Consider the following 450,209-nt stretch of genomic DNA (forward strand, 5'->3'; position numbering starts at 1 on the left):
CCGATAGAAAGTTAAGTTTTTTGTTTTCCTTACTGCGGATGGCAAAGGAATCAGCTGAAGCTGGTCTAAAACTTCGTTGAAGCGCCCTAAGGAAGCGCCGAGAATAAGAGAAGATTAATAAAACTAAATTGAAATACAACATTTATTTTACAAACATATAAAACAATTTATAAATGAACCCCAACACACGGTGTGCCAGAAACCGTTATTAACAGAAAAAAATGTCCAAGAATTTGGCACCCACCATTCGAAAGATATATCACTCAAGCATCTGCTCTGTGAATTTGAAAATATTTTAACGAGGGAATCGAAAGTTACCGTGATTTGAAAGTTTTGAGCTATTTTGGAAGGGAATTTCACATGCTTATAAACATTCCCCAACGGTGCATCATAATTAACTTATAAATCAGCCAAGTTATCACCAGCTTTGCATTAAGCAATCAAAACATGTGATATCCAAGCACCTTCTTTGCAAATTTGAAATCATTTGGTCGAGAAAATCAGAAGTTACAGTGATTTGTATATTTACCATTATTTCTAATTAGAGCCTTTTTATAGCTTTGTTATATAATTGCACAGATTTTATAAATAAAAATGTCCATACGACTGACACTCGGCATTCAAAAGATGTATTATTCAATCATCTTCGCAGCTAATTCGAGAATACTTTATCTAGAGACAACATAACTAAAGTACTTTGAAGTTTTGGAAGTATATTTTGATTATTAAATAACCATGTTCAATGCTTTTACCACTACTAATTGCAACAGATTTTATCGATATGTTGATCAATGTAATTTAATAGCGTGATTGACCACCTACTGTTGCCTCTCCGTTATTACAAAAGCAATACATGCACAAAGAACCAACGGATGCTACTTAGGATTAACCGCAGCACTCTTAGTGTGTAAGTAATGGAGTTCTCATTTCTTGTACTAAGCAATACCGCGTCCTGCTGCGTCCGAATACAGGTCAATTGGGGTTATGGAATAAATATTTACGTGTTACTATCTTTGAGGAAGTCGTTGGATTCCTCTGCACTTCCACGAGAAGTCAATGGGAGTTTGGAAAATTGGAAGGGATTATATTACAGATTTGTCTTGGTAAACAAAACGCTTAATTACAGTATAGTCCTAGGGATCTTCACATCATTTTCACTGGTCATACCTTGTTATACCTCCCTCAAAACAAGATGAAGTCATCAACATAATGAATAAAATAAAATAAAAAGTTGGGAGGCGAATGAATTGTATTTTAAAGCCTCTTCAATGTATATTTATATGTATATCAGTATCTAATGGAAAAGTCGACACTCATAGTATCGAATAATTCAAGGAACCAAACAAAATATAAGGCTTGTTGCATTCACATATTTTGCAAAACGTGAAACAATGTTAATTTATACAAAAAAATCCTACTGACTATTAATTAAACAAACACATATATAAACGTATCCCCTTCGCTGTCATGAATAATATGTGAACCATCATATTTAGCTTATTTAAAATACTAGCCTATAATGATCTCACCAGTTGATAATCCAAACTCGACTGATCAACAAGGTGCCACTTTCAAATTATTCAGTTTCACCAATATGCTTATTTGGGCCATAACGAAACAATGCCCCGCAAAACGCTGGAAATGAAACAAAATTTACAAAAACGAATCCATTTGCTTGTGATTTAACGAAGCACTAAATTTCTTCAATGAAAGATACAAGTTGAATGCAAATCTGTTAAGTTAATTTGTGTCGCAATTATTAAATGCGTGTTGCAAACACTATTTTAGACGATTGAAAATAAATCTTAATGACTCCAAAACTTCAAAGTACTCTAGTTATGTTGTATTTTTATAAAATATTCTCAAACAAACTGCCGAAATAATTGACTACTGTATCTTTTGAATGCTGAGGGTCAGTCGTATAGACATTTTTTTTTGTAAATTATGTACACTTTCATAACAAAGGCATAAAAATAAGCTCTAATTTAAGGTGAAGATAAATCAAAGCCAAACCTGAGGATCGCAGCAGGCTTTGCGCGCGTGTGGCTGCTTTTCAAATTCGCTGCCACGTTTCATCTCGGGTCGCGGAAATTTCGAAAACGTTTCAAATGGCTGATGGTGCTATGCCACCCGGCAAAAAATATGGAAGAAAAGTGTTGATTGTGTGATGTGACGATAAGAGCATTAGAAATTGGGCAGAATGCATGTGAATGAGAGATGCGAGATTGTGTGAATTGCAGTGCATATTGCGCGAATTTTCAGTTGATTCATTTTTTTTTTTTTATTTTGCCGGTGAGGAATTTAATCAAATGATTGATCTTTGAGTGGCCAATGATTGGAAGAAAAGTGTGACTTTCGTGTGTCCGGGAATGTGAAAGTGAGACGCCGAACGCCCCGGAAATTGAACGTTACAATTAGTGCTCTGTGCAATGGTACCAATAAAGAACGTACATAAAATAGTGACTTAGGAATTAATGTGCGTAAACATAAGATCAAATGAAAAATATCTTGCAATACGAAACTGTGAAAAAAGTGGCATAGTGTAGCGATGAACGGATGCGATACGTGAAGGGGGAAGAAAGGAAAACCCCACAGCCAAAGGTTGGGTCGAAGGTTTCCATGGTGATGGCAACGCCGCCTTAGATGGTTCTCGGTGAGATTGTTCTGAGTATTATGCTTGCAAAACAAACTAAATACGCGCCGGTTCTAAAGACAACATCTTTTTAACTGGAAGTGTGTTTGCATTATCATTATCCATTTGATAACGGTAATGCATACATGCGGGGCTTATTGTTAGTGACAGTGACTTCTGAATGGACGTGTCTCTCCAGCCATTCTGAAATGGGTCACTGAGATCTGCAATAGAGCTATCACCTTCTAACTCCTGGACTAAAACTTTCTGCAAAGCATAAACGCTTAGCATTGCAGAAAGATTTTTTCCATAATATCACTGCCGGACAGTGGGTGTTAGTTGGATTACACACACACACACACAAGATAAATCAAAGCCAAACCTCAAAATTTCAAGAGCACAAATCACAAATATCCGTTTAAGCTGAAAACTTAATCGATTGGTCACTAGCTGGTAGTGACCAATCGATTAAGTTTTCAGCTCAAACGAGCACGGTTTTCCAGATTTGTGGTCTCGAAAATTTTAAGTTTGGCTCCGATTCATATTCACCTTAAACTTCAAATAAATAATCATAAAAATACAAATCGCTGTAACTTCAGATTTTCTCGACCAAATGATTTCAAATTTGCAAAGAAGGGGCTTGGATATCACATGTTTTGATTGCTTAATGCAAAGCTGGTGATAACTTGGCTGGTTTACAAGTTAATTATGATGCACCGTTGGGGAATGTTTATGAGCATGTAAAATTCCCTTCCAAAATAGCTCAAAACTTTCAAATCACGATAACTTTCGATTCCCTCGTTAAAATATTTTCAAATTCACAGAGAAGATGCTTGAGTGATATATCTTTCGAATGGTGGGTGCCAAATTCTTGGACATTTTTTTCTGTTAATAACGGTTTCTGGCACACCGTGTAACATGCAATGCTCAACCGGCATCTCATTGAAGAAATCAGGACAGCTTGGAAGATTTAATGATTTTATCGAGGTCTTCATTTGTTCCAGCTCGCATCTTCTTTCACCCGTTCTGCATTGGTTCAATCTGAAAAAAATCATATATAAATATTCTTCAAAGGTCGTTCGATGATTTTAATTGATAGGGATTGAAAATACTTACCGTTAAATAGCAATTAAAATAGTTTTGAGGAACTTTTAGGATCTCACTGATTCGAAGTTGCGACTCCATTCAAATACTCTTTAAAGTATTTTTTCACTCTTTAATGGGTAAATGCCCAAAACTAACAAGAGGGCAAAAAATACCCTCTTTAGAAAATTTTCAAGTACCCGTTATTTTGACAGCTCGTATATCATTGATAAAAGGGTATTTTTTACTCCTTAAAGAGTAATGCCGGGTTTACAGTGTACTCTTTTTATGAGTTAAACTAGTTTCTCTCAAAGAGGGTACTTTTTTACCCTTTAAAGGGTACTTTAGTCTTACAGTGTACACAACACGCAGAAATCTATTGTAAAACTATTAATAATATATAAATAAAACTATTAATAATAAAATCACAGACAAACAGACGTAACACTTAGAACAAATTTCGATCAAAATCATAGTCACGAGTACATGTACGCCCAATGCTAAAATTGGTGTGTTTGGCCGACGGGCCAACAGATGGCGGTAGTGTGTAAACGTCAAACGCGAACATAAACGATGCAAGCGCTGCAGGTGGTGGATTGGCCACCTACCATAATTTTGAATCGACCGTTAAAAAGGTGGTTGATGGACAATGATGAGAGCACAGACAAACAGACGTCACACTCTCACCGATGTCCATCGACCACCTTTTTAACGGCCGATTCAAATATATGGTATATGGAGTTGCCATTTTTTTCATATTTCTTTAGATTTTGTCACACCCCTTGGCTTAAACTCAGAATTTGGGTTTATTTTGTTTTCCGTGTCCCTTCCGATATGCCAGTTAGGAACAACCCCAGTGTTAAAACTAAAACCCCTGTATTTTTTTTTGTCGACTAAGCGAACGTCAAACATGATCAAAAGTCAAGGTTCATTTATGGACCCAATTTTTAAATTAAAGTTTGAACATGATATAGCCGTTATTTGAACGGGAAAAATTGCTAAAGTAGTTGCAGTAACATGCTCTTTCGTGTTGTTGAATAAAAACAAGATTTCATTAAAAATTTTAGGACCCAATTTAAGGCGAAGTAGGCCGTCATTGAAATTTGTACGCGATTGTTGCTAATTCATGCTCACGATTTCGAATCAAAGGAAATCAGTTGGTTTTGCACCAGGGCTACCATATATACAGATTTATCTGTATTACACAGATATTTTTACTCTGACACAGATTTGATTTGTATGGAACACAGATTTTCTATCAACAATTTTTGTATGGGCACAGATATTTTTGTATGGGACACAGGTTTTCTAACCTGGTGGATACAGATTTTCTATCAAATCATCTGGTAGCTCTGTTTTGCACTGACACAGCTGAAAAGGTGTCAGCATAATTTATGCATGTTAGCGCGTACAGTGATACTTTTTAAGTCAACTTAAACTATCAATACTGAGTTTTATCACTTTGAAATGCAAGCTGAAAAGTAATCATTGTTGCCAAAACGAATGACGGGCTACTTAGCCTTGAATGATGACAGCTTATCCCGTAGTAAGATTTGCCGAGGGGTGATTCGAAAGCGATTTCCATACTAAATTCAAAATTCAAATACAAAATTCAAAATACTTTCAGGCCAGTCCAACTAACATTTTTAAAATGTAAACGTTCTCGAAGCTTCCTTTATGTTGAGTGAATGCGCTGAACATACACACGCAAGCTTTGGTGGTTAGTGGTCTAATGGCTACCGCTTCTGCTCCATAAGCAGAAGGTCATGGGTTCAATCCTAGGCCCGTCCCTTTCCTCGTACTTTGCAGTTGTATATCTCTCACTTGCATCTATCTTCCATTTTTAATCTATCACACTCAAAAAACTATTCGTTCATAGCAAACGCTAGAACCAGAGACGGACGTGAAACCGTTCCCCTTGTTGTGTAATCTACCAATCCATGGTAGAATTAAGAACTGCACCAACGACTTTCAACCGGCTACAAAAATCTGTTAAGTTATCTATAATTTGGTACAAATCACTGAGCAGTGCAGTAAATGTGACCATATCCATAGTAGCATTCACGACAAAGCATGGCATTTCAATCCGTGACACCCGCAGTGGTCAACACAGTCAACACAGTGTGCTCAAAACAGAGCTGCCAGATGATTATATGTAGTCACCCATGCTACTCTTTGGACTTCTGCAAAATCAATCTCGTTCTGTTCGGTTACTTAATTCATGCTATTCAAGCAAGTCGCGTCGCGTTCATTAAAAAAATCATAATATTCACGAAAAGGTGCCTAAATACCCCAAGTATGTTTTCCTCCTGTTCAGCAGCATGTGAAAACTCTTGGAGACGAAACAACAAACCACCCTCAAATAAAGGAAATCTTCCGAAGTTCCAGCGTGTCGTAAAACTGTACAAATTACAGCCGAAAAAGCTGTTCGGAGGTAAGTTGGCTGGCTATAATATTTAAACCATTCAGTAAACGTGATATGAAACCTTTTCAGTTGATTTTGTGCGGAAGAAATCCATCGCGATAATCGTGAAGAAATCGGAAAAAATTCGGGACACTATTCTGGATCTGAATTCACCGAGCATAATGGATTTTGCGAGATCGAAGTGGCATTGCGCAGGAGACCGGATCAGTCAATGTCGGGAAGCAAAATAAATTTGAAAAAGCAGCTGTAAATAGTACCAATATAGACCAGTTCCTTATAAAACTAATAAATGTGTTGATAATAATATAAGAAACAGCTTCCGATTATTTTTGTTTACATCGACCGAACTAAAATGGCAATTTATAAACAGTTTATAGGATAATAGAGCTTTATACATTGGTTGCGTAATATCCAAAAATACATAAGGCAATCCATGAGACAGCTGCGATCAGCTGGTTTTTTGTTTACCAAGAGCTTTTGACGTTTCACGATCGGAGTGACCGTTCGATTACAAAGGAAAATGTAAAGCTCCGGCAACACTCGCATGCTTTGTTTACTCATTCTTTTCGGTTGCATTCACACTTTGAGCTGTCAGTCCTATCGCGGAAAGTCCTCATGGATAGCCTTATTGACCGAAATAAAACCCATTTATACTAGCAAAGCTTATTACGCCGATATGCATCACAATGAGTGAATAGATAGAATATGATTTTAGTATGATATTTAAGCCAACTACACGCTAAGAAAATAGAATACATTTCCTCCCCCTTCCCCACATTGGTATGTATTCTGACGTGGCAGTCGCCTTATAGCCTAAAAATATAAGATCACCGGCACACTGAGGGTGTCTGTTAGTCAGTCATTCAGTTGATTCCTTGTGTAAGTGCAGCTGATCTGACGATACGGGAGTAGCATCCACGGACGGCCAATCAAGCTCAAGCTCAAAGGGCCTGTTCACAAATTTCATAACGCAAAAGGGGGTGGGTGGGTGTTCTCGGAATGTTACAACTAAAAAAAAAAATTGTAGAGTATTCATACAAAAAGCGTTACGAAGGGGTGGGTGGGTATCAAAAATGGCCATTTTCAGCGTTATGAAATTTGTGAATAAACCCAAAAGCTCAATACACACGCAAGCTTCAATGGGATCCTTTTACCAACAAATCTGGAGAATCTACTCAGCTTATTTTTAAGCTGTGTTGACAGTTGTTATGCATACCGACCATTGCTTTATCTCGATTGTTATAGGACAAGTAGCTGTATAACACAGGGTGGGTGTACGGCTGTCAACTACAAACAAAGCTCGCCTAACAATCATCTCTCACGCGGGCCGACCCAAACAGCACAGGTCGAAATGCGGGCCATGCCAGGCAGCAAATGCTGATGCATTTCAACACTCAAACAGCGGGATGCCACAAAAAATGAACGGTAGGCGCACCTTGTTGCGTATACCCCCCCTGGTATAACAGAAGGGGCTTATTCAACCATTTCGAAACTGTTGAATAATTTTTATTTTATTATTTTCGTTCATTTTACTACACTTTCCCCTACATAAAAAATGTGTCAGGCTCTTGGTCCGGCATTTTTAGCCGGATTTTGGTGAAGATTTGTCCTGAATTTAAGGTGAAACATCTCGGAATCCAAAGATGGCCGTCACAATGGCCGACTTGTGCCCCTACTCACGTTTTCAAAGGCACAAAACTGGAAAAATAATTGGCAAACATGTCTGATCTTCTTATTTTAAGCTTTCTGCTAGTGCACAAAGCCAAAATAAAAAGTTCACTGCTGATGGATGCTTTCTTCGCGAGATTTGTGCCTTTGAAGTTTCAGTGCAATCTTAGAAGTTGATTCCAAACTGTTTCACCTTAATAACCCCACCTTAGCGTGTACGTAAGGTTTTCACATGTTCGGAATAGAAATTTGTTAGAGTGATTTGCACTGAGAATTGTGTGCATTGAACTCAGGCCCATGTCACGGGACGACTTTTAGCGTAGTCAACATCTCCATGTGTTTGCTCCAGGCCCATGACAACCATATATCGATACACAGTGTTCTTCGTAGCCAGGATGTCCCGGGCGATAAGTGAATATCGCCCACTGTCAGTTGTAAGAACTGTGAAAATAAAGACCATTGTTTTGTTCAATTGTTTGTTATGGTAAGATTATCAATTTTTGATATTGTTAAATCAGCTAATAATGTGCCAAAAAGTTGAAGCAGATTCAACATTTCGATGACTTTGGAAGGAGAGCAAACATTAAAAGGCATCCTGCAAGCCTCCATGCAAGCAATCAGTGATTTGATTGCGACTTTTGCTCGATTAAAGCTGCGGCCACAATGGTCCGTTAGCGTCGACTTCACCGTCAGCTTTAACTGACAGCTAAGTTTAAAGTAATGATATTCAATGCAGCACCCCACAATGATGCGTTGCGTCTAACGCACGCATGTACTAAAAACGCTGAAGCGGGGGCCACAATGGTCCGTCAACTTCGACTTCGACTTCAGCGTTAACGCATCCGTCAATGTACTAAAAACGTTGACGGATGCGTTAATGCAACACATGCGCACAATACTGCGTTGCGTCGTGCGTTGTTATTATTGTTGAATTGCGTCATTCTCATCGTAGTCTTGTTTACCTACATCAAGTTGTGATCAATTTTCCTCGGAGTTGAACTTTTGTGTGATGTTGACTGCATTTCTAGCGGAATCCGAAGTTTTGCCATTTTTTTTGTTTTGAATCTTCCGTCACGCGTTGGCTGCTGCGTCAACTTTGAAGATTTTCAAAGTTTAGCACAGCGTCAGCGTTTTTAGTACATGCGTGCGTTAGACGCAACGCATCATTGTGGGGTGCTGCATTGAATATCATTACTTTAAACTTAGCTGTCAGTTAAAGCTGACGGTGAAGTCGACGCTAACGGACCATTGTGGCCGCAGCTTGACGCTGTGCTAAACTTTGAAAATCTTCAAAGTTGACGCAGCAGCCAACGCGTGACGGAAGATTCAAAACAAAAAAAATGGCAAAACTTCGGATTCCGCTAGAAATGCAGTCAACATCACACAAAAGTTCAACTCCGAGGAAAATTGATCACAACTTGATGTAGGTAAACAAGACTACGATGAGAATGACGCAATTCAACAATAATAACAACGCACGACGCAACGCAGTATTGTGCGCATGTGTTGCATTAACGCATCCGTCAACGTTTTTAGTACATTGACGGATGCGTTAACGCTGAAGTCGAAGTCGAAGTTGACGGACCATTGTGGCCCCCGCTTAAGGATCATAAACATTAAACAAAACTTCGCATTCTGATTACACTCTCGATTCAAATTACCCGAAAATGAGCAAACACATGGAGATGTTGACTACGCTAAAAGTCGTCCCGTGACATGGGCCTGGTTTGCTCATTTTCGGGTAATTTGAATCGAGAGTGTAATCAGAATGCGAAGTTTTGTTTAATGTTTATGATCCTTAATCGAGCAAAAGTCGCAATCAAATCACTGATTGCTTGCATGGAGGCTTGCAGGATGCCTTTTAATGTTTGCTCTCCTTCCAAAGTCATCGAAATGTTGAATCTGCTTCAACTTTTTGGCACATTATTAGCTGATTTAACAATATCAAAAATTGATAATCTTACCATAACAAACAATTGAACAAAACAATGGTCTTTATTTTCACAGTTCTTACAACTGACAGTGGGCGATATTCACTTATCGGTGCAAAACGGTTTTTGATCGAAAGAGTCGTAAACAAGAATGGGGATGATTGTTTCTCTAAGCCCCACCATATTGAGCTCCTGCATCAACATTTTTAGAAGTGTGATAAATGATATTATTATTTATTAAAATAAAAATAACCAAAAACTTTATTTTACTAATATTTAAGACTAGATCTGCACATTACAATATTTAAAGAAAACTCCGAGTAAACCCTGCCAAGATTGTATTGCTCTTATGTAATAATCAATAAATTAGCCATTCATCGTTTGAACAAGAAAATAAGCTAGATCGACTCTATTTGAACGTGAATGAAATAGTAAAGCTGATCATAACAGTTATGGGTTACATTGTTCTCATTCGATCAGTGAGGAAAAAAATGTTAAAGTTTTTTTTTACAATTTACTCCTGAGTGGCCTATTTCCAAGTTTTTCACGAAAAATATAAGTTAATGATGCAAATTAGATGAAACGTTTTTTTTTTTTCAATTAGTTGGAATACCGTACTCCAACTTATCTACAACACCTGTCATGAATATACGTACATATCAAGGCAAAATCTTACTATTCGTCAATGACATAGTTGGCCTCATCAGACATTTAACAGACACCATGAGATGCTTTCATCTGATAATGTCAAATATTTGCACATTGTTCAGTATTTAAATAACACGTCTTATACAAAGTTCAGTCCATACGTTGATAATTGTTGAACAATCCGCGGGCACAGTAGAGAAAGGGAGATACAGCAGCAAAAAATATCCCACTTCCTAACATGGGACGATGAATAATCCATGCAACCGAAGTTATCGCCAGCGCCAACGAGAGCGACATTGTCAGGTTGGTAGAAACGGGAAAACTTGGGTCCGGCACGAACTGTCGCAGCACTCGACTTTGCGCCGCGACATACTGCAAAATAGATGCCGAGCAGGTGGCCGACAGAAAGAGCATAATCCAACCGACGAATCGCCAACCCCAAGTGGTCAAACGCTTTGCATGCTGTTCCAGTTTAAATGTTTCTTGGAGGGAAAGTTCCCCTGGGTAGATCAGTAGTACTTTCCTGGAGTGGGACGATTCATAGGGAACGATTTTTCCATTTTCTAGCTTGCCGACGACGGTATACTGAAATTTGAAGAATAAATTACAATCACTAATGGTAATCGATTAAATTGCTTTCATGTTACCATTGAGCCTTCCAGACCAGCGTATGCAAATTGAATCCTTATATCGCCGATTTCCGGATTCCAAATATCATTACAATGATAATAAAGGCCAGCGTGCAGCTTAACTGATGGATCTTCTGGCCTCGTGTCTGATGTGACTTCGATGAATTTTTTGAATCTTTCTTTCAAAGCATCCCCAAGCTCATACTGCCCTATATGCACTCGCTCGGACACATAAACTTTAGTTTCCATAGGAAACGCTGTTGGGTTGTGATGACCAGTCCGAATGTAGAAGCTACGCGAATCAACCAGCTCATCTCGCCAATCCATGGTATAGTAATAAGTGCGCTCTTCAGTTTGAACCGAAGCAACTGCTTCCCCGTATCGATTTTCTCTGTAATTAAGATTAATATATGGTTCTCCATATACAGGGCTAGTGGTAAAACTGCAAGAGCTGCAGAACTGCGAGTAAAACTTTCCAAAAAAAGGGACTTTTTAAAGACTCACTTTAAAATAGATACCTGCTTCCGGCCCAAAACTAAAACTTACACATATTCTTCTACCCATTGATACATTTGCACTCGCCGTTTAAGTTTCACGGCCTGCACCTGAATGTTATAATCCGGCTCAGTAAGTGGTTCACCGGTAACAATTGGACCGCTCAGATGAACCAAACTTCCCTCGTATGCCTTGTCGTATGGACGTTCTCCACTAACCGTAACGGCATCATTCAGCGCCTCATCCAACGAGAGTGAAGTGCTTATTGTACGTGCCTAAAATTAAAGATAAATTCATATCATATTTATATTTATTAGTCATTCAAACCCCTTTTACCTCATTCCAGAACAAGACGCAAGTGCCGGCAGTTAGCAGAACTGACCCAATCAATGTCATCAGCCAGCATGATTTCAGCACATCTACGAAGTTCATGTTCTCGCCACTTTAAAGTACAGTCCTTTTATCAAGTTTTACAAGTTTTCATTCAATATTTAAACGTTTTTCAGGGCAAATAACATTTTGCAATAATTCGACACAGCTAAGCGATACACTGTTTTGATTTCGTTTGACACATCAGCTGCTTGGAAAGCTGACGAAGAGGTGACAGCCTGGTTTGAATGTCATGCTGTCAGCATAAACCCAAACCATGAAACAGGCTGTCAATTGATTTCACGTTCACGCTAACAAATTGTCACTTAAGAGGAAAATAACCATCAACGTTTTGCAAATTTTCAAAACCGTTTCAAAATCGAGGCAATGTTTATGAAAATCTATCATTGCAGTACACTCGCTATCTCTATTGACTGTTTAACGAAAAACTTGCGACGATCGACGCGCCACCATAATGCATATAACGGAGGGTATTAGAACTAACTTGGAGGCACAGACAAACAGACGTCATACTCTCATCATTGGCCATCGGCCACCTTTTTAACGGTCGGTTCAAAAATATGGTAGGTGGCCGATTCGCCACCCGCAGCGCTCGCATCGTTTTTGTTCGTGTTTGACGTTTGTACACTACCGCCATCTGTTGGCATATCGCCAAACACACCGATTTTAGCATTGGGCGTATATGTCTTCGTGACTATGATTTTGATCGACATTTGTTCCAAGTGTTACGTCTGTTTGTCTGTGTTGGAGGGTTGGAGGTGTTGATTTCGCAATTTGCAGGTTAAAATCACCTCCAAACACTATATAAGCGATGATAATTAATCTTCGAGCTGTTTAGTAGAATACCCACAGACAAACAGACGTCACACTCTCATCGCTGTCCATCGACCAACTTTTTAACGATCGATTCGAATATCTGGTAGGTGGTCAATCGACCACCCGCAGCGCTCGCGTCGTTTTTGTTCGTGTTTGACGTTTACACACTACCGCCACCTGTTGGTCCATCGGCCAACTACAGTGTTTTTAGCATTGGGCGCACAAGTTTGCGCGACTATGATTTTGGTCGCGATTTGTTCTAAGTGTTACGTCTGTTTCTCTGTGGAATACCTATAAGTGAATGAAAAAACCGAATTTAGTACTATACCATTTAATTCCACTAGAGTTTGTATCTTTTGACAGATTCGCGTATTTCGACCTCAACTGTAAGGCCGTCTTCAGTGTCGTGTACAGCGGGGATTCGCTGGATGGAACACGACTGCCTTCCATCTAGCGAATCCGATCCGTTAGTTGGAACAACTGACAGCTGGTGAAAATGCTCCACACTAACGCATCTGGAGAGCAAATCGTCACGAAACGCACATATACAAACGCATTTGTTCTATATATGGAGAATGCAATGCGACATTACTCAGACGTCAAAGTCAGTTTGACATTTTTTGTTGACATTTGAGTGCTTTTTAGTTGGAATATTTTCCAACCAGCGAACATCCAACCACAGACAAACAGACGTCACACTCTCATCATTGGCCATCGACCACCTTTTTAACGGTCGGTTCAAAAATATGGTAGGTGGCCGATTCGCCACCCGCAGCGCTCGCATCGTTTTTGTTCGTGTTTGACGTTTGTACACTACCGCCATCTGTTGGCATATCGGCCAAACACACCGATTTTAGCATTGGGCGTATATGTTCTCGTGACTATGATTTTGATCGACATTTGTTCCAAGTGTTACGTCTGTTTGTCTGTGATCCAACCATCGAGTCATTCCATGTAGCGGACCCCCAACGAGCGAGTCCCCACTGTACTAGCAATAATTTGAAGTCGAGTCTAGTACACGACACTGAAGACGGCCTTACAGTTGAGGTCGAAATACGCGTATCTGTCAAAAGATACAAACTCTGTAGAAGTAAATGGTATAGTACTAAATTCGGTTTTTTCATCTACTATAAGCGATTTTGCGGTGGGATGTTGACGTTTGATCACGAATTGCGATGATAGATTTTCATAAAGATAATCTTAAAATTGAACGAGAAAGCTGATTTCAAATTATGGATTATTGAGCCTTAAAAAAGAGCTAGGCGATAAGGGAATTAGAATTTAAGCACAGACAAACAAACGTAACACTATAGTAGATTACGCAACAAGTTGCAGAATAACGATTTTTACAGCACGAGTTGTACATTTATCCAATAAGGCTAGCTGAGTTGGATAATTACGAAGAGAGCTGTAAAAAACGAGTTCTGCAACGAGTAGCGAACCAGTAGTTTGCGGAACAAAAATGATGATTTTTACTGCACGAGTTGTAAATTTATCCTACGAGGCTTGCCGAGTAGGATAATGGATTACCTGCTTTGCTCTTGCCCACAGTTGATCAGCAGAAGTTTTCTCGATTCATTTTATGTGGGGAAAGGAATCTAACTTCAAATTTCTCGTAAATAAAAGCGTTACTCGAAAAAATATTTGATAGGTGTGATAGTCATTATCATCACGTTCAACCGGTACCAAATATTTTTTCGAAAATAGTTCCCAATTTTGAGAAATAATTCGTTACACGCAAAAAAATTGTGCAGTAAAAACTACCATTTTAGGGGGTTAACTCAAGCGCTCGCACCGGCAATTTTCAGCAGACCAGAAATGCGCTTGATTTTACCACAGAGAAACAGACGTAACACTTAGAACAAATCGCGATTAAAATCATAGTCGCGAAAACATGTACGCCCAATGCTAAAAACACTGTAGGTGGCCGATGGACCAACAGATGGCGGTAGTGTGTAAACGTCAAACACGAACAAGAACAACGCGAGCGCTGCGGGTGGTCGATTGACCACCTACCATATATTCGAATCAAACGTTTAAAAGTTGGTCGATGGACAGCATTGAGAGTGTGACGTCTGTTTGTCTGTGATTTTACCATGTCTGTAGTCGAAATCGAATTGATGAAAATAACTTCTGTCAAGTGTACCAGTAATGCGGCGGGATGTACCATAAACATAGTAATTTGTTCTGAAATTCCATGGTAGTTTCAAGAATGGGCGTAGCACAGACAAACAGACGTAACACTTGGAACAAATGTCGATCAAAATCATAGTCACGAAGACATATACGCCCAATGCTAAAATCGGTGTGTTTGGCCGATATGCCAACAGATGGCGGTAGTGTACAAACGTCAAACACGAACAAAAACGATGCGAGCGCTGCGGGTGGCGAATCGGCCACCTACCATATTTTTGAACCGACCGTTAAAAAGGTGGTCGATGGCCAATGATGAGAGTGTGACGTCTGTTTGTCTGTGGGCGTAGTCAGCTACAATAGTAGTTTTTACCACAGATTTTTTTCCCGTGTAGATGCTTTTCGCCATACAAATATTTTTCGCGTTCCTTTTAGCGATTTTTCGTGCATAGACACTAGCGCATGTGCGTTACTATGTGGCGAGTAGCGAATCAGGGCATGCATGTAACCCGTAACGCGGGTAGATCACCTTTTCGAGGTGCGTTACGGGGTAAGATCTACCATATTGTACTCTTGTTGTATTGATCGTTGCACGCTTGACCTAACCTCGAAACTCCATATAAAAAAAATGTCAACAATTCCAGCAGTGAATGTCAACTCCATATAAAAAAAATCTAAACAATTCCAGCAGTGAGTGTCAAAGAGCAGGACAGTCAATTGAGCGTGATGAAAGAGGGACAGAGAAGGAGAATTTTTCGTGACGTCACCATGCACTCTTCTATCTGTTCTTGGGAATGCTTATAAGTTAGGGTCGAAAGAGTATAAGAGAGTAACAAGCCACTAAGAACCACCTATTTGTCCGAGATGATGAGGTCGAAGTGGAAAAATGGCTCAATCAGCATCTGCAGTTGGTTTTAACTGATGAGACAATTTCTTTCCGAGTTCAAGAGTTTATCTTTCGATATCTAAGAGGGAAACGATTCCGAATCAGTGGAGTAGCAGACCTCATAACTTCCAAAATAAGCTTTTTGTTTCAAGGAATCTAAATGTCTCATGCGATGAAACCTGTTCACAGTTTCAAAAAACGACTTTGAACCTTATAAGTAGAAGTAATAATTTGATACGCTAGAGTACCGATGCATGGTCAACATCAGTATCATTCAACCAGCTCAGTGGCCGAACCTGATTAAAGGGCGCGCTTTTGAGAGTTTAATGGTGACAAACTGTTTTCTCCAAAAAGTATAAACAGTGATATCTTTTTCTAAAGAGGCTCTATGCAAAATGGTAAAGAATGATATTTGTTATATGATATAATGCAACAGAACGCAGAATCAATACAAAACAGTGAAAGAGGTAACCAGAAACACGTTTCTAGGGTGACTAAATGTTCAAATTAAAATGAACCCCGATGGTTTGCATGAGGTACCGTTCAAATTAGCGGGGGTACACGGTACTTCATTATTTCTCAATAGTAATGGAGTAGAACGATATGCACTAAGGACACGGGTATACCACAAAAAATCAAAGAAAAGTGGTCGCAATGGTTCATACCGAACAGAAACAGAAGAAATGCATGTAACCTATTACGAAGAGTTATGTAACAATCGAGTTCTGCAACGAGTTACGTACAACATTTTTTGCAATTTCGTAGAAGACTACTTGAGGGTATCAGAAATTATATCGGAACGCATTCACCTTTGTTTTACAATTTCTGAAAAATTGTAGTGTTATGATGCTTTACACAACTCAAAACAGTTGCGTAATGAGAACGCGTTGCGTAATGAATCATTACATCATTGTTTTCAGTTCGGTGGCGTGATGGAAAACAGCCTATTACGATAGGAAATTGCAAAAAAAAAATTGCAATTGCGTAGAACACCACTTGAGGGTACAGATCGGATTCGATTATCCGGAGACTCGATTATCCGGGGACTCGATTATCCGGGACTCGATTATCCGGAATTTTAGACTCGATTATCCGGAATTTGTTTTTGATGTTCTTGTTTTTCAATTTTTATCAGGCTATCGACATGGATGGAGACACCATCTTCTATGGCAGGCCTGTCCAACCTTTTTGGCTCTTTTTTTTGACGAAAATAGTTGCCGCGTTCGCAGTAATGGTCCGATCTGAGATATTTTTACCTCAAATGAAAGCTTGGTATTATATCTGATTGATCCATGAATAGAAATTCAAATTTGTATTAAAATCTTTGCTAGTGACGCAGACAAAGTAAAAAAACAGTCCGGCCCACGGGCCGCAAGGATTTTTTATTTAACTGCATAAGTAACAAAGAGTTTGACATAAAGACGAATTTTTATACATGGATTAGACAGATATAGTACCAAGCTTTCATTTGAGGTACAGATTTCTCAGATCGGACTATTATTGCAAATGCGGCAACCATTTATGTCAAAAAGAGCCAAAAAGGTTAGGCTGGCCTGTTCTATGGTGACAGAGGGCCCGATTGGCTTGTCAGATTCGATACTCCAGATACTCAAGTCCAACCTGTATCAGAAATCACAACTCAAAACAGTTGCGTAATGAAAAAGCTTTGCGTAATAGTCATAACGCAACTGTTTTAAGTTAGGTAATAACTATATTACTACTCTGTTACTATTACTATTCAGTGCAGGAAAGAAAAATGGGTGCCTGTAGCAAAAAACTTGAGAAATCGCTAATAATTTGAAGAGCATAGTTTCCAACAAATTGTGTTAATACTTAATACTAAACAAACCAACCCTCCAGTGGGAACGCGCCTGAACTGAACACATTATGATTCTGCAGAATAGAAAGCCAAACTGAATCCGAGTACTGCTTTATATACCGCAGAACTGCGACTGTTCATTCGAGGATGGATAACTAACTGGTGAGCTCGTTTCATGCTTGTTATTACACATTTGTATCGTGACAACGTTTAATTTAAAGATAATCTAAACGAAGATTGAGTTTGTTCCTCCTCTAAGTGCATTAACATCTGACAGATACGCGTATTTCTACTACCACATGTAGCCTTCTTCAGTGTCAGTTACTCGTATACACTGAAAAAAGTACGTTGCATTTGTTCATTTGTTAAACAAACTATGGATGGTTCCTCACTACAAGTGTTTGCATAAGCTCTAATTCCTGTTTAATAAAAATAAACAGATACACGTATCTGGTATTTTAATTGTACAGTTAACTCTCCCTTACTCGAGATGGGACCATCGAATTAGGGAGGTATCGAGATACAGAACACATATTTTTCAAATTTCAAACTTTTTATTATTTTGGTAAAATACTTTCAGAATAGTAATTTTCACGTGGAAACCCATACAATTTTACCATATTTACCTTTGTGACAATTTTTTAACGATCACTTACTTACTTATTTGGCTTTACATCAATTATCTAGATAAAGCCTCGCCAACAATATTTCGCCAATTCACTCGGTTCATGGCCGCTTCTCTCCATCCTCGACTGTGACCCACGCTCTCCAGGTCCTGGTGCACCTGGTCAATCCACCTAGCTCGCTGCGCCCCACGCCTTCTTGTTCCGACCGGATTCGTAGCGAACACCATCTTTACAGGGTTGTTGTCCGGCATTCTTGCAACATGCCCTGCCCAGCGTATCCTTCCAGCTTTAGCTACCTTCATGATACTGGGTTCGCCGTAGAGTTGAGCGAGCTCGTGGTTAATCATTCGCCGCCACACGCCGTTCTCCTGCACGCTGCCGAAGATCGTCCTTAGCACTCGGCGTTCGAAAACCCCAAGAGCTTGAAAGTCCTCCTCGAGCATAGTCCACGTCTCATGCCCATAGAGGACTTCCGGTATTATGAGCGTTTTGTACATGGTGCATTTGGTGCGGGGGTGACCGCAGTTTCTTCTGGAGCCCATAGTAGGCACGACTTCCGCTGATGATGCGCCTTCGTATTTCCCGACTAACATTGTTGTCAGCCGTCAACAAGGATCCGAGGTAGACGAACTCGTCCACCACCTCGAAGGTATCCTCTTCTATCGTAACACTGCTTCTTAGGCGGGCCCTGAGCGCGGTTCCGCCAACCAGCATGTACTATGTTTTCGACGCATTCACCATTAGCCCGATTCTTGTTGCTTCGCGTTTTAGGCGGGTGAACAAATCTGCCACCGTTTCAAATTTTATCCCAATAATATCCATGTCGTCCGCAAACAAATTGTCCGGATCTCGTGAAAATCGTGCCTCGACTGTTAAGTCCGGCTCTCCGCATAACACCTCCAAGCGCAATATTGAACAGCAGGCACGAAAGTTCGTCGCCCTGTCGTAGTCCAAACGAACTGGAGTGTTCGCCCGAGATCTTCACGCAGTTTTGTACACCGTTCATCGTTACTCTGATCAATCTTGTAAGCTTCCCGGAAATGCTGTTCTCGTCCATGATTCTCCATAGCTCTACGCGGTCGATACTATCGAATGCCGCCTTGAAATCGATGAACAAATGGTGCGTAGAGACTGTAGTAGATAAAAAGACCATAGAAAATATAATATAAAATAAAAAATAATGCAAACTTGAATAAGCAGTTCTTAGCGTGTTTGAAATCCAACTGATCATCATAATTTGCCCGGAAGAAAGAAAAAGGCTATTGACTGTTTAACGATAAACTTGCGACGATCGACGCGCCACCATGTTTCATATAACGGAGGGTATTAGAACTAACTTGGAGGTGATGATTTTGAAATTATTTGGCAATTTGGAGGTTAAAATCCCCTCCAAACACTAGCGACTTTGCGGTGGGATGTTGACGTTTGATGACGAATAGGAATGGGGAAATTACAAACGGGAGAAGTCTGGTTGTGCAAAATTGAGCGTCCTTCTCGAATTTGCAGAGAGCGTGTTTGGCCGAGTGAGAGAGGGTTTTCCTCGAGCCGAGAACGGACGACTAGGCTGCGCTGGATGAAAGCTTCGGATCGATCAGTTGAATGCGAGTGAGAGTATGTGAAGGGAAAACGAACGATGGGTCGAGGCCGGCCCATAGTAGGCACGACTTCCGCTGATGATGCGCCTTCGTATTTCCCGACTAACATTGTTGTCAGCCGTCAACAAGGATCCGAGGTAGACGAACTCGTCCACCACCTCCAAGGTATCCCCTTCTATCGTAACACTGCTTCCTAGGCGGGCCCTGTCGCGCTCAGTTCCGCCAACCAGCATGTACTTTGTTTTCGACGCATTCACCATTAGCCCGATTCTTGTTGCTTTGCGTTTTAGGCGGCTGAACAAATCTGCCACCGTTTCAAATTTTCTCCCATTAATATCCATGTCGTCCGCAAACAAATTGTCCGGATCTCGTGAAAATCGTGCCTCGACTGTTAAGTCCGGCTCTCCGCATGACACCTTCAAGCGCAATATTGAACAACAGGCACGAAAGTCCGTCGCCCTGTCGTAGTCCCCGCCGAGACTCGAACGAACTGCAGTGTTCGCCCGAGATCTTCACGCAGTTTTGCACACCGTCCATCGTTGCTCTGATCAATCTTGTGAGCTTTCCGGGAATTCTGTTCTCGTCCATGATTTTCCATAGCTCTACGCGGTCGATACTATCGTATGCCGCCTTGAAATCGATGAACAAATGGTGCGTAGAGACCTGGTACTCACGGCATTTCTGGAGAATTTGCCGCACTGAAAAGATCTGGTCCGTTGTCGAGCGGCCGTTGATGAAACCTGCTTGATAACTTCCCACGAACTCGTTTGCTATAGGTGATAGACGACGGAAGAGAATCTGGGATAGCATTTTATAGGCGGCGTTTAGGATGGTGATTGCACGATAATTTTCACACTCCAGTTTGTCGCCCTTTTTGTAGATAGGGCATATAACGCCTTGCTTCCACTCCTCCGGTAGCTGTTCCGTTTCCCAGATTCTGACTATCAGCCGATGCAGACAAGCGGCCAACCTGTCCGGGCCCATCTTGATGAGTTCGGCTCCGATACCATCGTTGCCAGCGGCCTTGTTGCTCTTGAGCTGTTGAATGGCATCCTTAACTTCCCCCATCGTGGGAGCTGGTTGGTTTCCACTGTCCGCTGTGCTGACGTAGTCATCGCTTTCGCTGTCATGCAGTGTTGCTCAGACTCATTTCCCCGAAAAGAACATTTTCCGAACTACGAAGCCACGAACTACTACAACCATGCTCTATCCCCCTAAGATAGAAAAGCAGATGGTTAAGCTTGAGTACTGCACACAAAATCGATCAATTTTGATCCCAGAGAGCCACAATTCAAGTTTCGGTGAAATGAAATGAATGAGTGAGTGAGTGCGAATCATTTCACCGAAACTTGAATTGCGGCCCACCGAGATCGAAACTGTCGGATCCCATGTGCAACACTCAAGCCCAACCACCTCCCCCTCTATCTCAGGAATATAACGCACAGTTATAACAGTTCATGGCTTCACAATTCGAATTTCGGGGAAATGAGTCTAATCAACACTGCTGTCCTGACCGTCTGTGCTCCGGCACATCCCAGCTCGCGGCACGAAGCCTTTGCGGGATGTGTTGAGCTTCTCATGGAACTTCCGCGTTTCTTGAGAACGGTACAGCAACTCCATCTTTTGGCATTCCACCTCTTCCAGGCGGCTCTTTTTGTCCCGGAATAGGCGGGTTTGCTGTTTCCGCTTCAGTCTGTATGGTTCCACGTTCCGCGTACCATGCTGCAGCATTGCAACCCGCGCTGCATTCTTCTCCTCTAAAACCTCCTGGCACTCCTCGTCGAACCAATCGTTTCTTGAGCTCCGTTCCACATATCCGACAATGCTTTCGGCAGCGTCGTTAATGGCTGCTTTGACTGTCCTCCAGCAGTCCTCAAGAGGGGCCCTATCGAGCTCGCTCTAATCCGGCAACGCTGCCTCAAGATGCTGCACGTACGCATTGGCGACATACGGTTGTTTCAGCCGCTCGAGATTGTACCGGGGCGGGCGTCGGTACCGTACATCATTGATGACGGATAGTTTTGGGCGCAGTTTCACCATCACCAGGTAGTGGTCGGAGTCAGTGTTAGCGCCACGATAGGTTCTAACGTCGGTTATGTCGGAGAAGTGTCGTCCATCGATCAAAACGTGGTCGATTTGCGATTTTTACCGATCAGCAAATATAAAAATTTTAGTACCCAGAAGTTGGCAGTAAACTTCAATTTTACTATCAATTTAATCGTAATAATCTAATTTATGAAATTTATTAACGTTGGGAGGACATTTGAAACTTTTCATAAAAATATCGAGTTAGAGAGGTAAACTTACTTGGGAATCTGAAACAGATAGCATCGAGTTAGAGAGGTGTCGACGGTATCAAAGCATGCTAGATTAAAGGGACCGCGCATTCCATCGAGTTAGGGGAAATATCGAGATACAGAATATCGAGTAAGGGAAAGATGACTGTACGTCGAAATAACTTTGCAAAATTTGACATTAAAAATATTGACACATTATTAAATATTTTTTTTAATAGGGTGATAATTAAAAATATAATGGAAAAAGATGTTTTTTTTCAGTGGTAGTATGTATTAATATACCAAATAATTAAAATAAATGGAAATTTTGAGCGAAAAAGCAACTTGGAAGGTAAATTGCGCAAAAAATGTAACCTATTTACACTATACTTGATTTGTGTTCATTGCTTTTTCGAAACACCATCTTATTTAAAAGTAAGTGTCTCTAATGGTTTTTTATTTTGACCGTTCTCTATTACCATTCTTCCATGAGCTTGTGTTGGAAGTTTGAAAAACTTGAGAACAGAGTGTAGCACAGCCACTAAACGAAACTTCTTCCTGTGAAAACCATGGAGATGCATAGGTGATCTTGGTCTATAGTACAGTCGAATTTCGTTCGTTGCACTATCTTTAGGTGGGCTTCGTTTTAATTGGGCTCCCGTTAGTTGGGATATAGCCCACCTAAAACGAAGGTAAACGTCATTTTCGGACATAAGACGCAATTTTTCAATGTTGGTAGCTCTTACTTTCTTTTGGTCTATGTTATTTGACAGCTCGAAACTCAGCCCGATTAGTGAAAGTCTTTCACTAAGTGGGCTACAGGTTTAGTGCAACGAACGAAAGTTGACTGTAGTAATGGACGTCATACTAACATTCCATTCCTCTCCCGATGACCATAGGGACGTGCTCGGCACCGTTAATGACATTACTAAGTATGGAGTCCTCGAAATTGTACATTGATGATGAAATGCTACTTCCAAGCTATATCTGTTAATTCCCTGTGGACATTTCCCAGCGACCTGGTTTTCCGTATTTACCAAGGTTGGGAAACGCTGTTCTTTAAATGATGTTAAACAGTAAGTACAAAAATCCAGCTTCCTGACGAAGTCGTTGACGTGATTCCAACATATGAAACATACGAACTGCCAATGAGCCATTTACGATAAAAGAAGGAATTTTCTCATTTTTTGCTTACTAGTAGAATGTTTTCTTTTTTTGAATAATATGTTTATTATTTCACCTTGATACTCACATTTCTCACATAGGTTCTTTCAAATCTACCTATCCATGTACGCTTTAACATAAGCAAAATAACTCTTTTTCAATTTGTTTCTCTTTTTTTGTTTTGTTTTCACGAAATGATTCTTGTTTTATTTTCCTAGGTTCTATAATACAACGTCCTATTTTAGGTAGTGACCTTTTCGCTGTTGTTTTGTTTTATTTTTCTGTTTATATTACTATCCAGTTAATTTTCTGTTTTTAAATATATTATTCCTGTTTTCCTGCTGTATTTATTATATAAATACAATTCTCCAACTAATATTTGTTCTTTACGCTGCCTTATGTCTCTTTGATTTGCATGAGCAAAAAACAATTCAACTTGCAAGAACAAAGAACTGCTACGCTTCTTTTGCACGTCGGTTCACGTGTTTTTATGTACGTTATCTATCGGATCGTTATGCATGGTTTGTGTGTTACAGAAAGTACAAATAATCAGGGGACTCAACACCAGATGCTTTCCTTCGATCATATCTACTTACTACGCCTGCGACATCTCTGCGGAAAGGAAAATTTTGACTGAAATTTTGGAAAAATCAACACCTAAACCTAAAAAATTATCACTGGAAGCCAACCGGGGGGACCGAAGGAAAGCACCAGCTGCCACGCTGACCTATAGGAAAATGATTAAACTCTTTCGCTTTGAAGACGATGAGCGATGGAAAACTGCATCTCCACCGCATCGTATCGTTAAACAACAATTCAATAACAATAAATTAGTATAGTTCTTTTCTCTTGATCGCCTTTGGGGGGCGACTTTCGTTCCACACCCAATCACCCCCTGTTTGAAAAAGGGTTGATAGGGGGTGGGGGTTCTTCACTTACAGATTCACGTAGCTCTTACCTTATTACATACATACAGTTCTGTAACTGTTTTCTCTCGCTTCGCTTTCCTATACATGTTCTTCCTTAGCTCAATCACAGATAGTTCAAACACAATCATTTTTTCACGCTTAGTTCTCGTCGATAGTCTGTTTGGTTGCTTGTTTCTATCATTCAAGCCGTTTTGCGTTCAAATTTATGGTCGCAAATGGGGGCAATAATGCGGATTTGCGCGTTTTTTTCCTTCTGTTCTCTGTCAGATCATTTTCAATGTGCTCTTCATTTTATTCTGATCATTATGTACCTATTAGGCAGAAGATAGCCCCATTCAGTATCGTTCATAATTGGTTGAGAATATTGTTTTATTTTTCTGTCTCGTTCATCTAGGTTCAAGAAAATCCAGTTTTTTTTCGAATCGATTATTGAGATTTGTTGCTTTTAGAGTTTTTGTTGATTGGTAACTTGACTTTGAGAAATAATATTGCTGCTGCTGTAATGTGTGCATTCACAATGCTTTCCTCTTCCTAGATGAAGTATGAATACCACCACGATATTGATTGATGGCTTGGTTGAGTATTGCTGGTATTGGTAAACGGGTGTTTTCCGGAAGGGGAGCTTTTTAAGAGGGCATAGTAGATTCAGATCGTCAATTTGATGATCATTTTAACCATCCCTAGCAACACACCTTATATGGTTTTGATTACAGCATCTTAGTTAAAACTCAATCTGGTCATAATATTATGTATGCTGCTATGACTACTGTAACATGTGTGTTGCTCGGGTTTTGTGATAATTTTGACGATGTAAATTTTTGGAACTCTAGTGTTTGGTATTGTCTCAGTGAATACTATTGGATATTTGTTCATAGGTCAACTCATTTAATATGTCACGATTTGAAAAATGTCGAGGAAGTTATACTCTGTGTATTTTAATATTTCAAAATTGGAGGATCTTCTTCGTAAACTTGTTTGACTTGTATACTTTGTAAACATGGAACGCATCAGTTCTTTCTGCAAAGACTAATATTTCGAAATTTTAAAAAGCAAATTTATGTTTTGTTGTGGGTTTAAAAGTCAGCAAATGGGCTTGGGTTCACAAACGGACCAAAATTTGACTGCCAGCGAAGTAGATCCTGAAGAAGGTTTTCGAATAAACTAAAGTACGTAGTACATCAATGTTTTAGAGTTACGTTGAATTGTGTCAACTTATTGAAATGTTTCCGATTTTCGATTTTATATTCTTATATTCTTTTATATTCTTATATTCTTTGTTATAACATTACCAAAACAGTAGATTCCCAAACACCTGCTTTGCCTTCCTAAAAACCATCCATTTCGGAATTGATTCTCTTTTTTCGTTCAAAAACATTAGGCAGCAAAAACTGAGAGCACCAGGCGCACAATTTTAATACTTTGCACACGTCGACAACTGGGAGTTTTTCGGTTTTATGGTTTCGTATTTTTGGTTAAATCGAAAACTGCTTTCCTACTCTCACGAAATAGTGGTCGTTTGCCGTTCCATTCGAAATGGTCGTTTTTCATTTCTTTTTTACATAATTGTGTTAACTAGCAATTAGTTTTTTTTCCTTTGAATCACCTTATCTCTCGGCGTTCAGCTTAGCACAAATATTATCGGGAAACTATTTACAATTGGGATCCACTAGCATAGTGTTTTTTTACTTCTTAAACTGAAATTGAACAAAGCAGACATGCTTTCATTTAAAAGTTTTCTAACTACAGTACCATATTTGTTTTAGTATTTAGTTGATTAGAGGAAAATTGCGTTCTTTTTTTAGGATTTTACCAGGGGAAAAAAGAAAGTAAGTAATTGGTTAAACTATGCAGCTTACAATGCTCAGTACGATGCTTTTAAAGAATATATTTATTTGATGAATCAAATGATATGAAAAAAGTTCAGTCGTCGGAATTTTCGCGGACGTTAGCATACATTTACAGAGGTACATTACGTTATTGTGCTTGGTGCAAGTCTATGCGCAATTTTTTCAGAGTATTTCTCAAAAAAACATTTGAATTGAAAGTGAAAAAGTAGTTCGAACATTTGAAATATTCACAAAAACGTCGACGATTGAGCTGAAAACAAATCGAATGGTTCATCCTGTAGTATTGTCGGGGCTGATATCTGATTGCGTTTGTTACCTAACTAAGGGTATTGTATGTTATCATTTAATTAAATATGGCGACTTGGTTGTTCTGAATGCGATACTAGCTTGTAACTCTAATAAGGAGGTGTTTTTTCTTTTGTAAAATACATAACTTGGCTCAAGTAGGGGCTAAATGAGATTAGAATGGTTGGCTTTGCTTTCTTTGCTTGGTAAAATTTGTACACTTTCACAATTGGTTTCTGACTCTTTACACAAAAGGGAAGAAAACAAAACAACAATTTTCCGGACGCAAGTAGTTTTGGTATACTTGTTTTCACGAATGTTTTAAGTAGAACAAAGAGTATCAACTTATTGCTTGAGCTTTCCTTTCTTTTCTTCTGCAAACATTAGTTTAGGTTTTGTGTTCTGGCTGAAATCATATTTCGGGGCTACAATCAAATGCCATTCCAGAGCATTCGACGTATTTCCACCATGGACCCTCTCTGGCTGACGACAAGGGGTCACATCCACGTGCACAATTGATTTACATCATTGCTATACGAGTAGATTTGTTAATTCCTAGTTAACTACTTATAATTTTACAATCCTACGATTTGACTTTGACGCGTTAATGAACACGAGCACGCGTTGTCCTGAACCGGAGTACAAGCGATCAACGGGGACATGTGCGTGTGAGTTTCTCTGCGCGATTTCCTGAATGAAGTAGTTAATGAGACGAAAGAAGACAACGAGTACGAAAAAGCGTGCCCTCCTGAGGTTGAGGAGCGGCTCATTGGAACCTGGAAGGGCCAGGAGGATGTGCTGCATTAGTGCCTGCTGGAGCCGGCCAACCCCGCCAGCAGGATCACCGAGCATGTCATCAACAGGGCACTCGACACGGAGATTCGGTTGGAATTACTTGGCTTACCAGCCGTTGGTGTAAAGTTGCTGGTCGGTACGTTAATGATATCGACTCGGCGAGGACCTACAAAGTAATCGATATTGCATCAATAAAGGGATCTGTTTTTTCATATGAATTCTCATTTTACCTTCTCCAGATCCAGAGCCATTCTCGCTGTACTCGTCGTCTTCGTTGGAGTCGTAGTCTTCCCGGTAGTGATCGCCAGAACCTTCAGCCATATCGGACAGCATTTTATCTGTATCACTCTTGAAGGCGTTGTTGGAAACCTAAAAATTGTCGAAATTTTAATTACATGCTGCCCTACATTTTCAAGACAATTTTCAGAGATCATACCGCTTTGGTGGCTACATTTTTCAAATTGATCAGTTTATCGATCAACACCTGTAACCGACTGTCCCGTGGGAACTGCTCGTTGCTGCTGCTGTATGGCACTTCGGGGTTGTACTTCTGCGACATCGTCGGTGCACTATCGTGCGTATAATCTCCAAAGTACGTGCCGGTCCAGCAGTTCTCGTTACTGTGGTGGTACTCTTCATCTTCGCAAAGCCTGCCAATTCGAGAGATAGAAAAAACACAAAATTAGTCATCCCACATGGTATCAATCAGCGAAAATAATACCGCTATTCACCCAAACCAGATCTATCACCATTGGCGTAGCAAGGATGTTTTTTTAGGGGGCTTGGAGTACTTAGCGTTTTTTGGTGTCAACGAAGAAATATTCATCTCAATAATCACGATTTTATAGTTTTGGTGGAGTATTAGTCATCTTACTTTATGTGTTTTTGAGGATCATTTTGTTTTAAATCTTTATGCACATTTAGCATTTAGCAGAAAAACCTTTTAAACGTAACATTCTTGGGTATGTCCAAGAATCACCTTCTAAGTGTCCGTGGTCCCTTCAATCTAGCATACTTTGATCTCTCTGTAAGTCGATACCTCTCTAGCTCGATGTTCCCTAAATCGATGCGATCTGTTTCAGTTTTCTATGCGAGTTCACCTCTCTAACTCGATATTCCCATGAAAATTTTAAAATTCCAAATGTAAATAAATTTCATAAATTTGATAATTATGATTACAGTGATAGTAAAATGAAGGTTGATAAGTTATTTCCGGGTGATAAAAAAATGAAGACTATGTAAAAAGTGTCACGTTGCTAAATGTACTAAAAATTTACTATTTTTCACACTTAATTTACTATTTTGAATGTACTTTGTCAAAATAATCAAAATTTCAAAAATTGAACAATTTGTGTTCAGTATCTCGATACCTCCCTAAATCGATGGTCCCTTCAATGTCAAAAATACGCTTATTTTTCAATTGGGTATTTTACCTGTTTCAAGCTATTGACAGCTTTTTGTAGTTATACTGATGTAAACATTTCTTGCATTATACATGTGTACATTTTCATAGGATATTTTTCCTTCTTTTGATCTCATAATTATTGACATTGATGTTTATAATATTCTTATTCAAAATATTAGTTCTGAAATTGAAGTGAATACTTGCGTAAAGTCCTTCTCTAAAAAACATGTACTGTGCATAATTTTACTTTCTTACAAAAATAGGCTTTTCTTCAATTGATAATGTTAGAATAATCATAGGCACTATCCCTTTTTTGGGGCCTTCCTTAGTCGAGTGGTTAGAGTTCGCGGCTACAAAGCAAAACCATGCTGAAGGTGTCAGGTTCGATTCCCGGTCGGTCGAGGATCTTTTCGTAATGGATATTTCCTAGACTTCCCTGGGCATAGAGTATAATCGTACCTGCCACAAGATATACGAATGCAAAATGGTAAAGAGAAAGCTCTCAGTTAATAACTGTGGAATCCCTTTTTTTCAATATCATGTTTTGATTGCCAGAACTTCGCCTGTACTCGGGGAATACCTTAATGAAATGGTATAGGAAGTTTATCAATTATGTACTTATTATTGGGTCTTTATTTTCAGAAGCTCTTCCATATGTTCTTGGGAATTTTTTTTGCAGATTTTTCAATTAACGTAAGAGCTTCACAAATTTCTTGGATATCCACCATTTACTCTTGCAGGAATTCCTCCAACAGGTTGCACCTTCAGATGTTTTTTAAACTTTTCTCTAAGGGTAACCCAGATTTTTAACCATGAATGTCTTTACCAAATATTCAATGGAATTATCAACAGTACATTATTAGAAAAAATTATTTTGACAAGGATTTTTTAACAGGATTCCTATAGGAATTACTTAAGTGTTCCTCCTGATACATCTGGTGAATGTTTGTCAGGTAATCTAACTAAATTTTATTCCGGAAATCTTGATATAGATTTTTAAGACTGCTCTGGGAATTCCGTTAGCTATTGCTCCATTGTATTCTTCCAAAATTATTCCAATGGATTTATGTATACATATGAGGTATAAACATACATAAAAAGTATAGAATATTTCTTCATATTTTCCTCAATTGCTTGCTCCAGGAATAATAATAAAATACTCACGGAACACCTAATTCTATTCTTCTGAACATTGGTCTGATTTTTTCTATTGTTTTCTCATGGATTCCTCCATAAAATTCCTTCCATTTTCCTTGAAATGGCACCAACGGTGCTTCCGGAAATTTTCCTGAATTGTCATCGGATACTCACTATAATAATCTCAAGAAAATTTATTCTTTTCGATTTTTTTTAGCAATTTATCAGGAAACGAAGAGGAAAATTTTGGAGAAACCTACATTTAACTAAGACTAGTTTCGGTATTAGACAAATTTGATGTTTTAGAAACTTTTCATAAATTTAATTTTGAAGAAAATGATAAGCTTTACGTAAGAGCTTAAAAATTGGTTAGAGCATAACAAAGTTATGACAACTTCACTGAACGTCATATTTTAAAACTTCAAAATTTACCCTCAAGTCGCTTGTGCCACCTCTAAATCTTAATATTTTGGCCAAAACTTTAAAATTTCTCTTTTGATGTTACTTGATTCCAAAAATTCCGAATAATTGATTTTGTGAACTTTCGAAAAATAAACCACACCTTTCCAACCAAGGTATATTGAAGGTACAGGTACAGCAATCTAAGCAGTCACTGGATGCGGGGAGTGGTAAACCGAGAGGGGGTAAAAAGTGACAGCTGGCGGGTCAGCGAGCTGGTCGATATGTTTTTGTATTTTGCCCTCCATAAGTTCCTTTCGTATCCATAGATATGTTTATAATATTCAAGATCGTTGGGTGTGCCATCGTGAAGAGTGAAGGCAAGCAGGATAAAGTTGTCTTTAAAATGAAATCACATTTTTTTTATTCTAGACGCCATCATTTTCTTGCAGATAGAGATTGCGGGAATACGATTGCCAACACCAAAACCGTATGGTATAGTTTCATCGATTCCCGAACGTTAGATAGAGAAACCAATTGTGGCTATCGTCCTGTGCTCCACGATGATCGGTCATCATAGAACAAGCAAGCAATATGGAACTTAATACGCATTCCGCCAAGCAGCAAGAGCCACAATTCAATTCATTCAAAGCATTGTTGTACCTCATTTTTTTATTTGCCTGGATTAAAATTCTAAAACATGATAAAACGCTTCAAGACTAACGGTATTGAAACAAATTAATTTGCACTTTCGCAATCACTTCTCGGAGAAACTTCCCAACATTCTAATTCGGTCATCGCTGTCCGTTGCAACTTCTTCTACGAGTTGGCATTAGTTTGACGAAACCAATTGAGGGTGCGCTGAAAGATTCCGAATACGGATGATTAATATCTGCAGAAATTAGTCAGATGATCGTTCACCTTGTTGTCAATGAATCGTGTAGTATACTCTTGATTTTACTCTGCTACCTATAAAAGAACTATATTATCCAAAAAAGTTTCTAACTAATTCCTGATTTCTGTACAATATTTTACTTCCTTTTGCAAGTATTCATGAAGTGTGTGCACTAAACAAAACAAACTGAGAAGAGAAAAAAGCAGACTAGATTTCATGACATGCTGGATTATTTTACGAAAACAAAGTGGCCAGCTGTCGTATGGTTTTCCAATATGGCGGGTTCAGCAATTTGACACATCGTATTACCTTCCTTTTAGATACCTTGCTTCCAACTAGGCATTGCAGAATCCGTACTTATTTCATTTAAAAGTACGATCAAAGCAAGCGAAGAAAAACATCCCATCTGTATCGGTCCATGATCGGCAATGTATAGCAAAATGTAACAAGTTTGATAAATAATAGCAGCGAACGAGAGCCGTCAAGAAAGAGCGATGATAAAAATATTTTTTATCCTGTTTACCATGGATCGATGCACGAGATCTCACGTTTAAGCGGTGCCGTGTTATTTACGTGACCATAGCAACGAGTGAATTCGACACCGCTCAAACGTCAAATTAGTTAACTCGTTCATTGGTACATTGGGGGTTGGTAATTCATTTTACTGACAAGATAAACAAAAATCTGATAGCAATAGTGTCCCCCAGGTTTGGAGCTTGTTTAGAGGGGTTTTATCATGCGCTGTTATTCATTTCATCTGAACAGAGTTGTAGCAGTATACGATAAACAGGATCTCCAGAATTGCTGCAAATCATACAGAGAGCGATAAGTGAGAGGTTCTCTCAATTTTCTCAGGATTCAATCCCTGCTTCTAACAGAATTTGTAGAGCGGCAACAATAAATATTGAAATTAGAACTATTAATAATAGTCCTTGAGCAACTTCTGGTAGAGATTTTTGGACAATCGCAGATTTTTCACAATTTTATTTTGGGAATTAGGGTATATGTACCTGTTATGGACATAATGATTCCCTATTTCGCCATACGGAAAATTTGATTTTCTGCCATTTTTAAATCATTCTGTGTGTTAAGGCAGTTTGAAATCAAATATATCTTGACGTTGAAACATTCAAAAATATTCAAAACGTGAAAGTTTTCGAGAAAACACATATGGCCAAATAGGGAACCACTATGGCCATAACTGGAACACTCTCCCTATCGCATATTTTTCACAAAATTTCTAAGAAATAGAGCTCTCAAAAATTATGTGCGAGATCTGTAATTATTCCGACAAGAATGTTGTCCAAAAATCCTCCCCCAGAAGTTGCTCATGGACTTTATGAAATTGTTTGGCCTTGAATACATTGTAGAAGTTCTGTAAAAATCCAAAGAGAATCTAATTTTTATCATTCAGTAAATTAAACAGCTAATTGCCAGTGACATAATTACAGATGGAATACTCATCATTGCTCTCATAAGATTTTTTGAAGAGTTTTTGTCGAAATTATTGACCCAAAACTCTTAAAAAAATAGATATATTTATTGGAGAAACTTCCATAGACATTTGTTTGAATTTCTGAAGTTTTTCCATGAAAGAGTTACAGGAGCATCTGGAAGAGTTCTAAGAACACATGAAAATATTCTAAAAATAACTGAAGCAATTCAAATATGCCCCCAAGTATTTCTATATAAACTATTCTTCCTTTACAGATTATTAGCTGGCACCCGGCAAACCTTGTTCTGTCTTCTGCGATTGTTTGATTTGATCAAAGTCAAATATATGAACAAACACTCACAAATTTTACTATAATGAAGAGTTTCTGGCTTATGTCTAATTGAATGTATACGATTACAAAATTTAATGCGTGATATCTGAAACAAAATAATATTGGAACACTGGAATACGGATTTGTGAGAATTGTCTGACCCAAATGCCACCCCCCTTGCACCTACACCAATGTCTACAATAACCTTGAATCGTCCCGCATCAGAACCAATCATTAAGAAAAAAAAAAATGAACAACTCAGCTGATCCCGAACCAACCGACCGACATTCAAACCGCCCAATCGACCGCGCCGAGATGTCTGATGTCTAATTAAAATTCCCCTTCAATTAATCAATTGCTAATGGTTCGAAAATTGCGCGCAGAATACACAAACGGTTTGCAATCAATGCCATGGCTGCTGCTGCTGCTATGCACTTCAGAACGGGGTGCGCTGATGGGTGTCATAATGGCACTAACTAATAACAATCATTATCATGCAAATAGATGCTCCATGCAGTTAGCGCGTGTGTGTGTGTGAGTGTACGAGATCCGCTCTGCCCACATGCACACCCAGGGCCACATTTAAGGACCCCTCACTAATCACAGTTCGAAATACTTATGAACCAACTAAGTTTTTTGAATTGTATAAACAATTTGGAAAGTTCTAGATGATTAAAAAAAACAAAAAGGTTCCAAACCATAGGAAACGTATACATGCTGAAATGGAATTTAAATTTTCGTTGAATTTTTCGGAATGTAACATTTTAAAGGATTTTTAAGCAGTTTAAAACTGACTTCCGATAATTGGAACCTTATCCGGAACATAAACCTAAAAAGTTATTAGAAATATCTTTTAGTCCACTCCATTATAGTATCAAAAACGTAAATCAAAAAACTAAAAACGAAAATGGACCCTCAAATCCGGCCCTGACCTTTCGTACAACACACATGGTGCAACTGGCACTGCATTTACAGTGCAGCTGCATTTGCTGACTAGCTAGCGATGGATCGAGAGAGCGCGCGGCAGGCAGATAGGGATCAATCAGCGATAGGTGTCGGATGAGTGTCGGTCGTCGAGGCGAGTTGATGACTTCAGTTGGTTTTCAAATTGGATGTGATATGGAAAATAATCATTTGATTATTGCGGTTTACTGTCTGTCGGGCACCAGCCAGTGGAGCAGCGTGTTTAGATTAATGACGATGCGACAAGCGGGGTGGTGGTTCACAATTTGCATGGCTAGGGTCAAATACGGGGGTTTTGGAACGCTACTGAAATTTCTGATCACATTTGAACAAATTCATCCTAAACTATTTTGGACGAACAATTCGAAATTCTTAAAATGATTCCACTATTTTCTATAGGACTTGAATGGTACCGAGGTACATGAAGGATGCATTTTGAAGAATCGGTTCACAAAATCATATGATACATATACATAGGCATGCATTTTTCCCAACATTTAGCGAGATGAAATTTATGGGGACGCATGGTGGCTTACAATAAGAATCACGGTGAGAATCATTCATGTAAGCGTGGGGAAATGTTCCAAAACGCAATCATTAAGCCTTTTAGAAAATTCCTTCAATCTATTTCATACTTTAAGAAAATTATTTGAATTATGAGTTGTGCTAAAAAAATTGACTCACGCTTCTTTCGATGAGAGGCATAAACACGGTTTTAAAGTTTTTCTGCACATTTCTGTTGTACACCATTAAGTATAGGACAGAGGAGATCAATAACGAGCAACCATGCGTCTCCATGAATTAGTTCTAAAGTTTCAGAGCGCATCATGCTGTGTGTATACAAATTCGCTCTGCTCGTTAGTTGTTTAACTACCTAAATCAATAGTGTGTTTCTCAATGCTACAAAAACAGTACTTTTCAGTATTTTTTCTACTATTGATCCCTTTACGATCCTTAGATTTTTCATTGAACCTGTTAGTGAAAGCTAGCGGTGGTAATCCTTCTTGGACACCGTCTTGGGAAAAACATCTTAAAAGGTCTCTTCTTCTTTCTTGACGGATTTTTATCAAATCATCAGCAGGATTGAGGGTTTGATTTTCTTCATAATTGAAATCATTTCATACCATACGGAAACGGTAGACAATGGCAATCTCCATTGTAATTACAACCGACACGACGAACGATTATAACACTCGAGATAAATGTGTACTTCCCACCCACCGCCATCATCATCGCCTTCATTACATGGCCAAACGTTCTGTTTCAATTAGAACAATTTTCCATTCACAGTACACACACTTTACTCGGAGTACTGGCGCACGCGTCGCACAATTAACGTTTATGACTCTGCGTGCCGTACCTACTTAGTTTGAGAGCTGCCATGCAACGGATATCTTGCCAGGAGACTACAAAGAAATTCCATTGTGCTTCCCTGGACAGATTCTGCAACGCGTGCGATGGAGAAGTCTTTGATCACAAATACGTGTCATAGCTATTATACAACACATTAGACGCGTTCGACGGCGCAGTCTACAAAGCCATTCTTTATTGTCCTGACAGTGTAGCGATTGAGGGAGATTTTTCAAGAGCACATTCTGCAGTAATGAGATCAACTGATTTAAAATACAACGTGATTTCATTTGAACATTTGTTTTAGAAAAGAAATAGTCGATCAGAGTTGAGGGAAAGATAGGGTTTATAGACATTACGTTAATCTAAATACATTGAATACTTATAGTGGCAATAAAAAAAATGCAAGGATTTTTATTGATTATTGATAATTTTCTCCGACATTCGTTCCAATGTTTCAACATTGCATATTTTATGTAATACACCGGTACTATACCAGGGAGCATCAAAATAATTTAAAAAAATTGATTTTGAATCCTCTGCAGAACTTTCTTTCTGGTATTACAACAGCTAGTCCTATAAGTACAGCATACAACATGGTTGGCCTGAAAATTTGTTTGTAGATCAAAAGCTTGTTCTGAAGACAAAGTTTCGCTTTTCCGTGGATACAGACATTTTATATATTTGTTACATTTGGCTTGACATCGCTTAGGTAAGTCAGATGTGGAAATATTATACAATATTAGTCCCTTGAAACCGGAAGTTTTTCAGACTCTAAGTTCTGATAATTAATCTGAAGTGTACGATTTCACAGATAACTTTGGATTATTCTAACAGTGCATGTTGGAAAATAGACGTTTTTCAATTTCACAAGCAAACCTTCACAACTAACATAGTCCAATGTTTATTATATGTCTAGGAGGGCAAAATAGACAAAGAAAGAATCCGAGAATTGAATTTTCGAGCCATCTTCACCCGATTGTCAAATTTTGCAAATTCGTCACACAATCCATCAATCAATACAATACTCACGTCGATGACAGCTGCATGAACAGATCCTTATTTTTGTCGATGGTCATCTCGAACTGTAGCATTTCGTTGTTGGGCGCCAGGATCCACTTGTTGTGTTGTAGCAAGGCGTTCGGTGCCGTAGATTCGTATGCTCCGGCCAGGGCATCGGTGTGTATTAGCGAGGGCATTCCGCACGCTTTCTTGACCTGCGAAGGAAGAAATGAAACCAAATTGAAATGAATTGCAGTAGGTAGCCATGTTATGTGTTCGCTCCGGGGTGATTTATGCTCCTAGTGATGGGGATGAAGCCAAAAATAGACGTAAACCACGAGACGAGCATCTCTTTCTCCGCCAAGGTCGTCTTATCAGTCGACCGTGCGAAGCTGTGAATGAGCGATTTTAAATTGAAACTGACAACCTAAATTGGGCATTATTTCCCGAAGGATGACGTTGGTTACCGGTATCAAGCTTCCAGCTGTTTTTCAACTACTAACGCCCTTCGTTGATGATTTAATGGTTTATTTAGAGGTTGATGGGATAGATGTGCGAGTGAAATTCATAAATTTCAATGAAAACATCATTGACAAATGCAGAAACCGGGTGAAATTGCAACAACGAGAGACGCGTTCAAGCAGTGATCTAGTGTAATTTCTGAACTAATGTATGTAGAACGTTCCGAATGAATTATGGCATCAATCCCGGTGCAGTGGCTCAATTGCAAGCGTTTCATTAGCCGTTGTTGATCAGCATGTGCGCTTGTCCAGTAGGTACTGATTTGAATTCTATTAGGCGAAACGTAGCTACGTGTTCAGCATAGAAAAATTGAGATTAATGGTAGAACGAACTGACAGTGAATCGGTGTCAAATCAATTCAGAATGGGTTCAGCAATTTCATGCATGGATGATTGAAATGAAGGTTTCAAAACCATGATGCTCAATATTGAAATTGATATGTTTTCAACAGGGCAAGATGCAAGTAAAACTTTAGTATGACCCAATACGATCTCAGGTGAGATTTTAGATGTTTTTTAAGGCGTTGATTAAATAATTGAGTATTCATTTACAGGACCCTTCTTCTTCTTGACATTACGTCCTCACTGGGGCAGAGCCTGCTTCACAGCTTCAATGTCTTCAATGATCCCTTCCACAGCTATTATTAACTGAGAGCTTTCTTAGCCAAAGTTGTCATTTTCGCATTCGTAATTTCGTATGGCAGGTTCGATGATACTCTATGTCCAGGGAAGTCAAGGAAATTTCCGTTTCGAAAAGATCCTGAATCGACCAGGAATCGAACCCAGATATCTTCAGTATGACATTGGACACGTATCTCTAATTTATCAAAAATTTCATATTTTTATGGGGATGACCAATTCCGTATGTAGATGTTCCACATGACGACGTATCGCATATAGATGTTTGGCATAATAAAAGTTTCGCGTAAAACAAATTTTCACAAGAAAATGTATTTTTAAGAAGGCAAGCAAAGGATTTTTTTTTGTGCAGGAGAATTTTTAGTCCTATTCAAGATTACTGACGTAAGCAGTTTGGTAAGCATTGGAGAGGTTAAGAATATTAATAACAGGAAACCACTCAAATTCCGCTAAAAAGATAAATATTTCCACCTTAAATTCTGCTTCAAAATAAATAAAAATGAACACAGGAAGAAACAACTATTCATTGAAAATTCATGACCTGAAGAATAGTCAGGATAGTTTAACTTGAGCAATTACTGAATCTTACGGACTCCTTTTCAAGATCATCTTTCAACTTTGAGATGGGCTAATCTCAGTAAGAATTTCATTCCAATAGAACTTAAAGCCAAGTAAGATAACCAAAAAGAATCTTTTGAAATCACCTGGGATTTTTAAGACCTCTAAAATACGAAAACAATATGCTCTCTGTACCGATGTAGAGAAATTAAACAATTAGAGCTTAGAGGGGCCCAGATAGCCGTAGCGGTAAACGCGCAGCTATTCAGCAAGACCAAGCTGAGGGTCGTGGGTTCAAATCCCACCGGTCGAGGATCTTTTCGGGTTGGAAATTTTCTCGATTCCCAGGGCATAGAGTATCTTCGTACCTGACACACGATATACGCATGCAAAAATGGTCATTGGCATAGTAAGCTCTCAGTTAATAACTGTGGAAGTGCTCATAAGAACACTAAGCTGAGAAGCAGGCTCTGTCCCAGAGGGGACGTAACGCCAGAAAAGAAGAAGAAGCTTAGAGTAATTCATACAACTAATGAGAGGGATGGGGCTGCGATTGCGTATGCTGACGCGATAACAATTGGGCAACCAATCCAACCAACCTTTTAACCTTCCAGTCGTCGCGCGGTTTGCCACCGTCAGAACCACCACGCTGCTGTTGTGAGCGAAAAGCGAGGTTTTTTCAACAGTGTTGTACACAATACAACAGCGCGACGACTGAAGTGTCAAACAGATATTGAATACGATGGTAGGTCATTTGGCATAAAGTCGTTTGGCATAATGGTCATTTGGCATAAAGTCGTTTGGCATAATGGTCGTTTGGCATAATAGTCGTTTGGCATAATGAGTCTGAAAACAAGAATTCCTAAATTTTTCGTTTTTACGTTTCTATTGAATCAAAATGACACTTTATTTAACAATCATTCACTCTTGAATAAATTCGAGCATATAAGGAAAGTTATTGCCAAGAGTATTTTATTTTTTATCCAGAAATTATCCTCCTTTAAATGTTAATTCCTCTTATGAGTTTCGGTATTGGAACAAATTTTTGCACTGAAGATTTTTATATATTTAGCACAAATTTACCCTTCTTTGAATTGTTTTTATTTTTCTAAATATTATGTTACCATAATTATAGGTATGAAAACTATTGATTTAAATTTCAATAAATTTCTCCTTCTTTTATGTGTAGGCTGTTCTTTGGAGCTATATTTTTTTTTGTTTCCAACTGACAAAAGGGCGGCAATCGATAACATTGATCTGCTCAAATTATCAGCGAAAAGAGAAATCGATTACTGCAGTTACTTCGATGGGTTTTGCTATTTTTCCTCGAACGCCAGTTCCCCGAATATCATGTTTCCCCGACTAGCCCACTTCCCCGAAAAGTTTTTAGCACTCATAATTGTCGTAACTTTATACATTTCAGGGTGGTGAACGAACTGACCATCTAATATGCATCCTTCTTTATTTAATTGGCGGTTCTTTCGAGTTTTACCGTCTTCAGCATTTTGCCAACATGTGTATAGCCGAGAATGACAGAATACTTCCTTCTTTTGACTGTTCATCATTTTCTCGTCGCCACTTTTCGGGGAAACCAGTCAATTGGGGAGAAGGCATTCGGGGAAAAGTAGCTTGTTGTTGTTGTTATTTGAGAGGGACTTTAACCCGAAGGTCATTCGTCCCTTACAGCGGGAAAAGTAGCACAATCACTTCGATGATTCTGAACGCACTTTTTTATGTCTTTTCGTTTTATTATGCCGCAATAATTTTTGGCGTCCATTCTTCTATTGGTTTAATTATAAATTTTGCCTTCTTTTAAAAATAGGCTGTTCTTTATATTTATACTGTTTTAAATTATATTATTTAGTGAAGCTAAATGTTAACCCTTTTTTATGTTTTGCTGTTTTATCAATTCTTGCCAGATGTGTTGTTAGAATAATAATAACTTTAAAACCTGCCAATACTCAACATATACTTTTTTTTGGGGCAAACGTGTGATCTCCTCCCGAGATATGCTGGAAGAAATATTATATCAAATTTTCCCTTCTCTCGATAATAGACGATATTTTTGATGTACACTTCCAAAATTAGAATTTTTATTGAACCGTTGAAAAGTTTTGCCACAAATATTTTCTTTTAAAGATGTGTTGTTTATTTGAGCTATGCTGTGAAAAGATGTTTTTTGCGTTAGAGCTCTCGTATATAGGCTATTTTTGCATTAAGTCGCATATATAGATCTTTGGATTAGAGCTTTTGATATTTTGCAAAAAAAAAATCATTCTTTTATCATGTAATTTTCATCGAGTGTTACGTCCAAACTGGGACAGAGCTTGATCTGCAGCGAAATATTCTTTGTGCGTTCCCTTGATGAATAATTGCGAACTTTCTTTGCCAATTTACTGTTTTCAAATATGTATATCGCAACAAGCTCAAAGATACTCTGTGTTCTGAGATGTAGAGACCCGTCACGAGTTTTATTTAGTAATGCTCTCTAATGTCACAACAATTTTTGAAATTTTTAGCTTGGAAAACAAACACCACGCTTGTTTAGAACCTACCAAAATGTTTTGCTGTGGGCTCGGTGGTGTTGATCTCAGTAAAAGCTTAGAAATGCCGATATTTATTTTAAGTCAATCATTATGCCAAACGACCATTATGCCAAACGGCCATTATGCCAAACGACCATTATGCCAAACGACTTTATGCCAAACGGCCATTATGCCAAACGACCTTATGCCAAACGACTTTATGCCAAACGGGGTACAATCATTGGATACAGCCACATTTTACAACCATCAGAGCACTAACTACTTTGCTACTTATTCTTCTTTTCAAATACTCGACAAAGACCTTATCAGTAACCCATAATTTTTTACCAGGAAACTATCAGGATTACGTTTCGAATAAAAATATTTTTCTTGATGAAGAATCGCAAATAACTTTTGAAAATGGCCTATTTCAATATTTAAATAATATTTTTTGCATTAAACTCGATATAATTCGAAAATGACAACCTCTAGAGAAATTATCCATATAATCATTATGGTTCGAAATCATTTCAAGATTTTTTGTATCATCAGAACGTACTAATTTTGACAAAAAAAAATCAAAATTTGGGAAATCGGCCAATAGTTGTTCTTACAAAAAAAAAAATTACTAAAAATTTCTCCATCATGAAACTTTGTCCGAAACATCTGTTTGATATCAAGATTCTATGGTGGAAATTTAAAAATATTGAAAATGGGGTTTTTGTGAAATTTAAAATTCAAGTTTTATTTTTGATTTTTTTTTTTATGAAAATAAATAAATTATTTTTTCAGTGTATATTTTTTTCTTATAGTCCAAACGGTTCACTATAACTGCTCCATAGAAAATTTTTCTATAAAATAAACAGTTTCGGAGTTAAAATTTTTCAAATAAGTTGCATGCAAAAATGTTCAGGCCATTTTCAAAAGTTATTCTTGAGTCAAAATGATCAATTTTTCCATGGAAAACACTCATTCTATCATACCAAAAACATGTGCAATATTTAATCCAAATCGAAGACTATCGAGCACGAATATTATTTTTATCGACTCATTCTGGATGGAATTCGCCAAGACTCTTACTTCGAAGATTGAGCGTTGAAATCGGGGTCAGGCAGAAGCGTTGAATTTTTTTAAACTTCAAATTAAAACATGCAACGTGGAAGTCAAGAGCTGTTTCTTTGAGATTGAAGAGTAGTGCAAATTTAAGAGCAGAACTATTGATATTATCGTGCTTATTTGTTACCGTGTAATGGAATTGGATGGCATAGGGTTTCAATCTACTTCGTCGCATGCGCTAACATTCGTCATATCACAATTAAAATGTTCAACTTCGGCGGATATTTAAACATACAACATTGATTCATTTTCTAATTGTTGTATTGTGAAAGCTATTATGGTTACTCCACTTGCACACCAAAAATGCAATAAAACTACTGTATTTTGATAAATAACTTCAGTTCACCTTCCACTTTTCCATCGAAATCGCATGGATGAAGACGTACCGAGCGAAATCTTATTAGCGTTAGACGGAGCAACACCCCATTACGATTCAAATTTCTTATCGCTCCCACACACATTACTTCTCCGGGCATTTATTTACACTATGACAAACATTCGTACATCTTTACTGAAGGAATTCATTCTAAGCACACGCCGTAAAACTTGTGCCCGCATATAATTGAGACCGCAAACAAAGTTTTTCATCCGTCCGTTCGGCGTAGAAAACGGTATTCTTGGTTGTGATTGTTTTCGCTGTAATTGTGCTTATATGTTTGGGCTGTGTTATGGTAGAGCCAATGTTCTTTAAGGTGAATCCACATATTTAATCATGATTTGCGAATGAAGAGGGATGCCCCAAGATTTAAATTATTTATTCTAATGTTGAAGTGCTATATCACTCACAGGAACCGTTAGTTATGAGACGAATGAAAACTGATTACGACCAAATTAAAAGTTGATACGACGGATAAAGGCAACTGAATTGATAATTTCATTGTATTATTTACAATAAACGATCAAGATTTATCAAAATCTTATTTGGACATCGGTATGTATCAGCATCATTCACTGCAAAACTAGGAGAATTACAGGTTGTAACTTTTCAAAGCCTAATATGATGGTAATTAGCGCAACACCATATTATGGTTTCATTTATTACATTAAAAGGCATTCAACGACTAACCACTTCTAAATAAATAATTTTATCCTTGAGATACATGGAAAAGATATTTTTTGAGCTACAAAATATTTCGAAAGATCATTCAATATGCCCGTAGTTTTAAGGTGATTATAAAACGAAGCCAAACTTTGAATTTTCAAGTGCACAAGACGAGAGTATCTGACAACAGTTCTCGTTGAAAACCAATCAACTTGCTTGCTTGCTGGTGGTGACCAATTGGATAGATTTTAAACGCGGAGCGCTGTTTGGTTCTTATGTCTTGTGCTCTTGAAAATTTGAACTGTGGCTTCGTTCTATCATCACCTTAACGACCTTCGTTCCAGACTGTTTTACAATAAACACTAACAATTTTTTTGTAGCTTGATCGAAATAACACGTTTTTTAATGTTATTGCGCTTCAATATCGTGATTTTGATATTATAAATGATTAGAAAATATTTCAATCTGTACACGGCAACGTGGATCTACTCAAACCTGAGTTGTTTCAACGCAAAACCGTAGTTGAGCCCAATAATCCAAATTTGGCTAAATTCCCATTAGGTACTTACCCTTTGAAGCCATAAGAAAAATTTACTGAAATTTGGTTTGATTCAACGTAAAATTGAGTTCACTCAATCCAAGCTGGCTTATTGGGCCAAAGTACCCCCATTGCTATAATTGATATTCCACAAATCCTGAATAATCTCTCAATATTTGGAAGTTTTTTTTTTGAAAACTGTGAAAAGGATTGATTGTGAAGTCCTACACTTTAAAGAATTCTTGCATGAAACAGAGTCTGTTTTAAAATCGTTATTTTATGAAACCAATGAAATTTATGTCGGTGTTTAGTCTTGTTATTTATTATGGATCTTTACATTCGTTGTGATCTCACTTTTTTCGATAAAAGCATGGAGCATCATCTGCTGCTTCAAATTCAAAAGTTTACTTCTTCTTCTGCTTCTTGAGTCCCCACTGTGATAAAGCTTGCTTCTGAGTTTAGTGTTCTATAAGCACTTCCATAGGTAAAATCTGAGAGCTTTCTTTGTCAAAGCTCTCCTTTTTGTGACAAGTGCGATCATACGATATGTCTAGGCTAAGGAAGACCCTCGAAATTTTTCATTGACCATCAATTTGCTCTCAATTTGGGTGGTACAACCACAAAGTAACAATCCCTGCTATTTACACTTCCTATTATAATACCAACTGAAACCAAGAATAAATAAACCTTGAATGAATTTGGCTTCCGTCCTTCGAATGGCATTCCTCTTTGAGTCCATTGGTTGTACTCTGATTATGTTGTTTTGTTGTTGTACCATTTCCAATAATAACATAGTACTAAACACATAATGTTTGCCTAAATGATTCGACCCCCTTCAAATAATACTGTGGCCCCATCCTTTCCAGCCAATCCGGGTGGCATGGTCAACACCGAAACCAAATCAGTCCCCCAGTTGAAGCTAGACCTGGTTTTGTTTGACAAATGTATTAGAGCCTTGCAATGTGAGTTCGTAAAAATCGAACAAGTTTCTTTGAAACCCTCCAAAGCAGCTTCCAGGTTAGTCAGAATGTCACCAACAAGCATGTAAGAAGCGAAGCCGAGAGGAGCGCGAGAAAACGCCAATCGGTGCCGCGGTCAGTATCACTTAATCCTCAGCTCCAAAGTCAATAAGCTCGTTAAATTAAAAGGCTTGGAGAGGTTGGACTGCGAAGAAGATGACGAAACCGATGCAAGTTGATCGATACACAAGGTTCGCTTTGGGATGGGAATACGATCGCGATTGCAAATTTTGGCACAGAAGTTTGGATGGGTTGGTGGGGAACAAACGAGGAAGTTGGCCGGACGATTTGGAACTGTGCAAGGAACGCGTAAGGTGATACTTGCAGAGCTCGAACTGTAGAGAATGGAAGAGGACGAGGTAGCGAGCAGAAACTCGTGGAAAGCGATAAGAGGGAAGACAATAAATTATATGAGGCCCAGAACGAAGACGGAAAAGTAGAGTGGGAGAAGAAAAGGGCGAAAAAACTGCAACAAAAAGGAATGTATTTCTGATTCAAAAAAATTCCAGCAAAACTGGTTTTATGTGTGTTTTATTACTTGGAGACCGCGAGCCGCACTTAACGAGGAAATTGAATCCGTTTCGCAGTTTCGTCCATCCGAGGGGATATCAGGAGAAGAAGCCTTTAGAATATTCTGAACCTTTAAATGTCTAGGTAACTGCTCTTAGGCTACTAACGCAAATAAAGTTATACACTCATGCACTGCCCTTCAAGGGTTAGAAGTACCTATAGCATTCTTAATGGGAAGTGCTTCGTGCTCATATGATGAAGTTCGTCGTTTGTTCTCACAACTCTGGCTGTGAGCAAATCTTGCATTTGTGAAAGATCGAGACAATCAGACGCGCTCCAAGACGGATTGAGGCAAGCCTGGAACTTGGAGAAAAGAGCAAACCAAAGAGACCAAGACGATCTTCGCCAGCACCGGGCAAGTGGTCGGAGGTGGATCTCCTTTGATCATCTATGGCTGTGTGGTTTAAGGTGTGAGGAATACCACGGGGGAACGTGTAACCAGTTTCTTTGGGCCACATGCGCATGATGCGGGGAGCTCTCCATGTGCTGACAGAGCCAGAAGCCCTCGGAGAAGAACGCTTCATGCTTGCACAGGAATGCTATTCTATGTAAATTCCACCAGTTCCAGCTTTTCTTGCTCTTCGCTGCAACTGACGCCTTCGTTTCAATTGGAAAGCGAGAAGGAAAAGCACATTAACATGGTGAAGAATTTGGACGGTGCTCCCCAGACAGTTATTAATAAAGAGAATCTAACAGATCCATGCTCACCAGTCGTTTTCTTAACTGCATGTGCTCAAAGTTCAAATAAATATCATAGGGTTTGTTTTGATGTTACGTCCTTTTAATTGTATAGGCTTGCAATTTGTTTTTGTAAATATTATTTACTTCTTGGTGACTTATCAAATAAAAGATCAAAAATATTTCACATCGTGTTTCACAACGTTTTCGCAAAATTAAACCAAAGATGATAAATGATAAAATATATCATAGAGAAAAAAATGTTGCGAAGCATTCAATAAGAACTTTCCTCAGTGTTATGTAGCAATCTTATACATACAGGATTATGTGTATGTTGTGCTCAGCGTTCTGCATGAGAATCTAAACTTGGATTCTTCAAAAACAATCCCTTTCAGGATTTTGTGAGAAAGATGTCGATTATTTTATAACAATCCTGCTAAGAATTCAGTCAGATGCCTGCAAATGATTGAATCCTTAACTGTAAGTTAAATTTAAAATCCGGTGCAGAATTTTTTTGAGTGTTGTATCTAGAATTTTGATCAGAATAAGTTCCCTACATGAAAAGTGTAAAAATGTTGATTGGGATTTTTAAAGAATGCTTCTGAAAATTCTGTGAAAACTAGTCATTTTGAGAATGTTGTCACAAATTCGGTAATAATTCTGGTTAAACTAGATCAATCGACGGATGATCACAGATTTGATGGAGATTTTTTCCTGACCATAACAGTATGGGGAGCACCGTGCAATATTGGAAGGTTCTGCCTTCCATCACTTCATCAAATTGGTGTAGAAAGAGAAAACGATTCTTTCAATAAAACAATTCAGATAATTCCCCCTATTAAGAAAGCATTAGAAGAAACAAAATGATTGACCTTAAACATTTGACTTTCTTCCACTGGTCCAGCTGAGAAATGCTCACGGCATGGCCACTGATAACGATCGCGCTTCGTCGTCTGCTGGGCCTCACAGCGAGACTTGATGACTAAACAACTGCCGTGAGGTGAAGCTGTTTCTAGCCAATACGCGAGACATGGGAGACGCCTGTTCCACAGTGGTCGAGATTTGAAAAATCATGGCATAAATTTCTCATTCTCGAAGTTTTACTATTTTAAGCCATAAAAAGTGGTTTAAATTAGGTACATAACGCAAACCAGACACGATTGATCTTGATTTCGTCGAGCACCCAGAAAGAGCATGCAACAGTATCAAAAGACCTCAGGCTCACGCTTCTTAAAGGCTCCGAAGTAAAAAAAAACTAATTGTTATGCAATAAGAATATTTTCTAATCGAATTAATTTCTATTTTCGAAGCGCATTTGAGCAAGATATCTCCACGGGAAATAGCAGGGAGCGATTTGTATGATATAAAGAAGTTGTCTCAAATTATTTGACATACTTTAGAGTTATATGTTGATTCTAATAACTTTAACGATACTTGGAAATAAATTTGTACCCGGGAATACTGAATCCAGATAAGAATGAGTAATCCACCAAAAAGTAGACTGAAACTGAAATTTGCACGGGTGTTGTTGAAGATGAAATAGCCAAACCTCGAATTTTCAAGAGCACAAATGAAGAGAACCTGATGTTGTAAATGAACGTTTAACTTAGTTTTTCGACTTAAAACTGATAACAAATTGGATTTTTGCCACCTTTTCGAAACACTGGACTTCTGTGCGAGGCGAGTGACTGATTTTACGGCGGAGCCAAAATTCTTTCGACTGATCATAATTTGTTAACAAGATGCTCTATGGGAGTCGCACTCGTAATTGAATGCTCACTCGCGTTGCCATCGTCAAGTGTTAAGTGATTTTAAATTGCTGCTAGACGCATGATTCTTGTTTTGTTCTATTGCTCACCATATCCAATCGGGTGTGATCCCACGTTGCTAACAAAAAAACATTAGTATTGAAATGGACAATTATTGAGCAGACAAGAGTGAAACAGTAATTATCTACGGCACGACGACCGTTTAATGAAGCAATTAGAATTGACCGTGGTTTCAGACATGGTTTGCGTCATGCAGATCGTATCAATTGAGTAGAATTTGAACACGCAGACGTTTGGATTTCGATTCTTGCTTCGTTCTCGTGAAAATCCGAGAACCAGAGCCGTACTTGGAAGGGGAACACAATTCTCAATAATAGCAGTGCTCCACTTAATTGATCCTCCTCGATAATGTTATTAGCGCTAATGGAATGGAAATTGGGTTTTTTTCTTCGCACCAGTTTCTTTTTGCTTCAAATCGCCTATGAGTTCCATGCGCGATAATCCATTCATAAATTTTAAGAGCCTGGTGTCCGGACAAGGACAACAGTGAGAAAGTTGTTTTTCTCCATCCTGAAAAAAAAAACAGAAGAAATTGCTTTGACGCCACTTGAAAGTGTGTCTGAGTAAGCGGTGTCCTGTCGACGACAAGGCGATAGCAAAAAGAAAATTATGCTTACATAGATCTATCGCCGGGATATTCAGTGATCTCTAGTACCTTTTATACAGCATCGTCGACTGAGCCTCTCTCTCTGGGGATGGTTCGGCCGCTAGCTGCTGTACCGAGAACCCGATTGATGGGAATTTAAAAATAATGATGCAGCAGCTTTACCATGCCATACCTTCTTGCGATGATGCTCGATGTAATCATAGCGATTTGAAAGCATTGGGGTGTATCCTACCGATCTGTGGCCGAATAAAGGTATAAGCAATATATTCTTACTTCAAACAAAACGATAAATAAAACTGAAACAATCGCAAAGCGTACACGTTAGAGGGTAAAGGCGGAACCATCGAAATGTGGTCGATAAAAGTGCAAGATCATGACGGCGCATTTTCTGGATTTGACTATATCTACATAAACCGATGGTTTGCCCTTCGTCCGGTTTGCCATACTGAGTGAAAAAAGGCATTTGGGATCATGCACAAATTATGTCACGCTCCAAGGGGGGGGGAGGTGTCGAGCCAAGCGTGACAAGCCTTACAAAATTTTCGGAGGACTCATACAAAAAGTGTGACAAAGGGGGGGGAGGGGGTCTAAAAAGTTGAAATTTGGCGTGACATAATTTGTGTACCATCCCTCACTTCTGGTATGTCTAGTTAAGATGGTTTCGGATTCCGGAGGTGAATTGCTTTTCACTAGTGAGGTGAGAATTTGGGATATCTTTAGTACGTGTTTGCGGAACGTACTTTACCTATGTTACAGCCTGAAAACTAGCTTCGATATTAACTTCGTGAAAAACATATTTTTTGTCTGATACATGTAATACAGTTAATTTGACTTGAAAAGGAACCTTCTTGAATGATTTTTTGACTTTTTTCGTCTCAATTTTAGAGCTTTAAGAAACTTATGTAAATATATCTGACAAATTTTGAAAGAACAAGTCCTCAAATTCATTGAGAAAATTTTACTGGAGGTCAAAAAATTTGTTACTTGTTTGTACTTTGTTTCACTAAAATTTATCTATGAATTTTGTAAAAATTCTGTCGATACCATTTTTTTAATTGCATCGAAAATTATATGCAACAATTTCTCCATAAATTGATTTAGATGGGAAATATAAATCCACTTAAAACGATTACCCAGGAACTTCGTTAAATATCTTTCTTGCATTAAAAATTTCCCAAAAAACGTCACACGAGACCCCTTTTATTCTTTTCCATACAAAAAAGTTGATGATATTTTTTTCTAATAATATTTCATAGAATACATGCATTCATTTCTCCGGCCAAGTAAACAAACAAACAAACAAACAAGCAAACCAGCTTTCGTTTTCTGACTTTATCATTATGAATTTTAACCCCAGACTTAAACATTTCAGATCCAAACGTTACTTCAGCTCCACAAATAATTCTTCTAAGTTTTCCTTAGAACACTTTCAGTATTTGTGACATAATTTTACCAAGAGATGTTTTAATCGATCCTCAAATAATACAGCCAGAGACTTAATTTGAAATTATTTAGTAACTGTGTCAAAAACTTCATCAACAGTTTTGTAAGATATCTTGGGTCCTCTCCAGGATTGTTATTTTTTGTTAGAAACTGTTGGAATGTAAAATTAAAATAAAAAACAACTAACTACTGTTATAGCTAGCAACAACAAATAACTGTTAGAAAATTCAGTAGGTTTGATGAGTACCCAAGCAGCACAGTTTGTTTCAACTCAAGAATAAAATAATCTCTTGAAACTAATCCAAGTTGTCAATGGTTGAAAATATGACTTTCAATTGCACTGAACAGCAACGCAAAAAGTGCAAGAGGTGGAGTCTGTGTGCAACACATTTAAGTTATATCGAAATTGCTTATTTGTGGCAAAATACTTGAGAGAAAAAAAATGAAAACAAAAATATGAACGAGAACCAAACTTCCGACCTCAAGATCACCAAACTTCTCCTCTACTCACTACTCCACCAGCTCTTCGAACAATTGCTTCGCCAATGCACTATAAAAGCGACCACATGGCCCATTAATCAAAGCTTGTTGCTTTTAACTTTACTGCACCCTTCGGAATACAAGTTCATTACTGTCGAAATTAGACCACGACTGAAATAATCTAATTTTTTTGCAAAAACTTCCGCGCAACATATGAGAAACACCATTCAAACAAACAAACTGTTGCTAGACCATGTTTTCGTTGTTAGATGATACGTAAGGTGCAACTCAACCATATTGCAACTCGATTCAAACAAACAAACTTCTAGCTGTCATACACGTAGTTTAGTGCAACTTGGTCGCAACTGGGATGAATCTTCTTGAGTTGTGGGTATGGAAACGAAAATTGAATGCAAGTTGCTGATGCTTTAAATGAAAGTGATTTGAAACATAACATTAAAACCGGCATTTTAGGAGAAGTTTCAAGAGTTTGTTTGAAAAGTTGCTGGAAACATCTTGACAAACTTGACTTCATTGCTATTTGCAAAGGACATTTGCAGCAAATCTTGTCGTTTCAAAAATGTTGAACGTCAAACAAGAAGTGTAATGCATATTCATTGGAACGGAAACGAAACTTTATGAGCCTTGATATTGATATGCAACTGTTGCCGACACTGGCAGCACTGATTATTCAAATACCGATCCTGTTCTCGATACCCCCCAATCGGATTCTGCACACACCAACTGACATCCATCAAAGTATCTCGGGTCATGTAGAGAATGACAGACGTCAATGCGATTAGGTAGACCGAAGTGTAAAACCACAAGTCATGTGCGAACATACGGTGTGAATTATCCTCTCTATTTCTTCAAATTACTATTATTATTTAATTACCACCTTTGGGATTGTGCACAAGTGCGAAACGAATTTATAATTTCTTCCTTGTAAGTTAATCGAGAATTTATTAGAGAAATTAAGCCTACAAAATGAATTAACTTTATATAGGTTAGCGACACCCATAGGTCCGAATAGATCCCTTCAATCGTGATTGCGATATCACTATTCTGAACTGTAAGTTATCAATTGATACCCTGTTACAATTTATTACTATAGAATTATTCTATAGGTATCTAAAGAGCCTCGGAGGAAGACCAGCGTAAGCTAGAAGTTGTTGGGTTAGACCGAAACTAAGAAGACCAGATTGTAAGTGGTAGCATTCAGTTTTCTTTAAAATTTTGCGCCTAATAAATCTTATCCGTAGCTTTAAGAATTCGGCAAACTGAACTACAGTGCGATTCTCTATCGAGGTCCGAAATTCTACCCAACAGCAACCGAACTAGAACCATGTAAGTTACAGATGCTCTTATTGATACGCGATTGAAACCATTTTTGAAAAGCATCTCTTTGGAAGATGTTTCGTGTGCTACTTGGGTACTCGTCTTAGGGTATCTATGATAATGCGGGAAACTTAGATAGTGTGAGACTCACAACATACTAAACGAAAAAACATAATTTTTGTTGATCAATTAAGAAAAACAAATACACAAGTAAAGAGAATTATGTCATACTATTTTCATTGAAAATCGAGTACGTCCAAAGCTTTATATTCAAAAATAAAAAAGCGATGAAATTTTAGCTTATTTAAAATCTCTACAAACAACCATTTTTACAATCATTTTTTGATGAATTATAGTTATAGTAGAACAAATCTCGGTCTCAAATCTCTTAGTGGTAATCACGTTTACCAATCGTGGCCAAGAGGTACGTTGCCCTATTTGCTCAATTCAATAGATACGTTTTTTTGTTTACATATTTTTTTGTATTCCATAAACGTTTGATTTATGTTAAAATCAATGTCTAAACGTTTATGACACATTCCAGCGTAACGCGACACCACGAGGAACCGACTTTCATTATCAAATGAGGCCTGTTCTCGGAAATATGCCTTGTTACGATGTGATTAAACAGCTTTTATATATTGCATATTAAATGTACTTCATGTTGTGACATTTATTTTGAAACTTAACACTGTATATATGGTAACTAGAAGCAGTTGCATTTCGTAACGCGACACCATCGCTGAAATGTACTTTTTCAAAAATCACTCTATAATCGCCTATATCAGCTCTGCTATAATTTTTACAATCCGAGTTTTTTCTAGGCAATCTTTCTTTGTATTGGTAAGAACCAGAGTTTGACTTCAAACTGGAAGGAAATATTGAATAATTGTAGAATTTCAGTGGTTTCATTTTATGAGCGTCGCGCTACGTTTATCTTCCAACAGGGTTCTGCAAATGGTGTCGCGTTAATATGCAAAAACCCTTTTTTATTTTTATTGACAAAATCGGTAGTGTAGTTTTCAGGTTTTGGAAAAATGTGTACCTAGTATTGTTATTTGATTAATACATTCGAAATTCTGCCTCACAGTGAAGTAATTTGATCCGACACTGGTTAAAATTAATTTAATGTTCCTGTGAAACCTTTTGAGGATGTCATGCTTAGTAAAAGCTCAGATGGCGCTTGGGGTCATTTGCCTAAATTCTTTGCAATAATATTTAGATGTTGCTGTGTTTTTTTAAGAATGTTTCCAGTGCAGTGCCCTTCGGATTGCGGAGCGAATAATCTTGAATTTTGACACATAGTAGAGTGATTGAATTTTACTGTGAAATAAAATTATGTAAACCTTTCAACGATGTACTTTGAAAAGTATCCTTTCGGCAAAGTCGACAAGCAAACGTTTATGCTTGTCGGCACTAGCCGAAACTCAATAACACAGTGGAGTTGATGAATTTGATAAATGAGTAAAATTTCTTAAAAAGATTCATCAAAGTATTTTAAGAATATTGTTTCCGAAATTTGTAGAAGACCATAATAGCTTCCTAATGATAGGCCAAACAATCTGTGCAGCTGCTGTACAGTGGGGTAATTGCAGCTTTTATTTGGGTTAAATATTTTAACCGACCCTTTGATTTTTTTTCAAGATGATGGTTCCGTCTACGTTATAGAGGACATTTTGGGGTCTGTGTTAAGAGTTTAGCACGCTATTTCTGAACCAGGAGATTTTAAAAATCGAATTTTTCCTCGCTAAAGATTAGTATTTGGTTTTCGTTTTCATAATCAGATTTTTTTTAAATATTCCATCGGTGAAAGTTTGATTTTTTTTCCACTTTTAAGCTAATCGAATACTGATCTTTAGCGAGAAAAAAATACGATTTTTATAATCGTATGCATGTGTTAAGGATTTTCTAATGGTGGTCTGAAGCATACGGAATTTTGTCGCACAGTGGCCAATAATATTACATATCGTATCCATATAGTCTTTTGAGGATCATGCTTTAGCAAAATTGTTAAGGACGTTTATGGTCTCAAAATAGTGATCTGAATATCATGGAATTCTGTCGCATAGAGGAGTTATTAGATCAGATTACTAGGCGAAACTGTGAATACATTTTAACTCATAAAATTCAATTTCTCAATTTTTCAAGCGATTGATTTAGCTTTCATTGAAAGGAAATAGTTGTACCACCTTTAAGCGTTGACGCCATTCCTCTGAAACCTTCCGCGTTCTTGTGAGAGGTAAATATGATGTTTTTTTTCTTTTTTGCACAAAGCTGATCAAATAGCTCTGATTTTTGGTCTGGTTTTCAGAAGCGACCCAAATCTAATCAGAAAGGTGCCGATCAGTAAAAAGATAGCCTCACACATGTTTGGAACTACTTCAATGATAAACAACCTGGTTCACTGGAAAATTCATAATATCCATAAAAATGATTAATTTATAAAATCATCCTAGGCAGCCGCAATTTCTTGCAAACTCATCAGAGTTCGTTATTATATAACGTAATAGATTATCGGAACTGCCCATGGACATAACTGACCATTACAACTTCCTTTGGAAGATTCGCAAAATTGGTCGTAAAAATCACCCTAAACCGTTTTGTTTTTCAAATACGTCAAAAATCATAATTATAGAACATATATAATTTGTAATACCCGTAGAATTTGAAATGTTCATGTCTAAGGACCACCTTGACCACTGAATTTTATTGCAAAATTAATCAATTTCATTATTGATTCATTATTTATCCATAACAACATAAAGGATGAATGTCAACATAGAAAAATGTCATGACAAGACATCCGTAAGATCTGAAAAAAGCCAAGTACTCCCCAACATGTAAGAGACTATTCCTGCACTAAACGGCACCTGTCTGATAAGATTTGGGTTACTAGCCAACGATTTTATTCACAAATCAGAGCTACTTAATCAGATTTTAGTGAAAAACAAGAAAAAACAGACATACTCACATCTCACAAAAACGGGGCGGGTTTCAGCGGGGGGGTACCAACGCTGGAAGCTAGTATAACTATTCCCTTCTACCAAAAGCCAAAATTTCTAAAAACGGTTGCAGCATTGCTGAGATTAAGCATTTTGAAATATGTAGTTTCATTCTGAAAATTTACGGTTAAAATTGACGTATCGCGACACCATAACTTTGCACCTAGTGTAACTTTTCGAAGAATGGTCCGATTTCAAATCTTTTTTATGGAAACACGTATCTTAATGAGTAGGAAGAGAATCCAAAATATTAGAATTTAAAAAGAATTACTTATTTTACAATTTCAACAATTATGCAATTTTCGTAACGCGACACCATTACAATGTGACTATTTGAAAAAATACGTTTTCAAAAAACCAATAATTCGTTTGAAACAATTAAACCCGCACATAACAATATCATCGAATACCCTTCTAGCTAACGGATAAGACAGTCATATTACACTTGATAAACTATGATACAGGACTTTTGAAAAATGTTGTTAATTGACTCAATTTCACACCAATAAATCCCATCAAGTTTATATAACTTTTCAGGTATGATTTTTAAGGTATTTTCAATCAAATTTACGTTTTTTATACACTTCAACATATTGTCTTTCATGTTATGCATATCTTTGGAAATATTTCAGAGTTTGAAATTTTGATATCTTGGCGTAGATGTGCGTGGAATGTGTCTTATATCAAGCAATATGTTAGGATTAAAACTTTTTCCAAATTATTTTGAATTTAAATTGCAATGCAGAATCCATCTCTTAATTCGCCAACTAACAGAAACGCACCTTTGCTCATTTGTATGAAACGCATTGCTATTATTATATATTTTTTGGCGATTTTGAGCTTCCTCTTCTTTGCTGCTATCGCTCAGGTCGACCGGTCAGCCTTAGTGAAGTAAACCACCACAGTGAACTGACCATCTCAATTAAAGTGCTCCTATTTTGCCAATAAAGTTTGGTTTTTCGCTAAGTATTCGCGTCGTTTTAAGTTTTGGTAATACTCCGTGATTAAACCCCGTTCAGAACACTATATTTTCCAGAAATAATATTTTTTACCAATGTATACAGACTTATAATAATGTTTGTCATGCAAGTTTGAACTTCAAACGCTTTTGTCGATGAATATTTCTATAAATTATGTTATTTTATGACCAAAATCTATAACACTGCGGAATACGTTTTTGTCTCAAGCATCACAATACCGCTATTTACTGAATTAAGGGTTGCTGAGTCCATTGCCGTTTTCAGAAATGTCATGGCACGTCTAGTTTTCGAGATATTGACTGTTGCAAATGCAAAATTTGACTGTTTCAGTCAAATTGCATGCAAGTTTGACAGCTTGTACGGCAATTTATTTGCTTAATTTGTCACAGAATTCAAACTTCATGTATAAAACTATAATTATCAACAAAGTTCATAATATTTTCGATGGTATAATGTTATTTTTTTGGTGGTTCAGAAAAGAATTGCATTTTGCCATATAAGAGAAACGAAGAATTTTATATGAAAACTGCAAGCATGTTGAAAAAAATCGATTTAAATTGTATCTTAATTAAAAGTTCAAGTGATATTTTGCACGTTTGGTAGATTGTATCACAAAAATGATTGATAAATCATACTTCAAATTTCATGTAAACACGTGCTGGAATATTTCGGAGAATGGCATCAGATTCAGCGACTCAAAATCAGATACCACATTTAGAGACACATAATTTGATTCTTGAGACACAAAAAAATGTCATTTTTGTTACGCTGTGTAATTGATTCTATAATTCAAATTCTCCAACTGCGTTGATGCCAAATTGTAGTTTGGTTGTCGGTTTTCATGTGTTTCGGTTATTAAAAATTACCTCTAAACCAGAAAACAGGCTTTCAATTATATTAAAAATGATTGGTCCATTTAAATGAATCGTTATTTGTTTTAGTAAAATTCATCAAAAGGTTGGAATAACCAAACATAAAGTTATTTTCAATCTCCCAATAGGGCGGAGATGTTGTTTTTTTCAAAGATACATTACTAATACTAGTGAACAACGAACTTAGCTGATATCAGCATATATTCTACCAACAATTTAACAGAAGCTCTAGTCATCTACCAGTTATACATCATGTTATACATAGTTATACCATCATGTTTATTCAGGTCTACAAACAGAAAAATTGATTGATCGATTATTTTTTCGATTGCGATTGCAGATGTAAAATTCTACCAGCAATCCCTGATTGAAAGTTCTTCAAAAGCTATCCGAAGGCAAGATTGATTCCGGCAGGCAATAAATATAACTTTTGATAATTACTTTGAAGGTGTTTTTCAGGAGTTTCCCTAATAGTTTCCTTTGAAAAAATCGTCTGAATATTGCGTCGAAAACATCACCAGAAATCTCTACTCAAATTTCTACATTCTTGCAGAATTTTTCAAAGTGTTTTTGATGAGAGCAGGCCGTTAGGCCGAAATAACATTTGACTATTCAAGGTGAAAAATACAAGCTGCTGTTTCAAATGGATTACACATTTATCAATGTTTTTTCTTCTTTTAAACAAAGGCAGTCAAATCTCCATGAGTCGATATCTATAAGGATCATCGACTCATGGCAATATCGATTGGTGGAACAGAAACGCCTATCAAAGCTGTTTGAGGGGATCATCATAGTATCCATGAAATTAAGTTTTTAATGGTACCATGAGTCGATACCGAATCATGAATCATCGGCTCATGGAAGTTTCACTGTAGTTAAATTTCACAGCGGATATTGTGGGCTTCAAGGTAATGGAGATAATCTTGACGAAATACTAACAACACACGGTCTACAAATCCATTCGGCCTTAAGACCCATTAGAGCTATCAATCGTTTTCGATCTAATGACCCTTTCGGCTTAGCGGCATTTCGTGTAGAAACTTAGGACAAAATTCCCTACTTTTATTTAAAAAAAATGCTTATATTCAAACAGTATTAAATTGTGGAATTTAGCCAAATTTTTTTATCATAAATTTCAAAGATGTAATTGCAAAGGTTTTTAGACACCTGTTGTTTTCTGAGGCTTATCAATAAATTGTCTTCAGGGATTCTTTAGATCAGCCATATTTTTTTTTCAATGAAGTCCGTCAGATTTTTCTAAAAACGTAATACAAACTTTTGGAAGAAATATGCACTGGCATAGTTTGATAGGAATTTATGAAGCAATGCATAGGAATTTATGAAGCACATAGAAAATCGTTCCTCAAACGTCACGAGATGTTTTTCCAATTCCAATTTGGTTTAGTCGAGTTCATGAAAAAATAAATCTAAATTATATTTAATATGAACTTTTCATTCATTCAATTTTAAAACGTGCCTTCTTCTCAGTTGGTTCTGTCATTCTTCACCTTATAATAGTTTTTTGAGTTCTAAAGTAGCTTATTTCCAAGTACAGTCGAAGATTGTTATAACGACATTGCAAGGGACCGTCGTAAAAGAGGAAAGTCGTTATAAAGAATAGTTATAACATTTAAATATTTCTCAAGGGACCGAAAAATTTCACTCCAGTGAACTTTTGTTGCTATAAAAGTGTTCGCTACAACAAACTTCGGCTGTACAATTCAATTGTAAAAACTTATAGTATGCATTAAATTTCAAGTTTACGCTTTTTTACTTTTGTAATTTATTTTGTCAAGATTTTACACGTATTTTTTGAGTATATGTGCACAAGGTTATCAAAGTACAGTCAACTTTCCACAACTCTATATTTAAGGAACCATCGAGTTAGGGATGTATCAAGTTGTTGAATACCAAACCATTTTTAATACGGTTCTCTAACTCGATATCGTAATGCAGAATAAGAGGGAGGGAGTGTTGTATTAGTAATTTATAGTATCTGCTATCTCATTAAATTGCATGAATATTTCAATGAATTTTAAATAACCACAAGGATTTCACTAGGAATATCCCCAAAAAAACAGCTTCAGGTTTTCGTTATTAAGAACTTTACTCAACTGCAACGCCAACATGCCTGACAAATGAATCACCAAATGTTGGTTTTCCCTCGCTGATCTAGTCTGAAATTTCGGTGTTCAATGTCGAAAATCATTGACTCCTCTTTTTGCAAGAAAGCACTTTTGCAACAAATGCACAACTCAAACCACTTCTCGATATCGTTCTGTTCTATTCGATTCATGGTACCAAAATTAACACGTTGAACTGCTTGCTTTCCGCCAGTCGAAGCACTTTGCGCTTATTTTGCAGAAATTTAAATAAACGCCGCAGTTCGGAATCGCACACATGTGCACATCTAGCCTATCATCGGGTGGCAGCTTTTAATTATTTGCTTTCAAAATTGCTCGGTGGTAGAAAAATAAGCTCCTTTGTATCGAAAACGCTGATTCGATGTCCCGTCGTCAGCAATCAGAGAGGTCGCGCATCAACCCGATCCGGTCTAGGGGAACTGGTGTAGAATGCACCATCGAGGTCAAATGCATCACTGCAATATCGCAGATAAAAGGTTTTTTAGTCAAATACGAACGTTTCATACGATATCTCTATCAAATTATCGTCTCTCACGAAAACGCTTTTCCCGATTTCCACATAAGAAAATAAAGATGATTTTGGCATCCTTGGAAGTAAATTCGTTCGGAATTGGGGTGGTGCGTTATACCCCGGAATTTTGAAAATCGTTCGTTATGGTTCCATTTCTTTTGAATCCTCAATCAATGACTGGTTTTAGTAATTGCGAGTTTATTTATGCGACTTTACTGTAAACCCAATAACGAATAACGCTTTCGATAAAATGCATTGCTAAAATTGAGTTTTTCCTTAGAGGGGCGCATACCATCCCGTCTTCTCTTATTAGATAAGGGAGTTTGAATAATGCATGTCCAGAATATGCACCTACCTTCAGCTCTAGCTGGGGCCCATTTTCCATTGCGTGCATAATGGCATTAGACAGTTTTCCATCCAGTGCTTTGACCTCGGCTTCGATGCCATCAGCCGAACGAACCGTATTAATCAGCGGTAGAACGGCTTCGGTGAATGTGTACCAATCCTGGTTTAGGATACCGATGTACTGCATCAGACAACCCCTGGGAATGATAATTAGATTGGGTGCAGTCTTTATTAGTCGTGGGCCCGTGCAGATAAACCACACATTATTCAAACTTACCTCATGACATTTTTGCACAATCCGGCACAGGGCTTGGCGTGGTTATGATTGCGTCCCTTACAGCTAGCGCAGTAGTTCATTTTGAGTAGAGCAGCCTTGCAGGACGGCTGTAGATTTTCCGTTCCAAGGCCGTCCAGCTTGTGGAGTACTTCGGCTCCCTCTCTGAGTACCCGCAGCAGCACACTGGCAGCACTGACACTGGCCACCAACGAACTGGAAAGCATCTGAGGAATGTTGCCGAACGGTTTCAGATCATCGTACGTGTGAGTGAGACAATTTTTGTAATCGCTATGGAAATCGACGTCCTTATCGGCATGGACCACCGCATGGTGATACGCCACCGGGAACAGATCCCGGAAGAATTTGTCGGTGACTAGTTCCAGATCGTCGGCGTAGGACGTCGACGTCAGGTGATTCCGGACGGTGCCGTACAGCTCCAGAATCGGGTCCCGCGACAGTGGGGACATCTTTTGGTACACGGTTGCGAACAAATTGAGCGTTTTGTTCTCAGATTGACGGGAGAGCTGCAACAGGTAATCTGTAAGCAATGAGAATCGAGGGAAAAAGGTGATTAGTTAGTATATGATACGGGATGGCAGTTAACAATATTGAGTTTTAAACTAGACTGATCAGGTGTCGAGGATTGTCTCGGATCCAAGCCACCAGTTTTGATTTATCAAGCTTCCCGCATTTGATCAGTTGCCCGACAATAATAATTATTATATTATTTTGAATTATTTTCGATTTTTTGCAACAGTTTTATTAGCTATACAAATTCATAAAGAGCTCTGCGCAAATTCTTCAATAAACTTGAACCTAAGTATCCAGTTTTTGGAATTGGGATTCATGAAATAAGGTGTTTTACCGAGTAAAATTCAAGTAATTTTTGAGCTGCGATGACAATTTCAGGTCAATTGGTTCTGTAGAAGCCGAGAAACAGGCCTCCAAACTTGACTATCTTGTATGGAAGAACAGTCAATATGAAAAAGTACCAAATTATTCTGGACAAGTGCAAGAATGTATTCTGCTTCGTTGATTTGACTACCATTAATCCGAACACTGTTAGATTTGCACCCCGTATATCTGCAACTCGTTTAAATAATAATAGTTCAAACGTCTTTCGCCTCACGCGAGTTAAGCGAAATGGAACATCGTGAAATGTAGAATGAAAACAAAACAGTCAAAGAGGTAAACTTAAAAATGAACCCCGATAGTTTGCATTAGCGAGGGCATACGGTAGAACGAATACAGCAATGACTTATGGAAGTTAAAGAATTGAAATTGCTCCGTATATTCGCAAAATTAAAGGATTTAGACCACATTAAACAGTTAAAGAAGTGAACAGAAAATGAAGTTTAAAAAGTAGAAATGCATTACAATTTGTGTTAATCTGTTACAGTGCATAAATAAGATAAAGTTCACGTTTTCAAGATGATGAGCGTTTAGTAAGATGAACATAGGCTTATCAACTCTTTTTAATAAAATTGGTACTCAAAAGTTTTATTTCACCTTTTCGATTATGATTCAATTGCGTTGCTTCATAAGCAAGAAAGACTCATGCGTCAGTGGTATGGAAATACAAGACTCTTCTTCGTTTCGTTCGCTTTCTGGTTTCAGTGCAGACGCTTTAAGTGCAGGATGGTTAAAACGTTTCATTCGTAGCTTTTGTATCGTAAACGACTGCACAATCGGTTAAGGAAACATTCTTGGGCGATGACGTCACCGCGTACAAGAACCAGTTCAAAGGAACAAGACGCAAGAAAACGCGAAAATGGTACGTTCACACCACTATGGCTGTAGGTTGATTCATGATTCTTGAAGGTTATTAAAATGAAGAAGAACTCCTTCCTTTTTGAAAACTGTATCGGCGTAGGCAGCATAAAATGATTTAACCCCATTTCCGTATGATCGATTTCGGTGAATTGCTCTCCTACATGTGTCCGAAAAATAAAACAACAAGAATCGAATTATCATGCCGAAATTGAACAAACAAACTCAGAGAACATCAGAGTCAGCTTTTTTGCTGATTCCAACCACGTCCGTGCTGACACGAGTGCATTCCGAAGTCAAGCTCCCACACCATGCAACGGGAATGATTCTGAATTGGAATTAAATTGCCTGCCAGGTCGGTCAGTTTCTATCCTGATAGGTTCAAAGAATAACCGGCCATGCATTCCTATGAGTTCTGCCATTCGATAGGGCAACCGACGCAGTTCCAGCAGTTTTATCGCCGTTGCACTTTGGCCTCAATATCCGGTTCGCCAATTCGCATGTGAACCTCGTGCTCGTCACGGAAATGCCACCGGGGGAAAATTCCGCTGTTGATTCAATTCCAGCGTGGTCCACAATGGTCCGATGGGGACACAGGATGACCGTTCCGGGCCAGTATTGTTTATTCCACACACGTGTCGTCTTGCTCTGTGTGACAGAGTATGCGGGCTTACATAGTTTTGTGTTGCTTGTGGACAACTATTGCTCCGGATGCCGATTGGTGCGCTGTTCCAGTTGAAGATGAGATTAACAACAGCTTGACTCAAAGCGATGGTGAGAAACACTGCAGCGGACAAATCTTCATCATTGCTTTATTGCATTGTCCGATAAGTTCCTGTGAAGACCCCACGTGTGTTGCAAAAGTTGTCCAGAACATGGACTTCGAAACTCATTCATCTTTTTCCAGTGAGGAAAAAGTTCTCTCATTGACAACTTCATCGACAAGGATTAGTACTGTTAGTGACAATCACCTCATGGCAAATAAAAACTTGAAAATTATACTTTGTATTGTAACCAACAAAAGCGAATACTTCATTTTGATAGTTTCTGTTTGTCATCAGTAAAATTTTCAGGATGGGTTAATTCATAATCATTATCTACAACCAGTTGAATCTTGTATTGCAAGGGTGTTTCAGATAATTTTCCAAGATTTGTTTCAAATTTTTGAAAAGCCGTTTTCATTCATTCATTCATTCGCAATAATTTCCACAGATTACCCACAGTTTTGATAGAAAAGATTTGAAAAATTGTTTATGAACTCACCAAGTAATCTTCTAACAACTCTAGCAAGAAAAGTTTAGAAAATTTTTAATCAGACCATATTCAGAAATTCGAGATCTGCCTCGTAGTTTTTCAAACACAATCATTTTGTTTGAATAATTATTTCAGTAATTCGTCTATTAGTTCTTCTATATTTCTTGTGTAGATTTCATCCTATCAAGAGTATATTTTAAAATCTATACATAACTATAAGTAGATGAAAAAAAATCGAATTTAGTACTATACCATTTAATTCCACTAGAGTTTGTATCCTTTGACAGATATGCGTATTTCGACCTCTACTGTAAGGCCGTTTTCAGTGTCGTGTACTAGACGCGACTTATATACATAACTATCTTTCATTAGTAGTTGATAAGCATTGTTATACCAACCGTTTGTTAAAAATTAAAAAAAATGAGAGAATGCGAAACCGTTTGTAGTGAGGGATGGTACACAAATTATGTCACGATAAATTTCAACTTTTTTGACCCCCTCCCCCCCCTTTGTCACGTTTTTTGTATGAGTCCTCCGAAATTTTTGTAAGACTTGTCACGCTTGGCTTGACCCCCTCCCCCCTCGGAGCGTGACGTAATGTGTGCATGACCCCTGACTAGACTAAGAAAGTTTATGTCACTCCACTGGTGCTAATCTCTTTGGGATAGGACAAAGGTGTTTTCACCTTGTGTCCTGATTGGTTGGCCTAGAAATAAACGCCATATTTTTGTTTTTTATCGACATCATTTATGCTTTATTAAAACTTAAATATTTTAGAGAATTTCGAATATTTCTGATACATTTAGAGATTTTGTAGTTGCTATCGACTGTGTGGGCTCATTTCTTTCTTGATTTCTGGGTTCTATCGGCTCTATTAGTCTTAAAGCAGGTAAAACGACTACTGCTTCAAATTTGCGACGATTCGTTGAATTATACGCCGAAAGTCATTTCAGCTGCTTGACGACTAATAAAGTCAATAGAATCCAGAAAAGAAAAATACATTTGGAGAGTTTTTATAAGGTTCTCATAAAATTGACATCAGCTTTTCATAGTTGTTAGAATACATAACTCTCACATCGAGGACCTGGGTTCAAATCCCATCCCCAAGTTAGCTACTTATGATCTTAAGGCTACAGTGATGACGGAAGGGAAGTTGGTTCCGAGACGAACTAGCATAGGATTAAAAAATCTCGTTATTTGAGATATAAAAAATAATGGTCTAAAACCAGGCTTGATAATGCTCCTCAACATCATAGAGTTCGGTGAAATACTCTAGAGCAGCGTGCTGCCTTTACCTCTTTGCGAGGGAGCGAAAAAATGCTAAGCAGAGAGGCAACGAGGACTGTTTTGTTCGGGCGGAGTTCTTTTGAAGTGTGACTATCGCAACAAGAGAGAGCATCGCAACAAGAGAGAGAGAGAGAGAGAGAGAGAACCAAAAAATCTTCGCATTTTTTTGCACTCTCACTCGAATTGGTTGAGGATCTGTGTTGAAAATTTTGAGTTCAGTTTTTTCTCCACAGAAAAACGGCAAAATTACCTACTTTTTGCATCGCAGAGGAGTTTCTATCAAGCCTGTCCAAAACCAATGTAACAAAAGTAGTTTTGTGAAATTTTTAATATTCTTTGTATCTTAAAAGAATAAGAAATTCAATATGTAGCTCAACGACATCATTGTAGCAGTGGACAAACTGATATGAATAATTTCGGAAAAGGATAATCGAACTGATGGGTTTGGATCCCACGAAACTCTCCAGTACGATGGAATAGGAAAATTTACCAACAACGCCACAGAATGGGTAACATGATTTATTATCTCACCCTGTTTAGTGTACGGGGAAGTCGTGAGATAGAAACCCACCAGAAAGATTCCATTTCTTTCAAAACCTTGCCTCTAAGTTTTCTCAAATTAATGCATGTTGCTACGGTTTTCAGATTTTTCGAATCTCTTATTAATTGGTTTAGCCCTAATAGGCTGTATAGATAATATAGGCAATAGTTGCGAAAACATATAAATGACTTCCAAATCAGGCGTTCTTGTAATCCAAAACATGTTCCTATGATTAATTTATAAATCTTTTCATTGAAAATACTTTCAAGGGATTCACTTAGCATGATGATTTAAGAAATCTCCAGGGATTTCTTCAAAAATCCGATAGTTCCGTCAGGATGTCTGTAAGAAGTTTTTTAAACATATTTTTGAAATTTACTAAAAAAATTTCAAGGATTTCGGTTAGGTTTTCCTGAAATAGCTCATCAAGAAGTTCATCAAACTATTCCTGAAAGGATGGTGAATATCTAGGAGAAATCTTTGGAGAAATGTCTTGAAGAATCTCCCGAAGAAATGCTAATAAGTGGCTGTAAATTAATTCAACGGATTACTAACTGAATGGTTGATGAAATTTTTGCAAAAGCTTTTTGGCGTATACCTGGTGAAATATTTTGCAGAATTCCTAGAAAAATGCTTGATAAACTCTTTTCCTGAGGAAACTCCCAAGGAATTTCAAGAATAACTCTAAAATAAGTCTCTGGATAAATTCCTTATCGGATATTTTGTTGGTTCAGTGGAAAAATTCGTGTAGATAGCTTGAGGGAGAAACCACAGGTCGATCGAATGAGCTTCTTGGAAACCTGTGCTGGAACTTTTTAAAGAACTTCTTTTTTTTTCAAGGAAAAGATCTTGGGTGAGCTCATAGAAAATTTTATTCGTGAAGGAACCTCACTAATTTACTTCAAGATTTTTTGGTAAAAAATCAGTAAAAATACCGTAGAATGGAAACGTCTCTTTTCTAGAATTTCCATTGTTAATTTTTCACTGGTGTACTTGAATTGGAAATTTAAGCATTTCCGGAACTGACAACTCTCTAAAAAATGTTATATATACTATAATGGAGCTCTTCTGGACTAACCATCTGTGTGCCATTTATTTTGGGCTGAATTTACCGCTTCATTTTCTCAACCTTACTGTCCCATGCATAACGCAGCCTCAATGTTCATTTTATTCATTTTTTATATTATAGGCACGAAAATGGCTTATTTATACTTGGTTTATTATCTTATTTCAGTGGTGCAACTTTCCAGACCATCTTAAAGTCAGCATATCAGAGATACTAACTTAATCACTGCTTTTCATCTTTTAGCATGTCGTTCGTGTCTACAAAATGTATATCGTGTCTATTTTGAAGTGTATTTATGAGGTTTCATCATTTCCATTCAACTAAATACATACATCTATTTATATCGTATATGAACATTATTTGCATTTTTAAATATTTCATTTAATAATATGTTAGGAATTGGAAGGGTGCATCAGGGCATCATTGAAGTTGAAGCTGGAGAATGGAGTAGACTGAATGCACCGTAACATCCTTGAAGATGGGTGCATTAGCTCCAACAGTTGCAATGGATTTGACGCGCCCTTCTTATAACAAACCATCCCGTGGAAAGCTGGACAAGTACTGCGTTTCTCATTATTTAATTTGTTGGACTATACCATTGGATGGAGATTGCCTTTTTTCCCGCGGGCTGTCAAAATCGAGTTCGAACTTTACTAAATTTTATAGTTCGACTGCACATCACAATTATATGTGAGAATTACAGTCATTGGCTAAGTTGCTAATTTTAATCATAAATTAAAAAATTGATTGCAGATATTCTGCATCACTTCCTATGATCACCGAAAAGGACCTGCAAACGGTATTTTTAATTCATGTATTTTTTTCAGGATATATCAGCAATATATAATTACAGGAAGCCGTCGTAAACATTTAGTAGGGGAACATGGTCCAATTCGGACCTAGTAACAGGTTTTTGGCCATATCTTTTCAGAACGATGGACGGCATGAAAAGTTTTATGTTTTCTCGAAAGCCTGATTTAGCGCGCGCACTTTTCTCTCAGAGAGTTTTGTGATACCTCCTACCAGGACAAGACTAGACATGTTTGAACAAATTTCTCCAAAAGGTCCGAATTGGACCAACCCTGTTCCATTTCGGACCACCCATGTTCTAATTCGGACCACCCTATATTTTATCGTTTTTGGCTATGGTAGTTATAAAATATAACTCCAATTTATTTGGTACCAAAGCTTGTTGAACTTTTTCAACAAACGCAAGCATAAAAAATAATTCAATGCGTAAAAAATTCTCATTTAATTCGAGTTAGAAATAGTTCAAGTAAAATGTGAATTTCATTAAAAAAAACATAGGTGAAATCCGAAACTGGTTCAAAATTGAGTACATTGAACTTTCTCTAACTCGATTTTAAACTGACCTTTAAATTGGAGATACCGAGATAAAGAACATATATTTTGTTATTCTGGAGCTTTTTGTTATTTTTACAAAATACATTGGCAAAAGCCAGTTTTAGAATACAGTAAAATTTTAAAATATTTAATCATGACATGAAAATATCGGGTTCAAAAGGTGCACTTGTTCGGAAAACTGAAAGAGATAGCATCGATTCTTGGGACATCAAGTTGGAGAAGTATTGACATACATTTTAGGGTCAAAGTATGCTATATTGAGGTGATTATAACATGAAGCCAAACTTCAAATTTTCAAGTTCAAAACACATTATATCGTGTAAGGAAAAGTTGATTATTTTGTTCTCAGCACTCGTAGAAGTTTTTCTTTATCGTATTTTCAAACAACAAGCTATATCCAAAATAGGATGTGGTGGTATTTATGGAGATGCTTTACAAGTAGCTGGTTTATTGGTTCCTTTTTTGTGGTCTACCGTGTTTCTTAGATTTGTTTGAAGACATTTTCTTGACCGCAACAGAAACAAAAGCACAATCCATCAATATTACAACTTCTGTAATTTTCGAGCAAGTCGAGAAGACTTTCACGGAGTGGAGCTTATGAAATAGACTGACTGCTCGTTGAAAATCAAGAGGTCCGTATTGAACCATACTGAAAGGTCCGGATTGGACCAACATACATTTTGAGATTTTCAAACTAGTTGAGCACAAACAGTGTATAGACATATCAAAACCATATAGTCAGATGAAAGCTTAGACTTGGCGGATTCGATTAAAAAATAACACAGACAGATTGGAGATTTATTGTCAATTACAGAAGCTTGGAAATAATTCTTACCGATAGCACACTAGAGTGCTTCAAAACAACAAACTAATATAAAAATCAAACGAATTAATTGAAAGGCGTCAAATTTATTGTGTTATATCCAAGCCAGACGGTTGGTAGGAAAACGGTACACACGATCTTTACAGTAGCGCCAGTGTTGAGAAATGCTTGATGGTCCGAATTAGAACAGGGTCCGAATTGGACCAGGTTCCCCTATAAATATTTTCATTCTATTTTTTTTTTCAAGCTTGTTGGAATAATATGTTATTTTGTATTTAATATTAATCATCTTTCATTTAACAATTCTAGGTCAAATCATTGAGTATTTGCATTATTTCTTATATTTTTTATATTTTGAATTATTGTACTTAATTTTATTGCATAACAATCATTGATTTGAATTATAATAAAAACATGGGTGATATTTGGGAATGTGCATCAGGGCATCATTGAAGTTACAGCTAGACAATGGTGTGGAGTGCCAGCCGGAGTCAAGGGTTGAAGTAACCGTAACATCCTTATAGATGGGTTCTTCTATCCCAACAGTTGTAATAGATTTGACGCACCCTTCTTACAACAAACCATCCCTTGGATAAACTTGATAGATTGCAAATTTCATTATGCTTTCCATTGGATCATATTATTGGAAGGAGATTCTCTATTTCCTGCGGGTTTCGCGTAAGTGTCTCTGCTTACGGGTCCGCCACATCCCATTTTGGCCGATTTTCTCCGAATATTTCAATTGGCAATCCCAGAATAACATATTATGAAAACAATATGTGAAAAATAAAATCGATTTTATTACAGCAGTGTTGCCAATTTTGACGATTGTCAATGTATTTTCAAAAGTCTTCTAAGAATGAAGCAATTGTGTTTCTATTGAGCTTTAAATGTGACATGGGGACTAAAAGTGACTCTGAAAGTGAAGGCGTAAGTTATTTTTCATATTAATACTATATCTGCACTTCCGTCAGGACGTACTTTAAACCTAAAAATGGAATCATATCAGTTCCTTTCAAATTTAAAATATTTTTCTCTAAAAAATATAGGGGAAAATGATTTTATGATATCTGTAAAATTGTTGCTCCAAAAATAACTTGATTTTTTCCATCAGCCTTTTGATTGATGATGCTTTCTAAGAACAAGCCTTTTATGAAAATAAAAAATATAAATTGTCGAATTTTCCAGCCAGTTTCTAACAATCATTGATTTTGATAACCTCCAAAAATCGACCGTTATTATCGTTGTTCCATATTCGTATGAAATTTAATTATTCTGGAGATTTTTTATTATCACAACATTGTACAATACTAGTCGAACGATGTACAGAAAACCGATTGAAATTTCATTGATAAATTAAAAAGTTACAGCAAGCACAAAGTGTCCACTTCATAAAATGAACAGTCCTTATTGGCTGTACTGTTAAGTGGAATCGCATGCAGAACAAGACTCTAGCTAGGATGGTGGCTACCTACATACATTTACGCTTCATTTTCTCAAATATTACAACACACAGAAGTGGTTAGTATTTCGAAGCTTCTTGATGTGTCATATTCTTTGTGAGAAAGAAGAAGAAATCAGCCTAGGAGCAGTTTTTCAGTGTTGGTCCAGAAGAGCTTTATTTTTTGCGAATCGTACTCAATTTTCTCCAACTTCTTTTAACTTTGAATGTACCGTTTTGATTCATATTACGGACAGCTTTAAATTCCGGACACTCACTTGTATGGAAAACATTTCAAACGAAATGTTTCAATTTTTGCCGTTCATATGTTTTTACTCTCGAGACTCGGTTCAATAAACATTTTCCATAGACGTCTATGCAAATTTATAATGTACAACTTCCTTATACGTCTGGTAAGCGGTTTAACGATTGCAATTGATGATTTGATTTTTCTGTTTATGATTTTCACAAGCTGTCCGGAATTCGAATCGAAGTGTCCGGAATGTAAGGCAAAAGTAACAAAGCGCCCGGAATAAAAATCATGAAATGTTCACACATTTCTATTTAATTCAAATTATTCATGTTGTGGAATCTAAATCTTCATCCATCATTCGAAGGTTAAGTGTTTTGAAGGCTCAATAACGTGGAGGAAACACACAGAATGATTTTATTTATGTGCTTTCTGATGAGTTATACTTCACTAAGGCCTTAAGCGTCAATGAATCAAACGGTATATAAAATTTCAGCCCTTTTATAAAATTCAATGAAATATTTTCAAATCTTTCTAAATCTTTACCTTAAGATTTTGAATGTATTTATTTTTCACAATTAAGCTTCTTGAAATGATCGATTGTACCAATGAAGTTATGAAACTTTGATGCCAAGAAACGCCCTCGACCAAATTAGGAATCAAACTCGCCATCTACGAAATGCCAACCTGTCAATTCTTCTTCATAGGCTTTCAGTAGATCTAAACACCCTCCCATTAGTCAACAATAAGAGCATGCTGGCACAACCTCAACTGAGCAGCTTCCAGTGACACACATTTTCGCTATATGCAAATTTTGAACTTTTCTCCGCACACATTGCATTTTCCAGCATTGCCAACAACCAAAACATACAAACCTAGCGCACCCCATCGCATTGGTAACCTTTTCCGACGATGCCTTGCTGTGCACTCAGTGTACCACTGTGGCAACAAACAAGTCCCCCAGCAGCAGCACAGTAAAAATGCATCTCCAATTGAGTTATGCATATGCGGTTGAAAAATGCATCCACTTCCGGCAGCAGGGGAGAGAGAGAGAGAACGCGCACCACCAAAAGGTTCAGATCCCTTTCCGACCCAAATATAATGTCGAAACAGTTTCCGGCTTACCGCTAGGACTAGGGTAGATGTACGAATTATAATAATAGTACCTGTTATGGAAATAGTGGCACAAAAAGAGATTGATTTCATTGTTCCACTAAAATATAACGGTTAAAATTCATAGGAGTTATGAAACCATTTGTTTTTTATGATAACTAGGCCTTGATAAAAACAATTTTGCAATACAATGTATGAACGTAGAATTTGTTTTGTACCATATTTTGAATTCACACAACATTTTGACACCTTTTCGATAAATTATTTATTCCTATTAACCATTTGCAATAATTAATAATCACTGATTACATAACATTTTTGGATAATAGTACAAACAATCACTTCATTACTTATTAACGTTGCATAGTCAATCGCTCACGATGTCGTTTTAAGATTATTTCTGTTTCGCAAAGCTTCAAACTAGTAATTATCATCAACAAGTAGAGCACTCGACACAGAAGGCCTATCTGTCAAGATAAGCAACATATTAGAGTTTGAAGGTATTTGCTAGCCTTACTAGTGATTTTAGAATTTTATTTTTTGCATATTTTGTTCAATTAGTAGTTTTATCAACAAGTAATTTTAACCATACTGTTGACATTTTGCATCCAGAACTGGTACATCTACCCTACCCCACCATTGGAACACGCCCTCTGTTCCGAGTTCGGAAGCAACTATGAGCCGGATATACGTGTGTTCAAGAAACTTTTAAACAAGTCGACTAGTGCTCATAAGTGCCGGGGCAATATGGCCACCTAGGGAGTACAGGGAATATGCAGTTGCATTAAATCGAGAGCTTAGAATTTCTCAACATACGTTTCGGTTTTGTGTTTACCTTTTATGCAAATGGCACCGTACAATACTGAATGTGGTGAAGTTGGGATCTTGTCGAAATGAGACAGAACCCGAAAGTCGTGAGCTGGGGATTAGGTGTAGAGTAGTATCGAAACTGTTAAGCATACATGATTCAGCTTCATCTGAATCGCGTGTGATCTCTATTAAAACTCTTTGAATTAGCAATCGGCACCACTAATTCTTTGGGGGTTTGTTGGCAATGATAGCCCAGTATGGCACTGTCCCTCAATCGTGTGTATCGAAACAGATTGTTCGAAATAGGATTAAGATTTATAAGGAGGAGTGTGCCACAGCTGAGCAGAAATTTATGGAGTTGATCCGAAAGCTGTGATACGAACAAAGCGGTAATGATATTCGGTGTTTTTTGGAAGCTGAAAAGTGCCTCATAAATAAGCATATAATCCATTGGCGTTTTTGTCGTACTGTGGCCAGGTATTTAGGTCGGGGCTATTTTCTGCACTGCCACAATAAACTGTACTTATAGTGCAAATAAGGTAGCAATTATGCGTCCCACACGAATGCAAATCAAATAAATGAATAAATCCCTAATTACATAGGTTGCCGGAGCAACACCACCATCGATCCAGCTCAACGAGAAACCAGTCTGTGTCACTGCTGCACTACCATCTGCTTCTCTGGCAGTTTGAAGCGATCGAGTCAACACACACATACATCAGGGAATACCGTATAAATGTCATGCATAATTATCACATTAATTGAACTGTAATTGCAAAGCATTAATCATCGTCCTCTCGACACTTGATCCTGATGGCTGATGCTTTCAACCTGGCAACTGAATGTGCTGAATTGGCGTTTCCCAGCTGCAGCTTGCTCCGCTAACATACGGGTTTTAGCAAATTAGCCTAGATTTTCACTGGACCGAGCCACCCTAATCACCGTCTTGTACTGTGAAGTGCATATGCAAGCTAAAAGAGATTACTGGTGCTGTTCAAACAGGAGGTGACCCTATCCTCCTCCATTACACTAATGAGTCAATAGCACATGGGCGTAGCCAAAGGGACTGGGAAACTCCCCTTCCCATTTCGCATCTCTTTCTCTTCGTTAAAAAACACTTGTATAATCATATCTAAGGAATTCAAAATATATTTTATGAAACATAACAGCTCTCTACCAAGGATCTTGCTAAGGCAGCGTCCATTTATTACGTAACGCTAAAATTGGGAATTTTTGACCCCATCCCTCCGAAACGCTTTTTGTATGAAAAATTTGCATTTGAATTTTTGCATGAACCGTAACGTTTGAGCATACTCCCTCCGTTACGTAACCTGTTGATGCCGCCTAACACAACTAATAAGATTTATTCTAGGGATTCGTTTTCAGGGATAGCTTTGAGTATTCTCCATGAATTCTTACAAAAATTATTGGGGTCGTCCATAAACCACGTAGTCATTTATTGGAGGGGGGGGGGTCTGGCCAATGACTACGGTTCATACAAATTTTACAAATTTTGTATGAACAAATAACCACTAGGGGGAGGGGGAGGTGTGTCTGGAATTAAAAAAAATATCACGTGGTTAATGGGCAGCCCTTTATAGGGATTCCAGTACATATTCTCTCAAATTCGTTCATGAATTACACCAAAATACCTTTAGGGACTACTTTAGGACTCAGGAGTCGCTTTCAGTCAATTTCCATGTCCTACTCGCCAATTGCATTTACTTTTTTTCTCAAGATATCTTTAGTATGTTTTGTTTTGCAGAAATATTTCTTTGCCTTTAGTAATTTATTGTTGATATCGCTTGCATAGTCCGTCACATCCTAACGAAAATCCTAACAACGTTCATGGTTATCCCCCTTCAACAAATCGAGCGCAGGAGATCACGTTCACCGAGACCGGTTCATTGGCCCTCTCCGGTGGAACTAAGCGTCAGTAAACACACAGCCCTATAAGCTGCCGGTTGGAAACTAGAAATAAATTATATCTAAAACCAACAACATCAGCCACCGAATAATTGATCACATTAATCAGTGGATACTGGCGATGGTGTTTGCCAAGGGGTAGCATCCCATCTCTCTCTCTCTCTCTCTCTCTCTCTCTGGCCCGCCTGTCACCGGCAGCAGACCTTCTAACCGCAGCACCAGATTAGACCCCAGCTTCAGCAGAGAGGGGCAAAGGGGGCTTAACATCGAACGGCATGTGACGTGTCGTGTGTCATTACCGCGTGACCACAAAGGGTTAGAAGGGTACAGGTATCTAAATGCTTCTTCTTTCAAATTGGCAACCGAGTGGGCTCTTTGGTTTCACCGGAGTGGTAGCCGCAATATGCGATATAAACCGTAAATGATAGGATTATGCTGCGGATTTGGCAGAGAGCACCATGGTGGCGACTGATTAACTTGATGATAGGAACTTAGAGACCTGTTGTCTTGAAAAAAATGAGACCTAACAGGAATAAAATAAACACCGAGAAATATCCAAGAAAACTAAAAGAAACCTGTACCGTAATCCGGGGTAACATTGATCGCAATGCACATAGGACCGAATCGACAATTTAGCCGGAAAAAAGTGTTATCTCTGTTCTCGTCGATTTTAGACGTTCGATGTCTTCAGAGAACTTATTCGTAATTGAGTTTTGCATCTTTTAAGGAAAAATTTGAATAGGGTGGCCCATATTTAAGCTAAAATTTTGGCTCAAACTTTTTTGTTTGATTAAATTTGTGGCTGCGCTCTTCTGCAAACTTTTAGAAAATATTATTTTGAACAACTTTGTAGAAGACACTTTTGATCTAACTCTTCATTTGAGCTAAGTAAATTGATTTTGAAAGTATTAACTTAGGGTGGACCCAAAAAATCAGTTATTTTGATCTAACTTTTTTGTTTTCAGTTTTACGTGAATGTGGTCTTTAGAAGAGTTGTAGAGGTAGTAAAGATACACATTTTTACTGTACATCGCAAGTTTGTAATTCTTGTGATTTTTAAGTTATAAGCAAATTTAAGTGAAAAACTATAAAATCTTAAGATGCCCATAACTCATGGAGTTGGTTCGATAATTTTTTTTTTAAGTGGCATTAGAAAGGCCATACAATAGGCAACTTTTGCTGCAAAAACTGTGAGAACGTATTTTTTGTAAATTGAGAAAATTCACTTCAAAAATATACTTAAAAAAACTCGAAATTCGCTTGTAACTCACAAGATTTAAAAGTTAACGGCGTGCTGTCTTCAGCAAAGTGTAGAATTTAACTAATTCTATAACTTTTCCATACATCAATTTTAAGAGAAATGTGAAACAAAATATGAAGAAATGATGATACGATTCAGATGTAGGTCACCTTATATTCTTTACTATAAAACATTAAGTAAGTATATCAGCAGTCGCTTTCATATACTTGCTGTTGTAAACTTTGTATGGTATTATGATTTTATTATTACTTTATCAGTACTCAGGTATAATTCACGTATAATTCAAAATGTAAAATGATGCCAATGCAATATAAGAAACTTTTACTGTTTCGTCATTGTGACTGCTATTATTGTGACTGAATACATACAATAGTGTCGTGGGATACAGAACTGTGGAAATGGTGGAATAACCTAACATTATTGAAGAAGCCAAGGTAATCAAAAAGTGTGCAGGTTTGGAAAATTATTGATAGAAAAGTACAATTATATTGCTACTACTTGAATAATTTTGTATAAAGGTGAAGATGAATCGAAGCCAAACCTCGAATTTTCAGGAGCACAAATCTGAAAAACCAAACATCCGTTTGAGCTGAAAACTTAATCGATTGGTCACTAGCTGGTGGTGACCAATCGATTAAGTTTTCAGCTCAGGCGGGTTTTTGGTTCTCCAGATTTGTGCTCTTGAAAATTTGAGGCTTGGCTTCGATTCATCTTCACCTTAACTAATAGTAAAATGTATTATAAGTTCTACATATTTTGTTTCACATTTCTCTTAAAATTGGTGTATGCAAAAGTTATAGAATTAGTTAAATTCTACAATTTTGCTGAAGACAGCACGCCGTTAACTTTTAAATCTTGTGAGTTACAAGCGAATTTCGAGTTTTTTTAAGTATATTTTTGAAGTGAATTTTCTCAATTTACAAAAAATACGTTCTCACAGTTTTTGCAGCAAAAGTTGCCTATTATATGGCCTTTCTAATGCCACTTAAAGAAAAATTTTATCGAACCAACTCCATGAGTTATGGGCATCTTAAGATTTCATAGTTTTTCACTTAAATTTGCTTATAACTTCAAAATCACAAAAATTACAAACTTGCGATGTTCAGCAAAAATGTGTATCTTTACTACCTCTACAACTCTTCTAAAGACCACATTCACGTAAAACTAAAAACAAAAAAGTTAGATCAAAATAACTGATTTTTTGGGTCCACCCTAAGTTAATACTTTCAAAATCAATTTACTTAGCTCAAATGAAGAGTTAGATCAAAAGTGTGTTCGACAAAGTTGTTCAAAATAATATTTTCTAAAAGTTTGCAGAAGATCGCAGCCACAAATTTAATCAAACAAAAAAGTTTGAGCCAAAATTTTAGCTTAAATATGGGCCACCCTATTCAACTTTTTCCTTAAAAGATGCAAAACTCAATTACGAATAAGTTCTCTGAAGACATCGAACGTCTAAAATCGACGAGAACAGAGATAACACTTTTTTCCGGCTAAATTGTCGATTCGGTCCAATGTGCAATGACCCTATTCGATAAAAGTTTGAATAAACATTTATCGAAGAATTATTTTCAATGCGTGAATGGTGATTCTCTTCCTTCTATTCATGAGCTAATAACCACTAAGGGTTTTGCAAAAAATAAGTTGTGTTCGCAGGAAGATTTACTGGGATAAATGGTAGAATAATCTCTAGAAATACTTCTGCAAATATCCCTGAAGCAATTCCTGAAAGTGTTCTAGATGAAATCTCAGCAGAAATCACTAAGAAAATTCTTTAAGCTTTTCCTCGAACAATCTGAGATGAAATTCTTGAAAAATCTGTTCAATAGTCGCGTTATAGTCTCTGAAAGTGTTTTAGGAGCCTGCAGAATTTTGCGTCAGGATTCACTGCAACTAGATGAATAAATTAGAGACTTAAGATACCATTTTGGTTTAAATAGCGACCTTAGAACCCTTCCTTTTAAAAAATATACCTAATAGAGACTTGTTCAAAACAAAAACCATATCTCAAAAATCGGACCTGCTACCATCCCTGAATGCGAGATCGAAACGATGCCCGGTGCTTGGATTAAGATAGGGCTGTTATAAACGAACCAACCCGCAGTTTTGCTAAATGTGATTTAATTCTGCTGACAGCTGCAGTGCAACTCTAATGAGGAAAAATGAAGAGATGCCCTCGAGCCTTAAGGAGTGGGTGATAAATTATGTGGGTCGCTGTAGTCTACCTGCTTGAACGGCAGTAAATAAGAAGAGTTACGCCGATTAATAAACATTAATGAGAAGTAATACCCATAGGAACAGTTAATGAGGAACTTGAGTTAACCACTTTCGCGATCTACTTCTGAAAATGAAACGTGGGCGTTTTGCTTACCTTGGTGCATCGAAGAGTGGTGATCTAAGTTGTTTCACACTTAAGCGACGGTTAAGCCTGATCCAAAGGTTAAAAAGCCAATAAACTCACATCACAAATCAATGAACCGTTTGATTTCGAGGGAATCGATTCGAATACCTGTTATTCGTTCTCCAACAGACGCCAATTCTGCAAACCAAACCGGTCCCGGTAATCTGCGAAATTTCCCCTTTAATTGTGTAACAAATCCCCTTTTCCAGTGAATGGCGAATATAAATTCGCTAGAACCGCATCAGCTTGATGTGATGTCGGTTCTGGGTAAGAGTGCTTTTCGGAAATAAATAAACAATTCGACGCTTGCACGTAACGCTAAGGTAGTGGTGCGAAATGCAACAATGTTAATTCCACAAATAGAAACAATTCTTTGGAATGAGCGATATCGAATCAGGGAAAGTGGGAAAGTGAACAATGTATTATGATCGATACGATTTTAGGATTGAGAAGACAAAAATGAGGGAAATCTTCTATCAACCATAAGCAACTTTTATTGTGTTACAATTTTCCAATGACTTATATATTCAATTATTGCATCGTGTGCAAGTGCAATAAAATTACACATGTTGTTAGGTTTTTAATACTCAAAGTAAAGCGGTTCAGATACTCGCGGGCAAATTGTGAGTCCATAAGGTCAGTTTATTGCGATCAAGTCGAATTGCTATTTCTTTGCGATTAGATTTGCTTCTTTTTTTCTAATTACTAGGATGCAACGTATTTATTGATTTTAATGTCTTGTACGATAATGTCAGACCTGTGTGTTAAGTTGTAATAAAACCAGGATTGTATTCAAGATTACGTCAGAATCTTGCCTAGTATTCATTTGAAAAATCTGCACATTAACATTGTAGAATGATGTAATGAATTTTATAATAATCTTTACACACGATTCTGTCAAAAATTAGCATAGATATCGGTCGGAATCTCACCCAATATTTTACATATTTCTCGACTATGAAAATTAAAAAAAAAAAAACATTAGTGATGATTGATATTTTTCTCCATTAGGCACAACCGGTACTGTAAATACTTTTTAGAATATATTTTTCGTTTTAGTGAAATAATTCATTTATTACGTAACGCTAACATTATCAATTTTCGACCCCCATCCGTGCGTAACGCTTTTGTATGTATTTAAAATATTGGCATGCATGTTCAGCATCCATTCCGTCGCCTATAACACTTACATTCATACACAATAATTTTGTTTTTTGGGACAGTAGAGATTATGCTTATTTATCTGTGTTCAAATTGTTCAAAGTCACTAGAACTTACTCAAAACATGGAGACTTCGTAAAACCTCACACCAATTATGTGTGCCCTATTCATGTACCTACAAATAACATGAAGATTATCAAATTTGTCAAAAGAATCGTAGATATAATCACAAAAATGATTTTTAATGTAACAGGATAACTCCAATCTTTGGCACGATGACCTCATTGACTGTTTTATGAATTTTAAATGCTTTTCAGATTTATCTGTCTAAATTTTGCAAGTACTTCATAAAGAGTAAAGTAGTAATGCCGTATTGATTGAAAACTTTGATCGATCCAATGCTGACAAGGGAAGGTCACGATAGTGTTACACGGGGTTTTCAACCGGACTATTTTTGTTTGGTTCTACATTTCGAAATATGAAAAACCCCAAAGCTTTTCGGGTGATGGTCCAGGGGGCAATTTTGTTCGTATATAATATTATGGAGTTAAACGAAAATACGACAAGAAATTTTTTTCAGTATTTATTGTGATGGTAGCGATTGAAACATACATAAATATATGTTTATAATGTAATTTCAATGCCAAAGGCCATTGAATGGGTTCTACTCTTGGCGTACTTTTCCTATAGAACAAATTTATTTTGGTGTCAATATTCCGCTCACTTCATGGTTTTCTCATTTCATTCGTAGAAGACAAGCATTTCTTTCAGTAGTGCAGTAATAAGGAAATTTGAAAAAGGTAGTTGAACAATGTAGAAAATATGGAGATACGAACCGTACTGACAAGAAATAATGTTCGCACCTTAAAACTAGATCGTATCTCTTTAGGGTTGAACGAGAAGTTTCTTTTGACAGGAGCTGAAATCGAACAATACACCTAAATGATTGACGGCGCTAGTCGAATGGCCAGGAAGTCGTTGTAAGAGTGGTTGAAAACCATGTGTAACGATTTTCCAACTCCGAGAAAGCGTTTCAAGAGAAAGAATATACTGTACACCCCCGCTAGTTTGAACGGTACCTTATGCAAACCATTGGGGTTCATTTTTGATTTGAACTTCTAGTCACCCTTCGAACAACAGAAAATCGTATATCTGGTTACCCCTTGAGCTGTTTTGTTTTAATTCTGCGTTCCGTTCAATAGCGTTCCATTTCACTTTACTCCGTTCCATGAGCTGAATGACGTTTGAACCATTTTTAATCTGAACGATGTGCAAATTAGCGGGGTACAAATTAAAAAGTGTTCATAATTAATGTGGTCAAACCAACGGGGGTACCAGGTATCAAAAGCGATTTAGAGGATTGATAGATAAGAAAGGAAAATAATAGAAATAATTCCCTAAAATTCTGTAGTTATTTTATTCTAATTTTGAAAAACCAAGGAATAAATTTACATAAAAAGGCTTGCAAAAGTGAGAATATAAGTGAATAAGACATTTTGTTCGTGTTTATGTTTTGTAAATTGTAAATGTCATTTATTTTGTTACAACTATAAATAATTCAAGCATACCTACTATGTGCATCAATATATTCGAAAAACTAAGAAAATAATAGTACGCCAAAATTTGTTTACCTTTATGTCCTTACTGGCTACACTACTGGTTCATATCTCAACATTATTTGCAATTCTACACATATTATTAACCCGTATAGGCCTGAGTGAAAGCAAAAATACTGAAACCCTCACCGCTCAGAGAATTCTTAACGGATTCAAATGATATTTTGTCAGTTCACTGGCCCACATATCTAGTTTCTAAAAGTGACCAGAGGAACTAGGAAATATTCCCAAAGGGGTATTTGGGACATGCCAAGTTACCTCTATTTATTTGCAATGACAATCATTTTAGGGGCCCAGATAGCCGTAGCGGTGAACGCGCAGCTGTTCAGCATGACCAAGCTGAGGGTCGTGGGTTCGCATCCCACCGGTCGAGGATCTTTTCGGGTTGGAAATTTTCTCGACTTCCCAGGGCATAGAGTATCTTCGTACCTGCCACACGATATACACATTCAAAAATGGTCATTGGCATAGTAAGCTCTCAGTTAATAACTGTGGAAGTGCTCATAAGAACACTAAGCTGGGAAGCAGGCTTCGTTCCAGTGGGGACGTAATGCCAGAAATAAGAAGAAGACAACCATTTTTATTTGCATAAATCATTAAGATCTGATATTCAACATTATAAATTAAGAGTTTTGCGCCGTTTAAAATATACCGGATGTGGCCATTCGGACGTAATGCCCGGAAGAACCGGCTATGGATTCGTTGCATACTAAACCGTTTCAATGCTCGAAAAGTAGAAATCAAACGTAATTGTGCACTCAAATGCGTTCCCATAAGCTTGACACAGATGTTCAGATACAAATTGGCCTCTTTATCGTGAGTTTGAGGCGTCCCGGGACCCGAAAATGGTCATTTGTATGATTAATCAATTGCAAAACTCATAGTTATCCGATTCAATCGTTTCTCAAAAGGTTTACACTGACGCAATTTCCTTAAAATTCCGTCATATAGTGGCCACATTATAACCTATTCCGGAAATTATCTGTGTCTTGAAATTTGCCTACCTCCAGGGGCACAAACGCACAGTACCCTTCTCAACCGACCAGACCCAGTGATCCACCGGAATAACTCCGACCATAGGAATATTTCCGCGTTCCTCTGTCCACTTCTAGAAACTAGATATGTGTGCCAGTATACTGACAAAAAAACATTTGAATCCATTAAGAATTCGCTGAGTGGTGAGGGTTTTAGAATTTTTGCCTTCACTCAGGCCTATACGGGTTAATCTGGAAAACAGTCACATTTATAACCTCGGAGGTTTTCCTTGCCAGCATTTCTAGTCATCAAGATTTGTATCTCCATTCTTCTGCATTGTTCAACTACCCCTTTACAAGCAGCTTACTACACTACTGAAAATACATTTAGTTTGTCTCGGGATCTATGAAAGGTATTCAGAAAAACATGAAGTAAACGGAATATTGACACCAACATTAATTTGGTTTCTTTGGTAAAGTGTGACACGAAGGACCCATCATGTTTACGTCTATGGCATTAAAAATGCATTATAAATATACACTAGTGTATGTTCTATTCGCTTCCATCACAGTAAACACTGGAAAAATCTTTTTTTCAAAGTTTCTCTTAACTCAATAATATTATATACGGACAAAATTGACCCTTTCAGAGCCCCTCCTGGCTACACCACTGGTCCATCACCCGAAAGGCTTTGGGGTTTTACATATTTCAACATGTAGAATGTAACAAAAATAGTCCGGTTGAAAACCCCGTGTAACACCATCGTGACCTTCCCTTGTAAGAACATTAGTTATGTTTTTTTTAAGTGTAATTTTTGGAAAATGTCATAGAGAGACAGAGACATGTCAAGTGCTTTTGATGCTGAGGATGTATTAAAATTTGTTCGGAGGATTTGTCAAATTGTAGAGAATTGGTCACTTAGTGCGAAGGAAAATGCACCAAGAGACAAAGTGATGTAGCAGAATAACTAAGCATCGAATGATCTTGGTGTCTTCAGCGGATTTGTTCATTGAACGATAAGGACCAATCGCGCTGATACGACCGCTACTTCACTATTCGTCTAGCCGACTAGTATCTCATGCTGACTTCGATTCTGATCAAATTTCATGATCATGGTTATTCAATGCATATGAAGCATAAAAGGATGGTAGCTTTAACCATTTCTTTTTAATTTATTTTTATATTGACAATGATCTCGAAATTTTAACAAATTCCATTGTTTAGGCAATACTAAAGTGACTCAATGATTTTGAATGCCTGTGACTGTAGTCATTAACAGTTTAGTGTTTCTCTCTCAGCTCGATGGCTCAGACCTCTTTCTTGATCTATGAAGCCAAGGGCTAATGAATGTTTTCTTTTATTGAGAGGGTGAATAATGACACTCAAGAATTTTGAAAAACTGCAACCACGTATGAGCGTTTTTGTTCTTGTTCACTTTTTTCAACTCAGCGTGAATGTAATGTGTATGAACGCTATTTTATTGCCAACTAATACAGTAGACAATTACCGGACACTCTCGTAACGCATAGTTGCACATCATTCCATTAATATAAATACCCATTAAACTAATCAATGTAGTTATTCAAACGAAAAATCAACTGTTATGAGTGAATTTTTCACCCCTTTTATCTTTCTTTTTTATAACAGATGTGTACTCTTTTATGAACACACACACACACACGTTTTAAATCGCATAAAACTTACCCCGATACATGTTGGCCGTCTGCTCCCAGTGGCCCCTCTGGTGGCGGGTGTGGTGTTTGACTAGTCGTTCGAAATTTTTCATCGCTTTCGCCTCCAGTTGACTTTCCACTTGGTTATCACAGCAGGAACCGCCGCAAACATTGCCTGTGCAGAAACAAAAGACAGAGAGAGGAAACGAGAGAAAATTAATCAGATTGAAGATTTTTTCTTCATTTATTACTAATCCCTCTGGTGGAGCCCACTCGAGTGTAGACTACAGTGCTTACAGAGAGGACGAGGAAACGGAAGTGCGGAGACGATGAGATTACAGTAGAATTAAAGGGGTGGTTTTGAACGAAAAGTACCAGTGAAGTGCCATGCGTCTCCTTTTGCTGTGGCTAACAGTGAGTGAGCTTTTTGGATTTCTGGGGTGGGCTAAGAAAGATAATTGCGATGCGACAAAAGCAGAACTAAAGAAGCATGAAAGCTCATTAGTGAGAGCCGGTCGGAATCTCCAAGTGTGAATTGTTGGCTGTAATTTTACCATAAAGTGTAACTCCGTTGAAGCGGGACTATTTTTAATTTCGTGTCTTAACAAATACTTTTGCTCGAGTTCGTGGGAAAGTTATTGAATCGTTCGCTGTTGGGTTTTATGAAAGCTAAGGAGCCGTTATCGAGCTGGTAGTCAATTTAGGGATTATTTTTCATCCGCTCCAGATGAAGATAATTCCCATGTCAGATGACGTGATAATCTCGAGCTGACAGTGAACTTCTTTAGCCTGCTCTGGCTGCTTAGCTATGGAAGGAAGGAGTGTCGGCAATATTCGTTGATGGATTTTCCTTCTTGAGTTCTTTTCAGGAAGGCCTCTTGAAAACGCTTCACTTGACAGCGGCTAGAGTTTTCTTAAGATTCATTCCAGAGGCTTAGCGCGGTGGTTATTAAGGTATGGCTGAAAACTCAATATCTACGCTGTATGGCAGGAAAATGGAAGGTTGAACGGCCCATTTACGCCGCAAGCAGTAGCACCAACGGAAAACTTGTCGAAGCCAGCCGGGTATTTCCGTGTAATGTACAAAAGTTGATGAATGGCCTGTGAGGATTTCAGCGCTGACCATCCGCTGTCCTGTTACAGCATCGACAGCAATTACTTCTTTCTTGCTGGCGTTACGTCCCAACTAGGACAGAGCTTGCTACTTAGTTTAGTGTTTTTACGAACACTTTAACAGGGGCAGGTACGAAGATACTCTATGCCATGGGAAGCCGAGAAAATTTCCTTGACTAAGGATCCTCGACCGGTGGGATTCGAACCCACGACTCTCAGCATGGTCTTGCTAAATAGCTGCGCGTTTACCGCTGCGGCTATCTGGACACCTCGACAGCACTGTAAAGGTCGAATCATGTGACCTTTCTGGCAATCAATCTTCGATAGGCAATTCGGTGTGCTACCGAGCTATTTCACAGACACGCTTCGCCAAACGGGATAAACATTTCAATTGCCGAATCGCATCAGACCATTATCGTGATGGGAATCGAATCTAATCATGGTAAATTCCACCCGGAGTTAAGGATACGAAAGCTCTCAACTCAGAGGAAGGATGATGATGATGATGACGATGCTTTATGATGGGACGCGGATCGCACGTACAATTTATAGACACGCTTCTTTTTTGGGAACGACTGAGTAGGGCTTTGGCACAAGGATAAGGACAAATCTCACGGCATAAAAAATGATTTCGCCCTTCCTGTGATGTCGTCAACGGATGTTTGTTACGCTATGGCGTAGAGATGGAAATAATAAATTACAGTCAATCCTCCAATCAGGATGATTCGAAATTACCTCGTAGATGATAACCGAATTGATCAAACCCCACATTGTAGATTCATCGTGGAGAATGAGATTTAACTCGCACCTTTGATATGTGGAACGAGATTCAGTCCTGCTGTTGAAATTGACTTGTGACCAATGGAAATAGAGACCATGCAGAAGAGAAGTTTGGTAGATGGAAGGTTTACTGTGTTATTGAATGGTCGTAGCCACCTCCAATGCTTACTTAGCAAAAATTGGGCAAAGAACGTAAGTGACGTGCACGTGCTCAGATATAATATAGAGATTTGGCTCTATTGGATGGCATAGGAAAAAAGTATCATCCTTTTTTCGAGCGGATAAAAACTATGACAACTGATATCGACAAGTTCAACCCAGACCACAGGAAAATCTAGACTAGACTGTCTGATAAATTTCCATAGTTATGAAACATACCAACCCACGAAACGGCTGCTTTAGATTGAATGTATGGATTATTGATTGATAAGGTCTTAAGTGAAAAGATGTTCCTAGTTTTTGGCGGTGTTATTTAGCTTAATTATTTCAAGCCATGATTTTTTTCATAGAAACTATAATTAGAAGGGACACTAATTTCTTTTTTTGGATAATTTTTACGAGCCTGATTCTCTGAACAGAAGTATGTTTTTTTTATTTACTCGTTACGTGTTGAAGTGATTAGTACACGTTACAAATAACAGTAAGCATTTCCCCAAAAAAAGTTGTGTTGTCTACCAGCTTTAACTCACGAGAATACAGTATGGCCCATAAAAAAAAATGCGAAAATCGTCATATCATGTGTTATGGTAGTTTTTACATAGAAAATGTGAATGAAACAAAAATATTATTCATTACTTGTATTGTTTAATCTATTTAGACTCAGTTTTTTTACTTTGGACATGATTTTTATCTATTACTTTCACCTTACCAGAGAGGAATTGGAAGCATACCTTCAAATTTTATCATGCGGACGTCGAGTTCAATATCTGTGTGATGGAAGCTTCTAAAACATCAACGATGACGTGAGATTCTTCACAGGCCTTGTCTCCAGCATACGCCCATACCAAATGATAGAATTGGTTCATAACTGGGTACTTGGAGACTTAAACATATTTTCGAAAAAACGGCTCATTTTGGAGAGCTTTGATTGAAGCTTCATATAAGTGTGATAAGCAGCTCCGTTTTGCTCAAAACCTATGAGCTAGTATTGATATAAGTTGTCTCTAATCGAAGGAACAATTTTCATCCTCAAAAATCTGTTATAGGCCTCCGTATTTATTTTTTATTCGACCTTAACAAAAAATAAAGGCATACCAAACCTATAAGACGCAAATGCCCTCAAAACTACGACCCTGGCAAAATATTTTATTGTGATCAGGAAAAACACGTTCTCTAAGAACTCCTCCATTCTCTGATACCAAACAAACTAAAATGTTCAACAATAAAGTGTGATTTTTGAAGGTGGAAAATTTATCACCAGAGTATACGACAATCAGACGCTGTTTCTAGCTTCAGGCGGACGAAACCTTTGAATCTATTAGCTTTATTGCATTATTTAGGACGGTTGTGCTACTTTTCCCCGAATGTCGGTTCCCCGAATGTCGTTTCCCCGAACGCCAGTTTCCCGAATGCCATTTCTCCGAACATCCCGTTTCCCCGAATAACCCACTTCCCCGAAAAGTTTTTGGAACTCATAATTGTCATATATTTATACATTTCAGGGTGGTGAAAGTACTGGTCATCTAATATGCAGCCTTCTTTATTTGGTTGTCGGTTCTTACGAGTTTTACCGTCCTCAGCACTTTTGGCAACATGTGTGTAACCCCGAAAATGATCAAATACCTCCTTCTTTTGATTGCTTATCGTTCTTTCTATTCACCACCTAGCCACTGAAAACTATTCCAGCACCTATTTGAACTGCTCCACTTTTCGGGGAAACGGGTCATTCAGGGAATTGGCATTCGGGGAAACGGGTCATTCGGGGAACTGGCATTCGGGGAACCGACATTCGGGGAAAAGTAACACAATCATTTAGGACAGTAAGAAAAATATGGCAAAAATTGTCCTGGATAGCGAACATACTACAATAATCAGAAATTACATTCACTATCAAAAACAATGAACTGTTTGTTATGATTTTTTACAGATAGGTGAAATAGAGATAGAGAAATTTTTGATTTAGTTTTAGAAGAACTTCCTGGTGAAACCATGAAGCTCTTGAATGAATTTAGCGGGTTACAAGCGAAGTGGTGTAAATTACTGACACCTAGTTTTAACATGGACTTTGAAGTTTTTCTAGAAAATTTTCATTCATTCATTTCAATTTCGTTCAATTGTATGGGAGTTAAAAACCAAGCCAATCTTCTTCGAATTATGTTTTTTTTTCTGTTGGATGGAAAAATGACCATAGAATAATGTTCAAACCTAGCAATTAATAGAAGTATACTTAATTTAAATCCGATAAACATATAACACCCTTTTGCGATCCGATAAACATATTACACCCTTTTGCGTTTGGGTCCCTCATTTATGAATAGACTTTCAGAGCAGCTCCAGTAGGAGTTACTGCAAAATTCCTAATGGAAGCTTTGAATTCCGAATTGATGTCCAAATTCTATAAAAAGCAGCTCAAGTCCATTCGAATGAATTTTATTTGTTCGACAACCATTGTAATGTAGTTGTTGTTTCGTAGGCGTAGTGTGAGTTTCGATCAATTCTATCATATAGATAACTAGCATGGCTGCATTTTTTTAGGTCAGTGAGAATGTTCAACGATCGCCTTTATGAAAAAAACTGCTTTGTGTATTTTAAAGCTTCCTAGTATGCTCTCTAATACACTTGATAAACCGACCGACGTCTGATGAAGTGTAATCCAAAAAATCCACTTTTATCGCTTCCTGGTTACAGAACACCGGTTGTGATGCTGCTTGTTATTCGAAAGCACACCTTACGGCTCTCCACTCTACCTGAAATAAGTGTGCAAACTTAATCTTCGCCATTCTTCACCTTTGCCAATGCCGTTCGCTATTTCACAACTGGGCAAATTCCAGTTAATCCACAACGTTCTGGCAAAAGGTACCATTGGTAGCGAAATGCATCACAAAATTACACGGCAGCCCTGGCAGGAAAGATTGCAAGCACGAACGATGTTGCAAATTATAAAGATGTACCTCCAATATACGTCTGACGACATTAATCTTCCAGGGCACGTATCGTCGTCGTCTTCTGTTGGAGTAAAGCCCTGTGCGACGCCGAGGGAGGCTACTTGCCGAGCAAAAATATATCCTATATTGTAATTTACGACTGTTTCATTAGAGAAATGCTCTCACCTGAAGGGAAAGCCGCACCCCCTTTTCGGTTCAAGCCATTTCCCACAAACGATGCATGATAAATGATGGGGCATCGAGTACCCGCCCGTTTCGATTGAATCTCTCCGACTCGGATCGTACAGCACCGAATGAAAACCTCGTTTGATTATAGAGAGGGAAACCCTGTGTTATAATAGGGCGATTCAGAATTCAAAAAAGTTTGAACATCAATTCTCATATATCTTTCATACCATCCTTACCATAAAAAGTGCAGTGTTCTCGCTCCATGTGGGATTATATAGCACTGCAAACTACCGCAAAAACCTTAAACGATAAGCTCAAATATGTTGGACAACCTTCTGGATTATGACTTAATTCCTAAATGCTGAAAATTTCACAGAACATTTTTTATCGTTGGGATTGGATTTTCGAACTTTTTATATAATTTTAAACCACCCTAACGTTAGATATTCATGTCCAAATGGAGACCAGCCCGGTGTACGTATTTATTATTCTAATCTAAGTACCTCACAGCACACACATGAATCGGGTTGAGCGCGGGAGGGATCTTAATAGGCTGAATGTGTACACCAGAAATTACATGTTATAAATAATCACGTGCTTTCGAGTGCTGAGCCATTGAACAGACACGGAGATTTGTATGAAGCCATTACCATTTATGTGATGTGTTTAGCGATAGGTCGATGGCGAGGGAGGGGGAGTAGCGGAAAGACCTGCAGCTGTTTGCTTTCTATTGGCGGGCATATGCTTCTTGATTTGTTCGTGGATACTTACCGGAAATTGATTGGTACTTGTTTAGTGAGTTTAGTTTAGAGTGTGATTGATCTACTGCAGTGAAGTGTTGGTGAAAATGCAATCTCGTTTGAAGTCGAGAAACATCGTTACGTTTCTAAAATATTCAACGAAATTGCAGCAGAGTAACTCGATTCAACTTGAATTGTGTTACGGAACACATGGTACTATCCTTGTAACACAAGAAAAAAAAACTCAATCCAATCCAAGCTTCACCCAAATTTCATATTCCTACAGCTTTCCATCTGATCTTGGGGAAATCCTTTCTTCTATCCGTCTACTTGTCGTTTTTATACAACATTCCGTCTGGGGCTCATCCGTAGCTAGATTTTCCAAGATGTACGTTTTCAGGATGGAAAGCTATTGTGGCACACACACAAGAAGGTGAAACTTTCCCAGAGAAACTTCTTTCAAGTAAGCTTGAACGTGAGTCTGAATGTGTGTTTGTCAGTGGAAAGACTCTAGTGCGGGACCTTTTGCAGATAAGGGCCCTCGGAATGGGATGGAATATAATGAAGCATATCTTTTTCTCCGTTTGAAGATCCTCGCACCCAGCTGGTGCCAACAATTTGCACAAAAAGTAGCTGCTTTCCATGTAAAATAGCACAATGTTTGTAGCACTTTGTAGTCCAGTAGTTTCGTAAGATGTGTTGAGGAACTGTTTTTTTTTTCTAAGCTAATGAAATGGGGGAATGCTTACCTGAGCAGAATTCCAGGTGATAATCAGGATGATGGGATATTTAGATTGGAAATTTTATACTTGAATTGCTGAATGAATTAGTGATGAAGATGTCTCATATTACATTAAATTAGAGAAAAAAGTCACTTATTTTACTGCGGAACATATTTTTTTGTCTCAGGTACCACAATACCGCAATTTAATCAATTTGGGGTTGCCGAGTCCATTGCAGTTTTCAAAAATATAATAGCAAGTCCAATTCGTTGTCGTCTTGCATGCATGTTTACAAGCTTGTATGACGTCTTATTTACGTAATTTAACACCGATTTTTATGTGTTAAGGAGTACTTATCAACAAAGTTTGCAATATTTTCAAAGCTAAACAGTATTGTATTTTCAGAAAAGAAAAAGTAAAGAATTTTGGAGCAAGACTGCAAGCATGTTAAAAAAATCAATTTAATCGAAATTTAATCTAGTGATTAAATTCTGTATGCATCATGAAAGTTCCGTCCTATTTTGGATCACTGGTGGATAAGATTATTAACAATTTTGATAAATCGTAATTTATATTACGCATGAACAATAGAAAAACAGCAGTTTCTGACAGCGGCATTAAATTTTGCAATCCCAAATTTACAGAAAAAAATATTTTTTGTTTTATTATTGGAATTTGGTCTACTGGTCATGCTCTTTAAATTTCTGAATGCTTTTCGATTGGTTGAAATAGGAAATTCTGGAAATCTTTGTAGTATGCCTATCATGACGATGAGAAAAAGATAAGATTTCTCCAATTCCAATAGATTTCCTTGAGAAAGATTGCTAGTTGTAGGTTACAGTAGAACAATAGAAATATTTCTTATAGAAAATCATTTTTATAAAGATAAAATAAAAAATAAAAACAGTAGAAATCATGAGGTTTGATCTATTCTGTTATCAGGAGCTTGAGCTTGATTGGTCCCCTGTGATTGCTTCTCCAGTAACACCAGATCAGTGCACTTACACAAGGAACAAACAGAACTCTCAGTGTATAAGTGCTGGTGATCTTTAGGCAACAATGGCGCTTACTTCGTCAGAAAGCAGACCAATGAGGGAAAGGAAAGGAATTTATGCATTTAAAACTGGTTCACTGTTAACCGGGCATACCCCTGCTCTCTTATTCTGATATCATGGGTAGATAAATATTTGTTGTTTCACTGGATTGTTTTCAACTAGAAAGATTGAAAATTTATTTTTTTGCCTTTTTTTACCAAAATTGGTTACACTAACTGTTGAAATAATAATTGAGTCATACTTTCAATATATTTGCTCAAATTAGGATAAAAAGTTGACATTTCCTCAGTTCAAAAACAAAACAGATTGTTTGAAATCCTGATATTGCAAACACTAGTGAGGTTCATTGAGAGTTTTAATCGTTAACTGGAATACCCATGGAAATCTTGCGTTTTCAGGATTATACTTAATTTGTAGGACTCGTTGTCTTCGTAGAACTAATAGAATTCGTAAACAATGATGGCTAGTATCATTTATTATAGTAAGAAATTCATGCTCCTATCTAATGAAATCATTAGTCAAGCCAATTTCATTCATAAAATGAGAGTGTTTGTGATAAAATCTTACTTTTGAAAATTGTTTTACAGCCATTTTTCATTCCATAGAAATTGTATGGCAGTTTGTAAACAAGCCAATATGTACCAAATTAGATCTTATTCAACGAAGATGCGTATCATCCCAATATTTTTAGATCCAGAAAGTTTGGTAATATTTCGTTGGATAAATTTGGCTTTAAGCTTTTACCATACTGAATTAATGATACGGCGATTTTTAAGCTTAATCTGTCCCATAGAAAAATTTTGCCGACAGGATGTTTTTGATCCTTTCAATTCAAACATACCTAATATGCGTCTGGACCGATTTTGTTTCCCGATTTATTCGCTGAGCAGGAATTGAGTCCGGTTCGCGTTGTATAAGTGCGAAAAAAGAATGGCGAAATGAATACACGGAAACAAATCTATTCCTGGAATCATGAATATCCATTTTCATGATCCAATTTTCTATGAAAATGAGTCCCACGAGTATGGGTATTTATGATTTCATTAATAATTTTCGTGGTTCTAAGAACACAGTTTTATCCGTGTAGTCTGCGGTAGGGATGGACAAAAAGCATCGGAGCCGTTCAAAAGATCCGAATCATTCGGAAGAACGAGTAAATCCGTGACTCTTTTTTTGGTTCATTTGATCAGCACGGATCAGACAAAAAGTGACCCTTAAAAAAACGAACCGATTATTTTCCCCGTTTCTTGTTCGTTCGCTTCTGGGCTTTATTATAACGCTTGACACGTGCCTTGCGCCACACATGCAACCAAAGTTTTTTGCTGCTTCGTGCTCTTAGCATAGACAAATAAATTTGCCCTGCCCACTTGCATATAGGTAGATATAAGATAGCGAGAAAAAGCACTACTTGGTTCTTTTTAGTTCGGGTAGGGGAAATCGGCCAAGTACATCGTGAGAAAGGTTCTGAATATTCGTATCAATGATGAGAAATCTTGACTTGATGAAAGCATTGGTTAATTTGGTGTATAAAATAAACTGCTACTGTGGCGATGGACACAGCAAAAGTTCTCCATAGACAGGAAAAAGAGAAAGTAAGCTTCTCACAGTTGTGGAACTGTACGATTATCTAATTTCGCTTTATTGTGTTGACGGATAATTCCGCAAGGCAGCTTTTTGCTGAAAATCGTTGTGAGGCACAAATCCATTATCGAGAGAGTGAGTGAGAAATCGGTACCTTGATCGTGCGTTTCTGGGGAAGAATGTAAGAAGAATGAGAGAGCGAAAACTACGGAAGGAACGCATGTCGTGCAACAGGGAATGAACCGCTCCTTTTCCTTTCGCTCGGTTCAGTTCGCTCTTCCATTGCGAGCCGCTGAGCCACTGAACCGTTTAAATGATCCGGTTCACTAAAATAAGTGATTTAGATTGGATTCGTTCACTGAAATGGACCATTTTGCACATATCTATTCTGTGGTCTTTTGGTCGTCTGAGCGACGGAATCAAGATCAATCGTGTCCGGTTCACATTGGGCGAGTGCGAAGAGATATTCGTGTTCAGACGAGGATGGATTACCAACTGGTGAGCTCGTTTCATGCTTACGATAACACTATGTAATTTTTAAACTACGGATAATTCGTCACTACAAATGTGGACATAAACCTTTATTCTTGTTTTCTATAACTTTAATATTCACTAAATTTTATTTTTGTCAGAACTAAAAATAACCTTTGAATAGTTCGATATTATGAATGTCGACGGACTATTTTTATCCTCTACCAATATGCAAAACTAGTTAGAAGTAAGAGTCGTTTTTTCTTCTTATCCAAGGATCACATCCCCGACCAAAAGCGACTTCCAGATGTTTTTCCTCCCTCGCTCATAAACACCCTTCCTGTAATGATTGCGGACATGTAGAGGTATTCTCGATCTCTAGTAGCAACAATCATTTCACACTAACATTCCTTCCCCATCCCAACTGACAGTAAGGACTCGGCCGGCGTAGTTATTAATCAATACTATGAGATATGCTAAAATGTGCACTTCGAGAATAAGCGGCAAGTCCCATAATCAATCACGGAGTAGCAACCATTGATATGTACAGACAGTCTATTCTATGCTATGCTAGAATATAACACCATGTTGAATTCAATCACTGTCATTACATTTAAGTACTTATTTGGAAATAGGTCTCCTTGAACGACAGATATATTTAGTGATTACTAGAGGGTTTATGAGCGATGTTTAAATCCTTACAGACTGTGAAGTTTTGAGTTCCAAGGATTTTTAAAGCTCTCATACTTATATTTCTGTTTTTGATTTTGAGGCTTGTTTTTTTTGCTACATTACAAACGAGTTTATTTATTTTTCGAATATAATTCTATAATAGAATATATAGCATCGATATAAAGGCAGCACAAACGTAGAAATGACTGTGAAGGACCAATAGACACGACACGAACACGTTAATGCTTCCAGTGGACGGTTATGTCCTTTGAAGGAAGCACCACACTAGACAACGGACTAGCATGCAGCGTCCAGTGGTACAGTCAAAATACGTTCCTGACGAAAAGTTTTCCGGACTGAAGCGGGAATCGAACCCACACTCCTTGACTCGATGTGACTAAATGCTTGGTAACACTAACCGCTCGGCCACGAAGCCCACAAATATAATTGCTGGAAGCGGTATTTTACATCCTATACATCGGATCGTAACATAATTTCACGAGAAAAATCTCAAAAATCCGATTGAATCTTCAAATTAACACGAATTTATTTGCAGCCCCAAGAATTTTGAAATACAGTCGCCTCTCCACATCTCGATATCGAAGGGACCATCGAGATAGGAAGAGATCGAGACAAAGAACATTAATTTAATGAACACTAGATAGAAAATCACTTCGTTACTAGTAAAATGATAAACAAACAAACTTCATTTCGAGTTTCAAAATTGTTCTGAATTACTTAAATCTGGTCTAGTAACCTTTGATAATCTTCATATCGACATATGGAGAGAAAATTGAGAACAAAAAATCAACAGGAACACATCGAGATATGGAGATATCGAGATAAGGAGGATATCGAGATATTTAGAGAGAAATCGTATGCAGACCTTAGGGACCGAAGCAATCATGGACATAGGGAGAGATATCGACATGTAGAACATCGAGATATGGAGAAGTCTGTACATTGAATTATTTCGGAATTCTTAAGTAATACCCTTGTTCCTAATTTCTTTAGGAACTTTCGGCAATGTTTGTATATCCGAAGATTTGTACTTGGAGTATATACTGGAAGCTCTTGATATACCTGAAACAGCAGTTAAACTAGAAAACATCAACCTCCACAATAACAAACATGATTCATAAATCTTTAATAAATACTGGATAAATTCGTAGACCGTATATAACTCGATAACTTTGCTGGATAATCAGACTATAAACTCTATTTCCGATAATTTCTGGAAATTTTCGAATAAATTTTTAAAAATTTTGAATTGCCTTTCGATTTTTTGTTTGCTATCCGAAAACTTCAACGGATATCTACAAAAAAATCATCTTCCATCAACATTCTCCGAAATACGTTCTGATTGCGCCCAACTCAAATTCCCATGCATTAATCACGAACCGCAATCACCTCAAACGATTACCAACAAAACAATATCCAATTTCGCCGGCTGTTTGCGATGGAATATATTCAAAAATGGTGCATCGGTAAGTCCCATTAGGTGAACCGCCCATGTCGTAACTCTCAACCATCCATGTTTGGTCCAGCAAGCCCGGTGAATGGACCTGCACAACGTCAATTCAGTTGGAATGGTTGCAGAGGCCTTGCGACCTGAGCTGAGCGGGCGTCATATAAAATGTTTAATTAAATCCCAGATCGGTAAATTTAGCGAAATTTGCATTCATGGTAAAAATACGATTCGAGTTTTGTCACGCAACGAGGCTTTCGGAAGCTTTGATAGTGTTTTTTTTTTGCTGGCGAAGTTCGTCTGAAATGAGCTCAGTTTTCGCTTTGGGTTCCATTATTTATCGGTTCGCATTCCGAAGAATTTAATTCCGGTTGGGTGTACAGATTTTATATGATTGTGTACATTCATCATAAAATAACGGAATGGGGGAAAAAATATGAAATGAGTCACGGTCATTTCCGACGCAAATGCAAAAATTATGCAACGCTCGAAAGACAACAACTGCAGCAGAATGTCACCGTAATCTAGCTTTCAATGAACCACTTTCCCTGACGAATGGATTAAATACATTTCGTTCTCGTGAAAGCCAACATCATCACTGGCGTAGGAGTCCAGTGCCATTAGAGTAAAGTGGGGCCACTTTTTAACTTTTAGCTCAATTCAAAACAAATGTTGTATGTTTTATATTGGTTTGAATGCTAACCAAATAAGACACTTTCACTTTAAAAAAATATAGAAATAGATTCAGATTTTGACCATTTTTGAGGACTTCGTATGTTAATTAACGTGAAAATCACATTTCTATCGCATGATATATTGGTGTGTGCGTTTGAAATGCAAATATCAAATGCGGGAACACCAAATGCGGTAAGATTTTTCACAAGAAATGCGATGTCAAAGATAGATTTTTGTTGCTAGGGCGGCGGTGATTTATGTAATCGTTGCTAGGTGTCCTTTGATTATTTTGTGTTACCGAATTTGGAGGACGATTACTCAACATTTGCATCTCAAATGAAAACAGCAATAAGTAAAAGTTTTATTCAACGGTTAAGGTTCATTTTAGACCTTAAATTTTCAAACTGTTTTAACTAAAAATGGTGAATTATTCTAACATAAGTTTGGTCAGCAAAGCCAATAGATTAAACGTCAATTGTGTGATAATTATGCCTTTTCGACTGTAACAGTTTTTCTGTAAATGTTGATTATTACACTAAGGTCAAGCATTTGCCCCACCTTACTCTATTATAAGCAGCGTCGGTACTCTGGTAGGCACCTGATGCATCGTGTGTCCTCGTTTTCTCACTTCTGCCATAAAAGCGACGAGTGACATTATCACCGGTGCTGCCAACCGAGGCGTCATTATAACCACAGCAAACATTTTGACGACCGCTGCAACGGGTCACATCCTTCGGGGATAATGTGGCGGCGGTCCGTTGAGATATCCGGCCAAAAGGTTTCCACCCTGGTTTCCATTTATTAGTCAACTGTATTGCGATACTTCTAGAGGGGCCAGTTGGGGTAAACTGCTTCCTAGATTGCACTGTATATAGCTTTTAATATTTTGTTTAATACCTTTTTCGTACACTGATAGTAATCAGAATAGCAAAATTATGATTATGATTCATGATATCACGATTCTAGTGTGATTCTTATGAAAATATACTATGATCTGAAATCATGATTTAAATTTCCGTAATGCAACACACGTGCTATATTTTTGTTGCTGATTGATCGGAATCATGAATCAAATGCATGAATTAATGACTCGCGCATCCACCATGAACTATGTTTTGTTCTGACAGGGTTAACAAAAAGAACAAAAAAAAAAAAGATGCTTCAACATGATTCTAACCAATAACCTTCTCTACTACACAATCACTTAGTCGTGGATTATAAGTGATCGACATGGATGAGTTGATGTAAAGCTCGCCGTTTAATATTGTCACCCTGGATATTACGCTCATGAAGAATCATGATTATGACTAAAGTAATCGTGGTTTGTCGTCATTATATTATGAGGTATCGAATTTATTGATTCCATAACTTGTAAAGCCAAGATTTAAAAATCCGATTTCATCCGTAGATATAACGCTATTTTCATTCACCATGCGAAGTATTGATACTTGACACCCTCTCGTAATTCAGCAACTTCATGAAATATTCATGGAAGGGGATGAAAATAGTTTATTTATTTATTTGAACAAAAAAATTGGAAGAGGGAAAAGCCCCTATGAGTGATTTTCTTTCAAAATACTTCTCAAAAAGGCGCAAAACCTCTTCATCTTTTCAAAAAACGTTATAAAATAAGACTTCATAAAAATAAAGGCTCAATCGGAAATAATCCATAACAGAGCCAAAATCTTGAAAAGAAAACGGATGAAAATAGTTGAGTATTACGAAATAATTGCTTCGAAATCATTTGTTGTTTCTACAAGAAAATGATTTCTTAAATTCATTTCGTGAAAAATGTTCTGTTTTTTCCCAGCCTATCGTATATATATTGTCAAATACCCTAAAGCTATTGAAATTCGTAATGTTTTTTTTTCGAACGATTTGATTACGAAATGTATTTTCACTGTATGGTCAGGTACAGACACTAAGTTTCTTAAGCAAAAATTGAAAGCTATGTTGATCAGATTGACTTAATAATTTATCGAACATTTTTTCCACTAATCTCTGAAACATGGAATTTCCATCTAACCCCATTATCCCGCACTTGGTGTATGCAAAGTGGCTGCATTAATTTCACCACACCTCGTTCAAAAGGGGGACACTCTGACGATGATGATGGAAAGGGCAGAAGGATGCGAGTGCGGCTGATTGCATTCATTGCCTATCCAATCCAGCCTGCCGATGCATAGTGGCCACATTTCATAAAAATGCTCACCAAATGTACAAAATTTACTCCAGTCATTTATAAAATCATTGGTCATTATAATTAGTGAGCAATTTGATGGAAATAGTCGCCTAAACAAAAAATGATATTTCCAGTTCATTTGGCGGAATTGGTATAAAATAGGTAATTTTATCGAAACAATCATATAATTTATCATGAATTTATTTTATTATTTGTGTAGAAATTTGAAGTAGACTGTCATAGGGAAACTTTTTGTGCTGTCTTGGCTTATTTGGGAATTGATGATGAAAAAATTCGATCATTAGAACATGTTTTATGATCTAATGGCCTAAAAATCAAAAATCTTGGCCCAAAAAAGCGCAAATGAAGCCATAGTGCATCAACTATTCTGGAATACTTGAAACAAATTGAATAGTAAACAATGATTTTAGAGCGTTTCTCAGATATCTTACAAGTTAAGAAAAATTTCAATTTTTTTATAAGATGTCTCTAAAATGGTTAACATATTGAAATTTGCGCGATTTCGATTGGACAACATCCACAAAATTTGAAAAGTTTAGAAGGGTCAATTTCAGCTCACATTATTTGAAAAATCAAAATGTACAGAAACCAATCTGAAACTTAAGGTAATTGTTATTCAATTAAAAAAAAAAAAATCAAGAAAAATGTCAGCCAACGAATTTTAAAACTTAATTTGTATGAGCTTCGGCCCGCTTTGAACCACTGTCCGATGAGAGCCGGTTGGGACGACCTTCACCACAGATACCTTTCAATGGCATCTGGTGCAGACATTCTTCACTTATAGGATGGCCGGTGCACCCGCCTTTTCACACAGACTCACACATTCACATCTCAGGATATTCCATGGCAAAGCTGCGCGCCGCCAAAGCACTCAAATTATTTTTCATTCATTGCTTCCGCTTTTCCTACGACTTTCGCCTTCTATTCTCTTCAGCCTTGACTGAAGCTCGTGAAATGCAATGGAGGATGCAGGGATGCTGATGATGGAATGATTTTTTTTTCTTGCCATTCAAGTGGATCCATTCATTCACGGACTAGCTATCTTGAAATTTGTTGTTTGCTGGAGATGGAGGTAAGAAAGGAGTCTTGACTCGACTTGACTGCTCTAAAAGTAGCGTGCTGTGGAAAATAAGTTGAAAGAGTCGACCATGAATGAATAGATGAACGCGTGAATAGTGGAGCACTTTGCTACCTCGATTTTCTCCTATTCAAACTTCCGGCGAAAGGTACAAGTAGGCAATTGAGATATTTGTTTCTTGTTGCAATGCTTTTTAAAGGTGCTGTTTTATCAGTGAATTTTGTTATTTTAAGGTGAGGAAGAATGTTAGCAATAAAATTAAATATTATGAGAGATGTTCGAGCTGTTATGAAGAATATAAGTGAGTAAATTAAAATAGAGTTTAGTACTCGAGTACTAGAATTTGTATCCTATGACAAATATGCGTATTTTGACCTCAACTGTACGGTCTCCTCCAGACGGGATTGATGGCCTAAAGGCTATCGTTTCTGCTTCATAAGCAGAAAGTCATGCGTTCAATCCCAGGCCCGTCCCTTTTATCGTACTTTGTAGTTGCCTCTTGCATTTGCTTCTATCTTCCACTCTCAATCTATCGCACTTTAATTGTTCGTTCCTAGCAATCGCTATCGAACCAGAGATTGACAAGAAACCGTTTACCTACGCTTCCATTCTTCCATCATTATGCATAGCATGCCTTTCCTTACGCCTGTTACATAGTCTGCTAACCAAAAGCAGAGAGGGTTCTCTGCCATAAAATTTACTTACCCCTATACCTTCCCGCATAAAATGGCTGAGATGCAGGGGTATATCCGGTCTACTGTGAACCAGTTACGGAAGCAAAATCTATTCCTCCCTCTTCCCCTCATTGGTCTACATTCTAATCTGGCAGGTACCTCTATTGCCTAAAACTAGAAGATCACAACACTGAAGTTGTATATAAAAAAAAAACGAATTTAGTACTATACCATTTAATTGCACTAGAGTTTGTATCCTTTGACAGATACGCGTATTTCGACCTCAACTGTAAGGCCATCTTTAGTGTTGTGTACTAGATTCGACTTGAGACTTGAGAGGTTGTCTGTTGATCCCAAGTAGTCATCTGGTTTTTTCCTTGCGTAAGTGCAGCTGATCTGACGATACTGAAGTAGTAACCACGGGCGATCAATAAAACCCAAGCTCAAGCTTTAAACTTCATTACTCTTTAAATGTTGAAGAACTCATTTCGCTCGTGATATCTCTAAGCAATCGTTTGTGTGTTACTCATAAGCAAATTATTTAAAAGAAACCATTTACAATTAATCATTTTACAACGAACGGATGCCGAAACGCACCTTTTTAAATTTCATCAGAGAAAACGTGCCTAACAACCATTCCACCCATCCATGTAAAAAGCTACTCAACTAACCAAAATTGGCATCTCATACAACACACAGTTCGCTAGCATTCGGTGACAGTCAATTTCCGCCGACTTGAAACCCATTAGTGAAATCATTTTCCCAATTACTCAGCCTGCTATGAGTTGCCGGATAACCAGTGCAAACTCGTCTCGTCAAAAGCTGAGCAAGCGAGCAGCGGAATAGCTATTCAAACAACGAGGACGCCTGCTTCGGTAATATGGTGATGTGCTCTAGGCAAGCCGAAAAAAAAATCAGTTTTACCCAACGAGTTCCAACTTTTTCCTCTCGACTTCTATCGATGTTTTACCGAATCCATTCCCTAATGGATCACATTCACACGCTCCGGTAGAAGCTTGATGCGCATCAGCGAGGACAGCCTTCCGGAGAGTTATATCCTTTAACTCAAAATTGAAGCTGATCCCACAGTACCTATTCCATGGTTTCCCAAACGGTGGTCCGTGGACCTATTCCATGGTTTCCCAAACGGTGGTCCGTGGACCTATTCCATGGTTTCCCAAACGGTGGTCCGTGGACGACTATGGGGCCGTGACGACTTCTCTGGGGGCCATAAAGCTATTGAGACTTTTAAAGCATAAATCTAGAGAACCTAAAACTGCCCTGCTTTGAAAATTTAATCGATTGTTTGCTAACAGCGAACCTCGGGATCCTTCCAGTTATCAGCTGGATAAGAGACTTTCTTTTAATTTAACTATTAAACCAATGCCATTTTTAACACAATTAGAGATTTGAGGTAATTTGAAAGTTTGTTTGTGTTTGAAATACTGTAAATTTTGTGTTGAGTGAAATTTAGGTGATTTCTGAGCTGCGGTAAAACAATTAGATCATTTGAAACCGAGATCTAGGGCTCCAAACTTGATAATTGTGTCTGAAAGAACGGCCTAAGCGTTCTTTATTCTGTCCATTACTACAGTCAGTGACATTAGTCTGTAACCACATGCTGTGGTCCGAATTGGCTGAAATTTGGATGACGAACTACAAATAACTTAAAATTTTGCCTGTGAGGGAATTATTACATTGCAGTCATTTTACATAGAGTTTCAGAGGGTTGTTCAAAGACAAAAGAAAGTAACCGAGAGACTTTTTTATTTAATTCCTAAACGGTAAGTTGTGGGTTGTTGGTGTGTTCTGCAAAGTTGTTCAATTTCTGAAGTCACACAAATTTGCAGAACACACCAACTTCCCACGACTTACCGTTTTCGAATTAAATTAAAAGCTCTCTCGGTTACTTACTTTTGTCTTTGAACAACCCTCTGAAATTCTATGTAAAATGACTGCAATGTAATTATTCCCTTACAGGCAAAATTTCAAGTTGTTTGTAGTTCGTCATCCAATTTTCGACCAATTCGGACTACCAGAAGCTGAGATACAGCACCCCAAACTTGGGCATTTTGTATGGAAAAACAGCATTTGGTAACTAACTTATGTCACTTACTGTATATCACCAACTTTTCAAAAATATTTCATTGCATTGATTCTAAGAACAATATTTTTTGCGAGTCCGCGGGATGTGTGTAGAACTCAATAGAGGATCGCAGCATCAAAAAGTTTGGGAACCACTGACCTACCCCAAAACCTAGATGGAATTTCGCTTATGCCATCCCCTCGCACAACACCCCAATGATTGCGTTGGAATTTCGGCTTCGGAAAAGGGTTGCCCGAGCTTGGTTTCCCAGTGTGTACTTTGAAAATATACGTCAGCATCAGCATAGAAAATGAACTCGAAATGAAATTCCTCACGCCGCCACTCTCTATTAGGGACCGGTCGCCTCAAATTCACTTTTCTCTCGTTTGCTTACCACTCGGGAGCGAATCAACAATGTGGAAAGCATTTTCGACTTAGGTGGACGTAATAAAACAAAGTGGAACGAAATTAATTTAGCTGCAAAATAAATTATCATTATAATCATGTTCTGCGAGCAGCAGCACACTTTAGCTTCAAAGTCAAACAAAATGCGGAAACTTTACAGTAAATCACATTCCTTCTCCCGTTTCGGTGCTTGTTTTCCACCATCATCAAGGTCATACGCCATTTTCCCTTGGTCCCCGGGCAACGTTTTACATAGTCAGATGTCAGGATTCCAAATTAGGACTAATTTCCATCTCTTACGGAATGAGTCCATTGCATGTGAAGAGATACAGATTGCTAGAGGCAAGAAAAAAGACTGATAAACGGATCTTTGCTGAAAAGTGTACAGTTCATACTTTTTAGACGTTTCTTATATTTGAGAAAAATAATCATTTGGAACAGTAAATATTGAACGAAGCTTATAATAAGCTTTCAGGAGTTCATCTACGGACAACTCGCGAATTCATCAAAAGATTTTAATGTGATTCCTGTAGTTATTCAGACAATTTATTCAAAAATTTCATAAAGAATTCTTCCAACACTATTGGTATGGTAAGAACCCTCAAAAAAATCAACCATAAATTCGTCTGAAGAATTCTTGGAGGGATTCCTGTAATTGCTTGAAGATTCCTCTGAGCATGCAAGATTCTTTAAGGACACATATAGAAATTACTGCCGGGGTTCATTCTCTTATTTATTCATTTTTTCTTGTAGATACAATAGAAACTTCCAATAGTGGACATCTCTTTAACCTTCCAGCCGTCGCGCGGTTTGCCACCGTCAGAACCACCACGCTGCGGTTGTGAACGAAAAGCGAGGTTTTTTCAACAGTGTTGTACAAAATACAACAGCGCAACGACTGAAGTGTTAAATTCGGCCTGAGACTTCTAAAGAAATTTCCCTAGATTGCTCTCTTGGATTCCTTCAGCTCTATGAGAAATTACTTCTTAAGAATCGCCTCAAACATTTCCCTTGGATTTCATCTGAAGCTTTATAAGAAATTACTGAAATATTTTGCAGAAATGCCTTCAAAATCTTTCTAGAGTGTTTTTTTTTTTCGCAGGAAAATTCCTACTATTTTCGTGGCAATAGCTATGAGGACATCTTTATTCTAACTGATGTTTCTACAACAATCTTTTTAGTTTTTTTTAGATTGTTTAGTGCAATAGGAGGATTTCTTGAACAATTTTCTACTATTCACAATCAATACAATAGCGTTCCAAATGATTACGCAAAACTTTGGGGTATAACATATTGAAAATGATGTTACTTTATACATAGGAAAAGTTCAACCAGCACGAAGGTGAATTCTAGGATTTTTCATTCTAGCCCAACTGCCATGGCATATGAAAGTTCTACGGGTGGAAGTTCAACTATTTTTTGTTCTTGCTGCAGAATTATTGCTCCGGTGAACCGGACAAATCTGACCGAAATTTGTGCTCCTCATGACTAGTTCTGCTTCTATCGTACCACCAGGAGAACGAATAGCCCAGAAAAAAAATCTTTTCAACTTATCCACCCGAATGAGATATGCCAGAGAAAATTTGTTAACTGTGTTAGTTTATAGTTTTTTTTATATCATCGTCGTGTCGTGTTGTTTTTTCTCCGCTTGTTGTCGATTGGTGATTTTCTTTTTTCGTAGCAGACTTGGGTTGTAACAAGCAAGTTTACAGCGCATTGACTGTAGGATGGATCGCCATTTGAGTTTTATGTTGTAGGAATAGTCATTACGTTGCCTTTCGAAGGTACTGCACGGTCTAAACACAATCAGTAGGGGTTTTTCTGTGTAGAGTAAACTTTGATAACAGGATTAACAAGGGCAGGGTGGGTGAACTGAATTTGGATTTTAGAGCGATGTAATCGAATTATCGATAGAATGATTTGGAATTTGATGAATCTCCCACAAAAAGCAAAGGGTTTCGGAATGGAAAAAAAGTGTCAAAGTTCGGCCAATACAACAACAATTACCTTATAATAGTGACAGAGAAATAGAGATCAAACAAAAAGTCTGCCAGGAATATCTTGTTATTTTAATTCTTGTTGAGACAAAGTACATTTTCGTGTGCAAGGAAAACACGGCGATCAATCTATTCTATTCTATCTTCTATCTTCTATCTTTTATCTTTTATCTTTTATCTTTATCTTTTATCTTTTATCTTTTATCTTTTATCTTTATCTTTTATCTTTATCTTCTATCTTTTCTATCTCTATCTTCTATCTTCTATCTTCTATCTTCTATCTTCTATCTTCTATCTTCTATCTTCTATCTTCTATCTCTATCTTCTATCTTCTATCTTCCTATCTTCTATCTTCTATCTTCTATCTTCTATCTTCTATCTTCTATCTTCTATCTTCTATCTTCTATCTTCTATCTTCTATCTTCTATCTTCTATCTTCTATCTTCTATCTTCTATCTTCTATCTTCTATCTTCTATCTTCTATCTTCTATCTTCTATCTTCTATCTTCTATCTTCTATCTTCTATCTTCTATCTTCTATCTTCTATCTTCTATCTTCTATCTTCTATCTTCTATCTTCTATCTTCTATCTTCTATCTTCTATCTTCTATCTTCTATCTTCTATCTTCTATCTTCTATCTTCTATCTTCTATCTTCTATCTTCTATCTTCTATCTTCTATCTTCTATCTTCTATCTTCTATCTTCTATCTTCTATCTTCTATCTTCTATCTTCTATCTTCTATCTTCTATCTTCTATCTTCTATCTTCTATCTTCTATCTTCTATCTTCTATCTTCTATCTTCTATCTTCTATCTTCTATCTTCTATCTTCTATCTTCTATCTTCTATCTTCTATCTTCTATCTTCTATCTTCTATCTTCTATCTTCTATCTTCTATCTTCTATCTTCTATCTTCTATCTTCTATCTTCTATCTTCTATCTTCTATCTTCTATCTTCTATCTTCTATCTTCTATCTTCTATCTTCTATCTTCTATCTTCTATCTTCTATCTTCTATCTTCTATCTTCTATCTTCTATCTTCTATCTTCTATCTTCTATCTTCTATCTTCTATCTTCTATCTTCTATCTTCTATCTTCTATCTTCTATCTTCTATCTTCTATCTTCTATCTTCTATCTTCTATCTTCTATCTTGCGAGATGTTCGCCAAAGAGATCCATATTTGTAAAAATAATACATAATTGAGAAATTCATTCTCGTTCTATCTTTAACAGCAGTGCATATATTTCACGAATTAGATTGCAGCAAACTTATGGAGATGTGCCGACAAATTACTCACTACATTGTCCTTACACAATTGGATTCTTTATACTTTATTACGAAATAGTCTCGAAGTACATCCCGCAGAACAAAATCTGTCATATAAAAACTCGTTGTTCCAGCCTTATCGGCTCCGACCATCACTGCGGCCGTCCTCTGAATCCTGTTTACAACGTCCAATTCCCCGTACCGAAAATTAGAGATTTTTTATTCGTCGCAGCACTTTTCCAACGTTTTTCACAAACTCAGTTGGTGGTTAGGTCGGCAGCGATAACTAACGACAGAAAAAAGTTCCCCACCTCCCGTCGGAAAAAAAAAACCATGTCGACAAATGGTGTAACTATTCTAGAAATGCGCACACAGGCAGACAGTTAGCCGGCCATGGTTGCACTGCAAATTTATAACGTGCTTCTTTTTATTTCTTCTGCAGCGAAGGACATTATTGTTGTCGCCGTTTGTCTCCGCTGCGGAAATGGGGACTTTCTGGGCCGCACAGAGGACCAGTTTTCTAGAAAACTGTTAAAAACCCAATTCACAAACATGTTTTTAGTTGAAAAACATAAATCAAAGCGATCATCTACAATATTAACACTAACTAGTATTAAAACATGGGAAAAAAATCAAAAGAAAACAGTGTTCCTTCGATTTTTTACGCTAAATATGTACATATGTCAAAAAAAAAAAACTTATTTTTTTAATTTGTTTTCTATGAAAACCAAAAAACTGTTTTCTATGAAAACCAGAGATGGTTAAAACTTGTAAAATACTAACAATGCGCAGTTTTTTGGCATGGTGTTTTTAAAATCTGGACCACTCTTGTTGGATGTTGTGGATGGGACGCGATAAAGCCCAGGAGGGTTCTTCCATGACAGTTGGAGCAAAATGCACTGCTGAAAGCTTTATGAGTTGTGGAAATGATTCCGTTCCCCCTGCTGTCATCGGGGTGCATCCCTGCTCCGTTCCGTGTGGGGATGACCGAAAATTGTCTGCAGTGTTTCAGTCGTGATGTTTGTGAGAAACCGTCACTTTCTTGGAGCAGCATGGAAGGAATATTAATACTTTTTCCAAGACTGCCCCCTCTCTTGTATGAGCTTGTCCACATCGGACAAGGACGTCTGTCTGGGCGGGATGTGAAGTTTTCCGAAATCGACGACGACACGAACAGAAATTAATCATTCTAATTAGCAAACAGATGTTCTGTTATTAATTGCTAGCTCATTTGAGCGCTGTCGCTAAAAGTGCTAACACTGTGCGACCAGCAGCTTGGCTGCTGAAACATGATGGCAAAACGTGTGATATGGTAGTTCCATCAAGTCCACGGGGCGGATCTGGGCGAGACACTTCTGAGACACTAAGAGGATTAATAAAGTGCTAAGAATGGTTGGCATCGTCTGTTCATACAGCGCACTAAATAAATTGACTGGAAGTGTACAGAATGTAATACTCTTTGCAGATGGATGATGCAAAAAGTGGACATAGACTGTGTGAAAGGATATCATTTATAATATGCTGATAGCCTGTGATGCTGTTGATGAGCTGCTGGACCAAGCTTTGGGTCTCTAGCATAGGAAAATTTGTATAGTGTTGTATAGATTTGCATTGTTGTAATTGTTGATTATTGAAGAATTAATTATCGATACAAATGATAACGCAATGAGAAATTCCTTGATAATAGCACTAGCTCGCTAACATTTTCCAAGATTTCGTTAAATATCTTACCATGAATGTTTCAAGGATCTTTCAAAGGGTACACTAAGGCGAGTCATGACTTCTTAGGTAACTCGTTCAACATATGTGGTACTTCTTATCTGATACGAAACTCGCGGAGACGGTCTTCTTTTTCTGCGATTGCTGAGTTTTTTTTTCTTATTCCACTCAGTGTTTACATCGACTTACTTTGAGTACAATACTTTTCACTTTTTCAGCCATAAAAACGAAGGGCTGCATTTGACGTTGATATTTTTCCTCTTCGCGAGTCTCTCTCAGCTTCTTATAGACCAGAAATAAACTTTTTCGATTTCCAGAGGATTGATTCTCACATTGTTGGGGTTGTACTGATAAGCTTGTAGTCAACCATATACCCCTAAAAAACCAGGTTCTAAAATTACCAATCCGAGACCAGCATATCAGATGAAACCATAGCAAACAGAAACAGTTTTCTGATACAGTTTTCGGGTCTTCGACACCCATACGGCTAGTGACTCACCAAAATTCACAAACAAAATCGAAACATCAGGACATGTCTGGACTGAATATCATTCCTAGTTTTTGAATGTAAATGCTTGAGTAAGTGCTTGTGTGTTGTGCATTTAATCTATACGAAATGCGGCAGACTTGGGTGGGCTGGTCACTGTGAAGTGTATGAGAAGGATGTCAAGAATCCAGCATTCAGGTATGAGAGAAGATGTTGAAAAAACATCGTTGATTCCGTGAATTATTGCGTACAAAACAATATTCAATTTTCAATGTGATGTAAATTGAAGTCTACTGTAAAAATAAATCAAATTCGTGTGTTGTTACAGCATCATGTAAATTTAAATGAATATACATTTAATTTTCAACTAAAAATGGTTGAATATTACGTGATCGTGTAAATTTAAAGTGAATTTGATTGAAAAATAATACATTGATCGTTGAAATTTAGGTTTATTTTGATGCTCCAAATATGTGCATGAATCTCTTCAGTAATTACGTTATTTTATGTACAACTATAGTGAGAAAACCTCGCTTGTCTTACACAGCATCAGCGAGCACAACCGCCTGACTTCGGCGAATCGAGTGACAACCGAAAGCTTAACCGTCCGGCTATCGATCGATTGGTCACTGTTTGAACTAGCTTTTTGTTGTGTGCGATAAGGACAATTTTCCGACATCTCCGTTGCAAAAAATACCGTGGTAAAATAAAAGCATCAATATCCTGGAAGTTTGATTCACAAAATTCGTTTTTTTTCTGAATAATCCCAATAACGCTGTTTCAGCATGAAGTAGCATATTCAAAGCATTGTAATTTCTCATGTTTTTGAAGGATACCCTGTTCGAGGTGTCCGGGATGATGATTTCTCTTATGAGAATTCACTACAGATATCCATACATCAACTTCGACTCGCATAATAAGCATAATAAGCATAATAAGCATAGATGACCGTACAATTCGTAGTTGCTACTCCGTGATTGACCAGAACAATCGAAGTTGCACAGGGAATTAATGAATGGGGCTTGGGATTAGCTTACCATTCTTCAATGTGCACAAATCGAGAGCTCAAATTTAAAAGTCAATAACGGCGCCGGCCACGTCCTTACGGTCATCGGGGAAGGGAAGGAATGTTAGTGTGACTACCGTTGTTACTAGAGACCGAGATCACCTCTGCATCTCCACGGTTGTCATGGAGAGGATATTGGGTTAGTGGGATAAGGTAAAGATCTGGGAGTCACCAATGTTTGGTGATGCGATCCATGATATAATCACGCCTAACCGGATTCGCGAAATAATTCGATAATCGCATTAAACGCCGAACAAGTGTTCGTCATTCGCCCAAGCAAGAGCAAGCGACGCGATCAATAGATCAAACACTACTAGCGATCCGCGGCGCTTTTTCATTTCTCTGAGCGAACGACGCGCGACAAGTTTGATCCTGCCCCCATCGCCCGCCCCCGCAAGAACAAGCGTCAAGGTCGAAGGATCAAACACTACTAACGAACCGATCACTTTTCCACCGCTTCACTACCGACGCGCGACATGTTTGATCCTGCCCTCATCACCCGCCCCAGCAGGAGCAAGTGTCAAGGTCGAAGGATCAAACACTACTAACGAACCGATCACTTTTCCACCGCTTCACTACCGACGCGCGACATGTTTGATACTGCCCTCATCACCCGCTCCCGCAGGAGCAAGCGTCAAGGTCGAAGGATCAAACACTACTAACGAACCGATCACTTTTTCACCGCTTCACTACCGACGCGCGACATGTTTGATCCTGCCCTCATCACCCGCTCCCGCAGGAGCAAGCGTCAAGGTCGAAGGATCAAACACTACTAACGAACCGATCACTTTTCCACCGCTTCACTACCGACGCGCGACATGTTTGATCCTGCCCTCATCACCCGCTTCCGCAGGAGCAAGCGTCAAGGTCGAAGGATCAAATACTACTAACGAACCGATCACTTTTTCACCGCTTCACTACCGACGCGCGACATGTTTGATCCTGCCCTCATCACCCGCCCCCGCAGGAGCAAGTGTCAAGGTCGAAGGATCAAACACTACTCTACATCAACTTCGACTCGCATAATGTCCAAAAAAATAATTGAGAAAATGGGCAAAATTACTGAAGGAATTTCTCAAACAAAACATAACGGGAATTTTTGTCGGAAAATAAGGATTTACTTTCAAAGAATTTCGGCATGACAAAGTTTTCTTCAGATGAATGGCAGAAATTCAAGCTGTGAAAAAAATGTAACAAAATCGATCTTAGTCTCTATTGTGTCTTTGATTTTGATTTTATTTTTGATGTATTTTCGCATGATTACGTTTTTTGCTCAAACTATATTTTTCCAAGAAAACTTATTAATTCATAAATTATTTGATTAATTTACAATAGATTTATATCAAAATTAAAAAAAAAAACTTCGAAATTATTTGATTTCAGAACTTTTGCAAATCTTTTGAATATTAGTCAAACAATATTGTGGGACTTGTTCATACTTTCAAAGCGAATTCCTCCTGGTTAACATTAATTCCTTCTATGTCTATATTTTATTAATAAATCTACTTTTTATCAGCAAATTGAAAATGTTCTCGGATTTACCTAAAAATGTTACTTTAGTCTTTCAAAAATTCAGTTCTCATTCGTAACCCCTTCAAAAATTTACTGATTCTGTCAAGTCTAATACTGAGATATGTCGCTAAAAGTTTTATTAGAAATTATTTTGTCTTTAATTGTCTTTAAAAAAAATATTCCATATTCTACCGCGAAGTTCACCAGAAGTCCTTAAGAAATTCAATTTCCAAAATACATCACAAATTGCGTCAAAACTTCTTCTACGTTTTTTTTAGATATGTCTCTTGCCTTCAAATCTTCACAGGAAATTTGTTGGAAACCACCAGGAGAACTTTTGGTTCCGAAATTAGCATAGCGGTATTACAATCTGTAGAGAAGTAGCAAAGCAACTGGAAAGAGGGAAAATATTTATTAAGATATTGGCAAAGAAATTTGTATCTTCCTTAAAACACTTCTTTACAAATAATTTTACCAATTTTTTGCATAATCAATATTCTTGGTTTGAATTTCTATGCGATACGAGGGCGGAATTTCTAGAGGCTTTCTGGCAGAATTCTAGAAAGCCAGAAGTCAAGGAAGGGTATATTTCAAGGATAATTTATGAAGAAGATTGTGATGGACCTTCTTGAGAAATTTGTTTCATATGAAAATTAATTAGAGAGGTTTTAACTATCCTGTAATTTACCTTAATTTTCTTTCTTTGTATCATTGCCCATATATTGTTTTACCTGCTAAAACATTTTATTGTTTCTCCTTCCTTCGCATGACGTTTTGAAGAACTTCGTACAAAAATCTTTCCACACTCCAAAAATCATCATTTTAAAGAATCTAGAAAAGGTAAATTATAGAATTTTTGATAAAATGCAGAATTCTTATACGTAGGTTCCAGATTCCTTAAAGTGCATTAGGAATTTCTCAACAATTTTTAAAGTAATGCAATAGTTTCTTCTAAGAATTAAAATAATTAAAATCTTACAGTACGTATACCACAATATACCTTCGGCAATGTTCTTTAAAAAAACGGCAATATTTTCTTCTACAGTACTACAAAATAAAAGATAATAGACTCTTCAAAAAAGTTTGTTCGGAATTTATATTGGTAGAAAAAAATGAGTTCTACATCAATATGTTCAGTTCACCATAGTATCATGAAACTTCGGAGTTCATACAAAATACTATCTAAGATTTTACAAATACTTGCAATAGAAATTCCATCCGTTTTTACACCAATAATTTTCTAGTATAAAAACGAGGAAAAAAACACAAGATTTTTTGTAATAAATCCTACAAGAACCGCTTAAGCTTATCTGTGGTGTACATTGTCAACAAGTTTCAGAAATTCTACGGTTTAATTTTTGAATTTCACGACAGGAATTAAGGAAAACTAAATACTATGGAAATTATTTAGATGAATCTCTGGTATTTTTTTTTTTGGAAGAGACTCGGGGAATTATTTGAGTGTTTTCGGAAGAGTTTTTGAAAAAATAGTTGAACGTTTTCTGCTAGGAACTTTACAGGAATGTTAGAATTCTTTAAATATTTCTGAGTTAACTATTTTTGAAAAAAAAAAATAATAATTTTTTTTCGAGGGGGTTTTGAAAAAATGCGAGATGTTGCCACTTGATTTCAGAGAAATCTTAAAAAATTCTTCTTCTTTTCACATCATATTATTTTGAGGCAATGAGTTTTATAAGGTGACAGATTGGGTTAAGTCAGATATGCTTCTGTTGAGTTTCAATCGTGAGAGTTGCTCAACTTCTAGATTCCTGCTATTATTTATTACACAGAGTTCCCAAATTCACTCGTTGACAGAAAAGGAATGTCTTCAATTGATCGCTATGGAATTGTTCAACAAAGATAAATTATGTTCAAATTGTAACGTACAGCTTTAATGAAAAAGAGGAGTTCCTCATGGCATTGGCAGAAACGCTCATCTTGAGACTGGCAAACTTCTCGCTATCAGTATCTTCCTGTAGTCAGAATATGACGCTTTCATTTCAATTAATTAAAACCATGTCAACAAATTGTATGTGCTTATGAGTACTACAAGTATGCACTACACCACAACGTCTATATGTCTGTATGAGCTCAGACACTACTGGCAATAGACATCTCCTTCGGGATTGTACCCACTTACGTTCGACTTGGGCTCTCGTGAGGAAACAATACACACATGCCTTATTGATTGCAATTTGCACAGAATCACTTTCTTGGCAGTGGTTTAAGTGCATCGCCATAATATAGTTTCTCTTCTGGCAGAGATTTGCCGCCATGTAGAGCTGGCCTATACGGAGCCATCAGACGACAAAAGAGCTTTTACTATAGGCTCTCTCTTCAGCCGCCAGGACTTTCGTCATACAAACCAGATGCGATGCAATCTTGATGAAGAGGCAATTTATCCGTATATTTTATTAATATGTGTGTTTATGAAAGGCTTTTAACACACAAGTTCCAGGCGCTTAAAGTCCAATCTGATGCACGTGTAGGTGGCATAGCGTGTTGAAGGCGCAGCAGTAGCAATATATCCAAACTAGGTAAAAAAGGTGCACCACGACGATACGGACAAGTAAATTAACGCCTCCCTGTATCTTGGACTGCCTTTCTCATTAGCGATTGCTGTCTCGATCCAACCATGAATCATCTAGAAAACTCGCTCCCGGTTGATTAATCCTAGCTTCAGCAGCGTTAACATAGCCATAAGCTCTTTTGCACTCAACAACCGGCCGTTGGGAACAAGGCGAAGGTAGGTGCCACGAGAATAAAAGCAACTCGGCGAAATAAATCATCTGCCTAATTTGGACTAATATGCTACGACTTCGGCGAGGTACTTCTCAAGTCGGAGCCGGAATCTTCTGCAGACTATAAATCTGTCACGAACTACTTCGGTAGGTCGGGACTACGCTGTCTGGCGAATTCCCTCTTACGCCATAGCGCCTTAGTGCTCGTTGCAGCTAAAGGTTTCGCTGGTTGAACCTACCTCTAGCTGACAGGAGCAATGTGGAGGAGTTAGAAGCTACAAGCGTTTTTAAAAAAGAAACTGGAATCATCTCTGAATAGGTACAAAACGTGAAGGTGTGAGAAAAGAGTGTAGATATTGTTGCAGCTGCAAACAGCTGGTTTCTTATGCAAATGTAAATACGACAATTGTCAGATGTGGCAATGGAGCAAAAAAGAAAAGGGTTTGAAATATATGAGAAAATCTTTCCTAATCCAAAAAGCATATTTGACAGCGTCTGGTACATTTTGTGAACGCAGGCTGGCCTCAAATAAAGTTGACTCAACTTGAAGTATTTTGATTGAGTTTCCGAGTACTACAAATTGATCTGGCGAACCTTAGTTCAATTTGAATATGACCATCCAAAAATTGAACTTAAAAAGATTTCTTTGAATGTGTTGAAATTTTTAAGATTTGACAGTGGTTTATCATTCTATAAGTTTTTAAGTGATTTTGGTACGATAAATTGATACAGTAATTATCATTCCAATTGTGAAAGGTTGATAAATTTCTAGATCTTCTGAGTTGATTTATTTCGGCTGAATCATATAAAAAAGGGTGGGAATATAATACGCTCCGAAACCTTGTTATGTCAAATGGCTTTTTGGTAATACGTTGCCACTGGGAAAGAATCTTCTACTCAGCTTAGTGAGCACTATCACAGATATTTACTGAGAGCTCTCATTGCCTAATTTGCCACTTTCGCATTTATATATCGTGTGGTCCAAATGAGTCAAGGAAATTTTTATTACGAAAATATCCTGGATCGACCAAGAATCTATACCAGACACTTTCAGCATGGCCTTGTAGCCGCGGACGTTACCCCTAGGCCAAGGAAGGCCCCAAAGGCTAAATGACGATACAATCGAATTTGGTATTTTACTACAACTAACTTCTGTTGCCACCCTGCGAACTTTATTAAGTCGCTGTGCTGTTCAAAATTTTCATGTGTTTTATTGTGAACCTGCTGTTGATTCACCCCAATATATTTACAGCCTTATTCTCATATCTTACGTAATATCCCGAAATGTTATGTTTATGTTTGTAATTAAAACCGTTTAAATAATGCGTGACAAGTCCGTGGCTGAAATGTTTCATATGTCATTAGCATGAGGCAAACTACAGAGCGTCCGGCACAATTAGCATCAATCTCGCCGCCAAAAACCTGTCACTCATTCTGTCCGAAATCTGAATCTCCGAAGCGCAGACAGCCGGGACGGGACGGGACGCATCTCAACGACTCACGGAGACCGTGCAAATTGGTCATCGCGCTTCGGTGGCATTTCTCATTTCGGACCCGGCTATCTTCATTATCGCAACACGGGTCCACAGATTGAACATTGTTGGAACGGCGACCGCCCATACGGAGTAGCAATAATCACATTTTACGAGCTTACGATGAACTGCGGAAAAAGAACAATCTCACAACATATGCCACCACGGTGTGTCTGAAACCTTTAGCAACGTAATAAATTGACCATCTATTCTGCACCCACCATTCTAAAGATACGGTATCCTAGGAACCCAAATGAAACATTTTTAAATTAATCGAAAGGATGCCAAGGTACTATATCTTTGGTGGGTGTAGAATTGATGATCAATTTTTTTCGTTAATAACTGTCTCAGACACACCGTGATGCCTTAATTGAGCGTTCGGCATCCAACCAGGCCGTGGTGCGTGAGTCTGCCCTAGTGGTGCGACGTCATCATCGCTCTCGCTGTTGATGCAGTTGCAATTTACAGTCAAAGGGTCAGCCTTTCCACCATCTTCGGATGCCACCTCTGATCGTTGAATGGCTCTGGTCACTGAATTCATTCCGGCTCGTAAAACATCAAAAAGCGAACACCGAAAGGTAATCAGTCGCAAACTGCATGCATGTCGCTGACCTTTTGACTTGGGGAGCCCTTTTCGCCCCGAAACTCCCTGATTTCCTCAACGGTGCCATGTGAATGCAATTTCCCCTTCAAAAGGGGATCATTGGCATTACTGCATGAACGGATTCTCATCAGCCATGAAAATACATGACCGGGCGGTCTTTTCGATATACCGAAGAAAGGGATGTCACACCCTGTGTCGAACGCGATAAATGAATTAAGCATCAAGCTTCAAGTTTCGTTCTCCGCATTCGCTCTCGAGCTGCGTAACCAAAATAAGTCGCTTCGAGTTGAGATCGGCGGAGGAGATGAAGAATTTTATTTACTTATTTTATATGAAGTGGAAAAACCGCAAACCATTTTGCTGCAAATTAAAAGCATCCACCAAAAGCGACCGACCATCAGTGGGGCAAACAATATCCAAAGAAGCAGTGGGGCAGGTTCGAAGGAAAGTTGAGTGGAAATCATAGGCATTGATTTTTTTTACAAATTTCAATTTATCAAAGAATCTGTAACAGAAGCTCATTACTTGTCTTCTCTAGAAACCTTACCTGATAAAACATACAAATCAGACGCTCAACGCATTCCACAATGGCCTCGACACACTATGACACACATAGATAGGAACGAGAGCTAGATACTGAAGGATGAACGCGTGGTTATTGAAAGGTGGAATCATCATTTCAACAAACATTTGAATAGCGCTGAGAGCAAATGAAGTGAGGATTAAGATTGCGTTCTGAATGGTAAAGATAAACCAATCTACTTTTCAAGGATAGTTAAAGATCTAGGGCAGGAACAACATTTATTTTGGAAAGAATGGTAACTCTAATAACAACTTTGGTTTTTGCTCGAAAGGTGTAAATTTGTGATTTATTTTATTTCTACTATGAACATTTTCTATTCGATTTTCTATCTTCAATAATTGTCCTAAAGATATTCGTTGCTTTGTGAAGCCTGAGTAGAACGGTTCGTTTTTGCATCGTCGGGGAAATTTTGTTTTTGGTTCGCGCGTTTTTGCATCGCCGGAGAAATTTTGTTTTTTGTTTTTTTTTTTCGTTGCTGAAGAAGTATTTCCGTTTTCGCGAGTCTTGCTGGACAGTGCTTCGTGAAACCCGAGCAAGCCGACTCGTTATTTATTAGGCCCGTATGCGGTAGGCGTGCTGATGACGAAATTGGAGTAATTTGGAGCTGTCCTGTCAACGATGGATTACTAACCCGTATAGGCCTGAGTGAAAGCAAAAATTCTAAAACTTTCACCGCTCAGCGAATTCTTAATGGATCCAAATGATATTTTGTCAGTATACTGGCACACATATCTAGTTTCTAGAGCTGGACAGAGGAACGCGGAAATATTCCTGTAGCCAGAGTTATTCCAGTGGGTCACTGGGTCAGGTCGGGTGATAAGGGTATTATGCGTTTGTCCCCCTGGAGGTAGATAAACTTCAAGTCACAGATAATTTCCGGAATCGGCTATAATGTGGCCACTATATGACAGAATTTTAAGAAAATTGCATCAGTGTAAACCTTTTGAGAAACGATTGAGTTGGATAACTATGAGTTTTGCATTTGATTGATCGTACAAATGACCATTTTGTACGACGCCTCAAACTTACGATAATGTGGCCAATTTGTATCTGAACATATATGCTAAGCTTATGGGAACGTATTTTAGTGCACAATTATGTTTGATTTCTACTTTTCGAGAATTAAAATGGTTTAGTATACAACAAATCTATAGTCGGTTCTTCCGGGCATTACGTCCGAATGGCCACATCCGGTATATTTTAAATGGTGCAAAACTCTTCATTTATAATGTTGAATATCATATCTTAATGATTTATGCAAATTAAAATGATTGTCTTTGCAAATAAATAAAGGAAACTTGGCATGTCCCGAAAAATAGCCCTTTTTTACTCGACTTGACCCAGTGACCCCTCGGAACAACTCCGGCCACAGGAATATTTCAGAGTTCCTCTGGCCACTTTTAGAGACTTGATATGTGGGCCAGGAAACTGACAGAAAATCATTTGAATCCGCTAAGAATTCGCTGAGCGGTGAAGGTTTTAGTATTTTCCTAACATTCCTTCCCTTCCCCGATGACCGTAAGGAAGTAGCCTGTCAGTGCTTGACTTTGACTTTATAATATTTAGAATTCTCGAAATTATACACTGAGGATAGTAAGGTACTCCCAAGCTCCATCTGTTGGTTCATTGTGCAATTTCGAATATTCTGATCAATCACGGAGTAGCAACTACAAATTGTACGGTCATCAATGATCATGCTCAACAATTGTCCAAGAGATTCGTTCAAGAAATCCTCCAGATAAATCCTCAGGGATTTTTTTCCAGAAATTATTGGAGACATTTCTGAAAAAAAATGGAAAGTATTTCTAAGGAGATCTTAAAGGAATCTCTGATGATTCTGCGGGATACATACCTGATAAATTCAGACATCAGATCACTTCTGAAAGAATCTTTGAATAACGTTCTGTACCCTTGGGATAATCTAGGAGGATTGCTCACATAAATTGCTGGATTGATTATTGCAAAAAATGCCCAACAACTTATAAAGAAACTGTACATGGAAATGCTGAAGAATTCCCTGAAGTAACCTTATCAGGAACTTCCTAGAGGAATTTTATTACGATTCTATAAACGTGATACTTATGGAATGCTGAATTATATCCTTCAATTATGCCAGGGAAAATGCAGGGAGGAATTTTTGAATGAATCTCTATGGCTGGAAAAATTGCCTGAAAATCAGCATAGGATCTACTGGACCAATACTTGAGGGATTGTCTAGAATAATACATATACAAATTGCTTTATAAGACTTGAAGTTAACCTTTTAGAAAATTGTTTATGGTTGGATGATCTCCTGGAGCAATAATTAGATAAATTTTTAGAATAATTCTTGAAGCTCTTCCTCATCTCGTTAGATAATTCCTGAAGATTCTGTTGGTATCTCTCTTGTCGTAGCTGTTCATGTTACTACAATCATACCTTCATGAGTCGATATGGAACGCACCATCGACTCATGGAACAAATATTCTTTGGTAATCTATTGGAGGAGACCATTGTAGTAATTATGTTTTTTGTGTTTTGTAGGGTTCCATGAGTCGATATCAAGTAATGGAACATGTAGGTTTAACTGTACTTCTGAACTACGGTTGGAATAGTATACTTGCTTGTACTAGATGATCAGAAAGTAGATGTAGGAAAAATATTTAAGATGATTATAAACCTCGAATTCTCAAGTCTAGTTCCAGTTTAGAGTCTAGATGATTAGTCCAGAGAACCAAATAGAGCTCAGAGCTGCAAATTAGATCGTTCGATCATCACCAGAATGCAACTAATCCATCGGAGGAACGTAGCTAGAAGCCGGATGTTGGTGTCTGGTACCTGTCAGAGCAGAGAGCGGTAAAGGATGCTAGGGCAGCCGAACAACGGAGGGCAGAGATTGCTCACGCGCAAGAAGCTATGGAACAGAACCATATGCGATGGTTCTACAGCTTCGTAGATGGTGTGCGGAGAAAATCAGCGCCGTCTACCGCGTGTGCAACGACCGTGAAGGAAACTTACTGACAGATAAAACAATGATGGCCGTCAGGTGGAAAAAGTACTTCGAGTCATTGTTGAAAGAAGATAATAGAAGCGTTGGACAGGCTGATGGTCCTCCAACGCTAGATGAGGTAAAGGAAGCTTTTAAAGGGCTATAGAACAACACGGCTGCTGTGAAGGACGAGCTCCTGACCGAAATTCTCAAACACGGAAGTTAGCAACTGGACGAACTTCTTCACCGTATCATTTCGAAGATATGGGAGGAAGAAAAAATGTCTACTCGTTAATTGGATGGTCCCATTTACCCTTTGTACAAGAAAGGACTGGAGTGCGCCTATTACTGAAGGATAACAATCCTTAGTTCGGCGTATGAAATCATCTCTGGAATTCTTTTCAATAGATTAAGACCACATGAGGAGGGGCCCAGATAGCCGTAGCGGTAAACGCGCAGCTATTCAGCAAGACCAAACTGAGGGTCGTGGGTTCGAATCCCACCGGTCGAGGATCGACTTCCCAGGGCATAGAGTATCTTCGTACCTGCCACACGATATACGCATGCAAAAATGGTCATTGGCACAGTAAGCTCTCAGTTAATAACTGCGGAAGTGCTCATGAGAACACTAAGCTGAGAAGCAGGCTCTGTCCCAGTGGGGACGTAATGCCAGAAAGAAGAAGAAGAAGAAGAGGAGGAGTTCTTTGTCAGCGAATCAACGAGAGGACCAATCTACGACGATTCTACGAATCTGTTTACCCTGCGTCAAATCCTAAAGTCCGGAGTACAAAGGTGTCTTGTAGAGTCATCATCTGTTTGTAGATTTCAAAGCAACGTTTGATTCAGTGAAGAGCAACGAGTTGGGGCCAAATATGTCCGAACATGGTTTTCCGGCGAAACTGATTAGACTGATTCGTGCAACGCTTGAAGGATCGAAATCATGTGTGCGGGTGGTGGACAAGATTTCGTCATTGTTCGTAACCTTAGATTGACTGAAACAGGGTGACGCTGTTTAACATAATGGTCGAAAGTGCTATCAGGAGAGCCGGTGTGCAGAGATCCGATACCATTACCACACGTTCTCATATGCTCCTTGGCTTTGCAGACGATATCAACATCACCGGGATTGATCGTCGGGCAAAGGAAGAAGCGTTCGTGCCTTTGAAGAGAGAAACAGCGAAGATCGGACCTACGATCAAAATCACAAAGACGAAGTGATGATAGCTGGTGATCATCGTCGCAGCGTCTCATCCACAGATTTGTAGAATTCGGACGCGATCCCAGAAGAATACCTCTCAATAGGGATCACTGGTTAGCTCCTTGGCGAATTCCTAGAACTATCGTTAAAAATAACTAGTAAATTCCATGGCATATGTATGATCAGGCATTTGCTGAAATTTGTGTCGAGTTCGTGATCAGTTTCAACCAAAGATTCATTGATGCAATGTTTTAATGGTTCCTGGTAAGTTTCTTGGTAGGTTTCTTGATGGTTTAAGTTTCAATCTGAGACAGATTTCTTCGTGATCATCGGAAATTTCCTGGCGCTATCTATGACAAATTAAATTGCTCTCCGGCTGATTGAATCACCGGCTTGATTGAATCTTAGAGGATTTTCTTTTGATGCATTGCGGATTTCTTATCATCTTTGGATTCCTTCTAATCGGCGGTTTTAGATGACACATTTGGCAAAGTCCATAAACCATTGCGATAAATTCTCATAAGGATGAGCCAGAAGTCGATTAAACAACCTTCAGGTTGCCAAAGTTGTTTCGTCCTATTCATTTCTTAGTTCAGATATGTTATCGAAAGTCAATGTAATTAGTCGATTCCCAGTATAATTATCTCACATTTCGCAACCAGTAGTGCCCCACTGCGCTCGTCACGGTAAGCGAAAGATGAAAGCAATAAACCGGAGTCACATATTTTAGCATTTATATTCCACTTCCAATGAGTTCGAAAGCAGCATCACCAGCAAAAGCATGCATATACTCAATTTTGCAATCTGCCCAAGAGACGCCTAAAAGGAACCTTTCGAGCCGCGCATGTGTAGGCTTCTTAACACGACATGAAGAGGTAACCGAAACTTGAACCCGGCCGGCGGCAGAAGTGGCGGCGGCGGTGAGCCCTCTTGGCTTAAGTTACGTCTCCACCGACGATGAGGACGACTACGACACCACACACACCGGCGATGATGAACAAATGTTCTTTTCAAATCGATTTTCTGCGTTTCTAGGTGTGCCTTCCGTCCGAGACCTCGGCCGGGGTCATAAATTACGGTGTGTCTTATGCATACGAACGCACTCGGTGCGGAAATTTCGCCCGGAATGTAATAGAATGAAGTGCATTCGAAACACCTGGGGAAGTTTAATTGGAAAATTTTCGTTCGATTACCTTCCCGCGTTGCTACCTCGCGTTCGCAAGATGTCTGTTCCGCGCGCAAGATTGGGGCAAATTCCGTGCGAAAGACGCGAAAGACCGTATGGGTAATAAGTGCCCAAGAAGTCAAGTCATACTACAGGTAGCGGAATTTGGGGCAAAATGCCCATCCGTACGCAATTCGTTTTCTAACTTTGTCCAAAACTTATCAAAACCACCGAAGCATCATGAAGTTAATTTCAAAGCTCATCATTAGAACTGTGGTATTTTAAATGAAAAGATATTGTAAAAGTATTAGTTGCAGAGCTGTTAAACTCAAAGAGAAGAAATATTTACTCGTTGTTGTAAAAAGTAGGGATGGCCTGCTTGTCCCTATGGCACACTAGCCCCAAAATCCGCTAAAGGTGTATTACCCTGCGATGCCCCGGTCTGAACAGCCGACGACGGATGTGCGAAAACTATAAGAAGTGTTGAAGAAAAATGGTAGCTCAAAAGAAGTAATATAAATTTCAGTCGGTTGTTTGACGTGGGGGAATCCGCCGTTGTTGTTTGTTGTAAGTCAACAGCCCTGTTGTTACACAGTGCGCTGAGTGGCAACAACGGCAGCGCAGTAGCGCTAATGCAGACTAACTTGTGTGTTACAAGAGCTAAGTGCAAGATGCGAGAACAACCCCGTCAGATCGCAGACTGTTTGAAAACACACACATTTCTTGTTAGCTACGTGTGTTTACCTAAAGCTCATTTCACTGACAGGGGCAATTTGTTTGCCTTTAATTACAAAGAAATATTGCAATATGGCGTGAGCTGTCGTGACCTTTGGGACACCCCAGTGAACCACGTATCGTATAAGGATGTGCGCCAAAAATCTCATATTCATACGTCAAAAATCAGAATCGCACAATATGTCAAATCAAAACGAATAAATGTTAACACAAATTGTATATAATTCTCCACTACGATTCATTGTCGACAAACTTTGTTGACAACAAACCATGCCGTAAATAGTATAATCTAGAATCGCATCAAGTTGTATAAACTGACAGATCATATATCAATGCAGATTAGCATCAAATGAAATCGCAATAACTTAGCAAAATTTGCCACCCGAGGTCGGTATCTTCTGGCGGTGGGCTTCAAAGAACAACAAAGCGTGTGTGCTGTATAGCAAACTCCCTTTCATGTTGGCAAGTAATCACACCATATTTATGTAGCGGTCTGTAATGTAGTGGTATGGTACCGGTTTAGGGATCCAAAGGTCCGGTGTTCGAGTCTCATTGGAAACTTTTTTTTTATTTTTATCGGAATTTTGTGGCATCGTATTGCTGACTATGGAAAGTCTGAAAAAGTCGTGCGAAGTGCATATATGGCCTCCACTTTGGTGTGTATATAGCGTTTTCATGCATTTTATACGAGTGATTTGATTCATATATAATGATGTAAAGCAAAAAATATACCAACCGAAATGTTGACTGGGACGGGTGCCACTTGGCGCAGCATGAGATTTGGATTTGATTGCTATTCGTAACTTCTCCAAATTCTTTTTTTTTTTTTCGAAATTTCTCCAGAATTCCTGCAGTTACTAGAGATTGCTCTAGGACCAAAAAACTTTAGGTATTTCATCACAGATTTCGATTTTGAGATCAAAAAATAAAATAAGAGGTTTGCCACGAACTTTTGAAACATTATTCCATCAAAAACCTTGTGATATTTTCAGGATATTGTAAAACTTCTGAAAACTGTTTCGGATCATTAGGGAATGAGGAGATTTCGCTAAAAACACCTCCAAGAGTTTACCATCAGAAGTTTTTTCAGACAATATCTATGTGAGTTTTCACAAGAACCCTTCGAAAGTTTTGCAAGCATTTCTTCATGGATTTTTTAACAGTTATTACTTTTACAGTAATTTCTGAAGCAAAATTTTATGTAATTCAAGGAAACTATTTTGAGAAATCACTGCCTTAGTAGGGATTCCTGGTTATATTCTGGATTGATGGAAAAAATGTGACATAACTGTTCACAGAAACCGCTGGAAATATATTGGCATACTTAATAATGGAAGAAATAAACATAAAATACGTGGAGAAATACTTCGGAATAAATGACTGGTTTGTTTTCGGAAGAAAAAAAATCCTAATTTCATGAAAAACTTTCTAAGGATTTCTCACCACAATTTCAAGAAAAATATTAATTGAGTGGGGACGGACCTGGTGTAGTGGATAGAGCACACGCCTCTTACGCCGAGGACCTGGGATCGAATCTCATCCCCGACATAGTCACTTATGACGTAAAAAGTTATAGTTACGACTTCCTTCGGAAGGGAAGTAAAGCCGTTGGTCCCGAGACAAACAAGTCCAGGGCTAAAAATGTCGTTAATAAAGAGAGAAAAAAAAATCGAGTCTTTTAGAAAAACCTTGTTGAGAACACACTAAAAAAAATTCTGCAGTACATCCTGTATGAATTCATAAAAGTAATGCCTAAAATATTTCTTCGAAGATTTCGACATAAACATTCCATTAGAATTTTCTATCAACTTCCTGGAGAGCATTCCAAAAAGAGAAATAGTTAAAAATATTTTAGGAAAAATTGCAAGTAAAATCCCTGCAGCAATTCTCGGAGGAATTCAAGAATATTTGGAAAACAGATACGTGTGTTTGCTGAATCAAAGCTATTGATTTTTTTGCTTAAAAAGAATTCCATAGGAAAAAGAAGTGGATTTTTCAAACAAATCTTCAAAAGAATTCACACTTTTTTAGAAAGAAATCTTCGAAATGATTCTTGATGAAAATTTTTGAGTTATTCACGTCGAATTATTAACAGCATTTGGAAAAATACAGAATTACTCAACAAAAATATATGCATTATTCTAGAAGTTATTACAAAGTTCTTGATGAGATAGCACAAATGAATCTTACAAATTGTTATATACAGATATGTTTAGAGACAAAATGTCGAAGGACAAAACATCGAAAGACAGAATGTCGAATGCCAAAATCTCGAATCCCAAAACGTTGAAGGGACAAAACGTCGAAAAAACAAAACGCCGAAAGTAGAAAAATTTCAACAGAAATATGAAAATGTTTCTCAGATTTGTTTCTTCACATTGTGGCCAATGAAATGTGCGTTTGGCACATAGTGAATTATTTATTATTTCGGAAAATAATCAATCTTCCAAGAAATTTTCGATTTCATGCGGTTTTCTCTTGTCGACGTTTTGTCCTTTCGATGTTTTGCCCCTTCGACGTTTTGTCCTTTCGACGTTTTGGCATTCGACGTTTTGTATTTCGACGTTTTGTCACCCAACCATATATATAGCATCAACATTGAGTAGAAGCAATTCATGGTTCCATATGCAGACAATCTCTTGCCTTGTTCTAGTTCCCCTTGATGGGGTGAGAATGGGTAAATTTTCATATACTTATAGATCAGTGAAAAATAAACGAATTTCAAATATATTTACACATTTTCAAATGCGTCAACCATAAAATCAATCTTACCTAAATATAAAAATCAATTTGAACATATGAATTTTCGGCCCAGGAGCTGCCATTTGTAGAACTGCTAGAATACACGGCAGAACCATTAATTAGTTCCCATATTAAATTGAATAACTCAGGTAAATAAAAAAATAAATAGGTGGAATTCGAATCCACGACTCTTGTGTGCAAGACGAGCGCCTTACCAACTAATCTACCGAGCCACTGGTAGCCCACTGAGTGGCACGGTAGCATAATTGGTAAAGCATTCGTATAGCATACAAGAGTCGTGAGTGCAGAACCTACCTAGGTATTTCTTTGAAAATACCTAGAAGATGATGTAATGATCTTTGATAGAAACCATACACAGTTCGAACGAAACGTGTAAATTTCTGAGACATATAATGCACATAATTGGAGCGTGGAATATAATGGAAATTTACATGATATGTCATGTAAACTTCAATTATATGTCATGTAATCCAGCAGTATTCTGTGTGGTTACATGACATATAACACACTTTTACATGATTTCAGACTTAAATTTACATGACGTCATGTTTACATCGCACTAATGAAGTTTACATGACGTGTGATATTCATTATTTTTAACAGTGTATATTTATTTAAACTTAAAAAAATCACCATTATGCAATTTATGTATAAATTGTTAGAATGCAGCAAACAATCTAAAACAAAAAATATTACTGTTTGAAACAAATCTTTATTTTTTTTCGGGGCGACGGACCCCTCTTGCTCTACTCTGCATATGGCAATGCCAGAGAACCTAGACCTTTCAAACAACGTATTCCAGTTTCGATTACAAGCACCAAACATTTTTCGCACCCGTCAGCAGAAACTTTCCACCCGATCAGGCCAGAAAGCAAGAACCAACCATGTGTTTTAGCAATTAACGTATTAACGCACACACAAGCAATAATGTTCCTAATTTGCGCGAACGGGCTTTGGATTGAATGATTATGTTACTGCTTCAAGTCCACACACTGCCACAACTGAAATGTGAGTGGTCGTCATTTGGGCCAGTAAAATTTCGCGCACTGTCCAGACCGAGGAACGGTTTTGACATTTTGTCGCTGTTTAAAATTTTATGACCTTAAATGTTTCGCTTGTTTGCGCACGTGAGACGAGGGTCGTTGTTTTTATTGTTTTTATGAAAAGGGACTCCATTCGCGTTCATTCGATTCGTTTTTTCTGTCCCGAACTCCTCTACAGTGGTCAACATTTGTTTAGTCGAGCTAATTTTTTTATTTCACAAAAAGAAAATTTAAGAGTATTAGTTACTTTTACATCAATATTAACATTTCAGTTTATCTAACAAAAAATTGAAACTCGGCTAAACAAATGTCGACCACTGTATGTGCAAACGGCAATACTTCACGGTTCATGCTTCATCGAGGCAACGACGACGGCCAGGACGATGCAGAAGTGCATCATGCATATTATATTTCGTTTCGCATGGTGCTTTGAATTGGGCAAAATCCCTCGCCGACAATGCATTTATTCGCACACTCTATCGTTCTCGAACGGGTTTTTTCATAGTTTTTTTTCTCCTTCCGAAGTGATTTGGTTTCGTTTGGAGTGGATCGCATATTTTTTGCGTACCAGAATGTGTTTATTTTATGATGTGTTATTTCAAAATAATTTGCAACCCTTCTGCTGGTATGTGACTGCGAAAGTACTATCAAGAAAAGTGATTTATTTGGATTGGATGCACTCAATATGACACAGAGCTAGCTCAATTCAAGCACAATAGCAGCTGGTGAGTATTATCCGACGTGTTTCATTCGAAGCATGTTGCAGCATTTAGACATGCTTGAGCTTATCCCGGAGAGATGAAGTTGATTTTGGTACCATGAGCAGGCCCGGATTTCAGGGGGTAAACGCACCGAGTTCCCCAATCAGAATAGAAACCAATATAGAAACTTTCCAATACTTTATATTAAGACAAAACAAAACTTTAATTTATAGTCAATAACATATGAAGACAAGTTTATTATAATATCAACTTGTGGATTTCTTATTTTAGGTTTTATTTAGCATACTCTAAACAAAGCAGAAGCTGCATTTTTTATATATTTGAATCGATTATTCCACGCAAAATTAAAAGCTCAATACATCAGTTTATGACATGAGAAAATGCACTGAATTTCACATTCAGGTTCCCCTTCTTGAGCCCCTCGAAGCTCACATTCGGCTCTGAGACCATGAGCGCTGCTAGCAACCCATAGAACATGCTCGGCTCAAACAATGAGGTACATCCTCTATTCAGTCTCTATTGTTCGAAAATTGCCCTTACACAAAACAAGTCTTCCTTGCTCTGACAAGCTTTAGTGAGGACAAGCCGAGGAAGTCCTGCTCTCATCTTACACCGTACAGACCAAGCCCACATTTTGCAGCATAATCGTTCGTCTGTACTATATGCTGCCTCACCTCCATCCCCACCAATTCACCCACTGGAGTCTCTGGGATTGGCAATCATGACATTGTCTTCCAACTCCTACTACCTGTTTGGCCCGTTCGATTCGGATGAATACCAAGGCTGTTATTATGATTAACTTTCTTCGCATTGGCATCAGTCGAACCGGAAGACCCAGTCGTCGGGGTTTTGCAACTGAAGGTATGAAAGAGTTGCTAGGCTCTAGTTGTGTATCGACATGCAGAGTAATTTGTTTGTCGTGAGGTTGATTGTCCTATTATCTGGTTCTTTGGGAAATTTGTACGATTTCGGGTGCAAGTGTTGCGAAGACAGAGAACATCTAGATCGTTGCAGATGCAATACCTACATATTGTGAGTAAATTCTTATTTATTATGGCATGCCGATAAGTGAATATTGCCTATGATCATAGAAATCATGTCAGATGCGGGTATTGCATGAACAATTAGAACGAGTTGGATTAGGTTTAAACGATGTGATTACGCAATACATACAAATTAAAACAATGATTTCGAAAAGAAAAAAAATATGGAAATGATATTTATAAATTTCTATTAAGAAACCAAATAAAGAACAGTATTATATTTTCAGGAGCAATACTTCGATTTTCAGCAAAACAAAAAAAACATTTATCATCTTTTTATAAACGATAATGATATTTTTAATAGTTCACCATTATCTGCGATCTATAGATTCAACACCTAAAGAACTCCAAGTTTTTTTTTTCTATCTTTATTAACGAGATTTTTAGCCCTCGGGACCAACGGCTTTACTTCCCTTCCGAAGGAAGTCGTCACTGATTTTTTTTAGTGACTATGTCGGGGATGGGATTCGATCCCAGGTCCTCAGCGTGAGAGGCGAGTGTTCTAACCACTACACCAGGTCCGCCCCCAACTCCAAGTTATTAGATACAAATAAGAACAAATTTTGCTTTCATATGAAGGTAAACCATTTGTTATTTATGCATAACATTCAATACCACTTGAGCTTGAATTTGATTGGAAGCCCGTGATTGCTACTCCAGTATCGCCAGATCAGCTGCACTCACACAATAAACCAACCAGCTGACTGCTTGGAAATAACAGACACCCTCAATGTGGTGATTTTCTATTTTCAGGCAACAATGGCGCCTGCAATTTCTTTTCGTAATGGACTGTTTTCCATCACGCCTATCTTCCATAAAACGGTCTATTTTCCTGCATGGAATTATGTAGTATCGAAAGATTCATTACGCAACTGATTTTAGTTACGTAATGACAATTACGCAATGCTTTTGCATTATGCAACTGTTTTGAGTTGCGTTGAGCTATTACGCAATAATTTTTCAGAACTTGCAAAATAATGGAGAAGGCATCTCGATATGATTTATGATACTCTCAAGTGACCATCTACGAAATTGCAAAAAATGTTGTACCGTAATCCGGGGTATCATTGATCAGCGGGGTAACATTGATCGGAATGACTCATCTCGTAAAAAGTTGGTATCATCATTAATTGATGAAACATTTCCAAAGCATGAATGTTGCTTCTCTTTCTTATATTAATGAGCTATTAAAAATTGAGATTTTTGCAAAAATTGCGTTAACTTTATGCGTAAATTTGTCAAGTTTGCGAAACAATGATTTCAATGGTTATGGATGACACTACCGAAGATTCATGTCTCACATAGGTTCTGCAAGCGATATGAGCAAGGAAAATGCGGTTCTCACTAAAAATGGCATCGCACAAAACGATTCCGCTGTCAAAACTTTTATAAGTATGTACAATTAGGCAACATTAACGAATTACTGTTAAGAATGTAAAATTCCCTTAGGAAATTGCCTACCTTTAGGCGTATTTCGCAGTTTGAGGTGTTTTTAATTTTAAATTAACTCAAAAAGTAAATGAGATGTAAGCGTTTGGACATCATATTCGGCTTCAGAAGCCATGATTTAAGTAAGTAACGACATTTTCAATATTACCGAACGTTGTTTACATGGATGATCAATGTTACCCCATATCAGCTAAATGAAAAAATCACATAAAACATTTTTGTAAACATGCTTAAATCTTTCAAAAAACAAAATACAGTATGTAGTCACGAGCTATGGGTGGCAGTACTTGTTTTAAAAATATAAAACTCAGAACATTTGCATTTTTGAATTAAATATTTAAGAAATATCCTAAAAACTAATCAATGTTACCCCGGATTACGGTACGCAACTTTTTGCAGAACTGAATTTTTACAGCACTTGTCGTTATTATCGAACTCGGCAAGCCTTGTTGGATGAATTTATCACTCGTGCTGTAAAAATCGTCATTCTGCAACTTGTGGCGTCAAATACTATTATTAACTTTTTAAATAAAACTGAAAAGTACCACTTTTCAGCACCATTATGAAACAGTGACGAAAATAAGCAAATTTCAGTACTATTTTTGTCAACGGGAAAAGTAGGCTATTTTTGTCGATAAAAAGCATATAAGCCTGCAACGGAATGGTAAACAATAATTTATTTTGCTTATGTTACAAACGTGTTTCTAAATCTGATATAAAAGTAAATTAAAGAATAAGAACTACACGTGGAAAACTTATTTAGTAATTGTTTTGTAATCTTTATCTCAATAATACATTTTTCCGTTATTTCTTTTTGTGTATATTTTTGTTATTGATTTGTTATTACAATGGAATATCAAGATATTTTTTAACTTTTGTGCCATCCAAACTGTATTTTTTGTCATTTTATATCTTATTTTAAACTAACGAATAATTTCTTAAAACATCATAGGAAAGGTGTACTGATATTCGCCAACGATTGTACCCCGTTTGGCATAAAGTCGTTTGGCATAAGGTCGTTTGGTATAAAGCCGTTTGGCATAAAGTCGTTTGGCATAATGGTCGTTTGGCATAATGGCCGTTTGGCATAATGGTCATTTGGCATAATGGCCGTTTGGCATAATCATTGACTTAGAATGAATATCGGCATTTTCGAAGCTTTTACCGAGATCAACACCACCGAGCCCATAGCAAACATTTTTGGTAGGTTCTCAACAAGCGTGGTGTTCGTTTGGAGATTTTCCAAGCAATGCGTGGCAAAAATTGTTGTGAAATTGGATAGCACTAAACAAAACTTTTGATGAAAAGTACTTGATAAAAGAAGGGAAAATTTATTTGCAAAATATGAAAAGCCTCAAAGATCTACTACTGCAGCATAATGAAAAAAAAATCTATATATGAGAGCAGATTATTTTTCGTTAAAAATGTTTAAGGCTCTAACGCAAAAAAAAATCTTCTCACAGCATAGCTCCAATGAACAACACCGTCTTTTATCGAAAGAAGGGGAAATTTGTGATTGAGATAATATTTTTCCAGCAAATTTCTAAAGGATGATCTCGTTTGCAAAAAAAAAAAATCTCGTTTGCAAACAGTACGTCTTGCAAAAATTGATAGACCAGCACAATATAAAAATAGTTAACATTTAGCTTTAAAATTTAAAACAGTATAAATATGAAGATCAACCTATTTTAAAAGAAGGCATAATTTATGATTAGATCAATAGAAGATTGGACGACAAAAATTATTGCGGCATAATAAAACGAAAAGACATCAACAATTGGGTTCAGAATCATCGAAGTGTTTGTGCTACTTTTCCCCGAATGTGGTTTCTCCAAATGTCGATTCCCGGAATGCCTGTTCATCAAATTACCCTATTCCCTGAATGCCATTTCCCCGAGTGAGCGGTTTCCCCGAAAAGTGGTGCAGTATGAATAGGTGCTATAATAGCTTTCAGTATAACGAGAAAGAATGATAAGCAATCAAATGAAGGAGGTATTCTGTCATTCTCGGTTATACACATTTTGGAAAAAATGCTGAAGACGGTAAAACTCGAAAGAATCGCCAATTAAATAAAGAAGGGTGCATATTAGGTGGTCAGTTCGTTCACCACCCTGAAATGTATTATGTTACGACAATCATGAGAGCCAAAAACTTTTCGGGAAACGGGATATTCGGGGAACTGGCGTTCAGGGAAACGACATTCGAGAAACTGACATTCGGTGAAAAGTAGCACAACCCATCGAAGAAACTGCAGTAAACGATGTCTCCATTCGCTGATAACTTGAGTACATCAATGTTATCGAATGCCACCCTTTTGTCACTTGGAAACAATAAAATATTTAATAAAGAACAACCTATGTATAAAAAAAGGTGAAATTTTTTAAATTTTAAATCAACGGTTTTCATATCTATAATTAAAGTTTCATCACATTTAGAAAAAAAACCTAGAACGTTTGAAAGAAGGGTGAATTCGTGCTATCAAAATCTTTAGTGCAAACATTTATTCCAACAGCGAAACTTGAAAGAAGAATAATTATTTGAAAGCAGTGTTGATAGACTCACACTCAAAATCTCAATCAATGCGCTCTCCCGTGAGAGCAAACTCATTAGAGATCTGCTTCGAAAATCTCACGCTTGAGATTTTGATGCAAAATCAACTCAATCAACTCAAACCGTAAAAAATGATTGAGTCGAAAAACCCGGCAAAAACTCGTGAAACCCGAATGTTGTTGTTTACGTTAGAAAGGCTTAATATAATTTTACCTGACTAACAAGAAATTGTTGCCGTGTGTGAGTAAACTGTGGAACTACGAGACAACGAGTCAAAAAGGTGAGCCAACTCATCCATGATTTTTTGACTGCTGAGTTGCATGATTGACAACTCATGCATGAAAAATCTCAAGCGTGAGTTGTGAGAAATTGAGTTTTTCACAACACTGTTTGAAAGAAGGGTAATTTCTGGGTAAATAAATAAATATTTTTAACAATAACTTTCCTAATATCCTTTAGTTTAGTCAAGAGCATATGATTGTTGAATCAAGTATAATTTTTTATCATGACTCCAAAAACAAGCGTGATATCATCAGAAAGATTCTATAGAAACGTAAAAACGAATGTCATCTTAAGAAATTCTTGATTTCAGACTTATTATGCCAAACGACTATTATGCCAACCGACCATTATGCCAAACGACTTTATGCCAAATGACCATTATGCCAAACGACTTTATGCCAAACGGCTTTATGCCAAACGACTTTATGCCAAATGACCTACCACCTTCGCCAACCCGTATTATTTACCGGTATAAATCGTTTAGTCGTCATTAAATAGCATTGAATGCTATGGTGAAATGAAAAAAGGTGGCGAATTCAGGAACCAACATTAAACACGTTTTCCCCACTCCAACTTTCAATATGAAAACAATGGTTTGACGAAGCTATGACATGTGGTCGAATGACGTTTGGTCGAATGACATTTAGTCGAAAGTACATTTGATCGAATGGACATTTCGTCGTAGACATTTGGTCAAAAATAATTTATTTTTTTAAGCAGGATATGACATTTGGTCGAAAGAACATTCAGTAAAAATTTCAATCGAATGATTTTTCATTTTATTGTACGGAGTGAAATTCTGGCGTTAATACACAGTTATTGGATTATTAAAAAAAGGTAAAGCATAGTACGTGCTATTACTGGAGGTTGCATGTTTATTGGACGAAATGTCCATTCCACCAAATGTACTTTCGATTAAACGACATTCGACTGAATGTCATAGATTCGGTGATTACCAGTACACCTACCCAGACATCATGTCGAGTTGCGAACGAGATATTTTGGAAATTTATGAAAATCGTTGTGTGATGGTGATTCATTACAAATAAGTTATGTTGCGTAATGAGTCGTTACACAACTGAAATCAGTTGCATAATGAACTATTATGACAAAACATACTTCGGTGCAGGAAAGTAGGCCTTTTCATGACGGATTGCCATGATTAAAAAAATTATCTGCATTTGATGATTTGATCTGATTAGATCTTGCTTAGCTATGGGCTAAGCACTCCTCGAATTATTTTATTTTGACGGCACTCTGATGGACTCTTACGCTAGCTATTGTTTGATTATCAAAGAGATTTCCGGATGGATTCCATTTAAGAGCATTAAAATGGTCTTCGGTGGATATCAAATGGAGATTTCAGGCACACGTTTTCGATTTTTTTTTTACAGATATTTGGTGATATGTTTTGTCAGATTCTGGTGTAGGATTAAAGAAAAGAAGTGGTTAAATGAACATCATGCTGATTACAGAGAAAAAAAAAACAACCTTTGAATAATTAAAAAGTGATACGATTGATTGGCTCTTTATTATGGGCAAATTCAGCCCGAGGCTGGTTCATCCCCGAATTAAAAAGTATAAAAAATCCGAAAACACGTCATATAATGTTTTACAATAGTTTTTTACATGGAAGATGGAAACAAAATAAAAATGTTATTCATTAATTGTGTTGCTTAATCTGTTGAACCTCTGTTTTGCGCTTTGGATATGATTTTTATCTGTTATTTTCACCGTATTAGAGAGAAATTGGAAGAATACCTTCAAATTTTATCGAACAATCACCGAAATCAATATCTTTGTGATGAAAGCTTTTTAAACATCCACAATTGGGTGAGATTCTTAATAGACCTTGCCTCAAATATTTACCCTTATCAAATGATAAAATAGATTCATACCTGGAGCGCTGGACATTAAAACATATTTTAGAAAAAACGGCTCATTCTGGGGAGCCGTGGTTGAAGCTTCATTCAAGTGTGATAGGCGTCTCTTTGTTGCTGAAAACCTATGAGCTAGCTTATCGATCTAAGTTGTCTCTAATCTTAGGAAAAAAAATTCTTCCTAAAAAAAACTCTTATAGACCTCTGTATTTACTTTTAATAAAACTTAAAAAAATAAATAAATGCACATCAAACCCATAACACGCAAATGTTCCCGATGCTGTGGTTTTCGAAAGTGGAAAGTACATAACCAGACTATACGACGATCAAACGCTTTTTCTAAATTTTAGCGAACAAAATCTTTAACTTTCTTGCTTTAGTACATTATTTAGATTAGTAAGAAAAATATGACAAAAATCGTCCAAATAGCGAAGTTATGTCAGAATATACTATAATAATAAAAAATTACATTCACTCACGAAAACTATGAATATTACGTTTGTGCATTCTAAATCTACGTTCAATCAATTTTCGCATTTTTTTTATGGGCCATGCTGTAATCAGTACTACTTATTGCTCTGTATCACCACTGCATAACGAAAGTTCAATCCCAAATACGCAAAATAAATGGGACTCAGAGGCTTTGGCGTACTAGACCGACTATCAATCAAGGGGATTTCCTTAGCTATAGTGCAACTCTACAGCACGTTGAACGAAAAACAAATTTTCAATTTTAAATCAACAAACATCATATTCCCCGCTGAATTACTGCAGTTTGAATCCACCTTGTGCATTGCATAATAAATTCAATTGCGGGATGGTGTGCAAACACCCCCGCTCTTGAAATCCTATCCTAGCGAATGGATCACCACCGCAAAAGCTATGGGATCGTATTGTTATATCCTGGCTGAGTTCAAACAGTTTTAGGGACGTAACATATAAAAAGTGTACAGTGATATTCAGATTTTGGGAACACGAACCGAAAGTGTTTCTCTTGAATCGTATCCCATTAAAATTTAATGCCGAATTTTGGCCAATAGTTTAAGAACGATCACTTGAACTTCAAATGCTACTAATGATTTGATAATACATTTTACATTCCACATTAACAGATATAGGAAAAAAAACAATCATGAGTTGGTTAATACAGAACATCCCTGTGCCCTACAGAAGTCAGTGAATGCCACTGCCACTGGATTCCCAAGTGCCATCTCATTGTCAATGTTCGATGCTAATGGCAGTTTGCAATTGAAAGCTATCCCCTTATCTGACGGCAATGACTGTGCCAACAGCGCCAGTCTCGAGTTTTGCCGGGAAAATGTTTGTTTTCCACTTTTTAGTCCTGGATGGTCGGCATTGGTTGCCACTGGAGTGTGGGAAAAGCTTTCCCGCCGCTATTCTCTCCGCACTCAAGGAATGCAAGGTTGGAAAATTCTCACGGTTTGTGCGGGTGTATAGAGTTGCATCAAGGCTCCATAACGTCGACTGTCGATGATCCGTCCATGCGCGTACTATGCCTGCTTCGAAATATTGCCGCTGGTGGAACAATTTATCGGTTCCTGTTTCGTATCTGGTATCATCCTGCCCCATGCCTATGCCATCCCGAACAGGATCGCATCACAAGATTATAACGCATTTTTAACAACTGAAGTTAGAAATAACAGATGTTGATATAATTTTGTTTTCCAAATTTTGTAAATAACATCCAAAGTCATGAGCAGGGCCTAAATTTGTAATAATTCTGTTATTTTGTAACATGTTTGAAGCAAATTCTGTAAAAAATTCGTTATAGCTATGATAATATTTGTTATACTCTTGTTATTCCATACTAATGGTTAAAAAAATCATATCGGAGAAACAAATTCTGTTACAATATTGTTCCTACTATCTGCTCGGGTATTTATCCCCCGAGGGGGATAAATACAATTTTATTGGTACCGGCTGACTGACTGACTGGTATCATGTCAAGCTCTGTTTGTTAGCGCCATTCAGCGATCTAAAGCAAACTTCGCTGTATCCTCGGTTCTTCCCGTTGATTGCCGGGGAGGGAAAACTGAAAAGTGGCATCCTGGCCACCCGCTTTCCCCGCGAAATCCATGCTGCCTGCCAATACAGCATGTGGGGCCACTCAGTGATGGAATTTCGTCAAGTGGAAAAGTAAATATAGACGTATCGCATCGATTGGAAAAGTGGAAATCGAATCCACTTTGGTTCTATCGTGATGGAAAATTTCAAAGACTGAACTGCTGTGGTATATATGGCAATGAGCATTGTGCTCGAGAATGATGGCGAAGTTTATCACGATGCAGGTGGTGATTGCATTTGGATGATACACAAGAATATTTGCCAAAATGTTTGACGGTGGTAAAACGACGTGATGATGTGGCGGATGTTGCGGATTCAGATCTACATTTATGTGCATGTTTATGTTACAGTAGACTGAAACCTCCATTTACGTGAATTCCATTTATGGTTATACCAAAATGGGTATGTAGATTCTGTATAATAATTCGTAAATGGAATTTGCATTCATTTGAGGATACGCATTCTCTGGAGTATAGTATTCAGGTTCATATGGGTAACCAGTGATCTTTCTGTAGTTAATGAATAAGGATTACATCCCAGCAGAATATGTCCTAGCATGTTTCTTGTTTTCAGATTGTTTTCGATTATCCTAAATTATGTTCAGGTGAAGCCCTTTGTATCTTTAACCTTCGGGCTGTCGCGCTGTTGTACTTTGTACAACAGTTGTGATTTATATGCTATCATTTTGCAACAAAGATATCTATCGACACCAAACCAAAATGTATTCCTCAAGAATATTCTTAAGAACAATACTCGACACTCTTTATTTACAGTATGACCCTTTATAATACGGAAAAACCAACAAATGTACATGGAAGTCGCATAATAATGAATGCACTATGTACGGTTCGAGGAAACCACAGTTTGAAATCGTCATATCTCGAAATCCAGATAATATAGAAACTTGGGGTCTATAGTAAAGTTGTTCTGGACGTGAAGCGCTATCTGATGGTACCTCATTTAATTCGGAATTTGACCGCTAGGTAGCACTAGTGGGCATGGTAGTTTTACTTTTGTCTTGCAGATTTTTCAGGATCCTGACCATTTAGAAGGATGTCGTCTTCGGCAAAGTTGTTTAGTAAGTTAAAGACTATCGTTTTTCGAGCTAGTTGATTCAAAATTTCGCCACTAGGCGGCGCTAGTGAGCATGAAACTTTTGTTTGCAGATATCTCAGGAGCCTGACCACTTAGAAAGATGGTGTCTTCGGCTAAGTAGTTTGGTAGCTCAAGGGCTATCATTATTTGAGCCAAGAAATACGATATTTTGCCATCAGGCGGCGCTAGTGAGCATGAAATTTTTGTTTTGCGGATACTGCAGGATCTTGACTTTTTAGACAGGCACCTTTGGCAAAGTTGTTCAGAAGCTCCGGGACTATCATTATTTTAATAAAACTCTAACTTTAAGGATTAAATAAAGAAAGAATTTGAGCTACTGAACAACTCTGTCGAAGACACCATCTTTCTAAGTGATCAGGCTCCTGAGATATTTGCGAAACAAATGTTTCATGCTCACTAGCGCCACTAGTGGCAACATTTTGAATCAACTAGCTCAAACAATGATAGTCCTTGAGTTACCGAACAACTTTGCCGAAGACGCCATCTTTCTAAGTGGTCAGGACCATGAGATCTGGGAAACAAAAGCTTAATGCTCACTAGCGCCGCCTAGTGGCAAAATCCAGAATTTTTTGGCTATAATAATGATAGCCCATAAGCTACTGATCAATTTTGCCGAAGATGTCATCTATCTAAGTGGTCAGACTCCTGAGATATTCGCAAAACCAAGGGTGTTGTACAAAGTACAACGCGCGACTACTCGCGTTACAAAAATTCGCGCGACGACCGAAAGGTTAAGGGTAATCAAAGATTTTTCGGAGATTTATGAAAAACGAGTGTTCAGTAAAACATGAGAATGATTTCAATACCTTTCTGTAATTAATGTAAAGTGCGGTATTTTTTTTTCAAGAGAATTGCTCTCTGAATTTCCTAAAAATGGGTGGCATGTTTCTTTTCGCCGTACGTGCCGAAAGAAAGGAACCCGACCAACTTGCCCTTGTGCCGTCCCTTCTTCTTCTTCTTTCTGGCGTTACGTACCCACTGGGACAGAGCCTGCTTCTCAGCTTAGTGTTCTTATGAGCACTTCCACAGTTATTAACTGAGAGCTTACTACGCCAATGACCATTTTTGCATGCGAATATTGTGTGGCAGGTACAAAGATACTGTATGCCCTGGAAAATCGAGAAAATTTCCAACCCGAAAAGATCCTCGACCGGTGGGATTCGAACCCACGACCCTCAGCTTGGTCTTGCTAAATAGTTGCGCGTTTACCGCTACGGCTATCTGGGCCCCCTATTGAGGATATTTTCGGCTCCCTCAGTGCCCTAGTGTACAAAGATAATTGGCGGGCCTAGAATACGAAGCAGTTGATTACGAGGATCAGTGCCTTTACAAGACCATCGCGACTATGTTGCGGCGTACGACTGATCAGGTTCCCTTCTCCAATATTCATTGACGCTTCTTTTAAGAATAAACATTATGTTTTTTATAAAAAAAACTGAATTCGTAAAAAAAATTCTACTGTATGACAGAAAAAAAAATCTCATTTTTGATTGAACACTTCAGGCAGACTCAAACAAGACTAATTTAAGAAATTTTTTGCCCAACGGCTGAATAGGGATTCCCAAGAATATCGTTGAATACAATTGTAATTATTGATCGCTTGAAGGTTCGTGAGTGAGTATCACTCAAACAGGCCTCATCAAATATGTCCTACTGCATATGAGTCCAATGTTTGTATAAGGTTATCCAAACACTCTATTGAGAACAGGAATTTAGATCTACAACTGTAACCAACCATCTCTCGAAGATAATTGAATAAGGGACATAACCATGCAGGCAAAAAAAAAATAATTTAGTAAGTTTTGAATCAAACGGCTCTATGTGGTCCAAGCACTCATCTGAATATAGGCTTTCATATCTACAAGCTCAACCAGTGTGCTATTTGATGTCAATGAATGAGATTCACACCCCAACTGGTTCAATTAAATATGTCTTACCAAGTTGTGAGTTCAACAACTGTTATCTGAAAACTCAAGGATCTGTCGGAAATTCAGTAATAAAATTCAAACTCAAGGAGACTCGGGTGTTTGTCCGAGTCAATGAAGATAAGAGTCCAAAGGGATTCCTAGAGTTATCGAAGAACTCCATTGAGTACAGAACTTCTAATCAACCAGCAAAAACTATAATCCTTTAAAGATAAACCAACACCAATTGCACTCATGTGGACTTATACAAATAAGCCCTACCTTTTTTTACTACATATTTAAGCTCCAACGATTTACAAACGTTATCAGTGATTTCCTTGCAGTTTATCTTAATGGAACTTTATGGAAACTGCGGTAAAGATGGGTCATGTCTTTGTGTCTCATGCCATTACCGGGCTTATTGTAGAGCTCCATCTTCATCAATCTGGGGCGATACTTCTCCAGTTGTCCCGAAAGTTAAGGGTCACCAGGTCCTCTTCCACTTGCTTACAGCCAACGTATTCGAAGTCTTCCACGAAGTGGCCTACGTCTACCTGGTTCCCTGTCAAATATTATTTTCGCAGTTCCTTTATCTGACTTTCGGGCTGACCAGCCCACTGAAGTCTGCCGTATTTCAAACGCTTAATAATATTCGCATATTTATTCACTTGATATAACTCGTGATTAGTGCCCACCATTTTCGAGTTTCCCACCGAGTATTGTCCGCAATGTTTTATACAGGGTGAATTTTGTTTTCGTTTGAATTTTGCGGTACCTGAGCTGGTTGCGTAGTCCGTAAAAAGCCCTATTTGCAGCCGCAACACGTCATTTCACTTCGCGGGCGACGTCGTTGTCACATGTCACAAGTGTTCCAAATTGTTCACTTTATCGTCAACAACCTCAAACACATCCCCATCAAACACTACCTCAGTACCTACGCTACCAAGCCTACTTCCATCTCTACATGCAACCACGTACTTCGTTTTGGTAGAGTTAATGGTCAGGCCTATACATGCTGTCTCCCTCTTCAGAGGCACGAAGGCATTCTACACTGATCTGAGATCGATTTCAAAAAGATCGATATTGTCTACAAAGCCAAAGAGCATGTGCGACCGTGTGCACGCCAGATCTTCTAATAGCTCCCTCGAGTGCAATGTTTAACAGTAAATTCGAAAGTGCGTCTCCTTGCTTCAATCCGTTTAACGTCATTGACACCTCGTCTGCAAACTGAACACTTGATTCCGAACCATCCAGCGTAGCACGTATCAGCCTAATAAGTTTCGCCGGAAATCCATGTTCTGACATTATCTGCCACAGCTCATTTCTTTTCACTGAATCGTACGCTGCCATGAAATTAATAAACAGATGGTGAGTCTGCAAGTTATACTCCCGGAATCTAAGACCAGTTGCAAGGTAAACATCTGGTTCGTTGTCGATCGGCCCTCACGAAAACTTGCTTGGTATTCGTCGTTGAAGGACTCAGCGAGCGGTATCAGTCTGTTAAACAGGATGCACGACATTATTTTGTACGCCGAATTCAGCTGGGTAATCCCTCTATAATTGTCACACTTCTGTCTGTAACTTTTCTTTGTAGATTAGGCGTACGAGGCCATCCAATCAGCCGGTGGGCATTTTTTAGTCCTCCCATACCTTCAGAAGTACTCAGCGGATCGAGTGGTAAAGCTGCTCACTTTCGTGCTTGAGAACCTCGACCGGGATCTCATCCATTCCAACAGTCTTACAGTTCTCCGTAGCCTTATACCGTTAGCGCACGACGGCTCACCATAGTAGCATGTCCGTAGCTGTATCGTGTCTGCACTGAGCTGGCAGCCACTTTAGCCCGATGTAAATAGTGCAACCCTGATTAGGTGGCCTATCGAAGACTCTTCACCAATCAAAAAAGGCTGAAGTAGAGCTAGCGGAACTTTTTTCACTAGTTGGACTTAAAATTGACGCAACACAACATTATGACCCATTATGGTTATAAACCATATATAGAAATCTTCAAGTAACTATAGATTTTGCTTATGGTTCTGATGACCTATACTTTAATAAGAAGTTGGATCAACTCATACGCTCGTTGGACTAATAACTTGTTAGAACATATTTAAATGAACTGTATGTATATCGAGCTTGTTCTAACTGATTCATAAGACGACTGTTAAGGCTTGTAGAGCTGAAGACCTCAACTAAAACTAATTATTAAATTACTTCAAATAGCCGTTGTACTTAAAAATTGGTAGAATTTCACTTTATGTGGATTTTATCTTTGTTTGTAAGTTTCTAAAATATCATTCGTTACTCTTATTCATGTGATGACCTGTATTTCAATTAAATTTTGAATAACATGAAATGTACTCAAGTATTGGCTGAATATAATTATAAATATGTGAGCGTATGTATATTAAGCTTGATCATGATCCTCCGAAAGATCACTGGTTACGCTTGTAGATCTGAAAGCCTGCATTCAAAGTAGTTCTTGTAAAACCCTTATATGTCGTTCAATTGGAAACTTGGCAGAATGTAAGTTCTCGGTCCTTATTTAGTTCATAAGCCTTCGAGAGCTATGTTGGTAGAACTGAAGACCTATTCTCATTGTAAAATGATGATACGTAATGATATCATTTACGTAAAACATACAGCCGACCCTACGTAAATGCAGGTATCAGTGTACCTATATCACATGCTTCCAATGATAAAGTTTCAAATGTAACATAATAGTTATTTGGGTCCCACAGTCTTGTAGGAAGTAAAACGTTGGATATTCCTATATCAATTAGATATTTATTTCCATAGATAACATTGCACTGATGGATTAATCTAGATCTTTAGACCCAATTTCGTCGTCCAATGCAGTGCATCCTTTTCTTCTTAATAGTTGCACTAATTACCCTATCAAATCATATCGACTGGAACATCTTTTTCGCTTCAAGGAAACCTGTTCCAGAAATAAGCTCATTTCCTTCTCGATATCTTAATGCAGATTTCATGTCGTTTGTCGAAACTCATCTGGTTCACGGTATTTGCCGACATCGTGAAGCACAAAGCAAGAGGATGAAGAATATGACCACCAGGCTGGTGACGACTCGATGCACCAATCCTCTTCGTTCGATAAGAACATGCACCCAATTGCCGATTAATTAGCATCGCTGTTTTTTTTTTATCCCACGAAGAAATCCTTCCCACGCTTCTCCCCACCACACTGCATATGGGATAGTGTTATTTTATTATAATATGATGCAAGTTTATCGTAATCCTTCTTGATGGTCGTAAAACTAATCGCATGCAACCGAGCGAAGGAAAACGCGTCATGGAATTAGGACTGCTTGCTAGACCAACGCGAATGCATCATAACAGCAATACTGCACAATGACGATGATTCAAACAAGCTCTTCTTCGTATATCTGGCGTTACGTCCTAACTAGGACAGAGCCTATTTCTCAGCTTATTGTCCTTATGAGCACTTCCACAGTTAACTGAGAGCTTTCTATTGTTTCTATTGTTAATGGGCAATTTTGCATGAGTATATCGTGTGGCAGATACGAAGATATTATATGCTTTGGGAAGTCGGGATTCGAACCCACGACCCTCAACTTGGCCTTGTCTCATAGCTGCGCGTTAACCGCTACGGCTATCTGGGCCCCAAGACACAAACAAGTGTTATGGTTTGCGATAATCCACTTCGCCCTCCTGGAGACGGCTGGAGAGTGCAAAATGCTAATGTAAGAGTGGCCCACATATGGTACCTCCGCACACCAACTAGGCTGTCGTTCATTTCTCCCAGGGATATGGCTAGATTTCGTGTAACTTGTTTCGTCGTCGTCACCATCAGGCGATAAGGGGATAAAATTTCAATGTAAATAAATTGTAATCCAGGCCGGTGGACCATAAACTGGCTGGTAAAGGCTCAATTAGCCATAAACTTCAGTTAGTAGCAGACTTTCAAATAGAGTCTTTGTTATAACGGTTGTAAATTGACGTGATTGGTATCAATTACCACGAACTCCGGTGCAGTGCTGTTGCTGCCGCAGTTGCGTGGTTTGTTAGACATTCTCTCTTGGTGGAAAGGGGGAGGCGGGTGGCTTGGGCAGAGATTTACTATGACGTTTCACTCTAGGAGACCAATTTTGAGCATGATTTGAGTTGAAGTTGATCATTGCCAAGCACAAATAGTAATATGTTTTGGCTCGAAAATAAATGAAAGTGGAGCTGATTATTTTTGAGAAACACTTCATGGGATATTTGAAATGTAACAGGAACACGATCAGAAACAAAATCGGCGTGAGTAACCAGTTGGCTACAAAGGTGACTAGAGTCTGTTAAGACCAAATAAATCGTAGAAGGGTTTCTGGAAGAGGAAAAACAAGTCGGGCTATTATTGAATTGAAAAGCACCAATCAAATAGAGTTCAGCCGTTGGAATTGGTTTGCAAATTACTTCATAAGGGATGTTTTGCATTAAAGTCACCAATGAAAAAAAAGTGAGTTATTGCGAGTCATTTTCCGCGAGTCAGTTGCGGAATTTGCTTCAAAATTAACTTGCTGACAAGTTCATTGAAAAGGCAACTAGGCAGCTATGAAAGTATATATACCAAGGCGTGTTTCAACAGAAACACCCAAAGTTTCAAAAACATTGGAGCAATTTTCGGTCGCAAGTAAATTATAATTCGCAACTCAGTATCACCATTCGTGCACCTCGACTGACACAAAAAGAAATTTTTCCCTGTTTTCCCAGTCGGATGCATTTTTTCCTCCCGCACGCTCACAACTTCACACTCATTATATTGTTGGCTTGATGATGCAACCGGGCTCCTGCCTTCTCCTGGGAGGATGTGATGTAACGGAAGCGAACTCCGTGTGCACTCGGGGGAAAATTAACGAAAATTTTGCAACCCCCAGCATTACTCAACCGCTGGATGATCTACACCTTCTACCTCTGTAAACTCCATTAGTGCAATGTTTTGCTGCCTTCACACAGTAAAGTTTCCTTATCTATAAATTGCACTTTTTAATGGTACCGGGATCGTCTCGCTCTAGTTAAAAACATACACACACACGGCGAGGTTCCTTCCTTGTAACCCATTATCTGCCAAAGTTTGTGTTCGTAACTATTTTTCCGCGGAAGGATTCTACTGAGATGGATAAAGGCAAAAACTATTTCGAAACTAGTTAAAATAAATAGCAAACGCTCGCGTCAAAGAACAGAAATAATTTGTTAATACACGAAAACTTTAATGATAAAACTTTGCTGCCGCCCATCCGCACCCAACCAGGAAGGAGTTTCGATCTGATGATGTCCCATTTACAAGCGTTTCCTTGCTCTAGGAAATGCAACGAAACAACGGATGCAACAACGTGGGACGGACATGAAAGCTTTTTGTGCCCCTCTGCAGAAAGTCTGAAATGCGGTGATTCTCTTAGGTCAGGTAATAGCCAGCAAAGTCAAGATGGAGCAGAACGTAAGAAAAGACTCATCCCATCCTATGGTGGTGCGTGGAGTAAGCAAGACAGTTAAGAGTAAAATTTAATTATTTTCCTCATCACAAAAGGAATAAGTAATCTCGGGGTATGTTGGAAAACTTGGTTTATATGTGTTCTCTGTATACACTGAAAGGTTGGGGATGTGTATTTGTAGCAGTTGGATTCTGGATCGGTACTTACGCCCTATTACGCCCTCTTACGCCTACATATAATCCAAATTTAAAATACCTGAAACGAAACAAAGGATTCAATCAGCAAAATATTCAAACGCTTGCATGCAAAAAGATAGATGATATTGATGCGGCAGCGAGAAATGTGCAGTCCAAATGTTTGAAAATGGCCTCAATTAAAGTTGTATAAACATTTTTATTGAACTGTAAACAACAGGCTTCTTCAATTATTCCTGGCAACATTCATTCCTTGTTAGTATTCGACGTTCACGGGATTACATGTGCACACAGAACTTTATATTGCCTCCCATTGCATAAACAAGGCTCTTTATCAGGCTTTGCTTTCATTTGTTTGTCTCGATTGGTTGTAAATACTTTCATTGGCGAATGCTTGATTTATGGTTCGGATTGCAAAGTAGTTATATTCAGCTTTCATTCGATTCCACAACATTAATCAGATGATGGTTGTCAGCTGTAGATGTTGATACAGTGACGGTCATAAAAGTGCATAATAAAGATGGCCCACTTTCAAGTGGAATGCTCCTTCTAATATGTATTGTGGTTATGGAACCGAATGGTAATTTTTGTTCGTCCGTTTAATTAGTTCAAATAAGCATGTTCGATAGCAAGACAAGAATACTGCGTAAAATTGAAGTTTATTTGTATTGTAACAATTATATTTAGCTGAGAGCTCAGCACATATCGCCTACTTTATGAATGCGCTACATGATGTGAAAAAGAATCAGGAAATCTCGAATGTTTAAATGAACCAAACGTGTTTACAGAACCGAACATCTAGACATTACATATTCTTTGCAATTGCCACAATGAAGACTGGTCTATTCGGGACAACCAAAAATTAACATGCTTAGGTCCATATCACATTAACTTTCCACTTACTGTGTCAAATTTAGCATCACATCTCAGTGACTGCCAAAGTCAAGTACAATCAATCATGTTCCTCTTTCCATACACAACACATAAATACACGCACAACATCCCATAAAGCACCGTCAAAATCTCGGCACTTATGACTAATCCTCAGATTGCTCTCGACCTCATTCCTTCCACACCATTCGTGCTGCCAAAAGTCAAAGCAAAAATCGCTCGCTGCTGATAAGCCCCCGGAGGCGCAGCCTCTCCGATCCGCCTAATTCAATCTGAATAATTAATTGTTTGTAATGGGCCGTAAAAGTTTCAACAAATTCGAAATGACATTCCCAACCAATAGGATGTCGCGCCGCGTCTCGGTGACAACGGCACCGTCAATCATCGCTCATAGGGTTGATGAACCGGTATTCGCCATGTCAGATTATAAACTGATTTACGATCAAAATAGGTATGAATGGTTTAGTGTTCAGTTAATTATTTCAAAATGATGAGCAAACATCACTCGAAACCTCAAAATTTGCAAAGATAATAATAAACAAAGACATTTTTCTTAACTTTGTTTCTTACAAGTGTAAGAGGCAAATTCAGGAATGAAATTAAAAAAAAATAGCGAATATTGGTGCATGCAATCCAGAATTCGCACTCCAGTTTTCAATGCAAAAACAATGTTGCAGATCAATTATCAATTAACATGTTGACAGTATTCAAAAGTCTTTTTTCGATTTGATATAAATATTTTTTTCTCGAGGTGTCGAACATTGGCACACCAACCCTACTGATCTCGCGACTGTCGGAAGAAATTGCGCGAATATTCAGAGCGAGTGCCATCGTCAGCCTGATAAGAAGCGCTTTCACATGACCGAGATCGGCCCCCTCTTCACACTCGAGACGAGAGATGAGATGAGGATCCCCGCGTGACTTTTGTGCGTATATTTGAATAAATATTTAAATCGGCAGCGCCGTGGAGAGTGTTTTGGAGTGTTTAGCGCCGCTATCCTCATCACTTGTGGAGCGAAGGCAGTCCCTGACCCCCACCCCTCGTGTGTCAGTCAGTTGATGGTTTCGATGCGTGTGTGCAAAGGCGTAGCCGGGATTTGTATGGAGAGATTTGTGAGATTCATATAAATATGAATAAATATACATTGAACTTCAATGAGTTAACATGATTTTGTAAATTTGAATCAAATTCAATTGGAAAATACAGACTTCGCAGTTCAAATTTGCGTTTGTTTTGATTTCTCTCTAAAAGAGACAATATTTCTCTTTTGTGATTATTCTTAACTTTTGCTTTGAATAGTGTGTACACTGGAGTCCGAAATTTGACTATCGGGTTCCGTTATCGATCTTGAACATCGGAAGAAGCTCAAACTCTCGAGGAGGAATTAACAAAGCGTTTAATCCAGTTATACCTCGAGATTTTTTGTACGAATCCCATTATCTTCTCAAATTTCCTCAGAAAATCCGTACGTTTTTCCTGAGGACTTTAGCTTGTAAATCCGGTAGAGATTTATGGCGTTCGGCCAAACGGCATTCGGCCAGACAGCGTTCAGTCAAATGGCCGGACACCTTAAATTTAACCTTCGTATTAAACCAGTTTATATTGAATTTGTTATCCGTCGGACAGAGGGGATCCTCCTGGCTACACCCAGGCGTGCGTGTGTGAGCAGGGGAGTAAGAACGAATGTTTACTGTTCAGTGGTTCCCGGCCATTTGATTATGTAAAAGCGCGAACGCGAACCGGCAGAACCAGCAGCGGAGCCGTGCTGTGTGGAATTTTCGCAGTTTATTTGGACCGAAATCGATGATTTGCCTACTTGAAGAGGGTACACTATAGGAATGATGATGGAGCGATGCGGGGAGGTTTGTCTGGATCGATCGTAAAGTAAACATGTTCTTGGTCGGTGGTTCGTGAGGAGGAAGATGATGCTAAAGAACTTTGGCTGGTGCTGGTCAGCCAGCAGCGTGGGAATGAGAGCAGCACACCAAGTATTATATACTGGGATCTGGGTGGGTGTAATTATGCGCGAGTGGTTGGGAAATGGAGATTTTGGCTGATAGGAAATCCATTAAGTTAAAGCGATGAGAACTTCCAATGGGTCGAAACAAGCAGCAGCTGTCGACGTGGGCCGGAGAATGTTTTCTCGATAAATGGTAGCAATACGAGATAGCTTATGGCAAATTCCAGTTCATTTGGCAGTTGTGGATTTAGCCTTTGGATTCTCGGAATTCTGATTTGAGCTCTAGCTATTTGCACTAACTTCAGTCAAGTGTGATGATAACTAAAGTTTTGTACTTATTTGTCAAGTTTAATGTAATAGTGATAATAGGATAACATTGATTACTTTCATTTTTCAATTTAACAAGAAAATGTCTATCATGTCAGGGAAATCAAAATGGTACATTTCCCCACTGTATCTTATATAATTGATTTGAGAGAGCATTCAGAGTGGATCAAATAACTGCATTGAAGTTAATCACAAAAATTGAGCTTTCTTAAAATCTCATTTCATGTTTTACATTCTTAGCTCCTTAGCTAGAGTTTGAACCACCATTTTTTAACAGAGTGTAATTTTTGGGGCATCCTGATGTCTGCTTTATAGAAGGCTCCGGTAAACGCGCAACTATTCAGCAAGACCAAGCTGAGGGTCGCAAGTTCGAATCCTCGGTCCTCAATCGGTGGGAGAATTTTTTCGTTAAGGACATTTTCTTGACTTCCTAAGGCATTCAGTACTTTCGTACCTGCCACACGATACACTCATGCAAAAATGGTTAATATGCAAAGAATGCTCTCAGTTAATAACTGTGAAAGTGCTCATAAGAAGGCCAAGCTGAGAAGCAAATTCTGGCCCAGTTGGGAAGTAACACAAAGAAGAAGAAGACTGCCTGCGATCTGTGCAGTTGTCCAAGGCTGTTTTGGACAAATTAGAGAGCCAGGCAAAATTAATACCTAAAATCCACCGCAATTTGCTCATTTCATGACAGTCCATTTACAGCAACATACATTTTGCTTGTTGTGCTCGACTTTGGAGGGGTTTTGTCACCGAACGAGCACCAGGCTTGTGGCCGCCCGCGCGCAATTTTCCGGAGATCGAAGAGAAACGATAAAGAAAACTTGCGGACAGGTTGTCGTTGCAATATCTGTTCCTGTAAAATTGTCAGCTCATGTGCCACTTTAGAGTCACTGAACAGACAGCCATCGCCATCTCTGGTGGGTGGACAGCTGCTTCTATCTGGAGCGAACAACGACAGGTAAATGGCCTGAAAGCAGTCGCATTCGAAACTCCGTTGTCCGCCTGCAGCTTCGCGGAACTCGATGCACTGATCTACCATTCACTTCTGCTGCTAGAAACTCCATCAACAGCCAGGCCAGTGAATCAAATTGTCATCGAAATAGACACACAACAAAAAACAAAGAGCTCACAATCGTTTGTCCCAACTTCTGCGGATTGTGCTTGTCACTGAGCGCAATATTGGTGCAATATTTTCAGCTCGTGAATTAACAGTTATTATCAACACATGGTTTATAGTTGTTATTCGATATGGTGGCAATGTTTATCCGAAGGATCGAAGGAAGTTCTTAAAAATTGCAATGCAAAGCTTAGAAAAACGTTACGTTAATCATTGTCATGCTCTGTTAAAGCTGTGATAAACTGTTGTTGCGCAATAAGGTTGTTGTAACAATAATAGAAGAAGAATATGTATATGTTGATGCTGGGTGTTGGTTAACAATAGATTCACTGAGCCAGACCCTTTTCGTACTGAATATAGGAATTTAGATTGCCGGAGCTCCTTCTCTGCGCTCATTGTTTATTTCCCTAATAAAATGAACCATTTTAGGGTCGCAGTAAAATAAAACAAAACGACATACTGTGGCCGTCTCACCGAAGCAAAATGTGTTGGGCAATAATTGTAAACAGAATGGGACTTTTGTTTATCGGAAACACTGAAGGCGTTTTGAGTAAATCAAGCTGCGAGTTGGTTATTGCGGTCAAAATTGTTGGGTAAGGTCGATGCTTAGTAAATTCCATCAGAATATAAGTTTCTAAATATTGAAAATTTTCAGCGATGAATTCAACAACAGTAGGGGAGCTATCTCAGTTTCTTATATATTCTGCCAAAATCAGAAATCACACCCATCCTCTCTCCTTCATTGTAAAAACCCCAAATTGAAACCAAGCAGAAAAAGTCAACCAAGGAAAACAATTTTCCACACGAACTGGTTTAAAATTTATGCACCGAATGATACAGAATGACGGAACATTGTCGTCTGCTTGGGAAAGCCGCACTATGAAGAATGGAAATATATTTTCCCACAGAGTGACACATTCATTGCATAGTTTGTCCTTATCCTTCCGTCTCATGCAAACCTCCCAAAAATGCAGCAATTTTCTTCGATCGAGAAACTCAACCCAAAACGTTTTCGTTCACTATTTCATAAATTATTCAACTGGTATGATGTTGCATTTTAACATGCCTTATCTCGGCAACAATAAAATTTCCGTACCGAACCGGAAAAGGATACCACCAACGCAATTTTTCCCATTTCAAACGTTGCATTTACGCTGACAAATCTCATTAAATGACCAAATTAGCGCGCTAGCACCAGGCTAATTAAGCTCCCGGACCCGTAATGGTGAAATTGAAAACTTTCGGAGCAATTTAACAAATCCTAACCGGGGTAACTCGAAACCGTTATTGTCGCTCCGTCACTCGTTCGCCATTTCCGTGCTTTACCCTCAGAACAACCAAATTGCGCGCATATGATGCCAAATTTATTCGATGTCGCGTTTTTTGCTCATATCAAGGCGGTTAATGGCTTATGGTAAAACAATTTTCCGTACCATTAGGAAACAATAATAGACATCGTGAATACTCGTTTTCCGAACCCTATGGTTATTTTATAAACTGGTTAGAGTATTGATTGTTTTCTTTTGATTTTTGGATTTGGATTGGGATTGAATTTCGATTGGAATTTGGATTGGATTTGGATAGGATTTTGGATTTGGATTTGGATTGGATTTGGATTGGATTTGGATTGGATTTGGATGGATTGGATTTGGATTGGATTTGGATTGGATTTGGATTGGATTTGGATTGGATTTGGATTGGATTTGATTGGATTTGGATTGGATTTGGATTGGATTTGGATTGGATTTGGATTGTGATTGGATTGGATTTGGATTGGATTTGGATTGGATTTGGATTGGATTTGGATTGGATTTGGATTGGATTTGGATTGGATTTGGATTGGATTTGGATTGGATTTGGATTGGATTTGGATTGGATTTGGATTGGATTTGGATTGGATTTGGATTGGATTTGGATTGGATTTGGATTGGATTTGGATTGGATTTGGATGGATTTGGATTGGATTGGATTGGATTTGGATTGGATTTGGATTGGATTTGGATTGGATTTGGATTGGATTTGGATTGGATTTGGATTGGATTTGGATTGATTTGGATTGGATTTGGATGGATTTGGATTGGATTTGGATTGGATTTGGATTGGATTTGGATTTGGATTGGATTTGGATTGGGATTTTGGATTGGATTTGGATTGGATTTGGATTGGATTTGGATTGGATTTGGGATTGGATTTGGATTGATTTGGATTGGATTTGGATTGGATTTGGATTGGATTTGGATTGGATTTGGATTGGATTTGGATTGGATTTGGATTGGATTTGGATTTGGGATTTGGATTGGATTTGGATTGGATTTGGATTGGATTTGGATTGGATTTGGATTGGATTTGGATTGGATTTGGATTGGATTTGGATTGGATTTGGATTGGATTTGGATTGGATTTGGATTGGATTTGGATTGGATTTGGTGGATTGATTGGATTTGGATTGGATTTGGATTGGATTTGGATTGGATTTGGATTGGAATTTGGATTGGGATTTGGATTGGATTTTGGATTGGATTTGGATTGGATTTTGGATGGATTGGATTTTGGATTGGATTTGGATTGGTTTGGATTGGATTTGGATTGGATTTGGATTGGATTTGGATTGGATTTGGATTGGATTTGGATTGGATTTGGATTGGATTTGGATGGATTTGGATTGGATTTGGATTGGATTTTGGATTTGATTTGGATTGGATTTGGATTGGATTTGGATTGGATTTGGATTGGATTTGGATTGGATTTGGATTGGATTTGATTGGATTTGGATTGGACTTTGATTGGATTTGGATTTGGATTTTGGATTGGATTTGGATTGGATTTGGATTGGATTTGGATTGGATTTGGATTGGATTTGGATTGGATTTGGATGGATTTGGATTGGATTTGGATTGGATTTGGATTGGATTTGGATTGGATTTGATTGGATTTGATGGATTTGGATTGGATTTGGATTGGATTTGGATTGGATTTGGATTGGATTTGGATTGGATTTGGATTGGATTTGGATTGGATTTGGATTGGATTTGGATTGGATTTGGATTGGATTTGGATTGGATTTGGATTGGATTGGGATTTGGATTGGATTGGATTGGATTTGGATTGGGATTTGGATTGGATTTGGATTGGATTTGGATTGGATTTGGATTGGATTTGGATTGGATTTGGATTGGATTTGGATTGGATTTTGGATTGGATTTGGATTGGATTTTGGATTGGATTTGGATTGGATTTGGATTGGATTTGGATTGGATTTGGATTGGATTTGGATTGGATTTTGGATTTGGATTGGATTTTGGATTGGATTTGATTGGATTTGGATTGGATTTGGATTGGATTTGGATTGGATTTGGATTGGATTTTGGATTTGGATTGGATTTGGATTTTGGATTGGATTTGGATTGGATTGGATTGGATTTGGATTGGATTTGGATTGGATTTGGATTGGATTTGGATTGGATTTGGATTGGATTTGGATTGGATTTGGATTGGATTTGGATTGGATTGGATTGGATTTGGATTGGATTTGGATTGGATTTTGGATTGGATTTGGATTGGATTTGGATTGGATTTGGATTGGATTTGGATGGATTTGGATTGTTTGGATTGGATTGGATTGGATTTGGATTGGATTTGGATTGGATTTGGATTGGATTTGGATTGATTTTGGATTGGATTTGGATTGGATTTGGATGTGAGATTGGATTGGATTTGGATTGGATTTGGATTGGATTTGGATTGGATTTGGATTGGATTTGGATTGGATTTGGATTGGATTTGGATTGGATTTGGATTGGATTTGGATTGGATTTGGATTGGATTTGGATTGGATTTGGATTGGATTTGGATTGGATTTGGATGGATTGGATTGGATTTGGATTGGATTTGGATTGGATTTGGATTGGATTTGGATTGGATTTGGATTGGATTTGGATTGGATTGGATTGGATTGGATTTGGATTGGATTTGGATTGGATTTGGATTGGATTTGGATTGGATTGGATTGGATTTGGATTGGATTTGGATTGGATTTGGATTGGATTTGGATTGGATTTGGATTGGATTTGGATTGGATTTGGATTGGATTTGGATTGGATTTGGATTGGATTTGGATTGGATTTGGATTGGATTTGGATTGGATTTGGATTGGATTTGGATTGGATTTGGATTGGATTTGGATTGGATTGGATTGGATTTTGGATTGGATTTGGATTGGATTTGGATTGGATTTGGATTGGATTTTGGATTGGATTGGATTTGGATTGGATTTGGATTGGATTTGGATTGGATTTGGATTGGATTTGGATTGGATTTGGATTGGATTTGGATTGGATTTGGATTGGATTTGGATTGGAATTTGGATTGGATTTGGATTGGATTTGGATTGGATTTGGATTGGATTTGGATTGGATTTGGATTGGATTTGGATTGGATTTGGATTGGATTTGGATTGGATTTGATTGGATTTGGATTGGGATTTGGATTTGGATTGATTTGGATTGGATTTGGATTGGATTTGGATTGGATTTGGATTGGATTTGGATTGGATTTGGATTGGATTTGGATTGGATTTGGATTGGATTTGGATTGGATTTGGATTGGATTTGGATTGGATTTGGATTGGATTTGGATTGGATTTGGATTGGATTGGATTTGGATTGGATTTGGATTGGATTTTGGGATTGGGATTTGGATTGGATTTGGATTGATTTGGATTGGATTTGGATTGGATTGGTTGGATTTGGATTGGATTTGGATTGGATTTGGATTGGATTTGGATTGGAGTTTGGATTGGATTTGGATTGGATTTGGATTGGATTTGGATTGGATTTGGATTGGATTTGGATTGGATTTGATTGGATTTGGATTGGATTTGGATTGGATTTGGATTGGATTGGATTGGATTTGGATTGGATTTGGATTGGATTTGGATTGGATTTGGATTGGATTTGGATTGGATTTGGATTGGATTTGGATTGGATTGATTGGATTTGGATTGGGATTTTGGATTGGATTTGGATTGCCGATTTGGATTGGATTAGGATTGGATTGGATTGGATTTGGATTGGATTTGGATTGGATTTGGATTGGATTTGGATTGGATTATGGATTGGATTTGGATTGGGATTGGTTGGATTTGGATTGGATTTGGATTGGATTTGGAATTGGATTTGGGATTGGATTTGGATTGGATTTGGATTGGATTTGGATTGGATTTGGATTGGATTTGGATTGGATTTGGATTGGATTTGGATTTGGATTTGGATTGGATTTGGATTGGATTTGGATTGGATTTGGATTGGATTTGGATTGGATTTGGATTGGATTTGGATTGGATTTGGATTGGATTTGGATTGGATTTGGATTGGATTTGGATTGGATTTGGATTGGATTTTGGATGGATTTGGATTGGATTGGATTGTGATTTGGATTGGATTTGGATTGGATTTGGATTGGATTTGGATTGGATTTGGATTGGATTTGGATTGGATTTGGATTGGATTTTGGGATTGGGAATTTGGATTGGATTTGGATTGGATTTGGATTGGATTTGGATTGGATTTGGATTGGATTGGATTGGATTTGGATTGGATTTGGATTTGGATTTGGATTGGATTTGGATTGGATTTGGATTGGATTTGGATTGGATTTGATTGGATTTGGATTGGATTTGGATTGGATTTGGATTGGATTTGGATTGGATTTGGATTGGATTTGGATTGGATTTGATATTTTTGGATTGGATTTGGATTGGATTTGGATTGGATTTGGATTGGATTTGGATTGGATTTGGATTGGATTTGGATTGGATTTGGATTGGATTTGGATTGGATTTGGATTGGATTTGGATTGGATTTGGATTGGATTTGGATTGGATTTGGATTGGATTTGGATTGGATTTGGATTGGATTTTGGATTTGGATTGATTGGATTGGATTTGGATTGGATTTGGATTGGATTTGGATTGGATTTGGATTGGATTTGGATTGGATTTGGATTGGATTTGGATTGGATTTGGATTGGATTTGGATTGGATTTGGATTGGATTTGGATTGGATTTGGATTGGATTTGGATTGGATTTGGATTGGATTTGGATTGGATTTGGATTGGATTTGGATTGGATTTGGATGATTGGATTTGGATTGGATTGGATTGGATTTGGATTGGATTTGGATTGGATTTGGATTGGATTTGGATTGGATTTGGATTGGATTTGGATTGGATTTGGATTGGATTTGGATTGGATTTGGATTGGATTGGATTGGATTGGATTGGATTTGGATTGGATTGGATTGGATTGGATTGGATTGGATTTGGATTGGATTTTGGATTGGATTTGGATTGGATTTGGATTGGATTTGGATTGGATTTGGATTGGATTTGGATTGGATTTGGATTGGATTTGGATTGGATTTGGATTGGATTTGGATTGGATTTGGATTGGATTTGGATTGGATTTGGATTGGATTTGGATTGGATTTGGATTGGATTTGGATTGGATTTGGATTGGATTTGGATTGGATTTGGATTGGATTTGGATTGGATTTGGATTGGATTTGGATTGGATTTGGATTGGATTTGGATTGGATTTGGATTGGATTTGGATTGGATTTGGATTGGATTTGGATTGGATTTGGATTGGATTTGGATTGGATTTGGATTGGATTTGGATTGGATTTGGATTGGATTTGGATTGGATTTGGATTGGATTTGGATTGGATTTGGATTGGATTTGGATTGGATTGGATTGGATTGGATTGGATTGGATTTGGATTGGATTTGGATTGGATTTGGATGGATTGGATGGATTTGGATTGGATTTGGATTGGATTTGGATGGATTTGGATTGGATTTGGATTGGATTTGGATTGGATTTGGATTGGATTTGGATTGGATTTGGATTGGATTTGGATTGGATTTGGATTGGATTTGGATTGGATTTGGATTGGATTTGGATTGGATTTGGATTGGATTTGGATTGGATTTGGATTGGATTTGGATTGGATTTGGATTGATTGGATTGGATTTGGATTGGATTTGGATTGGATTGGATTGGATTTGGATTGGATTTGGATTGGATTTGGATTGGATTTGGATTGGATTTGGATTGGATTTGGATTGGATTTGGATTGGATTTTGGATTGGATTTGGATTGGATTTGGATTGGATTTGGATTGGATTTGGATTGGATTTGGATTGGATTTGGATTGGATTTGGATTGGATTTGGATTGGATTTGGATTGGATTTGGATTGGATTGGATTTGGATTGGATTTGGATTGGATTTGGATTGGATTTGGATTGGATTTGGATGGATTGGATTGGATTTGGATTGGATTTGGATTGGATTTGGATTGGATTTGGATTGGATTTGGATTGGATTTGGATTGGATTTGGATTGGATTTGGATTGGATTTGGATTGGATTTGGATTGGATTTGGATTGGATTTGGATTGGATTTGGATTGGATTGGATTTTGGATTGGATTTTGGATTGGATTTGGATTGGATTTGGGATGGATTTGGATTGGATTTGGATTGGATTTGGATTGGATTTGGATTGGATTTGGATTGGATTTGGATTGGATTTGGATTGGATTTGGATTGGATTTGGATTGGATTTGGATTGGATTTGGATTGGATTTGGATGGATTTGGATTGGATTTGGATTGGATTTGGATTGGATTTGGATTGGATTTGGATTGGATTTGGATTGGATTTGGATTGGATTTGGATTGGATTTGGATTGGATTTGGATTGGATTTGGATTGGATTTGGATTGGATTTGGATGGATTTGGAATTGGATTTGGATTGGATTGGATTGGATTTGGATTGGATTTGGATGGATTTGGATTGGATTTGGATTGGATTTGGATTGGATTTGGATTGGATTTGGATTGGATTTGGATTGATTTTGGATTGGATTTGGATTGGATTTGGATTGGATTTGGATTGGATTTGGATTGGATTTGGATTGGATTTGGATTGGATTTGGATTGGATTTGGATTGGATTTGGATTGGATTTGGATTGGATTTGGATTGGATTTGGATTGGATTTGGATTGGATTTTGGATTGGATTTGGATTGGATTTGGATTGGATTTGGATTGGATTTGGATTGGATTTGGATGGATTTGGATTGGATTTGGATTGGATTTGGATTGGATTTGGATTGGATTTGGATTGGATTTGGATTGGATTTGGATTGGATTTGGATTGGATTTGGATTGGATTTGGATTGGATTTGGATTGGATTTGGATTGGATTTGGGATTGGATTGGATTGGATTTGGATTGGATTTGGATTTGGATTGGATTTGGATTGATTGGATTGGATTTGGATTGGATTGGATTTTGGATTGGATTTGGATTGGATTTGGATTGGATTTGGATTGGATTTGGATTGGATTGGATTGGATTTGGATTGGGATTTGGATTGGATTTGGATTGGATTTGGATTGGATTTGGATGGATTTTGGATTGGATTTGGATTGGATTTGGATTGGATTTGGATTTGGATTTGGATTGGATTTGGATTGGATTTGGATTGGATTTGGATTGGATTGGATTGGATTTGGATTGGATTTGGATTGGATTTGGATTGGATTTGGATTGGATTTGGATTGGATTTGGATTGGATTTGGATTGGATTTGGATGGATTTGGATTGGATTTGGATTGGATTTGGATGGATTTGGATGGATTTGGATTGGATTTGGATTGGATTTGGATTGGATTTGGATTGGATTTGGAATTGGATTTGGATTGGATTTGGATTGGATTTGGATTGGATTTGGATTGGATTTGGATTGGATTTGGATTTGGATTGGTTGGATTTGGATTTGGATTGGTTTGGATTGGATTTGATTGGATTTGGTTGGATTTGGATTGGTTGGATTGGATTTGGATTGGATTTGGATTGGATTTGGATTGGATTTGGATTGGATTTGGATTGGATTTGGATTGGATTTGGATTGGATTTGGATTGGATTTGGATTGGATTTGGATTGGATTTGGATTGGATTTGGATTGGATTTGGATTGGATTTGGATTGGATTTGGATTGGATTTGGATTGGATTTGGATTGGATTTGGATTGGATTGGATTGGATTGGATTGGATTGGATTTTGGATTGGATTTGGATTGGATTTGGATTGGATTTGGATTGGATTTGGATTGGATTTGGATTGGATTTGGATTGGATTTGGATTGGATTTGGATTGGATTTGGATTGGATTTGGATTGGATTTGGATTGGATTTGGATTGGATTTGGATTGGATTTGGATTGGATTTGGATTGGATTTGGATTGGATTTGGATTGGATTTGGATTGGATTTGGATGGATTTGGATTGGATTTGGATTGGATTTGGATTGGATTTGGATTGGATTTGGATTGGATTTGGATTGGATTTGGATTGGATTTGGATTGGATTTGGATTGGATTTGGATTGGATTTGGATTGGATTTGGATTGGATTTGGATTGGATTTGGATTGGATTTGGATTGGATTTTGGATTGGATTTGGATTGGATTTGGATTGGATTTGGATTGGATTTGGATTGGATTTGGATTGGATTTGGATTGGATTTGGATTGGATTTGGATTGGATTTGGATTGGATTTGGATTGGATTTGGATTGGATTTGGATTGGATTTGGATTGGATTTGGATTGGATTTGGATTGGATTTGGATTGGATTTGGATTGGATTGGATTGGATTTGGATTGGATTTGGATTGGATTTGGATTGGATTTGGATTGGATTTGGATTGGATTTGGATTGGATTTGGATTGGATTTGGATTGGATTTGGATTGGATTTGGATTGGATTTGGATTGGATTTGGATTGGATTTGGATTGGATTTGGATTGGATTTGGATTGGATTTGGATTGGATTTGGATTGGATTTGGATTGGATTTGGATTGGATTTGGATTGGATTTGGATTGGATTTGGATTGGATTTGGATTGGATTTGGATTGGATTTGGATTGGATTTGGATTGGATTTGGATTGGATTTGGATTGGATTTGGATTGGATTTGGATGGATTTGGATTGGATTTGGATTGGATTTGGATTGGATTTGGATTGGATTTGGATTGGATTTGGATTGGATTTGGATTGGATTTGGATTGGATTTGGATTGGATTTGGATTGGATTTGGATTGGATTTGGATTGGATTTGGATTGGATTTGGATTGGATTTGGATTGGATTTGGATTGGATTTGGATTGGATTTGGATTGGATTTGGATTGGATTTGGATTGGATTTGGATTGGATTTGGATTGGATTTGGATTGGATTTGGATTGGATTTGGATTGGATTTGGATTGGATTTGGATTGGATTTGGATTGGATTTGGATTGGATTTGGATTGGATTTGGATTGGATTTGGATTGGATTTGGATTGGATTTGGATTGGATTGGATTGGATTGGATTGGATTGGATTGGATTTGGATTGGATTTGGATTGGATTTGGATTGGATTTGGATTGGATTTGGATTGGATTTGGATTGGATTTGGATTGGATTTGGATTGGATTTGGATTGGATTTGGATTGGATTTGGATTGGATTTGGATTGGATTTGGATTGGATTTGGATTGGATTTGGATTGGATTTGGATTGGATTTGGATTGGATTTGGATTGGATTTGGATTGGATTTGGATTGGATTTGGATTGGATTTGGATTGGATTTGGATTGGATTGGATTGGATTTGGATTGGATTTGGATTGGATTTGGATTGGATTTGGATGGATTTGGATTGGATTTGGATTGGATTTGGATTGGATTTGGATTGGATTTGGATTGGATTTGGATTGGATTTGGATTGGATTTGGATTGGATTTGGATTTGGATTGGATTTGGATTGGATTTGGATTGGATTTGGATTGGATTTGGATTGGATTTGGATTGGATTTTGGATTTGGATTTGGATTGGATTTGGATTGGATTTGGATTGGATTTGGATTGGATTTGGATTGGATTTGGATTGGATTTGGATTGGATTTGGATTGGATTTGGATTGGATTTGGATTGGATTTGGATTGGATTTGGATTGGATTTGGATTGGATTTGGATGGATTTGGATTGGATTTGGATTGGATTTGGATTGGATTTGGATTGGATTTGGATTGGATTTGGATTGGATTTGGTTGGATTTGGATTGGATTTGGATGATTTGGATTGGATTTGGATTGGATTGGATTGGATTTGGATTTGGATTTGGATTGGATTTGGATTGGATTTGGATTGGATTTGGATTGGATTTGGATTGGATTTGGATTGGATTTGGACTTGGATTGGATTGGATTTGGATTGGATTTGGATTGGGATTTGGATTGGATTTGGATTGGGATTTGGATTGGATTTGGATTGGATTTGGATTGGATTTTGGATTGGATTTGGATTGGATTTGGATTGGATTTGGATTGGATTTGGATTGGATTTGGATTGGATTTTGGATGGATTTGGATTGGATTTGGATTGGATTTGGATTGGATTTGGATTGGATTTGGATTGGATTTGGATTGGATTTGGATTGGATTTGGATTGGATTTGGATTGGATTTGGATTGGATTTGGATTGGATTTGGGATTGGATGGATTTGGATTGGATTTGGATTGGATTTGGATTGGATTTGGATTGGATTTGGATTGGATTTGGAATTGGATTTGGATTGGATTTGGATTGGATTTGGATTGGATTTGGATTGGATTTGGATTGGATTTGGATTGGATTTGGATTGGATTTGGATGGATTTGGATTGGATTGGATTGGATTTGGATTGGATTTGGATTGGATTTGGATTGGATTTGGATTGGATTTGGATTGGATTTGGATTGGATTTGGATTGGATTTGGATTGGATTTGGATTGGATTTGGATTGGATTTGGATTGGATTTGGATTGGATTTGGATTGGATTTGGATTGGATTTGGATTGGATTGGATGGATTTGGATTGGATTGGATTGGATTTTGGATTGGATTTGGATTGGATTTGGATTGGATTTGGATTGGATTTGGATTGGATTTGGATTGGATTTGGATTGGATTTGGATTGGATTTGGATTGGATTTGGATTGGATTTGGATTGGATTTGGATTGGATTGTGGATTTGGATTTGGATTGGATTTGGATTGGATTTGGATTGGATTTGGATTGGATTTGGATTGGATTGGATTGGATGGATTGGATTGGATTTGGATTGGATTTGGATTGGATTTGGATTGGATTTGGATTTGGATTTGGATTGGATTTGGATTGGATTTGGATTGGATTTGGGATTGGATTTGGATTGGATTTGGATTGGATTTTGGATTGGATTTGGATTGGATTTGGATTGGATTTGGATTGGATTTGGATGATTTGGATTGGATTTGGATTGGATTTGGATTGGATTTGGATTGGATTTGGATTGGATTGGATTGGATTTGGATTGGATTTGGATTGGATTTGGATTGGATTTGGATTGGATTTGGATTGGATTTGGATTGGATTTGGATTGGATTTGGATTGGATTTGGATTGGATTTGGATTGGATTTGGATTGGATTTGGATTGGATTTGGATTGGATTTGGATTGGTTGGATTGGATGGATTGGATTTGGATTGGATTTGGATTGGATTTGGATTGGATTTGGATTGGATTTGGATTGGATTTGGATTGGATTTGGATTGGATTTGGATTGATTTGGATTGGATTTGGATGGATTTGGATTGATTTGGATTGGATTTGGATTGGATTTGGATTGGATTTGGATTGGATTTGGATTGGATTTGGATTGGATTTGAATTGGATTTTAATGATGATGGACGTGCTCTTTTTTTAATGCTTTTCATTTTTAATTGATTTTCTCTCAGATTTTGCGCCTCTACTTTAATCTGAATGGAAAAATTAATCAGATTGCCATTACTGTTTCTGGATTTAATCAGATTGCCATTACTGTTTCAGCTTTTTCTGGTTGTCAAAGCGAACTGCCATTAAAATTTTAATCCACGAGCTTTAATTAGCATCGTTAAAAATTATTATCGCAATTTCCGTTGGAGTTTCGTTCGCGTTCAAAAACGTTGCAAAGCTTGTGGCTTTAATTTTCCGATTATCGTATACAGTCACATGCTCAGATAGTTTGTGGTTCAGCAGCTGTTGTCTTTGTTAACAAGTTGAACGAATATGTCGTATCAGAGCCAGCACGAAATTTTTGAGGGTGTTCTAAGTCAATATCAATCATCAATTGTCTAGAGGAACATCAATTTCAGTAAACCGGTAATTAATTCCTGCAGCAATAAACATCGTCAACAAACCTAAACGGTTGATGATTAATTGATTTATCCTTGGGAGAATCTCCTCTAGGACAAATTCCCCATCAAGAAGATGAATCCCAAGCACCAATCAAAGCAAAAACCATACCGCAATGATAATTTATGACTTCACACTCATGACCCGATCTCAGTGACAATGACGATGACGTTGACGATTGCCAGCGATGGAAATGCACATTCATTCCACCACATCGGTCTATCAGTCTGAAATGTGATATTGATCGGATCTACTCGCGAATCTTAAAACCAACCCGGCAATAGCCGGCGTCAGCACTCATCGTTTTGCAGCTTCGCCATCCCGACCAAACGGAACAAACAAGATTATAACAGAATATTGTTCGTTCCGATTTTTTTATATCACAAGTTGTTATAAAACATGTACCGTTAATAGTTACAATATCAAAAATTGCGCCAAATAAAACAACGATATACCAAAACCAAATATAACAAGAGTAAAACAAGGATGTTGCAAAATAATAATATTGCAAATTATGTAACTGTCTATAGCTTCGGATGTAATTTACAACAAACTCACAAATTCAAAGTAAAATATATAACAAATTTTGTTATAAATCTTTTAAGTAAAGTTTTAAGAATAAATTCGTTTTGACATTAAAATTTCATCAACTTCTATTATTTATAACTGGTCGGAAATGTGTAATAATCTTGTTATTGTCGGAATATGTTTTCAGCCAAACAACGATGAAACGCCATAGCTTCTAAATTGATTTTCCATTAGCCTTCTGCTGGTTTGACCTGTATTCTCTCTCTGTCGACTGTCGCATCGATTCGCAACGGTTCGTAGACGAAATTTGCCAAGTTGGTCAAGCCAAATTGATTGCAGTTTGTGATCAGCTTTTTCTTTTTCGGGCCATCAAACGGTATTATAGTGGGGATCAAATTTTTACGGCTTCCCGCCATTATTGCTCGCACGGTCATCGGAACCGCACGACTTGTTAGCATTATTATGCTACGATGTCGGTTTGTAAATGGAGCTGCCTAATCCTCTGTGAAAGACGCCGCCACATCGTCCTCGGAATTGGTTCACACATAATCCACACACGCAAGAATTATTGCCACCTATAATACGGGCGGAGGAGATCAAATTAACAGCAAGTTAAAACCACTGACTGGCAGGCAGCAAATCAAGTGTGAAGCTTCGGTATTAAATTCAGGCGGACAAAAATTAGAGAACGGAAGCGCCTGGCCTAGGAATAGCGCTGAGCGTGAAGAATTTTTTGTCAATATTAGTTACCTTTCGGTATTTTGCTAATATACCATAAGAATGCCTTAATCCAAACGGAACCTGTCCTACAATGCTATCCTGTTTATTTTCCCTGTTTCTTAAACCCAAACGTCTACTGAACGTATTTTATGGTGATTACCATCCTATTGAAAATATCCAACGAGCCGAGACGTCTATGGGAGATTTAAATTTGTAAAGTACAGCTATAGATACAGTAAGACCTAACTGATGAGGGGTTGCCCATTAATTACGTAAGGGTTTATTGGGGGGTGAAAGTGGGGGGTGTTTAGAGATTTCATATTTTTATTTTCATACAAAAAATCTTCCAATTTTTGGGGTGGGAGTTTCTGAAAAGCGCCAAAATTGTCTTACGTAATTAATGGACCTGGCTTGCCATAATATGGGATCTTCTTCTTCTTAGCATTAACGTCCCCACTGGGACAGAGCCGGCTACTCAGCGTAGTGTTCTAAGAGCACTTCTACAGTTTGCTGTGGACTCCAACCACTCGGCTAAGGAAGGCCCCTGATATGGGATATCTTCATGTTTTCACACGATATATACATCCAAAAGTGATTGGCAAAGAAAACTCTCGATTAACAGCTGTAGCACTGCTCACAAGAACACTAAACTGAGATACATGCTCTGTTCCAGTTAGGACGTAACGCTATAAATAGGAAAAAGAAGAACTATGCAAATCTCTTAAGTAGACATCCAACTCATCGCTCTTTCCCATCACATCTGTTGCAAGGATGTAGTAAGATATTCACTAGATTGATAGAGAGTTTTTGTTTATTTAAATTGCAAAACTGTTGTTTGATTTCTGCTGCCATTTCTTGATGGTCAAATATCATAGCGGATTAAGTTGCTAAGAGTTTCCTAAGAAAAAAAATACGAATTGTTAGAGAAACTATCTTTAGCGTTGAGTACCATATAGACGTAACTGCGTATTATTTTTCATTGAATCTTTATCAGTTTTCGCTTTTTTCTGTTATTATTGTTTCAATAGGAAGCTCCAACATTTTTTGTAATGTAGCCTAAAGATAATTGACCCAATTTTACTTAACAATCTCAAGTAAAAATCGATAAGGAGAAACCGGTCATTGCATTTGGGCCTACTTGATACTCAACAAAAGATTTTTTTGTCTGTTAAAAAGCATCCTTATGAAATTTGTTGATGGGTTCCTCTCTAGGTTTTCACGGGTTACTTGCAAGAGATTGTACCCCGTTTGGCATAAAGTCGTTTGGCATAATTACTATTTGGCATAAAGACTATATGGCATAAGGGCAGTTTGGCAGCACAAAGCGGTGAGAACAAGTGCCGAACGCAATATAAACATCGCAATTAAAACAACCAAACCTAGCCATATAGATAACAAATCTTTTTAATGGAACAACTTCTTTACTAGCAGCTTCGTTTATTCACCACAAAAAAAAACAAACCACGATATATTTTTTTTTCATAGTATTTGTTAACCCTTTTTCACAAGTTCTCAAAAAATTTCTCTTCTATTTTTAGAATCTGTTCCGGGTTTGTACTGTGAGGAGCGGGCGACGCACACTCAATTAATCGCGTTTCAAAACTTTCAAATTTTCAGATTGAGTTGAGACAACTCAACTGGTTTGTATGATTTTTTTCAGAGATTACGAATTTTTTCACCTTATTACCTGTTATTATACAGCCCACATTGCATTTTGCTGATAAATTTAGTGAAAACAAATGGCGGCCAGAGATTTTTTTTTTTATGGGAGGTGTCAGTCCCCCAAGAAATACCGGAATATTTTCAAAACCAATTGACCATTGGTTGATACCGACACAGATTCCGAACTTGTGAAAAAAAAAATAGTGCAAAGATACCGAGAAATAAAAAAGTTATTGAGAATATTTTTGTTTGTGAAAAAGTAAAGCTGCTGGTAGAGGGGATAATCAACAGTGAGGCTCCATCCCATTACCACGATTGCCATTACCCAAAATGTGTCACTACCTCGAACGCCACTACCCCGAATGAGCCATTACCCCGAATCAGAGTTGTTATTAGTCGCCGGATTTGACAGACTATCAGGAACGGTGACGAAAAATAAATAGTATTCGTCGCTGTGTCAGCTCAGCGTAAAAAGAAACTCGCTGAAAATAACAACAGCGTGGTTCTGGAGTTCTCTCTGTGTCTGCAATTGTGCGCTCGGTGACGAATAGAAACTTATGTTGGTTCAGTGCGAAGGGGTGACGCGAAGAATGACGAAAAATATCACTCGTGGACTTTCACCGACTTTGTGTCGTCGTGGTGTCCTTGTCAGTCATGGAAGACAAAGAAAATGACGATCTTTTACGCACTGATTATTTACTTAAATTTTCGTCGTCGGTCAGTGCCGAAACCGATGGTTACCAACCCTGACCCGAATAGTTTGGTATACAGCGCAGTAGTTTTTGTAAGCATTCAAATAGGACGTGTACGGCTCGCTGATAATAAAGCGTGCGTGAAATATAATATATGTTTTTCTTTTCGTCCTTATATTAGTTCGTCCCCTTAATGCTATAACTAGATAACTCGAAACATAAACCTTAAATTAATTTGCGAGATTTTCACAGATCATAAGCGTGTGATTCAAAGTAAACAAGTCAAAATTAATTCTTTGTAATCAACCATCACCTTGTGAAACGGTCAAGCTTTCTAGGTTGAATATTTCGAAATTTGAATTATCGAGTTGTCTAGATAATCAAGGAGACGATTTATTCTTTCGAAATGTTCTGTTGGTGATTATTTTCTCTCCACTATTTTACCAAAGATTTTACTTTCATTTGCTTGAAGGCCAATCTAATGATTTTGTTTCACTTCAGGTTTTACTTGAAATGTTTCAAAATTTTCCGTTCAAAAGTTACCAACTTTCAGGCACGTTTTAATAAGAATTTTTCATAGCAATCCATGAAAATTTATAATGCTCTACTAGTTTTGACGTTGTTCTTAGGGATGAGGAAGTTTATTTTATAATTTAACTATTTTAGTTTTGCTTTTAGTGAGCTGTCTGGAATTCAAAACCAAGTGTCCGTAAAATAAAACAAAAGTGAGGTTGCGTCCGGAATAAGAATCATGGCAAGATCATTAATTTTTATTTATTTTAGGTAATTCAAGCTGTGGAATCCGAATCTTCTCCTACCATTTGAAAGTTATGTGTTTTGAAAGCTTGATAACGCATAGGTATCGAACATTTATTTCCAATTTATATGCTTTTCGATCGGTTATCTTCCAGTGAGGCCTAAAGTGTCCGCAATATGAATCAAAACGGTACAAGTATTTCATCAGAAATACTTACAATAATCCTTCTTTACAAAAAGCAGCTGTTCTTTCTACTTTATGCCATGAAAACTTGATAATTTCAAATTCTTTACAATTCTCAACTGTTACATTTTGACCTGTAATCCCCATATAATCTTTTTGCGCGATTAGCGCTATAGCTGTTTAGGTTCCAAAGAAATTTTGAATTGATTTAAATCCCACATATCAATACTCCATAATTATTAATCTCAAAACAATATGCATTCGGGGTAGTGTCATAGAGTGGTGATTATTTAAAAGCATAACTGAAAAATCCCTGATATGAAAAAGCTTGAACTTCATAAAATTACATAACGCTTGATAAGGAAAATTTGACAAAAGAAGGATCAATTTATACGCAAAACATTGAAAGCTTTGATCCAATTTCTGCAGCATGATCAAAAAACTAATCTATGGGTATGTAATAGTAATTTTTTGGTTGAAATATTTAAAGCTATTAAAGCTTTTAAGAGGAAAATAACCATCACCGTTTTGCAATTTTTAAAACCAGTTTTTTGCTCTATACCAAAGCAAAGCAAATGAAAAACTATCACTGCACTAGAACGAAAAAATAAAACGGTTTTTAATATTTGATGACTGCGATAATTGAATGAAGGATTTTTGAGCCTTGAAACAATTTTTTTTCACGCGGCATAAGTTGAATGAACAACATATTTTTCATTGTAAATAATTGGAACACATTTTTGAACGATCCTATAATAATTCAAATTTTAGAATTTTAAATCAAAAGATTTACCTATTCGTGAAAAAAGGAAAAAAAAATGTGACTATAATTGTTTCATATTTCAAGCGTATCTCGAAACAAGATCGAGTTTTTGTAAAAAATCATATATGTGTTGAAATATTAGCAGGATTCAAAGCAATATATTTTCTTAGAACAGTATTACGTTAAAGAACAGTCTATATTTAAAATAATGCAAAAATTATGGTTAAAACTAAAACAAATTGGACGCCAAAGATAATTGCAACATGATAGAATGGAAGAACCAAATGCCAAACGATCGTTATACCAAATGACTTCATGCCAAATGATCTTTACGTCAAACTTTCGACTTTATGTCAAACGGCATTATGCCTAAAAAAGTTGTGCCAAATGACCTATTACTATTGCAAGATCTATTTGTAAATCCGGGTGAGACCATCGCCATTAATGAACTGCTTGAGAAGCTTGATGGAATCCTCACGTATTTTTGAATGAATTGCTAGTGAGGTTTCCACATTACGACTTTTGTGCTTATTGCAAGATGGTCCAAATAGAAGAAAGAATCTTTTTCTTTGTTTTGTTGTTGATGAAGTTGTTCATAATTTTGGATTCTCAATAGTAAAAATTTAGATAGCGAGGTCATTATTCGATCTTTTTAGTTATGTTATATGTATTTATGTGGAAGTATATTTAAAGTTATATAAAAATTTGGTATAAGTTACAATAAGTGTGTTGCAGAAAAGGTTCAACAGTTTTCACGAAGACGCTGTTGAAGTAATTCTTCATTGGAGCTTAGTTAATCGATTCTAAGCGTTTGGTGTCCTCAAAAACTTTACAACAATAAAACTTATTTTCGCAATTACACTAATCCTTAACATTTATTTACTAAGCTCAAATAAAAAATAGTGTAGTGTTTTTTATTTCTTCTATCTTCATTAACGAGATATTTAGATAGATATACAATTTTTCTTATAATTTAAAATCGGTTCTCTGTTCTGGGGTTACTTTGATGATGGAGTATAAATTTAACAAAATTAAATGATTTACGTAACATTTATAGGGAGTTACATATCTCTAGACGTTTAACATTATATGGAAATTTCTGACTTAGATTACAATAGTCCCAGTTTGTAGAAATGGTTTTCGCTAAGAGATTTAAGACCATAATCAAGTTCTAATATAACTGGGCTGTCAAATAAAAGTGACGAGCTATTCAAAACTTTATCAAATAGTGATTGTGGAACAGATTGTTCGTAAACGTTTGGATATTGCAAAAGTAGCATCAATTTTTAATATTTGTAGTTTAAGTCTCAAATGTTCTCGATTCAAATGAAAATAGCTTTGACATGAAGTGGCATACTAATATTCTTTACATTTGCATTCATTTCGCTTAACTTAACAGATATTATCTTATTTCGTTTAGTATGTGTCACGCTTTTTCGAATACCTAATATACTATCAAAATTTAACTGTATCACTCTGTTTCGTCTGTTATAGTTGAAAAACCTTTTGAATGTCGACCTCACCTGAAATTAGAGAAAAAGAAAGAATAAAATTACTATTTCAAAATACTAAATTCAATGGAGAAATTCTGGAATGTCAAGCTCTTTTGAAATGTATTAGAATTTATTGGAACAAAATCTCGTTAGATCGTAGAAGTATTTATAAACATCTGAATCGAACTAGTATAATTGTACATGCTGTTTGATTCCGATACACAATAAACGTATTTTCTTAGCAAATGGGATCTTCAGTGAACTTTTTTACGCATTTGAACCCTTGCAGTACAATCTCAATGAAGAAAATCAAAAAAGTAGACTTGAGTGTTGTACTTCTTAATTCCACCCTAATTGCTCCGTAAGAATATTACATACGGGTAATACCACAAGCTGGGTATAAGACACATATATAATTGTTCGACGTCATTTCGGATTTCTCTCAAGACTAGCTACAACATGATTGAGCTTTAGTACTTCCCATCATACATACGTTCAACTTATTTGTTGAACTTAGTAGTGCGATAACATTCTACGAAGGAAACTCCAACCCCAGTTGATTTACTACAAGAAACGATAAACAGTTTCAACTCCAATTCCATAACGACCAGTCTGACTCAATATCGCCAGTTAATATTGATAGCTACTCCATTTGTCACGCTTCCAAAACTGAAGTGATGGAGAATATCCACCCAAATTGAAACACATTAGCCAGTCAACATCGCACATCTTGCCCCCAGAAGATGATTTCGCCAAAAATGAACAACTTCATAAGCCCACAACCGCTCCGTAGTTTCTCTCCTTTTAGGTTCCATCTCTAGCGCTCTCGTGTTTCGTTAATCCGTTGCCGTTAAGTTAACCCCATTTTCGCTTCGTTGGCTGACTTTGACGCCCGAGCGTGGGCGACTACAGTTCGGTTTGAAAGAAACACACTTCTCATCTAGGCTTGCCAAAGCTGGTTTCTGGTAGACCATGATCAACCGAATGGTGATCAATTAAAAGGCATAACTAATAATGCCGATGAGTGACGAAAGACGATTGAGTTGTTTTCAATATTCTGGGTCCTTCAACTCGATGTGATGAACATTTTGTGTCACTCAACGGAACCTTTGGCATCGTTTGGTCGACGTATTCGAAGTCAATCGTGAGTAGGTCGTTACGAGTAGAAGATACCTAACAACGACGTTGTTCAAAATTGAGTCGTAAAATTTGGTACCACTTGAGAAAAATCTTGGTTTACTAGCGAAGATAAAAATGCTACTTTGTGCGATGGTGTCATTCAATTAAAATTCCGTGACTGCGAAGGTCATTCAGGAATACGACAGTTGTTTGTCAAATAATGGCCCGTTCAGTCTTCAATTGAAGCAATCAAAGCGATGGCAATGATGTTCTCTACAACCGTTACTAGGACATCAAAACTGTCGCAATTTGTTATCATATAACTGCTTACGTGCTTCGTTTGATCTCTAAATGTGCTCCGCAATACAAGCAGGGAAAGATGGGTGGAGCATTCTTCGGTTCTCGTTTACTACCCGGCTACACCCAATTCGATTATCGTTGGATCGTTCAGAACAGTGGTGCTCAAACGGGAGCATACTGTGGGCCAAATGAAGACTTTCAATCAGATTGTTCTAAGAACAAAAATATTATGTATACTAATATAATTTCTTGATACTTTTCTGGAAAACTTTGAGGATTCTTTGGCTGGTTTCCATAAAACAACCAGAACTATTCCAATGAAATCTTTAGACTCCTATTGAACTTCTGAGAAGATGGAGAACCTTGGGGATCCTTTAAAGTTTTCATGGTATTCCAGTGAACTCTAATGATTTTAAACAAGACCCTGAAAATTCCTGCGGGCTACTAAAGATTACTAGAGTGATCTTGTGGTTGGTTCAACAATGACGTCATTGTAATTCCTAACTAAATCCTTCGGATTTCTAAAAGTTTGAGCAGCATTTTAGTGGAATATGAAATATGAAATTTCAGCTCAGAAGCTCCCAAAACTAGCGTAAATTTGAGAAATTCCGTGGCATCTGGCGCAATTTCAACGGAACTCCAGTACAATCAATCTAGGGATTCAACGTAATCAATGAACAGGCGAATCTTTAAAGGAAAACCTTACCAATCCCTGTGAGTTTCCTGAAATATCTTAAGACTTTCAGTGGGACTTCCTTGCGGGATCTTAGAATTCCGATCACAATATTACGGTGGGGACACAACGGTATCTAATACAGATTCGAATGATTAACAGTGTATTGTGAATTCAACATTTTTGGATCTAATAGTGGCCCTCGAGCCGCAGGTAGAGCACCACTGGCTTAGAAAGTGTTCAAAGACGTAAAAACACTCGGGAGCCAGCATCATCCCACCTGATGCAACAAATCTAGCGGGGATTGAATTGCACTTTTCCATTATCTGAAAACGTCTAGGTTGCCTGTCTGCAGCATTAAACCAGGCATCACCAGGTGGCTTCTGGTGCCAATTGTCGCCACAATTATTGACCAACCGAAGAAAGAGGGCACCATTCGAATGGCGAATGTGCAGTCCAGTAGCTGCTACCGGATGCTTCGAAACGGGACATTTGAGTCGAAGGTACCACTGACATCAAAAAAGAAATTTCCTGGCCATCGAACAACTCCTACTCATGGACATGGAACTCCGGTCACTTGCACCGCGTCTTCGATGGCGGTCAATAATCGTAAACTACTATCTTTATCGGTGCATAAAACTGACTTTTCTGATGGTTACGGTCGATGTTTGTGTGATACGATGGCAGTAATGAATATCCGCGCGCGCACACGTTCGATTTTTCCACGGCAATGGTAATCTGTTAATTGAGTGAAAATAACGGAACACCCATTCGAATTCGAATTCGACCCGGAAACGAAGGTCCACAAGACAGAATTTTGCAATCGATTCCTTAAACTGTGGCAGAGTTGAAATCGGCAAAAAGGTTTTTGCGAGTATAAGAAAATGAAAATGCTAAAATAATAAATTGTCAATCATATTCCATAAATAATCGAAATTGCTCCAAAAATAAATTCTACTACTTTAATACGATAAAACCACAATTTTTCTACTTTATAGTAAAACAATTTTGAAACTCAATATGATTTTTTACTGAAGGCCTTCATTAATTGTAAGACAACTTTAGCGGTTTTTGTATAATTTTTGGTACCGTAAAATCGGGTGTAATTGATCAGAAGGGTGAAATTGATCATCGTATCACACGATTTTATTTATTCGTAATGGAGCACAAATATCAATGTAAGCTGCAGTAAATGAACGTTGCTTTTCGTAACTATTGTAGAATTGTGTGTTGTGAAGTTTTTTGCGTTAAAGTATGTTTATTACTTTGAAAATAACGTAAAATTTCGAAATCATGCACGGTGCAGTATTGACAAACAGCTATGAACTTCTATTCATAAGCAAGGATTTGAACATGGTATAAACCTGAATGTTTGTGAGGATGCTTGAGATATATCCCCAAACCAGATTTCATCACCAAAACTCGTACCAATTAGCTCATATGGTTGAAATAATTGAATTTCGGTTAGATACCATTGAATTCCTTTGGAAATTTCATACTTTTAGGCGTTTTCCGCGTAATTCTTGAAATTTAACTATTCGTTATTTATATAAATATTGCATTGTTAAGTGTTTTACAAGCATTTTCGGATTCAGGGAGCTCAAATTTATCATATAGAGTTGTTTTGAAAACTAACAATAATGGCATTGACAAGTGATCAATTTCACCCCGAAATGAGATCCTCCGATTTTTTATTTTAGAGGTATTTGTTAACACTAAAATGACATTTGTTAGAAAACTTCGGTACATAAGTCGATGAGGCTTATCTTCGTACTTGTTTTCCTGCATTTAGTTGTTTGGCATTGTTAACATTATAGAAAACATACTAGAAAAACCGTGAAAAATGATCAATTTCACCCGAAATTACGGTACATATTTATGGTGTATTTTGAGATTATTTACTTATACAATTTCCCACGTTAAGTAAGAAAGTTTGTTGTTTTACCGGTACCACTGAAGCAATTTCATTTATTTATGGAACATGTCACAAATTGTAATGGGAACAACTGCTTTTATTATGGAGCCATGTTCCATTTTCTATGGAGCAATTTCTATTTTTTATCGGAGCATTAAATAGCCTACCGTTGAAATCACGGACTTTTGGAAATTATTAACTCTTTCCAGGGAAGAAATGTGGTGTTTATGGAAATTTTAACGGCTACCAACATCTGCATACGCAAGTGGGAGGGCACGAGACTCATCGTTTTCTAAACGGATAGACACAACGCTTTCGAGCCGCTGCTTGTGCGGAGTTAAAAGTCACAGCTCGCGGGTAAACAAGTTTACGACGGACCAGAAACGGACGATAAAATTTGCATAATTATGGCATAAAGAATCAACCTCTTATTGACAGGTGATACAATAAAAACCATAAAAAGTGACATTTTCGGACCGTACGGTAACAAGAATATCACTACACAGCGCGATTGGTGCGAGCAAAACGCAAACAAGGTCGATACGGTGGCAATCGTGTTAATTCAGCAGATTTGAGAAGTGGTGCGATCATTAGTGAGTCTGCTGCATCGAGCGGCGAGACATGGGTAGAATCGGTGGTTTTACCAGCGGCGAATAATTTATTCGTGGTTTGCGGTTCCATACCCATGAGTAGATTAAATATTGAACGATCCGGTTGCTGCTGTTTGGCTGAGTATGACGGAGTACTATATTGAGCAGCTTGTAAGGAGGGTTGGAAGGTCAGTTGAAAATTTCTCTCTGAAAGGTTACATCAATTCAAGTTAATTCAATTAAACACTAATCTTCCAGAGGTCAGTCAGGCTACGGCTATGAAACAGTTGTTTTAATTCTTTGCAATCATTGCTTTTCAAGCAATGTTTAATTCCAAGTCTAATTTGTTAATGAGCTTCTTGTTGTTTTTGTTATTTTGTTGAGTTGAGTTTTCTGAAGTTTTCTCAAAATTAAAAAGATATGCTGAAATTCTAAGAATTCAACTGAAGTTCAACAGATCCGAAACTATCACTTTGAAAAAGAGGTTTCATTAAAACATGAATGAAATTATGGAGCGCCCTAGGAATTACTTTTAATGCTCAGTAATTCTGTTTTGATGGCTGATGCATTCTTAAACTTACTACGCCTATGTATACATGGCTAGAGAGTTCTTATGAATATTAAACAATATATCAAACTCGTAGAGTACAAGAGCACCTTATAAGACGTATTCAGCAAAAGGCTGCACAGACTGAACAATCACTAACATTAGGCAACGGACAACACGGAACACCCAGTAGCCCAGTGATGAATTTTTCGGTTTGACGAAAAGTTTCCACCTACTGGAGCGGGAATCGAACCCACACTTCGTGGCACAATGCGCCTAAACGACTGACGCCGCTAACCGCATGTTCTTACTGCGCTAACTGAATGCAGGAGGCCTTGTCTTTCTCTGAGAAAATCAGCAGCCTTTTTCAGACCCCATACAGTGACAATTCATAGAGTGTTTATTCAAAAGTATTTTGTTGGATGAATTACCAAACTTTTCTGAACTTCAGACATGAAGGACTGTTTTAACAGAACTGGCATGTGTTAGATATGGTAAGTGTACCAGTTATAGCCATAGTGGTTCCCTATTTGGCAATATGTAAAATTCGGATAACTTCCACATTTTAAATCTTTTTGAATGTTTTAACATCAAGATATAAGCTATATCTTACTGCTAAAACACAAACAAACTTTTCAAAATGTTAAGACATTCAAGTTATTACGTATGGCGAAATAGGGAACCACTACGGCCATAACTGGTACACATATCCGGCTAAAGTGCTGGCAAGCTGACATAGAATCTATTGGGTTGCCTTCTGGGGTCTGGGATCTGGGGTCGGTCCAGGATCTTCTCATGATGGAAATTTTCTTGACTTCCCTGGGCATAGACTATAATCGTACCTGCCACATGATATACAAATGCAAAAATGGCAATTTGGCAAAGAAAGCTCTCAGTTAATAACTGTGGAAGTGCTCATAAGAACACCAAGTTGATAATCAGGCTCTGTCCCAATGAGGACGTTAATTCCAAGAAGAAGAAAAAGGTTGCGATCGAACTCCTTGGACACTCATCACACTTTGGAACTGCAAATAACGTGGATTTGCATTCAATAATGCTTGAAACAATGCAGAAGCAATTGAATAACACGCCATTCAGTTGGTCGTTCACGTTAATTCATAAGGCTTGCAATAAGTCTCTTAGATTTGCTGAACAATCCAGCTGGATAACCTTTTGTACAAAAATCCTTCATTCGACGCGATAACATCCACTACCCTCACAACGTGTGTTCGCAATGTCGAATGATTTCAATTAGTTATAGTCAGAAAAATATATACATTTGACACAGCTGAAAAAAGAGATTGGAAGCTGTGAACACTTGCATACAGCTTAACAAGTATTTCCAATGTAAGTAAAATCCCTGGAAAAGTTAAAGAATTTCCAAATGAATGAACTTAGGTTGCGTAATGGTGTATATAAATTTTCCGCAGATAAAGTTCAAAAAAATTACTCAACACACACCTCTGAATATTTGTGTATGTTAATATAGTATTGGACAGCGTCTTGCGAATCATAATCACCAACGGAAGCAATTCAGTGGGCATTAAATAGTTTTGCTTCTTTCAAAATTCATTGATCTTGTTTTAACGAATGTTTTGTAAAAAAAATGATAATGGTTTCAATGCCTTTCTGTAATTAAAGTAAAGAGCGTAATTTTGTTTCTCTCCAAGAGAATTGCTCTCTGGACTCTCTACAAATGAGTGGTATGATTCTTTTCTCTCGGGTGCTGCCAGTTCAATCGAAGATGGCGTCGAAACAGCAAACACTCTGCGAGCGTGTGGTACGGTTTTACGAAACGCATGGTCATCGTGGAAAAAAGTTTACGGTAGACCACTTTCGCGACGAAAACGTGCCCGTGCATACAGCTTACCGGATCTTGGCAACCCTGAGCATGGAGCCGAAGGTCGGTAGCGGCCATCTGGCACATATAATGACAAAGAAAAAGAAGGAAACGTTGAAAAAGCTGTTCGATAACAAGAACGGAACCACCGGAACCCTCAAGATCGAGGGCATCATCTGTCTGAAAAGACTTGGTCCCCGAGTACACGGACGAGCAGATAGCGACCACAGTGCCGGTGACGAAGAACAACTGCGGGACGTCTTTCGTATTGTACGACGGAAGCTACTTTCGGCTCTCGAAGACCCAAATCCCAGAAAAAGACAGCTACTATTCCAGCGACAATTCGGCCACACCCCTCGAAGTAAAATAGTACGTCTTTTGTCCGGTAGATGCGTCTTCCCATTACGCCAAGAAGACTCTGGACTATATTAAGGACTATAAGATACCGCACGTGCCGAAAGAAAAGAACCCGACCAACTTGCACCACTACCGTCCTATTGAGCATTTTTGCGGCTCCCCCAGTGCCCTAGTGTACAAACATAAATGAAGGAACAGTAGACCACAATGACCCAGAATTGTATTTGGAAGATGGATGCCAGCGCTGTCCAGCGCTCTTGTGAGCAGTGTCGTAAAAATCCAGTCGAATGATTCCCGATCAGTGCGAAAACGAACAAAAACAAACTCCGCTAGCACGAGGTCCGAATACGAGAGCGAATACGACGAGAACGAGTGTGGGTGCAGGCTTGATAATTTTCCTCAACATCATCAGAGTTTGGTGAGAGCAGCGTGCTGCCTTTGACTCTTTGCGAGGGAGCGAAAATAAGCTAAGCAGAGGGGTAACGAAAATTGAGCGAGGAAGATGCAGCACAAAACACACCAGAGTAAAGTTCGATCAAAATCTACTCCCCGAGCACTGTCTTGTTAGGGCGGGACACTCAAGAGTACTTTTGAAGCGTGAGTAAAGGTGAGCATCGCAACAAGAGACAGAGATAATACCAGAACAAATCCTCGCATTTTTTTGCACTCTCACTCGAATCACTTGAAGATCTGTGTTGAAAATTTTGAGTGCCATATTTTCTCCTCAGAAAAACGGCAAAATCGCCTCCTCTTGGTATCGCAGAGAAGTTTCTATCAAGCCTGGGTGCAGCACACGCACACATTCAGTGTCGCCCACTGTTGGTGTCATTTCAATTTCACCTTGAGGCACTGACGTAGAGAATTAAATAAACAGATATGGAAATGAATTTTATATTATTGGTGCAAGAAAACAGCAATGTGATGCCTCCAGTTGATAAATAATAATGGATGTTTTTGTAGGGTATTTTGATGAAAATGTTTTTTTTTTTCAAAGGCAAATTTGAATTTGCTGCCACCGAATATCAGTAGGTGGATGAGAATCAGTGTAGAAAAAAGTATTTGAAAACTGAATGCACGATATATCAGATTCGTGCATGTATTGTCAAAGCAATATGCTCACAAAGAAGAAATCATAGATGACGGATCCTACTGAAGGTCGGCGTTGTTGACTGTATATTGAAATATGCAGACACTGCTTGTGAGAGTATCGCGACTAAGTTGCGTCGCATGGCTGATCAGGGTCCCATCTCCAATATTGATTAATGTTTTTTTAGTATAAACATTATGTTTTTATGTCATTAGGTTTTTAATAAAAAATACTGAATTCGTTGTAAACATTTTCTTTACCTTATAACTGAAAAAATTCTCTTTATTTACTGTACATCCGTTAATAGTTTAAATACCAGGTATATTTCCAGATCCTTGCAAAGAGATTTAAGCCTTTATGTCTGAATCCAACTTTATTATTCTTTGAAATCGAAACGAAATGAAACGGTTCACCGTTGATTGCATCTGTCATGCTTTGATAGATATATGATAGTTTTGACAAACATGTTGAATAATATGATTAAGAACCATCCATTCATCACGTGAGAATAAAAGCCCCGATTTTTGACCATGGTCAATAAATTAGCATAAGTCTTCAAAAGAGGTTCTTAGAGATGTACTTAGATTGTTCATCGAGGGGGCGAGCGAATTCAATTTTTTTTCCCATATTATGTCCAAAAAAGACCACACGTTTATTTTTATTTTATTTAATCACCTTCAAAACGTTTTTTCAATAATTAATCCTTGTATCTATTTTTTTTCCTAAAATACCTTCGATTATTCATTGTATTACTTGAGAAACAACTCATGAGAAATCCTCTAGGGGTCAAGAAATCCTTTCAGGGATTCCAGAAATTTGATCAAAAAATCCACCACAATTTTTTTCCCAAGAATACCTAAAGGTACGATTTTAGAAGTTTTTTAAAGATTTGACCAGAATTACACTCACAACGAACATTTTAAAACCCCGCCAAGGATATTTAAAAGAAATTCTTTCATGATCTGCTTTCAGTTATTCCCATACAGATATTTCCAGGCATACAATCTGGGATTCCTCTTAGAAGTTGGCAAGTTTTACTCGTATAGATAGTTTGTAGTTCTTTTGCCAATCTTTACAAACTCTGTCTAGGCATCTTTTTCTGCTTCGTTCAGGACTTTCCAAAAGTCCTGAGTGCCACCAGTGATTCATGCAAGAAATTTATGAAGAACTTCCAAAGTCGCGACTCACGCAGCGATAACTCTAAATACACCTTAACGAGTTTCTCAAGAAATTTCTGTATAAAATCATGAGAAAGTTTGTGTTATTCATTAATTTGATTCACTTTTGAATGAATTAATTAAAAAAACTTGGGAGAATCCTTGAATAAATTTTGATAGGCACATCTAAAAGAATACTTAGAATTTGTGGAGTATTTCATGTGGGTACTCTTTGGAAAGTTTTTGAACTAATCCATAGAATAGATTCTAGGAATATTTTTAAAAGTTTCCCTGGAGCGAAAGCGAAACCTTTCGCTGGAGATATTTTTCGGAATAATCCCAGGTGTAATTGTAAATATGTGAGAACTTATAATTTGTGTTGCCTTTCGAGGAGTATAGATATTTGACATATGTAAATATAATAAGTAAATATAATGCAATGAAATAATTTTATTTATATTGAAAATGCCTGAAAAACTATGATTTCGTAAAGTTATAGAGTATGTGGAGAGATAAACTTGCGATTTTTCAGATTTTCACTATTTTGTCAAGTGTTCTCTAGCAAAGCTAAATAAAATTTTAAACAGAAAATCTTGTGGAACGTAGATACAATGTACTTGAACTCACCACATCGAAGAGTTTTGAAAAAAAAAACATTTTTTTACTAGTTAAGTTCCAACAAAACACAAAAGTAGGGTCTGTGCTGGCTTGATACGAATTGATTTTCTAAAATCAAAAATTTTAATGTAAAAGTTTATTTATTCAAACAAAATTTTCACAGGCAGCATTGAAAATGCTTCATGGAAAAATACAAAAATATAAAAAAAAAATAATTGTTCGAAAATATATTGTGGTTCTCGTTATCAAAGTCATACTTTCTGGGACACCTATGACCTGTATAATAGCTATTAGAAAATAGAAATTCAATTAAGAACTGTATAGAGAATACACGTATCATTTGGCAGATCCGCATATTTCAATTTGTTTTATTTATTAATTTGAAGTTGTCTTTAGGGTATTGTATTGAATGTCTACCAAATCTGGATTAATGTCAAAGGAACCAAATTTCTAGATCGAATTAAATTATACAGTAGTGAAAATTCACCTGGTCTAATCTCAAGAAGAATTCCTGTAAATGTTTGTCTACGCTAGAACTTTTCATGATTCCTACAAAAAATCCTAGATACATTCATTTGTAAAGAACAGGAACAGTTGACAGAAATTTGAAATGAATCTCCCCTTGTATAGATTTCTGACGACCAGATATAATTGACTTCTGGTGAGATCTTTAGTAGAAGCCGAAACGTTTTTATTTAGTTAAGATCAATTCAAATTTGTATGAAAGAATAAACGGTTTTCTAGTTTAAACGGATGAATGAATAATTCTAAAAACAGATTTATAATGGAATTATAGCAGCAGTTGACCCAAAAAAAATCCATTCCCAAAAAGGACACTCAACAAATCGTTCCGGTTATATTTTATAAGGTCAATAGCTCCTCACAGAACAACTGCGCGATTGAGTGACTGACTGCCTGTCCGGTGGTGACTGGAAGAGCCGCTTTACCAGAAGTGTGATCATTAGCCGCTAGCTTGCTCCGCTGCTGGTCGATCAATGAGGATGCGTTGGCGATGTGCAGCATCCATGAAACGTGATCGCCAAATGTGGTTGTGTGGCTTGAGGGACGACGAGGCTGAAAATTTGACAAAGACCTGAACGAAAAGTATAAAATTAACCGCAGAAACTGAGCAGAATAGCGATCGGCACCACCGCACTGGGCCCAGATAGCCGTAGCGGTAAACGCGAAAATATTCACCAAGACCAAACTAAGGGTCGTGGGTTCGAATCCCACCGATCGAGGATCTTTTCGGGTTGGAAAACTACTCGAGTTACTAGGGCATAGAGGATCTTCGTGTTTGCCATACGATGTACATATGCAAAAACTGGTCAATTGGCAAAGAAAGCTCTCAGTTAATAACTAATAGCGTAATAACTGTGAAAGTGCTCATAGGAACACTAAGCTGAGAAGCGGGCTATGTCCCAATCGGGATGTAACTCCAGAAATAATAAGAAGACCATTACCTCGTCCATTGAGAGTGTGGCAAACGGGGGGCAAAAAATTGATTTGCATATTTCGCCCTGGCTGCAGGACCCGATGATGATGGTCCGCGACCGAGCTGGAGAGGCTTGTGCTCTTGTGCGGTCAGAGAGTCCACCGGTGATCACATCGTTGGCTCTTTGTCGGTGCCTTCTTTCTGTATATATAGGTACACGCTTTAGTTAGCTACATTGTACAGTGGTTTAGAACGCCATTTTTAGCCTCCTAATTAATAGCTCACTGTATTGAAGAGGTTGAATCATAACGTTTGGATCCTTCAGCAAATTTGTGCCATTTGTGTGCCAAGTTGTTTGTAGTAAATCTTTGCTGAAAATACGAATTTCCTATATTTTACTAAAACCGAGAGAGACGTTATGACCATCTCCCTTCAATCCAGGAAGCAAACAAATATGAACGCAAAAATGGCGTTTAAATCTACTGTGCTCTGGTTTACTTTTTTTTTATTCTGCTGGAATACGTGTTGTTATATTTCGGAAGATATAAAAGAGCAAGTTATACGAAGATTAAAAATAATAACAATAATCCTATTGGCAAGCCTTATTCGAAGCTGCCGTTCTGGATTGCGAGGGCAAGAGCTCGGTTCGGTTACCGCTTCTGGGTCGCCTCGTTACCTTCGAGTGTCATGTGGGTCCTGTGCGAGAGAAGGCGTTGGTAGGTACCAGAGGGCTTAAAATAAAAAGATGTCGAACGGAAGAATTCGCGGCAGCACACAGAGCAGAGCACGTTGCACTTTCATTTTGGGGTTTCGTCGAAGTTGCTTCGTTAATCAGATACGGTGAACCGTGGGATAAAAATGCGTTATTTTTTATGGACGAAGCTTGTTTACACGTACCGCCCTGAATTTTTTTTTTCGTGTGGAGCTTTTTTCAAGTTTGGTAAAAAATTGTGTTTGATGTATTCAATTACATAGTTGTTGGACATTTTCAGTTACTGAATAGGTTGATAAAATTAGCGATATTTACGGTCGGTTTAAAAAAATCATATGAGCTTGTTTAGTTAAAACCTAAAATATCAATTTTCGTGCCTTTGTTTGTTTTCCAACAAGCCGTCATATATTATAGAAATCGATTGTGATTTGAAAAAGTAATCCCAATCGATTTTGAAAAAGTAATCTCAATCGATTTCTAAAATTTATGGAGTGAAAGTCATTTACATGAAAATTATTTGAACAACAGCTTATTTTATAACTTTTGCTTTGAATTGAGCTAAAAGTCTCAAAAAAGAAATTTTTGTCTCGCACAAACTTTTGCTCTCCTTTACTTTATTCCTAACATTTAATCCGTTTTTCATATTCATAGAGCTATCACAAGATTGTTTGTTCAAGATTGATTGACTTTATTAATTTGCCTTAGTGTAACCAATTCCATCTGAGCCACGGCCAAACTTCCTGTAGAATTTCAATCTACTTAATGAAATCCACTAGCAAAGTCCCCCATCGTCGGCACGGATCGTGCCTGGAGGGCCATACAATTAAGCATCATTAGACTAAACGACGACGCAAATCCCCTTCTGGACATGCTTATAACTCCGGGGGCTTTATTGCCAGTATGAATGAATTTCCCCACCATCACACTCACACCACCGATTAGGACGGCACACATTTGTATTCAACTCAAATTCACGCAGCACCTTCACTCAGGGGCTAATCTCACCCACTTGATCACCCTTTTCAGTTCTTTTTTTTTTTTGCTGTCTGGTACGCCTCTAGTGCCTCATCCACGCAGTCATTGCCATTTCATCACTTTTGCGATGTTATCACCGATGACCCGTCACTAACCACCACGGACGGGCCAGTCTTGACATTTTTTTTTTTGTTTCGTGTTGGGTGGATGCACTGATATTCGTCATAGTATCAGTGCTAGCCAGCCCAGATCATATACTGTTTTATGATCCTGGATTTAAATCACATAGTGTTATTGAATCACTTTAAAAAATATGATGAAATTCTCAGAAAGTTTGTTTAAAATATAATAGGAAAATTTTAGTGTCCTGGCAGTTTATTTCACTATAGTGTTCTTAAATTCGCCATCACTAATAATAAATAAATGTAAGTGGCGAGTACAAGAACCGAAATTTTAAACAGAGCTAATGCTGGTACAAAGAATCCAGAATTTGCCACACAAACAAAAGTTCTTACCAGTTTTTGTATCCTTAGTCCCTAGTTCATAGTCCTTAATCCTTAGTCCTTAGTCCTCAGTCGGTAGTCCTAGGTCTTTAGTCCTTTTCGAAAGCTTTCGTCTAGCATATTGACAGTTTACAAAAATCTCAGGGTTGACTTATAAAAATTAGAGTTCCTTACTATGGTGAATACTGGTACACCTACCCTACTGTGCCCCCCGGTAGTGCCATCGTGATGGATGAAGGCCGCGCAAATTTTGTATGGCATTGACCGACGGTCCATCCAGTCAACCCGCACCATGTGCTGTAAAGCTCGAAAGATCGCACAATTTAGATACGGCGCCGCGAGAGGGAGTTAAGAAATGGCCAATTTAGGCGAGTAATAGTGCGTTCCGGTAGGGACGGTGCTTTTTTTTGGGGGGGGGGGGGGGGGGGGGGGGGCTCATGATGCGGAGAAGTTTTTGTCGTGGGGAAAGTTCGATTCATTCGGTTGATGATCACATACCAGCGAAATAACATATAATAAAACGATGTTTTACCTTTAAACCTTATAACAAATACTCATTTCAATTACCACTTGTAGCTTCCTTCAATATGTGAATAACTGATCTTGAAGAACTTTATAAGATGTTGTTCTACTTGAATTAATGATACGTTCATATTTTGGGCAATTGACCTACTTCCAATCATGATTGTTAAAGAATAGAAAACAAACTCCCCTTACAAGGTGATGCTCAGTAAGTTTTTTTTTGTTTTTGTTTCGAGAGACGTTATCCAGAAGGGATATTTGTCCCTATGCAATGCTAGAAAGACCCGTTATTTTAGGGTAGCATCTAATCAGAAGTATTGATTTCGATATAACTGTCTATAGCATACAGTCTGTGCTCGACGAAACACTAAACCAATTTGCCGCCCTTCTGCTATAGATTTCCTTCCATTAATGTTCGTTCGCAATCAATGATGGTGTTTGCTGAGTTCCGGATATTGCTACAGAGCGCTGAGATCCGAAAACATTTTTTTTTCTCACTGAATTAATGATACCTACGAATGGCGAAATGGAATCCAATGATGGTAAGTTAGGTCACTTACTAGCTCGTGTTTTTTCTTGATTAGTTCTAATTTTAGCAGTAAGCAATCATACAATGTGCAAATAAGGATTGCTTTTTTGGGGCATATCGAAGGTGGGCTAAAATTACCACCATTTTTTGGGAGTTATGAAACTGCAATAGGGTCCTAAAACTTTCGATAATATATTGTTTTTATTGAATAACACACTAGAGCGTGTTCTTGCAATTATTTTGGCAAATTTTTTAACTCAAATAACTATTCTCTCTTATATTAGTTTTAACTTTAAAAATGGGCCCATATTTAAACCTTGACACTTGAACTGATTATGTTTGACGTTTACTTATTCGGCAATAACGCCACAGGGTGTTTATATTTTATGCTGGGTTGTTTCTATCTGATACATCGGAAGGGACACGGCAAACAAAGTACACACACATTGGGGACGGACCTGGTGTAGTGGTTAGAACATACGCCTCTCACGCCGAGGACCTGGAATCGAATCCCATCCCCGAGATAGTCATTAAAAATTTCAGTGACGACTTCCTTCGGAAGGGAAGTAAAGCCGTTGATCCCGAGATGAACTAGCCCAGGGCTAAAAATCTCGTTAATAAAGATAGAAAAAAAAGTACAAACAAAATTTGAGTTTAAGCCAAACGGTGTGACAAAATCTAAAAACCCAGAAAAAAAAACATATTTTTTTTGGACTTAAACAAATGAAAAACATTTAGAAATTGAGTAAACTTGTATTTTTGGTCTGAGGTAAGCATTGGATACTAAAATTGGGACAGGGCTTTAGGATCCTATTCAATCTGACGTTTGTCAAATCGTTAGCCCTGAGCAAGATGGACAACGTTTCAATGAAGTGAATTATCTCCAAATATGTCTAAATACCGCAAAATGGAAGCTTGTTCTATTGTCGACAGTTTCCCTGAACAATGTCATGCCAGATTGTATATCACTTTTTAGTTGTATGTCGTGAACGGTCTACCAGATAGGAGCAATGATCGAAACAAGTGTGGAACTAAAGTTAGCTAAGTGAAATACAGATGTTTCTGGGACAGAGATAAGTAGTTCAGTAAGTATTTTCTCTATATACTAAATAAATTTGTCAGGTGATCTTTTTTTTTGAGTGTCAATTCAAATATATTCAAAAACAAAAATCAGTTAGTCGCAGAGCTAAAAATTAACACGGAATCTCTCGTGATTTTTTTTCTCGTGGTTAGACTAATTTTACAAAATATTAAGAAAATTATAATCTTGCCCACTTATGGATGAAAAAACTATCACACTTCGAAACAAATGTACAATATGCATTAGACTGGCCCAGCTCAGTATGGGAGAAAAATATAGTTGTATAATTCCACGGGGCACCCCCAAGATTATTCTTTAGGATTATTGGAAGACTTCCTGAAAATTTAAGCTCTTTTGGTCGTTCTGTAAGCTGGCGCATGTGAATTGAAATGAATATAGGATTTTTACCATATAAGGAACAGCACACCTTCTACTCTTTGGTTCAGAAAAAATGGTCGTCGTTTTCAATTGAAGCCGCTAAGCGCATCATAGCCACCTATGACGCTAGGCGAGCTGCTTCATCTTAGCCTTACTTTCAACAACTGAAATGTTAATGAAAATTAGCTTAATATCCTGATACAATTTTCTGCAATTATGTTTATTAGGGTATCGACTAGTGAATTTGTCATTCTGGGGTCAATTGAACGCGATCAACTTATACACAGAACGAAACAGTGACATACGGTCAATTTTCAATATATATGAAACGAATATCCCATACAAAATTCAAATTGAATGCGCCATCTGGTGGATTAATCAATCGAGTTGAATTTTTGAGAGAGCTTCCCAAGTAACCACAAGCATTAAGGTATTACCGTATTTTAACTTTAATTCAACGAGTGCAATGCATCATTGCTTTTATATGCGTGCAATAATGCTTTAATTCCATTTTATGGATGCAATGTAGCATTGCTTTATTGTAGCAATGAAATGTGCATTAATGGGTGATATACGGTCATCGCTCAATGCTTCATTGCATCATCTTACTCGATGCTTCATCGCAAGAAACACGGCAAGACTTCAATGCAGTATTTATCGTCGATCCTTCACTCAGGCAAATAGACTATAGAAATACTTAAAAATCCCTTATGAAAATTCGCCACAAGAAATCTTGTTGAAATTCTAAAACAATACATAAAGCGTGAAGATGAGCAACCGTTTTAGCTCCACACAATGAAAACAAAACAAAATCTCAACAGTAAAATAGCGACAGCCACGGTAAACTTGGAATTGCAACAGTCGTGTTCACCAATTTATTGCGCACTTCACCCCAAATTGAACTATCACGAACTTTGTAGAGTGCATCAGAAAAAGTGTGATAAGAGCGCACGCTTGCAATGGATCATCTCAACGTTCCTTGAACCACAAGGAATAAGTGCACTAAAAACATTATCATGATTCGACGTATCCCTGCTATCGCACTTTGAGGGAGCTTACACACTTGTGATGGTCCAACTTGGAGTGATATCGACAATATTTGCCACCGGCAACGAAAGGGCCCTGCTTGAAGTTGCACAATTTCCCGGCCAAGACATGTAGCATCCATGGTTCGTAGGATAGGCGCGGCGAGTCATCGAAAACATCTCACTTAATTTGGGTTCGAATATCACCAATCATACAAAAAAAAAAAATAAAATAAACAGACATATAAGTTCGTAAGCAAACACTGACCTGACATCCAACGAACAAAAAAATACAATAATATTTTTGTGTTTCTATTTTTGATCTTAAAATAATGGTGCATTAAATACACTTTGGCTAAAGCTATACTTTAGCAATTGTCATCATAGAGCTAGGAAATGTAACTGTATTTACACTTTAATAGCGCCCTTTTCCACTTCAATACTGCATTAATGAGACACGTAATGCAGTATAACTTTATATGCTATATTTTATAGTAGCATATAAAGTGATATTGATGCAACTATATACAGCTGTACGGTTACTTGGGTTTTTTCTTTCCATAAGGCACATATCTAGGGGGTGCCCGTTGAGACTTAAAACTTTTTTGTTCAAGGACTAGTTTAATATGCATAACTACATACTCACATTGAAAAGTAACAGACTTCTTTATTTATTTTAATGTGATGGTCGGCGTTAAGTAAGAGTGGTTAAATTAAGTAATATTTTCCATATTTTCAGAAAAATGGGTTTTAAGTCTAACACTCCCTAATTCTTGAAAATTTTGGTTCAATATTTCTACACACATCTTTGTGTTACGTTTACTATCAAACAATATAATAATATAATGTGAAGTGATAATCATAGAAAAACATGATCCAAACCTCTAATAGGATTTATTGACGAATAAAGCGCACTATGCTTGAACTGATTGAATTAACGAATTTCTAACAATCGTGTAATGTTTTCATGGTCAAAATAGGTTCATAGCTTTAAGATAGACGAATTACCAACATCCTTCGACATTAGTATCGTAAATTCTTCAAGAATCCATATCTTTAATTCCAGAACAAGTGACATTACGATAGATTTAAAAATAAAAAATTGTTGGGTCAGACCATTGAAGACCAGAAATATTCAAATCAAAAAATCTATCGGTTACTTACTTTTCTCTTTGATCAACCGTCTGAAACTCCTCGAAAAATGACTGCAATTTAGTGAGCTCAGTATACACAAAACATCAAGTCGAACGAACTACAATCATCAAAATTTCAGCAAATTCGGACTACCAGAAGCTGAGATACAGATCGCCAAACTTGTTCATTTAGGAAAAACAGTATTTGGTTACTAACTTTTGTCACCAACAGTATAATGGTCCAATAGGCGGGTTCTAAGAAACAGATAGCTTCTATCGGACTCTGGAATCGACTAAAAATGAAATAATTAATTCTTTTCTTTGCTATTGACACATGGTCCACTCTGTCTGATTAGAAATTGTTTAAATTTATAACCTCCTATCCAAATATGATAAATTGCCAGATATCAAAATCAGATGCAGCGAATGATTTATCATTTGAGAATTTATATTGATGGATGAGAAGAACAATCATTGCATGCCGAAAATTTGACAAATCACAAGGATGTCTTGCATTTTCTCGAATTTCTCAGTGCGCTGACCAGGAGCCCTTGGGCCGATCTGAATGCATACTTTTGTCGATTTTTATTGATCATCCAAAGTAAATTTGTTACATATCTCTCCCAGTTTACAACATTCATCATATAAGATCAAAGTGAATATGAAGATAAAGTAATTTAGCATCTAATGGCAGCTTAATCCAAGGTTCCCAAGTTTGGTACTTGATCCACTCTGACTTAACACCGATCAGATAGCCTATATAGGTATCCTTTTTGATTTCAATAAATGCCAGTCTCTTATTAAATTTTTATTGAATCGCCAAAAACATTCCAAAACGATGTTTTGAATTTAGCTGAAAACCTCAAAAAAAAAAAACTTTTGCCCCACCCTAATCTAACCAATTGCGTAATATGTAAAACATCTGAAACTTCTTTGAAAACCATTCACGAATTTATGGAAGAATAATTTGAGAAATTTCTATGGGGATACCAGAAATGATTTTTTTTTTTGTAAATTTTTACGAGAATATCAACAGATACTTCCTAAGTGTTCTCTAACTGAACGCCTAGAGAAATTCTTAGAGGAGCTGTAGAAAGCATTTCTGCAAAGGTCCTTCAAAATGCTTTTAAATAGTACTCCTTCATGCATGGATGAACCTCAAAAAAGTGTGTGATAAAAACATAGTATTTGATGCTCATCTTCGCAAAAGTGTTTGACCTAGTTTAATGTATAAAATACTGTAACCGTTCGGTAACAAAACCTCAAGATTTTTTTTATTTGTGCATATTGTTGAGAAACTGTAGTGTTTTTATTGATTATATTTGTGTCGGGTGAGTAGGATTGGCAGGATCAAATATTTGTGATAGTAGGATATGCAGATTATAATAAGATATTTTGTGGAACATAGTGGAACTCGATAATATGAAGAAGGCGATGAAATCAACTGTGCTCAATTTGGCGAAAATTAGAACTGGATGGGTAGTGAGAACCTACAAGGAAGGATGATGGTGATGGAGGGATAAGGATCGATAGGAAAATTGGAATGAAAAAAAGGGCTTTGTAAAATTTGAGGAGAAAGAGCCATTGAGAGCTTCTTCTCAAACCATTGTGTTCTAATAGCCAAGGAGAACCCCTCTCGGCGTGGCCAATACGGTCTCGTCCGCGGTTCGTCGATAGCGTCAACAACGTAGGAACACCGTAGACCCTAAAGCTACTTTAGTAGCCTTACAGTGGCAAGCCGCCATTGTACCCTGCCAGAGCAATCCGCTATGGCTTTATGCGTGACCTAGCCAGAAAACCGTCATCTTCCATAACACCAGTCCAGCCTCGGTACATACCAAACAACGAAAACCATTTAGCCCCAGAATTGCCTTGTTGGACCACAATAGCCCAATAAATTCCTACCAGTCAATTTAAATAAATCCCTTTAGTTTCAACCCACATTATAAGTTCATTCCAATCTCTAAGAATTCAATGGGTTCTACACCCGTCATACCGAATTGCCCAGTAGCGTGCCGACCCTGCGACACAGTTCAGGGGACTCATGCTACTGAGCTAGTTAACCGGGAGTCTTGGTTCTACCGTGAGCCTATAGAGCAGCATCTGCGTTAGTCTCAAAGCGGTGTTCAGTCCTCTGGAAACGTAATCTGCAAGACTTGATGATCAGATCTGCCGACACAAAATATGTGATTAAAGATCGGGACATAGGCAGGTTAGGGTTGTGCTAAAATTGCTCGATGCCTGTATGCTTGAAGCTATTTAAAAAATTGTTTGTTCTCAAACTTTTGTGATGCTGTTTTTTCCCAACGAAAAAGGAGAAGAGTTACTGCAGAAAAAAAACGACTTCTTAAGATTTTAAAAATAGATTAGGTATCTTGCTATGTTAGTTTATTTTGAATCAGAATGAATGAATCTACACTATTACCATTTAGCCATAAATTGTTGCAAGAGTTTTTACCAGACATCTTTAACAACTCTATTTTTACTGAACTCAATTACAATATTGAAAACCCTCAAATAGGTAGCTGTTATTTATTAAAATCATCAAATTTATTCAAAGCAATACATGACATATCTGCATTGAACCAACGGTAGAAAGGATCAAGCAGTACGAGAAAAGGTATTCAACTTTCATAAGTCGATATTAAAAGGACCATCGAGTTAGGGAGGTATCGAGTTATAGAACACAAAACTATTGAAAATCCAATTCAAGGGACCATCAAGAGCTATGAAAACCAACTTTTACTATGATTTTCTAACTTGATACCGAGAAACAGGATATCAAGTAAGGAAGAGTCGACTGAATTCGTACAGGGTGATGTGCTAGTATCCATCGTATTAAGCATTGATCAGTGAGAACTGCAATTTTCCCAGTATTACAGTGTATGATGCTAATGTAGCGGTCCGTTAATGAGGAAAGTTTTATAGATGTTCACACTAAAAGTCGTCACAATAGGGTCCTAAAATGTTTAATGAAATCTTGTTTTCATTTAATATTACGAAAGAGCATGTTACTGCAACTACTTTAGCATTTTTTCCCGCTCAAATATCGGATAAATCATATTAAAACTTTAATTTAAAAATTGGATCCATAAATGAACCTTGACACTTGAGATCATGTTTGACGTTCGCTTAGTCGACAAAAATACCACAGGGGTTCAACTTTTTAACACCGGGGTTGTTCTTTTCTGACATTTCGGAAGGGACACGGAAAACAAAATACACCCAAAATTTGAGTTTAAACCAAGGGGTGTGACAAAACTTTAAAAAAACTTATAAAATGTTTTTTGGGCTTAAACCATCGGAAAACATTAGAAAATTGAGTAAACATATGTTTTTGACCTAAACTTATGCGTTTGGCACTAAAATTGGGACAGGGCTTTAGGACCCTATTCACTAGCTTTCCGTCCTTAGAATCGTTCTTAAGGAATCGATGGAGACACTTTCACTTTTCCCTCGATTCTGATCGCGTATGTGGGTGGTTCCACCAATTTCCCGAAATATCACCTTATATCACTATCAAACACTCTCGACCCGGAATGACCTGCTCGTCAATTTGTCAGAAAATGCCCACTGAACTTTGAACGAAAATGTCGAAAACGAAAAGTAGGTTTAACCCGAACGCCACACCTCCTGGAACGGACGTCAGAACTGGGGCCTCACCACCAGCGATCGGGGCGTTTTATCGCGCTCCCGCGGGGAACTCAATCTCCAAATCTGAAAATAAAGAGAGAAAAGAGAAAAGCCAAAACGAGCGTCGCTCTGGCTCGTTTAGTGCAGCCATGTGACCGAGACCTTGTTGGGGCGTTCAGTCAGCGCTGTCGGGTGACACACAAACAAAATTAAAACAAAAACATTCTCCGGCATTGGAGCACGTTAACGAGCAACAAGCAGTAAGGTTCTTGTCTTCTGCTTACATCGCTTGTTTCTAGTTAACCTAGTGAAAACCCACATCTGATGAAATCCACTAACTTGCGTGGAACATCATCGAAAAATAAAAGGGTTCTTTCTTAGATCAATGGTGATCATAGATCTTTCGAATTATTCAATAGGGCGCTTGCAGCAAACAAAAGTGTGCCCAACGGCCCCCTTTGATTTTGCTGGGTAACGGTTTGAAACGGAAAACACGTTACGAAACGTTTCCCAGCAAAATCAAAGGGAGCCGTTGGGCACACTAAACAAAGGCTGCAAGTGCCCTATACGGGGAGGGGAATGCTTCCTTCGGTCGGCAGGACCGCTACACTAATACAAACCGATGCCAAACAATTCTTTCTCAAAACGGCTTTAGCATTGTACAATAACATTTTGATAAATCTTGATCTCTTTTTGGAAATAATGCAAAGAAAATGCATCTTACCGTATTCTCAATCCGTCGTATCGTTTTCAACTCCGTCGTAATCGGTTTCCAGATTCTTCTCACAACTTACGGATCACTGCGTGTATTGAGTGGTTAAAACACAACATATCAACGCTATAATAAAATGTTTTACTAGAATATATAGATCTACGGGCATCTCCCTCCATTCCTTCAACATGATGGTATATATGATATATACTAATTTCCTTTAAAATTAATTGTTCGTCATCAAAATTCAGCCCGAACATATGAACACAATTCCTTTTGACTGTACAATTATGGCATTTGCTCACAGTACAGTGAAAACAACACAATCAAAGGAACCGTATTTTTACGTCGAGCGTCGCGCACACATTGATGCGCACAAGCTTTTTGACGTTGGATAACGTCTTACGGCAACATACTGGGGTACAATTTCGAAAAACGAAAATCGCTCGCGTCACGAAAAGTGGTTAGATTTTGACTGTTAATAACTTACTGACGCCGGGATAGATTTTCATGGTTCTTGCACCAATCGATTGAAAATTTTTCTACGAATCGACTCCAATAATGGAAACTATTGATTTACATAACTAAACTATTGAAAAAATGGGTAAATATCAAGCCATGTCTTATTTTCAACAGAAAAGTACATTTTTCTTGCTGTTATAAGGTTTTGAAGTTTACATGTACACGGCGAAACACGTGTCAAATATACATACCGTAATCCGGGGTAACATTGATCAGTTTTTAAGATGTTTCTTAAATTTTTCATTTGAAAATCCAAATGTCGCAAGTTTTGTATTTTTAAAACAAGTACTGGTACCCATCGCTCGTGTCTGTACACTGTATTTTTGTTTTCAGAAGATTTAAGTATGTTTAAATAAATGTTAAAAGTGATTTTTTGATTTAGCTGATATGGGGTAACATTGATCACCTATGTAAACAACGTTCGGTTGTATTGAAAATGTCGTTACTCACTTAAATCTCGGCCCCTGAAACCGAATATGAAAACCAAACTTTTACAAGTAACTTAATTTTTGAGTTATTTCAGTAATAAAAACACCTCGAACCACGGAATACGCCTAAAGGTAGGCAATTTTCTAAGAATATTCTACATTCTTAACAGTTATTCGTTAATATTGCCTAATTGAACATTCTTATGAATGTTTTGACAACGGAATCGTTTTTGGCGATGCAATTTTTAGTAAGAATCACATTTTCCTTGCTCCTATCGCTTGCACGACTTATGTGAGACATGAATATTCGGTAGTGTCATCATTAACCATTGAAATCGTTGTTTCAAAAAGTTGTTAAATTTACGCATGAAGTAGATGCAATTTTCGAAAAGATCTCAATTTTCATTAGCTCATGAACATAAGAAAGAGAAGCGCAATTCATGCTTTAGAAATATTTCATCAATCAATGATGATACGAACTTTTTACGAGATGGGTCATTTCGATCAATGTTACCCCGCTGATCAATGATACCCCGGATTACGGTACGCTTGTTCAGATCTACTCAAAAGTGAGTAGAATTCGACTTACTTCGGAACAAAGTGGAACTGCTAAAATTGTTACTCACTTTAGAGTAACATTGTCAAATGTCAATATTAGAGTAACACATACTCACTTCGTTTGATCTGAAATTTGCGCAAATGAGTAGATGTTACTCACTTCAAAAATAATATTTTTAAAATAAATTTATAGTTTGTTTTATAAAATCAGAAAATTATATACAAAAAGCATAACATCTATTTTATTATCTCGTACATAAATATCTGAATAGTACATGACACTACAAGTAATGATGTTGTTATATTTGTGTCCAAATTTTTGCTGCTCTGGAATGGATCCCCATAGGTTATAAATCTGGGGCCTTTCTTAGCCGAGTGGTTAGAGTCCGCGGCTACAAATGCTGAAGATGTCTGGTTTCCATTCCCGGTCGGTCCATCTTCGAACTTTTCGTAATGCAAATTTCCTTGACTTCCCTGGGCACTATCGCGTACCAACCAGCCACGCGATTTACGAATGTGAAAATGACAACTTTGGAATAGAAAGCTCTCAGTTAATAACTGTGGAAGTGCTCATAAGAACACTAAGCTGAGAAGCAGGCTTTTTCCCAATGTGGACGTCATGTTAAAAAGAAGAAGAAGAAGAAGAAGAAGGTTATAAATATCTTGGGGATTGAGGGAAGTCATGAAGGATGTAGTTTGAAAATATGTTTGACCGAGCCTGTAGCATTTCCGTTATAGACTGTAAAGAATTGATAATTGGTTCAATAAAAAGTACGACGGTAAAACTGTATCTCAACTTTTTTCTTGCGGTTATTCAATCAAAACCAGGAATTAGTTATTTTTACAAACTCCGACCTCGCTCCACTTGATATCAGGATAAATGATACAATTAACCATCTTTATTCACAACTTGCATGATTCGTTTTTAAGCACTTGATGAATCAAGAACTTTTTTACATCAAACGGGAGCTTTTGATCCACATTTTAAAGGAAAAATATAAAAGTGTTGTAAACATACGGTTTTGATTTGTATTTTGTCAACGACGTGATGCTAGTGCTACTAAAGGAACACAAATTAGAAATAGTGCTACCATAGGCGCATGTGTTCCTTTAGTGGCACAAGCGATAATAAGTACAAACATATGAGTTTTCGTAGTTTTCATATTTTTCTTACAAAACCAAGATAAAAAGCTTTCATATGATGTAAAAATAAGATAACGTTATCCAACGTCAACTTGGCGGTTGTATCTTGGAAACAACCTTTTACTTTTTTTTTCTCAGTACGACGGATTGCACTTTGTTTACATTCTCAATTATACGCGGCGGTTGAGGAAATTTCGTAAAATTTGGTGATTTATTGAAGTTTTAGGGCTTACCCATAACGCGGGTAGATCACCTTTTCGTGTTGCGTTATGGGGTAAAGATCTACCAATGAACCCTAGTCCTGACTGCTTCAAACGAAGAGAACAGGATGCTGTAGTAATCAAAGGAACACTATTAGTCTTTGTTACATTTTAACCCTTGTTAAAAGTGACAAGTCTCGGTTTTCCAGTAGCTGAGAATGACCTTGAGACAAGGATAAAAATGAGTCGAAATCAACAAGTTGTTTTCTAATCTTTTATTTATTGTTCTCTAGTTTGAAGAAGTAAGGACTAGGATTCTGATGCATGGACAATATCGGTGTCACTTCCCGACTTTATCAAGGGATCCGATTTTGACTGATAAAGGGGCGCGCCTGCGGAGAGTGTACCCACCACACCCTTCGAAGGGTTTAAAAAGCGGAACCTTTCAATTAGAATCCTTTCCTGTGATCAAGTTAGGAATGACAACTGTAAAAAAACCGAATACTTTATCACTTTTCGATAGTGACAAAGTAACACGACATGCACTACACAAAGGACACGGGATATACTACAATAGATCAAATATTGGTCGCAGTGGTTTATGTTCCGAACAGAAAAAAAAAAGTTTTACGGCGTGTGATTGGAATGAAATCCTTCAGTAAAGAAGTACGAAGGTTTTCCATAGTGAAAATAAGTGCCCGGCGAAATAAGTCACACACGGGGGCGGGAAGAAACTTGTGTTGGAAAGTGGTGTGGCTCAGTCGATCGCTAAGCATTTCTCTCAAATCGTGTTCGTCCATGCGATTTCGGTGAAAAAGTGCAAAGTGGATAATTGAACTGAAGTTATTTACCGAAATACAGTAGTTCTATTGCATTTTTGGTGTACAAGTGTACAAACCATAACAGCTTTCACAAAATTACACTTGGATAATGAATCTATGTTGCAGGTAAGTTTGAATATCCGCCGTAGTGGAAAATTTAAAGTTTGATACGACGAATAGTAGCGCTTACGACGAAGTAGAACAAAACGCTATTCCGCGTGCCGAATAATGAATCCTTTATGGAAAACGACTGAACAGTCCCATCACTTTCTTCGCGACTATCAATACAGTTCCAAAGACTTTCCTAATTTTATTGCTTCCTGCATTCCTGCAATGTCTTCCATTTGATCAAACACTACTGATCCGATCGGTGCATTATTTATATCCCAGATCACCTCCATTCCACACGTCTTCCCATACCCACTCGATCTACCTCCTGCCCACCCAACGAGTAATCATTGATTCCGATTGGAAAATAAATAAATTTGTTACCGCTGCTGCCGCTGAGAGCGCGCATATCCAGTCGTGTTTACCTGTTTACATTTGAATTAAATTAAGGTGTACACACACTATACGTGTTGGTGCTGTTCATCGAATTGACTTGAATCCCTAGAGAGAAAAAAATAGGTAGGTAAGCGCCGCGGCGTAGCTTCTTCATGCACAGCAAAAAATAAATTGAAATCGGCAAAAGCACGAATCTTGTACCCACTTCTTTGAATGTGCTGAGATGGTCGAGAAGTATACTCTCATTCGTCAGACCAGGCTTCACATCATACTCAATTTTTTTTTTTTTTCTAATTTCTCAACCTTTTGCTAAACCCCAATGTTCCCAACTGTCGTTGGTTAAGTTTGTATATTTAGTAGATCTAATTTAGTTTGTGGTTAAAAATATTGACAAATTTTGTTTTTGCATGGTAGCACAACATTATATTTTTCAACTTTTTTACCTTTGAATCATGAGAAACCGATAAATATCTCAAAATTAAAATGTCTCTCATTGAAAGGCGGATACAATAATGACAGTTAACCTTTTGCCATTACTTTGAGTGGTTTCGGTTTATCGCGCACAGTTTGTTTACGAATTGCAAACGAGGTCATGGTGCGAAGATAAACATTAGGTTGCCTGGACGAACATGGTGAAGTTTTTCAATGCCATGTTGTCTGATTTGAAAGATTACTTCAAAGTTTTAAAACAGTTCGGCGGCTCAACACTGAAAATATGGTTGTGGGGTCCATTTTGAAAAACAAATCTGCAAATACAATAATTTTAACACTCTTCAAAAACCCAATTGTACGTGATATTTGCAAGGAGACTGATATGCACTTAAAATGATTAGACATTACTGTATATTTTTTGCTGTGTGTTAGCTTTTGAGCCCCGGTGGTGTTTTCACGTGTGAGTGCGCTTGTGATTGGGAAAAGATAGCTCGTCGAGCAAAGAAAGATGTAATAAATTACTCGGTGATAAATGATCACTTCCAGCGAGGTGTTTCGGTCGGAGTTAGTAAATCAAACTGTCACGCACTCCGCCCCCTCCCCGCAACGCCCGCCTGCCACAGTAGTGTATCGTTCCGGTTAGGCACCTCGCTTTTTGGTATGACGACAACTATCAACCAGTCAGCGCCACTGTTCGGGTGCAGCTCTGGCTTGTTACCGGAAAATTAAGGGGTTTCGATTCTCTTTGAAATCGCTTGAATTCCGCGGTCCAATGCGATCCTATACGCACCAATTGAAACGCGTACCGTTAAATGGAGTATCATTGATAATGTGGAGCACAAATTTTACTCAGTGATGAAACAAAATGTATGTCGACCAGTGAAGCAAAAATATATACAAAATATTTAATAAGTTTTAAGAACTGTCTCCATTGGAATCGAGAACATTTGAAGCTTAATTTTCAAATTCTAAAAAAAAGTTTACAAATAGTCTGTCCCACAATCACTATTTTATGAAGTTTTATCTCTTATTCTTTTATTTATTTTTTTTTTTTCACTTATTCTTGACAGCCTAGTTACTGTTGAACTGTTGTTCAAAGGTTTGAACTGGAACGCAAACTGAACGCGTTCAAATGCAACACTGCTCTTAGTTAATAGCACTATCACAATAGGGGTCATCTTTGTGATCAAAGTCAGATATTTTCTTAAAACGATTATAAGTTTAAAACTCTGCAAAGTCCTTTTTATTTTACGTAATAAATTCAGAAATACTTTTGTATGCGATTGTTCCTTTAATTCTATGTTTTAACACATTGAATTCCACCCTCGTTAATTATCAACATCCTCCAAATTGAAATGAAATCAAAAAATAATTTGTTGTGGATTTCCATGTGTTTTCATTTTGATTATCAATTAAATGAAAATGTATAGGTTAATTCGAAAATGATCGTCATGCATTTTTTTTAATTTAAACCTTTAACGTAAACCGTTAAGATCCCAGTGCAAGTTTTAAAAATATACTTACAATGAAAAACTTTCCAACGAAAAGCACGAAAAATCAGACTTTCCTCTAAATAACTTTCAAAGTTACCCTGTCTTACGGTATCAACCAGCCAATATGTCACTCGATATCTGAATGCTTGGTTAATTTTATTTTATTTGGGGAACAGTGACTGATGTGATAGCTAATAGTTTGGAACGGCGCTTCGTTTGAAAAGTGCTGTCGGTACCTAAGTGTGGATGAAAGCAGGAACAACCATGACGATAGACTTTCGTCGATAAAAGTTATTTATGACATCGACTTGGTTACACACAGTTATGGACCAATAGATTTGTTCCAAGTGAGCAGTTCAATTATGCCGCCTTATCGGTCACGTCGTACCGTTTACGAAGTTCTTATTTCGAGAATTCATTGGCTAAGATTCCTGCCAGATTGGGATCATGATATTTGCCTGCGATCAGGTAGTTGGTCCGACTTTCTAACAGACTTTTGAGCATGTCCAGCGCAAAATGCAAATCGCGTAGACGTTGCCTTTTTCGAATTAAATAAAACTTTAAGCATCTCTTTGTGCCTATCCAATATGGCATTCCCCATGAAAATTGATATTTTTCCTTGATTACGGGATTTTCATGGTTTTAAAATAAATAACCTTAAAGAATTGAAGAACTCTTTTTTAAAAGAAGTTTTAAAAATTTACAAAGACTGTTAGATAAAAACACTGAGGAAAAATCAAAGTGGTTCTACGTGAGATCATATATAAATACGATTTTTTTCAAAACCATTTCGTTCATCTTTTTTTTTCTTGAGAGAGCTGAAGTCTAGCCATCATTTTGATCATAGAATCTGGAGGGTCTAGGGATAGAACGCTGTCTAAAGGTAGAACGCCGAATGCCAAAACGACGAATCCTAAAATGTCAGAAAGGACAAAACGTAAAATTATTTATTCTTATGGAATCATCTTCCCAAAAAAAAATATCCCTACAAATTCTCACCTTTTGTATTTCATCCCATCGACGTTTTGACATTCCACGTTTTGTTACCCAACCGGAAATTCATCGAAAATTTGATCAATAGGTTGCTACTAATACATCCGCCAAGTTTTATTAACATCGAAAAGAGTCGGTCTGAATATGCCATTTCTAATTGCGTTTCGAGCTGGAAATGCTCCTTAGGTAGAATATGTAGCCTTTTCGATTCTGCTCATGCTGGTTTCATACTCTTTTGGTTCAGTTCAAATTTTCTACCGCCAAAAGGTTTCTGAATTAGAAATTGTGTGTGTTTATTTAGAAAAACTTTCAAAGCTATGAGAAAATCACCATCAGGCTCAACTCGGCACCAAAGAATCGGGTTTTTGTTGAATAATCCCAATTTTTCCGACACATCGTTCATAGTCGGTCGCAAAGGAACAGTTATCTACGCCAACCGCTATCCGCTGATCGAGGCCAGTGATGTGTTCTACCGAATGTTCAAATCCAACATCCGACAGACGGTATTCGAAATTAAGGACACGGAACCGGAAGTGTTTTTGGAAATGCTCAGATTTATCTACTATGGGTCGCCGGATATCAACGTGGGAAATGTGACCAAGCTGATGAAGGTTGCGGATGAGTTTCAGTTAGTGATATTGAAGAAACTGTGCCTGATGGTAGTGGCAAGTTTGTAAAATCCCATTATCTATATTGAAGTCGTTTGAGAATAAATTTCCAATAAAGATCTGCTGCAATCTCGCTCTCATCGACAGCCAATCGCGTCGAACATCACTCAATATCCGAGAAATCCAGTTCCTCAAATAAATTTGCATCTTATCATCTTGAGGCGAGCTCCCTGATTCAACAATATCCCTCCCATTTCTGTCAGCTAGAATGTTTCATTTAACGACACTGCTGCGCCGGTTGACAGGAGAACCTGCAAAAATTTCCATTTCAAAGCAATCAACTCAAACAGCTGAAAGGGGGGAAAGGATGGGGGGATGTTCAATTCGCGAGCGTTTGATTTTCCCCGTGTGATGACATCCGCCTCCAGTGATTTGATATGGCGGTTATAATGGCGGGCTTACTCGACAGGAGGGGTAATTAAAAGTGCATTTGATCTAGGCAATAATTCATTTTATGCTAATCGAATGATAATCATACCAGGGCACTAAAATCGATTGATTGAAGGCTCGTGCGCTACCGAAGCTGGTGTGATTACAGTAATGGTTCCAGTGTGCAACATTGTCACAAGGGATGGATGTCAATATGGCTGACCTCGGCGAGGGTTTTTCCTCAGCTTAGTGTGTAGGAAAAGATGGCGATGATTGGTAGACATTCCTTCTGCTTTGCGCGCAAAAGGTTTTAAGATCATTTTTTTGGGATCCTAAGTAATTAAATTCATAATCATTGAAACTTGAAAGCATGGGGAACTCTTTTCTTTGAATATAGGGCAAACTAATAAGAGCAGAAGTACGCCTTACTGTATGCTACAATACAGTTCACTCACTAAACAGAAACTCTTTTATTAATTGGCAACACAACATTTAAAAAAAAATTGTTCCAGAGTTTTGTGGTATATATAATATTTGAAACAATCAATGTGATTCAACATTGTAATGAAGCACGTGTCCTTGAAGAAAATTGAAATTTTAAAGGATAAATTTATAATAACAAATTATTTTTGAACTGGCTAAATTTTTCAGAGCACTCAGTGTTTTCCAATGTAAAATGTCTGACTATTCTTCCGCTTTTTGCACGGTTGACCATCCCCAGAATCACCACGCTGACGTTGTACACAAAAAACGACGTTTGTCCAACAGTGTTGCACAAAATGGTACAACGCCACCCCTGTAGTGTTAAAACTATGCAATTGAAGTTTTCAAAATCAAGTTGTATTCATTCGATTTATAAATTTCAAGAAAAGCATATTTGGCTACACTGTAAACCAATAAAGTATTCTCATACAAATGTCTGTCTTTGTTCTTTGCGTATTCCTGATTAGCATTTCCTCATTCCTTCAATGGATCTTTCGTTGAAATCTTAATAAATCCTTAAAAGATTGATAAACAGATCTCTGACAAAGATTTCTTTAGAAATTTGGCAAACTCATAACGAGTGCACTGTCTGCAATCGAGTGTAGAGTATATGTTATATTCCTCAGCGTATCTACGGATAGGTTGCTTTGGTTTTCCTGGTTGACCCTTTCTTAGATGTTTCTACACGATTTCTGGAGAGATTGTTAGCCGCAAAGCAACAAATGAATTGTAATAACACATCACTTTAGCTGGACATGAGTACCGTCGCATATATGATGTACAATAAAATCTTTTAAACGTTTAAATTCACCCGCCGACTGCTGTAAATCAGGGTCTATCAATCAATTGAACCGGTTTGTGAAGCAAACATAGAAGATGCAAAAGCTTAACCTGGAATTGAACCCTGGTCTAGCGAATATGAGCTGCGTCCGATACCTCTCGGTCATATCATCATGCTGAAGGAAGAGAGTTCAATTTGCTATAAGTTTAGAGTTGCTACTCGAATTAGTTTTCTTTGCATTTTCTTCGTTCTAATCTGATTACTTTTGGAGAAGAATATTGTTGTAAAATGTATGTCACTCACGTTCTATTTTTGAAACAATGCCAAGCAATTAGTCGCCCGATATTATTTTACTTTTTGCTGTATGATTCCAGATCTTTGGTTTGCAAATTTTCTCGACTTACTACAGTCAGTGACAAAAGTTAGTAACCAAATGCTGTTTTTCCATACAAAATGCCCAAATTTGGGGTGCTGTATCTCAGCTTCTGGTAGTCCGAATTGGCTGAAATTTGGATGACGAACTACAAATAACTTAAAGTTTTGCCTGTGAGGGAATTATTACATTGCAGTCATTTTACATAGAGTTTCAGAGGGTTGTTCAAAGACAAAAGTAAGTAACCGAGAGATTTTCCAATTGATTTTGGAAACGGTAAGTAGTGGAAAGTTGGTGTGTTCTGCAAATTTGTGTGACTTCTGAAATTGAACAACTTTGTACAACAACGATAAAATCCTATCTAGATCATACGCAAATTTTTCAAAATACTCATAGCAAGCTTTCTTACCTCATTTTTAAGATAGGTGACATCCTTGATCTTCTTCAACTAAGAACATCTTTCAGGTCCTAAAAATCCTTTTGAGATGATTCCCAAGGAAACCTTCAAGTAATTAATAGAAAATTATTCGACCTATTGGGGCCCCAAAGCCCTGTCCTTTTAGCACCAAACGTTTAAATTTAGGCCAGAAACACATGTTTACTCAATTTTTAAATACTTGTTGTCCAAAACACATTTTTTTATTGCAATTGTTGTAATTTTGTCACACTCCTTGATTTAGGGGTAAAGGGCTCTGCACTGTTTTTATTTTGTATGTGATTTTTACGTTTACTGGCCCTTTTGTTTACTAACTTCATGGAAGAGTGAGAGAAAAGGAAGGATTTTCTTGCAAAACCCCGTTCTATTCTCCGTGTCTCTTCCGAAACGTCAAATAGGAACAACCCCTGTGGCGTTTTTGCCGACTAAGTGGACCTCAAACCACAGACAAACAGACGTATGAGTCGAAGTATTTTCATCATACAGCAAAACAACGCTCAATATTAATATCTGATAGTTTGCCGACGGCTCACTCGTGATACTCGAATCGCTTTTGATCGAGTTTGACGTTTGTGCACTAGCCACCTGGTATTAGCATTGGGCGTTAATATTTGCGTTTGTTTTGAATTGATAATTGTTCTAGCCGTTACGTCTTTTTGTCTGGGGTCAAACATGAGGTTTAAATTTTGACCCATATTGAGCGGAAATGTTTTTCAAAGTAGTTGCAAGAACACGCTCTGCCGTATAATCAATTAATAAAAAGATTTTATCAAAAGTTTTAGTACCCTTTTGCTAATGAAATCCTCCCAACATTACTACAAGCTTTTTGTAAAACTTGGGATGGTTATAAACGGTTTCCTATATTCAGTAGATTCCTTATTAGATTTTCGTTAGATTTATACAGAGCATCATATAGTTTATCTTACATGATATGAGGTACATTCCAGACGCGATCTTCAGGTTTATCTGTTAAGGTAATCTTAGTCAAATTTTTCCTCTTACCCTCTAAACAGTTAAGTTGACAGCTCGTTTATCTATGTTTGATTGTTAAATCTGCAGCAACATTTCAAAAGGACGTAAGTGCTTTCATGAACACTACCTGTTCACGTCGTTGTACAGCGTGCTCCAGCCTATAATCCACTGGCACTATTAGATTGAGAAAATAAGATTATTCTCACAATCCAACGAAAGTTTCACGAATTTGTCAACAATTTCTCCAAGAGCCATCCAAGATCCTGCTTAAGGCAATACTTTTAAGGTATAATGAAGAGATACTAAATTAGACATTGAGGTCTTTTTGTATAAACACAGTCTGAATTAATTTTTTTCCTCAAAATTGTGAAATTCACTGAGCATTTCCAACATAGCCTAGGGAGTGTAAGGTACTCCTGACATCCTCACAAACTTCGACCATTTGTTTTCCAATCACAACAATCAACGTCATTCAATCCAGGATGATTATGGTGAAGGTAAATCGATCTTCTTCTTTTTCTTGGCATTACGTCCTCACTGGGACAGAGCTTGCTTCTCAGCGTAGTTTTCTTATGAGCACTTCCACAGTTATTAACTGTGAGCTTTCTTTGCCAAAGTTGCGTTGCCATTTTCGCATTCGTATATCGTGAGGCACATATGATGATACTTTATGCCCAGGGAAGTCAAGGAAATTTTCATTACGAAAAGATCCTGGACTGACCGGGAATCGAACCCAGACACCTTCAGCATGGCTTTGCTTTGTAGCCGCGGACTCTAACCACTCGGCTAAGGAAGGTAAATCGATAGGACTCCTGAAATTTCTAAGAACTCAAATCTAAAGAACCAATCCAAAATTGTATATTTAATTCTAAGCTAACAAAAACATAATTAGTTTAAATGGAAAAACTGTATCAACGAAATGTCATACAATTTAAATTAGCATAGATCACGGAATTGATTCCGGAAAAGTAGAACCCGTTTCCTACAGTCGCTAATTACACAATAAAATAGACAGTCACATTTGTCATCATACTCCCCTGACTACCAACTGTCCTTCAATAAATCAAAACACCACCAATGAATTCGGTGAAACCCATCCAATGACGATTGTTGTTTTTGGACCGTGTCAAACTGGTCCAACGACTCCCCACGGGCACTGAGCTGCCACCGTTGCCGTACAAGAGTGGGCGTGTTGAACACATTTGTATTAATTATAACCATTTGGCAGTCAAAAAGCTCACAAGTGTTAGCCCGTTACAAAACGCGTTTCTCTTTTCTATGGGGGGTAATCGGTGGTACCGGATGGGGTGAGGAGTTGGCTTTCCTCTTTATCTTAATGTCAAACCGCTTTTGGCACAGCTTCCTTCCCTTCCTGAGGAGAAATGTCACATTGCAGCGGAGCATTGAAGAGATTTAAAACTTTTCCTGGCTTTGGGCATTTCGGATCACCGGACTACGGCGAACTCAAATTGAAGCTCGATTTTCGAGATGATAAATTCTTGTCTGTCTCATTTCATATTCCGGTTCAGTTGCCGGTCCGTAGAAAAGTTCTCCTTTTAGCTTGCCTACATCTAGATGTCTTGCAGATTTTCAGGACTGAGAAAAAATGGAAATTAAGCAAATCGGGCTATTATGGAAATTTATCCCCGCTAGCAGAAGCCGGGGTGCGACAAATGTTTCGACCTCGATAAATCCTATCCTTGTGGGAGGGTTAAGAAAAGTCTTTTTTTTTCTCTTGTTGCATAGCAAATTCATTTCCAAAACTGACTGGTCTTGAATAATAATCATGTGAGCTTCGGAAGAGTGCTAATCATATGAATTGATATAATTAGCACCTTTTTCTTAGATTGAAGTCGTGATGCTCCACTTGTGAAGCAGTGCCTAATATCTGTTCTGTGTATATCTCTCATTCTGATTCCAGCCACACACAGTACAGGAATGCCAAATATTTGTGGTACCGCAATAGCACACATCTGTGTATACAAAACCTGGTTAGGGTGGTTAAAATTACAAAAATAGTTTGAAAATTCCATATCCCATATCCTCTTACAACACTTATGATAAAAATAGTGTTCTGTGAAATGTTCAACATTTTTGGTGGTGTATTGGGCCACCAAAGACAAAGTAGCTATATATGGGAATTACCTCAGAGAATCATTTGAAAGTGTTCCAATAACATTAGTATTGTAATCCTAATACTAATTTATCATCTCAAAGTCAAAACTTATTCTTCAACCAGCATAAACGTTTCTGAAGACAGCAACTCAATCTGACGGAAGAAGAAAGAGACCATTACTACTACTACTTTGTTAGCACCATGACGAATCAAAGTTTAGTGAAGTTTTGCAAATACCTTAAACAAAATGGACTAAAATTGAACTTATTTTTTCAGTAAATTTGGTTTGATAATTAAATTCTAGCATCAACATGGATATGATAGTTTACCGGTGTGAAAAGTATTATTTAAGTTTTTTTCATATAAATTTCCATGTAAATCTTCAATGTCTGTAGACCTTTAAATCTTTACAAAAATAATTGAGAATTAGATAAAAGTCTATTTTTATCATAAGGATTGTAAAACAGATATGGAAAGAACTTTTTTGGAATTCGAACTGCCCTAATGCTGGTCCGGTTCAGGAAATGGCGCTATAGATGCTGCTGTTTTATGCTGTTTCATTACAACACGCAGAGCAATGTGCGGAGATACACGTGGAAGTTCATTCAACTTCTCAACAACCATGAAGCCACTACTGCTGGTTTCGTTCTCAAATTATTCTTTCAGCACCTTGCTCTAAACACTTTCCTGCTTACAAGCTCACATCAGCTGTACCTCACATCGAGAGGAAAACTATGGGTTTTTGTTGAGTTTCTTTTTTTTTTGGTAAACACTGAAGTGTGTAATAAACTGATGCTGCTCGTCTAGGTGCCTCCATACCTCCGAGTCGGGTTAATGTTTCTCAATTTGGGGCTCGACAGACACTCTGTCGTTCCCAAGTTGGGGCGCATCCATCCGAGGGAAGTTCTCCGATTACACTTAGGTACAGGTTGGAGTTTTATCTCGGTTCTCGGTTGAGCAATCCGTAATAGAGCCGAGTAGTTTGTGAACAGTATCGCCGCAAATGATTCATGTTTTCCAAAGCTGGAACCTGAGATCTCCTTGATGTGGGGTCGTTGACTGAAGAAAATATGTATAACAACCTGCACTAGACGTTATCAGATAACAGTATTAGTTTACTTTAGGGGTGGGAAATGTGTTGTCATAGCTAATAGATGCTGCAGCCATAAACTTAATCAAGATTGACACTTCAGAATGCAAATACAGTGATCTTGCCTATGATACTCTGGATCACCGAAATGGTGCTCAATTTCATCAAGCAAAAATTTGATTTCAACAATACACTTCAAAAAGCACTATCATCAACAACTACGCGTGTTGAATGGAACTATTCATGCAGAAAATTGGCATGTAATCATCAGCCATCACAATATGACAATGACGCTAGTAACGACGCCAATTTGCCACATGATTGATGTTTCGATTTATTTCATGGCCTAACAATGAATTGTGTGTGCTCTGCTCGCGGAGAAACATTGATAGGGGGCCTGGGTTAAACTGCACCAGTGCACCAAGACGTGACAAAATAAATACCAAATAACAAATATGTAGTGTTCCAATACATAGATCTATAAACTTCCCGTTCTGGCTTGGTCCTGCTGCTGTGTTTATCGCTATGGCTATCTGGACCTACAACACCAATTTGCATTGAAAAACTAATTAAAAGCTGTTTTACACAGAAAAAATAAATACAAGGTACGTTTTGCCTTGTCAGTGCATATTACTCAAGGCACCCCTACCTCATCATATTGTAGACTAACTCACTACACGAATGCCACCCCATCTGACACAGAAGGGCAAGGAAATTTAGCAAAACAAATCAATGCTTTGTCTTCATCTATCATAGCCACACGAAAAAAACCTTTCTAAAAACACATGGGTGATTCCTGCTTGGAAAGCCAATCGAGAAAATCACGACCACGTAACTGGTTCCCTTTAGTCTTTTCCATGTTGAATTATTATAATAAACACATCAAATCAGACAGCAGCGGTAATTGGTTAATTTATGAATGCAGGACAAAAACCATTCACGTCCATAGAAAATTCGTTCCCATTTCCCTTTCGCCTTATGCTTCACGTTCGTTGCATCGCATTCCGATTGCACACTGTTTGGGCCCGGGTTGCATCGACGATGCACCGCCACATGTACTACAACATTGTCTAATGTAAACACGACACAAATTATAAATAATATCGATAATTGAAACGATAAAATGTATAAATTATACGACTTGGTGGTGTTGCCTTGCTCACACGACGTACATTACAGTCAAGGCCAAGGGTGTGTGACAGACTATGTGAACTGAAAGGGCGTGGTTTGATCGGATATAATATCTCTTTCATCACCCGGGTAGTATGTACCTACAAGTACCAGCTGCGATTGGGGTGCTGATAGAGATAACTCGACGCATTGCAGAAAGTAGTAGTTAGTCATAGATTATCTGTAGGTAATCATACACATCATGCAGTGTTTTTAGTGGAGTATATCACACTGTTATTTACTTGTGCAAATGTGTACTCAAACAACCAGAAATAACGAAGTTGTCTATTGCGTTATACCATGTTTATATGTGCAAAGATCTTATACGAAATCTTTGCACATATAAACATATCATCAAAAGGCCTTATACGTACAGGTGGGGAGGCGATATATGTGCATTAGTGTAAAACAAAATTAAGTTTCTTGCTCCAGTCCACTTTTTGGATTGCATTTAGGTCCCATAACAAATATGCGAAATTTCAGCTCGATCGGAGAAACTATATTTTAGCGCCAGTCGTTCAAAGTTTGTATGGGAAAACTCACTTTTGCAATGGAAAATCGCCAGAGGTCGCCCATTGAACTCTTTAAAAATTCTGATACACAGACCTTGATAGGTATTTTTACGATGAAAAATACTGCCAAAGACCGCGAAACAATCCGACACTTGTGAAAAAAGTTATTGAATGAAAACCTATTGGCAAGGCGACGCTGATGATCCAATTTCCGGATAGTCTATGCTTTTAACTTTTTTCACAAGCATCGGATTGCTTTGCGATTTTTGGTAATGTTGTTCATCGTAAAAACCCTATCGAGATCTGTGTTCATAATTCTTATAGAGGACGATGGTCGAAAGGACAGAAAATCGAAAGACAAAAGGTCGAAAGAACAAAAGGTCGAAGAACAAAAAGGAAGGGACAAAAGGTCGAAAATATTTTTTCGAAGAAGGAAAAATTTCTTACCAAGCAAATCACCCTCGACCTTTTGTCCTTTCGACCTTTTGTCTTTCGACCTTCTGTCCTGACGACCTTTTGTCTTTCAACCTTCTGTCCTTTCGACCTTTTGTCTTTCGACCTTTTGTCCATAAACCGTTTACTTTGATTACAGCAAGGTAGTGAAATCATGATAGCCTTTAATCACTCAGCCTATTTCGGCTCAAAAATTTATTTCAAATTTTTAAAAGAGAATGATATTTCAGCTCTTTAAGTTACAGTAGGAAACGTAACGATTATTATAAGTAGTTGGTCGAAAAGAGATCGGCATTGCAGATTTTGAAACATTCCCAGCTTGTAGAAGAATATTTGTAATTTTTTAGATTAGGAATGGAACCGCCGAGTTCTAGAATTTATTCGTGTTCAAAAAAAAACTGAAAAAGAATTGATTCTCCGAGAATTACGGCGCCCTAAAAGTCGTAAAATTCTGCTAAATGCTGAGCCAACTAAAAGACTGTAAAATAGTTGGCTACAGTCATACATCAGTCAGTGCTTATACATCAATCAGCTGTTGAAAAATGTTCCAATATATCTGCATGTATGTTTGACGAACATATCGTTCATAGCCAGGAGTAATTTTATCAGTAAAAGTGAGAAATTTACGTTTCTATGAAACTTCTTGAGGTCCTATTAAAAAGGCACTACTTAGAAGGCTACGACTGCACTGTGTTTTATTTTCTCGATTTCATGCGTTTTTTGAATAGCGCCCAAACCGTTGATTATAGCGATATAGTTTGTTCGGAGAAGTTTCTTGGTTTATTGAAGCGCAACTTTTGATGAAAAAAGTTTTGTGATCAATCCACCCGTGGTTTTGCTGAACATATCATCACCCTATCTTTTGAAATAACAAAGTTATTCATGAATTACTCTTATTTCAAGGGGTAGTTTAGGCCTCTATAACTGGCTTCGGCGCAAAATGGCGCAGACAACTCTTACAAATCATGAAAGTACCATATCTCTCCTTCCGGCAGTTGATAAAAACTTTTTTCTATAAACGTCTTTGCATGGGTTTTTACTATCAAACATATATGCCTTATTAAAACGAACTCGACTGATAATTCTTTTGCCTTAAGAGATAGAGAGGTGCGATGTTCAGCAAAAACACGCGTTTTAAGATATTTAACAAGTTTGTAGAAGACATGAAAAATGTTAAAAATTTAAGTAAAAAGTTATGAACAAAAATGGTTTTAAACAAGTTTTCTCATACAAATTTGTGTACTTTATGTTAAAAAATTCGTAACTTTTTTACAAGATTCAGACAACATGGCATTGAAAAACTGCACCATGTTCGTCCAGGCAACCTAGTATTTATCTTCGCACCATGACCTCGTTTGCAATTCGTACACGGAGCCGCAAATCAACCCAACTTTGACTTCTTTTGACGCAATTCGGCTCTTCCGTGGGATAACCCAAATTTGCGTTAACTGATATATACCTATCATTAGGTTGTTTGCATTTGACAGCAAAACAAACAACTCAGTGCAAAAAAAAATCCACCCAGCGTTAGCTTTCGAAGTCTCCGTGATGGGTTAAAACAACTTAACGATAGGTAAACTCGAAAGAACCCAAATTGGGCTTATTATATTGAACTTCGACGCTGGGTCGGTGCGTCTCTCTCTGTTTTTGACAACATTGCTGTTGCGAGAGGGGCAAAACAACCCAACCGTGGGTAAAAACTAAATGCAGTTTACCCAAATTTGAGTAAAAAGAACTTATTTTTTGGGTAGTCTGATTTCTCCATGTATACTGGATCCAGTGATGCCACATACACAGATTTATCTGTAATTACACAGATTTTTTCCTGTTCTTGCCTACAGATATCTGTGATCACAGATCACAGATATTTTAGATAATAAGATTTTAGGATATTTCACGAGTTTGGGACACGATTTTGGAAGATATAAATCAGAAATGCCTTTACTCTGTTTAGTTTTTCTCAAAAAATTAAGTATTATAATATTTTAGAATTTATTATGTACCTTTAACTTACTTTTAGAAGAATAAGTTCAAATTAAAATTTTTTGACATGCCAAAAACAGTCAAAATACGTTTGAAAAATTCTTTTTGATCTGAAAAATAAAATTTTGGGTTTTTTGGCAACACAGATTTTTACCAAGATTTTTAGTGATTGACTTAAGATAAAAAAGATTTTTTCAGCCGAAAACACAGATGAGAATCGGAAAAATGTGGCAACACTGACTGGATCAGCTGAACGCATAACGGTTCAGTGGCTCAGCAAAGAAATAGCGAACTGAACCGAGCGAACGAAAAAAAGAGAGGTTCAGTCCCGCGACATGCGTCGTTCTTTTCGTATATTTCTCTCTCTCATCCTTCGCACATTCTTCCCCAGAAACTCACGATGCACTCGGCCAATTCCAATTTTTCTCTTTTTAACATTACCAAAAATATCTTTTGAACTGTTCGACATTATGAATGTTGACCTATTTAAAAAAAAAAAAAACTTCTACCTTCTACCATAAACTTTTCATCTCGAGACAAAATGCACAGTTATACTCATATGTAATCTTCAAACAAACTATGTAAGGTTCGTCACTACAAGTTTCGGCATAAATTCCTTTTTCATATAGTTTAAAATATATACATATATTTTTCTGTTTTCGCCATTAATAAAAAATTCTTTTGAATAGTTCAACACTGCAGATGTTGACGTATTTTTTAAATCTTCTACCAAAAACTTCTCGAGACAAAAATACAAAACTAGCTTTAAGTATAAGTCGTATTTTTCCCTCTTGTCCATGGATCGCATCACCGACCAAATGTGACTCCCAGATCTTTTCCTCCCTCACTAATAAACACTTTTCCCGTGGTGATTGTGGAGATTCAGAGGTATTCTCGGTCTCTAGAAGCAACAATCATTACACCCTAACATTCCTTCCCCATCCCAACTGACTGTAAGGACTGAGACGGCGCCGTTATTGATCAATAATATTAGATCTGCTAAAATTGCACTTCGAGAGTAAGCGGAAACTCACATCCCTTATTTATTTGGATCCTAGAGCAATTCTTTCCAGTTCCGAGCAATCACGGCGTAGGAACCATGGACATGTACAGTCAGTCTATGCTATGCTATGCTATGGTAGGAGCGAAGAGAGCACGGAAAAGCTGAAAACTTGGATTGCATGTAAGGCGAGCAGAGTTGTTATTAGTCGCCGGATTTGACAGACTATCAGTTACGGTGACGAAAAATAAAAAGTTTTCGTCACTACCTCAGCTCAGCGCAACCAACGACGCTCAACTACCAGCAACCAAGCACCTCGTCGCGACGAAAGATCTTTGCCGTTTCGCTCTGTCTGTGTTTTCGTTGAACACGTTCAGCTTAAATAGAAAGGCAGACAACTAATCGGTGCCAATTGAATGGCCGACCAATAAAGGAACTCGCAAAAAAAAGATCAGCGCGCTTCCGGAGTTGAACAAAAAACCTTTAGATTATCGGTAGCACGCACCTACCAGCAGGGCTAACACAACTTCTTGAGGTTGTGCTTGCCCAATTGCTAACACAAGACAGCTTGTTGGTTAGTAGTTCGTAGCTCAGACGCTCTTGGTCGACAATTGTGTGCTCCGTGACGATAAGAAGCCTATGTTGGTTCAGTGCGGAGGGGTGACGCGAAGAGTGGCGAAAAATATTGCGTCGTGGTGCCTTGGCAGTCATTGAAGACAAAGAAAATGACGATCTTTGACACACTGATTTTTATTTTTATTTTTTCGTCATCGGTCAGTGGCAAGGCGCACAAAGCAAGGCACGAGTAACGAAGCATGCCGAGAAACTTACAAAAGAGAATAGGGGAAAAAATCAGTTCGTTTTTTTTTTTCGAATCACTTTTTGTCTGATCCGTGCTGATTAAATGAACCGACTCTCGCCAAAAAAAGAGCCATGGATCTCGTTCTTTTGAACGGCTCCGATTCTTTTTGCCCATCTCTAATACTGATCAACTCATTATTTTGTATTTGATTCCATCATGTTTATCAGACATTTAACAATTGCAAACACTTAAATCTCCGAGTGTAGTAGCCAAAGAACAACAAAACAATATGCAGAGGTTTTGCGCAACGGTCAATGGAGCGAGTTACAATACCGTACCAGAGTTTGTAATGTGCAATGATCGAGGTAGAAGAAGCACTTTCAGCCGTTGTTGAGTGGTGCAAATGGAAAAGTAATAGTCGCTGAATGCACCCACTACATGCTCGAATTTTTTCAATAGTGATTGTAGCATCCTTAGCTACCAGTTGTAGGTTGAGCCCCCAAGTTTTCAGACAAAGTGAATGTTTGGGACACCATACTGTGGATTCACCACCTATAGGAAAGAATACAAAGGCTATAAACGGGAAGAAGAACTGAGGCTATTGAGAAGGACGATATCCCGGTTGAGCTTCTCAAACACGGAAATGAGAAGCTTTACCAATTGATTCATAAAGTATTTCTGAAGGTATTGGAGGACAAAAATATTTCTATCGGTTGATTGGAAGGCCTTTTATGCCCAATGTATAAAAAGGTGGTGAAGTGAAGTAATTATAGAGGGATTATCCTGCTGAGATTGGCGTACAAAATACTGTCGCGCATCCTGTTTATCAGACTGAGACCGCTCAAAGAGTCCTTCGTCGTTGAATAGGATAAAGAAATATTTGTGCACTTCCATGATTCACTTTCACATGGGGGATTTTTCTTAGCCTAATTGTCTAAAACTATGCCATAAGAAGCACTTGATTATGACGCATATTATGGTCAGGTGTAAATTCTGTAGCTATTTCCCTGCTAATACAAGTTATGCAACTCATATATGATTGGCACCTCTCTATTCTACAAAGATCTTGACATGTCAAATTCACTTTGTTTCAAAATAATACAGACATAATGTTAATTGCCATTGAGCTTATACACTTAAGTTCTAGATGTAAATTTATTATGCCGCCCGTCTACCAAACCCACTTCCGCATTCGTGACAAATCTGCGTAGTGCCAGCACCGTTTATCAGACCTCGAGAAACGCAGCATAAATTAAAAGTGATGGCATGTAAAAGTAGATCGGTTGCACGCGCCACTAAAGAACGACCGAAGAGAGCATGCGTGCTAGTGCTGATCTTCAAACCCGAGTGGACCTGTTTGCACGCCTTTGCGTGTCGAGTTCGACGGGCGATGTCGTCTACGTCTCTGATGCAGTGAGATTTGGCGTTGACCGAACCGACCACACAGTAAAAACTGCTGCCCTAAAGTGCTGCTGATGATATTGCTAAACCGCCTGGTGGAATGCGCGTACAAGTGGAAGTCTCACCGACGCCGAGACTCCAAACCAGAGTACAAACTCATAAAACAAGATAAAGTAATATTAATCAACGGAATTGTTCGACATGAAGTCTAAAAAGTATCCACGCTCTCGGTCGCACAATGGTACAGAGCTGGCCAAAAGTTGAAGAAATGAGGTTTGCTAATTTCTTGCTTTCTTTAGTATTGAATAGCAATCGTAAGATTAGATCGTTTGGTGTGGCCACTGTTCTTTGCTTAATATGTTGATTTTTTAAATCACGTGAACTTTGGAAATAACAGCTAAAACTTGGTCCTTTTTTTAATTTCATCTAATTTTAGCAAAATCTAGCCTAATCCGTCATGTTAATCCATTAATTATGATTTTGGAACGATTTTAGTAATACCTAACTATTGGCCAACATTTGTACGAAGTGCGGCCACTGTGAGTCCATTTACCATTTCGATTTCGGAGACGGGTCGTGTGCGTGTCGCGTTCGTTCTCTGCAATACGCGTCGTCGTCTGTGCGTTGGCCGGCTATTGATTTATATCGTGTTTTGCAAGTTGTTTGTTCGAAGCAAAAAAGCAATCCTTTCTACAAAGTACCTTCCTACCCCCTCTCATGCATTCCGGCATATGACGATGCAATTCTCTTCTGCTGAACTACCGCGACACACACTCGGGTTCAGTAATGGAGATCTGCTATCCTACTATGAACAACTCTCTCGGGTCGATGCATCACGCGTATTAAATTAATTAATCATTTTAACGCCATGTTGATGGCGAACATCCTACGGTCAAGTCGGTGTCTGCTTGGTTGCAATAACGGCAGCGATTTGTTCAACTGTATAGATCATGTAAAACAAGCTACTGTTTAGGAAGCTTCATAGAAATGGAGTTTTTGCTAGCACGCGACCTGTTTCCTCATTCTTGTCAGTTACAGCGATGATTCCTTTGCAGTTGCTGAGGGTATGCGATATTTCTAATGATTCATAAAACAAAATGTATCTCAAAAACTGAACGTTAAAAATAGGAATTGTTCGTCATTTCGTTCAACCAACTTGCATACAAGTTTGCAAGCATGTATGACGATTTATACTACAGAATTTATTGTTTATGTGTAAAAGAATAAATATCAAATAAGTTCAAAATCCTTTCTATGTTCAACATACATTTTTTATGTTTTATAAAAGTATTGTATCTTGTAATATACAAGAAACACACCGTATGGAAAAAGGCCCGCCAGGAAGAAAAAAACAAACCCTTTAAAAAATTGCAACGTCTCCAAAGGACCTACAATGTTCAATCGTTTTCAATCCATCGCAAATTCCTAATAGATAATTAACGTAAAACGGAATTTTATTGACCAGCAGGATAACATTCCTTATAAAAACTTAGGTTCTTATCGAAATTGAGATTAGATGATAAGAAATTTTTCAACTGTCCAAAGCAATGATTTGCATGGTTGTGAAATACCTTATCAAACATTCTTGCATCAAATATGTTCCATGAACAATATAAAGCACGATTTTTTTTACTGGAAATAAAATCGTCATCTTTTTTATAAAATCATGTACAATTTAGCAAAAAAAAAAATTAATAATAATGAAGAATGTAGAGATCGCTTTGAAAATTGCCTACATTAAGCTTATTACGTAGTTCATGGTGTTTTTAATTTCAAAATAACGCAGAAATGAAATGAATTGTCAGAGTTTGGCTTGGGTGTAGCCAGAGGGGTCAAGAATTTCACCAATGAGTCGTCAGTAAAACCTCTATGTATTTTTGGAATACATCTTTGGAAACCTACCAGTTTTTCAACACGAGGAACTACCCCATGATATTTTTTTAAAGTTCTAGCGAAGAACTTACTGAGAAGTTCATAGGGATTTCTCTAAGTATTCATCTCATATATCACCTTCTGAAATTTTTCTGCATGGTTTCTGGAATTCTCCAGCCTATTTTGAGGAGTTCTTTCTTTTGTTCCTTGAAAAATTCGTTCAGTTTTTTTCCTTAGAAATCTTTAGTTATTCCTTGAAAAGTGGCACCTGATAACTGTCTTGGAACATTGAATAACATCATAAACGTTTTTTTCCTTCAAAAACCCCTTTACGTCATATATTTCTAGAAATCCTTTATGTAATGCAATCATTTTCTTGATCACAAGAAAATAGTCAGAAATACCTATGAGATATTTTTTTTCCTTTGAGAGATTTTTACATAAATTTCACTTTTCGTGACTTCTACAGAATTTACAAAAACTCAATTCTTTATGATTATTTTGGGAAATTCCACCAGAAACGGTTATGACTAGTAACGTATTTCTACAGGAATTGTTCCTGGATCGTTTCAAGGATTTGATCAACAATTTCATTGGGAACCAAGAAGCATTGCCTAAGGCAGGGGTTCCCCAAGAATTTCCTCCTGGGATTCTACGAAGTAATTTGCTTTAAATAATTTTATGATACTATCCCATGAATTTCCCTGGAAATATTTTTAGAGCTTATTCAAAGAAGTTTTCAGAATATCTCCGAGAATTAGAATTGTATAAAAATGTCTCAATATTGCAAACAAAAAAATCCATACAATCCTCTGAAATCTAAAAATCCATGCAATTCTCTTAAATTTCATTAGAGTTTTTCCAAGAATTTAATCTAATAACTCTCCTTGGAGTTCTCTTACGGTCTTCTCAAAAAGTTCACCGCAATTCATTATATAGAATTCGTAAGCTTCCAATTGCAAGTACGGATAAATAATTCAAGGGATTAATGAAAACGTTCCATGTCTTACATTTGTTTCCTTACAGGAATTACATCTTAAACGTATCGCTTTGAATTGCACAAGAATTAATACTGTGGAAAATCACAAAAAGGAAAAGAAACAGAAAGAAAATTTTAACAGTCTCAACAAACTGCTTCTAGGATTCCACAAATTACTCAATGGATATACTCATACTCTTACTCAGGGCTGGTAGCAGTCAGACAGCAAAAGAATAGTGACTTAAGTGGCCAAAATGATCAAGATAATGGCCAAAAAGTGACCAAATAGTGACCGAAAAGTGACCTAAAAGTGACTTCAAAACTACAAGTATTGGTCATAAAAATGGCTAGCAATTAAAATATGTTCTATATGTATATAAATCAATCTACATATTCAGTAAATTAAGAATGTAGAGAACAGCAATAATTTCAAATCATTAACAATTATCTGTCCGGGATTGGCGCATTGGAGATTTCACTATTTTTTTTACGAGGCGAACAGTAGCTTGAGGTTACTATTCTAAATTTATGATTCCAGTCGAAAAAAAAACCAAAATCGAATATATGAACTACGGTGAACAAACTCGTGATAGAATTTTGAGCAAAATTCCTGTTCATGAGGAACTTACTGCCAAAAATTCATTGAAGATTTTGAAGTAGAGATGCTAAACGAATTACTTACGCATTTCTTATCAAACCTTTGGAGGGAAAAGTTTAAGTTGTAGACAAAATTGAGGCGACAGTCGTGAATGAATTTCAGAATATTATGAAAAAAAAAAAATCTGATAGAATTCAAAGTTTAAAAACAAACGAAAAATATAAACTCAAGCTACCTATATTTGATGCAGAATTTCTGTAAAATTAAGCCATTTCTTTCAAATAAACATCAATAAGTCCAGAACACAATTGATTATTGACAAATTCGAGATAAACCGTATTAGATGAATGTCTCGCATAAAGAATTAGAAAATGATTCCATGCTTACTTAAAATACCTTTATTTATAGGGTGTTCCAGAAAGTATGGGCACGCCTTCGATAACGAGAATCACAATATTTTCCCAAACAAAGAAATATTCTTATGTTTTTGTATTTTTTCTTGGGGCATTTTAAATGCTGCCTGTAAAAATTTTGTTCGATTAAACAAACTTTTCACACTGGAATTTTTGATCTCAAAAAAATCGATTCTTATGTAGCCAGCACATACCCTACTTTTGTGTTTTGTTTGAACTGAACTAGTAATGAATTTTTTATCAGAATCTTTCGATGTTATGAGCTCAAGTACATTGTTTCTAAGTTGTTCCACAAGAATTTTTGTTTAAAATTTTATTTGCCTTTGCCAGGAAACATTTGACAAAATAGTAGAATCATAAAAAATCGCTAGTTTTTCTCTCCACATAAGATAACTTCTCGAAAAACTATGATTTCAAGTATTTTCAATATAAATAAAAATAATTCATTTCAAATTGAATTATGTCAAATATCTATACTTTTGGATAGCCAACAACAATTTTAGATTTTTACATGTTTTAACGGATATACAAGGACTTGGGTTTGACCTTGTTAAAAATCGACCACAGCTGAAACCGGAATATCGTTTCATTCAAATATAATATGCCTAATTTTATAATTTCCAATAAAGTAAGCGATAGTCTGATCATTTATCGTATCGCATCGGCAATGATAAATATATTTTTTCAGATTTTTATTGTACGTAATTATGCCCTAGTACAAATTTCGTACAACAAAGTCGCTCTGAAATAACGCGATTTGTGCAAAACTGATGAGAGAAGCATCTAGAAATGTCACACCATCAACAAACAGATAGCAAAAACAGCATTCTAAATTCACAATCTTCTTCTTCTTTCTGGCGTTACGTCCCCACTGGGACAGAGCCTGCTTCTCAGCTTAGTGTTCTTATGAGCACTTCCACAGTTATTAACTGAGAGCTTACTATGCCAATGACCATTTTTGCATGCGTATATCGTGTGACAGGTACGAAGATACTATATGCCCTGGGAAGTCGAGAAAATTTCCAATCCGAAAAGATCCTCGACCGGTGGGATTCGAACCCACGACCCTCAGCTTGGTCTTGCTGAATAGCTGCGCGTTTACCGCTACGGCTATCTGGGCCCTAAATTCACAATCTTCTCTTGATAAGTTCAAGAACGAAAAGTGTGAAAAACAGATTTTTATCTGCACTAGTCTCAGAATGGCAGTATGGTAAAGTCGTACCCATACTTTCTGGGACACTCTATAAACTGGTCGTTTCAATAAATAGATTAGGTTTTAAAAACAATCATATCACTCTGTGGTGACTCGTAACCACACGTTTTATCTGATCTACGACCCTGAAAATGACTATTTTTTTATATTTAGATTATAAAGCAAGCAGTAAACAACAGAAATAGCATATTTCTTGCTGCACAGGTGGATTTGATGTTAGGGAAAAGCCAATGATATCACTAATGGTTAGTTATTATTGTCCAATAATGTTCAAGCATTCATTATAGAAACAGTTTTTTTTTGTACAGACATAGTTGACCAAAGTCGTATAATAACAGTGTCAAGAGTTAATCAATGGAAATGTATAGTTTATTTATTGGAATTTCGAATGTAATTCCTGAAATGATTTCTAGTAAAATTAGAACTCGCATCACAAGTCCTGGACGAGTTTCTGACAAACTCTTTTGATTTTCTGGTTGTTATTTATAATCGTCTCTGGCTTAGTCTCCGGTGGAGTTTTGATTATGTTCTTTCAGAAGGCAAGTTTAGGATTCCTTATATAGCCGTAGACAGCCGTTACTGCAGAAAAATCACTGGTAATGTATTCAGCAGGTCAGATATTGGTCCTGGTTTTTGGCAAAATTTATCAAAACATTTCGGACAAAAAAATCATCTCAAAGTCGCTTTCTAAGTTTTGACAGATTTTTATTCCACGGATTTTTTTTTTTTTTTTTTTTTTTTTTTTTTTTTTTTTTTTTTTTTTTTTTTTAAATTGATGTTTATTTGTCGGTTTAAATATTTACAACGGTTGATCTTAAAATTCTAGGTCAAAATGAAAATTTAGTGCATTGACATCTATTCCACCGTTACACTCGTTAACGTAGGTGATATACTTAACTAAAAATTTCAGTATTTGGATTCGTTTTACTCTATTTACACCTGGCAAAGCAGGTTTCATTAGGTCGTCGAAAGATAGTCGCCTCCAACCATTCATTACGACCGTCAACCTCTGCTGTAGGACCGTCCAAGCCGGGCCAACACGAGCACAGTCGTAAAATTTATGCCGGAGCGTTTCTACTTGCTGTCCGTTGCAATGTGTGCAGAACTCACTGTCTGCTCTCCGCATCACGAAGAGAAGTTTTCGGTGCTCCCACTTTCCATTCACCAGCATGTACAGTAGGGTGCGGCTTATTTTTCAAAAGTTCTCAAAACCGAAAATTCGTGTGCTCTACTGAATTCAAATCACAAAAAAAGAGAAACCTCAAAATCTGAGCCAAAAATATTAACATTTAGAGGTGGCGCAAGCGTGTTGAAGGTGAATTTTCAAGTTATAAAAAGTGACCTGCAGTTAAGTAAACATAACATTGTTATTTTTCAACCGATTTCAAAACTTTTAGCACCATTTTCTTTCAAATTAAATTTATAAACATTTTGTAGAACATCAAATTTGCCTAAAATCAAAACTTGTCTTAGTTAAAAATACTTATATCCAAATTTTTCCTCATTTTGCTAAAAAAATCATTTTTGTTTGACCATAACTTCATTAAAGCTCAATCGATTCCAAATCTTTTTACATACTTTTGAAGCAAATTTATTTGTTTTTAAACTGTACATACAACATTTTTTTCTAAAAAATAAGTTTGACTTAGGTATTCAACAAAAACTACCCAAAAACATGATTTTTCAATGAAAAAATCAAATTTCTTTGGATAATTTAAGTTTTTTTTTGCCGAAAACAGCATTTTTTCTATAAAACTTAAATATGTAAAGCATCTTGCCTTAGTTACGAGTTGAATAGAGCATATATTTTTTAACATATGCAAACATAATTTTGTTTCAAAATTATTTAAAAATTGTTGCAAAGTCCTTCCCAAAGGTTCAACAAATGAAAAAAATCAGTTTCAGCTTAAGAGACAATATTTAACTGCCAAAGATTTGACAAAACTGGCATTTTTCGTTAAAAAATAATGTTTTTGTGCAGTTTTTGCTGAATAACTTGGTCAAGACATTTTTTTAGTGAAATGTGATATATGAAAGGTTTGAAAACAATTAAATTTGCTTCAAAAGTATGTAAAAAGATTTGGAATCGGTTGAGTAATCATGAAGTTATGGTCATACAAAGTTGAAATTTTTAGTAAAATGAGGAAAAATTTGGAATAAATTACTTTTGACTAAAACTTGTTTTGATTTTAGACAAATTTGGTGTTCAGCAAAGTTTTTACAAATTCAATTTTGAAGGTATTGATGCTAAAAGTTTTAAAATCGGTTGAAAAATAACAAAGTTATGTATACTTTACTGAAGGTCATTTTTTATAACCTGAAAATTCAACTTCAAGACGCTTGCGCCACCTCTAAATGTTAATATTTTTGGCTCAAATTTTGAGGTTTCTCTTTTAATGTGATTTGAATTCAGTAGAGCACACGAATTTTTGGTTTTGAGAACTTTTCAAAAATAAGCCGCACCCTAATGTACAGTTTCGTACGCTCTGTCGAAGAGAGCTGCTTGCATTGAATATTTCGCCACGCACGTGGCCAGTCGGTAGCTGGGTTGTTTATTTCCACCTTGGGCGGATCGGTCTGCTGCACGAAGTGCCGGTGGATGAGATCGGCGGAGGGGTTTTCTTGGATTAGGGGTGGAATGTGGGAATAGTTTGATAGGATAATTTTGAGGTCGGGATTGTCTATTGAAATTGCTGGGCGAGGATGAACATGGAAAAGAAGGGATTTATAGTGGGGAAGGGAATCGATCTCCTTGAGATGTCGGTTGATTGCCAACGACTTTGCCTTAAACGCTGGCAGATTTAGATTCAAACCTCCATGCTCCTTGCTACGCGCCAACTGTGCCATCGGGACGCGGGCGGGAATTCCTCTCCAGAGAAACGCGCCCATCGTGGAGGTGATTTTCGCCGTGTGTACTCCTAGTGGTGGCAACACCGACGAAACGTACCACAACTTGCTGGTGCCGAACGTGTTGAGCATTATCACCTTCTGGTGCAGTGTCAACATGCGCAGCGAGTGTAGCCACAGCTGTTGCGCAAACTTCCCCACTAGCGCATTCCAGTGTGGTCATTAATCTTATCGAATTTGCGAAGGTAATACCCAAAATTTTGATAAAATTTGTTGTCTGCAGCCATTGGGTGTTAATTTGATTACCTTCGCAAAACCCGACATCGATCGCCACTGTTTTGCGCAGATTCAATCGCGCGCCGGCGACAGCCTCGAAGCGAACGAATATCCCATTCATCAGCTCGATCTGCCCAGCTGACGTCACGATGACGCTGATATCGTCGGCATACGCAACCAACAAATCGTTGCCACATGCTTGTTCGAGTCTACACACCAGGGGGTGGAGGTAGAGAGCGAAGAGATGCATGGACAACGGGTCACCCTGCCGGACCGAACGTTGGATCTCGAACGGACGTGAGAGACGCCCGTTGATGAGCAGCCGAGAGGTGGATCGGCTTGCAATTTGCGCGAGAAGAGAGACGAGATCCCGACTGAAGCCGAGCGAGCACATGGTGTCGAACAGAAATGAGTGCCGGACCCGATCGAATGCATTCTCCAAATCAAAGCTAATTAGCTTGCCGGTCTTTCAGAGCAAGAGTGGCCTGAAAAATGTTACGCTCCGAGTTAGAGCATTTCTGCCCGTCGCTCAGCACGTGGTGGGCTCGCATGACACACTCCAGTCTGGATTTTAGAATGCGCGAGAGAAGCTTGTAGTCGCTGTTCAGCAGCGAGATGGGTCGATACGATCGGGCCGTGTTGTCGCCACCCTTCTTCTTCACCAGCACGATGATGCCCTCCACAAAAGCAGGGGGAAGGTTGCCTGCTAGTGCTTCGTTGAGCAGGAGATTGAGTTCGCGATGGATCACGTCGAAGAGACGTAAATAAAATTCCCGTGGGATACCGTCATTGCCGGGAGAACGCCGTGGGGCACTCGCTCTGATGGCAGAGAGGATTTCTGCTGTGGTGATCTCCTCCGTGCAGGCTTGATTGATGGGATCGTCGGGTGGGATTACACGCTCGCATGCAAACCCGTCATCGTTGTTGTTTTCCGCTGCTTCTTCTGTGTAGAGGCCCGAGAAAAAGTTGAGCAGATTCGCTTCGATTGCTGCTGGCTCGGCAATGTTCTCGTTCTCCTCCGTTCGCAACTGGGTGATGACGGTCCTTCTCCTTCGTCTTTCCCCCAATTGAAAAATTGATATGGGTTCTCCCGCCACGTGGGTCTCATTCATTCGCATGTACATGTGCGAAAAGTTGCGTTGCAGCGCCAACATTTCGCCCTTTAATCGATTGATGGTGGGTAACATTTCGGGGTGCTGATAGTACCCGTCGTACGCTAGCCGTAGCTCTGCGTATAGACGCTGGTGTGCGTCGTGAAATTCGTCAAAGACGATACGCGATTTACGCTTGAAAAAAGTTTTGATTTTTGGCTTAGCGTACGAAATCCACCACTCGATCCACGAGCCGTAGTTTCTGCGCTGCCGAGTCCAATATTGCCACTGTGTTTGGAACTCGGCAACGTTCTCGTCGGTGAGAAGATGCGGTCGAAGGGACCAGAAACCACGGCCGGGCTCATGTCCTAGCTGGGGGAGGCACAGACGGAGTGTCAGCGCTTTGTGGTCCGTGAACGAGCAGACATGCGTATGTGCTGTACGCAAATGCTCCCGCAACCCGCTGCTCACATATATGCGGTCGAGGCGCGATTGTGCGTTTCGGCAAACGTAGGTAAAGCCGGCATCCCGCGGGCGCAACTTTTCCCACGCATCGTGGAGTTGCAGCTGCTGAACGGCAGTTTTGAGTGCAGGGCTTGTGTTTGGGCTGGACGAATCGCATGAGCGAAGCACGCAATTGAAGTCGCCAGCGAGGATGACGTGCTGAGTGGCATGACGGAGATAGTAGGCGAGAGTGCCGTTGAAAAAATCTTCCCGTGCTGCGCGCTGTGCAGAGCCGGAGGGAGCGTAGAGGTTACAAATCGTGGTATCATGCACTCGCAGAGCGATTAGGCGGCTATCCAGGCTTTTCTCAATGTGAGATACCTGAATGTACTCCTTCAGAGCAACAGCTGTTCCTCTTCTCGTGTGGTCTACATTCGTGTATACGACGAAGCCAGGCAAGGAGAGCTGGTCGTTTTCCACTTCTTGCAGACACACAATATCGAGGCTTTGACTGTTGATAAAGGTGCGCAGCGCCGCTAGTTTCGTGGGGTTGGTGATGGTGCCGATGTTGATGGATGCGATATTGTAGGATGTGAGAGCCATTACGGTTGGGAATCCTCATCCTGCTCGTCGTCATCGTCTTCTCGGCGGGGCTTTTTGCCGGGTGGTCGGCCTCTGCTTCGCCTGCTGCTCGTGGATGCCGATGATTCGTCGGTTTCGTTGCCGTTGCCATTCTTGCTGTGCGATCGCAGCGCATGGATCGGCTTTTTGAACAAGTCCACCACAGCAACATTGGGTTGGTTAGCTTCGGTGGCTTGTTGAGTCGATCGGTGAGACGACGACGAACCGTGCGCGCGTTGCTGTTGCATGCTGGGGGACACCGTTAAGTCAATCTTATCGGATTGACTGTTTGCTTTCGTCACCGGGGCAGACTGTTCGGTCCGACTCGGAAGCTTCGGCAGCTCGGGGAAAGCAGTCGAAGAGGTGAGTGATGGCGCGGTAGGACCTACCGGTCTCATGCTCGGTGGTTTCACACCGGACGATTTTTTCGGTGGCTGACGGTTGCCACTCTGCTTCGCTACGTTGGCGTAGCTCTTCTGCACAAGCAGTTTTTTATTCTGGACACATGATATGCCAGAGTGTGCCTGCTCTTTGCAGTGTTTGCATGAGAGCACCTGCCCCTTGTATACCACGTACGCCTGCTGCCCATCGATGGTGACCCACGAGTCGATGTTTCGGTTGAGTAGCATACGGGCCGACCATATGCCGAGCGGTACACCGGCGAACTCGTAGCTCTCGCCCCACGTTAGTTCGTGAATTGAGATCACTTCACCGAACGCACGCAAGAACTCCACGATCTTCTCCTTCGTCACGTTTTCGGGGAGGTCATGGACCTTCACTTCGACACTTCCATCCTCGATGGTTATTCGAAGCTTGTGCTTCTTCCCGTCTATGTCCACTTCGTGACGTCCATCGTGTTCTTCTACAATTTTCTGTGCGAGCGTCAGGTCGCCGACCTTGACGAACGCACATTGTTCACCTCTACTACACTGTAGTCTCAACACATCTTCCTTCTTCAGGCCGAGCACTGTACGGCAAAAGCCGTGGACCTTTTCGAACGACGGCTTCACGGGGAAGTTTGAATAGTCGATCCGAAAGGTGTTTTCTCGCCTCATCGCGTAATCACCTCACACGCGACGCGGCACAACGGAATATCGATAGAACGATCTGAAAAAAAATGCCTGACTAATGAGGAGCGCAATCGTAAACACGTCTTTGCGTCTCATAAGCTGAGCGATAACTGAAAATTTTTACATTTTCCGTTGAAAATGTCTACGGAATATTCACCTGAATTTTTCCAGAAAGTTGGCCTAGAGTCTCTATTTTTCTTGAGTTAAGAATCTTGACACATTGATTTCAAAATTACATTTTAGTTGCCTTTAGGGATGGTACACAAATTATGTCACGCTAAATTTGGACTTTTTCGAATTCCTCGCACCCCCCCTTGTCACGCTTTTTGTATGAGTCCTTCAAATCCTTCAAAATTTGTGTAAGGCTTATCACAATATGCCTAACCCCCTCCCCTCCCTTGGAGCGTGACATAACTTGTGTACCACCCGATTATATAATTATTTCTGTTTATGTTTAAAAAGCTAACCTGCCTTCAATTTCATTATAATCAGATCACGAAAAAAAGTGACTTTAGTGACCATTTTCATAAAAAAGTGACTTTAGTGACTGTTTGTTGGAAATAGTGACCAGATCGTAAAAAGTGACCAAGTCACTTAAAAGTAACTTGCTACCTGCCCTGCATACAGAAATTCCGAGTGTAATTCCTGAGAACTCAGCAGAAATTATTTGAAGCAAACGTTAGTATAAAACTCATGATCTTATGCATTGCGTCTTTGAAGCAATCCGTTTGATGGAATACATTGAGGAGTTTCTGAAAGCAGAAGTTTAATATGAGATTTTCTGTCGGATTTCTTGAAGGAAAATTTTAAAGGCCTGGAGAAATTCGGGAGCTGGTGATAGAGTCTTTGGCGAACTATGTGGACAACTGGCTAGAAATGAAGTTACTAGTCAATCTTCAAATTCTTTATAATCTGAAATTTCCGAAGGCGTTGAATGGATCCGTAACGCAGCTAATAAATTAAACCAAAACGCGTTTCAGATTCCACCTTGTTTACTGTGATAGAAAAAGGAGGGTAGATGGCCGCATTAGTTTAACGTTTCGTGCAAAAAGGGTACAGAGGTTGTGGTTGTATGATGATCGTTTTCAATTAAATTAGTGAATAAACTTTTGAAGTGGCTTGCCCTTCCCTGGTGGAAATCCTGGCAACGCCCATGGTAGCAGAGACCATGAGTTAAGTTATTAACGACATTTTTAACACTATTACATAGGAGGTCAAAATTACTCCAAATCAGCTATGTCAAGAATTAAATTTTACAATCGAACGGAAAACAAAACACCACATAAAGCGCTGTGAGTGGCAGTTCTTGTTTAGATTATATAAAACGTGCAACATTTGCATTTTCTTAAAAGATTTTTGAAAATTATCGAAAAAAAATATCAACGTTAATCTAACAAAAAAGAATTATATAAACTTGTAAAAGACACAGGCCTTCTAAAAAATTTTGTATACCGATCTTTGAACTGTTATTGATAAATAAGATATCAGTTCTTGTTTTGAAAACAAAACGAAGAACTGATACCTTTGAAACGGGCTTCAATGATATTACATTTTTTCTCTGAAAACTATCAAAGCTACTCCGTTTTATGTACGGTAGATATGGGGCAAAAGTTAGACCTGAGAGAAACAATCGATACTCCAGAAAATAATATAACTGTTGAAAAGGAATGAATATCCCACAGTGGATTTTCAGAATATTGCAAAATATTTGTACATTTTAGTTACAATAATTTCGAAATTGATTGTTTAGAACGAACTTTTGCCTCACCGGTGGTGTGATGTACTGAAACACAAAAAATTAGTCTTATTAACAGGTAACTTGCAATAAAGTGATGTTTGCATAAACACACATCAAATTTCGATCAGAAGTTTGCCCAAATTTTGATTAATTATAATACATCCCCAACTAGTAGTTTTTCGCCAAGCTATGGTAAAACTTGGAATTTGTATTACTTGTTCGCGTAATTGGGAAATGCTGTCGTGACACAATATCAGCTATCACAGCCGTTAACGAGTGATAATCACTTTTCGTTCCAAGTTCCAAAGAACCATTCCGTTTTAGTGGACCAGTTTTGCTCATGGCAGCGAAATTCCTGAGTTCCTGGCTATTGGTCATTTGGGCATTACTGAGCTGCTGAGCTGTGCGATACTTTCTCAGATTTTACAACCTCAGTCCGATTCACGACAAACAATGTGGACGCAAAAGTGGTCGTTTAGTCGCAGCCGTCGTCATTGGCCAACAACAAGTGTCGTGTTCCCCCATTCCAGTAATGGGGCTTTTGCTACGTTGGCGCCTCTAACTAGGGTCAATAAAAATCGGATACCTATATGGAAAGCTGTCGCGTCGCGCAAACAACGGAATCATTTTTGCATGCGCCAAGTTATGATTATTTCTGCTCGGTTTTATTCCAATCGTCATTCTCCGGTTTCGTGAAGAAATGCGAAACTCTTGGAGAGTTGGTTTCCACACACGCTAAAGGAAGTTAACACAAAAATGTGTAGTAATCAAACATGAGAGGTTAAAAGTGGTCCAGTGTGTCAGATATTTTGTCTGTTACTCACAAATTATCGTTATTCACATAAAATTTTCACACAGCCTAGTGCTCTTGGGCATGGCAGTTCAGAATGTGTGAATTTTCCAAATGTGATGTTTTTAATTTGTTCAGCGTGCGGAGGCGGACGGAACATAGCTTTGTCGTTATATATCGAGTCACAATCAATGGGGAGGACCGCTGTTTATAAACATTCGGGTAATGTCGAACTCTTAAGTCGCACCAAAGTCACGCTCATGATTGTATAAATTGATGGACGTCTTAAAATAGCAGCACAACCATTCGGAGCAGGGATTAGCAAATGCTTCCCAACTGGTCGGAACCACAAGAGACGAAACATAATAAATCAAACCAATCTTCCCCAACAGCAAAAATGAAATATGCTCTAGTCTCAAGGCTAGCACATGTAGTTTTAGTTCAGTAGTAATGCCGCAACTGACAACTACGGAAAAAGATTGCATCCCAGCGATAAGGAACCGTTTGAATTCGACGGGTTTATGTTACAAAGCAGTTGATCGCCAATAAAAATGATAATCCGCTTGTTGGCTGTAGGTGAGTAGGGGAACATGGCCCAATACGCACTGATGGGGTAACAGGCCGACTCATTGAATCACTCATAAAAGAATACAATATGTATTCAATTTCCCAACGATTTCAAAATTTGTTTACCTACTAGTTGTCGCTTCAAGCCTTGATGGTAAATTCATAGATTTTCCTTGAATTTCCCAGTAAAATTAAGTCATTTGTCACTTTATAGCCTTTGGACTCTCCAGCAAATATTGTACAGTTACTGTTAACACTTCGAATCGTTTTAAAATGTAGATCTCATAGCGAGAAAAAAACATAAATCCTCTAAGTTACATTTTGTCCCATTTTACCCTAAGTAAAGCCGCACAGACTGATCCAGGCGCGGAGCTCCTCGAAGTTGCTGGGCGTTAGATGCCGAGATACGGATAAGGATTTGAATAGAAAATGAAAAAAGCGGGAACTGGTTTCCAATGCCGGGCCAATTCCTGTCGACTACAACGACGAAACACGATCATTTGCGTGGCCGGTGATTGAACACTGAAACTGGGAAGCTATAGAGACGATAGATGTTGCGAACAGGGTTGGACTGTCGCCTGATGAATTGACGGATCAAGTCAGTTCATCGCAGAGGAAAGTCTTCTCGTAGAACCCATCCTTGGTAGTTGATAGAAACAAATCTAGTGGGATCGTTTGTTTCGTCTAGTGAATTCAAATACTAATTAACTAAGAACTTTATAAGGAAATTGGAAACACTGTATAATTAGGAATATTGTAAGTTCAAAGAAGGGGCCGTCAATAAATTATGCCATGCTCTTAGGGGGCAAGAAACGTGACTCTCCATACACAATGTAGGAAGTTTTAGGCAGTCTTTTGTTTAGTTTCTTCCTTAAAAACAGCTGGTCAGTCAATATGTGCTACAAAAGCAGCAACGGCAGTCAATCAAGTACATCCTCAAAATAAAACAATATAAGGGGGTGATTTTACCGAATTCGTTGGGGAATTCCTATTTAAATTTCGGAGTCATTCGAAAGAGTATGTACTATTCTTTTGAGTTCAAATGAGGTAACGAAAAGCAATTTATTCAGTGACCTCAGAGGATGAACAAAAATCGTATTTCAATTACAACCAAAAAAGCGTTTTTTTCACCATCGCTTTTCGTATGCAAATACCACATCATAAATTGGCAGAACTACCTCCAGATTATCCGTCTTTCATTGCCAGAAGACACAATAAAAGAAAGCCAAAAGACAGAAACAGAATCAAACCGACACTTTCCGCACACCGATTCCAAAATCCTACTCCCAAAAACCCCCTCCTACCAACTCGAATATGTTCGGCACGTACGGAACGCGAGAGTCGAATGAAATATGGATATTATGCGCGAAAGATTTATGGAACAAAATTACTTTATAAGTATGGCGCAAAAACGACGAAACAGCAGCGATGACGGGTGCAGTACCGAAAAATAACCACCTCACCTCACCTCGACATGGCAGCAAAAGGAGAGCCGTGACTGCCGGTGTCATCTTCCTTTGCAAACACAACTCAACAACGGATTGTGGACCTGAAGCGGAAGACAGTCAGCAACTTTCGGGGGCTCATCCACGAGCCGGTATCGCAATGACAAGAACATACAGACCAGGGTGGCCCAAAATAGCACCTTGTTAGAAAATTTGAGGCTCACACAAACAGTTACAAACAAAGCTTCGTATGGGGTAAACTCTAAGAAGTGACATTTCGATTTGAAAAAAGGCCAAATCATCAAACCAATATTACGAATCTTGCGGAATCCAATCCTCGAAAATTTTACATACTATTTGTTTTGAATATTCAAAAATTATGACTTTTTCATTACATTCATATTTCAAATCATCAGAAGTGGGTATTAGTAGTTTACGAAACAAGTTGCAGAATGATGATTTTTGCAGAACGAGATGGAAGGTTACGAATTAAGGAACACCGTGGTGGAGTAAGGTGCAAGGGAGCTGAAATTCTAGGGAAAATTATTTTTCTCCATTACTGATTCAGAATAACTTTAGGTTTATTGTTGTTGCATTATTTCGAAGTAATTAATTGGCTACAAAACGATTTATGCGTTTAAGGTTTGCAAAATAAAATACAATCTTGGGTGGCGAATACTGGTACTATGACGAATACCGGTGCATCCACGCTATAAAAAGTTTGTACGTATTATTTGGAGGTAGTTGGGGACTCTTTTTTTAAAGTTAAATTTTAGGACACCCTAATACAAACGCTAGCAGAATAATAATATCTGTATGCCTGTCTGGCCCTCGTTCGTTCCCTTCCTCCCCTACCATTGGGTAGCGAATATGACGAAGGTATGCGCACTCAGCCGGTCGCGTCATACCGTGGAATTAAAAGCTCGTTAATCTTGCCGTCCAATGAATGCAAAATTTAATTTATATTTTCATTCATGCCCGAAAAGACGAACCCAACCCGTCCTAAGCTGCACATGGCATTCATGCTAGCAAAACTTATGTATGTGCTAACTACCGTTTGGAAGCAGTTTTCGGAACAATAAATCGTACAAACGTTTCAATCGGGCAGGCGAAATTTGCATCTGCAAATACCGGCATAAGGGACGGGACAGCGTCCCAGGCCAAACTATCTTTCATCGAGGCGAGGTCTATTAGAGCATGACCTAGCTCATTCATTCACCGGTGTAATGAGGTGGAAAATGAAATGGGTCACGCATCACACAGTTCGCAATCGGCGCGGCAGCCCTTTGAAAGTCAGTGAACCTGTCGTTGATAGGTGAGTATATTGGTCCTAAGTATGCTCGGGATATCTGAGTCAATGAATTATCTGTTGATAGAGCGGGAAACGGTTGAGTGGAGACGATGATAGAGAGCACTAATTAACACCCTCACTGTGGTCCATTTGGACTAGATATGTATTTTTATTAAGACGTTGGGTAATCAGTGACAAAATGCTTTAATGTTTTATTGATCTATTCCAAATTTCATGAGATAGATTTATCTACTAATCCACTTGCAATTACAACAAAATTCTTGCACCCAGTGAAGCCGAGATGATTCCCGATGATTCCCAATCCGAAGAAGTCTAATAAAAGCAGCTCAAGTTCCTCGTCACTTCATTGTAGGTTTTTAACTATAAGCTAAAGCCTGATTCGCTGCTGACAAGAATTTCTTGGGCTTTCTTAATGCATGTAAAATTCCAGCAAGGAATCGATCAAGAAAGTGCCTTTTTCTGATCGCAGTACGCAGTTGCAACGCCCTGCACCTAAAATACATCAATAATAACAAATTGTGAAATTTAAACAAAAATCAATCCACCTATGTGGCTAACAAGCGAACAATGATTTTTTTGGGATTTAGCTTCTAGGTAGTAATTCTAATACCATCTAGTGTTAACCAAAAAAATAACTCGCCAGCCGTCACTCAGGGCTGTTAAGTGTCATGATCGACTTGCGACACTGACAAAAAGAGACTTCTCACCGTCACGGGACGAAACTATATTTCATGTGCTCACTTCGTCACGTCGCAATGACGGAGCTCTCACGAGAGCAATTTTAATGTTATTTTGCTATTAAAATTTATATCTAATTTTGAAGAATTTCGGGAAGTAAATGTGTTGGATACGTTAAGTGGATATCCTTCCATGATTCTAGCAATATAAATAACAATCATACTAGATAATGAACTCAAAATTAACAAGTTTACGATTTCGTCACAAGCTGTAGCGACGGAAAAATGAAAGAGAGTTTGAGAAAAATCTCTGTCATTGTCTCGCCGTCCGATGACAGTGAGGGAAGCATCTATGTAAAGGTCGCACGACACTCTCTATTTACATTGACGCTTTCCAACCCTGATCTGACAGATTGAACAACCTCTCTTCTAGATACCTTGTTGCGTACTGCAATCAAAGAAAAAGGCTTTTCTTGATTATTTTTTGCAAAAAAAATCCCACGCATTAAGATATGCGATCACTTTTTTTTTATTTCAGGTGCATAGTCCCCATAAGACAAGACTTACCAGGTCAAAATGCAAAAATTAAATCAATTGCCTGTCAAAATAGACCACTTCTTATTGGTCGTTTTGACAAAGGCATCGTGGAGGTGAATTGCAACCGAACACTTTGTTAATAATCAGGCCGTGCTGCAAGTTCATAAATTAGAGTTTTCACAACCTAGTTCATGAATTAATTTTATTCTAAATCTACCTTCTAAGAAACAACGGAACAGACATAGTTGAGCTGTCACGTCCTTTACTTGGTTACAAGCTATAGGAGAGTCAAAAATCAAAACATGAATAAAAGATTCCTTCAAACACATTGGAAACATAATTGATAAAAACTACTAAAAGCTAGAAATTGCATAATTATTGCATGGGACACTTGCGTGTATTGCTGTTTGTATACTTAAGGCATCGTAAACCCTCCTTCACAAGGTTATGCATCCTGCCAATTTTGAGGGCCTAGCTCTTCTTGGCCCATTTTAATCACGCCGGTCGATGGTCTTTTCCGGTTGGAAATTTCGACTTTTTTCGGTAAAGAATTAATTGGTACTTGACACACGATTTTTAGATACATTATCTATGAAATACAAATACAAACTTTGAAAACAAACAAAATCCCTAATGCTATATCTTGAGCGCGTACAACAAAACATCGTAGATGAAGAATTCTGCATATCATTACCAGCACGTCTGACAGTCTTGGGAAAATACCTGTAAATGAAAGAGAAAAACAGGAAGCATTAGAAAAACTTACGCATTGAAGTTAAAGTAATCATTTAATTTTGTCCATTCTACCATTCACTTTGCTGTAAAATTCTCATGCTATACTTAAATTAAATATAATAGATTCCGTAATTGGTACTGCTCGGGCAGTGGATCAATCATTATCAATTTTTCACTTTCAATCAGAAATTATCCTCTGCAAGTTTTAAAAAACCTTCAAAGAATTCTAAGATAATGCGTTTAAGGTGAAACAGTTTGGAATCAACTTCTGAGATTGTACTAAAACTTCAAAGGCACAAACCTCGCGAAGAAAGCATCCCACAAAAGTGCATTTTTTATTTCGGCTTTGTGCACTAGCAAAAGGCTTAAAATAAGAAGATCAGGAACGTTTGCCAACTATTTCTCCAGTTTTGTGCCTTTGAAAACGTGAGTAGGGGAAGATGTCGGCCATTGTGCCGGCCATCTTTGGATTCCGAGATGTTTCACCTTAAGAATTCAATCAAAATTCCTCTCAGGATTCGAACGGTTATTCCTCGATATTTGCGAATTAGTCATTAAACCAAAAGTCTTCCTTGGGGAAAACTGGTTAAGACTAACCACCTCCACTTTGGGATGAAAATGTAATTTTTCAAATTTTTGCTTGATAATTGTTCCTATCTATACGATTTTGTCATTTTGACGCGTTTTTGATAATGTTTGTATTGTATTGTCCATAACAAATATCAAAAAATAATTTTTTGCCCCTCTATATTCAATTTATTTTAAATTTGGCAGATGCTACCTTAAGGATCCCACTTGGCAGTTTTGATACAAACACAATCAGTTACCCGTTTGTACTTAGAATCTGGTGCAGCTTATTTTTCGAAAGTTTTTGTAATCAATAATTATTGAGCTCTTCTGAATTCAAATCTCATAAAAAGAAAAACCTGAAAGGTTGAGCTAAAAATATTAAGATTTGGAGGAGACGCAACCGTCTTGTGGACGAATTTTCAAGTTATAACATATGACCTTCATTGTAGTTACCATAACTTTGTATTTTGTTTATGTTAAGCACCATGCGCTTCAAAATTCAAAAATATTTTGTGGAACATCACAATTAGAGGGTCTTGTTTCCCGGACTCGAAAAAAATCCCGGGATTCGGGATTTATTTTTTTTAAATCCCGGGATTTCCCGGGATCCCGGGACAAAAATCAAATGCTTCCAAAACGAATATAAAACGACCAGAGCGCCTATTGAAGCTTTGTTTAGTCTTATAAAGCAGTTTCACAATACCTGATCCTATTTTCGAAGGTGAAGTTGAATAGACAAAAACAATGCTGTCTTAGATTTCATCAATATTTCACCTATCTTGAAGTCAATGGGCATTTATTATAGTTAATTTGAAACGAAAATTAATCGTGATGCATAATATATAGTAAAGGTTATCCCAATCACTCTCACATTTTACCATATCTTTTTAAATCTACTCTCATGATTATGCAACTTATTTACATTGTTGTGTCAAATGGAATCTTCATGCTTTTAAATTGTTGACATGACAAACATAGGCATAATCGGCCTGGAAAATTGTAAGGTACACCAGGCAAACTAAAACGGGTACGGAAAGATAAAATGACATTAATAAAATTTTAATATGATGAATAATTCAAGCACCAAAGAATTTATTGACAAATGGAACAAACCTGCTATAGTTCATTGAACATTACGTAACTATCATACCCGAAAAAAAAACAAGTTCAATCATAAGTAGCCTTAAACCTCAATAAAAACACTCATTGAGCAATAACTAAAATACATTCCTGTATCAACAGTCACAGGAAATACATGCAGCTTGCCTTTATTTGAAAATAATACAACAGTATTTTATAGTTCAACATGCAATTTCGGGAAATCCCGGGATTTTCGAAAATATCCCGGGATTCGGGATTTTTCAGATCCCGGGATTTCCCGGGATTTTTGTCCCGGGATTCCCGGGACAAGACCCTCTAATCACAATCATAACTATTCATAGTCAAAGGTAGTTTTATCTAAGGTTTTCCTCATTTTACAACACAATATTTTTTTGTCCGTAACTTCATGAATACTCTACCGATTGCAGATCTTTTTACATGCTTTTGAAGCTTATTTAGTTGTGTTGTATATTGTATGTGGTAATTATTCCCCAAATATATAAGCCACCGATCGATAGAACTTGCTTGATCGCCAAACAGTATTAGGGCGCTTGAAACCACCTTCCTTTAGGCTGTCTTGGTAATGTTAACAACTACCGAAAAGCTAAACATTACATATAATTTGCAATTGGATTAGATGGACAAATTGATGTGAAGATTTGCGAAAAAGTTACACATCTTCTCAGTGAGAATCGAACTCACGACTTCCCGATCTCTAGTTGGGGCGCCTAGCCCGAGAGCGCATTGTTTTTTAGGTATAGGAATAGCACACTACACTAGCCAGCAACTGCGCTGGCTGAGGTTTCTATTGTGTGGGCTTCCAATGGGTCACAAGATATTTATAAAAATGAGGAATTTATATATGTTCCACAAGATATTTATAAAATTAATTTTGAAGAGAATTGTGCTAAATGTTTCAAAAATGGTCAAAAAATAACAAAGGTATGCAGACTTATTTTATAACTAGAAAATGAACTAAATCTTGATATTTATAGCTCAATCTTTGAGGTTTCTTTTTTATGTGTTTTGCATCCATAAGAGCATACGAATTTTTGGTTTTGAGAACTTTCGAAAAATAAGCCACCCCCTAATTGTAGAGGCATTGCAGTAATCGTGTTCATTTGATTTTGAAACACGATCAAAGCAAGCGTAGACAAGCTTGATAAATAGCAGCAGTGAAGGAGAGCCCAAAAGAGAGAGCGCTGATAAAACCCATTTTCATGTTTATTTACCATTGGGGTATGTGTTTTACTCTACTAGCATGGTAAACAATCCTAGAACATCTGATAACAAAAATGTCCTCCAGGTTACTAATACTAGGAATTAAAACGGTTTGAATTTTGAAAGAGATTGGAACAAAAGATATAACCGATTTATTGAAACATTTAAATGTCGGTCGCTAGAAGACTTAAAAGGATCATTTTGGAATTATACGTACAATTTTATGAACCTAAATTTTGACCAAATAAGATTAAGTTCAACCCAATCCCTTCTAAAATGCCTCCGGAATTATGCGATAAACATGGAATATGGCTGATTCCTGGGGAAATTCTTGATCTGGTGAACCTATTGATGGATCCAAAGAGACATCTTGTTCTCCTATAAAGCTGGCTAATGTTCTTGACAGAAATCTAAATAAAGTATCTTCTAAGGAATTCACCAAAATGTTGTGAAAACTAGACAAGATGCTTGTTCTTGACAACTAATCTAATGTCTGACCTATAATACCTAAAAATTTCTCCATTTATTCATCCATCATCGAAGATCTTGCTGGATTCAGAAATTATCTTACAAGAAATTTGTTGGGAATTTAAAGAAAATGCTGTAAATCTATAAAGAATCCATACAAAATCTCTGCAGGGACCTAATTAGGACTTTATCAAACACGAGCCGCACTTAAAATGTATGTATCTCCCAAATCTGATAAGTTCCGCAATTATTGGGAAGCTGTTCTACTATCATGAACATCAAACTAAAATATTAATAATTATTACGAGAACTATCCACCATCAGAAATAAAAATGGTTGATAAAACAGGGCTGAGGATCACTGAGTAGATCAGCTTTCCCCAATCGTAGAGGTTCTATTGAGAATTTCGAAAAAAATCAGCCAAGGCAGCATTCGCAAATTACGTAACGCTCTAAGGGAGGCTCAAGCGTTACGGTTCATGCCAAAAATTGAAATTTTTATTACAAAAAGTGTTACGGAGGAGGGGTCGAAAATTTCCAACTTTAGCGTTACGTAATAAATGGACGTTGCCCAAGGCTCTTTTATAGACTCCACTGTCATTGTACTAATTACCTTTTAAGTGATCTTTCAAATAATTTTCAAGGAACTAATCAATTATCTTCTCGATTTTCGTTAGGATTCCTGTAAAGATTTCATAAAATTCATTCCATGAATCCTAATGGAAATCTATTGAATATTTTAGCAAAAACTTATCAGGAATCCAAAACTACCCTTCTAGAAGTTTTTCAAGGATTCTAATAATGTTCAATAAGATCTCTTTTGCATTTGGTCAAAATTCTTGTCAATTATTCTAAAAACAACAAACTATCCTTTTACCTCATACTATATATAAATGCGATAATGAAAAGCTTTAACGAAGAAATGTATGAGCAATAGCAGTGGAAGTGCTATGAAGTTTTCTTCTTATTGTTTTTCTTTCTGGGATTACGTCCCAACCGGAACAGAGCCTGTGTTCTTATGAGCACTTCCACAGTTGTTAATTAAGTGCTTTCTTTGCCAATTGACTACAATTGCATGTTTATATCGTGTGGCAGGTACGAAAATACTCTATATCCTGGAGAATTGGGAGAATTTCATTTACGAAAAGATCCTCGACCGGCGCAATTTGTACCCACGAACCACAGCTTGGTCTTGTTGAATAGCTGTGCGCCCACCACTATCGCTATCTTGGCCCCTTCTGAGTACTAAGTTGAATATATAGAATCTATAACATTTGGTCGAAAGACATTTGGTCGAATGAAATTTAGACGAATGACGTTTGGTCGAAAGTACGTTTGGTCGAACGGACATTTCGACGAATGAACATTTGGTCGAGAAGGTTTAGTTGAGATATCGATGAGTAATAACATAACTTGTTGAGCAGTTTATCAAAGAATTATAATATTTTAAAAGAATAATAAATCTATATAAATAAAAATGGAGTGGTGTTTGTATGTCACGAAATGGCTTGAGAACGGCTCGACGGATTAGAATGATTCTTCCATAGTTGTGTTCCTGAAGTGTTCCGTCGTGTTTTTGTATATAAAAAGCAAAGGATATTTAACGGGAAAGTTGAAAAAACAGGAGTCAACGGAACTTCCATTTTGCACGGAGCGTTCCATGGCGTTTTTCAACAGCCTACTTGATAGCAAGACGAAGTTTGCCGGGACCACTAGTTATCAATAATTATTAGTGAATTAAAATAAAAAAAACTACTGAAAAGTACATTTGAATAATCATTGAAATCCTAGATTTTCGCAAAACTTCAAATTACAAATAACAAGGTGTATTGAATGTAAAAATAAGACTACATAAAATGTCCCATTATTCATTCAACAACATTTAATAGTTCAGATTATTCAAAAGAATACGTTATTTTATCAACTTTGTGAAACTTATGAGACAATAATCAATTTTAACAAATGATTCCGTTCAACTAAACATCATTCGACCAAAATAAATTTTCCAAAACCATTCGACCAAATGTCCTTTCGACCAAATGTCACTTGGCCAAACGTCATTCAACCAAATGTCATTCGACGAAATGTCCCAAAGCCGAATATATAGTGTCGCACATGGGATGTAATGCCAAGCAGAATAACTTTACAATAGAAACACCATGAAGAACTCAGATGCGCTCCCATATTGACTAGCGCTCAACTGTTGCTCAAGATGTCTGTAACCGATCAAGTGCCCGTTGTTGATGTTGTTATTGTTATTATTGGCCACGGCTACCGTCGTCAACGTCGGCGACTTCAACTTGGGCGAGATGCACTCGTTGAAATATTTACTTTCATTAAGATATTTACACATATATCTTCCATCTTGTTCTCACCTCACAGCAATCTCGACTGGCTCCCGGTTTGCGTTCCCTGATGTTCATCTATAGCCACCGGGATGGATACGGCTGCTACCAATGTTATTTGGCTTCTAGCAACTTCATCATCATCGTTCAAAACCGAAGAATTTGTACAAATGCACGTACAGGTTTCCTTCAAATAATAAGGTTTGCAATTGATATAAACAGTATCTTTTGAAAAAATTTAAAAGATTTCCACTGTGACTTCATTTGAAAACTTCATCCTCCCAAAAAATTTCAGCTGGTTTTGTAGAACAAGGAAAACATGTAGGGAAATCCTTCCAACATTTTCCTCTAAAGGAAAAACTTCTTGTAGCATGGTACAGCACGATGCGATTCCATTGCTTTCAGGAAGGTAAATCTTCGAGTGGTTCAAAAAGCTAAAATTAAATTTCCTCACTCTGTCTCGTGCAGTGATGCCCGCAAAGCATACGTCACGGCACACGCTGTCTGCCGATATCTGAACTAGAGTCTGCACAGTAAGGTGGTCCAATTTTATATGAAAAACATCAACTTGTTAAAATTTGCTTTACTCCCACCAAATTTGTTCTGGACTCCCAGAAGCTGATGTGAAAATTTGAGTGGAATCTATAAATTCTAAGTAAATGTTAAAATAGCTTGAAAATTACGATTACAGTTACATTTTTGACCATAGGTGGCGTTGTATTCGATGAATTTCATCAATTTAAAATTCTCTAATCAATGGTGAAGAGACTGCAATAAATCGGAAACCTTTCCGTTTAGAAACGAAAAAGTTATACCAAGGGAAACTGTAATTCGGTTTTGGGTTTTTGGGGGGTGTAACTTAAGATTTTTGTAGATTGATCATAATGGACCATCCTAGTCTGCAGTATAGACTTTCAACCAGCAATCTCGTCGACAACCACGTCAGCATGGCTGTCGGTTTTGTTTTTAGATTGCTGTTTTTATTGCGATATATGAGCGAAATTCGTTGGCGGTCGCTATGCATCGCTCAAGTTAATTCCCGGCTGTCTGGTTCTTTGATTAGAAATGAGACACCGGAATGCTATTTGCGAAAGACAGTTTGTGTCTGGTTGGATGCAATAACCGATCCCCATATACTATTTAGTGGCAATTTCCACAGATTTACAGACCAAACAATGTATTTCTCCGGGTAATAATCCATTAATTATACATTCCTGAGCGCAACCTTCACCGACAAAGTTCACGCGAGGATGACTTGAAGTAATTTGTTTTCTGCCCGCGGGAATTGCGTAGTTCGCAACAATGCAATATCTTCTCCATTTCGGGGAGAATCGAGGAAGATATCGAACGAGTACTTGAGAAGTCAACCGAAAATAAAAGAACCACCTCACTGCCGTTGGTACTGGAAGTGGATTATGGCGAAGGCTCTTCTTCGTTGCCTCAGCACTTTGAATAATTGATCCACTCAGCATGAATAATGACTGTAGATTAAAAGGCGATTTCTCAGGCTCCGAAGTGTGTACGCGAGTAACTCTTTTTTGGGCTATTCTTATGGGTTTTTGTGGGGCTCACTTTGTGGCATTGTTATTATTCCGTATCGACCGGATCTTCTGTGGATATAGCATTTGTGGGTTGTCAAATTATTTCTTTGTGGTTTCCGGTAACAGAACCTAAGATTAACATTTAACTTTTGTAATTTTCAGTCGGTCATACAGTCAGTAAGGGTATACATATTAAAGTGGTTCAAGAAATTGTTTTTGCTCCACACCATTCATTCGAATCCAGATCAAATTTTGAGTGTCCTCTCTAAATTTGAGCTCATTTGGATGAAAATTGAGACTGCACAAGCCCTACAAAGTATATATGGTAATTACTATGGCAAAAGCAAGCAAATTGAATCGGTCATAGTGTTTGCCCACGTGCTCTTGAGGGTTAGAACAACGCCGATATTGTTAGATACATTCGTCAGCTTGCAGACCGTGATCAAATCGAACGTCAGTGTGGCTGGCGACACTGTTTAAAAAAATTAAGAAAATTCAAAACCATATAATTTGTGTAGAATAGAAAAATTGAAAGCTCAGCAAGACAAGACAAAGACAAAAATTGAAAATATTAAAAATCTCGGCTAATCTCTGATTTTTTTAATTTCAGTTATCTCATTTTTTGAATTATTGCTGGAATGTTCTTGGCTATGATGCTTTGCAGGGAAGAGAAGCATCCATTTCTTGACCGAAATCTTTCTTTGTGAGAGAATAGAACTCTGAACGGCTTAGAGATTTCTGTGGGGAAACTGTTACGTGCGGTTCTCGAAGTATTTTACTGAACACACTCCTTCTCCTTCACGTGATTTATAGGTGACCACTATCTAGTTGTTCAACTGCTGATATTCCTCTAAGCTGTTTACTCGGGTATAATTGCAATGAACTAACTACAGAAAAAAATTAATGTTCTAATCCTAGACGAGCTTCTCGCCACTAAACAGCTCAAGATTCGCCTAACCAATATTAACTACATTTTCAAGAAGCACATGGAAATAGAGCCACTACAAAAGCAAGTGGATGCCGTCATTCTCAGCGCTGATGGTAGCCATCGTCATCTTAGTAATAATGCAACTGTGCAGCTACAACTACGTTTACCTCCTCCTCCTTCAGCTGACGCCGAATGAGAATTGTTGTGTGTACAGAATAAAATTAAAGTGCCTGTAAGTGTCTGCCTTCCACAATATGCGAAAACGTTCCTTACTTCAGCAATCAGTGTAATATGGGGAACTTCACAATACCTACGTGTCAAGTGCCGACCACCCGAGCAGACAGAAAGAGCCGAACAAGATCAGAACAACAAATTGATCTGAAGAGAATTTAGTGTTGATCATAATCAGCTATTGGTTTGTTCAAGATAATTGATAAAAGAACAAAAACGATCTCAAAAAATAGTATGAAGAAGTATTGAACAATAAACAAAATTAAAATATTATAAGATCAATATAATATCTGAAAAGTGCATTGAATGACTAACAAATCAATATACGATCTGACAGATAACGAAGAATGAAAAACAAAAAGTCTATAAGCAGCATCGAACCCTTAAGCTACAGATTTAATGACGGAGGGTCTACGCTATGTCAAACAGCTGGGAGTTGTTGGTTATAAAAGCATGTCGTTGATTGTTTTCTGAATCTACTTGTTGTTCTTAAAGGTTGTCCCAGCTTCAAACTATTAGTGTTCTCTGTCATATGAAAGAACTAGTTTTGATCAAGTGTACATATTTTCATTTAAGTGTACATATTTTCAAAACTTATTCGATTCGAGATATGATTTTGATATTTCCATCTGCCCGGGCTGCAAGAAAACGCACCGCATCATCATGAGCTTGAAATGTGTTTGCGTTTGTGTGAATGAGATTGTGCAGCGGGAACAACGACATGACGGCGACGCAACCAACGGGAAGGACGTTAAGCCTTGATGAATAATTATTTCATGAAATATTATTCATAATTACAGGTACTCAGCATGCCGATCATTCAATTCGGGCAAAACTGAAAGGATCCGCGCTCCATGGTGGCGTACGTTGGTAGCGTTGGGATGCATTGCTGGGATGAGACCCGGGGGCGGTGGGTTGCCTTGTATACTCAAACACGGGGTACGTGTATGGCATATGTGAACATTTAAATAATAATAAACGGTTGTATCAAAAAACCGAAAAGAGCGAATAGGGGGAGACTGGACGGGAATTTCTGATGAAAACGGTTTTTGACATTGCAAATTCGCACGTGTTTTTTTGCAGCTCATAGAGGAGTCATTTGGGTCAATCATGGACAGAAAAAATGTACTGTCCTTAATGGTTTTTATTTAGGCCTTTTTTATTATACCCTAATATAAACTGAAGAAAATTTGCTTGAATATTGTTGGAACAGATGCAGTAGACAAGTCGAGTCTAGTAGATGCATGACACTGAAGACGGCCTTATAGTAGAGGTCAAAATACGCGTAGTTGTCAAAATTGTCCTACTGGAATTAAGTGGTATGGTACTGAAATCGGTTATTATTTATTTATTTAACACTTCAGTCGTCACGCTGTTGTATTTTGTACAACACTGTTGAAAAAACCCCGCTTTTCGTTCACAACAAGTTAAAACCCATTTTTTTGAATTTCGGTCTTGATATTGTTCTAGTTACTCCCCTGTGCAGAACCCAGTTTGGATGAATATACGAATGAATATACGAATGGGGGAACAGGAAGCTGTACGAGGGGAATGCTTTGCACTGAACGTTGCACTAATAAAGAGTTTATTATTGCAACAACCTCTAGCGAATCTGTGATTACACGCTTGGTGGGGTGTCATGTTGACCCGTGAAATAATGCTGAAACGAAAGGTATTTTGCGCTACATCATCGTAATTGTTCCAATTGGAGGGTGAAATTTCAATTCCATTGACTGTTGTATAGAATTGAATTTAATGGATCTACTAAATTAGTCCGCTTTGTTGATAGCATTGCACCATTTTTGATAAGCGTAGCAACGATAATTGACCCTGCGACAAACTCGACGACAGAAGCCACTAAATATTCGATTAAATTAGCTACTTCAGCAGCTCAGAAGCACTCCCCACTCTCATGTTTAAATATGAGCCCCATCCAAACCGCAGTTTCTACGTGTGAATCACACCGGTCAGTGGAGGCACGCGTTCGAACAAATTTCCGACAAAACGACCCCTACTAACTAATCTCGCAGGGCGGCAGACAGCACCACGTGCTACGTGTTCGTGAACTGGCCCTGTAGTCTAATGCGTCGCGTGTCTGCTCACCCTTCTCACACTTGTCAACCCTACGGTACAGTTTTACCTACTTCGACTAACTGAGCGGTAGAGACGGACACTCCACTCAGACGCCACAGGTCACGAACTTTAGATATGGAAACAAACCGCACGTTAAGGTGAAGATGAATCGAAGCCAAACTTCAAATTTTCAAGAGCACTGATCTGGAGAACCAAACATCCGTTTAAGCTGAAAACTTAATCGATTGGTCACTAGCTGGTGATGACCAATCGATTAGGTTTTCAGCTCAAACGGATGTTTGGTTCTCCAGATCGGTGCTCTTAAAAATTTGATCTTTGGCTTCGATTCATCTTCACCTTAACTACCTTCCATATCTGCGCCCACAAGCGGCAATTCGGAACGTGACGGATACAGAGAAACTTAGCTCGCATCATGGTGTTTTATTTAACATTAATATACAAAATAGTGTTTAGATAGTTGTTCGTTTTTTACATTAATGATTTTGTTTTTTTTTTACATTAATGATTTGAAATTTAAAATACAACTCCTATTTGGTTTCCAACACAGATATTATGACACAAGATTGTGTCATTTTATATTTAGTAGTAAATTCCATAGGATTTTAATCTGAGTTTTCTATTTGAATAAAGAAGTTCAAGTAAAAACAACAAACTGTTACCGTTTTCTGGAAACATACAGTCAAAATTACAGTGCTCTATGCCCTGCAATGATCCTGAAAAGACTAAGATACTCCGTAGTTTATACTGTGCTCTTTTTCATTTGGTGCGTGTGCTTAGAATTTACCATAATTTTGACTCAAATCAACAGAATGTAAATACAATTATATATTCCCCGATCCCTAAATTACTAGCCCAACTGTATAGCCAGATTTTCACTCGAGGGTTATTTACAGAGAATATAGCATCATCAGCATGTTGTCTAAGCGTGCATAGTTTTAGAAAACTGTTGTCAATATCTGGTACATTGAAATAATAAAGCAATGGATTGAGATATGGAGCATTAGGAAAGACTCGTATAGATATCAAATTGAATATTTAAAAGCATATTGTTTCATCCAGTCGCGATATGATTATTTTATATTACAATAAAGGTAAGAAATAAGAAAGCATCTACACAATAATATAATACAGTAAATCGTTTTGCTTATTGCTCCAATAACGACTATCATTCAACTTCTTTAAATGGAAATATCTGCAGCAAAACTGAAAAAAGATAATAATCTTGATGATGAAGTCTTGATTTCAACTAAAGCATTCTAATGTTGGACTTGATTAAAAACGATTTAGTTAAAATTCAATCATATATTGTGTACAACTTTTGAAGTATTTTATATAGATGATTTTTTACGAAGTGATGTGTGTATAGTCTTTTAACTTATATACTATAAACTTTTTTCCGGCTATTTTTCCTTAGCTTAGCGTTTCCCGCACATTTTGTATCTAGGGGGCCTTTGGTCAACAGAATTGACCCGGGCCCCCCGAAGCCCAAATCCGGCACTGATCGTCAGCAGATACCAAGTATTGGTGGCAATTTTTGCTAAGTTACTGCAATTTCATTTGATGCTATTCTGGATTGATATACGATCTGTCAGTTTATACAACTTGACGCGATACGAGATAACATTATTATATGTAATTGAAGATTGTGCTACTGTTCTTCGAATGTCTTCCCCGAGGGCCATTTTTCCGAATGTCCGTTCCTCGAATGACCCGCTTCTCCGGAAGCTATTCCTCCGAATGACCCGTTTTCCCGAAAAATGATGAGTTTATAAAGGTGCAATAATAGTCTAACACTGGTACTAACAGGGTGCTGAACTAGGAAGAACGATAAGCATTCAAAAGAAGGAGATATTTGATCATTCTCGACTAAACCCATATTCTCAAAAATGCTTAGGACAGTAAAACTCGAATGAATCGAAAAAAAAGGGTGCATATCTGATGACCGGTTCGTTCAGCACCTTCAAATGCGAAAAGTTTCATGTGGCATAAAGCCATTTGGCATAATGCCGTTTGAAGAGACAATTTACACCGTCTTCAGCCAAAGGCGGCATATACTGAATAATCACTAACATTAGACAACGGACAACACGAAACACCCAGTATTTTGAATACTGAATGAGTTTTTCGTTTGACGAAAAGTTTCCACCGACTGGAGCGGGAATCGAACCACACCTCGTAGCAAAATACGCCTAAACGACTCACGCCGCTAACCGCACGGCCACGATGCCCATAACGCCGATTGGTATAATGCCATTTGGCATAATGGCCTTTTGACATAATAGCCATTTGGTATAACGGCCATTTGGCATAATTTATAAAAGAAAATATTTTTTCTAGTTAATTTTTTGACATTTCAAAATCTTGATCCATTGGAATTTAAGTGCTTGAAATTGGAATAAAAAAAGTTTTCTGAACAAAAGGAGAAATATTAATCAAAATGTTTCAGTACATAAAAGGTAATGTAAAGCACAAAGAAAAACTTTATGAGAGACATGTGGCTTTTTTAAAGTTTATTACAGGTCATATCTTAGGTTGCAAATATCGTTGGGTATTAGAAATCGGAGTCATTATAAGCTAAATAAATTCAATATAGCATCATAAGCAAGTATGCCAGTCAAGTATGGTGAGACACAAACTCCGAATCGAATCACTAACAGAAAGAACAGGCCGTGTGCGTCGTTCTACTGTCTACTTAATTAGAAACTTTTGAAATTAATGCGTACATTATATATTTGTAGAAGAAGTTGAAGTGGCAGATGTAAGTCTTTGCACTTTAAACTAGAAAATATCGCAACCGAATTATTCCAATTTTCCTAGAATCAAAATTTGTTATGAAATGCGTTATATTGGTGCACAATAATTCATTCAGATTAGTAAATTTCAGCTTCTTTCTCACATAAGCTGTTCATTTGGGTTTGCAGTTTAGCAAATCATAACTTTTATATCATCTTGATTCATTATCCGGACACTTAACCCCTTAGTGAAGCATAACTTATCAAGAAGTATTTAAAGTAAATTATTCTGTATGATTTTTTCAGCGTTATCGAGTATTCTAACCATTATTTTTTTAGGATGTTGATTCTGAAACATGAATTATTTAAAATAAATAGAAATGTGTGGACTTTTTATTATTCTAATTCCGAACACTTTTGCCTTATATCCGGACAGGCCATGCAAATCATAATTAGAAATGTTAAACCTTCAATTGAAATCACACAACATCTAGAGAGAAGTCTAAGGCGGTTACCCACAACTGAGATGGGCAATTGAAATTTTCATAGATATCTATGAAAGATGCTTGAAGTGGGATCTTTTAAACGGAAAATATTAAACATTTCATGTGCAATGTTTCTAATATAAAATAGAGTGTTCGGAGTTTGAAGCTGTCCGAAATTTGAAAAAGAACCCAAGGCAAATCTATCTAAATGAATATCGATTTTGGCGTGCCTATAAATCGCTCCGCTGTAAACTCAAAAGGACAGCTTATGTTTGAACCCAGACAACCAGAAATCGCATGAAAGATCACGTTAAAACTCGTTTATTCATACTAATTACATCGAACTCGCAAAGCACCGTGGATAAACTCGGCAAGTTGATGAGTTTCCTCGCATAAAACACTTTTTTTCTGAGTTCATTTATACATTTTGTTTCGTCCCGTACACTTGTACAAAGTAAGTCGAATCAATTCGTAGCAGCTGTCAATTCAACATTTGTTATCATAAGTTAAGTCGCATAAGATAATAGGTTAGTTCGGAAGTATATTTATACACTCGCATTGTATGTTATTAATCATCACATAATATATGCACGCATATCGCCTCAACTTTTGTACGTAGAAGGCCTTTTCGCGACATCTTATAAGTGGAATTTTGCACGTACAAAGCCTCCAGGTGATTTCGTTATGCGTACATTTTGGTTGTCTGGGAAAGAAGGTGAAATTTCGAATGCTAAATTATTAACCGTGACCAACTGATTTCCGTTGCAGTTAAAGCATCGCTCTGGGATTTTTTCTCTTTCGAACTTTGGCAGTTTATCATACTTAATTTCTGTTCACTCAAGGATAAAGAACTAGTTAAAACTTTAAGCGAGTAAATTGTGGCATTAGCATTGATTTAAATGAGCTTTCTGCCTGGCGTCAAATAGTATACATCTCATATTACTCACTTTGATGAAGCGATACAAATAAGTTGGGCTTAATCTATGAGTGGCAAGAGACAAAAATTCTCGGTCTCGTATAGCGAGGAGAAAATACTCAACTCGTATGAGAGGAGTCTCCATTTGATTTGCACGATGAGTTACTTAATTCAAGTCGAATATTGCCACCTCGCTATAGGAACCGACAACTCTCACGTCACTCCTCTCGTAGAATTAGCCTAAATAAGCGCCGGTCAGTACTCGGACGTGAATCAAATCTTCTGTGTAGGGGTGCAAATGACATATATTTGGATTAAGGGCCCATTCACAAATTTCATAATGCTGCGTGCTGGGTGGGTGGTTGTCAAGAACAATCAGTTTCGGAGTTATGAAATTTGTGAATAAACTTAAAGCAAATCATACAAGAACCCAATGACAGGAAACATAATATTTTGAAGTGTGTTCTTTAAATTATGCCGAATGGCCGTTATGCCAAATGGCCGTTATGCCAAATGGCCGTTATGCCAAATGGCCATTATACCAAATGACCATTATGCCAAATGGGGTAGAGCCGCGCCTTGAAAAGTTATGTCAATTATGAGTGCCAAAAACATTTCGAACCAGGCAATTCGGGAAAATGGGTAATTGGGGGAACTGGCATTTGGAGAACCAGTCTATTCGGGGAACTGCCATTCGGGGAATCGACATTCGGGGAAAAGTAAAACAACCGTAATTGAAACCAGTAAGAGAACAGTTTTTTTTTAAATTAAGATACAATGTCAATATGTAAACTAAAAATCAACGCTTTGGGTGATTACATCTTCAAAAAGACGTTGCTAAAAATTTCTAACATTTTTTTTTTTTTAATTGGTCCAGAGATGTTGATATAAAAAAAAAACTGGCGTATACAGTTTTGATGACTTTTTTGATAATAACGGTGAAAGAAGCACCGTGTAAAGAACTGTGTGCATTTTGCTTAGCCATTGCGCGGTTGGTGTCGTCTATGCGTCAATAAACCACGAATTTCAACGGGCTCAAAACAATCGTCTGGAAGAGGATGGGTGGCAAACGGTTGGGGGCGTCATCACCATCATCATGATTCACAAAGCTTATAGTGCTGGTGGCCGACGATACCGAGCGGCGCGAGCGTTTGGCGAATAACAAACAGTAATTTAGGGGCCCAGATAGCCATAGCGGTAAACGCGCAGCTATTCCAAGCAAAGCCAAGCTGCGCGGCGTGGGTTCGAATCCCACCGTACGAGGTTGGAAATTTGCTCGACTTTCCAGGGCAGACACATGCAAAAAAGTCAATTGTCAAAGAAAGCTCTCAGTTAATAAAGTTAAAATGATCATAAGTTGAGAAGCAGGCTACGTCCAAGTTGGGAAGTAATACTAGAAACAAGAATAAAAAGAAAGATATGGAAATTTAACAGTTCTCGTTGAGAGGAGTGTCGCTTCGAGCAAACGCGAGCTCGAGAGCAAACACGCTCTGGTTCGTGGCGTCGGCGCTAGGTTAGAGGTCAATCGATTGTTGTAAGTGGTGGCTTTTATTGCAGACTGGGCGTTTGAAATAAGATGTGAAAGAACAAAAAAAAAACGAAACACGTTGATGAATGTATAAACAGATCATTGGGAGGGAAAGGTCACAAAGTGTCACTTAGAGAGCGGCTTTAGTTATGGTGAGCAAAGTTGAAACGAAATTACTGAACAGGCAATAATGGCAAGATGCAAGCGTATCATTTACCTTGAACTCGAAGTTGATTAATCGCATTTTTTTCCATTGTAGTTGGTATTGTCAGATTCACTGTTATTGTTTGACATTTAGTTTTGAACTTCATCGTTCAAGTGGTAGAGAGCTTTGAACATCAAATCAAACTTATATTTGAAAATCGGTGGCTGATTATTTAGGTTTAATTTATTTCCATCACACTATCTCTACGCTTGCAGATCGGAGTGATGATATGTTAATCTCAACAATACTCAATCATTTCTAATATCCCTGAGGAAGTGTTCAAATTTGAACTAACTAAAACCATTAATGCGGTACAACAAATTGCACCACATTCGATATCATAATCGAAGATAGCGCAATTGTCCATGTACCACTGCTTTTGAAGCGAAAGCAATAGTTATCATACTACCAACACCGTCTAACAATAAAGGAAAATGTATTCCTGTTACAAAAGTATCGATAAGTTGTGTTTCAGATAGCGAACTTTTAACCCACACTACCAGTGGCAGTCCACATTTCGTTAAAGACAATCAATTTTAAAACTGTTATAACTAATAATGGGTCTGAGATCTTTTGATACATGTTTGTTCGGCAAAATTGTAGTCAATATGCTAAAGGTTCACTGTGTAGTATTTATTCCTATTCAACTGTTATTGTTTTTTTTCTAGAAATATTGTTCGAATTGAATCGAACTATTGCCCTACCTTACTCAACTTTCTAGTCACAATTTCATGCCAAAGATACATTCATCTGTCATTCAAACACTTTCTATTATTTTTGAACGCCATTGCAAACAATACGCCTACACTGGCCCCAAAGCTCCACAGAAAAAAAAAACTGCACGTCACCCCAACCCCAAGCACTCATATCTGCATCAACGCGTCATACCAATTATAGCCCGACTAACTAACGCTCGGACCACGCACTGAGTCGAGAAAACCCTCATCAGGACCGCTCATAAACACCAGCCATCTCTCACGAAAATCTCAAACAAATAAACATGCTCATTTTTAGTTAGGTGTGAACCATTCACGCCGCTCCGGTCCCTACCTTTTCCGAAACCCCCACTGGGAGGGAATCCCGACCAGAGTTACATAACAAGATTATAACACATTTCTAACAACAGCAGTTAAACACCACAGAAGTTGATAGAATTTTGTTAATAAGATTACTTTGTTCTCAACTTTTTGCATATATCGTAACAAATTTTATATATTTTTGGCAATGCATTCGTAGATTTGGTATAAACAATATCCGAAGTAATGAACAGTAACATAATTTGCAATAATTTTGTTATTTTGAAGTATATATAATGGTATATACTTTTGTTTTATTTGAAGCAAATGTGGTTAAAATTTTTGTTATACATATTAACTAATAACGGTACATGTTCCATAACAGCTGATGTTGTAAAACAATCATATCAGGGAAAGATATTTTGTTATAATTTTGATTCTTCCGTCTAGTCGGGATGCCTTTCCATACCGGGGCAGACTCATGGAGATCCAAGGAGCATCAGCACAAGGTGGTCGTATTCCATAACCTGGGATGCGAGATCTCCGCCGCCAGCATCATCTGATGAACGGCAGCCAGCAGTACAATGAATGTGCTATTTTGCACTTCTCAAATTCTCATATTTTTAAGGCTCATTATTTTACGCCCATAATTTTTTTTCGCCGCCACCACCACCCTCTCTCATTGCATCTTCAGCACATACCTTACCGAGCAATGGATGTTTGGAGTGGTGATGCATGTTAGCCGCGGATGGCAGTTGTGTTTTGTAGGGGTATGTGATATTTCGAATGATTCCGTAAAATATTGCGAAATGTTTGCCTAACAGTGTTGCCTAACACAGAACACCCAGATATAAGAAATAAATGTAATGTTTGGAATAATTCTGAAAATAAAAAAAACATGCGATACTACGGAATCCAATGTGGCGAAATGTATTTTGTCCACTATCTCTTCATTTCATGAGACTGACATATAAATCGGTGAATATATTTATAACAATGTGCAAAATGTCGAACTTACCTCATAAAGAAAATAAATAGTTAAAAAATAAGTGCAAAACACCTGTCAAATGTCACACCGAAAATGTATTTCGTTTTATATAAAGATTTTTTTTTAATTTCTGCTACGAAAAAATGTTATAGCATGTATGAAATATTCTTCGTAATATAATTCAATCTTCTTTTTCCTAGCGTTACGTCCCAACTGGAATAGAACCTTCTTCAGAGATTAATGATTACGTAAGATGATTGATGATTAATGATTACGTAAGAAGATTTACTTAATTAATGGACGGCACCTTATGAGCACTTCCACAGTTAATAGCTATAAGCTTTCTTTGCCGATTGACAATTTTTTTATGTGTATATCGAGTGGTAAATTATCTTTTACGAAAAGATCCTCGACCAATGGGATTTGAACCTACGACCCTCAGCTTGGTCTTGCTGAATAGTTGTGCGTTAACTACTACGGCTATGTGGGTTGCGTGCTAAAGTGTGTAGCATTCATTCTTTTTCAACTAATTTAGTTTCTATATTAAAAAATCTACTTAAGTCGAAGTTATGACTCACTTTACTTTGTTTTGTTTCTTTACTGTAAGTGTTAAAAAAATCCGTGTATCATTTCGTTTCGTATCGACATGAAAAAAAATATCCATATCGCATATCCTTAGACCGTCTTACCGCTTTTCAATCGTTCATTCCTTTGACCAGCCTGCATTTGAGACTGGCGTTGAATTTTTGCTGTTGGTTGGAAGTATGTCGACATCTCCGACGGATGTTTGAGCATGCCCAAAATACGCAAATTAATGGCTCTGCCATGGCCAGACAAAACCGCCTGCCTGACTGCCTTCCCAAACAACGAAAGCCGCGCGGTCAAGAGGGTGTATTTTCGTTTTCGGAAAAGACCCCATAATCAATGGTTTTGTCCGCCTGAGAACAACTACGACCTGGCCAACCGAGCGAGAGCCGTGCGAAGTGAATGAGTGTGACGCGATAGAAATATTACATTACGTTTTAGATTTGACAGCAACCCGTCATGGTACCGTTCCATTTCGAAGGAAATCGTCAAACATCGCAATCAATGCTCTCACTTGATGGGGCCGTAAATATGAACGAGAGCGGAGCTGTCCGAATAGTGGACCGTGAAGGTCATGGGCGTAGCCTGGACCTCCAGGGGTGGGACGGGTTAGCGGCCTTAAAAGTATATTCAATTCCACATAAAACAATCATTACAAATAGCCTTGCATATTTTAGCATGGAGAGTATTCTCTAAGGTATCTCAAAAGTTCACCCTATCAATAAAACTAGTAAGCTCAACGTCCAAATAGTAGATAAGGATGTTATAACCAAAGTTTTATTTGGAGGGAATTCTGAGAAATTACGTTCAGAGGTTTCCACGTTATTGTTTTTGAAAAATATAAAAAAATTGCTCTGCAAAATTTCTTCTGCATTTTTTAAATTATTTGAGGATCCCTTGATGTCTAAGCTATCTCGAAAAATCACACTTTTTTTAAGTTTGTTATTAAACTGTATTACAAATTTAATAATATGGTTATCAATATCCTTATTAGCAACACTTTCAGCCTAAGGCTTATTCATCACGATTTTTTTTATCATCCAAAGTAGTTATTAAACTTAACGCTAATATCATTAATTATCTATGGGAAGATAGGAAATTTTATAAGTATATCTTTGTCGAGGACATCACTAATGTTATACGTTATAGATTTACTACGGGTGAAAATATGACTTTCGTTGTACTTTTGCTAAACATCATACAAATGTGATTCAATATCCAACATGTGTTCTCATAAACCGAAAAAGTTTATGCAAAGGCAATGCACTTATTTAGATAAAAAAAATTGGTAAGGATAGGTTTGGTAGACGGTTTTAAGAAATTAAGGTAGTATTTAGCTTATTTATTCCTCCATAGCAAAAGAATATTTATTCCATCCATAGCAAAAGAACTATACTAGTTTTAAGTTTGATGCCCACTTTGGATGATTTAAAATGAAAATGTTCTAAAACGTCATACTTTTGAAATACTGGAATCTATGTGACCAGTTTTCGTGAGAAACCAAAAGTCAATAATTTTTTCAAGATAATTTCCACAAAAACAATAAAATAATAGATTTGACGAGATTTTATAGAACTACGAAAAAAAATTATATAAGTCACAAAAATCATACATTTTCTCAAAAATCATAACGGGGCAACCTATAAACGTAATCTTTCTCCCTGCTTACAACAATTTGGTTGTAATATCCTTATCTACTGTTTGGAAATTGTGCTTCCAAGTTTTTTGAAAGAGAGGAATTTTAGGACACCTTATTAGCCAACCATACTTTTTTCACAGTGAGCAAAGTAGAGTCGATAACGCATCTTGGGTCAATATGTGGCTGAGTTAAAAATCAATTTAACGGTTTTAAAAGTTTCAATCAATCAATCTGACTCCAACTCAGCTTGGTTTTATATTTTAGAGTACGGACGTTATAGGAGAACTAAATTAGCCACTGAGACCAGCCGTGGTCTTTGGTATTTTTTCAGTTATTCAAATATTCCACGAAACCAATCAAATATTGATCAATTGGTCTCTTTCTTGTGGAATTCCTTTGGGAAATTTATAATGACAGGTATCCAATAATTTCTCAAAAGATCTTTTTGATATGTATCTAAAAAAAATCTTTAACGATTTCCTTCAAATATCCATTTAGGTATACTTTCTCAGTTTCTTTTAAAATTCACGCAAAAAACTATTCCAAAAATTTAAGAATACCTCTGAAGGCCATCGCAAACCCTACAGATATTTATATTAAAATATACCTAAGAATTGATTAAGAAACTCCTCGAAAATGGCAACAATAGTTTTAGCAGGAGCTCTCTCTGAATTCCTTTTCGCACAATCCTGCGTGGTCTGTAGGGATTTGAATTCTAAACTTGTAACCAACTCAGTTATTGGATCACCAAGTGGCTCGGTAGCTTAGTTGGTAAAGCGCTCGTCTAGCATACAAGAGTCTTGGGTTCAAATCCCAGCCGAGCACGTGGAGTTTTTTTCATAACTTCACCCATAATTTGTCCATCTTAACCACGCATAATGAGTTAATTAATTTATTTTTTACAATCCAAAGATTTTAACTAAACTCATCTACAGCATTTTCCCTAAAAATCATTAAAAATTCATGCGGACGATTGTTAAGCAATAACCTTAGAAATTTCACTGATGATTTTTTCTAAACATATTTCTAGCAATAGTATACTCTTGGATTCCGTGGATTTTTTTTGGTTCTTTCACTGAGATGTTGAAGGCCAAATGACCGTTAAATCTGAAGGAAACATTGGATGAAATCTTGAAAAAAACTCAGCAATCATTCCGAAAATATCCTTGTAAGAATTCTTCGCTGAAAAGAGTTTGGGAGATATTTATCTGGCATGTTTCAGATACACAGTGTAAATGAAAATATAATACTTAGAGAGATAATTCTAGTTTAATTTCTTAATATATTTAACAAAGCATTTTTTGAAGATCTTCGAAAGAATTCCTTAGGAATACTAGAGGAAGAATTCCATGATTAGTTCCATGGAAAAAACTTCATTGAAACCCTAAAATTGCTCAGGGAAATACACGCTCTTAGATTTTTCATGTAATTCCTTGATGTTTAAGTATAATTAAAGAAGCAATACTTGAACACATTCCTGACATTTCCAATTATCTAAAGTATTCTGCTGACTTCCTAGAATAAGACTAGAAAGCCTTCAGGGGGATACTCAAATAACAGTTGCTATAAACTAAATAATATAAACTAAAAAATAGCTATAAACTAAAATATATAAAAAGCTGAAAGTATCTATACAGTAAATTCTGATGAAATTTAGAAGGAATATTCAGAAAAATCTCAGACGGAATTTGTTAAGAATTTATACCAAGAACAATGCTTGAAGGTGTTCTTAGTGTAATTCCGAGTCGAATTTTTAAAAATCAAGATTGATGATTCCTTCTACCAATTTTGTAAAAGATCCAGAGAGAGAATTGAAGCATTTTTTAAAGCAATGTCTGAAAAAGTTCTTGAAGGAGTTCTCAGAGGTAGCGAAACACAGATTGAATTAAATACCGATGCAATCCTCCAATAATTTCCAAAGGAAATTTTAATAGAAGGGATTTTAGGAAGAATCCTTCAAAGAGATTATGGAGTAGCTCATGGCAAAATCCCAAGAGAACTTCTTCTTCTTGGCATTAAAGTCCTCACTAGGACAGAGCCGGCTACTCAGCGTAATGTTCCAAGAGCACTTCCACTGTTATTAACTGAGAGCTTTCTTTGCCAAAATCACCATTTTAGCATTCGTATATCGTGTGGCAGGTATGATGATACACTATGTACAGGGAAGTCAAGGAAATTTCCATTACGAAAAGATCCTGGACCGACCGGGAATTGAACCTCCTTGAAGACACCTTCAGCATGGCTTTGCTTTGTAGCCGCGGACGCTAACCACTCGGCTAAGGAAGGCCCCTTAGCCAAGAGAACTATCAGGAGCAATTTATGAAGGAACATTACTGAAAAATTGATGAAAGAAACCCTGGACGAACTAAGCAAGGAATAAAAGAAAGCAGTTAGACTGATGCAAATATTAATTATCTTTGGGAACTGGTACCTTCCAAGTGATCTTGAACATAAAAAGGGGGAGTATTAAAAACAAATATAGCAAAAAAAGTGTAATGCAGAAAAGTTAAATTCAACAATGTTTAATTCAAATTTTGTTGAAAACTTTTAACAAAAAAGTAATGTTATGCTTTACACCATCTTAGTTTGTTCTTGGCGTAGTTGTTACACCAAGTTTTTTGACTTTGAAAACTTTGAAGCCCTTATAGGTTTGAACAAAACATAAATTGTCACCACCCGAAGTTTCGAATTATCGACAAATTTGAAGAAATTCATAAATAAAATTCTTAGAGGCATTCACACTTTGAATTATTATTAAGGACTCGCCGGAAAGATACTAGGTACTCTCAAAACCGATTTATGGAATAACTTGGTGTGGTTATTGGAGAACTCTTAGATACATCTCGGAAAATATCTCTGAAACATGAAGTTACATTCCGGGAGGAGACAAGGTAACATGTATGTAATATTTGAGTAATATATAGGTAATATAAATTCCTAGAACCGTGGAGAAGTGGGGGGGGGCCTGCCTCCTCGGATTACGCCCTTGTTGAGGATGGAGTTACTGTGAAAGCGCCTACTAACAACGGAATGCGGACAACCTGAACCATAAAGGTCCACATTTAGCGAGAGCTATAAATCTTGGGGCTGCCCAGACCAGATGAATGAGGCACACCGCATGAAACGGGAATGCAAAATCGAATTTTGGCACCAACTCCAATACAGAGGAGAGCGAGAGGGCAAGTTCATACATTTCCTTCCTCTTTTTTTCATTTGTTCGATGGTGGTCTCTAGTTATGGTTTGAACAGTGACTCTCAACTTTCAAATGACAAAACGATAAACAAATACACTGAAATTTAGAGCTGCTGTAACATGACAAATGATACGTTACGGAATTTCTTATTCCAATCTGTGAAAAGAAAGTAACTCTTAACACTTCAGTCGTCGCGCTGTTGTATTTTGTACAACACTGGTGAAAAAACCTCGCGTTTGGTTCACAAGAGCAGCGTGGTGGTGCTGACGGTGGCCAACCACGCGACGACTGGAAGGTTAAATGTGTGTTCAATCATTGAGAAATACTTATCCGAGTACAGCCACCAGTCAGTTCCAATCCACATAATTTATGATCAATTCTGCCGCAAGTTGAACGATTTTTCAAGAACCCAACAAGAGGTGAGCTCATCACTTGCGTGCTTGGCGTTGTGTGAAACCGTAAACAACGGAACATGGCAGTAAAATTTTAATTGAACACTATTTTCGAATGCCGCAAATGTGTGCGAGAGGCTAAATCTGAATCCAAATCGGTCCCTCAACAATTTGATCTATGGGGTTAGTGATTAAAGCCGAACTGGTGGGCAGGTTTCGCGGCTCAGCAGCATATGTTCATTCCGATCGCAGACGACAACGACGACGATAGCCTTGCTCTGTTCTACAACGCGAACTCCGAACCGGAGCAGTAAATCGTGCAAGTGATTTGTCGAAATTCAAAAATAAACAAATGTGTCCGATGTTTTCTTATGACACCATAGTCAGTGTGGTGCGGGCGCTATTGCCCGAGCGGACGAAAATTGCTGCGGGATACCAAACTAAGGTATTCAATATCAGATAAATTTCAATGCTTACTATATGTAAAAGGTATGAAAAAACCGAAAATATGACAAAAGGTCGAAAGACAAAAGGTCGAAGAACAAAAAAGTCCCTTCGTAAATCTTTTTTCAAATAAGGAATAATTTCCCACCATGCAAATCGTTTTCAACCTTTTGTCCTTCGAATTTGTGTTCTTTCGACCATTTGTCTTTCGAGCTTCTGTCCATATACCGAAAAAACCCTGCATAAGAATTTTCCCAAAAAATATGTCTTATTTCATATAGAAGAGAAATTTTTTAATAGTAGTTCAACAACTCAAGCAGCCCTTAATACATCATTGATAATATATAATATTGAAAATATTGTGTAAACCATCAAAAATACTTCATTGAGGTATTCGAAAGCTATAGAGAACCACTTGAGGTATTGCACTACTAGTGAAAAATTTCACTTCTATGTGAAAATTTATCACGTATTATTTAGGTTTTCCAATACATGATCGAATTGTCAACATTTGGAGAATTTAACTTCTTACATAGGGCTCTTTTATACCTTATTCAGGTGGGAAGTATTGAAAACTATCTGACACTACACAGTTAAAAATAATGAGGATTACACGTCATGTAAACTTCATTCATGCGATGTAAACATGACGTCATGTAAATTTAAGTCTGAAATCATGTAAAATTGTGTTATATGTCATGTAATCACTCAGGATCCTGCTGGATTACATGACAAATAATTGAAGTTTACAAGACATATCATGTAAATTAGACTGGCCCAGCTTAGTATGGGAGAAAATTAAAGTTGTTTAATTCCACGGGGCACCCTCCAGAATTATACCTTAGAGTTAGGAGAAGACTTCCTGAAAGTTTCAGCTCATTTGGTCGTTCCATGAGCTGGCGCATTTGAATTGAGATTAATATGGGATTTTCAGCTCAAACATATGGGATTCAGCGCATCATCGAATGTTTGATTCAGGAAAATCGTCGATCGCGTTCAATTGCACCCAGATTGTCAAAAACACTACTTGATACCATAGCAGACAATATTGTAGAAGGTTGTATCATGATTAAAATTGATAAAGTTGGTGTTTAACTATTTGAAGCAGATTTGCTAAGCTCATGCTATACTGCTATGTATTTCCTCAACACTAAGCGCACCATAGCCACCTATGACGCTGAGCGCTACACAACGCGCATGCCTATATGTGACTGTACGGGAGGCTGATCTAAGCCTAACTTTCAATAACTGAAATGCTAATGAAAACGAGCTTAAACCTAGATACAACCTTCTGCAATTATGTTCATTTGGGTATCAACTAGTGTATTTGCCATTCTGGGCTCAATTGAACACGATCAACTAGTATACGGAACGAAACAGTTACATTGGGTCAATTCTCAATATATTTGGAACGAATATTCCCTACAAACTTCAAATTGAAAACGCCAGCTGGAGGAGCAACCAATCGAGTTGAAATTTTGTGAGCGCTTTTTTCATACCCTAAGGCACATATCTAGGGGGTGCCCCGTTGAGTTTTAACAGATTTTGGTTTTAGGGCCAGTCTAATGTAAATATCCATGATATTCCACGCTCCAATTATGTGCATTATATGTCTCAGAAATTTACACGTTTCGTTCGAACTGTGTAGGGTGTTCCACCTAATTTGGCATTCTGCAGCAATTTTCTTCTGCTCGGGTACCATGGCTGCGAACTCACGCGGATCGATGACGAGCGATGCCGGATGATCGATATTTATGATCGTTCGATGCTAACGATCGCCATCGGGAGTGATTATGACGGCGACGGAAGCACCAGGTCTAAGATGACGAATGAATTTAAATCGATCATAAATTGACTAGTTCCGACTAGTAGCGATATACAAATGTTGATGAACGAAAGATTGTTTTACACTGAAGATGGAACATCATAAATGTTCTTAATTTCACAAAACTGGTTCCCTGAAAACTGGAGTGACCTAGTTTTTAAGTTGTTATGATCATCTCACACAATATTAAATTACCATAACAGATCTAAGTCCATACCGAAGAGTTGAGACAGCATTTTTGTAGATAATTGGTTGATTAATCTCATTGAAAATATTGAAGACTTTGTGTTGGTTACCTGCAACGAGAAAGAAAAAAAAAGATTGTCAACATTTTTTACGTTTATAGAATGAATAACAAAATATTTCAACATTACAAGAAGATGATTAAAGAGATAAGGTAACGAACTACTCGGGCTTCCATGATTCACTTTAGCATGGTTTTTTTTTAGACTGAATTGACTGAAACTTGACTAAAAGAAGCCTTCTAAATCACTTATCAGCAGGAAGTAGCTTTGAACTAAGTTACTAATCTCTATTCATTCTCTTGTTGTTTCAGCTGAACTTTGTATTCCGAAAGTCGCATGGAATGTATTCACTAAGCCCTCTCTACCATTCAATCCGAAGCTTCACGTTCAACAATGTTGCAACGTCCCGTAGCCCCCACCATCCATTTTAGACAGAGAAACATCTAAATTTGCATCTGCATCACATTTCATAACCGTTATTGTCAAATCGCATCGCGCTATCTGCTCAAAGCCAAGATCAGAAATCAGCAGCCGAAAAAAAAACGAAACCAGTCAACGTATGCTTTGACCGGCGCCATCTTGCTGCTCCAGTTTGCACCAGTTCCCATAGAGAGGAAAGGAATCAGTTCGACGAGCCCCAGCAAATCCCCGGCCGATTTGCATATGATTAAAATTAAGTCGTACATGTTTATCATTTCCTATTAGCATATCACACAGAACGAGATGCGTTTAGGCATAAATGAAGAAGAAACTCGACCCGCGCTTGGTTGGACCGCCCAAAAGTAACACGAGCAGGGCTACCAACCGGACGATTGAGTGAATTTCCGTTTTCTTCGTGGCCGACCAGACTGGCACTAGATGACAAAATGTAAATAGTCAACGTCAATGTTTTGAAAATGAACCGATTCCCCTGGTCGCTGGTGTTTATGTTGAACCTTGCGGAGTTCTTTCTTCTCCATCTGCTGTGGGGAGTCGTCCGTCATCATCGGTGCTGGAAATTGATGATTCAACACGCAAGCAACTAATTTTATTTTTCAATTCCGTATATTGTTTGTTTACAGTGCGGCGTTTGAATGACAAATCGACCACCATTCGGACAGTAGTTCTTCATATAGAAAGTGCATTGAGAAAGTTTTGGCATTTTTCGTAAAAATAAGGGGACTCCCCTCCCCTATTTCATTGTAAACGCCCTTTAGTAAAAAAAAAATATTAAAAAAAAATCAACAGAATGGCTAAACTCTTGTATTGAATCCTCATTTTTCAGCTTTTATAACGACCATTGCAAATTTAACAACAAATGCAAGTGCTCCCCTAAAACTGCCCTCCTGAAACTCTTGTAAAACGTGAATTTTCATATAATAATTTTTAGAATTAAATTTTAAAATATAAAAGATAAGTACCAGTAATTGATTTTGACCTATTGAACAACTTAAACATGTTTGTAAAATGCAATGATACTAGAAAATACTTATGAAAATGACAATTTTCTTATAGTAAAAAACACATCGGAAATGTGCGTCGAGCTTTAGTTATATGTTTCATCGGTTGCGTTCTTTGATAATGTGATACGAATAATTTAGTTTAGATTAGACCTTTAACAAAACATCAAAAATGTCTGACTCTGTATTAATTTTCTCTAGTGATGTATGTTTCACATGTTACAATCAAATTCTTCAATAGATTAAATAGTTGCATTGTAGTTACCACTAAATACTTTATCCTTCAGGGGTGTTCTTGGAACTGACGGCCTGCCCCCATTACACAAGAACCAGGGGCCTAGACTGTCATTGCGGGAAACGCACAGCTATTTAACAAGACCATGCTTAGAGTTGTGGGTTTGAATCCTGCCGGTCTTGAATCGTAATTTTTTTTCGACTCTTCAGTACATAGAGTATCTTTGAACTTGTTTGTGTTGGAGGTATGAATTTCAAGAACATTAGTAAATACTAGTAGGCGTAGAAATTTTGTTTTGTTCAATTGTCATTATAGTTTTTGAAAAAGAATGATTATTAACCGAATAATAATCATTCTTTTTCATTTTCAATTAAACATTTTTTTTCACTGGATATTTCAACAGTTTATGGATCCAGACGACAGAATTTTGTTGAGCTATGTTTACCGGGGCTGACAAAATCGGAACATTACTGTACTGACAAATGGCGAAAAGGTGTTGTGATACCAATGGTGAAACTGTAGTGCCCGCAGACAATGGAAGAGGAGTACCGTTCCGGTGTTTCTGAAGGACTTGATAATTGTGCCAGTGTTGTCATCAAATCTGATTTCTGAGCCAGCAATCACTAAACGTGGCACAGTGGCCCGAAGCTGGCCAAATATAAAAAAAAATGAAGTTTGCATATTCCTTCTTGAATATTTTTTCTTGATTTCTTCAGTATTGAATAACAATTCCCCAAAGTTTCAGATCGATCGGTGTATATTTCGATTTTTAATAGTATGTGACCTGGAGAGATGTCAGCTGAAATTGACCCTTTTGAATTTTTCAAATTTCGTGAAGGTTGTTATATAGAAATTGAATTTTCTGTACTAGACCATGACCAAATCTTTCTCAACCGGTCTCGTTCGAAAGAATGTACCTTAGGCTTTATTTTGAAGATATTTCCAACTACATATGACATGTTTACCATATGAGAATGTCAAGAAGTGTATAACGTAAAGCTCCTTCAAAAATAAGGCATTTTTTCAAAGGTAGTGCAAGATATCTGGGAAACGCTCTAAAATGATCATTAACTTCTCAATGTGTGGCAAATATTCCATAGTATTCGATGCACTATGGCTTAACTTGCGCTTTTTTTTGCGCCAAGATAAAAAAAAAGTTTGGTTACACTACGAATCAGCCCATTAGACCATCTTACTGGATATAGATACAGGTCGGACTCGATTATCCGGAAACTCGATTATCCGGTGACTCGATTATCCGGAATTCGATTATCCGGAATTTTAGACTCGATTATCCCGAATTTGTTTTTTTGATGTCCATGTTTTTTACTTTTTATGCATAAATCTGAGATCATTTGGTATTGCACTATACAATATCAATAGTTTTGCAGTTTTGAACTTATTTAAGAAAAAAGGGGTTTGAAAAAGTGATTTTTGTGTATGCTGTTCAAAAATTTTGTTTTATTGTAAAAACCCCTACTGTTCCTAAAAATAATTTTTGGCTACGCCACCGCATCATATGAATAAAACAACCAAAACAGATAATATGTAAGTTCTTTTATCGAAGATTTCAACTTATTTCTTAGTGATTCGATTATCCGGAGGATTCGATTATCCGGTGTAAAATAAAAATCGATACTCCAGATAATCAAGTCCGACCTGTATTGCATTTTTCACCATTATAAGCTCCCGAATTAATTCAAAAACCACCTCGAGCTTGCACACGTTATTTAACTTTAAATTGGCATCGAAATAATGACGTTTAATTTGTTTTTGATCTGGATAAGAATTTCATTGATAGAATTAAAATAATGTGCTGTTTTAAACTAATTATATCAAATGTACCGGAAACATCGGTTTTCTCTTTCATAAACTAGTTCTATCAAATTACCTCTAATATCATGTTTTGACATATAATTAGCATTTTTTAACGTTTTGAGTGAGAATTGTACTTTTGGCCAGCATTTGTATGGGATGCGGCCACTGTGTGTGGGTTTATACTTGTTTGTAAAACTAACGAATGCTATATCATGAAAGATGATAATTCTATTGTTGTAGGAAGGAAACGAGGAGAACTTTACAGATTAGATTTGTAAAAAACAGTCTAAACCAATATTCAGACGAAGAAAAAATAGTATGTGGGACTTCCGCTAATGGGGAGGAGTATTGGAGATATGAATTGCAAGTAGATTCGAAAACATAGTAGGGTAGAATCACCGGTTTTGGCCATACGCTAGTCGTAGCCATAGTTTTACATATCCAATAAGCATGAAATATTTGTTGTCCAGTAGACAAGATTCACATGATAGAGCTACATTCATTTACTCGTCCGAATCAATTCAAAAAATAGGGGAAATAAATCATTTCCTTATAATTTTAACTCTCATACACTTAATTTGGCCAGAGCACTCCTACTTTGACCACTATCATTAGAAATCAATGTGACTGGCCACTTTCGGAACCAAAGCTAAATCTCTGACCACTGGTCCTATATTGACAAACGTGATTTTCAAAGCAAAAAAAAATGGTTTCAGCTCAGTTCTGATATTTTTGTTTGAGTTTACGTCAGATATATGTTTGCTCAATTTTCTAATGTTTGTTTCTAATTTTCTAAATATTGGTTCAAGTCAAAAAATCAAATTCTTTTTTCTGAGTTTATGTCGCACCCCTGGATTCCAACTCAAGTTTTGGGTAAATTATGTTTTCCGTGTGCGTTTCGAAATGTCAGATAGGAACAATTCCAATGTTCATAACCTCAGTGGTTTTTGTTCACGATGTGTACGTTTAACATGATCTAAAGGAATCTATTACATTTCGTCAAAAGACATTTGATTGAAAGTACATTTGGTCAAACGGACAATTCATTTGGTCGAAAAGTATTAAATTGTAATAGGAAACATAAGGACTGTTCATTTTATAAAGTGGAAACTTTGTTTATGCTATATCTTTTTTTATTTATTGATAAAATCATAATCGGTTTTCTGTGTATCGTTCAACTATTATTCTACAATGCTATGAAAATATATAGCTACTGGATTCGGCACTGCAGTCTTGGGAGGAATCAAAACGATGTTTTTAGATTTTTCCCGACGTTTCGACTCAGAATCGAGTCTTCTTCTGGGGATACTGTAATTAGGGGAATGTTATTTGTTTTGTTACATGTTATGTTCGTTCACTTACATTCTACTTAATCGTTCTTCGTGTATGTTAACATATAACTGTTGGTGTCAAGGTTTTGGAATTTGTACATGGGCTGTGAACAGACGTAAATTTAAGTTTTATAATTTAGTATGTTACTACGATAGAACCTACATATAGTATTAAGTGAAACGTAGCAACTTTTCTTTGAATTTCACTTAATATAGCCACTTTAACTGCACTACACATCTGAAGGCGGTAACGGTTGGTTCGAAGATGGTGGTTGACTTGAAATTTGACGATCTTGAAATGTTTCATATATGGTTTGTAGGATGGCTGCGTATGTTGAATTTAAGCTACTAATATCTGTGCGATGGTTTACTGTATGTGGTGTATTAGTGATATGACACATTTCCAAAAAGGTAAGTGTATTTATGTGGTTGCTACTGTCTAATACTGTTACGTGATCCATATCGAAACGGTGGTCGTGGTCAATACAATGTTCGATAAGTGCTGTTTTCTCTTTTAGTGAAAATATAAGATCTTAGAAAATGCTTTTGGTTGAAGAGCTAAATAGTGTTTCCAAAAACTCCTAAGAAAAGCTGTTTGTCAAAGTTACCATTATTTTTCGCAAATAAAATCGATTTTGATACAGCAGTGTTGCCAATTTTGATGATTGTCAATGTACTTTGATAGGTCTTCTAAGAATGAAGCAATTGTGTTTCTATTGTGCTTTAAATGTGGCGTGGGGACTTAATAAGTAACTCTATGAAAGCGTAAGTTATTTTTCATATTAATACTATATTAGCACTTACGTCAAAACGTACTTTACACCAAAAAAATTCTACTCATATAAAATTCCCTTCAAATTTAAAACATTGTTTCTTTAAAAATATACGAGAAAAATGATTTTATTTTATCTGTGAAATTGTTGCTCCAAAATTAACTTGATTTTTTCCATCAGGCTTCTGATTGATGATGCTTTCGAAGAATAAGCCTTTTTTGAAAATAAGAAATATAAATTATCGAATTTTCCAGCCAATTTCTAACAATCATTGATTTTGATAACCTCCAAAAATCGACCGTTCTAATCGTTGTTCCATATTCGTGTGAAATTTCATTATTTTGGAAATTTTTTATTATCACAACATTGTACAATACTAGTCGAACGATGTGCAAAAAACCGATTGAATATTAAAAAGATACAGCATGCACCAGGTGTTATAAAATGAACAGTCCTTATGGTATTCGGCGGACAGAAATTGAGATGACTTTTGACATTTGTCGTTAAGACAATTCGATAATTAAAAAAGATTAATACGTAGATGACCCGTACTATTACTCGTACCTAGTTACATTTACTTGATTAACATTATTGTAAATTGGGGAGAGTATTTTTTTGGGTTTAAAAGCTCTTAAACGAACTCCAAGCCATCTAAACCACCAATTAATATCCAAATGTCATTATTTATCAACTAGGTCCGAGCTCTAAAGACAGCAAAGAAAAAAAAATGTCATTATTTCGTGATTAAATTTGGTCAACGTTTCTCTGTCAGTACTCCTATGCGTTTTAACATTGCTTGCTGTCTTTTCTTAATCAGGCCATTCTGCGATTCGAGTGAGTTGAAAAGAGCTGATCTCAAATGAAATTAATTTGATTTTTATAATCAAGTCTCAAATCAGCTTTGCTGATACGCAGAATCACACGTTTGCTCAACAATTGTAGTTAAGTTGAAAGTCATAATAATTTGATTGAATATGAGTAAAAAAATAATTAGATTTAGTTCCGTCATCAGCTCTTAATTTCAAAATAATACATGAACAAATAGATGTAAGAAGCTTGAAAATTGTGAAAAACAAAAGTTGAAGAATGATATTATTTTAAAAAAATAAGTTGTGTTATATAGAGAGTAGTAAATATGATAGCAACGTAGTAAAACATAAACTGATTAATTATTGACCTTTGATGAAAGTAATGATGCCCAAAGAGACCATTTATTAAATGTCATAAAGTTCAATACATGCTTTCCATTGAGTAAAAATTTCAGTTCGGCTAATTTCAAATGGTATTTTAATCAACCATTTTGACCAAATGTTCATTCGACCAAATGTCCCTTCGACCAAATGTACTTTCGACCAAATGTACTTTCGACCAAATGGCTTTCGACAAAATGTCATTCGACCAAATGTCCTAAAGCCTATCTAAAGTGCCAAAGTACAAATTTGAACCTAAATCAGCTGTTATTTCTTTCAGTTCTTCAATTTCTATTATTTCAGCTATTTCGAGTAATTAAAAAAATAAATAAGATATCATTAGAAATTTTAGGACTCTATTAGCATTACCATTATCATTAGCATTAAGAAATTCTCACAAATTCGTAGGTGGTACAGTCCTAGACGGTAAATGGTTGGGCATGGCGTACCATAGCCACCTCAAGTACCTGCAGGAATAAAATAGACCCCTTTGTGCGGTCCATAACCTCTAGCCCAGCAACTCCTATCCCTACCCGCTCCCGGTACTGACCGGGCTACGAGTAACCTTGGGGAAGATCGGGTAACCAACCCCGGTTGGAACTTTTGTCGTATGCTGATAGGGAAGGGGGATTTGCTGTTGCTTCTGCAAACCTGGAGCGTCTGTACTCCATGTTAGGAGCGGCTCACAACAGCGCCCATGACAGGGGCGGCTGATCATCGCCCGAGTGCCAGAGAAGGACTCTAAGCTAAACTGCGCACTATGGTCCTCCGGAAATCTAGGGGATTGGTGTCAGGCCCTGCAAGCCAACCGTAAAAGTACATCACCATAGGAAGGTCGGCAAAGACCACAGCGACGGAAATGGACTAGCGATTGGAAAGTCGGTACGTGGAACTGCAAATTCTCTCAACTTCATCGGAAGGATGGAGGAAGCGGCCATGAGTGAATTGGCGGAATATTGTTGGAGAGGTTTTATCAAGATAATTAATGTAAAACCAAATAATAATAATGTTATAACAGTCCTAGACCGTTGTATGAGGGTTGCCTCTTTCCCGTCCGTTATTAAAGTCAAAGATTTGTGACCAACCCTTAACTCTTAGAGAAGATTGACGCATCCTCCAACGGTCAAAAGCTGTCCTGGCCACGTCCTTGCGAATGCTGAGGAATGAGAAGGAATAATTAATTGAACACCTACTTAAGAAAGATGCAGAGAACTCTGCGACCTTTCATAGGTGTTACGGGATATTGTGGAATATTAATGGGATGGGAAAGGTCATAGGATACGTTTGGTAGACGTTCTGGCACATATGAATAATATTTGGGCATTGGTTCATATTGGAACAAACTCACCGAATTCTGCATTTGGAACCTCTCTGCAATTCACCGTTCAATCGGCCGTCCAAATAAAACATGTCTACACACGGGTTTGTGTAAACGATCCTAATAGCAAAGATCGCATTCGCAAAATAGTGGACAGCACATACAAAAACCGCGAAAAAAAAAATAATTCCGGCGACTCACAAACCGAACTCGCTTGTTTGGGCTTTTTGAATACACTGTCCAGCAAAAACGAAAACCGAGATTCCCGCGACGCGCATTAGAAATTTTAGGACGCAATTCTACAGAAAATCAGGCAAAAGCTTAGAAAAAAAGTATGATAAACGGAATGAAAAGTTTTCTTTACTCAGATAGATTTTCTATGCAATGGAAATTTATAGGATAATATTGTAGGTAGATTCAATCGCATATCTCGGTGGATGACTACATAGACCTGGGCACTAACTAATGCTTCGGCCATTCGAGGTCTGTTTATGTTTTGGTCGTCTCTGTTGTGAAACAGCTTTATCCACTACACTGACACTGTGACTCCGCAGTCGAACCCAGTCAGTGCCGGTTATGAGTAATGGACATTGTTTTGATGGTTTATCACGTTTGGTCGCAATTTCTGCTTGGCCTAGCATTTTCCGGATCAAGGCCCATAGGACGTGAATCGGTTCCAGATGTTTAATGTATAGCGCGCTGGAATGAAGTCATCAGCTTCCCAAATTGTATTAGTAGTAGGTACCACATCGTTGCATATGGGTGATGGATGGGACAATAATCAGCAAAGTCCATTAGTTTCGGACTCTACCCAACCGCAGGGCAGCCTCAGAGAGTCAATAGCACTGAGTTATAACCGACCTACCGACTATCAATTAGTGTGCCTTATGCCATGGACTGTCTTGCGGCCGAGAAACACGTAAGAGCTCCTTCACGATTAGCGTACAACCCAGCCGAAGATGACGACGGCGAGGGACGGCTTAGAAAAGGCATCAGTAACAACACCGAAAGCAAATTAAAATTTGCATAATTTTAATGGGGCTGTCTTTTTCGGAGCTATCCTCGATATCACGCCTGGATATTTGCATAAATTTCGCTTTCGCTCCAAAGCCCGCGGCAGAGTCAGTAAATCAAGCCGGGCATGGATATCGCGAGAGTCAATATGAAGATAAATTAGCACCAAATCGAAGTAAATTAACGAAACCAGATAAAGTCGGACTTTGCTAGGTTTCCGTCAGATTTGGGCAGGACGGGTGTCGTCGCAAAGCTGACTAATACCCGTAGAGTCGTTCCGATAAATGGTGCATCGATGAGCGACAGTGCTTCTGATTAGCATAAAAATCACTGCGATGCTTTTCATTGATGCGCCAATATTTGCATTCGAAATTGCGAATCAAGTGGCTATAAAGGACTGAATGGAAAGCACAAGCTCGTTTGGAGATTGAAATGATATAACTAAAAAAAAGTTAATACCACTTGCATTGGCCTATGCTATTTTTATCCACGATATAACATCTACATCGTCCATAATCGCTCTAGCACAGGGTTGCTCAACGTATGAGCCGTGGACCACATCCGGCTCACGAGGATTTCAAAAGTTTCTCTGACCAAGATCATTCCTAGGTACTATTTCGGTTGGGTGATTCTTTAAAAATAACATTTTTGTACATCTCAAAAATCAAAACATGTGTCTCTAGTGAATTTGGGGCTGCTGATTCTAATGACGCTCCCAGAAATGTTTCAGCACATCATAATTTTAATATTCAGGTCGCCAAAGTTGTATAAAGATGCTGAGCAGCATTAATATATCTTGAAAAGTAACTTTTTCACTGTCTGACTTTAATTCGTTTATAAGAAAACGTTGTGTACTATCCGAATGCCTGTCATACAATATTTTTTTTTGTAAAATGTGTCCTTCGTGGCCGTGTGGCTATATTACCAAACATTTAACTGCATCGATCCAAGGAGCGTTCGTCAGGAACGATTTTCGACTGTGCCACTGAGCTTTGCATGTTAGTCCGTTGTCTAGTGTGCTTCCAGTGACCAATCAACAAAAAATGCACCACCGCTCTGAACCAATACCAGTCCAGCGTATGAATATTAAATTTTACCATCAGCTGTCCCCAAAAGCAGGTCTCCCAACGGTACCGAGCTTGTTCACTCTGAACTTTCGGGTGACCAATCGCCGAAAAAAGCGATTAAAATTATTAATGGCATCTGCATCGATCGGCGAGATCGGAAAGCAATTTATTTTGCCAGCTCTGGCTACTAGCGCTTTGGTTAACTCTCGACGGATGAGCTATTTTAATTCGATATATACACGTTTTTTTTATTGGCCAGCGGAATTGGCAACTGCCATGTATGGGAGAAAATATGACCTCCGAATTGTGTCGTTCGTTGGGAGGGTCAACGTTTATAATAATGGGTTGAAATAATTTCATAGATGGTGGTGGTAGTTTTCAACTCGGTTTCGCTTGCCCGGTCGATGGGAATATTTATTATGGACTTTTTTTGCTTCTTTGTCATGGACTAGAGAGTAATTTTTCTGGTTAAGTTTGTTTGGGCTGGCCTCAGTGGTTTGTGTATAATTTATGAATGCAATTTTTCATCAACCAATGCGTCTGTGATTTCGATTATCGAGCTCCATCGCTTATGAAGTCACTAATATGTCTAGACGATTAAAGCAAAGAGAAAGATATAAAAAAATCCAAAATTTGCAGGTTCCACCTTCAAACAGTTTCGCTCGAAGAAAATAATGCCAACCAAATGGTCTACAATATCTAATTATGATGCATAGATAGGTGCGACTTATTCGCTCCTGTTCGGAAAGATTTCCGAATGTTATGTTTTCTAATTCACAGAGATTCCTTGGAATTCGCGATGTGCGAAAAATAACAAATTATATTGCATGCTCAAAAATATATACGAATGAGAAGCCATCCATCGTTTTTCATATACAAATCTCCCGGTCGGGATTTTAAACCACGAGCATGTAATATAAGGTGATTGTTGTTGCCTCAAAAATTCGGCGCACTATATTCAGTCAGTCAGCCAGTCAGACAGTGAGACGAGAGAGGAAACGCATCGTCGTTGGTTGATTTAAAAATAAAACCGCCAAATGAACAACACCAGACTTTACTACACCAAGAAAAGGACGACGGCGAGGTATGCGGGCGAGCGACGAAGTGGGTTTCTCACATGATGTAGGTAGGAAAAATGTAGCAGAATCTGGCTTGGACCGCTTGGAATGCGCCATCATGGTAGTGCAAACAGTTGGTAGGGGAGAGTGTAGCAATGTTACTGTTACATGTTTTTTTGAACCATTTTTAACTGCAATTTTTTCGACCATTTTTAACTACTACATATTATTATTTTTGCGGTTTGTTATGACAACAGTTACAAATTTCATGTAAGGAACTGTAGAACAAAGTGTCTTTCAGAAGTAAAAATAGTTTTTACCGTTTATAGGTCTTCTTTTTCTTCTTGGCATTACGTCCTCAATGGGCCTGCTTCTCAGCTTAGTGTTCTTGTGAGGACTTCCACACTTATTAACTGAGAGCTTTCTTTGCCAAAGTTGCTATTTTCGCATTCGTATACCGTGTGGCAGGTACGATGATACTCTATGCCCAGGGAAGTCAAGGACATTTCTATTATGCAGTGTTGTGAAAAACTCAATTTCTCACAACTCACGCTTGAGATTTTTCAATCACGCAACTCAGCAGTCAAAAAATCATTGATGAGTTGACTCACCTTTTTGACTCATTGTCTCGTATTTCCACAGTTTGTTGTATTTTCTTCCTAAATAGAGTAACCTAAAGAGTGATCCGCTAAAAATTTCGTCAGAAATTCTTCATAAATCTTCTAGAACCATTTCTAGCAAATTTCATATTAGGGATCAGAGTAAGTTTCTGGAGATACAGTCAGGTGATACTTTTAGAAATCCTTCATCGTAGTGCGGCCCGCGAAGAGCATAAAGCTATTCTCATAGCTGGTCCTTTAATACCTTACCAACTTAGTTTTTGAACTTTTCAAGGCGATTCAACTTCAAAAAAGTTTGATTTTATAAGTGTGAAGTACAGGAGATCAGATCTCCATTATTCAATAGACAAAATTGGATAAACCTATGTCAAGTTCAAACAGATGTTCTCGATAAACGGTAGAGGACCAAACACAATCTCACTGAATAATGAAAAATATAACAAATATTAGGTAGATTCAGAAGCAGATCAATAGCTTATAGGTACAATTTTTGATCCACATAAATTACAAGGAAAACTTGGACAGATTTTCACAAAATGTTGAGCAAGATTGTCTCAAAATCCAAGGCGTTACTGAATCCGATACATTATTAGATCATCATTAGGATTCTGATAAAATCCTAAAGACAATTTTTAGGAACCCTGAACAGGATTCTCACAAAAGCTGGGACTTTTTTCTAAGAAAACCCAATATTTTTTCTAACATTATTTCCTGATATTACTAGATCGTATTCTAACAAAATCCTATGAGATATACTTAAGAGGTTCAAGGCAGAATTTTGAAAAAAAATATCTAGGCTGGATTTTGACAGCATATGGAGCAAATAAATATTCTCGATCTCTCCAAATGATTTTTTATCGCTTTTATTTGATTATACCAAAAACGGCATACTAAAAACCAGCAGTACAAAAAAAATAGCCTGCCACATAATATTGTATCTGAGATTTGTCCCGCGATTCAAATAGGTTGAACAGGCCTGATGTAAGGTAATGAATTTACGGGATCCCACGTGTGAACAACACCAATCAATCATTTTCAAGGATAATAATACGCGAAAACTCATTTCATACCTCCGATTTATTTATCTCATCGAACAAATCATTACGTTCGATCCGTCGAAACGCTCATTCAATCTATTGTATGAAATAAAATTCAATTCGTTATGAAAATGTAAACCATTACTACAGGAACAGAAGTTAGTTACTGCTGCACAACCCTCGCATCGCAAAAATTGCCTAAAATAATATTCGAGTATATGTAATGAACTAGATAAAAAGAATGAAATTGATTATTCACGTTGTTCTACACATGTTATTACAATAATTTGAAAGTAATTAGATTTGCGACGCAAATAATGTGCAGCGAAAACGTTGTGACCAGGCATTGCAGAATTCGTTTTCATTTGATTTAGAAGCAAGATCAACGCAAGTGAAGAAAAACATCACATCTGTTTCGGTCCATAATCAGCAGTGTTTCGCAAGCTGTACCTAACAAGCTTGATAAATAACAGCAGCAAACGAGAATCCCAACGAGAGAGCCGTGATAAAACTCTTTTCTCTCGCTAATTTAACATTGTGGGTAGGTGTTTATTTTACAAGCGTGATAAACAATCCCAATTGTCTGTTCCTCAGGTTTGCGTCTTGTTTCAAAATCTGTAACAGAAGATAATAAACAGACTCTCGTGATGTACTGCAGATCATGATTATTACAGAGTAGACTGGCCCACCTTAGTATGGGAGAAAAATAAAGTTGTATAATTCCACGGGGCACCCGCCAGGATTATTCTTTAGGATTAGAGGAAGACTTCCTGAATGTTTCAGCTCATTTGGTCGTTTCATGAGCTGGCGCAATTGAATTGAAGTTAATATAGGATTTTCAGCTCCAACATATAGGAAACAGCACATCATCTCCTGTTTGAGTCAGGAAAATTGTTGATCGCGTTCAATTGAACCCAGAATGTCAAAAACTCTACTTGATACAATAGCAAACAATATTGTAGAAGGTTGTATGATGATTAAAATTGATAAAGTTGGTGTTTTAACTATCTGAAGTAGATTTGCAATATTGCTTAGTATTCCTCCAACTTAGCTGGGTGGTAGCCACTAAGCGCATCATAGCCACCTATGACGCTGGGCGAGCTGCGACACAAGGTGCATGCACATGTGTGATTGTACGCACGGATAAAAATCTGATCCCCACACCATGATTTACAAATCATGAAATTCATAAATTGGTTAGGTCATGATATCAGGATCACAAATCATGGTTCCTGGAGTCATAATCATGATTCCTCATAAGCGTAACATCCAGTGTGAAAACACTAAGCGGCGCACTTTGCTTCATCACATTCGTATCGATCACTCACAATTCAAGATGACGAAGCGGTTGAGTGGTAGAGTACGTGACTCACAATCGGAAGGTTCTTGGATCGAATCACAATGTATGCTATTTTGAACTTTTTTTTATTTTTCTCGATTATAAACGGATGCGCGACTCAGCATTTTTGGAGTTTGAATCATGATTCCGAGCAATCAGCTACAAAAACCTAACACGTGTGTTGCGTTACGGCAATCTGACTCATGATATCATGAGTCCAAATCATGGTGTATTTTCATAAGACGAAAACACGCTGAAATCATGATATCAGGAGTCATAATCTTGTTTTTGGGTTCTGATTTCTACCCGTGCGGGAGTGCTGATCTAAGCTTAACTTTCAACAACTGAAAGCTTAATGAAAATGAGCTTAAATCCAGATACAACCTTCTGCAACTATGTTCATTAGCGTATCAACTAGTGAATTTGTCATTCTGGGCTCAATTGAACGCGATTAACTAGTGTACGAGACGAAACAGTGACATAGGGTCAATTTTCAATATATTTGAGACGACTATTCCATACAAACTTTGAATTGAATGCGCCAGCTGGGGGAGCAACCAAATGAGTTGAAATTTTGAGAGAGCTTTTTTCTTACCCCAAGGGGGGTGCCCCGTTGAATTTTACAACTTTTTTGTTTAAGGGCCAGTCTATTACAGAGAGTAATAAGCGAGAGATACACCCAATTTTATCAAAATTCAAGCCCTAGTTGTGATATTACAAATTGTTTTTTATGTGTCTTTACTCTCTGTGCGAAATATGCAATCATCTTCATGGAAACATTTTCGATCAATGCTAAAAACTTCTACTTTGGACCAATTTGCAACAGTTTACCCTAATTGTGTGGTTAAGATCACCATTTGTCGAGAGAAAAATGTCAATGAAAAGGTGGTCGTTTGTTCTGTTTGTTTCATTTTGTCCGATAGACACTACTCGCAATAGATAGTCACAGTCACTATAGTCGATAGTGCGGCGAATGAAAACTAATCAAACTACGTTAAATAGATGTCATTAGTTACTGATGTTGTTAATAATTTCTGATTTAAAATGTACTAATGAAAATTGTCAGCTCAATGTCAATTTATCACTTATGCCACATTGTTTTCCAATTAGTTCAGATTGTACCCTTACATACCGTTAAGCAGTCACCACTCTCTCCCTCAAAACCGCCAGTCTATTAGTTCAGTTCCCATACTGAAGGTAACTCGGTGGGTGGGTGAGTTAGTACACGCTAGATTATGCAACGTGTCATGTACCTTTCGCGGGTGTACACAGCAAAAACAACAAAACGGACTACAACGTTGCTAATTTGGGTGCTGCGTATTTTTGAACGGCCGTTTCTTCCCGAACCGCACTCCTGTTCAACTGAATGTAGATATGTAGATTTAGGTGAGTTGTGGGTGCTGCTGGTCCAGAGTGCGATAGAGAGCACAGTGACAGATCACCACAAGGGATCACTTGTCACTCTTTTGAACCATGGGCTGACCGGTGGCAGCAAGCTAACGCACATATTGCGACCGTGGTACCATGGGACAAAATTTGGCGACGAAAGTCCAAAACCCTGTTTTATAACATGAATCATATGAAATTAATCTTACATTATTGCGATCATGTTTGATTGTTAACCGTCAATTTCATTCGATGTGTTACAGAATTTTATTGCACTCCATGCAGTTCACCTTTGTTCAGAAGGAAAACCTGCATTTTCAACCATTTTGAAGGAAATATGGTTTGTGGTAAAAAAATGATCAGAATTTATAGTAATAAATCTTCGAGCTGTTCAATGGAATACCTATAAGTAAATGAGAAACCGAATTTAGTACTATACCATTTAATTCAACTAGAATTTGTATCCTTTGACAGATATTTCAACCTCAACAGTAAGGCCGTCTTCAGTGTCGTGTACTAGACTCGACTTGACTTGAATTTATTGATTTATCATTAATCACCTGATCAATCATTGGTACCCGTTAATCTTTGACACTCTGCTTGAAATTTTGTCGCGAAATTTTGATTTCTGGCCCAAAGTGCTAGGTGTTGGTTGTTGCACTAATATTTCATGCCCAGCAGAGCAGTAACAGATCAAAGTAAAGCGTGACTAAGATTAATTTACTGAGCCAGTGTGTTTCATGCCCAAACTATTTGCGCTGTTTAGTGAATGAATGCTGCTCTTTGAGTTGTGGTTTCGATTCGAATTCAAAATATTTTGAGCCACTGAAAACGTAGAGAAACAAGCGGTCATGTTTCTCCTACCGGCAGCTATTGCATTTCAAAATTAGTCATCATTCTATGAACGTTGACCCTGTCCTGTCTTTCACTTGCTTGGAAATTATTTTTCCAAGAATAAAACACAATTTGTCCTGTTTTCGCCGACCTAAACGATGACTAGTCACCATTCGGGCAATTTTTCATACTCGACCACAACAGTTCTAGAGCTCCGGCTACACGCTTTCCTGTTTTCAACCAAACGCCACCTCACCGGAACACAAGCTGGGTAGCCAGCGGAAAACATTCGTTGTTTGATGTTACGGGCAGACCAACAGAAAACACGGGCAACTCGTCGGGAACTCTGATGGCCAACTAAGCAAAAATCTCTCGGCGAAAAATTGAGTAATCATGTTTAGCATAAATTTCCTGTTTTCCCGGCAAGCTCAAAACTTAGGTACGCCAATACCAGTTCACAGCATTAGGCAGCACAGAAAACTGGTGAAAAATTACAGTCATGCTTCTCCCCAGCACTGTCCCTTCAGCTCGTCTACCCCAAGCGAGGGATTCTCAAACCACGTGCGGACGTCGTTAGGCAGGACTGCGCTTTTCATATTCATTCAGAACTCAGTTTGATGCTCTGAACCCGATAACGAGAAAATAGCAAATCTGTAACAATCACCTACCAAAATGAGCTATGATACCTCGGCCTATTTTTGATTTGCCATTACTTGCATAAATACAAAGAGGTGACGGAAACTATTTATTAGTTGTTATTTTTTGTATAATATGGATGAGTGTGAAAATTCACATATCTTGGATTGGTATTGAAAACCATCGCAATAACATGGTTTGTTCGGTAGATGAAAAAACCGAATTTAGTACTATACCATTTAATTCCACCAGAGTTTGTATCCTTTGACTCGAGTCGAGTCTAGTACACGACACTGAAGACGGCCTTACAGTTGAGGTCGAAATACTCGTATCTGTCAAAGGATACAAACTCTAGTGGAATTAAATGGTATAGTAATAAATTCGGGTTTTTCATCTACTTATAGGTATTCTATTAAACAGCTCGAAGATTTATTATGGTTTGTTATCAATTTGTTACTCAATACCTACTCAATAGCTTTTTGAGCTCTAAAAAACGCTTCACATCGTTTTGTTATTCGTTCAGTATTGAAATACTTCAGTTTTTATTGTGCAAGTGCTATTTATAAAGTTAGTGCTATTATTTTTTGGTAGTTTTCCTCTAATTACCACCTTATGAAAATCATATTATGCTGGTTTTCAATTTTAACAGCTCGATATGATATTTGCCATACTTTCCTGCTCGGGAAGGGAGAGCACGGAAGCAATACGGATTGAAATTTGAACGTACCATTGCAGCTGGTGGTTGGTGCGTGGTGGTGCGGGGTGCCACTTCAGAAGCTCGGCGATGTGAGAAAATGTAGAATTTTTCACCCACCTGCCTCGTTAGTGTTGCCGCTGGATGGTGAAAAATTTTCCTGCCCCCGCCTGCCTTAATGATACCCGGAGAAGCTACTCATAGCCAGCTGGAATCTGGGTCAGCAGTGATGGAATGCGAATGTGTCGAGTGATGTTTTCAAATTATGTTCAAATTTTAGGTGACAGAGATGTACGATTCCGATCGTTGTCGGACGTTTGGTGCGTGTTATGGAAATGAAGAGAAGTTATCAGTCTGGGTCTGAACATTGAATAGAATGACAAACTTCTAAAGAAGAGATAGGCCCAGATAGCTTTAGCGATACACGTGCAGCTGTTCAAGAAGACCGCTGAAGGTTAACGGTTCAAGTCCCGCCGGTCGAGATTTTTTTTGATTTGGTAGTTTTCTCTGCTTTCCAGAGCATAGAGTATCTCCGTGCTTGCCATGCGATATACGTTAGTGCAGGTTGTGCCTTTTTGGTACGTAACTCCAAGAAGAAAAATAAGAAGAAGAAATGTCGCTTATATAAGAAGAAGTAAGGTAAAAAACTACAAAATGGCCTAAACAAGCCATTTTCAGTCATTCGAACAGAATTTTCCAACTATTCCAAAACCATAAAAATCCGCGGGAGAGAGTTTGAGCAACCTTCCACCATATTTTTTTTTCCTGGGAATTTATTTAACGCTAAGGTTTTCTGCTTGAGAGGTTGTCTGGATCTCTAGATTCGTGTCTTGGGGGTTTGGGTTTTGCCTTCGTTTCATTTTCACTACTAAAATCGTTTTTTTCGCGTCGCTGAAGTTATTTTTTCTTTTTAATTTGCACGCGTTCTGAGTGCAATCAAGTTTAGGTTCTCGCGTCGCCGGAGTGATATTTTCATTTTATGAAATAAGCATGTGGATTAAAGTAGCTACAGCTCCTCAATCAAGGATGGATGATGATCAATTTGGTGAGCTCGTTTCATGCTTTTATTTATTATCTATATATTATGACAACTGTGGGAATGGTATTTAAATGAATTGGCTTAACAAAATATGAACAGTTTGTCACTTCAAGTGTCGACATAGACTCTTGAGTTCTGTTTGATCCTTCGACCTTGACGCTTGCTCCTACAGGAACGGGTGATGAGAGCAGAATCAATCGTGTTGCGCGCCGTTCGCGTGGCAAGGTGGAATAGTGTCGCGGGTCGCAAAACGCGTTAGTAGTGTTTGATCCTTTGATCATGTCGCTTGCTCCTATGGGGCGAGTGACGAACACTTGATCGGCGTTCAATGCGTTTATCGAGTAATATCGCGAATCCGGTTAGGCGCATTCATTTCAAATTATACATTTATCGTTTACCAAAACGAATCCCTCTCCCATATCCAAACTCCCAGTGTTTACTTGTGGAAGTGCAGAGGACTCGTCGGCTTCCATAAAGCAAGTAACATGTCAACATTTCCCTCCCATCCCCAAATTGACCTGCATTCGGACGCAGCCGGCGCCGTTATTGTTTATTATAATGAGAGCACCAGTACTTACACATTGAGGATGCTACTGATCACGAGTAGCGTCTGTTGGTTCCCTGTGTAAGTACAGCTGTTCTTGCAATGACGGAGTAGCATCTGCGGGCGGTCAATCATGATCATGCTCATGCATGCACAATATAAAGGATAACTGGAAAATTTTGCAAGTAATCCCTGGACAAATGTTTACTCAATTTCCTGAAAAATCCCTCTATAAATCCACAATGTTATTAATTTATTTTTGAATATTTGTCCAAATTCTCTCAAAATCTTTTCAGCCCACGTCTAATGATGGATGAACATGATTAACTACCAGCTTTGTTTTTGATAACCTTTCTTTCCAAAAGCTGCATGATCTTTAAAAACACCATGTCTCTCCAGAGCTTAATTATTTTTTTTCAGAAATCTCAAGATTCTTTCCAGCATCCATTTTTTTCCTGTAACATTCTTGCCACATGAAAGCTAGTCTTTCGAAGTATTGCGAAAAAATATCTCAAAATATTATTAAATTTGTTCTGAAACACTATTCCTTTTAAAAACTACGGTGTACACTTTTGTGGATACTTTTGAATTTAAGCTTTTTGTGGAGCCCACTGTACAGTCCCGTGAAGACTTCCTAGAGGACTTCATCGAAATCACTGTAGAGATCTTGAGGGAAAAGTTTTGGGTGCCCATGTAAACCGCACTTTGCTACCGAAAGACAACTCATGGAGTCGTTTATGAAGAATCTTAAGGGGACATTCTGGAGATTACTATGGAGAAATCGGTAAAAACTTTTAAGGGGTTTTCTATGGAAACCTCATAAGAGACTCCCTTACGGTTTTTTTTCTGACACCCTTTTTCAAAAAAAAAAAAACTCAGAATAAGGTAGGTACACCGGGGCAAGTTGAAACAGGTGGGCCAAGATGAAATGCAAAGTTTTTCTTACCTTAACCTCTATGTTTTCTATCCGCTAAATTTACCCCAAAATCATTCATAATTTCTTAGTTAAGTAGCTTAGGGGTTGTCCATTAATTACATTAAGGTTTATGAAGAAGATGCGATTTCTTACGCGCAATTTAAGTTATTATTAATTTTCATACAAAAAAAACTTACTATGGGAGAAGGGAACGTCTAAAACCCGCCAAAACTGACTTACGTATATGTAATGGACAGCCCCTTAGGTCCTTCTGAAACACCACTCTTTCTAGAGACCACTGTGGAAGTTTTAAACAAGACTTCTATGGAGGTTTCTGTGGCGGCCACAGTGAAGCCTCTGTGTAGACTTATGAAGACATTTGTGTGGAGAGTTTTTCTTTGAATCACAGCCTTTTTTAACATCACTTCTCAGGTCACCCTTATAATCCCGCCCATGGTTCCGGAATTTGTTGCTTTTTCCATCAATACCAGTCCATTTCGTCTGAAATGCTCAGGTTTTTTTGGAAAATGATAGTATTGAATTTATTTCAAAACTATGTTTTTCGTTAGTTGCAGGGGAAATAGTATATTTTTCAGAAGAAAATGTTTTTTTAGCGGAAATACCGTGCTGCATCAATAAGACGCTTAAGAGGCACCACATGTTGCAACTTAATTTTCAACGCTTCATTGTCTTATCTAATTATAGTTGTACATTATATTTAGTTTAGGCTCCAATCTTCATGAAAACGATGAAAATTTTAGCGAAAATGGTAAAAATAGCATGTAATTCGCGGATATAATGAAGCATGCCGTGTACTTAAACCCGGACACATGAATCGATAAGCCGAACACTTATGAATCAAAACCCAGACAGTTTCAATTAAATTGACCATTTCTATATGAAACTCACTTGAATAAATTTTGTTACCAATAGAAAATGACTTTTTTGAGAACAAATTACTTGTACTTACTATATTATATACCATAAAAGCACCATTTTAGAAGTATTTTGATTTGTTTTACCTGCATTCCTTACTAGCGGTTCGATGCGAAATCTATGTTGCAGCGCTACTGAAATATTTATGTTTGAATCAGTTTTTCTGTGCATATATTATTGCCTTATCACTGATTATATTAGTTTTTAACTTCTACTTTAATTTTTCTACGAATATGCTTGACAAATATTTGTTTACACTGCAGATATATGAAGAAATCACCTAATGTCCGGTTATAAAACCACTGGCTCACTAAGTCGGACAGCTCTTTTTTGTTCTTAAATTAATTAAATTACACATAAAATCACCACTTTCACTTATTAAACTTTACAATCTATTATCACACTCAGCATCCTGAACAAAACTAATAGAAAAACTATCATTTATCCAAACTTTCACAAATGAATCAATGCCAGTAAATAGTCCAGAACTACACAACTAAAACTTGCACGACGTTGTAAAAGTGCCAAACTGAAGATGTGAATTTTTTTTTTTTAATATATTTTAGCAAAGCTTACTAAGTTGTAAATTATAGTTAAACGATGATATTAGATTAAGTCTATGAATACGTACCGTAATATTACCAGGAAATTGTAGATTTTCATCGGTATGCACATGTCACAATAATGAATATTGGTAGAGTGTCCGGATTTTGATTCATCACGGTAATAATTTAATAGTAATTATCAAAAATCAATAACCACAAATGACTTTAACAAAAAATGAGTAAGATTAAGGCTTTTCAAGAATAATAATTTGCAGTGATTTGCATTTAAATAGCTCAAAACTTTCTTATATAGTTTCTAGATAGCAAAATATGATATTATCATCGAAAAATGAAATTTTGGCCAACAGACCATCAAACAATATCTTAGTGGTTCTTGGCGATATGTATGGATTTTTCCTAAATTTTAACCACATCTGATTCTGATTTTCTGTATGATAATTCTGTTACTTATTGAAGTAATTCTTCGTACATTTCTTCAAGGGTTTGAGTAATTGTGCCTTAATATTTTCAAATATTCAAATATATTCAACTTCCTCCAAAGATTTCACTAAAATTTCAGGATTTTTGTCAGCAACTTCTTCCTGAAATCTTTGTTGATTTTATTCTCAGAATTCTCAGAAAATCATCCTACAATTATAAGCAGTAAGTGTTCAATTTTTTTTTTTTCAGAAATATAAATGAAGAATTCGACGATTCTCATAGAAATGTATTAAAAAAACAAACTCGTGGATATCCATGACACCATTTGAGACACCAGCAGTTGAAAGAGATTTTATGAAAACACCCATTTCAGACTACACAGCTGCATCTATTATCAGAACAAGCACAATTGAATTATTTAGTTATAAAAAAGTTACAAACGTTTGTAGTTCGCCTGAAAGAGTGAATTTTTCAGGGTTTCCTAACTGGTGGTCCGTGGATCCCTGACAACTTTCGAAGGGGTCCGCGAAGCCATATGTAAATATGGTTTTTTATTGTGTGATAAATAAAGGTAAGGAATTTCTTACTTCAGTTGCTTCACATTATGAAATTTGAAAGCATTACTTACAAGGATCAAATTGTTGTAAAAAGTGAAAAAAAAAACTAAATATGTTCTGGTTCTTAACTACGCAAATACTGAAAAGTACTTGCATTGCTTTTGTGTAAATCAAAAATTTCAAGCTCTATTTTCGCTTCCTGTCTTTGCATACAAATTTTCCAAAGCAAATCGACTAGTAAATCAAATATTGTCTTTAGAGCTATCGTTTGGAAATATTCTTCCATATTTTGAGCTTTATTCTTGACAGATTTCGACATCTGTCCCTTAAAAATCCTAAGAAGCTCCTTGACAAACTATTGACGAGATTTGAGAAATTTTAAATAAATTACTAATGTCGAAGTACTTTTAAATCTATCAGCAGATTGTTTTTGTGCTTGTCGGCTGATATCTGAAATTTTTTTGATTGATGAATATTAGTGAATTAGTGGATACCTAAATATCTTAAAAAAAAAATCTTGCTGATTTTGATGAAATTCTTGGATACCTGAAAAAAAACCTTGAAATCATGTGATGATTTTTGAGGGAATCCTCATCAAACTCTTGTGAATGTCTTTGACGAATTGATAGCGGGAGTTAACATCTTTCTAACATTTTTTTATCTGTTTTGCAAGATTTTGGTAAGATCAAATTATAGAAGTTCCTTATCGGACTTTTCGAAAGGTGCTTTACTGGACTTAGTGAGCTCCATAGGGTTATCAGAATTATTGTTTTATCTGTAGTGGATTATCTGATGTTTCATAATGATCTATTGATTCATGATGAGATCTTTCCATATACTTTGATTTCGGGAATCGGGAGTCAGCGGGATGTTTGTGGAGCTCTAAAAGGGGACGCAACTTCAGGTTGAGAACCACTGCTTCAATATCTTAGTTTTGATATTATAAATGACTAAAATAGATGTGAATCCATAGCCATTATGATATTTTAATTAATAACATAACAGCTAATCTCGAAGTAAATCTTGGCGATGGGTGATTCAAATGCGATTGAAAAGACTTCCAGAGCACCAAAATTTTTGAAAACTTGGGTTGTAGTCTATTTTTTGCGGAGATTTATAAAATGTTAAATACTTCTGAACAAACCTTTTGGATCTAAATTTTGTGAAACCAGTAGAATCTCTAAAATTCTGATAATGATGTAACTAACAATTGAAACTTGACAGCTTGGATCAATCCAGTTCAATTCTCACAGATGAGTAAAGCAAAAATAGTTTGGTTTTGATTCTTTATTCATTTATAAAAGTAACATTTTAGATTATCAGATCTGATGTTAGATTATCAGATGTCACCTTTAAAAATGAATGGAAAATCAAGACCAAACAATTTATGCTTTACTCATTTGTGAGAATTGAACTGGATTGGTCCAAGCTATCAAAATTCAGTGGTTAGTTCAATCATTATGAATTATTAGTTCCATTTGTAGGAATCGAAATGAGATCATGAACATGGGGTTTAGGAGCAGAATATGGGTAAAAATTTAATAATTCAATATAATTTTCAAACAACGTGGTCAAATTAAATTGGTGTCAGTTAATCCTTGTTATAACAATGCAATCATCATTTCAGCACCGTCAGAAGCGAAATGTAAACCATTTTCCAAATCCCACATCTAAACAAACTACTGATACACAAATGCACACATCAAATATTCATGGCCAAGGAATCTCCGCGCTCGCAATAATGCCACCGATGCTCTCTATTGAAACATCTAGCGAAAAGGGCGGAAACCGGCCGAGCTCGAGAGAAGGTCATTGTACATTCCGGGGAAGATAATTCCATAAAACTCTCTACAGACACATTTATGCGGTCATAAAAAGGCCCGGCTAGTCGAGGGGGAGGAAAAACTTTGCGCCATTCTTTCAAACACGATACCGGTCTAAGTCGTTGTTTGTCCTGGAAATCTTCAGGCCTCACTCAGAGCGGGTCCACCTCTGGCCGGGCATCCCTGGCACGTGGAGCAAAAACAGTCAACTGAAGTCCAATAAAATCAAGGGATTTAGATTGGATTGTCTCTGCTGGCTCTCCGTTGGACGACGTCTTCAGCAAAAGCGCTCCCGGGCAATGTGTCAGTGTGTATCTCAATTTTCCATTTCGGAGAACGGGTATAAGATGGAATGAGAGGACATAAGTGGAAACCTCACCCGGGTTGATCCTTTGGCGGGGCGAAGAAAGTTAAATCGAAGAAGAAAGTTTTCCATCGGTAGACTTCCCGGCGTCGGCGATATGAGCTCGGAGATAGAATCAAGAGGAAAGTTCGCGAAAGTAGAGCATTAAAGTTTCCAAAGTCTGACTGTTGTAAAAGTGGCAAAGTTTACCCACTCTGGATAAAATATGCAGAAATGACTCTGAAGTATCGTATAGAGAAGTCTGATGGCTGGTGATTACGACGGGACAATGTCACCGTAAAACGTTAACGATCATTCTTTATTCCATCAAACGAGCTGAAATTCCCTCACGTTCAACAGCCTGATTTCTGCTAATCGATGTCGTCTTCCTGTCGAAAATCCGTCTATTTGGAAGACGAACGAAATGAAAATCGGTTGATAGTGGTGCACAGCTGAACAAATTTTGGAATCCATCGTAAATCGAGCGATAAATCACAGCGGAGCGGACGTGAAATATCACGTCTCTGGCTACCGGCTAATCAAGCATTCAATCGAAATCAACGGTAATCAATAGAAATAAAACTGCTCGCTGCTGAACAGTGCATTCATCATCATCATCATCGTCATCATTCGTTACCGGTTGTAAATTAGCAAGTTTGATGGCGACGCCGGACGAGCAAGCTGATTGCACTTCTGAAGCGTATCTTGGTGATAATTTTGACATCCATGATTGATTTTTATGGTTTATGGAATTTTGAAATGCTCGAGCGTTCGCTTCAAGACGTAAAACCATTAGAACGTTAAGAGCGGTTATGCCAATATTCAAATCAACATTTGTACAATGTTACATCTTCTGACCGTTCTATTTTTCCGTTAAATTGCATTGATTTATGTAACTCAATTATGATTTTATTTCAAAGAGTTAAATTATTCGATGATGATTAAACTGAGTCCAAAACTATCATGAGAGCACGTGGGATAAAGTCGACGAGGCAGATTCTGGAGAAGAAAAATGCAGCACGGGTAGTCAAGTCGCTGCAAGTTGGACCCGAAAGAACGTGGAACCTTAAAGGCGGTAACATAAACAGCAGACCAACCTCTTTCAACAGAAAAAACGCCGCCTGGAAGAGGAGAGCGAAGACATGAAGGAGCTGTGTCGTTTCAAAAAACTTTGAAGTTCTATCGCCGGGATAAATATGAGAGCATCTTGACGGACATACATGAGGTGATCGAATGGTGAAAGCAGTATTTCGATGAACAATTGAATGCAATTGAAAGCGTAGGCAACGAGGGTCAAGATGACGATGAAAATGACTACGTTAGTACTGCAGGTGATCGAAACCAACCAGGCATCACTTTAAGTTTGATAAAAGATGCTGATTAACAGCTTTAGAACAAGGAAACTGCTAATCTGTGCCGGATGACATTTTTTAAACAGAACAGCTACCGGAGAAGTTGAACGAATGATTATGCTCCATCAAGAAAATAGATGACAACTTGCATTGTTAGAACTTCCAAGCGATCACAGTTCTTCATGTGGCTTTCAAAGTGTTATCCAAGATTATTCTCCGTATGTTGTCACCTGTACCAGAAGTTCGGGGAAGTTATCAAGTTGACTTCGTTGACGAACGCTCGACAACGGACTGCATCATTACTGTACAGCAAACCTTTCAAAAATGGCGAACATTTCGAACGTCTCGGAAACTACGAAAGATGATAGACTGCGGATAGCAGGAGTACAATTTTCAACAGATCCAATCAATTTGTTTGCTTCGCGGATAAATGAACGTTGTCAGCTGAACATTTGAAAAGTTGACAGACCTATACACCCTCTGAAACACGAGGCAACTAAAGTCGGACTGCTAGTGAATGCGTCTAAGACACATGCTACATATACACAGAGTTTGCATATGAAGCAGAGTTACGATAGACGGGGATACGTCGAGGTGGTCGACGAGTTTATCTACCTTGGATCCTTTCTGATTATTGATAACAGTAATAGCATATAATACGGAGGCTTAACCTGTTGAAGGCACGACTTTTATCGGCTTCAGAAGAAGTAACGGAGATTCGTTTGCGTATCATATGTGCCATGCACTGGTAGTCCTCTACGGGCATGAAACGTGAACCATGCTCAAGGAAGGCCAGCAAATTTTAGGGGGTTTCGTACGCCTGGTGCTTAAGACGATCTTCGATGGCATGTAGGAAAACGGGGTGTGGCAGCGAAGGATGAACCACGAGTTCGCCCAGCTTTATGGCTAAGCCAGTATCTAGAAGGTGGCCAAAGTTGGAAGTATGCGATGAGCAGGACATGTTACGGACGAGAATGCCGAAAAGCAACCCTGCAAGACAAATGTTCGATACGGATCCGGTTGTAAGAAGAAGGCGAGAAATGCAGCAAGCTGGGCTGGCAGACCATGTGCCAACAGCGAGAGTGGAGCAGAACCAAGAATGCAAAGATGGTTCAGTGCTGTTTAGATGTTAACTGAACAAATGAAAATGCATATCTAACGGATGACGGGCAAGCTTGCTCCAACGGTACAGCCGAGAAACATCCTTAAAAAAGTTTCAAAAACAGAATCGATTTCACATGATGCGCTAACTGTCTGACAACACTCGGCTATGAAGCTCACAACCTACTCTTCAGCCTGTTCTTAGAGTATCACTGAAAGAGTTCGAAAATTCGAAAAAAAAACAAAATTATTCCAGGAAATACATTAATTATATTGTAGTTTTAAGAAACCTTTAAACTAACTTCGACTCAATCTAGACTATAATCCAACTAGGAACATCTCTTCGAGAATTTCTCCAAAAATCCCTAGGCAATCCTTCAAGTATTTGTTCAATAATTCCAAAAAGATAAATCCGAATGCTTCCTCAAAATGTCTTCAGGGATCTTGAAGCTCATTCGAAAATTTCTCTAATAAGTTCTCAAAGAAACACTACCTAATAATTATTGCTCTTCAAATCCTGCAGCAAATACTTCCGGTATTACTTCGGGAACTTCTGGAGAGAATGTTGGAGTAGTTTCTGCAGTTACTTCCGAAGAAATCTATGAAGGTACTCTTGGAGATTTCATGCAAAGATATATGGAGCTAATCCTAGACTCCTGGTGAAAATTCAAGGTTTCCCTGAAAAAATCACTAGGAAAACGATTGAAAATAAAATTCAGAAAAAGTCTTTGGACAACCTTAATGCAATAAAGAAGGCAATACTACAGCAAACGAGTTGTTGGAATGACTCACGCAAAAGCTTGGTGTAAAGATGTCGGATAAATCGTAAGAGACGAGAGATGTTGGAAAAGGTAAAACCAGTATTACGTCGTACATTTGAACGAGACTGAAGAAGCACACACAAATTGGTCAAGTCAGTGGAACAAATGGTTCAGGTAACATGACAATGAAAAATATTCATTCTCATTCTCTGTTTTCTGAATGTACCGCATTTATTACGCTTGATTTTTTTCTTTGGATCATGTCTCGGAAGTAGACATTGAAACCATTCTAAGCATGCAGGTATTTATCTATGAACAAAGGTTATGTCTTGAGATCAGGGATTAGAAATAATATTTTTTAAATTCAGGGCAAAATAGCTGATACAGTTTTGCGACTTAACAAACTGCTAAGGTTTATGAATCAAATGCCGTACGCGAGTGTAGAATAATAGAAGAAGTTTAACAAAGTGAACGACAACTGTACATTGCAACAAGACTACTGCTACCAATGGACGTCGAACTCTATTTCAGGTAAAATTTCATATCAATCAGGTGTTAAGGAAACTCAATAGAGATACCTACAACCAAAATAAACCGACGTCCTTGATACGATTCTGTTGATGGCGGTCTCAAAAAAAATAAATAGCGACACCGTGCCCACAGCTGTCGATCAAGTTTTACCACTAGCTAGCTACTTAAACACAGGAAGGCAGTCTAGTCCAATTTGTTAGCGGCACCATATTTACTGGTTTTTGATTTCGAACCTACCGTGATCCTTGGTGTGAGCCATGAATCAGATAAGCGGTCCGGACCAGAGAGTGTGCCAAAGTTGTTTTACGGGGGAGCAATAAATCGCTCAATTTACATAAAATCAATCAAATTTCCCACCGCGAATTTACGGTGAACCTACAACGAAGCGGCCTTTGCCAAATGAGGTATCACAACAAGCATAACCGGACAGCATAAAAGAACTAGGAACAAACAGGTCTTTCCCGAATTGGTTAGGGCTTTTGATTCCGTTTTATGATTTAATTTAACCTATTAGAATCAGTCAATTGGAAAAACGATCGCTTTTGATGGGGATCACGACCGACCGATCAACTGGCTTGGAGGCACCTTCTTACACCTTCCGCATTGACGCCGCCTCCGAGCGAAAATATGAAGATGGACTCCAAATGGTGTAGAACCGGTTCGTTCTCTCGTAAGGCTGGCCACATGGAAAAGTAACGCCGCGGAGAGATTCCTTAACCCCTGCGACGGCAAAGCAAGAGAACGCAAAAAAGAACACGGATCGCATTCATATCCACAATAACAACAACAAACATCGAAAAAGTTATGGACTTCTCGGGAACCGGTTTTCCTTATTGCAAGCAGCATCTCGTTTAGCTGCCTTGCGGTTTGATCTTGTGAGCTCGATCACGCTTGTCGCGCTTTGTTAAGGTTTGTTGCCTGCTTGTCTGAGCAGTGAGCAGCCGATCACTCACCAGGCCGGAGCGCCATGAGCTATGGTTGGTCCACCTCTTCAGACGAAATGGAATCCAATGCAATGGTTTGTTTGTCCTTTGTGCGGTTATCGGCAGAATTGAGACTAATATAACTTGAAGGCTTCGAACGAACAACTTCTCGTCAATGTGCAGGACATTAGCGTGAAACAGTGGCCAATCGCCAACCGACAGTAAACAGTAGTTTCTGCTCAACAACTCACCTGTAGCTATCAGTAACCTGCCATGTGAAATACGTAGCTCTTCAGCTCCGATGCCCAACATCGACATCTGTCTGCGCAACCAGCTTTAAGTAGTCCCATTTTGACCAAATCAACTTGATGCTTTCAGCTGCGTTTACCTAGAAGCGAAACTAGTTCAAGTGGACATCAAGCTAAAAACACTTGGACACAGATGGAGAAGCCAGTTTTTCAATTAACTGCTCCGAGCCTATCCTATCGGCGATATCGGCCTGATGGCCATTCTGTACACCTTTGAAAAACTAACCGCCACGGCATGCCGCGGCTGCATGTGTTCACAAACATTGCACATACCACTTTTGCCAACATATTTAAACATAAATAGCATAATCATAATAATTACAGCGCAGAAATTGCCTCCATTCTTCAAACTGTGACACCGAGCAGAAGGGGTGGACCCGTCAGTCCGGTGGCTGTTTCCTCGTCATTTAACCATCGACCTCCGCCATTCCAAACTTGGCCGCCTTGGGAGAGCCGCAGCGTGTCAAAACGCTATTACCAAGGGGAACCCGTTTTTTGCACCCCTTTTGTTTTCAGCGGCGACCCCGCTCTGCGTTCGAGCCAAAGGGCACACCACGGTGTGTCTAAGACCGTTCTTCACGAAAATAAGCATTCGAGAATTTGGAACCTACCATTCGCAAGTTTTAGTATTCATATTCAAGCATCTTCTCTGTGATTTGAAGTTTTCGAGATATTTTGAAAGGGATATTCACATGCTTCAAAATGTTCCCTAACAGTGCATCATTATTAATTTGTAATCTAACCAAGTGGTCATCAGGTTTGTATTAAGCAATCAAAATATGTGATAGCCAAGTATCTTCTCTCTAACTCAAGCTTGGTCTGTGTTCGAAGTATTGCTCTGGACATAGCTATCCCACCCCTACGTATACCTATCTGTTAACTAGATACGATGGGCAAGTTTTTGGAGAGGTTAATCCTCAACAGCCTAGAACCGTAGTACCGGGATGTGCGGACGGCATGTCCAACAAAAAGTTTGAATTCAGGAGAGGTAAATCTACTCCTTACGTTATCCAGTTTGTCATTCAGACAGCTGAGTTGGCAATCGGGCATGAGAGGAGCGACATCCTTTACTACGCGGATGTCACTCTGGATGTGAAGAATACGTTCAACAGCACGAGCTGAGAGTCAATAGCCCAGACACTTCACCGCCTCAAGCTACCGGTGCAGTTGTAAAAGCTTCAAGAAAGCTATTTTGATGGTTGGATTCTACTGTATGACACAGAGAAGGGGCAGAAAACCCAGTGAACACGTAATCGTATATGAAAGGATACAAGAGTACAAAGGTGGAGGCAATATACGTACGTTTTGCATGCGGCCTTATGGCGCATGTACGTATATCTCCTCCACTTTTGTACTCTTATGCGCTATCGTAGGCGAGTTTATGTTTACTGGGAAGCGGTCGCGGGAGTACCTTAAGGTTCAATCCTGGACCCGATGTTATGAAATACGATGTACGATGACGTACTGAGGCTGCCCCTTTCGATGGGTGTTAAGATGGTTGGCTTCGCCGACGATATCACCCTAGTGGTCTATAGCGAATCTATGGAGAAAGTAGAGTTGACTGTAGCACACTCTGTTTCCATAATCTAGGAAATCCGGACTGGCTTATTACAAGACGGAGGGGGTGATCAACAACCGCAAGTCGGAGCAAAGGGAACTTATCTCGGTAGGTGATTGTACCATAGAATCGGTAGGTGATTGCACCAAAAACGATTCCTTAGGCATCTTGGGGTAATGATCGATGACAAGCTCAGCTTCGTTAGCCACGTTGAATATGCTTGTGATAAGGTATCTACGACTGTAGCGGCACTTTCGAGGATGATGTCCAACAGCCAGCTCCTGGCTGGCGTTGCGCTATCCTTACTGAGATATGGAAGACCAATTTGATCAAGAGCGTTTGGAACGAGCAGAAACCTTATGTTGTTGTAAAGCACATATGGGCTTATGTTCTTGAGAGCAAACGCATACCAAATGGTTTCAAAGAAGTCGTATGCATCATATTCAGAATAACGCTCATCGGGCTCATCAATAGGGAAGATGTTCAATGCTTCAACCAAAGAGGTACAAAAGGACTCCGCAATGCGTGTAAAGAGACAGCGTTTAGAGGATGGCATCAGGAATGAGATAACTCCACCAAAGGTAGATAGGCCTATCGGCTGATAGCAAATGATCCAGATTGGTATAAAAGAACCCATGAGGAAGTGAACTTCCATCTGACGCAGTGTCAGCAAGGACATTGTTGCTATAGGCTGAACATGCACAGGTTCAAGCACGCAGAATCTCCTGCGTGCTTCAATTGAGCTCATGTGAAGGAAACAGCAGATCATGTCGTGTTCGACTTTTTTTTGTTAAAAAATATTTCAGACAAACCGTGCGCACACATGTTCCGTGGTCGGCCGAAAATTGACGGCGATTTGAATCGTTTACCAGTTCCGAGTTTCGATTAGCGAACCACAAACCGTTAACACACATCATCCCAGACCATATCGGCCCAGGCAGGTATCGATCGATCCATCCATGTGCATGGGAGGAAGCAGGTATATGCAACGCAATATGGGTGAGAATGATCCAGTTCTGAAACAGCCACAAACATGAATGGAAGAAGGAAACCAACCCGTAGGGCGCTTCCACTTTCGTTCTTTCCCCCTTTTGGGGCGAAGGTGATGATGATGGTAATGACGACGACGCCGATGATGATGGGGCCCACAAGCAGGTGATGGGAAAAAGTAACGGTTTCGGAACAAGAGAAATGAGTTTCTTGGAACAATGTTAATGTGTGGTGGTTTGGAGCAATGTTGAACTGGGTCCAGCCTTACCGACGATTCAAGGACTAAAAGTGAAACGAAAATAATTGATGGATAATTTCAGGGGACGAAAGCGTTGAAATCGATACAACTGAATCATGTTAATTGAAAGGAAACACGTAATTATGCTTGCCAAATATTGTTTCATACCGTCGTTGGGGGTGACAATGGGTCAAAAAGGATATATGCGATTTATTTTTTGAATAACTATCACAATTTAACTCCAATACACTTCAAATTTTGTGTGTTTGTACTTTGATGGTACATTAACAACTGTTCAAAAAATTAAAGACAAATATTTATTCACAGTGGCACCACAAGTGAATGAAAAATGACCCAATCTCACCCCATAGAGGGGGTGACATTGGGTCACTGTAATTGAAATAACTTGTTTTTGAGTATATGATTTCAAAACCATTCACAACTGCAAATATATTGATAAAAAACGATGCAAACAAGACAAAAGGATATCTAAGATGTTTCACGAGTATGATAAACCCACTTATAAGAAAGATTATACTGAAAATTGAAAAGCTATGAGAAAAAATATGTAAATCCAACATTTATCGTCAAGTTTACATAAATTTTCTTGGTGTTTCCCTCAAATTGTCTTCAAAGTCTCATCCCCATTGCTATAAAGCCCATTCAGTTTCCCTAAAGGTGTACTGAAACAGTGATTGTTTTAAACCTTCGCAAATAGTTAAATTTCGGTGCGACATTCCACGATCAATAAATTTCAGGCAGAAGTTGACGTGGTATTTCAGCGATCCAACTCATTTGTACTTCCGTGAGATGTTTCTATAATATGAAAACACTGATAAATAATCAAATTTAGAAAAAAAAAACACCCTTTTGATAAAAATTTACGATGTTGCTGCGCACGAAACACAGTTGCTGGTTTAAGAAGTTTTAAAAATGCGTTATATTGTTATTCAATGCACGGAATACGCAAGTAGACTTGTTTGATGTTTCAGAGATGCTGTATTTAGAAAGAATAAACACATCTTAATGCAAAAAGAGAACACCCGGCACCGTAAAATGTAAAAAAAGTGGACTTGGAATTTAATTTACTATCGTTCTTGCTTGACCCAATCTCACCCCCATTTTCAATGTTTTAGACATCGTACCGAAAAAAAATGATTTTTTTGTGGGAAAATCAAACAGATTCCGGAAAATACCTGTGATGTGTAATGAAAAGACTTTTAACATTCTACTAATACAACGATAGAGGCTAGAGTACCCGCGCGATACTTTGTACAGGAGAAATTTAATGTTGTAAATTTTATCTAGTTTCAACATGCAAGTTTATTGATGTAGTAAACAAAAACTGCTATTTCTAAATATGCATATTGTTATGAATTATGTGTAATAATATGTTCCCTAACATATGAATTATTAATTTAAGTAATATCAGCGTTATTAGCTGAAATATTTCACAAAACATATTTTTCCGTTTTGACCCAATCTCACCCCCTAGACCCATTGTCACCCCCATCGACGGTACATTTAAAATGTATGGAAACAAAATCCCGCATTATGCGATGGCTTATTTGCGCAGTTGATTTCGAAATTCAATTCGCTACTGTATACTGTATCCATCACTGTGGTTGTCCGCTTTAAACTCAAAATCTTATGTTATACAATTGACAGATCCAGAATGGATGCTGTAAGAAACCATCTTACTTCCCAGGTAAATCTTATACATTTACTTACGCCTAATATCCACCAACCAAACTAAGCTTGAGCCATAAGCAACTTTTATCCGTGACATTAATGCAAAAGACACGAACAAAAAATGTTACATCTCTTCTCTCTCAGACATGACAGCCAAACAAGCTCACATATGAGCCATAACAATAAAGTTCGGTTTCGTTTTTCTGACCATAAGACCTAAGACGTTTCAAATCAGCTGATTGGGAAGCTCTTTGACAGTTTTACTATGGAGATGACAGTCTCGTGTTAGCACCGTTCCTACACCGATGTTAACAAATGCATAGACGGATCTGTTACATGAAAAGGCCTATTAGCTAACTAATTGAGTAATATTCGCGAAATGTTACTATAAGCATGAGCATGAGCATGATTGACCACCCGAAGTTGCTACTTCATTATTGCAAGAACAGCTGAACCAACATACGCTACCAGTGCTGTCAGTGCTGTTAAATGTCATGAATATCACGTGACTTTGACATTTGAATATCGCTGATTTCTTCCTTCCCGGTGGAAAAAATCATCGGAAAATCTTTTTCCTGGTGACCATTTTTGAATTACTATAGGTTGGACATTTTTTCCTAATGCTGAATTCCGCATAAGAGAGCGCTATACGTTTTTCATTTTTTCCAAAGTTTTGTCATTAACAGCACTGAGTTCTGTACACATTCGACATTTTTCGCGACGTTTGTTTCGATTCCATGGCCAGCAATCAATTGATTTCTCTACACTCATCCGCTACCGTCACCTCTCACACAGCACGAGCGGTATATTGAATATTGAGAAACACCAAAACTGTAGAATAAATGTCGTCTGGCACGATGACATTTTCATCAATCATGTATTTTGCATAGATATCAGAAATGTCTGATCATGAACAACAAGAACAGTTCAATCTTATTGAATGCTGCAGGTCATTTTGGAAATCGTAGGGAATGTTGACGTATTAGTTGCCGAGAAGTCCTCTGTACTTCAACAAAAAAAAACACTGAGAGTTTGGGTATTGGGAAAGATTTATTTTGGTTAACGATACCGATAGTGTGGGTACTATGCGAGTCGAACACAATCTTGAATTCGTTGCTCGCTTCACAGGAGCATGCAACAGATTTAACGGATCAAACACTACTGACACACTTCATCAAATAGCTTTTTCAAAATATGTTTGATAAACTCAAATTCGATCGCAGCAAGCCGCACGCGCGAGTGGAAATGTTTCAAACCAGCTGTCACGATTTTTCTCATCTCCGCGTATAATTTCAATTCGGCTTGTGAATTTGTAAATCGGCTGGTGCAAGAACAACGTTTTAACGGAGATAATATTTTTTTTTACAATTATACCTAACGCTGCAGTTCCGATTTCGTTAATATTTTCGAAAAGTTATTGATGAAAAAGATTTTTTGAATTGCACGGTGGAATACCAATTCGGTTGATGAAGGTGAAAAACGAAATTCAAATCATAATTGTTTCAAACGTGAACATTAGTGATCTAATAATTCTGGAAGAAGTAGTGAAACTTAAACAGTTTCCAAAATGAAAATGGAAATCACCACTATATCATTGGATAGAAAAGTTAACTTGAAGAATTCGGTGAGTTCGTTCCGATATATTTATTTTCAAAATGTGTTTGTAATCGAGGACAGGAGTTAATCAATTTTCATTACTTATCTACGATTATTGCATAGTGGGAGGGGTTTCATCTCTTTCCAGAGAGCGAGGAAAGGCGCTTAAGCCAAGGCTCTTGAGCCAGGCCACAAGGGAGAAATACCTGTGTTCCATCCAAAATAAAAGGAGGAGCAACACATGGAGTGTGCATTAACATTTTTAGCAACGCCACTCCCAACGACTTTATATATTTCCCTGAAGTGAAGCGGTTGGTACGGTTGTCCCCGTTCCTTCTATTAAAAATTCAGATATTTAAGTTTATCATGTTATTCATACGTGGATAATTTGATCGCCGTAATATTTTGAACTGTCTTTAAGTCCAGGTCTGCACAGTAGGCCTGGCCATTTAAATATTTGTGGCATATCTTCGATATGCTGCAAATAATAATGCTGCAAAAAAATACTCAAATAAATTCCGGTATTCCCAGGGTGCTTTTCAATATTGGCTGTGCAAGCACTTCAGAATAGAATAGAATAGAATATGTTTGATAAACTCAAATCCCTTCTGGAGCAGAACAGGGTAGATCCCATCTTCTCTTGGAGATTTGAAAGGAGCAAAACTATGAAGGGCCAGTTACGATACTGCAAGCCAAAGCTAGAGACTCGTTACTACATGAAAATACTTTTGGTTTATCCATAGATGATATGTCCACACATCCAAGGTAGTGTGAATTGAATGAATATTCTATAAGTATAGTCACCATAAGGTAAGCGAATTTTGTTCACTTAGGTTTTGCAAGGTTTTTGTCAGCCTACTGACTTCACTCAAACTGGAAACATTTGTACAAAGGTTTTTCCAGAAGGATCGTTCAGCAGAACGAAGAGCCTTCTTGTAAACCTTGCGAGCCGACTTGAACGACTCTGATCCAGTTGATCGGCGTATGTCCCAACTCCTTCTACATTGTTTAATAAGTCTAGTCAGATCGGAACTCCACCATGGGGTCCCTCTAGTAGTCTTCACAGACCGCAGAGGACATGCTTCTACCAAACGTTCCATGATGTAGCATGTTGTACTATAGACGGCATCATTCAAATCTCTTGTTTTTTTAATGGACGGAGAGTATCCATGAAATTCGGTCGCAATCAATTCAATATAGGGTTCCTAGTTATTTTACCAGAGAATCCTAAAACGAAAAAATTTGCCTATATCAAGTAATCCAAGGTCTGTACTACCTAAGCATTTCATCAGACTGAAATTAATATCCCAAATTAATATCTGAGCTGCCCCAGATGATGGCATGAGCATTTGCATCACTGCTGACAATCAGCGGAAGGCCTTTTGCTGCACAGTTTACTACAACTTGTTTGAAATCATTCTTTGGGGATTCGTCATGTGGTAAATAAACCGAACAATAGACGTATTTCCTGTTGAGGTCACCAACAGAAACCTCAATTCTGACAGCACATGCATTTCTGGTAGTTAACTAAGAAATGAGTGTAGCAACGATTGCTTTATTAATGAGCACGCATGTACGAGGCATAACACACGAGTTCGCCATATCACGTTTACTGAAAGTAGCGAAAACTGGGTCCACAAGGTTACCTAAATAGAAGTTCCCCTTACGAAAGTAAGGTTCTTGAATTAGCGCCAATAGTGCTGTATCATTCTGCAAAGATTGATCATTGTTGTTCTTCCATGCTGAAGATTGATCTGAGCTATCCTAATCGTAGCTACTACCCAAACTAGACATGATGAAACTTTTTGCAATCTCAACACGAAAAAGTCAAGCAACGAAAAAAACAATCGGTATCTATTAAAAGTCGCCAAAGGCGAAAAAGCACAGAATACGATGTGTAAAACGCATAATGCCAATTCATATAGGAGATAATTTAAACTAAATAACAACATATTCTTAATCCCAACCTTATTCAGCTTCAGGTTAGAGATTAAAGAAGGGCAGCCAATTATTTCGGGGAAACACAAGGTCGCCTGCACAATTGCTCCGGGTAGCACAGGAAGGGCATAAAAATATGGTGGGCGCCCTGGCGCTCCTCTCGACAATCTTAGCCCTGCAAAAAAATTTCGATATTTATAGCGTTTGTTATCTACATGAGGTATTGTTATTTGTGGCCATACACACCTACTAGGATATATCCTGCTTTTCAGTTGAGTGTTCTATGCACACTTTCTTAGTTATTAGCTAAGAGTTTTCTATGCAAATTGACCACTTTTGCCTTTGTAGTTCCTGTGGCAAGCAAGAAGAAACCTTATGTGCGGGGAGTGAAGAAAACTTTCAAACTCCCCAGCGTCAACAAGATCCTGATGAAAAGTTGAGCGTTTACCGCTACGGTTCTAATTAGAAAAACTGGTGCATACCATTAACTATATCTTTAAATTAAAAACAGAAGAGAGAAATCACATCGCAGTTTATACCTCCAGACTAATAATAACTTAGAAAAACAAAAAATTTGCAGCCAACAACGTCTCCAGCGCAAACCATTCCCGGCAGCCAGTCTGGCAGCAGCTGTGCATCGAACCGTGCAAAACTTGCTCTCCTTGGCTGGGCGATCTGGTTCAAAGTGCCTGGTGCATGACTCCCAGAATAATATGTATTACATACTACTCACACGCACACGTTGCCTCATCTTCTCACGATCTTTTCATCGACGACCACCACCAAAGTAAGTGCTCCCTAGTGCTGCTAGATGATCGTAATCACCAGCAGAACATCGATCGATCAACACTGCAAAATAGTCTCGGTAATGAGATTGTTTCCAAGACGGAGAACGACCACGAGTGCGCAAAGACATGGCAGCGCTGCACTGCACAGCAAAAAATAATGTGTAATATCTCGTCATTTTTGTATGCACATCGTGTACGTCTCAAATGTTACCTTATATTTGCGATTTAAGAAAATGATGTAGTAAAACATATTAATAGAAAGCAAAGAAACAATTCACACCCGGCTGTGTACAAATTACACACTAAGGCTTCATACTTGTTTTTCAAATAATATTACGCCTTGTGTAAACTTTTAATATCTCATCATATTTTCACATGATGTTTAACATTTGAACGGAAATACACGTGTTAAATTATGTAATTTTAGGTATATCATTTGAAATGAATTCTAATTTAATTTGATACGTGTTAGCATGTAACAGTGCGAATATGGTGTATTAAATCCCTAAATTTTTGTTAATTTACGGAACCCTGGCAATCACATGAATTTCTTGAGTACCTATCAAAAAAAAATCGTCACAGCATATTAGTTTTTTTTTTGTTGTGTGCCCCTGTCTACTCCGTGCAGTCCAGTATGGGGTGTAAATTTAAAAGATTATTAATTTATACAACCGCGTTCTCAGCATGAGACCTTCCAACACCAGCCACTTCTCCTCAATCGATGGCGAAAAGTTCTCTACTCCAGTATGCCAGCCAGCTGACGAGATGTGATACAATCTTACTTGGAAATGCAAGTTGGGGAAAAGCCACCCGTCTGGGACGGAACAAGTTTTTATCCGACCGCAAAGTGAAGTCCGGTCTAGAGGAGGCCCCTGCCTGCTTTCGAAATTAATTATTCATCTAGTTGCTCCAAAGTGTGCACACGCCATGCTGCCTCGTCGTCGTCGTTGTAGTTATTTCTACAGAAGTTGCGCAGGAATTGGACCCAGACAAGCTGACGTCTTTGGTCGCACCGACAGATACGAGGAATGTCTGGGTTCTCGGAAGTAAATTTCGTCACAACTCGAGTTATTTCTTTTCCATTCAACCAGGACCACAAGTAGCTTACGTACTCATTTGTCGCCAAATAAACGAAAACATGACAAATTTACAGAATCCAAGTTAAGTCGGCTCACCTGAAAAGAGACAAAAAAGCAAAAAAATACCAGTTAATGGACAGACCCCATGAAGCTTTGATCCAGTTTGGCTTGAAAAATAATAAATTAATTCGAATCGACACTAAGCCGATAAGGTATCGCGCCAGCCGTCTGGTCCAATCAAGTTTGAGCAAATCGTGCAAGGACGTTGGGAGTGCTCCATCGACCGAATGCATTTGAAAAGTGTAATAGTAGCTAAAGGGAATCAGAATTGTTAATAAGTTGCTTCGATCAGCGAGAGCTACTGCGCTGGTGAATGGAATGACAATTACGTTGACTGGATTACGTAATTTAGACCATTGATCGCAGTTGGGCCCGGTGTACTCTACTTGCCTCAGTTCCTGCGCCATATCGGGAGAGCACATGCGTACAATTTAGCTCTATTTAAGGAAGTTTCGCTTCAATTTACGATACGGCAGTAACCAATCTGAGCCGGGCGTTTTGTGCAATACGTTCTACGGCCCACTAACCAGGCCCTCGCTGTTATGTGCAGTCCAACGACAGTAGAATAATAAAACGTCGTTTACCAGGACACGAACTGGAGCAGATCTCGCATGCTAAATAATTGCGATTTGTCGTTTGGTTGTTGTCTTTTCCGCACACCGAAAGGGCAGTGACGTCGGATGGACGAGTAAAGTAGGATGGATTTGTTTCAGGAAAAAATCTGCGAACTAATTGAGTTTCGTGTTCAAAAACATAACCATCATTTTTTAAGCTTCTAGCTTTTTCTAATAAATTGAATTAATAATAATGATAGTCATTATTAACACTAGAAGCCCCGGGATCAAAACATCTATATGGATTATAGGCCATATCTCAGCGACGTCTCAACCGATTTTCGAAATTCTTTCACGTACCTCTTGTTTATATCCTCGCGGAAAAAAATGTTCCTTGGGGCGTTCAAATTTTCCATAGAGCAATTGAACCAATACATTTTTTTGTTAACTGTAACTGCATGAGAATCGTGTCAAATCGTACCGTTAGGTGAACAAACTCTTCTGATTTGAAATCCTTCCAGCTACAATTTTGCCGAAGACCACATTTTGATTGGACGTCAGGACCTCCATGTCGCTTGCAGTTGCTCAAAATTTCATGGCTCATAAGGTAATCTAGAATGCCGGGAATAGTGTTCTGCGATCTGTCACCTTTTGCACTACCGAGGGACCGAATGCAGTACTAGAAGTGGTACCCAATCTGAGCCCGAGTGGGACGGACCTGATGTCACCGCTTTGAAATTGGGTTTATAGACAAGGTTCAAAAACTAGGATTTCTCGAAGTTTTTTAATCGAAATAAATTTTGAGTATACTCTCGAATTTTAATTTCTACTTATTTTTCTAGATACGAAACCTCTAGCATTCACATCAAGAGCACTAAAGGTATTGGCATGCGAAATTCGCGATATACAGAAATCTGCCCCGTTAGGGAAATATTTTTTTGCTTCACATGCATTATTTGTCAAGTTTTTTTAATTTATAACATTTTCTATAAAATTTGACACGATTGTCATGTCGCTTCGGGGTGCGAATTCATAACATACAGCAGAGGCGTCGCGTCACTGCACAGATGGCAGCTCGTTCATCCTAACCACCTACAATATGTACTAGTTTTCTCTATTATTGATAGCTTGCAACGCAATTTTTACTTAGCAAAATATCTGTTGTAAAATTTTTGCTATGCAAATTAAATGCAAAAGCTGTTTTGTGCGACGCGCGATCTGAGACTTGATATTTTCTTCGCGCTAAGCACGATGCATGCTGTGTAGCTCTTTGTTGCATGCTACACTTCGCTGAAAACCAACGCGTGCTCTCTCATCGGGAAACGCGCTGCCTTGTATCGTACACGCAATTCTGTCTATGTGGTAGAAAGCTTTTTGAACTGCAAGTGCGAGTGTGTAAGAAGCCAAAGCGTCAACTCTGGCCGGTGCACAGTCTTGCTACGTCACCCAATTCGATCAGTTCAAGCGTGAGGATGGGAGAGATAAGAGAGAAATCAATCAACGGGAGAGATCTATTTAGCTCTCTTGTGACCTTGGCGCTTTCAGCATCACCACGCTTGTGGTGTCTAGGCAGGTGTGATTTTTCGGGGGCTGATGGTAGGAAGTTTCTTCAAGTTTGGCAATCAGTACTCGCGCTGCTGTTTTTGTATAATATTGGTCGAAGACCTCGCTTTCAACATACACGATTAGCGCGGTGGTACTTGTGATGGTCAATCAGATGACAACCACAAAATTAACTCAAGAGCGGTCGCGCTCTTCGTTATCGTCAGCATCTTGACGCTTGTGATATGTTTTAAAAGCAAGCATTTTTCATGATGCGTGCACTAAGTTCACGATGCTTCTTCTTCTTCTTTTTGGCGTTACGTCCCCACTGGGACAAAGCCTGCTTCTCAGATTAGTGTTCTTATGAGCACTTCCACAGTTATCAACTGAGAGCTTTCTTTGCCGATTGACCATTTTTGCATGTGTATATCGTGTGGCAGGCACGAAGATACTCTATGCCCTGGGAATCGAGAAAATTTCCTTTACGAAAAGATCCTCGACCAGCGGGATTCGAACCCATGACCCTCAGCATGGTCATGCTGAATAACTGCGCGTTTACCGCTACGGCTATCTGGGCCCCAAGTTCACGATGCTACCGGTTTTGAATTAATTCTATGTAAAGATATGTAAGCTACGATTGCAGACCTGTATTGCAATTTTAGCTAGAAATAAGTGCATTATAAATCGTCACTGGTGACCCGCATAATAAGAATTATTTTCATATTTAATTTTACATTTGGCCTATTAAAATTGCAAAATGTTGGTTGAGTTTATAAATCAAACTAAACAAGCGATTAGCAGAGGAAATCTCAAATATTTTGAACTAACTGAAAGATCAGAAGAAAATTATATTTCAAAACGAAGGTTAGTAATCACTGGTTACACATTTTTATTAACTTAAAAAAAGGTACCTTGACAAAAAAATGACACTAAATTAGAAGTGCACAGGTTGACAATTAGACCACGCGACGCCTCTGACATACAGCATTGGTAAATTTTTGATAGTGACATTTGAGGGTTCTTTCCAGTTGATCAATAGGGGGAGGGACATTTCGCATAAAGACGTTTCGCATTAGGACGTTTGGCATAATGAGAATTATATGCATTCCCTAAAATGCTAAAAACTATCAGACGATTTCTATAGCGAGATCCTAGATGAACTTTTTGTGGAATGCTTGACAAATGCCAAAGAAATGAGCAGAATAATCAAGCAATCTTTCAAGATCTTTCACGGATTACCAATGAGGTAACGTATAACGAACTCTTGGATAGATTGGAGTTATTGCGAAGTTGTGGTTGAACTTTATAAAAAAATACTTATCCGATTTCTGATTATTGGAGTTGAATCTGGTGAGATTTGTGGTATCTTTTAAAATAAACTTTATTAGAAAACTGATCAAAGTTATCCCAAAAATTGTTCAAAGGAATCAATAAAAATTCAAGGTACATTTCGTGTTTTTTATGCCGACATTCCTGCAAAGAAATGGTCAGCTTTAGGAGGATCGTGGCCCGGGTCTCCACATTTGAGGGGCCCCGCTAAATTGAACTAACATGATAAGAAACGACGAAATTAACTGTGAAACCTCTTATTTTGATAAATTGTTTTAAGAACTTGATGTATTTTGGTAAGTTCCTGAATGCACTAGAAGTTTATGGGTATTCCTCACACATTGTTCCGCAACAGGTTTTTAGTGCTTTCTGAGAGATGATGTTTTCTTTTTTCTACAAAGGATCTCAAAAGGGATCCATCGAAACTTTCTATAGAGATCCGCATAGAACATACTTAATTTAGAATACCAAGTATTCGGCAAACAAATTTGCTGAGAACTCAGGAAATGAAAGCTGACTATCAGTAAATCTTGCTTCGCTACTAAGCAACCTGGCAGTTTGTTTGCTGAATCTCGTGTAAAATTCAGAATCCGAGCTTGTGAAATAAAATAGTGTGAAGCTTATCGAATGAATCAATAGAAAATCTGGCTCCTGAGATCTTATTTTATCCAAAATCTACATCTATATGTTTTGGCAGCGCTGACCACTAAATGACTAAAATCCGTCAACAACAAGGATATACATTGCATCCGTTTACATTTTCAACATTAAATCTTAATCAGTTTATTCTAGGTATTCTTTTGAGATATCATCGATGATCTTGTACCGAAGATCGTTTAAATGTTTTGTCAATGTCTTGTGGCATACCAAAAATACGCAGAAACGTTGGCGTACTTTTTAAGATTACAATGTGGGAACAAGCGAATTAAATAATGTGTAGAATTCTGAAGATTCCAGTTGGACTATTTATATTCTGACAAAATTACGGTAGAATTCTGTGGATGTTGTCGACATCATGTTCAATTTAAAAAATATATAAATTCTCTGTACTTCATTAGGACCCGTAAAATTCCATAGAATAACTATAATAAAAAATAAGTTATCAACAAAATATTGAATTCTAGTAAAAGTTATTAGGATTACAGTTTTTTTTTTATTCCGGGGATTCCAACAGCTATTCAGGGCCACAGAATGAGAGTTCCGATGGCAGTAATAATTTGTAATACCAATAAAAAAAGGCAATAAGCAGAATTATCGGAATAAAACTCTTCATAGTTTGTCAAGGAATTTATCATCGAGTTGCTAAACAAGTACTCGATGAAATCAAGGAACAATGCATAAGGTTCATTCCGATGCCTTGCTGGATTTTTTTTCCTAGAATATGTATATTATATTGTATAACGCATTCAAAGACTAATGTACTTCACTGTTAAGATGTTTCTTAAGACGTATGCTGCGATATACAGTCGGTTCAAAAAATGTAGCTCTTTTACGTATTGCTGCATAAATGACCATTCATTCAAGTTTTATTAATTTACTCGATTATTGAAATTCTCTGGAACTTAAAAGTTGACTTTTTTGTTACCGGCCTGTAATTTGTGCCACTTGCTCTCAAGTGCTGATCAATTCTTATTCAAGAATAGCAATCAATTCTCGATGAAGCTTTTTATTCGCGCGACTCCTTCCTCAATCGCCTCCAATGGGTCATGCAATCAGCAAACGCACGCACATTTTTGCTCATTCCTCCCAGACAGCTGCCATAAAACTGCTACTAGAGTATACACTCGTTTAGCCCGTTGTTTTATGTGAAGCACATGCGACGTCGAGCAACGACACGGTGGGGCCCTTTGCACTCTGCTACTGGCTACCGTCGTCGCATGGCTCAGCTTTGGCTCAGCTAAATACTAGTAGTTCTCGTTATTTTTTCGTTTGTCATACTTTTTGCGTCCGAACTACAACTACATGTACAACACGACATGTACATTGCACATACGCATATACGCGGCCAGTACGGGACCTTTTTCTGAGCACATTGGAATAGGGCGGTTCAGATTCAATGCCATAATCCTCATGATGAAAATTAAGTTGAATCTAATTCTCATCCATTTTGGTGGAGATTTAAAGGTGATACAAAAACGTTAAAGGTTTATATGAAAAAAAAATATGAAGAAACTAGAAAAAGATAGTAAACTCTCCCTTACTCCTTATTTTGTATCTCGATATCGAGTTAAAGAACCATAGTAGAAGATGGATTCAAGGCTATCTCGATGGTCCCTAGGATTGTATTTGCACTGATTTTGTGTTCTGTAACTCGATACCTCCCTGAACTCGATGGCACCTTCAATATCGAGTTTTGGAGAGTTTACTGTACATCTTAAATCGGTAAAACTGTAATGTAATGTGAAGGAAGTTGCTAAATAAACAAATATATTTTAAGCTTATGTTGTATGAGATTTTTGCAGAAATTTTTCTACAGTTAAACCCCTTATGGAGCTTAACAACAGCTACAAATTATGTATGTATTTTCGCCCATTCGTCGGATTGAATTGCTGCCTTCGTCAGCTTTCTTTATTATTATTTGGAAAATGAGTTTTCACGTTGAGTTTTCACAATGTCTCAATTTTTTTTTCACAGGCTGCTATTTCTATTGCAACGATTGCAATAAAGATATGAAAAAATTGATTATCAAGCTTTTATTAATTTGAGCCGCCCTAACCTTGCATGTTCCAGCCGGCCTGACGACAAGCCGGAGCGGCGGCGGGGCAACGACACTGTCGGCATTAAAATCAAGTCAAACGGTTCGTACGAGACAATGTGACGACAAATTTTTATATCGCGCTAAAATCTGGTTGCTATCCATCGGTGATTATTATGATAATAGCTGCTAACAGCTGGATGCTAGTGATTTGCTGTAATTGAATCGATGATCCTGATAAGTGCTCCGAAAGCGAAAAGCAATGCGCCATTATTGGCACCAACCGTAAATCCAACGCCTCCACAATTAGTACGAAAACGAAATAATGCCGGCGGGAAATTGACTTTCATTTTCCATTTCCCTGCCGATATTTCCAAATTCTGCCGCTTCCGTGTCTGCCGCACCATCATTAGAGACTTCCTGTGCTTGGGCGGCTTCGTCGGTGGAGCGAATCCTTATAATCGTGGAGTACCAAAAATAAGCACAAGACATAACAGGAGACAGCAATACTACCAACGGAGCAGAACAACACGTGTATTTAGGAGAGATACTTAGTATTTATAAGTTCATATAGTGTAGCTGTAAAAAATTCGGGAAGTTTACCAGACATTCTTCGCCGAATGCGTCTAAAAAGCAAAGAAAAATCATGTCAAGAAAGCGATAACAATTGATGCAAGGACGATGCCAAGGGAGGGCTAAATTTGTAAAATGATTGTGTCAGGATAAGGTTTTTGAATAATTATAGGATTCTTTAAGAGTATCAGACTCATTTTTCTAAATATCAGATGAACCAGCCTAGGGCTAATCTTGAGGATATAAATCACTGAAAAAATGAATTGTTCTCTGAAAAAATGTCTATAGTACTCCAGAACACTTCTTAGATTAATCGTGGCTGTTAATGCCGCAGGAATTCAAGATATAATCTTTGTAACGAATATTAGATTAAAAATAATTATGTTAGGTGGTGAACTCGCCAAGGGCGAAAATCCACTCTGATAAAGATAAATAAAAATAAATAAAAATAATGATACCATGCCTTTTGCTCTTAAAATAATACATGTACAAAGCAGCTTTTGGGAAAGCTATATACAAATCCTGAAAACATCTCTTCCGAAATCCCGAGTACAAATTCATGAGACATTTCTAACGGTTTCCTTGGAGAAATAATTCGAAAAACTATTTGAGGGATGTCTAGAGAAATTCGAGAGCTATTCTTGGAATGAAACGCTGGTGGAATCTAATTTAGGGAATTATTGGAGAAACTGTATGAAATCCTTATATTCTCTGTCAATAACTAGTTAGAGAGAATGAGTCAATGAGTCCTCAACCAAACTAATCTTTAAACTTTTTCCAATCTTAAATTTCCTAGTCCTCTACTCAGCCAATAAATACAACCAAAAAGCGTTTCGGATCGGACTCCATTTTAATCGCTGTGAGAAAAAATAAGTGGATGTCCTTCATAGCTTAACGTTTCATGAAAAAAAGGACAGATTGTGCATTTTTATTGTTTTATTGAGTAAAATTCGTGAATAAATTTATAAGGACGCTCGCCATCCCCTTTGATGGAAAATCTGCGAACGCCAAATTGACGTATGCTCAACTGCCGTAAACTTGTAACCCTTTTCTCCCCTTTGAGTATACCATAATTCCGGGCCTGACATCACCTCCGCAGGATAATTTGGCGCAATAGACACGCATTCGCATCCACGTCGGTAACCTGGCGAATCGTTCCGTCAACATTCAGTCAGACACTTCCGCTCGATGCCATCCACTTTTGCACTTTATGAAGCCAGGGTCTTTCTTCCTTCAAGCGTCTTGAAACATTCCTCGAAGGTGTTTTCACATCAGACCCCTTGGATCCTTAATTTGGAACGGTACGGTACGGCAGCGCATTGCTACAACATGGCTCAGGTGAAAAATGATATCGAACAAACGCGGCTCGCTATCATTCAAGAACAACACGAACGACGACGACGACGCCCACACCCTCGCTCATAAAACAAAAGAAAATAAAACGCCTTTTACCGAGACTGCAGACTTCCTTTCGGTTGATTACCTTAAAACAGTACTTCCAAAACATTGGGCCGCGAGGGGTCTAAAAATTGATAGGAAAATTTCCAACAATTTAAAAAATAATAATTATTGATTTCAATTAACCATTCCGTAGCATTCGCTATGATTAGTCACAAATCTTTGTCTTTGGTAACGGACGGGAAAAAGGCAACCCTAATCAAACGCTTTAGCACTCTACCACCTATGAATTTGTGCGAATTGCTTAGTGCTTATGCTAATAATAATGCTAATGCGAATTCCAAAATAAAATGTTAACTACAATATTCTTTTTAATAAGTCTAAGTTTTCATCGATTAACCGAAACATACTTTTCATTGCGTATCTTGGAATGTATGAGAAACGATTGTCAAATATTGAAACTTCATAAAATTGAAAACCCAACATTTTACGCATAGCTTTTTCATTTCTGTTCTCCCTGATAACTGACAAGAAATAACCCTAACGGTTACGTGGGTCGCCCATCAAAAACGTTTGAGAACCTCTGCCTAAGAAGTATACCTTCGCTGGAGCCTCCCGGAATGACGTAGGAGTTTGCACACGACAACAGCACCGCGGTACGATGGTGACGATTCAAGACATTTTATCCTTGCTTTGACATTTGCACAAGCGCATCCCTCGGAAGACGAGAGCTAAAATGAGGTGCGGTTCGGGTGTAATTTAATACGATATTTGTAGTTGTCATGATTGGAAATATCGTCGTCATCATCAAAATGATCGACAGCGGTTCCCTTCCGCCAAAGCGCACCGTCATTAAGCCCCCTACCAGTCATGGGGGTGGTCTTTATAACCGACTACAGTGACCAAACGGAACAGGAGGCAAGCTCAAAGTGGCTCTTCACAAGCGCGGCCATCTCAGAACTGCAATGAACTGCATGCAAAATTTGCGCGTAGGAGAAATAATGACACTGTTAAATATTCATCGGGATTTGCTGCAGTGAGGGTATGTATTAGGGTGATTCAAAATTCAAAAAAGTTTCAAAATCCAATCTTCCATTTATGAAGAAATTTGGAAAAATGTTCCGAACACGTCAGAACTGTAATGTAAGTACCAACTTATCATATCATAGTGAAAACTCAAGCTTAAAACCTCAATAAAGTTGCTGAAGAAACAAATCCTGTTTAGAGCTAATGTTGTTTGGGATTTTCGCAAAAGTTTGCCGGAATCCTATATGAAGCTATTAAAATAGTAGCAAACAAATTTATGGATATCTCTTCTCCCATCCATCAGTTTGGATTGTCTCGTCATAAACTTTCTTCATTAAGGTTTGAAGAATTAGTTTTAACTATAAGAAGATAAGTTTGTATTTACATTGCAGTACTAACATGTTAAGAACAACTTTCAAAATTTCTCCATAGTAATTCTCATATAAACATACATCGTCTTTGGGCCACCTTTGAATCAATACCTGTAGCTGTAAATTTCATAGAAGACTATTTTATCGTTAGGATAACAAAGGAAATATGATACATTTTTTAACTTTTTCGAATTTTGAATAACCCTAGTATGCATGTCCGCTTGGTTCATTGGCTGACTCTGTGCGTGGGAGCCTATTCAAACAGTGCAGCAGGGTTCCAATAGCATCAGCAGCAACATCACCAGCTACAGTAACGATAGCAAACTCCACACTGATGTCATGTTGCTGCCAGTCATTGTGGAGAATAAATTTTACTTCTTGAGTCATCGCAATCGGGCGTAACAGAAGCAGCGTGGAACATGAACAACAGTTACAATGTCATGTTGATTGGTATGCGAATCAATATTGACGCATTAAAGGGCATAGGTAGTAGCGAAAAGTGGTTCGAATATGTGGCAATCGATTGAAAAACTGTTTAGCTTTTGGAAAAAGAGGCGTATTGCGCAACAGTTCAATAAACGTCGCAAAGCCCTTGAATATGAGTGAAACAGCACTTGTAGAAACGCTATATAAAGGAAGATTCTAACATGACCTAATTACTTTAGGATTGACTGAAGAATTTTGAATGCAATACAAGCTTACACGTGTTCCGATAAAATAACTACACAATGCTTATAACTTAACATATACCGTCGTGCGCGATTGGGCCTCGACGGGAACTATGACCGCCCTTTTCGATGCATCTCAAGCCCAGTAAACACACGATCGTATATAATAGTGTATAAGAGTACAAATGTGGAGACGATATACGCACATTGTGCATACAGCCTAATGGCGCATGTACGTATATCACCTCCACTTGTGTACTCTTATTCGCTATCGTATACGAGTTCGTGTTTAGTGGGAGGCTAGTATCAACGTCAAAAAACTAGTTTATGGCCATCTTATGGCTGTTTATAACATTGAAGATTGCCACTTGTTTGCTGTAAAAATGAGGGCCCAATGTCACCTTTATAGACCAATGTCACCCCACACGACAGTACGCAAGATCAGTAATGGAAAATGGCGAACAAGTCTGCTGCATCGGTATAAAAACAAAACAAAATGATGGTTGGCCGTAAACCACGATTCATAATTAAAAACAAGTATTTATCGAGCAACGGACTCATGTTCCGTAACCGGTCGTTTGAGAACGTCGCGACCCATTGGAAGCCCACACAATAGAAACCTCAGCCAGCGCAGTTGCTGGCTAGTGTAGTGTGCTATTCCTATACCTAAAAAACAATGCGCTCTCGGGCTAGGCATTGGATATATATAGAAAGCGTTGTGTTTGGATGGGCATCTAATTCTTCCGAAAGAGGTGCACTTTGCGAAAGAGGACCACGTGATTATTGAGCTGAAATCGAATTCAGGTTAACTTCTGCGTTCATGAGTCCTCTCATGGCGTAGTGGTTAACGCGCCCCAACTAGAGATCGGGGAGTCGTGAGTTCGATTCTCACTGAGAAGACGTGTAACTTTTTCGCAAATCTTCACATCAATTTGTCCATCTAATCCAATTGCAAATTATATGTAATGTTTAGCTTTTCGGTAGTTGTTAAACTTCCACTCGGCTGGTTGGCCGTAAACCACGATTCATAATTAAAAACAAGCAAAACAAAATGTTGATTGACTCGCATCTGTCGTGCACGCGAATAAACGAAGCTAACGTACTTCGTGAACGTGTTCGGAGCTGTTCTGAGTCAATTGCGCTTTTGAGAAAAGCGTTTGTTCGACTCCGAAATTTACGGTTTATAAGGGTTTTACTTATAGTAGTTTAGTGTCTAGTACTTATGGTAGTTTAGTGTCGATTTGATGGATATATTATTTATTTGTCTATCAAAACCACAATGAATCACATCTTGTTCGGTTAGTAAATGTTCGCAAACTTTTTGCTATTTCTTCTTGTACTCTCGAGCAGACGGGTGCAAACTTACTCTCCTCAAGCCTGTTCGCGAATCTGTCATGTTCAGTGAATCAATTGTCACCCAACACGCGGCAACAAAGACATTGTCATTTCCTATTCTTGTTGCAACAATTTTATTCCGCAACATCAGTTTATCATCACTTGAGCAGAATATGACAAAGATCGGTCACCACGTGCGCAGCGATTTTCTGGGCTTCGTATTGCAATTTTCGAGAACTTTCTTCATGTTGGTAAACATTGACACACTATCGAACAACATCCATAAAAGAAATTCGGTTTTGTGTTTAAAATAACTGATTAATCGCGAGTTGAAAAGGTTGCAACAATGTTGCGCCCTGTGATTGTCATGACAATTTTGCTTTGGATTGTGTCCTTATCCGCAACAGTTGCAACAAACGGTTATGAGCGAGCTTGCTTTGTTGTTTGTTTTTCGTCTATTTTGATGACAATTTTATTCCCTGGTCATGTTTGTTTTGGGTTGGGTTTACTTTACAATCGCGAGGTGCTTCGTGATGTGAACATTTCCATCACTGCTCAAGATCGCATGAACATGCTCAAAAAACATTTTCCAAGGAGTCATCCAGGAACAACCAGGGGTTTCAGATGCTTTTAGGATCTCAAGTAATTCTAAGCTGAGAGAGACTCGCGAAGAGAAAAAATATCAACGCCATATGCAGCCCAGATTCCGCTGTCACGAAACGTCAAATGCAGCCCGTCATTTTTATGGCTGAAAAAGAAAAAAGTATTGTATTCAAAATAAACTTTTATTAAAAACCTCAGTCAACGGAGCAGTTTTTCCAAAGATGCTGATAAATCTAAAGACAAGACTAGTTATTTATAATGTCTGCTACGTTTGTTGGCATAAAATTTCACTCAAAATGCCGTTTATGCTTCGGTGTGATGCAAACGCAATAGTTTTTTGCTGATATGGTCATGTGAGAGCTTGGACGGCTTGCGCAAGATTGTATACACACTGTGTGGAATAAGAAAAAAACTCAGCAGTCGCAGAAAAAAGAAGACCGTATCCGCGAGTCTCGTCTCATATTCTTAGTACTCCAAATGGTTCAAGGCCTCTCACGCAGTTTTCAGTGTTTCCTGGGAATTAACAGTGGTTCCCAGTAGGTTTCCACAGAAAAATCCTGGAAGTTCCACAAAAGATATCAAAAAGGTTTCCAAGGTATCCAAATGGTTCTAAAATGGTTATCAAGAGTGTAAAAATTATTCTCGACGACACTGAGCTTGATAGGTTCTTCTTCTTCTTTTTGGCGTTACGTTCCGACTGGGACAAAGCCTGCTTCTCAGATTAGTGTTCTTATGAGCACTTTCTCAGTTATTAACTAAGAGCTTTCTTTGCCGAATGACTATTTTTGCATGTGTATATTGTGTGGCAGACGAAGATACTCTATGCCCTGGGAATCGAGAAAATTTCCTCTTACGAAAAGATCCTCGACCAGCGGGATTCGAACCCACGACCCTCAGCATGGTCATGCTGAATAGCTGCGCGTTTACCGCTACGGCTATCTGGGCCATGCTTGATAGGTAAAATCACTATTATTATTTAGAGGACCCGAGCATGTCACATAACTTCCAATACTTGCACCTTGGGTAAGGTTCGAAGAGCTTTGTATAAGAAGTCAAAACCGTAATGTGAGGGCGAATTGATCACGTTCAGGACGTTACCCTATATCATTTCATTCCAAGGATGCTCAAGGTTCGTTGGCATCACATACATTCCATGTTTTCTAGGTTATAGATGTCTAATGATGATTTTCATTAAAGTCAGTTTTGAATAGGAATGTTCATTATTTTTTAAGGTGTAAGCAATACTGTTGGAAATGTCGATGCTTAGAGATTTGCTGGTGCCTACATGCAAACATTGATTGCTTAAAATGTTGTTAACCTTAGGTGTGAACTACTGAGCTTATTACAACTCATAGTATTACAGGCATAGTTTTTTACTAATAATTCCATATACTCTCAAACAACGTGCTCATTTCAATGGAAATTTGCTACATAAATGTTCGAGCACGAGTTGTAAAAATTTTGACATCATTTTCAGGTTCAGGATACACCTAAAAAGTTGAATAATAGTGATCAGTTTCCTATGAATTACGTAACCAAAAATAATATATCATGCGCAAAATGACATTTTTGTTGTCTCAAGGATTAAGTTATGTGTCTCTAGTAGATTTGGGGCTGCTGAATCTGATGCCGTTCTCAGAAATGTTCCAGCACGTCACAATTTTTAGCTACAGGTCGTCAAAGTTGCATAAAACACTGTTTTTATTGATGTTTACATAAAATATAAACAATGATTTATGGAAAAAATGGGATCTAATCCACCAAGCCTGCAAAATAGGACTTTAACTTTCATTTCAAATATAATTTGATTGAAATTGCCCGGTTCAATTTAGATTAAATCTATTTTTTAACATGTATGGAGTCTGCAACCATACAAAATTCTTCGTTTCTCTTATATGGAAAAAAAAATTGTAATACTTTTCTAAACCAACAAAAAATAACTTTTGAGCATCGATTGTATTATGAACCTTGTGTATAAGTATTTTAATATACATGAAGTTTGAGTACTGAGGCAAATGATCAAATAAATTAACATAGAAGCCGGCAAACTTGCATGCAAGTTGGCTGAAATAATCAAATTTAGCATATACAACAGCCAATATCTCAAAAACTAGACGTGCTATGATGTTTCTGAAAATGGCAATGGATTCAGCAAACCTTAATTTAGTAAATAGCGGTATTTTGGTGCTTGAGACAATACCGTGCAGTGTTATACAGTTAACACTCCCTTACTCGATATTCTGTATCTCGATATCGAGGTTAAGAACCATAGTAAGAGTTGGTTTTCATGGCTGACTCGATGGTCTATTGGCTCGCATTTGAACTGATTTTGTGCTCTATAACTCGATACCTCCCTAACACGATGGAGAGTTGAGTGTAGTTCATTTCCTTACGCCTGACAAATAGTCAGTCTGCTAACCAAAAACGAGCCTTTCTGCCTTTAAATTACCTTACCCCTATACCTTTCCGAAGAACTGGCGTAGATGCAGAAGTATATCCGGTCTACTGTAGGCCAGTTTTAAATGCAACATCAATACCCCCCTCATATATCAAAGTTTAGGTTGAATTTGCGTATGATCTCGCTGAAAATCTGCCAAAAAATTCGATTCTGGTAAGGAACTCGAATAATACAAAGATCACAGGATAATTTGTCAAGATTCTCATCCAAGTAGCAAAAAATATGTCAAGTACCATGAAAGAAACACCAAGCCTGCTATGAGGCAGCCGATGTTTTACATACAATATATACTATAAAAGCAAGTCAAATTTTTACACCCAAATTGCTGATATGTTTAATCTTTTTATTGTGAGGTATCTATGATTTTATATTTAATCTATTCAGATTGGCTTTGAAATTTGTCCTGTCAAGCAGAATGTCTAAATTTTCAATTTCAACGTAAATTTTAGAGATGATAGGTAAATCATAATTTATAATATCCTTTGAAGTTCACGGAAGTTGAGAAATAACCTGAATTCATTGGAATAAAAGCAATATACATAGATGAAAATCCGAATGATCAAATATATTGTTTCCGACTAATTCCAAATTGTATCAATTCGAATCGTTTAGCTTGCAATCAATGTAGAACACCACAAACCACCCGGGGCCTCGGGCTGCAAATCCAGGAAGGTGAGAACGTGGGAACCATTCGTCTTCCGAGAAATCAAACTTCTTTCCAATAACATCGGAATGCATTAATGATAGGTCTCACCGTCTTGACTCGAACGAAAGCAACAGCAATGGAAGCTCGAAGCTCATCGCAACGAGTTCCATTCATCCGACATTCATTCACCACCACCGACCACCTCTCTCTTCAAGGACCGCGCGCGATTCGGAGTTCGCGGAGGAGGAAAACCGAAATCATAAGAAAAATGTGTTATTTCATCTGGTTATTGATAATGCCCTCGCGCACTCAAGCCCACAGCCGCCGGAAAGCATTGGCTATAGAGCAATGCCAAGCGGGGCCTAGAGATTGAAATTCGATGATTTATTCCAATCGATCGGCGAGCAAGGCCACACGTTCCTCCCACCAGGCCCACTTGCCATTTCAAGTGGTTGGTGTTCTCTATGAAGAATAGAGGGTTTTTTTCTCAGTTGGATAGGAAACCATGGTGTTTCAACATTGTTATCATCACAAAAAAATCAACATCAAATCATTGCTTGAGAGTCGATTTCTTTTGCTTAAAACTGGAATAATATTATTTTAAAGGGTCGAAAGTACATGATCTTTTCAGAAATAAAGAATTTTGTACGAACATTTGTAGACTCATACCAACAAATGGATGCAACTTTAAAACGGGCCCTAAGGTTTTTTGAAAAGCTTGCCCAGATATGCAGTTAAGATATAGGAATTGTGCTCAGATTTTATGGAGATTTTTTTCTGATAGTAATGGTCTGGGAAGCACCGTATAAACAATTCATGACACTATGTATATTACAATCGCTGCATCTAAAAATGATGGAAATGGTAGGTTGGTAATATCGATTGGTAATATGTTAATAACGATAATAATGTAATATGATTCGGAGAGAGTACACTCAACTTCCTTCATATGTACACCTCACGAACCAACTTTGTCACATTCACAGTAAATCGATATTTAATTAAGGACTGTTCATTTTATAAAGTGGACACCTTGTGCATGCTGTATCTTTTTAATTTATCAATGAAATTTCAATCGGTTTTTTGCACATCGTTCGACTAGTATTGTACAATGTTGTGAAAATAAAAATTCTCTTAAATAATTAAATATCACACAAATATTGAAAAACGATTGAATTGGTCGATTTTTGGAGGTTATCAATATCAATGATTGTTAGATATTAGCTGGAAAATTCGACAATTTATATTTTTTATTTTCAAAAAAGGCTTGTTCTCCGAAAGCATCATCAATCAGAAGTCTGATGGAAAAAATCAAGTTATTTTTGGAGCAACAATTTCACAGATATAATAAAATCATTTTTCCCCTATATTTTTTAGAGATAAATATTTTAAATTTAAAAGGAATTGATATGAGTAGAATTTTTTGGTTAAAAGTAAGTCCTGGGGGAAGTGCTAATATAGTATTAATATGAAAAATAACTTAGGCCTTCTCAATAGAAACACAAATGCTTTATTCTTAGAAGATCTTTCAAAGTGCATCGACAATCATCAAAATTGGCAACACTACTGTAATAAAATGGATTTTATTTTCCACATATTATTTTCATAATATGTTGTTCTGAGATTATCAATTGAAATATTCGGAGAAAACCGTTTACAATTTGCTGTAGATCGATAAATAAGCGTACATGATTTTAAAAGTATGAGACTTTTTAGTAAACCTACCATAAACAGTAAGATTCATACTAAAGACTGTGGTTTAAACTCACGATTTAGCTCTCGTTTATACAAATATAGTTTATTTAGTAATCCAAACTAGTTTTGAACTCGCTTATTATTTTTCTCTTTTGCTGGGAGTGAAAGGATTGTGTATCAGCAAATCTGGCCATAAATGGGTAAATCACTAAAGTTACGTAATGTCAGCGAATTGTGGAATATAATTGATTTTTTTTAAAAGCTATACCTTTAGTAGAATAGTAAAGGATGCAAACATACAATGTGTTCAAAAAAATTAGGATTTTTGTTTTGCGAAACTTTGACGAACAGCTTATCTTAGCAGTTTTTGGAAAAACTATATAGCTCTTCTACCAAAAGCATTTTCTAAGATCTTATATTTTCATAGCATTGTAGAATAATAGTTGAACGATGCACAGAAAACCGATTACGATTTTATAAACAAATAAAAAAGTTATAGCATAAACAAAGTGTCCACTTTATAAAATGAACAGTCCTTACCTATAGAACATATAGAATGTCATCCTGCTACATTACTGTAATGAAGCTGTATCGATATCCATGATGAACTTTGTTTCTTGACAATATTTCCATTCATTGAAAAAGTTATTCTTATTGTTTTTCAAATTCAAAATGCTAGCAGCGACTGATGAATAAGAATGCTTCTAGCTGAACATGGCGTTCATGAAATCGGTCAATCTCAATTGGCCATCACTCGGATCCGAACGAATATAGCAAGTTGTTTTCAAATACAGCCCACGCTGAAGCAAAACAGCGCATTTCGGGTGCCGAGAGCTACGACGAGGAAGTGAAACATGGAATCGATTGAACTTCTTGGCAGACGTCGAAAACGTATCCAATGCCTGAGCAAACCGGCCGGCCGGTTGAGATTCCAAAAGTGCAAACAAAAAACACCATCGCCATCACGTGCTGGACCGTATCATTAATTTTAGATTGATATTGCGTAATGGATACATATAGAATCCACAATTAGCCTCAATTAAATGCAAAGTTTGCCTGCTGTTTGTGATGGCTGCCATACCACATCAAAAGTAGGGTTCCCAATTTTCTTATGTCGTAAAATTCTGCCCGAAGCTGGCCACCATGGAAGACGTAAAATCAGAAAAGAAATTTGCGCAAACCTACAAGGAATAAAACACCATCCAAGAGCTAACAAACGTTCACACAATACTACACATACGAGGGGGAGAATGATGCGATCCCCTTTTATGATCTGCTCTAGGGGAGACTGGGGAGACTTGATCCCCTTTTGCATCAAAAATATATATTACTAGTGGGCCCGGCAAACTTCGTCTTGCCATCAAGTAGGCTGTTGAAAAACGCTATGGATCGTCCCATACAAAATGACAGTTCCGTTCACGCTCGTTTTTTCCAACTTTCCCGGTGAATATCCTGGGATTTTTATACACACAAACACGTCGGAACACGTGACGAACAAAACGGAAAAATAATCATTCAAATCGATTGACACGTTCGGAAGCCATTTCGTAACATACAAACACCGCTCCATTTTTATTTATATAGGATAGATAGAAGATATTATAAGTATCCCCATAAAATCAAATCATGATAAAAAAAATAATTCCACCTAAATAAATAAAGCAATTTAAAATTTTGCATTCGTTTTCACTCATCTAAAGCTCCAAGTTTTGAAAATTTTAGATTTGTTTAAATATATGGGAAATTATTAAGATTTTGCTAAACCATTCAAAGATTTTTGTTGAACTTGAGTCCATACAAACTGCTCCTAAAATATTGTTCGTATTTCTTCTTCTTTGCATAACGTCCTCACTGGGACAGACCCTGTCTCTCAGCTTAGTGTTCTTCAGAGCACTTCCACAGTTATTAACTGAGAGCTTTCTTTGTCAAACTTGTCATTTTCGCATTCGTATATCGTGTGGCAGGTACGATTATACTTTATGCTCAGAGAAGTCAAGGGAATTTCCATTACGAAAAGATCCTGGACCGACCGGGAATCGAACCCAGACACCTTCAGCATGGTTTTGCTTTGTAGCCGCGGACTCTAACCACTCGGCTAAGGAACGGCCCAATTGTTCGTTATACAAAAAAAAAGTTTAATAAAACTGCTCTACATTGCTACAATATAGCATGGAAGTCTCCCGGGGATCAAGTCCACCCAGTCTTCCCTACCATAAAGAAGATAAAAATGCCAGTCAGATTGCTATGGCAAAACGGGGAAACAAGCTCGCGAATCATTCAAATTTGGAAGTGTAGGAATGGATTCCGCCGTAAGGTTCGGGGTGGCGTGCAAAAATGAGTGCCCAACACGCGGAAGAAACTGAAAGCATCCAGCTAAAATGGTCCATTACGTAAATGGGTGGGATGGACTAGTTTACTGTTTTTCGTTACTGGTGGTAGCTAGCAGCGTCCACCCCAGAACGATCGTCGGACGAGTCGGTCATTATTTCGTGCTCAGAGTACCGGGTTGAACCGGAATTTTGCGTCAGAGAATTTTTCTGATCTTTTTATGAGAAGTAGTTCAATAAAATACGTACATGAATTTAACATTGGATTCCATAATAAAGAGTTCAAACTTAATTGATTAATTGCCAATGAGCAAGTAAACTCCTACAGTTGTTATATGGATAAAGCCAAATTTAATTTTTCGTGAAACATCGAGTTTCAACTTACGTCTGTAATGTCATCGCTTTTAAGCAACTCTGCTTTTTTCTGGAATAACATTTTAACCCACTAACGCCCAGTGATCTGTTTTGAGATCAGAAGCCTCGAACGCCCAGTGATCTATTTAGAGATCAGCTACTATCATGAATACAGTTAATTAATTAGACAAATTGGAAGAAGGGTATCTTCAGCATAGTTGTAAAAGAGCTCAAGGGCAGTTTAATGACAGGATTTTGGATTCAATTTTTTTCCACTATATAGCGCTGAAAGCAACAACCAGGGATTTCTGAAAGTATATTCTGAGATCCCAATGTGGATCCTTGAAAGCCAGTGTGGATTCTGGGATTCCAGTGAGAATTCTGAGATTAAAAATGGATCACGGATTTCTGGATCGATCTTGAGATTCCAATGCGTAAAACTTCATTTCGATTAGTGACAATATTTAAAAATAAAAACTAATTTTACCTATGCATTCACAAGTAATCATACAAATCTGACCTGAAAAAATTCCTCCAAAAATTTTGTTTTGGGTTTCTCAAAATGACACCTGGAATTTTCCAAAAAAAAAAAATACCACGAAAATACCTCAGGGCTTTCATCAGGAATTCCTGAGATATTTTCGTGGTATTTTTTCAGTAGTATAGTAGAGTATTCACATATTATTTCAGATATTTTTCAAGAAATCCATTAATCCTTGTGTTTTTAAAACAAATCTGTGCATATTCTTAAGTCACCCTTGATGAATAAGAATATCTAGAAGGACTCACTCTTGAAGAACTTTTAGAAGATTTTCAACATTATTGATAATTGATAATTGAAAAAAAATCATTTGAATTTCTGAATCTCGCAGGATTTTGTGAAGGAATTCCTGGGAGAAATCTTGAAAAAATAGTGTAGGTATGATTGGATGATTTCTTAAAAAAAAATGCTGTAGTGTTAACTGGTGTGAAACCTTAAATGAACTTTTTAAGTTTTGATGAAGTTTTTTGAGAAATTCATTTAAATTTTTTTGGAAGAACTCCAGTAATCTTTGGATGAAATGCTAGAGAAAATTCTAGAGGAAATCAATAATGAAACACAGGTAAGGAGTTATTTGAAATGTTCTTAATAGATTCACCCGAATAACGCCTCGAGGAATTATCGTAGAGAAAATGGCGTTGATATTATTATCGAGATTCTTGAAAAAAAAACCTGGACGATATTTACCAAAAATTCTTGAATTAACCTTTGCGGGTTTGCTTGAAAGCAATTCTGTGGTAATCTTTGGAAGATCTCTTTGAGTCACAACCGGAGAACTCGGTTAAAAGTAAAAAATATCTGAAGGAAGTCCTAGGATAATCTTTGGAAAATTGGTCAAAGTAATCCACGAGGAAATTACTGGAGATAGTAACGTCAAGGTGCTCAAGGATTTCCTGAAGAAATTTCTGGAGAAACTCCTGCAAGCATCCTTTGACAAATTACTGAAAGAATTTGCAGATGAACTTCTTGAAGAATTTCTGGAGAAAACCATAAGCTATGTATTAGTTCCTGATAGAATTCCAAATGAAACCTCTGAAGAAACCACTAGGATAATTCCTGAAGCCGTTCTCGAGAAATATGAGAAAACATTTTGCATCATAATTATCTGCAAGCAAGATAAAGAAAACAATCTTTTACTGATTAAATATAGAGATATTAAAAACATCAATCATGTTCTGGTATGTGGATAAAATTTCATATTCGAAAGGATCCTCACTGAACAGCTTAAATAGCAGAGTAACCAATTTTTTTTTTCGATTGAAGAGAGTTTTTTTTAGCAAATAATGGTTGCTCTGGGTTTTGATGCAAAAATCTTTTGTCGTGAACATATTCTATCACGAATTACTGCCTCAAAATTATTTATCTGATTGTGATCGAAATTCTTTGAGCATTCCAGGTTTTTTCAGGTTGCATAAAATTCCCTGATAATTCCAGGTTTTCCAGTTTTTTCGGGTAGTAGACACCCTGTGGTATTTCAGTGTGGATCCTGGAATTAAAATGTGGATTGTGGGTATTTCATTGTGGATCCTTTAAATTCAATGCTAGTGTGGATCCTAGGACACTTTTTTCGATCTTGGTTTCCCATGGGGACCCTGGAGCTCCAGTTTAGATCCTACGATAATAGTAGGTATAGATTCTGGAATTCCTGTGTGAATTGTGGGAGTCCAGTTTGGATCTTGGTATTCTAATGTGTAGATTAGGGCGTCCATACTTACTATTAAAATAGTGTTCTGTGAAATTTTAAGCTTTCTAGGTGATGATTTGAAGGTGGCCCAAAGACAATGTAGGTTTATCTGGAAATTATTATGGAGAAATTTTGATAAATGTTCCGAACACGTTAGTACTGTAATGTTAGTAGAAACTTATCATCCCATAGTGAAAACTTTTTCTTCCACCCTTAATGAAGGATGTTGCTGAAGAAGCAAATCTCTTATGAATTAATGCTGTTTGGGATTTTTGTACATGTTTGCAGGGCTATAATCCCATATTAAGCTAAACAATAGCAAACAAACTCATGAATATCTCTTCTGCTATCCGTCGGACTGAATTTATCTCTTCGGCAAATTTATTTATTATGGTTTGAAGAATTAGTTTTTACTATGGGATGATAAGTTTGTACTAACATTACAGTACTAGCGTGTTTGGAATATATCTCAAAATGTCTCCATAGTAATTTCCATATAAACCTACATTGTCTTTGGGCCACCTTTAAATCACCACCTAGAAAGCTGAAAATTTCACAGAACACTATTTTAATAGTGAGGATGGTAAGGAACATATGGGAGATTGGATTCTCAAACGTTTTTCAATTTTGAACCGCCCTATTGTAGATCTTGCAATTTCAGTGTGAATGCTTTGATTGCAACGTGGATCCTGGGATTCCAGTGTGAATCTTGGGATTCCAATGTAAATCCTAGTATTTCAGTGTGGATCTTATGATTTCAATGTGGAGCTTGGGATTCCAGTGTGGGTTGTTGTATCTCAATCTGTATCCTAAGATTGTATTTTGATTCGTAGGATGTCAGCGTGGATCTTGGGGTTACAGCGTAGATCCTTGGATTCCGAGAATTCTGGGACTCCAGTGTGGATTTGGGATTCAAGTTTTGATTCTCGGATTTCAGTATAGACTCTGGGATTCCAGTGTTGATCCTGATATTCCAGTGTTGATCCTGGGATTCTAGTGTATATCATGGGTTTCCAGTGTGGATATTTTGAATCCTGTGCAGATCCAGGGATTTCAGTGAGGATTCTGAGATCGCAGAGTGGTTTCTATTATTCCAAAGAAAAATAAAATAAGAATAATGGGATTCAAGTGTAATTCCTGTACTTCCAGTGGAAATACTGTGGGAATCCTGTGGAAATTATGTGGAAGTACTGTGAAAATATGGTGAGAATACTGCGGAAACTCTATGATAATCGTTTGGAAATACCGTTAGAATCCTTGTATTCTCGTCATAATTCTTTGGAAATCATTTCGAAATTTAGAAGGAACCCTTTGCGAGTTCTGAGGGAATTCCTATAGGAAATTATGTGGGAATTTTTCTGGTTAGGATTCCGTGAGAAACTTCAAGACCTTTGGAAATAGTGTAGAAATACATTGGAATACTACGGAACCCTATGGTATCTTCCCAGACAACCAGAAGTCGCATAACAGTTTACGAACAAAGTCGTTTATTTGCACAAATTTCATCACACCCACACAACATGGTGGATGATATCGTTTGATAGATGAGTTTCCTCGCATAAAACGCTATTTTCTGAGTTCATATGAACATTTCGTTTCATCCCGTAAGTAAGTAAGTTGGATCAATCCGTAGCAGCTGTCAAATCAATTTTGTTATGATAAATTAAGTCGCATAAGAGTACAGACTAGTTCGCAAGAAAATTTACACACTCGCATAGCATGTTATTTTTCATCATACAAATTATGCACGTATAGCGCCTCCACTTTTGTACGTATAAGGCCTGTTCGCATCATCTTATACGTGAAACTTTGCGCATGTAAGCATCGCATAACGCAAAAGGTGATTTCATTATACGTACATTCTGGTTGTCTGGGTTCTGGCAATACTATGGGGATCGTTGGGAGTTTTGTTGAATTTTGGTCCAAATTTGTACAACTTTGGAAATACTGATCCAGTGTGAGTTCTGCTGAAATCCTTTAAGATTTATGAGGGAAACGTAAAAAAATCCTAAGGAAATTTTGTGGAAATACTTTTCGAATCATGTGAGAATCTTATAAAAGTCCTTTTCCAATGTTTTGAAATTTTGTGCAAAACCATCCACCATTCTGCGAGAATAATATGGAAATAGTGTAGAAATACTGCGGGAGTCATGAGAGAACTCTTCTGGAATCGCCTGAGATTCCCGGATAATCCTTTTGATTTATATGAGCATGCTGTGAAAATTCCAATGGGAATTCTGTGGGAATTCCAAACAAGTGCGAAAATAATTAAGGCTTTTCAATTATTCTTATTTTTTCCGTGCTGTACGGAATTATGACAGTAGATTTCCATTTAAATGACGAAATTTGTATTATCTCTCATCATATTGCAATCCAGAAAGCATCAGGTGATTATAGTGAATGTGAAATAATTCGAGCGGTTATGGGTTAAATTAGATAAACCGGAAGAAATCTCCACAAGACATTGAGATAGGCTGAAAATTTGTTCAACTGTTTCTTGATCAATTTCTGCAAGTTTTTTTTTTTTTTTTTTTTTGATTGAAGACTATAATCAGTTTTAACACAAAACTTGAACTTGAAACGCAGCTTCATTTAGTTTACGTAAAAAACGAAACAAATTGTGAGGTTTTCCTGATTTCAACTATTATTCGATGATTGAAATTAGAAAAAAAAAACTTTAATGTGATTCTTTTACGTATTCTTAAGCTTACGTCACCCTAAAATATTCGAAAAAAATTATTCCATATCTCAAATAAACACAAACCAACTGATATCCACCATAATAATATGAAACAAACTATTTAATACTATTTAACTTGAAAATTTCAAAATACAAATTTTCTCGACACGCAAAGCACAACACCCGCCAAATCAATACTCAATTTCGCCAACCTCAGAACCACTTTCTGGCATCGGTTCCCAAATTTCACAAATCACGCACTGTGTCAGAAGGCAACGGATAGTGACTTGTTGGTAGGTAGCAAACATTCTAAATTTAGCCAAAAATAATTTCTTCCCTGTCCACTACGTCAAACACAAGTCCGCATCGTCCGTCAGTCAGTCAGTCATGAACCAGTGTTTTCCACCAAACGGAAAAACGCCAGCTCGAGGATTGAAAAAACAACAGCGCACATTTGATGAATGACTGACAGTTCGCTGGTGCGGGAGCCCCCGAAAAAAACGCCTCTCTTGGACTTTGTAGACACACCCGACCAGAATCACGTAACCGGATCATAACACTTTTGTATCAACAGCTGTTGAAAACAATAGAAGTTGATAGTATTTATATATTTTGTAACAGATTTTTTGCTATATTTGTTAAATTTCTGCCGAAGTTGTGAACAGTAACATAATTTGCGATATTTTTTTATATTTGTAACATCTTCAAAACACATACTGTAGTAATTTCGTTATAATTATAATAAGATTTGTTATATTCTTATATTTTTTATTATTTTAACTACTAACGGTACATGTTCTATAAAAACTGTTGATATAAAAAATACATCTGAGAAATACATTTGGTTATAATCTTATTTCTTCCCACTAGACGGGCATGTAAAGTAGGAACCTAGAAAAGGGAGATTGCCGAGGGAACGATTTTCCTGACCCAACAACGACGCTCACGATGACGTCGACGACGACGACGGCAGTCATAAATGTCAGATGGTCTTACCTGCGGCTCCAAATTAAATTGATTGCCCGCTCGATCGCGCTCGAGTAGCCGAAACCGAATGCCGTGAATGCGGCAAATTTATGGCAGGAGGCATTTCGGAAATTGCGAACCAGTTAAGCTAATTTTGTTCTGATACATTTTTACGGCTTTGAACTTTCGGAGATCGGTGTCGAAGCAAGTGTCTAGGGTTCCGATAGAAATAGGGAGGGTATGATGACGGATAATGGGAAGAACGATAGGCACTCTCGCTATATTGGGTACACAAGGGTTAAGTAACGGAAACACATTGAAGGTTGCGACGGTGAATACCCTTCCAAATTGGCATCGCACGAGTTAGACTTAGTCGCCGTAAAGTCCAAGGCGTTACTTTTCGCAGCTGTCCGTATCATACATGTAAGGTCATTGACCAGTAGCTGTATGAGGTTATGCGTTGCACAATTTGAATCAAATGGGACGAAATTATGTTTCAACACTTTGATTTCTGCCCTTATGTAGTTGAATTCAACAGCCATAAATCGAAAAGTGCTTGCGATCAATTGAACGTTTATCCGAACGATCCAGTCTTGCTGGCCATCTGTTCAATCTTTTCCGTCAAGCAGCCAAATAAAATGGTATGCCAATATTGAGCACCAGTACATGAACTGGATGGAGCATTTGATAACTGAAAAAGAAGAATAAAAGCAATTGAGTTTTCTGGTTCGGTATGAATGAAATAATTTCATGGACTTGGAGATACTAAAGCAGTACAAGTATTCCATTGGGTTTCAGGAACTTCATTGATGTTTTTGAATTCTTGAATTTACAGAAAGATTTTATTGATTGAAATTCTAGAACTCAGTTGCGATCCTTTGGTGCGATAGAAAGTAGGGAGACGGTTCATAATGTTGGCATTTTTTTTTTTTTTTTGTTGGCAGCTGTTTTTTCATAGCTACTAAGCTTTGGCCATAATAAGCGTCGTATCGAAATGCTTCATGTTGAAAAGTTTACATATAAGCCATTGAAGATAAGGTGATCCTATAGTAAATCATCAGTTTTAGTGCCAAAGTGAATCGAAAGTGCCATGAATAGGATCCGGCTCTCTTCATTTCAAATAAATGCATGGAACGAGCTCACCAAATTGATCGTCCTTCTTTGACTAAGCAGCCATAAGCTACTTATTCAACATATTCGTTTTACACAAAAATAACTCCAGCGACGCAGCAACCTTGTTACTCGTTAACTTGGGATTTAAAAAAAAACACTCGAAACAAAACGGTTTCTATCAAAATCACAAGACGATTTTTTTTTTTCAATCAAATATTTCCTCCTACAACCTGTGGCTGTTTACTGGACCTCGTTTCCTGTCACCACGCTCGCCTGCTTTGTATTTTTATTGGCTCCGTTTCCTACAATCTGGTGATCCTATAATTCTTTATCTGATTCTCTTCTAGAATCTCATAAAAGTCTCAAATCCTTATGAAACTTTAAAATCTCCAGGAAATTTTGTTAAAGAGTTCCGATCATCCTATCAAGTATTATTCCTACTTCTTGTTCAAGTGCACATTACCGAACCCAATATAGTAAAACACAAAGTTGTCACATCTTACGGTACGAAAAATGTAATAAAAAGTTAATACTGAACAATGCGGAAAGTGGATTCTCGCCGAGAGTTGCGTGAGTGTAAGCCCTCGAGTACCCAAGTGAAAATTCTTAAAATGGGCTCTTCGACTCGATGAAGCTAGACACCGGGTACGTACCCCACAAGCATAAGGCCACGAAAAGTTGTAACGAGTGATGAATGTTAAAAATAAACGGAACGCTTCTTTGAATGTATGTTGAAGAAACTTTTCCGCTTTCCCGCCTTTGGCTTCGGCTGACTTTGCCGGGACGCAGAAAACGCGCGGTCGATGTTGATGGGTGATGGTTTCTACGCGTCCTTGTCAAACAATTTCAGATGCGAGTCGAGCAATTTTCAAATGTTTCCTTCGATCCACGCGAAATTGCGATGCACTGAGAAATCGCTCGTGACATGCGGTGACTGGCGACGTGGTGCATAGCTTACTGTGTTTGAAATAAACGACAAAATTTATTGCCTCTTTGATGATCCCGAAATGGGTCATTCTGCTGACGGACCAGCTGTTTACCGAGACGACAAATTGCAGCAAATCTTCTTGTTCAACCTTCAACCAAGCAGGCGGGTGACCATGCATCTTTCATTAAATTGTTTATTCCAGTGTAAAAACAATAAAATTTGACTGCTTCTAAAATCTGGTGCCGGATTTTGGCTTCAGGGGGATAGGGTTAATCCTCATGAAGGGGGGACCTAAATTCCTAAAGCTGTTAAGAATTAGAGTTTTGAACGGAATGTTTAGTTAAAACTTTTAGGAAAGTGCACCTTTTCACTCTTCAAATTGATGTCTTATGGACAAATGCACTAGTTAAGGTGAAACAGCTTGGAATCCAAATTCAGTAATGTACCAAAACTTTGAAGGCACAAATTTCTATTTTAACTGTGTGTACTAGCAAAGAGTTCAATATAAGAAGATCGACTTCACAGTTCGCTATTTCAGTAGAGAAACTGTATCATATATTGGTTTAAACATGTTAAAACTATATGTCTATTAAGATTTTCCGGAGAAGTATTTCAAACATTTTATTTTATTTTGAATCCTTGAGGTCCCGAAGGTGCCCGAAGCAACTGCCTCCTTTGATCCCCCTCAAATTCGGTCCTGTTAAAATCTGAATACCTCACCTCTCAGAAATGTTTTTTATAAATCGGATCCAATGTCACACCGCCATTATCTCTCCTGGATGTTTAATATCGTTGCAACGGAGCGTGCTGTTTCAAAGTCAAACACCCAACCAAATATCACATCGCACACCCACGCCTCGTTCAGATTCGCGTTCAGGGCGAACACGCCGGCAAACGCGTGATTTGTGCATGATGAGGTAATATGTCATCTATCCTCCCGAGACAGACGAAACGGCATGAGGTAAAGCTCGAGAAACAAAAACCGCATTCGTTTTGCATCGGAAAGCGATGAGTCAGCCGGTTTTACAAATTTTTAAAAGCGCAAGCGTGATAAAGATTCACACATCGATCCATCCTGTATCCGACTGCGGACCAGTATAAGAAAGCTACAAAAAACAGCGAAACCAAACCGAACACGTCCAGCTAGTGGCCTGATCAACGACGTCTTTGAAAACCATCGTCGACCGAACGAGCAAGGGCGGCATGACAAAACTGCATGTGAAGCGCACATAAATTTTTGCCGAATTCGGCACAAAAAAATGCGAATGAGTGGGAATCCAATTTCGCCGCTAACGAGCACCATCACATCCTAATAGTAGGTGTTGTGTGATGTGGAAACGCGGAGTAAGATAAAGTCATGTGCAAGCTTTATCGAATGGATCTGTGGCCCGTGTATGGTAGTGTTGCTTTATGGAAATTCCAAAAATATAATATTTCTCTGTATTGTAAAAAAATCAGTGTAATTACATTTATTGGCTCATAAGCTTAAGGCTGAGTAGCCCGTCATTCGTGTTGGCAACTAGGGATTTTTTTCAAAGAAGTTTGTAGAATATCTTCGAAAATTGCAATTTATTCAGGAACATCCTTGTAGGTTTTTTCGCGCGTTCCTTCTCAAATTATTTAGTAATTATTGCAGGTTGACATTAAAATATCCAGGTAAATAATCCTATGGCGCTTTCTGCTGAAATTTTTCCAGACATATTTCGAGGGCTTCTTTGAAAGTTCACTGAAAATTCTTATAATCCGGAAACTTTTAAAAGTTCCTTCGGAAAATATGTCAATAAATTCACTTGAAGTATCTCCAAGTAATATAATTTGACTTGATACAGAAACTATCTCTACGATTTACCCAGGAAAAAATCCAATATTTTTTCATATATTTAAACAAAAATTCCTTTGAAAATGCATTCAAAATGAAATGCAATTTGCAGATTTCACAAGAAATTTCTCAATATATTGCTTCTTGAACTCCACAAGTTTCTGCATATTTGAAGATGAGAATAATTGCTGTGAATTCCAAGAAAAAAAGTAATCTGAAATATTTCTAAAAAGAATTACTCAAAAACTACATTAACAAATTGTTGAAGCATTTTTGGTAATATTTATGTAGAAATCTCTATATGAAATTCTGGAGGAATACTTCCAAATAATATTTCTAAAATGAATTCCTCAGTAACCAACTTATCAACTTTTCGAAGCATTTTTGATAATATTCATGTATAAATCTCTATAGGAAATTCTGAAAGAATTCTTCCAAATAATTCTAAAGGGATTCCAAGAAGAGCTCCTGTGGAATCTTTCAATTCTTTTTTGGTATAAGTGTCTGAAGAAATCCATGGAGAAATTCTATATAAATCTATGTAGAAATTGTGGTGATCAGAAAACAAATCTAACATTATTTAGTGTTAATTTTAAAAGAATTGTAGAACGTTTGTCATGAAGAATGTCTGGTCGAAATACTTCAGAATTTCCATATTTTTTTCTCAAAGATATTTCTGGAATAACTTGTTATAAAATCCTTGTATAAATTTCACTATGAGTCTTTATTGGGAATTCGGAGAAATTCATAAAATTTTTTGATAAAATTCACGCAGAACTTGTGATGGAGTCACAAATAAATTACCATGAGTGATCTCTAAAGAATTATCTCAAGAATATATCAAGAAAAAAGTTAGATGAAATTTGAAATAATTGCTTGAAAAAGTATTGAATTATTTCGTTGAAATACATTGACAGTATCCCTGAGTCAATATTTAAAGCAGTCCGAGTATAATTCTTAATAGAGTTGAAAAGGAGATATTTTTTTAACAGCACTGTATTTTTTTTCATTTGCTTAACTTATTGAGCTCTTATTCGCCAGCTTGGGCATCACCAGAATGAATTGACAGTTGTTCTTTCTTTGTTTTAGTACATTATCCGTATTCCTATCTGCGTTATCGATTAAATCTATTTGTGGATCTGATCCGACGTTACCTGTGATGTTGCTTTTTTATCAGTCCAGAGAGAAGTCCATCATTCCTTGCCGTTGGTCGATTGTCATATTATCCGGGTACATTGGATCATGTTCGCTCAGAAGAGGTTCTGTTGTCAGTCCGCTTTCAGACAGCCATGGTGTTGGACGGGTAGAGCTCGTGTAGTTTTCAAGCGGACTGACGAAGAGTTTTTTTATGGGGGGCCTGGGAATCAAACCTTTGACGATCCGCTTATGAAGCGAACGTGTAGCCATAGATATTTGAAGGCATTCCTGTGAGAAAGTATTTTTTACTGCTTGTAGAAATTTGCAAGTTATTCTTGGAAGAAATCATGATGGAATGTTTCTTAGGGAATTCTTGGAGGAACTGTATGAAATCCTTAAATTCCATTTTAATAACAGGTTGGGTTCAAACTGTCGGTCAATTAGAACTCTTCCAACTGAGTCTTCAGACTTTTTCCAATCTGAAATTTTCCAAGTCGTAAAAAGGATCTGTTACTTAGCCAACAAAATGATCCAAGACGCGACTCGAATTCCGTTGTGTATAATGTTCTTTTTGCATGAAATTCGTGTGTGAACTTGTGAGGTCGTTTGCCCCTCTTTGGTGGAAATCAATAATCATGATTTTTGGATGTTTGGTTTGGTTTTGGGTGCCCAGACAACCAGAAGTCGCATAAGAATTTACGCAGAACAGTCGTTTATTGGTATAAATTACATAGAAAACGCACAATAAATAAGGGAAATCGTGTGAGGTGATTATTCGCATATGACGCCATCTTCTGAATTCATTAGTGCATTTTGTTTCATCCCACATATACGTTAAAAGTAAGTCGGATCAATCCGTAGCAGCTGCCAAGTATATCTTGTTATCATAAATGAAGTCACATAAGATGACAGATTAATTTTTAATAAATAATTTACACATAAACCTGTACACTCGTATGTATGATAATTTTCAGCTAATAAAATATGCACATATATCGCCTTCACTTTTGAACTAATCAGGTCTTTTGACGTCATCTAATACGGAAACTTTGCATCCCATAACGCAAGAGGTGATTTCGTTACAAGCTGCATTCTTGTTGTCTGGGTGTAAACTATAACATTACTATTGATTGTTTAAAATCATGGCCTCAGAGAGAAAAGTAAATAATTTTATTATTACATAAAAAAAACTTTAAAAGTTCTCAAAAGAAATTGATACCCAACGAAAATAAACGTATATTTATATTTGTCTGTGTGTATCGTCTAGATAACGTTTTTTTTAATAAGTCTGATGTAAAACCTCTTAATACATAAAACTAGAATGATGTACATTTTTTAAAGGTGACTTAAAGCATAGACACCAATTTAGCATTCTACTTGGCTTTACGTTATTCAACTGAATTTTTACATAAATTTGAAATAAAATGCAGTTTAAGGATTGGATAACTAAACGTGAATGTGAAATTCGCAACTTTTGGGGCAAAAGGGGCAAGTAAGACTAGAGCAGTATCTAAAAACAAACATTATTTACCACTGAACAACGAGTGTCTCAAGAAGTGGTTAACACAAATGACAGAAAGAGCGTTAACACTTTAGTAATCGAGCTGATGTAATTTGTATAATACAAGTCTCAAACAAGTCTCTTTTCGTAGTTTTCGATGGTGATCAACCATGCGGCAAGGTCAAAAACATCTTTCTTGTTAAAATTAAAGACTTAACATGTTTTAAACTGTATGGTTATTATTCAATTTAAGGATTGAATCGCTTTCAAAACAAAAATAAGTTAAACTCACATTGGAAGAGATTTCGTTAAAGTGGGGTATTTCAAGAAAGCAAGGTGAAAAATCAATTCTTAATGAAATTTATGTGATCAGTTTTTGTTGACTTGTCCACACTTAAGATGCTGCCAAAAAAAAACCAAGCAGATCAAAAGCATAGCCTTTTAATTTCTAAGGCTTCATTCAGCCATACGAAACTGTCAAACAGATTGAAGAGATACTGTTCGAAATCACAACTTATAAAGATAGTGGGATACATGGAAATAAAAAAAACACTTCTACATATTTATAAAAAAAATAAGCACTATGGGAGTGGAATTGTGAGATGCAAACCACACAAATCTACTCTATTCTATCTGATCTGATAAGAAGACGGGCCGGATGAAGTGGTTAAAACTCACGCCTCTCACACCGAGGACCAAGGATCGAATCCCATCCCCGAGATGGTTATAGTGACGACTTCCTTCGGAAGGAAAGTAACGCCGTTGGTCCCGAGATGAACTAGTCCAAGGCTAAAATATCATTGGATATCATTACTTAAGTTCCTTAATAGAAAAGATTCTTGCCAAATTGTAAAAATTGATGTCTAAAAGATGGATGCAGCTGAATAGATTTAAAATATACCTTTTGAGTTTATTTGCCAATTTGGTCGAATTCTTTGAAACTATGTTTTCACATCCATTTGATTCCGTGTTTTTTTCGAAACAATCCTGGTCAACTAGTTCCAACATGCATCATCATGTGCTAGTTCCATGATTTTCGCGATCCGTCTTTCTGGGTTCTACGGAAATGGCACACAAACACCAACACAACCATTTGGATACAGGTAGAATTCCTTGCAGTGCGCAACCAGTCGTCTCAGGGTGACTACAATCCCAAATTATACAGGAACAAATCCGCACTTGGCTGGATGTGCCATTGTGGGTCTTCCCAGGGACCTCGTGATGCTGCGCAATGCGCTTTCATCCTTACGGCTTTTGGGTGGACTAAAAGACGACGACGACAACGACGGTTTTCGAGATGGAATTCTTGGCCTGTTGGTTTCTCTCATTCCCAATTCCATCGTCTGCGAGGAGGAGCTGCCCTTGCGTTAGCGCTGATGCTGCTGCGGTCTTTTCTGTTTCGGAAATTGACAGGTTATTTATTATTTATTTTCATTCTACTTTTCACAACACATTTGTTCAGAAAACTGAACGAGATGATCTGTTGTCCATGGTCCGTGGGGACGTCGTCCGTTCGACTGGAAGAGGAATCCCAGCTAAATCGAAAGGTACGGAGCATCGAAAAGGGTACGGAAGGGGAGGCAGAACCTTGATTCTGAAATTCCATTGAAATCACACACAAAGCCCGAAACGCCGCCGCTTGCTCACACTCAGCTCGCCGTGAACGGGTTGTTAATCTTAATTGGGAAAATATTTTTATTTAAACAGGACTAACCAAATATCGGGACCGTGTTTGGATCGACAGTTTTGCTGTAAAGTGCACCCTCAAACTACCTGTATTTATGGCCATTTTCCTGACAAAGTTGCGTTGGCTAACCCGCCATAGAACGAAGTAAGGAAAGGTGCAAGCAACCTCTCCGTTTGGTCCAGAAAATAGAGCAATAAAACGAATTTTACGACTTTTGACGAGAATGAAACTTTTGTTTTGATTGACTCCTCTGGACAGGTCGTGAATGTGTCTGTGGGTGTTTGTTTCCATTCTAAAGGGTGGGCATTGAGCAGAGCACAAAAAATGGTCCCAAGCTCGACGAAGGCATGCAACATTGTAGAGGGCAGAATTGATCTATTGACTTAGATCTAGATTTTTTACGACGGTCTCAGTTTTCTCCCATGGAATCTGAAGTTAGACGGTGTCTGCAAATGACACAGGCTGTCCCCGGGGTTGAGATTGACCTACTATGGGACCCCGGTGGCAAAGCACAGCAAGGCATGGCGGAGACGTTGACGTCGACCGGAGAATCCCTAGAAGTGTGTTGTTCGGTCGGAAACTCTCCTTTATGTTATCTGAGCTTGCAGTGCGGTGTGCGTTTGGATGGATTATGAAAAAACGCCGTCGGGCGCATTCAAAGGTGGCGCACTACTGCTGCGGGGGATGGGCTGGTGGGAAAGGGGGAAGAGAATGTCATCGTTTTGTTCTCGCTTTGTCCTCCGCCAACATCATCGCCGTGTGCGTAATGAATGCAGAGCTGTTGACCGGGAAACGTGAGTGACAGCCGGATGATTGGATTTTTGTACTGTGATTGCAGTTTTGTGTTCATGCGATTGTGCGAGCTGCATGCGAGTGCTTCAATTCGTGTTATGGAATAATGTTTGGTTGAAACTGTGTAGATTGTAAGAATAATTATTGTTCATAAACAATACTTCATTTAAGATATCATAATTAACATTAATCATACCAAATTGTTTATTTCCGAATTTTATACTTTATTTTGTTATATATATAATAACTGAAATATCTTCGTACATGACACATTACACATGTACACCTAAAACATGACCTAAATACTCATTAGATCCGTGAATATACAGTTCCCTTCAGAAGCTATCAAAAACTTCCTTCATATCCAATGCCAATTGCACAGCAAGTTCTAGCAAGGTTATTGGAGAAAATGCATGGCAAGCGTGGCGCTATCCATTAGCATGGGACACGGTTATATGAAAAATTTAGATTCTCGCTCCAGACCACTTTTTGGATTGCATTTAGGTCTCATAACAACTGTGCAAAATTTCAGCTCGATCGGAAAAACTATATATTTGCGCCAGCCGTTCAAAGTTTGTATGGGATTTACTATGGGAAAACTTACTTTTGCAAAGAAAAATCGCCAGAGGCCGCCCATTGACCTCTATAAAAATTCTGAACACAGATCTCGATAGGTATTTCTACGATGAACAACATTGCCGAAGACCGCAAAGCAATCCGATGCTTGTGTAAAAAGTTATTAAGCATAGACTATTCGAAAATTTTGCCCGATTTTGTTATTATTGTTATTCCTTTACGTGTTAATCAACGTCGCGTTGCCAATAGGTTTTCATTGAATAACTTTTTTGACAAGTGTCGGATTGTTTCGCGGTCTTCGGCAATATTCTTCATCGTAAAAATACCTATCGAGGTCTGTGTTCAGAATTTTTATAGAGGTCAATGGGCGACCTCTGGCGATTTTTCTTTGCAAAAGTAAGTTTTCCCATAGTAAATCCCATACAAATTTTGAACGGCTGGCGCAAATATATAGTTTCTCCGATCGAGCTGAAATTTTGCACAGTTGTTGTGGGACCTAAATGCAATCCAAAAAGTGGACTGGAGCGACAATCTAAATTTTGTCCCACACTACTATCCATACTAAGGTATGGAGGACCAATCTGGTCAAAAGCGCTTAGAACGAGCAGAAACCTAAAGCGGTTGGAAAGCACGTACAGGATAATGTGCTTAAGAGTAGCAAGTGCATACCGGGTGGTACTGCGGTAGACTGTGTGCATCATAGCCGGGAGGACGCCCATCGGGCTCATCATCAAGGAAGATGTTCAATTCTTCAACCAAAGAGGTGCCAAAGGAGTCCGCTACACGTGTACAGAGGAAACGCTCAGAAGTTGGCAGCAGGAATGAGATAACTCCACTAAGGGTAGATGGACCCATCGGCTAATACCAAATGTGTCAGGTTAGTATAGTAGAAACCATGGGGAAGTGAACTACCACCTGACGCAGTTTCTGTCAGGACATGGTTGCTATAGACAGTACCTGCATAGGTTCGGGCACTCAGAATCTCCTGCGTGCCCCAATTGTGCTGGTGTGGAGGAAACAGCGGAGCATATCGTGTTCGATTGCCCCCGTTTCATTGTTGTGAGAGGTCGCATGCTCACTACATGCGGAGGGGACACGAGAGAATGTGTGCGGATGCCGAGTGCTGGAATGCAGTAGGGGGGCTGGGGGCAAGAAGGACACCTTAAGATATATAGGTTCAAATCATGGTTGATTAGCACAATTTTTGAAGATTATCCCAGTGTAGGGGCAAGCTCAGCTCTTGTTCTAAATGATGTTATCGATAGATTTCAAAAATATAACAAACACATGATGATTTGAGATTTTTGAAAAGGTCCCTTCTTATGAGGTTTTTAAACGAGGCACGGGGCAAGAGTGCCACTCGTATGGGGCAAGAAGACCACCAGAGCAAAATGCCACAAATTTTGTATATTATTATTTCCCCGCCTAAAGGATAAATTGTAGAGTAAGTAAAGATAAAAACTGATGGATAAAAGTTGACTTATAGTTTATAAGAAATTTTACGAAATTAATTTATTTTCCATCTTATTTGACTGTAACAATAATAGTAAAAATTTTCAGAAACCATTTTGAATGTCCAAGTTGGTTTATTTTGATTTTATTTAGTAGGAAACATTGATTGAATGCAATATTAAACAAGAAAAATAAAAGTTCATTTGATTTTATATGAGAAAATTGCGGTGTCCCTCTTGCCCCATAAGACATACTGTTATTATATATGTAAAATTTAATGTCAAACGGACTTTTTCGAAAAAAAATCCTCACAGCTATATTAAACAATTGAAAATCATCAATATTGTGCGGAAAAATCAATATTTTTTGTATTTATTGGGAGTCAAACCTTGTTTTCCAGCCTTACATTCTTATAATATTTCGCATATTTTGCGTTGGTGAGTTAAAGACATTTTTCTAATTTTTTGTACTAAACATTTTTAACTGTAATATTTACACAACCCTCAATTAGTACTCAATTTATACTTATCCTGCATTAAACATAAAAAAAAATGATTTGAACTACGTGAAATTATAGGTGGCACTCTTGCCCCGGGTGTCCTTCTTGCCCCATGTCCCCCTAACTACGGCTGTCACTCACATTATGTTAGAATCGCAGCGCCTATGGCGCGCCGACCAAGAGTTGGCTGCAGAGGATTAGCTCTGCCGAGGCTGGTCCCTTGTAACATTGTTTAAGTGGGCTAGGAGAAGCAGTTTGCCTAGGCAACTTCTGCTATACGTGTTGTGCTATCCCTTCCCGAAGAAATACCGTAAGGTGGTTCCGGGGAGATAAGGGTCTGAGTCCAAGGGTCATGTCTAAAAGTTCTAAAAGAATTGCTCAAGTACAGTGCATAGGCTGGTTTTAGCGGGTCGTCGTTGGTGCGTCATCCCCGCATTCCCTGAGTTACCTTCTCAGGGGATCTGTTTGCAAAAAAACAAAAAATGGTTCAATTCAAGCTCTTTAGTTACTTCTGTCATGTAATCTAGATGATCATATCGCACTAGCAAGGTTCCTGATGTTCCTGATAGTCGGATTCCTTAGTAATCCTTACGGGATCTGGTTTTGGTACCAATACTCAAAATTCAATTAGTGCTCCTTCAAGAGAAAAGTTATGAGTAGTGTTTGGTCCATAAATTGTGTCGCTTGCACTTACGAGGGGAGTCAGTAGTGTTTGATCCGCATCGATCATCTGAAAAAATTCTCGTATTCATTTTAAATTATGTTTTTATCGTTCACCAAAACGAATCCTTTCCCATATCCAAACTCTCAGTGTTTTCTTGTGGAAATGCAGAGGACTCCTGGGCTTTCATAAACCAAATAACACGTCAACATTTCCCTGCCATTACAAAATTTACCTACATTCGGACGCAGTCTGCGCCGTTATCGTGTTATCAATGAGAGCACCAGAGAAGATGCTCCTGATCCTGAGTAGCATCTGCTGGTTCCCTGTGTAAGAACAGCTGATCTTACAATAACAGAGTACTTAATGCGGGCGGTCAATCATACTCATGCTCCTTCATGCTCCTTGACGCTTACATCTTAGTCGCCATTCTACGGAATTTTGCTAAATTTTCAATGTCGACTATAAAATTCTTTTAAGTTACGGTACTTCTAGATTTATCGCGGGGAGTACTGGGGTAATCCCTCCTGAAAATATCGAGTCCTAAACATAGCTTGCGAATTATCATAAGTTATGATTCATAACAAAACTACCTATTACATTGGTATTATATTATCATGGATTCAAAAAGAGTCTAGAGAAGAGATATTTAAGGGTTTTGAAATGACGGCCACATGTTTGGTCCGATTCTATTTCGTCGGTTTTGATGCCTACCTTCGACACATGAAACTTCATAATTTTGCGAACTCAATCTATGTATGGTTATTTCAAGAATTTTCGAATGACTTGTTCACATGCCTTGTATATCAGATCTCCGCAGTCCTCTGGGAAAGTGGCCACCAACTTGGTGGTTCTGTAACATACTTTATGAATTTGCAATTTCGAATTAGAAAAGAGATATTCTAAGTTATACGAACTATTGCTTATGTCGAATAATTATATTTATTAGCTAGCACCGAGTGATAGTGCCTTATTAGAATGCTTAGTAATTCGGTTGCAGTTGGGTATTTCATCCTGCTAAAATATGATAATATTTTTTTTTTCCTTTTCAGATCGCACCTCGAATTACGATAAGTCCCATAAATAATACCAAAAACTGCATTACAAAAGAGCCGAGACATCCTGTCTGTATCTAAACATTTGCCTAAATAAATTGATACCATATCGACCAAAAAAGCGATCTCATGCAAAGCTATAGATAGACCATAAACAAGCAACCCAACGATTCACTATCGTCCACAACTGATAACGAACGAGCAGCGCTATCTCTCCCGCATCGTCGCCGAAGTCGTCTTCAAACAAAAGATACCTCCCATTTCGATTCAAACATCCATAATATGGGTTGACATTTGATTTGAAAGTGTATGCCTTTCCGGGGAGTACGACGACGCAGAGAATCACTTTTCTTTTTCGGGCGACCGCCGGCGCGATGCAACAACACTTCAATATAGAGTTACACATAATGGATGTGATAATATCGTTGTCGTTTACTTTCCGATAAGTCGAACCAGTTTGTTCCACCACTTCCGACACCATGCATGGAGAAGGAACGCTGGAAGGCTGCTTGAGTTTTGTGTAGGTCATTACCGGTTGTTCGTTCTCACGCCCCAACAGCAGCAGAACTCCAGACGAGACTTGCATGACTCATTTGTCATCTCCGTTGCACGTTGCCGAGTCGTTGGAATGTCCACCATATGTTCTGCGTTGGGCACTGAGATGTGATACTGCACAGTACATGACGTCAGCACTATCAAGCGCATCCATTATCAAGTTGAACATGTTGAAACCCCATCTACCTTAATGTAGTAGTACTTATAGTGGCACTAAAGTAGCCAAGGAGGTACGGTGTGTCTGAAACCGTTATTAGCGAAAATAAACTACTATCAATTTTGCACCCACCATTGAAAAGATAGGTATCCTAGCATCTTCTCCGTGAATTTGGAAACAAATTATCGTGGGAAATGAAAGATATAGTGATTTGAAGATTTGGAACCATTTTCGTAAGCGTATTCATCATTCATATGCAACATAACAAGTTACAGTGGCTTGTGTATTTAAATAATTAAGGTATATTTTGGGGCTCACATTTATTTGTTACTATCTTGAATCAATTAACTCTATTAACAAAAAAAAAAACAAATCTGCATTGTTCTGGCATTCAACATCTAAAAGAACAGTATTTCAACATCACATCTGAACATTTGACACTTTATTGAAAAAAAAAATGAATTCACACATAAAAGTTGAAAAATTTGAATACACATATAAAATGCTACGTTGCCTATCTTACCTTAGTTGTTTAACATATAATTGTAACATTGTAATTGCATTTACGGCAAAAAAGCATGCAATTACTGAGGTGTTCTATTTGAGTGCGGTCTTCGGCAAAGTAATATCTGATGAATGTATCTAATAGTACAAATAGATAAAACCCTCAAAAGCACATGGGCAAACACTGTGACCAATTGAATGAATTGCTTGCTTTTCCCACAGTAACTCCCATACAAACTTTAAAGGGCTTGTGCAGTCTCAGTTTTCATCCAAATGAGCTCAAATTTTGGGAGGACACTCAGAATTGATCAGAAACGATTTTTTGAACCACCACATTCTAATTAATAAGCCCTAAATCAATAGATTCGATCGCAGATCAGTGAAGGAGGCCTTCATATCTCTGAAGAAGAAGACAGCGACCATTAATTATTATTAAAACGAACTATATGGTTGCAGGTAGAGGTAGAGGGCTAGTGCTGTTGATGTTGAGATAGTGCTTGATGTGGAATGTATTTGAATGGATGGATGGATTACGCAACCAACCATCCTACATAAAACATTGATCTTCCCGTGGCTCTCTACGGACACGAAGTTTAGATGTTGAAAGAGGCAGACCGGAAAGCCGGAAAGTGTTTTGGAGCGTAAAGTGATGCGAACTAGAAAATAGTGTGTGGCATAGAAGAATGAATCATGAGTTATATCAAGTGTATAAAGATGCGAATATTATTGAGCGCATAAAGTACGGCAAACTTCAGTGGGCTGGTCACTTAGTGCGAATGCCGGAAGAAAAAATGCGAATATATGAATACCCGGATGGCGGAAGAATATTTGACCGACCAAGATGAAGCTGCTTCTGGCAATAACGTGACGCTAGGCTGTAGCCATCAAGGCACAAGGTACTAGCCCAAAAATAAATCACATGGAAATTACGTAAAATAGACAAATAACTGCAATCTGTGATTCCATCACATGAAATGCCTACAAATTCACAGAGAAGATGCTTGGATTGATTTATCTGAAGAATAGGAGATTCAAAATGGTCACTTTTTCGTTTATACCGGTTTCAGACACACCGTGTACATATGGTAAACGATGTTAAGGTTCTAAACCCATTTCGTGTGCGAGCAGAGTAGAACACGCAACATACACGGTAGGAAGTTCTCCAGTGGTAGAGGCAATCCAACGAGTGAGCAATAATATTGAACCATAAATTTCGACACAAAGTGGAGAGAGCTTCATCATAATCGGCCACAGCAAGAGTGCGCCCGGGATGAATCGGGCAAGGAAAAGACGACGGAAGCAACGGGCGAAACAAAATTCTTCAATGACTTTTATTATGTGCTTCGGCTTCTCTATTTTTTCGTGCTTTTTCCCACATTTTTCTTCCACGGAGCATAAATATGTACATATAAATACACCCAAAGCAGCAAAGCACGCCTGAAGTGGCTTCTTTTGTGTTGTGTGCCCTTCGATTGGGCTTCGAGAGTTCGCGCAACTTGAAGAAGGAGGAAGCCTGCAAGCAAACGAATCCAGGGTCCCTCCCGCATCACGAGGTCCCGGCTAACTCACTCTCTCCGGTGGTGCCCATGTGCACTAGACTGATGCAAATTTTTAAATTTGTGGTTCCCGTATGCTCAATAGATGTGATGCATAGAAATTACTAAGAAAAAGGCGAACTTTAAGGTGAAGATGAACCGAAGCCAAACCTCATATTTTCAAGCGCACAAATCTGGAGAACCATCCATCCGTTTAAGCTGAAAACTTAATCGATTAGTCACAAGCTGGTGGTGATCAATCGATTAAGTTTTCAGCTTAAACGGGTGTTCGGTTCTCCAGATTTGTGCGCTTGAAAATTTAAGGTTTGGTTTCGATGCATCTTCACCTTAAGTCTTCAACATTCCAACTTAAAGTCATAATATTCCAGGGATAAGTAAACAAACTCTTCTAAAGCTAAATCTTTCTGAATTCAACTTCGTCCAAGACAAAAAGCAGAAGAGTTCATGAACTTTTCTATAGAATAATATGACGAAGGGTTACATAACTGAAAACAAGGTTCGTCTTTTATATAAAATTTTCCGAAAAAAAAACTTCAAAAGGCGTGAGCACAGTCAAATTTCTTTCAAATCACTTCAAACTTTGGGAGGATGATATACCATAACTGACATCGTTTAAGCATAAAAAGGCAAAAACTGCAAAATTTGCATCAGTCTATTGTGCACGCTTGGAGTAAATCTCGATCGGATATCGCATGTTGTTGGACCAGTTTTCAGGTAAATGGATGAAGGTTAAGTTGAAAATGAAAAGCCCGCTCCGTGTGCTCTCAGCTGAGTCAAGGTAGAAGCACAATGCACTTGACGCCGAGGGGTCTGCGGAACGTAATTTATGGTTACCCGAGGAGTCCGACGCAGGCGACAGGCTCAGCGCTCCGGTTGACTTCGGAGTCCCCCTGGTTTGGGGGGATCATCCATCGATGACTACGACGGCGACGAATACACTGAGTGTGCATTGAATATCCTACCGGCCAGCAAACTTGTATATGCAAAAGAGATGCCACTGCTCTAGCCGGTACCGGTTCTCGTTCCACAATGCATTGTGGCTCAGGAATTTTTGCCAATAATAAACACGGCTCAGCTCAGCTGGGAGGGTGGCGGGAAGAAGAGCTTAATGCGAGCTGGGAAACGGCCATAAAGGCCAATATATGCAGAAAAGTTCGTTTATATGCAATAAATCTAGATAAAAATAAATATTGAAAACAGATACAATGGGAATGGGCGTTAAACAATGAACGGAACCGACTAGAGCCGGGTCTTGAGGGCATCGTTGTGTGTTTTTTTTGCTTCTTGGGAGGAATGGTAAATTATTAATGGTGGAATCCCACAAAACGAAATAATTTGTGTGAAAGCTAGTATGATAGCATTGATTTCCAGTAATATTGTTCACATAATGCCCTTTCTCAAGTTTTAATAGACTTTGAATGCAAATGGCAATAAGAAATGACTTTGCAAGAATAAGTTTTAATTTCAGATGTGACATTATAAACAGCATTATGAGAAGATCTTCCCTCGTTTACCATTATTTAAAGATAAGTGGAAAACTAATTAAACTGGTTGAATCGATAATCGCTCAAAAATTCTAAGAGGCGTTAAAATAACAGCAACGATCCGTAATGAAACAAACGTTGGAAGTTTTGCAGAATTTGGATGATTTTTTTGTGCGGGAAATCAAGTCCATAAGCATCTTGCAGGCCAGTTTATCTTTACAGTACTGATTATGGTTTTGGACTTTCTTATCAATAATTTTATAAAATTAGTGTAAAATTGATTTGTTTGGCTGAATGCATCAACTTTTTGAAGTAAGGAGAATCCAGCTCTAGGATTATTAATGTGAAAATGTTTGTAAAACACCAAGTTGAGAAGAAGGGTCTATTTTTTTTTATTTCTTTATTAGTATCATTCCAAACATTACATTCATTTTTTTATATCTAGGTGTTCTGTGTTATTAGACAACACTATCATTCTAATTTGGTAAAACAAATTTAAGATTTTATTAACATTTTGTTAACAACGTATTACATATCATTTGCCGTGGCAGTTCAGATTTTTTACAGGTGAGTTGATTTCACCTGCTTATAAGAGATAAAAAAGAAGGGTCTATTCCGGTTGGGTTCCGTTAGGCCAAACAGGATGCTCCTTTTCTTCTTTCAAAAGATTTATATTGAATCAAATTAAGTAATATTTAGAAGAGATCCAGTCAATTTGTTTGCTTTACGGCAATTATGGACAAATTGTGATTTAACCAAAAATTCCTTTTCCGTCATCTTTAATGCATGGAGAATGTAGAAGACATCTTAATTATGGATTCCAGGCGAAACAATTGTGATTTGTTCCAGAAACACCGTGAAAAAGGCCAGTGTCGGGCTTTCGAAGCGTCCGGCAATTCGATGCAGCACGATAGTTTCCCAATAATCCCCAACATTTTTATGTTGTATAAAATGGTTTCTAATTTTTTTTTTCGTTATCCTTAATTTATAACGCAAACATGTGAATACCATGATTTAAATTTGTGGCATAGTTTGAATGCTATATTAAGCGACTAGTGTTTGATCCTTCGACCTTGACGCTTGCTCCTGCGTAGGCGGGTGATGAGGGCAGGATCAAACATGTAGCGGGTCGGTAGTGCAGTAGTGAAAAAGTGCGCGGTCCGTTAGTAGTGTTTGATCTATTGATCGTGTCGCTTGCTACTGCGTGGGCGAGTGACGAACACTTGTTCGGCGTACATTGCGATTATTGAATTATTTCGCGAATCCGGTTATATCATGGATCTCAGTCTTGAATAAAACTCAAAAACGGATGTAAGCAAAAATCCGTTTTTGAGTTTTATTCAAGACTGGAAGCCATAACCTCAAACATCAACATAACAGTCGTACCTCCAAGAAAATATATCATGGATCGCAAGAAAACTTCCAACATAAAAAGGTTTTCGATCAGCGTGCGTATACCTCAGCAGCCTTTTTTGTTTTAAGGTTTGGTTTTGAATTATTACCTGAGCTTCAAAAAGGCCTAGTTTTTGAAAGCAAATTTTGATTGATATATGGAAATAATATCTAAACTTTACTCCTGGAAAAACATTGGCATATCATAAATATTAAGCTTTTGTAAGCTCTGACCAATAGCTATGAGCTATTCATTTGATCTGCAAACATCAAGTTTTGTTATGGTTCAGAAGTTTCAGGAACAAATTTCTAATATTGTCTTCGTATCTTCTATCTCTTAGGCGGCATCCACAAATTGCGTAACGCTCTAGGGGGAGGGGGTAGTAGGCTCAAGTGTTACGGCTCATACAAAAATTTAAAAATTTTCATACAAAAAGCGTTACGGACGGGGGGAGGGGGTCGAAAATTTGCAATTTTAGCATTACGTAATAAATGGACGCTGCCTTATGCCAATCAAGTCAATATCACGTTTTGATTGCCAATTGCCAGACTTCACTTCCACTCGGGTGGGCATAATTACGTCTTTCGAAAATACAAATAGAGGACTTCAACTATTATCACCCGTTTTGTTTTCTTCATTATAGGGGGATTTTGTCGTTCAAATTTTCTTAAATTCAACAGTCAGTTTTGCTAAAAGTATTCCAGTAAATTTTGAGTTCAATAGCTTTAAGAAAATCAACCATCACGAAGAGAACACATTGAAGGTGCGTCCGGTGGATTTATGAAGAAGTTTCCCTCGATTTTGGCTTTTCCGGTCAGAAATTAAAAATACAGCGGATTGATTATATCACATCCAACGTTTTAACCCTTGGTTGGGGCCTTCTTCCCATTACTTCCCCGAAGAAGGCCGTAACCAAGGGTCGAAACGTTGGATGTTGTATTTTTATTCTTGACCGGAAAAGCCAAAATCGAGGAAAAAGAACAAAGCTGCCGAAAATACTACAAGTCACCCTATCAGATACAAAGTAAACATTTCTTACAGGAATCTGTTGAAGCATTAAAAAACCCTCAAAAAATTCAAGAAGACCTTTTACACAAATTCTTCTGTTTTTTCCCGAATGTTTTTACGCCCAATGTCGTAAGGCCGGAGGCCATTAGGCCGAATGCCGATAGGACGAAAAGGTTGTTAGGCCGAAAATGGTTGAATGTTCTGATGAGCTGTAAGGCCGAATGGGTTGATAGGAGTTCGATCAAGATTACCTGTATTACCTTAAAGCTCACAATGCTGTGAAACATAACTAGAAAGAACAGCCTTTTCCAAAAGAAGGAAATACACTAAATAATGAGTAAGCCTTTTAAAACAGTAGATTGCATTTTTCACTTTAAAAGTTATGTTGTTTCGGCCTAATGACCCTTTCGGCTTCAGTTTGGTCAGGGTTATCTCTATTGCCTTGAAGCTCACATTAGCCTTAGCTTAAGGTGATTATAGAACGAAGCCACACCTCAAATTTTCAAGAGCACAAAACTTGAGAACCAAACAGCGCTACGCGGTGAAAATTTATCCCATTAGTCACCACCAGCAAGCAAGTAATTTGAATGATTTTCAACGCGAACTGTTGTCAGATTCTCAAGTCTTGTGCATGTGAAAATTCGAAATTTGGCTTCGTTTTATAATCACCTTAAAAGAAAGAAAAAAACACTGTTAAACGTGTTTGCCATGTGGAATTGTAGTTTGTATTTTTCACCTTAAATAGCCATACTTTATTTTGGCCTAACGACTCTTTCGAACTAACAACCCTTTTGGGCTAACAGCATAAGTTTAACGATTTAAGGGCCTGCTACCAAAATTGCTTACAAGAATCCGTTGAAGCATTTCAAAATTTCTCGAGAAATTTCAGCAGAACTTTTTTTACAAATTTTCCTAGCCACTGTCCACTGAAAGTAAACTAATAAGATTCTGAAATGAGATTTTTACCAAACAGTGATGATGCTAAGGCCTTGCCCAGAGAATCTCTTTGGCATGAGTCTTGATGTCTGTACATTTTGACCAGAAGAATCTAAATTGCACAAGAAACCAACAGACGTAGCTGAATAACAGCCTGCCATTTTCAATGTGCACTTTTGAGGACTCCAAACATAATTACGCCAATAACTGCGCTGGCCACGTCCTTACAGTAATCGGAGAAGGTAAGGATGACATCCATTGTTACTAGAGACCGAAATCACCTCTGCATCTGTTCCTGTTCCGACCTGTTCTTGCGTGTATTCTCATAAAAAATCTCCTAGGTCATCAAAAAAAAAGTTGATGTCTCCCAGAAATTTGAGCCAGAAAAACTGATCAGCATTTTTTACAGAACTATTTCTGTACTGGAACAATCTAATGCCTTCAAAATAAAAACAAATTTGGCCATCTGGCATCTTTTTTTCAGACTCACACTCAAATCTCAATCATTGAGTTCTCCAGCAAGAAAAAAACTATTTTGCGATTTGTTTCACATAACTCATGCATGAGATTTTCGTTCAAAATCAGGCTGTGAAAGTCCAACCTCAAGCATGAAAAATGATAATTTGAGCTTTTTGCAAGGCTGTCCCTTTGAATATAATGTATATGGATATCTCAGAAAATATTCAGGTTGAAAAATCTTTGTTTAATTTTATGCTGATTCTATGAATCTCTTGATATGACTTTTGAAGAACTCACTTAACAATTTCTTGGAATACATCTTGGAGTGAAATTTAAAGTAATTTGTAAAAACATAAATTGAAGAAATCGCTGAAGATTTTCTTGAAAATATTGATGAATTTTTCACAGGATGATTTAATCAAAAGTGATAAGTTATTCAATTCCATGATATACAGCCGTGAATCGGCATAATCAACTGCAACGTAAAAATATACAAAGGCACTCTGCACAATCCAATTATTGAATACCTCAGCACTAATTTCCCCATCCACAGGATCCAATTATTCCAACACAGAGCCCTCTCAAATTTCCATCTCCTGTTTTGCTGCCGTGCCACAATTAAATTCCGGAGTATAATCAAATTACTACTCCAGAGTCAGTCAGAGCCCATTCAGCCAAGTACCCTTGGCACACAATTTTACGTCACGCGGCTTAAGTACATCCTTACTTACTGTGGAGCTTCCCAATAATACAGCACCAAAGTATTGCCCGTTCGTTCCTCGGCATTAGTATATTCTCGGTCGGTACAAACAGTATGCTCGGTGGTAGCACCCAAAGTGGCACGATCTTCCGATTACGCCATTTTAATTATTGATAAGATAAACAGGGCCACCGAGCGGCAGATGGAAGTTCCATTATGGAACAGCAGCGGATAGCCGAGCAGAGCGAAAGGTGTCAACGACAGGGAATCTTATCTATTCGTGATTAAGAGCAACTCGCGGTTCAAGAGGTTGACGCGTGCTGCCCGGATGGCCTCGTCCTTCCCGTGTTGGTGTGGGTGTACGGTTTATGACAGGCTTGTACTAGAAGTGATTAAAGACAGTACTTGGTGCTAGAAGTGATTAAAGCATCATCTGGTGTTGATGTTGTTGAAATTTATCTCGCGTTGGATCATCTTTATCCTCGAGATAGAGGGTCTAGTGAACAGTGGCTACTACTACTTCTTCTTGGCATTACGTCCCCATTGGGACAGGACCTGCTTCTCAGCTGAGTGTTCTCAGAGCACTTCCATAATTATTAACTAAGAGCTTTCTTTGACAAAGTTACCAATTATATACTATCAAGAACATCATTATTATGAAAAGATCCTGGACCAACCAGGAATCGAACCCGGACACCTCCACCGTAGATTTAATTTTTAGTTAGGCCAAGGAAGACCCAAAGATGTGACTACACATAAACACCCCAAAGATTTGCGAGACGCTGGCAGATAAAGATTACACCAGTTGATAAGATGATACCGATGAAGGTTTTTACAGCGGCAGAATAAAAATTGGATCCGTTGAAGTAATGAAACAGACTAACTTTTTATAATCGTAAAAACATCAATAAAAACGAGCATCTAAATTTAATGAGAAAAGATTCTCCACGGGTGACATCGCCAGGGTGGGTTTCTTTCATATCTTCCAAATGCTCCCGAACGACAACAACAAAAAAACGCTCTGCACAAAGTTGGCAAAATGAATAGGCAAGGTGTGCTCCGAAATCAGGGAATAATCGACAAAGCGTTGTAAAAAAAACGGATCAAACGCACAAAAAGCAAGAAGCAAAAAAACGTCCATAACAGAGATACAGTTATTCTCCCGGACACTTTGCTTGACCCGCCTTTTTAAGGGTCGCCCGCTTCGATGCCGCCGTCGACACGATTCCCTTTTCCTTTTCAAAACATTTCTCAAGCTGTAATCCTTAGCCTTCTGCCGTTGGGTTTGATGTTGTCATTTTGTACCTGCAGTCACCGTATTTCCTCCTCTATGAATGTTCATTCTTGTGAAATAAGGCACATTGTGCTAATCTGAGTGCCCTTTCTCCCTCTATGCTACTTTCCGATAGAAAACGACCCATAAAAACACTTGTTTTCAGGTCGGTCTTATCGCACTTTTGCCCATAGGCCTATCACGCACTCCGTCTATGAACAGTGTAAAAGTTGAAGGATAATCTGCCTTTTGTGGGTTATATTTTATGACATCTCAATTTGAATGGCTCCCTAACATAAAACATCAATGATTTGTTTATGACACAGTTCCTACAACAGATTGAAGACCATTTGGGGAAACGAATCGATTTGTACCGGTTAGAATGAACAACTTACCCCTCCAATCAGAATTAATGGAACGATAAATCGACGTCCAGTTCGCACTTGATGGGGAAACTAAGACGCATTTTCCGACAACCCCACCAAAATTGTATGCGGTCAGTGAGAATGCAAAAAAAAACCTTTCTTCATACAGGCCCTCCCCTAGTCGGGTGTTGTGTTGTTCTTGAATGACTCATCGACATTACTACTCGCCCCTGCTTTATACGTTGTCGACACAGTCGAGCTCGTCGAATGCAAAACGTGTAAACAAGCAACCGGAAATGCGCAAAGTTTGCGATCCCCCTTCTAACCAAAGTGCCTTCGTCTGCTTTCTCTCTCTCAGCTATGGTGCGGGTGCGGAAGTAGAAGAAGTAAAGAACACACCGAGAAACCGATCGGCTGAATTAAAAAATGGAGAAGCATGCAAAGTCTGGTAATTTGGATATAAAAAGGATTGACGCATGCACTATTAGGTTACCATATGAGCAAAAAAGTACATGCATCGTGTTTGTCCAAAAAGTTGCTTGGACTGCGGTGTGATCAAACATGGAGGGTAGCAACAGACACTTGGAATAGCATAATGGAATGATAATAATCTAATATTTTCACAGGTTTATGTCTCCAAAAATCTATCCAAGACGCAGGACATCAACACCCTAAGAAGCAGGGAATGAATCCTGAGAAAATTGAGAGAATCTCTCACTTATCGCTCTCTGTAACATCATGATGCGCAGCACATCATGAGATCCTGTTGATCGTATACTGCTACCGCTCTGATTAGATACGGGGGAGAGCAGTGCATGGTAAAACCCATTTAAACGAGTTCTAAACCTAGGGGATAATATTGTTATCGAACGATTGACGCTTATTTTCATGCCAGTTACATAAAACACCTACCTCAAACGGCAAATGAACGAGAAAAATGGGTTTTATCATCGGTCTCTCTTTGGGACTCTCATTTGCAGCCGTTGTTTATCAAAGTTGTTACAAATTGAGAAACATTGCCGATCATGGACCGATTTCGCTTGCTTTGATAGAGCTTCTAAATCAAATGAGAACGAATTCTGCAATGCCTGCAAAGAAGTGTTCACCGCAATAAGAGAAACCTCATCAAATTGATCTAATCTAATCTACGACACCATGAATTTCAAGAATATTGGGTTAACGGGTGAGAATTTAGGAGTCACTGTTGGTCGGTGACAAGGGCGTAGCTGGGATTTTCTTCATGGTGAGAGCGACCTAAGAGGCATTATTTACCAATTTCTCATAAAATGTCAATTCACAACACCATCAGCGTCTTTTTTGTAGGTTTATTCTAAACTTTTGCCTAAAACGTAACATTATGAAGTATAGAAACCTTCCTCAAGCTGTTACAGTTGGTAAAGTGGAATTCAAAATGCGATGTTATACTATTTCTCGCATGCTATTACAGTTACTAAAGCGGAGTTCAAAATGCGATGTTATACCATTTCTCGGTAAGGTAACAGTTTTGGACGAAAAAATCTAAAGCTTACATTGAAGGCGACCCTGTAAACTGATGATCTTGCCCTGGCTGAAGGTTGGAAATCAAACCAAGAAAAACTGTACAGTAGAAGAAGTTCTTCAGCATTTCTATTGAACAATAATTCCAACAGGCCTACGATAAAGAGTTCCACGAAGGATTCCTCTAAGGAATCCATCAGGAATTTCTAAAGACTTAATTTCGGGATTCTTGTATGAATTTTTCGAAAAAAAAAAATTCCATATGTGTCTTCAGTAACTTGACACGCTTATGAAAGCAAACCACCCAAGGTATTTTTCTTAAAAGCATTTCCTTGTAGCACTTACACAAATAACATTAGTAGCTGAACAACAAGTTATTCAGCTGAAATAATCTTCAGAGTGTTTTGTTCAACTCTTGTTTCACTGAAATGTTTGTTGGGTACTGCATAACTTTACCCCCAGAAGTATTCCAGAAGTTTCACGAACTTTACGTCTTTGAATTCTGCTTACAATAATTTTTTTAACAGATGTCTTCAGGTATTTACCATCGATTTTTTTCTATCTTTATTAAAAAGATTTTTAGCCCGTGGCTAGTTCATCTCGGGACCAACGGCATTACTTTCGTTTCGAAGTCGTCACTATAAATGTTACGTCATAAGTGACTTTATCGGAGATTTCCCATTGAATTCCATCAGGAATTAAGCCTAGAATCCACCAAGGGATTATTTCACAGATACAGTCACCTCACAGTTATGGATCAACTAAGGGACATTTTTCAGAACAAAATATGATTAAAAAACATGGTGACGCCATACAAAACAAAATTACCTCCCTAGCACTGCAGAATATAGTTGTTTTTGAGAATACATATCAAAATTCGCGATTATTTACCAAAAATGTCGATTTCGATAGAAAATTCAAACGATGTCCGCTCCACAGATGTGGATCAGTGGGAGAGGATGATTCTTATTTTGGATCAAATCGAATCATATTATGAATCAAAGTACTATAACAGCAATTTATCTGCGAGGTAAACGAATTGTGTGCAAGTGAAAGTATTCCCGTTTTATCCCAACTCTGATCCATATCTGTGTGCTACCCATAACTGTGGGGTAACTATTTTTGAAAGAGTTACTGTTTGATTTTATCACGCCACAATAATTGTATGAAATTCATACATTTTACATTGAAAAAAAAAAAAAACCTAAACAATTATCATATATCTATTTGACCCATCTCCTACGTGCTTTTCATTTCATTCGCTCTTTTTCTGCAACAAAAATCTCAAATTTTGGTGAAAAATGTATAGCAAAAAAATACATTTTGGGGTCTAAAACCTTAAACAAACGATGGACGCATTTTTGAATCTTCCTCTGCAAGATTTGCTGTAGAGATTCTTCGACACAATCATTCAAGAATCTGAAAAAAAAAGTCTGGAAGACATTCCTTTTGAAGTCCTATAAACTTTGTAGAGCAATTACCATAAAGAATTTAAAAAAATGTGAAATAATTTCTAAAAATATTCTAGACAAATTCCAGAAACAATTCCTGGTTTGATTCTTCAAGGAACCCAAGAATAAATACTCAGTCCAATGTCCAGTGAACGTCCAATGCTATTTTTTGGGAAATAACTCAAAATACTTGATCAAAATTTTTTGGAAGATATTGATTAAAAAATAATTCTAAAAACATCGAAAAAAAACTGGAGGTATTTTTAAGCAGGTACTTCAAAAATCTATGATAGTATTCCTGATTGATTTTTTCAAGAAATGCCTAAATGATTTTTATGCAAAATACTTTGAAAAATTCAAGATTGTTCTAATAAGAACTACTTCAAAATAATTACTCGCCAAAATCTTCTGAAAAGGAACATTTGGAGGTATTCTAGGAGATATACAAAGTAGAACTGCAGAAGAATCATTTGTGCAACTTAAAAAATATCATAAAGAATTACTCAAGACATCTTATCAAGAAATGGATGTATTTTCTGCGAATTATTGTAATTTCCTTTAGCTGATTAAAATAAATAAGCCCCTAAAGAATTCATGTTGTAATTCGGGTACAAGTTCAAAAAGCAATGCTTTAAAAAAATTTTCAAAGGAATTTGTGAAGAATTGACTGGAGGTGTCATAAGTGGAATTCATGGGAGTACTTAAAAGAATCCCAGAAATTATTTATGTTGAGAGAATTTTAGCTATAATGACTGGAAAGGTTTATGAGGTAATTGTTATTGTGGATAATTCATTTTGAAATTTCTAGGTGAAACATTAAGAAAACGCTGTTTTGAATATTATTGTTTGACGATTAATATTTTCAAAAACAACTCAAATTATCGAGAGAATCGAAAAAGTAGTATTTGAGTATTGGCCTATCAATTCTGCCCTAATTGTTTATCTTTCGACAGATGCGCTTATTTCAACTACCATTTACAGACAAATTTTGTTATTATAAATAATTAGAGAAGATATAAATCTATTAACTAAGTCGCATGTTGGTAGAAAACATCACCTCTTAACACTAGCGATTTTTCGGTGGAATGAAAACGTTTTATCATGGATAGGCACAACGGATAATGGAATTTCGATCTACATACTGAAAGCTCTTCACAAAGTAAAATTTGCCTAGGGATGATTCAAAAGTGATTTCCATATAACCTTAAAATGAGTTTCTAAAATAGCTCCAGGGCACAAACATTTCTTCTTCTTTCTTAAGTTGATTCTATTTTTGTCGTAGGTTAAGAGACCTTAATTTGGCTTCTTTTTCACTCCAATTGGCTCTTCTGTGAGGTGTTTTTGGTTGATAGCAATAAATGCCAACATAGTGCAAAGTTTTTCTACTTAACGTTATATAGCTTTCGAAGTCTCCATAATGGTTTAAAAAAACTTGAAATTGTGTTAACTACAAACAACACAAATTTGGCTGTTTTCACGAGCTGCTATTTTTCTGTTTTTGACAACATTGTCTTTTCGTAAGAGGTTCTGCCATTTGTAGTTCATTTTTCTTAAAATACACAGTAAACCAAAAAAGAGTGCTCCAATTTCCAAAAAATATAGACCAGCAGCATAGGAAGCTTTACTCACAAAAAACAACACAACTAGTAATAAAACTGTCATAGTTTGGTTTAAAATTTAGATTAGTAGCAATCTATAAAATCTGAAACGATCATTTATCAAGATAATGAACGATTTATCACACACCGAATATGACCAATGAGCAAACGAGCACCAAATTTTTCAACAATCGTATCCTGTGCAATTTAAGTCACCGTCAAGTCAACATTGATCATTATCAGATCTATTTTAACCACTCAATAGCCCTCCATTTGTCACCCATTTACATAAGCTAGGCCTTCGTGTTGTTTTGATATCGAGCTCGCTCTCATATGTTTTGCCACACACACGTTTCCATTCGCCGCATAGACCCAAAACGGGCACCCGGCGCGATACCCACTCAATCATTCCAGCGATAAGGTTTCTCGAGTCGAGAATATTGACCATTATGACGTACGATAATCACCGATAACAAAACGGGCGTTTATCAAACCACACTCACCTTGATTTGTGTATGGCGGCTTGCTTGTAACGTTGATCGACGAGAAGAAACTATGGACGTGATCACAGCTGGGCAGTTCCTGCTGGTCAACGCTTTTGGACTCCACGCCCAATTTGAACGAAAGGGCCAACAAGCAAAACAGGACCGACATCAACGACATCTTCGGGCTGCAAGCTAATCCACGTGAGAGATGCATTTTCTGAGATTTGGTTTCTTCAATTTCACTGATCTATTCGAAGCACTTTAATCTTACTCACAAAATTCTCATGATATTATGAGACAAAACGAGTCAGCAATAAATTTACCAAAATGACAATCTGTCGGTGTCTGGTCGTTTCTCACGCCGACAAAAAAAAACGTGCTATCAAAATAAGAAATATTTTCGTTTTGCGTTATTATTTTCACACGCGTTCTAAATTCGTCACACGATTCCAATTTCGTCGTGAGGTGACACACTTTGCGCTATTTTGCTTGCAATATTTTCTGCCCTGCACCCTCAGATCGTCAACCACTAATTCACTTCAGTGATTCCCGTTCTGACTGCTGTTCGGAATGAAAATACACTCGCACCGAAATGAAAATACACAGACCGGGTGCTCTCACTTTGGGAAGGCTAAAGCGCAAAAAACTGTAAACAAACCTGGACAGACACTTGACGCGTTTCTTATCGCGCGATTTGCCACAACACACAGATGCACACTCTCTTCTTATTTCTCCCTCACTCGTTATGTTATGTAGGTATTATTTTTATTCTATTGGCTCCAGCACACACCCTTCTGCTTTTCCGCCTACTGCGCCCACAGCACACAGCCTACTCCGCTAAGCGCTCTAACTTTTCCATCAACTTAGCACTCATCACACTCTCGCCTTCTATTTTGCTCTTCTTTCGCGAATCGTTTTTTGTGGGCGCAGATTGGTATACCTTCAAAGTGAATGTGCAGCTGTCAGAAATTCGCGAAAATAAGCGTACAATAAATGGCCGCTAGAAGTAGCCGCATCACCCGCCCTCAGATCTCTGTATCCATACGTTTTGTAGCTACGAAGTGATCACAGTAAGCTTCTCCATGCACAACAGCTCAATCACCTCGTCTATATCGCGATCTTTGAACCGGGCCAACCAAAGCCTCCTTGGTCAAAGTTCTCCGCTTCTATCTCGCAATACTCTTTCTTCTTGACCTCACCGCTCACTGTTTGTGTTGTGCGAATGGGGGAGGAAAATCTATTTCCTCACACAGCGGAAAACTCAATCCTTTCGTTATTCAACCACTGCTCACTCAATGTAGATTATCACTGACTTGACTCTTAGCACGGTTCCTTATCCCGAGTAGAAGTGAGCTCACATGCGCGCTGCTCTCGAACGATACAACCAACCATAACAAATGCCCGAAATGAACTGAGGAATGAAAATTCTGAACTGGCGAGCGAACCCTCCACTTTGCATCACACGGGCTCACGACTCTACGGTACATATGAGGACTGTACTCGAAAAAAAAAACCACCGGCAAAAATACACATCGAATATTTATTTTCAATCGGACATTTCTGAAACTCACACGGAATAAATAAACACTAAAGTGACTAGGTATATTTCGCTCCAAAGCGGGACAAAATTCTACAAATGACAAAAATAATAACAATCCTTCCTTGTACGTACAGATCACTTATCTACAGTAAAAATGCAGTAAAAGGCAAAGCTTTCGAAGCAGAAGCACAAAAACTCCCCATTAGGTTACGAATGGATCATTAAAATAACCAAAACGGCCGCTATGAAAAGCATAGATAGCGCCACCGTAGCCTTGTGTGTTTGACAGAACAGCAATGCTGTCACAATGTTAAATCCCATATACAGTGACGCCTTTGTTGTGATGCGGAGATCACTTGCAAAAACTATCTTCAATGATCCATTCAACTAGCTGCTACTTGCGGTTATTATTTGATCTCAGGGTTTGAAAAAAGCTCTGAACAAAATACGTTTGATTTACATGGTTCAATACTTTTTGGTCAAACCATGAGACTTTCGATACTTTTTTATACACTACCCACCATAAGTATGGAATCGCGTATTGCAACACTCATAATGCATATTGCAGCACCTTGAAATGTTTAGCATCACCTAAAATGAATATTATCTCATAATTCCGAAGTGCTAGATCACTGTATTTTTGAGCTCATCTTAAAAAATACGCCTTTAAGCCCTGCGATTTTTCATTTTTGTTGAAAAAACTTTTATCACTGGATTTTGGGTGATTCTAAACTTAAAAGTGCTGCAATATTCAGTATTGAAACGATTCCATACTTATGGTGGGTAGTGTATCTATTGTGTCCACCAGTATCATAAAGTATCATAAGCATTACATTCTAAACTAATTTCACCCAAAATTTTGATCAGTTCTTACTTAATCAATAAAAAGTTATACACAATGGAATGCGTTGCATTTCTTTCGAATACAGTCCTTACGACGACGTCGGTTTTGTCTGGTTCGACAGTCAACCACCCAGCAGAGCAGCACAAGAGCGCACCAGCACACGGTGGGTTGTTGTGCTTTTCATTCAAGCTTCGGCACACGCTCTCCTCGTTCTCGCAGTGCAGAGCCGCAAGCGTGCATTCATTTTCTCTCACCATTTGTTTGCGAACAATCCGCGACCAGGTTGGATGGAGGAAAAATCATGAATGGAATGAACACTCGAAAACGCTCGCTCTCTCTTTGGCTCGAGAATAAAATCGCGAATCCATGTTTCCTCACCGGGTGATTCGCAAAGTGGGAAGAACACCGAATAAAGCACTAGGCAACACAGTTTTGGAATTTCGTGTATCATTTGTTAGAAATAAATGAAAACCCGAGTTTAGTACTACAGGTATGTTCCGTTTTTATCAACACGATTGGCAATTTTCAGTTGACAAAAACGGAACCGTGACAAAAACGGAATAATTTTCTTAGACAAAATGTTTTACGAATTTTAAAATAAAATTACAGTTTTGCAAGGATAATACACAATTTCATCATATAAATGCACAGTATTGATATTTAGGTGCTGTGATTAGTATTAACCCGTAGGCTACGGAGATGGCATATAAAATTCAGATTGCTCGTATTTGAGTATAACTCCATATTTTTCAATGAAATTTTGAGGATTTCTTCACTATTAGCTGTAGTTTCATAAGTGATAGGAAGGAATAGCTCCGGAGTGTTGTGAACAAAGTTATTCCAGAACATCTCTGGGTCAGGTAGGGTTAAAAATTACATTAAATTCTTTTTAGAACTCACTTATCATTTGGAAACGAAATGTTTTCATACAAAATATGTATTTACGTTATTTGTAATAAGTTACGAGGACTCAGGATATTTTTAAAATTTATAATTAACCTAAAGTAAGACTAAGGCCTCCAGAATATTCTGGAATTTTGCCATAATCAACACAGGTTCATAAGTTATTTTTTAGCGATTAATGTCTACGTTTGTTGGCTTACAGCACTCACTTAGCCATAACAGACGTGTCCACAAATTTTGACAAGAAATGGGCTATTGGAAGTCACCCAAATCATCTTGGAATTCAGGACCTTAACCCGTATAGGCCTGAGTGAAAGAAAAAATACTAAAACTCTCACCGCTCAGCGAATATTTAACGGATTTCAATTATTTTTTGTCAGTATGCTCGTACACATATCTAGTTTCTAAAAGTGGTAAAAGAATCTCGGGAATGTTCCTATGGCCGGAGTTATTGTGGTGGATCACTGGGTCAGGTCGGGTGACAAGGGTTTTGTGCTTCTGTGCCCCTGGAGGTAGGCAAATTTCAAGTCACAGATAATTTACAGAATCTGCTAAAGTGTGGCTACTATATCAAGGAGTTTTAAGAAAAACGCATCAGCGTAAACCTTCTGATAATCGATTAAATTGAAAAATTATGCCAACTGCATTTGATTGATCCTACAAATGACCATATTCGGGTCCCCAGGATGCCTATGATAAAGTGCACAATTTGAATCTTAACAACTGTGTCAAGCTTATGGGAACGCATTTTAGTGAACATTTATGTTCGATCTACACTTTTAGAGATTTGAAACGGTTTAACACTTAACAAATCTAGAGGCGGTACTTCAGGACATTCAGCCCGAGTGGCCGCATCTGGTACACTCTAAATGGTGCAAAACTATTCATTTATAATGTTGAATGTCAGATCTTAATGATTTATGCAAAATAAAATAATGCCATTGAAAATAAATAAAGATAACTTGTAATATCCCAAAAAATCGCATTTTCCTACCCGACTTGACCCAGTGACCCACCACAATAACTCCGGCTACAGGAGTGTTCCCGAGTTCCTTCGGCCATTTCTAGAAACTAGATATGTGGGCCAGTATACTGACAAAAAAATATTTGTAAATATGGTGGATTGCAGACTCCAATCAATCAATAATCGATAAATCATTAATAGTTCAAGTTTTCTTGGTTACAATTTCAACATATGAGATATGGAAAATTATAACGATAAATCACATAAATGTGCTTTGCATAATGAGGTAGGTATTATTTGTAAAAATAACTACAAGGAAGTGGGTCAAGCTGATCATTGCTTTTTTTTCAAGATAAATTTAACAAAAAACAGCTTCTTTCTCTACTCTTCATCCTCAAACTTCTGGTTCTTCTTCATCTTTATGGTATTACATCCCAACTGAGGAAGAGCCTTTTTTACAGCTTATTGTTCTTATGCCACCCGATTGGCGATGTTGCAAATGTTTTACAAGGTGAAGTGAATATTTACGGTTTCCTGTGCTTTGAATTTTCAAAATCTATTCTTTTAAATGATTATGGTGATTTTTTTCTAAAATTATCACTACCAGCTTCAAGTGGGATGCACTAATCGCCATTCTAGAACAGCGCCACCTTCACCTTTTAGCTCTGTGTTCGATAACGAATAGGCTAGCACTAAACTATACTAAAGTTCTACTGTTTTGTTTAGTAAAACAATATTGAATAGGTTTATCAAAAACATAAAAGTGTACAAACTCCAGAACAAGCATAACCAAATTAGAACTTTTTGGTTAGAATCTCTTTTGTTGAGTTTTATGACTAATCGTATGGCAGTTGGTATAAGCTCTTAATTAAACTTTTGGTCTCCACGTGAAGAAGAGGTGCGCGTCTGTTCGAAGATCAAGATCCCAACAAATTTGACATAGGAACCTGCATGACGTGGAATCCAGTGTCAAAAATTTCTCAAATTGTCACCTAATCAATGGCTGTTGCTATAATCTGTGCAATGTTATGACAATTGCGATATTGCAAATGACTTGTTAAGTCTATGATGTTATCGAGTTTGAAATAAAAAAAGATAATGTATAAAATATGACGGGGTCGCAGGTCTTTTAAAAAGCAAAATGAACTCGATCATGTCCCTTATCATTGCTAAACATTCTTGAGTTCATTTTTAGGTACATCTCTTATAACAAAGAACTGAACATTCTCATTGATATATGTTTATCTCATTCACATAGAAAATTCTGTGCTCCCATGTTATATAAGAAATCAGAGAACTAATCACAGATTCCTTGTTGCTAGCAGGCTCCTTAACATCAACATAGTTCGGTGACATACTCTAGAACAGCGCGCTGCTTTTACCTCTTTGCGAGGGAGCGAAAAATTACTAAGCAGAGAGACAACGAAAGATGAGCGAGGAAAATGCAGAACAGAGCAAAATTCCATAAAAAAGAGTGCCAGCACAACTCCGCGATGACTGTTTTGTTCGGGCCGGGACACTCAAGAGATCTTTTAAAGTGTTAGTAAATGTAAGCATAGCAACAAGAGAGAAAGAATACCCAAACAAAACCTAATATTTTTTTGTACTCTCACTCGAATCGTTTGAGGATCTGTGTTGTATCATCAAGATCTGTATTAAAACATCAAAATCGCCTTATTTTTGTATCGCAGATTATTTCTGTCAAGCCTGGTTGTTAGGACGTGGCCAGTGCAACTCTCGACTGTTGAAGTATGCGTCAAGCTTTTCCAACAGCCCATGCTAAGTTTGAAAACCTTATTGATTAGCGAATAGGAAGGAGTCAAACCTTATTAAATCGTAAATGACTTGACACCTACCATGTATCTTAGGTAATCAACACTAACATAATGTCGAAAATTCAACCCTGAAGCTATTAAAATCCATTCAAATAGGTTCAAAATAAGTTTTTAGTTTATATTTCAAGCATTTAAAAAAATAAAAATAAAACTTTTTGTTTTGTGTTGATAAAAACGGAATAATTTGTTGAAGAAATCGGAACGTGACAAAATCGGAGCGTGACAAAATCGGAACGTGATAAAAACGGAACATACCTGTATACCATATGATTCCGCTAGAGTTTCACAACTCTAGCGGAATTAAATGGTATAGTACTAAATTCAGTTTTCATCTATATATAGGTGTTATTTAAGGAAAACAATGGATAACAAGGTAATGCTGATATCAGTCATTAAGAAGATTTCATTAATCCTTGGAGAGGTTAGCAAACACCACTATTACCTTATCAAGAGCATAGTTTTTATTTTGAGGTTTTTTTTACCTGTTTGTTGATAATGTTACATTTCTAGAAGCTCCTCTTATCAGTTTTGCACAAATCGCGTGCGACTTTGTTGTACGAAAATTGTTCTAGGTCATAAAGTACGTATAACTAAAATCTGAAAAAAAAAATAGATTCATAATTGTCGATACGATAAATGCAGTGGCGCAACCAAGGCGGGTTTTGAAGCAGAAAATGTTTATAAGAATTATCAAATATATTTTTGAAATTCAACAAAATAAACATAAATTCCGTAGCAGTAAGTTGTTCCAACAATTATGTTGTTCTGAGATGTGGCTTTCTAATTTGAAGACCTTCAAGGTGTTTTACAAACTTCATTTCCTCGCTTTTTTGAAAAATAAGCTACAAGTTTTTGGAAAGAAGTCTGTCAAACAAACATGCAAATATATATGCTAGAGTGGTTTAAAAATCGTTTTTGCTCCACACCGCTCGTTCGATTCTAAATCAAATTCTGAGTGTCCTCCCAAAATTTGAGCTCATTCGGATGAAAACTGAGACTGCACAAGCCCTTTAAAGTTTATATGGAAATTACTATGGAAAAAGCAAGCAATTAATTCAACCGGTCATATTGTTTGCCCATGTGCTCTTTGGGATTAGAGCCACATTGATACTGTGAGTTACATTCATCAGCTACAACTTTGCCGAAGACCGTTCAAATCGGACACCTCAGTAATTAGTTAGTATGCATATCCAGACCGTTTGAAAAGATGATAAATGCAAAATTCGATATTTTAAAAAAATATGTCAGTTTGCTCAGCATTTAGCCAAATTTTATGACCTTGTTAGAGCACGTGAATTCCCGTAGAAGCAATTCTTTAGTTTTTAATGATAATAAATAAAAAATAAATCTTAGGAAAGGTTAAGGGAGATCGTGGTTCCGTTGCTAAGCTGGAAAATCACAAACTTTCGTCTACTATCTAAAAATGCTTCAATGTCTGCAATGCTGATTTTCCTTCGACAAACTGCTAATGATAGTCGCAATGCTTCTTACTGCAACTTGGGCTGAAAGATCATTCTGTTCGTTGAAAAAGTTGTAAACGTATGTAAGGAACAGAACAGACGAAGAGGGTTTGAACGCTATCATGCTAATGTATGTGCGTGCATACAAATGTAGCTTAGATGAGCTGTCGAACAAACTACGTAAAATGAAGATTTAAACGATTTCAGAATAGTGTAATCCCGTTAAGCCATTCATATATAAAAATAGCATTTAAGATAATACTTTTAGAGATCGAAATATTCTTTGGAATTCATAAAAAAATGGATGCTTAGAGTGGACGAGAAAAGCTTAATTTGGCATATGGTGTTACGTTTTGTTTGTCTTTAATGTTAATCTAGAAATATTTTTAAATTTTTCTGTTCGAAGTTTTTCGCACTAGTTTTAGGGAGCCGGATCCTATTCTTGGCACTTTAGATTCACTTCGGCATTGGGTTTTTTGAAAGCTACTGAGGTCATATTTGGCCACAGTATGCGTCACATTGCTGTACTTCTTATAGTAAAGTTTTGGACAATTCGGTCGAGAAAAACCCCCCATGCTAAAGTGAATCAAGGAAGTGCCCAAGTAGCTCTGCACCCTACTTTCCCAAAAACTCATCATCTTCAAGTTCACAAATCCAAATCCTGGTTGCGCTACTGGATAAATTGTCAGACATTCACTTATTTTAAGTGAAATTATATCTTAAGTTACCGGGGTAACTTTGATAGTTTTTAGAAGAAAATCTGAATATTTCTGCATTCTGTTATGAAGATTCTTATTTTATATTTTTAAAACAAGTACTGGTATCTCAGTTATCGATTTCAGTTGAAAGATTGCATGACGATTAATTTTGAATGGACTTATAATTTTTCATATGACTGAAAGTCTTATTTGGTTTTGGGGTAACTTTGATAGTGGGTATGCTACTATTTGGCACAATTGCAGTTGAAATTTGATTGGAAAATCTTGATAGAGAACGTGGATTAGATTTTATTCATAAAATAACAGAATTTACAGATGAATTCGCTGCTTCAAACACACATGACAAACACCATTATAAGTCTGTATAAACTGGTATACAATAAAATTTGTTAAAAGATGTCGATTGATAATCACGTTGAGACATTGAATTCAACACAAATAAAACGTTTCTGGGGTCGTCTATAAACCACGTATTCATACTTGTGGGGAAGAGAGTCTGGCCAATGACTACGGCCCATACAAATTTTTAAAATTTTTGTGAGGACAAATAACCGCGTGAGGGTAAGGGGGGCCAGTAATCCCAAAAAAAATACCACGTGGTTAATGGACAGCCCCTTTAGAATATAAATAAGTATATTTCGAACAAAACCGAATGAATTACTGAATGCATTGTATACCTCTAGGCGTTTAAAATTATATGGAAATTTCTGACTTCGATTACAAAAATGGCCCTACTGGGCTGTCAGGGATAAGCGACGGACGTTTTAAAATTTTATCAAATAATGATCGTAGAACAGATTGTTTGTAAGGGTTTCAAAAATGCTAAAATCTCATCAATTTTTAATACCGTAAAACGGGGTAACTTTGATAGTTTTTTTCGAAGAAAACTTGAATATTTGTGCATGCTGTTTCAAAGAATAATAATTTATATTTTTAAAACAAGTACTGGCATCCTAGCTATCGATTGCAGTCGATACATTTCCAAAAGATTTATTATGAATGGATATATAATTTTTCATATAATCGAAAGTTGGTTTTCTGTTTTGGGGTAACTTTGATAATGGAGTATGAATCGAACAAAATTGAATGAATAACGAACATTTGTAGGGCATTGCATACCTCTAGGCGTTTAACGTTATATGGAAATTTCTGACTTAGATTACAAAAATGATCCCAGTTTGTGAAAATGCTATTCGCTAAGAGATTTGAGACCGTATTTAAGTTCTATGATAACTAGGCTGTCAAAGATAAGTGGCCAACTATTCAAAACTACATCAAATAGTGATCGTAGAACAGATTGTTTGTAAGCGTTTCGAAAATGATAAAATTGTGTCAATTTTTATTATTCGTATAAAAAGCCTCAAATGCACTTGATTCCAATGAAAATAGCTTTGACATGAAGTGTCATACTAATACTCTTTACTTTTGCATTTGTTTTGCTTAACTGATTAGGGGCGATCCATTAATTACGTAAGACAATTTTTGGAGTTTTTGAAACCCCCCCTCCCCCCATGGTAAGATTTTTTGTACGAAAATCAAAAATAAATTGTAAGGCGCGTAAGAAATCTCAAACCCCCCCTCCCCCCATAAACCCTTACATAATTAATGGACAGCCCCTTAACAGAAACTTCGTTATTTCGTTTATTATGTTGTGAGTCTCGCACTATCAAAGTTACCCGCATTATCAAAGTTACCCTGTTTTACGGTATTTGAATATAAAGCTTCATATGCTATTGCCTCCAACTCCAAATAGTCCTGACATGAAGTATCATACTAATACTCTTTACTTCTACGTATGTTTTGCTTAACTGAATAACAAGAATTACGAAATTTACAAATCAAACAAATATTCTTGTAGAACATCTTTGATATTGAACAAATTAAACAAAAATTCTTGTAGAACATCTTTGATACAGTTAACTTGAACTCACTACATCGAAGGATTTTGATAAAAACTTTCACTACTAGTTAAGTTCCAACAAAACACAAAAGTAGGGTCTATGCTGGCTAGATGAGAATTGAGTTTCTAAAATAAAAAATGTTTATTTAAAAGGTTATTTTATCAAACATTCCCAAGGAAGAATATAAATATTTATTTGTTTGAAAAAATATTATGATGTTAAAGGGACGGACTTGGTGTAGTGGTTAGAACACACGCCTCTCACTCTTAGGACTTGGGATTGAATCCCCCGAGATAGTCACTTATAACAAAAAAAAGCTATAGTTTCAACTTCCTTCAAAAGGTAAGTTAAGCCGTTAATTTCGAAATGAACTAGCCAAGGGCTAAAAATCTCGTTAATAATGACAAAAAAGTAATATATAAGACACCCTACATAATGCAATGATTTTATCATTTTAAAATTATTTTTTACGAAATAGAAAACAAAAGAACTCGAATGACATATTCAGATTTGAAAAACGAGCTTACTTTATTTTATGTTTTTGCGACTTTTATTCCTCATTTTCTTATAACTACATCCCAGAAAAATAGGTATTCAATGTAATTCGACCTCAATATTTATTTATTTAACAATAAAATGCATATCTTTTCGCCGATATGTCTTTCAAAGAAATATTACATGCAATACAAATCGTTCGAGAGATCTATTTCATAACATTAGTGTGCTTATAAGGGTCTGTAACAGTCACAATTTGGTTCTTATTCAAGTACATACTTCAATAATTCGATTCAATTTTGGTAAATATGACCTTAACTTTATACGATTTGTGAAGAATAAGATTCACTCTTAACTTTATTTCATGGACTTTTGATTGATTCTACATACATTTTTGCTTCGTTTTGAACAAGAGGCTTCAATCTCAAACGAAACAAAGCGAGCTTTTTTGGAGAAATATAAGAAATAGAATATATATAAAGAAGATAAATAACCATACAAAGTTACGAGTAAAAAATATAATACATAGATGGCCCGATTTTATTTTTATATTATTTTATACATGAAATACGGAGAAAACATATGCATCAAATTTGCTTTACATTCACAGTTCGTGAACTATCAGGGATTCGCGGGAAATTACAGTTTAATTTTCCGTTTCCTACCAAGTCAAATGTCGGAAAATTGGTAACCTTTGGTAATCTATCGCTTTGGGATCCTTTATAAGGAACAAAGTTTCACTGGGTATCTCAAGATATATTTAGTTTTTTTATAGTATTTATCACTTTCACACACCAATGTAATGTAGTAGTACACACATCAATGTAATAGTGATTGTAATTATTGTAATCGTAGAAAAGTGCACTACTACGGGGCTCGATACAGAGCTTTTCAGGGTGGGGGTAAAAAGTGCAAAGAAAAAATGTGTGAAATTAACACCTAACGTAAATATAAAGACGTGTAAATTATATTTATATTAGATAAACAAAATTAAAAACCTGTATTTTTAAAACCTAATGGAATAGTGTAGTGAAAGTAATGGATGTAATTTTGTTACATGCTACTGTTTGTAACATATTTTGACTGTGTGGGCCTAAAAATTTAAAAAAAAAATCGAAGTTTTTTGCTTTAAGCAAAATTTATTTTTTCAAAACTCGGTGTATTAACCCAATTGGATATTATTCGAAAAAAAATCTACATTTTGCAACTTGTTGCATAAATAACTCTTTTAGAAAACAAGGATGATTTTTTGCCACATTGTAGAAAATTTAGATTTAGGAAAATCTGTTTTAACAAAACAAAAAAAAATATCTGTTTCAGAAACTGTTCTTAACTTTGAGCGGACAAAACCGTTAAACTCCTTCGCTTTATTACAAAATATGACTAAAATTGTTCTAGATAACGAAGCTATAGCAAAATATACTACAGTAATCGAACATTAAATTCACTCTCAAAAACAATAAAAATAACGCTTGTGGATGCTAAATTGTGGGCTTCGTAGCAGTACGGTTAGTGTACCCGGGCATTTAGCCGCATCGTGCTAAGGAGTGTGGGTATGCTTTTACTGAACAGAAATGTCCCCAATGACAGGTTCCTCCGGGAAATTCCGGTGGTCCCAAAAGTGGCCACTGTAGTCAATTATCAATTTTAGGTCTACATTAGCCCTATTTAGCACGAGACATGAAAAATGAACCGTCGCACGATATGTATTGGAGTTCAATTTCAATTGTCCCTAATTACAGGTTCCCTCGGGGACATCCGGTGGTCCCGGAAGTAGTCACTGTAGTCAACTATCCGTTTTGAGTCTACAGTTGCCCTATTTACGACAAGACATGAAGAATGAGCCGTCGCATGATATGCTTTGGTGTCGAAATCGAAATGTCCCCTATGCAAGGTTCTCCCGGGGCACTTGGCGGCGCCATGAGTGGCCAAATCTGTACAAGACTCTTTCTCAATTTATAATAGGGTATTTTATGATAAGCTAGGGAGAAAACAATATTGCGCGACATATTTTGAGTGAATAAATTGTTTGATCCCAATTCGGATCCACTACCGGCACCGATTCCGGGGAAATGGCCATATCTTGGTTGTTTCTGGATCGATCTTAATACTTGGCGCACCAATCGCTTCAGAATTTGATCTTCTATCTTTATGTGTAATAAAATTTTGAATTTTTAGCCGAGACCTTTGCTAAAAACATGTCATAATTTTACTGCATAAGACATGCTTCCGGAAATCCGGATTATCACCGGTATCCGGTGGTCATAGTTCATCTCCGTGGATGCACCTCAAAACTAGATTAGTTGACCCGTCCATTACTTCTTAAAGAATTGAAATCGGTCAATTTTTGTCAAAGTTACAGCATTCCAAAGTTGGCCCAATTTTTGCCTGTCCCAGTTATTTTGACAACCCCCTGTATATCAAATATTCCATCATTTGCGATACTTTAAAAATGGGGAGGGTGCAAAAAAAGGGGGGAGGGCTTCCTGCAAATCTTATTACAACTCTCCATATTGGACTTAACGTTTAAAACATTATATAGTACATGAATTCCGCTGTCCTGAATATAAAACACTTTGTCGGTTTATTGATCAGATTAGATTTTTAAATAAAAAATGCAAAAAGTTCAAGTATATTTTAAAAATGACCTGGGGCAGACACGAACATTCTGAAAACGCCCTTATTTTTGTTTATTTTTATACTGTCAAGCCCGGGTTGTCCGGTCTCTGTGCATTCAGATCGACTTTTTTTGTCATATTGCAGATTATGATTATAAAGTGTGCTGCCGATTTAGTGGTTTCATCGGCAAAACACTCAAAAGTAAGAGTATAAATATATTGTTATAAAATCAATTTGAAAACTTTTTTTGCTTTCAGTAAAAGCATATTGATATATGATTCTGCTATTATCGATATAAAGTTGTGAACTGCTTGGGTATTTTGTACAAAACGTGTTTGATAATCACATTACTTTTTGTTTAGTTGGCTTTCATACATATAATTTCTCAAAAATAAACTTTTGGTGACTTTTGATTCGATCAACGTATATTGATATCAAATTGGGATGTCAATTTTAGCAAAATATGTTAGTTTTGCATTCAATTAGATGTTGGGCTTTGCCCGGCAACAATTTCGATACGATCACTCCAATGATCACCGAATCAAAAATAATGGGGAAACATGGCACCTCATATTTCAACCATAGAAAACGGCAATCCCATAAAAGGTACAGGACTACGTTGTGAGTGCGTCCTATATAAGGAGAAAGCTGTTCAAGAATGAGGATACTGGGAAAAATTAAATAGCTAATAGGTCTGATTTTTCATGTCATTTACAGTTCATAACTTTCTGCGTAACTTATCTCAATACAAGAACCTGGTATGAATATAACTTCTTGATCTATTTTCTTGCAAACAAAGCTCCTTAACATTCATACAAAATTTATGAGCTTGCAAAACCGTAGACACCCACGAGCTCAAGTGAATTAATTAATATCCTTACAGCGCAGCGAACCATACGCTTGGTTCTGCAGAAACTTCCAACTTAGGAACCGTGAAGCAAAATCGTGATTGATTTCAATCACTTATTAGCAACGCTAGGCTGAGTGATGGAATGCTATGGTGTACTTACTTACTACGGATTAATATTTACATGCCTGGCAGTTTCAAAGTAACCCTTCATAATCTGAGCATTGTAGATGAATTGAAAATTAGGTTGTTGATCGCGAGTGCATTGGGCACAGCGCCAATACCGATTAAGCCAATATCGATCCATCGCCGATGGGTACCTCCCCCTGCATAATTTGCATAATTTTATTACGAAATCTCAGTACCGCCGCAGATCAATCCTCGAGTGTTTAAGCTCCACTCACTCGCTCTGTGTAGAAACCGTCGTGATTGTCGCCGTTCTCATTTAGTTCGATCTCTTTTGTTTCAATTCATTAATTTTATTTACGGAACATAATATAAATCACGACTTGCGTTGAGCATTGATAATAATTATAAATTTTGCCAGTTTAAGCTCGTTTGTGTCGCCTTTCGTTGGGGCTTGCCTATAGTCATACTTTATTGCAGTAGTGCTCATACTGCGGCCCGCGGAACACCAAAGAGTCACCAATCACCAAAATGGTGATCAATTTTTGAAAATAAATGCATTATTTGATGAGTATTTTCAATTATATTTAAATCAAGCAAGATATTGATTAATATTTCGTATTGAAACATGAATTCTTTTCGTACATTTAACAAGATTTAATGTGAAATGCTTTGTGATTTTTTATTTTATTGACGCCTAACTAGAAACGACGTTTTAAAGTTTGTTTGAAAGATTTTTTGTGAGAGATTGGGCTCCAGACAACATTTACAGATTCAATAAACATAGCCTATGAGAGATAAATGCGTATTTATACGAATTTTGCTGAGATTTTTGAGTAAAATACTTGATCAATAAATTGTGGGAAATATACACACCAGTCACAATTTATGAATCAGCGTTCAAACTACTAGTTCTCAGTATTTTAAACAATGATCCTTAGTTTTAAATAATTTTCAATGTGAAATTTTGTTACGGGAGAGCAAAAGTGGTTTGGGACCGTTCCCTGATTGATATCAATGCCAATTGTTTGTCATTTTAATGATCACTTTTGTTGCGAGTAAGTTTTTTTTTATTAACTCCCAGGCTAAACTGTTGGCTCTTCTATTGGACAAATGGAGAAGTAAAAGGTATTCACACTCTTAAAATATAAAAAAAAATCAGAGGTTATAGAGTATCGTTTACATTCATGAAGTCGATTTTTTCACGTACGTAATGTGCCACCAAATAATCGCCATATAATATTGGTATTCTCAGGAAAGGCAGTCGAAAAGTCAAGCATTTACGAGTTCTACCATCTAGATATAATGATTGTTTAATTACAATACTTTCCATCAACCTCCAAATAAACATGCTCCAGAAGCACTAGGCCCGTTCAGTTGCAAAATTAAATATCAAGAATTGTCTTGCAGAATCTTGAAATACTTGGTTCCGGTACACCCCCGTATATAATAATCGTTGTCTGAAGCAGTGTTCTAATAGAAATATGAACTATATAGCATTTTATTGCAAAACAATTGAAAGTAAACAACTGATTCATAAATCATGTTCATATTGATTCATATTTGTGGACAACTTTTTTGCCGATTCATAAATTGTGGTTTTAGACAATGTTCAAATAAGTGAATATTTCAAATGTTTTCAACAATTTTAATGGCAACATTGTGCATGAGCTGCAGGTATATATCTCACTTTACCATTCGGTCTTGATTTCATAAAAAATATTGATTATTTTGCTCTCTATAATTTTTCAATTTTGAACAGAGCCTTAAATGATTCATAACTGTGAGACCAGTGTAGTTATTCTACGAGAAGTACACAGGGTGTGTAAATAATGACCAAGCATATCAGAAATGATTTATATATTTTAATCTTTTTAAAATGTTTAGGGATTGCTTTTTTTTACATCTGTCCCCTAAAGTATATTGCAAAAAAATGTTCGGATATTTTTACTTCATACTTGCGAAAATGGAAGATTTCTCTTATTGCTTCCAAAACTCAACTTATAATATTCCCACATAAACCACAAGCTCTTTGTTTAAAACCTTCAAGTAGACATGTTGTCACGATGATAAGTTCAAGCCAAATGTAACAAATATATAACATGTCTGTATCCATTTATTGAAAGAAAATCGAAGCTTTATCTTAAGAACAAGCTTTTGATCTTCAAACAAATTTTCAGGCTGGCCATGTTGTATGCTGTATCAAAATGAACTAGCTGTTGTAACACCACGAAAACATCTCTGCAGATGATTCGAAATAAAATTTTAAAATTAGTTAAATTAGGTGGAAGCTTTTTTTCTCTGCAATGGCAAAAGAAATGTAATTTGTTGTTCACAAAATGTGAATAAAAGCTCAATTTAGTTTTACCAAGTTAAGACGATAGTGTTGCCTAACACAGGAAAGGAATTAAAATATTAAAAGTCAGACACATATGAACTTTCGCACAACCTTATAAATTTTCTCATGTGGCCTGCAGCTGTGATGAAAAATCTCGAGTTGACCCGCAATATGCTGCAGCTTGAGGACCACTGCTTTATTGCTATTGTTTTCCGGAATGTATGACACAAACTGAGTGCGGGTGGACAGAATGCCTATTGAAAGCTCGTCTCCTCTCATTCTCAGTGACGATGCCAACAGTGATTTCGGTGTCATTTGCAGCAAGAGATAGATTGGCACAGAGCAACGACGACGCCGCATCAAGCAAGGAAGTCGTTATCCAGTTTCGGTTGTGCCACTTTTCTGCTCCATTCGTTATCTACGCAAAGTTTTGGGTACTGGTTCCAAGACGATGTAAGTTGAATCAACAAAAAGTTATGGAACTTACCTCAACCTCGTCGATTTCGAGGGTTGTCATCATGCTGTCGGGCGACCACGTGACACAGATTTTTCCTTCAACTAAACTACAGTCCAAGTTTTCCCAATGACAACGCAATCTCATCTCGTGAGGTTGTTCGAAATTCTCGTCAAATCGATATTGACTGGCGCCATACCGTCCCGGACAGTCACTGGCTGGGAAAGAACCAAAGAACTTGAGAATACGCAGCCAGACTCTGAGCTGGATGTTGCTAGGAAAAACAATCTAGCCCAGAGTGGGTTGGGTGGTGTATAAAGCGGTTATGGAACTGTTTTTTTACTCCTCAGCATCAGCAGCGGATGTAGATATGAACATGAAAACGGTTCTCCTCAGCTTGTAGTTTGCGTTTTGTGTCTTCTTCTTGAAGCGCACTTCCTAGCACAATCTCGAATCTCGCTTCTATTTATTCGCAGCTGTTGCCAAAATCTCGGTGGGATGTTCATCGTTCGTGTGACTGATGACGACAGAGGTCATTGGATGAGCTCAGCTGAGTTAGGTCACGTTGAATATATGGCATCCTGAAGGGTCCTCCTTGCAGAATGAAATCACAACCGAAGAAAAAGTAAACCTTGACACATCGAAAAAAAATATCTGGATTGGTTGGCAAGCAAATCTTTAACTGAATGGAATGTTTATGATGCTTTTTTATTCAATGCAACGGAAATCTTCAACCATACAACCTTCGTTTTGAACAGGTTAACTTTGTAGGTAAAGGTTCACTTTGATTACTACTTCCAAATAAATCTCAGACAAGCTTTTTTTCCGAGTTGATGCACGAATAGACTCGATGCTATTAACCTTTGCGTTGCTGACCTATTTTTACAACCAAATTTCTGTGATCTTTTGGCTCCAATTTCCATAATTAGCAGTCAATTCCAATAGAAATTCAATAAAACACCACAGCACTATTCAAGTTTCGTTAACTGTACTGGGATCCCAAGGCAGGCGGTCGGTTACAGATCTATACGGATGTTCTGTGAGGTCTGGCCGAAGATAATTTGAGACATTATCAACATTATTTTGCAGGGTGTTTATAACTGAATCATAAATCATTAGTATATTCCAATTTTTTCAACTCATTTCAAACCATTCTGGCCACCTCAGATGTAGGGAAGGTGTACCGGTATTCACCATGTTCCAGTGATTCGCCACCCTGTATTATATACCGTTTTACGACATATATAATTGCCAATTGTTGTGTGTTCGCTAAATTGCTTTTGATGATAAGGAAACATTCTTGGAAACCGCAATTTTTTTCAGAAAATAATAGAAAAAAAATCATTTCCCTTAAAATGTTTGCTTCTTTGCACCTATTTTTCGCCATGGTGTTCCTGATTCGCCACCCTCCATAAGAAATCAACGTGGGTGGCGAATTCAGAAACCGAAATTAAAATCGTGGCGAATACTGGTGCAAGTGGTCCAGTATTCGCTACCCCCATTTTTAATACAAAAACAAAGTTATGGTTAGTTTTTATATTTTCCCTGCTGAGCATGGATTGAAAGTTTTCTTTCAATGTATTGACAGTAACCAAAGGTCGTTTGATTTATATACAATATTTTTCCTTAGGGTGGCCAAAACTGGTACACCTCCCCTATAATTGAGTAATTGTACAAAACAAGGGCATTTTTGAATCATTCCGGAATATCCTAGACAAGCATGGGAAACACTCACTCAATTATTGCGTTTCCCTCACTCGCTTCTACGTACAGTCGGAAGCGAGAAAGTCGTTTCTTTAACAAAGCCGAACGTTTCAATTTGCAGTGCCCATTCTGCTTCTTCGGCGAGCACTAAGCGAAACAAAAAACGGCAACTGATTGAGTCGCTACCGATTTTGAAAGCCGAAAGCAGCCGAATGCAATACCGAAGGATTGTTTACATTCTGATCCGTTCGAGTGTCATTCGGGTTCGAGTGCTGATGAGCGTTCTGTGACTGGAAATCTACACCACGGAACGATTCAGTGAGTGGAAATCCGCTCAGTCGGTTCAATGCATTCAGCGAATGGATGCTCGTGCCTCGCAGATATAAATGTATTGGTATTCACTTCTCTTCGTGTTCCTTCCGATTCTCGCTTTTAAACAATCGGTTTCGACGCTTCCATGCTACACTCCATTCGGTACGGTTCAGCTATCATCGAATGTTCGGTAGCAGTAGATTTTTTGCTATTTTTTTATCGGTGGCGTGAGTGAATTTCCCCATGCTTGATCCTAGATATCAGGAAAATCCGATTCTAGGACCCTGGAAAAGGTTATCAATCGGATGAATGCGAATTCTATCATGCGATACACCAATCTTCAAGATTTAACAACAGAAGAATAATACAATGCATATTGAGTAATTCTATGCAACATATGGCCATTTATGAATACTCCCGAAATTTCATAGAGCCGATTCCGGGACCCTGGAAAAGAACATCAATCCGATGATTGCAAACCCTTTCATGTGACACATCAATCTTCAAGTGAAACATTAATCAGATTAATGACGGGTATTCGTAATTGACCCCATGTTGCAATAAATTACTCAATTTGATTCATAGTACACTGCAAAAATTTGAAACTCGAAAAAAAAACAGAAGTACTTGTAAATTATCCTTTTTTGCAAGAAATTACTCAATTTGCATCATATTTAACTCTCAGTGAAAAAAACTGGCAGATTGATGTGTCGCACACAGAAATAAAAATTCATGTGAATTTCAGCGTAAAATCGTGCATATAAATGGAATGCCAGATGTGTCGCAAATTTACATTACACATCGTGTAACATCATGTAAATTAATGCCAATAGTCGCGTAATCGGTTGGACCCATGCTAGATTACACGATTTATAGCGTAAACTTATATGGTGTTATTGTAATTTTACACGATGTGACGTGTAAATTTACGACATTTATGGCATTCCCTTAATGTGCATGATTTCACGCTGAAATTTACATGGATTTTTCTTTCTGTGCATGATATGGATTACAATCATCGGAATGATGTCCTTCTCCAGGGTCTGGAATCGACTTGTTATTGACCCTATGTTACAATGAATTATTCAGTATGCATCGTATTATACTGCCAGCGAAACATCTTGAAGATTGATTTGTCGCATGATTTGGGTTGCAACCATAGGATTGATGTACTTTTTAGGGTCCCGGAATCGGCTCCAGAACATCCTGTGTATACTTGTAATTGACCCTATGTTCTAATGAAATTGGGTATGAATCGTTTTATACTACCAGCGAAAAATCTTGAAGATTGATGTATCGTATGATATGGTTTGCAGTCATCGGATTGATGTTCTTTTCCAGGGTCTATGATTTGGCTCCAGAACATCCCGAAAGCACTTGTAAATAACCCTATGTTGCAAGAAATTACTCAATTTGCATCATATTAACAATGAAATAACTTAAGAACTGATGTGTCGCTTGCATGGCTCCAGAACATTCCGGAAGTGCTAGTAAATAACCCTTAGGTACAAGAAACTACTCGATTCGCATCATAACTCCTGGCAAAAAATCTTAAAGATTGATGGGTCGCATGATATGGTTTGCAATCATCGGCTGTTTTTTTTTTTTTTTTTTTTGGGGGGCCTTGAATCGGATTTAGGGATATTTCGGAAGTACTTGTCAATGGCCCTATGTTGCATAACATTAGTCAATATGCATTGTATTGAGCAAATCTCGCTTAAACCAGGCCGCCATCGGCACCCATCGTTACACTCTTAAAAATAATGAGATTTACTTGAGACGTAAACTTTATTACATTTAATTATTTTACAACTTAAACACGAATATGACCTTATTATATGCCTCTTTGAACGTATCATAAAACCTCAATGTACAACAACCAAATTTTACATGAAAATAAAAAATAAGCGCTATGTCTTTGATTCTAGGTGTCCCACGCGTACAAAATTGAACGCAAGAATTAAACTTAAATCTTTTGAGTCGTAAACGTACATGTCTGACGACATTGTTGGCGTTATCGTGCAGAAAATATAGTTTGTTTTCGAACGGAGTCAAAGAAGGAAGTCGCGAGTGCAGTAAACAAGGGAACAGATCTATCAAAGATGTTTTAGCTTAACAGCATTGAATTTTTTGAAACACGTGAATCATTTAAATTTGTGATAAAAATTAGTGCTGGTGTGACGTTTCAAAAGCTCGATGTTTGGTCGACACTTTGGTGAACTGGATATTGATAAGATTGCGACATTGTTTGAAGTGCAGGAAACCGAGAATGAAGAGTGAGAAATTCACCGATTATATGGTAAGCATTCCTTTTCTTCAGAATTTTCAAAACAATTTGCCAATAACGCGAAGACCATCGTCACGATCAACATTTTCAATTTTGATTGCATCTGTTCTTCACTCTTAAAAATAATGAAAATTACTGTGGACGTAATTCTGGTTATGACTGAATGACACATGATGTAAGTGATGGAACGACACAAAAATGTGTCCATGAAGATGTATTGAACAAAAAATGTAATTTTACATGCTAATGGACACGAAAACGATAGAACTGTGATCGATGTTTCCCGAATCAGACACTAACGTATTTTAAATTCGAAACAAATTTACGTCATTCGGCTCGCTTCTTTTATGTGCATCCTAAAAGACGTAAATCACATGATTTTTTCGTAGTGTGTTGGACCCGCATCACACAAAAACGAATACACGGCATGGTGTGAAAGTAGATCGTTGCATCTTACTTTTACGTCATGCCGTGTATTTTTTTTTTTTTTTTTTTGGCTTGGTGTGATCATGTAATTTTAAGACCGGATGTAAATTTATGTCAAATGGTTCGCTTCTTTTATGTGCATCTAAGTGGATTGAAATTTACACGAAATTTTCGAAGAGTGCGCCTTTGGCAAACTTGTTCAGTAAATCGTTTATCGAGCTATGCAATTCAATATTTTACCCCCAGGCGGCACTAATGAATATGATTGTTAGCCAAAAACCTCGAACCTCATGGCTAGAATGAACAATTTTTTTCGATGACGCCATCTTTCTAAGTGGTCAGGATCACGAGATATCTTCAAAATAAAAGTTTTTTGTTCACTAGTACCACTAGGTGTCAAAATTTCGATTTTCATGGCCCAAACAATGATCTACTGAACAATTTTGTCGAAGACGTCATCTTTCTAAGTTATCAGGATCCTAATGTATTCGCAAAACAAAAGTTTCATGCTCACTAGCGCCACCTGGTGGCAAACTCTCGAATTTCATGTTTCAAACAATAATAATCCTTGAGCTACTGAACAACTTAGCTGACTTCAAATTTCGAATCTCATAGCTCTTATAATGATAGCGCTTGAGCTACTGAACAACTTAACCGTCGACGCCATCTTCCTACGTGGTCAGGATCCTATTTTGACTGCTTTTCATGCGCCTTCAACCAGTAAGCATCGGTGAAACCACTGGATATTCTAAAAATAAATCCGAGTCGCCAATTAGCCTTTGAAATTATTGAGATGTAGTGAAACTGGAAACATAGTTTTGAATCCAGTATAAAGCCAAAGTGCAAAGCTCTTCTGAGAACATTGTTATCGATTCTGTAGATTATCTGTTCATTGAAACGAATAAAGGTCATCATTAGACCAACTCTGTTGCAATACGGATCCCCATGGTTTAATTCGGACCAACTCCACATTTCATCGTTTGGTTTGCTATGGTAGTAACTCCAAAATGTTTGTGGTATTGAAAGTGTTGCTTTTTGAGACGAAGACAACATCGATCAAGATCGCAACTTCTATGGTTTTCTATCAAGTCAAGGGGTACTTGCACATGGTAGAGCTAGGTCTTGATCAAAAAGTGCAAATTGGACCAATAGGGGAGTTTTGGGTAGACTTGGTCCCCGTGCATACTTGATCCTACCATATTTTCCAAAACAGTTTTATTCTACACTTTGTCTATACTAGCTTTGCTCATCGAATTTAATTTTGTATTTCAATTCTTGTTTACTATCGGACTCCATCGATCAATTAACGATTTTGTAAAGCACTTTTTTGCCTGTCTCTACGTTCCTACTAGAACAAGTTCTTCCATTTATTTAAACAGCTTTTAACAGGAGAACCTTCTTTGTCTACTGTTATTATTAATATCCCTAAAATAATTAGGAAACCTGGTCCGATTTGGACCCTATTATAGATTTAGACTCTTAAAAAATCTAGATAAGTTTAAGAATCTCATATAAATATGTTTTGTAAGATCACATAATACCAAATGGTTCTGAACAGCGTTTAAAAATTATACTCAATTTTTTTTCTCCTGATAACATGTCTTATGAATCGTTTAAAAATGTTAAATGACACTTGATCCCCTTTTAATCACATGAAATCGGAAAAATGTTATAAAATTTTGTTTTTGTATCATTGAGATTACAAATTAAGGGTATAGACAATATGTTGAATAAAACGGTTTTGGAAAATAGGGTAGGATCAAGTATTCACGGGGGCCAAGTCTACCCATCCTATTGGTCCAATTTGGATCTTTTGATCAGAACCTATTCATTCTGGTCGAACACTCGGCCTTTTGGCTGTGAAGATGGGGAAGTTTATATAAGTAGGTATTGAGCTAGAAGTTGAAGCACCACAGTGGGAATCTCCATATCTATGCACTGTATGTCCGAACCGTGTGCCAACATTTAAATAATATCCTACGGAAGCTGTTTTTTATTTCAGTATTATGAGTTATACTGCGCACACTGTTCCGCATTTCGAGCAGAGATTTTCACCATTTATAGCCGCCGGATTGCAGTCTTCAAGCACAACGCAAAACTAACGAGGCATTTCAAATTTATCGTCCCTTGTGACGATAAAAGTTGCGCTGAAAGTCGAAAGAAACAGCATCACACTATAATTGATGTCCTAGAGGCGCATTCACAGTGGGGCGATGCATGCGAAAAAATAAATTCATACATACTTTTATGTTCATTTCCCATCCTATCAGCATGCTTTCCTTTCTGTCGACAACTCTGCTGCTAGTCTATTCGGCGTGATTCTTTTTTCATCGTCCTTTCTCCCGCCTTTACCAGGGAGCCTGCATCTTGTCTGCCCTGTGCTCCAGTGCTTCTGCTGCACTTGGCAATTTCATTTCTGTCCTGGATTTTCCCACTTCATGTCGTCCTGTCAGTGGTGTGTGTCCATTAGGATGGCCCAAAACGATCAAACCACAAACATCTTAAGTTACACCACATAAATTTGTTCTTCAGACTCCCAGAAGCTACTGTGCATTTTTTTTGTCTCTCAAAACGGTTTCAAAAGTGCTACAAATCTCTGCAAATTTTGTAAGTCGGATTTTAGCATAAATGTGTCCTTGCTTCAGTTAGGAGGGTCTTAAAGCTGATTTTTTGCACGTTCCACAGCGCGGTTAAAACGAATTTCAGCTTCTCTATTTATTACTTTTTTGTTTCTCAACGTTAAAACTTCCGCTTAGACTGCAACAAATGATATTCCTTTTTTGAAAGGAAAATTATCAAATCGAAAATGAAAAAAATAATTCACCTTCGGATTCCGCCTAAATTTTCATAGCAGCTTCTGTGGTCCAAATGAATAAACTCTATGGGTGTAACTAAGTTATTTTCTTCTTCTTGTTTGCATTACGTCCTCATTGAGACAAAGCCTGCTTCTCAGCTTAGTGTTCAATGAGCACTTCCGCAGTTATTAACTGAGAACTTTCTCTACCAAAGTTCCCATTTTCACATTCGTATATCGTGGGCAGGTATGATGATACTTTATGCTCAGGGAAGTCAAGAAAATTTCCATTACGAAAAGATCCTGGAACGACCGGGAATCGAACCCAGACACCTTCAGCATGGCTTTGCTTTGTAGCCGCGGACTCTAACCGCTCGGCTAAGCAAGACCCAACCAAGTCATTTTATAGCATATAAAAATGGACCACCTTAGTGTCCATCCACCGTACGCCACCGCAACCACACAAAAGCTAAAAGCAAAGCGACCGACGACGTCAACGGTGATGGAACTGCCCCATATCTTGCAGGCATTTTTGGGAAAAACAACGGCACTCATTGTGCGGTGGCGTATGTTGGTCTCAGTGGCACACTTTAATCCAGTAGGTACTCAGTTGTGGAATCGGAGTTGCATTGACGCTCGTGAGATTTTTTATGATGCAAGGAAGAAAGCATGGTTTTCCACCTTGGCATACATACTCCCATAATCGCAATGAAAGCAAATGATAGTTGGACAGAAGGATTTTTCTCTTCTTTTTCCCATCATTTAACTTCGAATGTGACATAGTTAATCATATTATGAGATACAACCCAGGTAATCAATAAGCACTCGTAGTACTATATTTCGCCAGATCGGGAATACAGTGCTATTATAGAACAATTTAACGACCTATCAGTTTTGTATTAACACTTTATTACAGATTTGAAGTATTGAGTGCTTGGTGGTTATTTGGAAATATTTATATGAGAAGTTATACAAAACATACAATGACGGACAAAACTTTAAGACCACCGCATTCGTAATCCTCAAGACCTTTTTCGTGATCGCTGAATTGCTATATTTTTATCATGTTAGGGGGAGATCTCCCAGAACCGGAGACCTACCCCGATAAATTAATAGCTTAGCTTAGCTTAGCTTAGCTTAGCTTAGACTGACTATACATATCAATGGTTGCTATTCCGTGATTGACCGAAGTCAGTGAAAATGCACAAAGAATCAACTAGAAGTTCGGCTGGGATTGGCCATAATCTTCTTCAGTGTGCATAATTCAGTGCCTCTATTTATACATGGTCAATAACGGCTCCGGCCACGTCCTTGCAGTCAGATGGGTTTGGGGGAAGGAATGTTAGTGTGTAACCTTTGCTATTTGGAGACCGTGTTTGCCTCTGCATCTCCACAAAGGTTACTGGGAGGGATGTTTGTTAATGGGAAGGATCGTTGGGTCACAGGATTCACTTTGATAAGCGATTAGACCATGATAAATAATTATTTGTGAGATATAAACATGCTTATATGTAAATATAATATTTTCATTTGATATGAACAATATCTATGTAGAGAAAAATTATGCCGACACTTGAAGTGACGAACCTTTCAAAGATTGTTGAATAAAGTGAACCTTTCGGAAGTCTACACTTGAAGTGTCGAACCATTCAAAGTTTCTTTTTTTAATTACAAAAATAAAGGTAAAAAGAAGAAGGTGTTTTGAATAAAAAAAATTAGACATAAATAATTTATGGATCAGAGTTTATGTCGACACTCACAGTGACGAACCATTCATATTTTTTTGAAAAATCATATTTACGTCTCACCGTTGTAACGATTAATGATGCAGTCATACATATTTTATAGATTAGAAACAGTAGCATGAAACGAGCTCATCAATTGATCCGTCATCCTTGAGCACCAACAATCCTCTTTCAGCTTCACTCGTTTGCTCGGCTATATAAAAGCACTCAGAGAAAATAGGCGCGCGACCCGTGAGGGAAAACAACTGACGAATGCTCGGGCTTTCTTGACGTACTGCCGGAGACCTACCCCGATAAATTAATAATTCAAAAACTATTCATTTTATGTGTTCATGTTGCTTATTTATGATGAATATTTTCATTTTTGTAGCGTACAAATCAGTTCAATTTTGGATATTTAAATATGAATTTTGACATTGCATTTTGATGACACATTATAGCACCAAATTGACCAATCTTTAAAGGTGACCCCCAATACCGGATACGACCGGGAAATGCCACGGATGCTATAAATTTGTACATCATTGAATGTTTTTACTTTAGGAATACTGTTCCATACCCAATTCAATGCATTTCCAACATTTACAAGAATAATTTGAGCTTTCTTAGTTTGCAAGATGTCCTTCAAAAACTATTTCTTTATATACATATAATGAACTCATTAAACGATGTTGCTCTGTACGATGTTGATACCATGCTCAATGGAATCGATGAAAAATGAATGTATTTTTAGACACTGGAGCAAAATTACTAAGATATCATGTAACAAATCAAGCTGTTCGAAACTGGGGCATTTTGCTTAACCAATTATAGTTTGTCCACATTTAGTTTTAATATGGTACAAAATACATTCATATTTTCAAATTATGATCATATTCGACCATGCTTGCGTGGTCCAAATTATTTTACCATATTCAAAATAATTACAAATTAGGCTCAAATTTAAGGCGATACGTCCACATTTAAATGATTTTCAACAACTCTACTTTTCAAAACGGCATGAAAACTCATTCTACTACTTAAATCCAAGATGGCGTCAAAATTCAAGATGGCCGTCAGATTTTTTCACTCAAAATATGCTCAAAAATTCTTCATGTGACTTGAATAATACACAAACGATTAAAAATTTGTTTCTTTGTTGTTCAAAAATTTCCAATTTTAGCGTTACATAATAAATGGACGCTGCCTCATTTCATAGGGTAAACACCATTGCTCACCTAGTTTTTGTAGCCTATCTTACGCAATTTTTTCTCAGCTTTCTGATGGTGATCTCAGATTTGAAATCTGGCGATGTGCTAATGGTGAAAAAATGATTCTGCTAACAAAATTCAAGATGACCGCCATTTTTTTTTTAACTTCAAATGAAAGCTATATCCTTTCTCTATACGATGCCACTAAGTTTGCTATGTATTCCAAGCGAAATATGAGACATATCATGTGAAGAAATACCCAAGTCTATTTTGCTCGAAGTAAGAGGGAGCATGGAGAAGAAAGCAATGAATACTAGATGGATCGGTGTCGTAAGGGAACGGCGAAAGAAATTGGATTAGATGTTGAAGAGGGCATACCATATGCAACAGTATTACTTTAAACGTCCTTCCTTGTGGCTAACGTCCCCTATGGGAACGGCTTGGTGTGTTTTGAGAATGACACTAACAAGACAGTGTCATTCTCAAAACACACCAAGCCGTTCCCATAGGGGACGTTAGCCACAAGGAAGGACGTTTCAAGTAATACTGTTTCATATGGTATGCCTTCTTCACATTGGCGTAGCTAGGATTTTTTTCTGGAGGGGGTCTAGGGGGGGCCTAGCAAATACTTGTTTTACAGAAGTAACGTCGGTCGCAATAATCAAGATTTTAACAAATTTCGTAATTTTAACAGATTTGTATTGTTTTATTTATTTGTCTCATTTCGTGGTACATCATTTATATTTATAAACTTCAATTTTCGCTACGGAAAAGATTCATTATTTCTGTAATCCAGTTTAAAATCCTTTAAGAATTCTAACAAAAAAAAACTCACAAGGAATGTCTTTTGTGATGCTTCCTCGATTTTTTCAGGTAATCAACCATGTGCTTTGAAAAGATTCCCCTGTCAATTCCTACGGGAATTTCTTCATGAATTATTTTCGTACTCTTCAGTGCTTTCTCCATGACTCCTTTACCAGTTTTCACTGAGTTCGCCTGGGATTACCACAAAAAAATATACCCAGACTTTATGATCACCAGAAAACTCCTCGAAAAATCAAACGGGGTTGGTGGTCTAATGGCTACCGCTTCTGCTTCATATGCAGAAGGTCATGGCTTCAATCACAGGCTCGTCCTTTTCCTTCTACTTTGTAGTTGTATATTTCAATTGATTCTAACTTCCACTCTCAATCTATCACACTCACACTCTACTCGTTCGTAGCTATCGCTAGAACCAGAAACAGACAAGAAACCGTTTCCCTACGCTTCACTTTAACATCATTATAGCATGCCTTTCCTTACGCCTGATACATAGGCAGTCTGCTAACCAAATAGCAAACCTCTCTGCCATGCCTTTCCCCCAACCCCTCCCGCATGAACTGGCGTAGATGCAGTGGAATATATGGTCTACGTGGGAGCCAGTTCAATGCATCATCAATTCCTCCCCCTTCCTCCACTGGTCTGCATTCCGACGTGGCAGGCGCTATTGTTGCCTAAAAATAGAAGATCACCAGCACATATACACTGAGGGTGTCTGTTAGTCCCTAACAGTCATTCGGTTGGTTCCTTGTGTAACTGCAGCTAATCTGGCGATACTGGAGTAGCAACCACGGGCGGCCAATCAAGCTCAAGCTCAAGCTCAAAACTCCTCGAAAAATCTATATCGAATTGCTTAAAAATCTGTTGAGAAAATCCGCCAGAGAATGCGTTAGAAATTCTTTTCATATTTTCGACTGGAAGGTCCTCAACGTACTTGTTACAATTTAATTTTTATCAATTGTTACTTTAAATTATCCTCCAGTTGTTCATTAATAATTTGTAAATGATTTTCAGCAATTATTGAGTAGTTCTCCAAACAAAATAGTAAACTAAATTCTAGAAGTCTCACCAAAAATGTCATCAATATCACCAAGCAAGGATTCATTCCACGAATTCTTTAAAGAGTTCGCCAAAAATTCATGCTAAAGTTTCTCTTCAGGAGTATTTAAAAAAATCGCAGAAAAAATTATCCAGACTTCCTGCAAAAAAAATGATTCTTCCAGGTGTTAATCCAAGGATTCCTTGTGAAATTCCACAAGTATTTCATAAGTAATTAAAAGAAATTCGATAGGGAAAATGTTTCTCAAAGAAGTTGTCCGCAGATCTATCAGCATTTTTTCACAGATAATATATTTTTTTTTTTTGATTTCTCTAACATCAATGAGCAACATCCAGCATTCCTTCAAAGCCCTCTCGAAAACCCTGACTAAGAAATATTTATAAAATTCTAACTTTCATAAACATTTTCTAGCGGAATATGTTCAACAGTTTTTTCGAAATCTCTTCTGTGAAAATACTCAAAGATTTCCGGAATAATTTGTTCAGGGATTTCTTAGAAAACTACATTATTGTTTCCTAAGACTCTCCCGAAAAATTTACCAGAGATTAATCTAAGTATTTTCCAGTGAATTTTAAAACACACTAACGATTCTTTTAGGAATTTTTAAAGAAATTTTTCATCAAATCCACTAAGATTTTGCAATTCATTCTTGAACTTCTAAAAAAAAATCTCCAGAACTATCGTCGAGTATTCTATCAGGTTCCAATAGTAATTTCAGAATTTTTCCATAAATATCATTTAAAAATGTATACACTCTTTATTTTTTACTCCAGGAAATTATCAATATTTTAAGGGATTGCTTTACAAATTCCTCTACGAATCACTCCATATCAGATTTCCAGAGAAATACATGTAAGAAAGGTTTGAAAGAATTTTGTTGGTAGATTTTTGGTTAATTGCAGCTTAAATATATTTTTTTTTAAATTAATAAATTCCTGCCGTAATATTCAAGAATTAAACCGTAGAATTTCTGAAACTTGTTGACAATGTACCTCACACAAAAGCTTAAGTGGCCTTGTAGGATTTACTACTGTTTTTTTCTTCTTCAAACAAACTTTTTTAAAGTGTCTATTATCGATTATTTTGTAGCACTGTTGAAGTTCAACGCGAAAATATTGCCGGTTTTTTTAAGAACATTACCAAAGATGTATTGAGGTTATATTTGTAGTGTAAGATTTTAATCAATTTAAATCTAAGGAGAAACTTTTGCATTACTTTGAAAACTTGTTGAGAAATTCCTGATGGACTTTCAAAAATCAGGAACCACACTATGAGAATTCGGTAATTTTTCAAATCTGCTATAATTTAGCTTATTTTTAGATTCTTTAAAATGCTGCTTTTTGGAGTATGGAAAGCTTTTTGTACAAGGTTCCTCAAAGCATCATGCGAAGGAAGGAGAAGCAACAAAATGTTGAAGCTGGGAGAACAAAAGATAACAATGAAAAATAATTTATATTCTTTTCTCTAGAGGTAACTGTTAAACCTCTGTAATGAATTTACAAATAATATAATTTCCTCAAGAAGTTCCATTAGAATGTTTTTTAGAATTTATCCTTAAAATCTATCCTTCCTTGACCGCTGGTTTTCTAGAATTCTGCCAGAAAGCCTCTAGAAATTCTGCCCTCGTATCGCACAAAAATTCAAACCAAGAATATGGATTCTGACAATAATTGGTTACATTATTTCTAGAGAAGTGTTTTAAGGAACATCAAAGCAAATTTCATTATGAATATCTTAATAAATCCTTTTCCTCTTCCCAGTTATTTCGGTACACGTTTCTCTACAGATTCCTTTACCGCTATGCTAATTTCGGAAGCAAAAGTTTTCCTGGGGTTTTCCAACAAATTTCCTCTGAAGATTTGAAGGCAAGAGACATTTCAAAAAAAAATTCTTTCAAATTCCTAAATAAACCTGAAAAATCAAAAAAGTAGACATAGAAGGAATGGATGTTCACCAGGAGGAATTGAAGCTTTGAAAGTATGAACATATCCCACAATATTATTTGACTAAGTTCCAAGAGATTTGCAAAACTTCTGAAGATACCTTTCAATATTCCTTGAGGATTTTGATCATATATATTCTATTAATAATATCGAAAAGTTTTATGACAAAATTTTGCTACAAATCTGCTGAAAATCATTCAAATAATCTATGAAATAATAAGTTTTTTTTTTAATTTGAATTGAGCATTAAATTTATTCTTGCGAAAAAACTCCAAACATTGAATCGAAAAGAATTTATCGTTGGAATTAAACACTATGGTCGATTAAACACTATGGTCGATTACTGCCATTCATCTGAAGAAAAGTTGGCCATGTCGAAATTCCTTGAAAGTTAAGCCTTATTATTCGACAAAAATTCGCGCTATGTATTGTCTGAGAAATTCCTTTAGTAGTTTTGTCTATTTTTTCGGACATTATACGAGTTGAAGTTAATGTACTTGTATTTGTAATCTTAGTAATATTCAGTGAATTCTCATAGGAAAAATCATCATCACCAAACACATGAGAAAGCACAATGCAGTGAATATGCTGCTTAATGCTGAATCAGCATTATTTGGATTGTTCAGAAAAAAAAATAATTTTAGAAATCAAATTTCCAGGATATCGATGCTTTTTTGAACCACGGTATTTTAGCAACGAAGATGTCGAAAAACATGCGCTTATCGCATACAATAAGAAGCTACTTCTAATAGTAACCAATCGATCGACAGCCGGACGATTAAGCTTTCGGTTGTCGCGAAATTCACCCAAGTCAGAACCGCCACGCTGATGTTGTGTAAGTTAATCGAGGTTTTCTCTTAAATAACGCAACTACTTACAGAAGAGATTTTTGTCAATAACAAGAGCCAAAAGTTTTTGATTCGTGTTCTATTGTATTTTTTTTTCTATTTTAATTTTTATTATTATCAAAAATTGGGGGGGGGGGGGGGGTGTCTGGATGATCCTGGAGGGGGCCAGCCCCCCCCCCCTTTTCCTACGCCAATGCCTCTTCAACATCTAATCCAATTTCTCTCGCCGTTCCCTTACGGCACCAATCCATCTAGTATTCATTGCTTTCTTCTCCATGCTCCCTCTTACTTCGAGCAAAATAGACCGATATGCCGATAAACAAATTCAAAATATAATTAGGGATGGTACACAAATTATGTCACGCTAAATTTCAACTTTTTCGATCCCCCCTTTGTCACACTTTTTGTATGAGTCCTCCGAAAATTTTGTATAGCTTGTCACGCTTGGCTCGATCCCCTCCCCCCCTTGGAGTGTGACGTAATTTGTGCATGACCCCTTATCACGGTCGATACTTTTGTATGTGAAATACCCAAGATTTATCAAAAAATTGGATTTTTCGCAAACTTTTTAGCTAGCTGGCGTACGAGGGGTCCACCAATTGGGTCCTAAAATTTTTAATGAAATCTTGTTTTTATTCAATAACACGAAAGAGCATTTTACTGCAACTACTTTAGCAATATTTCCCGCTCAAATAACGGCTATATCTTGTTTAAACTTTAATTTAAAAATTGGGTCCATAAATGAACCTTGACACTTAAGATCATGTTTGACGTTCGCTTAGCCGACAAAAACACCACAGGGGTTTTAGTTTTACCACTGGGGTTGTTCCTATCTGACATTTCGGAAGGGACACGGAAAACAAAATACACCCAAAATTTGAGTTTAAGCCAAGGAGTGTGACAAAATCTAAAAAAATGTTTTTTGGACTCAAACCAACGGAAAACATTAGAAAATTGAGTGAACATGTGTTATTGGCCTAAACTTAAGCGTTTGGCACTAAAATTTGGACAGGGCTTTAGGACCCTATTTAAAAAAAAAAACGAGAGGACCACCCTTAAGTTTTATCGAAAACTAGCGATCATTGACATAAAATTTGAATTCTATAGACGCGTCATTTTTCTAAGTAGTAGTTTTTAGCTTACTTTCGCAACCTGTTGGCAAGATCTCGCCATCTTTCTTAGGGGTCAAGATCATGGGATATCCGCAAAACAAAAGTCTCATACTCATTAGCGTCGCCTGGTGGGAAAATATCGAATCCCTTGACTTGAATAATGATAGCCCTTGAGCTACTGAACAATTTCGCCGAATTTTAAAAATTATTGGTATCTGCATATAACACAGCCATTTAATTGGCTCTTTTGACTACAACCGAGCAGTGTTGCCTTCTATTACCAGAATATGAAAACCTGAAAACCATTATGAAAAGTCCATGCTTCAACTTTTCCCAATATCTTGGATCTATTTCCACATCTAGAAGTTGCATTTTTCAAAAATCAAATTATAACATTGATTTTTTACGACCGTATCTGTTTACGACCCCCCGATATCGGTCGTAAAAAGAGGTTGGGATGTATCCATCATATTTTTATAACCAAATAGTGGTCCCGGCAAGCTTCGTCTTGCCATCAAGTAGGCTGTTGAAAAATGTCATGGAACCTCCCATACAAAATAACATATAAGTACTCCCCCGTTTTACCAAATTTTCCGAAAACTTCCCTAAACTTTTTCGTCACACGAACACGTCGGAACCCTTCAAGAAGACAACAGTGAAAGAATTGAGCAAAACGGTTGTCCCGTTCTCAAGCCATTTCGTGACATACAAACACCACTCTATTTTTATTTATATAGATTTGTTTTATAATGTCGTTAGTCTAGGTCATGATATTTATGTGTCAGTTTAAAATTACGTTGACAAGTTCATTAGGGGAAGTATATCAGTTATGATCATATTAGTTACCGATTCGCTCATAAGTGATCATCTTGAATTTAGTTACATTTGATATCTTTCTACTTTTGCATTTCAAACAATAATAAAATGATAAAAAATGATAAGGAACAGTATTACCATTAGGTGCTATTGTAAAAACAAAAAAGGCGGATCTTGAAGTGGAACATCGATGACGCCCACGTAAATTCGTAAATGTAAAAATCATTGGCGCCAATCGACTCGTCCGAACCAAACTACCAGCCACTCACTAAATTCGCTGTAGCAGAAGGATTTAATTATAGTTTGATTGCTTACAAGGAACCAACTAATTTCCATTGCTAGTAATATGTGACTGGGATTGTCCATTGGCGTGGGTGCGAGTACTTATTGGAATGTAATAAAACTCCTTGAGTTGATTCCGTATTCGCAGAATGTTCATCAGAACGGTTCGTTCAACCGGTGCGAACGTGACATTTGGACAGTAGTTTTCCAACTGATTTTGATAGTCAAAAAATGTGAACTTTCGGATGGTTCGTAGCGAAATCCTATCCGTGAATTTTTATTGGCTTTGTGAACGCTAAATTTAGGGAACATCTACCTATTATGTCGCACAAACAACAGTCCCCCTTCTTATGTATCTAACTTTTTGGAAGGAACCACTGAAAATTTTGTATAAGAGATCACCTTACTTGGAAGCCCCTCATACCTTTGAACCGTGACATAATTTATGAATGTCCCTTTATTCCACCTCTCCACAAAACTAAATTGTTTCCATATCAGGCTAATTGCCAACTACGTAATATTTTCCAATAAAAAGTTACGCTCTCAGAAGCACTAATTACCCCGAAGCAAATACTAAGGCACTCCTATTCACTAACTATCCCTGCACCGCACCCACGTTCATACGCACTTACGGTCTGCCCATTTGCACACTTTTGATCGGAGTCAATTTTTATGACCCCCGTGGCGTCACCAAACTCCGGGATTGGTTTTATATCGAAATAAATTTATGACTTTTCGGGAGCCACCGTATTTGCCAAAAATACCATCGCCAGCTTCTCACCGCTAGTCGCGACGCGACAGTTGGACCTAATTCATTCTAGCGGGGTATCGCCTTTATTGTCTTTTAATAGTTAGCACCTGATAAATACGAATGGGCTGCTATAGACTGGGAAACAATCGAAGACTTGTTGGTAGACTTCCGAGAATGCCATACGGTTGCGGTTCAATATTCAAACATCGTATTGCGGAACGTACACGTTGATGGTCCAGCAGCTAATACGGAGAGCTGGCGCGAACTGCGACTAAATAGAACCGGTGTGCATGTAAGCGCGCGAAACTGTGATAAATTTAGTGATTGGATACTTGCTGAGCTTTACACAATGGAGATATTAGAAGTTGTTAAACAAGTGCTTTTTGCTAATATATTAGCCATTCGAATAATCAGAAACATTGTTTTTGACGTTGACGTCATCATAGTAGATTATTTGTTTCATTGGTTTCCACGTGTTCTTGTACATTAGGGCGGTTCAGAAATTAAAAATGTTTGAAAATCCAATCTCCCATATCTTCCTCACTATCTTTACCATGAAAATAGTGTTCTGTGAAATTTTCAGCTTTCTGGGTGGTGATTTGAAGGTGGCCCAAAGACAATGTAGGTTTATATGGAAATTACTATGGAGAAATTTTGAAAAAAAAGTTCCAAATACGTTCGTACTGGATTTCAAGTACAAACTCATCATCCCATAGAGAAAAAGGTGTATTGAAAATTACTTGTTATGGAATACTTTAGTTTGGTAATTTTCAGCAGTTTTCTCCTGCTCGGATTGTAATGCGCTTTTTGTTTCATTTTGATCGGGAACTCAATTTAAACTAAACATATCAAAACTTGCTGTTCATCCCCATGAACTCATAACCACATATTTCAACCCCTCTATCAATGGCAACGACTAAGAATCGGTAAAAGCTCTGCATCCAAGTATCACACGGCAGAGATCCAAAAACATATTCAATCGATTTCACGCTCCGCTCCAGTCGCAATAAATAAAAATCCCAAATCCTCCCTGTTCGGGAGATGTGACGCCAGAGGAAGTACGTAGCATCGATAGCCAACATTTGCAACACCAGCATCTACAACAGTTAGCATACTATGGAATAGGTTGGTAGGTGGTTCGAACGACCGCTCGCACCAGCAGTTGCCTCGGGATAGGTTATGGATGCGGTTGACCTGTGGTCACCAAACTGCGGCTCACAGGTCGCATGCGGCCCTTGTGAATGTTTTGTGTTGAATTGTTATCCGAAATAATTGAAAAAAATTGTTAGTGAATCCAAAGGTTCCTGAACTTTCTTTGAATTCTTAAAATAAGCCTACAAAGCTTCTTTAAACACTTAATGTTTGAAATGTGTCATAACAGATTTGAGTCGCAGTCTTAACGTGAAGATGCATCGAAGCCAAACCTCGAATTTTCAAAAACACAAATCTAGAGAACCAGACAACCGTTTGTACTGAAAATGCTACTCACTGGTCACTAGCTGGTGGTGACCAATCGATTAGATTTTCAGCACGAACGGTTGTCAGGTTCTCTAGATTTGTGCTCTTGAAAATTCGAGGTTTGGCTTCGATGCATCTTCACCTTAAAATTCATCGGGTTTCAGAGCTGGGTATGATGGTTATTTTAACTGAATACACAGTATTATGAGGCCTTCACGGTTCTTTGGATTTTATATTCTTTATTTATGTGAATTTTTACACAAATATGGCTAGTTCTCAACTCATTATAAATTTGGATACTTGACCTTTTTTAATGCTTTTTGAATAGTTTTGGTTATGACCTTTAGTAGGTCTGAAAATAATCGATTTTCATACATTTTTGTGCATGAGGGGGTAGCTTTGTATCATGAGACATCGAGTGAATACAAAAGAAACATTATTTAAAATCTCGTTGGAAAATATTCAGATGATCCTTATTGAAGGAGGGTGCGGCCCGAGTTATGGCCCGCTTCATAGCTTAGGCTGTGGACCACTGGTCTGGATGGTGCATTCTTCTCACTCACAGTCGCACACAACACAACGAACGTATTGAGCTAACATCAGAGCGCTTTCCTCGCTCGTATGGTCATCGGTAGATGAATGACGATCCACACAGTAGAATGTATGTGGGAGAGCTGCACCAGGAGGAAAATCGCTTGTGGAAAACTAGTATTTAGGATGAAAATGGCCCCACTTGACACGATTGGCAAAAAACCGAAACGTCAACTTTGGACAACGCGGGTGCACGGAAATATAAATCAATAAAATGCCAGACAACTGGTCGCCCTCTCGGGTGGGAAAAGATTTTCCCACATGTAGAACTTCCACAAACAACGACCAACAGCCAGCTGACGACAGCCGAGATTGCAGTGCCAACGTCTGCATTGGGGTTGGACTTTCTACCATGGCATGGTTCATGCAAACCGGCGCCAAATTTTATAGAAGAAACTTGTTTTAGCGAAATTTTTTTGTTACTAATCTCTCTATTGTTAACTAACCGCTCTTAACGTTATGCTTCTACACGCTTTAACTGTATCATCTATATTTTCGTCAAGGACAACCGAATAAAAAAAAACTTCATTGAAATCGTATGTTACATTTGGAATTCCAAATAATTCAAAAAGTTTGACGGTTAGTTTGTTCCCTAATAAAACATATGCAAACACGACTAATAAAGCATAACAGAAGGGACTGAACCCGAAATGGTAAACTCAATATCCAAAACAATAACACAAAGTTTATGGCAGTATCTTCGACCGACGATTCCATGTTCGCATATCGGATGATTGAAAAAGGACATCACGTCTGGCGTTTGACATGGGATCCAAAGTGGAATGGATAAAGATACAAATGGCACGCACAAGCTGGTGTCTTTATCTGATAAGGCAGGAATAGTGAAATCCGATGTAGGAAGATTCTATCTCCATTTTGATGCGTGTGTAGTTGAGTTGAATGTGTACTTTTTCCTACACTGAATATAATACTTTAATCAAAATATGCAGAATATAATATTATATGTTTGAAACTCGATGAATCATAATAAAAATATTCAAACCTCAATAACTGTTTTGTTTCTCTATATTTTCGCACCATTATTTCACAAGCTCTGAAAACACTTTTCTAGCTTTAGAATTTATGTCAATATTGGTCATTGATCAACTGGATTCTGGAATATTCCGAAATTCCTTGGGGGACCGACGCGTAGCTATAACCCACGTAAATATCTCAGGCTACAGAATTTTTATCGTATTCGAACATTCACTCTTCGGAACAATAAATTAATGAGAATATGTTGTGAAAAAATTAAGTAATTTAATGCAGCTGTCTTTGAGTAATGAGCATTTATGTATCTGGTACCACGCTAGCCAACTAAACATCTTAGAAACTTAAAAAAACATCATGATTTTTTTCAGAGTAGTAGAGAATGTCGATCCCCCAAAGAACATCGGAATATCTTTAAAACCAGATCACCAATGACAGATATCGATATAGCTTCTAAAACTAGAAGAGTTTTTTGAGAACTTGTGAAAAAATGGTGCAAAATTATTGAGAAACAGAAAAGTTATCAAGGTTTGAATATTTTTATTGCGATAAAAAATGAAGCTGCCGGTAGAGGGGTTAATAGAGAACATACATTTAATTTAGAGACAACCAAATTGCTCTAATCTATTATAGGGTATCGTCTAACTATTAATGTCTGTTCTATGTTTTAAACGCATTCACCTTTAATCAGACTATCATCGCTACACGCTTCAGGCGAGTATACGTTCCAAATGTAGCATCAGGGTGGTTCTGCCTTATAAAAAATCCGTACATGAACTACAACTCGTAACATGCCCTACAAAATGAATTGAAAAAGTAGGTAAACATTTTAAAGTGCCTAAGTTTTCTTTAGATAAATGGCAGAAATTTGATTAAATTGGTATGGTGTGATTGGTGTGAAAAAGGTCCGAAAAAATCAATCGATTTTTGTTTTCAATTTTCGCCAAAAAAAATCTGAACATGAACATATTGCTTTAACTCTAAACTACATTACTCAAGACAACTTTATTGGAATGTCTTTCAATAATCGAAACTAGTACACAGAAAGAAAAATCCATGTAAATTTCAGCGTAAAATCATGCACATGAAGGGAATGCCAGATATGTCGCAAATTTACATGTAACATCGTGTAAAATTACTATAACATCATGTAAGTTTCCGCTATACATCGTGTAATCTAGCATGGGCTCTAACCGGTTACACGATATTTTGCATAAATTTACATGATGTTGATGTAATTTTACACGATGTGTCATGTAAATTTGCGACAAATTTGGCATTCCCTTTATGTGCATGATTTTACGCTGAAATTTACATGTATTTTTCTTTCTGTGTACACGAGAATATTGTAGAAATACTTATATACTTTATTAAAGAAATAACACGAGAATGAATTCTTAGCGATTCTCACTTCAATGGCGCTTTCACTTATGAATAAGAACGGTTATGAATGGCGCGCTGGACGCGTTCTAGAAGCTTTTCACCATCACAGTAGGTGATGCTTTCGTGTGTTGCCTGATATGCGTCACAGTTGACAGCACACCCTTGTTGGTAAGAGCATCTCGATCGTTGCTCCTTCGAATAAACTTACTATGTCTTAAATATTCTTAAGTAATTCCAAAAAATATTTGAATAATTTTCAACATATTTGTAGCAAAGTTTTTGAAGCCATTCTTCGATATGCCGTGAAGAATTTTAGTATAATCAAGTTCCTCAAGGAATATAAGAGGCGGCTTTAGCACTTTTGCTACAAATATCTTGGTAATTAGTCATTTTTTTTATTTCTGCTTTATATTCCCGGATTATATAAGAATTATCTACGAAAAGTGTTTTAAAATGTATCTTGCCTCCGAATCTCCAGAGGAAATTGGTTGAAAACCCCCAGCAATACTATTGTTCCCGAAATTTGCATAGCGGTAAAAGAAATTGTGGAGAAACATTTACAGTGAAACCTCCATGAGTCGATGTTCCATGACTCGATATCGACTCATGGAACCATACTAGAAAAAATATTTCAAGGTTACTATGATGGTGCCTTGAAACAGATTTCCAAAGGATTGATGTTCCATAATTCGATGGTCCCTTCAATATTGATTATATTGTGGGCTTCGTAGCCGTGCGGTTAGCGGCGTCAGTCGTTTAGGCGTATTGTGCTACGAAGTGTGGGTTCGATTCCCGCCCTAGCCGGAGAAAACTTTTCGTCGAAACGAAAAATTCTTTACTGGTCCACTGGTCGTTCCGTGTGTCCGTTGTCTAATGTTAGTTATCTTCAGTCTGTGCCTATGGCTGAAGACGGTGCAAATTGTCTTTTTAATGAAGGTTTCACTGTAGCAAAATAATTGGGGAGGAGAAGAAATTTGTTAAAATATTTATAAAGAAATCTGTGAAGATGTTTCTTAAACATTTCTTTAGAAATAATTTTATCGATTAGTGGCACAATCCATATTCTGGGATTGAATTCTCGTGCAATTATAGGGCGGAATTCCTGAAGGTAGAGTTATGGGCAATCTAAAAGTCTAGGAAGGGATTCTAAAAAATATTTTTAAGGACCTTTCTTCATTAGAGGTTTTAATTATTCTATAAATATTACCATCTTGAGAAAAGATTATAAACAATCTCCTATCTCTCGTTCTTTTGACACTTTCTTGAGGAACCTAAAACAAAAACCTTTTCATGCTTCAAAAAGAAACACTTTAATTGATCTTAAGAAGAAAAACAAGTAAATTGTAGGAGTGTTGAACTCATACGAATCATTCTTGATTTCTGAAATTCCATCTGGAATTCCTCAACAAATTTTCAAATTAATACAAGAATTCCTTACAAGTTTTAAATTTAGTAAAATTTTACATAACATATTTAAAAAATGCCGCCAATATTTTCAATTTTGTTTTAATGCAAAACATTTTCGAATACATTCAATAAAAAAATTCCATCCATCATTTTCCAAGAACAAGATTTTTGGTAGTAAATCTCACACAAATCACTTAATTATTTTCTAATTATGAAATTTCTTCAAAATAAATCAAAACCTTTACGATGAGCTCTCGATTTTTTGACAGGAATATAGTATTTTTTTATCGAATTCAATTTGAGCAGAAATTATCTAACACATTTCTAAAGAAGTTTTTCCAAAAATTCGTTTGTTGGAATTACTCTTGAAATTAATTTGTAAAGCAATTCTTGAAAAAAATGTGCAGGTGTTTTTGAAAAAACATTTATAGTACCCGGGAGAAATTGTTTTGAGAAGTTCTACAGTGAGTTGCAAAATCCTCTTAGTAAACATGTTGAACATGTTCATTGATTGCAATTACTTTAAAAATCCTCGGAAAACTCGCTTGTGCTTTTAAAAGAAAAAAATCTTTGGAAAATACTTGGATGAACCTCTAGTGAATTTTTCAGAAGAATCCTAGGACGACATCTCCGAGGAAACAACAATTGAATTCTTTAAAGACATCCCTAAACAAATTGCTTGGGAAATTATTCAGTATTTTCGTGAAAGAGTTTTTGAGAGTACACTTAAACGTATTCCGCTAGAAACTTTATAGGAATGTTAGAACCTTGAACCTTGCTTTGGTAGACGTTTGAAGAAATATTGAAATAGAGTTTCAAGAAATGCGGGGAGCAGCATCATTGTTTTTAGAGAAACAATGAAACAATTTTCTGTAAAAATAAACAGATGAGATGCGGAGAACTTCTCTGAGAAAGCGCTAAGAACAGCTTCTCAAATGAAATCTTGCCATATTGCTTATGAAAAAGTTGTAGAATATTAGGAAGAACTCTTAGAGTAACACCTGGAAATATCATTTTATAAAGTTTGCAGGAAGTCCTGGATAATATTTGCTGCAACAAGCAGTGTTTGAAGAAGTTCCGAAAGAGATCTTGATGACAATTTTGATGAGACTCCTAAAATTTCTGGTACTATTTCTGGGAAAAATCATCAGTAATTCCAGAACATCCTAAACAAACTATTGAGGAACAACTGGTCGATATTTTAAACTAACAATTGGAACTTAAATGTAATAAAAACGTATGGGGTTTTCCTAGAAAAATGTTCAGAAGTATTTCTACAGTATTCTCTGGTGAAATTCTTCAAGAGATTACGCAATTTGCTAATTTTTTTGAAAAAAAAATTGGTTTCAGATTCTGAGATCAGAAAGTCAAAGATACTTCAGGAACAAAAACAAAGAATAATAACTCCTAATTGCAGGAATGATTTTCCGTGGAAATCCCAGGAGTAACTTAGAAAAAACTTGTGAAAGAGTTCTTGGAGATAGCACTGAAAAAGTATGTAAATAATTCATGAAGAAATCCTCGTAGGAATTTTCCGGTGAATCTTTTAAATGCACATGATTGAATACCTGAAAAGTTCGAGGAAGAATCATAAGGGATATTCTCGGGAGTTCTTTGGGAGAAATCTTGAAGGATTGTTTTTATAATTTATTCCGAAGTAAAACTTGAAATTCACATATATCACTGAAGCGCAGCGATATGAGAAAAAATCATAAACAAATAAAATCAATACAAATCTAGGAAACCAATGAAATTAGTGGAATTCGTGATTATTGCGACCGAAATAAGTTCTGTAAAACAAGAATTTCCAGAAAAATCCTAGCTACGCCAAAGTAAATGACCTTTGGCAGTGCTCTTCAAATAATTCCTGAAATCTAGAGTGTCCATTTCCCGGCCATTTTGCTCGTCCCGGGATTCGGGACAAAAATCTATTCTTGTCCCGGGAAATCCCGGGATTTATCAATTTTTCAATAAAACTAGCATTTTGGTTGAATGGTTTGGTTTGGTTGGCTGATAATGTAAGTTCGAATTTAAAAATACAATGTTTTTTCAATGAAATAATCAGATAATGTGAAATAATAATTATAGAAAATCACATTTCAGATATTTTGATGAAGAACCTAACAAAAATTAAAACCTAGATTGACTAATTACGGGTTTGTTATGTATTTTTTTTTTTTCAAATTCTCTATAACACTTATAAATGGAAGTATGATAAATACTTAAGTCCTAATATTTAAGCAATTTGATTCAAACATTTGAGAAGCCATAAAAACCTTAAGAACAAAAGAAACGATCAAAAATCATGCTTAAAGTTAATTACTAAAAATTAATGACTGAAGTTTACAGCCGTGAATCGCAAGTCAGTGGTATCTACATTTTGGTCAAAATTGAGTTGATATCAGTTTTCATTATATCTTCTAATGATCTTTCAGCTGCGCTAACGAGAAATCACTTTTTGTTCAGTAAAATTAGGAAAGAACACCAAGTCGAATTGTCCCATAATGAAAAGTTAACGCATGTCAGTTCCACAGCAGTTTTTCGCATCGTGTAACACAAAAATGAATCGTTATTTGGTCATCTTTATATTTTTCTTGGAAAGGTAACGGGGTGAAAAGCAAATTATGAAAGTTTCATTGAAATCGAAACATGTTCCAATCTCCTGGAATTTTTTGAATATTCGCATGGAAAACATGGGATTGAAAACTTCTCAGTCCATTTTCTCAATACCTACTTTTTACACATGGTACCGATTTGCGATTTGCGGCAGTTTAGGTGTACTTTCAAATTTGTTATCTCAGCATAGGCTTATAAAAATGGCTAATGTTGAAAAGAAAATCATTAAAACATTATAACTAGACAAATAAAAATATGTGTTTCTTACTTGGTAAATGGATCATTTCATGAAACTAATTACTCGTTTATTCTCTTTTTCACTATGCTTTTCTACTTTATCAAATAAGGTTGATAGTGAGGAAAAATGACATTGTTTTTCATTGAAATTTAGTGGTTTTCCTCAAATTCTACGTACATTTCGGGAATCCCGGGATTCCCGGGATATCATAAATAAATTCCGGGGAAACGGGAAATCCCGAAATTTGTCAAATCCCGGGATTTTTTGTCCCGGGATGTCCCGGGATGGACACTCTACTGAAATCTTGCGTTTGGGCCTTTAAAGTATTTAAAAAAATGCTTGGAAGAATTACTGGAGCAAGGTCTACTGGTATTCCAAGAAGAACTTAAAGAAGAATTCCCGAAGAAAACCTCTGATTTTATTTTCAGGAATAATCGTTACAGGAACTACTAAAAAATACTGAAGATCTCCTTGAAGAATCTTCTAAGGAATTATATTATATTTTCAAATATTCCAATGGACGCGTACTAAGCATAAACATAAGCATTGATGACCGTACAATTCGTAGTTGCTACTTCGTGATTGGCCAGAATAATCGAAGTTGCACAAGGAACCAAGAGATGTAGCTTGGGAGTACGAGTAGCTTTCCATCTTCAATGTACACTTTCGAGAACTCCAAACATTAAAAAGCCAATAACGGCGCCGGCCACGTCCTTACGGTCATCGGGGAAGGGAAGGAATGTTAGTGTGACATCCATTGTTACTAGAGACCGAGATCACCTCTGCATCTCCATGGTTATCATGGGAAGGAGTTTTGTTAGTGGGGAGAGATCATAGCTGCATGATCACGATTCACCATAGTAAGTGATGCCATTCATGCAACCTCAATTAAAAAAAATCACTTATCAATAAAGACCACGTAAACATACGGTGTGTCGACACTTCTAGTGTCGAACCATTCAAAGGGTATTTTTCTAATATAAAAAAACAGGTGAAAGGAAAGGTATGGAGTATTAACAAGTGTATATGTCGACACTTTCAGTGACGAACTATTCATATTTTGATATATTAATTCATTTAAGTAACATTCCCACAGTTGTCATGATAAAAACGTTTTAAAATATATTGTTAATTTTAAATAAAAGCATGAAATGATCTCATTAAATTGATCATCCATCCTTGTTTGAGCTGCTGTAGCTATCTAATCAGCATGCTCATTTCAGCAAAATATTACTCCAGGGACGCGAAAACTTGAGCTTGATTGCACTCAGAACGTGTGCAAACTAAACGAGGAAAAAAATTATGGCAACGCGACGATGCAAAATAAACGATTTTTATGGTGAAGATTAAACGAAGACAAAATTCGAACTCTCAGGAGCAAAAAACTTGATAATCATACATCGGTTCAAGCTGAAAACCTGATCGATTGGTCACTACCAGCGAGTACCATTCGATCAAGCCCTCATCCCGATCCGCAGTCCGGCTCTCCAGACTTGGCCTCCTGAAAATTCGAGGTCCGGCTTCGATGTATCTCCACCTTCTGCTTGGGCTTTAACGAAGCACTGCCCAGCACAACACGTGCAGAATAAACTGTTTCATATCCTACAGACACTTTTTCTTCAACAACTACACCAGCCGAAACTAATATTTTGCGGAGATCCAAAACACGTGACAGATCAATTTTCAACACATCCGTTCGCACACGCTGCCTACTGCGATGTCAATATTCGAATAGACGCGTACTGATGAGCAGGGTTGGGAAAAAATCTGAAATTCACTCTACAGTAGTCAAACAAAGCCAATCACAGTCAGCGAAGCCAGTGAAACTCACGCCCATCGCTGCTGTAGGCAAAAAGCCTTGAAAATTGCAAAACACCCGTTGCTAAGGGCAACTCAAAATTACTGTAGAAAAATGTTCTATTTCCCGCTGCATTTCCCGCATTTAGAGCCTTCAATTTAGATTTAGAGATTTAGAGAAAATCATGTACCCAATATAGGCTACTTGATGAGATTCACGATTTTAAACTACTGTAGTGAGAGAGCCACGTGATTTTCGCGAAATTCAAGCCTACTACTATTACCATTCCCAGCACTGCTGATGAGGAACTTCTCGGACATTTTACTGGCCTATGAGAACTCTCCAGTCTACAAGATCTCTACCAATCAATTCAACTATACTAAAAAGGAAAGAATGAATGTCCTTCACGGTGTTACGTTTCAGATAAAAATATAAACTAATAAGATTATTTGCAATGCTATAAATAGAGACTATTGGATGGAGTTAGCAAACACAAAAGTTGTAGCCCTTAGTCTTTAGTCCTTAGTTGTTAGTTGTTAGTCCTTAGTCCTTAGTTCTGAATTCTTAGTTCTTAGTCCTTAGTCCTTAGTCCTTAGTTTTATTTACATTTGGACATACCTACCATGACGCGTAGTCAAGTGTGACTAATCTGCATCCTGATCAAGCATGAACAAACATACCTATATAAATATTTTGTCTTTTATTGTTATTACCTTGCCTGCAACCGAAGACTTGACTTAAAGCAACCGGTATAAGTCCCACTCACCTACTATATGTAGTAGAAACACTGCCTATGGGGGATGAAGATCAGCGCATCATCCTCTCTGCGTGCGCCTCGTCTCGACATTTGTCACGGTCATCTCCTCCAGTTAGATCGGAATACATTGTCCAAACAGCTTCCTTTTAAGATAATTATAAAGATTAAAATAATCTTGCTTAAACCCGTTTTTTCTGCTGACAGGTCCGACACGGCTCGCGACTTCAAGTTCTAAACATGCGGATTAATATTGGTCAATTTTAATCCAAGAAAGACTGCTTAAAAGTAGGTGGAATCCTGTTCGGTATGAATCACCCTAGCGGTCTTTTACTTTGATCGTTGGATCGCTGCGATCAGGATGACACCATTCTTCATGATCATCGATATAAATATGCCGTCCGCTTCAGTTAAATGCATTCGACATAGGATATTTTTTGCGTTTCGAATCCAAAATTCAAAAACAAAATCGATAGACGACAACCCATTAAATGTCATGTTAGATGAATATGCATGAGAGTTAATCAGTTAGCAGATTCAATTGATTTACGTCTATTCGCTGAAAGCTGAGCTGTGAAAGAGTTGATTCATCGATAAAGATTTAGTGCTGGTTTATGCGGTGACTACTATTGATTTACAAATTTCATCAAGCTTGTCATCTTTCTCCGAATAGCAGTATAGAAAAGCCACAAATAAGTCATAAATGAATAAAAGTTGTTCAAATTTGAACATCATTAACTAACCTGCTCGTAAGGAAATTTACTTATAAATTTTCCCTCAGTAGAATGTTCAAAAACAACAGAGATTGACCTGCAAATTTTTTATGAACTATTCTGATAATTGAGAGTGCAGGTAAAATAACCTTAAGTGACTTTAAGGATTAATACACCATATAGTAATAAAAGAAATCCTGAACCATTTGAAAAACTTAAAGGATCATTAGAGATGAACTAATTAGTATTTAGTAACAACCTTCCTCGGATCCTTTCATTTGTGACCACAAATCTTATCGACCAACAACCCATTGCAAACCCATACCATTTAAGGCGATTTATGAAGCGAAATAAGTGGAGACCGCGCATTCGGTTGCAATCTTTTCGGGGCATTTGTATGGATACCATCATATATTGCACTCCACCATCACCATCCGTCAGCAATCACGATGCAGTCGGTTTTGTCAGTAAACTGCATCTGACAGCCGGCATGGTTACGCTCAATCAGCAATGAACCGCAGAAAAAGTGAAATGATTGCCACCGCCAGGACACACATTGGAGCGACTGGGTCAAATTTCAGGCCATAAATCGAAAATTGTTTTCTGGAGACTGCTACATGCCTTTTATTTTCCTGCAATATTTGAATGTATGCTAGATTAGATTAGATAATATAAATACAATAAAAATGATACATATGATAACTCAAAGGTAAAGGGAGTCTGAAGAAGATTTTTATAAATGATGAAATGAACAGGTGGCATGATCGATATAACCATAACAAAATAATATAAAACAATCACGGTCGATACCTTCTCTATGTATTTCTTTAAGGTGAATATGAATCGAAGCCAAAGATCAAATTTTCAAGAGCACGGATCTGGAGAACCAAACACCCGTTTGAGCTGAAAACCTAATCGATTGGTCACCACCAGCTAGGGACCAATCGATTGAGTTTTCAGCCTAAACGGATGTTTGGTTCTTCAGATCCGTGCTCTTGAAAATTTGAAGTTTGGCTTCGATTCATCTTCACCTTAATTGTATAATATATATATTACAACAAAACAAAGCACAAAATCATAATTGTTCAGTTTTTCATCTCCTTACATAATATTTCTTTCTTGAGATGATTCGTATATTGCAAATATGTGTCAATTTTTATATGTTTTGATGTACAACTGAGTTAGCATGTCATGAACACTTGTACAAATCGTAGTGTAGGTGGAATTGCAAAGAATGAGCATATTCATTACATTGTATATTCCGCCAAATTGTACAATACAGTTAACGTCCTTACAAGCACTTTTATTTTATAATAGCCCAAGTACCCATACTGCTCATGCTGCAATTTATGCATAAATACGGTGTATGTAAAGCTAGCATTACTGTATAACCATTATCAAAGTTGATTTAAGACGGGCAAGGGTCCCACTAGAGCCCTATTGAAGTTACATTTTACAATATCAACTCTATATTGGTGGGCCCTTCCCACTTTCAACCAACTTTAGTTGATGGCCTACTATGAAACATACTGTGATTTACAACAGGTCATTAAAACGTCTTTAAACATTTTGGCCATGGAATTGGTCCTGTCACTCCTATGTGGGCCGGGTCGAGTCTGGTGTGGCGAGAGGGCGGCCTGGTCTTTGCGGTCGAAGGGTTTTGCGTTACTTTGCAGGGCGTGTTGGTAGGTTGTACACTAGGGCGGTTCAGTTATCAAAAAAACACAAATGTTCATCCATTTCAGTGAAGATTTAGGCCTATATGAAAAAAATCTAATATAATACTTCTAACATTATAGAACTATCACATCCAAGTTGATGTTAATAATAATTATCCCTATTATACGCCCTATTGCACACGTGATGAAGTTGTTGCGAAATGTTATGTTGTTGAGCGCACCGGTACGGTGTTAATGAAGAATGAAATCCACAAATGGTATAAGAGCCGATCAATTTGCAATATGTTTCTTGTACACGCGTTGATTGACGGTGTAGCTTAAAACGATAATGGATTTATTGTTTGCTTATTTGTCAGATCGAGAGCTAAAGGATACTGCACTTTCTATTGAATATAGTGCTAATTATTCAATGCTTCTGCTTCAGTCGTGAAACTAAAAATTTGTTGTAAGCTAAAACCACATTCAAATTAACAGGTTTAAAAAATTTAAGCACGTCCATTATACGTCACAATGTCACTTCCATTCCATGCTGAGCTAGACATCGTCCCATCGAACAACCGCTTAGAGCAATCTGCTACGATCTGTTTGGAAAATGTGGAAAACCGTTGAATGAAGATTGGTTTGTCATCACCGGTTCCGTTTCCTTTCGATTCCATCTTTCTCGGATTGACTTCGCAGGACAGGAGAATCGATAACGGTTTGTTCACTCTCCTGCCCCAAGCAAAAGTTTGATTATTGTGTGCAAACTTATACACAACTATGCCATTTCAATGATTGTCCCTGGTAAATTGGTTGTCATCATGGAAGAAAATTGGTTCTGTGCACAAGTGAGGTGAAAGTTTAAAATAACATTTCACAACTTTCCATCATCCCTTATGTTCTTTCTCATTCAGACGGAGCCTCACAATACTTAGACATTACATGGGACAAAATAAGTATTGTTATAATAAATCTTCGAGCTGTTTAGTGGAATACCTATAAGTAGATGAAAAACCGAATTTAGTACATTCAGCGGCCATTTGCAACTATTCTAGAGTGCAAATGTGCGGCTTTAAAGCAAGACCATATTGAAAATAGCAGATTTCGAATACAGGTTCGGTAATGTTGTAAAAATGTTGAAGCAACATGACGAGTAATTCCGAATCGAATCGAAAAACTTTAACAAATTTCACTAATAATTACGTGGCCACGGGCTGTTTGACGTGTAATCACAGAGACATGGACAGAACACTTTTGTATGTTTTTCAGGCGGTGAACCCAAACGAATGCACGGGAGGCTGCTTGGGCACGTCAGGAGTTAATCATCAATATTAACCTTCTTTTCCCGATCAGCCTAGATAGCCGCGTAGTGTCGGTAGCAGTTGTTTCAATAAGGCGATATTCAAAACTGAAAAGGCAATAGATGGCTCTTTTTCAGTGGTAGTAAAAACGAAATCCTGAAGCAAAGAAAGCACCACGGAAAATGAACTAAACACAAAAAGTTATGTATTCGCTTTACAGTTGATTTTTAATCACTACTTTTTTGATCCAGTTTCCTAATTGCAAGTAATCTACGTTTTTCATTATTTTCCATACGTTTTTTCTGCGACTACCATTCTTCCATGCGCTTGTGTTAAAAATTTGAGAAATTTGAGAATCCAGCGTAGCGCGATTAGTGGGTTTTTAAGGACGAGTGGACGTCTGGCTATTTGTGAAGGAATATGTCAGATAGTCAAGCAGCTTCTAACTTCATTGGCCCTCAGGCAGCTATTCCAATTTCGAAGTACTGGGTAAAGCTTCAGAAATGTTTAGGCGGCGACTCAGCACAAACAATATTGGAATAATTTCGAGTCATGTCGTCAAACAAAATTGTACATTATTGAGCCATCCCCTAAGGTGGCTAAGTATTTAACAAATCTGACAAAGCAGAATTGCAGTCTCTTGGTTACAACCTTGACTGGCCACTGCCGACTCAGCTACCACATGGCAAATATTCGGCGTGCTGATACATTTGTTGTGATTTCGATTATGGAAATTCTTGTCACTTGATATGTAACTTTTCAGTTTTCGCGTAATTGCGATTCCAATTACTTGGCGAACACATATTAAGTGAAAGTGATATCAGAAACCTGAATCTTCAGGACCTTCTTTTATTCTGAACCCGCTGTGGTAATGTGCTATAGGCTCTCTTTACGATCAAGCGTTTTGCAGTGCTTTTTGTAGGGCGCTGTTTTAATCCATTGTGATATGGAGTTACATGCTCTCATTTCGCTTATGCGATTATCCCTCTTCAAGGGACCCCAATCCTATTTCCCATCTTTCCCTTCCCTATCCTCTCCCATCGGGTAGATGATGAAATAGGCTCAAATATGGCGATGGCACAAATCTCCCAACTGGTGGGGAACGTGCCTCTGGAACCGGCCTTCTGATACCTGATATCTGGGTTCGAAGCCAAGCTCGTGGATTTTTTTTTATAATTTCACCCATAAATTATCCATCTTTGCCACGCGTAATGAGTTAATTAATTCAAACTTTATATCAAAACTGAACAATTAAAAATAAAACGATTTTTTTTTTGCATTAAGGCGTATAAGTCACTTTTGTACCTACGAGTAAAAAGACACATATTTACAAATAACTTCTTACATCATTATGAGCAATAATTGTACAAATGTAAGGTTTTTCTTGGAAAATAATGAAATAGGCACTTGAGAAAGTTTTGCAATTATGCGTAAATTATGTAATTTATGCAAATGACAGCTCTTTTGACCAAAATCAACTTTCCCTTCTGTAGTAATGGAGAAGAAACAGTATAAATAAAATAATAAATATATAATTAAATAAACAAATTGAATATACCATAATACAAATTAAATGAGCAAAACGAAAAACGTTAATCACAGACACAGCTTATTTGGCAACACGGTCCGAAAAGGCCGTAAAGCTTAACATATAACGGAGTAACGAAAAGTTGGTTGAAAGCTTCGCGTGGACGATCTTGTGTTTCAAAGCAGGGGGTGAAATGAGCCAATAATTAGCTACCCAACATTGATTCAGCATGGCGTCCAGTGTCTTGGTTTTGAATATTTTGGGAATGACAAAACCTATGATTTTTTGGATAGAAGTCATCAACAAGGATGGAAAAAAATCAGCTCTAACGACAAACAACACGGTATTTGAATGGTCCAAGAGGGCCATTGCTCTTGCAGCAACATGATTTCAGCACCTCACCACGCGCGCTAATCATAGATATATCGAGCATCCGATAAACTGTTTGTCGTAGGACAAAGGGTTTGTCGGATATTGTAACAAGTTGCGATTAATGCGAATCAACTTGAAATTCACGGATAAACTTTCTCACATACCATGCACGATTGGTTTTCAGATTTAAACCGACAAGCTGGGAGACAAATCGTGGAGTGCAATCAGAAAAATTCTCTAAAGTTATGACTTTGATTCGCGAACAATTGATCGTCAGCTCACTAGCCGAGTGATTCATTTTTCGCGGAGCGGAGTTTGTTATGATGGCTTGACGACTAAGGGTTTATCGTTGTTGCTATGATCGCATGATAAAGAACAACCACGATGCATCATTTGTTTTATCATGATCACTAGATTTCCATCTTTGGTCATCAATGATACTTCACTGATGCGTAAATCATTCAACTAAATGTTGAAAAGAGGAAAAGCAGAATATCAGCAATGGGAAATCCTTTGATCGCAACGCATTCGCGCACGCACACGTGTTACTGTGTTATCAGCCTTAAACAAAGAAATGGCGATTTTTTTTTATTACCGTACGGGTTTGGGCCGAAGGGTCTCAGATTTTCATGAAACTTTTTCCACAGTCGGGGCTCATGGATATATGAATAAAAAAAAAATTGAGAAAAATTCAGGGTCGCCTATTTTTCCGGAAAACTCAGGTGGAAATTTTTTGTTTTCCCTTGACACTACTTACTTTGAAAAATCATAACTCAAGAACGAAGCATCATAGAAACAAAGTTTTTATATGAAAATTTAAGCAAATTTTCTCAAAAATCCAAAAAAAAAATATGAACTGGAAAAAGTTTCCCACAAAATTTTCCACCGTTGGGAAAATTCGTAAAGAAAAGCCGGAAAAACTATGCCCGAACTCGTGGAAAATTTTCAAAAAAATATTTTCGAGAAGGTAATTTTATAAGCTTTAATCACTGAAATTTTTGGAATGCACTTTTTTTTCGTTTTTGAGTTATGGTCAACTTTGTGAAAAATGTCCAGATGTGCCATATAAGACTTTTCTTTGAAAAATCATAACTCAAGAACGAAACATTGTTAGCTTAGCTTAGCTTAGCTTAGACTGACTACACATATCAATGGTTGCTATTCCGTGATTGACCGAAGTCAGTGAAAATGCACAAAGAATCAACTAGAAGTTCGGCTGGGATTGGCCATAATCTTCTTCAGTGTGCATAATTCAGTGCCTCTATTTATACAGGGTCAATAACGGCGCCGGCCACGTCCTTGCAGTCAGGTGGGATTGGGGGAAGGAATGTTAGTGTGTAACCTTTGCTTTTTGGAGACCGTGTTTGCCTCTGCATCTCCACAAAGGTTACTGGGAGGGATGTTTGTTAATGGGGAGGATCGTTGGGTCATAGGATTCACTTTGATAAGCGATTAGACCATGATAAACAATGATTTGTGAGATATATACATGCTTATACGTAAATATAATATTTTCATTTGATATGAACAATTTCTATGTAGAGGAAAATTATGCCGACACTTGAGGTGACGAACCATTCAAAGTTTGTTGAACAAATACCTAAATGTAACATTCCTACAGCTGTCAGGACGAAAGCATGTGTTATTATATTTTACTCATTTGAAAAGAAACAAAAAATTCGATTGGTTGGGACATCATAGAACACTCTTATTCTTATGCCGACACTTACAGTGGCGAACCATCCAAAGTTTGTTGAATAAAGTGAACCTTTCGCAAGTCTACACTTGTAGTGTCGAACCATTCAAAGTTTTTTTAATTGCAAAAATAAAGGTATATAAGAGGTGTTCTGAAAAAAAAAATGTTAAACATAAATAAATCATGAATCAGAGTTTGTGTCGACACTCACAGTGACGAACCATCCATAGTTTATTGAAAAATCATATTTACATCCCACCATTGTAACGATTGAATGTGCAGTCATACATATTTTATAGATTAGAAATAGTAGCATGAAACGAGCTCACCAATTGATCCGTTATCCTTGACTGAGCAGCCACAATCCACTTTCGGCTTCACTCGTTTGCTCGGCTATAAAAAAGCACTCAGGGAAAAACAAAATAAGCGCGCGACCCAAAAAGAATAAAAAAAAACTGTTCGGGCTTTCTTGACGCACTGCCCAGGAGCAAGCGTCAAGGTCGAAGGATCAAACAGAACTAACCGATCGCGGCACTTTTTCAGTTACTCCAACCGAACTCACCGATCACGCCACTTTTTCACTTACGAGACCGAAGCGCGACATGTTTGATCCTGCCCTCGTCGCTCGCCCCGGCAAAAGCAAGTGTCAAGGTCGAAAGATCAAACAGAACTAACCGATCGCGGCACTTTTTCACTTTCTTCAACCGAACTCACCGATCACGCCACTTTTTCACTTACGAGACCGACGCGCGACATGTTTGATCCTGCCCTCGTCGCTTGCCCCGGGAAAAGCAAGTGTCAAGGTCGAAAGATCAAACAGAACTAACCGATCGCGGCACTTTTTCACTTTCTTCAACCGAACTCACCGATCACGCCACTTTTTCACTTACGAGACCGACGCGCGACATGTTTGATCCTGCCCTCGTCGCTCGCCCCGGCAAAAGCAAGTGTCATAACTCAAGAACGAAACATTGTAGAAACAAAGTTTTTTTTTGAAAATTTAAGCAAATTTTCTCAGAAATCCAAAAAAAAAATGAACTGGAAAAAGTTTTCCACAAAATTTTCCACCGTTGGGGAAATTCATAAAGAAAAGCTGGAAAATCTATGCCCGATCTCGCGGAAAAATTTTAATAAAATATTTTTAAGAAAGAAACTTTATAAACTTTAATTCTGGTAACTTTTAGGATGTACTTTTCTTTAGTTCCTGATCTATGGTCAATTTTGTAAAAAATGCAAAGATTTGCCATACATGCCTTTTCGTTTAAAAATCATGACTCAAGACTCATCATGACTTGTCGAACCGGATTCAAATTATCTCAAAAATATGAAATTTTTGAAATGGAATCAGTTTCCCAGGACATTTTTCACTGTTCATGAAAACAAATAATGAAAACCCGATTAGCTATTCCAGCTTTCAAACAAAGTATATTTGAAAAGAGCGATCAATAAGATCCAATCCTACAATATTTTTCAATACGCTCATTTTTTCGTTCCTAAAACATGATCAAATATTGCTAGGATGAGCTGTTTGAACCATATATTTACAAATTTATAAGTTCATAAACAAAATTTCTTAAGAACGAAACTACATAGAAACAAAGTTTTCTTCAATCAGAATGTAGGCAATTTTTTCCTGTTAGGTAACTACAAAATTGACAGTTAAATAAATGGGTAGACAATATGACAAATAGGTATTTACCAATTCAAGTTTAAAGCGTTGAAATGGCTTGAGAATCATAAGTTTACCAAAAACTAACAAAGAGCAGTGAGAAAGTGCAAGTGTTGTCTATCAGCTGTATATTCCTCGTTATTAATTTTTGGAAAGTGAAAAAAGTTTTCCCGAAGCTGTTGAAATGGACAAAGTTCAATATTACGTATACCGTGAAGGCCCCATACTCTGCGCACTTAAGGTTTTTCAAATTTCAAACAGCTGTAATTAATTGAAAACAAAACACAATCCTCTGACATTTTGGGAGTAAATACTTATTGACTTTATGTGTAAGGAAAAAATATAAAAGATCCACTATGTAATGATTTTTATTGCAAATTTTTAATTTTATTCAAGGGTGTCCGTGTTCCTAACTCTGCGCACTCATTTTTGCAATGCTCCTTATTCTGCGCATTTAGGTTCCTAACTCTGCGCACTCGATAAATTGTTTATAACAGTTGAAGTATTTTACTAAAAACATTACTAGCATTCAAACTCTGAATTAATCTTCATTTTCTTGCTTTATACGACTTTACGTCCCCAGTGGAGCGTGAAATGTCTCTAACATAGAAGTTTACTAAGTGCAGTGAATTTTATCTATAATTCAATCCATGATAATTACTGTTACTGAATGCCATCAAGAGCAACTCTCAAAATAATCGAAATCATCATATGATTTCCAAAACATGTAATTAACTTAGTTTTCTAAAATCCAAATTAACATACAAAAAGGGTACAAACTACGTCTTTTTTACGATCACTATTGGCGTGTAAAGGAAAATTAGCTTTGACTCTTCATGTATTTTCACTAGAAAATATAAAAACAAAACTTTGTTTGATTCGGTTCGGTTCCGGGTTTGGTATTAAATAATTGTCTCGGATTCGGGTCGGATCCGGGTTTGAAGAAAATTAATAAGAACCTGGTTCTGGTTTGTTATATGTGAAACCCGAACATTCTTACTAAATACGAAGAATAGTTTAAGCGAAAGGGTATATCCATTCTTAATGTATTGTTCATCACTCAATCGAGAAGTATTGCCGCCCTGTATAAGCGTGACATAGTTAATTAACGATTCATATTTCAGATCAATAACAGTACTTTATTGGCGTTTCTAGATAGCAAATACGATTCGTTGTTCCATTACTTGATATTGACGCATGAAACTATACAAAATATCAAAATTATTTCATTGCATGGTTAGGGAGCATTCAAAAATTACGTCCATCGTTCGGTGGAGGAGGAGTCTACGAAAATGTGATAATTCATGCATTAGGTACTGTAAAAATCGCGACAGGAGATTGAGGGGACGAAGTGTAGAAATCCTTAAAATATGATGGACGTCATTTTTTAATCTTCCCTTACTATGATGGTCCCCTCAAACAATTTTCCAAAGTATTTCTATTTCATATCTCGATGGTGTCGACAAGTCGACGGTTCCCTTCAATATCGACCTCTGGAGGGTTGATTGTATGTTGAAAATAACGTTTTATAACTGCTGCGCATAGTAAGGACCATAGTTGAAAAATGGTTCCTTACTATGCGCACTTAAAAAGATTAAGAAAATGAAGAGAAAATAAGTTGCACTTCACCAGTGATGATTGCTCGATAAATAAATTAGCGCCTACGTACTAAAAATCTGAAATATATTCGCTTTAATTTGATTCAAACGACTTAAGTGATGAGGTACTCCCTTAGCAGTTTTGCTAACGGGCAGTCAATTTGGACGTTTTTCAATATTTTTAAAGCTATTTTATTTTTTATTTAAGTAATAAACGTAAATTTGTCAAGAAAATTCTTCGCGTACTTTTTTATTACTATTGTATCAATATATGGAAAACAAATTTTAAACAAACATTTAAATAATTTACCAGATTTTGGTGGATTTTTGTAAAAGTGCGCAGAGTTAGAAGCTGCGCAGAGTTAGGGGCCCTCACGGTACAATTCTTTATGCTGTAACCCCTTCGGACTGGACGGCCACAAATCAGTAAGGACAAATCTACGATCGATCATCCAAGGCCTCATCAGTAAGCTTCATTCGAATGGAGTTCGGTGGATTACGGAAAAGATGAAAATTTGCGTGAAGTGCTCCATTACCGGTGACCAGAAGGCTCTCGTAACGGATCTTCCAGAAGCAATGGCGTTTGAGGAACAAGTTTCACCACTATCTTCGTTGGCGTCGCCAAAGGAAACTCCTTCCTCGGGTGAGTCAGTTGGTTCTATAAATAATGTACAAAAAATACAAGAGCTTGCTAAATTCTTGGAAATTTCTTTTCAAGTAAAATCTTCACGTTTGGATGCTTCTAGTAGTAACTATCGCAATGCTTCTATGGACGAAATGTTCAATCAAATTTTGAGTAAAATAAAGACTTGGTTTCCGCCTAATATTGTCCATGTTACAGAGGATTTTGATTTCGTTTTATTAAATTTGAACTCAGCTGTTACAAAAGCTGAACCTGACAAGCAAATTGAACTTCTAAAATTACTTCCTAGGAATTAGTCATATGCCAAAGTTATAGCTCATTTTGACGTGTCTCAACACGTTATAACTGAATCAAAAAAATACAATTTAGGGATTCAACCACTTTCAAAAGTAGGACGACCCTCGCATGGACCAGATGTCCAAGACATAGTTTCAAATTTTTACCTAAGGGATGATATCAGTCGGCCATTTCCTGGCTTGAAAGATACCATATCTATTAAGTTACCCAATGGAGTGCGCCAAAATGTTATATAAAAAATATTTGGAAACCTGTAAGAGTGAACAGGAATCTGTCTCATTCACATCGTTCTGAAAACTTAAACCAAAACAATGTGTTTATACAAAGGATTCATCGGCCATGAATGTTTGTGTTTGCATGATACATGAGAATCTGAAATTCATGGTTGATGCATTGAAAAAAAAAATTAATTGCTTTGAAGTTCATAATACAGAAAAAAAAACTTAACACCTTTTTGACTAGTCAAATGATATGTCCAGATAGTACAAATGATTGTTACTTGAAGTCCTGTGAGGATTGTAAATTAAAGAAATTAGATTTTGTTGCCAATCGCTTAGATGAAAACAACGTTGAAGAAGTTTAGTATTGTTTTTGGATTATTTCTCCTCGTTGTGAAATTATCAACAAAGAGGAAAATGTAAATGATTTTAAAGAAAACTTGAAAAATCTCACAGAGAAGTTTCTTGTGCATCAATTCAAAGTAGATAAACAAAATAAATTTATAAGAGCTAAAAAGGAATCACTAGTTGAAAACAAAGAAATAATGTGCCAGATGGATTTCACGGAAAATTATTCGTGCGAGATACAAGATTCCATTCAAAGCCATTACTTTGTACGACCTCAAGTAACAATACATCCATTTGTATACATATATTTTGTATATTTTGTATATTTTTGTATATTTTGAATAGCTGTCAATTCTCTGCGTATAATTTATTACAAAGACAAATCTTCGATCAAAGTCTTAAATTTTGTTGTAATTGCTGACATAAAAAAGCATAACACGACATCAGTTTATGCTTTTCAAACAAAATTAATTTCAAGATTGAAAAATAAATTTCCTGAGCTTGAAAAAATCATTTATCTTTCTGATGGTTGCGGAGAGCAGTACAAAAATAAATCAAATTTCAAAAATGTATGCAACCATGAAAATGACTTTAAAATTAGAGCAGAATGGCACTTTTTCCCAACCTCACATGGAAAAAGTCCATGTGATGGTATCGGTGGCAATATTGAGCGAATGGCTAGAGATGCTAGTATTAGAAAGTCAGCGGAAATTAATAACGCCAAACAATTTTTTGACTGGGCTGTGTCGCAAAAGGTGAAAGACCAATTTAAAAAAGATTGGAATTCATCTATGCAACTGAAAATGACTATTCAGAGGCTGAAAAATTACTTCAGGAGAGATTTTCTAACCTTGTTCCAATTCCTGGAACAAAAAAATATCATTCATTTATTCCAAAAGACGAACGAAGCATTTTTGCGAGTGAATTCTCAGATGCACATGAAAACCAAGAAAATACAGCATAATAAATAAAATTAAAGAAAAATATAAAGAGAATCTTATTTGTTCCATAGAAAAGAAAGAATCCCTTGGAATGGAAAAGAAACAGTTTTTTCAGCTTTGTTTAACGGTGTAATGTTTCATGAAAAATATAATCCAATCCGACTTATACTTCATTAAAACCAATCCCATATCGTTTCTTTCAGATCTTTTAGAAAATTTGCAATTGCTTTGATAAAAAAAACCTTGTTTTTCTGATGCTTCGATTGAAATATATGGGTTTTCAAAGAAAAGGCTAATATGGTCATTTTTCACAAAATTGACCATAACTCAGGAACAAGTCATCCTAAAAGATACTAGAATTGAAGTTTATAAAGTTTCCTTCTCAAAAATATTTTAATAAAAATTTTCCGCGAGTTCGGGCATAGATTTTCCAGCTTTTCTTTATGAATTTCCCTAACGGTGAAAAATTTTGTGGAAAACTTTTTCCAGTTCATATTTTTTTTTTTGGATTTCTGAGAAAATTTGCTTAAATTTTCATATAAAAACTTTGTTTCTACAATGTTTCGGTCTTGAGTTATGATTTTTCAAAGAAAAGTCTTATATGACACATCTGGACATTTTTCACAAAATTGGCCATAACTGAAAAACGAAAAAAAAGTGCATTCCAAAAATTTCAGTGATTCAGCTTATAAAATAACCTTCAAAAAATTTTTTGAAAATTTTCCACGAGTTCGGGCAGTTTTTCCGGCTTTTCTTTACAAATTTTCATATTTTTTTGGGATTTTTGAGAAAATTTGCTTGTTTCTACGATGCTTCGTTCTTGAGTTATGATTTTTCAAAGTAAGTAGTGTCAAGGGAAAACAAAAAAATTCCACCTGAGTTTTCCGGAAAAATAGGCGACCCTGAATTTTTCTCATTTTTTTTTTTATTCATATATCCATGAGCCCTGCCTGTGGAAAAAGTTTCTTGAAAATCTGAGACCCTTCGGCCCAATTTGTACGATAATAAAAAAAAAACCCAATTACGTAAAAACAAAATGATTCTTTTACCCTATTCATTCACGGGCCTTCATTTGCGCGCCACGCCACACAAGCATACACAGTTTACTGCTAATCCGTGCTCTCAAGCACATACAACTAATTTGTCCCGCCCACTCGCATTGCAGGCTCTCAGCAGCCGAAAGAGAGAGAAAAAGTGACCACGTAAACGGCAGAGTGCATATCTTTTGCATATTTTTTTTGGTTTTGTTTTCAAAGGGGTAGGGATTTGACTGAAAATCGTGTTCGTGTTTGGTCGAATCGTGGGTTTCTGAGGAAGAGTGAGGAAGTGACAAATCGTACAACACAAGACGCACGACACGGGAAATGAACCGTTAGACCCGTTCTCTCGGTTTAGTTCGCTCTTTCTTTGCGAGCCGCTGAGCCACTAAATCGTTCGAAAGATCCGATTCACTAAAGTGAGTGATTCGGATCATATTCGTTCACTGAAAAGAGCCGTTTTTTACAGAGTTATTAGGCAACATCTGCATCCCTGTCATAAAATAATAATAAAAAAAAGAAATATAATTTGTCGGTGGTTTATGCAAAATGTAACGAAGTAAAGCCAACGACCATTGAGGCAGTTTATCATTAGTTGTTTCAATCATTTGGAAACACACGTTTTGTTTGTCGTCAAGCCACTGTATACTTTATTGAACGAAAAGTTGAAACCTTTCACGTTATTACATTGTACTATCGGCATAAAAACGGTTAAATTGATCAATAGTAAACCGTTATAAAACAATTAAACTTAGAATCTTATCAACTAGAGAAAATGCGAACCAAAATAGTTATTGATGTAAAAAAAGGTAAAAAGTAGACCAAAAAGGAAAACGCATTTAAATGAAGGTGATTTTGGTCCTCGTCTGATTGACCTGCCACACGTTGAGCTCCTCGTACTCTACGATACAAGTATCCACCTCATCCGGTTTGTAGCCCTTGGTAGTGGCCCGCTCCAAAACGTCGGAGATTTTGACCGTTTTGCTCGTTCCGGCCAACTCACTTATCAGGGCAAAGATCTTATCGGAGGTGTTGGGAACGCTGTAAACAAAATAGAATTGTGAAAATTGGTGCCGAATGAAAATGGTTATTGTTCACATACTGAGTAGTCTTCTGCTCGGTCAAATTCAACGAGTCCTTGGACATTTCGACCAATCGGAGCGCTTCCTGCACATCGTCCTTGTCCACTTCATCGGCCAAACGGAGCCGAGCAAGAGCAGTCGACAAACGGAGAATTCCCAGCAGGTTCCTAGCGGAAGTGAAGGTTTGGTCCTTTCGGTTGAGAGCTTCGCGGCGCAATTCCACGTAGGCATTGACGAAATATTCCGACAATTCCGGGGTGATGACGGGATTCTTGCGCTTGCAGAGTGAAATGTAACGACGAATCAGTGACATATCTAGGGCCTTAATGCGACTTGGTGGCTGCTTAAGATGGCTGTGTACGAATGTAATGTGCTTGGCCAAACGGAGATCATTGTCACGGTCAGGCTTATCCTGAATTAACCACAGAAGATCGAAACGGGACAGCAAAGCAGCCGGAAGCTGAATGTTTTGTTCGATTGTACGACGTGGATTGTAACGGCCGTATGCTGGATTGGCTGCTGCGAGAATGGAAACTCTAGCGTTCAAGCAAGTCATTATTCCGGCCTTGGCAATCGAAATTGTTTGCTGTTCCATAACTTCGTGAATAGCGACACGATCGTTTTCAGCCATTTTATCAAACTCGTCAATGCAGCAAACTCCTTGATCGGCCAATACCAGTGCTCCTCCCTCTAGCATCATTTCACCGGTCAATGGATCCTTCATAACAGCCGCCGTTAAACCTACTCCAGAAGAACCACGTCCTGTAGTATACTGACTACGAACAGCCAGACGATCGATATAACCCAATAGCTGAGATTTGGCGACACCAGGATCTCCCATCAAACAGATATTAATGTTTCCACGGATCTTCATTCCATCTGGAGTACGATCAACTCCACCAACGAGCAGCAGAAGCAATGCTTTCTTAACATCCAAATGTCCATAGATTTCCGGCGCGAGACTGCTGGCCATCCTGGTATAGAAATCATCCTTTGCCAGTTCAGCCATCTCTTCCTCGGTGATTTCATTACTGTTTTCTCCTTCATCCGACTTATTCAGGCATACGAGACGATGTGCCTCCAGGAATGTCTCGCTTAACAATCCAGAAACCATCGCTCGGAATCCTGATTTCTGAAGAGGCAGGAAAATGCCGCTGATCACGACATGATCTCCAGGCTGCGCCAAACGTGTGACTTCTCCACGACACATCACCGTCAAAGAGCGTGGAATATGTCCCACCGGAACTTGATCGCTGTGCTCTTGGATCTTGAGTTCCTGGAACTTCATAAACTTGGAACCGCGGGTTTGCAGATACAACCTTCCACCAGCTTTGTTCACGCGGCAATCCTCCGATGGACAATCAATCGCTGGCATGAAACTCATGGACGAAACCGGTTGATAAGTTTCGGCGCCACAACGATCGCAAGTATAAGTGGCCACGGTCATCATCGGTTTCACTTCCGTGCATCGCGTTACGATACCTCGAACCGTAACCAGTTTACCGATGCTTTCTGCCTTCACCTCACGAATGGAAATCGCTTTGGAGGAACTCGGGGCCTTAAAGTACACCTCGAAGCGTTTGATCAGTTCCGCGGGAATGGAATTCCGGGCATCTCGATGCTCGTTCGGGTTTCTCATACGAGATTGCATCAACAGACGATGTTCAATGTAGATGTCCAACGGATCCTTGCTCACAATTTCCCGCTCCTTATACGAGGGCAGCAGATCGAAAACGGCATCCGAGAACAGCTTGACGTAACGGCGGCAGTTTCCTTGAATGGCTTCCGCCAGCTGGTCATTATAACTCGTCACGTCATCCAAATCGATCGTCAATGCAACCTGCTCTCGATGGGCAATGTTGGTCATTTGACGGGCGTAGACGAAAATCTTCTTGCCATCCTCATCCTCCTTGTAGAATTCCGTGAGGAAGGAGTTGATCGTTTCTGGAAACGGAAATTCCCGAGAAGTCATTTTGGCATCGATGGATGTATTCAAATGTTTTACTCACCTTTGTCGGCAGTGTAATCTCGTTGCATTGTGACGAAAATTGAATCACCGATCGAAAGAAACCCACGCACTTGAAAACGATTACAATTAAACAATAATCTAACGGAAATTCAACAAAAATCAGCGAAATTCTACCACTAAATCAACGCTCTTGAATACAGAACAGAAGCAGATGCTTGAATGCGATGGCGGTCACTTCCCGCCAAAACATACGAACGAAGAAGTCAAAAGAAAAGTAAAGATGACAGATGTGACGAACGATTGGTAACTGAACCCCAGCGAGTGGAAGGAATTCAGTTTGAATCAACTTGATGAAATTGAAAATACACTCAAAAAAAAGTCATCGGATTACTATCACGTTGGTTTGCAAATACCTTTTGAAGGGTAAAAAATACCCATTTCCGCTAGTAGTGACTCACCATATTTATAAGGACTGTTCATTTTATAAAGTGGACACCTTTCTTATGCTGTATCTGTTTTATTTATTGATAAAATCTTAAGCCTTGATTACACTACGCGCGCAATGCACGAACGTTCGTTCAAAAATATTCGTTCAATATTCGCGCGAACTGTTCGAGGTTCTGTAGGTACAAGATGTTCGCCCATGTATTACACAGTTCGAACAAACACGACTTTGGTTCTATGACTGTTGGTCATAGCAACCAATGTGTGGTGTATTAATTGTTCGTCAAAATGTCACTGCTGCTGTTGCTGTTATCAAAGTATATTATTAACATACGATTTCCCTCAACTAATATTTCTTTACTTACAGATAATTATAATTCTCCTATGGTTCCTTCAAAAACCCTTGCAAACATCAGTGCAAGATTGTTATAAATTGTCATCGGGAATGACCCAATAAAAATGTCAAGGAAATCGTTTTGAAAATTCGACCAAAACTCAAGAACTGCATAAATTTTTAGAATTTCCCCTCCTAGGACATCGTTTATTGAATGTTTATCAATTCCTTCGGAAACCCATTAGATATCTCCAGGAAAAACTTTTGTTCGGACACAGGTTTTCTAGACCGGTTTCAATAGGGGCTCCTGAAATACCTCCAGCAACTCATTCAGGACTTTGGCAGGAGATCCTACAAGAATTATTTTTTTCAAGAATATGTATTTCTACAGGGATTTTGCCAACAGTTTCTGCGATTTTGCCAACAGTTTCTGCCGAAATGCCTTCAGCGATTTCACCATTGATTGATTCAAATAGATTTATCATCCAATAAAATCTTTATCAAATCAAAGGATTATTCTGAAAACTGTTCCAGGAATTATTACTCCTTTGGAGATTCGTTCAAAGATTCTTCGAGCGATTTCTCCTTATACTTCTCCAAAAATTCTTCGAGATACACATAAGAATTCTTCTAGGAAAATCACTATAGGGATTTATGCAGAGATGTTTTCAAGGCTATTTCCAGGTTACTCTACGACAATTTTTTAATGGTTTACTTTAGATATCTCTCCATTGATTTCTTCATAAATTCCTCAAGTAGTCCTCTCGATATTTTTCTACGAATTAATTCTGACTTTTTTTTTCAGAGATCGCCTCAGGAATTCTTCCGGAGATTCAACTGAAAATTCATCTGAGGATTCTTCAAGAAATAACTTCATATATTCCTATAGAGATTCTTCAAAAGTTTCCTTCAGGAATTCTTCAAGGAAAATTACTACATAAATTATTTTTATGATTTATTTTCAGGCAATTCATCAGAGTTTTCCTTTGGAATATTCCCAGAGATTCGTTCTTGGGCTCCAAAAAATCCTCCGGGGATTCCTCTGTGAATTTCTCTATCAATTCCTACAGAAATTCACCCATGAATTCCTTCAAGGATTTCATCAAGTAGAATAAGTAGTCCTCCAGGTTTCAACCCAATTTTTTTTTAAGAGATTCTTCCTGAAACACCTTTCCTGAAGAAGGGTCTAGATAAATCCCTGAATAAGTTCCTGGAGGGATTCCTGGAACAATCTCTGAAGGAACCTCTTAAAAATCTACAGTTATCTCAGGAGGAATCATCAGTGAAATTTATGGAAAGAATTCTGGAAAAATTCTTGCCTATGAAGTGAATCCCGAGGAAACCTCTGTAGAAATTTCTGAAGAAATCCTTGGAACATAAAACATGCTTTTCGTATGCATAATCCTTATATTTTCAATGTTTGTTTTTACAATAAAGGCTGCGTAGACGAAAATCAATTTTCATTAAAACATACAATTAATTCTCTAGCAGCTCATCCCTGGAACAATGTCTAGAGGAAACCATTAGAGATTTTCTGAAGCCTCGGAGGAATTCATGATAACACAGACTGGAGAAATGTCTGCGGGGATATTTTTAGATATTTTGCTAGAGTAATCCCTGGAGGCGTCTCTGGAGAAACTCCTGTAGGAAGAATGGTCTAAGTTAATTACTGAAAGACTTTTAGAGAATCCTTGGAGGTATCCTAGGAAGCATCACTGTAGAGATTTTGCTAGTGGAATCCCTATATAAATCCCGGGAAAACTTCATGTAGAGATTTTTCTGTGGAAAACCCTGGAATTATCCTTAGAGGATTTTTTTTGTAGAAATATCAGAGGAAATCTTCGGATCCATGAAGAGATTTTCCAAAAAGAATTGATGTAGAGATTTTACTGGAGAAAATTTTCCTAATGTAATTCATGGAGAAATTGTTAGGATAATTTCTGATGAAATTCCTGCAGCAATTCGTGGGAGAATCTCTGGAAGAATTCGAAAAGGAACTCCTAGAGGAACCCCTGGATGTTTTTTGGAAGCCTTAAACGAATATCTCGAGAAATGTCAGATTAATCCCTGGAGGATTATCTGGAGAGATCCTTGGAGTAAGTCATGGAGCAAGTAATATTTTTAGTAATGTTTGCAAAGATTATCCTTGTGTAACTCCTGGAAAAATTCCTGGAAAATACATTGTAGAATCTTTGTAGACATCTTCTTAAAGGAATCCTTGGAGAAGTCTCTGAAAGATTTGCTAGAAAAACCTCTGAAGGAATACAAGGATATATCGCTTGAAAAATCCATAGAAAAATCTCCGTAAACATTCAAGAGTACTCCTGAAACAAATCCTTGGAGAAATTCCTGGAAGAATACCAGTAAAGATTTTACTGCTGAAACAAATCCTTGGGGAAATTCCTGGAAGAATACCAGTAAAGATTTTACTGGAGTGATCTATAAAGGAATTACTGGAGACGAAATCTTGGAGAAATTCTTGGGGCAACTGCTGAAGGTAATCTTGGAGTTCTATCAGAAATGGTCTAAAATGTCTCATGGCGAAATCTCTGGCAAAAGACCTAGCAGAATCCTTGGAGAAATCCCTATAGAGATTACGGGATAGATTATCTTGGAGAGTTTCTGATAAAATCCCTGGAGGAATCTCCGAATGTATTCCTGGTGACATCTCTGGAAGAGCCTATGGAGATATTTCGGGAGGAATTTTGAAGGAATCCCTGTAGGTTTATCTGAAAGAACACCTGGAGCACCATTTGAATTCGTCATTTGATTGCTGTTAAAATATATAATTTGTCAGCGATAAAATGTCGTTTTGCGCATAGATAAGAATCATTACTTGTCGAATGATACCGATTCCATGATAGAACTATATGTGGTCTGAAAATGTTCACACCATACCCTACTGGAACCGAACCGTCGTACCATACATGCGTATAAACTACTGAATGAGATATGTGCCATTGCCTTGTGAAACAGGTTCTAGGTGTCCTTGTGACATTGTGGTCAGAATGGCCATACCCAAAAAAACTGTCCAGAGTGCTATTCTTCCATATCTTTCATAAAAAGATCAAACGAATATCGTTTCAAAAATGCTTTTTGAGAGTGTTTCCAAGACTTGAGTCATTTATGACCCTTAATTCATAATGTGTATTTTTTTCTTAATGCTTTAGGAAGGAATAATTCCTGCAGGGATTTTTTCAGGAACACTTTCAGATCCATTCCAATGGCCCTCCATAAATTTATTTAGGATTTTCAAAAAATAAACCTCCGAGAATTTCATTTTCAACAAGTTGATTCGACTAACGTTGTATTGCCACCCAGTAGGTCGTTTTATTATTCATAGTTTTCTCCAAAATCTCTATAGTATATATTTCTCTAGAGATTCTTCAAATAATTTTGCAAAAAATTTCTCCATAAAATATCTTTAGGGATTTTCTTGGGAAGAACTTTCAATCACAACCATATTTTCTACACCAATTCCGATAAAGTTCTATTTCATTACTCCAGGGATTTCTCTAGAAAGTGCTTCCAGAGACTCCACCGGTGATTCCTCCAGACTTTTTCAGGTAATTCTCCTTAAATTTGGCAATTTGTTCAAGGATTATTCCATGGATTTCTCCAGCAAAATCTCTACAGTAACTCTTCCAGCATTTTTTCAAAGGATACTCCAGGAATTTTCTCCAAGGATTTCTCCAGAGATGTATCCAAGAATTCCTTCAGCAATTTACCTAGGCAATCCTTCTGAGAATTTTCCTATTATTTCTTCAGGATTTTTTTCAGAGATTACTCCAGAAAACCCATTCCTCTAAGAGTTGTCCTAAGGATTCTTTTTAAGAATTCCTCCAGATTTTCACGGGTATTCCTCCAAAAACTCCGGCAAGAATTTCTCCAGGATTTTTTTCCAGAGATTTAATCAGAGATTTCTCAAGGGATTCCTCCGTAAATCCTACAGGGAATTCTAAATGTTGTTTCTTTAGGTTCCTCTCGAAATTGCTCCAACGGAGTATTTCTTCAGGAATTTATCTACGGATTTCTAAAAAAATATTCATGGAAGGAGTTTCTGCAAACATTTTCGAAAGAATCCTTAAAATTTATTGTTTCCGATGAAATATCTAGAGGAATTCATTTCTAGAGAAATTGATGGAAAGATCCCGAAGGTATTTTTTGAGGTCCAAAACAATTCTCTAAAATAAACTTTTTGCTAAATCCTTGGAGGATTTGTTAAAATAGTTGTGTAATTGTAAAAATCAACAAATTCCTTTCTTTAGTGATTTTGCTAAAACTATCTCAAAGATAGTTTCTGGAGAAAACTCTTGAGAATCCCTTTAGGACTTCGTGAAATAATTATTTGTGGAATCCTAGGAGAAATTCCTTGTCAAATCCCTACAGGAATTCTAGATAGTATCACTAGAGCAATCTGTTGACAATCTGTGAAAAAATCTCCGGAATAATTCCTGGATGAATTTTGAGAGGACTAACTGTGGTATACACTATATGCATCCTCGAAGGAATTTGTGGAGAAATATCTGGAATAATCCTAAAAGAAGCTGTCCTAGGGTAACCCCTGGAGGATTCCCTAAAGACATCTCTGCAAGAATCGCAGTAGATATTTTTCTGGAGGAATGCTTGGAAAAGTCTCTGGAAGAATTTCTGGATAAATATCTGAAGAAACATCATAAGGAATCGCCGAAAAATACCTGGAAGATTCTCTGGAGGAATCCCTGTACCAATCCTTTAAAAAGTTCATGGAGGAATTCTTGGAAATAATCGTGGAGGAATCTTATTAAAAATTTTATTCCTGTTACTGCTCTTTAAAAATTCGTTGCGAAATCTCTAGAGGAATTCCTTGAGATTTTTCTTGAGGAATCGCTGGAGATTTTTCTTGGAGAAAATCCTGGAAGAATCGCTGGAGGAATTCCAGGCAGAATTCCAGGCAGAATTCCTGGAGGAACTGCTGAAGGTGCTCCTGCAGCCCTGTCTGATTTGGTCCCTCAAAATCAGGTTGTGATTAAAACTTTTTCGTGAAGGAATCTCCGTCGAAATTGTTGTATGGATCACTGTAGAGATTATCTTGAAAAAAAAAAAACGTGGTAAAATCCCTGCAGAAAACATCAAAAAATCCTGGAGATATATCTGTATGGGCCTTTGGAAAAATTTTTCTTCAAACATCAATGTTTTCATTCTCAATCTGACTAGGACACGATAATGTTTTGGTATCCTTTCCTACTACACAACTTTCTACGGTTGCTATGCAACGCAAGTTCGACGAACCAACATGTTTGAATGCACGAATATGTTCCTACAAAATGTGTGCAAGTAGTTCGTGCACATATTACACAGTTCGCGTAAACATGCGTGCAACTTTCACAAATGTTCGCGCATTGGACGCACTGTGTAATCAAAGCTTTAATCGGTTTTCTGTGCATCGTTCAACTATTACATATTCTACAATACTATGAAAATATAAGATCTTGGAAAATGCTTTTGGTTGAAGAGCTAGAAATCTTTCCAAAAACTCTTTGGAAAAGCTGATTGTCAAAGTTTAACACTATTCTTCGCAAAACAAAAATCCTTATTTTTATGAACAAATTGTATGTTTGTATCCTTTACTATTCTACTAAAGGTGTAGCTTTAAAAAAATGAACTATATTCCACCATCCACTAGGTGTGATTTTTTCGAATAAGGGTTCATTCACATATTTCATAACGCTGAAAATGGCTGTTTTTGACACCCACCCACCCCCTCGTAACGATTTTTTTATGGATATTATTCTAATTTTGTATGAAGTGTAACATCATGAGGACACCCACTCACCCCCTTTAGCGTTATGAAATTTTTGAACGAACCCTAAACTATAAATGAGAGCTAACCCGTGAGTTTAAAACGCAGTCTAAAGTATAAATTTTACTCTTTATGGTCGTTTTACTAAAAAGTCTCATACTTTCAAAATCATGTACGCATATTCATCGATCTACAGCAAATTGCATACGTTTTTCTCCGAATATTTCAGTTGGTAATCTAAGAATAACATATTATGAAAATAATATGTGGAAAATATAATCGATTTTACTACAGCAGTGTTGCCAATTTGGTGATTGTCATTGTGCTTTGAAAGGTCTTCTAAAAATAAAGCAATTGTTTTTTTTTCTATTGTGTTTCAAATGTGACGTGAGGACTAATTAAGTTACTCTATGATGGCGTGATTTATTTTTAATATTAATACTATACATATTAGCACTTCCGTCAGGACGTACTTAAATCCAAAAAAATCTTCTCATATCAGTTCCCATCAAATTTAAAACATTTTTCTCCAAAAATATTGGGGAAAAATGATTTTATTATATCTGTAAAATTGTTGTTCTAAATATGACTTGATTTTTTCCATCAGGCTTCTTATTGATGTTACTTTTGAAGAACAAGACTTTTTTGAAAATAAAAAATATAGAAGGATGAGTTTTCCAGCCAATTTATAACAATCATTGATTTTGATAACCTCAAAAAATCGTCTGTTTTAAACGTTGTTCCATATTTGTGTGCAATAAAATTATTTTGGAGAATATTTTATTATTACAACATTGTACAATACTAGTCGAACGATGTACAGAAAAACCGATTGATATTTCATTGATAAATTAAAAAGATACAGCATGCACAAAGTGTCCACTTTATAAAATGAACAGTCCAGGTTTGTGAACAAGCCCTAAACTTACTAAAATAAAATAAATAACACTTATACTGAGGCTCATGAACTGCACACAACCCAGCTGCATCTATAGATGCATATATGGAATGTTTGCTTTAACAATTTTTTCACCTGAAAAAAAGTTTGTTTTTAAGACAAAGTTTTGATTTTCTATAAATAAGGGGATAGATTCATTTTACATATTTGTTACATTTGGCTTGAATGCCCTCAATGTGATTTTTGATAGTTAAATTCTTATCTGGCATGAGCCAGGCTTGATAATGCTCCTCAACATCATTTGAGTTTGGTTAAATGCTCTAGAGCAGCGTGCTGCCTTTGCTTCTTTGCAACGAAAAATGAGTAAGGAAGATGCAGCACAAAACACAACAGAGTAAAATTCCATCAAAAAAGGATGCTCTCACAACTCCCCGAGGAATGTTTGTTCGGGCGGCAGACTCAAGAGTTCTTTTGATGTGTGAGTGAAGGTGAACATCGCAACAAAAGAGAGAGAGTATCTGAAAAAATCCTCGCATTTTTTTGCACTCTCACTCGAATCGCTTGAGGATCTGTGTTGAAAATTTTGAGTTCAGTTTTTTCTCCTCAGAAAAACGGCAAAATCGCATCCTCTTTGCCTCGTAAAGGAGTTTCTATCATGCCTGGCATAATCCCTAGACACTTAACTTCATCTGAACAATTTATTTATCCCTCTCAACGTAACAACATGTCTACTTGAAGGATTCAAATAAAGAGCTTTTGGTTTATGTGGGAATATTATTAGTTGCGTTTTGGAAGCATTAGGAGAAAATGTGATTTTTTGTTTGTTTTGTTTTCATACGGAAACAGTAACCGTATGAAAATAATCCATAAGCGTGCGAGTGCAGGAAAGAGAAAAATCTGTAAACGTCAGATTGCTCTACACGCTAACTTTGAAGTACCCATTAATGGGTACTTTCGTACCCATTTCAATGAAAAGTGACATAACTCATTTAATGAGTATTGGCCATTTACTCATTAAAGAGTATTTGCCTCAAACTTCAAAACATGGGTATAATTTACCCCTCATCGATTTTACAAAAAATGGATAATAGATACCCCCCTCTTGCTGACACATGCGGAGAACAACGGTTTCAAAGGAGATTTTAAAATATATCAGGTGACACAACACATACAGTCTCATGAAAATGATTTTATTAGATCGTAATTTATAAATAAAAAACTAATTGGAACATTCATACGTTGACTTTGTCCATAATCCGTGCTCCAGATCCCGGATGAAAAATCGCTCTTGAATTTCCGCTTTTCATGCCTCTTCGAGGAATCTGCTTTAGGGAAAGTCAATTAAGTCTTTGATGTAAATAGTTGTTCAAAAAATGATTGCTTACTGTAGTGACCAGCCTTCTTATAGAGCCGATTTTCCTTCCAAATCAAAGTACACTTTCCCGATCATGTTTTTCTTTAAATTTCAAATGAATTTTAAAGAAATAAATAATTTTTTTTTTTTATCTGTATTATCAAAATGTTACTTTGGAAAGAGATTTGTATAAATATAATTCAAAAACAATCTAATTTTATGAGACAGCACACTGTTTGCTCTGTGTTGATTTTATACCTTACAGTTTTGGTATTTTTTTTTTATTTTCGTGTAAAACAACTGTTGCTTTTTCTGTGGCAGAACTAAACAAAACAAATTCAGAGAGCATTAGGCTTTTTTCTACACAAAAAATGTTCAATTTAATGTTTTTTTTTTAAAGAATTCGAGCATCTTTCTTGGTATTCTGTAACTCTCTATTTTTCTATTACTCGATGGAAGGTGTAGCTCTTTCAATCTAGTATACTGTGATGCTTGTGTAAATCGATACCTCTCGAATTTGATGTTTTCTTACCAATGCGATCAATTTCAATAACACCCTATCTCGATGTTTTTAGTAATAGCGAGCTATGGAGGGAGAGATGGTTGTATTTCAAAGAAATTAATACAAGCAGTAAGTAAATTCATCGACAGCCTGATATATGTTCAATGTTAGTCTACCGACTGCGCCATGTAGTGACCAGCCTTCTTATAGAGCCGATTTTCCTTCCAAATCAAAGTACACTTTCCCGATCACGTTTTTCTTTAAATTTCAAATGAATTTTTATTAATAACTGACGCACTTGTTCGATCATTATCAAAACACATTTATTCTTCCCGAAATACATCAACAAACTGATTCCTCTTTTTCTTTCGTAAACCTATGCCTACTATGATCTGAATTGATTTCATATTCAGTACTAGTTAAACAGTTCGTTGGTTCAGGAACATATTTTGTTTTAACTATACTCTGCTTCTAACCTCTCATAATCCCTACACTTACCATGATTCTTTCATTAACTGAATGACATATAATTTCGTGGCAAATCAAAGCTTTCGCTCCAAAGAACGATAAGTGGCTTTTTTACCCATTATTGTTGGCGGAACTTATTCTTCATGAAGAGTAAAATGTACCCTTATTAATGTCAAAATATAATACCCTTTTTTCTGACAATTCAGTACAAACAACAAAAACGGGTACGAGAAACCCATTTAATGGGTACTTTAAAGTTAGCGTGTATAATGCAAGCTCCATGAGTAGAAATATTTTACAGTGTGTATTGCTTTGTGCATTTGAAATGCAAATCACAAATGCGGGAAGACCAAATGCGGTGAGATTTTCTAGACTACTCCGATGTCAACGAAAATTTCAGTTCAGTTGATTTGACGTTCAGACTGAAAACATTGCACCGAATGTTATGAGTAAAACCAACTTTAATTAGTCCTTGTTTTGCTATTATTGATGTGATTACTGGTTAATGATGCAATCTAAGTGTTTAGAAGAAGTTAGAAGGAAACATGCGTCTGATAATACAAAGTATCATGCCGTATATGGTTACAAACATGCAGGTTTATCACGGCGTGAGCTAACCAAGATCTACGGAAAAGATTTCTCGACTGTTAGCCGTTGGATTACTGAATATGAACGAACTGGAAGTTTTGTAAAACCAATTCTTCAGACACCTAACAAAGTGCTGGATAAAGAGCATATTGAGTGGATCAAGAATCTTTATGAACGAGAACCGACACTGTATCTCAAGGAAACACAAGAACGGATTTTCCAACAGTTTGGATTCACGGTTCATCACTCCACAATATCACGCGCACTTCACAAAGTCGGATTCACAAGAAAAGTATTAGAACGAAGAGCGTTGCAAATCAAAAGAAGTGAAATCGATTTTTTCTGCCAGGAGCTAGAATCTTTTCACTGGGATTTACCAAATCTCGTTTTCCTTGACGAAGTTTCTTTCACTAACACTGAAATGTTTCGAACGTATGGGTACGGTAAAGTTGGAGAAAGAATACTGGTGCATGGCAAGTTCCAGAGACTCCCAAGAATTTCTCTTCTGTGTTTCCTTGGGTTAGAAGGACTTTTAGAAACTTCTATCACATCAGGTAACTGGATATACGAAATACTTTACAATTTAAATTGAACTTTACAATGGATTTCAGGAACTTTTACTCGGCGATCCTATTTTGAAGCATGTCGCAGGTTCGCTCTAAGTGGAAAGGTGCGACAGTATCCAGGAGTTAACTCAGTTTGGATACTTGATGGGGCACGTATCCACACAGACCCAAACATTGTACGTTATTTTCGATCTCTCGGAATTTTGATGGTTTTTCTTCCTGGCTACTGTCCTTTTCTAAATCCAATTGAAATACTGTTCGGTATCATCAAACAACATTTTAGAAAGTTCTTTGATAAAACCAAATTGCCACTAAATGTATTTGTTTCCGAAATGCTGAACAAAATTCAAAATTTTTCTACCAAGAAGATTTATGCAAAATGTGGATATCATGTTGGAGGAAAATGCTCACCAGAAGAAATACAGCAGTGAATCTTCAATATTACTTAATTAAACAGAATAAATATAGAAATATATATAATTTACAGTAAAAAATAAATAAATATGAGTTTTATTTATTGTTTAGTTAGTTTATAGTAAAAAAATTTTAGAAAATCATTAAATATCAGCATGATCAACATCTACAGCATCAACGATATTGTTCGCAATTGACCGCGAAAATTCTCCTTCAGAAACTGCCCGAGACACAGCACCCAACACACTTCGTCTTGCAAGGTATCGACTCTGAACGCTCATAATTTTCTCTTCTAACTTCCGAACACTTTCCTTGACATCCATGAATGCTTCATTGATTTCTTTTAGTTCCGATTCAACAGCATCGTTGATTGCGTCTGCAATTGTTGTGTCGTCGCGTACTGTTCGCAGTTGTGCTTCAATTATGGGTCCTGACAAATCCTTGAATAGATGGCGATACTCATTTGGAGGCTCTTGCTCGATCAAGTCTATTTGTTTATAAACCGGTTGATCTTGAATAAAGTTTGCCCATAAGACATAACTTGTTTCAAGGGCTCGAAATCTTGATTTATTTTTATCCTTCAGCTCCATTACTAGCTCCTGCAAACTCTGATTGCTATCCGCTCCAGCTCGATCCTTAGATTTGCATGTCATTAGTTTGGATTTGGCCGTATTGCAATCTTTCAAAGTCTGGAGTGACAGTGAATAAACGAGGCAATATAAATTAATATTCCTACCATTCCAACTCTGAAGCAACTCCATGGTGATATCATTCATACGGTATATTTTCTTCATAGTTTTATCTTGAAAGAGGAAAAAACGGTTCCGGTCTTCCCATTGAGGCTTGCATGGGCTCCAGTCCAGAATGGCAGATGGTGGATCGTACAGAATTTCTCGTTTCAATTTGGAGCTGCATTCATCCCACAAAATCTTCTCAAGATGATTTAGAGATGAAATTCGTAAAGGCAAAACGAATGGCTCTGTCCCTTTTTTCTGTCCCTGGAAGTTTTTAAGGGACACAGACAAATCAATATTGATTGCCAGATCATCTTCATCGTCCGAGAAACTCTCATTCAGGAATTGCGATTCATAATCGATCTCCTGGAGGCTCAAACTTTCACAAGAGTTCGATTGTGCCCTGAAGAATAAAGATGCAACATTTATTAAAAGTGTAATCGCATAGAACAATAAAATTAAAAAACTTACATTTTCACTCTAATAAAACGGAAGTTTTTCGCTCACTTGTGTACAATGTCAAATTGTGTTAATGATAATAAACACAAAAATGGTTGTCATGGAAAATATGGTTACCGCGTTTGAAACGCATTTACTACAGATTTGCATCTCAAACGCAAACAGCAATATGTCCGCGAGCATCCCTTTAAACGGTTTAAACGATTTCGTCACCGACCACTGGGCAGATCCGATTCGGTTACCAATTTCTCACGCACTTTTTCGTATTTTTTTGTCACGGGGCTCTGTTATCTTCTCACTTTCTTCGCTGGCTGGCTGACTGACTGGCGACTCGAAGCGAATTTCCCCATCAAAACGGAATGCACAAAGAGGAAAGAAAAGCAAAACAGCGAGCTACGTGAAAAAAGTGATCAGCTCGACCATCGCTCAGTAAAAAATCGTGAATATTTTGGATTGTGTCTTTGGGAAATCGATTTTTCCAAGTGAAGGTTGTTTTTTGTCGTGGAAAGTGTTGTCCTATACTATCTGCTGCTGCATTTTTCCATCACGGTGTGCGAAGGAAAGGAAAATTTGTCGGAGGTGGAAAACCTTGATGCGTCATAACAGCACTTGGAGGAAAAAGGGATAATCGCCAGTGTTTGTGTTTTTCATCGAGTAGGACTAAGGGAGCAGAAATTAAAATCGTTATAGCGATTGTCTTTTTGAACAGGAAAGGTAAGCCATTTAGTTTTAAGGCAAATTACATCATATTATGGGAGGGAAAAAGTAGGGGCCAGCAGTGGTCGAATTGGAGACAAACAACCACTTAAGCCAAAAGCTATCATCGGAGGGGCTTCTGTTTCGTCATCCGGAGAAGAGTCTTTGTTGTAAATTTGGTAGATCCAATACAGACAGAGCGAAGAGGCATAAGCAGAGATAATCTGCACGATAGAAAAAGTGTTTGCGTAGCCGCAGCAAATTTGTTTTGATCGCTTCCTGGAACTCGGTGCAGAAAATCAATAACTCAATATCAAGAAACGAAACAACGCAGCTCATATGGAGAAGTAAGGTGACGGAGTGGAAATGCTTCAGCTGTTGACGATGGACGATGGTATTGTGAAATAGTCTGCGTCTGACTGAGTATGCAAATATCGCCCCTGGAGGAAACGTGACGAGTTTTTGTTGTTTTTTTGTGCTAAAGGCGATAGGGCGTCAAGTATTTGTGGAAGATCTACGATCAAATGGAAAACAGAACTGATAAGGCAGCAATTTCGAAGGTCGGTGTCATCATTGGGTCGATTTGATTGGAATATCAATTGGAAACAGGTTGGACTTTTTCATAAAAAGAAGATTGTGCAGCTTTCCTTATAGCTATGGCTAAACGCTGTTATGCGTACAAGAACTTTGCTCCGAAGTTTCCTGCTAAAAAGCTCTTAAGTGTTCTTAGACGAGATGACTGAGTTCCAGTGAAAATCCAAGTGATTTGGATGATGCCGTTGATACTACAACATCCTACATTATGGAAGCTTTTGAAGAAGCATGTCCTCTGCGGTCTGTGAAGACTACAAGAACTCCGTGGTGGAACTCCGATCTGACTAGACTCAGGAAATAATGTAGAAGCAGTTGGAACAGACGCCGTTCAGCTGGATCAGAGTCGTTCAAGTCGGTTCGTAAGGCTTACAAAAAGGCTCTCCGATCTGCCGAACGATCCGGCTGGAAAAACCTTTGTACAAATGTTTTCAGTTTAAGTGAAGTTAGCCGGCTGACTTGCAAAATCTAAGGATTTCCAAGTGAACGAAATTTGCTTCTCTAATGGTGACTTTACTTCTTCTGATGAAGAAGTTTTAGAAAGTTTATTCAATACACACTTCCTCGGATGTGTGGACATAGCATCTACGGATGAACCAAATGTCTTTTCATGTAGTCAACGTTGCTTCCAGATTTGTCTGGAATATTCCAGATTCTTGAGGCCGCATTTTACAAAAATCTGGAAGATCCAGATACAATTTGAAACGAATTTGTAAGGTTTTGTTAATAATTTAAGGTTCTTCATGACAAAAGCGATCCAGGCTTTTCCAGACAAATTTTCAAAATCTTCCAGATTTTTGAAAAATTGATCTGGCATCCCTGCATGTAGTTACGAGTCTCTGGCTTCGTCTCGCAGTATCGTAACTACTGAATCGATTCAATGGGCACTTGATAATTTTGCTCCTTTCAAATCTCGAGGAGCGGATGGGATTTATCCTATTCTGCTTCAAAAGGGATTTGAGTTTATCAAACATGTTTTGAAAAAGCTACTTGTAAGCAGTTTTGCTACTGGGTATATTCCCAGATCCTGGCGTGATATTACTGTAAAGTTTATCCTGAAAAGAGGACGTGCATCGCATGAAGAAGCGAATAATTTTAGACCAATTAGTCTGACCTCTTTTCTTCTGAAATGTCTGGAACGCATTATCGATCATCACATCCGTGATGTGATGTGAATCAACATGCTTACCACTCTGGAAAATCTACAGTGACTCTTTTACACAAAGTAGTATACGATATTGAGAAAGCATTCGCTTAGAAGCAATCCTACATACGGATTTACTCGTATTTACGTATCAAAATGTCGAAGCTGGTAAAGAACCCAAACGGGCACTGTAAGTTGTGCACCAACAAGGACAGTATGGACAACATGGTGGTATGTGACGATTGTGATCGCTGGTATCACCTCTCCTGCGCCAAACTGGATCGATCACCTAAGGCAGAGGAATCCTGGATATGCGAGCACTGTGCCGATATCCAGAGGAAATGGTATAAGCAAGGCGCTGCTGCCATCGAGAAGAAAATTGCCACTCAAAAACAAACCGAGAACAAGAGCCCCAATTCCAACGAGCAAATCCTACAAGAATTGACTAATGCAATCACCAGTGCATTTAAACAGGTCAAAGTAGAACCAGAAGAACGCACTCCAGTCAACCAGGCCAGTGATTGGACCGTTTATTTGAAAAGACAGGCTTTGATAAGCCTGCCTAAGTTTAATGGTTCATCAAAGGAATGGCCTAAGTTCGAAAAAATCTTTAATGATACCACCCAGGAAGGAAAATTCAGCCCATTGGAAAATTTAAATAGACTCCAACAGTCGCTTGAAGGAATTGCAGCAAGATGCGTAAGCCAATTGATGATGGGTGCTGGGAATATCCCACAAATAATGGAGCGAATAAAGCTGAATTTTGGACGTCCTGAAATAATCTACAACGAACTTGTGACAGAGTTGTCCAAGATTCGAAAGGAGAACCGAATGGCTGTGGTGGATATTTCAGAGGCACTCGGTAATCTGGTTAGCAACCTGGAGCTAATCAATTTTCAAGATTACCTACGAGACCCCAGACTCGTCAATGAAACGGTTCAAAAGTTACCGTATAATCTCCATGTAAAGTGGGCCGAAGAAAGGCAAGCAAATGGCCCAGTCGCAACATTAAACGAGTTATACACATTCCTAACTCCACATGCAAAGATAAGTCGCATAATGCAGAATGCCGCAACTCCAGCCCCACGAAAGACGGTTAATATACATCATGATATACGTCAACTAGACCGTCAACATGATAGGCATTCAAGAGGTCCACAATGTGGAAATTGCTCAGGCAGTCATAGGATTACTGACTGCCAATTATTCAGAGACATGGATACTAAGAAGCGCAATGAAGTTGTGAGAACAAATAAGCTGTGCATAGGATGTCTCAGCCCATTTCACTTCTTCAAGAATTGTAATCGTTCACGTAGGTGTGGTTTAAACGGTTGCAATAAAAATCATCATTCGTGGCTCCACGATAAACAAGAGACCAGGAAGCCACCTACTGTGCCACCCACCGAGAAAAAGGATAATGATCAAAAGCCACTAACGACGACTACTCAAAATGATGAAAAATTAGTTGGTCATCATCGAATTAAACGCAGCAAAATTCTTTACCAAATAATTCCTGTGACCCTAAAAAATGGATCAAAATCTGTGGATACTTATGCTTTCCTTGACGCAGGATCATCTGCCACATTAGTTGATAAAAGTATCGTCGATACTTTGGAATTGGAAGGAAGAAATGATCCTCTACATCTCACGTGGACTCAAGATATAAGTAAAGATGAGGATAATAGTATGAACGTGGAACTTCAAATAAGTGGACCATCAAAAAAGTTTTATACTATCAAAAACGTAAGAACGATGAAGAACTTGCAGTTGCCAAGACAAACAGTTGATTTCGAGAAATTGAAGCAAAAATTTTCTTATTTAAAAGATTTGCCAATCACAAGTTTTACAAACGAGCGTCCAATGATTCTTATTGGAATTGAACACAGTCATCTGTTGATTCCTTTAGAAAGACGAATGAGGAAATGGAACGAACCGATTGCTGTCAAGTCTAAATTAGGATGGTTCCTGTTTGGCAACATATCTGCATCCGTTCAGCACGAGTATGCAATGATACACCACGAAGAGGAAATGGCAAAACTAATGAAATCATATTTTTCAACCGAAGATTTTGGAGTTAAAATATCTGAGAATTCTCTAAAATCCGAAGAGGAAAAACGAGTCGTTAACATCATGGAAAAAACCGTTAAATACACTGATGGCAGATACGAGGTTGGTTTGCTGTGGAAAGATGACGATATCAAATTCCCAGAAAGCTACGGCAACGCGTACAAGCGTTTGATAATGATGGAGAAAAAACTGGAGAAGGATCCTCAGCTTAAAGAGTGGGCGTTGAAAACATTCAAAGAATATCAAACGAAGGGATATCTACGAAAACTAACATCTGAAGAGGTAAAAAAGACAACAGAACGTACTTACTATCTACCGCACTTCGTTGTTGTCAACAAGAATAATGCGAAACCACGATTAGTTTTCGATGCAGCAGCAAAAATCGCTGACAAATCTTTCAATTCAGAGCTACTGTCAGGACCTGATATCAATGAGCCGATACACGGAGTAGCATTGCGTTTTCGAGAAAACAGGATAGCAGTTAGCGGTGATATACAGGAGATGTTTCACCAAACAAGGATAACCGCAGCGGAACAAGATTCTCAACGAATTTTATGGAGAGACTGCAACACTGATAAACCTGCAGAAGTGTATGAGCTGCAAGTAATGTCATTTGGAGCAACGTGTTCTCCATTCTGCGCTCAATATGTGAAGAACAAAAATGCTGAAAATTTCGCGGAAATGTATCCAGAAGCTGCTGTTGCTGTGAAAAAAACAACACTTTGTAGATGACTATTTAGACAGCTTCTCAAACTTGGAAGACGCCAAGAAGATTACTAATCAAGTAATCGAAATCCATCAACATGCAGGCTATTATATTCGGAATTTCTTATCGAATGACAAGGAGCTAATGAAGGCCATACCTCAAGATAGACGCCATAAACTATTTACTAAGTCAATGGAGGATAAAGACTCACATGCTGAGAAGGTTCTTGGTATCTATTGGAACACAGAAACTGACTGCCTGGCGTACCTGATAAAGTGGAATATCTATGGAGAAAAACTACTTCAGAAAATGTTACCAACCAAGAGAGAGGTGTTAGCATACATAATGAGTATCTACGACCCGATGGGACTAATATCTAACCTATCAATTCACGGAAAAATATTAATGCAGGAGTTACATAAAGCCACTTTGAATTTGGATGATGAGATTCCAAACCACCTGCATGATCACTGGAACACGTGGGTCACAACGATAAAAGAAGCTGGAAACTTAGAAATTCCAAGGTGCTTAACAAATGGAACTGTTGACGAGGTGGAACTGCATACTTTTGTAGACGCATCCGATAAAGCATTTGCAGCAGCAGTCTATTGCAAAAGCACAAATTCCAACGGAAAATACATAACACTTGTAGCCGGAAAAGCCAGAGTCGCTCCAATCAAAGGATTATCTATACCACGACTTGAACTTCAAGCAGCTATTCTAGGAACGAGGCTAACGAATCAAATACGAAAAGACTTACGTCTCAAGGTATCAAAGATAACTTACTGGTCAGACTCACAAACTGTCTTGTCATGGATTAAAAAGATAGATATAAAATTCCAACCATTCGTTGCACACAGAATAGGCGAGATTCTGGACTCCACAGCAATGGATCAATGGGGGTGGGTACCATCAGAGCACAATCCAGCTGATGCTGCAACAAAGTTAAATGGAAACAAGAACATATGGTTAAATGGCTCAGAATTCCTTAAAACTAAAGAAGTTAACTGGCCAAATAAATCTAAAGAGCAGATACATGTTTTTGTGATAGAAACCAACAAAAAAACGGGCAACGATTATGACGAATTTCGATTGGTCCAAGAAAATAAATATGATAAGTGGTGGAGACTGGTTAACAGTGTCTGTATTATCAAGAAGTTCGTCGAATGGAAAGAGGACAGAAACAATTTCACGAAAGATGTTACTTTAGACACCAGAAACGCAGCTGAAAACATAATATATAAGAAAGCCCAATGGCAAGGATTCCCGGAAGAAATGGAAGATTTACATCTCAAAGGCTCTGTCAGTATAAAAAGTCATATTAGATGTCTTAAGCCGTATTTGGATGAATTTGGTGTTATGCGATCTAATGGAAGACTGGAAAAAGCGACGAATCTGCCAAAAAATCTCAAGTTTCCAGTGATTCTGCCCCAGAAAAACATCATCACCAAAATGATAGTAAGATCAACACATCAACGTTACCTACATCAAGGAGAAAATGCCATAATTGCTGCTCTACAACAAAAATATTGGATAATAAACATACGAGCAGTAGTGAGAAACGAGAAAAAATGCTGCCAAAAATGTATAATCGACTCTGCAAAACCCGAAGCACCAATGATGGCTGCTTTGAATTAAACCGTACGTTCACCCATTCACACATTGTGGAGTTGATTACTTCGGTCCATTCGAGGTAGTAGTTAAGAGATCAACCGAAAAGCGGTGGGGAGTAATATTCACTTGTATGTCATAAAGAGCTGTACATATCGAAATGGCGGAAAAATTGGTTACAGATTCATTCATTGTTTGCCTTAAAACTTTCCAAAATCGACGTGGAAAGATTACTCACATATACAGTGATAATGGAACAAACTTTGTTGGAGCAAACAATTTAATGGCTCAATTGGTGTCCGACATAAACACAAGAATAGGCAGAAGTGAAGCAGCAAAGATGGAAATAAAATGGACATTTAATCCCCCGGCTGCACCACATTTCGGAGAAGTATGGGAAAGACTGATTAGGATCATTAAATCAGCTCTGCAAGTTTTATTAAAATCTTGGGGTGGAAGAACACCCAGGTGCGAAACATTAAGAGCAGCGTTTGTACAAGCCGAATTCTTCCTTAACGCAAGACCTTTAACACACATCCCTGTGGATAACATTGATGATGAGGTATGAACTCCGTTCCACGCATTAATAGGTTGTTCAGGAGAATATGTTCCACCATATTTTACTGAAGTCAACAATTTTCAAGAACAGTGTAAACAAGTTCAACATGCTGGACAACAATTTTGGAATCGCTGGAAGAATTAATACATTCCAACACTCGCAAAAAGGAACAAATGGACAAACAAAATAGAACCAATTAAGGTCGATGACATCGTGATTATAACTGACGATGAAGCAACTCCAAATACGTGGTTGAAAGGACGTGTCATTAAAGTTCACACTGCATTAGATGGTCAAGTTCGATCAGTCGAAATCAAAACAAAGAATGGAGTGAAGAAAAGGCCATCAGTAAAGGTAGCAGTCGTAGATGTATCCGGTTCAAGGGAGAAAGAAATGGATAAGAAAATTCAACAGTCCATCAATAGAAAAAGGTAAACGATTCTACATTCCTCAGACAACTCTTGCAGCAAATCAACTTTAGATAGATCATTCCCAAACTGGGGAAAGGCAGAACTATCGATGAAGAAGAAGCTAAAGCTATACGAGATAAAATTGAAGTTAATTGAACGAGTTAAAACCAATTCATCCAACTCGTTAGGAAAAATCATGCTAGCCACAACAACATTGCTATCGATTGCTAATGCTATCAACATCAAGCCAATAGAAGAAGATGGTCTTATTTTTGATCATGACGGAACGTGTCTTTTGAAACGAGGCTCCTGGAAAACAAACATATACACCGGTATATCTCCAGCTCAGGACATCAATTTTATTGACCACGTCCATCAGAATTTAACAATCGCGTTAAAAGAGATGGAAAGGCAGACGAAGGATCAAACAATTCATCAGCTGGCGACATCAATTGGGCATCAATGCGATGATGCAATCCAGGATATTCAACAAATCACCCGTAGACGCAGAAGCAAGGGAATATTCGGATTCCTTAAAGACATATTCTTCGGAGGAGACGACATCGACGAAGCAGTAGAAGCGATGAGGATTCAGGAAGACAACAAAATTCATCATGTTTCGGAAACTGTACAAAAGGTATTTGAAAAAACTCAGTTAATGAACAAAAATCTACAAACTCAAATAAGCAGGCTATATGATGGAATACATTCTTTGGATCATGAAAGTTCTATTTATGATTCAGAACTATTACACGGTAGATTAATGGAAACTTCAATGTTAGCAAAAGAACTGGTAGAAGAAATCATAAACAAATATCGAAAGCTTAGGAAATTTCCTCTCACAACTAGCGAATTAGAAATGGTAAAACAAAATATTTCGAGCTCATTACCCATCGGATATAAATTATTAGATCATCCTTCATCTATAAAATTCGATACCAAAATCATTCAAGAAACCATAGTTATTGTAATGCACTCAGTTCTTATAAGTAAAGAAAGTTTCGAAGTATTCCACATCATTGCTATCCCAAGTGTAGTTAATAATACGAAAATTGTAGCATCGAACCAACAAATAGCCCTGAATTCACAGGGAGAATATTTCTATCCAAAGAGCAATCTAGTTAGCATTAATGAAACTCATTTTATTTCGCAGCAATCTGAATTAATGCGAAAACCTGATTGTGTAGCCGCATCATTACAGCACATGAAGACTGATGATAAATGCATAAAACAGAAATTATCAAGCAAATATTCCAAACTCATCAAACTAGCAAAGGTTAATACTGTATTATATTATACAAATAATCCCAAGGAGATGGTAATACATTGCGACAAAACAGTTATATCTCCACCATATGAAGCTGCTATAGTAACTATGGATCCAGATTGTAAGATTAAATCAAATTCAAGAACAATTTATGCTAATTTGAAAAACGAATCCAGGAAAACGCTTACTTTCTTCCAACCTAGAGCTACAATCAATTTGAATAAAAATATTAAAACATTGCAAGACATTAAAAAAGAAAACTAGATACTGGTTACGAATACATCGATAATATAGAAGAACCAATTAATGATAATTCAACATTTCACTACTACAATCCTTACTCTTGGATAGCGGTTATAATAATATTGCTTGCCATTATTATATTATGTATCTTCATATATTTCAAGTACATTAGATGTAATGATCCAGTAGTTCAACCGAGCTTTCAAATGAATGAAATCAAATGTGGGCTCCTGGGTTAAAGGGTCTGATAATATGGCAATGATTTCAAGTAAAGCTTGATCTTTGGCTAGTCCTTCCACTCATTCGAGAAGCTATTCCAAAATTCTAAGACAGTACTGAAAACGAAGCGTTCGGATGTGAGTTCGACCAAGGTATTGTCGAGAAAGCCAACGAATAAAAACTACAGCGTGTGATCTTGGACGCTAAACTATGAATGACATTTATTTTCAAAAATGTATGAGATATATATACAAGAAATTACTTACGACTAAATTTACCTACGATTACCTGAGCACAAAAAACGGTTGGCACACTCGGTCGAGGCGCCCTTCTCGGCTACTGTCTATGTTTATTATTCTACCTTTTGGGTTTCTCTCTTTCAAACTACCCTTGCGCATGAAATAGATAATTACTCTTTTGTTTAAAACCGAGATGCGTGCGTTGCCTGATTTGAGGGATGATTTTATTGCTCGGGGATTTTGGCCACGCTCATTAAGGGGTAGAAATTCTTTTCATCTTAATTATTTTACAATCGCTACATTTTTCTGAACAAAGGGTTTTTCTGTTGCAATGGCTTTTCCTATATGTCTGTTATTTCTAAAATCGTTTATTGCAGCGTACGGATTTACTATATGTCTGTTATTTCTAAAATCGTTTATTGCAGCGTCTGCAACAGGTGTTTTCTTGGATATTGAAGGTGCCTTTGATAAAGTGTCTTTCGATGCCATATTGGAAGCCGCACGAAACCATGGGCTACCTAAAATGATTACCAATCGGATTCATCAAATGCTCAAAAAGCGACATCTCTTCTCGACATTGCGTCAAGCAGCGATTCGAAAATCGAGTGTTTGCGGATGCCCCCAAGGGGGAGTCTTGTCACCACTTTTGTGGAATCTCGTAGCAGATACGCTATCGAGGCTACTCAATAATAGCGGTTTTCCAACTTATGGATTTGCCGATGATTATCTAGCTTTGATAATGGATCGTTGAAGGTAGTTTTTGCAAGTGCTCACCGCATCAAAACAAAGGCGCCACTGTACATGGGATTAAACATTGTGACAGAATGGATCATTGAAGGTAGTTTTTGTCAGTGCTCACCGCATTGAACATAGGCGCCATTGTATATGGGATTTAACATTGTGACAGCATTGCTGTTCTGTCAAACAAACAAGGCTACGGTGGCGCTATCTATGCTTTCTATAGCGGCCGTTTTGGTTATTTTAATGATCCATTGCTGTTCTGTCAAACACACAAGGCTACGGTGGCGCTATCTATGTTTTCCATAGCGGTCGTTTTGATTATTTTAATGATCCGATGGTATGTGCATAAGCACCCTATTCGACCTGATACTAAGTGCTCTTCAGGTAGTCGAGAGTTAGTGTCGCCAATGTGGCCTTTCAGTTAATCCGAATAAAACATCTATTGTTCTTTTTTACGGAAAGACGAAACCGCGATGGAATTCAACCTTTACGTCTTTTTGGCACTGAGATCAATCAGCTGATGGCAAAGTTGGTGTGTTCTACAAATTTGTGTGACTTCTGAAATTGAACAACTTTGTGGAAGAGACCAACAACCAACAACTTACCGTTTTAGAATTAAATTACAAAGTCTCTCGGTTACTTTGGTTCTTGGTCTTTGACCAACCCTCTGAAACTCTATGTAAAATGACCGCAATGTAATAATTCCCTCACAGGCAAAATCTCAAGTTATTTGTAGTTCGTCATCCAAATTTCAGCCAATTTCGACGACCAGAAGCTGAGATACAGCACCGCAAACTTGGCTATTTTGTACGGAAAAACAGCATTTGGTTACTAACTTATGTCACTGACTGTAGCAGCTCACAATTTCAAAGTGATAAATCTCAGTCCCTATAGATCATATTGATTCGAAAAAGTATCATCATATGTGCTGACATGTAGAAAGTATGCTGATACTTTTTCAGATGCATCAGTGCAATACCAACTGATTTTCTTTAATTCGAAATTGTGATGATTTAGCAACAATCATCAACGACACGTATAAATTTCAATGACAGCCTACTTCGCCTTAAACAAGAAGCACTTTTTTGCTCTTACCGTTTATGGGTACTGGATCTACTAGAGAGAAATCCAATGAATCGTCGATCTACACACAATTCGTTGCTTCCACTTTTGGTGCATTTAGACAAAATTTTAGTGGATCGTCGTTGGTGCGGCATCCCCACACTCCCTGAGTTAACTTCTCAGGGGTATCTTTGCAGCTTTCCGATTAGTTATACTCAGTAACGAACGTTTTTTCCACTTTTCAGATCTCGTCACTACCCCAAAATGCCTCCGGCCAACAACAACAACAACAGTAACAACGATGATTTGCCCCCGCCCAAGGCAGACTTCAGCGCACCGCCACCGTACGAGGCCACGGATAGCGATCAGTATGCTCAGCCGACCCATCCGGAAATGACCACAAAACTACCGACCTACGAAGAGGTCCAGATGGAGAAGATGATCAATCACGAGCTGCCGATTCCGCCGGGGGCAAACGGTCACATGCCACCTCCACCGCCTAGTATTACCGGACTCCCAATGGGACCAGTCGGACGAACCACGGGAGGTCCTAACGGGGGCCCGGCCGTGACATTCATCGCTATAGACACAGATGGTGAAAACATCAACGCCGACAACAGTCTCCTCGGGACGGACATTGTATTCGTAACAGCATTTCTGGTAGCGTTCCTGTTCAATTGGATCGGTTTTCTGATGCTGACATGCTTCTGCCACACGATTGCCGCCCGTTACGGTGCCCTCTCTGGGTTCGGTTTATCTCTGGCAAAGTGGACATTGATCGTCAAGCATTCGACCGACTTCGCTTCGCACGAAAATTCATGGCTTTGGTGGCTCATCATGGCCTTTGGTTTCCTGATCTGTGTGCGCGCTCTTGTGCAATACATCAGTATCAAACGAACATGGCGACTACTCTCGACATCTGCTCAAGAGCGACTTCTGTTCTTCTACTGAGTTTCGTGTATGGCTTAAATAAGCACATCTACATTTGGAACATTCACCTATATTAACTTGTTCTCCAAAACGAGGCTCCCAGTCGCTGGATGAATGTGTCAGGGTCATCCGACAAGCAAGCTTACAATCAAACATGAAAGCAGATGAGCGTTTTAAAAAGAAATACTTTTTGTGATACGTCAATCACCTCCGTTTATGCAGTGGAATCGTTCCGGAAGAAGATAGATATAACTAATTTTAAAACACCACGAAACACCTGAAAACATTCCCCCCACGTTATTGTTCATTATTCTGAGACCGTAACCATTATGCAAATGTCTGACCACGCTTATTCCCGGGGAGTAGTGTGCTATCAATAGTTATTCGTTGTTTTATCAGATAAAAAAAATACTAAATTAGGATGCCATTCGAGGGGACTTACTATTCAACTCGCAAGCAGTGCAATCAGATTCGCATGTGTGGTTTGATTTGCATTTTAGTCAGAATCCAATTTTTGTTCAATTTATTGTTGATTACGTTTGCAACAAATAGGTCGATTTTTGCTGCTACTTAAACAAACAATTCACCACCGCAAGAGTAACTGAGAGACCAGTGTTGTAGATTTCCTCCCTTTTTGAAATTGGGCCAAGTTCATGTAGTATGCAGTGTTATCGTCGAATAAAATAGTGTTGAACATTAATCACGTCTATATGTATTAGATAAAATCAATTTAGATTATGTGCCTGGATAAGATAAACCTCGATATGAATATATTCGAACCATCGTGTATTAGTCTGCACGAAAATCCGAATGATTATCTGAACCGGATGAAGATAGTTGAAGTTGTGAGAGAGTATAGGGCACCAAGAGCAACCGAAAGGATCTTATATGTATGCGTATACGCATGCCTATGTATATGTATGCGAGTGCATCGAGAGAAAACGAGGAAAGCAAAGAGAGACGAAATGTATACTGGTGTACGTAGCTAAAGGGCGAGTTTGTATTGATGTGTGAGTGTGAAGATACCTTCTCAGGAGAGGAATGTTAAGGAAGTGGGTACAGCCTTCATCACGAGAGAAATTGGATTCATTCTGTTGGTTATATTTGGTGCGGCCAGACCTGTTTTGCGATACGATGGCATCGAAGCGAAAATCGGACCGGTTAATGTCGGCGGAACGGCACGACAATGGCGCAGTCGGTACGACGTCTTGATTTTTGGAGACACCATGGAAGAACACGACACAAACTTAGCAGCGGTGCTGGAGCGATTCAAAGAGCATGGAGTGGAAATCAACGAATCCAAATGTGTGTTTCGAAGCCAGAGTCTTCCTTTTTTGGGCTTTATTTTAACTCCAGATGGTTGGCAAATTGAAGAGGAAAAATTAAGTGCCATTAGAGATTTCCGTCGACCTGTTAACTGCTCAGAGGTGAAAAGCTTCCTGGGGCTAATCACCTTCGTAGACCGCTTTCTGGTACACCGGGCTACGGATACAGTCCAGTTGCGAACATTAGCTAGTGCTGACAATTTCTATTGGACAGATAAGGAAGAAGCAGAGTTCGTTAAGCTGCAGAAGAGCACATTAAACATGATCAAGACTCTAGGATACTTCAGCACAACGGATAGAACAGAACTGTTTGTGGACGCCTCACCAGTTGGATTGGGAGCAGTCCTCGTCCAGTTTGACAACGCAAACGTCCCAAGAATCATTGCGTGTGCCTCCAAAAGCTTAACGGTTACCGAGCAAAAATATCCTCAAACCCACCGGGAGGCCCTGGCGGTTGTTTGGGGAGTAGAACGTTTTTCGTTCTACCTAACAGGGCGGCGATTCACAGTGAGGACGGACGCAACAGCAAACGAATTTATTTACAATTGCCAACACAGAATTGGAAAACGGGCCGTCTCGAGAGCCGAGGCGTGGTCACTCAGACTGCAACCGTACGATTTTCAGATCGAAAGAGTCGCTAGTGAGGATAATGTAGCCGATGCATTATCACGACTGATTCAGCATTCTCAGAATGCAGAACCATTCGAGGCTGAAAATGAGAATCATCTTTTGTATGCCTTGGATGGCGGTATGAATATTACGTTGGACGAAATTGAAAAACATTCGGAGACTGACGAAGAAATGCAAAACCTTTGCTTGGCCCTCAGATTCGATAAATGGCCTCGCAGTTTACGGCGATATGAGTGTCAGAAAAACGATTTGTCCAATCTTGGCTCACTAATCTTCAAAAGCGGCACTATAATACTCCCCAAAACATTACGAGAAAAAGCTTTGGTTTCAGCGCACGGAGGTCATGTGGGGGAGATAGCCATGAAGAGGATCATGCGGGAATTCTTCTGGTGGCCAGGAATGGCAAAAGACACAGAAACTTTTGTCAAAAGATGCGAAACCTGTGCCTTGCTCGCTAGGAAGAATCCACCAATCCCGCTATCATCACGCGAGTTGCCGGAGGGTCCGTGGGAGATCCTCCAAATAGATTTTCTAGCTGCGACAGGTTTCGGTTCAGAAAAGTTTCTGGTCATCGTGGACACCTATTCACGATTCCTGTACGTAATCGAAATGCATCAGCTGAATGCCGAAAGCACCAATGCTGCCCTCTGCGACGTTTTCAAACTCTGGGGTTGTCCAATGATTTTGCAAAGCGACAACGGGCCGCCCTTCCAGGGTTCGAGCTTTTGTAATTTCTGGGAAGAGAAAGGAGTCAAGGTTAGAAAATCCATCCCATTAAGTCCGCAGTCGAATGGAGTCGTGGAGCGGCAGAACCAAGGGATTCTTAAGGCTTTGGCTGCTTCGCGAATTGATGGAATCAACTGGCGAACCGCACTACAGCGATTTGTACATGATCACAATACCCTTGTGCCTCATGCCAGGTTGAAAGCCACTCCTTTCGAGCTCATGGTAGGGTGGAAGTTTCGGGGTAACTTCCCAAGCCTCTGGAAAGAGGATGCTAACAAGGAGTTAGATCGCATTGATTTAAGAGAACGAGATTCGGAAGCAAAACACGCTAGCAAGAAGCATGCGGACATGGTGAGAGGAGCGAAGGAGTCTGACATAAAAATCGGAGATGTGGTTCTCCTACACCAACAACGTAAGTCGAAAACTGACCCTTCTTTTTCAGCGGAACGTTTTACCGTTATTGCTCGAACGGGTGCAAAAGTAGTAGTGATGAGCGGGAACGGAATCCAATATGCCCGTAATGTGCACGACATTAAACTGGCCCCTGGCATAGGAGAATCAGATGAACCGTTCAGCGGTCCGTCAGCTATCCAGGATGAAACCATGCCGAATGGTTCTTCATCTTCAATCCAGTCTCAGACGAATAACACCAATAACACTACGGAAGAAATGGGCCCTCGCGAACAGGAACGTAATCTTCGCTCTAGAAGCGGACTAAAGAAACCGTCGCGATATGATAACGATTTCGTTTACCGCATAATTGAGTAACAATACCTTGTTGTTTGTTTGTAGAATTCCTGAAATGAGAAATAAATATTAACTCACAAGAAACTTACCAATAATTATTAATGGTTTCTACAGTCTGACTGACGTAGAAGCGCAAAGAAACTGGAACGACAACAAAAACAATCTCGGGGATCAATCAAGAAACATAATACGTTTCCAAATGCTGTGTATATCTGAAGACTGACATGGGTGGCTAGGATTTGTGTTGTTTTACTAACGCACACAATGAAAAGATCTTTCGCAGTAAGATGTTTGTTTTCATCAGGAAGCTTAGCAGCAAATCCCTATACCAATAAAACAAAAACAACACACAAACAAATCACTGACGCGGTATCCGTATATCGAAAATCTCCTAGTCAATTCTCAGGCGGCTTAGAACAGAAACAGAACTGACAGCAATGATAAATAACAAACAGTGAGACTGTGTAGGTGCATATGATAGGTAATACTTATATCAAGGTGTGATCAAGGCATGAAGAGCATGAAACGGTTTGAAACGATCGCGGTGAACGCAATGCACACGGAAAACAAAATGTTTTTTGTAGCTCATATTGACGATTAAATGTAAAATGAAATTTGGGAAATTCTATTATGAAAATTCAAAATTGGCGTTTGCCAGACAGCTTTGATGACGATGGAAAGGTAGGAAACATGGTTTTATTGAAACTTAACAAGTTTGACATCTGTGCGACAGTAAATCAGAATTAGCTCATTAAATTTTTAGAATTTTTCGAATCATAACCCAACTTTTATACGACAATTGCGGCGTTCATATTAAATCCACAACCAGCGGTACCGGTAACGCATAATTCAAATGAAACGTCGAAATTCAGATAAGCTTAGATTTTTTCATTTATTCATTCCAATACTTGTAGTAGGCACAGTAGCCGTTGAAATGCAATGTCGCCTGGACCTCTCCGTAGATTTTTTTAATTTTTTGATCGATTGCGGCAAGGAAGTGTTTATTTTTTCGAGAGGAACAGCATACTTAGCTCAAAGCTGCACAATTTTGTTATTTCATTATCACTGTGACGGTATATCGACATTTTCACATTTTCAGATAATAGTGTTTTGTGGATTTTTTCGTGCTAGGCACTATAAAAAGTGTATTTATTGTGTTTCTTTATGTTTGAACGTTTAGTAATGAAAATATATAAAATTGAATAATTTCTAACCAACGGCAATCGATTTAGGTAGTGGAAAGAAAACACAAGAGAGTACAGGAGGGGAATATTGTAGTATGCAGTGTTATCGTCGAATAAAATAGTGTTGAACATTAATCACGTCTATATGTATTAGATAAAATCAATTTAGATTATGTGCCTGGATAAGATAAACCTCGATATGAATATATTCGAACCATCGTGTATTAGTCTGCACGAAAATCCGAATGATTATCTGAACCGGATGAAGATAGTTGAAGTTGTGAGAGAGTATAGGGCACCAAGAGCAACCGAAAGGATCTTATATGTATGCGTATACGCATGCCTATGTATATGTATGCGAGTGCATCGAGAGAAAACGAGGAAAGCAAAGAGAGACGAAATGTATACTGGTGTACGTAGCTAAAGGGCGAGTTTGTATTGATGTGTGAGTGTGAAGGTACCTTCTCAGGAGAGGAATGTTAAGGAAGTGGGTACAGCCTTCATCACGAGAGAAATTGGATTCATTCTGTTGGTTATATTTGGTGCGGCCAGACCTGTTTTGCGATACGATGGCATCGAAGCGAAAATCGGACCGGTTAATGTCGGCGGAACGGCACGACAGTTCATATGGGACCTCAGGGCCCAAAAAAAAAAGAAAACCTAAACAACTATTGAGCAAAAATGAATGAAGAAAAATAGAACATATTTTTGTAAGTGTACATAGGCTTTAGAAGGAGCGCGAGTCGCAGATTAAGGAACAAATATCTATTACTATTATCGTAAATCAATTGTGACACACGCATACTTTATCTGAATAAAGTGACGAAAAATAACACGTTGTAAGAAATGTTTTCATTGGGCATGAAGTTTCATCGTGCTTGCCACACAAATGGCGAAGATGTCCGAAAAGTCCAGGTGCTCAACCCTAGAATAAGAGTTATTCTTATTAATAGCATTTTTTAGATAGAATCGTTCAGAGGTTTTGCCAGGTGGTAGTTGGTCCCTAGTGATGTATCCTACCTCCGTTCTGGTCACGATCTTCAGATTATCGTGATTCGTCAACATTCGTATTGATAAAGTGGAGGGACATGGTTGAAATGGAGTTTAAAAGAAACGAATGTCAGAACAGGTATCCACCGGCGACGCCAAACGGACCAACGTAATGTGGTGTAATTTGGGATTTGTGGATTGAATACTGTTATTTTTTGCCAAGCATCAATATGGGTGACTTTCGAGGATAGCGAAACGTAAGAGGGGTTAGGACAAGGTTGTGGATTTACTGGGTAAATCCATCACATTGGGGTTATGACTCTGTGTCTTGTCAGGAATAGGGTCTGATTGGTATGGTAGTATGCAATAGAGTTCGGAATTGATAGACAGACTTTGAGGAAAGAAGTTTTGAACGTAAGGCAGCAGCACCTTGGATCTTGGAGGGCGCAGGTCTGGAGAGTTGGGCAGCTGTTCATACTAGGTTACATTACGTAGAAAGTGGAATCTGTTTTGCCGTGCACAAATTATGGGAAGTATTTGAAAATGTTTTCTTGTTCAGATTGGGTAACGCAAGAGAGGATTTTTAGCTCTGCGTTATATTAGGAGGATATTATAGTGCATGGTCTACTGATGACTGTGTATTTTAAGGGTGATCGAATGAAAGCTTTGTTGAGTAAAGTTACCGTTGAATTTTTGCAGTTCGTAATTGTTTTGAAATGTTTGTCGGACAATAAGAAAATTTTCTAGGGTATTTGTTTGGATGCTAATGCATTATATTGATAAATCTAATTGTTCGTATCACACGCGAAGCATAGCATAACCCAATGTATAATGAAATTAGGTTCGAAGAAAGGATTAATATTTGATCACTTAAACTTTACGCTGCAAGATATTCTTAATCGTTTTTCTTTTCTTCTGATGTACAGGAATAACTGGTATATTTAGCTAAAATAATGAACAATCATACGCATAGAGCCTACGGGTCATGAAGTTAGGATTGAAATTAAAATAATATTGCGCATTTCTTTCACACCACAGGTTTATCGCAGAAGTTTTTACATGTGCGGAGTCGTTGGTAGAGGTGCGCGATTGCGTCGAGTCGGGTCGGTGTTTTCAGCGGACTCATTTTTCGCAAATCGAAGAATGAGTGCTCTGAGGACATCAACATGATTCGATGAGGTCCCACACTTTTATTTGCGCTTTTGCACTTGTAAATGTCTTACTAAATAGGAATACTTTGTGTTAGGGAAAGTGCAGGAGAATAAAATATAATTCATTAGAATTTTCTGATAGAGGCAGAGTTCACATGTTACTTAGGTATTTAAAAGCAAATGAGAACCACATTAAATAATAGATAAACACTAATGCTCATATTTTTATATTTTCATTTCATCGCGGTCCTCATTGCTCGAGCGGAGACGACAAAACTCGAGGTGGATAGAATCTACGCAACTACGACACGGAAAAAAAACAGATGAGAAACTATCGATACATTTATTCAACTATAAAAACCACGTTTTAACGTAATGACTTTATTTCTTCTCGTTTCAGCAATCCAACAACCAAACCATCTCTACTATCTTTTCATTTCCTCTTCGTTACATTTATAGTCCCTCTGGCACTGAATCGAATGACGCATTCCGCTTTTTATTAGCGATGTCTTTGCTGTACGTTGAGCATGGTGTCGGAGGTGATGTGCTGTGTAGAACATCGGATGTTCTACACGGCACGCTACTTCCGGCATTTTGTTTGGCGTGCGGGATAGGCAGTGCTAGTGATGATATGAAGGCCGCTATTCGGTTTAGTGCCAGAGGGACTATATCTATTTAATGTATCTGAAGCTTGTGGGACCGCTTTAATTCCGGCGCCTGCTTGTGGAAGATCCCGGTGTGCTAAACGGTATAGGACATGTTAACGGGGGAGGCTTGGTAGGTCCTCACCCAGCCCGTGTCTAGATGGGCGGATAATTGTCTGCCAGGGTGTGGATTGAGCAATTACAATTACAGAATCGTTCAGAGGTTTTGCCAGCTCTATTTATGAACAATGGTGATTTTCGAAGAAAATTGTCATATTTTGACGGAAGCAAAATCAGATCGTTAACAAGACTTCGTTTGAAGTTTACATACTTAGTAAGAACACTTCAAACGAAGAAACTATTACAGTAGCGTAATCCGTGGGCAAATTGATCATTATTTTCAACTTTTTTTTATGTTATCGTATAGAAATTCAAAAATTGTCATATTAATCTTGACCGAATCTGAACTTGACAGATCTTTAACAATTAATGTAATCGATTTTTTGCGAAATAATATTTAACATTTCATAAAAATATATTTAATCTCACAAAATAAAAATGACACACTGGACAAAATAGAACAACATAATAGCAAAGCAAGTTTTTGAATTAAAAAAATCCCTATCTTCTCGTCGTGAATCTAAAAATGAGGTCAAAATTGTTACAACTCATGCAATCATTTTATTGCAAAAATAAACTTTGTAAATATGCATAATACTCCTAAATGTAGGCGATTTCCCTTGAAATAAGCACGTTGTTGAAGAATAAACGGTTTTATGAGCAAACAACTACGTTGCTGTATTATTTCAAAAATCAGTTCAGAAGCTCACATTGAGGCTTGCACAACATTTCCAACACTCGAAGTTTACATACTAGCGGATTGAACAACTACCAAAAAACTAAACATTACATATACTTTGCAGTTGGATCAAATGGAAATTTACGAAAAAGTTACACGTCTACTCAGTGAGAATCGAACTCACGACTCCCTGTTCACTAGTTGTCATGAAAATTATTCCAAGGCTATCTTGAATGAAGATAATTATCAGTATGGAACTCATTACAAGATGATTGTTCCATGCTACGCTTACCACAAGTTTGTCATAAGTATAAAATAGGGCTTAAGGACTCTATTGTCAATTTTCGCTCAACATCATAGGCGCCAACTTGTGACAGGAGGATCGGGTGGGAGAGGATCGAAGCTGTCTGAAATCAAAGGTGGGGAGAAAACCAAACCGGTAATGCGGTGATTTGGTTCACCAATAGGGCGATATTCAAAACTGAAAAGGCAATAGATGGCTCTTTTTCAGTGGTAGTAAAAACGAAATCCTGAAGCAAAGAATGCACCACGGAAGATGAACTAAACACAAAAAGTTATGTATTCACTTTGCACTTGATTTCTAATCACTACTTTTTTGATCTAGTTTCCGAATTGCAAGTAATTTAAGTTTTTCATTATTTTCCATATGTTTTGACAGCTCTCCGACTACCATTCTTCCATGCGCTTGTGTTGAAAGTTTGAGAAACTTGAGAATCCAGCGTAGCGCGATCAGTGAGAGGGATACAAACAACAGTGTCGTCGCACGGTGGCCAGTGGAAGAAACTGAATGTTCGAAAGGTTGTTTCCTGTACTTTTTGCCGCTGGCGCCAACTGTTAGCGTCTAAGAACAAAATAAACAGTCGTTACCCTATTCGCAACACATGTTCACGAGTGGTGCACACCAGAGAATTGACTGTTTAACGATAAACATGCGACGATCGACGCGCCACCATATTTCATATAACGGAGGCTATTAGAACTAACTTGGAGGTGATGATTTGGAGGTTATTTGGCAAGTTGGAGGTTAAAATCACCTCCAAACACTAGCGATTTTGCGGTGGGATGTTGACGTTTGATCACGAATATGATTATACTAGAGAAACGCGGAGAAGATTTTGACTTTGTTTATAAACAATATTTGCAACGACTATCAACAATTGAGGTCATTCAAACAAAATTTTAGTGTGCGTGTCATCCTGTCAGTCGCCATAAGAAACGAAGCTTATCAATGACGTCACTTTTGTATCGCTTTTCACTAACTCACATCCATCGTCTCTTTTGCGTAACATCTCTTTGAGTTCCATTGAATTTGCTCGATTGGAACCACGTTTGACGGTTCGATTGGAACCTTTGGTTTCAGAATTCGCGCTTCTCTATAAAGCCAAGTACGGACCTGAAACGTAAATCGCTCAAGTAAAATTTCTCCTTTTTACCCAAGTAATTTTGACAGCTGATTCAGTATGAGCGAAATGTCACTTTTACTTGCGGAATAATTGAGCGGCACATTTTTCCGTTCGGATAAGTGACAGCTCCCTTTGATTTGTACGGCAGGCGTTACCGACGTTATGAAATCAGCTCTACTTCTCAGCTGCGTACAGCTCAAGTAATTTCGGTAGCGGAATCATTCCTTGACCGTTTCTTGTCCTATCCTTTTGCACAGTACTTATGATCAGCGTACCGGCCATAATAAACAAATTCTCTGGACCGAATATGGTTTTAGTATGGTATTTAAGCTATCTAGCGTATTATTTCTTCAGCGTGTACTGTGCATTGCGCTATTATTTACGCGACGGCGATCTTGAAAACTTCTTAAAATGCGTGTAGATCGCCGCAGGTACTTCAAATCGTTTTGGTATTTTCTGCGCGATTATTCCTGATTGTCCATGGCTGCGGCGATTTACAAGCGTTTCTTAAATAAGATA

The 450,209-nt window shown here is 37.6% G+C and overlaps 4 protein-coding genes and 1 long non-coding RNA gene across 8 annotated transcripts; 1 reads left to right on the plus strand and 4 right to left on the minus strand.

Annotated features, from left to right (window-relative positions):
* Positions 1-9,982: 9,982 nt before the first annotated feature.
* LOC5567812 (transmembrane protein 43 homolog) lies at positions 9,983-12,090 on the minus strand. Its single transcript, XM_021839884.1, has 4 exons — positions 11,848-12,090; positions 11,563-11,786; positions 11,035-11,407; positions 9,983-10,972 (listed from the first exon to the last, which is right to left on the minus strand). Exons 1-4 carry the CDS (start codon positions 11,941-11,943, stop codon positions 10,538-10,540), a joined length of 1,128 nt encoding a protein of 375 aa, XP_021695576.1. The 5' UTR covers positions 11,944-12,090; the 3' UTR covers positions 9,983-10,537.
* Positions 12,091-23,514: 11,424 nt separating this feature from the next.
* Positions 23,515-353,015, minus strand: LOC5567811 (division abnormally delayed protein). The gene is made up of 9 exons (XM_021839885.1): positions 352,917-353,015; positions 351,622-351,982; positions 81,788-81,931; positions 59,024-59,561; positions 58,757-58,943; positions 36,020-36,204; positions 27,509-27,722; positions 27,303-27,441; positions 23,515-27,238 (listed from the first exon to the last, which is right to left on the minus strand). The coding sequence occupies exons 2-9, from the start codon at positions 351,815-351,817 to the stop codon at positions 27,081-27,083; spliced, it is 1,761 nt and encodes a 586-aa protein (XP_021695577.1). The 5' UTR covers positions 351,818-351,982; positions 352,917-353,015; the 3' UTR covers positions 23,515-27,080.
* LOC110675325 lies at positions 262,424-263,017 on the minus strand. Its single transcript, XR_002499374.1, has 2 exons — positions 262,656-263,017; positions 262,424-262,596 (listed from the first exon to the last, which is right to left on the minus strand). It is a non-coding gene; the product is annotated as an uncharacterized LOC110675325 (long non-coding RNA).
* A 59,597-nt stretch (positions 353,016-412,612) lies between the features above and the next one.
* Positions 412,613-415,291, minus strand: LOC5567850 (DNA replication licensing factor Mcm7). The gene is made up of 3 exons (XM_001657664.2): positions 415,083-415,291; positions 413,094-415,017; positions 412,613-413,032 (listed from the first exon to the last, which is right to left on the minus strand). Exons 1-3 carry the CDS (start codon positions 415,108-415,110, stop codon positions 412,831-412,833), a joined length of 2,154 nt encoding a protein of 717 aa, XP_001657714.1. The 5' UTR covers positions 415,111-415,291; the 3' UTR covers positions 412,613-412,830.
* Positions 415,292-427,877: 12,586 nt separating this feature from the next.
* On the plus strand, positions 427,878-441,012 carry LOC5567808 (NEDD4 family-interacting protein 1). Of its 4 annotated transcripts, none has more exons than XM_001657662.2 (2): positions 427,878-428,299; positions 439,386-441,012. In XM_001657662.2, the coding sequence occupies exon 2, from the start codon at positions 439,405-439,407 to the stop codon at positions 440,089-440,091; it is 687 nt and encodes a 228-aa protein (XP_001657712.2). In that variant the 5' UTR covers positions 427,878-428,299; positions 439,386-439,404; the 3' UTR covers positions 440,092-441,012. The 4 variants fall into 4 exon arrangements, with proteins under 4 accessions (XP_001657712.2, XP_021695578.1, XP_021695579.1 ...); XM_021839886.1 differs by lacking the exon at positions 427,878-428,299 and adding an exon at positions 428,451-428,841; XM_021839887.1 differs by lacking the exon at positions 427,878-428,299 and adding an exon at positions 428,869-428,890.
* The last annotated feature ends 9,197 nt before the right edge of the window (positions 441,013-450,209 follow it).

Source organism: Aedes aegypti, chromosome 2 (genome assembly GCF_002204515.2).
Source record: "Aedes aegypti strain LVP_AGWG chromosome 2, AaegL5.0 Primary Assembly, whole genome shotgun sequence".
Taxonomy (NCBI): Eukaryota; Metazoa; Arthropoda; class Insecta; order Diptera; family Culicidae; genus Aedes; species Aedes aegypti.

Excerpts from the sequence above, each read along its gene's own strand:
- LOC5567812 (XM_021839884.1), bottom strand. The coding sequence starts at position 11,943 with ATGAACTTCGTAGATGTGCTGAAATCATGCTGGCTGATGACATTGATT. Across the intron at positions 11,408-11,562 it reads CAATGGGTAGAAGAATATGT|AGAAAATCGATACGGGGAAG; the intron begins GTAAGTTTTAGT and ends TCTTAATTACAG. Across the intron at positions 10,973-11,034 it reads CTGGTCTGGAAGGCTCAATG|TATACCGTCGTCGGCAAGCT; the intron begins GTAACATGAAAG and ends TTCAAATTTCAG.
- LOC5567811 (XM_021839885.1), bottom strand. The coding sequence starts at position 351,817 with ATGCATCTCTCACGTGGATTAGCTTGCAGCCCGAAGATGTCGTTGATG. Across the intron at positions 27,723-36,019 it reads TTCATGCAGCTGTCATCGAC|GCTTTGCGAAGATGAAGAGT; the intron begins GTGAGTATTGTA and ends TCGAATTGGCAG. Across the intron at positions 27,239-27,302 it reads TGGCTCTGGATCTGGAGAAG|GTCCTCGCCGAGTCGATATC; the intron begins GTAAAATGAGAA and ends ATTACTTTGTAG.
- LOC5567850 (XM_001657664.2), bottom strand. The coding sequence starts at position 415,110 with ATGCAACGAGATTACACTGCCGACAAAG. Across the intron at positions 415,018-415,082 it reads AGATTACACTGCCGACAAAG|AAACGATCAACTCCTTCCTC; the intron begins GTGAGTAAAACA and ends TTCCGTTTCCAG. Across the intron at positions 413,033-413,093 it reads ACCGAGCAGAAGACTACTCA|CGTTCCCAACACCTCCGATA; the intron begins GTATGTGAACAA and ends TTTTGTTTACAG.
- LOC5567808 (XM_001657662.2), top strand. The coding sequence starts at position 439,405 with ATGCCTCCGGCCAACAACAACAACAACAGTAACAACGATGATTTGCCC.